Raw genomic sequence first — 527,934 nt, 5'->3', positions numbered from 1 at the left:
CATTTATTGATTACTGGCGGCACATTACTTACCCAACTGCACTAGGCGCGCAGTGGCACACACTTGGAGCATATGTCTTGGGTTTATTCCGCAGATCAAAAAGACACAAGGCAACATCCAGATTTATTGACCTGGGGTTGTTAATGGCTAAGCGCTTGATCACTAAGAGATGGAAACTATCAGAACCCTCCCCTGTGATAGCCTGAACCCACTCACTGCTGACCTGGGCACAAGCTGAAAGCACCGCACTGTGTAGGGAAGATATATTAGGCCTGCGCTAAATCCGCTTGCTGGCAGTTGGGATTCCATCCTCCAAGACATCTTAAAGGGCCAGCACTCTGTCGCAGAACACTCGCTACTGAGGATGAGGTAGACACGATGGTAGCTACGACATTACATTGCCTGGTACTGGCATTCATGGAAGGGTGGGAGGCTGAGCTAGCCTCCCCCTCATGAGCACACTGGGAGCACGAAATCAACTGAGAGGCGCTATGTATGTCAACAGACAATGGACATGCGTGATGGGAAAGCTGGGAGCATGCAGGACAACACAACAACACTAATCTATGAGTACATCGCAAGGCTGCTTTTTATTAGAAAAGATGAGCATCCTGATTGATAAGTAGAGGAGGTACTTCCACTGATACCGAGGGTCCGTGCATGCTGAGAGATCACCACTCAACAGTCTGGCATCTCGTGAGAGGTGTCCAGTTCGTGACCACGATGGGGGTCCTTCACTCTTTTCCATCATGTAATGCGGTTGGATCTTCAATTAGGGGTATTCTTGGCTCTACACCTACATACACTCTAGGTACACTTAGGGTAGAGTTTTCATAGTAGAAGTACGCCCGATTACTGCCTTGTTTACCAGCCTGGATGTATACATTGTTTTAGCACCATGGTAGAACTCTACCTACTATTTATGCTTTTGGTGCTTTTAATCCCGTTTATCTGCTTCTGTCTATTAATCATTGCCGCACATGTATTTTATGCAAGAATGACATCGGTTCAATAAATGTTATGGAAAACGTCCCAATGTGTATTCTCTGTATATTTCTCCGAAAATAAGTAAGCACGAGTGACTGAGCAAAAGGTTCTGTACTGTTTTCCCGATCTCTGAGGAATCAGGGTTGTCATGTTCAGTGGTTACCCGAAATCCTTTGCTCCCTGGTAGATAGGGCTGCTTACGGTGGCACTGCGAGCTAGCTGGTTTATAGGCCCATATATCCTGCGGGGGTGTCCAGAATCATTCTAGACACCAAGCCCTTAGTATATGTTGCCCAAACAATGTGAAGGTCCAATGGATTGGTAGGAACTACATGGCACAACAGAAGAAATGTGAAATTGGAGTATAAAAATTAAGATGGTATACTCAGATTGATTTGTGGGAGCAGAGCAAGTGCATCAAACAGAATGTAATATGGACGATGAGTGGCCTCAATTTAATTTAGGAAAACACCAAAAGAGTAGTAAAAGAGTTTATTCACAGGTTGCTTCCTATGTGAATTGTGGTTTGCATTAACTTGATCATAGTCAAAACATTTCCAATGCTTTTCATCCATTTATCTTCAAGAATATAGTGGAATTGGGGCTCATACCTCTATTATTAAGCATTATAAAAAATATTGAACCCTGTACTGTTTCTTTTATTTTATCAATTCACCTTGCTGAGTCATGCTAGACTCATTTACATGGTATCCAAGCGACCACTGTCAGATTTTCTGGCAATAGTCGTCTTTCTGGACACTGCAAATCAGCTGTTTATAAATGTGATTCATCGATGTGAGTTTCATTGTTTAGACATTGATCCCAGATTGTACACCCCGAATTGGGGTTAGAAAGTTTTCACGGAGAGGCATACTTCTGTAATTGCCGCCATCTTTTAGGTTCTCACTATCTCATATGTATATCTACCAATTATGCAACCTCGCAAAGCATCTGTTGCTGAACACATTTTTTGATGTTTTAAGACTTTAGTCACATTTCTCCTTAAGTACAGAAAACATCCTAAAAATAAATTATATCACTAAAGGACACTTTAAAACCCATAAAAAGCTAAAAACATAAAGAGCTTAATTACAACACGCATGGTGGCTGGGCAGTCGGACCGCCCTTTTACAAAATGGGCAGTTGATGGCCATTACACCGCCGCAGCCACAAGGGAACCTGCCTTTACCTGGCGGTGGCGTGGCAGTCAGGGCCTCAGTGATAGGCTATTGGTGCCCCTGAGGCACCTCCATGCATATTAAAAGTTTCAGGACCGCCAGCAGGGTAAATGAGGTCTGTCCTTCATGAAACGGCAGGCGGTAGCCCATGTGCATGAATGCAGGGGGGCAGAACATGTACCCCCCCGTGTGCATGCACCCCAGTTCCTGCATGGCATGGACTTTACAGTCCATGCCATGCAGGACCCTTTTTTGGCAACCCCATTGCGGTGCTCATTTTCAGAGGCACCGCCGTGGGACTGCCAAAAAAAGCCTGCCAAACACTAGGAAACTCATAACTTGGTGGGCACAGGGGTTTGGCGGTACAGGAGCAGGCCTCAAGCTACGGCGACGCCAAACTCGTAATCAGGCCCTGAGTGTTTGACTTTCAGCCCAAAACCAGCACCTTTGAGTATGTCTTTCGGTTTTTACTTTCGTATTGGACATTTTTGAAAATCGGAAAGGGCTCTATGTACGTGGCCTTTGTGGACCTAAAGTCAGCTTTAAACCTAGTTCCAGGGTAAAAACTATGGGTTATCCTAATGGCTATGAGCATGCCATTGGTTCTCTTGAATCTAGTGATGGCCCTTACTGAAGCAAAATGAGGCTAAAGGAGTTGCATGTAAAATGACTCTGAGATCTTTAGCTGATGATGACGGAATATTCTTTAGGATTTGCAAAGCTATAGACGATAATCTTTACTGCAGAAGTAGTTACTGTTCAGTACCATCTTCCTATTGAATATACACCCACCCGCAGGAGCTAATAACAAAATCACTTAAAAACATAGCGTGGGATAGACCTGCCTGCTGACATCTTTCCTCGAAGAGCTATCAGTTAAAAGGTTGATTTTTACAATCAACATCCCTTATAAAATGATCTCTCCTGAGGCTTTTCAATGTGGTGCATTTGTCATGCTATTTAATTACTTCAGAGGTCTTGTTGTACGCTACGGTGGTCACAGTGGCGAATTTAAAATCTTTTTTGTGGCATTTTATTTACTTTCTACCACCAATACCTTTGTTCCTATATTCTGTTTGTGTATGTATATAAGTATAATTACAGCTCATGCACATCACACAGTATAAAGAAGGACATCAAAGAGCTGAGCAATGCTGGAATAGCCACTGTGATTCCTCCTATTTGTTGAAAGAAGTTCAGTCAACCTGACGGATCTGCTGCATAAAGATGAGGGTTATGGTGAACAGTCTTTTTAACAAGCTGTCAATGCTGGGAAGGGGTAGTGCTACACCCCACCTCACTGTGTTCACGCATGGCGCATTTTCTAAACCCTAAAATGACATTTTATGACTTTCTTTGAAAAAAGGAAAACTGGCAAGTGTCTCCTACCCATCTCCTAGTTATGCTGAAGTAGGTAAAAGTGCTAGGAGTCAGACAAAACCTGTTGGAGGATCTCTCATCTGTAGGTGGTATGTAGAACCCTGCATTGTGCCCCAAACTCAGTACACAATGGTTAGTGTTTTACACTGTGAGTTTGTTATACACTATTTGAGGTTTCTCTCATAGCATATTTCAACTGCCATAGTCGTGTTTATAAAAAGTGCATCAGGAAAATATTCCTTTTCCAGCTTGTTAATATGAGTCCCAAAAAGCAAGCATTGCAGTCGAGCACACATTTGAATTAGCTGCACCGTTTAAACTAGTGGCCTGCTTTCTCGGCCTGCGCCTGTATTCTGATGCATTTAGTCCACAAGCAACAACCAAGTTAGTATACAACAGGACTTGTAATATAGGTAACATTAGAAAAATACATATGCAAGTCTTGCAACACAGTGCAAAGGAGAACCTTTCATACAAAGAGCTCAAATCAACTCTGTCTCTCCTTTGTGATACAAGGGGGGATATTTACTAGAAAGTGGCGAATCGTGTTGTTAAGCCAAGAAGGCTAACAACACACTTTGGTGCCGATCACGATCCTGTAAAAACCGGGTACGAACCGTCGGATGGAGCATATTCTCCGTCCGACGCGTACCCGGTCGTAAAAATATACAAACACGGAAGTACGATTCATACGGAAATACCATTTCCGTACGAATCGTACAAAACCCCGACCGACGAAAATAAACGTACAAATGTGATCCGGGAAAGCGCCGACGTGACGTCGGGACGCACGCAGCCTGCCATTCACGAACCAGGCATCACGATTCGCACCGACGTCATCCCGCACGGACAATATTTTCCGGCAGCCAAAAACTGCCGGGAAATCAGGACGACGCGAACAAGGAGTACCTGCACGCGACGGACAGACATGGACCCGAACCTACGTGTCATCCCGGCCCTCATAGCAGTCGACCTCCTCTACAGGTTACGACGCAGACGCCGCAGAAGGTCAGAACAACAAAGGGAGGGGGGAAAGGGGGGGGCAGGAGCAGGGGCAGGCCACAAAACCCCCACCAAAGTCACACAGCACACATGCCCTGGGCATACCTGACCCCCAGGCCCTGGTCACTACGAGGGGGTGGGGGCGTGTCCAGCAAAGCCAGCGACCGCCACAACGGAAGTGCTTGACGACGCGAACCGGCAACACAACAATACAGGTACGTCCCGTACCCACGCCTTAAGAGTGTGGGTACGAGTCGTACCCCGCCCACACCTACGTCACCCCAACAATGGCGGGACGGCTGTACCCACGTGGCAAAGGCTTGGGTACGGCCCGCACAAGCATTCCATAGCATGGGTACGGATATGTACGGACCGTACCCCCACCCCCGTATGCATGGAGCGTACCCCCACCCCAACAGTGTAAGTACGACCCATACCCTCACCCGCGTACGTATGGAGCGTACCCCCCACCCCAACAGTGTAAGTACGACCCGTACACTCACCCGCGTACGTATGGAGCGTACCCCCCACCCCAACAGTGTAAGTACGACCCGTACCCTCACCCGCGTATCCATGGAGCGTACCCCCACCGTGTATGTATGACCCGTACCCTCACCCGCGTACGTATGGAGCGTACCCCCCACCCCAACAGTGTAAGTACGACCCGTACCCTCACCCGCGTACGTATGGAGCGTACCCCCCACCCCAACAGTGTAAGTACGACCCGTACCCTCACCCGCGTACGTATGGAGCGTACCCCCCACCCCAACAGTGTAAGTACGACCCGTACCCTCACCTGCGTATGCATGGAGCGTACCCCCACCCCAACCGTGTATGTACGACCCGTACCCTCACCCACGTACGTATGGAGCGTACCCCCCACCCCAACAGTGTAAGTACGACCCGTACCCTCACCCGCGTATGTATGGAGCGTACCCCCCACCCCAACAGTGTAAGTACGACCCGTACCCTCACCCGCGTACGTATGGAGCGTACACCCACCCCAACAGTGTAAGTATGACCCGTACCCTCACCCGCGTATGCATGGAGCGTACCCCCACCCCAACCGTGTATGTACGACCCGTACCCTCACCCGCATACGTATGGAGCGTACCCCCCACCCCAACAGTGTAAGTATGACCCGTACCCTCACCTGCGTACGCATGGAGCGTACCCCCCACCCCAACAGTGTAAGTACGACCCGTACCCTCACCTGCGTACGTATCGAGCGTACCCCCCACCCCAACAGTGTAAGTACGACCCGTACCCTCACCCGTGTACGTATGGAGCGTACCCCCCACCCCAACAGTGTATGTATGACCCGTACCCTCACCCGCGTATGCATGGAGCGTACCCCCCATGCCAACAGTGTACGTACGGACCGTACCCCCACCTCGTATGCATGGAGCAAACCCACACCCCTGTATGTTCTTAGCGTACATATCGTGAAATAGGAGCGTTGGGTGCAGAATCCTCCCAGCAGTGCCCAGTCACAGGAGGGGTGTGTGCAGAGTCCTCCCAGCAGTGCCCAGACACAGGAGGGGTGGGTGCCTAACACTCCAAGCAGTGCCTAGTCATAAGAGGGGTGTGTGCAGAGTCCTCCCAGCAGTGCCCAGTCACAGGAGGGGTGGGTGCAGAGTCCCCCCAGCAGTGCCCAGTCACAAGAGGGGTGTGTGCAGAGTCCTCCCAGCAATGCCCAGTCACAAGAGGGGTGTGTGCAGAGTCCTCCCAGCAGTGCCCAGACACAGGAGGGGTGTGTGCAGAGTCCTCCCAGCAGTGCCCAGACACAGGAGGGGTGTGTGCAGAGTCCTCCCAGCAGTGCCCAGTCACAGGAGGGGTGTGTGCAGAGTCCTCCCAGCAGTGCCCAGACACAGGAGGGGTGGGTGCCTAACACTCCCAGCAGTGCCCAGTCATAAGAGGGGTGTGTGCAGAGTCCTCCCAGCAGTGCCCAGTCACAGGAGGGGTGTGTGCAGAGTCCTCCCAGCAGTGCCCAGACACAGGAGGGGTGGGTGCCTAACACTCCCAGCAGTGCCCCTGCAAAGAAAAGGGTGGAGTACCCACAGATCCAATGCCCACAAATGTCAGTCAGGTGCACAAAGATCCTGCAGTACATGTACCACATGTGTGCGAGGCTGGGAGTATACACATGCATAGCGCCAAAAATAAAACATGTACACATGAAGTCATGACAACAGTCTACATACACAAGTACAGTGACCACCAAGGACGCCACGAATGATGCAGGTGGAGACATCGCTCAGCATGCATGGCCCAAGTCTAACGAGTCCGTCACACACCCAGCCAATGTAGACACAGCTCTGCACCACATATTGGAAAGACCCTGCAGGGAAGATGTCAGGTTACACAGAGGAAGGAACACACCTTGGGACAATGTCACCATGCAGTAACTGCTTACATGAACAAAGTTATGTAGCCAACAGCTTGTGATGGCACACAGATACCAGGATCCACCCTATGACCAGCACAAGACTACAATTCCCACACACCCAACACATTATCACCACCCAAAATAATGGGGCAGGTCGACCAACAGCAGTACCAGACAGACAGTAGTGTACTAAGGAAAAATAAATTGCTTTATTCAGCATCCAAAAATAAGTTTGTCCCTTGAAAGTTCAAAATGTACAATGCCCATAGGGCAATCCAAAGTTCAAATCCAGGTGGGGGACACAGTGGGATGCGTGTCCCCTAGCTTGCCTGCATGGTCAGACTCCTTCGTCTTCCAGAGTGGGGAGGGCATCATGTGGGGGGGAAGGACCAGGCACCGCAGGGACATGATGGCAAAGGGTAGGCGTCGTGGGTGCAGGGATGGAGGACTCCACCACAGGGGGTGGGGCAGGGCCAAAGGCGGAGGCCAGGATGGCGCTGCACACCTTAGCAAGGTCCTCCAGCGACTCCCCTGCACCCGAAGGAACCACAGGCCCCAAGGAGGGGGGGGGGGCGGAGGGATGGGTCGCAGCGCCACTGGGGAAGGGTGTGGACAGGGGGGGGACTCAACCACCCTGACCGGGGACTCCCTTGACCGCTTGCGGGGTGGTGTCACAGTGGGGCTCAGGGACAGAGTGGCCATGAAGGAGTCTTTGCCGGATATGTGGCCAGGAGAGCTGAGGGGAGGGGATTTGGAGGGAGTGGATTTGGTGGAATGCGGACTCCCACTCTGGCTGCGTGGCTTACGTTTGCCCCCCGACCCAGTGGGTGTGCCTACTTCACCCTGTGTGTGCGTGCCAGGAGGTGTGCGTATGACCTTCCCTGCTGGTGTGGTGCCTGTGTCTGTTGTGGTGGGTGCATGCTGACGTCTGGGTGTACGTGGGACAGGCATGGGAGTGGGAAGTGTGGATGGGTCAGGGGTAGGGGGTTGGACGTAGCGCTGCAGGAGACCCACTGCTGCAGTCAGTGTAGAGTCAATGGACCTCAGCAAGTTGCGTTGGTCAGCCTGCGATGAGAAAATGCCCTCCAAGTATGCCTCCATGTTGTTCAGCACTTGGCTGTGGCCATGGAGGACATTAAGCATCGCAGCCTGACCAACCTGCAACTGCCGTTGGATGTCCACAGACTCGGCATTGGCGGCAGCAGTGGAGACAGGGGCAGGGGGTGCGGTGCCTGGCGGGAAGGAGACATGTGGTGACCAGGCACGCTGGGAAGGGACACGAGAAAGTGGGAGGCGGCTGATGGCAATGGAGGGGGCGGGGTGAGATGTTGTGCCGCTGTCAGCTGCTGGTGCAGCCTCCGCCCACTCGGAGAGATCATCCTCGGACCCGTCAGCTTCATATTCAGTCGTGCCAGTGGACAGGTCCTCGGCCTCACTCTCCTCCGCCTCAGTTCCACTCAATGTGCCAGCCACGATGTCAACGCTGGCACTGGTGCTCGGTCCCTCCGCTCCGTCTGTGCTCATGTCTCCTTCCGTGTCCCCCGACGATGCTGTGGGCAACGTGAAGAGACAGCAATTAATCATACACCTGTATACATATGTCACATGAGTCCAATCTACATAGGTTACAGTGCATAGCCTGAAAAGAAAGATCAGTAACATCTACAAAACAAGGTACAGATGTAGGGCATGCAACACACAGTTGGTTGACCCACCATGCCACTGAAAAACCATGGAGAGCATGACACAATAGCCAAATGACATGAAATGGAGTTTGACAGAGGAGCCAGGCCCTGGGGACAATCCAGCACTGCATCTGCACCACACAGCGTTGCCGAAAATAGGGATGAGCAGGGACCATATCCATGAACTTGAGGCACATGCTGCATAGGTAATACTGAAAACATGCCCACCAAGACTGGCTCACTGCACCTTGAGTGTATGTCCAGACAAACATCACACACTGGCCAGACCTAGCAAGGAGACATCAGGTTTTGACATGTAGGCTTTGCCCGCACCAACCACCCCCTACATGAGACAATTTGTTGAGACACAGGAAGCACTTACATCTCTTAGTCTGGGTGAAATACACAGGGGCTGCATAAATGCAAGATTGGACACCAAATACCCAAGGTGCGCCTGTCCAAATAATCATGTACAAATGGTCATCATCAGATGATTGTAACAAGACACACAGGCACTGGCCACCGTGAGTATGAACAAGGAAAATCAGGTCAGGCTGTACAGTGGACACTTGTACTACATATTACGTCAATATACATGGTGCCAGGGGACAATGGCACAGAGCACAACCTATGCTGTAGACACTGAGAGTCTCCACATTTTGTGATGACACCTGGGAAAATATGCCCCAGGGGACAGTAGTGGCCACACAACTCCATGGTCCTGATGGGGAATGACTGCAACACACGCCACCATCCCTGCACTATGCGTATCACACACTCATGCACATCATGTCACAGGCCACAACATAGGACATGCGTGCTGTAAGGCATGACACTTGAGAGACTAACTCCCATGTCTGGACTCAGCATCAGTGCCAACTGACATGGAACCCACAAGTACTGAACTGGACAGGGCACAGGCAAGGTCCCAAAACCTGTTACACACCACCCCCACACATGATGCTACAGGCATAGTTCACGTGGAGAAAGTTCCAGCCTACATAACCTTGTGAAGGAGTGACTACACACAGACCAGGGAACACATTGCAAGGAGGGGAAGGGAGGCAGGAGAGCACCGCTATACTGTGGGTAACAGGATCTGCACAGCACCTTTAAACCCTGGCAGTGTATCCATGCAACTGTGCACTTACAAATGCTGGTGACACACAACAAACACACATGTACCTACCCCCTTCCTGCTGCTGCTTCTCCTGTAAGCGCCTGTCCAAGTCTGGAAATACCACCGCCAGCACACGCTTGTGGATGTGGGTCAGACGGCGGCGCCCGCGGTTCTTATGGGTCTCAGGTGAATCCCCCAGCAGGACCCGTGCGATCCTCCGCGTCCAGCACCAGATATCCTGCCAGCGTTTCCTCACCTGGGCAAGGCGCCGCTTGCGACCGTCCGTCCTCCTCACGGCACTGACGGCGTTCATCCAGATCTGCTTCTTGGCAGAGGCGCCTACCTGTGAGGATGAACAAGTGACACTACATCAATACACCTGGCACATGTCACAGAGACACATATTAGAACAAATTTGCTGCTACACCAGGATAATGTGCAGAACCTCTAAGCAGTCACATGCCACAGGCCACTGATGCTACCTCAGCAGAGTACACAGACACACACAGGCACAGGACATTCACCTGCCATTGCCAAATGCAGCGACAAACCTCACTCTGCACATGTGCCACTAGACGGGGGGGGGGGGGCTCACAGGTGTGGGGCTGGCTCTGCACGTCAGACACACAGCACTGCTCCCTGCTCACATCACATGGGCAGGGTATATCCATCCCTCATGCAGCCCGGGTGCCACACTCCACATTTGCACCCACCCACATGACAGGGGACTTACACACACACCGATGTCCAGGGTACGAACACATCATGTGGACACTCTCAGCACAGGTACACAGAACTAACACACATCTGTGGGTACAGTCACCTGTCACACTGGGCTGACCACATAATCACATGAGGACTGTAGAGGCTACATTCCCAGGAGGACAAGACAGGCAGAATGTGGCATGCACCATGCAGTGATTGTCACAGTAAACACAATGCAAGTGAGGACGGCAGACATGCACCACAGCATGCTCTGGCTGGGAGACATCAGGCATTCCCCCCCCCCCCCCCCCGGGACCTCCCCTACAGTACATAGCATGTGTGTCACACCTGGACACAATGCCAGAAGTCACAGTCACAAACAAGGGACACAGTCTGTGCTAGTAGACTCTGCACTCACCTGATACCCTGGTCGCCCATACAGCAGGGGGTACTGTGGGAGGATCACATCCAGCAATGCCAGGTTCTCCTCCAGGGTGAAAGGCTGTGACCTCTCCACAGACCTTGACATGGTTCCAGGGAATCAGTAGCAGCAGCTGGGTCATAGAATCCAAAGATGTGCAGGCAAGTGCTCCCTCATGGGACCTGGCTGCCTTATATCTGCCTTGCTGGCCTGTTTCATGCACAGGAGTACAGAGTGATTGGTCACTCACATTTGCATCCTATGTTTCCTCCAATCCCTTCAAAACTAGCACAGTCAGTGTGTTCTGATTGTGTTTTTTTCTTGAGCATGATGTCAACTCCAGAACCACATTGCAACAAAGTAGATTTATTCAAACTGACTTCTGCTGTGCACCTGCTGAAAAAAATTCAAACTTTAAACTTGGTCTCCATGACAACCAGCATGCATGTAGGCCTTTATACTTGTCCCTCATCTGTCCCCTATGTAATTTGGAGTTTCACACACATATACGGTGCATACCGGGGCCCTAGGGCACCCCAAAAGCATAGCAACGGCCCGTACAGGCGTGTGTACGGTCCGTATCACTATGGGTGTGCTCGCGTATGCGTACCCATAGTGATAGTGAGCGTACAGTCGTGTGTACGGTCCGTATCACTCTGGGTGTGCTTGCGTATGCGTACCCATAGTGATAGTGAGCGTACAGGCGTGTGTACGGTCCGTATCACTATGGGTGTGCTCGTGTATGCGTACCCATAGTGATAGTGAGCGTACAGGCGTGTGTACGGTCCGTACCACTATGGGTGTGCTCGCGTATGCGTACCTATAGTGATAGTGAGCGTACAGGCGTGTGTATGGTCCGTATCACTATGGGTGTGCTCGCGTATGCGTACCCATAGTGATAGTGAGAGTACAGGCGTGTGTACAGTCCGTACCACTATGGGTGTGCTCGCGTATGCGTACCCATAGTGATAGTGAGCGTACAGGCGTGTGTACGGTCCATACCACTATGGGTACGCATACTCGAGAACACCCATAGTGATAGTGAGCGTACAGGCGTGTGTACAGTCCGTACCACTATGGGTGTGCTCGCGTATGCGTACCCATAGTGATAGTGAGCGTACAGGCGTGTGTACGGTCCGTACCACTATGGGTACGCATACGCGAGAACACCCATAGTGATAGTGAGCGTACAGGCGTGTGTACGGTCCGTACCACTATGGGTACGCATACGGCAGCACTCCCATAGTGATAGGGAACGTACACAGGCCCTCTGAGCGACTGTACAGTGCCTTTCACACATCACAGTGGTGACAGGCAGCACACAGGAAGGAATAGGACTGACATTCTTGTCCATGGATGGACATCAAGGCATTGTCTGGGCAGTACTACATGTGTGGGGCACAGGTGTGAAAGGCTGTGATGTGGCACATTACTCCTGAGTCGAGAAGGCACCAGATGTATGATGAGATGTGTACAGATGTCATGTGTGACGGTGCAATGTGTGCCAGGCATGCCCTTAACTCCTTTGACATGTGTGCATGTCGTACTGCACACTTGGGATGAGCGTCACTGGCATGGCACAGTCAACAACACACGCAGGTGTCCCCTGATGCCCGCTACAGGGGTTACCACACCAGACATGTGACTACCCACGGTGCACGATGTGTCTATGTCATGTATGTGTGGGGTGTTCCCATTAGCTTGATGTTGGTGCTCCCTCAAAAGCATCAGCTGTTGCAGCAACCAACATGTGTCTGTGTTTAGATGGACATGGCACACTGTTACACACACCAGGCCACATGTGGTATCGGATGTGAGGTGCGTATGTATGCATGGGACACGGAGTAGCGTCACAAGGACATGTCTGCATCCTCTCAATGAATGTGTGGTGAGTCATTACATGTACACCTTATTGGCAAGGTGTGTGGGCTGTCCTAGTGTCATGTCATGTGACCTGTGGCTCTAGTGTTCCTCTACCAGTCTCTGAAATCGACATCCTACTTCTGCTGATGTGTTGATGTATGTCACTCCTGTGTTGCGTCTTGCTGTTCACTTACACTGGGACACAGCTAATCCCATGCCATGGCATGTGGAGGTTCACAATCTCCGTGTGTAGCTGGGTCTTGGTAGGAGTGTCACCTGGCAGCCATACGTGTCCAGGGCATGTGGCACATACTTGACTCCGTATGTCGCATATGTGTATTGACAGATTAACATATGCTCAGTACAAATAAATTGTTGTTGTAGTGCACTCACTCTTCCTTGTCACTTCCAAATTACTGCAGAGCGCCGCCTCTTCCCCGACCAATTCCGGACTTGGCTGACATGCGGGAGAATGACTGTATCCGGTGCTACCGCTTCCCCCAACCGTTGATTGAGGAGTTGACGGCGAGGCTGGCACCACACCTGCAACCGCTGCACAGGTATCCTACGGCACTGACACCCAAGCTGAAGGTAATGGCAGCCCTACATTTTCTTGCCACGGGTACCTTTCAATATACCATAGCTCATGTTGGTGGCATGTCCCAGAGCATGTTCAGCCGTGTGCTGCATGATTTCTTAGAGGCCATGTTGCTTCACCTGGATGAGTTCATCCATTTCCCAACTCCTGAACTGTTGACTGGGGTCAAGCGTGGATTCTATGCCCTGGGAGGAGGGATGCCCCATGTCATTGGGTCCATAGATTGGACACATGTGGCTTTGGTACCACCACAGGCGGTAGCGTACAGGAATCGCAAGCACTACCACTCCATCAATGCCCTTGTGGTGTGTCTGTCCAACATGGTGATTTCACATGTCTGTGCTTGTTTTCCAGGATCAGCACACGATGCCTACATCATGAGGCGTAGCAGGGTGCCTGAAATGATGACGCAGCTGCGCAACGAACGAGCATGTGTTGTTGGTGGGTACACTCTGTCTGTCCTGTATTTTGCGTAGACTTCCAGCACGACCGCTTCTCCTGTCCTACTTATGTCCATGTGGTTTCCATGTAGGGGACGCTGGCTATCCCAACATGCCATGGCTGATCACACCTCTCTGCAACCCCATCACGCCGGCCCAGCTCCGCTACAACACCGCCCATGGCCGGACAAGGCGAGTGATAGAGAGGACATTTGGCCTCCTGAAGAGCCGATTCAGATGCCTCCACAAGACCGGCGGCGCCCTCCCATATGCCCCGGCGAAGGTCTGCATGGTCTGCTGCATGCTGCACAACATGGCAGTTGAGAAAGCTGTGCCACTCATCCTGGATCAAGATGATCAGGACCATCCACCCGTGGAGGACGAAGGGCTTGGCAATGGGGCTAGTGATGTGGAGGATGTGGTTCCGCAAGAGGACATCCGGAGTCGGCTCATACGCGACTTCTTTGCTTAGTGGTGAGTACCAGTGTCTGTGTGTGCACGCATTGGTCCCCGTGTGGCATGTGTTGCGATGTGTGTGTCCATCTGCATGTATGGCACGTGAGTCAGAGGTGTGTGTGGCTGTGTCACTGGAGTGATGGTGCCAGTGATGAGTGTATTTCCCCAGTCATAATTGTGACCTAGCATGTTGTCATCCTTACATATGTCGAGTACATGCACATGCAAGTGGCTGTGCTTTTTGTGGCTGACTTCTTGTGTGTCTCTCATCCCCAGGTACTTGCGCATGCCGTCTGCTGGTTGCATTGTTGTGGCACTGCTAATCCTCATGGACACGTCATCGTGTGCTGACTCAGCGTTACACGCACGGACAAGTTTGGAAGTCTCCTTAGGGTAAGGGATGCATCAGGGGTGTATTGGGTGTGGCAGTTGTTTACGATGTGTGCACACTGCCCCTGTCGATGTTTGATTCCTCTGCAGACATGTCGCATCACCATGGGACACATGACATGCAGCTGGGTACACCTGAATAGATGGTCAGACTTGTTGACAGTCATCTGTGATGGGATTGTGGATTGTGATGATGGCATCAATGTGTGTTACACTGCCCTCGGACACATACGGTTTGCATTGGCTTGACATGGTGTGGGACTTCCACATCAGAGGATCAATGGTGTATGGCAGCCTCTCCGTGAGCAGCAGGGGGTGTTTAGCTGTTAGCCGACACTTGTGTGCCAGTTCCATGGCTATCACGAATTTGTGCTGCAGAAGGGGGGTTCCAGTGTTGGACCCACATGTCACTCCACATGACCTGTTCATGTGTACTCCGAGTTGCCTCTGCATTCCCGAACACATGAATAATAAAGGTGTCCCTATGCCTCCAAGGTGCCTCTTCTCAGTCAATGCTGGTGTGTTGCCATGGTGCATCCGGCATGTCTGGCATGGTTTTCCGTGATAGTGGCTATGTGTCTATGTGTAGAGTAGCAAGATGCTAGCTGTTTGTGTGGGATTAGACTGTGTATTGTGCATGATGTCCATGACTGTGTGGGTATTGTGACATGTGCCATCCCCATGCATCCAACGTTGGCCAGGCCACCATTCTCTGCATCCACCTGACTCAAGCTTGCAGGACATGGTTCTGCAACCTGTCCACACATACCTGGGTGCCCCACAGGACACTCCACATGATCCCTGACCTCTGCGCATGGCTGTCACTGTACTCAATATGTCTGTCGGCACGGTTGTGCGGCCACCCCCTCAGCTGGTTGGGCCCATCACGGGTGTGTATGGTGCTCCATGTCTGTCTTGCCTAATACAATGTGACCCATGTGTGTCCTGTGCCAGACTCAGGCCCCAGGGTGTGGATGGTTGAAGTCAAATGAGAACTCAGGCATGGTTAGACTTTACAAGACACATGTAAGGTAATAATGCAAAATGTAGGCATCTTCTCTTTATGGTGTAACTTTTTATTTTGGTTGGGGTATGTGGTGGGGGGGGGGGTATGACATGAGGGGCTTTCCGGGTGTGTGGAATCCAAAGTTCACTAGGGAAGTTGGTGTCCTTGCCATTGGAAATCCTCAGAGTCCATGCCACAGTCTTTGTCAACATTGGTCAGACAGTGACCAGCAAGTCCATGTGGCAGAGAATGTCTTTTGCTGCTGTGCTGCTATTGGTCCAGTGGGCCAGGTGCCAGGCCAGGTGTCCTGGGAGATGGTGCTGTTGCGCTGACCCTCACGGTCTTTTCCGTGGACGACCCGCCCTCCTGCGGGGACCCTCAGAAGCAGGCCTTGACGATGTTTGGGATGCTCCGTCGGATGTCTCCTCCTCCTCCTCATCCCTCCCTGTGGGTGGTGATGTTCTACGCCTGGTGGCACAGGGAGGGTTGCCCATGTTGTCGGCTATCCGACGGAGTGTACTGTGAATTCCCGTGAACACCGTCACGAGCTCAGCCTGTCTGTCCTCCATCCGCCCTTGATGTCGCAGTAGACAGGCATGTTGCTCCGCATGTTGCTGGGCCTGCTGGGTCTTGATCTCCTCGAGGATGGACACAACCTGGGCCATGCCCGTGGTGTCCTGCCGGTATGTGTCCAGGATGTTTCTGACATGGGAATATACCGGTTCCGCAGCCAACCGGTCAGGCTCGCGCCTCCGCCGTCCTCCACTCCCACCACCCCTGCCCACTTGCACCTGGCCTGCCCTTGTGGGCACATCGGGTCTCCGGGACCCCTGAGGGGTGGCATTGGCGTTGTCGCCTGCCTCCTCCTGGGTGCCCGGTACACCGTGTCCCTCCTGGCCAGCCTGGCTGCATTGTGGTGGTGGGGCAGGGATCCTGGGTGTCTCCTGGGATGTGGCAGGAGTGGGGGTGGTGGTTGGCCCAGTTGTACCTGACGCAGGTGCTGCAGGTGGTTGGACACCAGAGGGGCCAGGTTGGTCGGGGTCGGGTTCGTCCACAGAGTGGTGAGAGTCGTCGCTGCCGGTGGGTCCGTAATCCCGCCGAGCCGGGTCCTGTGAGTCTTCCCCCCCAGTGTTGGGGGTGATCCACGACGTTGACCTGTGTGTGAGAGAGACAATGTTAATTTTGTTCCATGCAACATCCATGTTTCATTCGTTTCTAAGTTGGCACATTTCCTCTGGGAATTTAGGTCGTACATCCACGGTTGGGGTGGGGGTACGGTCCGTACATACGTGGGTGAGGGTACGGTCCGTACATACACGGTTGGGGTGGGGGTACGCTCCATACATACGCGGGTGAGGGTACGGGTCGTACATCCACGGTTGGGGTGGGGGTACGGTCCGTACATACACGGTTGGGGTAGGGGTACGCTCCATACATACGCGGGTGAGGGTACGGGTCGTACATACACGGTTGGGGTGGGGGTACGCTCCATACATACGCGGGTGAGGGTACGGGTCGTACATACAAGGTTGGGGTGGGGGTACGCTCCATGCATGCGCGGGTGAGGGTACGGTCCATACATATACTGTTGGGGTGGGGGTACGCTCCATACATACACAGGTGGGGGGTATGGGCCGTACGTACACGGGTGTCTATACACGGGTGGGTGTACGGTTCATACGTACGGGGGTGTACATGCACGGCTGGGGGTTCGGCGCGTACATACGGGGGCTGGGGGGGTGGTTCGGCGCATACATACGGGGGCTGGGGGGGGTGTTCGGCGCGTATGTGGGCACATGTCTCCATGGTTGCTATGGGAGTTCGGTGCGGACGGTGTTTTTCCATCCAGTTGTAACATCGGACGCACGGGATGGATCGTACTAGCGCGGTCGGACTTCACTTTTCACATTTGTACGGTAAATCGTCCGAGGATGTGTCGGACACATTTTACGACCCGAGGACGTGTGGGGAATAATTCCCAATGCGATTCGTGTGGACTTTTTCCCATGCGAATCGTACTTGGCAGTTTGTACGGCACTTGTACGATTCGTACGGTAAAAAGACCGGATGCGAGTCGTACGGGGAATTTTTTTACAGGATCGTAATTGGCACCCGAGTCATTTTGAAAACACAGGTCTGCACCGTATTTACAAGAATACGATGCAGCCCTGTGTTTCCCCCTGCGCTGGTACTTAATTAAGCTGCCTAGCTCCACGCATGCTGCCTTGCACCATAGTGCAATGGTGCCTGTGTTGAGGGGAAGATTGTTTATGTGCAGAAAGGTCCCCTTCCTGCACATAAACAATCTTTAAATGCCGTTTTGTAACTTCTATGTGTGCTTCATCACACATAGAAGTTGCAAAACTGCATTTTTTTAAATGATTGTTTATGTGCAGGAAGGGGATATTCCTGCTTGTAAACAATCATTGGCATTTTGCTGTTTTCACGTGCGCTGCACAACGCAGCACACATGGAAACAGCAAAAATGAGGAGAAATAAATCATTTTTCCTCATTTTGCCTGTTTAAGACCAGATTGTTCCTGGTCTTAATTTTGGTGCTGTCTTCTAAATAGGGGGCAGCGTCAAAATCAATGGGTGTTGTGGTGGACCCCTCGAAAAGTACCTTTCATTTTGAAGATTGAGACCATAGTTGCATAAATGCATAAAACACAAACGTAGTTTATAATGGCTGAAAACTTGTAGCCCAAAGCAGTTCACATATTTCTCGATCATGCATTGATATAAATATAGATGATGACCAGCAGTTGTAGCTAGATCATTTGTCAGTGCTTTAGTTGTGAGATACACAAGTAGTATTAACATGAAGGGTTGTCTTGAGAATATGTATGGTCACTATGGGCACACATAACATTTTGTCCTCTTGTCTGGCACCTAGTTATTCCTTCGTATCTGAAGAATCTAATTCTGCCGTTTGTGAACCATCATCAGCTGTATGACCGCCAAGTGCGGGTGTTGCAGTGGCTGTCATCAGCAAGCTTTCATGATGATTTTCTGGACTCTGAAAGGTAGGCGAATGGTTCTGCTGTAGCAGTCTATTCTATAATCTATAAAGTGACTAAAGTTGTAGGAATTCACTGCCTAATAGGATATTGTCTCAAAGCATTTGTCACCATACCCCTTCTGTGGGAATCCATGTTTGCTTCCGTGTTACCTACCCATTACAAACAAAATACTTCTCCATGAACTATAACTTTCCAAAATGCATTCACTCTGATTCAGGTTTTCATGTTTTTGATTTTATGAGTTCCTTATTATTTCTGCTTGTTGCATGTTTCCGGTTATTTAAAGGGCAATAACAATGTCGGTCGGAAAACCTCTGACCTCTAGTCCAAAGCTTCCCAACTGTGGTCAGAGACTTTCCGGGACACTCGGTCGGTTTGTGGCCCAACGCCTGATTACGAAGTTTGTGGTCGGAATGTAAACCAGACAGTCATTCCAACTCAGTTCCGGCCGGTGCTCAGAGGGTTCCTGTCAATTGGAACCACACCGTAACCCCCTATGGATGGCATTTGCGCCGCCGGTATTACGATGTTTCCAACATGGAAAGGCTGTCGGAAAGCGACTTTGAGGGGCCCTGCCCCCATGGTCTAAGGCCGGTGGTCGAGGGGGTACCCAGGGTACCCCCCTGTGAAACCCTGCACTGTACGGCTGGTACCATTCTGCAGGGTTTTACACATGCACCCATTTCTCTATAGGATCCTGTATTATGGTCAGTTTATGGCTGTAACACAAGCTCCTATAGAGAACAGTGGGAATTCAACCAAACAGTGTTCGGAACCGCCGACCTCAGGTCGGTCGGTCCTGAGTCCAAGATGGTGTCGGTTGGGTGGCAACTCCAACATCGTGATAAGCCCCTTAGTATTCAATTTGTAATGTTGAAGGTGAGCTGGTTATTGGGGCAGAAATAACAGTTTTGTACAAGTGCACATTCCTCAGAACGTTAGTATGCATTGCCTATATTTTTAATGTTGGATTTTTTTTGGCACGGTTCACTGACAAAATGTAATCCCCAAAAATATACCCATACAAAAATATTGTGACATAAATATCAATGTCAAAAATATAGTTATGCTATACTTATCATGTAAATTACAAACATTTCAAGAAAGAAAAAAATTCTCATATCATTGTATTAACTATTGTTTCTTTAAAAATATATAAATGTAAATAGTAAACATTAAATATATTATTAATAACACTAATGCAATAAAAAATAAATATATGTAATGGTTTAATAAAAAGAAAACGATTTTAATTATTTCCAAAAAGTAAAACACACATATATATTAATATCTATACATTTATTTACATAGATCTAATTAAAAAATATTATTCAACTAATAATTTTAATTTATAGTATATATACCATAAAATATATTTAAAACATCATTTTTATTACAAATAAAACATTTAACTAATACAAAATTGCAATTTACAAAAAATGTATTAAATATTAAAAACATTATTATCATTTTCAATAAACGAAAACATACTAATATACATTTAAACAATATAAACTAGACTGTAAAATGCATATACTATTCTCACTACAATTTAGACAAATGTAGGGAAAGTGTTGGATTCCGGAGGGGTAACATTTACAATTCCCACCCCAGTCTGTGAAACAGTAGGGAACGTGTTAGATAGTGGAGGTGTAAAAGTTACTACCCCCACTCCAGTCAGGTCATCAGTAGGGAAAGTGTGTTCTAGAAGTGGAGGGTTTAAAATTTGCTCCCTCTCCAGCCAGTGCAAGCATAGTGAAAGAGATGAATTGCGAAGGGGTAAAATGTACTGTTCCCACTCCAGTCAAAGCAACAGGAGGGAAACTATATGATTGCAGAGAAATTAAAATGTAATATTCCCACTTCGGCTAGTGCAAGATTATGAAAAGGGGTGGACTGTAAAGGGAGTAAGGAAAGTTGGAATGCCAAGGGGTAAATGTACTATTCTTACTCCAGTCAGAGGAACAGTAGGGAAAGTGTTGGATTGCGGAGGTGTAAAATGTACTATTCCCACTCCAGTCAGTGCCACAATAAGGAACATGTTGGATAGCGGAGGGGTGATATTTACCATTCCTACTCCAGTCAGTGCAATAGTAGGGAAAGTGTTGGACTTTTTTTTGAACAATTAACTATTTCCACTCCAGTCAGTGCAGCATTAGAAACAGACTAACTTGAACAGATCAATATTTATTACAACGTTTAATAAATATATTAAATAACTATAAATATTATTATAATGAATATACAAAGCTACGGGCCTGATTACGAGTTTTGCGGTGCTGCACCAGCTTTGCACCGGCACAGCACCGCCAAAGCCATGAATGGTCCGCCCACCAGAGTACGAGTTCAACTCATGTCTTGCAGGCTTTTCTTTTAGTGTTCCCAAGAGGGTGCCCTGAAAACTGGCACCACAATTGGAACGCAAAAGCAGTTCCAGCACGGCTTGGACTGTGAAGTCCAATCCATGCTGGAACTTGGTGTGAATGCAAACAGGGAGGCATATCTTGTGGCCCCTTGAATGCATTACCATGCCTCCGGGGACATTGGGGCCTTGTAAGGCCCCCTTTGTTTTCCCACGCCAGTCTTTTCATGGCGGGCTCACTGCAATGAAAAGGCAGGCAGTGGGGTAATTCATAATATGTTCGGTGGGCCGTGGCAGTCCTGCCTTGCAGATTGGATATCCCTGTCCGCTGTGCCACTGCCAGGGAATGGCAGATCCCTGGCGCAGCCAGCTCAGAGGTGGCAGTCCAAATGGCCACATATGAATAGGATGGCCACAGGACTGCCACCGCGAGTGTGGCGGTCAAAGACCGCTAGACTCGTAATTTGGCGCTAAAGTCCCAAATTAATATTAACCAATAAAGACAATGTTATTTACATTTAAAAAGCACAACACAATTAGCACATACAATAATAAATAACATATTTATAGAACACATATCTAAAATAAGTACACGACACATATATAAAATGAAACCTTTAAATGGTATTATTTACTTGTTGCATAATTAAATATTTATCAAATTATTAATAATACTTAACCCTTACTAAAATAATTTTTATTTAATTAACCATGCCGAATATATAAAATAAAAAAAACATAATTTTTCATAATGAATTGTCAATTAAATTATTAATATTAGTTACCTATAACACAATTATACTTAAGTAACTTCACTTCATTTAATCCTACAAATGCCACAACTTACACCAAATATAGAACATAAGGAATATCTGAATTATATATTTTACATAATTATCATTTGAATAATTATCATAAATTAACATTATTACTTAATTATTATAATTTCCTGCACACTCTTTAACCATACAAAATACATACCCCAAAAAATGCTAGCGTTACCCAATTCACATAATTAATTGTCAATTAAATTAATAATATTATTTAACATGGTATTATTAATTACAATTTACTTCCACCCTATACCCCTACAAAGCACACATACACACCTGAAATATAATTAAAACATTATTTATACAATTAACATAGTTAATTATCAATTAGATAATTAATATTAATTAAGAACTATTTAGTAATTAATTGTAATTAATTTACTTTGCACCACATACATCTACAAAACACACAACCTGCACCTCAAAGTTAATTAACAAAATAAAATTAATTTTACAATTAACAAATAATTAATCATCAAATAAATAACAAATATAAATTAAAAATCAATTATTAATTAATTATAATTAATTTACTTCTCACCCTATATCCAATATAAACCCCACCACCCATTATGTTACTATATACAATTTAATTTCAAATCTATTAACAATTTCAAAACAATATTAAAATACCTTAACAACAATTAAACATTTTATAAAATATTCAATTTAAATAAATATTACATTACATAAAAATATTTTAAAACTATATTCTTTAAAGCAATATTTTTATAAACTATATTAATGACTTTGATACAGATAAAATATTTCTGTGTGATGATATTACAGACTCAATATTTCTGTCTGTCGATATTTTGTATGAACACCATTTGGCCCATTGTATGTTTGTATTTACATGTGCTTTCAGTTTGTGTTGCAGCATGATGAAAGTGCTAAACTGTTTAGTAATATATTGCTGCATTTGTTTGTTTTGTATGTTATTGTTTACTCACTGATATCTGTATTCCCTTAAAGTTTCTTTATGTACAGTATTCTTTGAGATTCTGCTGGCACAAAAGTTGCATGGCTTCATTCCTTCATCAATGTTGAAGAGATTGCAATGAAAATTAATTGCCGATATAGGCTTCTAAAAGCAGACTCCTCATCTTTTAAAATACTACCCAGGCTTCAGACCGGGAAAATCTTTTTTGTCAGACATGTTTTTATTGACTTTCCAATACATAACATGGCAATACATTCGAAAAAAGGATTCCTTTATGGCTTTCCATAATCTATATCATAACACAGCATTTGTTGGACAGTCAGGGTATCCCCCCTCTCTGAGCATTAAAGACGTTGCCTGAACTAATAAAACATATTGTCCCCATAATCTCCCCAAATTATGCCCCTCATACCCCACTCCCTTTCAACTTGAACCAGAAAAGAAAGGAAATAAAAACAGAAAAATGCAGGAATTTTCAACCTAAAATTATGGAAGAAAAGAAGGCCTAGCAGTACGTTCGGGTGACATGGGATTAAGCATGTACCTTACAGTTAGTACGCTAGTGGTGGGGGTCTCACTGTTTAGAAATGGAAGAGATGAATCGCTTTCACCTGCAAAGGGCAGGCTACTAGTGGGAGACCTTCGGAGAGGTAGCTGACCAAGGGGCCCCAGGTGAATTCAAAGTTTTTGAAGTTGTCTCTAAAGATATCACTAATGCTTTCCATTGTAACTGCTTGCTAGAGTAATGCATGCCAGTGTGTTAGGGCTGGTGCTTCCCTCTTTTTCCAGGCTGCGGCAATTGCCATTTTCACTGCCCCCAGGCAGATCCACATTATAGCCTGGTCTGATTTTGTTTGATTTTTATGGAGATAAATTGTAGGCCCAGAAGTGCGAAATCAGGGGTATCTGAGACGGGGTCTCCTAGCATATCTTTGTGTTGGGCTCAGATTTCAGTTCAAAAGGGCTGGACCATCAGGCAGTCCCACCATAAATGTCAAAAATCAGCTAGTAAACTACAGTGGTTTCAGTTTCCAGAGGACATCCCAAATTACTCTTCCCCACTATTGCCCTGTCCATGTGGAGCCAGTTTTTGTCCGACTCTCGCTGGGACCGCTCAGTAATGACTCAAAGTTAAGTCGCTTTATAACACAAAGCTAAGTCAGGGAGTGCTAGGCTTCCTTTGTCTTCCAGTTTCTGGAGGAGGCTAAAGGGTAGGCATGCTCTTTTATTTTGCCAGATACATTTTGTGAAAAGGGTGTGAAAGCAAGGTAGATAATTGCGTTCTAATTCCACATGTAAGCTCTGGAAGAGATGAAGACATTTTGGTAGGACCACCATTTTAATGGCATGTATTCTCCCCAGCCAAGACATGTATATGGGAGCCCACCTTTTAATATCGATCTTAAATTTGCGAAGAAGTGGCGGGTAGTTAGCTATAAATTACCCTGAGATCTTAGGAGCTATCTTCATATCAAGGTATGTGAGCTCATTCTTTGCCCATTGGAAGGGGTTACAGCTACCAATGCTCTCATCTCCTTGTCAGACAGAGTCAAGTTAAGAAGGAAGGATTTGGGTAGGTTATCTGGGGATACTCTGATCTTCAGGCCCTCCAAGTTGTCGAAACCATGTTCTTACAATTCATTTTGGCAGTCCCGGGAAGTACCTCCTCATACGTCTGTCACTCTGAATTGGGCATTCCATCTGTCACAGATATCATAAAAGTGGAACCAATCATGTTACGGCACAGAATATGGACATCTGTAGAAACCAACCGCAACAAGGATATTTTAAATTATATTTTTAAACTCGATGGTGTTTTAAGAATTGCGTGGCTAAAGTATGTGCCGGATTTTATGCATGATCTAGGCCACCCAGAGATCTTAACTACGCATAGCATTCAACCATATCTCACATTAGTCTGCGGCACGTATGACAGACTCCTTTGTACAAGATTTAGACTAGGGATACTGCATAGACTAATGAGTTTCCCGAAGATGAATGATTGGTCGAGAGTTATGCAACTGTGCACTTGTGATGATCGCTCACAGCAAACAGTTCAGCGAAATATAGGAAATTGATTTTAATGCGACTGACTGATTTTCCAAAATCTAATTATGTAAAGAGGATCCAAATATTTGACCTTTAAACGTCTGAGCACTACATGATTCAATGTACGATGTCTAATTATTTCCATTTGTTTTGCTGTGCTATCTTGTGTAATACTTGTATGATTTTATGTGCTTTTATGATTCTCTTAACAAAAATTGAATAAAGCTACGTTTGATTTGATTTGGGTAGGTTTATGTGTGAACTCGCTAACTCTTCACATCATCTCAAAACCTCCTGCAGCATTGCTAGGGATTGTTGTTGGTCTGTAAGTGTTAGTAAGATGTCATCAGCAAACAGGGAAATCTTATGGTTCTCGGATCCAAAACCGATACCGCATATTTTCGGGGTCTCTCTTATGTTTGCTGCTGGGGGCTCAATACTAAGTGCGAAGACTAGAGGGGAGAGTAGGCACCTCTGTTTTGTCCCCCTGCCAAATAGAAATGGATCCAAACTCACCCCATTAATCCATATCCTGGCACATGGGGCAGAAATGTTTGCCTGTACCATTGATATAAAGGATTAGTGTTGTGAGTCCTTACCCTGTTTGGGAGTAACCGTGATAAGGGCCTCGCTCATTGTAGGGGTCACACTTATGGTGCCAGCTATGTAATTAAAAAGACTGGTCAGGTGGAGTATTTGTTCAGTGCTGAAGGTTTTGTAGAATTGTGCCGTTAGGAGATTTGTGTAGTTTCCGGGTCACTATTGCTAGTCGTACCTCTTCTTTACTTATAAGTTCTCCCAATTGTTTATTCTGGGCTACTGTAACCTGTGGAAGTGTTACTGAGCTTAGCTAGTCCAGTTGTGGGTGTTGTTGTATTTGAGCAGCTGTGTATAGCAAGCTATAGAACTAGTCTCTCTTCTAATTCTTAGTTGTCACCCAGAGGCGGAGTAATGTTAATTATGCTCTATTAGCATAAATTGCGTTTCGTTTTCTCGTCATGGCTGTGACTTTTTGTTGTAGGGTTAATGTGGAAGTATTTTTATGGCCCTATTAGAGGGTGCTCAATTCTCCTTCCAATGCCAGGCATTCTTTGGTTGTCTCTTTATCAAGGGCCAACATCAATGCCAGGCTTTGTCCTCTCACTATAATCTTGAATGAATCCCAGTTATTGGCGGGTGTGGCATCTCAGGGTTTATTCAGTTGGAAAAATTCCCTAATCGATTTCCAGAGATCATCTCGGAGAGTTCTGTCCCAGACCAACACGCCAGGGAATAACCGACGGCTATATTTAGGCATGGGACTGTGCCACTCCAGAGAGACGAGCACCGGAGCATGACCAGAGATAAGAATGAAGTTTATTGTCGCTTCTCTAACTTCCCTGATAATGCCTTGACTAAGGAACACGTAGTCGAGCCTGGATTAGGTACGATGAATGTGGGAGAAAAAGGTATAATCTGTATCCTCTGGGCGACTCCCTCTCCAGGTATCAGTAAATTCCATTTCTCGTATCGCCTGTTTCAGGCTCTTCGGAAAGCTACCCGTGGGTGATCTGTGGGGGTATGTAATGTCAGTTCCAAAGTGCCATGTGAGATTGAAGTCCCCCATCAAAATTATGTCTCCCTCTGCAAATCCTCCCAAAAGTGCCTACATGGTCGTTATGAACGCTGCCTGGCTAGTTATGGGTGCCTACGTTACAGCAACTGTACAAGTTTCCCCCTGATTTGGCCCTTCACCAGCACAATCCTACCCTCCCTGTCTGTTTTATAGCCTTTTGGTTGGAATTTTGAGGGGGAATGAAAGAGGAGGGCTACTCCATTATGTTTTGTAGAGGAAGAGGACTTGTATATCAGAGGGTGTGACTTGTGTTTCAGTCTATGATCTTCTGATCGCTTAAGATAGGTCTCCTGTAGTGCTACAATATCATAGTGCTGATTTAGCAGATATTTCCAAATCTTATGGAGCTTTGTTGTGGCATTACGGCCCCGAATATTCCATGTGTGAGTGTTAATCACCATGATACCGGTAATGTTTCTCTATCTTGCCTATTAATACTCTTCTCACATAGGCTTTCTTTCGCCAAAGTGTACATTGTTAGTTCTGAGCGATCTATGTTGTTCCCCCACATATCTCTTTATCACCAAGGTTCCTGCAAAAGAAAGAAACCTAAACTTTAAGCAAATAAAGTTGGGACAATGGGTCTCCTGTAAAGATTACTAGTGTGGTTTGCGTAGAACATTGGAGGTGATTTTGACCTCTGTTGCTACCATGGCTCTGATGCAGCAACTGTTCGTAAGGTATGTTTTCAATGCTGGTCTCATATGTTACAGCATTTATCTTCAGCCTGGGGCCTCCGGAACGGGTACATAGGCAAAGCCCGAGTGACAACCAGGGAGTCCTGTGGTTCATATTATAGTCTAAATGGGCTTTGCCATCAGGCTGACAACGTTATCGTTCTTCGGTTTGTAGTGCTCTGATCTATGGGCGTTCCTGCTTTGTGGGTAGTAACTAATAGGCTGCATGTGATGGCCATATTTCGCTGGGTCAGCATTTTCTCTGTGGTTTGGGAGGACATCTGGTCTGCCACGGGCCTCCTCCCCCGGTTCCAGCTGTGGCTATTCCTTGGCAATCAGTCTCATCAGGGCAGTCGTCCTTTTCGGGTGTCAGAAATCTGAACAGTGTGAGGGCCTCTTTTACATCTGTAATGTGATATACCTTATTCCATAATTCAAAACCTAGGCCAAATGGGTATGTCCAGTAAAACATTATGTTCTCCTGGTGCAGTTTATCTGTGACTGGCCTTAACTGTTGTAGGCGCCCCAGGGTCGCTGGTGCTATGTCCTGGTATAGCTCACATGTAAATTCCTGAAACTGTTCCACATCTAGCTTACTTGCAGCTTGTTAGATCATCTCTTTAGTCTTAAAGTAATGTCGTTTGGCCAGGATATTTCTTGTGCGCAGCTTGTCTTTTTTTATGGGTTTCTCAACCCTATGTACTTTTTCTATTTTGAGTTCATGTTCGTTGTGCCAAAGGTTTCAGAAAAAAGGCTTACCACGAAGGCCTCCAGGTCGGGTCCTTCGCCCCTTCCTTCAGATTTCGGACTCTAATGTTGTCTCGCCTGGACCTGTTCTCTAGATCTTTCTTTTTCATGAGAACTGCATGCAATTGACTTTGGAGATCTTGTGCAGTTGCTGCCATCTGGTCTGTACATTGTTCAAGCTCCGATGTCTTGGCCTCTATGTCCACCACCCAGGCCCCCACCGAGTCCACATCTTGTTGTAATGAGATCAGTCTGCCACTGAGGTCGGCCTTCAATGTCTCGAGGGAGTTCGACAAGTTGGCCCTGAATTCCTCTCTTAATTATTGCTTGAATTCGCGAAGTGAGGTGAGGAGATCTTCCTGGGTAAGCGCCATCCTGTACTCCTTCCCTGTAGCCGTTTGGTTTCTTTTGGCTGGTGTGGGGGTGAAATAGCTGGAGACTCTATTATTCTGTTGTTTTTTGGGCTGCATAAAGATACACCCTGAATGCACCCAGGTGTGCAGAGATGGTGCTCAAGAATTAGCTTCCAGATTAGATCTCCGTATGCCAGGTTCGTTCAGGTATAGGGCGCACTCCAATTATCATGGCAACACTACTGCCTCCATGAGTCGTCGTCCCTGTTTTCCATCATATATTCCAAGAAATCCCACTGGTGCGTTGGTCTTCCCCTTTCCACATTGCTCTTGAAAATGTTTGGGCCCTTCTTGTGCCCTCGTGTGCCCCTATTTCTAGACCTTTAGCCGGCCACGTAGTAAGTCCTTGCCTCTGAGTTGGTCAGAGCTAGGATCAGGTTCCGGTGAGCTCCTCTGCCAAGGTCAGGCATCATCAAGATAAGCTCTCAGGTTATAGCCACTCTCCCATGGGGGATAGAGTTCCCCCCTCCTTTGGGCCAGACAAACTCCTCTGATTACTCTGTGCAGCCACACCGTTGAGAGGTTCTAGCCCCTGTTAGGCTGTGCTTGTCAACCGTCTGTACCGGGGGGCACCATCTTGAAGTCAGGCAAGCCGCAAGTCTCCGGTCGCATCACCCCCGTGTCGGTACCGACTTCTGTGTCCTCCCTCATACCACTGTGGGCTCTGTTCATGGTAGCTGCTCCCCCAGGATCAGGAGCCTTTTGGTGGACGTTTGATTTCTTTCCGTTATCACTCGGTGGTAGCAGAGCCATCGTGGATCATGTCCACATGGCCATCTTTGCTGGCCACGCCTCCCAGATCCAGAAAATCTTAAGCAGTACTTCTGCACACCGACAGTTAGTGCCACGTGGCTCTACACCAGCATCTGTCCATCCCGGATGTGATGTTTGGGCCCTATATAGACACTACCCAGTTACTTTTGTTCTGTGCCAACAGATGGGGATTCAGAGCTACCCCTCGCCTCACTTGAAACTGAATTTTTTATTAAAATGCTACAGTGTGCAAGGGAAAATGTCACCTCCTAAATCTACAGGGTTCCATCCATGCGGGAAATGTAGCAAACTGAAGTCTGTGACTCACCCACTCGTGGGTTGCCTGCTGTACATGGGGTCAGACCACGATTCTTTAAGGCCTGCATTTACTGTGCTTTGAAGCACCCCAAGGCCATCCAGCACTAGGAAGTAAAGCTCTTTGTGGCTATACACCGCAATGCTCCACGTCCTGAGCACTTTTGCGCCTAGTGTGGCAGGGCTGTATGTCAGTGACTTTGAGACGAACCATATTTTTGACACTTCGAACCCTTTTCGAAACAAAATAGTTTTTTGGAAACGCTACATCGACGATGTGCTCCTTATATGGGAAGGGGATAGAGATTCCCTGACTGAATTTCACCATTGGCTGAACGAAAGAGATGTGTGGTTAAAATTCACATATACAGCGAGTTCAAACAGTCTGGACTTCCTTGATGTCACTATATTCATCAAGAACAATACAATACAATACACACAAAAACGTTCTTTAAGTCAACCGCCAAGAATAGTCTCTTGTCCTACAAAAGTTTTCACCCACGCCCATTAAGAGACAATCTTCCTTATGGGCAATTCCTTAGGTTAAGACGTAATTGTAGTGAGATGAGAGACTACAAACGTCAAGCCAGGGACCTCAGTGAAAAACTCCATTCAAGAGACTACCCAGTCAAGACCATTGAAAAATGCCAAAAGAGGGCCAAGAATCAACAGAGAGAAGCGCTACTCGAAACCATCACAAAAGAACCAACACCAGATCTCATCACCTGTGTGAGTACCTACAGTACGGTGTCCAATAACATCAAGAAAATCGTAAATAAAAACTGGAAGATCCTCACCTCTGGATCTCTGAAATGGCCTAAACCAAGGTTCTCGAACAGAAGGACTAGGAACCTAAAAGACCTACTCGTCCACACAAGACCTCCAGAGAAAACTATCAATGAAATCCCACGAGGTCCATGGAACAACTCACCCATAACAGGACACTTCCCATGTGGCACCTGCTCAGTATGTCACCTAACTAAAGCAACCAAAACATTGCAACTACTACCTGATTTAAAATGGACAATCAGAACACATACAAACTGCAATACCACCCATGTAATCTACATGATTACATGTCCTTGCAGTTTAAGATACATTGGCATGACCACACGAAAAGCCAAAACGAGACTATGTGAACATAGAAGCAATGTGAAATGCAAAAAAATGACCACAAAGATGAGTTGCCACTTCATAGAGCAAGGACACACAGTGGATGATCTGCAATGGGTCATTTTAGAGACTCTAGCCTATAAAAACTCCAATGCCGAAAAGATACTGTTCGAAAAGGAACAAAGATGGGTATATCGTCTCCAGACACACAGACGAGGACTGAACGACAATATCCCATGGCTCAGCCTTAAGAACACATGATTGATAGATTAACGTCCGTCAATACGGAGTATTCTGGGAAATCTAGCATCATTTCGAAACCGACATTCCTACGGTCAAGAAACAAGATAAACATTGTCAATATGGGCACTGACTAATGCGGCCCGATCCGTCCACTTGTCACAGAACAGAGTTGTGCAAATAAAAATTCTTTTCCCACTAGATGCTTTGCAGCTCAGAGAACTCTGACCAATGCAGCCACTTCGTTCCTTTACCACAGTAAAGAGATCGCAAATGACTTGTCTACCGACTAGATGCTTTGCCGCACAGAGACGTCATACCTACAAACTTGGGCCTGAAGAAATGAGACTGACATTGCAAATATGGGCACTGACCAATGCGGCCCTATCTGTCCACTGGCAACAGTACATAATTGTGCAAATGACCCATTTAGCCACTAGATGCTTTGAAGCTCAGAGAATTCTGACCAATGCAGCCACTCCGCCCATTCACCACTGTCAAGAGATCGCAAATGACTTCTGTACCGACTAGATGCTTTACGGCTCCAAGGGCCTAATAGGTACCGTATATACCATAACACTGAATATCCATGGCAAAACTAACTTTTTTAATAATTTGTAAATACCATCCTCGAATTATGAACGTAAGAATTAGGCGACTTTCAAATCGAGTTCTGCATTACATATTAGTGAGTAAACGAGCGAGTCTCCTTTCCAAGTCTCTTCTCCATGTCTATGACCACTCTGCCTTCATAAGAACTAGCCGACCCGGAACCTATGTCTTCACCGGGTCATAGGAGGCAGAGTCAGCACTGGTCACAGACCGACGCCAAAGAGGTAATGGAAGGAGATCGAGAGCGCCGAGAGCACAAACCGAGAGCACAAAACGTAACGTATTGCCAAGATTACTTTCTTTTGAAGCACTGCTTTTTCTTCAAACATCATTAGAGCGTGTAGCGACCCCCCTAGAGTACCCGTTGTGGCCTGTAACGAAGGAGACCAGGTAACCACGACATTTTTCACCTTGTCTTGTGTTTTACTCACTTTCGCGACTAGAAGCCATTGACATGAACAGAATAATGCATTGTATTAGTTCATATTCAAGGTTCTGATTCATACTAGAGGGCTATTATCTTTTAGAGCCCGCATTATCGTACCGCTTAGCGTAGTCTTTTATTGACCGAATACTTTATTGACAAACTTTCGAATGAGCCCAGACTAATTTTTGATTTACAATGTGGTCCCAAGTGATGACCTAGATCCCAGTCACCCTCAGTAAACGTCCAGAGGTGTTATTCTCTCGACCCCTTAGCCTGAATTGCTTATAGGGGAGTACAGAGCATACACATCGTATGTTGATAATGAGGTGTTGCTTGGAGATTCGGTTTATCACTCATTTGGGAATATGACAAAATGGATTGTGAACAGGGTCTGTTTCTTGCAAGTAAAGGAGGGACGAACTTTGCCATACCAGGAGTTTCCCCACCTGGGGGTCTCACACAAACAAAGTTTTGCCATTTTATGATTGCATATAGTGAATGGATTCACAATGATTTTTGTGTTTTTTCTTTCTTTCTTCTTTTCCCTCCCCCCCCACAAACATTTCATCCCATTGGTTTTAGATTGAATGTGCATCCAAGAAGGAAATAAGTTTCCCGCACATCCACAAGGGTGCCCGTAGTTTGGGCTACTCTGTTTTGCACCAGGTCCTGAAGAAAGCCCGCTTGACCCCTAGGGGCTGACGAGGGCTGAAACATGTCGACCTTTTTTGGACACAGTTTTTAAAAAGTGCACTTGACCATAATAAGTCGGATACGTGCACAACTAGAATACTCTTTTTAAACTTATCCCGAATCCAGTACCAATAAAGAAATCTACTGGCTTTACGAGATTTTTAAACAACTTTTTTCTTCACCACAATCACTTCACTCTTTTTGATTCACGATCACTACTGTGATTACCAGTGGTAAAAGCCTCCGGGTGGAGGAAGCATTGAATTAACCCAATGATTATGCGATCACGTTAAATACCACATCTAGCGGAGAATCAAGATATACCGCTAATCTCGATCCCTAACTAAACGTGAATGAGGGTTTCTTAAATAGTACAAAGTACTAACAATGCAATACCCTGGTTTCCCAGGACCAGTGATCCACTCTACGACTGATTTTTTGCCACGTCCTGACCAGTCAATGACCTAAGGCAGGTCTCAGTCACTCCTTTGAGGCTGTTCCCACAACAGATTATCCTTACGGTCGAAATCCTCAGGTAAGATTCTGTCTGTAGACAATCCTCTTGCATTACATCTCAACGCTTTCTGTCCCAGTACTGAAATAACGTTTTTTTTTTCTTTCCTCTTAAGACTTTCCATGCTCACTTGCTACAGGCAGAAATCCACTATTTAAAGCAAGTTCAGTATTTAATTTAGTTAGACCGTCAGTGATTGAAAATGCAACAGTTTGTACATAATCACAGAACTAAACTACATATGATTAAAAAAACAAAAAGCATCATGGGAGCTCGCTTCAAATCACAGCACTTTAGCTCTTTGTAGTTTCTCTCCTGGAAGGTTGCCTTTCTGGTAGCCATAACATCCTTAGATATATTAGTGAGCTACAGGCCCTCACAATACAGGAACCTTTCTTCCTGGTCCATATTCTAGGCTAGTTCTTAGGACCAACCCCAAGTTCCTTCCTATGGTGGTCTCCCCATTCCCCCGTAACCAAACAATTGTGCTCCTGGTCTTCTTTCCACGTCCTGACTAGGAGCCCAGAAAGCACTTCACACTCCTGACTTAAAACATGTTCTCATGTATTAATAGACAGAACCAAACCTTTCCGTAAAACACAACAGTTTTTTATTTCCTTTGCACTGCCTCATGAAGTTCACCTGGCAGTATTGCCGGGTGGATCATTAAATGGTTCCAGCACTGTTACCTTAAAGCCAAAAGGGCTCTACCTACCACCCCATGGAGCTCTACATCCGCAAGATGGGTGATACGATGACCTTTCTTGGGAACATGCCCATAGCTGACATCTGTAAAGCTGCTGCATGGTCCATTCCAAACACCTTGATAAAGGATTGTTTGGATATTCTTGCAAGGCAGCAAGATAGAGTTCTTCAAATTCAAAGGAGCGATATAGATGGTCCTAAAAGCCCAAAGAAATCAGGGATTTTATTTGATATTATTTCTGATAAGGAATAAAACAGACCAATGGAAACCTATTATGGAACTCAGGGTGCTGGATATTTATCAAGTGTCTAGCACCAGTGGCTGCTTATCTCAGGGGTCAGGGTCCCCCGATATGCCTGTTCTTGTCTTATCCAGGCTCCAATAAAGGGAAGAGGCAAAGTCTTTTATGATCGCTTGCATCACTGTGTTACAAATACTAAGAGTAAGACTGAACATGAACAAGTCTTCCACAGAAACTTGTACAAAATGTAATCTCTTGGGAGAAATACTGGGCACACAACTGGGAAAAGCTCTTACCTCCACGGAAAGGCTATTAAAACTCCAATCAATGGCAAAGACATTCTCTGTCAAACAGTGGGTCACAGTCAAGCAGTACAAATCTGCTGGGCCTGATGTTCTCATGTATAGGTCTTATACCCTATTGCAGGCTCCGGATGAGACCTGTCCAATAAGAACTGAACCCCCAATAAAAGCAAGTTCGTTGGACCATGGGATGACATCGTCTAAGGCACGAGATGTCTGCAGTAAGCACTGGTATGGTGGAGGATCCCTATGAATCGCAGGACTTCCATTCATCTCTTTATAGGAAAACGAGGTACTTTTTTAAATCTCTTTATTAGTTTTTCATACATAAGTACAGTATCCCATACACAATTTGTCATACAGTACAGTTATCCAGCAGGCATGTGTTACCCTTAGAATGTCTTCAGCCAATCTGACCTCTGATGGGTGAACATGCATTGCCCAAGCACACTGTACATGAAGTGGTAAATCTGCAGTGTAGTAGTGTGACCCTACTATGCACCGTGCGTTGCTTACCATATTACGACAATGCCTCAAGGGCACGAGTTTGGGGACTATGCTGTGCCTGCATGCGTGGGTATGATCCCTCTCTCATCACTGAAATTCAGCTATGTGGGTGTGAACCGCAAGAGGTGACAGCCTCTCTTTGTGAATCATCATTTGGGTATGCTTGTAAGTAGGACAGTAGAGGATCCCAGATATCTTTAGGGTGAGAAGTCGTACGTAATAGCTCTGCATATGTTGTGAGTTTGTCTTTACAGTATATGAGATCATTCAACCAATCTTTAAACTTAGGAGCTTGCCCTCTAACCCATCTGCAGGCCACTCTTTGTTTTGCCAGGAGTAGCCCCAGCGATAGGAATTTTCTATGCATGTTTTGTAGTTCCTCAGTATTGCCCAGAAGTGTTACAATCGGAGACAGGGGGACAATGGTGCTCACCATTTTGGAAAGGGAGGCTGTCACCTGTGTCTAGTAGGTATAGATAAAAGCACATTGCCACGCCAAGTGCAACAAGCCCTCCCCCTCTTGCCCGCACCTGTCGCATCTGTCAATTGATCTCAACTTATATCTGTATAGCCTCTCTGGTGTATAATAGATCCGGTGTATGAACTTAAAATGTATGATGCTTAGCCAACTGCTGGCTGTTATCTTTCCCATTTGCCGATGGGAATGTACCCACTGCTTATCAGTAAGTGAAGTGTTGAGTTCCTGGTCCCATCCCACCCTGGAGTCGTCTCGCATGTCGGGGCATTCAGTTTGAGCAGTGTGATATAAACTAGCTATTGCATGTGCCGGTGTGGTTGCCTGTAACAAGGTATGTAGGATATCTAGTGTAGGGGGTTGCAGGGGAAAATCGGGGGTGCTGGCCTTGACATTATGCTTCAGTCTGATGTATATAAAAGTTTCCAATAGAGTGACGTTCCCCCCTTGAAGTAAGTTTTCCTGATCCTTAAAAAACCCTTCATGATATAAATACCCCCCATGTTCTTAATTCCTCTTTTGCTGAGCATGTTATAGCAAAGAGTTTCGTGTGTGACTGGGATGAGATGATGGTACTGAAGGGGCAATAATGGTGAGTACAGAAGGGGCTTATTAATTTTCCTGGCGAGTTTGCACCATGCAAGATTAGAGCAGGCCACTGTGGAGTAAGTATAGCCCTATTCAGGAACACAGGTTCCAGGGGAAGGAAGTAGTGGGAATGGGGCCATAGGCACCTACTCAATGGCCAGGTGCGGCATAAATGGTGGAGGTTGAAACCAGTAGTGCACGTAGTGGGCCTGCGCACATAGGAAGTAGAGCTCCATATTTAGGGCTTCAAAGCCTCCTCGTGAAAAGGGTTAAGCGAGTGTATTCCAGCTCACCCTGTTTTTTTTTCTTCTCCACACCAATCTGACTAGTTGAATTTGAAGTGTGTGAAAAAAAGTCTGTCCAGGGCTGTATGGTCTATTGAGAAAGAGGTAGAGCAATTTGGGCAATATTACCATTTTTGCTAGGGATATCCGCCCAGCCAGCGATAGGGGCAATGAGATCCATCTGGGTACTGAGTTAGTGATAGATGCAATGGCAGTACCATAGTTTGCCCGCAGCGTCTCTTCTCTATCCCTGGAGACCACCACACCTAAGTATTTTATTTCTGAGTCACACCAGGTCAGTGGGTAGTCCATCAAGAATGTAAGGGTATTGGGAGAAAGGGGAACCATCTGGGACTTTTCCCAATTTATATTTATGCCAGCTACCTCTCTGAACCGGATGAACTCTCGGAGTACAGGGTTCAAGCTAGTGTGTGGGTTGCGAATATAAAGGGTGATATCATCGGTGTACAATGACACTAGTATATGTCGGGATGGATAGTGTAGAGCACAGTGCCTGTGATGTTGTTTAAGTTTGACCGCTAATGGCTCCATGACAAGAGTAAATAAAAGGGGTGATAAGGGACACCCCCGTCTAGTGATACGCTTAATCGTAAATGATGTGGAGTGGTCACTGTTGACCTGAACAGTGGGGGTCCCATTCTACCTAAGACCATCAACATATAATCCCACTCTACGAAGTCGAAGTCCTTGGTTGCGTCTAAAAAGACCGCATCCAGTTCGGGATATATATCCTGCAGTAATGGAATGAGGGTGTGTAGGTTATGGGAGGTGGCTCTCCCGGGTATCAAACCTGCCTTGTCAAGTAGAACCAATTCCCCATCAACAAATTCAGTCTGTTTGCCAGGACTTTGGCCAATATTTTTGCTTCACAATTAATTAGAGAAAGAGGCCTATAAGGGCCACAGGTGGTGGGAGTTTTTCCCAGTTAAGCAATGTTATGATTGTTGCTTCACGCATCGTTAGTGGGAGGGTCCCAGATTGCTTTGCCTCTTCATAAACTTTTTTAGGAATGGGGACTAATGTATCAGCATAACACTTATAGCAGTCAGCCGGTAGCCCATTAGGACCTGGGGCCTTCCGCTCCGCAGCTGCATTATGGCCACATCGATCTCGTCCTTCTCTATATCTGCAGCCAGCCCATGGTGATATCCTCAAAGTAGGGTGAGAAGTCACTAGGGCATTTCTTATGTGTGGAGTATAGAGTGGAGTAATACTCTGAGAAGATGCGGAGAATGCCCCCCGATTCTGTGTGTAGGGTGCCCTCCACATCTGCGATACCGGAACTGTAATTTGAAATCTGGGAGTGCGTATGACATCGGCTAGTGCTTTTCCAGGCCATTCCCCCTACCCGAATCCCCTGGCCCGATGGTAGCGGGATCGGGAAAGCAGTTTGCATTCCGCCTCAGATTGGTACTCCTTTACCAACTTGCGTAGCCACGCCCATCCATGCCTATCTTGGGTCTCTACAACGTGAGCGTCTGCTAGTTTGATGGCTTCATCAAGATTCAAAGCGATTCACTACAATCCTGTAGGGTGCCTCCCCCCTGGGCAATGCACATAACACGTATGGTGACTTTAAAAGCTTATCAGACACAGGCTAATGTTGAGACAGTTTCTAAGTTCCTGGGGTAGAAGTCCTGCGTCTTCTGACTTATCGCTTCATGGAAGCAATCATCCAGCAAGGCTGGGGGCTGAAGACACCACGATCTATATGGGGAGTCTCTGGCCGGAAGGTGCAGCTGCATCAACACAGGTGAATGATCTGAGATGTGTTGCTCTGACCAACCAGATGCATAACCCTTTTCAGAGCAGCCAGAGGTTGATGCGGAAGAAGATGGAATGTACCGAGGAGTGGTATGTACCCTCTTTTTGTGTAGGATGTAGGGTTCTCCATGCATCAAATAAGTGGTAATCAGCCATAATGCTTGCCAAGTGTTTTCCTGCCATATTGTGGGGTCCGGGGGAGCTGTGAGATTGGTCCATGCCCGTGTTTAATATAACATTAAAATCGCCTTTCCAAATTACATGAGTGGACCCTATGTCTATCACTAGTCCCCAGAATTTATCAAAGAAAGGGGCATCATCGGAATTGCGCCCGTAACAGTTCACTAAGGTGACAGAGTATGTAACTGTGTGCCCCCACATTACACAGCAGTGGCCTTCCTAGTGTTGGAGGGAGCCGGAGAGCCAATATTGGACAGTGAATATGAGTAAAATGACCACACCCCTGTCATATGTGGAGTCTGATGCAAAGCATCGGTGGGCAGCCCATTTCCCTACAAAAGTGGGTGAGGTCTCAGGATCCAGATGGGTTTCCTGCAACATGGCTATATGGGCACTATGCCGGTCTAGGTAAACCAGTGTATGTCTGCACTCTTGTAGGCCACGTATGTTCCATTTCAGCAGATTATATGTTGAACTTGCAGTGGTATGTGGATCATGTGCCTTGCTAATCAGGAGTGACGGTGAAGTGTGCGCACATGTCTGAGGGTACATTGACCGCTGGTATTACATGAGCGTGTTGTTGCATCCCTGTAAGACATAGTGTAGTGAATACTTCATTACGAAACAGAAAACGTCCTCCCACCCACACCTACAGCCCAAACCCACAGGTGAATTCCTACCACCCATAGTTCCCAAAATAAACAATAGCAAGATGAGAGGTTGTCCATAAACAATATACTGTATAGCCCATAGCCATGTGGGCTCCAATAGTACAAGTAAAACAGAAAAAATGGGCATAAAGAAAGGAGGGATATTGTAATAGAAAAGGACAAGTAGGGAAGGAGAAAGGGTGCAAGAGGGAATAGGTATCGCGGGTGTTAGGAAAGGAAACAAACATAAAGAAGAGGAGTGAAAAGGACAACAGCATTATCTAGGGAATTCCCACAGGGGGTATCCGTCAGAGAGCTAAGTGTAACCCATCAGGTGGTCGAGGGTGCCCGGGAGCCAGTTGAAATTCGGTGTCGCCAAAAGCAGCAGTAAGGTTCAGTAAGTGGAAAGAATAGGGTGAAATGAGGAAAGATCTGTCATGTCGTTTGAGTTGACAGTTGCTCCTCTCCCTCTGATAGCAGGGAGATGGCAACGGGAGAGAGCCCCGAGGCGGGGCAAGCAACAGTAATTTTTACTAAGTCATTTTCCGAGAGTGGGGAGGTCGATCTGGATCTTCCATCATGTTCTCCTGATTAGGGAGTGTGGGAGGACAGTTTTTTAGGAAGTCTTGGGCCTGCTGAGGGGTAGTGAAGGAGTGCTGCTTTTCCTGGTGAGTGATGCAAAGCCTGGCATAGCATCGCATATGGAACGTTGGCTTGCTGCAGCTTCCATTTCATAGGGACACATTTCTTGCATGCTTCCTGGACCTCTAGAGTGAAATCGAAGAAAATCAAGACAGAGTTTCTTTCTTGGATTAGATCATGTTTTTCCCGTGCCAGGTTCAGGGCGGCATCCTGATCTTTATAATTCATGAGGTGAGCAATAATGGGCACCCGGAGGGGGTCTGGCAGCCAGCGATCGATGGGCTCCTCCCACCACCGGTAGTTTGGAAAAAGAGGAGGCCCCACACAGATTCAACAGCATTCGCTCCACATAGTCTTCCATGTGCTCAGTGCCAGTGGACTCGGGTATTCCTGTGATTCGGATGTTATTGTGGCTCGAACGCGCCCCTCTATATATTCATTTTTAGCAGTAGTAACTTTCAGGAAGCGTTCCATATTTATCATTTGCTCTCCCCAGCCAATGATGCGTCTTACAGATGCAATATTTTTTGCTCTGTCTCACTGATACGCCCATCATGTTTCTCCAGTCATTGAGAAATGAAATCCATACTCATACTCATAGAGTCCGTTTTGGCCTCAATAGATGTAAGGCTTTACTGCATGGTAAGCAGTAGGGAGTGCAAGTCTGCATCCTTGTGATGTGTCGCCGGTTGGGAGCCCCCGCCATGTTGGGATCTGTGTCTCCGCTATGGCCCATCGCTGATTTTCCTGGTTCAAAGGCCAGTTTAGCCTACTGGACCTTCCCCTTAAATAATATCCAGCAGTTGGGGAGGCGTTCCAATATAATGAGCACTGCAATAAATTTAGACGGTGACAGTGCTAGGGATTTACAAGGCTACACCAGAAACTCACCCTGCGCAGCTGAAGCGGAGATTCTCCCAGTAGGAATGCACCCCCCTTCAGTAATAGCTTCTGCGATGCCCCCCAGCCCTCAATTGGAAGATGGCAGAGGTCAGATACAGTGCCAACATTTCTTATGTATATTAATTTCTTTGTAGATGCTGGCGCAGTTAGTAGGGGCCTCCAAGGCGCCGGGTCAAAACAACCAAGGGCCTCCCTTTGCGTGGTGTAAAAAATTGTTTCCCCCAGAGGGAGCTCACCTCTGTCTCAGCGGTAGTCTCTGTGTTATTATTAGGTTTCAATTGTGAGCTGGCAGCGCAAAGGTGTTTCCTATGTAAGTATCAACATCTATCTGAACAGATGTTCGTGCCAGCTGTGGAGGCCCCCAATGTGCCAGCCTCAGGATGGGTGCTATCGCAGCAATCCTCTCAAGGATAAACCGTAGCATCTGCGCTGCAGGACGCGGCCAGAAAGAAATGCCGTCGACACTGATGGCCTACACCACAGTTCATGAGTTCAAACCGCTCTACAGTGGTTTTTACGGGCTGCGCCACGCACACCGTGAATACATCCGGTTAGATGTAAGGTTGCTGCCCCTCCGAATGTTCCATGCTCACCGGCAGGCATGCATGTGTAACTTGACGGAAGCGAGTACCACCTGTAGCAGATCCATTTGGACTGCGTTTTTCATGTCCATTTGTAGGGACACTTATCAAGCCATCAAATAAGTCTTTACTCATGTGTTTGTGACCTGGAAGTCCACAACATTTCTGTGATTCGCCTGGCTTTATACATTTGTGTGACCTGACATAAGGGTCAATTATTACTCTTCTTTCATCGTCCTGAAGATGGTCTAATGGACATATTTGTCACCAAGACCGAAACGTCGACAAGCTCATCTATTTCCTTCAGAGATTTATCACCTAAAGAGTTGTTTTCTGTTTGTTTCAGACTCATTTTCTATGTTGTTATTATTCTGGAATAGATGTTAATATTAATGACCTGAAGGTTTAATCTTTCTAAAACGATCCATCAACCTTGGTCATTGTGTTCTATCAGTATATAATGTGTACCCTTCATTTGTCCATTCATATTAAATGAGTTTATCATTTGAGAAGTTTACACCCGTGTTTGAAATTGTTTATTATTGATTTATCAATATGTAAGTAAGCTAACTGACGTACAGATTGTTTTATAAATGGTTTAAGTTAGCTATCTGAATAATTATATTTCCCAAGCCTCCAAGGGTATAGTGTGTTTCCCCACTTTCTTTTTACTGTTTTATGTATATTGGTCCCAAGAAGGCTGCCAACACTTCTTGGATGAAGTGCTGACAGCCAATCAGATCTCACGATGAGATGTGTGGATAGGCTCCGCCCAGATCTATACATTTATTTTTCCTTTAATATTTAAAAAACTACTGAACAGATTTAAACCATTTAAAGCAAGGGGTGCACTCTGGACCAAGAGCTACCTTTCTGCCAAATTGGTGTCATTCCGTTCAGCAGTTCGGACTGTAGCCATGACAAACTTTTCCTATGGAAATTAACATAGAGAAAACATGTTATGGGACCTCCTTTTTTCTCGGCCCCCCCTTGACGAATCAGCTCGAAACATTCAAGACAGAAGCTGACCGGAGTGCCCCATTAGTTTTGAGAATTTCGCGAAGATTCGTCAAACGGCGCCAAAGATATTGGCAAAAGAAAAAACGCTTTTTGAATCGAAACAAGGTCCTAACTATAATGACTGCCAGTAGGTGATATATATATATATATATATATATATATATATATATATATATATTTTCACTTCAGTTCGCGTTGATCTCTGCCTCTTCGCAGGTGGCGGGCTACCGGCAGGGTCGCGACCCCTCCAAATCCAAGAAACGATCAATCTTTCATAGTGCAAAGACTGCGCCGAGCCCCAATTCTTTTTCAAAAAGCGTGCTTTATTTCAAGCAAAGACAAACACTGTCCCGACGCGTTTCGGAACCGTAGTGCCTTGGTCATGGGTCCGGTGCTGACCGGGGTCCAGGCGCGGAGGGTGGTGGTGGGGGTCGTCGGTTCTGTGGTTGGGTGCGTGGTCTGTGCGCCAAAGCTGTTGTGTATATCGGCAATCTTGCGGTGAAAGAACGAGGCGAGGGAGTCGCAGAGGTCTTGTGAGGGAGTGATGTCGTTGTTTCCGGCGCTGGGGTTGGAGAGCTCTTTGACGATGCTGAAGAGTTCCTTGCTGTTGTGTGCTTTGTTGTCTAGTCGTTCCTTGAATGCTGTCCTCTTGGTGGTGTGGATCAGCTGGTGGTGTTTGTGGGAGGCGTGCTTGAGGGCGGTCATGTTGTCTGTAGTCGGGTTTTTTCGCCAGGCTTTCTCGAGGGTACGGCAGTTCTTTTTGGAGTTTTTGAGGTCGTCGTTGAACCAGGAGGCTTCCTTGCTGCCGGGCCTGCTGGGGTGGTTTTTCAGAGGTGCGAGGTCGTCAGCGCAGTTGGTGATCCACTGTGTGAGGTTGTTGGCTGCTTGGTTGGGGTCCGTTGAGCTAGCGTGAGGGTTCTGGCTCAGTGATGTGGTGAGCTGGTCGGTGGTGATCTTGTTCCAGTTCCTGCGGGGAGCCTGTTGCGGGTGGTGGTGAGTCGTGGTTCTTCTGAAGCTGAAGTGGATGCAGCTGTGGTCTATCCAGTGGAGTCCGGTGGTGTGGCTGAAGGAGATGTACTTGCTGGAAGAGAAGACTGGATCAAGCGTGTGTCCGGCGTAGTGGGTGGGGGAGTTCACCAGTTGCTTGAGTCCGAGGTTGGCGAGGTTGTCCAGCAGGGTGGTGGTGTTGTTGTAGTTGTTATTCTCCAGGTGGAAGTTGAGGTCCCCTAGGAGGATGTAGTCAGCGGAGGGGAGGGCGTGTGGGCTGATGAAGTCTGCGATGTCTTCGCTGAATTGAGTGCGGGGTCCTGGGGGTCTGTAGATGAGGGTGCCTCTGAGTGTGGTCTTGGGGTTGGTGTGTATCTGGAAGTGAAGGTGTTCGGCAGCTGTGAGGGTGTCGTCGGAGTTGGTCGTGATGCGGATGGTGTTCTTGTGGACGATGGCGAGGCCTCCTCCTGTCTGGTTGACGCGGTCCCTCCGGGTGATCTTGTATCCGTCCGGGATGGCGATGGCGATGTCGGGTGCTGAGGAGGCGTTCATCCATGTTTCCGTGAGGAAGGCGACGTCTGGAGATGTGGGGTCGAGCAGGTTCCAGAGTTCCACGGCGTGTCTGTGGACGGAGCGGGTGTTGAGCAGGATGCACTTCAGGTGGTTGCTGCTGGTGCTCGGCTTGGCGGGCGCGGTACAGGGCCGGATGCAGGGGAACTTGCAGGAATGGCAGCTGAATGGTCCGTGGGTGCGTCTTGGGGTGGCTCTGCAGCAGCCAGGGATCCGGCCGGAGTTGAGTGTGATGAGAGTGGCGGCGTTGTAGGACTTGCGGGTGGGCTGGCATCTGCGGGGGCCAGGGGGTCTGGCGCTGGGCGCGGGCCAGGCGCGGACGGGCGCAGATGGGCTAGCCTTAGGCGCGCCTTAGGGGCGCCCGCTGCACGCGGCCGCTGCGCGGCCTCCATATGAGTGGGAGAGGGAGGGAGGAGCAGCTGGGAGGTGGGAGCGGGGAGGCCAATGGGTGACAAGGGGGCGGGGCCGCCGGGACGCAGCGGCGGGAAACGGGCGGCGAGGAAGGGGCACACAACCAAGGGTACAGAAAGCAAAAAAGTGGTACAGATAATCAGGGCACAAAAGGCAAAAGGACACAAACACTCAGGACACAGAAGGCAAAAGGCTAAGATAAACCTACAGACTCCATGCATTACCACTTCAGTTTGAAGAAGCTGGAGATGTAGTAAGGCTGGCCTACATCATCTAATATTAAGAGTTCTAAGAAAGGAGACAAAGATTATTTACCTTGGAGCATTATGTAAGTCACACAAAAAGGAAAAATCTGATTGCTGTTTTTTTATCATAGTGGGAATAGGATGGATAAGCAACCAATAGGTGCACCATATTCAGACAAAATCTTACTAGGTAGTACCTTTGTGTGAGGGAATAATAAGCAGGTAAGGTTCTATGCTGATAGTTGTCCACTGTTTTTCCCCTTTCTCACACCCAGATGTTTTCGACATATGCCTCAAATTTATTTCATCCCTTAGATTGTCATGTGTTGTTATGACCAGAAAATAAATGATCAAAGTCTTCATATTGTTGTTTCCTCTATTTTGCCTGGTTTAGTTGTCTAAGTTTGGAAGATGCCTCTCCTGAGCCCGGGCCCTCAAATCACCATTACCACCAGGCTTCTTCTTCCAATAAAACAACAGGTAAGATTTTTTTTTTTAATTCTTATTATTTCCCCTCCCTTCGGTATACATTCAAGTGTAAGTAAGATATTTCTTTGCTACTTCTCTATAGCAAAAGCTATTTCTAGATATTATTTTATTAAATGCTATCCTCTTCTCATGGCCTCCATATTGTACTGCAGTGACACGCCTTTTGCTAAAATGTTGGCGGTGATAGAATTTCTAAATCTAAAGCAGAGGGTGTTCTTAGATCAAGGCTTAGCATTATGGACCTCCCTATAAGGGCACTAGTGGCACTTGTCCAGTTTTCTTGCTTTTAGGAAATCACTTGAGACACACTTACAGTAGACAACAGGGAATAACTAGGACCATCGCCAAGAGTCCCTGGAGCCGTGTGTGGTATATAAATGTGATGATTATGATGTGGTCTTGTCAAGTTGGAGCGACCGACCTGGTGCATGTCCACACAAGATATCATATTAAGTCAATGGGTCTTCTCATGTTGTGGTGTGCATCTGAAACATTGAACAGAGTAGCTGTAAGCATGAAGAATTGTTCTCACCGGCAGTGTTGTTATTTCTGATGTATACCCTGACCAGTGAAAGAGCTTTTACTTATATTGATCATTTAACATCAATACTTGTGACTCATTCGAATAGCTCAGACATATGAAAATTAGGTTAATAAATAAAAAAATAAGTATCTATCTGCAAAAGTGTTGCTTTTATAAAAAAGAAATGTATTTGTTACTGTGCATGTGATGTATTCAATAAAACAAACTGTTAGGAAAGGAAGTGATCTGTACATCCTATGACTATTTAGTGTCAGCATAAGCTATTCCTGGAGGATGCCAGCTATGCACTTGTGCCTTTCATGTGCTCTAAATTTCTATCAGAATGCAAAATGACTGCTCAGAAAAATAGTTTTTTTGATTTTGCTCCAAGCAGTTAGTTGATACCAAGTCACATGTAGCATTAGAAAAGTAAGCAGTTAAGGTCTTTCGGATCTCTCTCTTAAATGTGCCAATGCCTCTGATGTTCCAAATTGGTTAAAGTATTCCTTTTCTTTAGGTCAGGTATTGTGTTTACTATTGGCTTAAAGTAGGTTTTTCATCATTTGGCATTACATGTCCAGTCCATAATCTCGAAAGGGATACGTTTTTTTCCAAACGTTGAGATGAGATTGTAGTGAATGTGGAACCTTATTTCCTGAAAACTGTGGTTTATCACAGACAACAATTGTACTAGGGGATTGTCACCTAATGAACGACGAGAGGGTGTAGAGCGTCTCTCTAATTTTTCAATGTGCTTGTAGTTCAATGATTAGACTAAACGTGTGTGATATATGGAACTGTCTGGTTTAAATGTAATATTTCTTTTGTTACAAAACCAAGGGTAAGCCCATTGTCTGAAGGCTAAGTTTATGGAATCCACCTCAAGAGTAATGAATTACTTTGTTGTCTGTTGCTTGTTGGGTAACAGCGTTATCTTCCAACATACAAGCTTGTGTTGTTTCTGGAACTACAATGGCCATCTCAGGAGCTTGTTTGCATTGGATACACTGCAGAAAACCAATGATGTTATCCATGTCTATTACTAATCTAATATGAGCCAAGATTGGGCTTTTGTAAGGTTTCAATATATGTCTTAAGTCCAACTAGACAAGTCTACCAATAGTCAAATGTATTTAGAGGATATATCTTTATGTATTCATCTTGTGTGATCAATCTGTAGATACACATTGTTTTTAGTTTTGACAGTTTTTTAGCAAAATGCTGTCAATTTGGGCCCTATTGGTATTTTGAATCATAGTAACAGGAATACTGCTGCTGTGCTGATCCTTCATGACAACTACAGTTAAGCGCTGTGCGATGCTTCCTTAGAAGAATAAAATCCAGACATTTGTGTTTGCTTGGCTAATGTTTAGCTCCAGTAGCAACACCCTCTCCAAAGCCAATTTTGGAGTGTATTGCACTTAAAGATTCCCTGCGCCCAAGGCATAACAGATGATAATCTTCTCTTTCAGGTGTTCAGCAAAGGACTTCTAGTCCAGTCATTTTCACTATGTTCATTGTGATGTAGTCAGCGAATTACATAGTTTCAATCACTGTAGCCATTGACCCTTGCAGAGCCTGACTGTTACCTATCCTTGAAGATTATTTGAAGCAAATGTATTTATTCATTTTCTTTGTAGAACACTTGCCACATGCTGTTGGCATGGTTATACCTTTGCATTAATATATAATTTATTTGCGGCCTACAAAATGACTAACTGTTGCATGCATAGGGATTTATTTAGAGGATTCGATCCTTTCTTGAAAGATAGGTGGCTCAGGTGGGGTCCCAGTTAGAGACTGTTCAAACTTTTAAATGCTCACACTGAAAGCCATCTGTTTACTGGTTCATCTATATCATGTCATTTTGTGCGATATGTAGTAGCTTGGTTACCTTTTGCACCTATGCGACTATTGTACCACAGGCTTGGCAATTTCACTAGAAAAGTACATGGACATTATAAAATGTTTTTTAAACTACTTGCGTTCTCTGTGAGGGAACCTATGGAATCCCTCAGTACATGGGTCATGGGAATGTCTTTGGTTTAAGTTTCCAGATTGTGGTTTTCGGAGTTGTTCCAGAAGGTATTAAGGTACTTTACAATGGAGGCATCAGGACTAATCAATCTTGGCATTGATTACTGTAACTGCAATAAAAATCTTGACACTGGTCTAAGAAAGATTTGTCTTGGCATACCGTAGCTAAGAAAATGCCCCTTTGAAGCCGGATTTAATTTGGGTGGGCATGCTGATGTTTGAGTATGCCCAATGTTTTGAACAGTAGGCAGCTGATCACGTGGCATTTATCGAAAAAGCGCAGGTCACCTATCGCTGAGCGAATAGAAAACTGTGGTGAACACTGTAGGTGGCTATAAATGATGGGGCAATCAAGTTCAGACTGTTGCTCTAATGAATGAAGTTGCTGCCTGGCATGAGAAAAAGAATCTCAAAGCAGGTGAAGGGCTCATTAGTAGTAAAGAAATGGATCGAAAAGAATAATACTGGAGGGAGGATAGGATGGAATGGGTGCAAACTTCCTGCTATAAATAAAAAAACAAATGACCAAAGCAATACGTAAGATGGTTGGAAACAGAGTGATGATTCTGATGAGGAGGATGATTCTAGGCCTCCTGCATATAAAGCTAGAACAGGGACAGATAGTTCTGGGGCTTGTTCCTGCTCGGGGCCTAACATGGGAGCCAGAGGAGATTGCACTACTGTGCAAGCTCCTATAGTCGTGGTACAAAGAGCACCAAGAGAGGCAGTAATGAAAGCGATACCTAGTACTAGTAGGGATGCCCAACAGTCGATTCATCCCAAAATATAGTAGTGGTTGAACAGTCTCCTAAAGTTATTAACCTTGGCATTTTGAAAATCTAATTTGCTGAAATGTCACAGAGAAACATTGATTTGAACAGACTATTGACATACAATGATGATGAAATGAGATATTTAATTTAAAAAGCATCCACATGAACAAACTAAGCATATGAGGAGTTAAAGGAGCTAGCTGATGAATGCAAAGTGGGCATTAGCAAAATGGAAAATGCGAAACGAAATTATAAAATAGATTTGACTTGTGATGAAATTTAAAAAAATGGGCTTGATTACTTTGAGAAAACAAGGGGCTTGAGTGACTTAAAAAATCCAAAGAGAGAAGGAAGAAAGGAACAGCAAGTACAATGGAAGCAAAGGGAACAGAAGGCAAAGCAAGCGAAACAACAAGTGGTTCAGAACTGAAATGGTTTTGGTGTTTTCTTTGGAGTCTCCAACTAAGTACATAGGGGGAATTTGGTGCATGTTCCATGTTTTCACCACAAATTTCCATAAATTGCTGTAGGAAAAAGAGGTGCATTGGTTGACAAACATCACAGGTGTGGACTGATTTTAATTCATTGTTTGAAATTGTGGTTCCTAGTGACCTGTGGGCAGAGTGGGAGGCAGTGGTTACTTGATCACCTGGAGAACTTGCTACGGTTGCTCCTAATAATGCTCTTCTGAGGAGGTAGCTAGTACATCCAGACTGGTGATTAAGTACTTGAAAAAGAGAGTACCTGAAAAGGATATACATTTGGAAAAGATTTTGAGAACCTCACAGGAGCTGAAGGATTCAGTGTATGCCTTTTATGAGAGGCTCATGCAAATTTTAAAGAAGCTGAGTGGAGTTGGTGATCCAGAGAAAGATCGTGTCAGTGGTTTTGTCTCTGTTTTTTCATGGGTTAGCGACCAGAGCTCAGTAATCATATGCATCAGAGTGAACTATGTTGGCAGGGAAAGTGTATTGATGAGATTTCGAAGCTGGCTAAGTATAGTAGTGATTACTTTGATGCAAAGCAGAAAAAGATCATGGAGAAGCTCCCAATTGCTGACAAAGCAATTTGAAAAAGGATCTCAGAACCAGATGTGTTCGAATGTGAATTTTGGCCAGTCTGGAATAAATGGGATGAATCAGATGCAGGGTACAGCAATGGGAAATGGAATGCTACAAATGAAAGATGGTGGGGGAGAAATGGTGAAGAAAAATGGGATGAATGTGAATGTTGAACTGATGAAAAGAAACACTGCTTGCTACTTCTTTGGGAGTATTGGGCCATGGAAACTGGAGTGTCACCAGAATCTAAATAGAATTCAGGGTGATGGTGTTCCCCAGATGCAGAGAAATATGATTGCTCCGGCTGTTACAAATTCTGAGCAGTGTATGCAGAATCAGAAATTATTAAAAATGCCCTTGCCTGCAGCTACAATGTGGCAGCAAAATATCAGAAAAAAATGCTATATAGTGCAGAATCGTTACAACAAACAAATGATGGACGGAATGCTGACAATGCAGACATTCTCCCCCAGTCAAGAGATCTGGGTTAAATCCATCGTTCTTTTGCCCACTACGCCACCCCAGTTCAGACATGGCCATATGCAAATCAGTCTTGACCCTGTGCCTCATGGGAACAGTCCAGCCCGAACTGACAAGCCATGTCTTCCCTGGACCGGAATCAAGCATCCTAGGACCGGTTTCTGGCTATCAGCCGTCATCAGCCAGGATAGCTTGACTTCAGTGGCATAGTGAGCACGGGTCCCACGTCTGGGAATACCCATCCCACTTAGGGCGAAAAGCGTTACAACAAAAAAATGATGGACGGAATGCTGACAATGCAGACATTCTCCCCCAGTCAAGAGATCTGGGTTAAATCCATCGTTCTTTTGCCCACTACGCCACCCCAGTTCAGACATGGCCATATGCAAATCAGTCTTGACCCTGTGCCTCATGGGAACAGTCCAGCCCGAACTGCCAAGACATGTCTTCCCTGGACCGGAATCAGTATGAATGTATGACATTGTTCTGCATTCTGTCCATCAATTGTTTTTGCATTTGTTACCCCGAGTGGAAAGGGTATGCCCAGACGTGGGTCCCTTGCTCTCCATGCCACTGGAAATCAAGCAAGCCTGGCTGAAGACGGCTGAAATGCCAGAAACCGGTCCTAGGATGCTTGTTTCCAGTCCAGGGAGAACCTGACTTGGCAGTTTGGGCTGGACTGTTCCCACGAGGCACAGGGTCAAGACTGATTTGCATATGGCTGGGTTCAAACTGGAACGGCATGGTGAGCAAAAAAACGATGGATTTAGGCCCAGATCTCTGTACTGGGGTGAATGTATGACATTGTTCTGCATTCTGTCCATCAATTGTTGTTTTTGCATTTGTCACCCCGAGTGGAAAGGGTATGCCCAGACGTGGGTCCCTTGCTCTCCATGCCACTGGAAATCAAGCAAGCCTGGCTGAAGACGGCTGAAATGCCAGAAACCGGTCCTAGGATGCTTGTTTCCAGTCCAGGGAGAACCTGGCTTGGCAGTTCGGGCTGGACTGTTCCCATGAGGCACAGGGTCAAGACTGATTTGCATATGGCTGGGTTCAAACTGGAACGGCATGGTGAGCAAAAAAACGATGGATTTAGGCCCAGATCTCTGTACTGGGGTGAATGTATGACATTGTTCTGCATTCTGTCCATCAATTGTTGTTTTTGCATTTGTCACCCCGAGTGGAAAGGGTATGCCCAGACGTGGGTCCCTTGCTCTCCATGCCACTGGAAATCAAGCAAGCCTGGCTGAAGACGGCTGAAATGCCAGAAACCGGTCCTAGGATGCTTGTTTCCAGTCCAGGGAGAACCTGGCTTGGCAGTTCGGGCTGGACTGTTCCCATGAGGCACAGGCTCAAGACTGATTTGCATATGGCTGGGTTCAAACTGGAACGGCATGGTGAGCAAAAAAACGATGGATTTAGGCCCAGATCTCTGTACTGGGGTGAATGTATGACATTGTTCTGCATTCTGTCCATCAATTGTTGTTTTTGCATTTGTCACCCCGAGTGGAAAGGGTATGCCCAGACGTGGGTCCCTTGCTCTCCATGCCACTGGAAATCAAGCAAGCCTGGCTGAAGACGGCTGAAATGCCAGAAACCGGTCCTAGGATGCTTTTTTCCAGTCCAGGGAGAACCTGGCTTGGCAGTTCGGGCTGGACTGTTCCCATGAGGCACAGGGTCAAGACTGATTTGCATATGGCTGGGTTCAAACTGGAACGGCATGGTGAGCAAAAAAACGATGGATTTAGGCCCAGATCTCTGTACTGGGGTCAATGTATGACATTGTTCTGCATTCAGTCCATCAATTGTTGTTTTCGTATAGTGCAGAATGGCAACAGAATTGATTCATTCTGAATAGTGACTTAGCAGGGAATCATTATTAATGATGGTGCTTGAGGCAAGACTAGGATTGCTTACTTGGAGCAGTCCTGGAGGTAGACGAAAGTGGCCCATATGTTGATGGAGAAATCAAAGCCCGCCCGTTTTTACTTTTGATTGATATGGAGGTACCTTTTCTACAGTTTGTTCTGTGGAAGTCCAAATTTTAGGGATTAGAAATCACAGCAGATGTCCCAGCTAAAAGTGGTCAATTGGACAATATATTTTGTGATTCAAGTGCTGGGAAGAGACTTATTGTGCAAAATGAATTGTGTGACTTATTGTACAATGAATGGTGTTGCAATTGAGCCACAAGATGAAGACTATGGCCATCATTAGGATGGCGGGCGGACATCCCGACGTAAAAAGGGACCATAAGTGCGGCGGTCCCGTGGCTGAGATCAGGATGCGCCCACCACACTGGCGGGCGCATCCTGCATTTTTAACATTGCGGCGGGCGGTGCTTCCAGCACCACCTGCCGCAATGCCAAAAATGCATGTTGTGCATTTGCATGCATAACGTGGCAGGACCCGCGCGGTGCCTACCATGTCGTGCATGCAAATGCAGGGCGGGTACCATAGGTACCCCCCATGTGCACCTCCACCCCCCAAAATTCCTGGGGGCCCGCTACGGGCCCCCAATGGCAAGGACCGCATGCCTTTCCGCCCAGCATGTATCGTAATATGGATGGCGGTGTCTAACAGACACCACCACCATATTAAAACCTTTTCGCCCGGTCGACTCATCAACCGGGCGGAAAAATCCGGCGGACGGTCTTTCCGTCCGCCTGGGTACCCCCTGCCATAGTAATATGTCGGGGGGACATGGCATGCGGGCGGAAGAGAATGTCGGACGGATCGCCACCGCAATGCGGGCGGTGGAAATCCGCCCGACATTCTAATTGACCCTTATGTGTTTAAAAAAATCACACAAGGCTAGAGTTTAGTTATTACCTGCTGTGACAAAAGATGGCCTACCTTTCGATTTAAGACATACTGTCAAAGATGAGGTATAAGATTACATCTGGACAGAGATTGGGCTAGCAAAAAGTGCCTAGCCAGTTAAAATAAAAGTGAGACCAGATGCAATTTTACCTACAACCAAATAGAATAGTCTTTCAAAAGATCCCGAAGAGGAAATTAAACCAGTGATATAAAAAATGATTGTCTAGGGGATTCTCTGTAAGGTACTTGGTAGTTCTTGTAACTCTGTAGTGATGGGAAGTAGTAAATGGAGAATTGCTCAGGATCTGCGAAAGATAAACAAAATTGTCATACCATGTTGTCCTGCTACCGACTCCAACAGTGGTTTTGTTCCAAATCCCATCAAATGCAGAATGGCATACATTAGTGACTTATGTTAAGCATTCTTTTCAATTCCTTTGCACAAACAGAGCCATATCAAAGTTCTCGTATGGCGTAGGATTTCGCAAGGGTATACTGAAAGTCCTTCAATTTTTTGTCAAATATGATCTAGAGAATTTAAGGTTACCTTGTAATTCAGTCTTAGTCCAATATATTGGTGATTTGTGTTTGGCATCCATGACAAAGTGGGACTGTAAACTTGGTACGTTTGCTTTGTTAAATCATTTAGCTGACAGTGGCCATAAGGTCTCTCCAAAAAAAGCATTAGTGTAAAAGAGAAGTGATTTATCTTGGATACCAAATCGAAATAGGTGCAAATAAAGTCTTAATATAAGGTTTGTTTGCAATTCTGAGAATGAGCCCACCGACCACCTAAAGGGAGGGTTGGATGTTTTGGGGAATTGTTGGCTACTGACATCAGTGGATTCCAAACGTTTCCCTGATTGCAAAGCTGTCAAGATCTGGTACCAATTGACATTGAATACACTGAAGCATTTAAATAATTGAAAGAGAGTATGACCCAAAGACATGGTGGGGTGATGCACCTCATTGCATATCTTTCAGCCGTATTGGATCCGGTAGCTATAAGTAGGCCAGAGCGGTGAACTCTGCTCTGTTCGCTGAGTTTGCTGAGTTTTCTGCACTCCTCACTCCACGGAGCAAGTGACATTCTGAAAAACTTTACTCCGCATAGCGAAGCTTTTTCCTCGCTTGTGCTCCCCAACGGAAAGTTGGTGAGCGTGGAAAATCCAACACTAGACCACCTCCCAGCAAGATTTCTCACTGCAGGCAGTCGCGGATAGTCGCTAAAATTGCCAAAACGCAGTCATTTTCTCCATGCCAAAAATGAATGCATTGGATTAGCGCACGGCTTGAAGTGGGATGAACAAACTGTGGGGGGCGGGATGGCTCTCAAAATGGCGTGGCTGATGTAATTGGGACACGGCTTAAAACACGCAAGCTAAAAATCTGTGCTTAGCATAGTGTGCAGCCCCACTGTTAATTTGCTGCTTTTGTCATTGCATCCAGATATATAATACACCAAGTAACATTACACCTACAACAAGCCATGACTTTTGGCTTTGCAGAGGAGTGTTAGTTCCATATGCTAAAAAAGAATCAACTATGGCTTTGTTGTATATAATATAGAAAATGCTTCAGTTCTGAAATGGTGAGAGTGTGAAAGAACTATAACAAGTCACTTTAAAGGTACCTCAAAGGCAGTGAAGGGTGGCACTGCTGCAGAGTTATGATTTTTTTTCTAATCTGGAGGGTGAGGGAAAAAACAGAGAGCCCGATAGTAACGTGTCTCAGCACCTGCTTTTAAAACTGCTGGATCACTTAAACCCTGATTCTATGTAATCACAAATTATCTTAACTGTCTTTAATCCTGTGTAAATTTGATGACACACACATGCTCTCAGCACAGCAGCATGCTGAGACGGTCAAGACCTGCCGGCTGCCGCCCACTACACGCGGAAATCAATACAAACAAGGTTTGCCCCTAGAGAGCACATTGGTCCAGTCACTCTGGGGGCAGGCCAGAAGCATTTAGCAGGGCCGTCATAGGTAGCGCTTTCGCACTATGAAAGATTGATGGCCCTGCTCTGCGGAATCCGGGAGCTCTGCAGGATTTTGATTGGCTGCGCAGCCGCCCTCAGAGATTTTGCGCACACAGGGCCAAGTAAAGCCCAAGTATTTGCCTCCCCCCCCGGCCTTGAGAGTTATTTCCCGCACAAATGGGAAAGATGTCGCCCATTTGTGTGGGAAATAGCCCAATCTGGCAACACTGGTTCTACTGCAGCTTCCCAGAGTGTTCTAGAGAACAACTAGAGCTCTAACCGTCTTACTTATGACAAACGCATGGCACACCTGAAGCCATCTTGATTGGAATAAACTGGTAACATTTAAAACGTTTAATTTAAAAAGTAACAAAATTAGGTGGTTCATTTTGCCATAGAAATTATGATTAGTGCCGCAGACAGAAAAATTAGGGCACATTTTGAGTGACTTCTCAAATCCCCTTCTATTTCATTAAACAATTCTGACTTACAGACTGAAACATCACTTTCAATACCAGCAGCAGTCTTACAGTTAACTCCCTAGTGAGCAGTAGCTTTACTACAGTGATCTAATGAGCAACTAGAGTGCTAACATTCAAAATGTATGGCAAATGTGTGACACTTCTGAATGTCTTCTTGATGGAATCAGAGTAAAAAACTGAAAGCATTTCCTACTGAGGAGACTGCAGTATATGAGGAAATTAGGAAACTTCATAACAAATAAGTCTCCCAAGATGGCCACCAGAGAAAAAGAGCACAAATATCACCCAGATGTAGCCCACGGATAGCCCAATGACAGAAATGTGCAAAACACTTTATATTTTTTGTTTTTTTGCAGTTTTATATAGTGCAGACTGGTCAGGTATTGGAGTGCTTTACTTGACCATTGGTTATATCACACAAGGACTAATTCATTTTGGTTGTAGGCATGGGGAGATTAAGTGGATTGACCAGAATCACAGAATGTCGAGCTGAAGCAGAAACTCCAACCTGGTTCCCCAGTTGCAAAGTCTGGAGCTCTGGAAGTAACACCACATCCTCTCCCCTAAGTGCAACATTTAATCAAATGGTCAACTGGAGAAGAAAAATAAAGTGCTTTGTTGCTATTTGGGAACTCAGAAAATATGTCCTCATTTGAGCTTTTTAGAGCACTAACCATAATTTCAATGCAAATAAGATCCTCTAATGTCTAAAATTTCTAAAGGAAATGCTTTAGGTTTTACAGTTATGATTACATCAAGATGGTGTCAGGAATGTCACACTTTTGTGATAAATATAGAATGTTAGCAATCTAGTTGTTTATTAGGATACTGTTGCGAGGCAGAGGTCATGGGCACGGACTCGGAAAATTGAAGGCAGGTTGGAGGGTGCAGAGGCAACAATTTGACCACACTGGGCAGGCAGGAAGGGAAGTGGCAGCACAACAGACGATGGACTGCAATGGAAAAAGGGCAGAGGCAACAAACCAACAATGCAGGACAGGCAAGAGAGGCTGTGGCAATATAATAGACCATTGTGGGCAGAAGCAAGAGGCAGTGGTAGTACAACCGTACTTGCAAACAGACCTGATTCAGCCAGGAAACGCCCAATGTTTTTAAGCCCAAATGAAATTTATTTTATCTGTTTCCTGTCTACAATCTCCTCTTTTTCAATGTAAGTCAATGGAGAAAATCAATTCTCAATTTTTGTTTTCAAAATCTCCCTCTTACCAAGTTCACAATGTGAGCAAGTATGGTACATTGGATCATGGAAGGCAGGAGGAATTGGGGTAGGGACATGGACTCGGATAACAGAGTACAGGAACGACATGGAAAGGTTCCACCAAACTGACCTTTCAGGGCAGGCATTAAGGTTTGCAGCAGCACAATACACCACACAGGGCATGCGGGACGGCAGTGCAGCACAACAGTCCATCGAAAGCAATAGGGAGGGGACAGGACATGCACATGGACAACAGAGAACAGAGGGGAAAGAGGCAATCGCAGCAAGCTGACCATAATAGATAGACAGGAGAGAAAGCTGCGGCATAACGGACCATAAAGGGCAGGAGGGAGGAATCAGGTGCATTACAATGGAACAGACAAGCCAGGACATAGGAAATAGGGGTCTGCACTTGTAAAACAGAGGGCAGGGGACAAGGGGGCAGGAGCAGCAAGCTGACCTTGGAGGTCAGGGAGGATGGGCACTAGAAGCACAACACACCATAGAGGGCAAAAGTGAGACTATAATGGCATGCACACAGACCATCAAGGGATGGTGGGAGGTGGTCAGGAGCAGCTAGCTGACCGAACAGGGATGTTGGGAGGGGCTGTGACAGCACAGAAGACCATGCATGGCAAGCGGGAGGGTTAGTGGCAGCACAATGGCCATGATGGGCAAGAAGAAGGGGGCAGAGGCATGCACAAAGACCATGGAGGATAGAAGAGAGGGTGTGAGAAAGTATCCTCTTTATGCATGGTTGCCCCCACTTTTTGCTGAATTTCTGATGTACTTTGACTGAGTGTGTCCTGGGCTCTTGCTAATCAGGTACCCAGGGCCTATGTTCTTTCCCTAAAACTGCATTGAAGCCGAAAGCCAATTGGCATCTCTGGCCACAGGTCAGCCCCTGGTAAATGGTACTACAGGTAGCCAGGGCACTGCGACCAGAAAAGGCCTCTAAGGGCTGCCGCACTTATTGTGCCACCCTTAGAGGTCCTGTACCTTTACACACACACACACACACACTGCCTTTGCAGGCTGCGTGTTTTAGTACAGAACAAAGTGAAGAGTCGACATGACATACATCTCTGTGTGCCATTCCTACAACCCACTGTCCTGGCACAGATCTGTCACCCCTGTAGCTGGGTGCACTATACCAGTGGTGAGGGTACAGGTGCATAAGCCCTGTACCCCTACAGTGTCTAAGTCCATTCTTAGACATTGTAAGTGCAGTGCTGCCATTAAGAGTATATGGTGCTGGGAGTTTGTGATTCCGAACTCCACAGCATCATAATGGCTACAGAAAACTGAGAAGCTTGGTATCAAACTTCTCAGCACATTAAACCCACAATGATGGCAGTGTGGGATTTCATGAAAAATGCACACAGAGGGCATCTTGGAGATGCCCCCTGAAAACTAACCCACCACTAGTGTCCAGACTGAGTGGCTGCTTTCAGCAGCCACCGCCAGACATGTTTCTGGACCCCTGGGTTGCGAGCCTGCTGCTCTCTGGGGCCTGAAACAATGCGCATCCTGGGACAAGGTGCCAAGCCTCCTCCCCCCGGATGGGCAGGGTTCACGAAGGGGAAGCTTCAAAGGCTTGCTGCCTTTGTGAGCTTCCCCAGGCCACTTGCTGCTCTCAGCAACTGGTCCCCACTGGTTCTGACCCCCACTTTGGGTGGGAGAACTGGTGGGAAAAACAAGTGAGAAAGAGAAGTGTGCCCACCTCTGCCAACTCCACCCCTCAGGTGGGGGAGGCAACGTGAAGCACAACTCTCAGTCCACTCCATCTTGAAGATGGGGGCACCCAGCCAACCAGGGACAGGCTCATATTCCCCTCCCACTGGAGGGTGGCATAATAGGGGGTGTACCCACCCCAGGGAAGGGACCCATTGGTCCCTGCCTTTTACCTACCTGTAACGCTCCTAAATCTAGTATTTAGGGGCACAACTGAACCTTGCTTCCTCAGACAAGAAGAAACTACAAGAAGAATAAGAAGGACTGAACAGCCGTGCAGCAGCTAACAAGAGGAAGACGCCCACTGACTTGGCACCAGCCCTACCGGCCTGTCTTCCCCCTTGAACTCTTGTGAAATCCCGGTGTGTCCTGCAGCCAGAAACCTCAAAAACCCCAGAGGACCTGCCTGCTTTCAAGCTCAAAGACTTTGTCTCCCGTGAACACTGGATTTGTTCATCTGCAACCTCTGGCTCCGGCCAGACACAGCGAATCCGCCCAACTCTGCAGCCGCCATCCACGGCCTGAGCTCGAATGGGCAAACACCACGAGGAGGTCACCCTGGCGATTCTGACCCGAGATCCGGTGACCCCTGACCTGCCTCAAGCTCCAGCCGACACCTGTAGCCTAAATCCGGAAGGTCCCCCCAACCGTGGCCATGAGCTGGTAAGACGATACGACCCCAAAAGGCCCCCCTGCACCCGACGCCACATGGCTTTGTGTGCCCAAAGCGTCGGTGCCTAACTAACCCCTAACTTCCCAACTTACCTCTCGAAGTGGTGGTTGCACCCAGAAGACCTTTGTCCCCAAGCCTGCAGTGCCATCGCAAACCGGAGGTTCCCCATTGAACACAAAAAGGGCGCCCAACATCGAAACAGCAGCCTGTTCCCGGCCGACCTAGTGCTGCTGAGGGTTCACCTTTGGTGCTACTTTGTTTCCCCATTTGCCCTGAGCGAAAGTCCAGGAGCTTTACTCCCACAACCAAGTGGCCTGCTTGCCAGCAGCTACCAACCGGAGGCTCCCTATCCCCCATTGGATAACATTGGACCTCAGCACTCTGCACCCGGCCACCATAGTGCCACTGAGGGTTTAACTAGAGGGCATCCTTGACCCTGGGGGACCCCTGAGTCTACCCCAGAACCTCAACTCCCACTACCAAATACTTACCTCAAAACTGATAACACTGTTTTCCTCCAAAGGATAACATTGACTGTTTTTCTGTGAAAAGTTTGTAAGTGTAGAGTTTGAGAAACTAAAGCAATTCTTTAAAATTGCTTAATCTAACAAAAACAATTGTACTTACCTGTTTTCAGGAAATGTTCCAGAGTAGCATCTAGGTATACTACTCTGTGTAAGCCTAGTAATCTCAAAAGTTACTCACCTTCTATTTTAGTAAAAAAGCCTATTCAAGTATATGTACTGCATTTCCTAAGTTTTGCTTTTATCTGCATCCATACTGTAGATCAAACCAAAGTGCATATACAATTATCATTCAAACTGTATTTCAATCGCATTACTACTGTAAAGTATTTATTGCTTATCTGTGCCAGGCTTGCTTGGTTCTAGAAAATTAAAAACTAAAAAAATATTTTGATCCGAAAACAATTGGTCTGAAGTTCAGTCTGTGAGTGTGTGAATTGATTTGCTGAGTGAGGGTTGAAAATAAATACTTAACACTGTCCACTGATACTGCCTTACTGCTCGACCACACTACCATAAACAGAGAGTGAGGTGCTATCTAACTTTACCTCTGCCTACCTTTGGGGTTCCACTGGACTCTGTGCACACTATACCTCACTTTGGTATGGTATATACAGAGCCAGCTTCCTACATTGGTGGATCAGCGTTGGGATATTCAACTTTGCATTTCTTGGACTACTTGGTAACCACCTGCTCACATGACAGAACTCTTAAATTGTCTTTACAATTCTGATTTCTCAAATTGGCATTTTTACAAAATTACTAAAAGTCTTGTTAGGGCTTTGGTTAACTCCCTTTAGAATTTTAGAAAACTAAAAGACACTTAAGCTAGGGTTAGAGGGGTTAGAAGTTTTTTTTAACAATGTCTCAAATCAAGAACCCAGCGGTTAGTAAAAATAACCACAATGAGATAGAGGACTTGGTTGAGGAGCTCGACCTCACCCCTTACCGTCACTTGTTTTTCAAGGAGGTAAGGTTCCTATGTAAACTTAAAAACATAGCCATGGGTCCCCATCCCACCAAACAAAAGCTCAAGGATCTGTTGGCTGGGTATGCAAAGGGCCACCCATCTGTAAATGGTGAAGACCAGTCAGAAGAGGAAGAAGAGGGAGAGGATGACCAGTTAGATCAACCTCTCCACTTCCTAGGGAGAAAAGGGTCCAAGTACCCTTGACTCCAAGAATCAACCTCTCAGTACCTAGATCCCACACAGGTGGCTCAGGTACCACTGAGGACATTGAGGACAGCCTCAATGAGGAGGACAGCCTTTTAGTAAGGCTGACCAAAAGATTAGATCTATAGACCAGGTTGCTGGCTCTAGAAAGAGAGACAGCAGAAATGGACCTAGCACCCGTCAATGGTGGCAGCAATTTGCTTAATAAGGATACAGAGCAATCTTATGATCCTAAAATCCCCAAAGGGATTGCCCCTAAATATGAAGAGAGTAATGATATCACGAAATAGTTCACAGCCTTTGAGAGGGCTTGTGAAATGAGAAAAGTGTAGAAGTCACACTGGGGGGGGAAACTCCTTTTGGAACTGTTCTCTTGTACCTGTAGAGACAGACTCCTGACCCTTATAGGGGCAGATGCTGGGTCTTATGACTAAATCTGATTGAGGGATTTGGACTCACAACTGAGGAATACAGAATTTGATTCAGGGGGGCTCACAAAACCCCAAACCAATCATGAATTGACTTTTTTAGACTACTCAGTTAAAACACTAGATTGTTGGTTAACCGGACACAATGCTCATGATTTCAATGGACTTTACAATCTGTTTATGAAGGAACATATTTTAAGTAATTGCACTAATGAAAAGTTACATCAGCATTTGGTAGACCTAGGTCTAATTTCTCCCCAAGAATTGGGAAAGAAGGCAGACCGCTGGGTCAAGGCAAGGGTGACAAAAACAACCACTGGGGGTGACCAAAAGAAAGGGGTTACAAAACCTCACCAGGGGAAAGGTGGTGAGAATCCCCAAGATAAGAAGGCCCGAGTGTTCTAAAGGGCCCCAAAAACTTGCACAGGAGGGTGGGTCTCAAACCTCTTCCCAGTCCATTAATATGTACAGGGTAAATGACTTTGATCCTATAAAGGCCTGGTGTAACAACTGTAAGAAGTTGGGACACTTAACTGGAGATGCTGCTTGCCCAAACACGAAGGCCCCTAGTCCTACTACAGCTCGTCCTGGAATAACAAGTCCCCAGATGGGATCAACAGTGTGCCAAGAGCAAATCGGGTTGCACACTGAAGCAGTTCTAGTTTCAAAAGAGGAAGTTGAGTTTGCCACTGTAGCTGTGTGGCCACCCAACTTAAAAAATACTTACAATACCCTTGGATTAATGGAACTAGGATAGAAGCTCTGAGGGATACAGGTGCCAGTGTCACTATGGTGAGAGGCACACTGGTTTCCACTGAGCAATACTTGATTGGGAGAACTTACCCAGTTACCAATGCTGACAGTGTTACCACTAACCATGCAATGGCTATGGTGACTTAAACTGGGGGGGGGGGGGGTGTTACTGGCCTGAAACAGGTAATGGTCTCACCAAAGCTTCCAGCTGCATGTCTGCTTGACAATGACCTGGAAACCTTAACATGGGCTGAGGTTGAACTGAAAACCCATGTAGCAATGCTAGATATCCCTGAATTGGTGTGTGTAAAACCAAGATCACAGAGCAAGAGACAGGGTGAAAAAGAAGTGTTGGAGCCTGAAAGTATGTCCCAACCTTCCAAGAGAAAAGGTAAGAAAACTGGGGAACCAGCTTCTGTACAGCAAAAGGATTAGGACCCCTCTCCTCAGGTAGAGGACTTGGACATCCCAGAAGGAACTGAGCACATGGAGCTTGACCCTAACCAGGTTGATCTCTTAGGCCCAGGGGGACCCTCCAGGGAAGAGATGTGCCTTGGACAGCAGGACTGCCCAACTTTTGAAAGCCTGAGGCAGGAAGCTTCTGCACAGTAAAAGGGAGATGTCAGTGGTACCCACAGAGTTTATTGGGAAGAGGGACTACTGTACACTGAGGCACGAGACCCCAAACCTGTAGCTACAAGGAGAGTGGTAGTGCCTCAGATGTACAGGGAGTTTATTCTAACTTTAGCTCATGACATCACCCTTGCTGGACATCTGGGCCAAACCAAGACTTGGGAAAGACTAGTTAGCCATTTTTACTGGCCCCATATGCACCAAAAAGGAAAGGAGGTTGTCAGCACCTGTGTCACCTATCAGGCTAGTGGCAAGACAGGTGGCCCCTCAAAGGCCCCCCTGATACCACTACCTGTGGAGGGGGTTCCCTTTGAAAGTGTATGTGTGGGCATAGTGGGTCCACCTGAACCTCCCACAGCATCAGGGAACACATTCATTCTAGTGGTAGTGGATCATGCCACTAGGTACCCTGAACCAATTCCCCTTAGGACTACTACAGCTCCTGCAGTAGCCGAGGCCCTCATTGGTGTCGTCACCAGGTTAGGGTTTCCAAAGGAGGTGGTTTCAGACAGAGGTTCCAACTTCATGTCGGCTTACCTAAAACACATGTGGAAAGAGTGTGGAGTGCAGTACAAGTTTACTATACCCTATCACCCACCAACCAATGGCCTTGTTGAGAGATTCAACAAGACATTGAAAGGCATGATTGCGGGGCTCCCTGAAAAACTCAAAAGGAGATGGGATGTCCTCTTACCCTGCCTGCTTTTCGCTTACAGAGAAGTGACACAGAAGGGAGTAGGGTTTTCCCCCTTTGAACATCTGTTTGGCCATCTTGTGAGGGGACCACTCTGTCTTGTAAAAGAGGGTTGGGAGAAGACTCTCCAAGAACCCAAACAAGATATTGTGGGCTATGTGCTTGGCCTAAGGTCCAGAATGGTTGAGTACATGGAAAAGGCATTCAAAAATCTTTAGGCCTGACAGGAGCTTCAGAAGCACTGGTATGACCAAAAAGCTGCACTGGTTGAATTTCAACCTAGGCAAAAGGTGTGGGTTTTGGAGCCAGTGCCACCAAGGGCTCTCCAGGACAGATGGAGTGGCCCTTACCCTATCCTAGAAAAAAAGAGTGAGGTCACCTACTTTGGTGACCTGGGCACAAGCGGGACACCCAAAAGGTTATCCATGTGAACTGCCTGAAACTCTACCATTACAGGGCTGACATCACCATGCTGATGGTGACTGATGAGGATAAGGAGACAGAGAGTGAACCTCTCCGTGACCTCCCCTCATACAGCCCAAAAGATGGGTCAGTAGATGGAGTTGTCTTTTCAGACACCCTCTCTGCCCAACAGCAGACTGATTGCAAGCAAGTCTTGCAGCAGTATGCTAAGCTCTTTTCCTTCACCCCTGGCCAGAAAAACTGGTGTACCCATGATGTAGACACTGGGGACAGTTCACTTGTCAAAAACAAAATCTATCGACAGTCTGATCAAGTCAAGGAAAGCATCAGAGCAGAAGTCAGCAAGATGCTGGAGGTAGGGGTTATTGAACCCTCTGAGAGCTCCTGGACCAGCCCAGTGGTTCTAGTCCCCAAACCTCATCCACAGGGTGGAAAGAGAGAAATGAGGTTCTGTGTGGACTATAGAGGACTCAACTCTGTCACCAAGACAGATGCTCACCCTATCCCAAGAGCAGATGAGTTGATAGACAAATTGGGTACAGCCACATTTCTAAGTACCTTTGACTTAACTGCAGGGTACTGGCAAATTGGCATGGTCCAGGAGCAAAAGAAAAGACAGAATTCTCCACACCTGACGGGCATTATCAGTTTACTGGTATGCCCTTTGGTTTAAAGAATGCCCCTGCCACCTTCCAGAGGTTGGTGAACCAAGCCCTTGCTGGATTGGCATCCTTTAGTGCAGCTTATCTAGATGATATTGCTGTTGTTAGCTCCACCTGGCAGGATCATCTGATTCACCTTGGGAAGGTTTTAAATGCCCTGCAAACTGCAGGCTGAACTACCAAGGCACCCAAATGCCAGATAGGGCAGGGAACTGTGGTGTACTTGGGCCACCTTGCTGGTGGAGGCCAGGTACAACCCTTACAGCCCAAGATCCAGGCCATCCTGGACTGGGCAGCTCCAACAACCAAACCCAAGTCAGGGCATTCCTTGGCTTGACTGAGTACTACAGGAGGTTTCTGAAGGTATATGGGTCCATTGTGGTTTCCCTCACAGAACTCACCTCCAAGATCATGCCCAAAAATGTAAACTGGACAGTTAGTTGTCAAAAGGCTTCTGACACCCTGAAAGAGGCTATGATGCCTCTGATCTAGGGATAGGAGTGGTCCTATCCCAGACCAATGATGAAGGCAAAGACCAACCTGTTGCTTTTATAAGCAGAAGGCCTCTCCCCAGGGAGCAGCGTTGGAATGCAATTGAGAGGGAGACCTTTGCTGTGGTTTTGTCCCTGAAGAAGCTGAGACCATACTTGTAAGGTACTCACTTCCTAGTTCAAACTGATCACAGACCTCTGAGATGGCTAATTCAAATGGAAGGTGAAAATCCTAAACTGTTGGGGTGGTCTATCTCACTACAGGGAATGGACTTTGTAGTGGAACACAACCTGGGACTGCCAATGCAGATGGACTTTCCAGGTTCTTCCACTCATACAAAACCAGAGAAATTCAGCAGTTTTAGTTAGCTGACCTAACAATAACTCACGCTCCTGCAATGCACTGCTGATGACTTCACATATTACATCACTCATGACATGGTGAGTGACATGACATCTCAAATGACATCACTGATGACATCCCGGATTACATTATCCCGTGACTGGGAGTGTTTCTAAAAGGTTTAAGAATGTGATATATATATATGATGATTCTGTCAGTGTGTGACTGACTGTATAAGAGAGTGATTATACGTGTCTGGGTGAATGTATGGGTGAGTGACTAATCTGTGGGAATGTCTGTATCAGATCAATGCCTGGTGGTCACACAACACACAGACACTCTGTCACCCATACAGGTACTCAGACAACCAATCAATAGCCCATACAGATACTCATGTACCTATTCACCAACCCATGCAGCCACTTACACACCAACTGACAGACTGATACAGACTTTCACACAGATTAGTCACTCACCCATACGTTCAACCAGATTCCTCCTAACTGTTGAAAGAAGTTTAGTCAACCTGACGGATCTGCTGCATAAAGATGAGGGTTATGGTGAACAGTCTTCAACAAGCTGTCAATGCTGGGAAGGGGTAGTGTTACACCCCACCTCACTGTGTTCACAGATGGTGCATTTGCTAAACCCTAAAAGGACATTTTAGGACTTTTTTTTAAAAAAAAAGGAAAACTGGCAAGTGTCTCCTACCCATCTTCTAGTTATGCTGAAGTAGGTAAAAGTGCTAGGAGTCAGACATCTGCAGTTGGTATGTAGAACCCTGCATTTTACCCCGAACTCAGTACACAATGGTTAGTGTTTTACACTGTGAGATTGTTATACACTATTTGAGATTTCTCTCATAGCATATTTCAGCTGCCATAGTTGTGTTTATAAAAAGTGTATCAGGAAAATATTCCTTTTCCAGGTTGTTAACATGAGTCTGAAAAAACAAGCATTGCAGTCGAGCACACATTTGATTTAGCAGCACCGTTTAAACTAGTGGCCTGCTTTCTCGGCCTGCGCCCGCATTCTGATTCATTTAGTCCACAAGCAATGACCAAGTTAGTATACAACCGGACTTGTAATATAGGTAACATTAGAAAAATACATATGCAAGCCTTGCAACACAGTGCAAAGGAGAACCTTTTATACAAAGAGCGGAAATCAACTCTGTCTCGCCTTTGTGATACAAGAGGGCATATTTACTAGAAAGTGGCGAATCGTGTTGTTAAGCCAAGAAGGCTAACAACACACTTTGTCATTTTAGAAACACAGCGCTGCACTGTATTTATAAGAATACGGTACAGCCCTGCGTTTCCCCCTGCGCTGGTATTAAATTAAGCTGCCTAGTGCCATGCATGCACCCTTTCACCATAGTGCAAGGGTGCCCTTGTTGAGGGGAAGATTGTTTATGTGCAGGAAGGTCCCCCTTCCTGCACATAAACAATCTTTAAATGCCGTTTTGTAACTTCTATGTGTGCTGCTTAATGAAGAACACATAGAAGTTGCAAAACGGCATTTTTTAAAAATTATTGTTATTGTGCAGGAAGGGGGATATTCCTGCTGGTAAACAAACATTGGCATTTTGCAGTTTCCATGTGTGCTGCACAATGCAGCACACATGGAAACAGCAAAAACAAGGAGAAATAAAGCATTTTTCCTAATTTCACCTGTTGAAGACCAGATTTTTCCTGATCTTAATTTTGGCACTGCCTCCTATTTATGCTGCTCTTCTAAATAGGGGGCAGCGTCAAAATCAATGGGTGTTGTGGTGGAACGCCCACCACAACACCCATTGCCCACCCCTTTCACGCTAAGTGCAGCGTGAAAGAGTGCCTTAATTGCAAGGCAGCATTAAGCCACGTTAAGTTGCTTAACGCTGCCTTGTAAATAAAACAAACCTCCCATCACCATTAAAACATCACTAAAAGAGACGTGGTTGCAATAGGGGCTTGTAAATACGCCACTAAGTCTCCTTGGACTGCCTCAAAGAGCACCTTTTATTTTGAAGATTGAGACCATAGTTGAATAAATGCATAAAACACAAACGTAGTTTATAATGGCTGAGAACTGTAGCCCAAAGCAGTTCACATATTTCTCCATCATGCATTGATATAAATATAGATGATGACCAGCTGTTGTAGCTAGATCATTTGTCACTGCTTTAGTTGTGAGATACACAAGTAGTATTAACATGAAGGGTTGTCTTGAGAATATGTATGGTCACTATGGGCACACATAACATTTTTTCCTCTTGTCTGGCACCTAGTTAATCCTTTGACTCGGAGCAATCTATCTCTGCACTTTGCGAACAACCAGCAGTGTGACCGCCAAGTGCGGGTGTTGCAGTGGCTGTCAATAGTAAGCCGTCATGAAGAGCTTCTGGACTCTGAAAGGTAGGCGAATGCTTCTGCTGTAGCAGTCTATTCTATAATCTATAAAGTGACTACAGTTGTAGGAATTCACAGCCTAATAGGATATTGTCTCAAAGCATTTGGCACCATACCCCTTCTGTGGGAATCCATGCTTGCTTCCATGTTACCTACCCATTACAAACAAAATACTTCCCAATGAACTATACATTTCCAAAATGTATTGACTCTGATTCAGGTTTTTATGTTTTTGATTTTATGAGTTCATTATTATCACTGCTTGTTGCATGTTTGCTGTTATTTAGGGGCCAATAATGATGTTGGTTGGAAAACCTCTGACCTCTAGTCAGAAGCTTCCCAACCGTGGTCAGACTTTCCAGAAGACTCGGTCGGTTTGTGGCCCGAAGACTGATTGAGAGTTTGCGGTCGGAATGTAAACCAGACGGTCATTCTGACTCAGTTCCGTCCAGCGCTCGGAGTGTTCCTGTCGATCGGAACCGCACCATAATCCCCTATGGATGGCGTTTGTACCATCTGTATCACGATGTTGGTTTCTGACAACCTTTCTGTGCCGGCCTTTCCGACATGGAAAGGCTGTCGGAAAGTAACTTTGGGGGTACCTAGCAGGGCCCCTTTGCCCCCGTGGTCTAAGGTCCGTGGTGAAAGGGGTACCTAGGGTACCCTCTCCCTGTGAAACCCTGCACTGTATGGTTGGTACCATTGTGCATGGTTTTACACATGCACCCATTTCTCTATAGGAGCCTGTATTATGTCCGTTTTATGGCCGTAACACAAGCTCCCATAGAGAACAGTGGGAATTCGACCGAACAGTGGTCAGTCGCATCATAATCAGGCCTTCGGATCCGCCGACCTCAGGTCAGTCAGACCTGAGTCCAAAATGTTGTCTGTCGGTGGCAACTCCAACATCGTGATGAGCCCCTTAGTATTCAATTTGTAATGTTGAAGGTGAGCTGGTTATCGGGGCAGAAATAACAGTTGTGTATACGTGCACATTCCTCAGAACATTAGTATGCATTGCCTATAGTTTTAATGTTGAATTTTTTTGGCCCGGTTCACTGACAAAATATTAAACCCCAAAATAGCCCCATGCAAAAATATTGTTATATAAATATCAATATCAAAAATATAGTTATGCTATACTAAATTACAAACATTTCGAGAAAAAAAATCATTCTCTTATATCATTGTATAACATATTGTTTCTTTACATATATATAATTATAAATATTAAACATTACATATATTAATAATGACACTAATGTAAATATATATATATATATATGTAATAGTTAAAAAAAACAATTACAATTATTTTCAAAAAGTAAAACACCCATATATTAATATATATATTTATTTACAGATTGCTAATTAAAAAATATTATTAAACTAATAATTTTTATGTATAGTATAATCATTTTTTATATATATAATCTTATTACCTTTACAAAAATGATTATACTATACATACAAATTATTAGTTTAATAATAGTTTTATATTTAATTATATATATATATATATATATATATATATATATATATATATATATATATATATATATAACATAAAATATATAAAAAAAATATTTTCATTACAAATAAAAAATTTAACCAAATACAAAATAGCAATTCAATAAAAATGCATTACATGTTAAAAACATTATTAATATTATAATTTTCAATAAACAAAAACATAATAATATACATTTAAACAATATAAACTAGACTATAAAATGCATATACAATTCTCACTACAGTTTAGACAAATGTAGGCAAAATGTTGTACTCAGGAGGGGTAACATTTTCTATTCCCACTCCAGTCAAATCAACAGTATGGAAATTGTTGGATTGCGGAGGGGTAAAATTTACTATTCAACTTCAGTGACTCTTGTCCATTATTGATGTAAGAGTCATACCAGTGAAGATGTTGATTTCCTAAAACAGATAATGTATGCAGCATGCATATTGCTATACTTTGGATTTCAATACTGTTATGAGGTTTTCTGGTTAAACAGAAGTACTTTTACCAATAAATCATGACTACCCAAAGATTTCCACCACCAGGTCTCTGGTGAACCCCACCCCATCATACACCCTTAAAATGGGATGCAGGTAAGGAAGATCATAGAGGATGTTCTATAAATTAGCTTACATTGGCAATACCTTGTAATGTGTGTAACATCGCCAATTGTCGACCATTAGAAAGTGGCTCAATCATGGAAGTTGTACATTCACAAGGAAGGCTTTGTTGGCTTAGGTTTTTTCTTTTTCACAGCTGCTCTCGGATACTGAAGTATTTTTCTGCTTTTAGAAACATTTATTTCATTTAGAGAAAGAGCTCAGGACATTCCTAATGGGTTCATTGATGCTACAATCAAAACCAAATCAGTAAAGGCCATAATTAGCTGTGAGCACAGATATTGTCCAGGGAGACCATTGTCAGACACAATGTCTGATAGCCATCCGTAAGCTTCAGTTATCAGTTGAGAATGAAAGGAAAAAAACGAAGAACTTTTTCTAGTGGCCGTGCTACAGTATAACACCACTGGTTGGTAATTCAGCCGGCGTCAACGTAAAATAAATGTACACTACGGTAGAGTAATCTTTGTAATGGGTACCATCTCATTACTGGAACTATAAAAGTTCTATAAACAATTGAGATACACAATGGACAAAACATTAAATCATACTAATCTTTAATCTATTTATTAAGCTTAACAATATTTAAATGTAGCCTCATGATTAGATGGGAATTATTTTTTATGTGGCCAACAAATATAGTTTTTATCTCACATATATCTTTTTTTAGATTGGATAACATCAGTACCATTTCAACACCACTTTTAAACTGGCATCAACTATATGAAAACAGTCATATTGAACTTCTCATGTCTTCTTTTTTCACAAAGATTGCAGCCGGCATACATTCAACATGTGTAAGGATTCCCGCTTCCTCAAGGCTCCATGGTTGAATTTATTAAATGTGTCCTCCTGTATCATTTTCCAGTTAAATGTTCCTTATACTTCACTTCAGTGCATTCCATATAATTAAACTTACCGTAATTTCCAAAGTTGCAAGATTGAAAATCAACTTGATGTGTCGTTTAATGGTCCTCAGTTTCTTCTCAGATCTCTATCTTTATGTAACTGTTTCATAACTTCTCATCAATATTTAGAAACAATAAGCCGATAATATGGCTGTTACAATTGCCCATCGATATCCCCTCACTAACAGGCATAACTCATGTGCTAAGTCATAACTACAAAAGCAAAGTCGCAGATTCATCGTAGAGTTTTAGCCTTCAATTCCACGTAACTATTCCAGAGGAGGATGTGCCACTGAATGCCCAATTACAGCAAAAAAAAGTCTAATATAGCCCGGAATGGCCGGGGTGAGATGTAAATATTTTTGCAGCTTTCAGGTGCCCTGGCACCAGCAACACATGCTCGGACACAAAAATCAGTTGCCAATGCATAGCCATATACTTGTGTAGGGTTATGTATATTGAGGTGTACCCATGTAGGCCGAGTTCTGCGCCACAAGCACACACACATTGTCCCTCATGTCCATGCTCAATTGTGTTTTTGAATGTTCTAATCTAGCCATTTCTATCCAGTTCAGTCTTAGCCTCAAAGTTTCTGGTGGAAGATTAGCCTCAGATGCTCAGTGCAGTTCCCCCTGCACAGTATGTCTTCAAATACCCAATGCTGCCTCACGGTACATGTGCAGGTGCATGAAATGGCCTATCATTTCTCCCTATGCAGAGATCGTCTTGTGCAGGTTTAGCCTTGAATGTCCAGTGCCATGTCCCAAGGTGTTGATTTACCATTAAAGGCTCAGAGCAGCAGTGCAGCTTCAGCTTCTATCTGTACGTCCCAGCTGCCCAGTGCTGACTCCCATTGTTGAGTTTTGTTTGATGAAAAAGCCTCCACATGTTTGACGTTTAATTCCAGCTCCTTACTTTTAGCAACCATGACCAGTACAGGAGATCCACATTGGGTAGTATGATAGAGGCACGCATGGCTAAACCATGTGTGCCTCCACAATGCTGCCCTAACCACAAATGCATCTGAACAACTCATTCTTTACCACGTATGCCTTTACCATGCAATTTTGTGGTAAAGGCATGACTGGTAAAGGGACATTTGTGGTAACTTTTACACTTGAGCCCCTGAGCCCTAAAAACTACCATGACCCCCACAAGCTGCAAAAACTACCCACCCAAGCCCTAAGAACTAACCCAACCCTTCATGACCCCATAAAAACTACTCCAACACCACAAGACCTAAAAACTATCCCGCCCCCCTGAGCTCTAATAATTACCCAACCCCCTGAGCCCTACAAACTTCCCCGACACCTGGAGCCCTGAAAACATCCGAATCAGCCTTAAAACTCCATAACCCGGCCCCAGCCCCACTTACCTCATTGTGTCCTCTCCCGATCCTTCCTGTTCCTGGGCCCACCCATTCCAGCATCTAGACCACACGCATACCTCAACTACGCATATGCTTGGTTAAGGCAAGCTTGGTTGCCCTTGCAGGGAAATGGCATGCATGGCTTAGCCCGCGTTCTAATGGCTGTTTCGCTCCACATGGTGCTGGGGCTCTACTTTCCACCTCATATTTCTTGATTGAAGGCAACATACACACTTTGTTGAAGGAACACTGATCCTAACTTACCTTCTTCTTGAGCTACATGAGCTCTCTTATGGCCTGTCTTTAATTTCTTCCCTGATGCTTCAGTTTGCAGGCTCCTTGATGGTAGTATTGGAATTGTTTATCCCTAGTTCCAACTAGAGACCCCAGCAGCTTCCTCTTTGAGCTGAGGGATTAGAAGGTGGGAAAAGGGATAGGAAATCAAGAAGGCAGACCTAGCTCATATTGCCAGATTTACTTTCTTTTGTATGCTGTCCCTGCTGCCTCAGAGACCAGGAGAACAGCAAACTGCTAACTGTCTACTTCGCTTGTTAGCCACTATATGATGCATGTCATAATCATTCTATATGTTATGTACTTTCATGCAAAGTTGTAGTTCTTTTTTTTATTTTTTATTGGAATACTTAATCATTCCCATAATCTAAAAATACAAATTTACATAAAAGCATAAAAAAATCACAAAAAGCAGGATCAAGTTTAAATATATCATTACATTCTTCCCTAATATTATATAGTAATACAAACACATGATTCTTATACACAATCAACCAAATACATTTAAGAAAACCCCATTTAATATACTTCATATTTATGATTTCATATAAAGAAAAACCTCTTAACCCAAAGTTTCCCATGATTTCTAAAATTTCCTATATGATCCAGATCTTAATGCATATCTTTTCTCCAACTCCTTAATCCTATTATGTTTACACTGTAGTTTTTGACAAGTCGGAATTTCATCAGACCGCCACCTTTTCAGGATTAAGGATCTAGCTAGTAGGACCACAATGTATAACAAGTCAACCTTTAAGTCAGGTGACTATCCTAAAACTGCAGACTGAGCATCCAATGTTTGCTGTACTTTCAGTCTATCAGTACAATACCGATTGATGTTATCCCTTCAGGGCTGAGAGGAGATGATGGCAGATAAACCCGTTAGTGCACTTACTCAGTCACGCCCTGGAAGCAAAGGACCGAGGATGCAATCTCGGGAGCACCTGCAGGGCTCTTGCGAATCCCTTGGCGGTGCCACCGCCAGTGTTTTGGTGGCATCGGAGGGGGGGGGGGGTCATTGTTAGGAATGTGGACCGGGAGGTTAAGGAGGATGTTGAAAGCAGTGGATCGAAAACGCCGGCAATAGCCGAGACGGCGTCAAGAGGTGAAGGTAAAGATGCACAAGCGTGGCGAGCCTCCTGTCCTTCTCCTGAAGAAATCCTCCAACATCCAAACTTGTGCCTGCTGCTTTAACTCGAGGCTTAATTGCGGGATGCTCTACAAGGAAGAGACTTAATTGTATACTGAACTCTAAGTAACAAAGTAGTAGGACATCGTGATTCAGTAGAAACTGATTAATAGGGGCTTAAATAACGAAAAAAGAAAAGAGGAGAGAAGGTGACTGTTGCAGCATGTGCGCATTTAAGCGCAAACCCCCAAATGCGAATTCTGTCCCTGTTAATCAATCTACCCCGGTTCAGAGGTCGCGTCAAAAGAGCATCCTAGAGAAAACACTGGGTAGTTCACGTACATTACAAAGCGCACAACAGACGATGGATCTAAAGGTGCAACAGCTTCTGGAGGCAAATAGATTAGAGACCCCTGATGTCCAAGAGGCCCAGGCGGAGATTGAAAAAGGGGTGGAGAAGGAAGATACTTTGGAGACTGCAAGACTACAAATGTCTAGCCTCCTGCAAGACTGGAAAGAACAGAAGATATGTAAAGTAACATCGAAATGGGAGGCCTCCAAAAGTAATCTACTGCTGTGCCCTTTTCAATTCCCCATCTGTTGCAAACAATATCCTCTTTTTTTCGAAATCACATATTGCGGTGACAGCTTCAACCACCTCCAGCTAGTTAATACATTAAACAATATCCCAGGCAGCATTGTCTTCAGCTCAACAGCATGCAGGGACAAAAGTGGCAATAGACAAATCTCGGCTGGTGGCAACAGCAATAGTAGGCAATGAGGAACCTCTGCAGGAGATAGAAAATGAACGGGAATCTAGACAAATGGTTAGAGACATGTTCGAGTTGATTCTTTCTGAGATAAAAGAGCTGCGTATGACACAGTCACAGGAGATATTTTATCATTACATGAAAGGTTGTTGGAAATCCAAGAGACAATGGGTAAAATACCAGAGCGTCTGACGGAAGCTGAGGAACAAGAAACTAGCCTAGAGGACAAGGTAGTGTCCTTTGAGCAGGAAATAACACAAATTAGGCAAAATACAGATGTCGTTGGGGCTAAATTATAGGATGTGGAAAATTACAACAGGTGTACAAACTTACGGTTAGTTGGGGTCCCGGAAGCAATTGAAGGCCCACAATTTCGGGACTGGGTAGAATCCCTGCTGAGAAAAGCAATCACGAATCCAACAGGAGACTTAACAGTTTGAAGAGCCTATAGGGTAACTTTCCAACGCCCCATTAATACAACACTCATAATATTCTAGTGAATTTTGTTGACTTTCGAATAAGAGAAAAAATAATGTCTAAGGCGATTTGAAAAAAAACTTTGACGACACAAGAAGTCCTGTCATTTAAAATCTTTTCGGATATGACTGCATTAGCAGCAAAGAGGCGGAGAGAATTTGTTCGAATGATTGATTCTTTTAAAGCAAAAGGGGCACAAGCAACCATTGTTCAATAATCGAAATTAAAAGGTCTCATAAATGGTAAATTTCACCTAATGGAAGATGTAGCAAAAGCACAAGAACTATTACAGTAGAAGTATATCTCACTATAAAAACCTATTAACTATGAATGCTAAATGTTAGGCAATAATTATGGGTTGATATTTTATAGAGATACTTACGTTAAGGATTTTGCAGCTCAAATATGAGTGTAAATGCTACCAGGAGTGAGAGACCGGAGGACCTGGGTCACTCTGGTAGTGGTAAGCACACAATACTGGGTGCTGGGTCATGGCACTCAGGGTACCAAGTGGGGGTAGAGAGGTGGTGTGGGTTACCCTCTCACTAGGGTCACAGGGGTATGGGAAAGATAATGGTCGGAAGGGATTACGCAGGGTACGGGGTGATTGCAGGGGAGAAAAATGGGATAGTTCATCCATGCATACAAGCAAACTATCTTTGGTAAATGAAGTAATGTTATCATCAATGCTAATATGCACTTTACATGACACTTTACTTTGCACTGTCAGTTAAAAAAATTGTTACGTACTATAGTTAAAAGAATAATGCACATTGCACTTTGAATTATACGTCTTATTCTCTCCTTAAACATCAATGGCTTCAATAATAAAATAAAAGCGAAGCCATTGAAGAATAGGTAAGAGGATATATCCCTGACATTGTATTGATCCAGGAGATGCATAATATGAATAAAAAGAAATCTACATATAGTATGTTTAGGCAGTGGGCATAGTTAGGTATTTTTCATCAGCAAGTGCTGCTCATAGAGGGATAGCAATTTTCGTGAATAGATTCTCTTTTCAGATCACCTACTTTCAGGTTGATAAAGAAGGCAGGTGGGCTTGATCAGTGGTTTGATTATTAATAACAGGTTAACCACAGCCGAATATATGCACCATTTGAAGACGATCCTACCTGTTTATTGGAGCTTTATCACCCATTACGGCATAATCCTGGAACAGTGATATTGGGGGTGATTTTTACTTTTTGCAGGCTCCTGAATTGGATTCATCCTCTGGTACACAGAAACAGAATAAACCACCTATGAAAAAGGTATTAGCGGAATGTATGCAAAGATCTGATAGACATATTGCAGATACAATTTCACAATATGAGAGAATATTCATGTTTCTAAGCTAAATATAAAACAGTGGCAAGATTAGATCATTTTCTTACTTCATGCAATTTAAGTTTAATCAACTACACATATATTCAAAACAGATTTTCTGATCATGCTTTGGTAAAGTTGGAAGTATCAGGGCTTGGGGCACTTAAGACATCATCAACATCCACATCGAGGATGAAGACTTGTGTACGGAAACCCAGAATAAAATAGAAAGCTTCTTTCAACTGAATAGGATGCAGCTAGAGTAAAAAGAATCTGGGAGGCTTTTAAAGCTACTACACATGGATATATTACTACTAAAGATATAGCAGCTGGATGCCTCCGAAATGAAATGAGGAGAGTCCGTTTTCTTATAAATGTTTAGCTTGGCAAATAAGAGAAAGACAGGCACACAATAGGATTACTGCCTTGGTAGATAAAGATACAAATATTCACATCACAAATGAAGTACAGATACAGGAGTAGTCCAAACACTATGAAGCAATCTATTAAGTTAGACAAGAGGTAGATATTTCAAAACTAAAGGATTTTCCTATTAAACTCTTCATTCCTAAACTATAGGCAAGTCAAATTGAGAATATGTTGACCGATGTTACATTAAAAGAAATGGAAGTTGTAGTGCAATCTCTGGCTAATGGAAAAACATATGGAGAAGATGGATTGCCTGCTGAACTAAATAAGAAATGTTATTCAATAATAAATCCTGAATTAGTAATGTTAGCCAATTATATTTTTATGGGAGGCGAGATACCACCCTCTTTCCGTACGGCAGTATTAGTCAGCTTTTTGAAAAAGAATAAAGATAAGGAGGACATTAATTCATACAGGCCTATAAGCCTCTTAAACACCAATTATAAAATTATAGCCAAATTATTGCCAAACTGAATGAAAAAGTGTGTTGGGTCAATTAAACATTTAGATCAGTGTGGATTTGTATCAATTAAACACCTAACTTTTAATACCAGTAGTTTAGTCAAAGGTATTGATTATTTTAGTCATAACAAAATCCTGGCCCAGATTATGTTACCAGATTATGTTACCAGATGCCAGGAAGGCTTTTGATCAGGTTTGCTGGGAGATTCTTTTCTATATTCTAACTGAGATTGGATTCCCTGTTGAATGTATTAATATAATATCCAAGTTTTATAAAAAGGCTTTGGCACGAGTAATTATTACTTCAAACAAGATTGGCGTTTGCAAAGTTAACAGAGGAACAAGACAAGGTTGTCCTCTGTCGCCATTACTTTTAGCTCTTTTTATAAAGCCGTTAGCAATAGCTGTTTGCTCAAATAGCAATCTGACATCCCTGATTCCAGGAATTACACAAATAAAGCTTTGTGCTGATGATATAGCATTATTTCATAGACCCTACATAAAAGTTCAAAAATATATATTTGAATCTTCCAGGAATACCAGCTAATTGGAGGGTATAAAATAAATAAATCAAAGACGGAGATTCTGTTCTGTAATACTGCACCCAACACTTTAATAACAGAACTGGGCTTACTGGTCATTACTAGGCCCAAGAGGTATATTGTGATATACTTCTCTAAAAAAGTAAATGACCTGTATGTTTTAAATTATGTCCCCTTCATTAATAAGATAATAGGACTGTTTCCAAAATGTAATAATTTGCCCCTTTCAATACCGGGTCAGGGTGCACTAATCCGTATGTTAATTTGACCTTTATGCATTTTTTTGTTTTTAGCCATCCCTAATGCAATCCAAATGAAATTCTTTAAAGAAGTGCAAGGCATGTTTTCCATTTTTTATTAGCAAACAAACCACAAAGATTAGCTTCAGATACACTTTATGGACCAGTAAATGAAGGAGGTCTAGGCCTCCCTGATTTGTATTATTTTGAGAATTTTGCACACACCACATATAGATCATCGAAGTATTTAAACATTAAAAGATACGATCATTTCTCCTTAGATTTAATTTATCAAGAATATGATAATATTAGTTTTATGCGTTTAGCGAAAACCTCTAAGAAAGTCAGATACAAGACGCTACAGTGTAACATCAAACATGTGCCATAACAGTTTCGGCACTACACGATTCACACCATTAATGGAGTAACACTGCTATCAGAAGTCTATATAGTAGAGCATCATTTGATAGATAGGAATGTAATGTCTAATTGTATGAGCAATGGCTATCAGAAAAAAATGGACTTTTTGGAGGGGAATTGAAAAAAATTGAATGAAATAGAGACTAGCATTAAACATTGTCAAAAAAAATATTCAATGGTCCAATATTAAAATTAGTTATGTTTTACGATAGCTGAATCTCTTACACATAATTGAAACTATGAAACTCGCTGGGGAGCTGATACAATCTAAAACCCGCAAGAAAATCAGTATCTTCTGACGCACGCATCCAGGTGGCAGATAAACTTCATGGGAAAGCCACCCAAAAAATGGCATTCAAAGGAGGCCTCCAGATATCCATTGCAGCTTGGGATCAGATTAATGAGTTTAATTTCTCTTTATTGAAAGGGGAAAATACATGACATATTAAATTTTACATTAAAAAACTTTTATATAGAACCCCCGATTTTCTCCATAAAATAAATCCGCAGATTTCGGCAAACTAACTTCAGTGCAATATGGAAGGAGGGGAGAATTGGACACATACTATATGTGGCTGCTCAAGGTTGAGCAGGTTTTGGGCCAAAGTTGTAGTTCTGTGTTTTTTTCCGGAGAACAATGCACATAATAGTGGGGGCAATTGGATGATAGACTAGAAAGTACAAACTAATCTGGTTTTTCATCACGGCATCGGTCTTCAATTGTGGACATGCAGTTAGTATAACGTGTTTGTAAATAGTGTAACCTTGATATTAAAAATAATTTCCCATGTATTTATAACTCTTTCAGGAGCATTGAATCCCCTAATTTATGGTTTGCTGGTGCTGATTCCCTTCGTCCTGATCTCAAGCCAGTGCCAGAGTTACAGAACTGGCAGGACACTGTTGGACGCGATGTTGCACCCCATCTACCACCGAGGGAAAGGGCTAGGCAGGACGCCATACATGGTGAGCAGTCCAATTCATTGTCTGATTTCTGATTCAGGCTTTTTTGGTTAATGTTTCAAAGCATTGTTTGAATTTTATTTGTTTTCTAATGAGAAGTTACAGCTGCAAAATAACTATACTATTAAAGATGAGGGAGCAATGTGCAAGAATTGCTTTTCCCAAATTGAGATTCTTACTGAAAGTCTGAAACGCAATTTGGAAAATGCAATCCCTAATCCCTAGTGGGTCACAAATTGACCTTCCTCATTAATATTAATATACGACCCATTAGGAATGATAGCCATCACATGGATGGCGGCCTGCTGGGGTCAGCACACCACCATGTCTGTGATTGCTTTTTAATAAAGCAATATTGTTTTCTCTAAGTGCAGCCCGTTTACTTTCAAGGAAAATAGAAAATGAAACTTTTACGTTTTGTGGGATCACTGCCTACTCACAAAAAATATTTTTGTTTACATTCTCAAAAGGGATGGGGATCTTTTGTGTACCCTTCCCATTTGCAAATGGTTACCACTGCATTTTAGTAGTGGGTAAAAATGCATGTTTTGCAACCTGTAGTTCGGCAGCAAAACATTAACACTACTGCAAATTGATAGTTGAAAGGGACCCCTAAACACACTCCTTCCAACTACCAAATCGCTGAATCAAATTGCAATTCGGTAGTTACTGAATTGCAATTTGGCATTTGTACTATAAAACATGTTGTTGCTGTTGCAAACAAGCTGATTTGTGATTCAACCTGTCTATTACCTCAAAAACATATTTGACATATGGCCCTAAGCCACCATTTGCATTACATTGCCTTAGATGCACGGGAGCCCATTTATTTTGGTCACTGGTATAGTGAGAATTATTCTAAAGCTAATACCCTTTCTCTCAGTACATACTATGCCTTACTGGAGAGATCCGCCTCAGCAATGAGTCTGACTGGTTTCCAACCACAACTGTACTAGTAGGCAATTGTTCTTTAAATGAGAATTATAAAAAGCTTGGTGTAGCAGCAAGGATTCTATTTAAAAATAAATAGCCTAACATCTTGAAAATATTGATTCGTGCTTGCACGGTATCTGGGAAACAAAGCTTCCAAAAATTGTACTGAATTATTTTTCTCGTAATTGAAAAGACATAAACACTCACTCCACTTTTTATACAAAAATAAATCTGGAAGAAAGAAAGGGAAATGTGGAAGCTGAAGTAAATGGCTATCTTGATGAGTTACCTTGCATCATATGTGACACCTTCTGTCAGTTCAAGCTGTTGAGTTAATAGCATGTTCTGAGACTCAATATTTTTAGCAAGGGCTCAAAAAAACTCAGTAGGCACCCTACCATTGGCTAATAAGATAAGACTGTGCTTTTATGTGGGACCGTAGCTTGGTCAGTAAGATTGAAGGAGGGGGTGAGCATCAGATTTTCCCAAAATGAGGCTGGCATATAATGTTTAAATACATCATACGAAAACCAGGGTGCATAAGAGGGTACTAAGGGGCGGTGGAAAGGGAGAGGAATGCGGATCGGTAGGAGCACCAAGGGGGAAAACGCAATATTTTGTAAAATAACCAACATTTTTGAGGACGTTCGAAACAGAGTGAGAGAGTGTGTGCGTTTTTGTCTGCGTGTATGGAAAACTTCCTGTTGAAATCCGACTGACACCTCACAATACCCAACTGAAAGCACCTGTCCCCAACTATTTATCAGAAGATACATTTATTACTGGGGTGTAACACCTCAACCCCCCCCCCCACCCCAAGCTACACCCCTGCTTTTATGCTTTAATGGCTCTAAGTGGTGCTTAAAGTAATTTGTCAGTCACTATGTCCCTTTGAAGTTAATGTATTGCTTATGAGTTGACTCTGACCAGGGTCTGACCTCTTCCGCGTGTTAGTTTTTCATGTGCTGAGAAGAACCAAAATCACTCCATGGATCTGAGCAGAGAAATGCCATGCTCATAGTTGGCCTTTGTATCTTCATCCTTGTTAGTTAGGGATTACTTGTGTGACCTGTTACCTGCAAATAATAATAATTCGTTTTTATTACAAGGGTGATTCTCTCTAAGCTGCCTTTGAATTAGTGCAAAAAAACAGTTGATGGACCGAATGCAGAACAATGTCATACATTCACCCCAGTAGAGAGATCTGGGCCTAAATCCATTGTTTTTTTGCTCACCATGCCGTTCCAGTTTTAACCCAGCCATGTGCAAATCAGTCTTGAGCCTGTGCCTCATGGGAACAGTCCAGCCCGAACTGCCAAGCCAGGTCCTCCCTGGACTGGAAACAAGCATCCTAGGACCGGTTTCGGGGTTTCACCCCTCTTCAGCCAGGATAGCTTGATTCCAGTGGCATGGAGAGCAAGAGACCCACGTCTGGGGATACCCTTCCCACTCGGGGTGACATAGTGGTAATTCCAGGGAGCATTCAGTTACACATGCTTAGTGGCCCATGTCAAGTACTAAACCCATAGAACCTTCTGGCTTAGGAGAAAACTGCATTCATCACGAGGGGATGCTAGAGCCATCACTTTTAAAAGAAAAAGAAACTAAAGCAGTTTGTGGCACTCTTAAAATCAGAGACTGACGGAAAGCGCCGGGCGTAACATGGGTCAACTCTGCGGCACTTCAGTCACCTGAAAGGATCATCTCTAAAAAGTGAACAGGCTCAGAGCAGAGTTTAACTTATAACATTAGGGATGGCAGACTGCCAAATTGGGGAATAGTTGGTCACAGAGTCAGTAGCATGTTAGATTTTCTTCTGGAATTTCTTTTTACATTGCTGCCACATTCTGATAACTCTTTTGACAGCACTTCTTTTGTTGCCAAAACACTCTTTGTTTGTTCCCAGAAGGCATCACAACTTTTTAAGACTCAGTCCTATTAAGACAGGTGCTATTTTTCAGCATTTTTGTTGAACACTGGGATCAGGACCTCTGGCTGACTTCTCTGGGCTCACTGTCCTCAACCAGTAAATACTGTAAAAACATCTGGAAATTATTGATACTAATCTTCCTGTGGAGCTGTGGGTTTCACAGTTGTCTAGCACAGTGTTTCTCAAACTGTGGGACAGAGATTCGCAAGCCAATTCACGAAAGTCTAGCAATCAATTAGAATACCTTTAAATTCCATATGTCTCTTGTCACATTTGCTGTACTGCAATGACAGAGGTCAAATGTCAAGCTCTGCCTCCTGCCAAATTGCTGCTTATATTTTTTAACATTGAGATTGTTTTTTACAAGCCCCTCTCACTTGCAATAAAGAAAAAGTACAGTGAATTATGTGACAATCTTGATGGGGTACTGGGAATGTGAAAGGAAAGCCTGCTGGATGTCATTTGAACTGTAACACAAGAAAATGTAAATACCTGTAAATTAACTTTAAGCAGTCATTTTACTCTAAAGCAAAACTTAGGTAAGAATAAAATTAGCTGTGGAAACGATCTCAAAAACATACTACACTGATGAGGCCTAAACCAGGGCTGTGTCCTTGCCCCAACACTCGTCAATGTATATACCGCAGATTTGGGGACGAAGATGTGTCAAAATGCAAACCTCGCAATCCCCAATATTGGCCCAAATAGAGTTCACTTATTACAGTACCTAGACAATTTGGTAATAAAGGATCACACCAAAACTGGACTACAAAGGGGACTGGATGCTCTTAACATCTAGAACGAAAGCAATGAATTTGCTGTGAACCCAAACAAGACCTTGGTGATGGCTTTTGGACATAAAGCAAAAAAAGCTTTACTCAGCTGGAGACTGGGCGCCTAGATTATTGCCACCAGAAGGACGTACACCTGCCTTGGGGCTTGGCTCAGTGATACTGGGAAGGCAACTTCACACCAACAAAGAATGAAGTCCAAGGCTCAATCAACAATCAATGCTTCATGCAAACTTCCGGGTAAGCTGTGCAGTCCAACAACGCTGCCAATCCGGAGGGTGATACATTTCAAAATACCGGCGATAGCAGGCTATGCACAACAAGTGTTCCCTGATCTAATGGGGAGTTTGCATGAAAACTCCCAGTGTCAGGTGTACAAACATATCTTTAAGTTACCTATATATGCCGCAACAGTCTGATCCGCCTGGAGTTAGGCCTTGTCAAGCAAAACAATGAATGTTTGGGAACACAGGTGAAACATTATTACCAAGTCATTAAAGCACTCACAGGATGCTCAAAAAGTGTGCTTAGACCAATATACGAAGGAACGGCCAATCTGCGGAACAGCTACATGCAAAAAGCTGTGGGGGTACTCGGCTTCGCAATGGAGAACAGTTTTTTGGAAGGGATGAGCTATGCTGCAATTAAGAATGCTATGAACAAACAAACACACTCGTCAATTATTACGGCAAGCAGACAAACTTAACTATCTAGCCAAGGGAGGGCAACAAGGTTTAATTTCACCATAATAGGAAAATAGAACACAGCCATGTCTGAACCAAGCACTGGAAGGAAGTTCATAAAAGACCTCCAATGGGCCAGGCTGGTGCCCTTGCGAACAAGAGAGCTAAATCCCGGTTGGAACTCTTTGGCACATGTAACCAAATGCAGATTTTGTAAGTATAGAGAGGAGTGCCTGCTCCACCTGGTTTGCTGCTGCCCAGGTCTGCTATACTATGTCGTAAAACCCATGCTTCCATCAAAAGGGTCCCAGACATGCACAGAAGCTGTATCAGTATCGTTCTCTAGCACCTCAAACTAGGCACATTTGGGAAATACATGGCAGAGGTGCGTGCCCGGTTGTCCAACCAACAAGGGCATGATGACTTGACTGTGGCCTGTACAAACAAACCGTAAGCAACTAATCAAAACGTTTGAGTGACCTAGGAGGCGAAGATGTCCTCAGGCAGCTATAATGCACACCTTAGCATGCTATTAGAAGCACACTAGCACTTTAATGCCTAGGGCTTTTGGCTGGGACACAACTGGAATATTGAACAAAAGGAACAGCTGCTGTTAGTATGTGTTACTGTTTGTTTTATGACTAGGAGCTGCATACAACTTTTAACTGCTGATGGTCAAGTGGTGTTTTTAGTGGGCATATATATTTTACTGTTTTTCTTAAATATTAGGCAATGAGCCCAATTTTAAATGGGTATATTTACAATTGCACTATCTTTGGAATATTGCAAATGATTTTAAGCAATCACGCAGTAAAAACTTTCATTCATTCATTCATATGTGCTAATCTGGCCAGAATACAGTGAGAACTTGAGTTTCTCTTGCGCACTGAGGTGTATTCGAGAGCACACTCGCCTGCCAACCTAAAGATGTTATTAAAGTCAAATTCATCTTCACTTAAATCTATAGGAAGGAGAGCAAAGAACTTGTCGCCCATCTTCACCAATGCCACTATGAACAGGATGAAAAGGCAGGAAGGTTACTGCGTGAACTCTCATATTCCGCGTCTGGCCAACAGGCTAGCTGCATCTAACCAGTATGCATACGACATTGTCCTGTTAAGTAAAACAGCAATTCAGCATTAAAGATCCTTAACAGCCCTAGCTTGTTATACTGGAAAATATGGCCTGGAAATAAACAATAAGAAAACAAAAGTTGTGATCTCTGTGGAAGCTATAAATCAAAGGGAAATAAAAATATTCATATGAGATGCAACTTAATCCCTCACATGAGTTCTATAAATTCTTTTCTGTCCTTAAGTAAGAAACCGAAGGCTCCCTCCCTACAGCCAATCCTAATTGTCACCAGCAGCAACCTCTCACCAACACTGTGTGATAGGTCTGAATTACTGAGAGGGAGAGACGCAAAGAATCTGAACATTTTACACTCAAAAACATGTAGGCGTCTTTTTTACCTCCGGCCGAGCACATCTCAGGTACAGATTTGCTAGAGTTTGGGCTAGTGAAGTAAGTCCTTGTTTATCAAGGAGTGTTAATCAAAACTAGGCAAAAATGAGTTAATCACGACAAAAATCCTTGGGGCAGAAATTGCCACCAGTAAGAATGGAACTCATGGAGAGAGTACCCAGGAAAATCTGTTCCCACTCTTCATCTTAAATACCTGTGGGACACGGCAATGCCCTGTGCTTCAGTTAAATGATTTGTAAAGAAAGGAGCAAAAGACTCTTTCATGCAAGACAAAGATCAATTATGAAAAAGAGTTATGTCTGGATGACAATAAACTTAACGATCCAATTTTACACCAATATTCAGAAATTATCTTTTCAACATACAACAAATAAAAACGACTTTCGCTCAGACAGGGAGACTTCCACCCAAAGATTTGACATGTTATTGGAATTAAACCTGCAGCACCACAAAGTGTCACCTCTGGATGTAAAGATGAAACAGTTCTACACATTCTGTGCCTTTGTCCCTCATTGGTGCCTGTTAGAAGCAGGGGCTGCTCCTCCATTAGGGCGGAGGAGCGTCGCCCCACTGCTTTCTCGCAGTGCCAGAAGCAGAAACATAAAATGGTTCTGCTTCTCGCACTGCCAGAAAGCAGAAGGGTATGCCTGATTGGGAGCGGGCGGGTGGGCGGGTTTGAAAGGAGTGGCTTGCTCAATGTTGAGGGCCCTGACTGTTTGGTCGACCTCTACGGCCGACCAAACCAGTAATGCACACTCTCCCTTTTCTCCATGTAGGCTGCACGCAGTCTACATGGAGAAAATGGAGAGTGTTCAGCCTACATGGAGAAAAGTGTCTCCTCCTAGGTGCCCGGCTGGGCGCTGTCCCTACTAATCACAACGCTTCCATTGCAGGGTTGGGATTGGCTGAGGGGAGGGGAGGGGAGAGAGAATTCCTGCTTCCTGTGTGGCAGAAGAGCAGGAAAACGGGACCCGGCCAGGTGCCGCGACGTCACGGGACCCGGGAAGGTATGTTTATTTTTTTTAAATATTGTTTAGTCACCCCCCCCTCCCCGCCCGAACCCCTGCACAAACCCTCCATCCACCCCTCCACCCTCGAGTCATGCCAGCCGCGACTGATTGGGAGGAAATGGCTCAGACGTGCATTCAACTACCTGTGCATTGTACAAGCTGTAAGTCAATCTTCAAATGGCACACACAGCTGAACAGTGAAGCTGGCAAATTTATAGATTGGTCTACATAGGCCTCAACTCCCCGAAATAATTAAGTAGCCCCTGCAGATACATCACTGCCGCTTTTCACATATTTACCTAAAGAAGCTTTATTCTCTTTTAGCAAACACCTTCGCTGATCACTCAAAGAATCAGAGTTTACAACTGCAAATTTTCACAAATCTAGCAATTATTTCAACTGTGTTCATTCATATTTATTTATTCTTTGTCAGTGTTTTGTCACTTTATTTTTTTATAGCATGTATTTATTTTTAGAATTGTTTTTGTTAGCTGACCAAGCAAACATGCTTTCTTATACATGCCTTCGTTTTTGAAAAGGAGAGTGGAAGATTTTTTAGAAAGAATAAACTTGGGGGAATGGATTTTTCATATTGATTTAAGTTGAAGCCGAGGCAGTTTCAGGCGGGAGACACCTCAACAAAAGCGATGTTTGTCTTCAAAGAGCGTGAGTCTCCCTCCTGAGTCGGGTCTATTGGCATGGGTGCTTCCTGCAGACAGCAGGCCTTTTCCATCGAGGCTCCCATGAACTGAAACCACGAAAGGCATCTCATACTTCACCCCATGGCAAAGGAATACAATGTTTCTTCTGCTTCGAAAGAATGTGGCAGCTCACTGTTTTGGTTACTGTTGCCTGAGCCTTTGTGACTTCATTTTCTGGACCTGATGTCCTTTGACGACATCTTTGTTGGATACAAACAGGTTCCATTTGTCCGAATCGCTGCACATTATTTCCGGCCTTATTTAAAACTGTCCTTCCTTGCTTACCCCAAACCACGAACAACGATCATGGACGTTTAATGCCCTCGGTGGAGAACAGCTCTTTCATTATATCTACAGCTAGTGCTTTGCTAAGAAGACAGAATGTCATGGTAAGAGGTGTTACAGAATCTTTGCACGAGGTTGCTGCATAATGGCAACATTCACACCTCTTTAGGCTGAAATTGCAACATTGTATCGGCATAGCAGAGCTGGAAGCCGGCATAAGGATGCAGTGTGACTGGGACAATTTAATCTAGAGTCTTCAAAATGTGGTCTGCATAATACTGTGTAGACCCCTCTTGTGCCCTGTGGTCCTCTGAATGCCTATGCGCATACAGACCTCTTGTGCTCTGTGATCCTCTGAATGCCTATGCGCATACAGACCTCTTGTGCTCTGTGATCCTCTGAATGCCTATGCGTATTCAGACCTTTTTTGCTCTGTGATCCTCTGAATGCCTATGCGCATACAGACCTCTGGTGCTCTGTGATCCTCTGAATGCCTATGCGCATACAGACCTCTTGTGCTCTGTGATCCTCTGAATGCCTATGCGTATTCAGACCTCTTTTGCTCTGTGATCCTCTGAATGCCTATGCGCATACAGACGAATGAGCTCTGAAGGTACAGAGATCAATAATGGTCACCTTGCAGTTACATCCTGTTGAGGCGATAAACAGTGACGCCAGTGCTTAATTAGTAAAATAAATAAACAAAGAAGCTCCAGGGCTCTCGTCAAGAGGCCACTGCAGCCTGCACCACACATTGCCCCTGCCAGCGCTGCCAACGGCAGTACCAACACATCTACTAACCATCGCACTCCTACAAGTCTGACAATTCAGACTATTTCAGGCCCCAAAAGCTATAAGAATGGCTTGGGTGGTGCGTAATAGTCATTTTTTATTGTATGTTGAAATAATAATTAACTGTTGTGATAATGTCTAAACTAGCCTCACCGCGCCACCTTGTGGTAGACTGCCAAGCTCCTGTGTTGACAATTAAGTGCTGACTAGAAGGAAGCCTCCCTACTTGGACAAAGAAGCATACCTCTGTCAATTAGATACCCCCATTTATAGCAGTTGGGTCAATGCCAGTTATCTACTTGCCCACTATACACATGTCGCCTGGGATGTGGCAAGTAAAGATTTCAGGGCCCATTTGACTCAAATCATTCTGGGTGGACAGGATGCAGTCAAATATTTAATTCGGCTTTCCAGGATACTACCAACTGTTTTGTGAAAGCAGTCAGCACTAGAGTAATGCTTTGTCGCCACACGCAAATCCGATCTGCATGCTTTTCTGGAGATGTGCAGCAATCCTTCATGGATATGCCGTTTAATTAATCCATTCTTTGTGGCAAAAATCCTTATTCCACCCTGAAGATTTTCAAGTATAGCCAGGTGACAGCAGTCTCTTTAGGCCTTTTGACACCTACATTAATCAGTTTTGGTCATTCTGGGACTATTTTATGGGTTGGCATACAGACTGCGTCAGGTCCCCCACCCCTGCTCCAGTCCCCTTAGCCCTATCGTGGCCACTGACTAGGGGGAGGGGACGTGGTCATTTGCACTGGCTTTCCTAGTTCACCTCCCCTGTGCATCATCAATCTTCAAGCCTCTTTGGTTAGCCCTTAGAGGCACAAAACCACCTTGTGGCACGCAGGATTTGAAATTTTCTCCCAGTCCATTACATCTGACAGATGGGTACACCAGCATACTCCAGTTTCTCCCATTTCTTTGCTGTTTACCACAGCTTCTGCCCGTCTTAGTGCTGCTCTCAGAGGAGCACCTCTACATTTAATTGATAGAGGAGTGAGCTCTGCTGTCCCAAGATGTGATTTAGAGGGTGACAGCCTAAAAAATAAGGATGGTTGTTACTCCCACTTTCTCCTTGTGCCGAAGAAGGATGGAGCCTTCATCCTATTTGTATCATCGCCATCTAAATGCCGTCCTTCGGATGGACACATTCAAAATGCTCCTACTGGACAACGTTCTGTCTGCCCTAGATCTGGGCAGCTGAATAGTAGCCCTGGGCCTACAGGATACCCACTTTCATGTGACTCGTAGTACAAGGTGGCCAGGAGCATTCTCAGCTGGCAGTGCTCCCCTTTGGCCTTACCAGTGCCCCTGGTGCTCACAAAAGTGACTGTAGTGGTCACTGCTTATCTTCAGAGATTGGGGATATCAATTTTCCTCTAACTAGACGACTGGCTGGTGGAAGTGGGCTATCCTCAGTCAGCAGTAAACCACCTCTGACTGCAATACTGTTGACATCGTTTGGATTCTCGATCAATGAGCGGAAGTCACACTGGACTGCTGCACAGAAACTTCCTTTTAAAGAAACTATCCTGGACACAGTGTAGTTCAGGGTCTTCCCTCTGTTGCAACAAGTCTAGGACATTCAAGCTATGATCCCGATGTTTCAGCCTCAATCCTGAATCTCAGTTAGTGCAGCACCTGCTTGTCCACTTTTCCAGGTGCATATGCTGGCTGGACAGTGGAATCTGAAGCCTCGGTCGGTTCAGCACCAAGGGAACCTTGACTGTGGGATCTGAAGTCTCCTGGGTCCAGCTCCAAGGGAACCTGGCAGATATCATCCAGGTTTCTGAGCTGATTGCAAAAGATCTTCAGTGGTGGCTATCAGACCACAGCCTGACCAGTGGCAGACCCCTTTCCCTTTTCCACCAAGAGCTGACTGTGGAGACGGGTGTGTTACTGCTGGCTAGGGGAGGCCATCTGGGAGAGGTGGAGATCAGAGGACTCTGGTCTCTTGTGGAAATAGAGCTCCACATAAGGCGCAGAATGCTTTTCATCAGGGCAAGGCTGGTACAGGTTCTCATGGACAACATCACCGCCATGTGGTACTACAACAAGGAGGACAAAGTGGGGTCCTTGGTCCTGTGCTAAGAGGCTCTGCATGTCCGGAGTTGGCTGGAGCATCAGGGTACTTTCCGGATCATGAACGTCCTAGCAGGTTGACCAGTATATCCGTGGATGCCTGGTGGATCCCAAATGGCAGTTGCGCTCTGTGGTGGAAAAGGAAATCAGACAGTGGGGAGAACTCTGGCTGATCTTTTCGCCACTGTTCAAAATGCAGTGTCAAAAATTCTGCTGCGCATTGGAGTTTCCCGGAATGCTGTCTCTAGGATATGCATGCAGGCTAAAATGGAGCACGGACTCCTGTACACCTTTCTGCCACTGCCGTTCTTGCCTCGAGTTCTGAAGAAGCTCAGAAACAACCTCTTCCAAGTCATCCTAGTGGCGCCGTATTGCACAATACTTCCGGGCATGAGTATCTGTCCTCTGATTGGGATACCCCTTGAGAGGCTCTTCTGTCGTGGCAGCAGGGAATTCAGCATCCGAACCTGCACAATCTACACTTCCTTGTGAAGAGAATGAACAGCAGGTGTTTCCTGCATTCGATCTGCCACCTGAGGTTGTGAATGTCATCCTTGCTGCAAATCTCTCTGCGAAACTGTACTTTTTCAAGCCAAATGGTTGGATGTTTTATTGTCTGTTTTTTCTTTGGCCCAGCAAAATTCTTGCAGGTGACTCATAGATTAGTTGGCCCTTTCATACCTTTTGTGTTTTCCTGACCAATCGCCATTATTTAGGTCACCTCCTGTGATGAGTTTTATTCCCAGACAGTTTGTAAAGCCACACAGGGCTTGGAACCCAATGAGCCCTTGCCAAATGCCCCCGTACGGTGCATAATGAATGCAGCGAGTGAGCCTGAGCACTACAAGAAGGTTTGGGGGGGGGGGGGGGGGAATTCTCCCCTCCAAGGAAATGTGGACAAAAATGGAGCATTCTAAAACACATTTTTCATTATCTTTTCAATTGTATTAGCTTTTAAAGCAGTGTAAATAATGACCTAACTGTGCACCAGGATACAACAATCTTTGTTGGGCCTCTCACTGACTCCCTCCCTATCACCCTCCAACAGTGCCTAACATCTGCCCATAGCCCCTCTCTCACATTTATTTAATTTGTTTAATAGCGCCTCCTAAACCGGTGTATGGTGTCGGAGGACTCTACATCACACACAAATACAGAGACAATGAGCAATATGTGTGTAAATCAGTGTATAGGAAATGTAACAATGCTTGGTGTAGAAAAGCACAAACCCTGGATTCGGAACATAACACAGTGGCTAGGGTTGGCTTTACTAATAAGAATTTATTTCTACTCACACAAACCTTTTTAGAAACATTAGGATAATGAAAGACTCAAAAAATATATATAACTTCCCAACCTGTACCATGCAGTTTCCGTGTAGCTCTTTGATTACACTTCATAGCTCAGATTATGAGAATAATTTATGAAATAAACAGTAACAAAAACGCCCCTGTGTCAAAAGCAGTAACCCACTAAGCTATGCACATACAATACTGTTCAGTTATCTGCATGGCACACGTCCTTTGCTGCAGGCATGTTAACCCTCTGCGCTACCTTAGATGAGTCAAAACTGCCACTAGACAAAACTCCTATCTCTCTCTAGTAGGTACATTAATCACCAGAGTTATCTTGACACTTTTCTTGTTTCCTGAAAACTGCTGGATATACAAGGAACTCTGCAATGGGTGCTTTCAAAACGACTGCACAGCTGCAAAAATGTCCCCCACTAACAAACCTGCCCCCCACCCTTCCAGCCTCCTGAGGAAGCGCCTGATGCCTCGTTCATCCAGTCCAGCCTTGGTACCATAGTGGGATCTCTATTTGTTCCTGATGCTCCTCTTGTGCACCATCTGCAAGCTAATGCATAGCTACTCCATGCCTCTTCTGACTCTCAGAACTGTCTAACTCCCTGCCGTCGCTTCAGCTTATCTCGTGAGTGCGCTCCAAGCTCTCTTGGTGTAGCCAACGTGCCACCTTTTTTCCAGACAAACTAGTGTTGAGAACCAAGTTTGTGACTCCATTTCACTCCCATCTTTAATCCTCTTCACCACTTCAGAGAGGCGGAGAGACTTCATCGACTGGACCATGAAAAAGTCTTAAGCTTTTACATTGATCTTTTAAAACGCTGTTTGTTGGACCTGGCCGGCGCTGCTTGTGTGTAAGGGCTGCTTAAACCCACGACTTGCGGAACCCGCTTCGCGGGTCCCGCTGCGGAATCTCCTCACCTTCACCGCCTGCTTGTGGTCTCCTGCCTGGCTGCTCTGTGGGGGCGTGTGAGGCTTCAGGGCTGCGAGCGCGAACCGGGACTCACCTTCCCAGGAGTCCCGGTCCCGGAGGCTGAGTCACCTGGCCCCGCTCTCCCTGAACGCCCCGCCCCCAACTTCTTACAACACACCCCATTGGTCTTTGGCCCATAAATATCGGAGAGTGACGCTGCGCGGGAGCGCGCGGGAGCGTCCGGGGCTAAGACCGGGCAAAGACCGGGCAAAGACCGGGCAAAGACCGGGCAAAGACCGGGCAAAGACCGGGCAAAGACCGGGCAAAGAGCGGGCCGTTTGAGGCCGTTCGAGGACTGAGAGGACTGGACTGGCCCACCCCTTTTGGCTCGATATTTTTGGAAGCTAAATCAATAACTGAGGGGAAATAGACCTACCTTTGTCACAGTGCTTAACGCTATGGATCCAAGGGTAACCCGTAGCAAGTCTTCTAAACGTGGGTCACAAATCAGGGGCCCCATGGATGACTTTATAACCCGCACCAACATAGCCATAGATGAAGAGAAAAAGTCTTAAGCTTTTACATTGATCTTTTAAAACGCTGTTTGTTGGACCTGGCCGGCGCTGCTTGTGTGTAAGGGCTGCTTAAACCCACGACTTGCGGAACCCGCTTCGCGGGTCCCGCTGCGGAATCTCCTCACCTTCACCGCCTGCTTGTGGTCTCCTGCCTGGTTGCTCTGTGGGGGCGTGTGAGGCTTCAGGGCTGCGAGCGCGAACCGGGACTCACCTTCCCAGGAGTCCCGGTCCCGGAGGCTGAGTCACCTGGCCCCGCTCTCCCTGAACGCCCCGCCCCCACCTTCTTACAACTTAAAAGGCACCTGGACCCTTTCCTCGTGGGACGCTGTTTGTTGGACCTGGCCGGCGCTGCTTGTGTGTAAGGGCTGCTTAAACCCACGACTTGCGGAACCCGCTTCGCGGGTCCCGCTGCGGAATCTCCTCACCTTCACCGCCTGCTTGTGGTCTCCTGCCTGGCTGCTCTGTGGGGGCGTGTAAGGCTTCAGGGCTGCGAGCGCGAACCGGGACTCACCTTCCCAGGAGTCCCGGTCCCGGAGGCTGAGTCACCTGGCCCCGCTCTCCCTGAACGCCCCGCCCCCACCTTCTTACAACTTAAAAGGCACCTGGACCCTTTCCTCGTGGGACGCTGTTTGTTGGACCTGGCCGGCGCTGCTTGTGTGTAAGGGCTGCTTAAACCCACGACTTGCGGAACCCGCTTCGCGGGTCCCGCTGCGGAATCTCCTCACCTTCACCGCCTGCTTGTGGTCTCCTGCCTGGTTGCTCTGTGGGGGCGTGTGAGGCTTCAGGGCTGCGAGCGCGAACCGGGACTCACCTTCCCAGGAGTCCCAGTCCCGGAGGCTGAGTCACCTGGCCCCGCTCTCCCTGAACGCCCCGCCCCCACCTTCTTACAACTTAAAAGGCACCTGGACCCTTTCCTCGTGGGACGCTGTTTGTTGGACCTGGCCGGCGCTGCTTGTGTGTAAGGGCTGCTTAAACCCACGACTTGCGGAACCCGCTTCGCGGGTCCCGCTGCGGAATCTCCTCACCTTCACCGCCTGCTTGTGGTCTCCTGCCTGGCTGCTCTGTGGGGGCGTGTGAGGCTTCAGGGCTGCGAGCGCGAACCGGGACTCACCTTCCCAGGAGTCCCGGTCCCGGAGGCTGAGTCACCTGGCCCCGCTCTCCCTGAACGCCCCGCCCCCAACTTCTTACAACACACCCCATTGGTCTTTGGCCCATAAATATCGGAGAGTGACGCTGCGCGGGAGCGCGCGGGAGCGTCCGGGGCTAAGACCGGGCAAAGACCGGGCAAAGAGCGGGCCGTTTGAGGCCGTTCGAGGACTGAGAGGACTGGACTGGCCCACCCCTTTTGGCTCGATATTTTTGGAAGCTAAATCAATAACTGAGGGGAAATAGACCTACCTTTGTCACAGTGCTTAACGCTATGGATCCAAGGGTAACCCGTAGCAAGTCTTCTAAACGTGGGTCACAAATCAGGGGCCCCATGGATGACTTTATAACCCGCACCAACATAGCCATAGACGAAGAGATATTCAAGCTCCAATCCCGGGTCTCGCTAGAACTAGATGCCGCCAGAAGAGTGTCCCAAGTAATTGCACTTTCCAAGAAATCCTCCCTAGGCCACATAGCCACTTCTGTCACCCCTGAGCGTCCAGCCCGCCCACATTGTATAGTCACTCAGGTAGATGTTCACCATTCACCGACCCCGGCTATTCCCCAACTTGCCTCAGGAAGTAAGGATGAGGAAACCCCATCGACACCTCTTAGTGTGCACATCCCTGTCCCCATTGTATCTTTCCCGAACCTGTCTAATAATATCCCCAGTGGCAAACAACCGAAGAGGAAACGCAATTCTCGCTCAGCTTATTTCCGCAAGAAAGCGAAAATTGCTGTTCCAAAAGATCTGCCAATGACCAACATCACAGCATCCAATGCTGGAGTAGAGAATACCCCTAATACTCAGTCATGTAGTGAGGGGCAGGGAAAAAATCCATCTATTCCCCTCCTTAATTCCCCAGCAGGTGAGGACCCCGAAGTAGACAGGTTAACCAATAATAACAAAGAATTTATAGAGGTGGTTTGGGACACACTTATAAAACTTTTGTCACCTCTAGACCTAAGACTATCAAGGATAGAAAATAACTTGTTAGAAATGGAGAAGAGCATTATTGCTCTGGCCACTCTTGGGTTGAAAAGTCTGGAAAACCAGGGCATTATTGCAGCTGACGCAACGCCACAACCTACCGCACCCCAAACCAATCTAGCTTCCTCTTCAGTACCACCCACAATAAAACCTGTCCCCAAACCAAGGACAGTAACGGTGGAGCAAGCTCGCGTTAAACCAAAGGCTCCCCCACGAGGCCCCACACGTAACCTGCAATATCCCAAACACGAAACACTAAATAGACCGATTCCCAGTGAAACCCAGGTTCCCCCAGTCAAAGATAATTTTAGAGGTGGCTATATTGACCTTCCCCCAGAGGCAAATAACTATGTGGTTGTTTTGACGGGTGTTCCCATGATAGGTAATGGCCAATTTGAAAATCACTGGTCGCTGAAAAATAAAATAATGCACTGGTTAAATGTCAACAGACCAATCCCCAATGGTAGAAGAAGTCGCGTACTGATGGTTCGCAGAACCCCCTGGGTAGGGCCAACGCTGAAATCCAGTCCGGGGGACTGCATAGTAGTGACCTTCGAAGACCTACACACGGCGCACCACATCTGTAGTTGGCCCAGTAATGATGACTCCTTAGTCAAACCCAAACCACTATCCTTTTTTTATCCTCCCCGACCTAACTGTAACCAGGGGGATAATTGGTCATTGGTCCAACACCACCAACGGCCGAATAGGTCCCGGTGCCACCGGGAGACCCTCCTACATTGGAATGGTCTCTCTACTTATAATAGATTTGGTGGCTTAGAGGAGGTGGATTGACTCCCTGTGCAATCACCCAAACAACCCCGAAGGGAATTCTTAACTTCGCAAAGGCATCATTCCATTGATTGTCCTGCCCCTGAGCCTGTAATAAGCCGAGTAGGACGATCCAACGATGCAAGGGTTGATGGGGTGACATTGTCATTGGACATAACAGTAAATTGTAGCAGGGAAGATTGGTCAAACTTGCTCTGCATGACCCCCCCTGCATCTACTTCTCTTGAACAGTCGGATTCTACCTGCCTTGCCCCCTATGCGACCTCCAATCTCCAGCAAATCGAGCCACTTGTGAGGTCTCCAAAACTTGTGGGTGCGACTGTTTCTCCTATGCCTATGCCTATTGACCCCATCAAGGTCTCTCCAAAAGCTGACTCTGTCTTAAAAATTCTATCTTGGAATGTGGCTGGTCTTGGTCGTAACTTTGACATCCCCGAATGGAACGACTTTCTGGAACCCTTTCACATCTGCCTCTTTCAGGAAACCTGGTGTTTGGAGCCAAGACACCGAGTGGGATTCTCCACCTTTTTTATCCCCGCAGTCCAGGAACAAGGATCCAAAGGTCGCCCGTCAGGCGGCCTTATTATATGGATTAGTATTGCTCTGGGCTTCAGGGTAAAAGAAAGAAACACCCAATCATCGGATCTCCAGTGGCTAACGATAACACACAAAGGGGGAAGAAGTATGGAAGTCTTCAACATCTACCTGAGGGGTGCCAAAGGCGGTGTATCCCATCTACCTCCCACAGGCCTAAACCGCAACCTGGCTGCCTGCAATGCGGACTCCCATATAATGCTTGCAGGCGATTTCAACTGCTGTTTTGAGCCCTTGGCCAGCGAAGATATCTTGGACACTTTTGAGGAGGACACCAGGAGAGGTATTCCTATTCTGAATCTTGACCCGATTCCCAAATGGTCGCAAAACGCAATAGAGATCAATGCCCTCTGTATGGAGCATAATTTTGCGACCGACAAATGGCCGATCCAAATCTGACCATATGGGTGCTCACACTTATAACAGACAAGACCATACGTCTAGGATTGATTATATCATGCTTAATTACAACCTCTGGCAACATCACCTAGATATGGAGGTTATAGTGTCGGGTGATAGCGACCACAACCCCTTATCGCTATCTATTTCATCTCCTTGGCAGGCTGGAAGTCAAGGCCCACCCGGTCATAAGTGGAAATCCTCCCACGAATTAGTCCCTGCAAACTGTAGCAGGCGCTTAAAGTGGGCAAAAGTCTTAGCCGATGACACAAGGATGGCCCAAGCCGGGACTATTTTGGAAGAGGTGGAGCCCCGGATGAACACTTTAAGTTTAACCGATAACAAGATCTTACCTCTATTCACTGAGACTGTATTGGCACTGAGTGACTTATTTATTGTTCCCCAAACCACTCGTAGGGGTCCCTCGAAAACCTTGCCTAAACAGTCAGACAAGTGGTATACTGCAAAATGTCTTGAAGCTAAGAAGGAACTTGTTGTGACATTAAAGTCCTAAGACGCAGTTGCTATTAGGGCTGCTAGAAAATTTTACAAAAAAACCATATTTGAAGCTCAACAGGTTTATGATTTCAACTTTTGGGGAGATTTAGTAGAGGCTAGCACTAGAAAGGACGCCAAGAGGTTCTGGGACCTATTAAGATCTAGGGAAAAGCCCATTGACCAGCAGCTAACTTGTAACATTACAGGGGGCGTATGGTTCGACCACTTTTCACAACTGTACTCCGCTCCTCCAGGCCCCCCCCAGCTAGCTTGCCCACCCACGGGTTTATTGCCTAATTCTACAATCAACCTCCCGTGCTATGATGGCCTATTCACCAGCTTAGAAGTAGAGAGAGCAATCCAATGTATTGTTTCGAACAAAGCACCGGGTCCTGACGGAATCCCAGGAGACCTAATCAAGAATTACCCATCCTTTTGGAGTAGATTAATTGCCTCGCTTTTGAATGAAGTTATGTTGGGTGGAGTCTTTCCTGACTCATGGAGGGGTGCTGAGGTCGTACCTATTTTTAAAAAAGGTTCTAGGGACGACCCAGCGAACTACCGTCCAATTAGTTTATTGGACTCTTCTCAAAAGGTAGCAGGGAAGGTGGTATTGGGCAGGATCATCGAGTGGGCAGATGGAAATCACATCCTGTCAGATCTTCAAGCGGGCTTCAGATCAGGAACAGGCACAATCGAGCAGACGTTCCGCCTTCTAATGATCTATTGGAAAGTGGTGGTGCTGGGAGGGGGCAGTCTGTATTTAGTCTTCATTGACTTGCGGACTGACTTCGACCTGGTACCACGCGCGCTTTTATGGAACGTCCTCGATGGGTTAGGCCTCCCTCCCTATTTGCTGTCGCTGCTCGTAAAATTTCACGATAGGAATTTCGCCCAAATTAGATGGGGTGCACAGGGAGAGAAAACATCTCGTATCCCCGTGGACAGAGGCGTTCGCCAGGGGTGTGTGCTTGCCCCCACTCTGTTTTCTCTTTATATTAACGGAGTGGTGGAGCATCTTCTACAACAACCATCAGATGCACCCACCCTGGTTGGAAGGAAAATCCCAACGCTCTTGTTCGCGGACGATACCCTCCTAATTTCAAAATCACCAATGGGCATCCAATTGTTGCTTTCCAGCTTTCAAACCTTCTGTGAAGGAAGGGGTTTGGCTATAAACATAGGCAAAACTAAGTTTTTAGTCCTTAACCCGCCCAAAAAATCTGTCTATCCCCCGGTCCTAGATTCTGTCCCACTTGATCGCGTCAAAGAATTTGACTACCTGGGTATACGCATCAGTGACACCATGAGCTGGAAGGCACACCACCAAAAAATCTTCCTTACTCACAAAAGGGTGGCAGGTGCGTTGCTCAAGGAACAGCGAGCCTCATCATCAAAACCTATTGGGGCTCCCCTAGATATCTATAGGGCTAGGGTTGTAAGCGCGGCACTTTACGGTGCTGAGCTGTGGGGCACTCATAGAGTTGACACTCTGGCCCACCTTGAGAACAACTTCCATAAAGACCTAATGGGTTTGCCCCACAGCATGCCAACAATCCCATTGCTGCTAGATGCAGGTACCCGGGCAATCTGCGACCAAGCGAAACTACGCCCACTTTTGTTATGGTCCAGAATCTGGAATGTGCAGGAATTAAGAAGCTACGCAGAAGCTTTGAATGACATTTTGTCATTACCGGGTTCACATAAGATCATCTGGCTTAGGGAGGTAAAAAAGCTGCTCTACAAATTAGGCCTAGGAGAGGCTTGGGCCAATAAATCTGCACCCCCGAAACAACAGCTAAAGAAGGTTTATTGGGCATGGGTAGACAATGAGAGGGCCCGAAGTACAAATCATTGTAAATCTGTAGTTCTGTTTCTGTCGGTCAAAGAGTCACCGTTAAGGGAACCTTATCTAGACACCATTCAGAGCTCATGGGACAGAGCACTGTACATTAAGTTTAGGGTGGGGGTGCTTCCATTATGTGAGTTCATGTCCACTTGGAAACCGCCCGCTCAAACTGTACCCTATTGCCCCTTTTGTGATCTAAGGGTAGAGTCTGTGTCCCACATGTTGTTCGAATGTAGCGTCTATGTAGCCCCGAGACGTAGGTGGTTGAAGCCCCTTTGCAGGTGTCTGGGAACTCGTTCTCACTTGGAAGCCCTGCGTATTTTACGTACAGATGCTAGACCCTTCTTTTCCACTTGTATGGCAAAATTTTTGGGTTGGGCTTGGCGTCTAAGAACTGCAAGAAAACTGTTAATCCAGTGAACGACCCCCCCTACCCAACATGCTGTTCCGGATATGAAATGTTTTTATGTTGATGATTGTTGTTAAAAATGTTTTTTTTTAAAATGTGAAAAATGCTTTTATGATATGTTTTTATCGAATAAAGCTATTTACTACTACTACATTGATCTTTTATTTATTTATTTATTTATTGATATTTTACCCAGTGGCAGTCGCCACAGGGCAATTATAGTTAGGTCAGTGTTTCCGTAGAAAATGCTTTTTTTGTGTGTTGCTAATAACTTTGGTGCCATTTGACGAATCTCACAAAACGTACTCTTGTTTTTGCCTAGTTTGAGCATGGAAGGTTTGGGGTGATCCATCAAGCAAGGCCAAGAAAAAAGGAGCTCTCAAAACACAAAATCCCCATGTATTTTCCATATACTTCTTTAGCCAGCGCTACCGCAAAAACTGCTGAAGGGAATTAGACCAAATATCACAGGTAGCCAGGTCTTGGTTCGCAGATTGTGCTTTTTGCAATTTAGTGTATATCTATTTAGTCGTTTTTAAGATATTATGGTTTAAAAATATTTGTTTATGTGGACAGTTGGGTTCAAGGGATGCTAGCGAGAGTCCCTCAAACCTATTTCTAAATAATGGAGTGTTCTGACAGGTCCTGGGAGATTTTTTTCGCATGGGCCCATTCGCTTCCACGGGAGTGGACACTCTGATTGGCTGCCAGCTGCATGAGAAAAATGTTGCTGGAAGACTCAGGAACTTAGGGGCTCATTATGATGACGGACGGACATCAGTCCGCCCGCCATTGTTGCGGTGCTGGGACCGCCCTTCAGAAGTGCAGCGGTCCCACCACACATATTAGGATGCTCCCGTCACACTGGGGTCGCATCCTGGGCTTTTAACATTGTGGACGGTGCTGCTGACTGCAGCACCGTACGCAATGTCAAAAGTGCTTGCACTGCATTTCCCTGCACTACGTGGCAGGCACCATGCGGTGCCTGCCACCTGGTGCATGGAAATGCAGGGGGGTACCATGGGTACCCCCCAGTGCACCCCCCACACAGAGGGGGCCTGCAACGGCCCCCGAATACAGCCTCCACCTGTCTGACAGGCAAAAAGGGATTCCGTAATCCCTACGGCGGTGCGGCACTGCCGCAGTGCTGCCCTGTGTTCTTGTACCTCAAGGCGGGCAAAAAAGGACCACCTTGCGGAACCATGGCGGACGGACTTTCCGTCCGCAACGGACACTTTGGGATTCCCACCACCATCCTAATTTAGCATATATATAAATATAAAAGGGGGTAGGCCTCAGTAGGCACTGTGTGGTGGGACCAAAAGGACCCTCCTCACCCCTTACCCTGGGAAGCCCATCCCGAGACACAATAGCTTCCCTGCCTGCACTCCTGTGGGTGGGGAAACTCTTGGCTGTTCCTTCTTGGCAGAACAAACATGTAAGTCTGCTCCCAGCAGGCAGGAGATTTAAAGATGCTCCCTCCAGCATGCGGGCAGGTGTGTGTTCTGTTTCCCTGCTCTCAACCCAGCAGGCAGGGAAAAAGAAATGATATTGCCCCCTCCTGGAGGGAGCAAGCAGAATACAGCTGCTCCCTCTGGGATGGAACAATGCCGGCTCCCTCTGGGAAGAGGGCCACATGCTCCCCTCCCCTTAATTATGTAATTTAGCTCCAGGGGATCGGTTCCCCAGGGCCTAACAAGGCTGGGGGAGGGGTTTCCTAGGGCCCATGAAAGATCAGGTATGGGTGCAGTGCAGCACCCCTCTCCTTTTATTTATATGTGGCATGGGATCCATGGGGCCTAATAATATGCGGAAAGGGGTGCTGCACGTCCCCTTTCCCTTTTTATTAGAATTTGGTGATGAGGTCTCCCAGCGTTCACTGACAGACTATATAGCAATAAATATTGTGCTACCAAAATATTGTGTCAAAAATATTGAAAACAAAAATATTGTTTCCTATACAGATAATGGTACCATTATGTGTATAGAAATCAATATTTCTGGTGCGGTTAGTGTGCCCTGATTTATACATGAGCTCATTCATTCACCATTCCAGCTTGTGTGAATGGGGGAGGCAAGGGAACTGCATGGGGATGCAGCCGGTTCTTGTGACTGGGAATCTGGATTCTTTAAACAATCCACTAGTGCCCCCAGTCTCCGACTGTGTCCAGCGTGCCTATGCCCCTCCTAGCATCTCACAATAGGACCTCTCCTTCATAGCTAGCCCATCTCCCCAGTTCCTTTCTCCAGGAAGTCGCTCAAGGGCCCTAGGGTACTTCCAGTTTCTGGTGATTTCTCTCTTTGCCACTACAAATGCTAGATCGTGGAATCTACTTGTGATCTTAGATTTGGGTGTGTTTGGGAACCAGCCTAACAGACTGTGGCTCGGGGAACAAGGTACCTTTTCCAATACCTCCTCAGTGGTTTTTGTTACCTCAACCCAGTAATGCTGCAGATTCGGCCATTGCCATAGCATGTGCATGAAATCCGCTCCTATATTCCCACATCTTTGGCATGCTGCGTCGTTTATGTTAATGATGCGGTCAGGGGTAAGGTTGGCCCTGTTGAGTACAAAGAAATTAATCAATTTGAATCTAGAGTTCAAGGCTACTTTCGGTATCCTTTCTAGTATTTTAGTCCAGTCACCTTCAGGAATGAGACTGGGAATCCCCAGGTCACCCTCCCATTTGTTCTGCTGTGTGTCGGGTGGTAGGAGTGTATCTTCCCATATTGCTCTATAAAGGGCTGTTACTGCTCTGTAGGTGCCCAAAGATGCCACAATGTATTTGCAGGACCTATGGGGTTGTGGTTCTGTCGGACTCATGTTCCAGTGTTTGCGAAATGCCATCGTTACTGGTTTGTGAAGGAGGAAGTGGCCTTGCTGCAGGTCAAATCCATTTGGTGCAACAGTAGGGTAAGAATTGGACTCAAGAGGGGTACAATTTACTATTCCCACTCCAGTCAGTGTAACAGTAGGGCATTTGTGTATGCTTTAATAATTTACATAATTATAAATACATTACACATTTTAATTAAAATTATTTACCAAATAAAATTTCATATTTACCTAAATAACTTCCCACCCTATACCTACACAAACCCAACAAACCACACCTAAAATATAACCTAAAAAATATAATCATTACACATTTTACATAGTTAATTATCAATTAAATAATGAATTAATTCATAAATTATTACCTAATTAACTTCTTACCCTATAGCCCTACACACCCAACAGCCTGCACCTAAAATATAACTTACAAAATATAATAATTGCACAATTTACATAACTATTTATCAATGAACGAATTAAAAAATAATAAGAATTAATTACTTATTACGGAATTAACTTTCTTCCCTATACCCCTACAAACGGGACAACTCACACCTAAAACATAACTTGAAAAAATTATATTTATTCAATTTACATAATTAATGATCAAGTAAATATTTAAGAATGAATTAATAATTAAACAATTATTATTTAATTAAGTAGCCACCCTATACCCCTACAAACCCAATAGCCTGCACCTAAAACATAACTTTAAAAAAATACTCAATTTATATAACTAATTAGCAATGACATCATTAATATTATTTTTTTAATTATTAATTTATTAAACTTCATTTACTTCTCACCCTGTACCCCTATAAACCTCACAGACTGCTACAACACTATAAATTACTATTAACAATTCAATCAAAATTTTAAATAACGTAAAATTCCAAACTATATTAAAAAATAATTAACAACAATTATATGAAAATATATAACATGGACGAGACAAGATGGCGTCTGATTGAGACAGCTGTGCTGCTTGCCCCTTGTTGCCGAGAATGCTCTAATGGCTACAAGGACCTTCACCACCCTAAAAACATATTAAATTCATGCCCCCCATGACTCACCAGCTGAAGGCGAATGACCCCGACATCCTTCAGCCTTTTGAGACACTTCTGACACTGGTTTTGGAGAGCACTCCGATCGGCAGCTACCGAGGGCTGGTGGAGAGGAGGGGCTGGAGATACAGGAGTGCCCGCAAGGATCGGGTAGCTCACGGCGCAGGGCTGCATCAACAGACTGGAGAAAGTGAGGATGCCTCCTAAGCCCAACTGGGCGACAAGCGTGAAAGCTCCTGAAACGCAGGCAAATACAGAGCCAAATTCCAGCATCTTGGCACATTGCACTAAGGGAGTGAAGACGGTGGCCTGCACAAACTCCAACCCCAGGATACCAGTTAAGGGGGAACAGACCCAGGACGGCCGAAAGAAAGGTGAGATGCAGGAGGTTGCAAAGCAAAATTATCTAAATGACAGTAATACGGGGACCAAGGGGAAAATTGCTTGCCCAATAGATCCCATGGCATATTCTCAACCACTACCACAGTTACAGCTTGCTCTCCAAGGGCAAGTGGGGCAGCATAGCATCACAGACTTTTTCACCACAACCTCCCAAGTTGATGGCAATGGCATGATGGTTAGCCACAAAAACGATTTAACAACTTGATACAGACAATGCTGGGGAGCAGCTGAGCTCTTCAAGCACGGGGGATGCCCCTTGTAGTATACAGCCAGTCGACAAGGCGATAACCTAAATGGATGAGATCCATGGCGAGATTACTACGGAAAGCCCTGAGGATGCCAACAGACACAGACCTCTTGTGTCTTCCGAATCTGGGCAGACAGTCTCAACTTTGGGGGACAATCCTGTTAGCGTAGCCCACTCCTCCCTGGCACAAGCATGGCCTGATGGCATTGCAGCCCAACTGGACACCAGTATGTTAGTCAAGGAGGCAACAGGCTTTAAGGGGTTGGAGGATACTTTGGATCTCGGGGATACATTTTACTCAGTGACCGATGGCTCTGAAGTCAGTTCCTCTGATGTAGAAGATATCAGCAACGTGCAGCTCTCCAGCTCCAGTCTCAGTACCCTTCAGAAGGATACGATGGTCAGGAAAAAGAGGCTCCTGAAGAAACATAGACTCATCCATTGGAAATGGAAGCAGAAGACAACATCGGACTCAATGCAGACCCTAATTTAAAATGGGACTACTCTGCTACCCAGAGTGTTTCTTCAGATCTTTTGGGACAGGAGGAGGATGCTGCACCCTCTTTGAAAATGATTTACGAATCTATAAAGCTACTGCAGGAAGAAACCCAAATGGATGGAAAGAAAAATCGACTGGCAACAAAGAAACTTCAGGGTGCTTTAAGGAAAATGGCTAAAGCTTGCACCAATATAAACTCGAGACTGACAGATGTTGAAGAGCGAACTAGCACACTTGAAGATGGCTTGGTCAGAACTCAGGCACAGGCACAAACGAGAAACGTATGCAACACAGTTCACGGATCTTCAATGGAAGATGGAAGATTTTGAAAATAGGCAAAGGCGTAATAACCTGCGGATACTTGGTATTAAAGAAGGAATAGAAGGGGATGACATACGGGCCTATATATTGAGACTAATGAAGGGAGCCTTTCCAGAACTCCAGCACTGGAATTGGGAAACAGAGATACAGCGGGTTCACCGCTTCCCTTTGACCTTGAAAAAAACATTTCAAGGGCAATACTAATTTATTTTGGGAACTTTTTGCTTCGAGAGGAAGTGTATGCCAAGGTTACCGTGGAACGTCGATGGAAATTAAGAGAACTGATCCAGCCCTGTCAAGCTTTGGGAGCACAAGCTTTTTGATGAACCCAGCACGATTAAAGATTATCCACAAGAACATTACAAGAGTCTTTACCTCAGAGATCAAAGCTAAAGACTACACGGAAAAACTAAAAACTTAATGGCAAGACCCTGTATGTTTCTCTTTTGATTAGCTAGACTGAAGTAGGGTGGGGGGTGCGTCTGCTGGTACTTTATTTTTTCACCTTTTTTTTATCACCGTAACAACACAGTACTTTGGTGGACTACCCTATGGAAGAAACACCAGGATGTACGAATTTCTGATGGGATGACCACTGGGGGGGGGGGGGGGGTGTTAGCACTTCTTAGGAAGAAACAAAAGGGGGGGAAACTTTATTGAAAAAAAAAGAAAGGGCTGTAAAAACCAGAAAAACATCTCATAGTTAGGAAACAAGGAGAGCTGACTCTCAGGCTCCACCACAGAGACCTTAGGTCTGCCTGTCTCTCATTGTAGGAGGGGGGAGCAGAGGTTTATCGGGAGGGGGACTGGGGAGGGGGAAAATGAAAAAACACCATTGTGTGAGGATGTTAATGTGGGAAGGCAAGAAATAGAAAAAGGAAGAGAAGGAATGCGGGGACAGGGTGATAAGACATATACACCATGCGTATAGCAACGATTTATATATGCGGGTTGAACGACGCTGCCAAATGCAGGATAGTGAAGGAACAGCTTAAGATATTACACGCTGACATAGTTTGCATACAGGAGACGCATATTGAGGGGACTCGGAAAATTCTCTTAGAACAGTTGGGATTTTAATTAATAGCACATACCACACAGAGGACTAGAACACGGGGGGTAGCAATATTGGCACAGAAGGGGTGATTGTGTTTAAATCTTGTTTAACTGATAGGTTTGGTTGATGGGTAATTGTTGAATGTCAAGAACAGGGATTTAATTTTACTCTATGTTCAATTTATGGGTTGACGGGGATGACCCCGAAATATTTGATTTTCTTAATTCTGAACTGGCTAAGTGGCCTTTACCGATCATTGTATGTGGTGATCTTAATATAAATGGCATAGAGGGACTGTGGAAGGGGAATCCAAGTAAATATACAGGTCAGAAAAAAAAGTCCACAGGGCCCTTATTCAGATGATGGATGATAATGGGCTCATAGATGCCTGGGCACAACTAAAACCACAGGAGTGGGGTAGCACGTACTACTCCGCACTGCATAGAGCCATAGAGCTGTAGCACGGCTAGATTATTTTTTGGTCTCATCTTCTCTCCTCCCCACTTGTACCATTAAGAAATTCTCTCTGGTTATCTCTGACCACAATTCTTTGGTCCTGGAGGGTCAAAGGATTGAGGGGGGGGGGCGTGCCGGAACACAGCTGGACTTCTGAACACACCCTGCTACAGGCCCCAAAATATGTTCAACATATGAAAAAATGGCTTGAGGAATTCCTAGAGATCAACAGGGGTAGTGCTGGGTATGGGGTGGTATGGGATGCTCTCTAGGCTGGAATCAGAGGGAAGACCCTGAGCTATTCGCTGAACCGGAATAAAAGAAGGAAATGAGATTAAGACCATGCATAGAACAATTTTAGACATAGAAGAACTACTGGTTAGGTCTATTGCCACCTGCTCAAATAAAGATGAGATCCTCCAGAAATTAGTTTTAGCAAAGGCTGCAGCAGGTGAAATCATGGCAGCAAGAGCAGGGGGAACATTCTTGGCTCGGAGACACTCTTGCTATGAATTTAGTGAACAAGTTGGGCACATGTTAGCTGCAAGGACTAGACAGAAGACCACCGGGGGAGACATCTTAGAGATTAAAAATTCAGTGGGGGAAGTAGTCACAATACCCAGTGAAGTACATATGGTATTTCAAAGCTATTATGAGAATTTATACAGGGAAAATGTGCTCTGGGAACCCAAGAACATAAAAGAATATTTAGCGTTGCTCACAGCCAGACATTTTCATAAGAAGACTCAAGGGCTTTGGAGAACAGATTCTTAGATGAAGACATTTAGGGAGCCCGAAAGGAACTGCCATCCGACAAGGCTGTAGGTCCTGACCAAATCCCACTAGAATTGTATAAGGTTTTTTTCAACTTTGGGGGGTGATATAAGTTTTGTAATGTGCCAGGCACAGAAAGGGGAAACACCTCCAGAGTCATGGGCAGAAGCTAGTATGATCATTTATCTAAAGAAAGGAAAGCCCCCTAACAAACCTGGTTCTTATAGATATATTAGTCTAATGAATAGCAACACAATGTTTTTTTCAAAAATCCTAGCGAATCATTTTAGTACCATGATTGGGAAGGTGATCTCGCCCCGCCAGCACGGGTTCATCCCAGGCAGAGGCACGGCTGAACATATTCGCAGAGTCTGTACTTTGTTTGATGGTACCTCTGTCACGCGAGATCCTATGGCGCTTATCCTGCTAGACACAGAGAAGGCATTTGATAGGGTCTTGTGGGGCTATCTTTGGGCTGTACTTGAGAATTGGGGTGTAGGAAACTATATAGGAATCCTAAGATTCAACTCCGGTTGATGGGGGGACAAAGCAACCCAATTGCTATCACACGAGGGACGAGGCAGGGGAGTCAATGCTCTCCCCTCCTATTTGCTTTTTATATTGACCCTTTGATTTGGAAAATTGAGGCAAATAAGAGTATCCTCCCTATTGGACTAAACAGATGTGAAACTAAGATTTTGGGATAATCTGATGAATGGCAATAACAGCTGCAAATACATCTGTGGCTTTAATGGAAATAGAGCATGAGGCTGAATGCTTTGGGGCGATCTCAGGCTATCGGCTTAACCGTGAAAAGACACAAATTTTAGTTTATGACATGCTCTCTATCTCGGATCCAAGAGTAACTGAATCTGCCACCTATCTTGGGTTTATTATAACATCAGAACTAGGTAAAGTTGTCGAAAAAGAACCTTGTCCCCGTGATTCTAAAATCCAAGAAAGACTTTGATAGGCTAAATAATTTGCATCTTTTGATTGTGGGTCAATGCAACATTATCAAAATGATATTCCTGCCCAAAATGTTGTATCTATTCAGGACGATACCTCTGAAATTTGAAAATCGTTGGTTTAAAGAAATGGAGAGGCTGATTAACCGATTTATTTGGGCTCAAGGGAAGACGAGAAGAGCGCTTAGATATATGTCCCTATCTAGGGAAAGAGTGGGCTGGGTGGTCCCTGATTTAAAAATATATTATTGGGCCACGGTGGTCCAATACATCCGAGGGTAATTGGGTGGAAAGGTCATTGACCAGTTGAGGAACGATGCTTCTCCGGATGTATATGAATTACTGTTAGAAAGAGAAGCCCCTAATTGGCTTTTGTGATTCAGTGAAGCCAGTTATTATAAAAAAGTTAAATTCAAGACCCTTGGGGCAGCAGTAGCGGTCTGGACTGGCGTCAGCAAAAAGCTGGGGTTAGGAAGAATGAATTATTATACTACTTTATTTGGGTATCTGCCTCTCCCCGAGATTTTTCACGATGGAATTATATGGCGATGGGATGCTTTAGGGGTGAAGACGATGGGGGATCGTTTTGAACCAGATGCTATACTCTCATTTGAGAAAGGCCAAATCCTTTTTAACCTCGATCACAGGGAGTTTTTAAAATTCGTCCAGATCCGTTCCTCTATATTAAGGAAGCAGGGGAGAGCGAAAGCTTTCTCAAGAGATCCAGTAATGGAAGTGTCCAAAACCCTGATGGGTGTACAATCGCCCAGATTTATAAAGAGCTGAGACAACTATAGGGCGATGATTTAGAAAAACACCCTGAGAAATGGCAGCGGAAGCTGAACACTGAAGGGGATGAATTTAGGGCATTGCTTAAGCTTGGCTACACCCTTTTAAGAGTAGCGAGCCTCCAAGCACAACATTTTAAAACACTGTTTCACTCTATTACACCCCAGCTAAGATAGCTCAATGGGGTGGGACTGATGGTATTTTTTGTCCCCGTTGCCAAGGCGACGAGGCAGATATACTTCATATGTTTGCCTCTTGCCCTGCCTTGCAACCTCTTAAGAGAGCTATAGAGGATTTTATGGGGCAAACCCTGAGGATCCAAATAAAACTGTCTGCCGAGCTGATGGGTTTAGGTGTGGCTCGAGAAGGAACGCTGTTAGCTCACCGGAAATTTGCACTTCTTGCCATGGCTGTGGTTAGAATTTGTGTGTCATCTGCATGGGTGGCCCCTAATCCCCCCACATTTCAACAATGACTTACACGACTTAGCTATGTTTTATTTGGGAAAGGGTCTGTATGAGAAGAAAGGGTGGAAGACTAGGAAATTAGGGAAACTTATTTGGGCCCCTGTAACAGATTGGAAAATCAGGATGAATGCACTCCAGGTACAATCCAGTGATTTAAACATATTGGAGTAACTATCTTTGCTGTTTATGTTTTGATCTTTGTGTAACCCTTTTTTTTGTCAGAGCTGCTATATTCTGTAACTTAATAGTACTGTACTGCGCCTTGTAGGCTCTCAGGATTTGTTTTCTCTTTTCTTTTTTCTTGTTTAAGAATGTTTTATTCTTTACGGATGTTTCAGTATAAATGTACCTGAACCGATGGTGGAATAAAAATATTTAAATAAAAAAAAAATATATATATATATATATATACATATATATATATATATGTATATATATATATATATATATATATATATATATATATCATATACCATTACAGTATTATTGAAAACTCATAAAGATAATTAAAAATAAATATTTTTACACCAATATTATTGTCTACAATATTAACAACAACAATATTCTTGAAAACGATATTATTTACCTTAAAAAACAATATTTGTGTCAACAATATTCCTGCATCACGATACTTCTGTGACAGGATTTTAAAAACTCGAAATTAATGTCACTCGATATTTTGTCCGAATAACATCCTCAGAGTCAGTTAAGGTTTGGGGAAGCTTCACAATCTCTCCCCCCAATATTTGTTTTCGATGGGGTCCCGGGGCCCGAAGGGCAACTCTGTCTGGCACATGCCAAACGCTGTGCCCGGCATGGGGTTGGCCACCTGCTGGGGATTTGACCACAGGGTCTGTCAGCAGGCCAAGCCCTATGGCCACCCCCTAGTGCGCACGGCCAAAGATGTCATCAGTGATGTCATAAATGTCATAGAAAATGTCATCTGTGATGTAATATGTGAGGTCATAAGTAGTGAATGGCTGGACGAAAGTTATAGTTAGCACCACGGGCGCAAGTTATAGTTAGCTCTTCTATAACTGGTGAATTTGTTTGTTTATTTAAAATTCAAAACATAAATGTTATCAGTGACATGTTAACCTACCTATAACATCACTTTAAATATATGTATATATTAACCAGTGGTGGAATCATAGTTAGCATCGTGTTTCTATAGGATATGCCTTTTTTGTGTTGCTAATAACTTTGGCGCCACTTAACAAATCTCCACACATGTGCTAGTATGTGATTAGTTTACACATAGACATTTTCGGGGTGATCCATAGCCACCTTAGACACAGCTACAGCCTAAACTGCAGAACGGATTTAGATCAAAGTTGTGAGTAAGCTAGCTGTTGGACCAGAAGGAATGATTTTTTTGTGTTTTGGTGGCAATCCATTTATCAGTTTTGAAAAAAAGAAGGTATAAAAGAATTGTACATATCACGTTGTGGAGGATCCGCAGAGCTGACCGATCTCAACCTGAAATCTGAGTGGGTGCCACTCCCTCAACCAGGAAGTGGTGGCAGCCATCTGCCAAATCCTAAAGAAATGAGAAAAACATAAGGCGGCAGGAAAGGGATGCCCTGAACCACGATGCCTGGTGGTGGGGTTGTCTGGGGTCAAAATATTTTTTGAAAATAAAATTGCTGTAAATTCACGGGGGAGCTGTGAAACTGCGGCAAAATAAAAACTGAAAAAAGGAAAGCATGGGCTCTCACCATTTCTATTTAAAGACCCTTCTGGTGGGAAGTGGGTGAGGCATATGGCATGTTTCAGGGGGAGGGCGTTGTAGCCCCACTCCCCATGCCTTCACAAGGCCCCAGGCACCCCATCGCCTGGGGCCGATAACTTAATTAAAATGGAGCTCTACCCTAGCCCCATGATCCCCAATCCATGGGACACCGTTTGTGTCCCTCCCCACAAGCGTGGGCAGGGAATCTGCCACGGTTGCCTCACCTGATGGGAGAACAAAGAACGGACCTGCCTGCACTCAAGAACAGGGAAATGCTTTAATTGCTTCCCCTGACCCTCTATGGGAGCACGAGAAAACTGTTCTTGTGGGGTTAAAGCAATGCCGGCTCCTGCTACACCCGGGATGGGTGCATACTGGGGAGTCGGTGGGGCTGCGAGGGCCGTGGGCCTCCCAGTAGACCTCAACGTTAGACCAGCTGTGGGGTGCCCGGGGTGAGGCAAGGCTGTTTGTGACATGCTATGGGTGGGCACCAGGACATGCTATTTAAAAACAAAGAAAAACATGCCAGCTCCTGCAGGTGCAGGGGGCTGTGGGGGCCCTGATCCGGCCCTCATAGTACCCAACATGGCGATATCTGTGGCGTGCCCCAGTTGGCACGGGGCACACCATTATGCATTAAAAAAAATACTTTATGCCGGCTACTGCAAAAAACAGTGGGTGTCCTGGGTAGAACAGGGACATCCATAAAAATATTTCAAAAATTGCAAACAGTGAATAATAAATGAGCAGACACAGCCACTCATTTAGTATTCACTGCTCCTTCATAGAGCACCCAATAATGCCCTGGGAGAGCTATTTACATATATTTAGTTTTTGGTGATGTCCCTAGAAGGGGCAGAGACATCACCAATATTTGTGTATGTTGTGAGGGGGCTGTAGGGACTGCTTCTGCCCCTCAGCAACACTAGAAAAAAGAAACATAATTCTTCTGGATCATTGAAACCATGACCCCAGGAAAACTTACCATATTTTTAAAGGAATTTCCCAGGCTACAGCTTTTGCTCTGCAGCTGGGATCGCATTGTCACCTAGGGGCTGGTCGCTTTGAGGTATTTTATGTGTTGCTGATGTATCACATAAACTACATGGCCTTGATGTGGTTATTTTTACCATTTTAGCTTCTGGGGTGTAAAAAGCTATAAGGGATTACAGAGATATATTTGTTTTATTTATTATTTTCTTAAAGAAAAAATTATATATCTCTGACTATTTATTTTCAAATTTTTCATATCCAAATGTAAAATTAAAAACTGTGTAAAAAGAAAGAGTTACAGACATGTAGCTCCAAAAAAGTTCTTTAAATGTTGTTTGCCACTATTGGAATATATATTTGATTGCAATTATTGATAATTTCTGGAGAAAGATGATAGGAGTGCTTTACATATAGAGTGGGAGTTGTGTGCGAAGGCACGGGAGAGGTTTGTTGCCACCAGAGCTTGCCCTTTGGGGCCCTCTATGCCTGGCCTTTGGCCAACCCCCCCATCCCCTGCCATGCATTGCCAAAGGGGTGGGTTTGGCTGCCTGTGAGGGGTTGGCCACAGGTAGTGGCCACACGCCAGGCCCTACTGCCAGACCCAAGGCCATGCATGGCAGTCATTTGGTTTTACATATGATAATAAAATATTACTTTAGGTAAAAAAAAAACCTTGAAGTTCATTGAAAAAAAACAAAGGTTAAAGTAATGTTATAGTTTTATAAAATGTTCAGTAACAACATTATGTTTTAAACTCTAATAGCCACAGAAATTCACCAGCTGTAGTTATCTCAAGTAGCTATAACTCGTGCCCGAAGGTAACTGTAACTCATGCCCACTCCATGCACTGCCAATTACCCCAAATATTACATCACTCATGACTTCTTCTATGACATCATTGATAACATCACTGCAATATTTGCAATTAACCTCTTCTGTGCCCATGACGAGATAGTCTCGTCATGGAGCACGGTCGCGCTGTGCCCATGACGAGACTATCTCGTCATGAACCCCACCCACTAATGAAACGCCCGGCACAGGAGGGGGAAAGGGCGTGGCACAGAAGGGGTTAAATTATTGATCAGAAAACTGTGCATGGTGGGGATGCGAGTTATAGTTACTTACTATAACTAAAACTAGTGAATTTCTGTGCTTTTGTTTAGTTGAAAACATTATGTTGTTACTGAACATTTCACCTAACTATAACGTTACTTTAAACTTTGTTTTTTTCAGTGAATATAAACACCGACCTTACTGTTTGAGGCTATCAGCCAGCCCTCTTAATGCCTTCTTCTGTAGTTGTATCACTCCCCCTACAGAATAGGGCAGTGCATCGTCCCACTTCGGCTGTGGGCTCTCTTTAGTGTGCGTGACTGCATTCTGCTCTTTCACAAGGAGCACATCGTCGCGTACAGTAGTTCCCTTCAGAGCCAGGCTCTACTATGGCAAGATGTGCTTTTGATACCAAAGTATATTTTTGCTTTTAGCCAATTTCCTTTTTTTTTTTTTTACTATTGGTGAGGCACCAGCAGCTGACCAACAATATATTTTCTCAAAAACATGATAAAACAAGCATTGAAAAAGCCAATAGACTGGCAGACAAACCTTACTTTTGATTTTGCCAGTGCTTTTTCTGTTAATGATTTGTGTAAATTTATAGATGTAGCGTTTGCTTCATTTTTTGCAGTTTTTGGCCCAACCAGAAAAATACATATTTGCAGTTAGATAGATTGATATTCCTTATTCGATCAAATAGAGATCATTCACAAAATGTATAAACAACAATCTTCCTTGCTAAAATACAATATACTATGAATGATTGTCATATCATAAAAATCATAAAAATGTAAAATAATAAAGTGAATAGAAACGTATGGCCAGTTAACAACAAAAGAGAAAAATAAATATTATCAAAAAAGTCATTGTGTTATTAACATACTATGCCAAGGCATGTGTTGTCCTCTTCTTTACTTTGCAGTTAACAACTTAGACCTAACGCGCCAAGTATAAAGCAGGTACCCTGATATGGCGAACACTAGCTGTAGAATTTGATCTATGAACTTGCAGAGCATCTACTGGTCTCCTAAATGATAGGGGTATAAGTCACTTTTTTCTAAACTCTGCATAGCTGGGACAAAAAATATATATATATAATGGTCTAATGATTCAGGACAAAGGGTACATTTGCAGTTATTTTGAATTTAAGTAATTTTTTGGGTAGTGGTTGATTTTTGCCCATTTTAAATGTGTGATCTTGGACAAGCTGCCTATTCAGTTAAAATGCGTGGGTTCAGGTTGTTCTGCTTAGTACATCGCCGTAATAAAAGGTGAATTGCATTCTGATCATTCTGTCATTCCAATATTTATATTCCAATTGTGTCTTACTCGATATGCACAGTCCTAATTTTTTTTCAATCTTGTTGCAGAGCTGTTTAGAACGGAGATGTTTTACTCAAGGATCTTCCGAGCGCTTGAACTCAATTTCTACGAGCGTATGAAGAAAAAGAAACTTCTGTCTAAGAAAGAGTTCTTGCTGCTATTTCCCAATCTCCCTGTGATGATTAAAATACACAGTAAGAGGCTGCTGGGGGATTGATACATATTACTATCATTATTTATTGACAATCGTTAATGTCTATACTTGGCATAATTCAGTTCTTAGTGTACAATGATTGTGGGGCACAGTTGGGTTGCAGGCTTGTTTACAATGCAGTTACAAATGATTGGCAACTGCCTATGTTACAGTTGGAGCAGCTGAACACGCTGTTCACCTTGATCCTGAATATTACACCTCTTGGATTACACAGCAAAGGGTAGTAATTTAAGCAGTGAGTCCAGTGTGCTGTTACTGTATAAGCTGAATGGAGAATACACAATAATAAGTTTTGTAAAAAGAAGCTTGTGTGTAAATTAGGCCTGGCTAAAAATCCGTTCCGCTCACAGAAATTGCGATAATTTGACATTTTCGCGTTCCGCGGAGAGCGCGAAAATGTCAAAATTTCCGCAATCCGCATTTTACCAGAAATTTTTTGCTTGTTCGCACTGTAAAATATTACATTCTTGCGTGCGCGCGATCGCCTTACCTGAATCCCCGCGTTCGCCGACAAGTTTTCCCGATCCGGTCGCGTTCTCCACGAGATGTTGGATTGTTGGTAGCCATTTGCACTGTCTCGCGACAGTTCGCGCCCACAGTAACATCATTCGTCGCGCGATCACGTCTTTCTTCTCACGATCATGCACCGCGAGACAAGTGAAAACAAGATGGCCGCGCCCGCGAGCAACCGCATGGGTAAGTTGGCGAGCCGCGACCACGCAGAACATACCACGAACGTGCGGGAAAAAAACTTCTGCATCTTCGCAATATTTCCTCGTGTTTGCGGAGATTTTTAACATTTTCGCGATAATTTGCGAAAGTGAATTTCGCAAATTCCGCCCACCCCTAGTGTAAATCAGAAGTTGTCTGGGTTGCAAAGAAAAGGTGAAGATAACTTCAGACCAGGCTTGTGGTTTTGTGGATGGTTGATAATTCCAGGCAGAGAATATGGTGATTTCTGAACGATACTTTCAACTGCAGATTCCTCTTTAGAATACTCCTAGGCACTAATCACCAACCAACAGTTTCTCCTGCTCACCCGCAGGAGGCGCACTTCATCGGTTGTACCAACCCCAAAATTCAATGACCCCAGCATGCCATGGAAATTGTCCCTTCTTCAAAGCTTCAAGTTTCAAGCCATGCTCCAACTGCGGAGAGTGGATGTAGATTATGGATTCGCATGAATTTGCTTGTGGTGCTTCAGAGCTGGTCGTGATTCTTCGCAGTCAGTTGGCTCTGTACAAAATCGATGTGCAGCAGTCTTTCGGACACATTTGTGGCTTAGTGCGCCACCTGACAAGAGGATCCGGTGTAAGCCAATTTTATGTTTTGTTGTTTGTTTCGTCTTTGGCCCAGGAAGGACTTGTTTTGGGCACTGTTCAGGCTATGTGTCATCCCTTTCGGCTTTTCTGCGGGTACCAGATCTGCCGCCTTTATGTTTGTCAACTGTTTGTGGATGAGAGTTTTGAAAGGATGCAACATTCGTTTCCATCAACACTGTGATGCCACAGTGGAACGTGAACCTGGTTTTCAACTTTTCGATGTGCCCCCCATTAGAACCGCTGCACAGTTGACATTAAAAACTGTCTTCATCATCACCATATCATCAACTAGGCATGTGAGCGAGCTGCAGGCCCTTTCTGTCAACCCACCTTATACAAAACTCTTCTCAGACTAGTTGCTGTTTAAGATCAAAGGCTCCCTTCCACCTTGACTTTGGTGCAGAGCCGCTCGCACCACCTAACAGAGTACAGAAGTAAAGTACTGCTCTAAAGTTTCCGGATCCAATCTAACACCTGGATACAATATTTGCAAGGAAAGGAATCTGTTGATAGATAGGGTATTCACCATTAAAATCATTACCAAAGGTAACTTACTTTTTCTATGGGCTGGCCTTGATGCAGCGGGCCGCTTGGGACCTGCCATAAGCACCAGTGTAGTGGTCAGCTTCATGATTGTATGCACTACTGTGTTTTTCAGTGACAACCAAGCGTCTCGAATGGACATGCCCTTCAATGGATCCAGGCACTTTGTGGTAAAGAACTAATCAGCCTTAGAGCACATCATAGGCAGCCCCCTCCCATGTATTGCTTTTACTGGTTCACCAGTTTGACAGGCAGTACAAAATGTTCTGAGGCCTATCAATGACTACCCTTCATATCAGTAAACCAGTTGGCCCAGAATATTTGCAACTCCAGAGACCATGGGCAGCATCAAGGGCAGCAATCTTACAGCACCTCCTAACCCGCCTCATCAGCTACTTCAGTTTTTTCTTTCAGAACCAATCTTATCCAGTAGGAGGCAGGGTTTGATTTTTTCCCAACAGGCAGGAATTCCATCTTTTATTTTGGTGGGACTCAAGTTAATGTTAACTGGCACTTCTTCTAGAGCGCATATTCACCGACAGGTCTCTTAGCGCTATGTGAGAGAGCTTAACCTCACCTCACCACATCCACATGTACATGCACCAAAACATGGCCTAGGTTGTGCCCCAGGCTTCAGTAAAAAGAAGCGTTTTTATTTTTTTTCTAAATGGAAGAAGGGTGAGTTCCCTGCGAAGGCTTTCCGGTAGCCTGTTCCAGAGTTGAGGGATCATTGCGGAAAAGTCTCTGCCCCCTTTGGAGGATGTTTTGAAGCGGGGGCAGGCCAAAAGGCCAGCATCAGACGATCGAAGGGTATGCCCTGGCACATAGTTTATGAGGCGTACCTGGCCGTGGATGGCGTTATGGGCTATGCAGAAACCTTTGAACCTTGTTCTGTGTTTGATCGGGAGCCAGTGCAGCTGCTGCAGTAGGGGGGTGGCATGTGCCCGCCTTGGGAGCCTGAAAATCAGTCTAGCAGTGTCGTTCATGACCACTTGGGGTTTTGTTAGCAGCTTCTCAGGAAGGCCAATGTACAGAGAGTTGCCATAATCTAACCTTGACATAATCATTGCCGACATAGCCATCCATAGTGCCTGGAAATGAGAGAAGGGGGGCGAATCTCCGTAGCTGTCTCAGTAGGCCCACACATGTCCCTGCAATGGTAGATACCTGGTATGACATAGAGAGCTTGGCATCTATTTTTATGCCAAGACTTTTTACGACTGGGGCTGGCGTGGGAGAGGTGCCTAGCTCATGTGGCCAAAAGAGTTCCTACTTGAGTGACAGCAGATTATACAGCTGGCCTTCTGCAGGGGTCACGTCTCTTTTTGCCGATGGGGGCTATCAAGAGGGTACCGGATTCAGAAACGGATGAGGAGGGATGATCCCACTAATTCCTGGCGTCCAAGCGGGACAGATGGCTCAGGCTGATTTTGGATCTTCACCCTTCAAATTAAGAATTCTCAATCTAGCTCAGGTTCTCAGTGGCTTGGATCTGGGTGATGCTATCCCTGGATTTGCAGGATGCATACAGCCATGTGCAGTCCTGCAGTCTTACAGATGCTACCTTCTGTTCGAGGTAGGGGCAGAGCAGTTTACTATTCTACCCTTTGACCTTGCCTCTGTCACCTGGTTTTACAAAGGCGATGGTAGTGGTGCAGCCCACCTTCTCAGGTTGTGGGCACATGTATTTCCTTAACTTGAAGATTGGCTGCTTAAAGTGGACCTCCTCCGAACGATGATTGTCTTTCTTTCATAACACAGGTTCTCCATCTGCAAACTAGAGTTCTCCTGATGCAAGGATTTAATTCATAGGGTGATCATGGCTGTTATGTTGTTCAAAGCCTTCGTACCCTGGCAACGAGCCTAGGCCATACATGGTTTGATCCTGATGTTGTGTGATCAGTCATGGGTTTCATTGAGTAGGTTCTGAGGCTTCTTGGACTGCTGGTTACATGCATTGTTCTGGTCCTGTGTATTCAGTGGCACATGTGGGCTCTGTTTCTAGTGAACGTAACCCCATGGCTGTCTGTCGGACAACATCTGTGTTGGAAATTGGGTTGAGGAGGGTGAAACCCTACTCAGGCAGCAATCGCAAACTCTGTCAGGGAGACACACAAGTAAACCCCACATTAACATGTGCTTAGCCTTCTGGTAGCTTGGCAAAAGCAATCAGGCTTCACTGAGAGGCACTATGTGAAGTATTTATGCAGCACTTCAAACAGTATTAAAGTGAAAATACAACACAAGAAAAATGTCACATCAATTTAGACAAAGAGAGTAAAATGTAATACATGTTTTAAGACCAAAATGACAAACATCCAATCAGTAGAACCGGAGATGTGCAATTTCAAATTTTAGAGTAAAAATAGTGCTAGTATGAAGTGACAATTTCAGGTCCACCGCAGTGGAATGCAGGCCGGATACAGAGACCCAGTTAGGCCAGCTGAACAAAGTACCTGAAATCCTGGTTTGGAGAGCGTTGCGAGATCTCATGCTGAGGTTGCGTGGCGCAGCCGTGGTTCCCAAAAGCTGCATGCGGAGCACTGCATCATCACCAAGGATGCCTTTGATGAGGGGCTTGCGATGCAAAGTCTGGCATCAAAGATGCTTTGCGCACCAGCAGCTCAGAAGAAAGCTGTGGTGCTATGGTGTGAAGTTCTGCGTCTTCATCGAAGATTACATCAGTGAGGGGCTTGTGATCTGAAGGTCTGTGCCAGTGATGTATTGTGCAGCAGCAGTTCCGGGGAGACTCACAGTGTGAGGTCCGGCGTTGGGGCTGCTTCGGGTACAGGGTTGCAATGCAGCTGCGGAGAAATGCGTCGCACTTCATTGGTTCTGCTCACAGGGCCACAACTGGGCTGCCAGAGCACCTTAAAGCCCAATACCAAGGGTCCTGGACTAGGGAGGTACCACCTGGTGGGTAGGACTCCCAGCAGACTGAGTCCAGGTGCTGGGCTTGAGATGGTTGGAGCCTTTTTTGTCCCTGAGGCTCTGATCAGAAGGCCGCCAACTAACCCTTGGAATTCATCTGATGGTCCTGGGTTCACGATGCATGTCCAGTCTTTTTACTCGGGCATCAGGGCAGCAGAGTAGCGGTTCTTCTTGCAGAGCAGCACAACAGTCCGTCTGAGTCATCACAGGTCCAGAAGTATACTGAAGAGTTGGGACTGAGGGCTCAATATTTATACCTGGAGCCAATTAGGAAGTAGGAGAAGGTTCTGGAGGTTTTCTCATTCAGAGGTGATTGGAAATTCATGCCTCCGTGTCCTGGCCCCAGATTGTCTGGGGCCACAATCGACTTGTGTCAAAACCTTTTGTGATTGTGCTGGGCAGAACCTTAGTGGTATCAAGCGTGGTAGGTGGCAGCTCCTCCCTCTCAAGTCGGAGATGACCCATTCTGCCAACACCTATGCTGCTTTGTCTCACTGTCTGGGAGCAATATACAAAGACCAATTTCCAGCTACACCTAGTCATATGACCCAGGAAACAGGCTGCAGGCAACCAAATGGTTGTGACAAGAAATTGCCAACTTTCTAAAAGTGGCATTTTCATAATAGTGACTTAAGATCTGACTTTGCCATTAAATAATATTATTCATGACTATTCTTTAGACAACAAACTCGACCTTCCTGCCTACCCTGCTCCTAATTGAAACCTTTAACGTATTATATGTAATAAGTTAACCCAATGTTAGCCTATGGGAGAGGTAGGCCTTGCAGAAGTATAAAACAAATGTAAGAATTTTTCACTACCAGGACATGTAAAACTTAAAAAGTGAATGTCCAACTTTTTAATTACACTGCACCTTGCCCTAAGGGTGATTAGACCATTCTCTAGGGATGGCTTATATTAAAAAGGAAGATTTAGGCCTGGCAAAATATTTATTTTGCCAGGTCAAAATGGCAGTTTAAAACTGCACACAGGCACCAATGACAGGCCTGAAACATGTTTAAAGGGCTACTTAAGTGATGGCAAAATGAGAGCTGGTGGGCCACTCGTAGTGTTTAATTTACAGGTCCCGGTTACATGTAGTACCACTTTACTAGGGACTTGCAAGAGAATTAAATATGCCAATTGGGTGTATGACAATACTATATTTAAAGGAGAGAACACAAGCACTTTAGAACTGGTTATCAGTGGTAAACGTGTGCAGAGTCCTAAAGCTAGCACAAATGAAGGTGTAGGTATAGGTGTAGGTGGCACTGAAGTTCTCCAACTCAGCCAGGACCTGATTGATCAACTTCTGGAAGGTGAAATAGTTGTTCTTCAACCCAAAGAGCATCACCCGAAACTGGTATCCTTCTGGAGTAAAGAACGCAGACCTGTCTTTAGCCCCCTTAGTTACTGTGATCTGCCAGAACCCAGATGTCATATCAAACGTGCTGAGGAACTTAGCAGCCCTTGACTGATCAATGAGCTTGTCAGCTCAGGATGGTATGTGCATCAGACTTAGTGACATCATTGAGCCTTGGGTAATCCACGCAGAACCTGAGTTCAGTGGTGGTACCTGGAGGGGAAGCCTTGGGGACCAGTACCACAGTGCTGGGCCAAGGACTGCTTGAGGACTTTCTTTCACTTACCGACAGTGTTTGGAGACTTTCTTCCTTATACGGGCTATCATCTTATCAGATTGCCTGTAGATCTTATGATGCACTGCCATATGGCCACCCTTGGACCTGGATCAGTCATACTCTATCCAACTGTAGATTATTCACTGCCCTCCCTGCTTCACCATCTTTGGACTGGACTACAGTGCATTTTAAAAGGTTCCAAGTTAGTTTTGGCACATTGTCACCTCTGATTTGTCATGACTGATCGAAATCCAAGGGTAGCCAAGAGTGAAAGACAAAACTGATGAGAGCGTGCTGATGAAGCACCTTTATATAAATGGCCCTGTACCATCACTTTCGGAACTGAGCAAGACCTTTGTGGAGTCTGACGGAGCCACTTACCAGTGTGCTTGAACAATTATTGTTTAAAAATGGAGTGTTCAGTCGGGCGCCTGGGGTTAATATAAAGGTGATCAATCTGTAGTTAGAAAGAGCCTTTCTGAAGAGAAGTAACTTGATCTTCCAGTTTCCAGGAGCTCTATGGATGATTAATGTTTCTAACACGCAGCCTGGTTGCTTCATGTGATTGAATTGAGGCAGATGTAAGCACGTCTTGTAAACTGTGTGAACACCCAATGTTGACAAGCATATTGCAATAATGATAGTGGTTGTATTGTCCAAACATTGAGCGCCAGTAAAAAGTGTGTCTGCAATAAATGATGAAGTGACCATTCCAGGTTATACATAGAAAACCATATTACCCCAGAAGTTGATTTTAGTATTACGGGCTGGCTTGTGGTAACGTGGGTCTTAGTGTTGAATTTAAATGAGCCCCACAACTGCATTTGTTGAACTTAAGCACATGGTAAACATGAGTACATTTGGTCATTTTCTGCCTTGCCTTAATGATCACTTTAGTCTTTGTAGACGTTGAATGTAATGGAAGACCAATATACCAAGCTCTTTTCCAACTATGGTAATTTGATAAACCTGAAAATGAGTTGTTTCAAAGAGTGAGCCGTTGCCAAACTAAATCTCTGACAATTCTCTGTCTCTATCCTACCCCAAATTACTCCTTTCATCACCATCACTTATATTAGATTCTCTGGCAGAGCCCCTGAAGAAGCTAAGAGAACAAGGACCAATCATCGAAGAGATCGGTGACCTCATGCTATCCAGGGTATGATTTAATTTAAGAGTGATTTTATTCCTATTGATTGTAAGAGGTTTAAACCTCTTGGGTCTGACTCTGCTGGTCATAATAAGGGTTGTGACTTTGTGCAAAAGATTGAATTTATTGAACCATCTGCTCATTGGAGCCTTTGGTGACTGTTAATATATTTGACATTTGGTCCAGGTTCTGCTGAAAGATGTAAACCTCAGTTCCTTTGAAGACACACTTTAGTTGAGGTCCTAAGGGGAAACCATAGACTGCCACTCTACAGTAGGGATCAATGCAGAGAAATAGCCACGGGGAAAATAGAGGTGGTAAAATAAAAAACACCGCACCATTGAGCACTAGCATCATTTTAGACTTAGTAATCGGGGGACACTTTATTTAATACTTGGTGGAGGCCTAGTGGGACAGAAGTGTGCAGTATTGTCTGTTTGATCCATATTGCAAAGGAGCTACAGTGTTTGGAGTTTAACATCCCTAAGTAATAGTAGTACACAAGAACACTTTTAACACTCACACATTTTCAGAGATTACTTCTGACAAGCTGTAGAGACACGATGGGGAATATTCATTACTGGTAGTGGGACAGAAGTCTCCAAGATGTTAATATTATCCAGCGTAGTACCTGTCAACAGAAGGGCAGGATATAATTCTCTGTCATCTGGGGAGGGCCAGACTAGCATTGAGATTCTCATAGTTGCTATTCAATACAATACATATCATACATGGTGCACTATCCATGAAATCTAAGATTACATTTTTTTTGTTCAAACAATTTTATTGAAAATTAAATAAGCAGTTATGGAACAGATAGTGAAGACACACTACAGGGTGCTTTGCGTAACTTCATATGACCACATATGTAAACATTTGACGTATAGTCTAAGTAAACATAATTGAGCAATATTGTAAGTCTGGGCGGTGAACTCTACTTCGCTAGCAGAGTTTTCCAAATTCAGCGTTACTCGGAGCTCGCAGAGTTTTTTTCCTCACTTGCGTTCGCCAGCGTTAAGTTGGCGAGCGAGGAAAACCCACCCCCCGGCGAGTTTTTCCTCGTACCCGATCGTTAACGTCAAGTTGGCGAGTGTGAGCGTGGAAAATCAACCTCCCGGCGAGATCAACGCTGGCAGTCAGGTTTCTGCGAGTGGTCGCGTCTGCTCGCGTTGAGAAACCGTCTGTTTGCATTGAGAAAGCTGCTGCTCGAGTAAAAAAATCTACTCGAGCAGCAGAAAGAAAGCTTGCGCTGTGTATGGTGCAACTCGCGATGATTGCACAGAGTGGCATGAGCACCTGGCACTAAAAGTCACAGTGAACCGCATTTATCTAAAGCAGTTTTTTCTGTACTCCGCCCAGGCTTACAATATTGGTTGTTGGTGTACCATTTGTCAAACATGGTGCTAAAATGAGAGGTACATTGAGAGCATATCTGAAGATAGTAGGGAGCTGAGTGTGGGATACCCAAATTAGATGAGAGTTGAGTTCCCCAAGTGTGCTCAATATATGTATGAGCAGAAAAAAATTGCAAAGGAAAGAGGGAGAAAAGCCAGAGAAAAGATGAGGGTGAAGTTAGAGAGAGTGGAGAGAGGGTGCTAAGTCATCAGGGTCTGCAGTGAGCACAGGGCTACTAAGTGTATACTGATGATTTAGTTCTGTCTTGGTGGGTGAGTGGAATTGCAAGAGGGGGAAGAATGCTAAGGCTGTGGGGATCCACTTTTTGTATGTATAAATCAAGTGCATTCCATAGGCAGCACAAGTGTGATGTATTATGTAGTTTCTTGTATATTATGCCGTCCGCGCTCCTGGTGGTGCATAGAGTATTTGCCATTTGTTAAAGGAGATTTCTGTGGAAGATTTCTACTCTGACAGGACTGTTTTGGAGCCCAAGGCAAGCATTAGATCTAATAGCTGTAAGTCATGTGCAGAGAGACCAGTGTCAAGTGGATGTGCCACAAGGCTTAACGTCACAGTTAGGAAGGATGGTGTGAGCTGAATCTTAAAGATGCCATAAATTGTCTGATGAATTTTGGTCCAGAGGGGTTGGACCATTTTACATGTGAAAAACATATTCTAAAGTGAGCCGAGTGATACCTCACAGTGCCAGCAATTATCTGATTGTAGGATACCTAGATTATGCAATCTGGATGGAGTCCAGTATGTTTTGTGTATCACCCAAAATCTAGACTGCACAATTGCAAGTGTAAATTAACCAGAAAGGCGAATGCCAGATTCTATTCCAGGTAGCGCCTGAAAAATGTGATGTCAGGTCTTCTGGGATGTAAGGGGACCATTTTTTCCCCAAATTCTTGAGGAGTGTACTCTGGAGGGGGGGTGGGGTCAAGTAACTCACAGATATGTGATGCGGAGTGGCCGAGCTTTTTAAGATTTCCAAGTAGGCCGGCAAGATCTGGAGTATGTGGCTTCAGTAGTGATCTAAAGGCTCTTTTAAATTTTGGAGAAGAACTTGATTGGGTGCAGTAAGCAAACGGAATGGGATTCAGGGATGTGCATAAGTCTACAATGGAATTGATACCCCTTTTGGACCACTGGTCACACAAGACAGTTCTTCCATCATGTCTGCGATTATGGAGAGCGAGTAGACCAGGGGTATTTTCTAGAGGCCTCTGATGATAAGGGTGGAGCTGAGATGAGAGGGGGATAGAAAGTGGGATTCAATTTTGAGCCACGTCAGGGAGTGGTCAACTGCATCTTTAAACCACCAGTTGCCCTGAGCCGCTAAAAAGCTTTTTGGTGTTTGTGAAAATCAGTTATATTCAGACCTCTGCTGTTCCTGCTCAATTTAAGGTTGGGACTGGCTATCCTAGCTCTTTTCCCTTTCCAAAGGATATCTGAGATATGCTTGTCTATGGCTTTAAAGAAGGTGGTGGAAAGATTTATGGAACGCATGCTCAAAAGGAAGTTGCTTAGTGGTGCCATCATCATTTGTGCTGTGTCCGTCCTACCCTACTAGGTTATGTGATCATGAGGGAAGATTGTAGCTCTTTCTCAAACCAGATACCAAGGTATTTAAGTGAAAAATGTTGCCATTTCAGGTCAGAGTAGCCCAGAATCGAGGGAGAATCGAGGGAGTACAGAGAATGCTCAAGGGAAAGATCTTAGTTTTCTAATGATTACGTTTATAGCCAGAAACTCAAGAGTATTTTTCAATTTCTGATACAATCTGAGGGATTGCTGTATCTGCACCTTAAGTGAAGATTAGAACGTCATAGGCATAGGCCACGACTAGTTGCCTGCCTGATTGGGAACGGTACACCTTTAATGTTATCATTCTGTTTCAGGAAGGAAAGAATGGGTTCGATTGCTAAAAGGAATAGGAGCGGGGAGAGTGGATATCCCTGCCTGCCTGGTGCCCTGCTCCAATTAAAATGAGTTTGATAGGTGACCATTTATTCTGACCTGCTTGGCAGCAGACCCAGATGTTATTCGCATCCCGTCTGCCTTTCGAGAATCCAGTTTGGGATGGAACGATGTTTTGATATCCCCTTCTCTAACCTTCTTGCCAGGACTTTGGCTTATAATTTGCAGTCAATATTGATTAATGATATTGGTCTATAGTTTTTGACATCCTAGGCGTCCCTTCCCTCTTTAGGGATAACATCTATAGTGGCTTCAGAACCCAAGCCAGCGGAGCGTGAAATAAACGAAGGCATGTCTAGTTTTCCCCCCACTAATGTTTAACATCTGTCCAAGATGTGATATCTCCAATCTGCCTATGGATTTCCTTCAAAAGAATAGTACTTTGCTTCTATCCCAGCCTCTATGGACCATAGCTCTTGCTTTATTGCGATCACGCTAGTTTCTATCATACTGCTTAAGGTTGACTCTTTGTAACCTACAGGACATCAATGAACATAGGACTTTTCTGCAATTTTCATAGTCCATTTCTGTACTTTCATCTCTTACTTTTGTATATGTTTCAGTAGACCAAATTCTACGCCAATGTAATATGGGGCGTAGTCCAGCAATGTATACCAGTGTTTCATTCCTCAGTCATTAAGCATAGGAGTCACAGGGGTACTTTGTGGTAAGCTAGTGATCATTCGGAGAAACCTATTCTCTGCTGTGGTGAGCTGGGTCATTTTCTCAAAGCCCCATAATTTCGACCCACATAGGACCAAGCTCACCACTTTTGTATTGTAGATCTGCAACACCGGGCTTACAGGCTTAGTCAGAGATTTTTTAAATTCATTGTTTAAAGCACCAGCTAGTTGGCGATGTTTCAGTGCCATCATTTCAATGTGAGAGCCCCAGCTAATTGTTTTCCTAGATATGTGAATGCATCTACCTGCTCTTGGGGCTCCTCCCTCCAAATGTATCCTACCACTAAATGCTCTGTGGTGATTAAAAGCCATAAATTTAGTTTTCATTGCATTGAATTCTAACCCTCATGTGGTGCATATATTTTTAAAACGTGTTAACCCACACTGTAGCCCACAAGGAGTTTTTGATATGATGTGCGTTTTGTCTGCAAACATTAGGATCGGAATATTTATACCTACTAAGACTGGAGCATCTGTGGGAAAGGTAGCTGAGAATTGGGAGACTCCATTTATAAAGAGGGAAAATAGTGTAGGGGCCATTACACACCCTTGGCGAACTCCCTTTTCAACTTGGAAGGGGTCAGTTACATTACCCTGTGAGCCCCAGAGAATGTTTTGCAAAATTGTTCTCATGTAGTCGAACAATGAGAGATAGCAAGTCCGTGGTCATTCCCAGCTCCTGTAGGACCAACCATAGCTTGTTACCTGAAACTAAATCAAAAGCTGACTTTAGATCTACAAAAGCAGCATACATGCTGCCATTGCCAAACACAACAGTCCGCCAGTATATGAACAGAAAACAAAAGACATGGTCTACTGTACTGATAAGTAAATATTTTATTATGGATAGTTGTTATGGCATCAGGTGCCTGTGTATTATGCAGGTGCACCTCCAGGTCTACTGCTGTGTGCTCAACATCCCTTTTAATATTAGACAATATATCTGGTTTTTCAGCAGGAATGGAAAATTCCTGTTTTAGTGGAAGCATCATGAGCCGAAGACTTGTCAATTGTGCGCACACAACCAAAATCTAAAATGCATGTTAATGCTAAAGCCTGATGTCACGCTTACATGCGTAAGCTAAACAATCATGCACTCAACAATATTTAATGCGTAGATGAGTTTCTTGCTAGTATTAGTCAAAGCTTGTATTCCAAGTCAATATTGTGAAGTATAGAAAAGTGTGCCTGCATCTTACTGCTGTACAGAGTAATTTCTCAGGAAACATTAGGAAAAGCAACATAAATCCATTATCATCCCTGTCCTTCACAACAGTCTCCATCTTAATGTCTGGTTCATGGAGTGTGATTCAACTTTATAAATCTATGCTGGTTTTCCTCTTTCTTAATGTGTGGTTGATGGATCATTAATCAGCATTGTAAATCCATGCCTGATTTCTGACCTAAGAATTGCACTTCCTTTAATGCTTCTTTGCCACCAACAAGGTTGTCTCATAAGTAGGTTTCAAATAAAGCATCTTCAACCTGGACTCCCCTAAATAATCTCTTGTTTTAGGGATGTCCTTCAGTTTAGCATGCGAGACGAGTGCCTTAGATGTTCAATTGGCACCAGTATTTGTAGTCCCCTGATTAAAAGATGTCTATTTGGACCTGTTGAGTCACCCACCTCATCACCTTCATCAGGTGTGTGATGAATTATGGGCAAATAATTTTTCGGAGAAGTGAACATATGCTGGCATACCTGGGATCTCAATAATATGGTAAATGGTAAACACTCTTCCAGCCAGTGGACTACGTGCAATTTTGAATAATCCACAAAGGTCTTGACCTTGACTTTTTTCAAATGTGGCTGATCTTTTGGATCAGTCAGTGATAAATTACTCCAGTGGAAAAAGGGGGAGTTCCATAAGAGCTGGAAATCACCCTTTCCAACTCGAATAAAGGACATATCTGTACCACTGGCACCTTATGGATCCTTATCTGAGCCCTGTCTAAGCCAGAACTCTGGGAATTATTGTGTATGGAAGAAAGGCTGAATTATTAGGCCTTTTGTAAATTCAGGGTAAAAAGTCCTGCATTCTGTGAACAACAATGCTGTGGGACCAGCAGGCTACTACTTTTACTCTTAATGTCAGTTATTCTGGTTCAACGTAGTCTTGATCAAGTTTATCCTGATCTCTTGTTTTGGGAATATATCTTACTCTTTGAATTGATTAGAAATCATGGGTTATACAATGTACAGCAGGTGTAAGGTCTTTCAGTTTCTTCTCATCCTAGGAAATAAATGTTCATGTCATCTAGATATAATATCACTGTGATACGTATACACCAGAGAGTTAAAAATCTTAGTTTCAAGAGTGTTGTGATACTCAAATTCCTATATCCAGAAGCCCTCCAAAACTGTACTCAAGAAGTGCTTAGTGATGGTAAAGAAAGAACAAACTAAAATGGATGATCGTTATTTAATCCAAAGAACAAATTTGTGGAAAAATGTACATTATCTACTTGTTTTTCACTATGTATCTGTGATGTCTAGTTGTAAATTGCTGCTGACATCAATTGTAAATAAATCAAGATAAGTTGTAACCTCATTCATCTGTTCTGATAACTTAAATCATGTAAAGAAGCACATTGTTGAAGTTGCACAATTTCATAGTTCATCAATGTCATAATTGATTACATTTTGAGGTTAAACCCTTTCTTACCAGCCTAAGGAAGGAATACACTTTCACATCTGATGTGTTCTATGTGGAAGTTACAGATATTCCTGTATGAGAAGATACTCCTGGTAAATCATTGAACTCTACAGATATTTTGGAAAAGACAGCTAATGTCAGCATTAGCAATATATTATTTCAAAATAGAGCCACTCACCACCCATGCAGGTATTGTAGGTATCAAATATTTTAATGCATGACGTTTTGCACCCAGTCAAATGTGTGGCCGATCATGCATTCAAACAATAGTCATCTGTAGCTGACCATTGTTAAATCATGAATATTCATCATTTGCCCAGGTAAATACGATGATTCTGTTGGAGATTGGGCTGAGCTGAAAGGAAGTTTACACTGTCCCCCTTTCTACCACTCATGTTGTTGTGATAGCCTCAATCCAGATCCCTATCAGGCCATTGGCGAGATGCCCATTAGCTTCCTCCCTGGCAGACTCTGCCCACTGGAAGCTTGCAGAAAAGTTGGGGAGCGGTTTTGGTTTGGAAACCAAGGGTTGAATAGGGGAATTACAACTCTCCCTGTTAACAGTTTGCAAACATTTATAAACAATAGGCAAAGAACTCAGATTTCAAAATTCCTAAGTGTATATTTCTAATAAATTATTTTGTGGTAAACATTGATTTGCAGATCAATTTTGTCACTTTTATGTTGTCATTCCTCATTTTGGGAACTTGCTTTTATATTCAGATATGTTTACATAGATGCATTCAGCTTCTGTTTGGGAGATCAAACTCAGTTAACCTCCAGTAATGGGCTAGATATCTGGAGCACTCTGAGATGCAAACATGGTTTGTGGGCTGGGGAGGTGATAGTTCTCTCTACCTTGGATGTCGAATGCTTTTTATGCATCTTTGTTTTGTAGACTTTACTCATTTTGAGTTAGAATTTGAATTGGTTTGCACACATTTAAGATCAGTTGCCAGATATATTTGTGATCTTGCATAATGGGCATGTTGGAAATGGGGGTCTCTAGTAGGCAAGTGTGTGCATATTTGTCCAAGTAGGGACCCTTCTTCCTAGTCAGGGTAAGGGGGATACACTTCTAAAATAACCCCTGCTCATCCCCTTGGTAGCTTGGCACAAGCAGACAGGCTTATCTCAGAGGCAGTGTGTAAAACATTTATGCATGCATACGGAAACACAGTGATAACACTACAAATGGACACAACACCAGTTTAGAAAAATAAGCAAAACTTTATCTAAATCAACAAGACCAAAAACGACAAAAACCTAACATACAATACTTGTAAAAATAGTTACTGTGTAAAATAAACCTTAAATGGCAGGAACAACGTGAAAACACAGTTCCGCCGACTCTGTAGCTCCTTTTGGGGCTCCCGCGATACTGAAGACGACAGAGTTCAACAATTCCTGCCAACTGTGTCGGTACGGGTTAGCTAAATCCTTGACAGACTCAGAGAGAGTACCTTTCTTGTTGCGGCCAATGCGCGGATGCAAGTCGGTCAGGGCAACCGTCGTAATTGCTTTGTGAGATGGAAGCGTTGCAGTGTGTGGTGTCCTCACTGCTCGGTACAGGCAGTGGCTCGTTGACAGAGTCGGTGAGAGCAAGGCTTGCGTTGCAGGGTGAGACGGTGCTCGATGGGGTCCTGGCAGGTCACGGTACGATGACGGAGCCGGTTAATGTTTGAGTTGGGCAGCGACGGAGTCGGTGACATCTGTGCATTGTGTAGCGAAGCGGTGCGGAGTGCGGTGCTCACAGGATGTGGTGCAAGCAGCGGCTCAGTGACGGAGTCAGTGAGTCCATGGTTGCGATGGGAAGCGAGGTGGTGATCTCTGCAGTGCCTTCAGGACATGGAGTCTGCGACGGACTCGGTGACGGAGTAGATTGCCCTTTTCTTCTGTGGCGAGATTTGAACCAGCAGAACCAGAGATGGTACCCAGAAGGATGGTGATGTCCTTGCTGTTCCTGAGACCTCTTGAACCAGGGTCAAGCTCCACTTCAAGCCCTTGGAGATACTTTCTCAAGCAGGATGCACACACAGTTCCTCTCCTTGGCAGAAACAGCCACTGTAGGCCAACCCCAGACAGCACACAGCAAAGGGGTAGTACTCCTCCTCCAGTTTCTCCAGCTCTTCTCCTTGGCAATGGTTCATCTTGAAGTCCAAAAGTGATCTAAAGTTCTGGGGTCTGGGCCCCAATATTTATACAGCAAAATCCTTTGTTCTCTAGTGGCAGATAAGCCCTGTGCTCAGTCAAAACCAGGTCTGTCCTCTCTGGTGCAGCTTCCTGGCAGAATTGTGGAAGGCAGACCAGGCCCATTCAGGTAAAATGAAATCTCCTCCACCTACTCTAAATGTAGCCCAGGTCTATTCAGCCCAGCCCTGACTCATCCAGACACTCTGGAGCTACTGCACATCCCCAGCTACTCCAAAGCCAGACAGTCAATACACATTCTAGCAGAGGCACACTGGATGGCTAAGCAAGAAAATACCTACTTTCTAAAAGTGGTATTTTCAAACACAGAATGTAAAATTCACCCTCACTAAAAGATGTATTTTAACATTCTGATTTCAGGCATACTAAACTTTATTATCCTACTTTGTTCCCAGGGGTAATTATGTTTATAAGCTGTTATGAACAAACTCCCCATTCTATCATTTGGGAACAGGTAGTCTTGCAATAGTGAAAAATGAAATTGGTAGTATTTCACTATCAGGACATGCCACACACACCAGGGCATGCCCTACCTTTTACATGCACTGCACCCTGCCCACAGGGATACCTTGGGCCTACCTTAGGGGTGACTAACATGTAAGAAAAGGGAAGGTTAGGGCCTGGCAAGTGGGTGCACTTGCCAAGTCGACATGGCCGTACCAGACTGCCCATAGGCTCTGCAATGGCAGGCCTGAGTTACATTTATAGGCTGCTTATGTGGGTGGAACAATCAGTGCTGCAGGCCCACTAACAGCATTTTATTTACAGGCCCCGGGCACACACAGTGCACTGTACTAGGGACTGACTAGTAAATCAAATATGCCAATCATGGAATCACCAATCCATTACAATAATTGACTAAGCAGGGCACTTGCACTTTGACACTGAACAGCAATTGCAAAGTTCACAAAGCATATAGACCAGCAAAACGAATCCCACCACACAGCAAAAACACAGGTGGCAAAGGCAAAAATACAGGGGAAACCCACGCCAATGATGCCAGGTTGAACAAGGCCCGTATGGAGTTATTTGTATTCCACTTGAGCTTAATTAACATCAAGCATTTACATTACACTTCTATCTAAAATGCACAATGTTGCACTTGCTGTATTTGTATCAATTCTGAATTAGGGTGCTGAATGCGTATGTTTAGTTTTTACATTGCACCTAAAAACACATACACACACCTAATTGTTATATGTAGTTTGATTTTTTTTTTCTGACATGAACCGCTGATCTATATAGTTAAATTGGTTTTTAGAAGAATATACTTTGGTACACTTCCATTGAATGTAATACACTTGAACACTTGAATGGGCAGAAAGCTTTGAGCATATTAAAAGAAGAAGTACAGGAGGGGGAACATGGTGGCTGAGAGCTCCTGCTTCTCCTGTGCATAATACCGTAATGTGGTGAAAGTATTAAATTAATTCCACTAATCTCAGAGCTGCAGAAAATAATGAGATTGCATGGGCAACTTGACAGTCCCTTCTCATAGTATGCATTGAATGCTCTATTGCCTCAGGGAAGAACGCAAGCAAAAAAATATAAGAGCTCCAGCTCTCTACCGAATACACAGAGCTGTATGCCATAGGTGCCGCAGGTTAAAATAGATATACATTTAGAAATGCTCGGCCAGGGCCAGGTTTGTTGCATAGTAAAGGGAGAGGGTTTGATTATCAGCAGCAGAGCAGGGTGATTATTTATCCCCCCCCCCCCCCCCAAAGCCACTTCAACAAAATCTCTCCCTGTGTCTATTCCAGAATAGGTTCTGTTCGAGGCAGGGAAACAGAAAGATAATAGAGTTATTAGAGATACAGCAGGCCCACCAGGAGGGAAAATCAAAATCACACCATCTTTAGGATCTTACTTTAAGAAAGGTATTGAAACTCATGTCTATCTAATTACATTGATCTGCCTTGCAATTATGCAAAATATGGACCCAATCCACTCAGCCTATGCCAGTAGATGGGCCCGGTCTCCCTCTCTTAAATCGATTTCAGGTTCTCTCTCAGGATCCCACAGGGGAATATTTGCATAGAGGAAATTTCAATTGACCCCTCGCGAAGAGAAGATGGGAACACCGAAAAACATAGATTAAGTAGATATGGACTCCTTACTACTGACAGTTTCGAAAGAGATTAAAGCCAAACTTGCAATTTCTAGAGAGCAAACAGGCTAAAATACAGAAAGCCTGTGAAAAGCTTGATACTAAAATGGTAGACATCCCGGAAAGATTATCCACTATGGAAGCCTTGCTTGGAGTATTAAGGAAGGAAGTTAAGAGCAATTATAAGGCGATTCAAGTCTTGAAAGCGAGGGAAAACGAGATCAAAGAGAAACTGGAATCTTTGGAAAATAACTCTAGGAGAAACAATTTAAGGTTTCTCAATGTCCTGGAGGGAGCAGAAGGTGAAAACTTGAAGGGGTTCGTCATAGACCTGATCAAAGAGTGTGTTTGTTTGGTAAACCAGCTCCCTAGACCTTGAGCAGGACATACAAAGGGTGCATCGGGATCAATTTAAAAGAAGTCCAAACAGAGAGAAATACAGGAAAATATTAATAAACTTCCGTACTTATGCAATAAAAAAGCTAATCCCAACAGAAGCCTTGAAAGCAAAAGCTTTAAAAAATGATTGGTCCTTCTCCATAAGACCGGCTATAGCAAAAGTTCCTCAAAATCAGCAATGGGAGTTAGGGAAACACATTCAGGAACTGAAGTCGCTGGGTGCAAATATGTAGTTGAAAATTCCCAATGACATTAAGACTTATGTAGAACAACAAGATGCACAATGTAAAAGAAAATTCGGAGGTTGATGTTCTAATAAACCAGATATAAATGCAGCAAAATAAATAGAAAATAAAGAGGAGAGTAGAAGTTCAAGTGGTATAAAGTACTATCCTTTTTGGATACTGGGAGCGTACCCCAGTGGGGTAGGGGAGGGGCAAGCTGGGGGGGTGACACATAGTTAGGGCAGATACTGGTTTTACTAAACACAGGGTGGTGAGCCTGTGGGGAAAAAACTAAAAAATAATTGTAGTCCTCATTTTTGACAGGGATTCTGAGATGGATTGGGAAACGGTTAGGCTGGAATTATCATGGACATGATAAAGGAAGTAAGGAAGGTTCACAACATAAGGGTATTAACCTGGAACATAAATGTTATGAGGGTACCAACTAGACGAAGGAATATTTTGGGATTTCTGAAGCTTTCTGATAGTGACATTAAAATACCCCCCAGGAAACATACTTACGTCAAAAAGAATGGGGGGAAATTTTAAAGAGACATAAATGCATTAAACAATTTGCTTGCACCACTCAATCTTGTAATGTGAAAGGGGTGGCGCTTCTATTTTATTTGTTCTTTTTGCATTTGTCACCCCAAGTGGGACAGGTATGCCCAGACGTGGGTCCTGTGCTCTCCATGCCACTGGAGTCAAGGTATCCTGGCTGAAAGCCCGAAACCGGTCCTAGGATGCTTGTTTCCAGTCCAGGGAGGGCCTGGCAGTTCGGGCTGGACTTTTCCCATTGGTGCACAGTGTCAAGACTGATTTGCATATGGCTAGGTCCAAGAAATATGGCCATGCCTCCAGAATAGACTTTTATTGTAGATATGAAGTTAGGGAATAAGGTAAGAAAGATCATCCATCAACCAGAGCATCTCTCAGATCATGCTGCGGTTAGACTGGAACTCTTTCTCTCGAGGTCCTCAATTCCGTCTAAATGGACCTTGGATAGAGCTTTATTAGGACAGCAGGAGATTATAAATGCTCTGAAAAGAGCTACTGTAGTTAGATATAAAGGAAAACCCCTTGCATGTTATATGGGATGCTTATAAAGTCTTTATTCGAGGGAAACTGACTAGTAATGCTGCACATAGAAGGAAAGAAAGTAACAATAAGGTTAGAGAGTAAAAGCTGAGAATAGGAGTAATTGATAAACAGCTGGCAAATTGTGAGGACCCCGTGTAAAAGTAAACCCACAAGATAACTTTAAATAGGCTAAGGGTTTATTGGCAGAATATCTGGATTGAGTGGTGTAGAGTAGGTTGAATGCCTGCAAGTAAGCATATTATGAATACGGGAAAGGTTGTGGGAAACTTCTGGCTTGAAAGACAAGGTAAAAAAGCACTAGAAATATGATTGACAAAGTAGAAATTAACGGCACCAGAGAAAGATGTTCCGAGGTCTCTGACATTGGGAGGATGTTTGCGGGTTTTTTCCGAAATTTACATACCAACGATTCAACAGCACTAAAACAAGAAATAGAGAGTTGTTTGAAGGAAGACACTCTTCCTAGGTCAGATCAGAACAAACAGCTCCATCTTAATCAAGAAATTACTACACTAGAAGTAGATAACATTCTTAGAGGGTTCAAAAAGGGAAAGGTGCCAGGCCCTGATGGAAAACCAAATGAGCTATATAAGGCCTTAAAAGAGGAACTCACTCCGGTTTTGACCAGCTTAATAAATTTAATTCCACAATGTTGGGGGGAGAGAGTGTTTTATATATATATAATGTGAAAATAACGATAATATTGAATGAATGAATGAATGAATGACACTTGTAAAGCACAGGGCTACCAAAGGCCTCCTAGCGCTAGAGACAGAGCCTAAATCGAAACAAGCCATCAGATTCAAGGAAACAGCAGAGTCTTCAGATCTTTGCGGAACAGTAGGTGGTTGGGCTCAAGCCGAATGAGGTCTGGTAGTTGATTCCAACATTTCCCCGCAATGGCGGAAAAACGCAGGTCACCGCTCCGCACCCGGTTAACTCTGGCAACAGTTGCAAGATGTTTCTTCACAGAGCGCAGTGATCTTTTTGGAAGATACCGGGGGATGATGGCACGGAGAATCGGCGGAGCGCTATCCGAGAGAGACTTATGGGCAATACACAAAGCCTTGGATTGGATTCTCACGGCCACTGGAGGCCAATACAGAGAGATGATGTGAGGTTTAGCAGATTCACGATTATGAGCCTGCATAAGCAGTTGTGCTGCACAATTTTGGACCGTTTGAAGCTTATTGATGGTAGAACCGGGGGCACCTAGCTAGATCACATTGGCATAATCGAGCCGCAAGATGATCAAGGCTTGTACAAGCAGTTTCCTAGCGCTGAAGGGCAGAACGGGTAGAATCTTTCTAATCATTTTGAGAATGCCATAACAGGTCCCTGCTACCCTGCGCGCCTGCTCCCTAAAGTTCAGGTTGTGGTCCAGCCATACCCCAAGACTTTTAATATGATCTTTAGGGGGTGGCATAGTACCAAGACAATTTGGCCAGAATATGCTGGTCTCCGGGGTTGGTGGACTTGCCCAGAAACATCAGTTCCGTTTTAGCAGCATTCAGTTTTAGAAAGGAGCCATCCATCCACGCTGACACTTTTTCCAGGCAATTTGCCAGGCTGGTCTTATTGTTGTCCGAAGGATTGAGGGAAACAATCAACTGGGTGTCATCAGCGTAGGTGATGATTCTGACCCCAAAGGGCTTGACCACCCCGGCCAGGGGGCGCATGCAGACATTAAAAAGCGTGGGGCTCATATTAAAGCCTATGAAAAAAAACATTTTATGAAGATTTTTTTTAATGTGAATTGTATAGACCAATATCTTTGCTTAATAACGATTAAAAGATACACACACAAATACTAGCTAAGAGATTGGACAAAGTAATAGGAAATATTGTCCATAAATCCAAAAGGGCTTCATGAAACAGAGACAGCTCTACAGGCTCACCCATGATTTGGTGAGCACAATAGATGTGGCCATGGTACCAAACGCTCCACTGACCATCATAACGGTTGATGCCGCTAAGGCTTTTGATAGAGTTAGTTAGCCATTTCTATATGAAGTCACCAAGAATCTTGGGAGTCCCTAACTGCAGCAATATGGCTCTGATTTGGAAATCTCCCCTCCATGCTTACAAGATGTCCTAGCTACCCCGATGCAGATTGCAGGAATAGAAATATGGGGCAAGCTGTTGGAAGAGGGCTCCCTGAGCTCTTGGCACTATTTATCCAAAAGTACCAACAACAGGCTCTCTAGGTTTAAATACCATCAACTAGCCAGCTGATCCGAGGACAACTTAATATATGGATTAGAACAGAATGGAGGAGGAACTACGGAGCGTTCGGATACATAGAAAGGAAGTATCCAATTGGTGCTGGATCCTGGTATGAGGTAAAGATGGCCCTCCTACTTTGCCAGAGGAGAAATGGAAAGCGGACCTGCCGTCATCAGAGATTCTACACCAATGGCTACTATCTATGTCTACATTATGATCAATGGTGAGATCTGCAACCCTAAGGAGAAACCATTTGTTCACCATGTACAGGGTCTATTGGTCTCCAAAACAACTCTCAAAGCTGGGAGGTCAGAAGAAGAGATGCTGCCCAAAATGTGCCTTGTAGAATGCAGATCATATCCATCTTCTATGGCAGAGTCCAGGTATTCAAATCTTCTGGCATTAAGTGGATAAGGCGTTAACAGAAATATTGAGAAAATATATAGAGGTAAGCCTCCCATTTGTTATTTTCGAGATTTTAGAAGATGGAGGGTCTGATCAAAGATAAGGGAAGCTACAATCTCAGTTACTTTTTATGCTAATAATTATAGCATGCAGGTAAATCTGTAATAAATGGATATCTAACACTTCACCTACTTGCACAGATTGGGTTGAATCGGCAAAACACATTGGCAGGATTAAATGTGTAAATTGTCCTAAATAGAGGATAAAAATGTGGGAACACCTTTTTTTTAATCCTCAACAAGTTTTGGTTAATTAAATGATGATAGTCTAAGGATTAAAGACAAACTTCCACATAAGAGGAGTTTGGCAGTGGCTCCCGCAAACCATCAAAAAGTTGTTTGAAGGAGACTAAACGAAGGATGTCAAAACCCTCAGATGTTTTAATTCCACCTGGTGGTTCTAAAACTGTACCTCACGCCTACTGACGTATATGATGACTAAAAACAACAAAAAATGAAAGCTTTGAGCATTTGCTGAATTTCTGGTTGATGGCTTTTTTTCATATATCTAGTTTGATGGGTCTGCTGGAGAGAGGATAAAGCAGGAAGCTGCAAGGTTTTGCTGTTTTCAGTCTGATGCCCTGGAGATGATCAAAACCAAACAACAGAAGGAGCCCCAATTCAACCTATTCATGCAGGTATGTCTTTCTGCTTATAGTCCCTATCCTGCCCAACAGAATATCTGTTTAAATCAATGACGTTTGTTCAGGGTGTGTAAGGTCTTTGTGTAAAATAAGAAGTGATTATATCCTGGAGGCCTTTTGTTTACTTTAGCATTTGAGGTCCAAAATAAATGTAAAGTTTTCTTTTTGATGCATACTTTTTCAGCATTAGATCCACGCAATTGTGATACTTTTAACATACCTGCCTATCTTCATTTTGGGTGCCACAATTCTGCCAATGAACTGAAAATGCTTCAGAACTGTCCCAGGAGACTATTTCCAAAATCTTTTCTGCAAGTTTTATGACAGGAGTTCTTGAAGTGATATTTGCTCTTTTTAGAGCATTTTGTGGCTGCTGCTGCTATTTGTCCAAGTTTCAGCTTCTATAACTTTGTTCAAACTTCTACTAGGTTCATTTTCGATCCATTAAGCAGCACTTTGTTTCTGTAGCTGACGGTAAGTGAGACATTTCAGTGTTCTTGTGTTTACAGTGTACTGCTTGCTACTGTAACTGATGAGCAGGAGAATCAATGAATGATACAATACTGGAACAAAGTTCTGTGCTACAATTGCAGTTCTCCAGCGGTAATATATTTGAGAGCATGTAAGCCCTCATGTAAGCCCTCCTCCTCTCTGGCAGTGTATGTACGACACACATACTTGGAAGTTGGAGGGTGTCTGTGGAACGTGTGGGAGGATAGGTGGAGGTTTAAGCAAATACAGTTAATAGTGCATACATAATTAGATAATAATTGTACCCCTAGGGAATGTTGGAGCACAGTGGTCGAGAGTACACATGTGGGCTAACATTTTTATATAAGAAGTGGGGGAGCCCTCGGTGTTAGAAATGTTGTACCTCCTCACAGATTATGGAAATTTCCCTCAAAGAAATGCGAGGAAAATGTGTCATTTTATCCAAAGTTTTTGTTTGCTGGGAATTCCTGGGAGGAAAGAGTAAGAAGATCCACTCAAGTCACACCACCCTGGTCTTCCCTTGGTGTCTAGATTTCAGAAATGTCTGGGTTTAGTAGGTTTGCCTGGGTAGCCGGATGCATTTCTTGGCAAAAATTGTATATTTCCACATTGGTTTTTGGGGTCTTTCCTGTCACTGGAAATCGGCCCACCCACACGTGTGGTATTGATTTTATCAGAAAATAGTAGAGCTTTAATTATTATCACCTGAATTAATCTCCAATTTTTGGCTGCTAAATGTAAGCTAGCGAGCAAGAAAGAATACATTTTGCGTAATGCCGTCTTAATCACTTGATAGTAAAGGTAACCTCAAATTCAAAGTTGTACAAATTACCACTAATGCTAAACTAAGTAGCTTGTGCATATTTAAAAAAAAATGTCTAGGTTTATTACATACCCATTTTTCATTCATTAGATTTTAGCATGTTAATTAAAGCATAGTTCGTACACAATGAAAACTCTTTAGAAACTGCAGCTGACACATCAGATCGGGGAATTGCTTGTTTTTTAGGACAACCAACAAATACTGTATATTCTTGTGAACTGAAAGCTATATTACTTTTGTAACTCGGCCTTGGGGGTAAAAATTGAAGATGAACGGTCACCCATTTCTGTTACTTCCCTTGATTTTTTTTATTTTTTTTATTTCATCAATAAGTTATTTTAGGAAAAGCTTGAGCAATCTGGGTAAATTACCTCCTGCTGAATTCCAAATTGTGTCTATTTTTCGGAAATGTAGTTTTATGTGTTCACACATGGGTTTCAAACTATTTCCATCAAGCACATCAAGTAGGTAGAAACAACAAAAGGAAAATAGGAAAAATTGACTGCTTCTTAGTAAAATACAAAAACTGTGTTTAAAATGATTTTTTTCAAACCTGAAAGCTGGAAAGATAGCAATCTTAGCAGAGCAAACCTTTTGATGCCATTTTTATAAGAAAACTGATACGCTTTCTTACACAGCACTGTTCTCCCAGTTTTTCCCATTTAAAGAAACAAACAATCTTTCTTTTGGTTATTTTCTTAGTTTAGCTACGGGGGATCCTACATACCCTGGATATCTTTTGAAATGTGGCAAAGAAAATTTGGCTTGGATCCCTTTTGTAGAAAAAATGTATGAAGGCGTAAGCACGAAGTGCCCCAAACATCAAACAAAAAGATTCAGAACTAGAGCTACTGGTTGCCTCAGTAGCTAAAGAATGAAGCTTCTGGATGTGGTTATTGATCTAGGGCAGTGCTCTTAACCTTTTGACTTTTGTGAGCCCCCACTTAACAGTTACTGGACCTGGGGACCCCCACTGAGTCAGTAGTGGAAGCCTTTAACCCTGGCATAAACAATTTTGAAGGTTTGAACGTCAAAACAATACACAAAAATTCAGCAGCATTCATTGAACCAATACACAAATTCTATAATATTTTATTAAATGAATATAAAAAAATAAAATAAATCATTTTAATAGTATAGTTGGACTTTTCTAAATTTAACTGAGATCACCCATCTTCCATACTATGTTCTTTTTGATGCATTTGCACTGCTCCTGTGAATCACACTGTGGACAACTACCTAATTTTTAACCTCTAATTTCAAATTCCTTCACTTTTACTGAACATTTGAAAATGTTCAGTTTCACATTTTGCATCTTTATTTATACACACTGTATTAATGTTAATAATTTTTAATTTTCTAAGCAGTCACGGGCTGCATGATTAGGCTTCACAGATCCCCACTCGTCTCTGGATCTCCGGTTAAGAACCATTAAACTAGGGTATCCGTGCAGTCTCTGTCCATGTTTTCCTGGGAGCTGGTATCACGGTAAAGACTCAAGTGTATTGATTTTTTTCAACCTTACATCCGCACAATCTTCTTAATCATTACATCTAATTCTTAATGTAAATGAACATGCAGACAGTATTACTTTCCTTCAGCTTGGGAACATTAAAATAAACATGTTCACGCAAATTCTCCAAACTTCGGTATGTTTTCTGTTGCACAGTTTCCTTAGATGTCTAAGGGCATTGGTTTTAAATATCAGGACAGGATTAATGAAATAAAGAATTGTGGTTTGAACTACAAAGTGAATTGATATTTTAGGTAAAATACGTAAACGCCATAAAGAGGCAAAACTGGCCTCACCACTCCTTCCGTGAGTGTCTTAAATTAAATAGCAAAATTCCAATACGTTCAACTTGTTCCCACCACCTCAACCGCAAATGTTGATGGCATGAATCCAGAATGGGTTTCGTTTTGTCGTCTCAAGAGCAATGTCAGTCTTGTCAACTGTTTAAAATATATCTATCTATATATTATCATTTTCATCAAAGTAAGCATAACATATAAAATCAACAAATGTCATACTACATGTTGTACCCAACACATTGTCATTTACAAGTCTAATATGGTCCTTCTTTCACACCCCGTTTTGTAGATAGTGAGGTCGCAAGTGCACCATCATGAACTTGCTTAATGCAATTGACAATTTCAAATATGACACAGATCTGTAGTATCGATACATGCTTGTTTCTCGTTTGTTGCCCTACCCACCATTCCCAATGTTGGATTGCAAATAAGCCATCAGTGGCCCCCAATAGTCCTTTGGCCTTGACTTCATTGGCTGCTCCTCAGCATACAGTTCCAGTTGTGTCTTATATTGTGCCTGTCAGGCATCCAAGACACTTTTGAAGGGCTAGATGTAGTCTTCTGAAGCAATGCCACTCTACATTTTGCTAGTAATAAGCTTACTGACAAGATATTCCGATTTAGTGACCGTAAGTCTCTCAGCAGTCCCAGTAGGCAGATCGCTGGCTCGCACTCCACCCTCGCCCCAATCCTATCAGATAGTGTGTCTGTGACGTGAACCCAGTATTGCCTCACTTGTGGATATGACAACGCAGATGTATAAAGTCTGCCTCTTTGGCTCGCAGCGTACACAGTTCAAGTCGCCCTTTATCACATACTTATATTACTGCATCGGGGTACAATACATTTGGTACAAGAACTTCAACTGAATTACCCTCAAATTACAATTTGAAGTAAGTGTGCTTAATTTCCCACAACAAAACCTCCAATACTCTTCCCCCATGGGCTGTGGTAACACCGCATTCCATTTTGCCAATACTTTCCCACCTCCCAGTGTCCCATCCTTCTGTGCTGCAGCATTTAGTTTAGTAATAAGGTGTTAGCGCGTCGCGCTGGTGAGCAGTACCTGTAGTGTCATGAGCGTTAGTGGTTCTCTAGGAAAGTGTGAATTGTGTACGTGTATAGCTGCTCAAAGTCGGTAATATAGGAAGACAAATAATGTGGTGTTTGCCCACAGAACTGTCTCATTGGGTAGTGTTAGGAAGTTACTATTTGTGTACAAATCGCCATAGTGTGTAGTCCTGCCTCCCGTAGCATCTGGAGCGATCCATCCTCCTGTGTCACCGTTATGTCTGTATGGTGTAGTAGGGGCACTGCAGGGGCATCCAACTAATTCTTCCCAGCTCGTCTAGCCAAAGTGTACCAAGCCATCAATGTAGTGTGTAACATGTTTATCTCATTTTGGGACATCCCATTACACTTCTGTGGTAGGATGGCCCTGAGTGGGATCGGAGCAGCATCATGTTGATCGCTACATGAGGTGTGAAATCATGCCGTGTACCAGAAGTGTGCGAAATGTGCCTGCGCGCATTAATGATATAGCTTAAAATCTGGGGCACAGAATCCTCCGTCCACGTTTGGGAGGGTGAGGACCTCCCAGCTGATCCTCGGCTTCTTGCCCGCCCATACCAGTGTGACCAACAGGGAGTGCAACTGCTTAAAGAAGGAGTTGGACAGCACTATTGGAATGTTATTAAATAGGTTTAGAAACTGTGGCAGTACCACCATTTTTATGACTGCTAGTCTAACCGCCAGGGAGAGCGGGTGGGTCATCCAGCGCGCAACAGAATCTTCCAATCTGGACATTTCCTTCCCGCTATTCTCACATTTCACAATGTTAGGGTGTCTGTGCACCCATACCCATAAATATTTGACAGGGCCTTTCTCCCACTCCAGCAGGAACCCAATGTCGCAGCGTTGTGTAATAGGTGTTCGCGGGAGGACTATGGATTTCGTCCAGTTGATACACAAACCAGAGTAGTACTCCCATTTTATATACTCTCTATTTACCAGGGCCAGATATGCCAACAGTTCACTAATATACAGCACCATATCTTCTGTATATAGTGAAATATTCAAGGGTTATAGATGAAATCTAAGGGAAGTAAGGGCATGTTTCTGCTGAATAATGCAGGCAAGCAGCTCCATGGTAAGCACGAATAGTAGCAGTAACAGGGGGCAATACTGTGACGCCCTCCTACCGACACTCAAAGCATGTGATGTGTGACCATCGACACGCACCTGTGCTGCTGGGCACTCATATAAAAGGCATATCCATCTTAAGAACGCCTCTGGTATCCCTATGCTGCCTAATACCACAAACATCTATATCCACGCAATAGAATCAACGGCTTTGGCCGCATCTAATAGAACCGCCGCCTCCAAGGTGAGTTCCACTTGATGTAATAGTGCAAAGATAGTGCGTAGGTTGTGTGTAGTTGACCGAGCCGGTAAAAAGCCAGATTGATCTGATAGCACTAACTGCGATATCAGGGGCTGTAGGCACACTCCAATCACCTTGGCTAAAATGTTGGCATCTATATTAATGAGAGATAGTGGCCTATAAGATTTGTACCGCTCCAGAGCCTTGTCTGGTTTAGCAACGTCACTATCAGTACTTCTCTCAGAGATGGCGGTAGAGTGTGGCTAAGGTAGGCTTCCTCATACACTGCATGTAGCTGCAGAGCTGGCACGTCGGCATGCTCCTTATTAGAACCCCCACGTAATTCCATCTATAGCTGGGGCCTTCCCATTCGGGAGGGCACGTATGGCTTCTCCGACGTCTTCCACAGTCACTGGCTGAGCTGAGTATTCTCTCTGCCCTGGCGAAAGCCATGCCAGTGTCACCCTCTCTAAATAATGGCCAAGCTCAATCAGTGATGCCTAGCTGCGTGGCTCATATAGACTTGCATAAAATCTCTTGAACTCCTCCAGTATATCTGAGCTGGAGTTGAGTGCGACCCCATCATCATTCACCAAGTAGACAATGGAGTCTCTGCCTTTCTGTGCCTTTAGGTTTTGCTCAAGGCTTTGCCTAGGCCTCCCACCTTCAACGTACGTACGTGAGAGGTGATGCTTAGAAATGAATCGCGCCTCTTGTTCTGCAAGGGTCTCAATTTTGGTCATGTGTTCCCTAATAGAAGCCAATCTGGCCTATTTTGGCTGGCATTCATATTCTCTCCCCAGGGAATTAAGCTCATCTTTAGTGTTTTTTAGCTGCTTACGAATTGTTTTCAGTACCCCCACTTGAGTGCCTATACATGTCCTATGTATTGTTACTTTAAAGGCTTCCCACAGAGAGCCCCAGCTTGATATTGAGCCGATATTTAATGCAAAGTACTCTACGATCGCTTTCCACACCTCCTCCACACCTCCTCTATGAATGCCGCAGCTAGGAGTGCTGCTGGGAGAAAAGGCCAAGTGAGCGGTGTGGGAGTTACATGCGCCAGTCGCATAAGGACTGGCAAATGGTCTGATAAAGTGTTAGGTAAGTAGCATGGATCTTCTACCCACTGCAGACCTTAGTAGATATAAGCCAATAGTCCAATCTTGACCATATGCCATGTACAGAGGACACAAATGTGCCCTCCTTCTGTGTAGGGTGTCTTAGTCACCAGGCATTGACCAGCACATATTTTTCCATCCCACTCTGGATCACCATAGCTGCCTGCTTCCCATGCCAGCCGGTGTTTGCCGAGCGATCTTCTGCAGGGTTAGGTATGTGTTGAGGTATGCATTGAGATCCCCTGCCCAGAGGATATGGGTCGGCGTAGTGGAAAATATCAGTCTCCAGGTGTTAACTAGTATCCGTAGATGGTAACTTGTGTGACAGCAGTGACAGTTATCGTCCTATGTGCAATTAATAGCCGGCCCTGGTCATCCGCATAATGAGCGTGAAGGGTACCATGTTCTTGACCAAAAGTAGTACCCCCCCTTTGAGTATGTAGAATAAGAGGAGGCTAGCTGGCATGATGTCCAACGGACACCTATAGTGCTGTCTGATCGCCTATCCAAATGTGTTACCTGCAATATAGCCAAGTGTATATTATGCCTGTCTAGAAACCGGAGCACTAGCCTAACCTTACGGGGATTATTGAGCCAAGTACATTCTATATATTGACATTTATGCTATCTCCTGCTCACCGCCATGTAGTCATTTCCCTGAAATGGGAATGGTACATGGGCTTCTATGCTGTACTCTCTGCGTATCATGGAGAACGATGTATGTTTTGTGTGGGTATACAAGATTCGAACATCCCAACATTCTTCCCCTCCCACTTCAGCTACTCCAACTGGCCAAAGACATCCCCAAAAAAACAATGAACATATATAGTTTCACAGTTTAGCATTACACTCAATAACAAATAAATTGTAGCACCATGTGTTAGACTCATCTGGGGTGCTCCCTCACTGGTATTCACCAGGTTCCCAGTCCCCATTCAGGTGTACGGAGGTAGCCGGGTTCACAGGATCATAGATATGCATCTTAAATCAGCTTGGATGTCGGCAGCTTTAACGTTGTCACGACACCATGCCGGTAATAGCTGCCACTGCGGCTGCAGGCAGTCGCTGAGTGTCTATAAGTAGCTCCTGGTGAGGCCTAATGCTTAGTGTAGCCCATCAAATTTCTTTGTCTTCTGCATTTGTTGTGCCCTGGGCATGTTTACCAGGTGAGAGTGTCTTCAGGTATTCCTTGGCCGCTTTAGGCATCGTGAAGATTTTCTGCTCACCTCAGTGTTCCACATAATGTAGGCATGCCGGGTCCAACATGGAATTGGAAATGTCTGCTTCTTGTAGCTAGTGCTTGATTGGTAGAAACACCCTTTTAGCCAAAGAGAAATCAGGCTAGAAAGTGAATTTGTTTCTTTGGTATTGGACTTGGCCCTTTTCTCGGGCCAGCCAGAGGGCAGCATCCCTATCACATGAATTCAAAAGCTTCACTATGATGGAATGCAGGTGAGTCCCAGGCAAAAGGCTGCGTCATGAATGCACGGTGTGCTCGTTCTATCACCAGCAGTTGAGATCAGTTCTTGGCACCAAATATTGTCACCAGCATACTCTCAATATAAGTTTCTATTTTGACAGCATTTCTAGATCCTGGGACCCCAATTATGTGTAAATTATTGTAGCAAGAGAGAGCTTCCAAGTCCTCGTTTTTTGCTTGAATAACTGCCAAGACGTGCTTCATGTTCAGGCTTTTCGAGCTGAATCTTGTCTTTGACCTTAGATATCCTCTTTTCTGTTTCTGCGATGCGTGACAACTGCCAGGAGTGTTGCTTCTAGGGTGTTCCCTTCTGCCATCCCGGTGGGCTGCCCCCCCTCCAAACCAGTATCCGAGGGTTGTTTCTCAGAGCCTCTTGTCTTGCCTGCTGCTGGTCTGCCTCCCCTACTGTGAGCACTCACGATCGTTAGCTTCCTAACATAGGCAGCTGCCCGTGCAGTGGGACCTAAAAGAAGGTAATCCTATGCGACTGTGGCAGCGTTGCACACACCCCACCCGGCCCGGAGTCGTGATGCCTGTGGTGTCAGCTGGTGATCGCATATGACGCCAATATCGCCCAGGTGGGAATGCGAGATGTGGGAGAACTCACTGCACTGTTCCGGAATTGCACCAGTCCTTAATCACACTATTGATGCATTTCAACTCTCTTGTCCCCATATTTAGACACAGTCAGATAGTTTAGCTGGAAACTGCAGGCCTCTGACGCTCCTGTCTCAAGCACCAATGTTTGCTGTACCACAGCACATTACCATGGGTGTCCTCGTTTACCACATTATTTTCCCCTTTGGAATGGGGTTTAGCCATGTATTATGTAGAATAGGGGTTTTCTGCAGCGTGTGTCGAGGCCTTCTCCAGTCATCACATACCACCCAGCATGGGTTCACCACGCCATACCACTCAGCATGTATTCACCACATCTACAGACGCCGACCACGCTGTGCTATTTTCAACTGTTTGCGGCCTGCCGTGGTTCGAATGCATAGCTCCCCATGTCCACACCGGATGCCTGTCCTTACGGCAGTGTCCAAGGTCACACCACCGCCCGTATGTCAGCGTGGTCAGTTAGTATCCTTTGAGGCGGCCGCTTCTGCTAGGCCGAGCCCTGGCCTCAATTTGCATGTGCGGACTGTGAGGTCGGCTTGTATCCTACCACTGAGGCATGCCAGGGGGGAGGCACCGCCAGTCCAATCCTGCTTACCTCCGCTGTAGTTCTTGGTGTGTGTATATATAGATATATATATATATCTTTATTCTGAGTCATAAAAGAACATCCATAAAAGCAGTTACAAAGATATATAAATAAGAAACATAGTACAATACAAGATAAAATATTATACACATTTCCAGTTCCATTTAAAAAAATAAATAAGTGGTTACTTAAAACTTTCTTTGAATTCATATAGTTAAAAGTTTAGGCACATAATCCATAATTACATAACTGAAAATTTTTAGTTATCCTTTATGTGTTTACTTCTGCCGATATTCATATCCTCCTTAATGCTCACTAGGTTGGAGAAACTATGGTGGTTTTCTTCCTTGCATAAAAAATAGCCCATAGAAATGATGACATCTACAGCAAACCTCTAATGTTTGTAGTGTTTGCAAGAAGAGGTATGCAAGGCGGCATTGTACGTGAGACATATGTCTAATGAGCAGGATAACATATTTTTTCCTATGCGCGGAGTAATACTTACAGAATAACACCACATGCATAGTATCTTGAGGCATTTTATCGTCACAAGGACAATTTATCAGTTTTTGTTACCAGTCATTCATATTAGGATAAGTTATTAGCCTACGATGTAGGCTAATGTAGATGATCGAGGAAGCAGATAGCTCCTGCAAAGAGATCTTTAAGATTGTTAAAGAATTCACCTCTCCCTCCTGCTGCACTTCTGCATCTGCTTTCTCGGAACCTTGGGTCATGGAGCTTGCAGTATTTTTTACTAATAAAATACGTACTATCCAGTCAGCGTTGCAAGGAACCCAGATCATCTTGAGCACAGGTTCAGAGGTCGATGGCCTTTCCAACCCCTGGTTATGCCCACCAGCTATGCATATGGATGCTGTGGGCCCTACCCTGCACTGTTTTCCCTCTTTAGAGCCTCAGGCCTCGCTTGACCTTTTGTCTAGCCTGAAATCTGGCTCTCCTCTGGACCCTTGTCCCGCCAAGTGTCTTGCGACCCTGGCACCTGCCCTTAATCCGATCATCAACCCTCTCATTAATGCATCTTTGAAGTCGGGCAAAGTCCCCTCCTCCTGGAAACAGGCCTTAGTTCTTCCCCTCATTAAAAAACCAAATGCAGATGCTAAACTGCATTCTAATTATAGGCCAATCTCGCTGCTTCCTGCCCTGGCCAAGATCACTGAAAAGTGTGTTCATACCACCCTTACCAACTTTGTAGAGGGCAACTCCCTTTTACATCAGTCACAGTCTGGATTTAGATCTAACCTGAGCACCGAGACCGCTCTTCTTGAGGTTACTGAGATTGTGAAGGAGACCCTCGATAGGGGTGGAAAGGCCCTGCTTATCATGCTTGATTTGTCGGCGGCCTTCGACACCGTCCCCCACGACCTCCTCCTAATTAGACTCTGGGAGATTGGGCTGCGGGGTACGGTGTTCGCATGGTTTCAGTCTTTTTTGGCCGATCGGACACAAACGATCTGGGCTCCCCCTTTCTCCGCCCGGATGCCGCAGCTTAAGGTAGGGGTCCCGCAGGGCTCCATACTGAGTCCTTCCCTCTTTAATATCTTCCTTACACCTCTTGCGGCACGGGTGGAGGAGCTAGGGGCCCAGATCATATCCTATGCGGATGACACACAGCTCCTGTTTACTTGTGACAGGGGCTGTGACTTCGATGGAGCAGCCATTCGGAAGTGTTTGGAGTTTGTGTTTGACTGGTTTGGGAAAAATGGCCTCAAATGCAACTCCGACAAATCCGAGATATTGTTCTTTGGCTGTCCTGCAGACCCACGTTGGAAGCTATGGTGGCCTTCGGCCATGTCTCCCCCTGCCAGCGACTCGGTCACAGCAAAGAACCTGGGTATGATGGTCGATAACACTCTTTCCTTTAAAACCCAGGTTGCTGGCTTGACTGGGAAGTGCTTTGCCATCTTAAGGATGTTGCGCAAGTTTCTGCCCTATTTATCTTTGGAGCATAAGAAAATTACGGTGCAAGCATTAATTGGCTCGCGCCTAGACTACGCCAACATCCTTTACTTACGTCTTCCTGAGTATCTGCTGACTCGTCTGCAGATAGTTCAAAATTCTGCAGCCAGGGCAATCTTCGGTTTAACTAGAAGATCTAGGGCCAGCAATCTCCTTGTCTCTCTGCATTGGTTGCCGATTCGTAAGCGTATCTTCTTCAAGACCCTAACTACAGCTTTTAGGGCGCTTCACAATTTCGGCGCCGAATATCTGCAGAGAAGGGTCAATTTCTATCTTCCATCTAGACCTCTGAGATCTGCTGCCCAGGCCAAGGCTATCGTTCCAACAGTGAAGCGTGCTCGCTGTGGAGGTCGCTCCTTTAGTTACCTTGCACCCCGCCTCTGGAACACATTGCCCTTGACGTTGCGGATGTGCACCAATCTCTCGGTTTTTAGGAAAGGACTTAAAACCTATCTGTTTGCTTTGTAATGCTGTTATTGTTAATTCTGGTTATGTTTTCTGTTGTGGCTGTTTGTTTGCTGCTGGTATTTGGTGGGATGATCTTTAGCGCCGGGACGCTCTTTGGAGCAGCTGAGCGCTCTACAAAACAAACAGTAACATAACATAACATGTATGTCTAATCTAAAACGTGTAAGTTTAAACCTATGTCGAGCATTTAAAACATATTTCAAATACGGTTGAATACTGAAAGTAGTTAAAATCAATTGATTTTTTAAAACACTAGATTTACAGATTTCATTAATCAATTTTAACGAATCCAAATGGCCCATAGCTGCCAATTTCAAAGCCTTCCTACTGATCATGCCCAATAATTCCGTTTTTTCAAAATACTCGGGCTTTCCCATATCTCGTAAAAACCTTTGAACATACGTTAACCATTCTATACTTGAATACCGGGCTGATTTTAAGCAATCACTAATTACTGCCCGATTAAAATCCGTATGGTCTGATGTCCAAATTTTGTGCCACAGTAGGATGGGTTCTACCTTGATCATATCTGTAACATAAGGGCCATCAAGTTGCATATACTGAAGTGCTTTTTGGGGCTGCCAGCAAATATTTTAAGAAATCATTTTCTGCCACCTGAATACCTTGACACTTCTTGTGTCCCCATATACCCGCCCCATACAAGGCTATGCTGAGACACTTTGCTTTGCAGATCTTCAGCATCATCGCGGGTGGGTTAGATCCTAACCGCATCGCAAAAGATCTAAGGGCCCAGCAAGCCTTGACAAACATTTTCTGTCTATTGTCTGCTTCCTGTTTCCAAGAGTTAGCCTTATCAAATAAAACCCCCAGATATAAGAAAGTGTCAGTGAACTCAATCTTCGTAGTAGATATCGTTATTTCCCTACATTTTGTGAATTTGTTCCCACACTTCATTACATATGTTTTTGACTGGTTCACCTGGAGGCTCAGTGCACTCATATAGTCAACTAATCTAGTAAGCAGCTGCTGCAGGGCCAAAGGGGTACGGGCCATGAGGACTGCATCGTCGGTGTAGAGGAGGGCCGGGACAGGGCGCACGCCTATTTGTGGAAGGTCTTTAACATGTGTTGCTAGGTCCTCCCCCACACTATTAATATACAATGAAAAAAGAAGGGGAACCAATACGCATCCCTGTCACACAACTCTTTCCATGCCAAATGTTTCAGTGCATTCTCCTCCAGGACCATATCTCACCCTGGCTCTACATCCCGTACAGAGGTCTCGCAAAAAGGTAATAATTGGGATCTCTACTCGCAGGTCTTTTAACTTTAGCCACAATTTTGTTGTGTATCACACAATCAAATGCTGAGGAGAGTTCGACGAATGCTAAATACAGCATCCCCTTCCTCATCCTCACGTACTTTCCAATTATTATGTTCAAATTGAGGCATTGTTCGATTGTGCCAAGCCCTGGGCGGAACCCATATTGAAAATCAGACAATTTCTGATGGGTTTCCGCCCAGTCCTGTAACCTCTCCAGTATTATCCTTCTCTCTATCTTTGCTAGGGAATCACTGAGCGAGATAGGCCTATAACAGGCGGGGTTTAATCAATCTCCCTTTTTATAAATTGGGACTATAGTTGACTCTCCCCATGATGTTAAAAGACCTGTCATGCATATTGCCTTCAGTACTATAGTCAATAAAGGATCCCACAGAGTGATGTTACTTTTAAATAAATCTACTGGGATGGCATCTGGTCCTGGCGCTTTGCCATTTTTACTCGTTTGGATTGCTCTGGTGACCTCCTCCAATCTGAATGGATCGATCAATGATGTTACATGGGGGTGTAGTTCTTGGTGTCCGCTCCGCTTCACGAGGCTACCAGCAGGCTCCACACCAAGACTCTGGCCTCAGTCTCCTGTTCTGATGAGGTGATCCAGGAGCTGCGGCGTACCAGGCGCTGATCCTGAACTCCCGGCCCAGCCGTGCCGAACTCTCCTCCACCTCTCAGTTTTGTGCCGCACTGCCCCACTAAATTATTTTTCATAGACCTCACCAGGTGATTCAGGGCAGCGAGGGGGCACCGCCAGTCCGGTCCAGATTACCTCCACTGTAGTTCTTGGTGTCCGCTCCACTTCACGAGGCTACCGGCAGGCTCCACACCGTGTCTCTGGCCTCAGTCTCCTGTTACGACGAGGTGATCCAGGAGCCTCCATGGCACAGGCGCTGACCCTGAACTCCCGGCCCAGCTGTGCCTATATCTACTCCGCCTCTCAGTTTCATTGCTTAACGATAACAAGAACTTTCGATCCATTAGTCCTTTTTGCAAGTCTTAGTTTCCTTATCTTGCCCATCACTTGAAGAGAGAAATGTCCTTTGGGGTCTTGAGGGTAATACTTTGTATGATGTGTAGTATAACTGATTTAAGCGTGTATTGTCGTCATTTTATATGTATTGTCTCAATAAGTGTTGTTTCTTTACTACAGGAAGCAGAAAGCAGCCCTGACTGTGAACGACTTCAGCTCAAAGACTTAATTGGCTCAGAGATGAAGCACCTGACAAGCTATCCCCGTCTGCTGGATAACATAATCAAGCACACAGATGGTATGGTTACCAAAGTATTTACTCTGGATATCTAAGTACCAATCACAGAATTCCTTTCGGAATGCGGCCTATTTTAAAAGCTATAGATTGGATGAGTGATACAGAATCACTATTACTGTTGCTATGCAAAAGGTATGTTTATTGCCCTCCCTTTGTACAGGAGAAAAGGAGAGTAAAGCCTTATAGCCCACAGCTGAGGGCTATACCAGTTGTTAAAGGCTCTGATCCCAAGTTATAGCCTGTATCGGTGGGGGAGTGCCTTTACCAACCGGTATAGCTGAAGACAGAAGGGCTTTAAGGCTATTAGAACATTCTACCCACTATGGATAGAATGTTCTAAATTAAAAAGAGAGAAACATAAAGACAAATATTGCGATGTTTGAGCAGAAGGCTTATACCAGCCATAATAAGCCCAGAGCTACTCCATTGTTGTCAATCGAGCTCCCAACGTTTCAGTTTTGAATAAACATTACAGCCTCCACAACACTTTTTTTGTTATTTCATTGACGTATTGTTCATGCATCCCTAACCATTGCTTGAAGGTGTGACTCGCAATAATGATTTTCTTCATGGGGAAGTTATTAATAAAATAATCTAAGAACTCACTTGCGTTTAAGGTTTTATTCAGCCCATTTCCTTTCAATTTGGGTTGCAAATCTATGCCTCCTTTGAATGGCACCCTGTACTCCACTTCTGTCAGATTATTTGTCCGCTAATTGAATAGGAGTGCTAGATCCTAGGTTTTGCCCGGGTCTGTATTTTGGGAGCATCTTGGGGTGTTCTGGTCACCCCAGCTAGTAGTGACATATTGCGGGATCAGGAAGATCACAGAGGCGTACAGTAAATCAAATGGTATTCTTTTTTTTTGGCAAATTGTGACATGGCTTGATATATTGCGTGGATTCTTATAGTAATGATTACAGCAAGTTTATGTTTGTGTCTTATAACCCCACTCATTTCTTTCTGTTTTTTTAAACTAGTATATGATCCACTTACCAAAGACAACTTGCCTATTTCTAAAAAATAGAACTGGTATATTTCCTGAGTCTTAAATCTGTAGTAACTCTCCCTCACATCGTTCAATGTTTCTTCTGTGCTGTGGATCATTTTAATGCCCAACGCATTGGCATCTAATCAGCTTGTTGGGTCAACATGATATTGTAGTTCATGAAGGACTACAGTTGTCAATGTTTTGATTGCTTCTGGAAGATCGGAAACTGGTCTCCGTTTTCTTTTGTATTGAATTGGCAATTGAGGTCCTTTTGACGAGTGCTGTGACCTCCTCTTGCATCAAGCTGATCTAACCTGACTCTCCTATTGGACCAGATTTATTAGAAGAGGAGATGCTCTGGGTGAATTTCTCTTCTAAGATCTTTGAAACTGAGCTAGCTCTGGCTATGATGCGATCTTCTGAGATGCTTGTTAAACTGATAATTGTGTGAGAATATTTCCCTTTGCATTTTGGTTGTTGTAAACTGGTTCAAATACTTCCGCAATTTTGATACTGTCTTCAATCTTTTACAAAACTCAAACTGCTGTTGTAGTGATTAGCAAAGGGTTAAGGCAGAAAGTAGATCAACAGTTGCCCTCAGGTTACAGTGGCTTTCCCTCCAAAATAGATTGAGTAATGCAAGAAACGAGGCTTTCTGTGCATCGGTGGGGCCGCTGTAGACAATAAGGAGGGCTGACCAAGTCAGGCCCTCTATAGTGTATGAAAAGGGGAAGGGTATGACAAGAAACGAGATCTTCTGCACATTGGTAAGATTGCTTTGCCTGCAAATACACATATTTAGTTTATTCAGTCATGAACTTGTGCTCATAAAGGGTAAGGACCCTTCCAATCTTTCCCTAATTCATACAGTGGAGAATTCTGTGGATAAACCTTAGGCAGGCACTACAGTCTTTCTTAATGATAGGTGAGAACATATTCTGGATTCTTCATTCAACCCCTTTTTCTGGAAAGCAGTTAATTGCCTACCTCATTTACAAGTTCGACAAAAGCCCTTGTTTCAGCTGCAGCTAGAATCCTTGACGCTGCTGAGACTTTGACCTGCCTTTGCGATTCGAATTTCTGCTATTTCTGTACCTATTGGTGGGGCTGCTTTCCCAGTATTTTTTCCACCAACAAATCAAACATTGGTTTAATACTTAATCGGTCAACATAACCACAGATGCAGCCATCCTCTCTTCCATGGCCACCTTCCCTTTACCAGGCCTCCAGGATAATGCTGTCATAAGTGCTGCCTACATTGAAGAAGTCCAAAATGGATGTATTGTTTTGTAAACTTCATTACAAATTGTGCATAACAAAAACAAACATGACATAACCACTGCCTGAAACACAGGTGGATTTTTGAGCATTTTCAGTAAGAGATGTATCACCACTGGAATCCAAATTCGGATTACACTTTAAAACATATTGTACAAACGGCAGTGATTAATATTGAAATATCCATCCAAACATAAAACCTCTAAACAAGAAAATGCAATCATTTGTTTAACGCTTTTATATTTACCCAAAGGCAAGTACCTCAGATCATTATTCACGTTAGACGATGACCCTGTAACACGTACCTCAGCACATCTTCATCATTCATCATTGTCACATGATCAGGCCCAGATACTGAATTCAGTACATTTATATGGATCCTAGGCCATGTGCTCATTTTCTTCTACAGGAGCTCAATAGTTGTGGCTACACCTTCTTGTAATTCTTAGAGTATTAATAATATTTAGATCCCATTTAAACTCTTTATATTATTTACTTTTTCAGGGTTCAGTTTCGAAAATAGAGTCTTTTGGTGAACAGAAGTCACAGTGTGCTCTGCTAGATCGCTTTTAAAATCCTTCCTTGTCCATTGCATGCGTAACAAGATTGGACCCTCTGAGTCTAACCTCACTAGCCCTTACTGATTTAAATCTTTAGAATTTGTTAATAATTGCAGTGAACGTTATCAATGTTCGGTCCAATAAGTTACTTATCATTCTCAAATGAAGCAAACACTTGAGCTTCATTAGTTTCAATTCATTTTGTGCTCCTCATTTGACCTCATTTGTAGTTACTATTTCCCTGAAGCTGTTCAATTACTCCCTCATGGAAAAGATCACCATCCCATGGCTCCACTGACATTAAATTGAACTTTGCCTAGTTCTTCTTTGACCAAGACCTACATACCAGGGCATGCAGCTCAGCAACAGTGATCTCCAAGTGTCTCAATGTGTTGTTTTTTAATCGCTGTCTCACTATTGCTCGTATTTCATGTCCACAGAACATTTTCCATGCTCCTTTATATCACCATTGGTTACCTCTGTAACATTGCCCACTCCTTTTCTTCACCATTGGCTGCCTCTGTTACATTCCCTGATCCTATGCATCACCATTGTCTACTTCTATAACCATTTTCTTTTGAAGTTTTCTCTGCCCACTTGCATTCAAATCCTCTCTGGGACACTGTTTTCTCCTCCCAAGTCTAATGAAGCTGCACAATTTCCTGGGGAATCTATTGACTCCGCGCCCACAACTCTAGTTGGAGCCTCACTATCTCATGCATGCCTTTTCATTGGATACGTCTAACCACAGATTCCTCACCTTGTGAATACCCCCCAGGCACCAACTGATTCGGGAAGATTTTACAGCATAGCCCCCGACACTAGCAAGTGGCTCCATTTGGCTCCACGTCAACCTCATTCTGCCCCGGAAGTGACAGTCGAAGCTGTGTCAAAGCATCACTCTTTTGCACCTGATGTCAACTCCTTCACACACGGGCCCTGGAGCTAGCTCCCAACTTTTTTCTCATCAGTTTACAACTTTTCTCTAAAATTGTTCCTTGTGCGAGGGATCATGATGCATGCTAAAACTACAAAGTTTATACCTTGTAGGGACCCCGTGAGTTGTGTATCCGGTGTTTGGGTCACAACTTCAATTCATGTGAGGAATGTGCCCTTATGAATCCAAACTATTTATATTCTTCTCAAACAAGAGTAACATAAATGTCTATGTGAACCTGGATAACCAACGTAAATCGTATCACAGCGGTTCACACGGAACTCACTTACACCAAAATAATGGATAAGAAACAGAAAAAATGACACTGATTAATTTGATTTTCAAAACCTAAAAGTACATACAAACAACAAGCTCCAGCCATGAGAATTGGTTTAGTTAAGACGTAAATGTTATTTTCTAGTAGGCTCTCTAAAGGCATAGGTCAAAGTGACCTCCATGTGAGAAAACCACAATCAAAATCATGAATAGGCAGTGTACAAAAGTTCAAAGTTATGTCGGCATATTGGTTAGTCCATTAAAACAGGCCTTTAGATGCCTGTGTACAAGCGCATCATGAAAGGGCGAGCAGTTTGTAAGATACTGACAACTTTTCGTCTCTTCATAGAGTAAAAGGCTCTCTTCAGGACTTGGGGTTGCCTGGGGGACTACTGCCAAAAGGGAATGAGAAACCATGGGACAAGCTGTGTCTTACAGCATGTAGAGTGTGATAAACACCATGGTGTAAAGCTAAACAGAGCTACACACAGGAATATAAGACAGATACCCATGAGAGTGGAACAGGATCGTCCAAAACCTCAATGGGGCCATGGAGACCAAGGATCAGCTCCCCAACAAAGTCTCTACAATCCGAGAGCACAATAATAGTTCACAGTGTACCGTTAGTCCTTATTGTAGACCTGATCCTTTGTCCCCATGGGCCCATTGAGGCCTATCATGCTCCTCTCTCATTATTTTGGTAAAAATGAGTTCTGTGTGAATCACTGTAATTTGATTTACTGAAGAATCCGAAGGCTGTCTAGGAACATAAAGCCAAGCTGTTAGTAGCGGCCGGTGTGCCTGATGAGTGGTGAGGCGGGTGGGGGATGGTGGGGAGGTCGAAGGAGGTAGGGGGGTGTAATGTTTCATGGGCGAAATGAAGAAAAAACTTATCTGCAGCCATCTCCTTTGCGTTCTTCTGCTTTTCAGCTGTTCTCGTCGCGTTCTTCTGCTCCTCTTCACAGGGAAAGGCAAAGACTCCCAGAATGCCCTGCGGCCAATCCTGAAGCTTCTCTCACGCATGAGAGCAGCTTCAGGATTGGCCGGAGCACACTCGAGTTGCTCTCCAGTACAGACTGTGAGTCTCTACCTGCTCTCTCCAATCCAGCTGCATTGCTGGGTAGGAGAGAACTTTCACCGTGCATGACGGTTCGGCCGGTGCGAGGTAGCCGGCCAAACCTTCATGTGCAGTGATGGGAGTACACTACCACTCCCCTCAGTGCATATCACTCCCAGGTCCCACCCCCAAGACGTGGCAGGAACGGAAAAATAAAACAAGTGTTAATTATTGTTTTATTTTTCCTTTCGTGACGGTTTTGGGGGAGTAATGGAAGAAGTTGTGTAAGTTCCGCTACTGTTTGGAGTCGAGGGCGCAGACCCATTCCTGTTCTCAGGGCTGTTTCTGCAAAATGTCATTGTTGAGCTTCAAGTCTTCAAGTATGTCCAAAAAGGAAGCCCAGGTACTCCAAGTGGGTTTCAATACTCTCTTCCTGAAAAGTCATGAGTACGTCAAAGTGACCGCTATTCCCTCTCCTGGTTCCCTGCAGTTAACAAAGTTGCAACAGTTCAAGGCTTTCAAAGAAGCCATGTTACGAATTGTTTGGGACCTTCCCAACTCCTGCTGGCGTGCCTCTGGGCCCCATAGATCCACAGAGGCCTTCATTTAGGTTACCACTGGAGAATCCTTACTCAGCGCCATCTGTGCCTACTGAGCCCGTTTCACTTTCAGCTCCTGAGCTGACTTCATATATGGCACCAATATCTATGCCGGTACCTGCCATGTTGATGCTGGCCCGACGCTCAACACCATTCCTGTTGCCCTGTCAGGCTATGAACCAAATTAGTCCCAACCAAAGTCATGCCCCAGAACAGTTTTGATAGACCTAGTCCCAGTATAATCAGGCTCTGACAAAATATTGCCATTACCTAGGAGCTGTCCTTCAGTGCTACAACACCTTCTTGGTCACACTCTCAAGAAAGTCAACCAGCTTTTGGAGATAATGGGGATGAATTACTCCCAAGCTATGATGACAATTTTTACTTTAACCTAGAAGAAGCCAGTGGGTTGGGCACTTCCCATGAAACTGCCCCAAAAAAATTAAGCAGGATGTTTGGCCTCCTTGGGTTGGTGCAGGCAAAATGACTCAGTCTAACACCCCCCACATACGTGGCATGGATGAAAGATATTTGTCAATGGGCGATCGCGGAGGAGGTGTGGATGAGAAATGTTTGTAAAGATGATAAACTTGAAGATGTTATACGAACCTAGATGGCTATCTTGGCTGCCCTGAGGGAGCATGGGGGAGTGACTGCCTCTGGGGACGGGTGACACATGACATTGCTTACACCCCAGGAATTTTGAAAGGGAGGAGAGGTAACACTGGATACTAGTTGGATGCTCCACAAACATGTATGGGCTATCCACCTTGATTCCTTATTATGTTATCAGTAGAGGCATCACACAAAAGCAGACAGAGGGTAGTTGGGATGAGTTTCATTTGTTATGTATTGGCTTTAGGGGATAACAGGACACATGAATTGCCCTTCTTTGTAGTATCATTGCCTTGCATGAATGACAGTCTTTGATGTTTCTTCTGCACTACGGATTGTATTACATGGATATTTTTTACATGGCATTGTTCTGTCCTTTCGCCTCCCCCGAATGGGTCTGACTTATGCCAAAGTATATGTATTTATGTTCCAGGTGTTTTTACACATGTTTAAAGAAACTGAATAAGGCAAAAGGACATGATACTTAAAGTAAGATCCTATGTGATGCCTTGTCCATATGCTCTTCCTATAAACCAATCTATTTTTTTAAATCAAAAGGGCATTAATATTTGGTGAATGAGCCATGTATTTCAGAGGATTTTATTGTTTCCCAAGTAGCCCGATTGTCTTCTCAATATTGCTAGTAGGATACCCAATCCCAGCTGAATCTCAAAGCTCATTTAGAGTTTGATGGGCAAAGTCCATCAGTATGGCGGAGCACTTTACTCTGGCCATACCGAGGGTTCACTGCCTGCCAAATTTAGAGTTGTCCTCTAGCCCTGTGCACAGTTCCACACATTACCAGGAACCACTGTCATAGCAGTTCCTGTATTAAAGGTTTGACTGGCAATACCGTCCAAATTATGGTACCATCTGTCAAACTTTTTTAATATTTCTGTTTTTCTTTTCAAAAAGAAAATCCCACGGTAAAGTTTTGCTTTTGACAAAACTAAAACTAATGCCCCAACACTATGGGAGTTTTTTTCCCATTGTACGGGTGCTAATTAAATGTTTGTTACTGTCCCTTGGGGCGAGCAGTCAGAGTAGTATGTCAGCAATGGAGATGAAGAAGCCTCTGTCGTTGACATGCTTAAGGTCCACTCGTTGGTATATCAGGTGGCGGACCTTCAGTTTGGTGGAGAGGGTACTTCGTCGCCTTTGTGACAGAGTAACTTCTCAGCCAAACTCTAAATCAGCCCCTTAGTGTTAAGCTATACTGGTAAGTAACATAAACTTGAGCAGCTGATGCTCAAAGTTCATAAGTCCTTTCCAGTCTTGGTGCAGCTTGTGGAAATCCATATTTGGTTCACTTTAGCTTATTTTTTTAATGTAATCCTGAAATTCCAGTTGAAATAAACCTAAAGATGTCTTGCCGCCAGTTTTAATGTTTTAGTATCCAAAATGGAGTGTCACAACTAACTTCTAGATAAGTGAGAGGGTGATTGCAAGGATCACCATCTGGATCTGTGAGCTGTATGCCCTACACACCTTAAATAAAATCTTAAGTGGCTTAATGTTTTTTTAAGAATCTTAAGGAGGAGTCCATCAGGATCAAAATGTACGCAATTTCGAAGTCTCGTCCACCTTAAGAATACTCACCAAGGAACATGTGCTAGCTTAGTCTTATCCATTCTTGCTGAGAACAGTCTACATACATAGAATATCTACTCAAGCTTACCTTGTAGACCCCCAGGACAATTGTACATGATTTTCACAGGATGGCTTTGTGGATCATTGGTTAGAGTCTTGTACTCAGTTTTCTGAAGGGGAATGGAGTGTGAAATAGCTTCTAGAGTTATGACGGTCATAAAATATTACAGAGAGCAGACACTTTTACATCAGTAAAACTTAGTGAAATGTAAAGAGCAGTCATGGGCTGGCCGAAAGTGTAAATAACTAGGCTGTTATTTTAGATTGTTTGAAGGGTAAAGAGAAGTGATGTAGCTTGGTAAGAACATCTTACTGACTCTTATTTAAATATTGTAGTCTGCTCTTGGTGTGCATTATGTTAATTTTGACATGGTTATGTCTAGGCTTGAGAATTTTCACACAGCCCCCTATCAAGGCACAGAACATAGTTGAACTATACAATTTCCACATTGCACTGTATTCACAAGTTTTTCAGAATGAAGTTAATGTGTATGTTTGTAGCTGCCTGCCTAGAAAACCTGTAATTCAGTTTGTGCACAAAGCATGCATGGTGTAAATGTGTGTTGGATGTAATCTCTGATTCTTTCTTGGTTGTTTCTCTAATGGTCCTGAGAAGTCCTTGATGGAACTTGTTTGTTTCCTGACTTCAGTGCTTCTGCCAAACCTAATGCTTTTAAGTGCTGGAAAACACCCAAGATGTCCTGCTTTGTCCTGCAGGTGGCAGATCAGAGGAGGACAAACTGGTCCAATGTAGGGACCGATGTCATGAGATTTTGATGTTCGTGAAAGATAGAGTCAAGAGAGTCAAGAATCGACGCCACATTAAGATGTATCAGACGCAGCTTGACACCACTGACCTAAAAAAGAACAAAAATGACCCCGTGGCCGCACAGTTTAAGGTAAACATTTTCTGGCTTCTTTGGGCACTTGACTGATTTTGTAGCTTATTTTTCAATATCAGTGCATAAAATTGATTAATGTCCATTTTTTCTACAATAGAACCTCGATTTAACCGCGAGGCGAATGATCCATGAGGGACCCCTAAAATGGAAGATAACAAAGGACAAAACTGTTGGTATGCACACTTCCCAACTAGCAGACCACTGTAATTTACCTTCTGGCTTAGGCCCCGTTTCCAAAGAAAAAGCTATTTTTGTTGTGAATATAGCTTGGGTGCTGTTTGACGAATATTGACAAAACGTTTCAAAAAACATGTTTTTCCACCTCAGCTCCTTTCTGGAAAATTATAGGGTGACCCATCAAGTCAGGCTGAGGAAAGGGCGGGAGCTCCCAACATAAGTTTTCTCCATTCATTTTTCCATAGGAAAATTAGAAACAGCTGCAGTCAAAATGACTAAACGTAATTGCCCGAAATTTGGCAGAAACCTAATTCGTGGCCCAGAAGGTGTGCTTTTTGTGAGTTGGTGTAAATCTGTTCCTTAGTTTGAAAAATTAAGGTTAAAAAACATTGTATATTTCACGCTGCTCAGGATCAGCACACCCAACAGATCTTTAGATAGGATCTGATTGGCTGCCACCACATCTACTAAGATGGGGTGACCGTCAATTTAGAATTCGGGGACTCAGTCCTACATCCTACAAAAAAAGTGAAAAGAAAGTGCGGGGCAAAACAGCATCACTGCAACACCTGAATGACAGGAATAATAACAACACTGTGGATGGCTGGACCTATAGTTGCTTTAGGTCATGAGTTGCTGGAGAATTTCATTGGCTAAGTTTTTTAAAACAGTATGTGCAAACTAGGGCTGGATGGAGTTTGCAGAGTTTCACTCTGCAGAATTCTGCAAAGTTGCAGAGAAACTCAGCTAAATTCCGATGAGTTCTGGGAATGGACAGAGTATTGCTCAGCCAACACTTGTCTGCCACACCACATCAAAATGTACAGAACGGTCCCCCCTGCACATATCACAACTTAAGCAAGCGTGGCCAGGGTACACAAGGGGACCAGGAGAAGGTGTAGGGCCTGTACCTCTCTCACCTGCGCATCACCAATACCATGCTACAGATACTCGGAGCTGCCACTGTCGCCACTGCTCTCCTCCGCCAGTGCTACCATTTCCTTGTGCTTCACTGGCTTCTCTGGAGCTGTGGGAGAAACGAGAGCTGGTTGCACAGTCTGGGCTGCCCTCCCTCACTGGGATGGTATGGACATACCGGTCATACTGTGCACATTGCGGCAGGCTGAGCACCAGGCCATGGCTGCTGCTAGAGGGGCTCAGCATAGCAGTCCGCATCAAGCCGCAGTCGGAGCAGAGGTGGCAGATCCTGCATTTTTTGGGTGGTGCAGGAAAATACAAAAGGTGGGGCTTGCAGCCAACCCAGGGAGAAAGCAAACTTCGCAAAGTGGAAGTTCTGCCCCTCTTATCTTCCAGCATTGGCTTGGCTCAATGGGAACTGAGTGCTGATTGAGCAAGCAACTTGTTGGATCCGGGGTTAGGATGCTGTGACCTTCCTCTGGCACCCGTGGCTGTCTGGCGGAGTCTTGGCCCTACAGCAGTACATTCTATTGTATTTCTTCCTCTACCAATATTGCTGGTTAGCGTTCTAGTGCATCATCAGAGTCAAGTTTGTGACTGATTTTTTCTTTCTCATGGTGAGCGTACTGGTAAACTCCACTCTGCTGGTGGTTTCAGAGCTTTTGCCAAACCCCACGCTCCAAGCAGAGCACAGAGTGGAAAAACTCTGCAAATTCCACCAGCGGAGTATAGTTCACCTCCCACACCTACTTTTAACAGACATCTATTACATTTCTTTAACCTTGTTTTATTTTGTGAATTTCTGATTTTATTTTAATGTAGATTAACCTATTACAATCCCGGACTATAACATCACTTTAACCCTTGTTTTTTCCCAGTGAAAAAAGTAATAATATATAAATATACATTTATTTGTGTGTGTGTGTAAATGTAGTATCAGTAGACTTACATGCTCAGCGTACACCTGCCTTCTAGTGTTGGACTATTGCAACTTTTTTTTCTTCAAAGAAGTTTTTTGAGTCATTTGGTTTCTGCAACATCTCTTCTGGTAGTGAACGCATATGGGCACTTAACCCTTATTAGATTATTTTTTACACCATCATGTTCACTCATTTTATTGACGTTCCCAGGACCCGTGTCGTGCCGTCCCATTGCAGAGACAGCTGCTTCAGAGTAGAGGCCCATCCTCGAGAAGTTTCAAAGGAAGCATGTTGAAAGGCAATGTCGGATCATTATTCACTCCTGCACAGGCAAGATCTCTGCCACTGGGAAAACTTTATACAATGAGTGAAGACTCTGCTTTAAGAATACTCCTAGCCCGGACACTTCTCTCCAAAAGGTGCCTCCTAAGAGGCCTAAGGACACTTCCCTTACCCCTCCTCCACCTCCTTCATCACCTCCACTTCTACCACTGACTTCAGCACCTTCACCTGACCAGCCTCACGTCTTATGACTTCTTCTTAGTGGTCACTTGAGTCCTATTCAGACACAGGTAGCTCTACTGCTGACTCTCCAGCAGAGGACTTTGGTGTGCCACTCTACCTTCACCCTATGGACGATGCTTGGGAGGACTACGGGGTGGACCCACTGGGGGATCCTGACCATGACAGTGTCCCTGTTGCCAATTTGGCAGGCCTCCTGACTTACTATGACAGAGCCCAATGGGAAGAGGTTGTGGCCTTACTCCAACATCTCCTCGACCAGTACTGGAAGAGGGGAGCAGAGACTGTTGAGGATGTGAAGGTCATATCCAGCGCTACCATTTGGTGTGCATTAGCTTCGGCTGATAAAGCTGACAGTGAGCTGAACACCTCAGTGATCCTCCATTGCCACTCTAGGGTGCATGTCTCAGGTTTCAAAAGTAGGAAGTTTAACAACATCTCATTAAGCTGCCCTTCACAGGCGAGCACCTTTTCGGTCCCCAGGTTGGTGAGATGTTGGAAAAGATAAAGAAGGACACTGGCCTTGCTAAGGCCATGGGTACCCTTCAGGTTCCTTCAGCTAAAGCTCCTTTCTGCAACAGATAATGAGTAGGTCCAAGCCAACTTCAACTGATTCCACGCTGTCACATCAACACCAGCAGCAGGCTTACTACAAACAGGGAGTTAGGAATTATGCACGGGCACCTTCAGGAGTAACAACTCAAAAGGTTGAGGCAGAGCTCCTCCCTCCAGGAGAGCCTCTATCTTCAGGCATTGACTTGCGTGAATATCCCCCTTCCCACTCCCAATCCCACTACACCTGTTGGGAGGAAACTTTAGAGATTTCTACCCCTTTGGGGACCACAGACTAGTGAGTTCTATCCATCATTGAGTACTGCTACTGCCCTGAGCTCATGTCAACCCTACCAGACATCTCTCCTTACACACATACGCCATCAATCCAGCACACTTTGCTCTACTCAAACAGACCATAGAGTCAATGCCCCTCAACATCGAGGAAGGGTTTTTTAATCCCTGTACTTTCTCATGCCCCAAAACGACAACTTCCTCAGGCGTCATTGAGCTTAGGCCTCTCAGCAGACACATCCTCTCAGAACATTCCCAAATTATCATTCTATAGGAGGTAATCCCCCTGCTTTAGCCTGAAACAAAAGATGCCACTGAGTTAGTGAAACATGTGACTGAAATTTATATGGCATCAGATAATCCTTTGATCATTTTGTCTGGGGATTTTAATCAACATCTTATTGGCTCGGCTCAGGGATATGAGGTAGTGCTGCAAACAGGCCTTTATAATATCTCTAAACAACACGTTCCACAGCAGAAGAAGAAGAACCTGCTCAATAATTACCTACTAGATGATTTGGAACATTTAAACCTGCGTGCACTAAACAGCAGATTCTCAGATGACATTCCACCTGTAGCCTCATATTACTCCTCAACAACCAGTTCCATCTTGGACTACACCTTTGTAAATCTTGCACTTTTTGAATACATCGGTGGGTTCAGAATGGGGGATAAAGGCGACAGTGACCATCGCCCACAAGAATTCCACATAACCTGCATAGCCTCAAAAACAATCACGCCAGAAGCAACTCAGGAGACCATTCATACCTCTAATTTACGGAGGATTAATTGCACAACAACAAATATAGCCAGTAAAGTTGACGCTGCAATCCAACTCTTTAATAAACTAGCTGAAAGCCCAGGAAATCAAATAGAAACCTGGGAAAAATTCACCGACTCACTCATAAGTCAATCAGCAAAAAACAACAACAACACCCGGGAGCTACAGTTCACACGAAATAAGAACAACATCTCGAATAAAACCCGACTAGAGATAAAGTCTCTTAAAAAAACAATTAATGCAGCCCTGCGCAACTTAAGATATTCACCATGGAATACTTTTCTTCGAACAAAATTAAAAGAGCAAAGGGCAAAATTGAAGAAACTCAAATGGCATATTAAAAGAGACTCTGAGAATGACCACTGGGCAAAATTACTATGCGACATAAAACGCAACAACAGTAGTCGCTTCTGGAAAACAGTCAACGGAATCATCCGACCATATCACACCGGAATTGGGTCAAACATAACAGAATCAACATGGATAAACTACTTGTCAAGCCATTTTAACAACCCCATTGAAACATCTGGCAATAATCAAGCAAGCTTTCTCATGCCGCAAGCACATATTAGCCAGACCTCAACCTATCTGAGCAACCAAGATCTTGGAGACAACGAAAACAGCCAACTAGGTGCCGCCAGCCATCACCCCCTGGAAATAATAAGGAAACAAATTGGAAAAGGAAGGAGAGAAGGAGCACCAGGCCCGAATGGCATTCCTCCGGCACTCTACAAAGCTAAGCCTGATGCCTGGGTGGACATTTTCTGTTCTTTATTCATGGACATCAGGAGTTTGGAAATAATACCAGAACTTTGGAAAGGGTCAATCATAGCACCAATCCATAAAAAAGGGGACAAGGCTGATCCGAACAACTATCGCCTAATAGCTTTGATTGATAATGAGGCAAAATACTTTTCTGGCACAATACTTGAAGAATTAACAAACTGGGCAGAGGCTAGTCTTACTATACCGTGGAATCAGACTGGGTTCCGCAAATCAACAAGTACCACCACCAACATTCTTACAATATCTTTAATAATCGACGCAGCCAAAATCTCAAAGCAACCATTACATCTGTAATATATTGACTTTAGCGCCGCATTCGACAGTGTGGATAGAGGCAGACTGTGGAGGAAATTGGATCAATGGGGTGCACCAGCACCCACGGTAAACATGCTGAAGCTTTTACACACTAATACCTGGGTGCAGGTGAAACTAGGCGATGGTAGTCACGTCTCCAAGAAAATCTACACCTCAAAAGGCTTGAAGCAGGGTTGTGTGCTTGCACCAACCCTGTTTAATCTATATCTGGCTGATCTGCCAAAAGTACTTAATGCCTGTAATTCTCATTCCCCGCGGTTAGGAGGGATTACACTGTCCAACCTAATGTACGCAGACGATGTAGTCTTGCTAAGCCACACACACGTTGGATTACAGAACCTCCTGACGGCAATGCAGAACTACGCAGAAGAGAACAATCTAAGGATAAACCTGCAAAAAACACGAACGATGACAATCCAAAAAAACAAAAAAATATGTCAGAGAAATTGGTTCCTCGGCAACAGAAAAATTGATGCGGCAGATGAGTACAGATACTTAGGAGTAATAATAGACAAAGGAGGCTTGTTTAAATCTCAGATGAAGGAGGAAAGAAGAAAGGGCACGTTAATGGCCATAACTCTGAAAAATCTTGCGCACAAACTCACGGGGCCGCTCCTGACCCCCTTACTAAAGGTAGCCCAGGCAAAACTTCTTCCCACAATTGCATACGGTAGTGAAGCAATGCGGGGCAGAGATGCTAAGCAATTAGACAATCTCCAGGTTAAAGCCTACAAACAAATGTTTTGTCTTCCGAACTACATCTCTCCAGCCCAGGTTAGGTTGGAGTTCGGGCTCCTGCGACAAGATCTTGCTAGACAAGGTGCATATATTTATTTATTTATTTATTTTTAATATTTGTAAAGCGCTGCATATACCCGTAGGCGTCTTGGCGCTAAAATATATATCTATATATAATATAATATATATCTATATATAATATAATATAATATATATATATATAATATATCATTTGTTGGTATAAGATCAAAAGCTCTCGATCCCACATGCTTAACAGTCTGCTGTGGCAAGAACTGCAACTCAGAGATACGTCACAAGCCAGAGCTTACCTTCAGTCAGCCTTAGAATACACTAAACTACAGGAACTCTGGGAAACCCAAATTGGATATTACGCTTTTAAAAAACTAGCCTGGAAGGTCATCAAACAAGCGTCACTGATTGAAGACAAGGCAACCTTTTCTAATAGAGCCCATGCCTGGATGACTCAGTATACATATAAGTCCCTGACCCCACAAACATACTTTAATCAGGGGTACTCTAAAGCAGTAAAAATGAGCTTTATGAGGTTCAGATTGGGAGTTCTGCCTTGTGCCCAACATCTTCCGCCATGGCAACGGCAGATAGGTCAAGACTCCTGTAGCCTGTGCAAAGCTAAGCAAGGTGACATTTTACATTTAATCTGCCTATGCAAAAATATGGCTCAAGACCGGCAGAAACTCCTAAAAAACCTATTCAACATAATAGGTATTCGAACAAGGAGACAAGCGGTACTAGCATGTTTTAACCCAGAAAACACTCAGTTAAACTGCTGCCTAGCAACATTTTTAACGCTTGCTGAACAAAAACGGCTAAAAAACCTGGTAACTGACTAAAAAATCATCAACGTTTCTCCTAACTCCGAATGAGATACGGATTTGTCTCAGTTAGTCCTTAAGGACTTAACTTCAGCTACAAGATAGCCCCTTTGAACGAACAATGAACTTGCCTGCTCACCCCGCTGTTGCTGTACACAATCGCTCCCTTTAATGCAAATTTTTCTGTACATAATTTATATTATCTATAATCAAATTGCAAGTATGTATGTTTTAATATTAAGTTACTAGTACGACGGCACTTCAGAACTAATTCCAGGTAACAGCCTAAATTTACTGACACATTGGCTATTTGCACAAGGAAACGGCTCAAAACTTAATGAAAAAAGCACCTGTTTTATAATACTTTTTAACTGATCTCATAGGTACCACGCACTGTTAACAAATGTTATATTGTTACGGTTTTTATTAACTAAACAATAAATTTATTATTATTATTCCCTGCTTTAGCCAGGGCACTTTATGACCCCACTAGACCTAAAGGGTGCCTACTTTCACCCCCCATCCCTCTGGCCCATCAATGCTACCTCTGCTTCATGGTAAATGGTCAGAGCTACTAGTTCAAAGTGGTGCCCTTTGGAGTCACCACAGCCCCAAGAGTCTTCACCAAATGTCTTGCTGTGGTAGCTGCTCAACTCAGAAGGGAGTGGACTCACTTATTCCTCTTCTTTGATGACTGGTTGATCAAGACTGCAAGCAGACAAGACTGCTGAGTCATCACCCATGGTGCAATCTTCCTGCTATACCAAGTAGGTTTTACAGTCTATGCTACCAAGTCCCACCTACAACCACTTCAGGTCTAATACTTTCTTTGGTCAATCCTCAATGCAGTCTCGGTTAAAGCCCACTGAAGCGAGCAAAGGGTGGCTGCATTCCAGCAGCTACTGCCTCTTGTTCAGCCACTCTGTCCTTTCACAGTGCAAATATTGATGCCTCCTGGAACAACGGCCATAACCAGAGAGTCACTGGGAGGATCTAGTGTTGATAAGGGCCAGCAGCCATTTATCTCTGCAATAGTGTAACAATAACAATCTATTGTGTGGCAGGCCCTTCGCAGACCAGGTACCACAGTTGACCATTACCACAGCCTCATCTCTCGCCAGTTCGTAAGCACATCTGAACAACATGACATTCCATAATCTGTGTCTACCTCATCATGCTCTTCATATAAAACATCTTGAGCTTTTCTCCATACATCTAGCCCTCAAAGCTTTTGTACCGGACATTTAGGGCAAGGTGGGGCTTTTCTGAACTGATAACATGACTGCCTTATTTTCCATGCAAATACAAGGTGAAACATACTTTTCTCAACTATCAGCACTAGCTCAGAGTATTTGGCACTGGGCAATTTCCACCTTGTGTGTCTCCAGGCAGAGTTCCTCTGGGAGTGGATAGCGACTTTGCAGACTTGCTCAGCAGGATGCAGCCACAAGTCCATGAGTGGGAACTCCACCCACCAGCCCTACTCACGTATGTTTGGCGATGGTGGTACCTCAGATATAAACCTCTTTGCCACCTTACACCTAGAAGCTATTGCTGCATAAATGCAGAATAGGGAAGATGTTCTATTCAAGATACCTATTCTAAAAGCCTTTGTGAAGGGCCTTAAATGTATCAGCCCCCCTAGTGTACCACCTGCATTAGTCTGATCACCATAATGATAGGACTGCCCTTCAAACCACTGCATTCTTATATTTTCCAGTTTCTTAGTGTTACAAACACAAATGAAAATTGGTTATATAGAAATATTAATGTAAAGAATACTTCAATACTAAAGTACCCCAAGATGAGTTCTCTTTTTCCCTTCTTCTGAAAGAATACTCGGATGAAGGCTGCTAACATTCAAAATGCCTCCCTTCCATGAAGACTGTAGAGAGAGACTATTCATATGCCTTCAGTTTCTCTCCAGTCTGGCTAAAAAAGGGCCTTGCTCCTCTTCACAGCAATGCTAGTGCTCAAGTCACCTATGTTGCTTATGGATTATACGCTCATTCATCAGACCTCAGCCCCGTGAACTGCTAACAACAATTTCTGACTAGCAGTCTTCACAAAAACATTGATGGCACATATGCTACAATGCTCCCCACTAAATCTATCCATGAGCAACAATTTTGGTTCTTTCACAAACTTTTGATTCACAGACATATTAAGTTTGACAGAGAGGAAACACTATACACCTCTTGGACACAGTTCCCTTCTCTCATACACCAGGTCTCCCATTCAATAAATTTGGTGGTCACTGTTATCAAAGGCTTTGTTGAAAACAGGAATCTAGGAGTCATTTTTTTAACTTTGATCCATTACTGGATTTTGAGATGTTGAAGTGAGCTACTGTTTCTCTTAAGGTTTCCTGATGGTTGTCTTTCATTCATGGACACCAAAAACATTTTATATGGGCAGTTCAATTCATTTGTTAGTTCTGAACTAGGATTTTACAGTGACAAACTGAAGCAAATCATAAACAAAATTATGTGGATGTCAGTGGAAAGTCTAAATGGGCTTGTGCATGTTACACTAATACTGAGGAAGAAGTGGTAAGATGTGATATCTGAAGGAGATCCTACACAACCTCACCCCCTCCTACCAGTTGAAAGAAACTGTACAAGCTAATCAAAGCTAAGAGTAATGTGGAAAAGATCACAAACTGAGACAGACCAAAATGTCTTCAGGTACAAAGATCAAGGTCACTTTTTTAGTTAACCCTGACAATAAATGTTGCAAGTCATCTTCCATTTATACAGTATCTTGGCTATTTTCTTTTACCCAGAACATGTGTGTAAAAGGTCTCTTTGCACACAATCTCAAATATTAATAACTAGGAAGTATAGGAAAGTGCCCCTTTTTGCATGGTTGCCCCCACTTTTTGCCTAAATGTTGATGTATTTTGACTAAGTGTGCCCCGGGCTCCTGCCAACCAGGTACCCAGGGCCTATGTTCTTTCCCTAAACCTGTAATGTTGCAAAACCCAATTGGCACCTCTCTGGCCACATGTAAGTCCCTTGTAAGAGGTACCATAGGTACCAAGGGCACTGTGACCAGGGAAGGCCTCAAAGGGCTGCAGCATTTATTGTGCCACCGTTAGCGATCCTGTACCTTCACAAACACACACTCCCCTTGCAGGCTGCGTGTTTTGGAGCAGAACAAAGTGAAGAGTCGACATGGCACACATCTCTGTGTGCCATGCCTACAACCCACTGCCCTGGCCTAGATAAGTCACCCTTCTAGCTGAGTGCACTATACCAGTGGTGAGAGTACCGGTACATGAGACCAGTACCCCTACAGAGGCTAAGTCAATTCTTGGACATTGTAAGTGCAGTATTGCCATAAAGAGTATATGGTCTGGGAGTTTGTTATTACGAATGCCACAGCAACATAATGGTTTTTACCGAAAACCGGGAAATTTGGTATCAAATGTCTCAGCATATTAAACCCACTCTGATGCCAGTGTGGGCTTTAATGAAAAATGCACTCAGAGAGCATCTTTGAGATGCCTCCTGAAAAACAACCTAACTCTAGTGTCCTGGCTGAGTGGCTGCTCCCCAGCTGCCACCAAACAGACATGTTTCTGGACCCCTGGGTCGAAAGCCTGCTGCTCTCTGGGTCCTGAAACAAAGCACATCCTGGGACAAGGTGCCAAGCCTCCTCCCCCAGGATGGGCAGGGTCCATAATGGGGAAGCTTCAAAGGCCTGCCGCCATTGTGAGCTACCCCAGCCATTTGCTGCTCCGAGCAAGTTGCCCCAACTGGTGCTAACCCAAACCTTGGGCGGGAGAATCAGTGCGAAAACAAAGTTAAGAAGAGAGGTGTCCCCACCTAGGCCAACCCCACCCCTTAGGTGGGGGAGGTGAGGTGAAGCACAACTCTCAGTCCCTGCCATCTTGCAGATGGAAGACCTAGCCAACCAGAGAGAGGCTTATTCCCCCTCCCACTGGAAGGTGGCATAATAGGAGGTGTAGCCACCCCAAAAAAGGGACCAATTAGTCCTAACCTGTACTTACCTGTAACTCCCTAAATTTGGTATTTAGGGGAAACCCTGAACCTTGCCTCCACAGATCAGAGCCGAAAAGAAGGACCGAACAGCTGTGCAGAGAGGAGAAGAGGAGCACACAAACTGACTTGACCCCAGCCATACCGGCCTCTCCCGACCTCAGAATCCTCCAACAGAACCTCTGTGTGTCCTGCAGCCAGCAGTCCTCGAAAACCCTGAGAATCTGCCCTGCCTTTGTGTCTAAAAAGGACTTTGTCTCCCATGAGCATCGACTTGCTCAAAAGTAACCAACTCTGACTCCGGCCAACTCTGTGAGTCTCCACCACTCTGCTCCCGGCGACCCGTGTCCAAGTGAATAAACACCCTAAGGAGCTCCTCCGAGCTATCCTAGCCTGGATCCTAGTAACCCCTGAACCTCAACAATCTCGTAAATCAAACCTGCATCCAACAACTGAAGGTCCCCTCAACCGCGACCAAAGGTGACACCTTGACCGACTCCATAACCGAAGTGGACCAGAAAGAGCAACTATGACCGTCTGACCAACTCCATCTCCAAATGCTTGCAGTTACCGTACGATGACTCCCAAAGCCCCCATTCTCCTCAACAGCAGCTGACCGACTCCGAGGGAACCGCGACTTAGTCTGCAGCCTCAGCCAAGACTGCATCCTAAACCCAGCTACTCCTGTGCTGCTGATGGTGTAGTTCTTGTGTTGGCCATTGGGCATACAGCACTGACCTCGACCCCAGAAGCTTTTGTTCCCAGTCTGGTGGCTTGCTTGCTGCAGTCTAAAAGCCCACAATTGTGCCTAGCCCTTGGCTAACATGTGGTCCCTGCAACCCGCTGCCCCTGTGCCGCTGGCAGTGTGACTCGAGTGCCCATTTGACTGTAACTTACCTACAGACCCGTAAACCCAGTTCTGCCTTCTCAGGACTAAATGTGGCTCATGATTAGTACTGCAAATCTGTAATAACTTTGCAAAATGTATTGTCTCATTTTTCTTTCCCTCAGGAAGTGCACCAGCCTTGCATCTAGAGATACCTGGCTGTGTAAGAAAAGTAATTGCAAAGTAAACCTGACTATCTGTAGATATAAAGTAATTCTACAATAACTAATTCACTGCATTCAAACTGTATTTAAACTGCATATGCTTCCAAAGTATACTATACTTACCTGTACCAGGCCTGGCTTGGTTCTAGAAAATAAATATAACTAAATAATATATTTAAACAAACCAATTTGGTCCGAGTTCAGTCCTTGAGTGTGTGAAATCATCTCTTCTCTGAGTTGTACAATAAATGCTTAGCACTACCCTCTGATAAGGCCTTACTGCTCGCACACGCTACCACAAATTGAGAGTATGGTACTCCCTACTTCAACCTCTGCCTACCTTTGGGGATCCACTGGACTCTGTGCAAACTATACCTTACTTTGGTATAGTGTATACAGAGCCAGCTTCCTGCATGAAGAAACTGGCTTTTCTCTCTCAAAGTGAACACCCATTCTTCATCCTGCCCATCCTGCACCTACCTCTCACATTGATGAGTGATTTGTTTTCCTGTCACTCTTTCTCTGCAAAGTGAACATCTGCAGTTGAATGCACACCTATTCATTTAAAATAAAGATATGATTGATTGCTGTGTGTGCTATGGAAATAGCCAAGCAAGGTAAATGTACATGTCTGTATCTTTCCAGGTTTGCTCTTTTATAATCTCAGATCTGATGGCAAACTATTCTTTTGTCTTTGTGTCTATATTGTCTCTCCATCTTTAGATGTGCATGTGCTGCTCCTGGAAGATCTGTTAGTGCTGCTGCAGAAACAGGATGACAAACTCATGCTCAAGTGTCACAGAAAACCAGCTCCGGATCCATCCAAATCTAAACAGCTTGTTTGCCCTGTTATAAGACTGAACTACGTGCTTGTCCGCCCCGTCGCAACAGGTATGTTGGGCATTCAGAACTCTTGTCTACAGTGTCTGACACACACACACACGCACATGCGTACACGCACGTGCGTACACGCACACACACAGACACACACACACGCCCGTGCGCGCACGCACCCACGCACACACAGACACACACGCGCGCGCACACACAATAGGACACACCCAGCCTCTCATCCCTCTGTTGCAGCTCCAAGTCATTAAGTAACTATCATTGACACAGCCAATAGGCCTTGATTTAGTGTGCTAACACTTTAAAAATGCAAACAATAAACTCAAAAAGAGAAACAAAATGCTTTTTACAGTGAGGGCTCCATGAATTTGATACATTCGTCTTTTTGTTTCTGTGTCAAATAAAGGTTGATTGGCAATGGATTCGTCTTTATAGCCCGTCTTTAGTGTCTGTGGCCAGAAAGCGAGGAAGGACTATAATGAAGGCTGTCTCGCCAGCGTTCATAGTCAAAGAAACCAAAAGAGGTTTGCATTGAAGGCGAGACAGCCTTCAATATAGACAGTCGTTCCTTTCTATGCACCCCCTTAAAAATACCCATCTCAGCTGTACTAATGAGAAGCTCTTGGGATGACAAAACAGGGGTGAAGCCAGCAGCACACAGAGGAAGAAGAGCAGGGTTGAATTGGGATAAAAAATAGGCCTGGGCACCCTAAAAAAAAAAGGGGCCCCCATTCACCCTTCGCATCCTTTCGCAAAACATTTATTGGTCAGGGTACCACGGTTATTTGTTGGAATTAGCTAGGGTAAAAGAATAACCTGCCAATAACCAGTCAGATCAAGTGATGAACGCTCATCTCACTGACCTATCTCTTGGGCCTACTGACAGGTAGTTTGATAGCTGATGAGTGTGCAGCAAAATAGAGGCCAAAGTAGTACTTTTTTTAAACACGTCATTACAATTGAGCTACTGCTTTACATGTGATGAAAAAGATGGATGGGGTCTCTACACGGGTTGTGACCAAATAAAGGTAATTTGAAATCTTTTATAAGAGAGGAGTTAATGTAATGTACTATGGACTATGGACGTGGCCTGAAACGTAAGCTTTCCAGGTGTGCACCCAATCAGTATTTGAATGCCTCTGGTGTTAGTGAGCCCAAAAATATCATAGAAAAAAACACATAAAATATGACAGACCATTTGACTTTGCCAGTGCTTATTAGCACAGATTTGTACTCAATATCATATAAATGAGTATTCTTCCCTTCGCATCTCTTTCCACTGTGCTAGCTGCTTACACTCTTTTCTCCTCACATCATCCTCTGAAGTCTTCATTTGCATCCCTCACTCTTCACCTTCTGCCTTTTCTTTTCATTTTCTCCTTCTGCATTGTTTCTTTTGTTCCCTCCTCTCCCCCATCCCCTCTCTTACACACACATACACAGAGACACTGCATTTCTTTTCCTTTGGTGCAAATATTTTGACATCAGTATTTGTGTACCAATTGTACGCACTTTCACCTAAAATGGTAATTCCGATTGACAAATATACTTTATTGCTCTGTGCTCTCAGCAGAGGCCAAGAATTGGATGAGTCTAACTCCTTTGTGACCCACTACCAGGCACTGTGAAAGACAGGCACTGCCTTCAGACTCCTCTCTAGAGCTGTGAATCGTGCCCCGTCTTGAACACGCAGCAACAACTTGAAACCACTCAGACATGAGGACTCGGTTGGCTGATCCATATGTTCCTGCCAATACCCTTTTTGATGCACCAGCTGAACCTCAATCTGGTTCTCACACTTGATTTGAACCTCATTCGGCAGAGGCACAACTGTCCTCAGAACCTGCTCACATTTAAAACAGTGCTTCTCATTGCACTCATGTCAGGGCGTCGCATGAGTAAGTTGCCAGCACTTTCTGTCCAGCAACCATACATTACCATCTTTCGGGACAAGTTAGTGCGAGACCAGGGAAGCATTCCCCCAAAGGCTGTAATGCCTTTCCACATTGAGCATTCTATCCCTGCTGATATTCTTCGCTCTTCCTCATCTATCCAAGGAAGGAGAGCAAGACTCCATGGCCCAGACCGAAGAGAGCTCTGAGTTTCTATGTTTGTTAAACCAAATATCACTGGGTGGATGATCAGCTCTTTGTGGGTTTCTCAGGGGCAATAAAGGGAAGCTCAGTGCAGAAATAGACTATCTCCAGATAGACTGTTCTTTGTATAAAGATCTTCTATGGTCTGGCTAAGAAACAGCTTCAGGAAGGCCTCTGGGTTATTTTGACCAAAGCTGCTACCATGAATCTTGGACATCTGCAAAACTGTGACATCTATCTATCCCCAGATTCCTCCTCGACCCTCCCTCCAAGTTTTGTGGGATGGACTAATTTGACTGATACTAAAAAATGTAAACTAGAGATCAGCACACTGACACAATCTGATTTCTAGGGCTCCGCGTCCCACAGCTCAGACAGATATCAGAAAGAAACTGATGTCCCATGCAGAGGTTTTGATTATATAGGGGCCCAATATCACTTCTAGGGTGGGACGGACCTGATGTGAAGCTGCTCAATGCCACCTAGTGGCATACTAGGGAATTACTAAAAAAACAATCTTCGGATCCAGTCTGCCACCCGGGCATTCACAAGGTGGGGCTCTGCGGTCGGATCGATTATCCTTGCGAAAGAGTGTTACTGAAGGTGGGTAACTTATTTCTCTGCTACATACTTCAGGAACAGGATTTTAGATAGAAGATGAAAGAGAGAAGAACATATTGACAAAAAAGAGAGGCTTTTGAGTCTGCAAAATATCGACGTGGTATATCAGTGACAAATAGCCCATCACAATAACATAACTGCAGCAAAAGAAAGAACTTAATGAGATTCAGTTCCTCATCTGGTTTCTTTTACAGTATACAAGGGATACTGGAGACTATTAAAAAATTCCATAGTGTGATACAGCAACTTGTGAATTACCAGAATAGTAAAAAACCTAAATCTTAAGAGCCTGATGTCCTGTTCTGAATTGGTTTCTCTTCACAGCACTGGCAAGCATAACACTCCGCATAAAAGACAGCACCTGGCATCAGGCTATTAACTCATCTATATTAATTTCTCCGCTTTTATACATGGCCTACTGATGTGGAGCTACTCTCCACACGTCCTATACTCTCTGTTTCCCTTAATGTAGTGAGAGGGAAAACTAGTACTTCCTGTCTCCACCCAGGAAGTTCCTGGCATCTCACTTCTGTCTGGATCAGCTGGACCGCTGACCTACTTATATAACAATGTCCTTTCCTGGAGGACATGACATCTCCCCCCCCCCCCGCCCCCACTTACAAAGAAATTCAGTCAATCTCTTCAGTGCATCTTTTGGACACTGTAGTTGGTTTCTTTGCTCCGCAAATGTTGAGAGTGGTTCTGCGGATGTTGAGGGTAATGTCTGTTACGGGGAGAGTTCGTTAATGAGGTGAGCATCCTTTCTGCTCCCTGACTGGTTTGTTAGCTCTGCTGACCTACTTATAATACAACGTCCTTTCTTAGAAGACATGACATCTCCCACCCAATTACAAAGAAATTCAGTCAATCTCTTCAGTGCATCATTTGGGCTCTGTAGTTGGTTTCTTTGCTCTGCGAATGTTGAGCGGTTCTGCAGATGTTGCGGGTGATGTCTGTTGCGGGGAGTGTTCGTTGGTGAGGTGTGCATCCTTTGGGCTCCTTGATTGGTTTGTTAGCTCTGTGGATGTTGAGTAGGGTTTCTGTTGAGAAAGGTGTTTGTTGTTTCGATGCTTCACGAGAACAAGGGTCGGCTCTGGGACCCATTTACTTGTTCTATTTGACTCTCCTACTCCCAGTTGCATTTGGGAATGTTGAAGTCTTTGACCATCCGGGCATATGCATGTTCTTTTCTCATCCCCATTTTCTTGAGAATGACATGTCTCTGTCAACATATGTCTGCCTTTCTTACAAGGTGATGAGGCAGCCTTTTCCCAACATTTTTGGGTAATGTCCCATACATTCGTTCTTATTCTGCAAGCTCTTTGAGTCAGCCGAGCTGTCCCCATCAGAGGTGAAGGTATATTATTCATGTCTTGATGTGAATATAACTGACATGACATGTTGCGTTGTGGGGTTAGTGATTGTTCTGAGTCATCGGCATGTGATGTTTTGCTCTGAACGGGGAGAACATTCACTGATTCCAATGTGCATTTGGGTGATTGACGGCATTGGCGTTTTCTTGATCTTGACTCTGTTGACCTGAGTGATTGTGCAAACATGCTTTCTGAATCAGATGAATCTTCTTCTGATTTCTTTTGAGGAAGTCCTTTTGGGTGTGTTCTCACTGGTGAATCTCTTGAGCTGATGGACTGTGATGAACTGCTCCTTGAGTCGGAGCTGTCTTTGGGACGTTCCTTTGGGTACATCTCTCGAAGTGTCTTATGTACTCTTGCAACGAGGGATAATTTGATAGCCGTGTGTTTATTTCTATTTTTTGGCCCCAGTGCATTTTGTCTCTGCTCCTCTCATGTGATGTTAATTGTCTCCTCTCAGTTTTCTCCTTATTGTCATGGGTGTCTTGAGTGCGTTTGCATACCCATTTCCGGTGTCTGAGTGAATTGCCCAGTCTTATGTGGTTTGGTTCTTCTTCTCGCTTGTTGGACGCACTGCCGTCTGTGCCATGTGTGTGATATATCCCACTGCTTGATGCTTCTTCAGAAAAATCTAAGAAGTTCGATAAACAGTGGGTGGCTCCGGTGTGTTTGTATACCGGTTTCCAGAGTTGGTGTGAATTGCCCAATCTTCTGTAGTTTGTTTTTTCTTCACGCTTGTTGGGCATGGTGTCGTCTGTTCCATTTGTGTGATCTGTCCCACTGCTTGATGCTTCTTCAGAATATTCTGGAAAGTTTGATGAATGACTCCTTGAAGTTATTTCAGTTTGGCTGTCACAATCCCGGAATGTCCCATTCTTTGGTTTGCCATCCTCCACTGCCTTTTGTATTGTTGAATCTGAGTATTTCATTTCACTTTGTCTATCATGATATCTTGCCTCTGGTCTGTCTTTGCCCTCACTCTTTCTGGCTCTATTGGTTTCTTGGACTTTACTCACTGACATGAAAAACATCTAATTTTTCTTGTTTTCCTTTCTTGCATTGAGGTGCAATTCTCTTGCTTTGGCCCGCTCTCCAGCTTCGGCCCTCCTAATGATTTCCTTTAGCGAGAGCTGCTTTTGAAGGATCTTGCATTTCGTGTCTGGTATTGAACATCCCTCAATTACCCTGAGTCGAATTGCTTCCTCATTTGTGAATGTATTAAAATTGCAGTATTGTACCAGACTTTGTAACCTTGTAATGAAATTTTTAATGATTCACCTGGTTCCTGCCGTGCTGCGTTGAAGATGAGGCGTTCTTGAACCACCTCTTTCTTTGTGTTGAAATGGGCACATAGTGTCTCTTTGAGTTTTTCATATGTCTCTGTGTCCTTTGTTGAAAACTTTCTGATTAGGCGTCGGCCTTCATGCCCCACCAGCTGAAGTAGTAGTAGCAGACGTTTTTCGTCTCTTCGCTCACTGGTTGTTGCAAAAAATTCATCCAGTGACTCCAGCCACCGTTTCCATTTGGGACCCAAACCTTGGGTGCCCGTCTGTCTCACAGGGGGTGGCACTTCAATGCAGGGGTTAGATTTTTGTGTTTCTTTTCCCACCGACATGATGGTGGAATGTGCTAGTATGATAATGCCACAAGACTGCTCACTATACTTTATGTATTATTTGTTGGCCCTCTTCGGTAGAGGTCTTGCGTATAGTTGTTTTTCTTTGATTTTGGAAAAGCTCACTCAAAGGTGATCACTGTATTCTTTCTGGCAGCATCACATTTTCTTTGTAGAGCTGTTCCAGCTTTGATGCCCCCAGCTATGTGTATTCCTTTCAAAAGCCAACCTGGCTTGGTGTCTGCCCTTAGTATGGCTGTCTCAGTAGGCTTCATTGAATTAGGCTTGGATTGCCTGATTCCAATATGGCTGTCTCATTGATTTTAGTGGATTTGTCTCAGGGTGCCTGACTTCAACATGGCCACCCCATAGACTTCAGTCGACTGTCTCAACTTGGTCTGACTTCAAAATGGCCGCCACTCGGCTGCAGCATGCATGGCTTGTAGTTCAGATAATTCCTACTTTTCTTTAATGCTGCATGCTAGCTGCAAGTAATTTGTGCTTCCTCAGCACTGGTACTTTCTTATATTACTTGCCTGCGTTATCTGCAGGCGTGATATTCGATCCCACCTTCGTCGCCAGTTGTCCTGTTCTGGATTGGTTTCTCTTCACAGCACTGGCAAGCATAACACTCTGCATAAAAGACAGCACCTGGCATCAGGCTATTAACTAATCTATATTAATTTCTCAGCTTTTATACATGGCCTACTGATGTGGAGCTACTCTCCACACGTCCTATTCTCTTTACTTCCCTCAATGTTAGAAATGGGATTTCTGGTTGGATAGGGCTTGCGCCAAAGCCAGACAGAAACCACCACTCTAGTCAGGGCTGGGGAGTTACACGCCAAAGATAACCCCTGCTCACCCCCTTGGTAGCTTGGCACGAGCAGACAGGCTTATCCCTAAGGCGATGTGTAAAGCGTTTGCGCGCGCACCCAGCAACAACACCCAAGGCCCACCACAAAGGAAACTCCACACAAGGTATTCTATAAAAATAGCCTTTGTATTATACACAACACATTAGATAAAACCACACACTTTACAATGTGCCAACAGGCACGGGCAGAATTTACAAGGGATTATATGTACAGGGGACAGGGCCACATGGACCACTGTCCGAAATTAGCACTCTTAGAACTTAGGAATAATACTTTAGAACATAGCACACAATAACATATATAACACACAACCAGTAACTCCTGGTAACCAGAAGTACCACCTACGCAACCCTAACCACCTTAGGAAAATACTGCGCAGGGAATCAGGACCTCACCAGCACCACCTGTACTAGGAGAAAAACAACCACCTAAGTATCACTCTACCTGTAGGGGTCTAAGCACATAAACACAGGATGCATAAAATACATTCAGAGGTGTAAAGCAAAGCACATGACGCATAAACACATTCAGAGGTGCAGGAAAGGGACAATGGCGCAAAAACTCACATTAGCCACTATCTGTGGCAGTCCCTGGGCCAACTGGCCTGGTAGGGGCTAGGACGCCCTCTGTTCAGCAAAGTCAGGGGCAAGCCTGCGCAGGCTGCGCAAGCCAGGCGCACAATGCACAACCTAAACGTTGCAGCTGCCCACTAAGTGCTGGGCAGCTGGAGAAATGAGCGTGGGCACCACTGTGCCTTCTTAGGAAAAATAGGGCAGTTGTTGGAGCCTCCCTGGGCTCTAAACAAATGAATACGGCCCCCAATAACGTTGGAGCGCACCAGCGCTCGAAGAACACAATGCGGAGGGTTGGAGCCCCACGAGCGCTCTAAAAATAATATGCCCCCACGATGGAGCGTCTTCGCGCTCTAGGACCAATATGGCCCCGTCTGTCGGAGTCCCTCTGGACTCTTGAACAATGTGCCTCGTGGGAGCCTTTGGGGCTCTAAAACTAATTTGCACCCAGGAGCGTGGGAGTCCCACTCGGGGGACTCAGCAACATCAAATGCCCTGGGAAGAACTTGCCCCCTCGGTGAAGCAGCGCGCAACTGCGGCGCTGCGTGAAGAAGGGAGAGGGCAGAACGGACAAAATCCTCAACCGCGTGGAGCCCCACTCACCTGGGACTCCCGCGTCGTCTCCTGCTCTCCCGGGCTGTTCTCAGAGGACTTCAGAGCCTCCGGCCTGACGGGCGGTGCGGGGGAATCTCCGGGGCTTCAGCCAGCCGCGCGTCTTCGGTGGGAGGCGGGGTAGGCTCCCGCCCTCCTGCTTCCGGTTCCTGTTGTCCCGGAGGCCCGCCCCCGGCCGCCTGACTTCCTGGGATTCCCTGGCCGCGGCGGTGATTCTCCGGCCGTCAGAGGGGTAGGCTCCCTCGCAAGAAAAACAAATAAGCGGGGTGGGCACCCGCCAACGAAATAAACCAATAAGCGGGGTGGGCACCCGCCAACGACCACGGCAATGCGGGGTGGGCACCCGCTTCAAATCGGCAAAAGCGGGGGAATCCCTACGTCGGGGTTCCCCTGTTAAGGATCGGAGCTCAGCGCTGCTGGGGCCACAAATGGAGCGCTCCTAGCGCTATAAGTAAAAAGCGCTTCCAGGCTCTTGGGCAATAAAGCATGTCCAGCCAAAGTCTTCAAAAGCAGGGGGGGGCAAAGACTGGACCCAAGGGCCAGCTCACAGGGCCCTCCAGCATGGAGGCAGTCCCCAGTGGCGGTCTCTCCTGGCGCCCAGCAGCAGCAGGCCCCCCTCAAGTTGGATCAGCAAGATAACACCAAATGTAAGGGGACACAGCCCCTTTTTATACAGTAAATCCTTTGTCTCAAGGTGCAGGGAAGGGGCGAACCAGTTACAACTGGTCCCTGAGCACTTTGTTTTGCTCAGCCCCTCTCCTTATTCAGTGGACAGGCCAGAGTCATCAGTCGCACCACAGGGGGCGGAGCCAGCATTGTGTGGGGAAAACCCTGCCCTATTCAGGACCCAGGTGTACTCCTCCCACCCATCTAGCTGCTGATCTCCCCATTCACCACTGGGTGACTCATCCTGACTCTGGGGATTTCCCTAGCCCGTCACATGACCTCAACCAGCCAATCGCACGACAAGGCACACATTTTATACTGCACACCGAAGTGCCCACTTCTAGAAGTGGCACTTCCATACTAGGTACATGCACGCCGCACACATCATCGCGCAGCATTCAATCACACGAGTCCGCACATACCAAACTCGGGCCGGCACACCCCATGCATCAGGAACTACTAGGGACACATACATTCCCCATGCATTCCTATGGGAGGACAGGCCTATCTCACCACATGCACTCAGAATGCGCACGCACTTTCCTCTGGGACACAGGGAAAGTGCGCAGAAACTAAAAATCACCACACCAAGTCACCAATAAAAAGCAAAAAAGTTCAGGGGTGAACCTGCCAGAAGGGCCAAGTCCAACACAACCCCCTTCCAGCCAAAACGCAGGGCAGACCAATCACCACCGTGATGGACTTCCCTGCTTGGGGCGATAGAACACGGATGCGGGCCCGCAACTGCAGGGACACCCTCTGGTCTACGCCACGGTGAACCCATGGAATTCTTTCTAACACCACTGTCTGGACCAACTGGGCTACCCCACTGGTACTCCCAAGCTGTCCGCGGCCAAGACCAGGCCCTAGGCCACCCAGGTGCCACCGGTCATTGCCTAATCACAGAGTGGGGGGTAGTAACCCCTGGCACATAGCGGCCATTCTCCACTCTTCCTCTCTGCAAGACAGGACTAGACTGCCACTGGTTCTCCAGCCTAGGGTCTACACCCTCAGGCGGACCAGGAGTCTCAGGGAAGGCTCTCCTCCCCCACCTCTTCTCCTAGGGTTCCTCCTCCTCCGGCGAGGGGTACACCTAGAACGCCATTCCAACCCAGGGTTTAACCCCTCAGGTTGTACCGGGGCCAGAGGTGGGCTCTCCCGCCCTCTGCACCCCCTTCCAGAGCCCTGCTCCCTACCAACTGGGGCGGTACCTCTGGAAGAAGAACCGGTCGGGACGCTGGTTATTGACATCCCACCCTTCAGGTCAGGCTGATCCTGAACCTGGCCTCCCAACCTCCGGCCTAGAACCTTTGGTGGAATAATTGCCTGGCACTCCAGGACTTCTGGGGATTTCCACTCCATCCCCCTGAGGCTATCAAATGACACATATGTCGAGCGACTGTCTGTCTGGCGCTGATCTCCCGTCCCCTGTCCACCTGACAGTGCGCGGAGATCCCCCAGAACAGAAGTGGTGTCACCCTGGTCACTACACGGGATCCTAGCCCAACTGGGTAGTCCCTGACCCACCGGTGTAGGAGAGTAGGGTCTGCAATCCTATGATCACCCCAGATTTTTGCTTTTTGCTTCATTGGTTTACGACTTTTCCTGGCTGTGGGCCTGCTAATCAGACCCACAGCCTAGCTGTTCTCTCTCTAAAGTGACACATGTACCTTAGGTGCATTTACTAATTGGAACTGGGCCACCTTATCAGTCCCTGTATCAGCTTACCTTAGGTATCCAGGGCCTAGGTGTACCCAGGGCCTACCAGGGGCTGCAGCATGTATTATGCCACCCCTGGCTGGCCACCCAAATCTGACACAACTGGCTGCACGACGGCTGGGGCAAGGTGGTGTAATCACCCTTTGCTTTAGGTATAGTATTCCTATATCTAACCCTAAAATGGACACATGTATTCCTATCAGTCACTCCTATGGCAGGCCTTATCAATCCTGAAGGCAGAGTGCTTAGAATCATGGGAGATGGTGCTCTGGCATGAGCTGAGCCCGTCTGCAGCTTGCGGAACCAAGTCCTAATAGCTGTTCCAGGATAACGCGTACCATATACTCTTAAAGTGCATTATAATCCTCGCGGTTATTTGCTAACTTTGGTATCCCATTATCAAAGCATGTCGGGTAAGGTGTCATACGAATTGGGATACTAGGCCCTCGCCAATTCTGGCGACGGGGTTAGCATTCCACCCTTCTGGAGGGACACGACATGCATGTAACTGTGAACCCCGGTTAAAGTTGACTCGAGCCTCAGCATCACAAAATGGATGCTGCCACCACAGACACAAGTCTGACCTCCTGCTGCTGGGAGTCCTTCCAGCGGGGAGAGCTTGGACAAAGGGTTTCCTGTCGGGGGCGGTGCCCGCGCCATCCCAGACAGGATTTTGTGTATTCCAGGTAGGCAAGGCTGAGAGGAAGGTGACTGCAAGTGGCACCCCGGTGCTCACTGTGCATAGGCCGGCTTGAACCAGTTCCAGGGGCACCCCAGCCTCTGAGCCGGGGAGAGACCGGACAAAGGAGAGGGGTGTAACCACCCCCCCCCCCGGTCCCACCCATAGGCAGGACCTAGTCATGGGCCAGCCCCTTTTCTTAGAATAAAGGTAGGAGCGGGTCCCCTTCCCAAATTGGATAATTCTGAATCTTGAACTACTTTCCACGAAAGGAACTCTTGACTTTTTCTGAAGACTCTCCCTTGTGGCTAAGGAGTAGCCACCCTGCACCAGCAGGCACCACCTAAGCGCTTGCGGTTTGCTGCACGTCCATCCTCCGGATCCAGACTGACCAGCTCGACGAGACCCGGATTCCCTGCCATCTCTGACCTCTACCTGCATCATCAGCCCAGCTGAGATTCGTGGGTGTGACGAGACCTGCGGGACCGGCCATCATCAAAACCTGCACGACGCTTGCCTAGCACGACCACCGAGGGACCCTCGAGTGAGTGCTCCTGGGGTTTGAGAAGCCCCAACCCTGAGCAGCTCCAGCACCGAAGACCAGCCTCCCAGCATCCCCGAGATCTGCGTGGGGGCCCTTCCACTCTTTGCCGCTCACCGCGTTGTTCGATCACTTGCCGTTAGCTAGTGGCCCTCCTAACGACGCACCACGACGTTTCTGTCGCTGGTCTGGTTGCTCCAGACTGGCCTTGGCTCCCCTCCAACAGAGGAGCACCCCGGACCCCCCTGGTCCACTCCAGACGCCATCTTGACTCCACCGCGTGGGCTTGCCTTTGCCAAGGGTTGTTGCCCCATCCTGGGTCCAGCATCGCTGACAGCAGACACCTTCGTGGGACAGCTCGCCCCTTCTGCCTGGTCACCGACAACGCCTCCTGCACCGAGGGACAGCAGAGTCCAGCGTCACCCACTCACCTGATCACGGTGACTACCTCCGGTGCCATCCTGGTGCCAACTCAATCACTGGCTAGTGATTAAGAACTGAGTCCCCTCTGCTTTCAGGTTAACTCCATCACCGATCCAGGCTTGGATCCCTCCGAATATCGACACTGGTCGCCTGCCAGCAACTTCTTCTTTCAGGCTCCTGAGACTACAAGGACTCCCGACATCTTGCTGAACCTCACGCAGCCGCAGCCTCTGTGCTAGGTAACTCGAGCATTTCGGTGCTCCATCGCAGGTTCGCCCTACAAGTGTCCAGCTCCTTTTTCATTTAGTCCCACTAATCGGATCTCTCCGGAATCAGTAACTTTAGACTCTCTAACCATTCGCATTCCACTTTTAGTGTAGATGGTTTTTCGTGCCCCTCGGGCATTTGTGTAAATTGTGCAACTTGAAGTATTTTCATAAGAGTTTTGTAGTGTGCTTAGCTCCCTGACTCATAAAGAGCCAGGGTAGTCTTGTTATAAATAAATATCCTTTATTTTCATAACAACTTGTGTGGTGTCCTTTCACGTGGTGTTCAAAGTGTAAATGTGGTGGTAAAACAGCTGGCTTAACACGCCCTCTAGAGTTTAGCCTAAAGACTGCTCTTGTCCATGCTACTAGGATAGCTGGTCTATAAGGTTGACTTACAACCAGTCATCAATAAGGGTCGTTTGGAATGATACACAGTGATCACTAGAATAGTGAGCACTACATATCAGGCCAACTTCTCACAACCGGCTCTTCCACTGGGGAACTCATCCCCCAATCACTCACGCTGGACTCCAGTACCCTCCCTACCGGAGCTGTACTGCCAGACTCCAGAACCACAGGAGCCCTGTTTACAGGCGCTCCAGGTCCTCTACTCACTAAGAGATCTTCCTCAAGTGGACTAACAGGACAGCCTAGGTCCCCAACTTGGTGTTCCCTCATGAAACCATCCAAGTCCTGAGGCAGGGTTTCGGGCGTCTGGGGACCCTCGGTCACCCCCTCACTCCTGCTCCACTGAGCCAGGCAGTGAGCCCCTACACCCTCCTCGCTATCCTGGGACCTAGCTGGGCTACACTGAGCCTCCTCCACCACGCTGGGCTGGAGGATCTCTGACCCACTATTGTTGGAATCACTCACTAATGACTCTAGAGGACCTCTAGCACTTTCCCAGCGCTCTGCTTCCTCTGCAAGTTCACATGGACAAAAAGAGTTATATCTCAACAGGTGTTGGCGCAACCCTGGAGAACAACTACTGAGCATCTGCTCTTTGATAATCATATTTAGTACTCCATCCAAATCCTGCTCCGGGTTAAACACCAGCCAGTCCACCAGGGCATCATGACATTCCTCCACAGCCTCCTCCCAAGACTGGTGAGACAGCTTCTTACTGCCCCTAAACTTCAACCTACATTCCTCCTCTCGGGAACAAGGTACCACACTCGGGTAACTGGGACTGGGACTCTCTATACTGCACTTTATATCGCTGCCACCACTGGACTCCACCCTCACTGGGGAATCCAGAAAACTACCACTGTGCTCAGGGGACAGGGAAAGGGATGAGGCGCTATCTCCTACGCTGGACCCAGCAAGGGACTCCCTACCCACGGGGTCCTCACTCTCTACTGGCGTCCAGGTACTGTCATCTTCTTCTGAATCTTCAGGGCTCCCCACAGACCCACCACCCTCCAGGTGAGAGGCCCGGGCCCTGTCTTCCTCACTGCGCTCACGTTTCCATTCACCTGCTTGCCATCCAATCATGTGGTTCCTCAGTTCGTACACAGTGTCTGACTCTCTCACCCCTATGTTTCTCTCTCTACAGAACCTTTCCAACTCCTGCATACTGTAATAAACTAGATCACTGGGATCAAAAGCAGGCTCCATTCTGGCAGACGTTCTAGAGAAAAGATCACACAGGGAACCTAGGGGTCTGCGTTTAACACAGGAGTACACAATTTACAAAGGATTCAGCAAGCTCTCTATCCCAGAGAACTCGCACTCACTTGCCTAGTGCCACACACCATTCATCCACACACAACCCTCCCCTCGGACTGGTAAGGCAGTTTCTACCACCCCTGATTCCTCAACCTGACCACCACGTGACACAGGTACCAACTCTGGGCGCAGGGCGGGGGACAAATGTACAGGACACTATTACGCTGCCACCACTGGATCCCACCCTCTGGTGAATCCAGAAAACACAATGCACTAAGGGGGATGATCTACCCTCCCGAGCTAGGGACACCTAACTCACAGTGCACAAGAAACACATTTCCAAAGAAATGACATTTAAAAACAAACTTAAAACAATAATCCCTATACCATGTGATTTATCTAAATGCAGAGTTTTGTAGTGCGGCCAGTTGCCGCTGCGGTACAGCGCAAACGCAAGTCCAAATCCCACCGCTGATCACCAATGTTAGAAATGGGATTTCTGGTTGGCTAGGGCTTGCGCCAAAGCCAGACAGAAACCACCACTCTAGTCAGGGCTGGGGAGTTACACGCCAAAGATAATCCCTGCTCACCCCCTTGGTAGCTTGGCACGAGCAGACAGGCTTATCCCTGAGATGATGTGTAAAGCGTTTGCGCGCGTACCCAGCAACAACACCCAAGGCCCACCACAAAAGAAACTCCACACAAGGTATTCTATAAAAATAGCCTTTGTATTATACACAACACATTAGATAAAACCACACACTTTACAATGTGCCAACAGGCACGGGCAGAATTTACAAGGGATTATATGTACAGGGGACAGGGCCACATGGACCACTGTCCGAAATTAGCACTCTTAGAACTTAGGAATAATACTTTGGAACATAGCACACAATAACATATATAACACACAACCAGTAACTCCTGGTAACCAGAAAGTACCACCTACGCAACCCTAACCACCTTAGGAAAATACTGCGCAGGGAATCAGGACCTCACCAGCACCACCTGTACTAGGAGAAAAACAACCACCTAAGTATCACTCTACCTGTAGGGGTCTAAGCACATAAACACAGGATGCATAAAATACATTCAGAGGTGTAAAGCAAAGCACATGACGCATAAACACATTCAGAGGTGCAGGAAAGGGACAATGGCACAAAAACTCACATTAGCCACTATCTGTGGCAGTCCCTGGGCCAACTGGCCTGGTAGGGGCTAGGACGCCCTGTGTTCAGCAAAGTCAGGGGCAAGCCTGCGCAGGCTGCGCAAGCCAGGCGCACAATGCACAACCTAAACGATGCAGCTGCCCACTAAGTGCTGGGCAGCTGGAGAAATGAGCGTGGGCACCACTGTGCCTTCTTAGGAAAAATAGGGCAGTTGTTGGAGCCTCCCTGGGCTCTAAACAAATGAATACGGCCCCCAATAACGTTGGAGCGCACCAGCGCTCGAAGAACACAATGCGGAGGGTTGGAGCCCCACGAGCGCTCTAAAAATAATATGCCCCCACGATGGAGCGTCTTCGCGCTCTAGGACCAATATGGCCCCGTCTGTCGGAGTCCCTCTGGACTCTTGAACAATGTGCCTCGTGGGAGCCTTTGGGGCTCTAAAACTAATTTGCACCCAGGAGCGTGGGAGTCCCGCTCGGGGGACTCAGCAACATCAAATGCCCTGGGAAGAACTTGCCCCCTCGGTGAAGCAGCCCGCAACTGCGGCGCTGCGTGAAGAAGGGAGAGGGCAGAACGGACAAAATCCTCAACCGCGTGGAGCCCCACTCACCTGGGACTCCCGCGTCATCTCCTGCTCTCCCGGGCTGTTCTCAGAGGACTTCAGAGCCTCCGGCCTGACGGGCGGTGCGGGGGAATCTCCGGGGCTTCAGCCAGCCGCGCGTCTTCGGTGGGAGGCGGGGTAGGCTCCCGCCCTCCTGCTTCCGGTTCCTGTTGTCCCGGAGGCCCGCCCCCGGCCGCCTGACTTCCTGGGATTCCCTGGCCGCGGCGGTGATTCTCCGGCCATCAGAGGGGTAGGCTCCCTCGCAAGAAAAACAAATAAGCGGGGTGGGCACCCGCCAACGAAATAAACCAATAAGCGGGGTGGGCACCCGCCAACGACCACGGCAATGCGGGGTGGGCACCCGCTTCAAATCGGCAAAAGCGGGGGAATCCCTACATCGGGGTTCCCCTGTTAAGGATCGCAGCTCAGCGCTGCTGGGGCCACAAATGGAGCGCTCCTAGCGCTATAAGTAAAAAGCGCTTCCAGGCTCTTGGGCAAGAAAGCAAGTCCAGCCAAAGTCTTCAAAAGCAGGGGGGGGCAAAGACTGGGCCCAGGGGCCAGCTCACAGGGCCCTCCAGCAGGGAGGCAGTCCCCAGTGGCGGTCTCTCCTGGCGCCCAGCAGCAGCAGGCCCCCCTCAAGTTGGATCAGCAAGAGAACACCAAATGTAAGGGGACACAGCCCCTTTTTATACAGGAAATCCTTTGTCTCAAGGTGCAGGGAAGGGGCGAACCAGTTACAACTGGTCCCTGAGCACTTTGTTTTGCTCAGCCCCTCTCCCTATTCAGTGGACAGGCCAGAGTCGTCAGTCGCACCACAGGGGGCGGAGCCAGCATTGTGTGGGGAAAACCCTGCCCTATTCAGGACCCAGGTGTACTCCTCCCACCCATCTAGCTGCTGATCTCCCCATTCACCACTGGGTGACTCATCCTGACTCTGGGGATTTCCCTAGCCCGTCACATGACCTCAACCAGCCAATCGCGCGACAAGGCACACATTTTACACTGCACACCGAAGTGCCCACTTACTAGGTACATGCACGCCGCACACATCATCGCGCAGCATTCAATCACACGCGTCCGCACATACCAAACTCGGGACTGCACACCCCACGCATCAGGAACTACTAGGGACACATACATTCCCCATGCATTCCTATGGGAGGACAGGCCTATCTCACCACATGCACTCAGAATGCGCACGCACTTTCCTCTGGGACACAGGGAAAGTGCGCAGAAACCAAAAATCACCATACCAAGTCACCAATAAAAAGCAAAAAAGTTCAGGGGTGAACCTGCCAGAAGGGCCAAGTCCAACAGCCTACTGATGTGGAGCTACTCTCCACACGTCCTATTCTCTCTGCTTCCCTCAATGTTGTGAGTGGAAAAACTAGTACTTCCTGTCTCCACCCAGGAAGTTCCTGGCATCTCACTGCTGTCTGGATCAGCTAGACCACTGACCTACTTATATAACAATGTCCTTTCCTGGAGGACATGACACCTGAGTAGTGTTCAGTGACACAAGCAGTCTTGAGTAAATCATGTTCCTATTTCAGCTTGGATTAAGCAGTATCATACAGTGCACGCGTTTTCTTTTTAAAATGCTGATACATTTTTTAAAAAGGTAACAGGAAATATAGTTTCTCATCTTTTTTGTTGTTCATCGAATACCTAAGCATTAAAAAGCAAATCAAAGTGTTGTACCTCAACTTAAATCCTTTCTTAAAAGAGGAAGCCTGAAAGGGCTAGTCTGCATACTTGCATGCAGTCTCTGGGAATAAAACCTGCTTTCCTGAAAAACAAGGGCTTCCCCCACGGATTTCATTTGAATTCTTACAAGGCACTGCATGATATTTGGTAGGTTGATTGGAGATTTGGGAGGGCAGGCAGTTAAACCTGAATGGCCATACTGAAGACAGGGTGTCTAAATGCTAACAACAGTTCTGTTGCCTCATTTGTAGGCTCTAAATCTGAAAGTGTATATTATTGGCAAGCAGACCCATGAAAAAGCACTGAAGGTTAACCCTGGTCACTTGCAAATAGATGCTGATGAGGCTGACTGGTGAATATATATTTGTACAGGAATGTCCCATCCTGTGTTTTGCAAATAAAGTCTATATATATACTTGAGGCAAAACAGAGACCTGTTTTAGAACAGAAATATATAAGCACAATTTGTAAAAATGGAAACCTACTCACAAAATTACATTTTTAAGTAATTAGTGAACCCATGTCCCTGGTTTTCTTCCAATAGCAATTGCAACAGTTCATCCGTGTTGTTCATGAAAGGTCAGCACGCCTTTTTGTGTGTATACGGTCATATTTTTATCAGTGTTTAGTTCGAAAGACTTTCTTTGTGTTTGTAGGGATGTATAAGGTGCATTTAAAGACAAGTCAGCACTATTCTTCATTATGTGTATTTGTAGATGCTCTGCCATCCATGAGGGTATCTAGGCACTAAGCAGATATGTGCCTATCCCTGCTTATGGGAGGTTGGTTAATTGAAAAGCCTGGATGTCAGCTTCTTGCAGAATTGAAAAAGAGAGAAGGAGTCTCTGATGTGGAATGGGAGCTTGTTCTACACGTTAGGAGCGATGTAAGAGAACGTCAATCTTCCTGATCTGGTTCTGTGTATGTATTGAAAGTGTGCAGGTAGGGGTTGTGCAGAGTGGCGGGGTTTGGGTTGTCGGTGGAAAGAGATGCGACTGTTCCAGTAGGTTGGGGTCTTTGTTGTGTAGTGCCTTGCATGTGTGTGTGAGGAGTTTAAAACTAGGGCATTTTTGTATCAGAACCCAATGGAGCTCTCTGAGGTGTTGTGTGATATGAGCTCTGTGTGGGAGGTTGAAGATGAGTCTGGCTACAGAGGTTTGTAGACTTCTGGTGAGTTGCTTGGTGATTTCGTCATAGAGGGTGTTCTTGAAGTCCAACTTGCTGATTACTTGAGTGTGAGTGACGTTTTTCCTATTGTTGCTTGGGAGCCCTTTGAAGATCTTCCTCAGCATCTTCAAGGTGTGGAAGTAGGATATAGTGACAACATTCACTGCGGTCACATCGAGTTCGCTGTTGATGATGATGTCGAGGTTCCTGGCATGGATGATGAGTTTAAGTTCCGCTGCCCACCAGTTGCAGTCTCATGGTGAAGTGTTCTTGACGAAGATCACTACTTCTGTCTTGTTGGTATTGAGCTGTAGACTGTTGCCTTTCATCCAGTTATCAACTTCAGTCATGCAGGTGGTGAACTTGTTTCTTGTGTTGGGAAACTTGCGACAGAATGCATAAGTTGTGCGTTGTTAGATAGGAGCGGATGTTCAGGTCGTGTTCGCAAATGACATTGGACAGAGGGATCATGCATGTGTTGAAGAGGGTGAGGCTGAGCAAGGAACCTTGAGGCTCTCCACAAATAAGTTTGCAGGCTTCTGAAGAGTAAGGGGCCAGGCTGACACCTTGTCTTCTATCCGTTAACAAGGAGCAGATCCAGCACAGAAACAAAACCAGGGGCCACTCAATCACCTTCTCTAAGCCAGTCCACCCTCGTGAATAAGTGCTTTTGATGAGAAACGCATACAAATTATTGATGAAATGCCTGAACTATTTTTAACTTTTGGGGATTACTGTAGGTAGTGCCCAGTACGCCTTTTTTTCCTAACTTTGCCATTACTCACAGGGTTGAGCCATAGGTTGTTATCCTCATGCTAAGATGATCTGCTTCCACATGTGGACTGCTGAGGCTAAAACGTCATCAAAAGAATTGGTGTAGGCTGATAAGGATCTTTGAGTCATGATAGACTAATTACTCTTGCATCTACCCATTAAAGAGTTCTGCATAATCTGTTTTATGTCTTTAAAAACGAAATTGAAATCCTTTGAGCCACCATAGTTTCTCAAATGTTTGTACAAATGCTATTCTCCAACCCATTTTGTTGACTTTAAACCCACATTGGCACCAAAGAATCCAAATCAGATAATCTTTTACGAAAGATGCTTGTCTGCTGAAATCTACAAATTACAATCTGCAACCATAGGCCTCACTGCACTACTAATAACTACCAATACTGTCAAATCTTCACTTGCTTTGAGGAGTCTCTTAAAACATGACACATACCATCATAAGAAAGACACTTAACCTAAGGTTGTCTCCAGTCTATCCCATAGAGGTAATTCTCACCAGACAACTGTGAATGTGAATTTATAAAGTACACTCATGCCCAGGGGCATCTAGGTGCTGACCCACTGAAGGAAGAACCAAAAAAGCAGTAAAAAGGATTTGAGGTAATGAAAGACCTGTTGATTAAAAAGCCATGTTTTCAGGCCTTTCCTGAAAGGAAGCAGTCCTGTCATTTTGTTAAGATCAGGGGGAAGAGTGTTCCAGAGTTTGGAAGCACAGGTAGCAAAGCTTCTGCCACCCCATTTGGATCTTCTACCTTTAGGGACAGTTACGTTATATGCAGAAGAGGGGCGTAGAGACCTGTGAACAATATTTTCTTGAATGACTTGCATTCTGACGTCTGCCCTCATCACTGTACTGAATCTGCCCACTTTATATTCAGAGAGGGACTGTTCAATACCAGAAATAGTTGTCATGCATGTGCCCTAATGCTGCTGTTCCTGGTGCAAACTATTGATAATCAGTGGTCACATATTAACGGAGTATAATTGATGTGAAAGTGACTTGCCTTATGTAGATGTTGTTTTGAAAAATACTGGATTCATGAAGTCAAACTGCACCACCTTCTCTGATTCCACCAGCTTCTCTTGTGGAGTCCCACAAAAACCTGCACCTTCTCCAAGCCTCATCAATGTTGTGGTTGTTTTTTTATTTTTTATTGAGTTTTATCAGACCAGAATATCAATGATATCCCAAGTGAATATACAAAGGCAGTTACAATGACCTAATATAATGAGTTCTGCAAATCTACTGATGTAAATGAGCCTGCAAACTCTGGTGGCAAAAATCTTTATAACAGCAAATTGGGGCTGTGGCACACCCAGACCCAATGAGATCCAGCGATGTGAGCCTTGTCATTGATGATGTCTCATATGCTTAAAGCTCATAGTGTCTGAAACCACATGTACGCAGAGGTGATGCAGGCCCAAATCAACCTGAAAGAAAAATCTTCTGCAAGCAGCATGCTGATCGCAGCAAATCCAGACCAAAAACATCTTTATATCACTGCCTTCTTGGCCGGACCCCAAGGCAACCCTACCTATACCACTGCTAAGTATCTTAATTAGTAAGTGTTGTCCAATATCTCTCACCAAGTAAATATTGTCATCAAAGATGTGGTTCATCACCTCTTAACATCTGCACAGAATACTAGCTCTTCTACTTTCACCCAAAAGAATTGCCTTATCTAGTTATGGTCTTATCCTGCCTGGATACTGCAACGACCTATACAAATAACAAAATCCAAACTTTTGCTGCATGGCTCATACTCTGGGTAAAACAGAATACCATATTACACCCACCCTTATAGCACTTCTGTGACTCGAAATCAAGGAGAGATAACAATTCAAAACCCAGTGCTTAGTCTACAGATCTCTTCATTGTTACGCTCTATCGTATCTCAAAAGTATTCTTCGTCTGTACTATTCTTCTAGGTCCTTGAGATTGGCCTGTTGTTTTGTCCTTACAAAGTCTCATGTTTTGGTGATATTATCTTCCTCTTCGATGCTCACATTTCTGATAGACACTTCTCACCACAGATTCCTCACCTTTAAAATATCCCCAACTTTCGGACTGGATTCAGAAAATGTTATAGATACTGCTGCTGACCCACACACACAAGGCTCTACACATCCAAGGACCCTCCTAAATTAGCCACCTCCTCATCTTCCACCAACCATTGAGACAACACCATTCCACCTCTCTTTTACTTGCCAATACTCCCTGCATTTACCAAAGCAGAAGTGGAGGATGCTCCTTCTACCACATCAAAGCAAAGACCTGGAACAGCCTCCCCAAACACATCTGGACCATCACATCACTTCCGAAATTCCAAATGGCCCTGAAGACCTGGCTATTCGGATAAGCCTCAGGCTGTAAGCGTCCAGATAGGATGTATGACGTTACAACGCACACTTTTACAACGCATGCACTTACAACGCATTTTTTACAACGCATAATCCATTACAACGCACTACACTTACAACGCATGACACTACAACGCATTTTTAAAAACTACCATTACAACGCATACTATTACAACGCATAATATTTAATTGCATTTAAGGTAAGTATTAGATAGTATAGGGGTAAAAATTACTTTTCTAACTCCAGGGGGTGCAACAGTAGGGTAAGTGTTGGATAGTATAGGGGTAAAAATTACTATTCTAACTCCAGGGGGTGCAACAGTAGGGTAAGTGTTGGATAGTATAGGGGTAAAAATTACTATTCTAACTCCAGGGGTTGCAACAGTAGGGTAAGTGTTGGATAGTATAGGGGTAAAAATTACTATTCTAACTCCAGGGGGTGCAACAGTAGGTTAAGTGTTGGATAGTATAGGGGTAAAAATTACTATTCTAACTCCAGGGGGTGCAACAGTAGGGTAAGTGGTGGATAGTATAGGGGTAAAAATTACTATTCTAACTCCAGGGGGTGCAACAGTAGGGTAAGTGTTGGATAGTATAGGGGTAAAAATTGCTATTCTAACTCCAGGGGGTGCAACAGTAGGGTAAGTGTTGGATAGTGTAGGGGTAAAAATTGCTATTCTAACTCCAGGGGGTGCAACAGTAGGGTAAGTGTTGGATAGTATAGGGGTAAAAATTGTTATTCTAACTCCAGGGGGTGCAACAGTAGGGTAAGTGTTGGATAGTATAGGGGTAAAAATTACTATTCTAACTCCAGGGGGTGCAACAGTAGGGTAAGTGTTGGATAGTATAGGGGTAACAATTACTATTCTAACTCCAGGGGGTGCAACAGTAGGGTAAGTGTTGGATAGTATAGGGGTAAAAATTACTATTCTAACTCCAGGTGGTGCAACAGTAGGGTAAGTGTTGGATAGTATAGGGGTAAAAATTACTATTCTAACTCCAGGGGGTGCAACAGTAGGGTAAGTGTTGGATAGTGTAGTGTAATATTATGCGTTGTAATGGTAGGCGTTGTAATGGTATGCGTTGTAAAGGTATTTTTTTTTAATGCGTTGTAGTGTCATGCGTTGTGAGTGTAGTGCGTTGTAATGGCTTATGCGTTGTAAAAAATGCGTTGTAAGTGTAGTGCGTTGTAACTGTTGCGTTGTAAAGGTTGTTCCCCATCCAGATAACCTATTGGGTGATTAGCTGTGCTTTTTAACTCCTGATTGATTGGGCCCCCGCCTGCTAGCTGGTGGCATTGTGTGACTTTGCATAGGCATCGTACCACCCAGGCCATGATGGAATGGATCACATATCAAAGAAAAATGTGGAGTCACAAGAAAAAATTATGCGTCACTCAGCTTCCAATGTTTTAGGTACCAATATCATTGGAGAGAGCTCTTGTGACTGAACCTCTCTAGTCCCTCTTTTACATTAGAATGGGGTGGAGGATACCTGGTTGGTTTTATAAATCAACCCTCACCCACCAGTACTACTGGTGGCATGCTTCGTACTTCGGTCCTCACACAATATCACTAATGTGTTTGGATGGGCTCAACGCTATTGACTTGTGATCTCTGATTTGAAGGTACAATGTGATCTCAGGTTAAAATTGTCTGCAAGTTTTTCCTATTCTTCTGGTGCTTTGCTATTTTTCAAGCTACCTTTGGTATGGTTAAAAATGTAAAAAGAGTATAAAATGTACTCCACCATCTAAGATCAACATGTTTCAGCCAATAACAGTCGTCTAACACGGTTGTATTACTTTCTTTAAGACTGAGGTAGAAGATCGCTTTTCTTTTCCTGACACGGTTTGTGTAGGCTAATCATCTGTGACAATTTTACATGCTATACTTAATGCATCCAAATCAAAGGAGAGCGAGCCCTGTAGATTCCATGTGGTCTGAAATTATTCAGAACTATCCCAAACCCTCAACCTATCTTAGCCACTGGTGGTGTGAAGTTATCACCACTATGGTGTGTTGTTGGGTGGTGTCGTCATTGGGTTTCACACCTAGGCACTCAGTTCCCTAGGTGAGTACTTCCATCCTAGGGAAAATATTTGTGGGATCCGTGTGGTGTTGTTACTAAAATTATCTCCTGTGTTTTAGAACAATTTTTTAACTAAGGTGAAGTATACAGCGGTAAGATTAAAAGGAGGTGTTATAACGTTCAAAGGACGTGTAAATTGTCCTTCACATCACAAATTGTTTGTCAACAAGTTTTAGCCTGTGTTGCCGTAAGGGTCTGGGCTTTTGTCAGGACCAAAATCAATATTCAATGGGTCCCTAACTGTTGTTTTTTTGTGTGTTTGTAGACACATAAGTCGATTATCATGTGTCTTCATTCCAATTCACTTTGTTGGAAAGCTAAATGGGCTTTCGTTGAGCCTCTGCCTTACTTAAGTTTCCTGTTCTGCCTCATGCGAAAGATGAGGCTGGATACCATGGCAACTTGCCAACAGCCAATCCCTGGTGACCTGACCTGGGTCTTCCTCATCCTTCCTGGAGTGGCAGAACAGGAAACATAGGTAGAACTTTTTAAGTTAGAGATCAGCGTACTGTCACCAATAATTGTTCTATCTGAGGGTGCGGAAAAGAGTGAAGCAACTGGCGCCAACATGCAAGAGTGGCACCTATATGCAGCCCGGACACTCCTGGGGTAGCACAAAGACTGCAGAGCCATACAATGCTACCTGCTAAGAGGCCATAACAATGTAATTAGGTCTCAATTAGTATGATTCTGAAAGTGTGCATTATATGCCTGGAAGAATTTACACAGTACATATTGCACATCAGCTTTCAGGAAGAAAAACTGCTGAAGCCACAATGTCGACATACTCTGTGGCATAGCTGTTAGAAATATTTGAATTAAGAGAATTGTTTATGCAGTATTTTAGTGCACTCTGGCCTGCTCCTTTCGATGTATATGGTTGTTTGCATTGTGTGATCGGGAGCGGTTGAGGATGCATGGCTGGTGTATAAGCATGATGTCCATCAAGTGAGACCTGACATATACGTTGCCTGCTGTGCTTGCATCTATGGCTTTGCATTTGTAGGATATTCTCTTTTTTCAGACGGGTGGATCGGATTTCCGTATTTATGTCTCAGTGTTCTTCATTTTCTATGTACTTGCATACAATAAAATTATGTAAAGAAAAGGCTGGTTACAGGAGTCATTGCATTAAATGAACGAGTTGGTAAATGACCCTCAGTTGGATAAAATCTGATCACTCTCATTGGGGAAAAAAAACACATTTTTATTTCACTGCCTCGGTCCCCGCCGCCTTTTGGCTGTTGTTTCAGAACCTTTCGGTATTTGCTCTATAAAATGTGATACTTCACCCTGGAGGGCATCAGTGCTTTTATGAACAGTGAAACATTGTAAAAATATAAATTTAACTGTAATTAGGAATTTGCTAACTTTTCCATCTGCTGAGAAAAGGATTTAGCAAGTATGCAATATTATTTCTTCATTTTGTTTTTCAAATTAGTGGTACCTTTAAAAGTTACTTTCCATAGATTTCATAACTGGTACTTATGTAAACTATTGTCTTTATTTGTGGCAAGTTGGTATATAAATAATTAGGAATTCCGTCATTGTTGTGTCTATTAACTTTCGGTTTCTGCCATGGTGGTTTCCTGTATAGTCTTCATTTATTTTTCAGACGAGAACGCCTTTTTCATCATTTCCACATGCGAGTATGTACCTCAGATTTATGAGCTTGTGGCACGCACTTCACTGGAGAGAAACAGGTAAGAATTTCAGCTGACACCTTAATACGCGAACAGTGAAGCAACAGGACTCTTCCTAAGGGCCATATTTTGTAGAGGCTCCAAATAAAGTACCCTGATGAATATAGTCAGTGTATCCTCATACAGGCTGGAACAGCTTGCATATTCACAGTCTAACTGTTTTCTACAGGGATAGCCTGAAGGAGAAGTCTAAAAAAAGTTCTGATCTCTGAGACTGTTGCGCTTCTCCAGACAACTTGTGTAGAGTCCTCAATGCCACTCTTCTAAGGATAATGTGAAATGACTGGTCCAGTTCTAATGTTACCAGCAGTCATTTCCGCAGTATTTAGATCTTGTCTGAACAGTTTGAGGATTAACCATCAGAGGTTCTGCTGTGGTTCCCTTATATCACTTAATACATTTGTAATGCTTTCGAGAGAAAAGAAATAGTTCTTAGCATGTATCCTTCACAAAGCTTTGCCAACATTTTTAACGTAACCCAGTTGGTCTGTTCTAGGAGCTCTGGTCATCAATCACTTTAAAAAGAAAATTCTACTTGTCTTATTTTTGTGGCCTTTTTGTGACTGTTCTTTTCCTTTAATTTTATTTGTATATCCTTCTTGCATCCTATGGTGACATATTTTACTTTTGAAGCTGGTTTTTGCCATATGTATTAACATTAGTACCTGGGTTTTCTGGAGACCAAAATTCTTTGAAGGCCTTAAAGTGCCTAAAATACCTCAGCACACAACACTGATTATACAGTTAGTGATTCACGCTAACTGTAATGGCGAATTGTACATTGATGCATAGTAATTTGATATATCATAACAATGATGAGGGTTACAGCAGATTAGCATCAGCCATAGCCTGCACTTTGGTCACACAGACTAACCATTTATTCGAAACATTAATTAGGATAGAAGAGGGGAGCCAAGCAGACACAGAACCCCTAGCGTGTTTCAGAACCCACAGCGGAAGAGCAGGTTGGAGTTTTATGATGAGGATGAGTAATATGACCAACTCATCTTAGTGGCATCCCAAGGGGATGAGGATATATGGAAGGACTTAGACACCAACTCTCCTGAGTACAGGTCTGTCTCCATCCATTCTCTGCCAGCCCAACTGGATGACTTTTTTCTGTACGATGTTGTCATTAAAAGGAGAGTAGACACTTAAAAGTACAGCTAGAAAAAGACAGGCCCTAGAGTGTTTCCTCCCAGAAATACTGCTATCACTGAAGAAAGATCTGAAGAAAGAGTTTTTGCCCCTGCTACCTTGAATCATGAACCAGAGGAAAGAAGCATTTAACAAGTCAGCTTTCTCTGAAGTAGTAAGAACAAGGCTAGAGAAGAAATATAAACCCTCTAGAAAGACTTACTAGACAACAAGCAATGAGCTTGCAGACTCCACTGCGAGGAAAAGGGCTAATGCTCCAGCATCCAAAGGACCAGTCCCAGAGAAGGAAAATAAGCTGTTTGAGATGGAAGGAAGAAAGTTGAGGCATTCAGCAGCCACACAGTGACGCACCACACATTCTAGTGTTATTAACGGTAGAAGGAAAAGAAAGAACTGATGCAACATGTCCCAGAACAATACAAATGCAATACAAGCAGGAAAGACCATCTTAAATTCCAGCCTCAAGTCAGCCCTTGAAGCTGCTAAAGCAACCAGCAGACCGATGTGCATGGACACTACACTAAGAATACGTGCCTTACTAATAGTATCCAGCTTTAAACAAGAAGTCCACATTTCTTTGATAATTATGTCTTTTACAGGGGAAAGCCGCACGGAGCTGCAGTTGATGACTCTCTCCAGCAGATACAAAAATACAATCATATGGAAAAGGCAGTGGGCCCCTACAATTCAGGTGGTCTTACAGTAGGAGTACTCCTCCTTCCAGGAGAGCAATTGAAAGAGAGAATTTGCAGACCATTCTACAACCAACACAGTGCTCCCAAGGGGTGAGTGTGTAGAGACCTAGTACTGCATGGCCATACCCATTGGCGTGGAGTCACTTCTTTTGAGTCACGGCCTTTGGTGATGGCAGACCATAAGTGGATCAGCCACAGACAGCAAGTGACTCGCAAAGAGAAGCCCTCAGCATCAAACACATTTAGGGAGTAGACTGGGAGGTTTGCTCCTGGAATTGAGGAACATCACCCATCACAAATGGGTGCGAACGTCTTAAAACACAGTTACTGCCTAGAGTTAGGAATGATAACATCAGATGTCAAGCCAAACAGGAGATCTTGCAAAGGAGAGGAAATGACACTGTTAAAAACAGGAAATACACAACCTCATACAGAAGGACCAGTAGGGCAGGTGCCAACAGACTAACAAAACTAATGACTGTACTCTCTCTGCTTCCTCATCCCCAAACAAAATTTAATATTGAGAACCATCATAGACCTGAGATTACAGAAGACATTCACCAGACACAAAATTTCAAGACAACTTCACTGTAGAAAGCCATCCCATTGCTAAAAGAAGAGGATTACATAGCAACTGTAGACCTCAATGGACACATATTTGCACACCCTGATGAACTTCAAGCACAATAAATCCCTTAAGTTTGTGGTACACAATTCACATTACTAATTCTAAGTTTTACCCTTGGAATAAAGTAAGCACCAAGTGTGTTTACAAAATGTCTTACAGAAGTAGCAGCTCACTTGAGAAAGCAGGAGATACAAGCGTACCCCAACCGATTGGATTGGATGGTGAAAGGCAAACTCGCAAGACCTTCAGAACAGTATACAAATAATGATGGAAGTAGTAGACATACGGAGTTTTTAAGCGAACAATGAGAAGTCTTCACCACTCCCTATGACTAAAATGGATAGCTGGGGCAGATTCAGTTGCGATAAAGGCATGCCTGGTTCAAAAGAGAGTGCAGGCATTGACATAGCAGGTTTGCCGCTGCAGGAAGAGACCATCTGAGAGTGAAAACCTGAAATTGCTGAGAATGATGGCTTCAAGCATTACATGAATCCCCCCTGCCAGACTCCATAGGACACTCCTCCAAGAAAGGCTGCTGAGCCAATCGTTACAATCTGTGGGGGACTGGGAGGATCTTGTGCAAAAGTAAATATGGTAATGGATAGCAGAAAACATCACAAGAGGCAGGCCACTCAAAATACCCACTTCTCTAGGTCACCATCACAACAGCCTCAACCTACACTGGGTGGGTGCATGCAGGAGAATCAACAGATCAGGGGCTAAAGGAACCCACAGAAAGCTGAAAAACTCATAAAAATATTACAACTCACAACAGACTTCTTTGACTTGAAGGCCTTTCACAAACATATCAGAGAGATAGTAAAGATCCAGACAGACAACCCAACACCAATATTCTTCGTGAACAAACAAGGGAGGGTGGGTGGTTGGGGGGGGGGTGTCAGGAGGGCCTGCCATGATGTGTGCTATGCAAACTAGCACAGGAGATCTGAATATGGACACTCCAAAAAAAAGATATCACTGACAGCGATACACATGCTGGGGTAGAAAATCATAGACGCGGAGCAGATTAGCCAGACAGAAGGAATCTCGCAGGAGTGGGAGCTAGATCAGGGAGAGGTACAAAGAATCTTACAAAAATAGGGGGGCGCTACACATAGACCAGTTACCTACAAACAAAAATAGAAAATGCCAAGACTTTGCATTGTGTCCAAGTACCCTCATGAAATCTAGCTTATGCTTCGATTAAGGTATGCCTAAGTGCGATAGAAGCATATGCACTGGCGAATTGCACGCTTACATGTAACGTCATAAAGGGATGGTACTTACCACCATCAAAGATGGGACAAAAAATAAGGACAATTATGTAGCCAGTAATTCTGTGGCGGAATAATGCACAGCATTTGTATCTACAAAAGTATTCTAGTTTCAAAACTATTGTTACAGCTAAGTACATATTTATTTTCATAATCTCATGTTATCCACCCTTGATCAGTAAAGCTGTCCAATTGCTCTCCAAATAGAGGTACCTGAAATGTATTGTTTTTTGTTGCTACTTCTTTTCTGGATGAGGTCATTTCTTCTCTAATTTGTTTTGCTTTTGTCACTCCTCTTGAATTTCGTTGGATTTTGCAACATAGGGAGTAATGTGAAAGGGCCATTTTATGTTGCACTCTCTTACTTAACTGTAAATACAAATATGAATTTAATGGAACAAATAAAAAGTACCATTTGCATATAGGATAGAATTAGTGGTTCTATTAATCTGGATTTAAGAGTTTTTAATTCATGTTTCAGACTTTTCAAGCATTTTTGGACAGACTTTGTGTATTGTTGGCCGCCTTCTGGTATGCACACAATAAATGTTTACTGATAATTATTTGTTTTATTGCCGCTATTTTTCACAGCGTCAGCCTTTAGCGGAGGAGCAGTCATGCATGTTTATAACACATGAAGGATTCAGAAGCAAACTTTGGTTGGTTACATAAATTGTCTTGGAAATTTCGATAGTAGGACAGACAGATACAAACATTTGTACAAACTCTGACCTGGTGGAAGTGGGTTCTGTAAAACAAAGTGATGTTTTTGGGAGGAAAATATGGTTCTTATTCCATCCAAATAAGGAGTGAGGGCTCAATCTCTGATAAAGATAAATGTTGTGAATGAGTGTTCCTGCATTGAAGGAGAAGGCCTCACTTTTTGTCGTTCTTTGCCGCGGGGATCTTGCACCCCATCATATTGTTCCTGATGGTGTGGCCAGAGAAGGTAGTTTCCGTCCTTTAGTCCAATTTACTGGTGGGAATAACTTTACAAATGGCGGGCGCACAGTGACCTCAACTTGATGTGAGTTTGAAGGATTGACACTGGAGGATGCTGAATATATACAGGTGGCTGTTTTTACTGGTATCGCTGAGTGGTGTTTCCATGGAAGACGACCTTCTCAATGGTCTTTTGATGTATGCTGTCTTAAAATGTTATACCTATATCTTTATGCATCTTTATATCATGATACGCCTTGCTATTATCTTTTGTGTATGTAAAGCGCTTTGATACCCACGGGTCTGGGAGTGCTATATAAAACGTATAAATTAATAAAATGGTAAAAGTCGATTCCAGGACAAACGTGGAGACTGGAAATGTATGTATGAAATATATTAATGATATGCCATGCATGTAGCATAATAATGGAGAAGCACCCTAAGCATGACACGGCCTTGTCTGACTATCTAGTGGACCCACATCACTGAACCTGTAGTCAGTAGGCTCCTGCATGAGAATTTTAGTGTGTACCCACGCAAGTTGAGGATATTTTAGAGTATTAGACAGCACTTTACTGAAGATCAAAATAAAATAAAATAATTCAAATTTCCACATTGAGTTAAAAAAGAAAGAACGTGTTGATCACGTGTGTCTAATCCTTTAATTAGTCACTCACTAAACCAGGCGTCACTTCTAACGAGACAGCAGCTCTGAATGGCCTTCATGTTGAACATGTACCTGTTAAAAAGTTTATCTTGGTGCAAGCTGAGTTTATTTCCTCTTCAAACCTTACTTTGCTGCATAACAGAACTGCCAGTCTTGTTGATCCTTTTTAACAAAATAATAACTTTCTGCAAGAGAACCCTACTCCCTCATTTTCTGGTTGTCAATCAGACATTGATGTTTTAATTTGATAATTTCATTGACTGATGCTCATTTTATTCAACTTATTTCTTCGTTTAAAGGTGGAAAGCTCAAATTGAAAAAGTAGTGGAAGTTGCAACGAGGAACTTCAGTAGCTGTGGGCAGGAGCCGGTCAATCACACGCCTCCTCCTGTCAGGTGAAGTGAACAGTCTTATTTCCTGGATTTGCCAATCACTTGGCAGAAATTGAATTCTGTGCAGTGTTGGCTATTGCCAGTATGTTGAAATGACTAACAAAATGTCCAACACAAGCTCACTTATAGCCATGAGTGGCAAATGGTTATTTGGAGTTTTGATTCTATTATGCATTCACGTTGTAGTTAGAATTTTAAGGAGCCCTGATTCATTCTGCAGCACAATATTAACTTATTTATACGATAAGGGAATGACAAGACTTCACAAATGGGCAAATTCGTAGACCGGAGAACACAGAATAATGTTCAGTTAGCCGGTTAAATAAGTTCTAGATTGAACAATGCTTTATGGATCATGTGCACTTACTCACATTGTTTAGTTACTTCAACCAGTGCCCTAGAAAAATAAGCAAAAATGTAATTGCACAATGATGCTATTTTAGAGGTATCGGTGTTTCTCTTACACTGGGTAGTGCTTTCTGCCTGCACTTCTTAGCTGGAAAAAAAAATCCCTACATGATCACATTGCTGGTCTTTCTATCATTTAGGGCCTTATTATGGGTTTGGCGGCCCCCTGCAGTGCCACCCACAGGAGGACTGCCAAAGCTGTGGTGTGCTTGCCCGCCGGATTACGATTATATTCAATGGTGGGCAGCCAGTGCTGGGGTGGTCTCCCGGCGGTGAGCTGTTATGATGATCATGCGAGAGCCTAACATGCTGCCCGCTGCCTTGACAGCGCCTGCAGTATGTTCCTGCATGGTGTGGCATGCATGCCACACTCTGCAGGGACAGGGATGCAATTCCAGGTGGGCAACATGTGCCCACCTGCATTCACTCCCAGAGGCAGCAAGAGGGCTCTGTTAGGGCCCCCTTTGTTGCCTCTCTGCCCCCCTTTCCATGACAGGCTCCCCACCTTGAAAAAGGTACTTGACAATCAACTCAGAATATGCTTGGTGGTGCTGCAGCGGCACTCCCAGGATATTCCTGCTCCTGACAGCTGCACAACAGCGCGGGATCCTGGATTCCCCGGCGGACACATTGCTCCTGTAGCGCTCCGACCACACACTGCGGGCCCGCAGTGTGCAGGGGGTGGGACCACCACAGTGAGTACGGCGGTCCTATGGACCACCATACTCGCAATAAGGCTGTTAGTGTTATTGACATCAATGTACGCCTAGCCACCACTATAGTGATTGTGATTTGTAATTTCATGGAAGTCTATTCTGTGTGTGTCTTGCTTTTGCTTCATTGCTAAAGCTTTCACATGCCTGGGTGGCCCACCTTTGAAAGAGGAGCCCACGGGGTTTCCAAACCCACGCAACTGTCTATGACTTTCACTGAAATCACAGTTTATGAACCAGAGGCCACTGCTTCGTAATGGACATATTGGAGAGTCTAAAAGGTAGAAGGCGAGAAGACAGTAGATTATCAGGCAACTTTGAAACTCTCCTATCTCTCCTAAGATGCGTTAATTGCTAGCCTTGGGCATCTATTTTAGCCACTATATTTATTTATTTGGGAATTTTATTAAGTGTTAAATGTCTTCTGTCAGTTGCTTTAAAGTGTTAAAAGTCTTCAAGACAACGTCATCTTTTAGGGTAGTTTTTGTCAGATAAGTGAGCTATAACTGTGCCAATTTTCTTTAGCTGTGACCGGTTTACTACAAAAGCTGGTATGAAAGGTTTTCAGATGTTTTCGAAACCCCATGTGGTTTGATTCAGTTCTCAGATTTTGGGGTATTCTAAAACTTAGGAACTTGAATCTGCCTCTCTGTTTGAGTAATTTGAGGTGATGAGGTGCGCATTGCTCCTTACTCAAATTCATTTTGACATTCTCTAGATTCTGATAGATGATTGTAACTGCAGATGCCTTGCCTTTTGAATTCCTGCAATTATCAGACTAAATCCAGAAACGTTATTAGCAATTGCTCCTACGCATTGATAGGCGGTGCCATCAGACTTTGCATTAACTTTGTTGCTCCTTTGCAAATGTTAGCAGGAAGCCATATATGTGTGCAAGTGTTGCACATTAGCGTCAGATCCTTATTTTCCTCATTCTTCGATGGTGATCTGGAACTCCACTTCTGAACTTCGTCAGCGTCTTACCTACTTTAAAAACTCTTTTTTTTGAAGATGTTTTGCTAGGGATCTCAGGCTAGAGGTTTCAGTCGGTGCCACACCTACAGAAAGCAAATATATGGCACAGACCCACATTACATCTGTTTGTGGTATCGTGGATGTAGGCATGATTCAGAGTCATTGAACAAATGCTCTCTTATGCGTCCAAAGGCCTTAAGGGATCAGATGACAAAATTGTATGTCACAGAGCACAAAAAACTGTACTGCTAGAAGTCCAGGTCCCCATCCTCTGGTAAGTGTAAGAGAAAGGATGTTCCAAATCTCATTGTAAACACAGAAGTGCAGATGGTAGGCCTCCCCTCAGGGCAGATTCCAACCATGGTTCACATGCTCCAATGCGCTCAGAATTTCTCTGTGAATCCTAATCTCCGCAGCAGGTGGAGGCCTTTTAGGAGGCACTGCTGCAGCTTCTATGATCAATTCTGGATTCTCCTGGAGTACCTTTGGTCCCTGCTTCTACAGGAAACCAAGTCGGACTTCCGCTTGTAGCTCCTGCTCCAGCACCAACTGTGAACCCATTAGACCTCTGTATGTACCCTCACCAATGCTGAGCCACACCTTAACTTCATTGATGGAGGCCATACTGGTTCCAGCAATGCCGGTGCCTGCCCCTTCCCCACCTCCAGCTTCAGTGGCACAAATTCTGTCTCCAACTGTGACCCTGATGTCTGGTCTCCACCCGAGCTCAGCTAGATCATAGCCAATGTCTCTTTATGAGATTACAAGGGCATAGCCAGTTATGTTAGAAGACCATCTCCGGAAGTGTATTAGTCTCATCATCAGTATTTTCTGAGACTTGAGACATTATGTGGCCAAACGCAGATGGCATAGAGAACCCTCAAGATGTTCCACATGCTAGAGACGATGAGGCAGACTGTTGTTTTCCTTCTCACTAGACTGATGATGGGCTATACATAGATTTCCAAGATGCTTCTTGGCTCCTTTGCTGTGGTGGGAGGTATTGTTGAAAGGAAGATCCACACCTTGGAGAAGTGAATTACTTTATTTTGTGAGCAGCCTGAAGTATAGATTGCAGTAGCCAACATCACCAACATTCCTTCCCACCGTTTCCCAACCGTCGCCTCTCCAGTGTTCTGTGCATAATCACAAAACCCTCACTACATTGTAGGTTCCACACATGGATGACCTTACCAACAAGCCCACAACACATCCCCCTCTTTATTACAAAAAACAAAAATATTGACAAAAAACCCATCAAAACTGATTAACTTAAAGTTGGAAACAAAAACACAGACATCAAAGATAATAACCCTATGGCCTAAATACAAAATGAGAAAAACTCAAATAAACCACAAAATGCATTCTACATTACCATACTCATAATCCTCTAAACATTTTGACAATTTCCTAATTCTTTTGTCAATGTCTTGTCCAGCATGATGTACATGAATTTTCCCATTAGCAGTCCTAGAAGTGACTCCAGACTACTCACCACTCCCATATTAGCTTCTTCCAACGCCACTTCCCTGTCTTCAATCATCACAGCCTCACTGCTCTCCTCCAGAATATCTGAATGTACAGGTACCTTGTGTTCCCTTCCATTGCTGACCATCTTTCCATCATCTCAAAATCCTCCAAAAAGTCAGCTTCAAACTTATGTGACTCCCCATGAACTTGCTTCCATATCTCATTTGGATCCACAGCCACTCAATTAAGATTCCATACTTTACCGTTAATCAACCTCACTGAATTACACAAAACTTCAAAAAGTTCCTCCAGTTCATAAAATCGACAATTCCCTTGAGCTACTAAACCCAGTTTCTTAATCCGAACCCAGTCACCCACTTTGACCTTCACCCATTTTGAACCTCTCTTAGTATCATAATACAACTTACTTTTATAATGACTCTCTCTTACTTTTCCCCACACTCCTTTAACTGACTACTATTCCACACAGATATGAAATAACCAGGTGTAAACTTGGTCCTAGGATTCCTACCCCTCATCATAAATAGAGATACTCCAGTCGATCGATTATTAGTAACTCTTGTAAGCCCAAACCATTTTACCCAGTTGAGTAACCCAGTCCTCATTACTTGCCCTATATAACTGTATGATACATTTGATCACACGGTTAAATCTGCCAACCATACCTTTTGCCACTGGGATTGTTTAGTGCAGTGGTCTCATGGTTCACACCACTGCTTTCAAGATAAAGCTTAGTTTTATTGGAGACACATTTCATTCCATTGCCGCTCAAAATGGTGGCAGGAATGCCTTCCAATGTATAAATCTGTTCAAGGAATTCACAAACTGTATCCATAGTTGCCTTTTCCACCACCTTCACGGTACGCCATTGCCAAAAGAAGTCAATAAAAACCAACACATACTTCTGAGGTTTCCCAAAGGGTCCTACAATGTCAACTGGAATCAAACATTTACTCATAGTTGGTGTTAAAGTCTGTAAAGATTTATCAGCCAAAACACAATTGGGGCCCTCTCTTACATATCTTTCCACCTCAAGATCCATACCTGACCACCAAAACATCTTCATCGCAATAGACTTGGTTCCAGTAATTCTAGAATGCTCCTCTTGCTCCGAACTGATAACCATTCTTCGCAAATCTTGTAGTGGAGTTACTTTTTGTTCTCTCAGAATTGTGCCACTTCCAACAGTCAAGTCAGTCCTTACCTCCTGGAATGATTTCATAGATTGATCTATACCCTCTTTCCTTGGCCAACCGTCAATCAAGTAAGTCATAACTGCTTGTAAAACGTTATCCTTCTTTTATGTTTTACTCCATTCTTCTCTGACAGCAGGCATGCCACTATCGTGCACTTTGAAAATTCTACTGTTAAACCCTTGGATTCCAAAATATTTAACACCTTCATCAACCCCTTATCGTTTTCGTCCCCATTTGGACCAAAAATGAAAATATTGTCTTGGAATACCTTTACATCTTTTCTTTCCCAAAAAGTTAAAACTTAAACCACTGAAAGACTGCAGCCGCCGACTCTAGGTGAAATGGTGTGAGCTTAAATTGGAAACACCCATCAGGGGTGACAAAAGATGTATGTTTCTGGGTATCCTGAGCTAAAGAAATTTGGTGGTGTGATGACAATAGGTCAATGGTGAATAACCACTTGCCAACTCTGACAAAAGTTACCAGCACATTAATTCTTGGCAACAGAAATTGGCCAACAATTATGATGTTGTTCAAATGGCATAAGTCAACACACAGCACATGTTGCCATTGCTTCGTCTAGCCAACACTAATGGGGGAAACCCAATCAGAGTCTTCTATTGGTTCAATAACCCCAAAGAAACCTTCTTCTCCAGCTCTTCAGAGACTTCATCCCTAACCATGAAAGGAATGTTCCTTACCTTGTGGACATTAGGTCTAGCATCATCCTTCAAAATAATTCTGTACTCAAATCCTTTCAAATTCCCCAACCTACCACTAAAAACCTTTGGAAATCTTTTGAGCATATCATTGCCCATATGCACTCCTTTATCAACCACCATTACTTGCTCTTTGCTACTGGGATCAAGCACAATGTGCAAATTTCCATGGTCAAACTAACCAAACACAAGGGGGCCCTTTCATAGCAACATGCAATCCGCCCGAGTCAGCCTATTCTTGAATCTCAAATTAAACCACCTAAACCCAACCATGTCAATACGTTATCCACTTTAACCCTGAGGACCCCTCCAACTTTGTTTGACAATTCTTTCTCTCCGCAGCTCCTCGTTGATGATAGTTTATGGGGACCCAGAATCTGCATAAATCTTTAAGGATACATCAACAACAGTCATCCAGCACTCAAATTTAGGTCTGTGAGATTTACCATCAACATTCAAAACAAGGCTTCTACACAAACTAGCTACATTGTGACAGTGCTCGTTGTCACCTTCTGAAGTTTTCTTATCTTCCTTACTTACTGGCTCACTCACACACGTGATAGTCTTTCCTTCTCCTGCACACTTTTACAAAATGCCCTACAATGCCACAATTGCTACACTTTTGCATGGCAGCAGGCCAATTTTTGGTAAATACCAAATGTTCTTTACTGTCACAATGTTAACATCTGGTTTGATCTTTGGATTTGGAATCTTTTACACTGTACTTAGATGCTCAATTTCGAACAGTGTCATCATCTTTTGCATTCTGTTTTAACACCCTAGCACACCTACTCGACATCTCAGTTTTTTAAACAATTGCCAACACATCATTTAACGCCAAATCACCACTGACCCGTAAATGCTCCTGAATGGCTAGATTCTTGGCGTGCATCACCAACAGGTCCCTAATGAAATTGTCTTGTAATACACCAAATTTGCAGTCTAAAGGTAATTTCTTTACCTCTGCAATGTACTCTTCCGCTTAGTTATTTTTCCTTGTTTCTGTTGAAGGAACTTGTACCTGGTAATTCCAATGCAAAATCTTTGGTGTATAGTACCCATCCATATCCAAAATTACAGCCTGGAAAACATTCACATCGTCCATTACCACCAATTTTGTCATTTGGAAGTGGAAAATATTTTTTGGCAACTGCATTCCCAAGCAAATAGATCTGCTTAAACCTGCAGTTCAATATATTCTCTGCTAACTCCGTCATCTACAGCAATCGACCCTTGCATTTACTTGCATACGTCTTCACTTGGATGCCATTGAAAGTTATATGAAGAATATGAAACACTTGTTGTTATTCAGAATCTCTGTCATCAAGGTTTCATGGAAGGACTCAAACAGTTATTCCACCCAGGGTACCTCCTGACCGTGTGCGGAACATTAACAGAATCATGAGCTTTTCTTTTGAACCTCTACATTTGTGCCCATTACAATTCCTTTACTGAAAAGTAGCTTTCCTTGCTGATATCACATTTTTAAGGCATGTTAGCCAATTTAAGACACTGGAAGAGCCTTTCTTTCTGGTTCAGAAAGACAGGATTGGCTTAGAACCAACCCTAAATTCCCTTTGAAAGTGGTTCCTCCATTCCAACTCATTCAAACCATTGAGCTCCCATGCTTCTCCCCACAGTCATACTCTGTGGCAGAGAGGGCCCTTCACACCCCTGCTGTCAAGTGTGCTCTCATGTATTACATTGATAGAACTGAGCTCTTTTGCAAAACTCAACAACTTTATGTTGCTTTTACCCTGCCACATAAAGGCCAGGCTCTTTCAAAAGCTGGCATAGCTAGATGGATGGTCAAATGTTTTCAAAACTGCTGCATTACAGCTTGGAGGAATTTCCCTGCTCTGCCCAGACAATATTCTACTTGCAAAAAGGAGCCAAGTTCTAAACTAGACTGCAGGATAATGCTAAGCATGTTAATCTACAGCACTACATGGTACGAACAGATACTTATGATAAAAAAGTAAGTAGAATATTCCTTATTGCAAGTTGGTTGGATTATTTATTGTGTAATTGTGGAAAAAAGGAAAAAGTAGCAATTGTAATTTTGAGTAGCGTCGGTGTGCCCTATGACAGATTATGACCTCCTTGTCAAGAGATCCCTTCTATTGATTTGTATTTGTGGACCCTAGGCTTCAGTTCACAACTTGTACCAAACTCTTTAATATATTAAATTTTACCTGTGCCTATTTTTGTTTAAGGGCTTCACTAGACAAGGAAGCGTGTTTTAATCTCATTAACATTGATTATATTTCTCTCATCGTAGTGTGGCGATAAAGAATTCTGACGTCCCACTCATTCTCTCTGAAACAGTGCAGTTTTCAGCAGAGATGGAAGAAGTCCCTCTAGGTGAGTTCTGTTGCATGGAGAATCTTTAAAGCACATTAATTCTGATGGATACTTCTAACCGCATATTCCTCGCCATTAGACTATTCGGCAGGCACCAGGCCATAGCAATGCTCCGGTGTGCTGGTAAATGAAGCTGTTTTGATCTTGTCCCATGCAGTAAGTGATGGAGTGGAGCCACATATAGATGCCACCCCATGTGACAATGTCTGTTCTTTCTTTCAATGCCTTGAATTGTGGATCTAGAGCTCTGCTCTCTTTTCTTTGGTTCACAAATTCTTTCAAAACTCCTTTCATGTATCTAAGGGAATGGTGTCCCCCAGCAAGGACTAAAGGGTTCAAACTGTGCCATGACTGTCAGAAACAGGTGTTGATGGTGGACCCGCACAAGGTGTGCCTCTGGTGTTTGGGCTTAGTGTAAGACTCCAAGTCATGCGAACATTTTTATTTCATTCACCCGAAGGCAATTCAGGATCGTGAAATGAAAACTGTTTGCTACCAAACACCGAAATAAGTGATAGACTACATGTAAGTTCCGCTCCTGCTCCAAGTCGAGGGCACAGACTCATTCCTGCTTTCAAGGCCACTCCTGTGACCGATCCAATTTGTGTGCGAGGTCATCTGGTAAATCCAAATCTAATTCTAAGAAGAAGCATAAGAAGTTAAAGTGGGACTCAACAACAGCCAGCCACTCTCTGTCCCAAGGGAAGTCAGGTGGTGTTAAGGTGCCAATCAATCTTGCTCCAGATGCCGATCGTGGAGTAGATTCCTCAACTGGTTCAGTTGTGCCTCCCTATTTTCTCGAGCCATCTGCAACACCGCAGAAGGTTGAGGCCTTTAAGGAGGCCATGCTGCATATTTTCGGCACTCTGCTGGCTCCCTCTGGCACACCTTTGGGCTCCAAGGGCCCACAGGGCATCCAGTTAAGTTACCACTGGCAGATCCATTATCTGTGCCATCTGTGACCCTCAAACCCATCCTGGGTTCTGCACCACCTCTGGCGCAGACTTCCATTCCAGCTCCAAAATCTATGCTGGTTCCTTCTCCACTGACATTGGCCCAACATCACCAGTGGTGGCAGTGCATCAACTGCTGATTCAAGTGTCCGACTTCGAGCTGAATCCACTTCGAACTGACCAAGGTCACCCCTGACTTTACTTCAGAACACCTGGTCCTAGTATGCTCTGATTCAGTCAAAGCACTTCCTCTTCCACAAGGTCTTCCTCAGAGGCCTTTTCACATTTTTAACTCTTTTTTTCCTTTAATTTTATTAACATTTCAATCATAAGAACATACATGTACATATTAGGATCCATCAGCATCCCCTCAACCTTCCCTTGTGTCCCAAAAGCAGACCTTCGCCAAATATAGCACACAGTAACATTTACATCCATGCTCGCCTTCCATTTTGTTTGTCAATCATTAACTGTTAACTCCCTAACAGTCACACCCTCCTCCCATTTCCATATTGTGGTTGTTAATTATAAATTGTAACTTATGCCTAGCCTCTCTTCATAATCAAGGAGGATCCCAGTAGGTCTTTCCTGATTTTATTTTCCCTGATCTATTTTTGGCAGGGACTCAACCCTCTGGTCCCAGTACTAAGGTCCTGTTTCTCTTGAATCTGGGGGGCTTTGTAAATCCTTCGACATTGTTGCCCATGCTCAAAGGTCATCCTCCATTTTTCGTCCTTCCGGATTAGTTTCATGTGGACTGCTTCTGCAGCTGCCTCTTCGCTCATGTCCCTTAGCCATGCCTCTATAGTCGGAGGCGAGATGCATCGTCAAGCTATCGCAATTCATCTTTACGCCAGGACAAGACCTGGAATTTCCTACAGGGCTTCCTTTTTGTGTGTGCTGGAACCAGCCCCAGCAACACTGTCGTTATTTCTAGGGATACTACCCACCTTGTGGCCGCCCTCCATCGGGTCAGGACAGTCACCCAATATGTTGTCAGCTGCCGGCATGCCCATACCATATGAATAAATTCTGCGTCTATATCTCCACGTCTAGGACATTCGTTCGAATATTCCCAGTAGATCCAGCTCTGAGTCCGTGGGGTGAGATATGTTTGGTGTATGAAATTATATTGGATAAGTTTAAAACGTGCATTAGTATTTACGGCTTTAACTCCTTCATGTATTTTCTTCCAGGTAGGGGCAGTTAGAGGCTCCCCAATTATGGTCTCCCATTTGTCCTGGATGGGAAGAGGTTCCCCCGGGTCATCCTCCCAGTCCGAGCGATATAGATGTGAGACTAACCGACGGCCCTCTGCCATAGTAAGCATAGTTTACAAGACGATGGTCCAAGGGGGCTCCACCGGGAATGATGGCCAGAGTTTGCGCGCCACTCTCGATATTTTCCCATATTGTAAGAATTGGCCCATTCCTAAACCAAAAGCTGCTTCCACTTCCATCCTTGTAATAATTCTCCCACTAACATAAAGGTCTCCCATCTGGTGGCACCCCCACCCCTCTGGCCATCTCCGCACCGACATGGAATCAGCTACCTCTCAAAATGGTTTCACCACCCATAATGGCATATTTGGGGACTGAGGCGCACATTTTACTACTTTAAAAACCACCCTTTCCCATATCCTGGTAACATGTTGGACAATCTGTGGGACATCTGCCAGAGCCCCAGCCCCAAGCATCAAGAGCCCAGGGAGGGAGGATTGTTCCCCACATGTACCCGTGCAGTAATTGTTTTTCCTAATTCTCTTCATCGTCCAACCAGTGGACTACATGCTGTAAGTGGGATACCATATAATATAGTTCCACTCGAGGCATCTCCAGGCTTTCTGCGCCCCACGCCCGCTGCCGTGTCCGCAGTCGCACCCGTTTCCGTTTCAGTCCCAACAGAAAGTCCACCATCAGCCCCTCCAGTATTCGAAAGCAATAACTAGGGATCTTGTATAGGGAGTTTTGCATTGTATAAAGACATCTGGGGAGGATGATCATCTTTGTGATTGCAATCTTTCCCATTAGGGATAGGTGTAGGTACCTCCAGAAATGTATAGAGCTTTGTAGCCCCTCCAAGAATCTTCCTATATTGAGTTTCATGTATGATGAGGCTGTGTGTGCTAGTTTGATTCCTAAATACCTAGTCCCTTCAGTAGCCCAGGATAGACCCACCTCGGGCAACTCCTTCTTTGGCCTCATTGCCATTTTCCCCATGTGGATCAGTTTAGATTTCCTCAGGTTCATATGGAGCCCTGAAAAGGTCTCAAAATCCTGAAGAATTTTAATAATGACAGGTACCAACTGCTCTGGTTTCTTGGGCGAACACAGCAGTGTTGTCCGCATATAAAGATACTACATGGTTTGTCACCCCGAGATTCACCCCCCACTACGCCAACCGTCTCCGCAGTGTGGCAGCCAAAGGCTCCATGGTGGGTGCGAAGACAAGTGGGGACAAGGGGCACCCCTGTTGCATGCCCCGTTGCAACCGAAATGCCTCAGAGATCAATCTCCCAACCTTACCCGGGCGACCGGGGCAGTGTACAACAGCTGCACCCATCTATGAAAATCCAGGCCCACTCCGAATCTCAGTAGGACCAACCACATATATGACCAATTGATTGAATCGAGCGCCTGTTATATATCAAGGATCGCCATTGCATAGTCATCCTTCAGTAAGCATGGGGCATGCCAAACATATGCCAGGTGTCGTAAGCTGTGGGTGGTGCTTTGTTTCTGAATAAACCCAGCCTGGTCAGTATGGGTCATGTGAGGCATGTGGGGATACAGACTTGCTGCTATGATTCCACTAAGTATTTTCATATCAAGATTTAGAAGTGAGATCGGTCTGTATGAATCAGGTAATTCGGGGTCTCCGTCTGGTTTCGGGATCATAACTGCCAAAGCCTCCCTCAGGTAGCCGGAAGGGTCTATGTCCTCCAGGACTCAGCGTAATCCTACAGCAGAGGGTCCACTAGCTGCAAGGCAAACATCTTGTAAAGCTCAGAGGGAAGACCATCGGCCCCAGGGCTGTTTGCTGGTTTCAGACACTTGATAGCTCCCAAGACTTGTTCTCTGTTTATAGGCACTCCAAGAGCCTCCTCCCCCTCTGGGTCGAGACTCAGCAAATCAAGAGTTTCCAAGAAGTCCCAGACCATTTTCGATGGTGAGGGTGCCTGTTTCTCATATGTTCTAGCTAACGTTTTGGCTAGGACCTCAAGGATAGCCTGCTGCATGTAAGCCAAATGTCTATTGTCTCCCCTAAGTTTCAATATGGGCACTATGGTGGATTCCTTTCTGAAAAGCCTTTGGCAGTAGGCCTTGTATATGGCTGCTCCCCATTCCCCTAAAATCTGGGGACTCGTGTGGAGATGAGCCTCCAACCTGCACAACCCCTGCTCTTGCTTTTGTATACCGCATTATAGTTGTTTTCGCCCGCCATAGGTTGTCTTGATAGAGACTCCCCAGAGGACAACCTTCATGGTTTCCAATTCCACTGCCCTACTTGAGGTCGATCCCTAGTTCTCCTCAAAGTAACGAGTCAGCGTTTCAGTGATCACTGCAACAAAGGGGGGATCCATCAACGCCTCTGCAAACAATCGCCAGGAGGGTATTTCCAGACATTCCGGTTTCCCCCACAGACTTCGCAAGACTGGGGAATGATCTCAGATATATCTAGGCAAGTACGTTATACCATCCACCTCTGAGGTGAGGTCTAAAAACAGGAAGAAGTAGTCAAGCTTGCTGGAAGTCCCTGTTGCCGGGGTACACACGAAAACGTTATTTTACTCGGGGTTGCAGTCCCTCCACACATCCCTCAACTGCAATCCCTCCCTGAGATCTTCCAAAGTCTCCGTCATCCGAAGCTTTGTGTTTGCGCGTGGGGGTTTCCTGTCCAGGGTTCCAGCCACCGCAGAATTTTTTCGCCCGCCACGGTTATAGCCACGCCCAAATGGGGCGTGCCCAATGTCATTAACTCAGGGAAGAAGGAGGAACAATCATTATTGAGGGCATTTATACTGAGAATACTCAATTCCCTCCCATATAGTGTACCATGCAGAACCACATACCTCTCCTCCGGATCTGTTATGTGATGTAAATGTCTGAGGGGAATCCCTGGAGCTACCCATATTAGTGTCCCTCTTGCAAAGCCTGAAACAGTTTTGACTCATATTGTAATCAACCTGATAATAACGATGGTGATGATGAGGATGATTTACCCCCACACAATGATGTTGAGGAGGGTGAATTATTGGTTGTATGGATTAGACGCTTAGCTGAGGTCCTGTACCTAAAGCTGGCTTCAATTGAAGTCAAGACAAATGCACTTACTGAGGTGCTGCACCCTTGGCCAGTCCCTACTGAGACCTTACTTCCATTTAATAAATGCCTGATTGATACCCTTATGTGTACTTGGACGGAGCCTTGCTCTTGACCACCTGTCAACAGGCAGGTGACCAGTCACTACAGACTAGCGCAAGGCAACCCCGATTTTCTTATGCGGCACCCAACTCCAGAGAGTTTAATGGTTCAAGCTTCTACCAGCAAAGCAAACCCTAATGCATGCCCCACAACCTCTCCAGATAGGGAGTCAAAAAGGATAGAGAAGTTCTGTAATCAGATGCTCTCTTCCTCCAGCTTGGCATTGTGTTTAGTCAATGCATTTTACCTGCTAAGCCATTATACACACACTCTTTTGGAACAGGGCCAGTGTGATCTTGACTGCAGTCCCAGGGTAATTTTGAGACTCTTTGGCTCAAACCATTCAAGACGGCCAGGATGCGGTAAAATATATCATTAGAGCTGGCCAGGATACTACTGACTAATCGAGGTGCACCGTAGGCCCTATTTTGGTGCCTCATTGCCACATGTGGATGTAATCCACTGGCTTTTCTTGAGACAAGCAGGTGTATCCAATAGAGATGCCTTTTTATGGGACCTGTCTCTTTTGAAAAAAGTCTGTTTCTGCCCTCCAGTGGTTTCAAAAAAGCAGTACCACAGTGCATTCCATGGCTTTTAGACCCTGTCCGACAGTTTCATCAATAGCATAACCCTTCAAAGGCTATTCCAGAGGGCTGCTGTATAGACACCTCAGCAGTCACCCCATACCTTTCATGGCTGGGGATCAAGCAAACAACATGCAAGTCACTATGGTTCGACTCAGGCCTCCGCTCCTGTAGAATTAGCCTCCAAGCCATTGTAGATTGCATTTAGTGGTACTCAGCCACACTGGTGCACTCAGGCATTTTCTTACTGGATGGCAGGCAGTGGCGGCTCCTCTGCTAAGGTGGAGGATTAGCGCCCTACTGCTTTTTTGCAGTGAAAGACAGAGAAAATAAAGTGATATTAACTCGTGGTATTATCATTTTATTTTCTCTTACTTTCACCCACAGATTTGCCTGAGGGGGCATGGGCAGGGGAGGAGTGTTTGTACCCTTCTAAAGTGCGCAATGACTGCTTGACGGCCCTATTGGGCCGCCAAAAACAGTCATGCGCACTTCGCATGTTCTCCGTGCAGGCTGCATCACAGCCTACGCGGAGAACATGCTCAGGCCTCCAGTTAGAATATGAGCACTGAAAAACGGTGCTCAGACCACTCACAACGCGGCAAGGCAGCATTGTGATTGGCTGACTGGGAGTTTGGGTGTGCTTCCAGTGGCCAACTCCGAGCAAGGGAGGACTACGGAGGTGAGACAGGCGGGGAAGAGGCAAAAGGGTACGTTTTTAAAAAAATTATTTTTATTAGTTTCAGAAACACATATTGCGTATAGCATTAACGTCATACATTTTGAAGAACTAGTTCAAACAAACAATCTGTGGCTATTTAGTCTTAGTGCCCAATTGCCCTCCAACACAATTAAATTTGTCGATACAGAAATTCAATTAATACATGCAGATTGACAGTGCTATAGATCATCACATTCTGATAACGTTTCTTGTTCCTTAGATCTCAAATATTGCAACAGTGGCTCCCAAATGTCTTTGGGTCGAGAAGGGGCTGGGAGTTCTTCTGCATACAATTCTAGGTTCTCCCTACAGTACACAAGATCCCTTATCCAATTGTCCGGCAGCGGAGGAGCTGAACTGTCCCATCTCATCGCCACTCTCCTCTTGGCCAACAGTAACTCAATTCTAATAAACTTGCCAATTGCACTTTTCAGAGCCGGCGTGTAGCACAGCAGACACACCTGTGGAGTACAATGTAGGGTAATAGTTGTCATGGTTTGTAGTCTGTGCAGCACCTCCACCCAGAACGCAGCCACCTGATTGCATTCCCAGGCAATGTGCCAGAAGTTAGCCCCCTGTGCCCCACATCGTTTGCACGTATCATTGTCCCGAAGGTCATATTTATGTAGCTTCAGTGGTGTGTTGTATGCTTAGTGCAAGAATTTAAAATAAATGATGCGTAAGTTACAATTGGACGTGAATGCGCTAGTTACCTGACAGCGATATTCCCACTTCTTTTGTGTGAGCTGAGGGAGGAGTCTATGAGTCCAGCAATAAAGGCTTCTGTCCGTGCTAATAATTTTCTCGTCTCTTGCAGCCCTTTATAGCTTAGTAATCAGTTTATGCCATGTGGGGCTTACTAGGAGTGTCTGTAAGGTTTGCAATGTTGGTGGTTCATCAGGAAAGGTATGGTAGTATGCCTGTATCGCTTTCTTAAGTCGTTGGAATTGGAATAAAAATAACGGCGACATGTTGTGAATATATTGTAACCGGTCTATCGTGATGAAACTACCATTTGGGTAGAGGTCTTGCATTTTGTCTATGCCTACTGATTTCAGGGCATGCATGGCTCCTGCCTCCTGTGTGACTGATAGTGCTGCATGTTGATCTAATGGGAGCATGGGGGCATATAGTGGGAGCTTCGCCGCTATCCGGCCGAGTGCCTGCCAGGCTGCAACCGTGGTATCTATTGTATTGATTTCCTGTTTGGGGGTACCTCTGTGCAAGTATGACAGAATGCATCTTAATGGAATCTGGTGTGCCTCCCCATCTTCAACCGCTACATGAGAAATTAATTCATGGTGCTGGTACCAGAAGTATGAAAACTGCGCTTGAGTGCATAGATAGTACAGATACATGTCTGTGACTCTAAAGCCACCTTTACCATAGTCCAGTATAAGTGTATCCCAGCTCACACGGGGAAGCTTGCCTCCCCATACCAACCTCATCAATAGCGAACATATGGTTTATTAAAATTGGTGAGTCAATTGTATGGGTATGTTGCTAAATAGATATAGAAATCAGGGCAGGACCGTCATCTTGATACGGCTATGCGGTCAGCCAATGATAGCGGCATCCTTGATCATCTGTCTACCTGTTGTTTCAATACTGCGCAGGCAGCGCCATAGTTTTCCCTAATGACCATTTCCGGGTCGTGATGAACCCATATCCCCAGGTATTTTACAGGGTCGGATGCCCACTCAAGAGGAAACTCCAGAGCATGAGGGACAGTAATCATGGTCAGAGGTACTTTCACTCATTTGTTCCAATTGATGCTGATCCCCGAGAGGTGCTCAAACCTAATACACTCGCGCAGGATTGGAGCTAAGAACATTTGTGGTTCCCTGATAAAGAGCAACATGTTGTCAGCATAAAGTGATATGCTCACCAGACGATGGGCAAATCTAAGGGCCGCATCCCTATGCCGTTGCCTGATGAAGCAGGCCAGTGGTCCCAGCACAGGGGAAAAGAGCAGCGGCGATAGCGGGCACCCCTGCCTGGTGCCACTACAGATCCTGATTGGTTCTGATGTTAGTCCGTCTACCCGGACGTGCGCTGTGGGACCAGTATACAGCAACCGTATCCATCTACTGTGGAATTCAGGGACCCCCATGCGCTGTGGTATTTGAAACATATACCCCCATTTGATGGAATCAAAAGCCTTGGCTGTGTCCAGCATCACTGCCTCAGCCTGAAGCTTAGGGTCAAGAATATGGAACGTTGCGAAAATTGTTTGCAAATTGTGTGATATGGACCTGTCTGGAATAAATCCAGATTGATCTGGGAGAACCAACATCGGCATTAACGGTTGGAGCCTAATGGCCAGGACTTTTGCCAACACTTTTGCATCAGTATTAATAAGTGACAATGGGCGATATGATTCGCAGATGTGTGGTGGTTTGTCTTTTTTTTTAAACAGGGTGATTATTAGGGCTTCTCTTAGCGATGGCGGTAGTATTCCTGACTCATAGGCTTCTTCGTACATATCCAACATTTAGGGTGTCAGTTCATCCGCAAATTCCTTATAGAATTCACAGGTGAGGTCATCGGGCCCTGGTGCTTTCTTGTTAGGCAATGATCGAATTGCCTCGCAGAGATCAGTGGCCTCAATCGCTTGGCAGAGATATTTGTGCTGTCCTACGGATAGCCAGGCGGTCACAACATCTGCAAGGTAGTCTTCTAGCTCCTTGGAGTCAGTTCCCCTTTTGGAGGTGTACAATTCTGTATAGCATGTGCGGAATGTGCCGCAATTGCTGATGTGGAATAGTGATCCCCTGTGTGGTCTGTGATTTTTGTTATGATTTGACGGTCTGTTCTTTGTTTGATCTTGGAAGAAAGATTTCGTCCGTCTCTGCCTCCCTCGCCATATGCACGGGCCACGTGTCTCTTAGATAGGTAACGTACTTCACCAGCTGCCAATTCGTTATACTCTAGTATGAGATCTTTAATACGGGTGAGTGTTTGCGTGCACGGGAAAGTCTTGTTCAAGCTGCTCTAGTGTGTTTTCCACTCTGGACCGTTGGGCTTGGAGATCCTTAAGTATGCCTGCCATTGTGCCAATGCGTTTGCCCCTGATACTGACCTTGAAGGCCTCCCAAAGTGTTGCAGCACTGCTCACTGACCCCTTATTTAAATCAAAATATTGGACTATAGCCTCCCTGATCTAGGGTATATAGAGGATCAAGAAGCTCCTCTGATCGAAACCGCCATGTAAACTGATGGGGGAAGCTTAATAGGATACATACTGTGATTCTAATGGGGTTGTGATCGGACAGTGTTCTGGGTAGCGTGTCTTTTGTGGACACCCATGCATTAGCACTTTTACTCACCAGCCAGTAGTCCAGCCTTGACCAACTGCCATGAGCGATCGAGGTGTGCATACCCACTAGCCTATTAATGTTACGCATTCTCCATGCGTCTACAAGACTTAGTTCAGCCATCCCATTGTTTATAACCTGAGCAGCTCTGGGTGAATGGCCACCACACTCGCTGAATTTGTCTTTGCTAGGGTCCAAATGTGTATTAAAGTCCCGGCCCCAGATAATTTCAGCGCCAGGCCTGTCCCGTAATACATTAAATATGCCCTCAAAAAAGCCAGGCTCGTTAGTGTTGGGTCTGTATACATTGACTATGGTTATAGGTGATCCAGCCTATTTGCCGTGTATTATAGCATATCGTCCCACATCATCCGTGCAGGATTTCATCAAAGTGAACGAAAGATTTTTCTTTACAAGTGTGAGCACCCCTCTGGCATATGTTGAGTAGGAGGACGCCAGCCTGTACCCCGCCCACTGCGCACCCACTTTGTTTCAGAATGCTTTGTCAGGTGCGTCTCCTGCAGGAGTACTATCCTGATATTATGTCTGTCCAAATAGGCCATTACTTGTCTTATTTTTTGGGGGGAATTCTGCCCTCGAACATTCCACGTCATGCATGATATCCGCTCATTATCTAGCACTGTCATGTTATCCCGTCGTGAAATCTGCTTTTTGCATCTTTACAGTGGAGTGAAATATAGTTCAACATTGGTATCAAAGGATCACATTGAGCCATGTAAAACAGTCCCCCGTTACTCCACCTCCTATGTCCAGCCCCACCCACTTCAGCACCCCCAACTTACCAAAGCCATCACTTAAACACAACAACAACCCCCAAATACAAGGTACAGTAGTCATTAGATGTGGGCTACACCCATGGGGGAGCGCAGGAGCACCTTTAGCCTCCCAGGTAACAAGGGAGGTGGCTGAACAACGTAAAGAAGTTACCCGCTTCTTGTATATATCTAAACTGAGGAAAGGACATAAATGTGCTCCTGCTTGCGGCATCAACTACAGTGCGTGTGTTACAATTGAATTAACTTACAGCCATTAGGATATCGGGAGGCATCTGAGCGTGACCCTCTTATTTTGCATACAGAGAGCAAGAAGGAACCAAGTACCAATGGGTTTGTGGTATCATCATGCAAAGTATGAGCACTCAGCAAGAGCAACCGTAGTCTTTGTGCATCATGGATTAGTCCTCTTCTTCTGGTGTGCCAGATGTTTCTTGACTGCGACGCCTTAGGGCTTTAGCATAATCCATGGCTGCTTTAGGGCTAGTGAAGATCCTAAACTTCCCCTCCGCACCAATGCGCAGACGGGCCGGGTAGAGCATAGCTTATGGAACACTCTCTGCCAGTAGTAGCTTCTTCACAGATTGGTACTCCTTCTTTGATGCTTGGACCGCGGCAGTGAAGTCCGGATAGAAGGCCAGTTTATTTCCTTGATAGTTTATGGTGCCCTGTTCCCTGGACCTGCGCAAAACTGAGTCTCGATCCCTGTAGTTCAACAGACAGGCGATAATCAGTCTTGGTGAGGCACCCGCGGGGGGGGGGTGGGGTCGGGGGGGCGAGCCGCCAAGGTGCTCCGCCCCAAAGATCTCACGTAGCATCGTCTCAACATAGGATTCCAGTCTCCCCGTGTTGGTCGATTCTGGCAGGCCAGTAATTCATAAGTTTCTACGACAGGAGCGGTCCTCAAGGTCCTTAGCTTGAATGATGGCGACCACCTTTTTCATGTCGAGAGTCTTGGTGGTCACTTGTAAGTTATCCTCAGCGTCTGAGATGTGTTTTTCAGCTTCGCCTAACCTGGTGGCGTGTTTATCTAGTTTCGCCGACATATGGTCCATCCTGTTTTAAGCGCATAAATGTTTCCATCCATAGACTAGAGACTGCTTTGCATGGTTAGAAGCGTTGTTTCGAGTGACGTTGAGTGTTCAGTAATGGCATCCAGCTCTGAATCTGAGGTAGCTTTCTGCTGCGATCTGCCTCGCGCACGCGATTCAAAGTTGAGCCGGGATTGTCCTCTGTCTGTTTTCCCCATGCCTGCCCTCTTAAGTGTTACAGCAGTGTGTAGACTATTGGTGATCACCAATTCTCACTGGGCACTGGAGTGCACAACGGTAAGCTGTGGGCACATTGTTACAAGGGGAGCAGCAACCAGCATGCATGTACAGTATAGATAGCCTGTCCGGAATTCGGTTTAAACCGATTGTGCTCGAGAATACCCTACCGGACGAAAATCAGCTGACCTGGTTTAAACCGAGTGTCACTGATTTTCATTGTTGTTGCGCGTTTTGGCCACTTGATGGAGCCAAAGCATTAGAAACTAGGCCTGCCTGTGGCGGCCTGGCGCTGAGGTGTCAGGGGAAAACCCTGCTTCTGCACATGAGGAGCCGAGGTGTGAATGGCCCAAGGGCCAGAGCAACACCAGGCCCCCTGCCTGGCTCACGTGGGGGGTGGGGGTGGGGGAAAGAGGAGCTGTTGTGGTCTGCCGTCTGTTTTACTGCGGGCCGCAATCAAGTACTTCACAGGTCTTTAAAAAGACCATTTACTTAACGAGTAGATAGATTGTTTTCTTTCTAAAGCTAAGAAAACATGCAGGGAATGATGACGTGCCCGCCAAACCACAGCCGGGGCATGGTGAAGGACTTTTCATTTGCACAACTAAAAGAAAGACACTACTATCCAGCCCGTCAGCCGAAGTACCGTCATACCCGGAATTATGTACATTCATAAAATGTGTTGCTCTTCAAGCGACCTCAGAACCCCACGAGGTGGAAGACGGGCTTTATTTTTTCCGGCAATATATCGGTGCAGGACTCTCTGAGGAGGCACGCAGCAATCTGTAACACACATCGTAAAGTGGATGAATGTTGATTCCTTGAAATTAAATGGGGATACAACAGAATTCCTCTGCTGTTCTGCGAGTAAGGTTCCGATGCCACTACCCCTATCCTCTGGCCATTACCCACAGAGATAGAGTTGCGCCCCCCTGAGGCTGTTCGTAATTTGGGCGTCAATTTTGCCGAGCCTCGCACGTTAATAGAGAGGCTGAGGTCTGTCTTCACTGCTCCGTGGCCTCAGAGAGCTGTTCTCGGTGCTACCCGTGCAGGTCACATCTCCGACTGCACGGAACGTTACACGGAGTCGGCTTGAGTATTGTAAGGCTCTTCTCCGTGGATCCCCTGAGTGTGGGGTTCGGAGACCGCAAAGAGTGCAGACAGCTGCTGCTAAGCTAACATCAAATAGACCCGGACGACCTTCTGCATGGACAGCCCTTAGAGAGCGTCACTGGCTTCAAGACTGTAGGACCCGTGTTCAGGGCCCCTCGGAACAAGGGCCCTGTGCTGTATATGTTCCTAGGGGGCCACTGAAAATCTCATTCGGGTACAAAGATTCTGAAAGGCACGACAAGGTGGACGAGCATTTTCAATCAAAGATGCTCAGTTGTGGAACAAGCTTCCGGCCAAATTAAAAACACACACGGACCTGCTGAGATACAGGAGCGCCTTGAAGACTTGGTTATTCCCAAAGCAGGAGAGGCCCGTAGCAGAATGTTATTCTCTGCCCCCCCCCCCACAAACAACTTTAGGCTTCAGTGCCAGGATACCAATCCGGTCACAGTGTGATTTACAAATGCTAAAAATAAATAAATAATAAAATAAATAGGGCTCTCATACACAAGGGGGGCGATCAGATTTTACAGCCTTTGTTAGACACCACAGCTACAAAACTGGCCATGACATTGCATAGATAGTAATGCCATGTAAATGAACATTTAGTTTAATAGCGCCACCCTAATCACTAGCATTCCCATGCCCAGGGGGAGGCTCAGTGAGAAGACATGTATCTTCCGACCCATCCCCGTGCACCCTTCCTGTGCCCCACGCCCCTCCAGTTCTGCTTCGCAGGCACAGAGGTCCCTGGGTTGCCTGTCACAGGCCTAGAATTGCCAGCAGCTGCCCTGGAAGCCTCCCCGCCGTTTTCCTTCTGCTAAAAAATATAATAACTGGGGAAGCAGAGACGCAGGGTTAAGTCTGAGGGTGTGTGTCTGCCGAGGCGTGCCAACTGATGCCTCCACGATGCTCTCCTGCCATCCTGTTACTGCCTCCTGCAACCCCCACAGGGCTTTGAAAGTTTTATTTTTATTTTAATGCATGCAGCATGATTGTCATAAGAATCGGCAATCTGTGGTCTGGTCGACCTTGGATTCCTCTCCTAGAAGCTGGGAAAGAGCTCAGTGCGAGGGCAATTTCCACCAACTCGAAGGAGAAGAGTCTGAAACTCAGAATGCCTACTGTCTCTCTAAATGTAGAGCAGAAAGCAAACATATAAAGAATTGCTTGTCACACATGAACCATTACTGCTCACCACTCCCTGGCAACCTCAATCTACAGAAGCATTTAGTTTATCCTAGCATGCGTGTACTAGTTTAGCATGCACAGTGGAACCTGTGGGGCACATAAAGACGGGGACCTTCAGCAAAGATGGAACACGACGTGTTGACTTACATTTGGGGGCTCACTGACACTATTTATCACTGTACTCAGAAGGTGTAGGGAGCTTGCCAGCTTCCAGGGAACAGTACAGTAATTCACAGCAGAGCACATCAGTGTTCCATTCCATAACGGAGGTCTTATCTGTAAATCAACAGAGCTGGCCAGCGCACGTCTGGCTATATTTACCTGCTGCAATAGCCATGTCAAATGCCTCACATTTGCATTTCCATTTCTGCTTTCCGCCACCTCTCTCTCCTCCAATATCATCTACACCCCTTCTTTTTTATCTCTTTCCCTCTCTCCCTCTCTCCTCCTTCTGTTTACCACCGCCCCTCTCACCCCTCTTCCTACTCCCATTGTCTCCCTCCTTCTCTCTCTCCTCTCCCTCCCTCAGTTTTTTCTCTTCTTCCTTCTCTTTTTCCTTCTCATCCCTTTACCTCCACCTTTTAGAAATGTTTACATACAAAGTCTGCAGTGAATGTATGCAGTATGCAATATGGTATGCACTTCCACTGTCACTTTAGTGCTAAAAGAATGATAATAGCTGTGACCAAGTGTGTGTTTCTGTGCCTTCCTTTAAGTTTGCGGTTTATTTCTCAAAACTGCTGGGGATAATACGCTATCATCTATGTTGTATGGGAGATTATTGAACAACGCAGAAAATGCAATATATGCGCAGTCAGCCATTCCTTTGAAAGACACAAAATGAAGTGCCAAACAGTGCTTCGTACACACAACACGTGTGAGGGCACTATATCGATGATACAAGGCAATGCAACACACTCTGAGCAGGAGAGGGGCAGCGACTCTGGAACACAGACTGTAACTTCCAACTTGCTGAGTGACCAATTCACGCTTTCATTTAAAACAAGCATTTGTAATGCAATAGGTCTCACATTTACGCGAGTTTGAGCTATTGACATTGCAAATAACAATGCCTTGTATTTTTGTATTCGTTTTTAAAACATAAATAAAAGGCATTGTCATTTACAATGCGAATAGCTTAAACTCGCATAAATGCGAGACCTATTGCATTGCAAATGCTTGTTAAATCTGAGCTGCAGAATCAAAGGACAATGGAAAGTATTTCATGAATGTATTAAGCTTCTGAAATGTAGAGCAGTATACATTTTCTGAAGAAAAATGGCAAAAGCAGTAATAAAAGCAAAGCGTTCCATAAAAACCGGTAAAACACTGTTTCAGTTGTTGTTTATGGCGCGAAAAGGAGTAACCACTGAAAAGCACTGTTTTTTTGAGGTATTGAAATCACTGGAAAACACTGAAAAAACACCACCAGAATTTCCCAAAAATAGAAACTGAAAACAGGAAAGCCTAAGTATAGAATACAAGGAGTGAATTTATTAACCTGCGCAAGTTTAGAGCCAGGAGATGAGCAGTACAGTCACATCAGTGTGTAACCTAATGGTGAGCACCAGTCCTCACTGGGCGCTGGACCGCACAACTGTATGTAGCGGGCAACGTTGTTACAAGGGGGAGCATCAGCCAGCATGCATGTAGAGCATAAAACTCCAAGGAATGTCTCTATTCACCTGTGTAGTTTCAGAATCCGGCGATGAACACTGCAGTCAGGATCTCACATCCAACCCGGCAATCACATTTTACACAAGCTGCGCTGTTTTTTAAATCAGAGCTGTGGCAGCGGGATATTGTGCTAAGTTCTAATGTCTGGGCAGCTGAGGCAACTCTCCACTGCACTTGCGCCTCAGCTGCACGTCAGTTGCTAAAATCAGCACCCAGTTCCTCCAGGATCACGGGCGGAACAGTGGGGCAGCAGAGGTCTAACTGAAGAGAGGCCTCCGGCGGGTCCAGTCACAACACCGTACTCAGAGGCATCAGAGGGAGGATATTCAGCAAGCGCTTGCAATGGCGGCCCTCCGCACCGCCTCCGCTGCTCAACATGGGCCCGCCCGATGACCAGCGCTCGGGCACGGACACTGCCGGCCGTCCCGGAGCACTCGTCAAGCATTCAAAGGTATTGTGTCCCCCTGGGAGGCCCTTCAGTGTTCACTTAGTCGTCCGCCGAGGCAAGGGCACGTGGAGGGGAAACAACCTTTACAACGCAGTCATTACAGAGCACTACCTTGACAATGCAGTTGTTACATCACAACATCCTTTACATGGCATGCCATTACAACGCGGCCATTACATCGCATGTCACTACAACGCATGTCATTACAACGCATGTCACTACAAGGCATACCATTACAACGCATACCACCGCCACGGGACGCTGACCCACGGGAGACTGGGGTAGAGTCATGAGGGCAGAGCAGGGCCTCACATGTGTCATAGGTGCCTTCCATGGAGTGTCACGGGAGAGAATGGGAGGTCTACCCCCAGGGCATGATGCCGAGGGCACATGCCAGCTGTGTACGGCAACATGGCGGATATGAATGCCACAGACCCAGGCCCGACACCAAGTCTGTACCTGTCCGTTGCTGACGACAGCCCCCAGGCCACCGGCTCAGACACCAACGATGTTCCGCAGGAGGATGACGGTCACTCATGGTGCACAGGGTTAGTGGCACCACGTGTCGCAGGCCTGCGATATGGAATTATGCCTCACTGATTGAAGGGAGGCTTGTTCTGTGGCCGCTGCCACGGACTTGGGGTCACTGCCATTCAGGACACTGTTCCACATGTAGGACCTACTGGGCCAAAGAGGAGGCCGGTGGAGCATATAAATTAGTAAGGAGTGATGTGGACCAGCGTCGGGGGGGGGCAGCGATGGTCTGCGGAGGCTGCAGAGGTCGCGGGACTAGGGCTTGGTGCTTGCACCGGGACGTGTTGGACCCTCTGTGACACACGACGGTGTCGGAAGGTAAGCAGTGCGGCACTGGTGCGCTGGGGCGGGCAGACCTGGTCTGTGCATCAGCGTCCTGGGTTGCAGGAGGCGCACAGGGTCGCAGGCCCCGCTGCTCACAGCGTCGGCCTCGTGGCAGGCTGCGTGGCACCGCAGTGTCAGTGATGTTGGCCTTCCCGGGAGTGGACCACGCCCTGCGCAACGGGGTTTGTCACCACACCCCTGCGCAGCCCTGGCGTACTCGGGGCCAACCCACTATGCTCACGCACACAGGAGGGGACGCAGTGTGCAACACTCCCGCTATCTGTCCCATGGCCTGGGGTGACATGGTTGTGTCCACTGCTCACTACTCTCCAGTCACCAGCAGTTGTGGTCTGCATGGACATATCAGTTGTTTGCATTCCCATGACTGTCCTGCACATCCACGCCTCACTTCTTGTTGTGTACATTCCCACTCATGGGTCACTTGCATCCTCGCACATGGCTTCATTCCGCATCTCCACACGTTCAGCTGTTGTGTGACTGTGGTGCCATGAAATGTCTGTATTGGGTGCAGGGGTAGCCCAGGATCGACATGGAGTGGTGTAGTGATGTCTGGTAGGTGGTCGTGTAGTTTGACATGTTGCATGTGGTTTGGTCATGTGTACATTCCCACAGTTGTGCGTTGTGTGTTGGTGGCTTTGGAATGTGTGATGTGTTGGTTTGGTACTTACCAATGAGTAGTCCCATTCCATATGTGCCATCTTGGAAGCGCTGGTTGATGATGGACTGTCGGAAGATGAAGGAATCATGCACACTGCCTGGGTAGTTGGCGACGACATTGGTGAAGAGTCCCCAGTGGTCCACTATTGCCTGCACATTGATGGAATGCTGATGCTTTCTGTAGCGATAGTGGTGTGCAGTATCCGCAGGGGGCACAAGTGGGACATGTGTGCAGTTGATTGACCCCAACACGGCCGGGAATCCGGCTATGGTGTAGAAGCCTTGCTTTGTCTCCAGCTGTTCCTGCGCAGTGTTGGGGAAGTGAAGGTACTGGGGTATGAAGCTGAGGATGGCATCCAGAACAGGTGTGATGAACTTTGATAGGGTTGGCTGTGAGACCCCTCCGACTCTGGCAGTTGTTGGTTGGAAGGTACCAGAGGCCAAAAGATGCAGCACGGCCCGAAGCTTTGTCTGCGGAGGGATGTGGGTTCTCTGCTGTGTTGGAACCGTCAGCCTGTGGGCGATGTGGGTCATGATGCGGAGGATGGTTGCCCTTTTGAGCCTGTAGTGAGCAATGACTTCCTCAGGTGTTAGGTCTGTGAGAGTGATGCGTTTTCGGTAGGTCCGCTGTCTTACTCTGCGCTGCCTCTGTGGTGGTCCGGGGGAGGAGGCGGGTCAGGGTCCTGGTGGTGGTGGTGGTCCTGGGGATGGTGGTGGTGGGTGTTGTGGCCCTGTTGGGGCTCCGAGCTGCATGAGGAGTAGCTCCATGGCGTTGTTTGTTCTTCGGGTGTGGCTGTGTGTGGGGCTCCATCGCCTACTGCATGTAGTCGTCCGTCTTTACATCTGCTTGAGGAAGGTGTTAAATACCTGCGGCTACCGCGGCTTAACATCTGTTTTTGGTTCTCTTCGCAGATTTGGCAGTTTGTTGTGAAAGGGGTGGTGTGTTTTTTTCATGTGTTTTTGCACGGGAACACCTACTCTGCATCTCATTAGGGTTAGTTGGTGGTGTCCGCCGTGGTGATACATTTTGGGGCAGTTATCGCAGGAATACTGGCCATGTCTGCAGTTTGCACCAGCTTGTGAATGGGGTGTTGGGTCTATCTCCACTTTTGATGCGTTAAGGTGGAGATAAAACCTTGTGAATATGCCCCTGATTCTCTAGGTTGAAAAAATCTTGTCTGACACCCTATCTATAATCTAGAAAACAGATTCCAAATACTTTTTACCAAGGATAGTTTGTCTTTGGACTCAGACGTTTTGTGCAGGCTGGTGCTGAATAATTGAAGTTTGTTCCTTGGTACGGTATCTGTTATGGGCTTGGAACACATTTGCAACACCTCATGAAAATTTGAGTTCTATTGCGCTCTACCAATTTCATGTGCTGTTTTCACTGATGTGATAACTGTAGCAGGCATAACTTTGTTGCTGCCGAGATTGAACAGATCACCACTCTCCTCCAATTTGTTGCAACAAGATCATCATGCTGGACAGCTTGACCTCTGGTTGTGGGTGTTGCAATTAGGTATTGTCTTAGCTTGGAACTCATTTTCAGGCACTACAGAAGACACATTGAAGATGAAAAAAGAAAGGAACATATTAACACATATGAATAAATGTTGATACATGTCAATAAGTATGAATATTTACATCAAATTTATTCAATTCAATTCAAATAGACTTTATTCGGATTTCACAAACCATCCATAAAAGCACATAAACAAACATTATAAAATACACATCAAAAACTACAATTTTGGGCCGTCAGACATTACATATAAGAATATAATTTATAAAAAGACAGCAATGAAAACACAAAAACCTACTCACTGGGCTGTGCATAATAAAACTGAATAATGTGTTAAATTCCGTCAAGACATGTTTTAAAGTGCAAAGTGAATGTTTAACAAAGCTAATCAATTTTCAACGACCTGCGTGAGCATACGATGGCTTTAAGAAAGCTACTAACTCTAAAAATTAATTCATCAGATCCTAGCATTAAAAAGTGTCTATAGGCAAGGTTGTGGGTAAGCAAATCATATTTCTTACAGTATGGTATTAGATAATGTCTTGTGAATTTCATATAAAATCCACAACCGAAGATAAAATGGAGCATAGTCTGGGTTCCACCGTGGGCACAAGGACAATATAGTTTTTCCAAATTTTTAATATAGCCCAGTGGAAAGCAGATAAGATTTATAATGCTCCTGTCCCTGAATCTAAATAATAAACATCTGGTCCATCTGCCCAGTTTTTTACATAAATAAAGCTGGGGGGACATCGGGGATTCAATATAAGATTCCTGGATTGATAAATAGTCGACTGTGGATTGTTTCACAGAAACTGCTCTTTCCCTTTCATTCTGGAAATGCTGATAGAGTGCTCTTCTCACCAAATTTTTATGAGAGGCGTCAATCCTATCCGGATATGTGAACAGGTGACCGTAATTGACGCTCTTAAGGCTGCTCTCTACCGCATTAATCCATGGGATTAGGGCTACATTATCACTTTTCAGACAGTCTAAAATAATCTCACGAGTCAATGAGGCTGCCGAGTTTTGCCATATCCTTAGCCAAAATAATGCAGGTCTCGCTCTAATAAAATCCTCAACATATTTTAATTTTAATTCATTGTGACAAACAAAGGTCGGTGCGCTAATAACTCCCCCCAGGATTTTTCGACAAAATCTGTTCTCTTCGCTCTGTATTGGTTTACAGTTTGAAAACCCCCAAACTTCTGCACCATATGTGCCAGTTGGGAGACATTGGGTTCGATAAATTTGTAATAGGCTAAGAACCACATCAGCCTGACGCGGTTGGCGTAGGGAGGTGATAGAATTAATCGATTTTGAGAGTTTATTTCTCCCCATCGCCACGTGTGGTTGCCACGAACCACTATTAGAGAATAAGAGACCCAGATAGGGGAAAGTGCATGTGCTTTTTAGGATGTTTGGACCTATCACAATCTTTGGGATTTTATAATTTTTAGGGCCGCAAGTCATGATAAACGATTTGTTAAAATTAGTGCACAGCCCAAGATCGGACATATAATTAACGAATCCCGTTATTAAAATACGTAGAGCATTCGGAGTGCGGCCCATAAGGACCGCATCATCAGCGTAGAGTAACGCCGGGATAGGTTTCTTATTGATAATTGGAACGTCCTTTGTCAAATTACACAGAGAATGAGTTAATTCATTGATGTATAGGATAAAAAGCAAGGGGGCCAAGACACAGCCCTGTCTTACCCCCTTGCTAATTAAAATCTCATTTGAAACCTCACCATCATTATTTAAACGAACTCGGGCTTTCAAGTTACGATGAAGATTGGCCAGAAAGTGCACTAGGGGTTCGTCTAAACCATAATTTAAAAGGATGGACCACAAACGAGAGCGATTAACAAAATCAAACGCTGAGCTTAGGTCCATGAAGCCAAAGTACAGCGGAGAGCGTTTAGCTCTCGTGTATTTGGCCATTATGAGGTTAAGGTTTAGACATTGTTCCACCGTCCCAAGCTTGCTCCGAAAGCCGAGCTGGCAACGGTGGATGATGGAGTTATCGTCTGCCCAAGTGCTTATTTTGTCAAACAAGACCCTGCCAAGGACCTTCAGGGTGTTGTCGATCAAAGATATTGGACGATAACACCCCGGGTCCATCCTATTTCCCTTTTTAAAAATAGGCACAATGGTACTACAAGACCATGTGGGAGGGATAGATTCCTTACCTAAATTATTAAAGAGATTGCAAAGTAGGGGGGCCCAAAACCATGTATTTGATTTTATCTGGTCGATGGACAGACCATCCGGGCCAGGGGCCTTGTTGCCAGCACTATTTGCGATGGCTTCCTCCACCTCCTCTAGTGTAATGACTACAGTATCATCTGGGAAAGTGTCCTCAGAAGAATTCCCGGCTGTAGCATAGAGCTTAGAAAAATGGCTGACCCATGAATCGCCTGTGATATTACAATTTATCGGGGTGATGTTACAGCCCAGGGCTCTCAAACTTTTTACTTCTTTCCAGAAGCCGGTGGTATCTTTTAGAGCGGTTGTTTTGGTGAGATTATCCCAGTGGCTTATTAGGAGCTCTTCAGTTCTGGTTTTTAAAACCTGTTTATATTTAAAACGTAATGAACTGACAAGGGAAATATCTCGGGGTTTAGCTTCAAGAGCTTTCCTAAGTTCTCTATTAGCCCTGGAACAATTGCTATCAAACCATCTTTGAGTGTTCGTATTATGTTCTATTACCGGTCTGGATATAGCCCTTTTTATTACTGCACATAGATCACAAAAGGATCTGGTAATATCAGGTCCACCAAATGTTAAACAGTTAGAAATCAACAGGGGATTGTTCTTAATTACATTGGTCAAGATCTCTCGGTTATTAATCCCTCTCCAGATGATTCTTAGTCTATCAGAGGATACATTAATATTTTGAGCTCCGACCTCACATAGACCTACAGGCTTTTTAATAGATTTAAGATGAATTACTAATGGTAGATGGTCACTGTATGGGCTACTGACAACCTTAGATTTAATTAACACTTCACTAAGGGGGGAAGAGGTAAACATATAATCAATCGTGGTTGAAGAACCACGACCAATATACGTGGGGACCGGTACCTTTCCCTCATCAATTCCAAAATGGCCCATGACATCATCTAGGTCTCTACTTTGTAAAAGATCCAATAATTCCGAGCCTCGTCTACAGGGCGGAGATGTAGTATGAATATGGGCATTAAAGTCTCCGCCAACACAAATACCATCGAATAAACCGTATTTTTCACCATCCACAACATCATCGATAAACTTAAACAGTTCTAAAAAGGTGGGGTTAGGATAGTTGACAAAATCATTATTATAAAAATTTATAAAACAAATCTTTACCCTTGCAGTATATTTAACGGCTACCAGATTTTTACTAGCCACATTTAGAGGTTCAATTTTCGTATCCTTAGAAATTTTTGCCCAGATAGATAGACCGCCGCTTGGACGTCCCAAGGCGAGGGTTGGTACAATAAGATTGTGGCAAAAGAAACCCTCCAACGATTGGGTAGATGTACACCATGTTTCCTGTAACATTACCACATCAAAGTTACTTATCCAGGTAACCCATTCTTTGATTTTCATCTTACCTGGGAGCCCTGCAATATTCCAGCTAATGACGCTTAGGGTGTCAGTTGATGGGCTAATGGTAGAGGAGGTAGGAATAATGGGACAGTCTGAACAAGCTACATGTGGCAGGACTAATCTATCTGGACAAGATTTATTGGTGCGTATAGAGTTGACCGTATCCATAGGCACTGTACTAGCAACCTTATCCACCGTGGTGGGAAATGTTAATGGTTGTCAGTCTAAACTTTCTAAGTCCGATAAGGCGGAGAATCTATTAGCTATAGGGACGGTGTAAGAAGCTGTCTGAATTGGTCTGTGGGGGGGCCTATAAAAATAGCCCAAAGGGTGGAGGCTTATTGTAGTGGATGTACTGGCATAGATGTTGCATGTGTCCATAAAATATTTCACAAAGTTCGGATGTCTAAAGTTAATCACTATGCAATCCCCGCTAATATTTTTCTGTTGTGGCCCCACCCAACTTACCCTACGAGTTAGTATGATTTCATTTGATATGTTCCATCTTGCCCCTCTATGTTTTGTCAGCCAATTAATGCATTTATTATGTAGTTGTACCCATGACTCACTTTGACCTTCTTTCAAAGCAGGTACGCCAGCTAACACTAAAACATATGGGCAAGATTCTGGGGGTAAGTTGAGGAACTGCCCTAAATTATTAGCAGATCTGTTTCTTACTAATGGGCCTCCTCCAGTACTTGTGACGTCCGGAGTAATGCCTATCCTATCTGTTCTGGGGACTAGCGGGGTCTTGGCATCCGGGATAAAGGTACCAGTTACTGTTCCTTCTGGACCAGGGGGGTCATGATCAGGACCCGTGGACAATGTAGGTAAAATGTTAGCAGAGGTACTTTTAGATGACACAATTTTATCAACAGTAGGACCTTGCATATTTACACGGCTGAAATCAGTGGCGACATTCAGATTCCCCTCCCTCAGATCCTTACATAAAGTTTCTAATTTACTCATAATTTTATCACCTCTAACAACGTCTAAGTTAATAGATCCTTTCCTTTTTATTTCCTCTTTTTTAACAAGGTTTTCCATTTTGTCCAGTCTCTTAAAGACAATATTAAATTGTTTGACTATTTGAATTTCGACTTGTTTAAAAATAGTATCAACAATTGTTTCTATCAAGTTGCCATTGAATTTAAGTAAAGAGTTTTGATCGGTGACCTCAGTCTGGGTACTGACTGTATTGACGCTACTCTCCTTGGATGACATAGAGGCTCTACAAATACTTTTGTCCGCGGTTGGAGACTCTAATCTTTGTGTGAGAGTAGTAGGTCTCTCGGGTCCTTCATCCAGTGGAAATAACGAGAGTAGTGAGTCCTCATTGGCACTTGATGTTACTATTTCACAGTCTTTGGCTTTATCTTTATTCCACAAACTCTGTGGCGTTGGTTGGTTTCTACATCGACCTAATTGTTTCCTTTTATTTACTATACTTTTCACTGGGCCTCTCTTACGTTTCTCTCTTACAGGTTTGTTGGAGCGTGGCATTTTATCTGGTGCTGGCTCCGCTTGGCAGACTGTTACAGCAATAGACCGCAAACTTGGTTTTCCAGTGGTCATACTTAGAGTGTCCACGTTACTATTTGTTTTAACGACTGTTACTATGGGGGAGAGGGGGAGGTCCGGATTAGATAAAGCCTTAGGTGATTGTGAACATGGCACAGTAGTAGTAGTGGTGGGGAATCCAAAAGACATTCTACGTTCAGTGTCAGCGATCTCATTTGTAACCATAGTGAGAGCATTAGCCAACAGTGCATCTATTGATGTGGGCGAATCAACAGGGGCGGCAGTAACAGTGCATGTAGTTTTCGTAGTACGTTTGCCCATGCTTAAAGCAGTTACCTGTTTCGTGTGTAGAATCAAGGGGGGTGGCCCAGCCCGGCCTCTTCCGTCCCCTGAGGGCCACAGAGGGCCCGCCCTTTGCCCGGGCTTCTCCCGCGGGTGCGACTCGCGGGTGCGAGGGGCGTTCCGTGCCTTAAGGCGCCTCCTGGCGCTCGTGCGGCGTCACTTCCGCCGCCGGGGCACCTGGGTACTGTAGTTCCCCCGAGCGTCGGTGCGCGAGCGCTGGCCGTTTCCCTCACGGCTGGGGAGCTGGAGAGCTGGAGGGCTGGAGCACCACTGCTGGGCACGCTGAACACGCTGGCCGTTCCCCTCACGGCTTGAAAGTAAGTCCCCGAGGAGCTCAGGGCGCTCCGTGCCTTAAGGCGCCTCCTGGCGCTCGTGCGGCTTCACTTCCGCCGCCGGGGCACCTGGGTACTGTAGTTCCCCCGAGCGTCGGTGCGCGAGCGCTGGCCGTTTCCCTCACGGCTGGGGAGCTGGAGAGCTGGAGGGCTGGAGCACCACTGCTGGGCACGCTGAACACGCTGGCCGTTCCCCTCACGGCTTGAAAGTAAGTCCCCGAGGAGCTCAGGGCGCTCCGTGCCTTAAGGCGCCTCCTGGCGCTCGTGCGGCGTCACTTCCGCCGCCGGGGCACCTGGGTACTGTAGTTCCCCCGAGCGTCGGTGCGCGAGCGCTGGCCGTTTCCCTCACGGCTGGGGAGCTGGAGAGCTGGAGGGCTGGAGCACCACTGCTGGGCACGCTGAACACGCTGGCCGTTCCCCTCACGGCTTGAAAGTAAGTCCCCCGTTTTTATAACCGATTTGAATTTAAAAGTTTTCTACGTGATTTTATTGGGCATTTTATGACGTCATAGGCAAGATCCACTTAGAGTCTCGCTATTATATGATTACTTGTCAAGTCTCCACTCACCTGAAATCCAGGATGTTCAATTTGAGAGATGAGACGATTGTTCTCTATGCCCTCGAAACTCTATACCTGTTCGGCTGTACTCAAAACACAGCTTGACAAGAATAGACTTCCAGGGGAACGGGGAAAATGGGACAAAATAATAAAAAAGAAAACAAACACACGTCTTCCTTTGGACCAGGGAACGTCTTTGGCGCTGACTGCAATCTATTCAGTTACTCTGTGGACCGTATTGACTTTCTGATTTCTGGCATCTAAATACAATAAACAACATTAGCTAACACCTACTTACACATTGAATTCAGTTGTTTAAACATTAAATACAGTGCATAAAACTATACTTTTCTTTTTGTATATTGCGTAATTCACAAAAAGAGTTATGGTCACTCTCTATCATCTGGAGAAAAATGTCTGCAACAATGTATATAGCTTTCTGTAGTAAAACAAATAACATGAATTACCTGAAATGCAAATAGTCACACGTTCACTAATACAAATCTTTTAATGCCTTATGTCACACTTACTCAAAAAAATATGTGTCTGAATTAACCCTGGGCGTAGTTCGCGTAGTAGCGCTATGCATAGCTACGTGAAGTGCACTTCGCACTACACGAGAACTGCGTAGTGCGCTGTTTGCGATGATTGCACAGTGCCGGATGCTTGTCTGCACTGTGCAATCATTGAAAACGGCATCTTGCACAGTGCGAGTTGTCGTTTTCTGCCACTCGAGTAGATTTTTACTCGAGCGGCAGCTTTCTCAACGCGGACTGGTAGTTTCTCATCGCGAGTGGTCGCGAGCATACGCGACCACTCGCAATGAGAAACCTGACCTCCCCGCGTTGAGAATCTCTCCGGGAGGTTTATTTTTCGCGATCGCCAAACTTGATGTTGCTGATCGCGAACGAGGAAAAAGTCTCACCGGGATGTCATTTTGCTCGCTCGCGGTCGCCAACTTGATGTTGAGGACCACGAGCGAGCAAAAAATACCAACTACTCTATGCTACGCAATTTTGCACTATGCTACGTGCAAATCGCGTAGCGTGAAGTAGCACAAACTATGCAAACTTCCCGAGCGTAGCGTAGTTGTCCGCCCAGGGTTAGTCTAAATTCTAAATATAAACTCTTAATAAGATTGCAGGAATATAAGTCCAAAGTCTCAAGATTAAACAAATATTGAGAACAGCTTGGAGATGAGTCTCTCCCTCTTGAAGTCTTTCAATGCCCAAGAAATGTGGAATGAGAACAAAAGTACCTTCATGAGTTGTGCGCTCTGTTCACTGTCTTTTAAAATGTTAAATAAATAGAAATACCTGTATCTGAATTCCACGCTCTGTCTCTGCAAACGGGAGTATGCTGTAATACCTTACTACTTTTCCTTTCGTTGCTTCTGGGAGGGTAGATTCCCCTGACAAATCGGATTCAGAGGAGGAAGATGTCCTGCTGGCTTGGCAACCAAAGCTCACTCGGACAGTAGGATCGAGTCTGGAAACCAATTGGATGAAATCTGCAACGCGGCAGCGCCAAGACGAGAAATCAGGCAAGTGAAGATTAGGACGACGAGAGCCAGCGTGTCACATGGCGCTGGAGATCTACTTATAGGCCTCAGCGGGGGGGGGGGGGGTGCATAGACGCCTTTCACCGGCTCACAAGTAAATGAGCTCAGCTCTTTGCAGGACACGTGCACCTTCAACTGCAGACAGCAGATTTCAACAAAATCTTTTTATGGCTTATATCGATTTAAAAAGCCAAACAAAGTTTGTTGACAGCAGTATGTGATTTCAGAATAAATGAGAAAGATTAAACTGAGCAGTTAAAGACTATCACCAACAAAAAACACACGAACGACAATAATTATACACAATTAGACTGGGAATGTTGGACTGAGAACCACTGTATAATTCTATTGGTGTCTTTTTAATAAATTATGCGGAACCACTTACTATGCAGAAACACTTAATGCACAATGTTGGTTCTAGCCATGTTCAAGACACGACCCCTAACATTACTATTAAAAAGACGAACGTCTGTACCAACTTTCAGCTTTCTATCCCAAAGTGAATGATTTTTGTTCGAAAACAGGCTGAACAGCCGTACTGTTACTTATGAACACTTGCCAGGAATCTGCCCGCATCTGTAAACGTTCCTTAAGCAGAGGTCCCGCAGGCCCCTATGTCAGTCACTACAAAACTATGAATGCTGCATACCTTATTGTTCAGCAGTGAAGTTTATCAGATTGTTTCAACAAACTGCAGTTCTTATAACAGCCACTAGATGTGAGTATGAGCACACGTCTCAAGACTTGGAAGCAGCAGAAACATCAGGATACAAGAGAAAACGACATTCTTCGGTGAGTTTTCGTCCAGCCTCTCTGAACAGCTGGATATCCTTGCAGCAGCAAATCACAGTTTTGTGAACCATGTTTGAGCGAACAGGAGCTAAAATAATGTTCTGCCTCAGTGACTGAGGCAGACAAACTGCTGGAGGCTGCATTAAAGATACGTAAAGCTAAGTAACTAATCAAAGCTTGTTCATCTCCTGTCATTGCACAACGGATGCAGGTCACACAAGAACATGGTTGAAATCGCTGCTGTTGTGAACAAAGTAAGGCTCTGCAATTTCCTGTAATCTGTCAGTGTAGCGTTCCTGACGCTATGGATTGCATGATTGCGCAGCAGCGCTAAATAAGACACAGGAGCCGATACTTTGTAGTTAACACACGCGGCTCCGACTGCCGCGCCGAGGCCACGCCTCTTTATTTATATTAGCTAGCGTCTGACGTCACACGTCAGCGCTAGCGCACCCCGGCAGCGCGGAAGGCTAGAACGTCTCGCGCGCGCCGGCCATTACATTCAGTTTCCCATTCTGAAATAGACATTTAAGGGTGTGGCGCTCAGTATCTCAACATGAGCAGTCATCAGCCAATACTGCACGAAGGTGTACAATCACAAAGCCTCTAAATGGGATGGAGGCAAGTGTGAGAGTTGTTTGAAGTGAGTGTGTGCAGCTGTTGAGATTCTGCTGCTCCAATGTAAGGAGGAGGGCGTTTGTGCGAGCAAGTGGGAACTGTTTGAGCTCTTGACATCTGCCTGCACCAGAATTGAGTGCCAGCTCTTAGGTAAGAAGAGACATGAAAGAAACAACTACATTTGGAAAAAAGGAACTGCATCGTAGTGGAAATTCCCAAGAAAACATCAAATAGTTTTTTACGTAAAAGGACACCATACAGTCGACACTAAAGGGGGCTACTTATTATTCGGTAGTGCACACAGTGCAAGAGCAAAATGCTGTTACTCACAGTCAAAGTCAATGGTTGAAGTGGGCCTACTCTGTGCCCCATGCCATATGTTGTGGTGGGCAGAAGCCAAATGTGAATGAGACCACAGTAGGCTAATAATGGATAAACAGGGATGACAGAAAGACCCTGAAAGTATGCATATTACATATATTTGTTTACTATGAAAAACAGAGGTTTTCGTTAATGCCTCACCTAAAACGTTCCTGTAGTGACAATTTAAACAATGCAGTTTCTCGTTATCCAGGACAGGTATCCAGTGCACTGTCAGATCCAGATTTAAAGACACCTCTTGATTGAGAATATGCTCTCTAAGCAGAGACCCATCTAGCCATGTAACATTCCCCTACTCTACGCCAACCAAACTTAATGTAATGGGGAGCTGCTGCCAACAGCCAACTGGTCAAGGGAGCCACGGGTCAGAATAGTTTGGGAACTGCAGCTCTATGTGGTGTTGTGCAGCTCCAAACTACACGGAAGTGTAGGAGCGGAGCCACATACAAGTATCAGCCTGGCGCACTGACGTCAATTTCTTTCTATCTTTCTGTACCTTTCAAAGCAGTTCCAGGGCTAGGCTCCTCATTTTTTCGGTTCTGCTACGACAACTAAAACAAATTCCTGTTTGCTAGGGAACCATGTTCCCATCCACAAGAACAGGTTTCAAACCATGCTGCATCTGCAAATAACAATGTTGGTCGCATACCTCAGTGAGGTTTGTCTTTGGTGATTGGGTTCAGGACCCAAGGTGATTTGAAACTGGGAGATGGAGCTGTATCTTTGCAAGCACAAGATGCAATAATAATATGAGCTACGAGAGCACTCCCACTCGACCTATGTCTAATTTACTGGTGGCTATAAAAGCTCGCCGGGCTCCCCATTGACACAATAAATTCAACATTTTTTTAATTTAAAAAACATTCAACTGTTTATTTTTATGTTCATTTTATCAGAAGTTAAAACAATTTATACAAATACTTTTCCTTTTTTTCCTCTTGTTTCTTGTATTGCTATATTATGGTATACAATTTATAATTTTATCAATTTGGCATAGTACACAATGTTATTCTATGTAATTCATCATTTTATCACTTCAACATGATGTGAGTTGTATAATATATTATATTCACATAGACACCCCGTGCTGTGATCCACTTGACACCACAAATACCTCATATCTCTTCACCAACTACCCAAACATACTACTACATGCATACTTCACACCCATTCTGTATCCAGCTTTAATGGCATACACTTTTCTGCGTGTGAATCACTTGTTGAAGAATCCCTCTTTAGTTATCCATGATTATGTTACCAGCTGGATTTCCTTAATGTCCACGCACGTTTCGGTGGGTTACTAACTTTTTAACCACCTTCTTCAGGACCACTCCTATATAAATTAGTAGTAAACGGAGGGTACCGGCGAATCCATAATCCGATGGTTATCACTTCCAGGGTGGAACGGAGCCAACAATGAACCACATGGCCACATCTCTGCATGTGTGTATCAGGTTTTGGCTTCATTCTTGTGCTGCCTTTCTATTGCCAGACCAGACCTGAAAAGTGGAAGTTTCCAGCATTTCGATACATTCTATTCAATAAATATTATTTGAGGTTTGATCATTCTACAGTTCGATCCTTAATTTTGAAATAGGCGAAAATCAAATGTTTTATTTAAAGTGGAAAGCCGTTTTTATTTCTAAAAGTTGAAGCAATACGCTAATCTTCAACTTAAGACTTTTTTTTGCTCCTAATGCATGCTCTCTTTTTGTCAGTGTACACCAGTGTTTCAGTTGAGCCACCAATCGTCCATAGTAGATGCACTTTGCTGCAGTTGACCTGCTCCCACAATTCAATCTATGGATTCCAACTTAATTTGTTAACCATCGATTTTTAAATTCCTTGACATTTACAGAACATTTTAACATTTTCAGTTTTACATTTCCCTTTTTATGTATATAGATGTTATCCATATGCTAATATTATTTCATTTTCTAAACATTCAGTGACCCCCTGGGTGGACTCCAGGTTAATAACCGATGCCCTTTTGTACTCTGTATTCTTTCTGCCTCTTTCAGAGCAACTAAAGCCTATACCCCTGTCAGAAATTCAACTCTTTGTACTGCTAAGAAAGAAAAATGCTTTAGTTGGAAATAGTGGTATGAATTACCAGTGATCTTCATACTAGAAGGCCAAATCATAAGAGTGCTTCTCAACACAAAAATCATTTTCTGGTTGCTTATCTGGTAATATCCCACCTAAATGGTTTTTCTGATTGTTCATCTAATCGTCTTTTAGTAAATAGTAGAGTCTTTCATTTAAAGATGGCAGTCCTTACAGCATCATAATGTAGCTGCTTGGTTGAAACTAACTAGTTCTTATCATTACTGCAGTTTGTCTTGATTGCAATTTCCCAGGTTATTGCTAGTTTGCACCCTTAGACATCATTCAAGTTATAAGAACATATTGTGTTCGAATGTTATTTTTCCAAGAAAAGACTCTATAGAAATATTGCTGCAGCTGTTGAATTGTAAAGCATATTTTCTACCAATTATGCTGTTCACATGTCTAGATGATCCCAATTCAGGAGAACTGCTGAGGCAAGTAAAGCATCCAGTTTTAATGAAAGACCTGGAAATAGAGTCCATCGAAGACAAAGAGGCTCCTCTGACGCCAACTCAACTGACTGCGCCATTGGAAGAGCATCAAATAGAGCAGTATCTTCTAGAGCTCCCTCAGTGCGATTCATTGAGTTCTACCCACGCCCCCGAAATCACAGGAGTGTTAGCAGAGGATGTTGAGTCCAGACCACTCGCATGTTGTTACCTGCTCTTTGTCCATGAATGTGCTGTTCTGATAGAGACTTCTAACCACAGATTCCTCACCTTTTGAATACTCCCCAGGCATTCGACTGGATCCAGAAAATCTTTATCAGTACACGTGCGCTGGCAGGTGGCGCTAGGGGCTCTGCTTCAATGCCGTTTTGGATATGATGTGTGTGGTTCTATATTTAGGCACTACTCAAGCGCACTGATATCAGTTCCTTTTTTCCCCGTTAACTGACGGAGATCCGGAGCAACAATCATTGTTGCAGGGATTCTGCACATACCCAGAGCTATACGCAGAAAAACAGGACCTCGGTGTGTAGGGGCTGAGCCTTCCTACCGCCTCAGTACCCAAAATCCCAGAACCGACTAGCTATAGTGTCTCATTTGTTCTCCTACACAATCACAAAGCTACAAATGATTAGACAACCCAGAACACAACACTCCCGAATCTCTCAGGAATTGCGGTAGCAAGACCTACCCTTTCGCTCACTCACTCGTACTTGTCCACAATAAGAATTGGCAGAGTTACTGTTATAGTTCAAAATGTTTATTTTAACTATAGTGCTCTATATTGCAGTATACGAGCCACTACGAGCAGCAAAACGCATAAACCTAAAACAGTTAGCATTGTTGCAATTCCATAGATTATAAAGGGGGATCTCATCATATACAGACAGCGGATAAAGGACTATGAGGCCTAACCACCCTCCCCTTGGCTAGAAGTTTTATTATATAAAAGAAGATCTCTGGGCTTTGTCAGCAGACCCGATACCTTAGTGCCTAGATGGTATTTCTACATCATATGAACAGCATAGCTCTTCTCCCTGGAAAGGTCCATCTCCAAGTGTCTGTTAGAACAACATGCATCCCCATAATATCAAAGCACGAGTTCCCAGCAATAGCAGCTGTGTAAGCATGCTTTGTCTAGGTGCTAGGGACAGACCAGAACAGAATAACAAGGGGCATTGTTTATCGGCCTTGCACACTGTGTGCAGACTAATCTCCAGGAACAAGCAGAGAACGCAGAAAGCAGACGGTTCTCATGTGAAAGGCACACACAGAGTCTTGCAAAATAAAGTTATGTAGTAACGTGCGCAAAAGCAGCATCATGGCAGCAGAGCTCATGCTAACTTAGCAATGTCGACAATGAGCCTAATGGCCATATGACATCATCTCATTGAGACACTTCCTCAAAGATTTTTCCTTTAAAACCAGTATGGTAGCGTATGAGTTACCTGCCAAATCTACAGGCTTCAAACCCTGTGGGAATGTTCCAAACAAGTGTCTGTGACTGACCCATATGTGGTTTGCCTGTGGTGCCTGGGGTCAGACCACAATTCCAAGACCTTCAGTGACTGCCTTGATGCATTCCAAGATCATTCAAGACTGAGAAGTGAAACATTTCGTGACAAAGCACCTCAAGACCATGTGCTGGGATAAGTTGATGTCACAGGCAGCGACTGGTCCCGCTCCCAAGGTCACTCCTGTGACAGGTCAACTTCATGATTGAGATCCTTGGGCAAAACCAAGAAGAAGCGCAAGAAATCCAAGCAGAACTTGGTCGGCTCCAGCCCCACTTCATTTCTAGAGAAAGCATGAGGGCGTCATTGTGCCTCCTTGTTGCTGTCCCGAATTCACTCTATTTCAGAGTAGTTTCTGATCCTTGCTCTTAGGTAACTGGAATTTCTTGTGACATTGGCAACGCTCCAGCAATCCAAAGACTTCAGAAAGCCATGGTGCTTTTTTTGGCACAATAATGGGTCACTGTGATTAACCTGTGGGCCCTAAGGAGCCAAGAGGGTTCCCAACCAGGATTCCGCAGACGGATTATCCCACTCTCTCAGTTATGCTCTTTGTATCTGCTCAGGGCTCTGGCTTGCCTTTAGTACCAGTTCCCTCCATGACACCACAGCCTATGCAGGAAGACAACCCCAGACTACGACGGCCAACCCATAGTGCTGACTAACCCCGAGACGGCACTGTTCCTACCTCGGCCGAGGCCTCAACCGCTTTACCTATCTTCTTATTCCAACACAGTGCCTCTACCTGCTGGAAGGCCTCCTGTCCTTCATGAGTCATTTGGCATTGACTCCGATAAATTGGGGCTATGATGCTGGGGATGAGAGTACAATGCTTTACCCAGAGTATAACTTGTATGAGGATATCCCAGATGGCAGTGGTCTGGATACTTCCTCCGGCACTGCACTAGTTCTCCCCCGTCCCCGGGTCTGCCAAGTAAGAAAGTGCCTCCTTTGCTATGGTTCTGCGTAGGGAAGCAGATGGTTCTTGATCTTCAACTTCACTTTCAGGAAGTTAAAAGCTAATGTTTTGTGGGATGTGCTGCTAACTGGACAGTCAAGTTCGGAGCCCATTAAATGAGGCTATCACTGATCCCTTACTAGGTACTTGAGCCAAACTCTGTTCAGGTCCACCTGTGCATCTCCATATCGACATACACCATCACCCAGCTCAAGGCCATCCACCTTTCCTCACACAATACCTTACTCGTGAGAGCACTGTGGTGCAGTCTTCAGCCACTAGAGTTAACCTAGACTCATTTACCCTTACTCCCCATGACACGGAATTGAAAAGGATAGCGGCCTATGGTAAGCATATTTTTCCTCTATAAGTTTGGCCCTTTGCTCAGTGAAAGCCAGCTGCATGTTAGGCTGCTGCTCTTACACTCTCTGGGATTCCATGGACCATATGACGTCCATGGTCCAGCAAGCAGCCTGGGACTTTGATTCACAGACAATGCAAGATGGTTGTGATGCAGCCATGTGCACTATCCGCTGGAAACTGGATACTACTGATTCCTTTGGTAGGGCTATTAGCACCGGTGTGGCCAATCGCAGGCAAGCCTGGATGCGGTTGACCGCCTTTTCAGGGGACATTCAGGCCAGTCTCATGGGCATGACGGCGATATTGCAGCAGGAAGTGCAGGGGCTTTTGGTCAAAGGAGCCTTAAAGAGGGTACTGGTGACACCAGTCAGTTGTGGTTGTTATTACCACTACTTCCTTCAAGGTCTTCCTCTACCTCAACGACTGGTTCTTGAAAGGGGGTTTGCCCCAGGCAGACATCAACCTCCTCCAGACTACGGCGTATCTCCTGACAACTTAGGTGTGCCTGAGTCACACCTTACTCCTTCGATGAAGCTCTTATGCCCAGCTTCGTTGAGGAGACTCCAGGACATTTGGGCTATAATCTCAATGTTTAACCTCGGTCCTGTATCACAGCGAGGATGACTCTGAGCCTGCTGGGACTGATAACCTCCTTCATCTTGCTGGTCAAGCACACCAAATGGGATATGAGAGATCCGAAGTCCCTGTAGGCCCAGAACCAGGGGGACCTATCTGACTTTGTCTAGATTTTGGAGGAGAAAGCAAAAGATTGTGAGTGATGGCAGTGGGACCTTAATTGTGTTGGCAAGAGACCTCTCTACTTTCCCTACCCAGATCTCACAGTGTTGACTGGTGCATCGCTTCTGTGTTGGGGAGACCAACTCGAAGAGGTGGAGATTAGAGGCATCTGCTCTCCAGCGGAGGACCAGTTCCATATCAACTTTCTGGAGCTGAAAGCCACGCTCTTGCTGTTGAAAGCCTTCCTGCCCTCCATCAAAAGGAAGCCATTGCCTATGCTTACAGACCAAACCACTGCCATGTGGTACTACAACAAGCAGGGCTATGTGGGGTCAAGGGACCTGTGAAAGAAGGCTTTGCATTGCTAGACATGGCTAGTTCACCAAGGGATTTTTCTGGTGACACACCACTTGGCAGTTTCCTTGAAAATCAGAGCAAATTAAATGAGACATCAAGCCTTGCGGATCATGATTGGCCGTTACATCCGGAGCTGCCCCGTTATTCTTTTCTGCAAGTGGGGAGAGATCAGGCTCGATGTTTTCATCACTGTAGATAATGCATGTCAGCACTTTTGCATGTTGGAGTTTCTTGCCGAGAGACAAACTCCATGTAGGGTGGAGCTCGGGCCACTGCCGATACCTCTCCTGCCCTGAGTTCTGAAGAAGGTCAGGATAGACTGGACCTGAGTCATCCTAGGGTCTCCTGATTAGGAATAAAAAGAATGGTACCCCAAGTTCCTGGGCTTGATCATTTGCCCCTCTATCAGGCGGCCTCTTCAAGAGGATCTCCTGTTGTAGCCGCAGAGCAGGGTTCTCTCCCCGAAATTTTGCAATCTACACCTCCATGTTTTGAAATTGAGCAGTGGCAGTTGAGTTCTTTGAACCTTCATGCTGAAGTCGTGAAAGTCATCTTGGTACCCAGGCATCCCTCATCTAAAGCTGTATGCCCCTGGCGTTGGGATATGTTTGTGGTCTTGTGCGCTACTAAACAGATAGACCAAATCCATGACAAACCGTCCAAAGCTCTGTTGTTTGTGCTGTCCATTTCCAAAGTCAAGGCCTTGCTTTGCGCACTGATAAAGGGGACCTGTTGGCTCTTTCAGCCTTCTTACAGGTGCCGGACCAGCCATCATTATTTAAATATCTCATTGTAATGAATTTCCTTAAATGGTCACAACGTGTTTCCCCCCTTTTGTGTTTTTTGTGCCCAATGGAATTTAAGTTGGGTCCTCACATTCCTCATATGTGCTCCTTTTGAGCTCTAATGCAGTTGTCCAATTAGTCTCCATAACATCAAGACAGCCTTTCATGTCGCTATATCATCGGGGCTACGGATCCACGAGTTGCAGGCTCTTTCTGCTAACCTGTCCTTCAACACATTCATTGCAAAGAAGCTGGCTTTGCGGAGTTGAGCCTCCTTCCTTCTGAAGGTAGTTGACTCCCTTTCATGTTGCTAAGAATATTACTCTTCTGGGTTTCTTTGCTTCACCTCACCCCTATAATGAGGAGGAGAGCCATCACTGGTTAGATCCAAAAAGTGTACTACGCTTCTACGGTGATCACACCAAAAAACTGTGTGTGAATTATCAGCAGTTTACCAGGTTCACTGGAGCGAAGAAAGGCAAGGCTCTGCAGAAACTGACCATCTCATGCTAGATCGAACTCGGCATGTTGTCACAAGGTGCCAGTATTCAATATTTGTCAGGTTGCTATTTGAGTGTCACAGAATATGTTCACAAAACATATTGCCTATGCAATCAGGCCTGCCAGTAAGGGCACTTTGACCGCTCGGTCCTTACTTTTCTTTTTTAGCTTGGTCAGTTGTCGAACTCAACACTTAAGAAGAATTGCTTAGGTATTTATTCAAAAGTTGAGGTATCTCTAGTTAAAAGTCTCTATTCGCATAAGAAGTACCTTACCTCTGGTAATGCTTTTTCTGGTAGAGACGCGATCTAATTTCAGATTCCTCAATGACCCTCCCACCTTACCTGTTCCATGAACTGGGCTCTTTATGTAAAAAGATCCAAATTTAGGAATCTGCCCACTGGTCAAAACCAATCTGATTGACTCCATGTCTGTGGGCACTGATGCATCAAAAAAATAACTGATGCCGGCACGCTTTGGTGGCATGTATGTATGCATGCACATGTCACATCTGGTTTGGAAGGACGACACCGTGGAGATGCTTGCGGCACCTGCCAGCACACATGTTTATTGCTGATGATTTTCCAGATCCAATCTGGCACATGAGGGAGTATTCAAAAGCTGAGGAATTTGCGGTTACAGAGTGTCTACCAGAAAGAGCGTTACTAGAGGTAAGTAACTTGTTTATATGGCATCATTTCAGAAAACATGTTTACTATATCACTTATATAAAGTATTGTTCAGATTTCACTATGATAAAAAATGGTAACTTCCATATAGTGCAGAGTTAAGAAATATCATAGACTTCGTTGACTTGCAAGGGAAAATGGGTCTTTGGGATTTGAGAAAAAAATGTGTCTTCACTTAAGAAGGTCATAGAAGACCCAAACCTCTGTTGAATATACAATTGGGAGGTCTTTTTTCCTAGTCCAAAGCTTATGTCTTCAGAGCATTATATCATGTTTACTATGGTTACAATCTTGTAAAACATGTTTTTTTTTAAATCAGGAGACTATTATACAATTTTGTGATGGGCTTAGTGTTATATCTATATAGTGCAGAATACACATCTAGGAGTGTCAGCATGTTGATAGGAAACACATGAAACAGAATCTTATAAGAACACATTACATTTATGGGCAAACCAAAATAATGTGGTAATTTCACATCAGGTGTGAGTCTTAAAAGGGTCAGTGGGGCATACATATGAAAAAGAGAGAGATTACAATTGACTCATGTAAAAATGGAAATAATAAAATACCTTGAATCGATTAGTTTGCCTATCATTATAGACAGTGTGGGGAGCATCAGCATTTTGATTTTTTTAAATACATTTTCCTTGCTTGTGATCTGGTGGAGCCCATGGAGAATGTTGCCTCAGGGCTTCTTCATTTTGTCATTTTCTGTCTTTCTCAAGGAGCTCCTTGAATATTTCCGACCATGCGATTGTCTTGGGCAGTTGACCTCTGCAATGTGCAAGTGCTTCTAAATCTTTACTTACAGAGCTCGATGTGAAGCACCGTGCAATGAAAACAGGAAGACTATTCTGCGTTTGTTAAAAATATTGTGTAGTGCTCCATTCCATTTCACTCAATCAGACATCCCAATCCCTTTAATATAAAACAAAATAAAATAGCTAAATTATGAAAATATGTAACACTGCATAGAGACAGAAGAGTGTTTTAATGATAGTACAGCTAGTATTTTGCCTTCAATGGTGTCCTCATGGAAGTACTTGCCAGACATAACTAAATTAGTAATTTCAACTTACTTTTTTCTTCTTTTTTTTTAACTACGGTGCATTAACGTAGATTCTATCAGCCTATTGGACTGTGTGGAGTCCTTCTCCCATCCTAAATAACCTACCTTTGTTTCTCAGTGCCTGTGAAAGCTAGAAGCTGTCACTTTGTGCATTAGTTCTCACCCACTTTGACTGAATTTACACATGTTCCACATATTCTATAATTAATATAAAACACTTTGGAGCAGCAGTACCCTATGAACTAATAGCTTAGAAGAAAGTCTTTCTTTATTAAAGTAGTTCCCGATGTAAAAACGTCAATCAGTTTGACAATTTTTAAACAAAATTTTATAAAGCAAAATCATATTGGTGGGATGAGTGTATCAGTTACCCACACCACTTGTGTCTTAAAAGTATAGTGAAAAAACTATAAAACTGAATAAACATTCAGTTCTTCAAAGCACCTCAAGGGTAAGTCAGTCTTGAGTTGCTCGAGCCTTGTTCATGGCAAACACCACTAACCCTGAGACTCCCAGTCTTTCTTTCTCTAATTGTGCAAGCCTCGCTGATGGATTACATGATATAGATATTTAAATAAACTTCCCAAAAGAGGTTCCAAAAAATTGTTTATTCTTTGCAATCTCCAGTGAGAGTGTTATGCTATCAGAAACTGTGTATCTATCCTGTGTCATTGGTGTTTTTACTACTTCATGTTCACTTGATCCTGTCTGACAATTATATGACCTAAACCTCATTTTTCTCAAGTATTTATAAGTAGCATTGGTGTAAAATGGACTAACATCTATAACCTGTGTTTGAAAGTTATAGAAAAACTTACATGGTCCATTTTTCTTACAGTTATGCTCCCACAGCATTTGATGCTGCGGAACCTTCCACCACACAGTGATAGTGACTTTGAGAGGGATTTGAAACTCGCACCTGAGGATGACCTGACCCCCACACCCTCTCTGGTTGGAGGGAAGGGGCACCCATGTGACACTGTGACAGTCCATCAGGCTACACGGTTGGAGATTGGAGATGGGTGTTATCCGGCTGGAGCTTTCACCCAGGGACATTCAGAGAGCAGCTCTGGGAGCTACATGGCTCCAATAGATACTACAGATTGCCTTAGCTTCAGATACATGAACATGACCAGTTTGGGAAGGCAGCAGTGCCAGCAACAAGGGAGTATCAACCAGCATCTGGAGTCTCAACCACTGGAAGCACAGGGCCTCTTGGAGGAGCAGTGTTCACATGGACGAGGCAGCATAAAAGTTGTGAGCGAAGGTAACATAAAATTAGGCTTGGTGTTCTTGATACCGGATTTCTAATTTTTTAAGCAACAATGATCCACAGTCCGTGGCCCCTATATTAATGCCTTCTTGAATAAAATCCCGGAGGGCGTTAGCATCCCCCCTTCATGGTTAGCTGCAGAAATAATCTCCATCTATAAGAAGGGAGACAGAACCTCCCTGAGTAACTACAGATCCATCAGTCTGACTGATAACCTGGAAAAGGTTTTCTGCTATCAAATCCGATCTACGCTGCAAGACTGGTTGGATGAGAGTATGATTCTTTCTCCCTTCCAAGCAGGGTTTCGCCCAAAGGTGAGCCCCATTGACCAGGCCTTTCGCTTGAATCTAATAGGATGGAAATATCTGGACCTTTCTAAAGACCATCTTTACATCACTTTTGTCGATCTAAGGGCTGCGTTTGACCTGGTCCCGAGATGTAGTTTGTGTCTCGCCCTATCCAGATTGGGCATTGATCCTTGCTTACTGAATATCCTTAAGAGACTACATGAGGGGACCTATGCACAGGTGAGATGGGGGACCAATGGGGAGCTCACTGAATGCATGCCCACCGCACATGGAGTGCATACGGAGTGTGTTCTCACCCCAACACTATTCTCCCTTTATATTAATGACCTGGTGGACCACTTGTCAATATTCATCTGTCCCTACCCCTGGATAGGGGGTTGGCCAACACCCACAGTTTTTATCTGTGGATGATACTGTCCTGCTCTTTTGAATGCCCGTGGGGCTGCAGAACTGAATAGTTTATCAGAGTACTGAGAATCGAGAGGCATGGAAGTTAATGCTTCCAAATCCAAGATCCTGTCTCTAAACCCGCACAAATCCCATAGTAGGCTTTTTTCTTTATATGTGCGGAGCTAAGCTCCAGCAGGTTAATCAATTTGACTATCTAGGGGTGAGGTTTCACAAATCTACTACTTGGAAACCCAATTATTGAAATCTGAGCTTTCATTGACTCATGGATCAACCTGTATTACCAAATGTTACAAAGCCACTGCACCAAAACCAGTGTCCTAAGTCGTAGACATTTACAGGGCCAAGGCACAGTCAGTAGCTCTATATCGAGCTGAACTGTGGGGGATAAAGGACATTAAGGGGCTGACCACCAAAGAACACGGTCTTATAAAACCCTTATTTGCTTTACCCAGCAGTACACCCACACTTCCCCTATGTTTTGAGATACGACTTAAACAAATCGGGGACATAGCAAAAATAACACCAGTATTTTTCTGAGTGTGATTGTGGTCCTCCTCTGAACTGACTACCTATAGGTCTGCACTTGAGGAGATTGTTAGCATGAGGAATTGCATTACTTCCTCCCGGTTCAGCAATGTGAAGTTGCTTGGGCATGTACTGGTCGGACCCTTTACCATGTAAACCTAACTCCAAGTCAATTGTTAAGGAGAAATATTGGACCTATGTGACTGAGTCATATCACCGTAATGTGAAGTCAATTGGGCTGACTGATTGGTTCCTGGAATTTAAACATGTCCCCTCTTTAGATTCTTATATGGACGCCTTTGTTTCACAGCTAGCCCATACCTTGTTAATGAAATCAAGACATGGCACCTTACAGGTGAATGCATTTACGCATAAATGGGACTTAGGTGACTCTAAATCGCAGAACTGCATGAGCTGCACTGATTGCATTGAGGATGTTGAACATGTATTGTTTTTTCTATTCACTTTATGTAAAATCTAGAAGGTCCTGGATTAGGTCAATATTTACTACTTTGGACACAATAGATTTTAGTGTTGCCTATCGCATTCTAAGAACTGACATCAGTATCCCTAGGGCACTAAGCCTGGGAAGTTATCTTTTAGCAATTAGACACATAAGAAAATCGCTGGGCCTCCAGCTTTAATTATTTAGCATGCTTCATGGAGATGATACACATTGGGCTACTAGGGCATTAAGCCTGAGTAGCTACCCATTATATAATCCAGCTCGGACTTGAACCCCTGTGCTATTGATGCATGTCTACATTCGAAACTGCTCTTCTCATGAACCATGCTTACTAGTATGACAGGACGCTCTTCCTCCTTTTAAATCTTTGGCCAACTGGATGCTCTGTTATTATGAACTGGAAGACATAATTTGCCTCTATGTATCGGTTTGCTCATTGGTTTTAAATATAACTTACATCTGCATGTTCTACTCTGATGTTTTTACATTATTATAAGTGTGCTAAATGAATTCCAATTAATCAATTGATGCTATACTTATTTGCATTTTAATTATAAATGCTGATTTTAATGTGTTTTATTGCAATATTGTTAATTGTCTGTTTTATGGGCTTATTCCCAGTGATGACTCCTTTGCTTCTGGATCAAAGATAGTAATGGTCGATACGTTTTCCTTCCAAACTGGTTTTTGCTCTTAAATGTTGCAGATTCATGTGCTTGGTAGTTGATTTTGGGAGATAGAACATTCTATTTAAGGCGCCCTTATACTGGTATCGTATAATCACACAATCAAAGCTGTTTCTTTGATCAACTGCAGGCTGAGATGACTGCGGCACACTGAAGATGGGGCTGGGAGGTTTTCACAAGCTAACTCATCTGATCAGATAGTGAGCTAGAATAATAACAGTCACATTTTGATTAATTTTGTGCCTAGAGTTTGCTGCTTGATGTTTATTCAAAAAGGCTTACTTTGGCTGGCAACCGTTGTGAAGGGCTTACTCTGCAGAGGATGGAGTCATCATGTTAACTCCTAGGGTTATCGATTCCTTTTATTATAGCCTTAGAGCCCACCGTAGTAGGCTCTACCAGCCATTAAAGGCCTGCTTCAGCGTCGGGTTTTAACAAGGGAGCGGCCCTTTAATGACCGGTAGACCCCGCTACGGCTATTAGAAAATTCTGCCCCTACAGCACATGTTCCAGTTTGTAAAACAAAGGCCTCACTGACGCCCAAGGGGGTTGAAATCCCCTTGGACTCTGAAAGGCCTTTGTTCACAGCTGTGGCTGTGAACAAACATTGGAATGTTGATGCTCTGAGCTTCTACCTGTCATTAGAAGTAGGCCTGGGCAAAATTTCCGTTCCGTTCGCGGAATTTGCGATAAATTGGCATTTCCGCGTTCCGCGGAGAGCGCGGAAATGTCAAAATTTCCGCATTCCGCAGCTTTGCGATAATTTGGTTCTTGCTCGTGCTGTAAAATAATACATTCTCGCGCGCGCGCGATCGCCTTACCTGAATCCCCGCGTTCGCCGACAAGTTTTCCCGATCCGGTCGCGTTCTCCATGAGATGTTGTATTGTTTTAGCCATTTGCGCTGTCTCGCGACAGTTCGCGTCCGCAGTGACGTCATGCGTCGCGCGATCACGTCTTTTTTCTCGCGATCATGCACCGCGAGACAACTGAAAACAAGATGGCCGCGCCCGCAAGCAACCACATGGGTAAGTTGGCGACCCGCAACCATGCAGAAAATCTCGCGAACATGCCGGAAAAAAACTTCCGCATCTTCGCGATATTTCCGCTTGTTTGCGGAGATTTTTAACATTTTCGCGATAATTTGCGAAAGTCGCTTTCGCAAATTCCGCCCATCCCTAATTAGAAGCCCAGAGCATGCCATTGTTTTCTATGGAGCGCTCAACATTCCAATGTTCTAAAATGGATTAGAGTTGTAATTATTGATTGATCCCCTCTCATCCAGAGACCTGTCTGGAGCAGCTGCACACTGTACAGAGATATAAGCATGTTTAAAAATAGTTCTTGTTTTGTGATTTAGACTCTACTTTACTGGAAAAAGGAAAGTTCTCCAAATGTTTTACTGACCCAATAGTTTACCTTCTAGGTAAGATTGCAAACTTGTTCATGCTGTTACAGCATGATATATTAAATATATTTCTTGAACACAGTAATTCCTCCAGGATTCATGGCTGTCACCAAATAAACCTGCGGTGGGACAGTTGACTGGATGCTTATGCTGTAGACACCCAGGTCTTCTGATGGACTGGTGCAGATGATTCATCAGTTTGCCTGCGTGCGCATTTGTCTTTGTAACGTTGATGAGGGACTTGGAGGAGGTTTTTCAGTAATGAGAGTGACAAGTACAACATTTATAATCCTTGGACAGATATGCAGGAACAACTTAGTGAAGAACTGTGTGTGTAATATAGACAGAGTGAAAATCTGTATGCTTCAATTCACTGGAATCGGTGATGACAGGGCAGAAAAGTAAAGTAGTTTCAGGTCAGGGAGCACATCTGGACAGTGTGATTATGGACACTTTGCTGATATAATTTGTCTTCTGTATTAAGGATAGATCCGTTCTTAGTTGTGGCCCTTTTGATGGTACTGGCGAAGCGACTGTAGGCACTGACACAAACAAGCCTGTCCATGGGCCATTTAGGATGTGTCTCTAGGAGGGCCCCTGTATTGTTGTTTCTGACCATTTTGGCCACTTTGTGAATGAGTTCTTCAGGGTACGATCTCTGGGACAAATTAGTGCTCAGCGTCTCCCCATGTTCCTTAAACTTTGCTACGTCAGTGCAGTTGCTCCTGATCCTTAAGATTTGTCCCACTTGAAAATTGTTCCTAATGGCACTTGGATGGAAGCTGTCACAGCACAAGAGGGAATTGCATGTCCTCTGTTTTCTGTAGTGTTCTGAGCAAATTCCTCACTCCTTCGGGTACTGACGAAGGTCGAGGAAGGGAAGTGATGTTTTACTGGGTTTAAACATGCTCGATACAGCACAGGCAGGAGCAGCTTAAGTTACACACACACATAGACTCACATAACAGGTACAGCACAGGCAGCAGTAGTGTACTCCAACAACAGGTAGCAGCAGTGCCCTTATCCTTTAATGCACCAGATGGTTGCAGCAAATTACATTAGCCAAACTTTCCTCACCAATACAGATTGTAGAGCACAGATGCAGCGGTAAACACTCCCCTCTATACAGTGAATGGGATCATTACTTGCACTGGCAGCCCATGTCTCCTCATACACATAGGATGGGTAAAGGTCAGGCGGCAGCAGTGCAGGAATACACAGCACAGCCATTGCTCCATGTATCCATCCACCCAAGCACAGCACGACAGGAGTGAAGTACATGACCACCGCTCATGAAAAATAAAATATTCAAATGTAAATGCCTTACTGACTTTCTGAGACACACATGACCCACCAGCTGATGCCCACAGCAAGACCTGCACAGTCGGGAGTAAGGAATATGAAAGGCAAATTCCTTGGTGTGATGTTGAAGATGGCAGACAAGCATTGTAAGTTATTCAGACAAATGACCTAGTGTCTCATTGGTTGTTGATGGAAGTGGCGCCCCTTTCATTATTTGGCCGCATGAAATACCATCACAAATATCTTCCTATTGTTGAAGCTTTTAAGTTATAATTTAACCATCTTCTGTATTGTGTGCACCTCTTTTTTTATTAGAGGAAAAAGTTCGAATTATATTGAATTCCATGGTGCTGTGATGTAATAGGGCTTCAGGCAATCCTATTTAACTTCACAAATATGGTATTTTGGGCTTTGGGTGTTTTTTTTTTAATTCTGTAAACACTTTCAATCTTGGCAAATCATTGGAAATTGGCTACTAACCAACTTTTAGGTGACTACAATTTCATTGATGTTTTGGTCTGATCCCTTTCTTAATCTTTTTTTCTGTTTGTCTTTTTTCCTCTCACTTTTTTCATATTGTCCGTCCGTCTCTGCACACCCACAAACCCCCTTCCCTTTTCCTTTGTGGTGTTTTCTGCACAGCTGAGATGGTGGGCAATAATACCATCATACCATTGCCAGACAGCCACCAATCAGAAACCAAACTGAAGAATGTGGGAGGCGGAGCTAACTTAGCTGGTAATCACATTCTCATTTTCTGGTCATGAGAGTTGGAAATGATGCAAGGTAGTCTGTTCGAACAAAACGAAGGTCAGAGCTAGAACTACCTTATCCTGTTTTTGGTTTAGTTTAGTGAATGAAACTGAATGTAAACACAGTGGAAGAAGCCTATTATGATTACTGTATCCATATGAACATTAGCAGTGTGACTCACCTAATACACATAGACTCAATGTCACTTCACATTATGCAACTAGCTGATTTCCATCAGTGGATCCCACAGCATTAAATAATGACTTGTTCTTGCTTGGAGGTATTGAAACAAACATTGTGTGTATCCTTCAGGAAGAATTTCTTTTTCTTCGCTTAATATTTGTGTGTTACTTCTACAGTAAAAACACGTACCATAGGGCTTCAGGATGAAGGAGAGTGATGGTGTATAAAAGATCTTCTGGAATATTTCTTTTGAGTTTACACTTTTGGGATATTTATTTCCTCACTATCTTACTTGGCAAGCACCGTCACTATTGTCTTCGGTATCACTAAAAGATTTCCTACTATGGTGCCGATTCCGATCCGGGTCGGAAAGCACTCCGACCGGAGTCCTGCAGTCCGACCGAGCGAGTACGATGCGGCCATATGCTGCCGGACTGGGTTCAGTCGGACTCCCATAGAAGTCAATGGGGGCCGGGCGTACGACGCGTACATGGGCTCCCATTGACTGAATGGGTACGTTGCGGACAAGTGCGCCCCCTACAGTGGGTACGCATCGGTGCCATCCGCACCGTACATGTCTGTGTTGGGGAGACCCATGGGTCTCCCCCTGTGTCCGAGTCGTAGGGCTGCAGGTGACAGGGGGTCCGACACAGACCCCCAAAGGCAACCACCAGATGATTTGCGAGCCGGACACTCCGGCTCGCACAGCCTGTCCGACGCGTGCATTGTACTGGCTCCGTTGTGAATCGCATCCATTGCACGCCACGGTTAGCTTACGACCGAGATGTACGGAGCGGTTCGGACCCGGAAACGACTCGGTTGGTGAATTTCATGTAGCTCGCATCGTACTTGCTCGCTCGTACAGCTGTACGAGTCGGCCGGAAAACACGCGTATGGCTCGTAGTTTTTCCGGCCGGATCGCGTTCGGTGCCCTTCCGACCCGGATCAGAATCTGCCCCTATGTAGATCATTTGAATACTCATTAAGTGCATGCAGCGCTGGGGCTCGATTATGTCTCGACCTGATCTCCTTAAGCCTGCTTCTGTGTTGAATTATGATCTGGAGCAGGGTGGAGCTGAAGCTAAGCCGGTTGATCCTCAAGGACTGTCTGTCCCTGGACCGGGCAACTAGTATACCTTGGATTGCCTATGTTAAGCCATCCTTTTTTTCTCTAGGCAGGCCCGATACCTTTATGAATCGGATTTCTCTCTCTGCCCACGATTTGGGGAATGTTAAAAGATTATTTCTGGAATGCTCCCGATCAGAGAGAAAAGGCTTAGAACTTCAGAAGCCATTGGTTAGGGGCCACATTCTTTTTTAAAAACTGCACAAGGGATGGAGCATACTCGGGCTTGGTTCGCTCACAGCATGTTAGGTTTTTATTGGGGAGGTTTATGTTTAATCAACTATAGCATTTTTTGGCGTCTCCATGTGGGTGGGTATGGCCTGAGGTAAGGGCTCCCTTTGGTTATGACAATGTGTCTTCGCTGGACATGCTCCATTTTATAATGTTGTGCTCCTATTTCAGCTGGCCTAGGAAGCGTTTATTAATCCCTTTAATGAAATCACTGCAGTTTAAACATGTCAGGCCTGCCTTGTACCTTCAGAAGCTCCCTACGGAGCATGTGACCTTTACTGTTTTCTCTTTTTTACAAGCTGTCTGGGTGTCCAGGAAAACGAGACCGGATTAACTGTTTTATATGTTTTGTGTTCTTGTGAGTAATCTTTTTGTCTGTTATTTATTTTACCAATGAATTTGATTTTATCATCTCTGGTCTGTATTCTTTTATGGTGATTTTATTTACCGAATAAAAATGTATTTATTGAATACTCATTAAGATGTCAAATAACAGGCTATTCTACTATCTTGAAAAAGTGGATAGGAAACCCCGTCAAAAATCAATAGTGCCCTTTAGCTACAAATAACAGTGTATTCATGTGCAGACTACACTTCAGCCCTTAACTTCTCACCTACTTTGGACCAGTCCTCTCCAATCATGCACTCAAATATACCTTGCTGTTAAGATAATGTTTGCTGCAATTTGATGACATGTTGCATTCGTATTCTGGCCTTGAATATTGTGGCTGTGCTCCAGGCTTTTGAAAAGTGCTTGTATTGTTTCAATGAGATACATTTAATGGTTTGGTCATTGAATTCATTTATAGCTGGTGTTATTTTTGTTGTAATAGATTCGCTTGCAAAGATTGCTTTGGTACAACTTTTTTTAAAGTGAGAGGTTACAGTGGTTCATAAAGCATGACTGCACATATTGTACAATAGTGAGGAGCTTTCTTAGTCCCTTTGTGGCCTGCCGCCCTTTGATTTCTTGCTGTGACCAGGTCAGGATTCATGGGATTTGCCAACTACCCATTGGTATAGGAACTTGATGTGACTGGAAGCTTTCTTAAATCAGTCCTGCACAGGGTGCTTTGGCCAATTCTCATAAAATTGTGGTGCATCTCATGGAAATGGTTAAGGACTTCTTGCTGTGCGGTGGTTACTTTATGCCACACCTTTTCTCATTGTTTTCCAGTCCAACCTGGTGACCTCACTAAAATGATTCTATGATGCAGTTCATTTCCTGGGTTATCATTGCTTTTTTTACAAGCCAGTTTCTCTCTCATCTGATTGAAGAAATGTCATTTTAACTCACTCTAGCCATTAGGTACTCCACTCTTCTCTATCGTTTTTCATAGCAGCCACTGAGGGTCAGACAGGGCTTCTATCTAGCATGGTGTCCAGGTAGTGTCATCAGGAAATATCAGTGCTTGGAAAATGTTCTGCAGTATGCAATAGAGAGGGAGTTTATGCTGTTATGGATGTTGCTAGAATTCTCTGGTTGCTAATATAAGATGTTTTATCATGAAGGTATTCTTAAAAATGATGTTTAAGAGGTAGGTATAGTCTGGAGAAATATTTGCTCTGTAAGGCAAGATATTGTTACAGATCATATTACATAGTAAGTACTACTATATCTGGTGGTGTGAGTGCAGAATAGTAAAATTCTGATTTTAATAGACAGTATTTGAGAATACCACGTAACTGATGCACAGATATTTTATTTTTCTCTGCATAATGCAGGAAATTATTTTTGTATAGCACTTCCGGCTAACCCCTTGATTCCTCTACAGATGGTGACCGCATAGCACCTGTAGGGAAAACTTGTCAGACCGACAGGACTGAAAGTAAGGCTGGTCCTAGCACCTTGAGTGCACAGACTATCAGTCGCATCAACTCCAGTGAAGCCAGACATCAATTCCGAAGCACCGAGGTTGCGCCTTCTGCAGAATCACCAGCCTCGAGCTTTGTAATTCATGACAAGGACATGATCTTCAAGACGATGGAGCCGCTTACACTGAAGCTTAACGTGCTGAAGGTGAGAGTGACTGATCTGCAAGATAGGATTGTAAAATGACTGATTGCCTGTGATCTATGACACCATTAACCAAATTGCCATAAAGCCCACGAAAACATACTTACTTTCATGATTTTAAAATTGGTATGCCATTTTGCAGCAGTATGTTTAGAATTCTAGAGGTAGATGTTTATGAACACTCTGATTTGTTCTTATGCTAGATTTTTGAGAACACTCAGATTTGTTCTTATGCTGAGCATGAGAAGGTTTCAATTAAGTTTGTGGTTTATGAAAACATACAGTAAGAAAAAACTATATTGTATTTGGACAGCCTTGGAAAAGACTTCAATCATGTCAGTCCTTTAAAATAGCATCATTACAATCCATTATGAAATCACAATCCCATAGACTGACAAAACAAAGCCCTTCTCTTTTTGCATATACTTCTTTTTCTGAGTCGCTTTACAAACACCCCTCCGTCCAGCCGCCTTATCCGTGGCCTCCAACTGATCATCTATTTTCTTCCCTAATTGTGTTGCCAAGGTTGAAACTACTTGATACATTTCTGGACCTTATCCTCAGTGCTCCTCTCTGAGGCACCATTACCTTCCATTCTGACAGAATATATCTCACCAGTCTAAAATGTGTTGAGGAATCCAAAATATTTCCTTCTACTTAAAGTTTAGCACTCTACCAAAATATCTCTGGACTTCAACTACCAGAGTTCTTCTGCTTCTCTCAACACAAAGCTGAATCTGACAAAAAAAAGCCCCTAAACTAGCCCTAAATATAACTGCCTGGCCTCTCCTTATGAAATGCCAGACTGCTGTGATCCAAAATGGCAACCCGCGTCCTCTGACGCTCCTACGGCAGCTGCCTATAACTAAATTCGGTCCAGCCTGCAAGCGCACTCTACTCCATCAGGCACCCTGCAGGTAAGCGCTGCTCCATTTCTTATATTTTCCCTCTCATAAATTTTGGGTTAATCAAAGCGCAACTACAAAGCTGTTCAAACACTCAAATCCTTCGCGTCCAACTGGCATTCATCCAAGCACGCTTGCACTTGGCAGTGCCATTGACTGTGCCCCTCGCGATCCAGGTTGCGTTTGTCCCTATGGAAGGCACCGCCATGCGCCTTGATCAAGCAAAGTTTGGCCCATTCAAAAGACACAATGCCTAACCACTTCTTTTGCCCTGACAGTAGTAAACTTTCTCCTGAACACCTCTAGTCAAAAAACTTTGGCAGTAATTTTAGACACTCCCAAAACCGTTGTATGTTCCCGTTTAACCTTACTCAATCACTTTTTTTTAAAACACACCGTCTATGCCTCAATAAAAATCCCTGTTCATGTCTCCTAAAGTGAACCCATCGCACACTGAACACACACTTCTTCAACTGTTTTGTTCAGACTCTAATTACATCCTACTCATACATACTCATGACAATTACTGTCGAGATGAAATCGCGTGTACTTATCATAGTGGTGAGCAGCAACAAAGAAGGAAGATGGCTGCCTGACTTGGGATTATATATGAAGCAGAATATTAAAAGATTTGTATTCTAAGTTCTATGTGTTTGTTCAAGTTGTTGCTGTGAGTTGTCAATAAAGAATATATACGTAATATCGGCCTCCATGCCTTGCCATAAAATTGCATAGGTGAGAATCACAGTTACCGCTCTTGAGTGGCGGGTTAAGCCTCTGGCATAGAACCTGATGCATCCGAAATTGGTTTGATGATAAGCTTAATAAGAACACATTTGGTATTATTATCCTTTAGTATTTTTTTTTTAATGTTTATTTATTACGTCTTGCACAAACACTCTGCATGAACATACCAATTCTCGACATTAATTTGCATAGTAGCCAATTTAAAAAACAACATTTGAAATCAACTATATGAGCTTCACGATGTGCTTGGGTGACCGGTACAATTATCCATATCCATATAGTTCAGAGATCAAAACTACTTTATTACTTTGTTTGGAGGGGTGTATGGAGGGAATCTCATGGTTTGTAGTATGTGCTACCGTAGATCACATGCTCTGCACACTTGCTATTTAATGTTGGGCACAGACGTTAATCAAGCCACAAATAGGTTAAGGTATTTTTGGGAAGATGTGCTGCATAGTTTGTGACCCACAGAATCTGACCACTTACTACCCTTATCTGCTAGAACATTAGAGACAGGAGCAGTAGTGTGACTCTTCTTTGTAGCTAATGCAATGCTAGGAAAAGGGAGGGTCCTGCACTTGAGATTTATAATTTGTCTCCGAACATGCTCGTGCACATTTCACACAACCTCATGTAAGTAAAAAAATGGCTAGGAAATTCAGGATGACCTGATACCAAAGGCATCATTTGATGAGAAGAATTCCGATGATGGAGTGCTTTGAAAATAAATGCAGTGTTAGCTGGTGGTATTGATAGTGCAATGTTCATGTTTGCAAACCTATGATAAGCATCTCGTGAGAGGTGTTAGTGTTCCCAAAAGGAGAGATCCTCACAAAAGGCCTAAGTGTAGGCTATCTTTTGGTAAAAGGACAAAGTCTTGATTTAGCGAAACCCTGAAAGATTTCAAAAAGGTTGAGGTGTGAGAGCTCTTAAGGAGTGTGGTCTCTTTGGCTTGTGTGACCCCTTTAAAGAGTATGGTGGCTCAGTGAAGTGCTCACTGGAGTGGGAATAGTTAATTTTACCACTCCGCTATTCAACACTTTCCCTACTGTTGCACTCACTGGAGTTGGAATAGTAATTTATACCCCTCCACTATCCAAAACTTTCCCTACTGTTGCAGTCATTGGAGTGGGAATAGTAATTTTAACTCCTTTGCTATCCAACACTCTTTACTGTTACACTCATTGACGTGGGAATAAAATAAATTACCCCTCTGCTATCCAACACTTATCCTACTGTTGCATTCAGTGGAATGGTAATATTAATTTTTACCCCTCCACTATCCAAAACTTTCCCTACTGTTGCGGTCATTGGAGTGGGTTGCTATACAACACTTTCTTTACTGTTACACTCATTGACGTGGGAATAAAAAAAATTACCCCTCTGCTATCCGACACTTATCCTACTGTTGCATTCAGTGGAATGGTAATATTAATTTTTACCCCTCCACTATCCAACACTTTTCCTACTGTTGCTCTCACCAAAGTGTGAATAGTAAATGTTACCCCTCTGCTATCCAACACTTTCCCTACTGTTGAACTCTATAGAGTGGGAATAGTAATATTTACTCTTTCGCTAGCCAACACTTATCCTACTGTTGCACTCAGTGGAGTAGGAATTGTAATTTCTACCCCTCCACTATCCAACACTTTCCCTACTGTTGCATTTTTTGGAGTGAGAATAGTAATTTTTGCCCCTCCGCTATCTAACACTTTCCCTACTGTTGCACTCACTAAAGTTGGAATAGTAAATTTTATTCCTCTGCTATCCAACACTTACCCTACTGTTGCACTCACTGGAGTGGGATAGTAAAGGGGTAAAATTAACTATTCCCACTCCAGTGAGTGCAACAGTAGGGTAAGTGTTGGATAGAGGAGGAATAAAATTTACTATTCCAACTTTAGTGAGTGCAGCCGTAGGGAAAGTGTTAGATAGCGGAGGGGCAAAAATGACTATTCTCACTCCAAAAAGCGCAACAGTAGGGAAAGTGTTGGATAGTAAAGGGGTAAAATTAACTATTCCAACACTTTCGGTACTGTTGCACTGATAGTATTGTGAAATTTAGGTTTAAGTATTTTGTAATAGTTCAATGATTAAATTTATTATAGATTTTAGTTTTTTATATTTTAAATCATTTATATATATTTATTTTGAATAATATTTTAAACTTTTAACATAAATATAATCGTTTATCAATTGTTTTAAAGTAAATATATATATGCATAAATTAATGCTTGTGTGTTTATTTTTTATTACGTTTGTGATATTTTATTAAAATGTATATTACATTTATTTGATTTTGTAAAAATTATATTTATTATTTCATATATGTAATATATCATATTTTATATTTATATAAAAGTCAATATTTTATACATCTATAGTTTTTTACATCAATATTTTTCAGTCAATATTTTTGTACTTACCTGTTTAAGTATAGGAGTCGCTATTTTTGTTGTCTATATTTTTACTCAATATTTTTAACATTGATGTAGTTTCAGTGAACAGCAGTGACTGCTGACTGAGATTGAGGTTATGTGAAGGTGTTGCAGCATTAGGTGGTGTACATTGTGTAGTTGGTGTAAGACAAGGTAATGATGGCGAGTCTTATAGCATATAACAGTGAAAAGATTTGGAGAATAAGCTCTTGAATACTCTTGAGTCTGTCATTGTGGACAGACATTTTTTGATATTGAGTAGCTCGATGGCAGGCAGATGGCCTCCATACCTGTCCTCCACATTATATACCTCAAAGGATGGGGGCGCCGTTCATAAAGCCACCTCTAGAACTTTCTTAGGGCTGACCAAGGCATTTCTGTTTACTGTGTACCCTGATCTTAAATCTGGCCTTTAATGCTTAAAGGGACATATTGACTCAGAATCCATGCTCGTCAGGAAGGAGGTCATTCATCACAAGGCACTTTCTCTATGTTTTTCAGCCACAGCATTGACTTTTGACGAAAGGATGGCATCTTTTCATAAAAGAAAAATGCTGTCAGTAAGAAAGTGACACAAAAACACTTAGGGCCTCATTATGATGTACAATGTAAAGCCATTTGACAGTTTGTCTGAGTTTTTCTGCCTGACATCAGAGGTTTCTGTCTGACCACGGTATTACAATACTGGCGGTCGGAGGCAAACACGTGACACCTATGCGGCCTACAGAATAGGAAAACTTAATCAGAGAGCCAGTGAAAAACATCCAACAGATTTGAGACGCCGGTAAGCGAGTACTCGGTGAGCGACACACACACTTGTCGAGATTGCCCGTCTACAGGTGACGGAGACAAAGAAAGTCCTTTTCCAACAGTGTCCTTGGTGCAGGGCCAAGTATGGACACTCCGACACTCACAAAGCGTGTAATATGTGCTTATCCTCAGAGCACAGAGAACACAAGTGCGAAGCCTGCACATTGTTTAAAAACGAAAAGACACTTTAGGCCAAAAGGGATCGTCTTCTGGCACATATGGCAGAGGAGCTGGCAGCCGAGGCAGAGTTCTTGCATAAATTTGAGGAAAACATTCAGGCCGGTGTAATAAAGGAGGTGGGGTCATCATACCCAGCCCCCATTATATCACCTCTGCTTCGTACTCCTGTGATGGACAAACTCCAATATAGGTCAAGGGACCCACATCCCTGTCACTAATTCCTGTGCTGGGACCAAGCACCAAGACAACGTCAAGTACCGTGAGTGCTGTTGACCCACTATGTGCTAAGAAGATCTTGCACACACGTCCACCACCATGCAACGGTGTACCACAGCCCACAGGCACGGGCTGACACCGCAAGCATCCCTCGGAGCCGAAAAAGGACAAGAACATTCTTTATCGGGCGACAAGGCTACATCATGGGAACGACTTCAGCACCACATCAGCACTGAAACACAAGTCAGCACTGACAGGCACATCAGCACCGAAAGCTGCCAACAAATTTTTACCCCACGTAAAACATCAGATTTGAAGAAATGCTTAGGATCGAGCATCTTGGAATCCAAGCAGCCCTCCGCTCCAAGGAAAGAAAAACACCATGTCCACACTTCGACACAGAAGAAAAGCCATACATCTGGGGTTACAAAAACACACACAGTTTCTGAGGACACTCCACTGGCTCCAATGAAACAAAAGATGCCATCTTGTATGCTGACTGAGGAACTGAGCATAGTTTTTGAAGGGCTGCAACACTTCATGCAGCAAAAGCTTAAAGAGACTTGCAAAAGACAGGCACAAGAGGAGGGCCTGCCACTGCCTCCACCACAAAAAGCACTAGTACACATGGCTACAAGCTCAATGACCTTTAGCTCACCTGGCTCTCCACAAACACAATAGCCCTCTCCATAAGAAGAAGAGGAGGTGATCCAAGACAGATTTTCAGGGGACAAAAGACACCTACCACACCTCAGACCCATGGGATGACTGTGACGTGGCTCTCTAGTACCAACAAAGCCATCACCACCAGATGACACCTCCTAATATCACACTGTCATTCAGAGAGCAGCAGAGTACCACAAGCTCCCAATGTATACCACTGAGGAGCAAATGTATTTCTTGGTTGAGACACTTTTGCGCACTGAGAGCACGGTGAAATACCTGCCCCTGATAGGATGTAATGATGTATCCAAAGACATCTTCAACGACCCTGTCAAAACTAGGGTCTTAACACCTCGCATTGAGAGGAAATACAGAACATCACCAACTGATCCTGTATTCATCAGGGGCCACACCCCAGCAGACTCCCGAGTTGTCACAACCACCAGCAAAAGAGCTGCAGCACAGGGCACTGGAGATGCAAAGAAAGCAAAAGGATAGATGCTTCTGGCAAAAGGGTATCAACAGAACATGAGGCCCCTTGAAATACCTTCATTAAAAATTGTTATCCGGAAATGTTAATTTTTTTATTTGTGTTTTGTATCATTAGGGAACTAATTTAGCTTGGGTAGACATTGCTTATCAAGTCTGAATTTTTCTGGACAACTTTTTTAAAAATGGCATATGTGTTTCAGGAACTATGAGACCTATATACTTCATTTTGATGTCAAAACATAAGCTTAGGGGGTCAAGTAGGCTTATAGAGATGGAAAATAACTCCTCAGAGCAAACATTCCACCATTTTCCAAAATGCTGGCTCTATAATGATGTGTTTTAGCCACCATATTGGTAATTATTTTAATATTGTTTCTGTTTCAGTTTTTCTGTTGATTCAAATCCGTAAACATGAGCGAAGCAGGTAGTAGCAGAGGATCTTTACCTCCTAACATTGTTGCTAATTACAAAATCTTAGGACTCCTTCAACACGAAAAATGTGTCATATGCCAAACTAATCCGAAAGAAAATCTAACATCCACTACAGCTGGACTGAAGCGAGTTCGAGATGCTTCAGAAATACTGCAAAGCAAAAGTTTGAAACTGATGGGTGAAGAGGATCACATATTTTATCATTATAACAACAGGTGCTGCAAGTCGTATACAATGAAAAAAAGCCTGGAAAATAAATTGTCAAAAAATAGCAGAAACCAGTGCATCACAACAAAAATTTGAGTTTTTCGAGAAAGCGACGACAAACAAACCCAATGCACATCCACTTAGAAGATTGATGGCTACCACTCGTCCACCTCCAATAACTGATCACAAAAGCAGAGGACCTTCAATGTGTTGTCTGTGGTTAGTCGGAACATGGACCAAAGGGATTAGTGAAAGAACAAAGTACAGAGTATGTGAGTCTCAAATTGAAAATATGTTTTTATCTGCAGCTGGTTTCTTCCAAGATTAAGTTTTTAGCTGAACAACTGATCTAAACAGCGAAGTGAATGTATTTGCAGTGGATTTGTATGCCCACCGGAACTGCATGCATGCATACATTTGAAAATATGAATGTACAATGAGCTCCCAGCAGCAACGTAATAGCCAGCTTTCAGTTAAGTTTGCACTCTTTGAAAAAGCAAATTAAGTTTTAAAGCCACTCTTGAGTGCTGGCTACGGGTTCACACTCAGTGAGATCGGAGAAATAATGGTCAACATTGGTAAAACTGTATTAATCCATAAGAATGAAATTAAGATTTCTCAGGTCAGAATGTACAATGTCAGAAATAGTTTGTGTCAGTCTAACAATAAAATGAGCTCCTTACGTGGTAGACTGGGATGTGATGATGGCTTGCACTGATTTTGCCATCAGTGCAAGCCATCATCACATTCCAGTCTACCACAAAGTTTCAAAGTGGCTGAGGACATGTATCTTCTTCTACCTGATGCTGCGGTCCACAAATCTGATTCAACTAAATTTACCATATTAATTATTCAGTGCAGATTAAAGGATGAAGAAAAGCCAATTCCTCCGTAGGCTGGAATTCATGCTCTGATCTCCCAGAATACCGTCCCACTGAAGAAGGCTGGGTTTTTACCAGTAATACCATCCCCAGTCACAAATTACGCAACAGTATACACAGCTCTAAATAATTTCAAAATGTGCCTGTTCAGCTTGAAGACCAGCCTATACTGCCAATTTTCTGTGATGAATGTGTTTTCCGTATTGTAGCTGACATTTTTGTGAGCAATCAAGTAGGATTTGATTATCTTTATCCAATGACGGGTGTTTTCCACATGACAAAAGTTGCAATGCGGTGTGCAGTAAGTTATCTCAGTGGATGTGGCATAGACAATGCACTTATGGAGGCTCAAATCTTTGGCAGCAAAACTGTCCAGTAAGTATTGAGCAGAACTCATTATGTTCGTTCGTTACAAGGTATGCTCATCGTATCTGAGGTTATAGAAACATTGCATTGGAATGCTTTCTGGAAAAAGAATGGCAAATTAGGTTTTGCATATCTTATCTAAGAAGTGAACAAGGCACAGGGTACACTTCATTCAAGAGACATAAATCAGAACTTTGCAAGTACTGGGGAAATGTTTTACACATGATAGCTCTAGTTAAAAACTTGGCACATGCTGATCAGGAAGGTGATTGGAAGCTGCATAGTGTGTTTCACAAATCTGATTGCATACACTACAATTAGATATGGCTCCTGGTATTTGCAAAGACTGATGAAGCTAGAGGTGGAAAAACTACACCTCTACAGAAAATTCATTTAAATACATTTTGTGGTGAATCACAGAGAGGCAAGGTTCAATGCTGTAACTCCAAATATGAACCTGGAACAGACGATCCAGAGATCACAGTAAACCTCCAACAGAAATGTTGGTCAGACATGTAAAAGTGACTATTCTACTCAATGGCAGCTAGTTTACCATGAAATCCTTTCTATTTGCAGTGTTTCCAGAAAGATGACAAATGCAAAATGAATGGACCATTGTGTACTGTTCCTCACCACAAACTCGTGGGAAAGAGAGGGGAACGTTTTAACATGTTTCATGCAGCAGCAAGGAAATTACTTTTAAATGACTGAGCCTGTGCAACTACACAACTCTGTGACCAAACAATAACGATATGAAGTCACGTCTACTAGATGTCCTGGAACATGGATCGAAACTATAATTGAATTGAGCATAATTCAAGGATTGTCAGAGTTATGGATATGGTATGGAACAGGCGAGAAAAGATAATTAATCCCACTTAATATTCTGTACAAACAATTTGACACAGAGAATGCCAGTGATCTTATCAAGCAAAAGACACACACTTGATGGACGGAATGCAGAACAAATCAAAACATTCACCCCCAGTCAAGAGATCTGGGTTAAATCCATCATTCTTTTGCTCACCATGCCACCCCAGTTTAGACCTGGCCATATACAAATCAGTCTTGACCCTGTGCCTAATGGGAACAGTCCAGCCCGAACTGCCAAGCCAGGTCCTCCCTGGACCGGAAACATGCATCCTAGGACCGGTTTCGGGGTTTCGCCCCTCTTCAGCCAGGATAGCTTGATTCCAGTGGCACAGTGAGCCCAGGACCCACGTCTGGGCATATCTGGCGCACTTAGGGCGAGAAAGCAAAAGACACACAATTGATGGATGGAATGCAGAACATGTGATCTTATCAAGGCACATATTTTTACGGGTGATTATACTATGAGCAAAATTGGAACAAAGCTTGGAGTTTAACTGCTGAATCTGCGACGTTTCTAAAAGGATTTTCTGAGACAGAAGAAGAATGTGACTTTAAAGATTTAGAAAAAATCTTGTATGTGTGTGGAAAGTGAGTTCTGACTGTCACACATTGGATGATCTTTGGTATAGTAAGTTCAAGAGATCAGTTCCGCTAATTGACTTTGCACCAATGTCCTATTCTGTGCGTAGACACATTAAAAAAGCGTTCTACTTGATCAGAAGATGTGTAAATATTTTGGATCATGCATATGTAGAGAAAGATCTGTGTGAATTTGGTTGGGAAGATATTGATAGGGTTCTAAAGCCTACAAACTTCTAAAGCCTCTTCCCACAGTTCTTACATAAACATGTTCTTACAATACCTGTGCTATAAAAAGACGTCCCTGTTGATATGCTCTTCCTAAATGTTCAACATTCTGCTAATGTACCATAAGCGATCGCTTAAACAAATAAATAAAGTGAATAATGAAACTATGTCTATAAGGGGAGTGATAAACAAAATTTTATTTCATATACAGATCATAAACATTGTTTGGTGTCTACATAAAAGGATTAAAAAACATTATTATTTGTTCCATACTTATATATGTCTCTTCTTCCTCTAATATAGCCACCATTTTGGAAAATGGTACAAGAGCGGCTCTGAGGAGTTTTCTTCTGTCTCTATAATACTACTTGACCCCCAAAACCGATGTTTTGACACCAAAATGAAGTATATAGGCTTCATGGTTCCTGAAATATTGCATCATCACTATAACATCTCCGCCATTTTTAAAAATGTCCTCCAGAAAAATTCAGCCTGGATCAGCAATTTCTGCCAAAGCTAAATTACTTCTCCAGTGATCCAAAAACAGAAATCCAAAATGAAAATCTCTGGACAAAAGTTTTTTAACAGAGTATATCAGGGGATTATGCAAGAACAGAAAACAAAGTTACGCAGCATATGTAACACAGCAGCTCCTCCTTTGTAAACTCGCATCCAAAAGTTGCATCCTCACTGAGACTTCCATTCACCCCCCTTTTAAGAGGACAGTAACTTCCATTGCCCCTTATAATTTGAGAAATAGAGAGAACCTGTTCTAGTTTAACAGTCCTTTGAAAGTATGGTGTGGAGGGAATTAGGCTCTTTTAAACTTGTTTAATCTACTATCCTTCCCAACATTTCCCATTTCAAATTCATTTGTTTTCTTCTAACAGTGCAGTTGTACTAAATATCCTGTAAATGTTGAACATTGTCTTCAGTCGAATCATGTTGAATTCTTTGCCATGACCTTTTCTATTTGACCATTGTAGGAAAAGGCAGGACCACACAGGGAGTTACTGAAGTCTTTTAGAGAAGCCGCTTCAGAGGACAGTCTATTTGTCAATGACACAGTGAAGGAGCTGAATACACAGAGGGCAAACCTTCACAGCCCCAACAAGGAATGTGATCCTTCCTCCACGAGAGACTTGCAGTCAGAGTCAGTATCTGAGGACGGTAAGAAGACTTCTGTGTTGACTCTACATTGAAACCAAATGGAATTATATCTAAAGCACAGCAAAAATAACAAGCATACATCTTATATTTTTTAGGATATTTAAAGCTTGACCATAGACACTTTGATCTTTACTAGAACCTTATATTTTTAACAAAGGCCCAAATATAAAAGCCACTTCCATTGTAGCACACCTGCAAACTAAAACGTGTCCTGAGAATGTCTTCTTGGAAAAGTTCATAAAATAGTACTATATGGGGTTCCAGATTATTTCTGTGCTTCCCAACAAATCATTTTAGGAAGTGGTAAATGACATTGGCTTAGTAAGACAGCCTCTTTCTCACCTTTAGGAAAGAAACTGTTACTTCACTGCTTTTCAAAGCCTTCAGATCATGGGATGTCAATTGATAGGCTACAGAATGCTACATTATTCGATTGAATTCTTTGAGAAATTAATTCTTTTGGGAAAGTGTGGGTGGTGCTAAGAGATCCAGCACTCAAACACGTCAGTAAAATCAGGTCTTCATAAGCAGGACTAAGAACATTACCCTAATTGGAAAGCTTAATGTGTTGACAAATAATTTTGGAATCTAGTGGATGCTTACTATAGATTCCTGAACTTGTGTCTATTCTAATGCCCCAGACTGTATCCAGAAAACTCAAAAGCAGTTCCCCTGCTCACCCGTATGTGGTATGAGCAACTTCAGTACATAAGCACCACACATGTGTGCTGAGGCCAGTTGCTTTTCGTCTGCTCCTTCAGATGCAGATCTGGAGCTCTGCTCTTCTATGTCACTCCGTGAAAATACTTTTTTTCTTACAATTTTCAAAAAATTCTTCCAGTGTACCAGTGGTCACCCACTAAGACTACAGGATGAAGCCTTGTAGGGACAGTCCCTAACAGATGTCTGTGATACATACACTCCAAGGAATGCCTCTGATGCTTAGGTTCAGTGCATAATTCCAAGGCCTACAGTGACTGTGCCCAGATGAATCCAAAAGCCATGCAAGAATGCAAACCTCTACAAAGCAAAGCACCACATGACTCGAGCAGCTCCCACTCCAGGTTGAAGACAAGTGTGAACAAGCTCCTGAAGTCGTTCCCACTGCAGATCTTCATGGTTGAAGTCTTTGGGAAAGTTCAAAAAGAAACGCAGGGGGTCATTACGATGCCGCCATCGATATGGGGACTGGGACCGCCCACCTGTATGACAGAGGTCCCGTACCCTCGATTATGATGCGACTGCCACCGTGGCGGTTGCATCACCCATATTTTGCATTGTGGTGGGGATGCGTTCAGCAGCCCCCGCCACAATTCAGAAATGAAGGCACTTGCATATCCCTGCACTACGTGGCAAGCATCATGCGGTGCCTGCCACATGGTGCAGAGATATGTAGGGGGAAATGATAGGTGCCTGCAAGGCACCGCCACAATGTTGGTCAAAATTTCGTTCTGCAAGGTGGTCAGAAAAGGACCACTTTACGGAACCGTGGCAAGCGGTCTTCACGACCGGCAGGCTCCCCCCATGATTCCCCCGCCATTGTACTATGGCAGGAGGAAACAGCAGAATGACGGTGGAGGGCCCGCCACTGCACAGCTGGCGGGCCCTCCACCATCGTAATAACCCCCACATTTCCAAGCAGGACTCGGCCTCTTCACACCATTTTCCTTCTCTGGGGAAGGTGGAAAGGTGCCACCGTGCCTCCAGTTCTCGCTTCCATTCCAACGAGCTGCTGATTCCAACTTTTGTCCCAATGCACACCTAGTTCACGAGCCAATCAGTGACATCACTGCAGGTTGGAGCCTTTTGAGAGGCTACTCCATTGGACCCTAAAATTCCTCCGGTCAAGATACCATTGGCGGATCAAACCTCAGTGCCATCTATGGCTCGTGATCACGTTTTGGGTTCCGCATCAGCTTTGGGGCCAACTTTTGGCTGGTGCCAAAATCTGGGTCTGGACATTAATGCTGGCACTGGCCCCAATTTTTTTGTGGTATTTGACTTGAGCCAATTTTGTCTCGACCGACGGTACACCCATATACTGATGTGGTGCTGCCAATACTCAATCCTTCAGACACGATTCCACTACTGCACAATCGCACACAGCCACTACACCAACTTTTTGGCTCTGACTCTGAGCAGACCAAGCAATACAGCAATTAAAATGGAGGAGATGGGGGAATAGGTTGCCTCACTAACTTTACGGTGATGATAATTGGTATGTGGATCTGCAAGATGGTAGTGGGCTAATTAACTCACCCAGTGCTGTGTTGATTCCGTTCCTGGACCAGCAATGGAAGTAAGTGCATCCTTTAACTGTGGAATTTAAAACCAACATACTTGCAGAGGTCCTACTGCTTGGCCAGGCACTGGCCAAACCTCTTCTACCTTTCAATGAGGCCCATACTGATAAACTCATTGGCACATGGATAAAACACGTTCTGGCCCTCTGGTCAATTGGCAGGTCGGATGTTACCATAGATAGCACCAGGCGAACCTGCATTCTTATCCCATCACCCAGCTTCTGAGAGTTTGGCGGTGAAATTGTCCATCAGCAGAGTCAACCCTAATGCCTTCCGGACAACTGCTCCTGAAAAATTCCAAACACATGGAAATGTTTGGCAAAATAATCTCGTCCTCAGCCAGCCTTTAACTGAGGTGAGTCAACTCCAGCTGGCTCCTTGGTCGTTCACTCACTCATTCTGAAACATGGTTGGTGGGATCTTACCAGAAGTTCTACAAGACTTACCATTTTAATTGCCATAAACCATTAGTACAATGAGAAACCCCAGCACTCATACAATGTCATAACAGTGTCAGACCCAAAAAGTTGGGATATTGTATTGAATGAAGAAACAATTTATTAACACATTATACAGTCTTGTGTTCTTCTGTACAATCCGCTTGCATACAGATTCTTGCTTTGAAAAACAGCCAACACGTGTTTCGTCACTGTGTGCCTTTATCAGAGCTGTGAAATTCATAACAATGAAAATGAAATTAAGAACAATCATCAGATATAAGGGATAAGATATTATAGATGTGAGAAGTAATAGAAGTTGGTGAGCTGTAACGAAAAGAGATAAAACGCAGAGACAAGCAAGAACTTAGAAAGTAAGTGTGAATCAAAAATGGAAATAATCTGTGAAGAACAGAAGGTAAATTTAAGGAAAGCACCCGTGATACGAAATAAAGTGTGAGAAGGTCCATGTCCATAAAGATTGTAATGTGAGTTCCAAACTCATCTGTCCCAGAAGGAGATAAAGTATCGAAGAAAAGGTATGGTGATTAATCTGACCAACCTTAACAAGGCACGAAAGCAGTCCAACAGCATGTATAACCCGGCCCTAAAGTGTCTCTAATTTTCTGTAGTGTGTAAATTAAGGGTAAAACCTCCCCATCTAATTCTGGTATATCTAACAGAACTGTTGCAAAAAGAAGAATTACCAGGTTATAAATAAGAGCATAAAAAGTGTCTCAAATCTTAGATCTGCAGGCACGGTGGCACCTTTTCAAATCTTAATGCGGATTCCTATGTTACTTTACATCATAATGAATCGGACCAACCTTTGGAGTGGTATATTATATTTAATAATACAATTCCTCTCCATCTCCCTTAAGTACTGCCTATACATTAAATAAGTTACTTCCGACACCAGACCCCAGACTCGATGAGCTATTACTATCCTTACAACAAGTCAAAGAGAACATCCAAACTCTACATGACCTGATTCTACAACAACCAAAGTTCACGCGCTTCAAGCTAGAATCCACGACATACCTCCATATCAACCACTCGAAACTTACCCAGCAGCTGCATGTAAGCTCCCAGAAACGTGAGCCCCCAAGTTGGAGAACAGAGCCCTACCCCAATGCCTCATCCCGCCTGGTCCGGAAGAAAAACTCTCTCTCAGTTAAAGACTTAACCTCACTACTCCATTCCTATAAACTACTGATTCTCCCCCCATCATACTGCGCACTCTGTTAACTTGAACAAACCCTCCCTAATCACATCCATTCCCCCCAATACTCATAGAGTCACAAGATACATTTCTAGAGGTATAATGGAAAACAACTTCACGCGAGTCCCCATCATACACGAACCCACCACAACACCCATCAAAACTCAGCTAAAATGTATTCTTCTAAATTGTAGGTCGGCCTCAAGACATGCAGCCGATATAGCTGACCTCATTCTCACTAATGAACCGGACCTACTAATTTTGACCGAAACATGGCTAAATGAAACATCCACGCCCATCCTAGACATACCAGTCCCCCCGAATCCCGACATCACCAGACTTGATAGATCTGATAGGCCAGGTGGTGGTATTGCCTGCATACATCGTAGCAATATCTCAGTGAACAGCTCCCACTTCCCAGTATTATCCTCCTGTGAATACCTTTGTTTAGACATCACTAGTAATAATAAACCAACATGTTCAATACACGCATTCCACCACCCGCCAGGGGACAATCTCACCTTTATTGAACATCTCATGGACATTCTAGCTACAAATGACGGTCAACAAAATACTCAATTATTCCTTGGCGACTTCAATCTCCACTGGAATGACCTTGACGACCCAGGAGTCAATAGCCTAAAAGCTTTCCTCTCTGACCTTAACCTTACCCAAATCTGTGACAGCCCCACACATGATAAAGGCTCAACCCTTGATATAATAATTTCCAAAGTGGACTCTACTCAGCTTGAATCGATCCTCCCCTGTGACTGGTCTGACCACCACATCATCACATTTTACATCAATGAAACAATTAAATTACTTTCTACCCAACCCACGAGAACAAAAATTTGGAAGAGGAACCTAAAATATTTCGGTTCTGACTTACTCACAACCTCCATTCCTAACAGCCTGCTTCCCCCGGAAGACTTATAGGATGTACAAGGTCTCACTAATGACTACTTACACTCCATGAACACGGTACTAGACAATCTAGCTCCCTTACAACTAAAAAGAATCACCTCAAAAGACTCAAAACCCTGGTTTGATGGTAGGCTAAATGAAGACAGACGATCTCTAAAATTAATCAAACGAAGATGGAGATCGGCACCATCCTCTGACCACCTCAAGCTACTAAGAAGCGCGAGAAACTCCTACCACAGAAAGATCACACGATCAAAAGCAGACTTCTTCAGTAAGCAATTAGACCAAGCCAAGAACCGCCCCAAAAAGCTATTCAAACTAATCCAATCTCAATCTAAGGATGCACCCCACTGCCTCCAAGCTAACCCTGACTCACTACCCAATTGCGAGGATTTTGCTGCCTTCTTTACTATGAAGACAGAAAACATAAAGATGGACCTGCTCAACGACTTAATATCTGACTCTAACATGGACACTTCACAGCCCCCGCTAGTAGCCCCATTCACATAGTCCGTAAAGTTCGAACTCAAAAACAACGCTTCCTGGTCCTCCTTCCACACCCACAGTGAAGAATCTATATTAAAAACGCTCACAGCCCTGAACCCCTCCAGCCATTTCACAGACCCTCTGCCCGCAAACTACATAAAAGACTTAATACCCCTGTTATTGCCTCTATGGACCAAGATTATAAACACCTCTCTCCTTCAAAGAACCATCCCAGAAATCCTAAAAGCAGGGCAGGTATCCCCTATCTTAAAGAAGCCATTGGGAGACCCCTCAGACTTAAATAACTATTGCCCAATGTCCAACATCCCCACTCTGGCCAAACTTTTAGAAAAATGTGTTCAGGCACAGCTTGGCAAACACATTGATCAATTCAACCTGCTCCCAAACCGGCCTCCGTGCAGGTCACAGTACAGAATCAGCCATGACCCACATAATCGATGACGCATTCCAAATCCTTGACAAAAACGAAGCCTGTCTACTAATCTTGCTTGACCTATCCTCGGCCTTTGACACCGTAAACCACGACAAAATGATTGATCTCTTGAAATACAGAATGGGATTATCTGGATCTGTTCTAAATTGGTTCACCTCCTTCCTACAGAATAGATCCCAAAGATTCAAGGTTAATCAATCCTTATCCATGTCCGTCCCAGTCACTTTAGGTGTACCGCAGAGATCATCCCTTTCACTCACACTTTTCAACCTGTACATGGAACCACTCACCGATCTTCTCAGCTCCTTGAAGGTCCATTATCACATGTACGCAGACGACACACAACTCTCTATAAAGATCCACTCATTTGAAGACATTAAATCCCTCAATTCAATGCTTCAAAAAATGCAGAGCTGGCTATCCGAAAACCATCTGAAACTAAACAACCTCAAAACGGAATTCCTCTTAATCGCACCCCCCAAACAATTACCCCAATACTCGATTGGATGAACCACCTAACAGCACTCAAAGGTCAACCCCTCATCATTGATTCTGCGAAATCGTTGGGAGTGACTCTGGACATAAATCTAAACATGCAGAAACACATTAGCACCTCCACAAAAGGAGCACATTTTCAAATGAAAACTCTGATAAAACTGAAACCCTTCCTGCCCGCAAATGACTTCAAACAGGAAGTTCAAGCTCTAGTTATCCCTAGAGTGGAATATGGGAGTGTCACTCTATGCGGCCTTCCCAGATCGAAGACGGCCCCTATTAGAGCCTCAATCAATGCAGCTGCTAGACTCCTCACAGGCTCTAAAAGAAACAGTCGCATCTCCCCTGACCTGTGAGCCCTCAACTGGCTACCCTTCGAGGCAAGAATTCATCTGAAAATCAACTGTATGACGAACAAGGCATTAAATCACAAAACTCAGAGTTATCTAGCTCAGAAACTGGTGCTCTCGTGTGGTGACAGGTCCAAAAGGAGCTCCAATAATGTCCTACTGAATCCACAATGATTTGTCAAGAAGATAACATACAACCGCACCTTCTAAGTAATGGCCCCCAGGATTTGGAATGCTTTGCCCCCAGAAACAAGACAGAATCCTTCTACCCCATTCTTCAAAAAAGAAGTGAAAGCTATTCTCATGGCTAAATTTACCTTAACATTTTTTTTTTTTTATCTTTGTTTATTGGCATTTTCAGTACAACAACACAACAATTACAGTGTGTGACAGGCAGTTCATTGGCATTGCTTGGATACATCAGTACAGTACCAAGGGTGAGCTTGAGTATAAAAGGCAGAGTATACATAAGCAGGCGAAAAGATGACAGATTGGTAGAATTTCGCACCAGTCCTACTACTGATCAGTCCTCCACTATTGGATTCACCATTCTCAGCTAGACAGTTAGTGTGCGGTGGTGCAGCGTCATCGTCCATGCTTTTTGCGGCCTCCCTAAGCAAGTAGCTAGTGAGAGATTTCCAGATATTACAAGGTCGCGAGCGAAGGGGCAACATCTCAGCATATATATTTTTTTGTTCCTGACAGTAAATGAGGTCGGCCAGCCAGTTCTTGAATTTGGGCGCTCTGCCCCTCCCCCATCGGCAAGCAATTTTACATTTGGCTATGAGTAGTCCCATTGCCAGGAATCGCTTAACGCTTCCTTTGTGCCCTGGGAGGTATCCCAGGAGCCCAATTTCTGGTGTGAGGTCGAGTTGTCCCCCTATCATAACACTCAGGGCCCTCCCCACCTCAGTCCAGTAATGGGCTATAGACCTACATTCCCACGCCAAGTGTAAAAAACCCGCCCCCTCTTGTTTGCAACGGTCACATCTATCTCTTTTCCGCAATTAGGTTTTGTGCAGTCTTACCGGAGTATAGTACATTCTGTGGAGGAATTTAAAATGGATGATTATGAACCTGCTGCTAGCGGTGATGCGCTCAGTTTGTTGACAGCTATACATCCAGGCCTCCTCTGTGATAGGGTGACCCAATTCTGCTTCCCACCCCTGTTTTGCGTTCAGAGTGTTATGGGTCCCCGCCCCTATGGAGGCTTTATATATGCGGGAAACCGCATGCGGTGTTCCTGTCTGTATCATTTGGTGCAACGGGAGCAGTGTTAAAGGTTCCGCTGGGAACGCAGGGGTAGTAGCCCTAACAGCTTGTAGCAGGCGAATGTATAAGAAGCGGTCCATAGTGGTGGGTGTAGTGTCGCCCAAGAATTCGTCCATACTTTTGAATCGTCCCAGGTGGTACATGTCCCCCCAAGTATGTATACCTAGTTTGAGAAGTATACGTTTACAGATGCCATCTTGCGTGACTGGAAGGTGATGTAGGTCGGACAGGGGAAGTAGTGGGGAATATAGCATGGGAGCTTGGGACCTCTTGGCAACGGCGTGCCATGCGTTATTTGTACAAGCCACGGTGGATCCCTTTCCCCCAGCCGCTTTGTGATCCATACCCAGGAACCCCTTAAGAGGCAGGGGAGTCATGAGCCCTTGCTCCACCGCCAGATGCGTCATGAAGTGCGGAGGCACGGGTCAGTATGCGGCGAAGTGTGCCTTGGTACTGAGATAGTAGGGTTCAGGATCAGGCACTTCAAAGCCACCTTGGGCGAACGGCAAGGTGAGAGTGCTCCATTTGATCCGGGGTTGTTTCCCGCCCCAAGCAAGGCGGATGAGCTGGCTCCTTAGTTTGGTGAAGAAGGGGCGGCCGGGGGGAAGAGGGTTTTTGTAAACAAATATAAGAATTACGGCATGATAACCATCTTCATTAAGGCTATCCGGCCTGAGAGGGAGAGCGGGAGAGCAATCCACCGGGTGATCTGGTCTTCCATTGTAGTTACCTCGCAGTAGTTCTTCTTTATCTTTGGTTATAGCAACTCGCAGGTATCAGACTTCATCAATGCACCACTGCAATGGGTAATCCATTGAGAATGGAGTGGTGCAGCTCGTGAGCGGCATGATCTGGGATTTGCCCCAATTAATGGTGATTCCAGAGAAGGCCCCGAATTTAAATATTTCGCGGATCATGGCTTTTAATCCTTCAGCAGGATCTCGCACATACAGCGTAATATCATCCACGTATAACGATATTAAGATGGGCCTTGTGGGGTAGTCTAGTGCATATTGCTGGTGATGTTGTCGCAACATGGATGCCAGTAGTTCCATGGCTATCGCAAATAGCAGGGGTGAGAGGGGGCATCCCTCTCGCGTACCTCTGGTGATGCCAAAGTCAGTAGAACGTTCTCCATTCAGCTACAGTGAGGCGCAGGGTCGGTTATATAGCAGTTTAATCCACATGAGAAATCCCGGGGGGAATTCCATGTGCGTCAGGACAGCAAACAGATACCCCCTCTCCAGGGAATCGAATGCTTTAGTGGCGTCTAGGAAGACTGCCACCGCCTGTTCCTCCTGATCGATATCATGCATGATGGAGAAAAGGGTCCTCAGGTTGTGCGAGGTCGATCGGCCGGGTATGAAACCAGCCTGGTCGGATGAAATGAAATGAAAGTGACTTTTATATAGCGCATGGCTACCCGGGAGCATCCCAGCGCTGCGGAGAGTGAATAGAGGATGGAAGATGTTACGGGAATAGCCAGGTTTTCAAGTGCCTGCGAAAGGTGAGATGATTGGGCTCCTTACGGATAGATAGGGGGAGGGCGTTCCAGAGCTTTGAGGCGTTGTATGAGAAGAGGCGTCCGCCTGTCCGTGCCTTCTTGATTCTGGGTGTGTCAGTCAGGAAGAGATTATCTGAGCGAAGGTTTCTGGTGGCTTTATAGGGTTTGATCAAGTTCTTGATGATCGGGGGACCCTTGCCCTGCATGATTTTATGTGTGATACATAGTGCTTTAAAGTGTACTCTCTCCTGTATTGGAAGCCAGTGGAGAGTTTTTAGGGCGGGCTTGGCAGAGAGGCGTTTGCTTGTATTAGTGAGGAGTCTTGCAGCCGAGTTCTGGACCATTTGAAGCCTGGCAATCACTGATATGGGGGCACCCAAGTACAAGGCATTGCCATAGTCCAGCCGGGAGAGCACAAGCGACTGTATCAGAAGTTTTTTTGAGTGGTCGGGAAGGAGGGGCAGTATTTTGCGTGTGGTGCGAAGGAGACCGTAGCAAGTGGCGGCGGTTTTTCCGGCCTGGGTTTTGAAGGTAAGTTCGTTATCGAGCCAGATGCCTAGGCTTTTTATTTCTTTTCTTGCCGTGGGTGCTGGACCCATGCAGGAAGGCCATAGTGTGTTGGGGTTGAAGGATGGTTGGTTCCCTAACAACATGAGCTCCGTCTTTTCGCCGTTGAGTTTAAGATGTGATGAGCTCATCCAGCTATTTACTTCTTTGAGGCAGGTACACAGCTTCGTCGAGGAGTGCTCCGACTGATTGAGTGCCACAATAAGTTGTGTGTCATCTGCGTAAGTAACTATTTTGACTCCGAAGGGGGATACTATCTCAGCCAGGGGGGACATATATACATTAAAGAGTGTGGGGCTTAGGGACGAGCCCTGGGGGACCCCACATTGGAGCGGTACTGATTGGGATCGCGTGTTACCTTCGAATACTTGGAAGGTTCTTTCCTCCAGAAAAGACTTCAGCCAGGCCAGGGCCGTGCCAGTTACTCCTGTTTTTTCGAGACGGTGAACCAATGTAGAGTGGTTCACCGTGTCGAAGGCTGCACTTAGGTCCAACAGGATGATGGCTGTGGATCCTCCAGAGTCTAAGATCTTTCTGGCTTCTTCCACTACAGCTATAAGCGCGGTTTCTGTGCCCTGGCCGGGGCGGAAGCCAGTTTGGGAGGGGTGAAGCTTTCCTGTGGATTCGAGGTGAGCGGAGAGCAGATGATTGACATATTTCTCTGCCACCTTGCTAACTCCTGGGAGTAGGGAGATGGGGCGGTAGTTAGCCAACTCTGTGGGATCAAGATGGTTTTTTTTTAATAATGCTTTCACCATGGCTTTTTTCCAGTCTTGTGGGACCAGGCCCTGTGATAAGGAGGCGTTGATTAGTTTTGTGATGGGAAGGGTGATAGTTGGTGTTATTAACTTCAAGATGTTAAGTGGGGCGGCGTCGAGCGGGGAGCCACTCTTTATGGAGTCTAGGATGGGGGGAAGTAGATCTTCTGTGAGTGGTTTGAAGAATTCCAGGTTATGGGGAGCCACCTGCGAGGTTGGTGTGTGAGGTGTATATTGTGGTTCGTTGATGTTGAGTGGGAGATGTTTGAGAATTTTTTGAATTTTGGTGTTGAAAAATTCTGCTAATTCATCACAGCGCTGGCCGGATGGATCCGGGGGAGGGGGGGGCTCAGGTACTTTCAGCAGTTTTTGTATGATTTGGAAGGTTTCTCTAGAAGAGTTAGATGAGGAGAGGATTTTTTCCTCGTAATATGCGGCCTGGGATGATTTTATTGCTGTTTTATAAGAGGAAATGGAGGATCTGTATATGTTTTTTTTTTCGACGGTATAGTCTTTCCTTCACGTTCTTTCAAGTTTTTTGCAGTGTTGTTTTAGCTTCCGAAGTTCTGGGGTGTACCAGGGGAGTTTATTTGGTCCAGATTTCTTTTGAATGGTTTTTTTTGGTAAAACTAGATCAAGCGTACTTTCGATCCATGAGGAGAATTTTTTATTTGCGACTAAGGGGTCGGGGTCATGGCAGGGTTCGGATGCCTTAAGTGCACGCGTCCATTCTTCTATATTTAGTTTTGGCCAGTGACGAGCTTGGGTACGAGGTAGTGGTTGAGGTGTACTTGTGATGGTTGGGTGCCAAGAGAACGGAATTAGAAAATGGTCTGACCAAGGGAAAGGGGTGGGAGTCCTGCATTCTAGTTGAGTTACGTTGGAGAAAATTGGGTCAAGAAGGTGGCCTTTGATGTGTGTTGCCTGATGGGTTTTGAGATGGAGCTGGAATGCTGCTAGCTCTTGTATGAGATCGTCGGCTGTGATGGCTGACGGGTTCTCGAAATGGAGATTGAAATCTCCAAGAAGGTTGAAATTGGGTGAGATACTAGCAAGGGAGAAGACAGATTCTAGTAGGGATGTGCGGAAAAGGCCTTGGGCTCCGGGGGGGGCGGTAAATGAGGATGCCGGAAAAGGAGAGCAGGGGGGTAAATTCAATGATGAAGTGGGCATTTTCGCAGTCGAGGAGGGGGCTGTCCAGAAGACGGCAGAGAAAGTGATCTTTATAGATAATTGCAATCCCGCCGCCTTTGCTACTGGTTCTATCTAGATGCTGAATCAGATATCCCGGTGGGAGGGCCTGCACAATGTCGGGGTCTGAGCTTGGGGTGAGCCATGTTTCGGTGAGGAACAGAGCATCGAGCTCTAAATCCTGTAGGAGTAAATTTATTTCTGTGGAGTGTTTTGGTAGGGAGCGGCAGTTTAGCAGTGCCATTTTGAATGAATTCCTCATTAAGTGGGGAGTCATGCTTGCTGGGAGTTCAAACGGGCAGTGCGCGCATTTGTGGTGTAGTTTTTCAAGTGAGATGGAGTGAGAGCATGATGGCTTAGGGGTTTTTGATAAGTGAAGAAGATCTTCCCTGGAGTATCGGAGGAGGGGAGGGGGCGCGGAGGCATTATGGCAGGCCCCTGGGCCCGGTCTGGCGCAGACGGGCTTGCCTTTGGCGCGCCTTCGGTGCGCCAGCGGCGCGCCCGCTGCGCGCGTCCGCTGCGCGTCGAGGCATGCATGGGAGTTTTATGCGCTTGAGTTAGCAACTAGAACGCTACCTTCACAGTTCCAATTTGCAGCACTTCCGGTCTGCGTTATCCTTCCCTCCACTCAACCGGAACAATCCGTGGTGGACCGGGGAAGACGCCGACCTGTGCTCTTGTGCAAGTGAGGGTGGGGACAAGGTGAGTGCTATTTAAAATAGATTTTACAGAGAAACGGCGACAATTTAAAACATATGATTTTGTTTATGCCAGTGCCAACAATTCAGAGTGTGAGCATCGTTATATTCCCACAAGCAATGACGTTTAAGGCAATGATATAGTAACAGACTTGGGAGCCCTTTGCCAGGCGCTCCGTTCCCTTCGGTTACCTTCTAATGTCCTCTAGTGCGTCCGCTGCGCGTCGAGGCATGCATGGGAGTTTTATGCGCTTGAGTTAGCAACTAGAGTGCTACCTTCACAGTTCCAATTTGCAGCACTTCCGGTCTGCGTTATCCTTCCCTCCACTCAACCGGAACAATCCGTGGTGGACCGGGGAAGACGCCGACCTGTGCTCTTGTGCAAGTGAGGGTGGGGACAAGGTGAGTGCTATTTAAAATAGATTTTACAGAGAAACGGCGACAATTTAAAACATATGATTTTGTTTATGCCAGTGCCAACAATTCAGAGTGTGAGCATCGTTATATTCCCACAAGCAATGACGTGAGCCTATTTGCTAGGACTTTGGCTAATACCTTGACATCGCAATTAATCAGGGACAGAGGTCTATACGAGTCTGCAGATTCGGGGTTCTTACTGGGTTTCAGTAGTGAGACCAGTATCGCTTCCCGCATATTGGGTGGGATTACTCCCGTTTGGTCTGCCTCCTCATAGACTGCCTTCAGGAAGGGGGCCAATGTGTCTATGTAGTTCTTGTAAAACTCTATTGCCAAGGCCATCGGGTCCCGGTGCCTTACCATTCCCTATTTGCATTATAGCTTCTCGGATTTCGTCCACCCCCAAGTCAGCCGCTAAGAATTCTCTCTGACGATTGCTAAGCCAAGCTAGTTCTACCTGTTGCAGATATTGCGAAGTCTCACCCTGTCGTGCCGCGTACGTTGAATACAATGTTTGGTAATGCGCAGAGCTGACGTGTCGGGGTGTGCCTCCCCCCCTCATCGCGGATGAGCAGTACATGATTCGCCCCACTAGGTGGTCGAATGGTCTCGGAAAGCGCCTTGCCGGGACGCTCTCCCTCTCCATACCTGCGCGCCGTGTGGTACTTGCCTCAGAAGAGGCATTCCCTTTTTGCTTCGGTCTGATATTCCGCAAGGGATTCACGTATTTTGGCAAGGGTGGGACCCTCACCCGATGCGCCAGCGACTGCTTCAAGCTGTTTAATCTGGCATTCCAGGTGTGTTAGTGTTGTACAAATGTCTTTGAGGATGCCCCCCGTTTTTGCCATGCAATGGCCCCGAACAGTAACCTTCAGCGCCTCCCACACAGTAGCCAGGGATAGCACTGAGTCTATATTATGTCTCAAGTATTCTTCTAGCATTTCCCCCGGGTCGGACTTGAACACAGCGTCAAGGAGCGCCGTGGGTTGTAGTCGCCATTGTCTAGCTTGGGGTGACATGCCAGGGGGGACATAAGCACAGGAGAGTGGTCCGAGTAGGTGTGCGCTAAGTTGTGAGAGGAGGACGTATGCAGTGCAATGTCTTGTGATGCGATCCACATGTCCAGCCGAGACCAATTATTGTGAACCGCTGAGTGATATGTGCCCTAACGACATGTCGGGTGATGATGGCGCCAAACGTCCACCAGGAAATTATCTGCAATTAGTTGCTGAAGTAGGCGCTGTGCCTTGGAGTAGTGATATGGAAGCGGGTAGGAGCGGTCGTGTTTGGGGTAAAGCGTTAAATTAAAGTCTCCACCCCATATGAGGTGGATCGAGCCTATGCTTGCTATACATGCTCATAAAGTGGTGTAGTAGTCCTCATTGTCCACGTTGGGTCCGTAGCTACTCACTAACGTGATGGAGGCAGTTGCCAGGCTTCCCCATGTTATACAGTACCTACCCGGCGGGTCGAGAGCAGAACCCTCCTCAACATAGGGCACCGTTTTCTTAATTAAAATTGCCGCACCCCTGGAATACGCAGAGTACGAGGAGAAGTATCTATGCGAAGCCCATCTTGAGGCGAACTGGGGCTGTTGTGTGTGGAGGGTATGTGTTTTCTGTAGCACTGCGATGCTAACTTGGTGTCTGCCTAAATAGGCCACAATGTGCTGTTTCTTCCTGGGATCACCCAGCCCTCTAATGTTCCAGGTGAGGAGCTGTATGCTTGCGGTGGTAATGGTCTTCTGCCCCTCACCCATCATGGCCTGATTTTGTACATGTCCCTAAGTACTGTGTTTCTAATCTGATGTCTGGGGTAGGTGGTACCCCCCCAATCTGATTGTTATAGCTGGCTTAGATATGCCTGTCCTGTAACCCCCAACGTTCCCCTCCACAGCGGCAACCCAAACTTGCCGTGTACAGTGCCCACCCTCCCCGCCCCCATTACATCATAAAACATTTGTGTCGTGTGGGCCGCTTTGTCCCTAAAATGGCTTTGCTTTGTCCTTGCGTTAGGCTCACATAGGGACCGTGATCTAGGGAAATCAGCGTTCAGGAGTAAGCGAGTATCATCGATACCGCATCCGTTTTGCATACTTAATACAGAATTAATGGTGGTCCATAACTGTTGTGTTCCCACAACGAAATAACTCGGGCAACAACTAAACATTACAAGCTCCATCATAGGAGAAAGGGGGAATTCCCTAGGAGTCGTGTCCCAGAGGGCGTGGCATCCCCTCCTGCACTCACATACTATGCAGAAGGTGTCCCTGGAATGCAGAGTTAATGTCCCATTGGATGTTTGCTATCCACTTATATATTGGTCAGAGCCCCAAGGGCAGAACATTAACGACTATTGATGTTACCTGTGCATAGGCATGCATGTCCATGCCAGTCTTGTCCGCACTACGACCTGTCAGCACCGGTGTGCAGTTCTGTATCTACGTTACCTAAACCTCTTCTTTTTGTGCTGAATCTTCCCTTCTTCCCGACGGGGAGCGCTCCCCTCTCTTGGCAGCCTGTACAGTCTTTTTGAGGAAGTCCGCCGTCTGCTGCGGGGTGTTGTAGATGTGGTGCGAGCCATTGTTCATGAGCCGCAGACATGCGGGGTATAGAATGACATACTCCACTCCCTCTTGCTGGAGCTTCTTTTTGATGGGAGCGTACTTCTTCCGTGCTTCTTAGAGAATGAGGGTGAAATCGGGGTATAATGAGATGGCATTATTCTCAAAGATGACATTTCTCAGCTCCCGGGCCCTACGCAATGCAGCATTGCGATCTCGGTTGTTAAGTAGTCTCGCGACTATGGGCGGGGTGGTGCTCCAGGCGGCGGTCCCGGTGCCAGAGTGCGATGTGCCCATTCCATGATAAGTATTCTGGAGAAGGCCTCATGCCCAAAGCATGTGGTGAGCAGCCGCTCTACATAGTCTTCAAGCCGTCCAGTGTTGGTTGTGCCGGGCACCCCAGTAATGCAGATGTTGTTCCGTCTAGAGCGGGCTTCAATGTCCTCATTCTTGGCTGCAATCACCTTAAGCAACTTATCTATGTCTGAGAGTTGCCCTGCCACCTGTGCCTGATCGTCTTCCAATGTTGAGATACGTGTCTCGACCTCTTTTAGCCTGCCATCTTGTATTTCAATCCTCTGGGTAATTTGGTCCATTCTGGCACACATGGAGTCCATTTTCCCCTCAATGGAAGCAAAACTAGTTTTCATGGTGTGGAGCAACGTCTTCATGTCCACCTCGTCGGTGTCCTGGTTTGGTTGGTTCATACCATCTTGTTCTTACTCAGGTGGCTGCCCACTGGGCGTCCTGCGAGTGTCGAAGGTGAGTTTAGGCTGTTTGCCGTTGGGTTTCCCCATTGTCTGATGCAGCCAGGCCAGCGACAGTTGCCCCTGAAGTCTCTAGGCCAGTCCGTAGGCTATCACATCTCGAGGGGGGACCAGGCGGGTACCGCCGAACCAGTCGCGTGCAGCCAAGGTCGTCCAGAGGCGAAATGTCCTGGATGCGCTTTGCACGCGGCAGGGCAACTTGTTGCAGGGCTAACGCCGCACCTCTTCCGGCGTGGGGCTCTCGGATGATGGCATGTACTCACCCCCGATGTGTAGAGAGTTTCCGTGTGGGGGGTAGGATCGTGAACTGGTGGGTAGTACACTAGTGTCCTTGTTCAGGGGTATGCCTCCCTGTGCTCCCTCACCAGAGCTGTTTCACAGCGACCAGGCCACCACTCCCCAGTGGTGGCAATCCCTGGCGAGGCAGCCAGCTACAGAGTCAGTTTTCACAGGGGCACTTGAGTACAGGCCTTTCCGCCCAGGGGGGTCTATGCAGCTGTTCTATGCTGGAGCCTGAGTACACTTAGCAGCGGCCCTGGATGTATACTCTGTCCCCGCAGGTGAGGTTGGGGCAGTGTCTCAGCAGGCTCCATATGGTGTCCGAAAGCTCTGAGCCCAGCCGGGGGAACCCCCCCAGATAGGTACGTTAGTTCCTGCTCCCAGTGCTGGACTCCGGAGGATTGCCCACCCCCTAGCAGCACGCCGACAGGTGGGTTATTTATGGGCCAGTCTCTTATCAGGATGTTATCAGTTATGGTCCCAACCCCCTGCCAATTCCAGGCCAGGGCGTCCCAGTCACACAGTCCGGGATCGAGCCAGGCCTTAGGCTGGGCAATGTTGCAGGGTGCAAGCGCAGCTTCTCAAGGCAGCTTCCCACCGGTCTCACAGCGTGTAGGGATCAAGACATGTCGTTTGGGAACGGGATTTCGCACCTGTAGCTGTTTCCCGTCTATGCGTGTTGACACGTACCATCTAGGCCTCAGGCCACAGCCGCTTGCGGCAGTTTCTGCACACCGGTGGCACCGGGGCAGCTGACCGGCACGCACCCGACGGCAATGCCAGGGTATGCCACAACCACCAGGTCCCCATGCCTCCTCCCTCGGCGGCCGTTGTCCCGACTCACTCTTTGTGGAGGATCTTGCTTCACCTTCGTGGTGCTTCGTGGAGCTCCGGCTCCCAGCTCCACGCGTCTGTCTCGCGATCAGGGGCAAACCCCAGGCGGCGGGTGGCCCAAGAGTCCGGGGATGTTCGCTGTTGTCGGTCCCGTCACCCCAGCCGCAGCCAGCTCTCATGGCGACCACCACAGTGGCTCCAGCGGTGCCGCGGCAGGCAGCAGCCAGACCGCTCCGGCGGCCTCCCTCAGTAGTCGCTAGGATCTCTCCTCCTTCGCTCGCCTCAGGCAGCCTGTTCACGCGTCGCAGGCCGCAATCTCTTCCCACGTTTATCAGGCTGCCGCAGTCTCTGGCTCAATGCTAGTGGTTTGCGCTGCTCCCTGTAAGCCGTGAGGTCATTTTAGGCCACTTGAGCCCAGGGATTCAGGATGGATTATGGATATTTGTTCCAGGGCTGACGGAGCCTCACTAAGGTCTTGTCTGCATGCCCCCTAGCTTCTTCAATTTACCTCAACTTTACATATACACCTGTAATATATTATTTATATAGTATTAATGACTATTCTGTATTTGACTCACCTATACCTCTCTATGCTTATAATCTATTACGTACTTTTGCACTGTAAAGCGCTCTGATACCCGTAAGGATCTTGTTCGCTCTATACAAAACCTTCAAAATAAATACATAAATGTGTCAAGAGAGCTCTATTAAAGACCTACTGTGGCTAAAAAGCCCCCAGGTAGTGTTTCATCAAACGTTCACGAGCTAGTAAAATAAAATAGGCCTGATTAATAAAATTCAACATATTGTATACATAAATAAGGCTACATAACCCGAAAAGTGTGTAGGCCGACCAAATACGTCACTCGCATATTCAAAAATGTAATATTGAGTGAAACTTCAGCATCATATTGTAGTCAGCTGTAATAAGAGATCACTGGTTACACGTCTCGCTTGTGTTTTAGCAAGAGAAATAGATTTATGGTGGAATGAGACGAAGAGTATAATTTAAACATCTATTCCATTTGAGCAGAGAGTCATTCATTGAAAAAAAGGGTCATAAGTCACTGGTGACTCCATGATGAAACAAAATACAGCTCTCAGCTGTCCATTCGCAGTGTCAATGCACCGATCCTAAAGACCTTTTTACATGTATCAGTCAATCAATTGTGTTACTCCAGAAATAGAAGCAATTGAAGCAGCACAACTAAAAGGTTACACATACCAGTGGCAAAGTCTTACCTAAGTCTGAGTCTTAAATGAAACATCCAAACGTGCAACGTGAACAAAAGGAGTCCATAGTAACCTCCTATCTGAAAAGTAAAAACACACCATAATGTCACCTGCATCAAAATGTTTGTAAGCTTTGTCCATAGAGGAAGCCGAACCAATAGATCTTCAATAAACTCCTAAAATGGTTTGTGACAGTTACAATACCAGTACTAAATGGAAAATGTGTACAGATGCCAAACACCTCGTACGTGCTTCCAATTGTATGTTGAAAAGTTTGCGGTAGTTGACAATACATAAAACCCCAAAGTATACCCGTGCAACGGCTAATAAGGAAAGCACGTACAATACTTTCCCATGCCCTAGTCCTACCAATGTAAAGATAAGAAATGCGACAAAATAGAGATACTGCTTCTTACCTGGCCGGATCCTCTGCGTGCTTCCGGAAGAGAGGAACCCGCCATGAACCCATCCTATGTGTATGTAGGACATAAACAAATAGAAAATGGGGCACCCTTGGTTGTAGTCCTCTGAAAAGTATAAACCAAGGCGGCCATAACAGATGGGTGTAAGAGTTGGTTTCCAAATTTCAAAAGGCAACTACGCAGGGCTTTAAATGGGCCGGGTCTCCCCCAGTGCTGAGCACCGGCAGTTTTTTAAAGGGCGGCTCGAAAAGGTCCCTATCGGGCTCTGTGTTGTGCCCTGGCATAGGCGGTCTGTTTTTTTCCGGATTGCAGTGACAGGAGGCACATTTCTACCATTGCATTTCCGACATGTCTGACCAAACGCCGGGCACGGACCTCGATGTGGAAATTCAAGTCCGCACCTGTAGCACCTTCCTTCTGGTCATCTCTTCACTGTCTGGTCGTTTCTGTCTTTTTTCCATCCACTTGTGCTGTTATTGTTTGTCATTCGGTGCACTTAGTCCACTGATCGTTCCTTTCCTCGTTCCATTTCCTTTGCTTGTGCTGTCGCTCTTGCTTCTGCTCTTGCTAGTGATAGGATGTTTTCTAGCGACGTTGGTTCCTTTAGAATTCTTGCGCGAAATTCCGTGTCATGGCAGCCCTCAATGATGCGCAGTCTGATGGCTTGTTCGTTATCGAATTTGTCAAACTCGCAGTGTGTTACGAGCTTTCGCAGTCTCGTTGCGAAATCATCCAGCGTTTCATCTTGTTGTTGGAAAGCAATCGTGAAGGTGTATCGCTCAAAATCGACATTTCTTTGCGGGTCAAATTTATTTGTCAGGCACGCCTTTAGTTTGTCGTAGGTGGTAGTCTCTTCTTTTGGCAGTGTCACTAGTAGGTCTTCAACCTCATCCCCTACTAAGTTTAGGAATAGGCCTAGTTGCTTCTCTGCTGTCACATCCGTCGCTTCCATGTATCTTTCAAAGCGCCTGATCCATTTCTCCCACCGTATTCCTGCTTGTGGCTCTGATAAGTTAAATGGTAATGGTCTACGATATTGCGCACTTTGTCTTTCTGCCATCCTTTTCTTTTATTGCTGCCTCTTTATTTGCCTTTGCCAAAGCTTGTTTTGTCACTTCTGGCCCTCTTTATTTATTTATTTATTTATTTAGTTCTTTTTCTTGTCTTTGCCAATGCTTGTTTTTTTCACTTCTGACCCTTTGTTTGCCCTTGCCAGTGCTTGTTTTCCCCTTTTCGGTGTTCTATTTGGCAGTTTTTCCTTTGCCTGACCTCAAAATGGCCGTTGCGCTGTTCTTTCTTCTTATTGGTCTGTTTTGCCTGACCTCAAAATGGCCGCCGGTGGTCCCGTGGTACTTTTTCTCCGATCGGGGCACTGCCTGACTTAAAAATGGCCGTTCGCTGTTCTTTCTTCCTATTGGCCCGTTTTGCCTGACTTTAAGATGGCCACCGTAGTCTCGCGAGAGTTTATTTGAATCCCTCGCACTTCTCCATTCAGTTTTAGTTCTATTCCGGCATGCTTTGGCGCTTCGCGCTCTTCGCTTTACAGGCGGTGCGCTTAATTTATTTCTTTTATCTTGCTGCTTGCGCTCTTACCGCTCTGCACTTTTTTCGCGGCCGGGGTGGGCTCCCACGTCGCTTCAGCTTTTACTCCCTCAGACCAGGTTGGGCTCCTGGCTTTTCAGTTCGGGGGAATCGGCGCGATGATCGCGGATCTTCGCTGTTCCTCTCCAGTCGTCTAGCGGACCAGGGTGGGCTCCTGGTTCGTCGCAGCTGCTTTCAATCTTCGGCGTCTTCCTGTCCTTCATGCATCCCACCTTCGATCGCCAGTTGTCGTGTTCTACGTATCACAGGAGTCAGGTATGGTGTGTGATGCTTCTTTATTGTTCGCCTGTACAGCGCTCTTATTCCCACGTCCTCCTCAGTCCCCTCGTGTCCTCGACTGCCCCTTGTCCCCTTTGTCCCCTCCCCTCACCGGACCTGGTGTCCAGTGTCCTCTGGCCTCTGCCCTTTGCCCCAGGGTCCTAGTGTCCCCGGTCTGGTCATGACATCATGTGCGCGTGCTCACACAGCTCACTTCTCACAAGTGGAGAAGTTACGGCATGACGTCATGCCAGGGGAGCGTTGTAGGGGAAGGGAAATCCTTTAAAGAGAGTCATTTTCTCCGGGGATTTCCCTTCTCTTTTTGAAACTCAGGCGAATCAACATTGTCGTGGTGTCACCAGGGCTTTAAGTGGAAGCTATTTCAATATTATATGCAAGCCATAGTTGCTGCTTATTTATCTTATGTAACTAACAACCATTGACAAAGCCAATAGTCCTGATTTTTTGTAGGTAAAATGTTACTTATTGTTTGACATATCTGGATGCAGTGACAGAAACAGCAAAATGCAAGTCAGGCGTCACACTAAGCTAAATACAGATTTTTAGCCTGGGTGTTTTTAATCCACGCCCTTAATTACATTGGCCACGCCTCTTTGAGAGACCCCCAGTTTTTTTTATTCCACTTAAAGCCCTGCAACTATGCCTATCATAGAAGAACAGATCGCGTCTACAGTAAAATTGCACCATGTTTTGTAATAAAATACACAAGATCACAGATTATCGTCAATGTCACCAGTGATCGATCATGCCCATCACACATGTCAGAGAGATTCTAGTGACTGGGCATACAAATAAGCGAAATGTAGTTGGAAAGATGTTAGTAGAGAAATACACATATTATTTGCATTCAAAAATATTGCATAATCATATTGAACAGGTGAGGTAAATCACTGTGTAGACATATATTATAATCTAGTTTATGTATTATAGTTCTACATGGAAACACCTGGTCAGTTTGCATGGAAAGTCATACTTTGGTAAGTAAATGCATATTACTTGACCTAAACCATTGAGGATGGCAGGGATACAGCCAAGTTTGTCACACGGCCAGGCACTGGTTGTCTAGAAAGGGCTATTGGACCAAGTGTGGTACTTTAGTGCCAAAATGGATGAGACATACAGGCTTCTCTGGGGACGTCCAGGCACCCCTTATGAACATGCCCTTCAAAGGTTCCTGCTTGTTTGCGGAAAAGGCAGATTCTACCCTAGATAGTTTTATAGAGAGCCGAGCCATGGCATGCTCTTGGCCTTTCGGCACCAGTATGGCATCGCCCAACAGTTTCACGCTTTTCAGGATATCCTAGGGACTTGGTGTATCAACAGCATCAGGACCCGCCACCCGCATAACAGGCCTCTCAGCCCTTTCAAGATCGAAGCGCGGACCCAACAGACTGATTCACATGTGCCCACCTTCCCCCGGAAAGAGATTGAACAGCATTTACTACCCTGTCTTTGACAACACACTCCAGTTACACTACACACCCGCTGAGCAAAAAACAACTTAAAGTTGAGTCTTTGATCTGCTGCATGTTGGACTAAAGGTGGAGGCACAACAGTTTTTGTTAGACGAAAACAACTTCGAACAAAAATAATTTGCGAACATCAGTGCTCAACTCTTGTTGGCAGGACTTTGCAGAGAGTGTGCATCTATAGCACTGCATTGGACAATTAGTTGGTTACAGGGTAAAGTAACATTTTCCTTTCCTTTGATTTACCATAGGAGGGCCCACCAGAAGTTGGCTCGAAAAGACCCACATAAAGTGTACAATTTATGTTTACCAGAGGACTATAAGACTGAAGGGTGTCAAACCTCTGTCAGTTTTCAACCAAAAACTCTAAAGGCTAGAAAAATGGAACATTGGACACATAACACCATCTCAAATGTCAAGGGTGTTGGAAGGTTAGCGTTGCTGGCCAATTTGTTTTATTTTACTTTTTAACTTCATTGTGCTGCTAGACTGTTTTAAATTTATTGTTTACATTCTTGTGACTCTTCTTAAATTGGGGATTTTATTTTGCATCTGATATACTGCCATTTGTCTTTCTTTACATATCTTGACCTCTTACCTGGCTTTTCGTCCGCGTTCCTCTCCCCGGTCCACTGCTGGTCTTAGGGGCAGTTTGAGTGGAGGGAGGGAAGGTGGACGTAACGTTCCTTGGCTCGCACTCCACTTCCGCATTCTTGGGAGGTTGGTATTCTAGTTGCGGTGCTCTGCTGGGCTCGGCTGGGCACTTCCGCCTCCTCCCCGATAAAGACGCAGCATGGCGCCGTCGCGCAGCGTGTTGGAAGGTTAGCGTTACTGGCCAATTTGTTTTATTTGACTTTTTAACTTCATTGTGCTTCTAGACTGTTTTAAATTTATTGTTTACGTTCTTAGGGCTCTTCTTAAATTGGGGATTTTATTTTGCATCTGATATACTGCCATTTGTCTTTCTTTACATATCTTGATCTCTTACCTGGCTTTTTGTCCGCGTTCCTCTCCCCGGTCCACCGCTGGTCTTAGGGGCAGTTTGAGTGGAGGGAGGGAAGGTGGACGTAACGTTCCTTGGCTCGCACTCCACTTCCGCATTCTTGGGAGGTTGGCATTCTAGTTGCGGTGCTCTGCTGGGCTCGGTCGAGCACTTCAGCCTCCTCCCCGATAAAGAAGCAGCATGGCGCCGTCGCACAGTGGATGCGCGCCACCAGCGCGCCAAAGGCAAGCCCGTCTGCGCCTGGACCATGCCGAGTGCCAGAAACCCTGGTCCTCGCCTGTCAGGTGCACAGAGATGCTGAATATACTATACCAGTAAGCAATTAAGAGCTGTCAATAATGGTGGCTATCGGTGTGCCCAACTAGACCCAGCAATCCTCCCCAACAGGGTCATAAATCTGTGTCCTACCTATGGTTTGAGATTGGAGGCCAATGACAGGATACAGACTAACCAGACTGTAACTGTACTCAGAAACACTCAGCCTCAAAAAATAATAAGTATAATGGAAAGGACAAAGTCTCTTCTGCCTTGATCAATGCACGCTCCTTCCCAAAGCATAGACACTAAATAGCAGAACTCTTAGAAAATCATCATTTTGAACTTCTATTTATCATGGAAACATGGGCTGACTCCTCTACAGGCCCAGATATCTGTATTGCCACTCCGGATGGCTTTGTTGAATACAGATGCAAAAGAGTAAAGAAAAGAGGGGATGGTCTGCCTCTCATATACCAAAATGACTTTTCAGTCAAGATAGAGACGATTCCCTCCATGTTGTGAGAGGCATTTAACTTTAACATAATGCTCATTAATCATCAATCTTTTAAGGGGATCCTCCTATATCATCTACCGGGCCCCAGGGGAGATTTTCTATCAGCAATAGGAAACCTTCTGGAACCCGTTGCAGGTGAATCTAATTGTACCATTCTGGGGGATTTGAATTTTCATTTAGAAGCTCCCAAAGATAAGGATTCCATAACCCTTACCTCGGAGTTAGGTCTTTCTCAAAAGGTCACGAATCCTACGCACTCAGCTGGGCATACACTGGATGGTCTTTTCACGAACAATGAGCAGATCTCTATAAAAGAGATCCTCCCTCTGACGTGGTCAGATCATTTTGCAGTTTTATTTGATATCGAGATACTGGATTCTTCCTCTCCACTCCCCAGCTCAATCCCCCCCAAACATGAGGCATGGAGTGGGATAGATCAGGCCCTTCTTAAACAGCATCCAATTAGCACCCAACCAGAAGCGTCTCCTGACCCAGAACTGGCCTCCACCAATTACACGGAATGGCTTCAAAATGCTTTTACTAGTCTAGTACCGTTTAAAACGGTCTCCAAAAACAGGAGGGCTCCATCAGCGACTTCGTTCTCTGAGGCACTGAGGCTGGAGAAACAACGCTGTAGGAAACAAGAAAGGCGTTGACGCCTAGAGTATGACAACCAGGAGAAATCTCTCTACAAGCTGGCACTGGCAAATTACAATTGTCTTGTACTTATAGAAAAAGACAATTATTACACAATGAAAATAAACTGCACAATAGTCCGTTAAACAGCTGTTTCAGGTAGTTTTTAAGTTGGCAGGGCCAGCGGATAACTCCGCTAAGTTAGCATCCCAAGTACTCTGCGACTCGCTAGCCAGTGACTTTCAGAATAAGGTAGGGCAAGTTTATTCGAACTTCATTGCCGCCACGGTGGGCTGGAATCAGCTGGTCGGAGATAACAAGAGTAGGGACAGCTTCAACTTTATGGAATTCAGGGCAGTTTCAGTAGATCAGATCACTGATCTGGTTAACACCAGCAAATCAGGCTCCCCATTTGACCCTTGTCCCCCGTCAGTCCTGAAGCTGTTTCCAGACCTAATAGGCACCAACCTGGCCCATATTTGTAACGCTATGTTCAGTTCAGGCACCTATCCTTCCATATGGAAAAAGGCCTCTATTCTGCCACGGCTAAAAAAACTAACCTTGATCCAGGAGAGATCAAAAACTGTCGACCCATTGCGCGTCTCCCTCTACCAGCTAACCTCTTTGAAAAGATCATGAACACTCAGCTGGCACTATTTATTGAGGAGAATAAGCTGCTGGATCATGCACAGTTTGGCTTCAGGAAAGGACATAGCACAGAAACAGTGCTCATTAAAGCGTCGGATGAAATTAGGTTTGTGATGGACAAAGGGTGTGCCGCAGCACTGGTGCTATTAGATCTATCAGCAGCTTTCGACACGGTTGATCATGCTACGCTGATCAATCGTGTCTCAGCCTTAGGCATTGGGCACAAGGCCAAAGTCCTTCTGTCCTCATTTCTATCCAATCGCAACCAGTCAGTTAGTTTGGGCGACTTTACCTAACCAGTTTTCTCACTCCCATGTGGAGTTCCGCAAGGATCGTCGCTAAGTCGGACATTGTTTAACATCTACGTTACGTACTTAGTACGAGTAATCACATTATTTGGAATGGGTCTCACGTCCTACGTTGATGACACTCATTTGGTGCTTGCTGTGCATAAAAATGGAGATGCAGTTTCGGCCAGCTTTCATGATGGCATGATGGCCATTAGTGCCTGGATGTCAAATCACTGTCTCATATTTAACTCAACCAAGACATAAGTACTGGTCTATGGAAACTTTCCCCAGGATGGTCTCCATCCTGGTGGCCAGATAATTTGGGATTACCCCCAATCCCTGTCAAAAAGTCCAGGAACTTGGGTGTCATTTTTGATGACAGATTATCTTTTATACATCACGCTAACGCTGTGGTCTCCTCATCCTTTTATCTGTTAAGAATGATAAAGAAATAGTTACCTTTTGTGCCGGCCAATGCCGGAAGAAAGTTAATTGGTGCTCTGGTCATGTCCAAGGTTGACTACTGCAACAGCCTGTTAATTAATGCCCAGGAAAGGGTTCTGGGCAGGCTGTAATTGGTACAGAACGCAGCAGCCAGGATGCTGTCTGGTACACCCAAATTCAAGTCCATCTCTAATGTGGTGCGACAGCTCCATTGGCTGCCCATAAGAAGTAGAACGGAATTTAAAGCTCTTTGTATTACCTACAAGGTATTTTACAATACAGGTCCGGAATACTTGAAGAAAGCCTTTCTGGCTTACACGCGCATCAGATCTCTTCGCTTAGCAGCTTCTAAACTTCTGGTCGTCCCTAAAACCAAAAAAGCCAATTGGGGCGACAGAAGCTTCATAGTCACCACGTCCAAATTATGGAATTCTCTTCCCATGCAGATTAAGGCTAGTCCTACTCTGCTATAATTTAGAAAACAAATAAAAACTTGGCTTTTCAAGCAATAGGCTTTTTCTCACCAGTCATTACCTACCGTTCCAGCATATAGCGTCGAGATACCTACGGGTATTTGTGCGCTTTACAAGTTGTTAAATAAATAAGGGTATTTATGGTTGCCACAGGACAAGGGTTCTGACGTAATGGGAGACAGAAGAGGTTCAGGGAGAAAAGTACTGTTCTGATGTTGAAGAATCGATGTCGACAAACAAAGAATTTAACAAGTTGGCCCTGACAAAAATCCTCTGGGCACCAATAAAGAGGAATGAATGACTATTGCATTTGTAAAGCATATCTGTCGCTCCCAGAAAAGCATCCTGGCACTGATCAGACAAAGGCAGAGTCCACCACAACAGGAATAAGAGAAGAACATAAATATCACCAAATAAGTGTGTGACAATTGATCAGAGGCCGTGAAGATCCAGGTTCACAGAAGTTTCTTAAAAAGAGGTTCAGAGTCAATAAATCTCAGAATTCTATGGAGTTGATTCCAGGCCTTGGTCCCCAGGACAGCAATAGATTTGCTACCCTTGGTCTTACACCTAAAGGTAGGATGGGTGAGAAAATTGGGAGATGAGGATCTCAAGGTCCCAGAGGTAGTGTAATGGATGAATCTGGAAACTAGATATTTTGGCCCAAATACTCTAGAAGCTCTAAAAGTGAAGAAGATAATTTTGAACAAAATCCTCCTATGTACTGGCAACCAATGAAGGGCTTTAAGAGCAGCTTCTGAAAAATCTGTTTTGTGGCACCTGCATATAGACTATTGCAATAGTCCAGTCTGGATGAGATTAATGCAAAGGCCACTCGGTCAGATGTACAACCCTTCTTCAAGAGGGTGTTTAAGCAATCACAAGTGGGAAGGGGTCCCCAGGGGACCCCTTCCCCTTTGCGAATGCACGGGAAAATATTCTTTAGGGGCAGGCAGTGGTCCCAGGGACCACTACCTGCCATTAAAAAATTAAACAAAAACGTTTAATATTTGCTTTTTTTTAAATGCATCCCGTTTTACTTTAAGGAAAACGGTCGACATAAAAAAAAAAATGCTTTTATTTATAAGCGGTCGCCGACATGGAGGTCTGCTGAGCCCAGCAGGCCACCATACCTGGGAGGGCAAGCCATTGCTAATGGGGGGTCGCAAATTGCGAGTGCCTCATTAATATGCATGAGGCATGCAATTTGCGACCCCATTACGAATCGCTAAGTGTCTCAGACACTGTTGTACATGGCATTTAGCGACTCGCAAATTGTGACACGCAATTGAGCGCAATTTGTGAGTCGCTAAATGATGTAGTCGTACATCTGGCCCACTGTCTTTCTTGCTGCATGGGGAAATGTAGTCAAATAATTGTTTTCAATGATTTTATTAAGTTAAAACACATTCCTGCCACTGCAAGAGCTTTTTTTGGACAGACATGCGATTCCTCAAAAGGAAAATCTTTCAAAGATTATAGGGCTAAAAACCTCACTAGATGCATTGGGTTGAAATAAAAAGATACCAGTGCCCTCAAACCTTCAAAAGTGGACTCAAAATCAAAAGCTGATCGAGATCAGGAAGTGCTATAGAGAAGGACATTCCACCTCTCCTTAGAAAGAAAATTGTACTGATGGGTGACATTGAATCCAAGGAAACGGCTATCAATGTCAAAAAGTGAAAACAATGCCTCAATTCGAAGGGACTGAGTGCATATATAAGAAAAATGTTTGACAGATGCAGAGCTCAAACAAGAATAAACTTCCAAGACAGGGCATAAAAACTTAGAGAGCAGTTTGATGAGGAAGTGGAAGCTGTATCCTGCTAGCTACTCCTGCGACACAGGAAGAACAATAGGAGGAAGCACAGAATCATTATTACGAAGACACACAACTACTCTTTCAAAAGGATATTTAGCAGGAAATTGAAGCAGACTTACCCTCTAAAGCATCCCCACATGATGACTTAGGATTGTCCCATGCCCTATCAGGTGATTATCTCACACCTTGCAAGGTGTGGCTAAAACATGAAGAATCCTGTTTTCTTCTGGTAATATTACTTCTACAGAGGGAAAACCTGTACTTGTCACTCTGATATAGAGTGATTTATCAGGGTAGGGAGATATTTACGGGGCAACGATGGGGGTTGCCAAAAATATAAACCATCTCCATTGAGACCCAGCATACATCACGCATAATTTACTACCTGACTCTTCTTCTCACCACTGCTTTAAAAGGGAGAACACTACAGCATCCATAGCCCCCCCTTGACCCTTCCAACCCCATCAAGGACAGCAAGCATCTGGATGCTGCGGGTGGAAGATGGAAAGAGCAGCAGCTCAGTGGAGGAACAGTTGATTCAACACCTGTCAGAGAATTTAAAAATATACCACAATTTTGGTGCAGGAAGAGAAAGCCATAGCTAGTAGGGTAGTATACACCAAAATAAAATTATACAAAAGAACACCAAGGTTCTTCAAGAAGAAATGGATGAAATGTTGATTAAATGAGCTTTAGAAAAGGTACAAAAAAGGAACAAGAAAGGGAATGTATTAGGTTTATTTCCTCATAACCAAACAAGATCTCATCTTAAGACCAATATTGGATCAAAGAATCTTAAACAGATTGTCAGAAGTGGAATGATCAAATTGGCAACTTAAGAGAGGCAATGCTGATGTTCAAAGAAGACTCGATGGCAACAGTAGACCTCAATTAGGCTAACTTCAACATCCTACTAAAAAGGACAATAGCAATTATCTCCGGTTTGTGATGGGAACATCCATTATTGTTCAGACTACTTTTGTGGAATAGTCAGCATGAACTAACTAATTTGGTGGCAGCACACTTAGGATAGCAAATGATATATGTGTACCTTTACTTGGACGTCTGGCTGATAAAAGGAAACTCATTCCAACACAGCTAGAATGCCACAAACCAGGCCATCTGCATCTGTTTTTCACTTGATTTCGCTGTTCATATGAAAAAATCCTAGAACCCCAATCATTTGCAGAACAAGATATTTCTTGTCCGAAGGTAGATATACCCAGAGCAACAGCTTTTCCCATTCAGAAGAAATTTTGGGCATTACAGGAACAGATTCACCTCTACTGTGGTTCACAGTCTCTTTATTGAGATGAGTCGTGCTCAAAGCATCTCATAGCAATCGCGTCATATGCATAGTTAGTAAGTGAACTACGGATACTAACCACTCAAAAACTATACCTTCAAGTTGACAAGATCAAGGTGGTAAAGCAAACAAGCCAAACTTCACCCTAAGATTGTTTACTCTTTTTTTGTAATTCAATTTTTTTTTCTACCCAAGCTCTTTCAGCAACCAAAGACACAGGCAAGAGGGGCACCCCTCATACTAGCTCAGCAGTTCTTGACTTTTGACTTCCGTGGGTTCTCAATGAACCACAATTGGAATCTGAAGGACCCCCACCTAAACACCTGAAACTCAAAAGAATGCCCAAAGATACAAAAATAAGTATACAGCAAAAAAAATACAAAAATTATGAAATAGTTTCGCTAATGCACAAACAAAAATCGAGATTTTAATGCGAAGGTTGGAAATTTTCAAAATGTGATTTTATTTTTCATATACAAATTGGTATGCTAGGCTCTCTTATATTGCTTTATCTTCTGTGCTACTGATGGAGTTTTGCTTTTGTCTGAGCATACTAGTGCTTCAGTGAAGCCAACAGTTGTCCCCATTACTGTTTGCTGTGCTTAGGCGGCTCTAACGAATCAAATTGAGCATACACACCCAATGTTTAGCCTCCAGTTTCTAATACAGGCTTCCAACCACAAATTCCCCACCTTATAAAACTCTCCAGGAATCATACTGGACCCCGGAAAATCACCGGTGTTAATGTCGAGCATCATCGTCTCGGAGTCAGAGAGGAGAAGAGGTTCCTCTGGAAGTGGCGCCAAAGACGACGTAGATTGTACTGGGACCAGGAATGGTGAAGGCACTGGTGAAGGGGGTCAGTCTGGATCTGGGGATGGATCCAGAGGGCCCGGCTGGTGTTGAGGGCAGACCCACCCATGGTAATCCAGCAGGAGCACCTCTCGACTCAGTTGGGCCAGAGAGAGAGCCATTGGAACAAAGATGGAGGGCATGGCATCTTAGAATTCATTGAGTTGGGCAGGAGTCACTCCAGCCCTGGGAAACTCTGGGAAGCGTGACGTGGACCTAGTTGTGGGCTCTGTGGGTTTGTTGGGAGACTTGTACCTAGCACACTGGGAGCAAAGCTCTAATAAGAATCAACAAAAAAATAGAAAAAAGTGATAAAAAAGACAAATTGCTCTGCCATAGAGTCCACCCTTAGTCCTGTCTGTGCCTCCTGAACCTGCTTCAGCTTCAACTCTAACTTCATGTTTCAGCGGTATTTCTCCAGCCTCATGCGAGGTACAGTGCTTTCTTCAGGACTTGGATTCCTGCTGCCCATAGTTTAGCCCGATTTGGCCCTATATATGGAACCTATGGTGTTGTGAGGGATCCTTTCACATTCATTCACATGCACACACATTTATACACAAGATCTTTATACTGAACATTCGGAATCCAGTCCTCTCTGTTTGGGAACCTGTGGAAATACAAGTCATAAGAAATGAAACACACACCTGTATAACTGATTATTGCGATTGGTTGGTCATAAATACTTTGCGCACATGTTTTTGTGCAAATATATGTGCTGCATAGACACACCCATCATTGCAAACATGTGTTACATGAATAAATGCATAGACCTCACTGTGCACAGTGCTGCTCGAGTGTGGCTTGTTTATATATCATGCTCATTAATTCATCTTACCCCTAATAGGTACTGTAATGGGCCCCATGGAAGGAAGTACAAAAGGAGCCCTGTACTCACACATTGCAATGTTAAGAAATATGAGGTTTGTTGTAGTAGTCTCACTAAAGTAGAATGAGTTGTTTAAAGTAATGAAGTTTTAGAGAACCAACAGGTAAAAATAAACTTGAGTCCTCAAGAAGGCATGCCATCCATGTTCCTACTTGTGTTGTGCTTCTGGATGATATCTGACTGATATGCAGATCTTTTCTATTAGTGCAAATCCTGTGTGCATGACGTGCCCTGCCCGGATCCCACACGTCACCAGTGCATGGTGTCAGACATACAGCATTATGATGTAACCCACTCATAACATGATGGTAACCTAAGCAGTAGGACACTATTGTAAGCTCCTAAAGTTGAATGAATGTAATACCTTTGTATACCGACATAGGCTCAAGTGGTTGAAGTAGTGAACACTCCTGGCCAGAGTCCCTGCTCTCTGCCCCTGCAGTTACGCTGTTGTGCCACTGCCGCCTACTCCTCGCCGGTAGGTGTTCGAGGCACGCTGTTGGCTGTCGCGTTTTGTGCCCATTGACCTCCTTCTGTCTGTCTCTCATTTGTTGTGCCTGGTGTTGGTCTATTTTTTGTGATTCTGTCTATTTTCTGTGACTCTGTTTTGTTCGTTTTGTTTTTGCCCCTTTTTCTCGTTGTTGTGCCTGTGCCCTTTGTTTCTTTTCCTCCGTGCCTGTTTTCACTGCCCTTTTTCTGCCGCTGCTGCCTCGTGGCCCCTCCCTCCCTGCCGTTCCTGCTCCCGCCTCATAGCTCCGCTTCCCTTTCCCCTACCCTATTTAATAGTGGCAAGCCCGTCTGTGCCCTTCTGCGGCTGAAGGTGACCAGCACCAGTAACCCTGGTTCTCTGACCTCCCACAGCTACGACTCAGCTGCCATCCTCGCACTCCACCCCAGAAGGAACAACAACTACCAGCTGTCTATGCCGAGTACCACCCACGGCCAGTTCTCCTGCCGACACTGCTGACAATCCTTCACCGCCTTCCCCACCCCTACGAACGCCGAACAGACACCAGACATCAGCCCCACTGAAGCCCTGAAGTGCATCCCCCTCAACATGCGCTCGCTGCACAGACATGCTGTAGAAATCTGGGACCTCCTTGACACCCTTCCGCCAGACGTTACCTTCTTCACGGAAACCTGGACCAACGCCTCCTCCGCCCCGCCATCCCCACCACCCTCCCTAACGGATACAAGATCTAGCGGAAGGACAGCCCCAACTGCCCAGGAGGAAGACTCGCCATCGCACAGAAGAGCTCCCTCCAACTCTCCACCTCCAGCACAAGTGACTCCCCCTCCATCACCGAACACCTTCACTTCAAGATCCTGACCAGCCCCAGAACAACGTTTTGTGGCACCCTCACCTACAGACCCCCCCGGGCCCCGTGCTTCATTCACCACTACCATCACCGACCGCATTGCACCTCAGCCCATCACCTTCTTGGACTACATACTAATCGGAGACCTGAACTTCCACCTCAATAACCTCAGCAACCCCGACTCCACCGCCCTACTAGACAACCTCACCAACATCGGACTGAAGAAGCTTGTCAGCACCCCTACCCTCAAGACAGGACACACCCTTAACCTCATCTTCGCAAGAGGGGACAACGTCCACTTCAGCCACACCATGCAGCCCCTCTGGAAAGACCACCACTGCTTAGATTTCTTGTTCAACACTTCCACCGCTCACAAACCCACTCCTCACCCTCTGCGAAGGAACTGGAGCAAGGTCACAGAGGAGCACCTCAATTCCACACTCATCCATGACCGTCCTCCACCTCGACCAACACAAACTTTGCAGCCACTGAACTACACCGGTGGATCACCAACTGCGCAGACAAACTCGCACCCCTCCGCAAACCCGACAGACAACGCCCGCTGAAGGCCACCTGGTTCACCACCAACCTTCAAGAATCCACACGCACCTGCAGACGCCTCAAAAAACGATGGAGGAACAGCAAAACCACTGAAGACCAGACCACCTACAAGAACGCCATGACCGAATACCACCAACTCATAAGATCCACCAAATTGACCTTCATCCGGAACAAAACCCTAACTAACTCTAGCAACTCGAAGGAACTCTTCAGCATCATACAGCAACTCACCAAACCCCCAGCGAGGCCATGGATGTCGCACCCTGCCAGGACCTCTGCAACATGCTCGGCTAATACTTCCAACTGAAAATCAAGACCCTTTATGACAACTTAAGCGAACAAACTCCAGAAACTACCTTTCCCTCTAGCAATGTCAGCCAACCCACCATCACTGCCTGGACCCCGGTCACCAACGAAGACACCTCCACAACCATGAAGAGCACTCACTCAGGAGCCCCCATGGACCCATGCCCGCCGCACATCTTCCACATAGCCACTGCCGCCATGGCACCTGAGTTACAACGCACCATCAATGCCACCTTCTAAACTGGCACTTTTCCCGAAGACTGGAAACATGCAGAATTCAAGCCCCACCTCAAAAAACCCTCTGCGGACCCAACGGACCTGTAAAACGTCCGCCCCATCTCTCTCCTTCCCTTTGCAGCAAAAGTCACCGAGAAGATCGTCAACGCCCAGCTGACAAACTTAATCGAAAAGAACACCATCCTCAACTCTTCCCAATCTGGATTCTGCAGCAACCACAGCACTGAAACTGCCCTCCTCTCTGCCACAGACTTCCTCCGCACACTCCTTGACCAAGCCCACACTGTGGCTCTCATCCTACTAGACCTCTCTGAAGCCTTCGACACCGTCTCTCACCGCTCTCTCGCAGCCAGACTCCACGACGCCAGCATACAGGGAACTGCCTTCCACTGGCTCCGCTTATTTCTCGCCAGCAGAACCCGAAGCATCAGACTCATGCCTTTTTTCTCTGAACCCACAGAGATCAACTGCGGAGTACACCAAAAATCATCGTTCAGTCCTACGCTTTTAAACATCTACATGGCCCCGCCCGCCGCCGTCAGACAGCATGAACTCAGCATAGTAGCCTATGCCAACGACACCCAGCTCATCTGCTCCCTCACAAATACACCAGACTCAGCTTCAAGGAAGGAATGAATGACGTCGCAGCCTGGATGAGCAGCAGCTGTCTGAAGCTCAACTCGGAGAAGACAGAAGTCCTCGTCCCCACCCCCTCAGCCTGGGACAACATCTGGTGGCCCACCGCATTCGGCAACCCCCCCACCCCCATGGATCACACCCAGAAACTCCGCATCATACTCGACTCCTCCCTCACTATGACCCACCAGATCAACGCCGCCACCTCCTCCTGCTTCAACACCCTCCGCAAGACCTTCAAGTGGATCCCCCCGAATCCAGAAAGACCATCACCCATGCACTCATTACTAGCAGACTGGACTAAGGAAATGCCCTCTAAGCTGGAATTAACAAATCCCTGCTAGGCAAAGTCCAGACCATCCAGAACACAGCAGCCAGACTTGTTCTTGGCGTCCAATGACATGACGCATCACCCAACACCTGCGAGACCTACACTGGCTCCCCATCGTGAAGAGAGTAACCTTCAAGCTACACTCCCACGCCTACAAGTCTCTCCACAACACCGGACCCAAATACCTCAACGAAAGAGCCTCCTTCCAAATACCCAAAAGAAACCTCCGCCGACCTCACCCTAGGCGGAACCCTGAGTATCCACAGAACCAGAGCGGGTGGAAGAGCCTTCTTCTACATCACAGCAAAGGCCTGGAACGAGCTCCCAGTCAACATCAGATGCTCCCCTTCTCTGCACACCGTCAGGAAGAGCCTCAAGACCTGGCTATTCAGCTGACCCGGAGCTGCCCCCACACTCAGCGCCTTGAAACCCTCACAGGTGAGTAGCGCGCTTCACAATTCCCTGATTGATTGAACACTATGAGCCATAAGAACACAGCGTCTTTTACGTTGCTTAATTCCACACAGCATAGTAGGAGTATTATAACTGGAAGTTGGAAAAATAATCTCTTGATTGGAATAGTGAATATTGTATGTATGTAGTAATAGTTCCTGTGTTCTTGTATCTCAAACTCCATGGTTTGGTATGAATAAATTGTAAATACATGTACGGAAATCTTAGTGATAACATGGCCTTAGGAAGCATGTCAAGTAGTCAAGGTTTCTGAAAAACCTCAAACCCATTCTTGGCCTCTTTGACTCTAGCATTCGACAAACTATCATCCAGGCAGTAATTCTGTCAGGGCTAGACTATTGTAACGTCTTGTGCCTAGGCACCAACAAAGACTCCAGCTTGTCCAAAATCGGGCAATCAGGCTGCTCTTTTCTCTTCCAAAGTTTTGCCCTGTTCCTGGTCTTCTATACAAACTGCATTGGCTCCCAGTGGAAAAGCACATCCACTTCAAATCCCTGTTTGTTGCTCATAAGATTCTGTACTTCCAAAGGTTCCCCGTTTGATCTAATCGTGTACTGTTGTACCAATCCTCTGACCTCATTCATTCAGCCAATCTTAATCTTGCCACTGTCCCAAGTTCCGGGAGAGCCAGAGCTGGAGGCCACTCCTTTCCTGCCAAGGCCCCATTGCTCTTCTTCAAATGACAGTCCTTGTTTGTTAGGCTGCTAGTTACAGCATTTCTATCTTTGAGGTCTAGAGCTGGAAAGCCTGTTTTTTGGGGCAGCTATACGCTTTATAAATCCCCTAATATAACATGTATAAGAGGGATGTCTAACAATGTGGATATAGTCATGTTTGTGTGGCGGGTCTGCGTGTTGTTAAATTCAGCTAACGTATGGGAATCGTTGCTAGTGTCAAGAGCTCCAGATTACTATCCTGTCCTGATGTTGCACACGGTCTTGCTTATGAGGCACCCACTTGTATCCATGGCATTTCATCATTCAGACCTTAAATGTTTGTTTAAATGTAGTACATACACCTTTGCTCCTTAATAAGTAATAACTTTTGGGTAGGGGTATAGTTATTGTTGGAGATCATCATCTCTGGAGTGACCCACCTAAGATCATGGTCACTATGTTGACGTTCGAGGAAATGTGCTCTCATCCTGGTATTATGTTGGTGTCTGAAACTACTTCTATGCTCTCCAAGGTGAATGCGGATCTCTCTAGATATCATACCTGTGTAGCAAAGACTGCAGGGGCATATGATTACATAGATCATATTGTCCGTGTTACATTTGGTATGTGATCTGATTTGAAATGTCTTGTCTAATCCTAGATCAATAGTTTTGGTAACAGAAATGAAAGGGGAGATGCTACATCTGCCACAGGGATAGCATCCGATTACATTTGGAACTCCCCATAATGTTGTTGTAGCTTTAGTCTGGTTCTGTGCCGGCTCCGGTGGGCACTGGTAAATTCCTGAAGCTTTTCACTCATTTGAATGAAAACAGGAGAAACTGCCAATTCTTGCCACTGTATTGAGAATCTTCCAATGTTTTTGTTTATTGTCACCTGATTGGAGGTAGCAGAGAAAGTCATGACATGTTATTTTCTGATTTTGTGGAGTAGGATGAATTTTAGAGATCCTGGCGATTGCTATAATGTTCTCGTTTTTGCGTTTCTTTACAATATTTCATGGTTATTTACATGTAGTCAGCTTTTTAGACAACTCTGATGCTTGTTTATCTTATCTAGAGATGGTAGAACAGATTCATCTGATTCTTAAGAATTGCCGAAAATAAGTTTCTTCTTTAGTACTTGTGGATGGTGGCTGTCAAATTTAAGTAAACATCAGAGCAGCTCTCGAAAGGCCATTTGTTAATTTTGCTACAGCAAGTTCAGTCTTTTTGGAAAAAGGAGCCATAAAGAGTGCCCCTGCTTAGAGATCAGAACTGGGTGTTACTACCATTATTTCCTAATGCCAAAAATGGTGCACGTTTTTGTCATATGTTTGATCTCAAACTCTCAATTTATTCCTGTGGAAAGACAAATCCAAGATGCTTTCGCTGGCCCAGGTTCTATGCACCCTGGATGCAGGAGACTGAATGGTAGTGTTAGACCTGCAGGGTGCCTATTTCCATGTCTTGGCCCTGCAGGCCCACAGGTGCTATCTGCAGTTCAGAGTGGGCCACAAGCATTTTCAGTTTGCCATGATCCTATTCGGCTTCTACATTGCCCCTTTGGTATTCATGAAGGTGATGGCGTGGTCCTGCATCCTGTTAATCGACCATGCAAGATGGCACATGTGTGCTCTGCAGTTGGATCTGATGTCTGAATGGGCCCAGCACCAAGGGTGCCCTGTCAGTTTCCATTTCAGTTTCAGGGGAGACTGCAGAGGATCAGTGGTGGCTGCCTTGCCACATTTGAACCAGCAGCAAACCCTGTCCCTACCCCACTTAGCGGTGTTGTTGGTGACATACGAGCCACTGCTGGGCTGGGTAGCTCATCTGGGAGAGGTGGAGCTTAGATGATTCTGGTCTCCGGCAGAGCCCTATCTCCACATCAACGTGCTGGAGTTGCTGGCCATTCGCCTGGCGTTGAATGCCTGCCTGACGTCCATCAAGGTAGGCTGGTTCAAGTCCTCACGGTATTGCAAGAAGCAGGGCCGGTGGGGTACTGGGCTCCTTGACAGAAGGCCCTTTACCTCTGGAACTGGTTAAATTATCAGGACATTTTCCTGATTGTGCACCACTTGATGGGATCTATCAACGCCAGGGCAGATGCAGTCAGTCAGCAACGCCTAGTGGAACACTAAATGGCAGTTACACACACAGGTGGCTCAGGGCATCATCCAGCAATGGGGAGAATCTTAGATTGATCAATTTGCCTTTGCAGAGAATGTCCAATGTCAGCATTTTTGCCTACTGGAGTTCCCAAAAAAGACTCTGTATGAAACACAGTCTGCCTAGAGTGGAGCACAGGACTCCTATTTGCCTTCCCGCTGCTACCTCTTATATCCTGAGTCCTGAACAAGATCAGGAAAACTAGCCCAAGTCATTCTAGTGACTCTGGATTAGACCAGGAGAGTGTGGTCCCTAGAATCTTTGGGCATGAACATCCATCCTCCAATCAGTCAGCTGCTTGTGAGAATCTTCTGTCGCAGCACAGGGCAGCGTTTTGCACCCAGGCAATGTACACCTCCATGCGTGGAGATTGAACTCCACCAGTTGACAAGATTCTGTCTCCCTCAAGATGTAGTGGGAGTGAACCCTGCAGCCATTTTGTCCTACAAAGTCTTAGTATGCTGGACGCTGCAACACATTTGTTGCCTGGTGTGGTGCCTGTAGTGTGACCAATTGCTGGCCAAACTGTCAGATGTATTGCTCTTCATTTTATCTTTGGCCCAGCAAGGATGGGCCCAGTTAAAGGCTATCTGTCTTTCCTTTCAGCCTTTTTGTATTTACTGGATCTACCATCATTGTTCTGATCATCTGTTGTGATGCGATTTCTCAAAGATTTTATCCACCTGTTTTCCCCTAATTCCTCTGTGTTGGCACATTGGACCTTAATTTGATCCTTACTTTCTTAACTGTCTTACTTTTTTTTGCACAGCTGTCCTCTATGTCTCCTGACCCTGAAGACGGTCTTTCTTACCATGATAATCCCAGCTTGCACCATGAGTGAGCTTTAAGCTTGATCAGTCATGCAGCCTTACACCACCTTCCTGCCTGGACAAACTGGCGTCTAGAACTTTCTACTAAAACTTGTGACTTCCTTTCATGTTGGAGAGTTCATCATTCTTCTGACGTTCTTTGCCCCACCTCAATCCACACAAGAAGAGAGACTCCATTGTCTGGACTCCAACAGAGTACCCTGCTTTTACATCGATCGTACCAAAGACCATTGGTGGATGATCAGCTCTTTCTGGGGTTATCGGGGGCAAAGTAGTCCAGAAAAGGACTTTGTCCCAGTGGATAGGCCTCTGTATTAAGGTCTGCTACATGGTGGCCAAGAAGCAGCCTCCAGAAGGGTTGAGGGCCCCTTCAATCAGAGCTAAGGGTGCTACCACTGCATTGGCACATCGGGTGCCTATCCTGGATAACTGTCTTGCTGCAACGTGGGCATCCGTGCAAATGTTAATGATACACTACTGCCTTGCCAGCCACGTCAACCGGGAAGGGCATTTTGGCTGTTTGGTCCTGCAGGTCTTTGTGATCTGAGTCATTTCACAGTCCCACCACGTTGAAGGTATTGCTTTGGTATCTATTCTATAGGTGCGGAATCTGCGGTTATAAGTATAAAGAAGAAAAAGTTATTTCCTTTGGTAACGCTCTTTCTGTTGTATGGTGTATCTAACTGCAGATTCCTTACCGCCCTCCCGCAAACACTTTATGTGAACTGGGCACTTTATAATCAAAACATGTCCAAAATTACAGATGTTCACACTTTCTCAAACTGTTGTTTTTTTTAGCTCCGCATCCAAGGGTTCAGACGTTGTCCAAAAAGAAACTGGCTTATCTGTGCTTGGGTGTTGTCTGAATATCTCAGTTACCAACTCCTCTAAAAGGTTTAAGGCAATGAGCTGAGCTGGCCCTGCACAGGCTGCCACAACAAAATATATAAAAGGAAAGAGGAACCCTTGGTAACCCAAAAGACTGGGGTTCAAACAAGAAATTTTTGTACAAAGACGTCCTCTGGGAATATTTACTATCCACACCTTAGCTCTCACTCGTAGTCAAAGTCACATTTATTCAGGTCCAATATTACCGACCACCTCCAACCTTGCATCTGTTACGTATTGGCACAAAAACCTATAGTTAGTGGAATGAAGGTTGAAATTTATTAAAACAATTAGCTTCTCAAAACATTACACAATAAAAAAACTATCAAAAAAATCACAATGGAGCAATTACAATACATTCAATATTAAAACTAATTCATCATAGTACGATCCAAGAATATTGCACGAGAGTTTAAAAACAGACAGTAACCTTTGTCATCAATTGCCACAATCGAAAATCGAATGTAACAACATAAACCCTAGTGCCTTGCAATTCATATACATCTAAGGCAATGTTCATACAGACAAATTTGTGGCTACAGTAAAAGAGTTGACGTGTTTAGAAGGAATATTCATGTAGCACCTTCTTTCTCAAGACAGTGGTATTGTTACTCCCGTTCTTTTAAAATCTCTAAATATATTTAAAATACAACAATCAATCAAAAGCACTTCATGGATAAATCGGGACCTCTTTACATGAAGTGCTTTGGATGTTTCTGGGGCAGATTTATTTACCATCGCCTCAAGTAAGTTACAATATATCATTCTATATATCTCTTGAATGGAGTGGTGTAGATATTTATGTACTATAGAATACATGTGAGAAAAGAGGTATATGCTACCCCATGACTCTTCGAGTAGAGTATGGCAGAAAAAGTGTGATTGATTGTTCACGATGGTTAAGACAAATAGTGGGCATGTGTGGGTTTGCGGTATTGGCATAAAAAATCCTTTTCTTCTTTCATTCATATAAAAGTACAGGTAGTTTTTAGATAACTGATTTAATTATAAAGATTGCTGCAATTGAAACAATGTTGTATTTTAAATATATTTATGTTTATAGATTTTAAAAGAACGGGAGTAACAGCACAGTTTTCCTCTACGCTTTATCATCCTAAATACAGTTTTTCTCTTCACCATTACATGGGTGCAGCAGGAGAGAGAGATACAGGCCCTCTCCATCAACCTGCTGTATACTAAGTTTTTCCAAGGCAAACTGGTTCTGAGAACCTGGGCCTCCTTTCTACTGAAAGCAGTAACTCCTTTTCCAGTCAAGCCAAAGTTCACCCTCTTGGATTTTTTCATTCCACTTCACCCTTCTAAGAAGGAGGAAAATCTCCATGGCTAGAATCTAAATGTTTTTACAACAATCATACCAGAGAACATTGTGTAGATGGTCAGGTCTTGTTGGATTTGCTGAAGCAAAGAAGGGCAAGGCAGTGGAGAAGGTAACCATTTCATGCTGGATTGTTCTCTCTATCAAAATCTGCCATGCACTGGCCAAGAAGGGACCTTCACAAGGCTGGCAGGCTCGCATCACCAGAGCCAAGGCTGCTACAACTGCGTTGACTTGTGGAGTGTCTGTTCTGGACATTTGCCAACCTACAACATACACATCACTCTATACATTCACAAAGCACTATTGTCTGAACACCCAAGTCCATCAAGATGGGCACTTTACCTGCTCTGCCTAGCATGATTTTTTGGTTTGAGACAATTTACTAATCCATGTCTTGGAAGTATTACTGTGGTATCTATTCATAAGATGAGAAAGCTGCAGTTAGAAGTATCTAGCAGAAGAAAAAGTTAATGACCTTCTGAAATGCTCTTTATGGTAGATTATCTATCTAACCGCAGGTTCCTCGCCAGCCCTTCCATCCTTCTGGTCCTGTGAACTGGACTCCTTGACTAAGTGGTGGTTGAAACCTAGTTATAATATTGTATTGGACTTCTTCCAAATGTTATATTCCCTTTAAAAATATGTTTAGTGATAGCTTAGTAACATTTGCAGTGTGGAGTGATCCAGGAAATAATATCTATAAACATTTGCAGTTGACCAAGCATTTACAAGACTACATTTAGTTCTGTAAGTCACAGTGATACAATTAACATCAGTAGGCCCACTTCTTACATTTGAATCAGCAAAAATGACATGGCAGAGAAGGACTATTTTTGCAAGGGGTTGCCAGTATCCCGATACCCCTTCTCCTAAGATATACAAGGTTTAGGACTTCCAACCAAGTTTTCTGAAGCCAGATTGGGAAGAACTGCACCAACACTGCAAGAGGCATCAATGGCATTGGGCTGTGGTAGAGTCCCAAGGGTATTTGGCAGCTGATGGGGCAAAAGAGTACGATAGCCTCTTGTTTTGCATCTGGAACCCAGTTTAACCCCTTGTTGTTAAGAGATGTGTATTTTGACATTAGGGCTACTCCTTGCATTGGTGAAACAGTTTACACTGGATTGTGAGGTGTAAATGAGGAATATACAAGCTTTTGGGCTGGACCATCTCATAATCAATGGCAGTCATTGTAAGAACATGACCTGACACCAAGTGTAATATGGACAATTTGCTTCTGATGCTATCCTTCCTGTGGATTTGTTTTGATACTGTAGATACTGTAGATTAAAACCTACCTACAAAGGACTCACTTGGGCTGGCTCACCATAAAGATGGAGAGCTTGTGGCTAACCTTTCAGATTCTGCCTAAAGATGGTGTTGGGTAAAGCAAAATGTGAGTTACTGCATCCAAGACCAAGTATTTAACAATGTTTATTTTTTCTCCTCCAGGTCTTACCGAGGTTGTAGAAGATTCTTCTGCATTGTTGAATTCCACAGTGGGATTTGAAAGAAGAGCATACAGAGGGAGGCTTGGCCATAGTCTTTCCCCACCACATCATACTCCTTTCGTGCCCTCAACCACCTTCAGCTCCACCAAATATAATGTGGATCAGGACCAGCAGCTGAGGGGAGGCGTCTCTATTAAAGAAACCGAAGTTTAGGGCCCAAAATGAGACTGAAACTGGAACATTTCTTTGGAGAAAGGAGAGGAGAGTCTCAAAAACTGGAATTTTTGTTTTCTGAAAAACGCATGTTAGCTTAATAAATCTAAATATATACATATATATTAATATACCTATTTTTAAAAAAAGAAAAGAACATGGCACACTACAGCAATTCTATTTGCTTCATGAAAAGTGTTTCCTGCCTGCCCAAGCATGCTGTTTGCTGTTGGAGATAAGAGATCACTTCTCCACTTCTTCTCATCAGGTGAACAAAATTGACATGGAATGTATTTCCTAAGGACATGTTCCCACTTCTACTCATCACGGCAACCAAGGGGGCTGGAGAAAAGAGGCAGATGCTTCTGGAAGACCTGCTTCTCCTCCCATTCACCCTCATCAGAGAGATTGCAGTATAACCTGTACAAAATGCACTATTTTATTTTCCAGGCAAGGATAAATATGTACTTGTGTGCATTTTTTTATGAATTTGTTTCCCCAGCTTGTAAAAATAACAATAAAAAAGGTCATAACCACTAGCGCCCACAATAGCACTCAAAGTCCTTTATGTGAGCTGGAGGTGTGCACAGTGTAAGTCTGCAGAAGTGGCTGGAAACCAAAGTGGGAGCTTTACAAAGAATGTGGCAACTGGCATTAAACATACCACAAGAAAAAAAACACTTTTTATATCCACACCAGTTTGATTCAACTCTCAATTCACAATCGAGATGAGTGATACTTCATTTTCATTGAATAGTCAATAAGCTTTGTGTAAAATAGCAATTTATTGTTTAAAAATAGCTAAAGAGTACTAATAGAACGTAGTTCAACAAATGACAAGTGCTGTAATCTACAATACTTAGATATGTAACAGTCTACATTCTCCCATCTGAACAAGCACAGATGGCCAATGCTCCCTGCGCATAATCACACTTTCACACTCCCCTGTCTTCACTTTCACTCACTCACATTCACACTCACACTCTTTCACACTCCAGCGGGCTCACTTTCACACATTCACCCGCTCTCACTCACATACAAAACAAGCAAGATATATTTTTTTCCTTTTTATAAACCATTTAAAGTGGTTCTGAAAAGAATCGTTCTTTGTGTACATACTTGTTTAGTTATTTTTGTTTTACATGTAATGGAAAAACATAACAAAACAAAAATAGAGCCATGATAAAAGTGGAAAAACTGAATTAAACATTGGGATGTCGACCCTGCAACCAAGATCCTCTCATTACATTTGTGGACCGAGAAATCTTTGCAGCAAGGCCCCTGTCACATTCACAGCATCCTTAAAGCATCTTCAGCATCCTTCATCCCTTGCATCAGGACCAGTGGGACCTGAACTTACTCCTCACATTTCTTATGTGTTCATCATTTGAGCCTCTTCACAGCTGCCCCTTATGGTTGCTCACTTTCAGGAGGATTTTCTTAGTGCCAGTCAATTCAGCCAGAAGAGTTGGTGAACTCCAAACCTCAAGTGTGAAACCTCCATTCACCTCCTATTTCCCTGACACGTTGGTGATGAGAATCACAGCTGCTTTCCTACAAAATATGGTTACTCCATTCCACATAGGTCAGTCTATCACTCTCTCCATGTTTTATCCTCCTTCCCACTCTACTAAATAGGGGGAAAGACTTAATCGCCTCAACCCCAAGAGAGCTGTAAGCTTCTACATAGACAGAGCTCGAGAGTTCAGACTGGACCATCAACTCTTCATAGATTACATTGTAAACATAAAAGGCAAGCAAACCACAAACCAACTATCTCCAGATGAATTATTCTTTACATCAAGATCTGCTATGCCATGGTGCACAAGAAACCTCCAGAAGGTATTCATGCTTGTTCTACTAGAGCGAAGTCATCTATTTCCGCTCTTTCTAGAAGCGTACCAGTAATTTTTTTTCTTTCCAGAGTTTTATATAGCGCGAACTTGACCAGAATCAGGTATTGGAGCACTTTACATAGCACCAGTTGCATTTCATGAGGACACATTTATTTTTGTTAGGCAGGTCACATGTAAAGAGTGACCTGGTCTTTCCTTCACACTTTTGCTAAACGTTATTGCTTAGATTCTGAAGTGAGAAGGGATGGACACTTCACATGTCTGCAGGATTTGTTTTTTGTATGAACAGACATGCAACCAGGAGGATGGCTTCGGGAATCTATCCAAAAGGTGAGGAATCTACAAGTAGGTGTATTTATCAGAAAAACAAGTGACTTACCTTTGGTAATGCCTTTTATGGTGGATATAGTATCTATCTGCAGATATATATATATATACACACACACACACACGTTTTTAGCAGATTCCCACAACTGCTGAACTGCTGATCAACAGACGGGACACGGACACCAGTTATGTGCATTCATTATTCATTATTTCTTTATTTTGCTAGTGCTCAGCATGGCAGATGATGCGTTTCACCCATCCAGTGGGCTTGATCACACATATATATATATTCACTTAAAAAACCATAGGTTTCACACATGTTATAGTTAGCTGGACATTTCACTCGTAAAAAACCATTGAAATTCCCCCGTTATAGTTAGTGCAGGCAACTATAACTCACGCGACCGCAATCCTCTGCTGATGACGTCAGATATTACATCACTGTATTTAGACACTTATTTACCCATAAATTACACATCAGTTGAGGCACATTATAGGTATTGGTCCTACAAGAATTTCATACATCAAAAAAGTCAAAGAGAATTTTAAAGTCCACAAACAAATCAAAGAATTTCATTAATTGTCATTTGTTTATTATTCTTTTCTTGAATTGTCCAAATTTCATTACAACACATAACGGCCGACACGTGTTTCGTCCATCCGGACTTTTTCAAGGCTGTAACAAATGGATACAAATATACAATATTACAAATCACATAAAAACAATAACTATACAAAGTTTAATGTTTAAAAACACAATTTTAGTTTAAAAAAGTCCTCTTCCAAAAAGACAAATTTACATATATTTGTGTTGTATCGATTCCTTATATATTGACACTCAATACAAATGAGGGGCTAGTGTCAATAAATAAAAAAAGAAAGAAAAGACCATATATATGCAGCTGGTGAAGAAAATGTTAGCAATAGAGTAAAGAGAGCCACCACCAGAAGAACCATCCAGATCCTATTGGAGTATAAGATACATTGCAGTATGGTAGCAGATTAGTGTGTGCTCATAACGTCATAGCGAGGAACTAACCTCATTGGAAAACAGAGTCTCTCTCCATATATATTGAATCAAAAATATAGGACCACTCCTTGTTCGCATTGGTCAGTCCTAGCGTTAAAAGGTCAGTGTTCCATGTGTTAATTTTCTTTCTTATGACTCGAACACTCCCCACGCTCGTAATCAATTTGTCACGGCCAGGCAAACGTCGTAGCGCTAAGGTACTGATACACCTGTGTACCAAAGAACACATGTTCCATTTAAAGAAGTCTCGTACTCAATGTATTAAATATACGGCCATAGATGTGGCCCATATGCTACTGATTAAAAAGATGATCATAGTTGTGGAGGTGCCTATAAAGCAACCATTTTTGGGAGCGGGAGAACCCATTTACTTGTAGGTATCAAGTTATTAATCTGTCCGCTCTATCCAATGAATAATTCAGACTGATTGGTATTCAGACAAAAACAAAACAAAATATCCTGATTACTTAGTACAATCGTAACCAAACATTCTTACCAAAACGTATGGGTCCCTTTCCTATGTCTCATAGAGGACTCGTATTCTTATAGTCGTCCCATCATTAGTCTTGTTCAACGTTTCCCCCACAAAGGGTTACCTTCCAAACAAAAGTTTATCGGGCAGGTCGTGATAAACCTAGAATGAATTAAGAAAACCGTGTGTAGTGACCTATAAGTCTAAGGTATTGTGGACACCACATAAACAAAAACTTTACCGGACATCATTTGTCATTAGAGGGTCTCGTAGGACACACCTTGTGAATAGTTATGAGGTATAGCTCATACTTAAACCTAGTCCTTGTTATGGATAATAGATATGATAGGCACGCAGAGTAGTTAGCCCATACTAGCAACGGTTTAATAAAGAATCCTGAGTAAGTACTAACGTTACCCAACCAGAAATGTCTCGTTTTCCCTCATAGTTAGAGCATAATTACTTTAATATCTGTTAATAAATGGCAAAGTTATTGTTACATTAACATCTTGTAGTATTAGGAACCAAACCCCGTATTGGTCTGATTACCATTGAATCGGTACCTCCCGTCCTAGTTGTCCGTAGAACTATATCAAAACTCGCTGTACTCAAGGTTAGAAACTCTGCTTTCTAAGTTCAAACAATCCAACATACCTGTCGACAGCACCCGTAACCACGTCTCGACTTCCGTAGGAGAACCAACCACTAATCTGACCTTAGTCCTTTTTCCCTTTATCTAAGAAAGTGCCCGGCGTGTCAACGTAAACAAAATGAGCATAGAAAGCGGACTGAGTATAAGCTTTTCAACAAGTTATAGATCGCGCCATTTTGGAGCAGTCTCAGTGTATTTCTCGTGATGAAACAATGGCATTCAATTATTGTTTTATGTTATCGTTTAAAAGACACAGCGGAGCGAATTTGAAAAAGTATACTTTCCAAGCCAAGATGACAAAGACTGTATATAAAAGAATTATTTTCCAATGTGCAGATCTAGACAGTTTTTGTAGCCCTGTGAGCAGAGTATAAAAAAAAAAAGGTGTAAAAAAAAGTGTACATAAGTATTAGTGGGGTTACAATCAACCATAGTCCTCTAATAGCACTAACACAGGTTGGTGATACCGATCAACACATTTATTTATACAATGAATGGTACTGGAACAATATTATTCATGGTTTTGGGACGCATAGTCAGATAATGTGAACCTGCTATAGTGTGTTCACAAACATTAGTTATTAATCCTTGTGCATGTAGGCCTATTTGACAAAACAATTGAGCAGTGTATTCCCTCATTTTTGCTCTGTATGTAATCCTTATATTGCTGCTCAGATGTAATTCACATATTTAATCGACAGATGTCCTATTCTGTTATCAGTTTATTTTACTTATTTACAAGAAAGTATACAGTTCCCTGTCAATGTTCAACCCCAGATCAATGGCTCTTAATCTAATTAGCCATTTGCTCTCCAACTGTCTTAGCATTAGGGTAAGATTACCACCTCGCTTAGATGTTTTTAAACTTTCGATACCATGAAACTGAATATTAATTTTCCCTTCACTCATGTGTGATTGATTGTAGTGTGCTGCCAGAGGATAGTCCAAATTCCCATTTCTGATGGCTTGGACATGTTCTTGTATACGTTCCTTTAAAGGACGTATGGTGCTACCTATATATATTTTACCACAACAGCATTCTATACAGTACACAACATATTTGGAATTACAGGTGATGAAGTCCTGAATTTTATATGTTTTTAACGTATTGTATTTAAACAGAACCAGTTTGTTTTTGGCTAAGTGGCAAATGCTGCACTGTCCACATCTGTGGAAACCGCTGGGCGGTGCTGTTAACCAAATAGTAGTGGTTACTGGTTTGAGGTAACTGTGACAAAGAGTCTGTTTTAACGTCCTCCCCCTGCTATGAATAACAGTGGCCCTTTGGGAAATGTTCTCTTTTATGGTACTGTCCATCTTAAGGATGTGCCAGTGTTTGTTAAGTATACGGAAAAGGTCTGGCGTAGCCGCACTATATGGTACTACTAATGCTGGTCTTCTACCCCGTTCCTCCTTTTTCTTTTTTTGTTTATGTTGTGTGTTACATAAGAGGTTTGATCTTTGAATTTTAGCTACCTTTTCTTTAGCTGAAGCCAACACTTGTCCTGAGTACCCCCGATCTTTAAATCTCATTTCTAGTTTATCAAGTTCCTCCAAAAAAACATTGTCCATGCTACAATTCCTTCTTGTTCTAATCATTTCCCCGTAAGGGATTGATTTGATCTGTGTTGGTGGATGCGCACTTGTTGCGTGTAACACCGCATTGCAGGCTGTCTCCTTTCGGAACATCTTAGATCTAATTTTATGTCCTGTTATATATAGTGTAGTGTCCAAATAGTTGATACTTTTAGTATCATATTGATACGTAAGTTGTATGTTAAACGTATTCTCATTCAAATAACCGATGAAGTCCAGAAGACATTTCTCAGTTCCAGACCAAAATAGTAGAACATCGTCTATATATCTAGTCCACAGAATGATGTTCTCACCATAGATGTTTGGACATTCCCTCCAGATGTGTATTAGTTCATATAGACCCATGTATAGATTTGCAAAAAAGGGTGAAAATTTAGCACCCATTGCCACACCCAATGCGTTTGTCAGGCCCTTTATGTCCCCGAAACCCCAAAGTTCCATCCCGTAGAGTACTGAGTTTTCAGCTTTGACCCTGTAAATCTCAAAAGCTGGAAGCCAATTTTTCGATTTCATTTTTCTTGCCATTTTAAGGATCACTCCTGCCTCTTGGGTTAGCCTAAGTGCATTGTTGCCCACTTCATGCCTCTAACTTAAATTATGTAACAAATTTACCCTGAAGTAGGTAAAGTCGTACACTTGGTCAAGGGACACGTTGGCCGCAGAAATGTTCGCCTGACTCGACTTATATGGATTTAGGGCCATAAATTTAGTTTTTCTCATATTTAGTTCCAGGCTGCGGTCTGAGCAAAAAGTCAAGAAGCGATTTAAAATGTCTTGGAGGCCTTCAGGGGTTTTGGATATAAGTAAGGTGTCATCAGCGACCACTCCTTTTCAAATTGGTGGTACCCTACTCCAGCATCTATCCATCTTTACCTATCTGGGGGTCCCTTTCGACAACACAAGCTCATGTAAACACCTGTCGAGTGTGAGGACAACAACATTTGAATCAGGACACAAGCCTTAAAAAAAGAAGTGGGGGACTGACCAAGTCAGGCAGTATGCAAGTGACATCATGATGCGTGCTATCAAAGCACATGGTGTCACGACGCGTGACATTCCACGTGGCATCACATGAAGTGACCTCACTTGAAGTGATGCTCTGATATGTGTATGTTCTAACATATGCCAACTGAAAATGCAATAAAATAGGTTTTCAAAAAATTGTCTCCTGCAAAGCATATCATGTAACATGCAGATCACAGATTTTTATTTTATGTAGATAGGTAAGTGGATTGCTGCTATGAACACAGAGATCCTTTTGTTACTTGCAGTTAATAAATTGTAATCCTTCTAGTAGACCACAGTGAGCTATGAAGGGTATTTGACTCCTACACCTTGTAACCCTGACTGTCTCATGTAACACATCTTGTACATTAATTTACACACTTACATGATTTATTTGGAATGGATAATGTGTATGTTATGTAAAGTGCTCTAACACTCTGCATTGGTATGAGTAGCGCTATACAAGAAATAAAATAGTGCTATTTAAATTGTTATTTGTGTAAATACTGAGACAGTCCAACCCATCTGACAATCTTACAGTGCATGCACCTATATACAACAAAGTAAAAAGCATGCATCTCTTAAGTACCTGTGAAGAGATAACAAGCTGTGTGCTTTTGTTTTCTCGCCGGTGCATTTGCATTTGTGAGGTTCCAGGCCGCCTCCAGTCCCATACTCGATCAAAAGGAGGCCTGATGGCCCCTTAACTTCTGTACTGATCGTTGCCCAGCTGGAGGTGAAAAAAAAAGCCCCCTCGCTGCCTGCACGTTGCTGCTGGCGATCGAAAGCAGACAACGTACAGGCACTGATGAACGTGTCCTGGTGTTTCAAAATTACACCGGGACAAGTTCAACATATTTCTGTGGGGCCCAACTTCTTAGCAGGGGGGACGTCGTCCTTCATCATTGAAATGTTCAACTAAAGGTGCCCCTTGTACTTTACAGCGGATGCGAGAGCAATGCTGTAGGATACGTGTCTTTATCTTTTGCTTAGTCTGTTCTACATACACTTTCTGGCACGGACATTTGATTAAATAAATCACGTCCTGTGTATTACAGTTTGTGTGATGATTTAAACTGTATTTCTTGTCATTATGTGTGAATTCCCTTTGTTCAACAGTGAGAGCGCACGCTTTGCACCGTCCGCATTTATAGTGTCCTTGGAGCGGTGGTAGCATTAAAAGTGACCGCGTGTCAGGTGCTGGTTCATCTTTAAGGTATGAACTAACTACATAATCCTTAATGTTCTTGCCCCTTTTAAAGGCAAACAAAGGGCACTCTGTGCTACCTATTTCATCCGAAACTAGGTACCAATTTTGATTTATAATTTATAAGGTGAGCAGGGACTCACTGTCTCTCCCCCTTTTTTTGAATGGTTTATTGTTTAAATATTAAGTGTATATGATCACCCAGATTCATTTGTTAAGTAATAGGAGCAAACACTGACTGGGTTGACATTCTCTTAAAAGAACTACACACTGTGTCTATTGTGTTTTTCTAAATATGGGTATATGTCATGTATATAATGTGGTGTGATATGTAAATATATATGTATTTTTTATGTGTTCACTTCATGTCACTAGGTTAACTGTTATTATTATTATATATGGTCTATCTGTGTGTGTGTATATGTACATATATATGTGTCCAAATTGATTACACATTTACCGATTACCTTACTATAAAATCATACTGTGAAAATACAATATATGAATCTTTTTCTTTGGTTTAGAAATAAGTTAACATTAAATGTTGATCTCATCTTAAAAAGAGAGATAGAATAGATTGGAATAATCCAAGCTTTGTTTAAACAAACAGGTGGCAGAACCACTGTTTCCTTAAAGTACTTATCCCCAGGTTCTGCACTAAACTGGGCTACCCCTTGTTAAAATGCGAGTCTTCACAACGTGTGCCATAACAACGCGGTTGTTACAACGACCGCGTTGTTACCACACAAACCCATTACTACGCAAGTCATTACATCGACTTGCAGTAGATGGCGGCGTGCTGACATCAGAAATTTATAATTTACTATTCCAACTCCAGCCTACATAACAGTAGGGAAGGTGTTGGTATAGTAAACTATACTATTTCTAATGTTAGCGCGCCATCTACTGCAAGTCGATGTAATGACTTGCATAGTAATGGCAGTGCGTGGTAACAACGTGGTCGTTGTAATGACCGCGTTGTAAGGGCATCGCGATGTGATGCCCGCGTTGTAGTGGCTGTTTCCCATCCTCCCAATCGCATCTGTTTTTCTTTTGTAATCTATACTAAGATCTGAGAACACACGATTTAAGACTTTTACTTAGGATCCTAAATATCAAAGAATGCAAGGCAGCGTTGGAGCAACTTAATAAACAACAACAATATCCATGGATCTAGTAGCGTTGGAGCATCGCCAGTTGTTACAAACTGATGTCGTTTGTCACACAATCTATAGATTTATAGCTGCAGTAGTTAAGCAGCGTAGACTAGTTGGGAAATTAAAAATGCATAGCCCTGTGTCTACCAAACAATTAATTAGATAGTCGATTGGGTTGTTTTAAAAAATCAAATTTTATTACCTGCAAGGGAATTGTTTTTTTATCTTTTCACATTATCTGTGGATTGTTTTTAGTATTCCTATGCACTCAGTCACGCGATGCACACAATTCTCAGCAAATGATTTCTAGAGAAATTTTTAATTCATCTGTACTGTTCTTTAAAAAAAAAAAAATTATCTTTCTGTTATGAAAACCGTGACTATGAAGGTGCATGGTATGATTTTAATTAAGATGATTTCATCTTTTAGGAATGTGTTTGCTAAGAATGAGATGTATTTTATGTTTGCTCTTTCATAGTTTTGCTAGAATCGAATAAAGATTGCAAATTGAACCGGAAATGTTGCACCATTCTGCAAGGTCATCAGGGATTTGAGCTTGGACTGTTGCTTTGCAGGACAGAACTGATCTGTTTGCAGGTATCAAACTCTGGCCATGCTTCGTTATAGACCACGACTAGTAAGTTAATCTGTTGGCTCAAACATTGACCATGGCAAATCTAAAGTGGCAACACTAGTGTCTAGAAGGACCTTGCGGAAATTACCTCCACCAGCCTTGTTTCCTGCAGTTGGAAAACTCTTTCTGATTTTCCTTAGTCGCATTTCTCTTTTATATTTTGAAAATCTTACTATGTCAATGTCACAGCTGTAGGTTTTGAAATTTATCAGAAATTTGAAAGACCTTCGGGGCTGAATTTGGAGTTGGGTGGTGCCGCAGGCTCCTCTGATTTCTGAAGGAGCTGTTATCCCATAAGAAGATGCAGCAGAGACGTTTCCCCTGTAATTTCTCTTTTATTTGTAGTGTAGCAGGCTAACTCATCTTGTGTTGTATGATGTAAACATGTTCTGGAATTGTTTAGCACCCAAATCTCCAAGATTCTGGTCATGATAGTTTTCTTCTGGTTGCTGTGCTTCCCTGAATGAAGATTTACATTTGTTAGTTTGGGGCATATCAGCAACAACCGGCGATAATTATCGCTAAGCGCACTTAGCGCTAAGATAATTATCGCCGGCTAGCGTGGATTTTTATCGCTGAGATAGCGTGCTATTAGCAATGCTTACCTCAAAAGCGAAAAAAATCCTAACGCTAACTGCCTAACGTGCGATTCTCGCTGGAAACCCAGCGATAATCTCACGCAATGTGGCGTTAGCTTGATGATAGGGACTCACAAACTTAGCCATGATATCCACCTTCCATAGGATATCATGGCTAAGTCAGTCCTGAAGCAGGCGTATGGAAAGTAGCGATAACAGGGGTTATCGCTACTTTTCCTGCCGCTATGCTTCATAGCGTGGGGCTTGATGATAGGAGAAATGTCGCTTAGCAACATTTCTCTTGTCATGTCAAGGTCAGGAACGCCCACTTTGCATCTCATTAGAGATGCAAAGCTGGGCGTTAGGAATTCCTACGCTAACGCAAGTTTTCACACGTTAGCGTGAGTTTGCTAATTAGGCGATAAAATTATCGCCGCTTTTTGGCCGAAAACGGCCGCAAAAGCGGCGATAATTCTATCGCCTCACCTTGCTGATATGCCCCTTTGACCTTCAGTGTAGTTACTTTAAACTTCAACAGTTTTACTATAAGCTAATTTCACATGGAAGCAGGCTGGCAATCCTCTGGTGCGTTGTCCTGCTCCTGACTGGCAGATCACCCTCTTTGGTTTATCGGCATTGATAGAAATCACAGATCCACGCATAGCATCCTGCATGAGTGAGACATTCTTGGAACCTGGGGCACCACAGCTTCAGGCATCACCAAGAAAACCCTGAACCAGGTGTGAGTTCTGCACGGTGCACCCATGCATAGCCTGGAATGCAGTAGCACCCCACCGCTTCCACGGCCATTGAGCCAGCAGGGTCTGCGACACCCATTGCATTATAACACATGGGAGGCATGTTTAATGTCCAACAGAATTTGCTCAGCGGCCTTTTTGGAGCAGCACCCCACAAAGGATATTGCCTTTAACATTCAAGGTGCTATTTTGCATAGGGAATGGCTCAATTGAGCAAAGGGGATTTCTCAGTAGCTGTGACTTTTCTGAACCAGACATGTCAATTGGACAGAATGCACTATTGATAGCTGGGGGTTGTTTTCGCAGCAGACCTACACACTGGTGATGCACACTTCGCTTTGCAGGTGCAACATGAACTCAGTTGGTCAATGAGGAGTATGATCAGGTGCATGTTCAACACTGATATGCCCACTGAATGAGTGATGACCCGCTCACATCCTGAATTCTGTGAATCTGCTGGCATCAGGGCCAGACAGGCCTGTTATTGCACCAGACATTTACCAAGTGGGTTGAAATCCTTTGAGGTCGGTTTTGAAAGCCCTAGGGCTCTCCTGGTGCCTCTGTGACTTTCCCCAGCTCCTAGAGGTTAATTGCAGCAGGCACAGGGAGGCTTCAAGGGAGAGAGAAAGAGAAGCAGGCTGGTGAAAGGAAGAGAGAAAGCAAATGAGAGAGGGAGAAGAGAGAGGGGAGAAAGCGAGGCAAGATGGATGGATGGATGGATGGATGGATGGGTGGGTGGGTGAGTGGATGGATGGATGGATGGATGGGTGAGTGGATGAATGGGTGGGTGAGTGGATGGATGGATGGATAGATTAATGGATGGGTGGATGGATGGATGGATGGATGGATGGATGGAAAGAGATTTTTTATTTTTCCGGGGCTGTTTTTGGTTCCCCCAATCTGGTTGTGGACAGCAGTGGTGACAGGTACACCTTACGGATAGTGAAACAGTGAGAATAGCTTTTATTAACATTTTTGCTTCACTGGCCAACACTGCTGTTCAGAAGGGCTTCCCTTTGCTACTATCAGTATCTATGACTGGTTGGCTTCCTGAGTACAGTAATACATTATGCTGAGTGTAAAACCATCACTTCATTTTCTTCAGTTACCATGGGATCTCCTAACACAACCGAAACCTTGCTCTAGGGAGTTTTACACAGACCTTGCCACGTTAGGGGAACTAGCTGCAGAGCAGAGAGGAACACATTTCTGTGGTACATAACTAGGGTTTTGAAGATAAAGCAATATTTGAACATTTGCTCCAAGAAGATGCAGTAGAAAGTTTGCCGCATGAATGGATGCCAGAAGGCAAGAAGATTCATTCTCATGTGCATCCCAGTCGGGTGGTGATGCGACACAAAGAGCTTCTGGGAGACAACATGAGGGGGAATCTATAGATGCACACGTAGCAGCACTCTGCATTTTAGTCATGGAATTCCTATTTAAGAACTTTACGTCTCAATCAATTTGTGATCTGATGTGATCATTGACCCGAACAGGACTGGCCTAGGCGTACTGTACCACAGAACTACGGTTCCTGGCCCTTATCAAGGAGGCCTCATCTGTTGCATTAATTTGCACCTGCAAGACAGACGCCATCTGGAACAACCACTACGAGCATACTTGAGCAAGCTCGCATCCCATGTATTACAACACATGGGGACCTAAGGATCATGTCTCCCCACCGATCACATACTCACCAATGCCCTGAAGAAGTTCATTACTTAATGAACGAAACGCGTTGGCTGGAACTTTTTATTGTAGGATGACATTGAAAATAAAGGATTTATTTGATACAACGAAACAATTCAACATGATTTATTGAGAATATCACTTGGGCAGTGCACCAATCCATCTTTGGTTTAGTTCTCTCTCTGCCTGGCAGCTGGCACCCAACAATGGCAGGTGCAGGAGTTGTATGTGCACACCGACTCAAACTACCTTTTGATAACCTACAAGGGGAATACAGCAGGAAAGTCCGGCTACTGTGGTCCGCCATTGCTCGCCTTCTTTCATTCAATTTGTGATCTGATAGTAGCACAGTGCTGGGACAAAAAAGTTGGACAGAGACTTTTCTCCACAAAGAACGTGTCAGTGGGCGAAACCACATCTTCAGCAAACAGCATTAAAACCAAAATGTATGCATATTCTTTCAATTTATTTCTCTTGCTTGATCAATTGATCAATTATTTGTACAGCATCTCGTGGACTATTGTAGAACCACCCCAAGACAGCATCACAATATTTTTTATATTATAACCCGCCATAGTGGGCTATATCGACCATTAAAGGCCTTCTCATAATTATAAGCTTGAGAAAAAGCAGAGCAATTATACTTCCTATACATATTATGTATGTTAGACAACTTCAGTCTTGTGTGCCATAAAATGCCAGTACAGGTGCTAGAACTCGAACGTGGGGAGACTCAGATGCTATGAGTTACTATTAAAGACGACAATTACAAAAAGTGTATCAATATGTAATGACTTTATGTAATAGCTAGTTTGCGCTTCCTTATGAGAGGTAAGTTTCTAGCCGACCCGCTCCTCAGTTCGGAATTTGTTCTAGTCCCTGCAGGGATGTAGTGTTGAAGATCTTTTTGCTACATCCCATTCATAATTTGCATTAGCTGACTTATTGACCAACCATACCCGTCTCTGGTCAGGCACTAGCACCTAGACATAATAAAGGAATGCAGCTGCTTTTTTTAAATACACACTCTCCAGAAGTGGGGTACAGTGCAAACGTTTTTTTTTAAAGCTTTGGATGGATAGTCTTCTTCTTGGCAGTCAATATCCTGGGGGATAGTCAAGGTCCGCACCCTATAAGCTGTGCACTGGTTAAAAGCCAATTGATGGAAATGGGAAACTGGTATAGACTGCTTAGGAACCTGTCCCCGAAAGATGAAATTGCTGGATTCCTGTCCAGGGTCCTTGAAAAAACGCAATGCAATTTATAAGAAAGGGACTGGTATTCTATTTTTGAGACTGGGTATCAATCTTCACGAGCGGCAAATTATAAAAGTCTAGAATAATCCCAGAAGCAAGCTTAGTGTTGTCCGGAGTCCCCAAGGAGAGCCAGAGGTTTAACAAGGGAGGATAGTTTTTTTCTATCTATTGCACTGACGATTGCACGCTCCTTTATTCTGCACAACTGGAGAACCCGCCTGATTCCATCAGTTCAGGTATGGAAGGCAAAGATGGCACTCACTATGAAATTTGAAGAATCGTACACAAAGTGGGTGGGGTTGTGTGAAAAGGTTGAATGCCGTATAGCATTATTGGGAGCGCATTGCAGGGTAATTGGAGCCCCCAATCTTGTTATTGAAAGCTTGCTTATCTTTCTGAAAGCAGTGAATTACAGATGGAGTGGTATAGGAGCTGGAGCAAATGCGAATGAAAAGTATTTCGAACAAGTTTGCACTTTTGCACATCGCAGTTTATGTCCACAAAATGCACTTTCCACAGAATGCACTTTAAATTGTTGTGATATGTGAATTGACATCCCCATTCTGGTTGGGTGGACTAGTTAATGCTGCACCTTGATGTTTTCTTCCATGCACAAAACCGTATAATGTCTTATTATATTGATCCCTGCTCTCTTTTTAAAATCAATAATGAATCTATTTATTTCGACCCTCTAAAAATATATATATATTTTTAGAAACAGGGCGAAGGTCCTGAGATGAGAGTGCTGCATCAGCTGAGATGTAGAACATCCACCTATGTATGCTAAGGTACGGGGTATGACACTAAACCCAGAGATCTATAATATATAACCACTTAGCTTCAGTAGTACGGGAGAGGTTAGACAGATCTGTCAGATAACATGACAGGGCTTTTTATGATATATGACCTGTGAACCATGCTGAAGATATTACTGACATGTATTTGTTTTCTAATTGTGGCACGATTATTGCATCTTAGGGCACAATAGTTTAAACATTGTAAACTTCCTTTGTGTCTCTTTTTGATCCTATTGTGGACAAGTACGAGTGAGAGAGCAAAAGGGTGTGTCCTGTTACCACGATCCCTGAGTGTTGTGTTCTGGGGTGCCAAATCACTTGTCTCTCTGGAAAGGTTAGGAGGGCAAGTGAGGCACTATAGCTAGTCGGACTCATGCTCATAGATACTGAGGTTCTATAGTGACTCAGTCCCTACATACTAAAGTTCTATGGTCCCAAGCATGGTTCTGGTCCTGAGCAGAATCCCTGAAATAAGTGAATGTCGGCTTCACTTCTTCTTCCTATGTTTGTCCCGCCCCTGGAGTATAGCCAAAGTACTTTGTCCACTGTTGAGTCCTTCCACTGCACGTCAGACAACGGAGGTCTTTTTTCTTTTAGTTGCAGCTATGCATATGTTTGCACGCTGCCCCCCCAGCCCTGCCTCATGTTATTGCTTGCCCCATCCCTTGTAGCTTGCCGTCGCTATTAGCTTGCCCCGTTGCTTGTAACTTACCTCATAATCCTACATGTTGTTGCATGCCCTGGCACCCTCGTCCCTATCCCGCTTTGTTGATTTCCTCCTCCAGCCCACTCCTAACTGAAAAAAATAATTGACAAAGCCAATAGCTCTCACGTCAGGCAAGACCTATTGGAATTGCCTATGCTTGACACACTGGCAGCGATTGCAAGTTAAGTGGAAATTGTTCTCCCTTGGTATTCACAGTGTCATTTACGGGTAGCCATGTACTAGTGCGAAAACAGGTGCAAAACTGGCAGAATAACTAATGCTAATGCACAAATGGTTTGCTCTTGCTATTCCTTAAAAATGAAAATTCTGCTGGTAAACCTGGGCACAATCTAAAGCAGCAGCACAGGTTTATGCACCCAGAAGGGGAAGAACCTCTTTAGGAGCTGTGTGTACATTCTGTTCCCACTGCTACCACCATGACACCTGAAGCCAGGAGAGCAAGGACAATGCCAGGGGTGAAAACGGAAAATCAAGGATAATAATCACAAGGTAGCGGCTAAATTCCCATTCCGGTTCAACTAGGTGTTTGCGCTTTAATTATCACACTTCCACCATTTTTTCCTGAAACTCAGAAAATATATTGGGTAAAAAGTCTGGAAAACAGGTAAAACGTGCAGATTTTAGTGTCATAAATGCCACATCCGCATGATACGCCTCGTTCTCAGCCAGAAACCTGGGGTTCAGTGAATATCTCGCCCCTGGATGATCGCATTTAGTTATTTGCAGGGCTTTAAGAAGGCCGGGTCCTGCCGGTGTTCAGCACCGGCAGCTGTAAAAAGCAGGTGCTGAGACGGGTCCCTATCGGGCTCTCCATTTTTGCCCTCAATATCTTACTTGTGCAGCAGTACCAGCCTTCACTGCCTTTGATGTAACTTCAAAGAGACTCGTTCTAGTTCTTTCACAGCCTCATCATTTCAGAACTGAAGCATTTTCAATATTCTATAAAACAAAGCCATAGCTCATTTATCTTATGCAACTAACAACTATTGACAAAGCCAATAGTCCAGGCCTGTTGTAGGTATATTATTGCTTGTTGTATTATATATCTGGAAGCAATGACAGAAGTAGCAAAATACCAGTCAGGAGGCACACTATGCTAAGCACAGATCCTTAGCTTATGCGTTTTTAAGCCACACCCTTAATTACATTGGTCACGCCCCTTCAAGAGACCCCCCCAGTTTTCTCAACCCACTTAAAGCCCAGGTTATTTGGTTAATTCAAATCACCACCACCCCTCTCCCTGCTTCACTCTACTTGGAATCAGAGCCATAGTGAATTGTGGGTTTGAACAGTGAGGCTAGCGGTCTACACTAGGTTGCTTACTTGGCTTTTTGAATTGTCTTGTGCTTGTTGCCAGACGGATGTGTGAGGTAGTTCTGTGGATAATTTGTAAAAAAATAAGTTTCGGGGCCCTTGTCAGGAGGCAGCTTGCACCAGCTCATTTCTCCTGTTAGCGCCGCCTAAAACAGAACCAACTACTAACCATGAAAGTGAGGAGAGGATGTGGCATAATGTCCAGAGCTGTCAACTTCGGAGCTGGGGAACCAGCAGGGATTCTCAGGCATCAACTCAACATCCTGTGATTCTGGGAAAATCACTTAATCGCCCCGTAAATAAATATATGTCCTTAACTGGTGCTCATAAAAAGCGCTGGTGTTGATGATTAAGTGCCGGGGCTGAGCACCCGAAACCACCAGCTCACATTAAGCACTGAGGTAGCTACTGAAGCGTATGTTGTTGGATGCCCTAAGGTGTCAATTGTGGAAAGAGGACCCCAATTCCAATCTCAGCTGCCCAACTTCTGATCCTGGTAAATTGCTTTGTTTTTCAATGCCGCAGTTTCGTTATCTGACAAATTTGTAAGAAATAATAATCCAGAAACGAGCATTAAGCACTTTGTAAAAATAAATGGACACTTACCCTACGCTGGATATTGCTCTTTAATAATTGAGCCACACATGAGTTTCATCTCCCAGAGGGCCCGGTTGCCTAGTACCAAGCCTGCAATTGTGGAATACACGATTAGTTTGTGACAGCGAGAGAACTTGTAAACCCGATGAAGAGCGCGGCAGAACGCTAATCTAACAGTGAAAGAGAATGCAAAATAATAATAGGGCATACAGTTCTGGACATTGTTAACCACCCCCAATTGTAGGCCTCCCACCCCCCACCCCCCCACCCCCCGTCCCTTCGTTTTATTTTTATCTGTCAAAGCTGTGCATCCTGGTACTTGAATTTGTATTTTTAAGATTATAAATACAAGACTGAATATATACTGTACACACACTTCGGCCCTGATCACAACTAGTGGGCAGAATACTGGTCCATGTGCAAATGGGAGTTTGCCCATGGATCGCAAATCCGAATAATGCAGTGATGACAACACCCTTGTAATTTTCTCCTGACAGATTTCCTCAGCGAAAACTTGGTGAAATGTATTAAAGGAAAACAGCCAGACAAAACACACTATATATAGAATGTGGTGCAGTAAATACTAATTTAATATGTTTTGCCTTCTTCCCGCCTAGAAAAGTAAAAATGGAACTGATAGAAGACACATGTTAAAAAAAATCCAGCCCTGTGTAATAGTATTTACCAGGTGCAGTAACTAACAGGGCTTATACCGCCTTACTGGTAATTCCATCCGTGAAAGGCTAATACATTATCCTAACTCCATTCCTAGAACATTTTCCAAGAGTTTAAAATTCCCCAAACATTATAATTTTGCATTAAAATGTTGTAAGTAGGGTATTTCAGACTTTCGTCTGTGTTTATCTACAGTTATTTGTATCATCTTATCGGTATTGATCCATGTTTATTTCTGTGGTTGGTGGGAAAAAAAATTGCCACTCTTCTGTTACCAGTAGCGGCAGCTTCATATGGGCGTTGGGGCTCTGGCCTCCCAATTATCTACAGACACAAATGAGGAGGGAGTACTACATTCAGGCAGAAACAAAAGCTTTAGTGCATCATACGTGCAGCTTACCGTAATGAAATGAAGTTTGCATTTTTGTATATATATATTTTTTTATTTATATAAGTTTTATATAGCGCTTGCTAGACCCGAAGGTGTCAGAGCGCTTCACATGATAGTGATAGAATACAGTAAAACAGTCACTCAATGAACATATGAGGTGGGAGTTCTGTAGAGAATGGTACACATCCAAGGTGATAGTAGAGTAACCAACAACTAGAGACACAATTCGAGAGGATGTAATAGGCAACATAAGCAAATAAACAGCCGCTAAAGACAGTAGGTCTAGATCTGATCAGGCGACAATTAACCGAGTTCCGTAAACTATAAGTTAAATTATTTGTTGAGGAGGAGGAGTTTTAGAATATTTTTTTGAAGTAAGGGAAGGAAGGGTTGGAACAAAGGTCACATGGTAGTGAGTTCCATATGCTTGGAGCATTTCCGGAAAAAGAGCGCGACTTCGTTGCTCTATGGTTGTATATAAGACTATCACAGCACACGTACAGGGTGGACACTTATGTGGTGCGCCACCTGTCCTTCACTTGACAAGACCACCCATACCCCATCTGACATTAGTAGCTCTCATTGTCGCAGATTTAATCCTGCCACTAGCATAGTGCTTCAGAGCCCCGGCAGAGGGTGTTAGCGTTCATTTCGAAGATGTCCCCTCCACTCCTCCTCTGATCTCACACTTGTCATCACACCACAAGGTGGAGGTTTAAGCCAAACTCAGTAACCTCCAGTCCACCCTTGTGATGTACAAATCCAAGGAAATGCAAGCAGAAAGTAAGTAAAATGTCCACAATAGTAATCCTTGGTTTTCATGAAGTTTATTCTTCTTGTTCAAAGGAAGTCACTGGAGCACGTCTGTTGCGGCAGAAATCCAACCGAAGAATAACATTCTTCAGTTTGGAATTCTCTATCCACAACAGAGGCAAGACACGAGCACTCCTTGAAAGTACACCTTCTTTCAAGAAGCGCACGCCACAGAACACGGAATGTACATCAAGGAAATGACATCAAGGTAAAACAATGCAACATATCTACTTACGTACTCTACATCATCTCCCTTTCTTTAATAAAGGAAAAACAAACTATTAGAATAAGAAAAATTAAGACAAATAAAAATCCTTAAATTTTGCAGGAAATGAACAGTTCCTTGTAGGTCTGATTGATACAGATGTTGTGGGTGTGGGAGAAGCCTAATTGATCTGTAAATCTGAGTCTTGAGAAGTAGATTGAGTAGGGCTGTAAGGAGCAGTTTGAGAAGATTGTGTGTGAGGATTGTCAGAAGGTGTGCCAATGGGGAAATGTGAACAAGAAGCTAAACCAGAAGAGTGTTTAGTCATCCTAATTCTATCCGCTTGTTCAGGGGAAAGTTTAACTATAGCTCTTTTATTCCACCACCCCTTTTTATCCAAAAAAACTGAGCCCTTTGCAACTTTTATAATTTGAGTGGGTAAAGAAAATTTCGAAATACCTTTAGTGACTCTACATGGATTTTTGATCATAACCCAATCACCAACCTGGAATGTATGTACAACATGTTTAACAGCACAATCAAAATTTCTCCTTTGTACTTCCTGTTGCATCAAGACATTTCTTCTAAGAATATGCTTATCCTTACAAGCTAAGCAATTACTGTCTTTACTTGAAAGTCCTTTTATCCAAGATGGGCAAATGTTCCCATTTGGATTTCTCCTTTTCAGTAATCTAAAGGGAGAAATGCCCGTAGTAGAATGAGGGGTAACAATGTATGACCAAATCTTTTTCCTTAGAAATTCTTCAACATCAACATTGGTGGAAATTGCAGACTGAATTCCCTCTTTAAAAAATCTATTCATTCTTTCAATAAGACCATTCGAGGAAGGAGAGTACAATGCAACTCTTAGATGCTTGATGTCATGTGCATTAAAATACTCCTGCATTAAAGAAGAACAAAAATGTGACCCATTATCCGTTACCACTTCTCTTGGTGAACCCTCAGCTAGAAAAACTCTATTCAGATATTTAATGACAGCATGAGAATTTGGAGTTTCACAAAAATCAAAATCAACCCATTTTGAATGATAATCAATAAGAGAAATAATAAACTGTTTATGTTGAGGTAAAACAACAAAAGGACCCGCAAAATCAATTGCAAGTTTAGACCAAGGCTCCTCAGGTAAAGGAACACAGTGTAAAGGAAGCTGAGAAGTCTTCCAATGTTTATCTGAAACCAAACATGTATTACAACTGTTAATCCAATTTGATATATCTCCATCTAGACCTGGCCACCAAAAGTGTTCTTTAAGCTTTCTAGAAGTGGCACCTATCCCTAAATGTCCTTCATGAGCTGCATGAAAAAGTTTGTTTCTAAAAATGGATGGAGGGACACACTGGTCTCCACGAAAAATCACATCATTAACAATAGATAAATCATTCGACGCTTGTGCAAATGATTTTAAAGGACCAGGAAGGGAACGTTCTTTGGGCCATCCTGATATAATCATGTTCTTAACAGCGGAAAGTGTGGCATCATCACAATTAGCTTTTACCCAATCCGATTGTGATATACTGAAAGGAGACAGAACTAAATCCTCAATTGAAGCAACAACACATTCTACATCATCAAAACTTGAATCAGATGAATTTTCTTTCAAAGATAATCTAGAAAGGCAATCTGCTCTCAAATTATGTCCTCTTGAAATGTGTTGTATGGTAAAGTTGAATTCATGTAACCTAGACAAAATTCTGACTAACCTGGCTGATGCCTTACCAGTGCCATTACCATTGAGGAGGTGCAACAAAGGTTTGTGATCACTTAGAAGAATGAAGTGCGAACCCCAGATATACGTTTTACATTTTTCTACTGCCCAAGGGCAGGCTAAAGCTTCTCTCTCAATAGTGCTATAATTTCTTTCAGCACTACTCAGAGATCTTGAGGCAAACCCTACAGTATGCTCTTTTGAACGTATCCATTGACAAAGTACTGCGCCCAATCCATGTTGACTTGCATCAACAGAGATTGTGCATTTTGATCCTGGAGTAAAAGATGACAAAACAGGAGCCTCAATTATGACTTTCTTAACTAGATTGAATGCATATTCAACCTCACTTGACCAAATAAATTTCTCATTTTTCTTGAGAAGGGCACGCAAAGGCTGAACAATTTGGGAGTAACCCTGGGTAAACCGAGAATAATACTCCGTCAATCCTAAAAAAAATTCAGGGAATCTTTATCAGAGGGAATTGGTACATTTGATATCGCCTGAGTAAGTGAAAATTTTGGTTTTATGCCATTTTCTGAAAGTGAGTGTCCCAAATAATCAACTTCCTTTGCAAAAAATTTGCATTTATCTTTCCCTAAAGTCACACCAACCTCCTTGAAGCGGGACAAGACTGCCCTCAAAGTGTGAATATGATCACACTTGTTTTTTGAAAAAATAAGGACATCATCCTGGTACGCTTGTACAGATGGTATATCTCTAAGAAGGTCATCCATAAATTTCTGGAAAACACTGGCTGCAGAAGCCAAGCCAAAAGGAAGTCTTAAATATTTATATGCTCCGAAAGGAGTGATAAATGTAGTAAGCTCAGATGACAATGGTGACAAAGGAATTTGATGATAAGCACTCCGTAAATCAAGCAAAGTAAAGAATTTTGAACCAGATATACCAGTGAGGCTTTTTATCTCGAATTATTATAATTAGCGTGTATATCGCTGAGGAATACACACTCTTCGCAAGCTTGTTTAAAGTAATCTCCTTCATGATCAATTTCTTTCACTCGTAAGCTCCATTGCCATGGAAACACACCTGTTGATTCCTTAAAATGGCCGCCGGTCCGGTCTGTTTGTGACGGAGCGCAACGTTGTGTTGTTTTGAACCGTTGCTATGATACGACGTTGGGGCGTGAGGCGTCAGAAGAGTGCGTCTTGAAAAATTGCAAAGCACTCAAAATTCCGCCGATTGCTCCCCCGTGTCGATAATTGATCGCCGGAAAGCACAACAAATACCACGCATCGATGCCAACATTAATTTGCGCTTTTCTTTAAATGAGGAGTGCGTGCAAGTTTTGTGAAATCTTCCTTTTTACGAAATCGTCGCCAAAATGTGATGTACAAATCCAAGGAAATGCAAGCAGAAAGTAAGTAAAATGTCCACAATAGTAATCCTTGGTTTTCATGAAGTTTAGTCTTCTTGTTCAAAGGAAGTCACTGGAGCGCGTCTGTTGCGGCAGAAATCCAACCGAAGAATAACATTCTTCAGTTTGGAATTCTCTATCCACAACAGAGGCAAGACACGAGTACTCCTTGAAAGTAAACCTTCTATCAAGAAGCGCATGCCACAGAACATGGAATGTACATCAAGGAAATGACATCAAGGTAAAACAATGCAACATATCTACTTACGTACTCTACAACCCTCTCGCAAACGGGGAAAGAGCAGAAATGCAACGGATACAGTATTTTTCATCCTAGAAAACGTGAAGCCACTTTCAGGACTGGCGCGTGCACATGTTGGAAGAAGAGATCGAACATGCCCTGTTATTTGTAGGTTTAACTTCACTTGTGAGAGTCTTGAAAGCCCCAACACTGTGTGGGTCCTGTCCTCTGTTTCTAGTCTTCAGGACGAAATTAGCTGCTGCTTACCCCCAGTGCTCTTCACATGTCGGCCACAACTGCAGCAATGAAAAGAAGGTCCCTGAAAGGACTTTTGGAACTCCACAGTGTAGTGTGGTGCCCTGGGGTATGAAGCATCAGCCCATACACATATTTGTTGAAGGTAATTGCAGGTTTATTCACCTATAACATACAATGATGCAGGGAGAGCGCTGGGGAACGCCTAACGCGTTCGCGGGCTCAGCGCGTATTGTCGGCATACAAAATGGCCGCCGCGCTCTACGTCATCACGTAACCGTGAAGACTAGAGCGCGACACTACACACAGCTAGAGTCAGGGGATGCTAGAATAGTGTATTTGGTAAAAATAAATAATCCCTTAGAGTATTCTGCTATTTTCGCAGCTTGTTTGTCCACATTCACTATTGTCACTGATGAAGCTATTCTGTATGTGTTTGAGAGTCTCAGCTGTTGCCTGTGAGTGAAGCTTGCATATGGGCTGCCTACATGGTACCTCTCTGTGTGAGGGACAAGTCATGCTACCTCTAGTTTTGGCCCTCTTTAACCTGTTTTTTTTGTGTGAATGTCACCTGCTATGCTTGTGCCTTTACTGAATCAAGATTTTTTTTTGAGGAAGCTTGCAATAGAGGGCATGTGCTGAACATATGCTGTGTGTGACTCAGGATGGCACTTCTGTCTTTGCTGAACCAAGTCCATTTGAAAGGAACATTGAGTTTGGTTAATTTGTAAACACACAAGTGCCAGGGACCAAAGTATTGGACTGCAGTCGGCACCACCCACAGCTCCCGCCACTGCCGCTGAATGGCAGTACCAGCATTACCTACTAACCATCTCAATTAAACAAGTGTGACATCGTGGCCCACTGCAGGACACCTCAAGATGTAGGGATGGGCTGGAATTTTGAGTTTCATCATTTTTTGAGACGTCGAATTGCTAAGCGCTCGTGCTGAGGTCAACGCATAGACTAACAAACAAGGAGACCGTGTGTAAGAGGAAAGGAATTCCTCTTGTCGGAACTAGGGTCCCCACACACCAAGCAAGCTAGGTGTCATGCTTCATCATATGGACCTGCTCCTCGTCGGGTCGGCGCTGCAATACCCGACGGGCACCCATAAAGGGGCTCTTCCGCGGAGATCTTTTGTTCCTGGCTGTATGGTGCAGTGCGTGTGAGGGGTCTAGTGGTGTAGATGTGGGTGAATGTGGGTGATTTAAAACAAGTTGGATAGTCCAAAATATGACTTTATTAAGGCTGGCTATCCACCTGGTTAAAAAAAAACAAAAAAAAAACAGGTGGATGCCAGTCGGGTATTGCAGCGCCGACCCGACGAGGAGCAGGTCCATATGGTGAAGCATGACACCTAGCTTGCTTGGTGTGTGAGGACCCTAGTTCCGGAAAGAGGAATTCCTTTCCTCTTACACACGGTCTCCTTGTCACATACACTCTCTCCCTTTACCCTGAGGAACTGCATACCCTTTCTTTTGGTTCCCACTGGTCCTCATTTTTGGAGACCTGTCCTTTTTTTCCTAACCAGACTTTGATCCAGATCAAAAGACAAAAACACACATGGGGAAAGAAGGAGGAAGAGAAGGAGGGCCAAAATGTGATCAAGGGACAACGTAAGCTTGAAAAAGTACCTTGAAGAGGGAGATGAAGCGACAGCAAGAGTTTGGTGGTGAATTAAAGAGGCGCGAGGTGTGGCCAATACTATGCTCCCCTGATATTTAGCCCCCCCAAACTTTGATAGCACAGGCCACATGCTTATGAGGAAAACATTGGGCCCCGGACCTTAGTCTTTTACAAATTAAATACCGTAAATATGATAGATGCTTTTAGAAACATTGAACTACACTGCGGTGTATAAACATTAGTGTTGAACTGGAATAAGGGGGTGCCATAAGATGTGTCAGTAGACTCAGGAGTATTATGAGAAAAAATTTCTTTTCAGAAGGAATGACAAATGTATCGAATCTCCTAGCTAGAGAAGGGACAAAATCAGAATTAATTATAAACGGTTTAGAAAAAAAAAATTAGGAATCATTATAATCAGGAAACTTAAATAGGGCAAGAAGGGCCAGAGTATGTGGCAGGGTTATATGAAATATGTGACAAAGGCACATTTTGCAGGAAAAAGAAATTATGCTGCATATGATGTTATAAGTGTCCAGTAAACAAGGTACGGGATCTTACGGGTCAAATACCCCATGTTTTGTTTTAAAGAAAGCACATAAACTTTCCATGTGACAGCTAGGCACTTGGAAACCAGTGGAACAACTTCTATTTGAACAATATTATATTCATATTTTCTAGGTTAAGGAAAAACAATAAAACCAAGGAGTGACACGAGAACACTAAGTCTTCAGAATTTAGGGGGAGCATGATAAATAGAGAGTGCAGAACCTGTAGGATGACCCAGTAAGTGAGAGAAGACATCAAAAGTTTAAGCACCCAAATGAGGACTTGCGTCTATGAATAGAAGGTTCTGATGAAGACGTTTATGTATTAGATCATCCAGAACATGGGAGGACTGATCCAATGGCAGAAGTGAGTTATGGGTTTAAAGTTTACCTAGTGGTAGGTTAGGCATCTCTGGTGGGTGCAGTTCATGTGGTTTTGTAACTTCTCCCTCCTCGGTGTCTACTGGTTGCGTAGGCAATAGCAGTTGAATATAGGCAAGGTAACTCTACTAGAGAGACGACTAAAAATGCGTTTGGACAAACCAATTCCGGAGTATTCATGCCTATGTGGACACAGATGGAGATTCTCTGTTGAGAGCATGATAATGCATTTAGGGGTTTTCCATGGAGTCGTAACTCTTTACGGGAGAGAAAAGTGTCGAAAAGCTGTAGCTGACATTAGTATAGGCGAGTATCAGGAGATAGAAAGAGGGTGATCAGCCCCAATACATAGGAAGCTAGATACCTATGGATCTGCTTATTGAACATGCATGTGCCCCTGGACTAAGAATTTTCTTCCCCAACCCTAGTGACCATAAACCTAACTTACAGGGGTAGAAGCGACTCTAATTCACAATGGGGGATGCTTTGTTTGTCCCCAGTCTTCAGAGCCAGAATAGTAGCACACAGGATCTTGGACCTTCAGCGCTGGGATACTTTGTTCCAAAGTAGCTATGTGCTTTACAAGCTCCACTATTATTATTATCTGTGGATAAACACGGAAGTGAAAAGAAACAGAATTTCCAGTGGAGTTGCATTGATTGTTGAGATCATTAGAGGAATCACAACTTCCTAACCAGAAGAAAATGTGAGGGCGGGACCATACAGCTTTTCGAAGCAGCACAAACGAAGTCCGTCCAAATGATTAAAACTAGCATTGGAAAACCAATAGGTCTGGCCTTAGCAAGCTAGTGCATTGGGTATTTTTATTGGAAGCCTATGCCACTAAAAAAAATAAAAATATACAACCACCTAAAAATGGCTGACATATCCCCGCAGGAAAACATTTACTCATTTTTTTAAAGCACTTGTGTGGCTAGTTACTAGTTAGGTCTATAACTAAAAAACCTTTCAGTTGTACCATGCATTGTAAATATCATTGTTTATGTAGGAGACAAGATGATATCATGACGTAACTGAGCACTCATATTGCTGGCAGCCATCATGTTGCAATGTAATTACAATTTTAATAACAGTAACTACAAAAATGTGATAGAAAATAAACCATCAAGTACCTGAGCACCTAAAGATAAGGTAAAATAATTAATCAGTTTTGAAAGTTAATATAAAATAATAATAAAATGACACATTTTGAGCCGCTCCGTCACTGAATAGAAAGGAATTATTTTTCAACCAGTGTGAACAATGTGCACAGGATTTGTGCAGTCACTCAAAGTCAAAGGAGCCCATTGGTAAAGTGGGCTGACCTTTGCTCCAAGTTGTATGCTGTGGTGGGCAGAGGCAAAATGTGAGTGACAATTTAGCAGACTAGTGATCGAAGGCTGCTGACTGAAAGCTCCTCTATGTATACGTTTTTGGAACAACAATAGTCATATGTCTCAAAGGCCAGATCTAAAAGAAATCATGTAAAGGCACCTATAGGCAGTTCTAATAATCATAATAGAAGCAGTGCATGTCACAATGAGCAATGTATGCCTACTGATTCAGTGCCACCGGGCAGGGCATATCTTCAAAGCAGCTATCGTTCCTACAGAGCTCCCTCGTCATGTGTTGTCATATGTCCCGTGCAGGCCCATTTTTGTTTTCCCTACATTAGCATGAGCATATTGCAGGCTGCTCTCTGCTTTGCCCATGTTACTTTACAAACATATTTTGCTTCGTGCCACACTCTACTTTCACACAGAACCTGCTGTTGTTTTCGCATTCTGTTCTTTCCTGGGATTTAGTCTGAAAACCATAGACAATGTCAAACAATAATGCCCCTTGTTATTTTGGTCTGGTCAGGCCACAGCACCTAGGCAAAACACACAAATGCAGCTGTTGTTTGGGAACACATCAGTGCTGAATTTGAGCTGGAACTTTCCGGTGCTGAGCACCGGCACTTTATTGGATTCCGGTGCTCGGCACCGGCACCTAATTGTCAACACCACACTAAGAGCAGGCTGCCACAAGGTGGCGCTGCTCATGTAATTTAGAGATGAGCAGTATAACAGTTGTTTAGAAAAACAATATACATTAAAAAAAAACTAATACCTGCCTCCCCAGCCATTCTGTTAGCTTTGGGGACTTGGAATAATCTGAACTGTCGCATTTACATGTGAGAGAGATGGTTAGTAGTTGTTTTGGCAGCGATGACAGGGGCGATGGGTGGTGCAAGTTGCAGTGGCCTCCTGGTCATAGCCCTGGCACTTAATATTTAACAAATTAAGCACTGGCGGGGGCGTGGCCAAGCCGCCGACCAACATGGCCGCGCAGCATTGAAGCTCTGCCAGCCGCTTTCAGTCCAGCCTCGATATTCCCCGCACAGCGTCGCATCCGCATCGCAGTTGGGCATCGGAAGATTGCTGGTACCGAGACAATCCTGCCGATGTACCTGGTTCATGCCCAGGCTGCGGATAAACTGTCCTCCCAGCGCTGGAAGACGTGAGGGGGAGGAGTGTGCCCCAGCCAGCGCCGCTGCTTTGGACAGCAAGACACGACAGCGGCGCGACCACGAGTGAGAGCTGAATCCTGCCTCAAAGGGATGACAAAAGCTGCCGTAAGTCCACTGGGCGTGGGCTAAGTTGCGTGTTCTCCCCCCCCCCCCGGGTCCGCCCTCGATCGCTCGTGGACATGTTTGGGAGGGAGCCCTTCACTTCAGGCTCCAGGCTTTGTGGTGGAGCGTGCGCACCGAACACTGGGCCCCCGACCCAACCCAGGTCCCCCCCGAGGCCAATTATCGCCCGCATCATGAACTTTCGCGACAGGGACACAGCGCTCCGCCTTGCCAGAGAAAGAGGGAACACTGCATGGCAAGGTTCCAAAATAGCGCTCTACTCTGATTTCACACTTCTGGTGCAAGAAACCCGCCGTAAATATAACGGGGTCAAAGCCACACTCAGAAACTTGGGGCTCAAATATGGCATGCTTTACCCCGCTAGGCTGCGTGTCGACGTCAATGGATGGACCCGTATCTCCGACTCCCCGACCACCGCCCAGGAATTTTGTCACGCAAACAAACAGTCCAACAACAGGGCGGTTGCAGACAAGGCCAGGTCATCTCCCCAGGGCAGCGGCTCCAACGCGAGCATGGAACTGTTCTCGAATACGAGCACTGGCTGACTGTCCCTTCCCACGCGGCGGCATGTCGAGGACATAATCAGTTTGGGATATCAACATTCAATGCTTCACATTTTTTCTAATGACTGACCGACGGGCGTGGCGTCGCCACCCCTCATGGTGTATACCTTTGGTTTGTTTCTAGTGATTTGGATGTACCGAGTTAGGGCTATTTCATTCCAGTTTGAGGTTAATTGGTATATCAGGTTTTACTGTTCACTTGCGCTATGCCTCCCTTCCTTCAATGTGAGGGTGGGTGAGGGGAAGAGGGGGGGAGCTGTTCATCTGCAAGAATTTGAACTTAGCTACTGTCAGACTCACTGTCCTCTTAAATGTTATCAACGACTGTTATTGTTAGCCGTACCCGTCAGGACTCCTAGATGGCACAGTTAGGTAATGCTCATGGTCCATCGGACTTGTCCCTATTATCTTGGAATGTCCGGGGCCTGAATGACAACCGCAAGAAACAGCAGATTGTTCATTATTTGTTACGTCACTATGTCGATATTGCTTTTTTTACAGGAAACGCACATGCCCAAAACTGTCCCCACACGGTTCACATCTAGCTGGGGCGCTCATAGATATTTCTCCAATTTCAGTAGCTATTCCCGTGGTACAGCTATTATTATCCACAAAAGGGTGCCTTTCAGCCCACATTCTGTTATTGGCGACGACGAAGGTAGATACACGATAGTAACAGGCCTTTTAATGGGCCACAGCGTCACACTGGTATGTGTATATGCCCCAAACACTGACTCCCCGGAATTCTTCCATTCCCTGCAGGCCCAGCTCGCCACGTTAGGCTCTACCCTGCTGCTGTTAGGGGAAGACCTTAACTTACTCCTCGACCCCACTCTAGACAGGACCACCAGCTCCCCTAACACTAAGCCACGTGTCAGCAGGGCCATATCAGACCTCTGCGAGCAATTTTCATTATGCGACATATGGTGCGCGCGCAACCCCTCCAACACCGAATACATGCACCACTCCAGTTACCACAACACCGGAACCAGGATAGATTATTGACTAATTTCCCCAGGCATCACTTGCTGGTACCACTCCATTGTCACACTTAGGAGAACATACTCAGATCACTCTCCGGTTAAACTTCTTCTCAAGGTGCCCAGACCAGATGGATACGAACGACATTGGTGCTATCCCATTAGGGCCCTTAATGATGACCTCTTTCACTTGGAGGTGCACGAGGCAATTTAAGAATATTTCACCATCAATATGGGCTCAGTAGACTCTTGGGCAGTTCTCTGGGAAGGTTTTAAGGTGTACATCAGGGGTGTCTGTATTGCTAAACACGCCGGAGTCCTAAAGGTGCTCCGTTCCTCACTCTCCTGCCTTGAGCGTGACTTAAAGGCCATAGATAGCAACATCACTAGCTACCCCACCACAGAGATGACTGCTCGCCGACTCACTCTCTTCACTGAATACAAAGAGACGGCCGACCGGGAAATACTGTTTCTAGGCAAATATTCCACTGCACGACGTTATGGCTAAGATGAGCGACCAGGCAGAGTCCTGGCGCAGTTACTCCACCCCCCCTACAACGAAGCCTACATCACCGAGCTGCCCTCCTCCACCGGTCAGACGCTTACATCCACCTCTCAGATTCGTTGCGAATTCCTCGACTATTACTCCTCATTAAACACCTCCAGATGAGGGCAGGATCCCACTGCACAGGAAGACTACCTTTCAGAAATTGCTCTGGTATATTTATAGAAGCATATGCAAGACTTCCTCGCTGAACCTATTTCAATTGAGGACGTCACTAATGCCATAGAGGCCATTCGCGGCTCCTTGGCCCCTGGCCTGGATGGCTTCACTGGGGATTTTTACAAGGCATACAAGGACCTCCTAGCCCCACAGCTGATCGAGGTATACGCAAAAGCACTTGAGAGACAAATTCTACCCCCCACCTTCCGCGAGGCTGTCATTATCATCCTCCCTAAACCGGGCAGGGACCCAACCTTATGTGGGTCGTATCGTCCCCTGTCCTCACTGAACTTAGACTATAAAATCCTAGCTAAAATCCTCATCATGCGCCTATCTTTGCTGATGGAATACATTATTTCTCCGGCCCAATCCGGATTCGTCCCCCACCGTTCGACCTCCCGGAATCTCAGGACCCTGTTTTCGGTGCTTCACAGGATCAAACCTGAGGTGCCAGCAGCCGCCATTTTATTAGACACGGAGAAGGTGTTTGATTCTCTTGAATGGCCCTTTTTTGTGTCAATTATGCGCCGTATGGGGATGCCAGTGGGATTCATTGCCATCACGGAACTACTGTACAGATGCCCCACTGCGCAACTCCGCCTAAACGGCACCATCTCACAACCCTTCTCTTTATCTCGCGGCACTCGTCAAGGCTGGCCCCTGTCCCCACTATTGTTTATATTGGTGATGGACCCCCTAATTCGGCACTTCCAGGAGAAACACTTGCAATGGGGCCTCCAGTTTAACACTGGTCCCTTGTTAGTCTCCCTCTATGCAGACAACACTATTCTGTATGTTCGAGAGCCCGGCCTTAACCTGGAACCCCTTCTCAGGGAAATTACCCGATTTGGACAGAATTCTAGCTTAGGCATTAACTGGCATAAGTCAGTTATTTTCCCTTTAACCCCTAGTACATCACGATGGGACTGTGAATTCCCCTTAGAATGGTGCACAGATTCGGTTAAATATCTCTGCCATCATATACACCTGGACACCGACCAAATTATCCGCCTAAACTATGGTCAAGCCATTAACGCCCTGGAGGTGCAGGTGGAGCGTTGGGTATGTTTACCGCTTTCGATTGCTGGCAGAATAGCTCTCATCAAAATGATCATGCTCCCTAAATTCTTATACATCCCTATTCCCTTCCCCAACAGGTTCTTCGCTACACTACGCTCGTATCTCATAAAACTGGTTTGGGGCGGCAAACAGCCCTGTGTTTGATGGCAGATCCTGACCCTTCCATATGAGAGAGGGGGATTTGGGGTGCCTGACCTTCAAATGTATTATTTAGTAGCTCAATGCAGTTACGCCTACACTTGGTTTCACCCCAACGCTAGGATCCCATATCTCCGCCCTGAGGCGGATTTAGTACTCCCGGACACGCTCTCAATGGTATTGGCTAGTGGCATACCCAGAGACCCCAATGACATACAAATGGTCTCCACTACCAGCTGAGCTTGGGAAAAGCGAAAGCGAATTACCAGCACATCTATTCTTTATTCCACAGCGCTCCCGCTTCCCAATGCCCGCTGGCTACCAATTACGGGAGAGAGACTAGTGCAACGCACTTTGTCCAAGTTTTCCATCTCCAAACTTGGGGACTTGAACCCTGATAGACACGCCTTTTCTGTTACAGACGAAGACCATTTCCATGAGGCCACCTTAATGGCTCGCTTTGTTCTGGGGCGAATCCGCTCGGCACTCCGGGCATCTCTACCTGGTTTTCCCATTGAGCCAGACTAATTTTCCCATTTATCCACGATCATCGAGAGCACTGGTGGGATACATCTTATTTCTAAACTGTACAAGGCCTGTCCCGAAGTCATTCCTGTGCACGATTACAAAATTCGCAAGGACTAGAAGGCAGATTTAGGTCACCAAATCACGGATGACCAATGGGCCAAATGTTGAACGGTAACAAGGGAAGTCTCCTTGAACAGTCGGCACAAGCTATTGCATTTTAAATTCCTGCGTAGAATGTACATCACCCCGGACAGATCCCACAATATTGACCCTTCCAGACCACACAATTGTCGTAAATGCAATGCCCCTTATGCGGACTTTGTCCATCTTTCGTGGACATGTCCCAAACTACTACCATTTTGGGAGGAGGTGCATAAAACACTGGGAGGCATGATCAAGCTGACCCTTACCCCTACTCCAGAGATTGCATTGCTGGGCTACATGGTGAACTTTCCCAAAACCACACGTAGATTTGCAGCTCTTAGTTTGCTGCTCGCTAAAAGGGAAATTGCACTACACTAGGGCCGAAGAACAGTTCCCACACTACAGGGAAGGCTTAATAGCCTGGCCTTCTGCAACAGTCATAGTGAGCTCTACTCCACTACATTGCCTCGATCCTCCCAGCCCAAAGACATCTGGGGACCCTTCAGGGCTTACACTTTGGCTAGCCGACCGGCAGATGATTGCCAGGTTCAGCAGGGCATTGTTCCTACAGGTGTGGGTTAATCACTCTTTGCGCCACATTCACACATTTCATTACTGCATACTGAGATACCCTCGAGAGATGCTTTGTTGCATGTTTGCAGGAACTTAGATAGGAGCGATGGACGGGCGGGATGCACGTTGGACACTTGGAGACACATGATGTATGCAATGTACATACGGCCTGGGCTGCTGCCAACACCCAGAGATATTCTGATATATTATCATTTTGCTTCTGTAGAAGGAGAGGGTGTTAGGCTACCCTGTCTTATATAATGACAGCTCCTTTTATGATGTAAGTATTTTTGTACTTATTGTAGCACGTATACTACATACTAGAGCACGATAGTTAAAATAAACATTTAAAACTTTTCTTGTGTCTCTGTCAGATCTTATTGTGGACTAGTACGAGTATGAGAGAAAAAGGGTGTGTCCTGTAACCGCGATTCCTGAGAGGGTTGGGAGTGTCATGTTCTGGGGTGTCTAATCACTTGTTTCAAGTGAGTGAGTAGAAGGACAAGTGAGACACTATAGCTAGTCGGTCCCAGGCACATAGGTAGTAAGGTGGTAGGATGAATCATCAGTCTCTGCCTACTAAGGTTCTATGGTCCGAAGCAAAGTTCTGTGCCTACGCAGAGTCTCTGCAACAGCCTGACAGCAGTAATCTCCCCTACGGTTCTAAGTGGGGGGGAAAGGTGGGGGTCTTGTAAAGGGGTGTGGCTACAAAAGCATAGCTAAGAATACTTTCCAAGAGGGTGGCTATTCAAATAAGGGGGGGGGATGGCATAAAACATGGAAACTAATCTCCTGTGCTTCAAAGAGCCTGCCACCTGACCAGTATTTGTAAGCTTCTAAGTGTGCTTTTTTTTATTGCATCGGACACACAAAATACAATTACAAACATGCTCATAAAACAGGCCAGACCTGTTGGCTTTGCCAATGCTTGTTTGTAATATCAGACAAATGAGTACTAAGCATATTGTTGTGAAAAATTTGAAATACAAATATTTCAATTCTGAAAATATGAGACTGCGAATTAAACAATACTGTGGTCCGTGGAAGAGTAGTGGCCTGTAGTGTCACAATCGTACATGTTCTGCCTGTCACGCCACTTTACTTTGCAGCTTCTCTGTGAAACACTTACACCCTATTGCTCTGCATATTTCTGAATTCTTCCATCTGCCTCTTTCACACCTCATCTCTTTCCTCTTTAGCACCTGCTTTAGACACTCTCCTACTGTGCCTACTTCCTTGCAACCAATACACACATACACCTCTAAGCACATTTCATTTTCTTATAGTTTTGCCCTGGCAGTACTTCGGCAGCTTTATACCTCCTTCGCACACTTTCACATATACTCACAATTACAAGTGGCACGTGCCACATTGCTCTGTGGGCTCTGCAGAGGGGAAATGGATTGCATGACCATGTATTATGAATAAGGCTCCCTGTTTTGCGTTTTTACAGATTTTTACAGATAAATACAGATAAAATGGCCAAAAAATAAATATGGATAAATACAGAAGGAAATGTTAAAAAAATAACCATAAAACCGGGAGCCCTAATTATGAACAACTTGATGACACACTGCAAGGCATTCTGAAATCTCCAGAGCTCTCGATCATGGTCTGTTATGAACGACCAATCACAACCTGAGCTTGCACAGGCACCTGTAGGTAATTCAATTCACGGTACCTACAAGTAGAAGTGGGCGAGCACGGGCTCTGGCTAATCTCGAGGTCCTGTTGGAATCTCGAGCCCATAAAGAGGCGAGCTTTCATGTGGCTTCTGTTTGCCTCCCTTCCCATATGGCATCAGAGCTGTCAACTTTGAACCTGGGGAACTAGGTTTGAATCTTGGCGTTGGCTCAACAGCCTGTGATTCTGAGCAAAATCACGTAATCTCCCCGTGCAAACAATGCATGTGACCTTGTGTGCAATGTCATTGGTGCTCACGCAAAAAGCGCTTGGCCTTCGGGTCGAGTTTGAGCTACATTTAAAATCTACAGAAAAATGCACTGAGCTAAAAACAAAGCCTCAACATAAGGAAAGACAAATAGATCTCCATTTTACTGGTTGATTTGTAAAAGTGAAACCAGAAAACCTGGATAAATCCAGTGCTTAATTTGAGCCGGTGGTTTCTGGTGCTCAGCGCTTGTGACAGCTGCCACAGGGTGGTGCTGTCTGGCTACACAACAACAGGTAATTATTCATTCAATAAACATTGAAACTCACTATTAATTGATGCACAAACCCTTCTTATAGCTATGGGGGCCTGAAATAATCAGAATTGTCACACTTGCAGGAGTGTGATGGGTAGTACTTGTGTTGTTTCTATTGTTGGCAGCATGGCAGGGGCAATGTGTGGTGTAAGTTGCAGTGGCCTCCTGATGAGAGCCCTGGCACTTATTATTTTACAAATTAAGCACTGGACGAATCACTTGTTCCCCGCATACGTTATGTGTTGTTAGGCAAATACTTTATTTCACCAAAAGTTTTTTTCTACTTATCGTGTATGGAAACACTTTCAAATATTTGAGTTCAGAATATCAGTGTTACAAAACTATCACTTGTAATAAGTGCTTCGCAGTGCATGTTAAAGAAATACACTTCTTTGGATTTTGAAGAGTCTTTATCAGATTTTATGTGATGCTTGTATGATTTACATGGCAAATATTTTCAGGGCTCGGCTCGTGCACATGCTTTATGATCCGAGCCACACCCTTGGCTCGGCTCTGGCTCACCTTTTCCTGTTAATACCTCTACCTACAAGATGAGTAAGATGTTTCAAAAACTACAGTAAAAGAGAATCTTGCAATAAGAAAATAATCTTCGGAAAGAAAATGAAGTAAAACTATTAAGGCATTTTACATTGCACTGAAGTAGTCTCTGGAATGGCCACATTCATGGCTTTATAGACTTTTTTCAAATATCGATTTTGAGAAATCAGTGTTTCCAGCAATGCATTTCAAAGTCCGTTTTTTAGGTCTCGACCTTGCTATCGTGTAAGCGATCGCAAAGCGAGACTATAGAAAGCGGGTTTGAAAAGTGCTCCCAAAAAGCGGATTGCATGGCTAGCACTCGCACAATCACACGCATCGTGCCGCCATGCAATCCGCCTTTTGGGAGCACTTCAAAGGGTCCGCTCCCCCGCCCCCAAGCGCGCGCCACGGTCCACCGGGCTTGTTTATTTAACCATCTTGAGCGGATCAAAGACTTTCCACCGTCGTTTGTCCCACGAAAGATAGCACTGCGTTGTTCCAGCAGATTGTTTCGTTTTCCTGCCACGGTGGGTCATTGTGAAACTCACCAGCTCAGCTCTGAAGAAACTCATCGGCAGTATCGGATGCAGATGTTCCGTCAAGGACACGTTTGCCCGGGTTGGCTCTGAAGGGGATTCGTTCCAAACCTGGACGGCTGCGTTGCCATTTAATAAAAGGTATTATCAGAACCTGCTTCAGATCACGAAAGCTGGGTCACAGCCACGAGCTTGCACCAGAATTTTGTCAACAATGTCGCCTAATTTGATCCCCCGTTACCACAGAATACGAGGGGCCCTGGTTCCAATATGTAGTAGCCTGCAGATGGAGTCCTTCTTTCTGTAGTGAACTCCAGAGGTGCAATAAATAAACGAACTTCCATAAATGCCTCGGTATCAGATCAAGGAATTAAAAAATGTCAGAAGTGAACTGAAACGTGTGTTCTCCCTTTCAGTGTTTAAACAACCTTTGTAACTCTACTCTGTGAGCGGCCTTTCACCTTGTCTGCCGGCACTGGGGGCAGTCCGTGTGCCAGCACAAATGAACTGTAATAAATTATTACCGTCGAGTAGTGTTTCCTATTACAGGCGAGTTGTGGTGCCACATGGAGGCCTTGCCCAGGAGAACAGTTCTAGCAGGCGCACACGTACCATTAATAATAAGAGCTTGGCTTTATACAGCTCTTCATAGTTTTTGTTGCCAACAGTAAGAGCTGTGAGCAGCAGTGTGTTACAATTAGCCAGTGTAATGGCACTGAAGTCCCCGACCTGGGTAGGAATGGAGGCCAAACAGGCTCGGAGGGGATTCAACCTGATAGAATGCAAGTAACCGCAGACGCCAGTGGCGAGCGCTTAACTCACCTAGCCTCCTGCCCCCTCGTGCCCCATAAGAATAAGCTATTAAGGCGCATTTCCTCCCTCTGTAAGGGTGAAGGAGGGGCGGGCCGAAAGTAGCAAGCACTGTATGCGAAAACTGCTGAGTGTTGGCACTAGAAGTAATTGGGTTTGACACTTCCTAGAGAGGCCTACAATAACAAGCATTTGCAATGCAATAGGTCTCGCAGTTACGCGAGTTTGAGCTATTGACATTGTAAATAACAATGCCTTTTATTTATGTTTTTAAAAAGAAAACAAAAATAAAAGGCATTGTTATGTGCAATGTCAATAGCTCAAACTCGCGTTAATGCGAGACCTATTGCATTGCAAATGCTTGTTGCTTTAGTCATTTCCCGCTGCCTACCAATAGCACCTTTGTGAATTTCAGAGTTCTTGTTTCAGGGAGCATGACTCCCGCGACTGACCACCTTTTCATCCGTATACAGTATTTAGCACTCTAGTTCATTCACACAATTCTGTGACGCATCTAGTTTTTGACTAACTTCAACATGGCCGACTTTGAGGGACTTACAGGTGCCCATGCGCAGTTCTGTATTTTTTTATCTGTACATTTATTGGTCCGACCTATTCGTTAGAATATTTGGCGCCCTGGTCCTACGATCGTCGAGACGAGAGGACTCCGTCAGAGACCAAAGGTGATGACGTGCTCATTTGTTTCCTTACATCCCGTTAGGCACAACGAGCGAACTAACTTCCTTACACTTTAATTTTCTTCGCGTGACTTGTCTTCAGACTTAGCGCATGAAACGGACTGTAACATTGGGTGGTAAATGGGGCTGGAAGATATGTTTACACACTCTGGAGATTTTTTTCTTCTCTAAGTCATACATGCCAACACTCCCGATTCAGGCGTGAGACTACCGATTTGAAGGCTAGTCTCCCGATTCCTGCAGGCAAAAACCCGATTCCTCGGGGTTTCAGCTGACAGGGCTTGGTAATGTGTAACATGCTAATTCTTCCAGCAATAGTCAGAATGGCGATACAGGGGCTCTAGAAGGGGTGAAAACCAACAAAGCCCCATTAATAACCGAATGGTCATTTAAACACCTGTGAAGTACTGGTGGCGGGGGTGGGGTGGGGGGCGGCTGTGTGTGTGCCCGGAAGCTGTTTCAGCCGGGGCTGACGGGGGAGGGAGGGGGGTGTATGCACTGACCGCAACCTGCCAGGCCAGTGCACGACTCTTGCATCCCCCTCTTTCTCTGCCTCCATGCTTCTGAAAGGTGATAAAAAAAACAAGCATTTACAATGCAATGGTCTCGGCATTGGTAAAGTTAGAGCTATTGGCATTGCTCATGACAATGCCGTTTCTTTAAATGTTTTAAAAACAGAAACATAAACAAAAATAATGTCATGAGCAATGCCAATAGCTCTAACTTTACCAATGCCGAGACCATTGCATTGTAAATGCTTGTTTAATCTTACTACCTCCTACAGAATACCGGTCTATCGGTCTGCCTCCCGGATTCTTACCCCATTTCTCCTCATGTGCATGTGATCCCTATTGGACAGTCCAGGTAGAGTGCAGTGCCTCTCTGCTCTGGGACCAGCTTCTTTGATGGTATCATGGTGACAGGGTCTAATATTCACTCCATATTGCACTTTCTTTCTGGCACCACTATGTGAAAGGTGAGGAGCCTTAAGGATGTGAATGCACTGTATCTACACTCTAGTTGTTTTCCTTTTTGCACCCTCTTGTGATCTTCCTCTTACTCCATGTTGGTGGCACGTCTCCCAATGTTACCCTTTTTTGATTTTTTTGTATCATGAACGTACCTTCCACCTGTATCACTTTCTCCTCAATGTTTTCTAGTTCATCGCTTCATCCCCATATAGTCTATACATGAATTGTTGTTCTTATGTTCCCCTGTTTGCCTCTCTTGATACTGCGCCCTGAAGAAGGTTAGACTCAATATTGGGGTCACACACCGAAACGCGCATCGGCACTGGAGTTCTTGTGTTTCTTTGCATCCCTGCAAGATTGTTTACATATAACATTTTACGTCTGTCAATAAATCATATATCAAAATGTCGATGTAACTGATGAAAATAAATTGTGTTGACGCCACTACCTAGTGAATCGGGATCCTGCGGCTTTCCAATATTGTTCACTTTGTTGTTGGAGATCGGATTATTCACTAGATGTTATTATCTTAGTTTGCTCGCTGGATCTGTGTGTCTTTTAGGATATGTGGGAAAGAATGAATATGCGTTGGTTCGAGTGAATGGTTGTGTGATATTTTAGTGGTTGCGCCTGGTTTATTCATTTTCGGTATTTATTTCCTATTATTATGTTTCATTATATTTATTACAATAAACTTGATGCAATTGATTTTCAATATATTTGTTGACTCAGTTTCACCATTCAAACATTTTTCTCTAATGAGTGTTTTCGTGTGGGGGGGTAAGGCTTCCTTTGTCTGTTCATACATATCAGTGAGGATTAGCACTGCTACAATAAGCTGCTAGGCAGTGGGGTTACTGTTTGCGAGCATTACTGTGCTTTCCCCTGCTTCCCCTCCCTACTTATCGGACTAGGGCCCCCTTCTGTGCGACTGATCTCGTTGGTCTCTAAAAGAACTGTCTGGTAGACACAGTGGACGGACGGACGGACACAGACACACACACACAGACACACACACACACAGACACACACACACACAGACACACACACACACACACAGACACACACACACACACACACAGACACAGACACAGACACACAGACACACACACAGACACACACACACAGACACAGACACACACTTGCCCAGACACCGCACTACACAAAAAGACACACAAAAAGGAGAATGATTTAAACCAGCTGGAATGTGCCACACGTGATCTGTTTTTAAGGGTTTGAAACTCGGATCGCGCTAAGAGGATAATTCACATTTTCCAGCCGTAGTGAAGAAGGGCCGTTTCACCCGTCTCCATAATTCTAAAACGCTGTAAGTCATCGGTAATTGTATCTCGTGTTTTGTGCACGTGCGCTGTAGTTTTGTAAAAGAGTTGCTGGCAGTGGCATGATCTGTGCGAGGGCACACACATTACCTGCCCACCTACCTGTGCAGCGAGAAACGCAAACACAAACCGAGCGAGTCCTTAATGTGAAGGGCTGAGCGGGAGGCAGCGCAGGAGAGAGCACTCACGGGGGGTGAGAGATGTAAATACATGGGGGGGGGGGGCGCACGGCCGCTGAGGCTTGTGAAAAATTAAACTCGGCGCATTCAAACTGGCCTATTTCCACTTCAAAAGGGACGAGCGCTGCGCGCCCCACGCGGCTTCAAACACCGGCGCCCGCCAAGGCTTCCAGGAAGGAGCGAGAGCCGCGGCTCCCGGGCCCCGAGCACGGGCCGCGCCGGCAGCCGCCGCTAATTACACCCGAGGAGGACTACTAACTAGGCGCTAGATCACTGATGGAGGGGCCGGGGAGGGAGGCTCGCGGCCTCGCGGAGGAGGGCACGGGGAGAGGCACCGTCAGGGCGGACTGGCAGGGCCCGAGTGCTCACTGGCAAGGATCTCAGGCAGAGCGGAGAGGGGAATCACAGAGCAGAAATGCCTCGCAGAAAGGCAGCGTCCTTTTCGGATTCGGGGGCGTGTTTTGCTGTTGTCTCCTCCCTGAGACTTCTCGCAAAAAACACGCCCCCCGATCCGAAAAGGACGGGGCCTAATCTGAATGACTGACCTCTTCTCCAATGGCTGGCCAGCATTTACGAGGCCAGCCAATGGAGAACAGGGGAGAAGAGGGGCGGGTTCAAGCCCCTCTTCTCCAAGTCATTAAATCTCCGACTTCCGGTTCTGTCTTTCGGCAGACCGGTAGTCCTCGACCTAAAAAGGGAGGGGAAAAGGATGCCAATTTGCGCTGGGTATCAGTTGTGGAAAAGATAAACGTCTAAGTGCAAAGTGCCCAACACATCAAAAAGGACTCAGCACTACTAGGGTGGGAAAAGTCTCAGTACCTCACGGGTGAAAATACATATACACACACGATAGACTACTACTCCGCCCAGAGGTGTACTTCATTATCACATCTTACTACTGACTGTGTGAAGCGTCATTCCAAATACTTAGGCGTTTGTGTACTCAAATGGATGGAGTACTATTTCACACCTCGAAAATACACTGCATCGTCACACATTCAGTTCTTTATCTCATTGATGCATCATGTGCAGAGTGCAATTTCGGTTCAGTTTTTTTCACTGCTGCAAACTTTTTTCATATTTTAGAGCAGACTTAAAAATGTAAGACTAACTAGTGGCTTTGCCAACTGCTGTGTGGGCCCTGCTCAGCTGCATGAACACAGGTTGCAAACGTCTCCCTGCGTGGAAGCCTTCAGACCAGTGCCAGCCTCAGTGTGCATACCCTGCCTCCCTCCCTGTGCCTTCTGTGGGATCAGCCCTTCACCTGTCAGCGCCTTTGTGAAGCGAACGAAGGAGCGTGTTCTTCTGCTAGCGAGTCATCATGAGCAGTAGAATAAAGTGTTCCAGCTTTAACTACCTTTGGCTAAAAATAGCCCATCCACATACAGCCCCCAACTCCCCCCCAACTCCCCCCCCCTCCCCCTCCCCACCCCTGTGTGCTGCACCCGGGCGCTCCAGTATCCACCGTTTAGCTTTCAACTACTTCCACGCAGTCTACTGCTTAACACCACGTCACTACCCTGTTTCCGGCTCTTGCACCCCAGCCAATTGACCCCACCCTACCGCCCTGATCATGTCCGCTGCTCCCCATCTATTCTAGCTTCCCTCAAGTCAACCTCGAGTCTACAGCTGTACTCCTGCAGCAATGTATCACTCCCTACTGTCCCCAGCCATTCTGTAACTGCCTAATGTACGATCACAGATTAACGTTCCCACCTTCTCCTGGCCCTATCTACAACTCCCAACTGTACCCACCAAGTCTGAAAATGCCTACTCCGTCTACAGCTCCTTAAAGCTTTCCTACAGTCTTTAGCTCCCAACTGATGCCCAATGTTTTCCTCAGAAGCCCACGACCGGCCCTACGAATTTCAGTTGTGCCAAATACCAAGGTTACATAGTCTTGATTGCATCTCCATTCTCTTCGATCTACTCCCAGACCCAGACTCGTCCTGCCTCTATCTCACTCTTGCTTGTTCCCTTTCTTCCCGTCTTTATCTTCCTCCTCCTTTCCCCCTTTGTGTTTTTTCTCTGGCTCTGAGTGAAAGTCTCATGAAGAAAAATAAGTGCCAGTCCCAAAAAATGAGTTCCTGTCAGCCCCACCTTCAACCCCCAGCTGAAATTAAGCACTGGTTCCCAGACAGTTGATGGCCCAGGCCCAGTCTGCAGCTCCACAAAATTACAATCCTAATGCCGTAAACCAGACTACATTTCTCCTGTCTCCCGACCACATCTATAACTACTCATTTCCCTGACCAGGTCTGCAGCTCCCTATGCGGACTCTCACTACAGCGTCCGCTCCTCCCTACCAGTTTGCAGCTCCTTACTGGTCTCCTACTCTGTCTACAGCTCCATTTCCCTTCTCCACCAGTCAACCTACGCCTTGACCTAGACTACTACCTGACCCAGTCAGCCGGCAACAACTGCTATTACCCATTCAGCTGCCGACTACCCACCACCTGGTCCCCGACTAGAGCTTTTTGCAGCCCTCATCCATTTTAATGTTCTTATTTTAACCTCCCCTTTCTGCTCACCTCCAGTAACTTTAATTGTTGCCGTCTCGTGACCAGAACCCGCCGTGGATGAGAGAAGATCTGCCTCACATCCGACGCACGCAACAATCCCGGGACTCGTGAGAACGACGGCTCACTATAGGTAAATCCTCTAGGATAGCCGTCAAGGGATACTGGTATGGAGTTAGTTAAGGACTCATTAAAATGAGGGGAAGCGCAATTTTCAGTACAGTCTAGCGTATAGAAACACGCACACAAGGCATTTATCGTGTGTTTTTTCTCCGTGTAAAGCGCCTCCGAGTCTAATGTTCAGCGGGCTACGCAAGAGAACACTTTCTTTCGTTCCTACCGCTAAAGAATCAACACACGGGATTATTCGTCGCGGCCTCGGCGGTACCAGTAAAATGAATATCCCATTAGGATCCGAGAAAACAGGCCGGCGCGCCTTCCCTCAGCAGGCGGGCCAGCGCGGGGGGAACCACTAATGATTAATTGGAGAAACACCCACTGGAGTCAGCCGCGCAGGGACCCCGTGCATGTCGACAGCTTAATTCTTAATTAAGGGTATAAGTGCTCTGCACCCATGCCTAAAGGAGTGATTGGAAACGGCTTGTGCAATAAGGTTAACCTTACAGGCAGACAGAACGAGCATCGCGTGTCGAAGGCTGTTTACGCTCACCTATTTTCGGCATGCTCATGACGCAGTTTGCTTTTCATTTCTCACATGGGGACATTTCCCCGTACCTCCTGAGCTTGTCTGGGTTTAATTTCAATGTTTCTTCCCAGACGACGCGCGCAAGGCTCGTTAAAACGATCTCTACTGTTTAAAGTCACACTGCGCGTCAGAGGACAGCCGGGAAGAGGTGCGTGCGTTCCACTGTGAACATCGGTGACAGCGGTGACCCCGGTGACAGCGGTGACCCCGTGCCCTCGCGGAGGAGGGCACGGGGAGAGGCACCGTCAGGGCGGACTGGCAGGGCCCGAGTGCTCACTGGCAAAGATCTCAGGCAGAGCGGAGAGGGGAATCACAGAGCAGAAAGGCAGCGTCCTTTTCGGATTCGGGGGCGTGTTTTGCTGTTGTCTCCTCCCTGAGACTTCTCGCAAAAAACACGCCCCCCGATCCGAAAAGGACGGGGCCTAATCTGAATGACTGACCTCTTCTCCAATGGCTGGCCAGCATTTACGAGGCCAGCCAATGGAGAACAGGGGAGAAGAGGGGCGGGTTCAAGCCCCTCTTCTCCAAGTCATTAAATCTCCGACTTCCGGTTCTGCCTTTCGGCAGACCGGTAGTCCTCGACCTAAAAACACGTGAATTTGCTTTTAAATGTCCGATTTCTGCAGCAGCACACTTCCAAAGTCCATACATGACAGAAACTCGCTTGAAGGCCCCATTCTCCCGATTTTTTTTTTATTTAAATCCCCACTTTGCTCTTCTGAAATGTTGGCATGTATGTTAAGAGATATAGGGGCAGATTTATGTTGCCTGGCGCATCCCTGCAAATCAGCAAGGATGCGCCAGGAATGATGCGTCACGCAAGTTTACCCTTGCGCCACACATGATGCGCCGCATTTACAATGCGGCGCATCATGGCGCAGGAATAAACAGATGCGTGACGCATCCGATGGCGTAAGGTTGGCGCAGTGCTTCAGTTGCGTCGCAAGCGCGACGCAACTCCAGCACTGTTCCAACCTACCCTATCCCTAACATGGTGCGTCAAGCCTTACGCCTGCTTCAAGCAGGCGCAGGGTTTTGGCGCATCAGCGTTGGGAAAGTGACTCAGTCAAATCTTATAGATTTGACTGAGTCACTTTTCAGGGGCGTTCCTGCGACGGAACGCCCCCCCCTCTGTCGACACGCCCACGTGAAACCTGACGCAGGTTTTACGTGGCGCAGGGCTTTACACCGTGACGCATCTCCATAGATGCGTCACGATGTAAATTGGGCGCAACGCGGCGCAGGGTTTACGCCGCCGCTGCGTCACAAAAGTGACGCAACGGCGGCGTAAAAGTGGCGCATCTGCAACATAGATCTGCCCCATCGTATTAGCAATTCTGGCATGTGAGAGAGGATGGTGCGTGTTAACAGTTTGCCTGTATGTTAGATTTCTATGTTTTGGATGTGTTTAAACTCTTGAGTGCCCATGACGAGATGGTCTCGTCATGGGCCGCGCTTGCGCTGTGCCCATGACGAGACTATCTCGTCATGAGCTCCGCCCGCTAATGAAACGCCCGGCACAGGGCGTGGAAAGGGCAGGGCACTCAAGGGGTTAAGTGTAATTTTTTTAATGAATTGAGTGAATTTATCGCAAGTTGAGCAAAGTAGTTATTTCCTTACAAGAAGGAAAATATAACTAATTGCATCTTCCGTACAATTTAGTGGCCTACTTCAGGTCAGCATATAAGTAGAGGAGGTCTTGACTGAACATCCAGGAAGGGCGTAAAGTGCAAGTCATCCAAGACAGTCATCTCTTGATGAGTTTGCGCCTTGTCTCCCTCTTTCTTATGTTATTTTCGAAGAAGGAAATGATGAACCTCAGACAGTGTAGTCTTTACTGTAAATTATTATATTTTTTCTACTATGCTTAATTTAGCTCCTGGAAATATTTATCATGGACGAAACCATGCATCAGATAAACCTGTGTAAAGAGATAGATGGGTGTTACTATTGTGAGAAGTTGGCCTGGTATATGCTGTTCACTAGTTAAACTGGACACCTTGCACCAGTACAATTCGACACTTTTGGTAGTAGGTTTAAGACCACCTTTAAACAAAGCTATCCTAGTGATAGCTGTGGAGAGCAGCCTTCAGGCTAAGTCTTTAGAGGAATGTAAAGCAGCTTGTTTTGCCTTCTAATCTCTTGAATTACTAAATGAAAGGACACCACACAGGTTTGTATATATATCAAATATATATGTATTTATTACTTGACAACTCTCTACTAATCTCTTTATGAGATTAGAAGTCAGGAACATATGCACAAATCAACGTTTCACAATAAATTAAGCACAAATATGGCTGGGGCCCTAGGGGCGTACCAGACCATATACTAAAAAAGAGACTTAGAGATAACGACTTGCAAAGGGACAAGTTCTAGGGCCTTCAGAAGCGTTGGGGCCTCACGAAACCACCCAAGGCAGGTAAGTAAAGGACCCACAGGGGACGCATGCAGTCTGTTAACCCAGCCGCGAATCCCAATAGACTTCAATGGTGCAAGTCGCGGTTGGAAATTAAGAGTTTAAGGATACTTCGGCAGAGTCTACAAGCAAGTCACTTATAGGGTAAGTAGTTCTAGAGCCAATAACCCACAGGAGCACCGTGGTGCTGGCGTTACCTCGCCCAGGGAAGCTGGGTGCATAGGTGTCTTTTGGTGTCGGGTCGCGGCGTCGTTTTCATTGGGAGCCACTGAAGACTTGCTGCTCGTGAAGACAGAAGAAGTGCCCGGATTCAAAAGAAGGAAGACCTGAAAGCAGAGGTGACAATGTTCAAAGTCACTTGGCAGTGACCCGGGGCCAGGAAGCTGGATGCCCAGTCGTCGGGTAATTTCAGGTAGTTCACGGGTGTCTTGACTCTTCAGCTACGAGGTCCAGGAGGCGTCGATGACAACCAGGAGCTGGATTCGGCGTGTCCCACGAAGTCTGCAGCTTACTGCGGTGTCGGTGACCAGATTGGAGCCAACAAGCCTTGGTAACAGCAAGTCTCGTGGAAAGGACAAAAAGTCAGCGGTGCAGACCAGCAAGGTCTGAGGGACTCACCCAGCGAGGGTAAGTCAGGGCAGGCCTGGAGCAACCAGGGAAGCCCTTTGAAATTGTAGGAAAGTCTTCAGGGGACCCACAAGCCAAACGGCAAGGGATCATGAAGACGCCTCAGGAGGATCCACTCAACAGGGGCCCACGGTCACTCTGGACGGGGTAGTCCTCTGATCTTTGGAGGGATTCCTGCTAGAGGCTAACACTACCTCACCCAGGCTGCAGTAGCAGGCCTGTGGTGTCAGATTTAGTCTGCTTCCCAGGGGTGGGATAATACATGCTTCAGCCCCTGGTAGGCCTGTGAAGTACCTATGCCCTTGGTACCTAAGGTACCATATACTAGGGGCTCATAAGGTACCACAGTATCCAATCACTAGTGCATCTAATATGCACTCCAAGTTGTTTAGAGAGAACGGAGAGGCTGGGACCCTGATTAGCAGGGACCCAGCCAGACTTTAGCCAAAATCCAGTGTAGACATCAGAAAAAAAGTGGAGCCAACATAAGTGCAGATCCTACTCTCCTACACTGACCATGTCGAAACATTATTGTAGACTTCTAAAATGTACACCCCACTCAGTCACTGCTGGGCTATTGTGCTGTACACATAACCACTGGGTCCCATGTTGCCACCATAGCAGAGCCTGCTGCACATATCACTTTCTTAAACCCCACATCTAGCATAGAATTGCTGCAACAGTGCACTTGCAGGAGGTGGTTATGCCCTTACTTGCTACCGACTTTTGCCCCAAAGCTGACAAAGGCCCAGTAGATATTAATTTAACTAATATGTTTGACTCGACTGTCTGAGGCCGTTCCTTGGGTAAATTAATGAAATGTCTAAATTCCTTGCATGTAACAGAAATAAGTGACAGATAGGATTCCACTATCGTATGTAAAATTTACATTGCTATATCACAGGATCATGCAAAGGACGTCGAGGCTGAAGAGAGAGCTGATGCTACTGACAACAGAGCCACCTCCTGGCATCACATGCTGGCAGAACAGCAGCCAGCTGGACGACCTGCGAGCACGTACGTACCAGTGACCCGGCGGTTCAGGAGTGAAGTGTTCAGCACTTATTGAAGCAAAGTTTTTCTTGATTTCTCCTTATACTTCCGTCTGTAGTGATATCCTAGCAATAGAAGAGTTGAAACTGCAGGTGGTCCATCAATAACCAGGATACTGTTCAGTGCAAAAGGAAAGTTAGCCTCCCAATACTCCCTGACTCTGGGTACTTGACTGAGCAAAAGAAAAAAGCCTAGCTTAAAGGAGATGGTATGAAGGTGAGCAGAATAAAATGGTTATCACAGTTACGATTAAGCGGGATTGTTTATCCACAGATATTAAGGATCAAAGGAACACTTTAATACCTAAAAGAGTTAAAATAGTACAAACACAATACACAAATTAAATGAAGTGAAATGAGGAAGTTCTGTTGCAAATCTGAGAAACCTAGCTATGGGCAATATATACTTTTCGCCATCACCAACTGATTGCAATCGATTTGCTGTCCATAATAAAAAAATAAACGAATACAGACGGGCACCAAGTTCCTGCCATAAGTGTAAACTCATTAAAACCTTGTATGTATTTGCTACCTGATCATGAACACTAGATATTTGACAAAAACACAACTGTTACAATGCAATGGCTAAAGTTTTCAAGTAACTTAAAATGCACTGAAGTTCTAGTAAAGCCAGGTCAACAGCTTCATGTTAAAAGGGCCAAACTGCTGTGGGACCCGTCAGATTGTGAGCCCAAAGTCACAATGGCGCACACTAAAACCACGCCAGTCCTCTTCGAGTGATCTAGATCGGACTAGTGTTCAGTCCAGCCTGTAGCAGAACCTCAGCAGACCCTTGTGTGTGCCTTGGGCGACTTCTGGCAATTTGGCCACTTAGGCTGGTGCTGGACCAGTGCTCAAACCATGCAGAAACGGACAAGTGAGTACTGGAAAAAGGCAGGTGGGGAGAGGCGTATCCCACAGGGAGAAGCAAATGTTCGTTCGTAGACCTCGTGTGCTCGCAAGGTAGTCACAGCTCAACTCATTTGTGCTAGTATGTTGTTTGCTGTTGTTTATTCCTGTTCTATCGACTAACTGGTAGAGAAGGATTCTTTGCGTTCTCTTGGTATGCCTGAACCGCGTGGGTTGGTGTGGGACTTCAAAGCAGGCAAGGTACAGTAAACATCGTCAGAGCTTCAGACGTCATTCTAGCCTTAAAGAAATGACCAGAATACAGCTCCACCATTAGGAGGTGCCAGATCAGAGTCCACACATGTCTACGTTGGTGTTGGTCCTCCATAAGCTGTAGTGGTTCTCCAACTTACCAGCCATGGCAGTTTGGCAGCATCCCATTACCAATTGGTGCCTGCATTCACAGAATTCGAGATTCTAATCAGCTATTTTGGGGAAGAGTTGTCCTGCCCAGAAGGCTTTCTGTAAATGACAGACTTGACCCTGCTCCCAGAATGCACTGTGGAAACTGGTTCCTAAGTGACACAAGCATATACAATCTCTATTAGGCTCGTGTGGTAAGAAGATTTATGTATTATCTTTCGAAAGACCTGAACACAAAGCAGCTGAGAGTGGAACAGGTAGTGGGAGTGGGCGGGTCCTTGTTGCTTATGTTAGTTCAGCAGCCTTCTCCATCTTACACTCCCCATTTATACTAAAATGATCTTTGTCATCATCTAAGGTGACCTGACCGGCAGGTTAATCACGGTCTTTCGTCTGTCCAAAATAATTCTGATGTTCATAATAGTAATTGAAAAACCAATGTACATTATATTTGGGACTCTTTACAATCCTAAACCAGCATTGCAATGCAATAGGTCTCGCATTTGAGAGTTTGAGCTATTGGCATTGTAAATGACAATGCTTTTTATTTAGGAGTTGTTTTTAAAACAGATAAATTAAAGGCATTGTCATTAACAATGCCAATAGCTTAAACTCACGCAAATGTGAGACCTATTGCATGGCGCCCATGCTATAACATTTTTTTTTTTTTTAAAGCGTTGGGGGAGAGCTTGTCTGCTATTTGAGAAAATAGTGCTCGGAGGCTGTAATTAAAGCCTACCTTGTAACAACACATGTAACGGAGTGTCACCATGGGAGGTTACAAAATGAGACAATGCGGTACTAAGGAGGGACTACTAAGCCTATTAAACAATGAATACCCCAGTTTACAGTGGACAATTACAAGCCAACAAAAATATGCGCGGAGAGTGGGCGGAGCTTCAAGCATGCCTCAGAGAGCAGCGTATGTGCTGGCTCCGGCTCGACCTAAAAAGGAACACTAAGGTTACATTAGCTCAATGAATGAGGATCTTTGCAAATACAAACTAAAATTGTGCTTAAAGAAAACGAAAATAACAAGCAATAGCATGGTAACTATTGTACTATTCCCCATGGATGGTGCCTTCGTCTTCAGATATTTGTTTTATCCAATGTTACAGTCTGTTAAAATATCATGCCACCCAGCCAATCCAGATGTCAAAAAAAATTATCACTCAAATACCATAAACTGGGGGAGAGGGTACAAATAACAAATACTAAAATGCAAAGACAACTTAGCTATTCCTTCTGGACCATAGTTCTTGGGTGCAATTATATGTCATATTGTCATGTCATAGGTGTAAAGATGCTATCTCTGGTAGAATTCAAGTCAGACCCACCCCATAAACAGGTTACACCTTTCTACCCCCTCGCCGTGACCAGCAGTCCATTTTATTTAGATAGGTCTAAAGATATAGATTTTATGTATTTAGTTTGTAGACACAGCACGGCATGCCAAGACACTGTGTACAGGATGGCAGAGCGATTCACAAAGCTTGGTATGGAAATAACAGTGGACAAATAAAATACTAAGTGTAGGAAGGTGGAATCTGACTGCATGGTTGCCTCCACTTTTTTTTCCTGGTGTTTTGATGGTTTTTGACTAGTCAGGCTGGAATCCTTCTATCCAGGACCCCAGCCTATCTGCTTACTCCCTTAAACAACTTGGAGTGCATATTAGGTGCACTAGTGATTGGATACTGTGGTACCTTATGAGCCTCTAGTATATGGCACCTTAGGTACCAAGGGCATAGGTACTTCACAGGCCTACCAGGGGCTGAAGCATGTATTATGCCACCCCTGGGAAGCGGACTAAATCTGACACCACAGGCCTGCTACTGAAGCCTGGGTGAGGTAGTGTTTGCACTCCTCACTGAGATATAGGTTCACTATATCTCTCCCTGCACACACATTCAAACCTATCGGTCATCCCTAAGGCAGGCCCTATCAATCCTGAGTGCAGGGTGCATGGTTTCCATGTGAGGGGGTGCCTCTGCCTGAGCAGGACCCCTCTGCAGCTCAAAGGAGTCCATTCTCTGGGGCTGTTTGTGAATGCGGTCAAACCATATACTCTTAAGTGCATTATAACCTCGCGGTAAATGCTAACTCTGGGATGGCTGCATCAAAACATGTTGTGTTTGGTGTCAAACGCTTTGGAATCATACCCCCACACAAGTAACTGGTGTGGGGTTATGATTCCACCCTTCTAGAGGGATAGACATGTACCTACTGTGGAAACACGGTAGAATCCTGAAGAGCCCTGGCATCGCAAAATGGATGCCACCAGTCACAGACACTGGGCTGCCCTCCTGCTGATGACCGAAACTCGCAGTGGAGGAGGCACAACAATAGGCATCCTGTCACAGGGAGGTGTGGCCACCTCCCAGACAGGGTTTAGTGTATTGGGGCTGGGTGGGTGCACTCCCAGAGTGCTTTGAAGTCCTGCACTGGGGGAGCAGTAGGCTCCTCTGTGCATACACCAGTTCAAACCGGCTCAGGAGCTACCTGCCCCTGCTCTGGCACGAAACTGGACAAAGGGAAGTCGGTGTAGACACCCACTCCCCTCCCATAGGTGGGGTCATAGAGCTAGTCCCTCCCTTCCTTCTAGTATAAGTTAGGGAACCCTTCCCATTGCAAACTAGTTATCCCTGGGCGACGCTCTGAAGAAGAATCCTGGACCTTCGACGTTCCACTACCTCTGGAAGACTGAAGAATCTCCCTTGGAGTCAAGGAGTGACTCCGCTGCTTGGCATTGCAGGAAACAGTGGTCCCTGAAACCAAACGATAGAGCAAAAAATGAATATAGTCAAAATTGGAACTATATTATAGCCAATGTCCGGCCGGGCATGGCAACTTTAATAAGTAGAAATTCTTGACAGTAAACAAGGAAATGTAAGTAGAAATTCGGTGGGACACAAGCCTGTATCCTCTGACTTACATACCAAGTAGACAGAAAATGACAAAACACAATCAGGCAATTACAGTGATGTTTCTTTGAGAAATAATGAATAGCGAAACATCTGATATTCAGATTGCCACCTTCACACTATATTACATACAGCAATATTTAAGGTGTAGGGTGGGCAACAGAGTCGACGGCGTTTCGATCCTTATGAGAAAGATACAGGATCATCATCAGGACTAATTTAGTTAAATTGCCCTTATTTTGAATGCCTGAGTAAACATTGGACATAAGGCAAACGTACAACCAACATAAATATGGAAAAAACAATGAAAATAATAAAGGGGAGGGAAGGGAAAAATGGAAAATAATAATCAATCAATTTGTAATTACGTAAAAACATTACATTTCGCATCAACAAGGTACTGTGTCAGATCAAGTACTCGTTCAAGTGTGCATTGTTATGCAGTAGTGACATCGCAAGTAGTTGTTATATGGCAACTAATGTCTAAACAGAAATACGGAAATAGACGATTTTAAAGGTTACGTTAAAAAAGACATTATGACAACCGTGGTATACTAGTCACTACATGCGCGGTACGATGTGGACCCGTGAGGCGCACGAGGACGTTAAGTGAAGAAGCGTGTGGAATCCGAAGGGTCAGAGGAGGGGTGGCGGGGAACGAGGGTGAAGAGGGGGTAAGTGGATGGGGGATTACCTCATGTTGCCATGGAGGCAACGGAAAAGATGCCGATTCACGAAAAGGTAACGTTGAGTTAAGGTTTACGGTAGGACAATGCCTGTGAAATAAATGAAAACCATAAGAAGGGCGAAGTATAGTAGTGAGAGCGTTGGGCGTGCCGTGAATGAAGGGCTTACCTACGCACAATTCTTCCGGGAGGAAGGACACGGATAGGTCTAAATGAAAGAAAGTGAAAGAAATAAATAAGGGTCCAAGTGTGAGGAGCGGGACATCTGGATCGTGAGTGCGAGGTGGAAGGGCTTACCTCAATCAACTTGCAGAAATGGGTTCCGTGGCCATGCAGTGTGTACGGACGATGCCGGATCAACTGTGGGGGCAGATAGGTGAAGCTACCTAATGTAGCTGTCTCAGGTCATGTGGGTGATCACATGGTGTAGCAGGTCATGTGGGCGGTCACATGGTGTATCATGTGACCAGGGAGCAGCGCCGTGCGAATGTAAAGGCAAATGACGGCGGAACCAAGGCGCCATGTTGGAAGGGTAATTAAATAAGGAGGAAAGTGGCCAGTGGATAACGGGACGAGTGGAAAGGAAGAGGAAATCAGTGAGAAAGTGAATAGTAAACGCAAATCGTATATTATAAAGAATTTACAGTATGTACATACATATAAATGAAACAAGTGATCGATGTGGTACAATAACCATCAGACATCCAGTGATGGGTAACGATTGCCGTTAGTCACGGAGTCTGGTGTAGAACCCACGGGGTTGTGACCTGGAGTAGGTATTAGTCATTGTTCAGAAATTTTGTGAAAATGAATCCAAAAAAGTTCATAGTAAAGAGGTCCAGTCCTCAAGGCGATTCAGCCCACTGTGTATGCTTCCTGTTTTGAGAATCCATTTCAATTCCTCTTTGTTTAGCAGTTGGGCGAGATCGGCGCCCCTGGGTGGGATCTTCACTACAGAGATTACTGTCCAGCGTATTTCATTCTCAGAGTGGCCCTTGGCCTCAAAATGTTCAACCAATGGAGCGTTCGGAGTTTTGCATCTTAATCTGCTTCTGTGTTGGCAGATTCGTACCCGAATTTTTTGTGTGGTCTGACCTATGTAGATCATATCGCAGGGACATAAGATAGCATAAATCACATTACAGGTGTTACAATTACTGAATTGTGTGAGTGGTTTACGTATATTACCATATACAAATTCCTTGCAGTCATTGGTAAAACCACATACTGAGCAATTGCCACATTTATTATGACCAGTCAAAGAGGGTAACGACCAATGGTCATGAAGGGTACCAGTGTTTGTGGTGCTGGGGAGAGCTGCTCTGACCAAGTGGTCCTTGATGTTTTTGTTTTTCTTAAAGGCAAAGAGAGGTTTCTCTAGGTTCAGTATTCCAGCATTGACTACACTCCAATGTTTTAGAATGCTTTTCCGTAGTTTGTGTGAGGAGAGGGAAAAAGTTGTAACGCATACTATGCGATTCTCTGATTTCTTGTTTTTGGGTTCCAAGAGAGTGTCCCTGGGACAGTACCAGGCTCTTTTGAGGGAGTTTCGGATCAGTCTTTTGGGATAGCCTCTGGAGGTCAGTTTGTTGCTTAGTACTTTGGCTTCCCTGAAATAATCTTCCTTAAGAGTGCAATTGCGTCTGATGCGGAGATACTGAGAATAGGGAAGAGAGTCTCTAAGGGCTCTGGGATGATTGCTGCTGTATTTCAACAGAGTATTGCGCTCAGTTGGTTTTCTGAACAGGCTAGTCACCAGAATCCCGTCTCTGTGAATTATATTAAGGTCAAGAAAAGGAATGGAAACTTTGTTATGTGTGAGTGTAAATTTCAAACCACCACAGTTGTTGTTCAACCAATGGAGGAAATTTTCAAGCATAGCCTGGGTGTCATGCCAAATAAGGAAAATATCGTCTATGTATCGTTTCCAGTGTGACAGGGCAGAGAAAAAAGGATTAAGTGGGACCAGTATACAGTTCGTCTCCAGAGCATTCATGTAAAGGATCGCCAGATTCGGGGCAAAAACTGCCCCCATCGATGTACCTTTAGTCTGCTGATAGTAATGCCCGTCAAACAAAAAGAAATTCCTGGTCAGGCAGATCTCAAGAAGTTGTAAAATAAAAATCGTTGGAACTGCGTGTGGTCTGATGCGTGTCTCTAAAGTTTCTTCAATAACGAGCAAAGCCTCTCGTTGGGGGATGTTAGTGTAAAGAGACTCCACATCAAGAGTGCAGAGTGTATCTGTAGAGGGATCAAAACTCTGGTTTTCTACCAATGTAATCATCTGCATGCTGTCTCTGACATAATGTGGTGTAGATGGGACGAACTCCTTTATGAAAAAATCTACATACAAGCCTAATGGCTCTAGAATGGAGCCGCAACCGGAGACGATAGGGCGTCCAGGGGGGTGTTCAGTGTCCTTGTGGATTTTAGGTAAGGTGTAAATAACTGGTATCCGAGGGGCCTTAGCATTCAAAAACTGGTATTCGAGTTTAGAAAGGAACCCTTCGTCTAGGCCAGATTTGGTGGTTTGCTGGATCATTTGTTTGAGTTCATTAGTGGGGTTAGTGGGTAGTCTACAGTAGTGATCTGTATTCCCTAGCTGTCTTAATATTTCGTTTTTATAGGTAATGGTGTCCTGGAGTACTATCCCTCCCCCTTTATCAGCAGGTTTGATGACTATCGTGTTGTTATTCTTAAGAGTCTGAAGTGCTGATTTTTCTGCCAATGAGATATTGTAAGGTATGTAGTGGTGTTCTTTGGCCAGTTGTGTCAGGTCATTTAACACCAATTTTTCAAAGGTGGAAATCTCCGGTGGGACCATATTGGCCGACGGGGAGAAAGTGGAAGGAGGCCTCAAAGGAGTATTGGGTGCCTTTGGTAAAAAAGGATTTAGCAGGAAATAGCTGTGTAATCTCAGTTTACGAAAAAATCTCAAGACTTCTGTTTGTAGGTCGAGAAAATTAGTTTTTGTGATGGGTACGAATGACAAACCCTTGCTAAGTATCGATAATTCTGAGTCATCCAAGTGGTGTTCAGTGAGATTGAATATAGGGAGTGAGAGATTGGTGAGGGAGGAGGTGGTGTCCGTGTGCTCAGATTGGTCTACCAGCGGTAGTAATTGCGTCGGGTTTGCCGTTCGCCTGGTTGGTTTTGCCAATGGGCACGTTTCAGACCCCCTCTCCTTGGTGGCTCGTGCTGGCCACGTCCTAAAAAAGAGGTTGAAGGTTGTGGATTAACTGGTGTTCTATTTGCACTACTAGTCCCTTCGCCTGGGTCTGAGCTATCAGAGGATTCTACAGAAGTGTCAGAGAATCCAACTAAAGTTTGTCCTCTGTTGAAACGTCCCCAGGGGCGGTTGTTGCGTTGGTTATTATAGGATCGATTAACGTAGAAATCTTTGGTGAGATAGGGATAAGTACGTTCAGTAGAATAGCTCTTAATATCTTTCTTTACTTTGGTAGATTTCTTATTCTGTTCTATTCTATAGAATTCTTCCACTGTTTTTCGAACTTGTTCCAACAGCTGCTTACTGTCAGGAATCGTGTCGTTGCTTGTTATTTGTCGTTCAATATCTGTTATCTCTTCAAGTAGTTTTTTAAGTTCCTCTGTGGCTATGTCGATACCTAGGACCATCCAGTGCCTAGAGCACGTTGTGCTAATGTAGCTAAAATTTGTGATATATTTGGGAATGTCGGTGAAAATTCCAGGTATGTTCCTGACTTGGAGGCCTGCGGGGATAATATCAGCTTTTAAATACTCAGTGAGCATTCGTATCATAAGTTGTAGCCTGACTGTTTTCTTTTTCGTTTTCTCTAATTGTTCTGGTAATGTGGAGCCTGTTTCTTGAGGAGCATTGGCGGAGTCAGAAAAGAGGGAAGGACCTTCTAAAATCTTTTTAATGTATTCATCGGTGTATAAAGGTGCGTGATCTGACATGACACGAAGTGATGCGAGGGAAAAAGGGGAGACAGTTAAGGATATGGTAGTCAGTAGGGAAGGAAAGTGACCCACTATCTAAACAAGAAGGGGAATAGGACCATAAGCCCTTGCAATCCAGCGATTGCGCTTACTATATCAAAGGAGGAACAAGGGCACCCAAAGGAATTAGACAGGGACCTTGGGTAGATACGTATTGCAGGAAACAGTGGTCCCTGAAACCAAACGATAGAGCAAAAAATGAATATAGTCAAAATTGGAACTATATTATAGCCAATGTCCGGCCGGGCATGGCAACTTTAATAAGTAGAAATTCTTGACAGTAAACAAGGAAATGTAAGTAGAAATTCGGTGGGACACAAGCCTGTATCCTCTGACTTACATACCAAGTAGACAGAAAATGACAAAACACAATCAGGCAATTACAGTGATGTTTCTTTGAGAAATAATGAATAGCGAAACATCTGATATTCAGATTGCCACCTTCACACTATATTACATACAGCAATATTTAAGGTGTAGGGTGGGCAACAGAGTCGACGGCGTTTCGATCCTTATGAGAAAGATACAGGATCATCATCAGGACTAATTTAGTTAAATTGCCCTTATTTTGAATGCCTGAGTAAACATTGGACATAAGGCAAACGTACAACCAACATAAATATGGAAAAAACAATGAAAATAATAAAGGGGAGGGAAGGGAAAAATGGAAAATAATAATCAATCAATTTGTAATTACGTAAAAACATTACATTTCGCATCAACAAGGTACTGTGTCAGATCAAGTACTCGTTCAAGTGTGCATTGTTATGCAGTAGTGACATCGCAAGTAGTTGTTATATGGCAACTAATGTCTAAACAGAAATACGGAAATAGACGATTTTAAAGGTTACGTTAAAAAAGACATTATGACAACCGTGGTATACTAGTCACTACATGCGCGGTACGATGTGGACCCGTGAGGCGCACGAGGACGTTAAGTGAAGAAGCGTGTGGAATCCGAAGGGTCAGAGGAGGGGTGGCGGGGAACGAGGGTGAAGAGGGGGTAAGTGGATGGGGGATTACCTCATGTTGCCATGGAGGCAACGGAAAAGATGCCGATTCACGAAAAGGTAACGTTGAGTTAAGGTTTACGGTAGGACAATGCCTGTGAAATAAATGAAAACCATAAGAAGGGCGAAGTATAGTAGTGAGAGCGTTGGGCGTGCCGTGAATGAAGGGCTTACCTACGCACAATTCTTCCGGGAGGAAGGACACGGATAGGTCTAAATGAAAGAAAGTGAAAGAAATAAATAAGGGTCCAAGTGTGAGGAGCGGGACATCTGGATCGTGAGTGCGAGGTGGAAGGGCTTACCTCAATCAACTTGCAGAAATGGGTTCCGTGGCCATGCAGTGTGTACGGACGATGCCGGATCAACTGTGGGGGCAGATAGGTGAAGCTACCTAATGTAGCTGTCTCAGGTCATGTGGGTGATCACATGGTGTAGCAGGTCATGTGGGCGGTCACATGGTGTATCATGTGACCAGGGAGCAGCGCCGTGCGAATGTAAAGGCAAATGACGGCGGAACCAAGGCGCCATGTTGGAAGGGTAATTAAATAAGGAGGAAAGTGGCCAGTGGATAACGGGACGAGTGGAAAGGAAGAGGAAATCAGTGAGAAAGTGAATAGTAAACGCAAATCGTATATTATAAAGAATTTACAGTATGTACATACATATAAATGAAACAAGTGATCGATGTGGTACAATAACCATCAGACATCCAGTGATGGGTAACGATTGCCGTTAGTCACGGAGTCTGGTGTAGAACCCACGGGGTTGTGACCTGGAGTAGGTATTAGTCATTGTTCAGAAATTTTGTGAAAATGAATCCAAAAAAGTTCATAGTAAAGAGGTCCAGTCCTCAAGGCGATTCAGCCCACTGTGTATGCTTCCTGTTTTGAGAATCCATTTCAATTCCTCTTTGTTTAGCAGTTGGGCGAGATCGGCGCCCCTGGGTGGGATCTTCACTACAGAGATTACTGTCCAGCGTATTTCATTCTCAGAGTGGCCCTTGGCCTCAAAATGTTCAACCAATGGAGCGTTCGGAGTTTTGCATCTTAATCTGCTTCTGTGTTGGCAGATTCGTACCCGAATTTTTTGTGTGGTCTGACCTATGTAGATCATATCGCAGGGACATAAGATAGCATAAATCACATTACAGGTGTTACAATTACTGAATTGTGTGAGTGGTTTACGTATATTACCATATACAAATTCCTTGCAGTCATTGGTAAAACCACATACTGAGCAATTGCCACATTTATTATGACCAGTCAAAGAGGGTAACGACCAATGGTCATGAAGGGTACCAGTGTTTGTGGTGCTGGGGAGAGCTGCTCTGACCAAGTGGTCCTTGATGTTTTTGTTTTTCTTAAAGGCAAAGAGAGGTTTCTCTAGGTTCAGTATTCCAGCATTGACTACACTCCAATGTTCCAACGTGCTCTAGGCACTGGATGGTCCTAGGTATCGACATAGCCACAGAGGAACTTAAAAAACTACTTGAAGAGATAACAGATATTGAACGACAAATAACAAGCAACGACACGATTCCTGACAGTAAGCAGCTGTTGGAACAAGTTCGAAAAACAGTGGAAGAATTCTATAGAATAGAACAGAATAAGAAATCTACCAAAGTAAAGAAAGATATTAAGAGCTATTCTACTGAACGTACTTATCCCTATCTCACCAAAGATTTCTACGTTAATCGATCCTATAATAACCAACGCAACAACCGCCCCTGGGGACGTTTCAACAGAGGACAAACTTTAGTTGGATTCTCTGACACTTCTGTAGAATCCTCTGATAGCTCAGACCCAGGCGAAGGGACTAGTAGTGCAAATAGAACACCAGTTAATCCACAACCTTCAACCTCTTTTTTAGGACGTGGCCAGCACGAGCCACCAAGGAGAGGGGGTCTGAAACGTGCCCATTGGCAAAACCAACCAGGCGAACGGCAAACCCGACGCAATTACTACCGCTGGTAGACCAATCTGAGCACACGGACACCACCTCCTCCCTCACCAATCTCTCACTCCCTATATTCAATCTCACTGAACACCACTTGGATGACTCAGAATTATCGATACTTAGCAAGGGTTTGTCATTCGTACCCATCACAAAAACTAATTTTCTCGACCTACAAACAGAAGTCTTGAGATTTTTTCGTAAACTGAGATTACACAGCTATTTCCTGCTAAATCCTTTTTTACCAAAGGCACCCAATACTCCTTTGAGGCCTCCTTCCACTTTCTCCCCGTCGGCCAATATGGTCCCACCGGAGATTTCCACCTTTGAAAAATTGGTGTTAAATGACCTGACACAACTGGCCAAAGAACACCACTACATACCTTACAATATCTCATTGGCAGAAAAATCAGCACTTCAGACTCTTAAGAATAACAACACGATAGTCATCAAACCTGCTGATAAAGGGGGAGGGATAGTACTCCAGGACACCATTACCTATAAAAACGAAATATTAAGACAGCTAGGGAATACAGATCACTACTGTAGACTACCCACTAACCCCACTAATGAACTCAAACAAATGATCCAGCAAACCACCAAATCTGGCCTAGACGAAGGGTTCCTTTCTAAACTCGAATACCAGTTTTTGAATGCTAAGGCCCCTCGGATACCAGTTATTTACACCTTACCTAAAATCCACAAGGACACTGAACACCCCCCTGGACGCCCTATCGTCTCCGGTTGCGGCTCCATTCTAGAGCCATTAGGCTTGTATGTAGATTTTTTCATAAAGGAGTTCGTCCCATCTACACCACATTATGTCAGAGACAGCATGCAGATGATTACATTGGTAGAAAACCAGAGTTTTGATCCCTCTACAGATACACTCTGCACTCTTGATGTGGAGTCTCTTTACACTAACATCCCCCAACGAGAGGCTTTGCTCGTTATTGAAGAAACTTTAGAGACACGCATCAGACCACACGCAGTTCCAACGATTTTTATTTTACAACTTCTTGAGATCTGCCTGACCAGGAATTTCTTTTTGTTTGACGGGCATTACTATCAGCAGACTAAAGGTACATCGATGGGGGCAGTTTTTGCCCCGAATCTGGCGATCCTTTACATGAATGCTCTGGAGACGAACTGTATACTGGTCCCACTTAATCCTTTTTTCTCTGCCCTGTCACACTGGAAACGATACATAGACGATATTTTCCTTATTTGGCATGACACCCAGGCTATGCTTGAAAATTTCCTCCATTGGTTGAACAACAACTGTGGTGGTTTGAAATTTACACTCACACATAACAAAGTTTCCATTCCTTTTCTTGACCTTAATATAATTCACAGAGACGGGATTCTGGTGACTAGCCTGTTCAGAAAACCAACTGAGCGCAATACTCTGTTGAAATACAGCAGCAATCATCCCAGAGCCCTTAGAGACTCTCTTCCCTATTCTCAGTATCTCCGCATCAGACGCAATTGCACTCTTAAGGAAGATTATTTCAGGGAAGCCAAAGTACTAAGCAACAAACTGACCTCCAGAGGCTATCCCAAAAGACTGATCCGAAACTCCCTCAAAAGAGCCTGGTACTGTCCCAGGGACACTCTCTTGGAACCCAAAAACAAGAAATCAGAGAATCGCATAGTATGCGTTACAACTTTTTCCCTCTCCTCACACAAACTACGGAAAAGCATTCTAAAACATTGGAGTGTAGTCAATGCTGGAATACTGAACCTAGAGAAACCTCTCTTTGCCTTTAAGAAAAACAAAAACATCAAGGACCACTTGGTCAGAGCAGCTCTCCCCAGCACCACAAACACTGGTACCCTTCATGACCATTGGTCGTTACCCTCTTTGACTGGTCATAATAAATGTGGCAATTGCTCAGTATGTGGTTTTACCAATGACTGCAAGGAATTTGTATATGGTAATATACGTAAACCACTCACACAATTCAGTAATTGTAACACCTGTAATGTGATTTATGCTATCTTATGTCCCTGCGATATGATCTACATAGGTCAGACCACACAAAAAATTCGGGTACGAATCTGCCAACACAGAAGCAGATTAAGATGCAAAACTCCGAACGCTCCATTGGTTGAACATTTTGAGGCCAAGGGCCACTCTGAGAATGAAATACGCTGGACAGTAATCTCTGTAGTGAAGATCCCACCCAGGGGCGCCGATCTCGCCCAACTGCTAAACAAAGAGGAATTGAAATGGATTCTCAAAACAGGAAGCATACACAGTGGGCTGAATCGCCTTGAGGACTGGACCTCTTTACTATGAACTTTTTTGGATTCATTTTCACAAAATTTCTGAACAATGACTAATACCTACTCCAGGTCACAACCCCGTGGGTTCTACACCAGACTCCGTGACTAACGGCAATCGTTACCCATCACTGGATGTCTGATGGTTATTGTACCACATCGATCACTTGTTTCATTTATATGTATGTACATACTGTAAATTCTTTATAATATACGATTTGCGTTTACTATTCACTTTCTCACTGATTTCCTCTTCCTTTCCACTCGTCCCGTTATCCACTGGCCACTTTCCTCCTTATTTAATTACCCTTCCAACATGGCGCCTTGGTTCCGCCGTCATTTGCCTTTACATTCGCACGGCGCTGCTCCCTGGTCACATGATACACCATGTGACCGCCCACATGACCTGCTACACCATGTGATCACCCACATGACCTGAGACAGCTACATTAGGTAGCTTCACCTATCTGCCCCCACAGTTGATCCGGCATCGTCCGTACACACTGCATGGCCACGGAACCCATTTCTGCAAGTTGATTGAGGTAAGCCCTTCCACCTCGCACTCACGATCCAGATGTCCCGCTCCTCACACTTGGACCCTTATTTATTTCTTTCACTTTCTTTCATTTAGACCTATCCGTGTCCTTCCTCCCGGAAGAATTGTGCGTAGGTAAGCCCTTCATTCACGGCACGCCCAACGCTCTCACTACTATACTTCGCCCTTCTTATGGTTTTCATTTATTTCACAGGCATTGTCCTACCGTAAACCTTAACTCAACGTTACCTTTTCGTGAATCGGCATCTTTTCCGTTGCCTCCATGGCAACATGAGGTAATCCCCCATCCACTTACCCCCTCTTCACCCTCGTTCCCCGCCACCCCTCCTCTGACCCTTCGGATTCCACACGCTTCTTCACTTAACGTCCTCGTGCGCCTCACGGGTCCACATCGTACCGCGCATGTAGTGACTAGTATACCACGGTTGTCATAATGTCTTTTTTAACGTAACCTTTAAAATCGTCTATTTCCGTATTTCTGTTTAGACATTAGTTGCCATATAACAACTACTTGCGATGTCACTACTGCATAACAATGCACACTTGAACGAGTACTTGATCTGACACAGTACCTTGTTGATGCGAAATGTAATGTTTTTACGTAATTACAAATTGATTGATTATTATTTTCCATTTTTCCCTTCCCTCCCCTTTATTATTTTCATTGTTTTTTCCATATTTATGTTGGTTGTACGTTTGCCTTATGTCCAATGTTTACTCAGGCATTCAAAATAAGGGCAATTTAACTAAATTAGTCCTGATGATGATCCTGTATCTTTCTCATAAGGATCGAAACGCCGTCGACTCTGTTGCCCACCCTACACCTTAAATATTGCTGTATGTAATATAGTGTGAAGGTGGCAATCTGAATATCAGATGTTTCGCTATTCATTATTTCTCAAAGAAACATCACTGTAATTGCCTGATTGTGTTTTGTCATTTTCTGTCTACTTGGTATGTAAGTCAGAGGATACAGGCTTGTGTCCCACCGAATTTCTACTTACATTTCCTTGTTTACTGTCAAGAATTTCTACTTATTAAAGTTGCCATGCCCGGCCGGACATTGGCTATAATATAGTTCCAATTTTGACTATATTCATTTTTTGCTCTATCGTTTGGTTTCAGGGACCACTGTTTCCTGCAATACGTATCTACCCAAGGTCCCTGTCTAATTCCTTTGGGTGCCCTTGTTCCTCCTTTGATATAGTGTCCGCTGCTTGGCAGGCACAAAACTTTGCAATCAACGGTCGCAAACCTTCCTGTTCCCGCCGGAGCCCGAAGTCCCTGCAGCCCAGGAAGAGGATTTCCTGGCTTCTCCAAGGCATTGTGAGTCCCCAGCGACGCTGAGGCAAGTGGACCCCACGAGTGACGAGGAACCGCAATCCCTGGGTACCGTGCACTATTTTCGAGTGCAACCCCTTCACGACGTTCTACGAACTTGTGCTTTGGGCCAAGTGTGGTCCAAGCCTCCAGCAGGATTTCCACCGAAGATCAGAGGCCTACCCCGTCCCGAGTGACCGTGGGCCCCTGTTGAGTGAATCCTCCCGAGGCGTCTTTGCGATCCCTTGCCGGTTGGCTTGTGGGACCCCTGAAGACCTTTCTACAGTTTCAAAGGGCTCCCCTGGTTTCTCCAGGCCTGCCCTGACTTGCCCTCGCTGGGTGAGTCCCTCAGACCTTGCTGGTCTGCACCGCTGACTTTTTACACTTTCCACAAGACTTGCTGTTACCAAGGCTTGTTGGCTCCAATCTGGTCACCGACACAGCAGTAAGCTGCAGACTTCGTGGGACATGCCGAATCCAGCTCCTGGTCGTCGACGACGCCTCCTGGACCTCGTGGCTGAAGAGTCAAGACACCCGTGATCACCTGAAATCACCCGACGACTGTGGGCAACCATCTTCCTTGCCCCGGGTCACTGCTAAGTGACTTTGAACACTGTCCCCTCTGCTTTCAGGTTTTCCTTCTTCTGAATCCAGCCTTGTATTCCACCGGACACTTCTCACGTCTTCACAAGCATTGAAAACGACGCCGCGACCCAACACCAAAAGACACCTATGCACCCGGCTTACCTGGGTGAGGTAACTCCTGCACTACGGTGCTCCTGTGGGTGTTGGCTCTAGAACTACTTACCCTGTAAGTGACTTGCTGGTAGACTGTCCCGAAGTATCCTAAAACTCTAAATTTCCTATCGCGACTTGCTCCATTGAAGTCAATTGGGACCCGCGGCTGTGTTCTCACACTGCATGTGTCTCCCTTGGGTCCTTTACTTACCTGCCTAGGGTGGATTAGTGAGGCCCCAGCACTTCTGAAGGCCCTAGGCCTTGTCCCCTTGCAAGTCGTTATCTCTAAGTCTCTTTTTTAGTATATGGTCTGGTACGCCCCTAGGGCCCCAGCCATATTTGTGCTTAACTTGTTGTGAAATGTTGATTTGTGCATATGTCCTTGACTTCTAATCTCATAAAGAGATTAGTAGAGTGTGTCTAGTAATAAATACATATATATTTTATATATATACCTGTGTGGTGTCCTTTCATTTAGTAATTCAAGAGATTATAAGGTAAAACAAGCTGCTTTACATTCCTCTAAAGACTTCGCCTTCAAGGCTGCTCTCCACAGCTACCACTAGGAAAGCTTTCTTTAAAAGGTTGTCTTAAACCTACTACCATAAGAGTCGAATTGTACAGGTGGAAGGTGTCCACTTTAACTAGTGAACAGCATATTCCAGGCCAACTTCTCACACTAGGATATAAAAATTGGAGATGGAGGCTTCAGGAACACATTGTGATCTGTGTAGTGCGTGTTTCGGGAGACCACAGCAGGCAAGTACAGATTACGAGAGATGTTTCTTTCAGAAGTGCTGTTGAAAGTTCCTTCTAAAAGCAAAGGTTGATGTGGCCTGTGGAATATGATTGCTGGGGCCCTTCCAGAGTATGCCTGTTTCAGGGTGTAAGACTTTCTGAATCTGTCCAGCTTGAGCGGAGGTTGACCTTTTAAAGTTTTATTTCTACCAGATTCTGATGTTTTTAAAGCTAGGTAATCTGGTTTGTTCATGGGAATCGCCTTATAGGTGAAGTTGTTTCCCATTTGGCGAAGATCTTATTGAATGGCTCTCTGACCCACAGCATCGACATCCAGAGAGGGACAAGACAGGGATGCCCCCTATCTCCTCTCTTATTCAATATATATATTGAACACCTAGCGCAGACAATAAAACTGGATAGCACCATTATCCCATTTAGATCGCAGAATTATCAGTGCAAAATAGCACTTTACGCCGATGATGTTATTGTGTATACTAGTGACCCTGATTCTATCATTCTGCGGCTTGAAAACACATTGAACGAGTTTGGTCTGATCTCAGGATATCTTCCCAACTCTGCAAAAACCGAAGTTATGTGCTGGAATATGGCTTATGGAGGCGGCCCTTCCAGCAAAGAATTTAAGTATCTAGGGGTTAAAATAGTTAAAGATCTGAACAAAATACCCCTGATAAATCTGGCAAAAATCGAAAAGGCAATTGACTACCTCTTTGCCAGATCGAAATACCTCCCCCTGACGATCTACGGGAGAGTAAATCTGGTAAAGATGTCCGTCCTCCCTAAGCTGACATACCTTTTTAATGCTGTCCCCCTAACTTTCCCTCAGAAATATATAAGTAAAATCCAGGGCAAAATAGGGAGCTTTATATGGGGACAAAAAAGCTTAAGTATGTCGTGGAAAAAATTAAGAAGGAAACTTTTAAAAGGGGGGTTGGCTTTTCCAGATATTACCTGGTACTTAATGGCTTTCCAATTTAAGGGCATCAGGATGCTGTTGACTACCCCAGGGGAAACCGCATGGTGTAGGTTACTTGGAGAAATGGCTCTAACAGAGGGAGGCAGTGGAGGGGCTGGGTTCCTATATAAATTCGGGGCACCCAGATTTTTTTAAGCGTGTATGTCTTAAGGTCCTGAAGGCTGCTCTGTCGACCTGGTACAAACTAAGACGTATCTGGGGTATAGGTTATTTTTCTTATTTTGCCCCTATTTGGGATTCCCCGGGGACCCCCAACCCCCCCCCCCCCCCCCCCCCCCCCCCCCCCCCCTGCATGCAAGACAGCCTGGTGGCTCCGATAAAAAGAGCTGGTTTGCTGAAGTGGTCGGACCTGGTGGATTCAGACGGGGTCCTCCCCTGGGAGGTTCTGCTAACTAAGATAGGCCCCACCTTTTCAAGGTTCAAATTTCTTCAGTTGAAATCATGGTGCGAGGTTGAGGCGGGAGACATAAAAGGGAGATGGGAACTTGAACAGCTACTACAAGATCCGCAGCCTAAAAAGAAGGAAATCTTTGTGGTATTCAAGGCTTCTTGAAGCAGAGGATAGTGAGGTTCCTTCTCACACTTCAATATGAAACTCAACTCTACTCGTCCAAGGCATTGAATAAACGCATGAAGCTTCCTTCAAGTTACTTTACAGATACATCAAGCCCTCCCACCTTAAGAAGAACCACTTCTTCGTGTTAAACAGGCTATATTATACCCCGGCCAAAATTGCCAAATTTGCCCCGGTACCCACCCCAACCTGTCCAAGATGTAAACAAGATAAAGCTGATGATATTCATATTTTTTTTGATTGCCCAGAGTTAAGCTCTTTTTGGGAAAATGTGGCGGACTCACTATCAGCTATCTTTGAAATTGATATCGAGGTCAACCTCTACCTTGTGTTCTTTGGAAAAAACTAGCAAGTTAATGGGTCTTTTATACAGTCTCACAAGGGCTTATTGCAATACCTTATAATCCTGGCTAGGAGGGAGATTTGTATTAAGTGGAAAGATCCGTCCCCTCCGGTCAGAGATAGCTGGTTAAAAGCTGCCCTGAGGATGGCCTTGCTTGATCAAGATAGTGGGGTGACTAGGCCCACAACATCTGGTCCCCATTAAAAACTTGGGGACATGGTCTTCAAATGATCCCCGTATAGATGCCAATGGTGGTCCAATGATTACACCAGACCCCAAAAAACGTGGGGAAGGCAATGATGGCCTAGACAAAAGCAGTTAGCCGAGGGGCGCCCATTCGTTCAAAGTAGTCTGCTTGTTAAATCTGCCAACGTCTTTGGTGAGATGAGGACAAAAAAAAAACTCGGCCTTGCGCAGGGCTTTAAGTGGGATGAAAAAACTGGGGGGGTTGTCTCTCAAGGGGGGCGTGGCCAATGTAATTAAGGGCGCGGCTTAAAAATACGTAAGCTAAAAATTTGTGCTTAGCATAGTGTGCCGCCCGACTGGTATTTTTCTGTTTCTGTCATTGCATCCAGATATATGATACAAGTAACATCATACCTACAACAAGTCAGGACTATTGGCTTTGTCAATGGTTGTTAGTTGCATAAGATAAATAAGCAGCAACTATGGCTTGTATATAATATTGAAAAAGATTCCACTTAAAGCCCTGGTGACACCACGACAATGTTGCTGCTTCTGAGTTTCAAAAAGAGAAGGGTAATCCAGAGAGAAAACGACTCTTTAAAGGATTTTCCTTCCCCCATAACGCTTGAATAAAAACGGACCGCCTGTGCTAGGGCACAAAACAGAGCCCGATAGAGACCCGTTTCGATGCCTCCTTAAAACAAGTATTTACAATGCAATAGTCTCGGCATTGTTAAAGTTAGAGCTATTGGCATTGCTCATGACATTGTTTTTGTTTTTAAAACATTTAAAGAAACGGCATTGTTATTTACAATGTCAATAGCTTAATCACTCTCAAATGCGAGACATATTGCATTTGCACCCACACACAGAGCCACTCACATAGCCACCTACACACACACACACACACAGTTACCCACACAGAGAAAGCCACCACGCATAGAGCCACCTACAAAAAAAGCCACCCACACAGAGCCTCCCACACGCACACAGAGCCTCCCACAAGCACACAGAGCCACCCACACGCACACAGATTAGGGATTATGACTTTGCTGTTTCCACTCAAACTATACAGGTAGAACTGGTCCTGCCACAGACAAAGAGAATTTGCTTTGAATCTTTTATATTAATCCCAATTAATGCCCACTGGCCCTGAGCAAAGCAGCCAACAGCTGAAGACATACAGGCGTTTAAAGGTGCTTTACCCTTTTGCACGGTGTACATCAGCATGCATTACATAACATAAGGGCGAGTTGCTTAGGTGATGAAGGTGCAATTAACCTATCAGAGCTCAATGGACAGGCCTGCTGTGTGCAGGTTAAAGAGTAAGAGCGAGAGGTAAGAACGCAACCCGATTACGTCCTTTGTGTAAGTTTGCATAACGATATTTGTTAAATAAGCTATATATACGGCAGAGTGATCTTTTGGGCCTCTACTCTAATGTAGTTTCAATGTCAACAGGCTTTCAAACATGATATAGTTCCGATTTTGTACAGATGAGCCATCTAACCATTTTCCACATGAAAAATACAAGTTATGTACTTTAAATTAAGACACATTACAGGCAACACAGCTATAAGCTTCCTGGAATTATTTTCAAAATCAGTCTGTCGCCAAATAAGTACATCTGCACTTCACTTTCTCCGTAAGACTTCTGAAGTGCGCGCTGTGCAGATGTAGTTAGAAGGCCACATCCACTCACACCACTCCTCGGACACAGGTGGCAGCCCATCCAGATATTTAGAAGCCATTATACACACGCAAACCCATGCCCATGGTTAAGAACTCTAAATATCGTGCCTAGGTAGACCCACCCATGTGATTCTTCACTCCTCCCCCAGATTATCTGTCAGTCCTGGCTCCCCTACCTGCCATCACTGACACCCCCCCCCCCCCCCCCCCCACCCCACCCCACCCCCGCACACATCGCCTCTTCAAATTCATTAATCATTAATCCGGCGTCCTTTGTTCACAATAATTATGCTATAAATCTTGCTTTCATCTGTACTCCGCTGGAATTATTTTTTTTAAACAAAACCCTTCCCCTGCAGTCCTTTAAGCTGCGCAGCTAGAGAGCCCCTGGTCCTGGGGCAGCGCATGGAAGCCCGCCCTAGCTGCCTCGGCTGCACTAATCCCTTGACGAGGTCTGATGGTATTACTGCGTAATCTCCATTGTCACCCACTGTTCCTCATTGTTCACTGGGGCTCAGTGACCCAGGTGAGGGCAGGCACCCCTGAGGCAGCGGCAGGCGTATTCTGGGCTCGGAAAATAATATTCTTGTACAACTGTCTCATTTCTCAATTTGTGCCTCTCAGAACTGTAACATAGATTAGACAAGAAACGCCGGACTAGTGCAGATATATCGCATGGTATGGTCAGAGGCTGTTGATGAGATTTCACCAACGTAAGAGGCACTCACTTAAACAAAGCCATGGATGGGAACTAGTGAGAAATGTTGGAGGCTTAAAAAAATGGTATTATTAAGTCAGAGATTGGAAACATGCCTAGTTCCCGAACCTTCTTTGTGGGGTGGGAGGCGGGACGCAATACAGAGGGAGGGATGGAGCGAGGTGGGCCAGAGGAAATACATATGTAGGAATAGGGTAGGTAACATGGAAAGATGGAATAGGAGTCGGAAGCAACACAGACAACTGTGGATGCGAGGGAGATGCCGGGAGCAAGCAGATGGACAATGGAAGCTGGGGGCAAGCAGATGAGAAACAACGGGAGGAAGGGGGCTGTCGCAAGTAGACAGACAGCGGAGGCAGCAGTTACACGAGGAAGATAGCTGAAAAGGACACACTTTTGTAAAGTTCTGAAACAAACAAAAAAGTAGCACCTATAAAAAATATACGGTGAAGGGACCCAAGTAATGCATCCATGCTCCGGGACAAACACACAACAAATACTGGCAAAACTGTTGCCTTACCTGGCGAGAGCCATGAACACCGCCGCCTTCCTCCGAGGCGAAGCAGAAATGCCTCGGAGAAAGGCAGCGGCGGATTCGGGGGCGTGTTTTTCTTTTCTCTCCTCTTGCCATTGGCTGGAGGAGATAATTAGAAAAGTAGCAAAAAACACGCCCCCGAATCCGAAAAGGACGGGGCCTGTTCGGAGAGACAAACCTCTTCTCCAATGGCTGGCCAGCATTCAAGAGGCCAGCCAATGGAGAAGAGGGGCGGGTTCAAGCCCCTCTTCTCCAAGTCATTAAATCTCGGAGCAAGACTGCGCAAGCGCAGCCTTCGAGCCGAGACCTAAAAACTGCCGGAGCTCAGACCCGGTTAGACGCGGCCCACTGAAAGCCCTAGCCTGGCGTATTGTAATTTGGTGCTTATTTAAAGTCTGCAGTGTCGAGTTGGCGCTATATAAAACTGCCAATCAAATATACAGCCTAAATCTGCAGTAACTCCTGCAAGCTCTGCGCCCTCCCGCTTTTCCTCGGGGTGGTAGCGATGCCATCTGGACTGTGCTAGCGCCAACACACACACTGGTCTCAGTGCTGACAAGATCAATCGGAAACTGAGGCATAAGGAGGTCACGGAAAGAAACAAGACATAGAAATGTCTCTTGAGTCGGGGTGTGCGCGTAGCATCTGTGGGACGCTGTGTGTGACCAGGACAATGTTCAATGTTTGCACAGTAGAGACTGGTAACAAACATATAAAGAACTTATGAAATAATGACATCATGCAGGGTAAAGGGTGGGAGGGGAGGCACTGAAGTATCCTCGCTTTCTCTTTCTCTGCTGCCTCAAGCTCCTCGTCTTTAAAGTACTATTTTTTAATTAATAACTGGGCCGTTGTGAGAAGTTGGCCTGGCATATGCTGGTCACTAGTTATAGTGGCCACCTTGCACCAGTCCAATTCGACTCTTGGTAGATAGGTTTAAAGACAACCTTTTAAAGAAAGCTATCCTAGTGGTAGCTGTGGAGAGCAGCCTTCAGGCTAAGTCTCTGAGGAATGTAAAGCAGCTTGTTTTACCTTATAATCTCTTGAATTACCAAATGAAAAGACACCACGCAGGTATATATATCAAATATATATGTATTTATTTCTAAATATACTCTACTAATCTCTTTATGAGATTAGAGCCAGGTAAACATTCAAAAGATCAACAGTTCTCAATAAATTAAGCACAAATATGGCTGTAGCCCTAGGGGCGTACCAGACCATATACTAAAATAGTGGTTTAACAAACTCGACTTGCAATATGAAGAGGCCTAGAGCCTTGGGAATCGCTGGGGCTTCACTTCTGCAGTGTTAGCAGGTAAGTAATCAACCCACAGGAGGCGCGTGCAGTGTCTAAACACACACGCGGGATTCAATGCGTTTCAATGGCAAATGTCGCGGTTTGTATTTTACAGTTCTAGGGCACTTCGGAGTGGACAACAAGCAAACAACTTACAGGGTAAGTACTTCGATAGCCAATGTACACTTGGGCACCGTAATGCCAGAGTTACCTCACCCAGGGAAGCCGGGTGCATAGGTATCTTTTGGTGTCGGGTCGCGATGCTGCTTTCAATGGAGATCGGGGAAGTCTTGCTGCTTGTGTCGTCGAGAGAAGTGTCCGCTTGAATCCGACGATGGATTGGAGTTGCAGGAGCCCTAGAAATTGAGGGGACAGAGTTCAAAGTCACTTGCCAGTGACTGGTGGCCAGCAGGATAGATGACCACAGCTGTCGCGTCTCTTCAGGTCGCTGATGTCGTTTTGTCTCTTCACTCACGTGGATCAGGAGGGGTCGATGAAGACCAGCAGCTGGATTCCGGAGCTCCCACGACGTCTGCAGCTGTTGGCGGTGTCGGCACTCGAATTGGAGTCAACAAACCTTGGCAACTGCAAGTCTCGTGTGGATGCAAGATTGTCGATGGATCAGACCAGCAAGGTCCGATGGACTTACCCAGCGAGGGTAAGTGAGGGCAGGCCCAGAGCAACCAGGCGAGCCCTTGAAGTCGATGTGGAAGTCTTCTGGAGGGCTGCTAGCCAACGGGCAAGCAACCGCGAAGACTCCTTTGCAGGAAAAGTTTAACAACAGCCCACGGTCACACGGGACGGGGTAGGCCGCTGAAATTCGGTACCAGACCTGCTCAGGACTTGGACAACAAATGGTCCAAAGCACAACTTCGTTGGACGTAGTTTAGGGCTTGCACTTGAAATCAGTGCACGGTTCCCTGGTATTGCTGTTCCTCGTCACTCGTGGGGTCCAGATGCCACAGCTTCGCTGGGGACTCAAAATGGCCGACGAGAGGTCAGGAAATCCGCTTCAGGGGACGCAGGGACTTCGGGCTCCGGCGGGAGCGGTAAAGTTTGCAACCGTAGTTTTGGTGCCTGCCAAGCAGGGGAGTCCCTCCTTGACTCCAAGGGAGATCCTTCGGTCTTCTAAAGATAGTAGAAAGTTGAAGGGCCAGGGTTCTTCTTCGTAGAGCGTCGTCCAGGTGTAATCTAAGTTGCATTGGCAAACTTTGGTATCTTATAGTGAAAAGATGGGAGGGACTAGCTCTATGGCCACTCCTCTAGGAGGGCCAGGGTAGTGGGTGGCTACACCCACTTCCCTTTGTCCAGTTTCGCGCCAGGACAGGGGCAAGCAGCCCCTGAACCGGTTTGAGCTGGCATATGCACAGAGGAGCCTACTGCTCCCCCAGTGCAGGACTTCAAAGCACTCTAGGAGTGCACCCACCCAGCTCCAATACACTAAATCCTGTCTGGGAGGTGGTGACACCCCCCTGTGACAGGAAACCCTTTGTTGGGCTCCCTCCACTGCGAGTTTCGGTCAGCAGCAGGAGGGCAGCCCGGTGTCTGTGCTGGTGGCATCCATTTTGTGATGCCAGGGCTCTAGATGATTTCTACCGTGTAGTACAGTGTGTACATGTCGTCCCCTCTAGAAGGGTGGGATCCTACTCCCACACCAGTTACTGGTGTGGGGGTAGGATTCCAAGTTGTTTGACACCAAACACGACATGTTTTGATGCAGTCATTCCAAAGTTCGCGTTTAACCGCATCCACAAACAGCAGCAGAGAATAGACTCTGCCAACTGCAGAGGGGTCCTGCTCAGGCAGAAGCACCCCCTCACATAGGAAACCACACACCCTGCCCTTGGGATTGATAGGGCCTACCATAGGGGTGACTGATAGGTTTATATGTGTGTGTATGGTGAGGTATAGGAACCTATACCTCTGTGAGGAGTGCTAACACTACCTCACACAGGCTGCAGTAGCAGGCCTGTGGTGTCAGATTGTGAGTGCTTCCCAGGGGTGGCATAATACATGCTGCAGCCCCTGGTAGGCCTATGAAGTACCAATGCCCTAGGTACCTAACGTACCATATACTAGGGGCTCATAAGGTACCACAGTATCCAATCACTAGTGCATCTAATATGCACACCAAGTTGTTTAGAGAGATCAGTTAGACTGGGGCCCTGATTAGCAGGGACCCAGCCAGACTATAGCCAGAAACCAGTGTATACATCAGAAAAAAAGTGGGGGCAACACAAGTGCAGATCCTACTCTCCTACAGCCGTCTGCTCGAGGGTTTTTATAGTGGATGGTAAATTTCAGTAACATTTTGCGTTGCTATGCACCACATGAGCACCTGTGCAAAGCTTTAATAAATGTACCCCCTTACCTCTGCTTCACAGGTTGAAACACCTTCCTGACAGCACAAACATGGAATGTGCTTTGCAATTTGTGCACTAACTCTAAAATGTTTCCGGCGAACTCGTTTGGGCTATACGCACTACACTGGACCTCAGTTGCTTAAAATCGAACACAAATGTGATAAGTTAAAGTCTATATATTTAAAAACAAACTGAAGTTCGGCAACTGCTTTTTGTTTTTTTAACACCAAAGCACTAGTGCTGTCCTTGATGAATAGCTCTGTAAGACCAACATTTGTCACGTCACTCTTTTCCTAGTAAATTAAAACACTCATTACGTGGCAGTGGATGGCATTGGACAGCTGTAAATTTTTCTGCCCGTAGTACGTTACAGCTTGAAGATTTACGTTTTAGAAGAGTGTATTTTCATATGTGTACTGTAGGCATCAGAAACATTCATACCAAGCTTGCACGTTACTACATCCAGAATGTAAAGACCCCTCAACAGCATCCAAAGGCCCAGCCCTGCAGATATCTCTGGCAATACATAGAACTTGGAGATAAAGGCTTTACTGGGGGAACACCAGTCATCTGAACTGGTCGTGTTTGCTACCAGCCCTTTTGAACTGCAGTATTGCAACTTAAAAACGAAAGTGAAACAGGAAACCGTGCTTAAGGTTTGCCTTTTCACTTGTGAATTCAAACTTGTTCAATTGAAATTCTCTACTAATGGGAGATGGGTTGGGGGTGGGGGCTTGGGAGAATTTCAAGCCACAAATCCAACAACTTTCCTAGGGTGTTGCAGAAGTAAGAGGAAACCGTGACTTGTGTTGCTAAAGAACAACTTGGTGTACCATCTTCTGCAAGCATGTGTGACACTGAGAACTGAAGACAAGGTTTCTGTTAAATACCGCAGCATGAATACAAAGTGCCCTCCTATGGACTAGTGTTGATGTGTGCAAATACACTACGGCTCCTGCTTGTTCTACACACACAGGACGTGCTTCCAACAGGGTAAAAAATTGACAAATAAAGAAAAAACTAACTTTATAAACAAAGCAGTGCGCCACATTTAACAAAGACTATCAGATAGATCAGCGCTGCAGCCAGGCAAGGCAGACATCTGTGTATAATCCTCAGGTCACAGTCTCACATCCTGGACTGGCCAACTGAGCTTTCAGTCCTCTGGAATCGATTACACGAGGACCAAGGAGTTTGGTGTTTGTAAAAACTCTTGCCCGCGTGCAGAGAAGCCATTTAGAGCGTGATGTGCACTGCATAGGCACTTTACATGCTCTTACAGCTTTCTGAATAGGGACATCACCGTCACTAAATGTCAGCACAGCCCGAGGTGGAAGGGAAAGAAGGATGTCTTCCCCCTGAAGAAAAAGAGACGGTGTGTGATGTTGAAGGAGGGGAGAGGTGTGCCTTATGTTGTATACCTTCTTCATTATGATAAGTGGTGGGTTCGTGTTTGTCTGGGAATGTTTTTGGGAAGAAACTGTAAAGTTTTACTTCCCCCAAAAAAGAGGTTGAGAGGTGCCGCTCACGTTAGATGTGACCATGCGTGTCCTAGGGAGGAAGCGGTACTTCCTCAAAAATGAAAAAGAAAGAGCGTGGTGTCCGTGAAACGGGCGCCTCGCTCAGTATTAAAGTTAGGAAATAAAATAAAAAACGATCGTGGTGTCCCTGAACATTAAACTTTTACTAAAAATAAAATTTAAACTGAGCGTGGCACTGCGCTCAGCATGTATGTAAATAAAACAAAGTCAATAAACAAAATAGTGCTTGCCACTACATAAAGCATACCGTGGAGTGAGCCAAGTAAAAATCCAGTCCTTATGCAAGGCAAGCACTTGATAATCTGAATTTTCGATTGTTTGAATAGATAGCCCTGAGAAGTCTAGAAAAGATGCCTCATTTGAAAAGATGCACTTCTCTTGGTGGAAATTACTCTAGGTAGAGTGCATTGACACTTATTTGGTTTATGAAGTGAATGATGAATACGCAGAATGATTTTTTTTGCATTGATAATGTACTGTTCTTTTCTTTTCCATGACAATCAACTCGTAGTTAATTTCAATTTTAGCATTGATTATATAGCATTAATATTGCCCAAGGTAGTGGAGCGCTGTACAAGGTCAAAGGCAAAGTCGCAGTGAATGTGTGATTGGAGGGGTAGCTGATTCCTAAGTGCATAATTGGACAGTTACTGAATTATGATGTAGTGTTCTTTAAAGCGACGTGCCTTGAGACATTTCTCAAATGGAGCAGAATTGAGGTGTGGTCCTGATGGATACAGATGTTGTTCCAGATCCTTGATGTTTAGGTGGAAAATGCCTTCTAATTTCTTTGTTGCACTTGTTTATCTCCTGCGTTATGGTGTCCTGGCTGCAGGTGTACAGAGTGCCACGACAGATATTGAACTTGTTAGTAAATAGGAAGGCATGCCAGTTGGGATGGCATTGTAGATGGTGGAGCTGGTTTTGAAGTGTGGTCTGAAAAGAACCGCTAGATGGGTTATATCAAGGTAAAGGTGATTTAGTCCCATTTCTTCAGGCCCTTTGTGAGACATGCTGCTCCATGAAGGATGCCCCTAAATGGGACCAGCGTCGAGTCTGAGAGTCCATGGAGAAAGGTATTGAGAGTGCAAGCGCTTGAATAGCAGTTCTGAGGTTGCTTTCCGGGACAAATTATTTAATTTTCTTTGGTAGAGAGAAATGTATCTAAGCAATCTTGGTTTTCTTGGTGATGTGTTGCTGTAGTGTGTTGTTAGTGTCCAGGGTGAGTCTCAGGGGCTTGGTATTAGGTGAGCGTTGACAAGTCTGTCAGGGTTCATTCCATGGACCCAGGTTTGGACCAGTTGTTGCTTGTTGTTCTTGGCAAACCATCAGGAATTTTCATTTGGTTAAGCTTTTGGTAGGTGTTGGACATCCAGGTCAGGATCAGGTGCAAGCAGGGTTATCGGCTTTGGCTATATTGAGCAGATAAAATATTTGACTACAGTTGTTTGTTGTCAACATATTGGTAAATGTTGATGCTATTTGTGAGTATAGACCCAGGGTCCCCATTTAGAGGTTAAAGAATAATGGGGAGTGTGAGGGAGCATTAAATTGAACCACTGAGAACCCAGCAGGTGCTAGGTATCTTCTGAGACCTCGAGGTGTCCATGTGAAGAAACCAGTGTCTTTTTGATAGGTCGAGGAGAAGAAGTGAAAGCTGTTTCCTGTAAATTTCATTTGAGGCTTTGGGGTGTGGATGAGGGTGGTGTGATTGACTGTTTCAACAGCAGTTGAGAGGTACGGTAATATTAGGAGATGGGTCAGAAGACCATCTATGGTTTGTACATTTGCTGTCTTCATGCAGTGGGATTTGAAGCCAGATTTTTAGATGTGAAGGAGATGGTTGGTGTTGATATGATCTTGAAGTTGTGCATATACAGATTTTTCAATAATCTATGGGATGAAGGGTAGATGAGTAATACGCCAATAGTTTGCAAGGTCTTCAGTGCCTAATGTAGCTTTCTTCTGGAGTGGGATGATCTGGTCCAGAGGTCTCCAACGAGTAGCTCGGGAGCTACTGGTAGCCCTCCAGTACCTTCAAAGTAGCTCTCTGAGGTGAAGTCAAGCCCAGTATCAATTTCAGAGAGTAGGTGCCTATTAAAGAAGGCAGCACTGATCATCTCAAGACCCTAAGAGTGACAGCCATGCCAAACTTATCACAGTAACTAATACTAACACTCAAACACACACTGTGCTGGCTTATAGGACCTGCTACATACCAGTCTGTCTCCAATCGCAATATAATTAAGCCATAAGGAGATTGACCATGTTGTAGTCCCTCCTTTATCAGTCACAACATGTGTGTGAACAGTGCACCATCAAAAAAGTATGGCAGCAGTAGCCTGAGCTGTAATCAGTGCTGACCCACCAAAGTGCGGGACTGCAGGAGTCCGAGTGAAAATGTGTCAGTTAGATGCATGATCAGCTCAAGACCTGAGGAGAACAGGGTATGATCCAGACCAGAGAAAATTAAGAGGTTCATCAACATTTATGTGTGTGCCCATAATAAACACTATTGCTTCCTGAAACTGTGCCTGGTGCCAAGAACCGCCAAATATATATGCTAGCCCCATCATAAGAGAGTTCTATTTGGCATAATTGTGTCCATTCCTGACATAGTGCCAATGGCATAATGATGGTCATCTTTGACTATTTTAGTATTTTTGGACTAGTTGTGGTATGCTGGCAGTCATCATAGACCTACTCTGAGCATGACTGGCCTTTATGTACCTATTCCTGGCATATTAAGGTCATGACTGATATGTGGTCTTATCCTTGATCCTTCTGGTTTCCAGCCTTGGCACAAATGTGGCCCTAGTATAATGGTGGGCATTACTGGCATAATCCAGGCATCCATGGTGCTATGGTGAGAATCCATTATGATTTAGTGGGGTAACCCACAATTGCCCACGGACCTGGGTAATGATTGGTATAGGAAACAATGGTCCTAGACCAGGGGTCTCCAACCTTTTCTGTAGTGAGAACTACTTCTGCTCAAGGAAAGTCTTCCCGAGCTACTAGCAAATTTTATACCTGTAAAATAATGACCACACTATGACCACCCAAAGCAAAGATTTTCAGTAGTTACCATCCAAGTATACCAAGTGCGGTTACCAGCAGAAATGCTGGGAAAAAGTTCTTCAATATTAAATGCCTCCCCTTGACTTATGAAGTAACATTCAAATCTTGACATGCCCAGTGGCACAAAGGACATAAGCACAGCAGTACGTCTGCCCAGCTCAGCTTGAATTTTCATTCACCAGTTTCAGCAAAGGCACATTTTTCTAGTACTACTTTCCACTGTGGGCAAACAAACTCAATTTTCCAGAAAAAAAACATTTTTGAAAACTAAAACTGCCTTTAAAATATCAGTTTTAGAGAAATGCACACTCAAAACATCAGCTTGTTATTATCATCATGTACTCCCAAGTACAAATGCCTCATATGGACAGACTACTTTGAATTCCCAGGTATTATTCATATGCCATGGATGCTCACCATTGGTATAGGAAACAATGGTCCTAGACTTCTTTAAAGCTACAATTCAGTTATGAAAAACATTCATTAGTCAAAGGGCATCCGGTACATATAGAATTAGCATGTATCATTAATGTACCACCATTTTCTTTACAATGCAAACAAGTATATCCTCAAAAGACACTAAGGCACAAAATATTGCTCCAAAAGTGACTGTGTATTATTTAGGTTCGAGGCATGTGGGCTGCTGAATTCATATCTGTGCATAGATCGCCGCCTAGTGTTGGGTCCGGATGTTTGCACGTTGTTGTCCTGGAAGAGCCTTCGAAGTATCCTTGGATAGGTGACTCCTCCCCTGGACTACAGTGCGCATGGGCATCCTCTCCATCCTCAGATTGTTTTTTTCCGCCATTGGGTTCGGATGTGCTATCTTAACTCCAGTTAGGAAAAAGTTAGTCGAGTCCAAAAGGCCTTTAGTTCGCGTCGGTACTGTTCACTCGATCGGTTTCGACCCTACCTGTTAGCTTACTAACTTCGGAAACAACTTTTCGCTTTTTACCTGACCATCGACGACACCGACGATGGAGTCGAGGACACCATTCAAGAGGTGCCCGGTATGCAATGCGAAATATCCCCATATCGACGTCCACCCGGTGTGCAACAAATGCTTGTCGCCGGACCACGACGAATCAACATGCATGGCCTGTGCCCGGTTCCGTTCCAAGAAGACTCTACGGAATCGTCGAGCGGCGAGACTCGAAGCGCAGCACGCGGCACCGGCCCCGGCAGACATCTTCAACGCCGAAGATGTCGAGGAGTTGGAAGTCCTACCCTCCAATCCGGGTTCCGAACATGACTCCGGTTCGGACGACGTCGACGAATCACTCTTTCGCAGAGATGAAGACAACGCCGAGGTAGGAGACGACGATGAGGCCTTAGGGGCCGAAGAGAGTAGCTCCAATGACGAGCAAGGCCTACCCGTTCAGACTGACGAGGGCCCAGTGCCACAGTCTATGGCTCCGGTCGAGGGATCGCCTTCGGGCCTTACCCGAGACCTATCCCGCGGTTCTTCGGCCCCGCCCTCGGGCCCGGCCTCGGACGTTCAGCGGCAGCCATTATTACCTACACCGGCTGGTTTCCCTTCTACCAAACCGAAACCGAAAGCTGCACCGGTACAAATGAAACCGAAACCGAAAGTGGCGCTAGTCGGATCGAGGCCTTCCACACCTTCGACGCCAGCGACACTCATCGGCACCGAGCGCACCAAGCGAGACTTCGGTGCCGAACTTGAAGCGGCCGACGCCGGAGTCGGCATTCGGAAAAAGGCCCTCGGTGCCATCAAACCTGCTCGGCTCTCGGCGCCCACGCCATCGACTCCTAAACCAAAGGTCATACCACCTGCTGCGTCTCACGTCGCTTCCACGGCAACACCGAAGCCTCCTGCATCGAAGGCGTCGACGGCCATTTCCGCCCCTCGACCCGATGACCCACCGGCGCCGAAAAAGTCCACGGCCGCCTCTACAAACCTGGTGGGCGCTAAGGCCTCGAAAGCGCTTCACGCGCGAACCGTTGCAGCACAAAGCAGCAAAACCCAAGCGGTCCTCCAGGACACATCGGGCTCCGGCCCACTAAAAGCTCAAACAGCCTCTTCGGCGCCAGCCAACATAACTTTTGGCCTGCCGCCATCCACGATCCCGAAAATGTTCCAACTCAGGACACGGGTCACCCACACCACGGTTACACCTGCTGAGACGTCTCCATCACGTTACATCGACGCTAACACCGGCAGGATGGTTATCCATGACCGGAGGATAACTTCAGAGCCACCCTTGGACCCTTTCAGGATCCCACTGAAGAGAAAGCTGCCTGTGGACTCAGAACCTGTGCTTTGCGAGTCTTTCGACTCGCCCTACCAAGACCCACTATCATTCTCTCCCACACACTCCGACACGGATGCGTTGGCAGACTATATGGATGACCAAGTCCCTTACCACGGAGACATGGACCCTGATGACCAACAGGACCCTGATCAAACTTGGGGCGACCCTGCAGACCCCAGTGCACCTCTAGATGCACAGGACCCTCAACTCTATGGAGCGAAAACATCTCCGACAGAGGACACTGCAGCGTTCAACGCTCTTATTGAACGTGCTGCAAATAATCATGACGTGCAGCTTCACTCTGGCACTGTGGAAGACGACTTCCTTATGGACACTTTCGCTTCCTCGGAAAGGCATGTAAAGACTCTACCCATGCTGAAAGGAGTCCTCAAACCAGCCAAGGACAACTTCAAGGAACCCACCAGGGCACGGGTGATAAACCCCAGGATCGACAAAAAGTACAGATCAGCACCTGGGGACCCTACTTACATCAGAGGCCAATTACCTCTCGACTCCATTGTCGTTGCGAATGCTCGCAAGAGGGCACACTCGCAATCAACAGGTGACGCTCCTCCCCCGGACAAAGAGTCCAAGGTTTTAGAGACCTCTGGCAAGCGAGTTGCCGCACAGGCTGCCAACATATGGCGCATAGCCAACACTCAAGCGCTCCTCGCTCGCTACGATAGAGCGCACTATGATACAATGGAGCAACTACTCCAACATCTCCCTGACCAGTTCAAAGAAGGTGCAGAAATTCTTATCAGAGAGGGACAGCTACTCACAAATGCTTCCATCAAGTGTGCACTAGATGCCGCAGACATGGCGGCCAGGGCCATAAACACAAGCGTCATGCTGCGACGACATGCCTGGTTGCGAATCTCCGGGTTCAAACCTGAGGTGCAAAATTATATACTGAACCAACCTGTCAACCCCGACTATCTATTCGGGCCGGAGGTTGACACGGCCCTTGAGAAAATAAAGAAGGACACAGACACTGCAAAGTCCATGGGGGCTCTCCAGACTCAGTCCTTTCGGAGCAGCTCCTTTCGTCGCCCCGGAAATAGGGGAGCAGGTAGAGGGCAGGGGTCACAGCAGACATACAGCAAAGGCAATACCCAAACAACCTACAATAAAAACACCCGGGGTGGATATCGTGGCTCCAGTACAAAGGGCAGAGGACGCGGCTACGGCAACACCAGGTCCTCCCCCAAGAACAAGCAGTGACGCCCTCTCCCTTCCTCCCGACCACATAACACCTGTCGGGGGAAGGCTACAAAGGTTCCTGTCCACGTGGAACTCCATCACCACGGACAGGTGGGTCAAAGATATTGTCAAATACGGTTACTGTCTAGAACTAACCTCCACTCCACCCACAATACCTCCAAAAAACCGTCCTATGTCCTCAGAGCACTTAACGCTCTTACAGCAGGAGGTGCACAGTATGCTTCTAAAAGGCGCAATGGAGGTCGTACCCGTCCAAGAGCAAGGTACGGGGGTGTACTCCCTGTACTTTTTAATACCGAAAAAGGACGGGTCACTCAGACCTATATTAGACCTGAGACCCCTAAACAGATACATTCTTTCCGAGCATTTTCACATGCTCACTCTACAGCAAGTCCTCCCGCTGCTCAAGCAGGGAGACTTTCTGGCCACACTGGACCTCAAGGATGCGCATTTCCACATACCCATCACACAAAAAATACCTCAGGTTCACTGTTCAAGGGCAGCACTACCAGTTCAGAGTCCTTCCCTTCGGAGTGACAACGGCACCAAGGGTGTTTACAAAGTGCCTAGCTACTGTGGCGGCACATCTACGGAGGCAGCACATACACGTCTACCCTTACCTGGACGACTGGCTCGTTCAAGCAAAGTCAGCCCAGCAATGTGCCAGCCACATGTCCCGCACCATTCACCTCCTTCACAGTCTGGGGTTCTCACTAAATTACCCAAAATCCCATCTACAGCCCGCACACGTACAACAGTACCTAGGTGCGACTATAGACACTCTGGCGGCCACAGCTCAGCCAAATTTGGTGAGAATCAACAGCATGCAAATGCTGATTTCAAAGTTCAAACCTCAACACTCCCTTCCGGCGCGAGTGTTCATGCAGTTGATAGGCATGATGGCCTCCTGCATCTTCATAGTCCCACACGCGAGACTACATATGCGCCCGCTTCAGGAGTGCTTGGCACGTCAGTGGAATCAGGCTCAAGGACAATTGAAAGACCTAGTGTTGGTGAGCGGTCGGGCATACAACTCTCTGCATTGGTGGAATCCACAAAATCTTTGCAAGGGTCGACCGTTCCAGGAGCCTGTTCCACAAATAGTACTGACAGCAGACACGTCTCTCCAGGGATGGGGAGCTCATGTACTCCACTACACAGTGCAGGGACTATGGACCACACAACAGAAGAAAATGCACATCAACCTTCTGGAACTGATGGCAATCTTCCTAGCCATGAAGGCATTCAAAGTACATCTGTGCAACAAGGTCGTGTTGATCCGGACGGACAACATGACCGCAATGTACTACATACAGAAGCAGGGAGGGACGCACTCTCCACAGTTGTCTCATCTGGCTCAGAGCATGTGGAAGTGGGCCATTCAGAGGAACATGTTCCTCATGGCGGAACACCTCCCAGGCAAGGACAACCAAATGGCGGATCTGCTCAGCAGACACAGCCACCAGATGCACAAGTGGGAGTTACACCCATCAGTACTCCAGCCGTACTTCCAGCAGTGGGGTCATCCAGAGATAGACCTGTTCGCCACAAGCGAAAACGCAAAATGCCAAAGCTTTGCCGCCAGGTTCCCACATCCGCAGTCGCAGGGCAATGCGATATGGATGAACTGGTCCGGCAGATTTGCGTACGCTTTTCCCCCAGCACCGTTGATACCGCTGGTGGCTCGCAAACTCAGACAACACTCCCTGACACTCGTCCTAGTTGCTCCTACGTGGGCACGCCAGCCATGGTACACCACCTTCCTCGAACTTTCCGTGGTGCCGCATCAAAGGCTGCGGATCAAACCCGCGCATTTGACGCAGAACCATGGAGAGATTCAGCACCCAGATCCGCAACAGCTGAACCTGGCGATCTGGCTCCTGAAGTCCTAGAGTTTGGCTACCTCAACCTGCCACCTGACTGTATGGACATCATCAAGGAGGCCAGAAGACCCACTACAAGAGCTTGCTATCCAGCCAAATGGAAAAGGTTTGTTATTTACTGCGGTAATAATGACATTAACCCGCTTTACGCATCCATCCAAAACATCATTTGTTACCTCCTACACCTATACCGATGCAATCTAGCGTACACCTCTATACGTGTCCATTTGACCGCAATATCAGCCTATCTACAAACCAGGCAGCACCTCTCTCTATTCAGAGTGCCTGCCATCAAAGCATTCTTGGAAGGACTCAAACGAGTTATTCCACCAAGCCACCCACCAGCTCCAATGTGGAACCTCAACCTGGTCCTCACACGCCTGATGGGTCCACCCTTTGAACCTCTCCACTCATGCGAGATTCAATTCCTCACCTGGAAAGTAGCCTTCCTGGTAGCGATCACTTCTTTAAGAAGAGTTAGTGAACTCCAGGCACTAACCGTTCAAGAGCCATTTATACAGGTTCATGCCAACAGGGTCGTACTACGTACCAACCCCAAATTCATGCCCAAGGTAATATCGCAGTTCCACATGAATCAAACTATTGAACTGCCCGTTTTCTTCCAAAACCCACAAACTGTCGCGGAAAGGGCACTCCACACACTAGATGTAAAAAGGGCCCTCATGTATTACATCGACAGGACCAAACCCTTTAGGAAGACAAAACAACTGTCCGTTGCCTTTGCCCCACACCACAAAGGTAACGCCATCTCCAAAGCAGGGATAGCCAGATGGATAGTTAAGTGTATCCAAATTTGTTATCAAAAGGCAAAACGCACATTAACTATTCCCCCACGAGCCCACTCAACACGTAAGTTAGGGGCCTCCATGGCTTTTCTAGAAAATATTCCCCTGCATGATATATGTAGAGCAGCCACCTGGTCCACTACACACACGTTTACCAAACACTATTGTGTAGATGTGCAATCAAAACAGCAGGCAGCTGTAGGACAGGCTGTTCTCAAAACCCTTTTTCAGACCGCTGCAGCTGGCACTGGTAGCCGCCGCTAATAGAGGGCACTGCTATTCTATGCACAGATATGAATTCAGCAGCCCACATGCCTCGAACTGAATATGCTACTTACCAGTATGCATCTGTTCTTGGCATGTAGGGCTGCTGACATTCATATCGCCCTCCCTCCTCCCCGGCGCCTGTAGCAGCTGCAGCTCTCAGAATTACTGTAAGCATGGTCATCACTTTCTGTATCTACTCCATCACTGCCACAATGGCGAAAAACAATCTGAGGATGGAGAGGATGCCCATGCGCACTGTAGTCCAGGGGAGGAGTCGCCTATCCAAGGATACTTCGAAGACTCTTCCAGGACAACAACGTGCAAACATCCGGACCCAACACTAGGCGGCGATCTATGCACAGATATGAATGTCAGCAGCCCTACATGCCAAGAACAGATGCATACTGGTAAGTAGCATATTCATTACTTTTATAACAGATCACCATATTCAATGCTCCAAATAGAGAAAGAGGTTGCTCCAAGGTGAGTGTGAAAAAGGAAAGTGCTCGTGAGGTAGGACAGATATAAAGGAGGGGAATCCAAAAGGCCAATTCAATAACCAATCAATTACACATGCTGGTATCCTTAGTAAAACTGGTCGTGGTTCATAGTGGCACCAGTTTTACAGATAGGCCTATCCCTTATGGATTTACAAATATTCATTTCATGATTTTCTGGTGACGCACAGAGAACATTCATCTGTGAAAAGGCAGGGCTCGGATGATATCCGGTACAGGCCCACTGGGGGAGAGTGTCGACATTTCGACCCTGGTGCAATGAGGGTAATTTATATCCTCTGCAGGCAAGTCTTCCTCAGGACGGGGGAAGGGGAGGCAACCTAGGGTGGGGTACAGTCAGGATACAGCCCCTGAGGAAGACCCGCCTGCAGAGGATATAAATTACCCTCATTGCACCAGGGTCGAAACTTTGACACTCTCCTCCAGTGGGCCTGTACCTGATATCATCCCAGCCTGCCTTTTCACAGATGAATGTTCTCTGTGCATCATCAGTTATTGAATTTGCCTTTTGGATTCCCCTCCTTTATATCTGTCCTACCTCACGAGCACTTTCCTTTTTCACACTCCCCATGGAGCAACCTCTCTCTCTATTTGAAGCATTAAATATGGTGATCTGTTATAAAAGTAACTAAATAATAAACAGTCACTATTGGAGCGAGATTTTGTGCCTTTGTCTCTTTTGAGGATATCTTGTTTGCATTGTAAAGAAAATGGTGGTACGTTAATGATACAATGCTAATTCTATATGTACCGGATGCCCTTTGACTAATGAGTGTTTTTCATACCTGAATTGTAGCTTTAAAGAAGTCTAGGAAAATCGTTTCCTATACCAATCATTACCCAGGTCCGTGGACAATTGTGGGTTACCCCATTAAATCCTAATGGATGCTCACCATAGCACAACGGATGCCTGGATTATGCTAGTAATGCCCACCATTATACTAGGGCCACAGTTGTGCCAAGGCTGGAAACCAGAAGGATCAGGGATTAGACCACATATCAGCCATAACCATTAATATGCCAGGAATAGGTACATATAGGCCAGTCATGCTCAGAGTAGGTCTATGATGACTGCCAGCATACCACAACTAGACCAAAAATACTAAAATAGTCAAATATGACCATCGTTATGCCATTGGCACTATTATGTCAGGAATGGACACAATTATGCCAAATATAACACTCTTATGATGGGGCTAGTATATATATTTGGTGGTTCTTGGCACCAGGCACAGTTTCAGGAAGCAATTGTGTTTATTATGGGCAAACACATAAATGTTGATGAACCTCTTAATTTTCTCTGGTCTGGATCATACCCTGTTCTCCTCAGGTCTTGAGCTGATCATGCATCTAACTAACACATTTTCACTCTGACTCCTGCAGTCCCGCACTTTGGTGGGTCAGCACTGATTACAGCTCAGGCTACTGCTGCCATACATTTTTGATGGTGCACTGTTTACACACATGTTGTGACTGATAAAGGAGGGACTACAACATTGTCAATCTCCTTGTGGCTTAATTAGATTGAGATTGGATACAGACTGGTATGTAGCAGGTCCTATAAGCCAGCACAGTGTGTGTTTGAGTGTTAGTATCAGTTACTGTGATAAGTTTGGCATGGCTGTCACTCTTAGGGTCTTGAAATGATCAGTTCTGCCTTCTTTAATAGGCACCAACTCTCTGAAATTGATACTGGGCTTGACTTCACCTCAGAGAGCTACTTTGAAGGTACTGGAGAGCTTCCAGTAGCTCCCGAGCTACACGTTGGAGACCATTAGATCAAAGAAGCAAAGATGCACCACACTTTAGTGAAAAGCAATCGGATGAAACAATATGGTTCAGATCCAATTGAAGAGACAGATAAGTATTCCTTAATTTGGTCTTTTTATTCCAAGTTCATTAGGCAGCAGACATTACAGTGCGACACAGCCGACGCGTTTCGTCCTGTAACAGGACTTCTTCAGGGCTGTTAAAAATACATAGACATACAATTATAAATACAAATATATACAACCATAAAAAGTGTCAAATATTAAATGACAATCTAACAAACACAGCCTACACTGAGACAAACAATTTTCATAAATTTATACTTTCAAAAGAGTAAGTATAACCGGACATGTGCGAAATCGAGGTTGTACTGATTTTCCTCAGGTCCAAATTAGTGGACCATCCAATGCAACCGGGCTTTTCAACATAACATTTTGTGTTTAACATGTTCTCCCAATACAATTCTTATATAGGAAACAAACAAATGAAGGTTCCAAGGAGGAAGAAAAGGAGGGAAAGGAAAAAGGAGGGAAAATGAAGGGCAAGGAGTGCAGTATCTTATGCTCCATATGCCAATCTACATATTGTATATTAAGATGATAATGTGTTAGCTGAATATTCAAAACAGATTCCACCTAACAATATAGGGAATACCATAAGAGAGGTAGGTTCATAGTGTACCTACCAAGTTATGTAAAAGATTTCTTGTTTACGTTGTGATCGTTGTTAATACGATGAGGAAAGGATCTTTGATGTAGGTTCTTTCCTTCCATACAAGGTTATCTGAAATGTGAGACCATATCTATTATTGATAGATGGTATATATATTCATATTAGATTATGTTAGGTAGGCGGACATTAATAGGAATACTCTTCCATCTCCTTATAGTATTACACATAATGAAAGCAAAAGCCTAGAACTTAATTAAAGTCTAAATATAAATCAAAGCTGAGTCTAGCTTAAATAGACCCCACTCAGACTGTGGTCGTATAATGAATGACCCAGATGTCCACTAATACTGTGGGACAGAAATGTGTATATAAATCTGTCTTTAACCCCTTCGCTGCGGCGGAAATTCCGCCGCAGCGCTGGGGGGTGCGGGGGGGCAGCGCGGTGCTCATGACGGAGCCACTCCGTCATGAGCCACGGTTGGGCTGTGCTCATGACGGAGTGGTTCCGTCATGACTCCGCCCACGGCGCTAATCGCCCGCACAGGCGGGGAATTAGCGCCGCGTGGGCGGCACGGCCGCAGCATGACGGAACCACTCCGTCATGAGCACACGGCAACCGTGGCTCATGACGGCGTGGTTCCGTCATGAGCACGGAACGAGTTAAACATTGATGAAGATAAAAGACCATGTGATAAATTCCAATATGACATACCTTCTCAGTGTCAAGTATGTTCTGGACCGTTGAGTTTCTCATCGATTTGGATAGCTGATTTTTTTATTAAATCATGTCTTTCAGAGAAGTGTTTATAAGATCTGAAGTAAAAAATGACACAACTATTAAAAGACCGAGTTATGCCCAGTCCAATTTATTTTGTTTTATTTTATATTACGACATGCTAGACTTATAACTATGTCGATGAGTCCATACTCTAACGTATCTAATGTTAAGACGGCCTGGCGGAGGTACACGTGTTCTGCTGTGCTCCTATTAAAATGCGATCTCAAGGGTATTGAACAGGCGTGACTTCTTGAGCGGTAACGTCTAAAGCGAACTTGACCCGTCAGTCCATATTTAGGTTTACCTCCCTGCTCTACAATTAGCGAGTCGTAACTAATACAAGGGATTAAATAGTCCCACCAGACTCTAACAGGCATGCATGCCCCCTATCCTGACTACTGTAACGATCCGAGGATGGAGGCCATTCTGGGGCTAGGTGTGGTTGCTTGGATTAGCAGTGTGATGTGCTGGGTGAGGCACAGGATGCTCTCTTATCTTGCAGGTTGCAGTGGAGAAAGTGTAAAGCACAAAGTTTGTAAGTACGGTAACCTAATTTAAAGTACTGAAATGAGTAACACGTATGAATAACAAGTTTCTAATTTCAAGTGTTATTTTTATTAAAGAAATAGTTGGTGGTGCTGATACGCCATATGGAAAAGGAATTTTCAGCCTGGAATTGCTCATCCCGGAGAGGTAAATGTTGCACATGAATGTGGCAGCAGGAAGTTTGAGGAGGAATTAGTTGACCTAATTCTGATATCTACTTCCCACAATGCTTCTGATTTCTAAGTATAATTTGCAGGATATTGCAAGTCGATTAGCGCATTTTGTGGCATACAACTGCACTTTTTCAGAAATTTATTTTATTCGCATTGATTCGTTTTTAACAATAAAAAAAAAATGCCAACTCTTCCAACAGGATGTATTTTGATGTTAAATAGGCATGTTTAGACTAAAACATTAGTGGATCTTGCTACACAACCATTTATGGCAATATTCCTAGGCCAAGCCCACACTGGAATGAGCATTGGGGGTACACGATGCTGGTCTGCAATCTGTTAGTCTCGAACCATTACTACAATACTGATCTCTTACAATATCATCTTGAGTGGACACGAATTATAGCAATTCTTTTTCCTCCAGGGGTCATTGTAACAACTCACGTTCTCAATAATTTTTTTGTTTTGCAGATATCCGTTTGAACCCCCGAAAATCCGTTTTTTGACTCCCATCTATCATCCCAACATTGATACTGCAGGAAGGATTTGTCTGGACATTCTCAAACTGCCGCCAAAGGTATGAATGACGAAGAGCTTTAGTGGGGGCTTTTAGTAAAAGGTTTTAAGAGACCACAGTTTCACTGCAAGTGACAGTCTTCGACAAACACATTCATCATGACTTGAATCTAGGACAAGTAGCGGCCATTTAGTTCTGTTTTTAATTATTTTGTACACAGAGTTCAGAATGAAACTTGTCTTTTTTTTTTTTTCTAGTGATGCTTCTTTTATATTGTCAGGGTGGAATCCCAAGTTACTTCACACCCAGCTGTTCTTGCAATTTAGTGTGTATTATGTTCCAGCATGTTTGAATGCAACTCATAAAGAAAACTTATTTGTTTTCTTCTGTAAATGAAAAGTCGGGGGATGGGGGAAGCAGGCGGGAGGGATCCTTATTGCTCTTTTTCACGTTGCATCTTTGAAATACCACCTTGTGAAGCAATTTGTGGTTCACACACCTGTACATTGTCTCCTTGGCTCCCAAGAGAGAGATGGTCTTTCTGATAGAAATGTTTTATTTGTAACTGCTTTCAATAATGCTGCTGCTCTGTAATTATTTTCTCCTTTCCAAAGGGGGCCTGGAGACCTTCTTTGAACATTTCCACCTTGCTCACGTCTATACAGCTGCTGATGGCAGAGCCCAACCCTGATGATCCCCTCATGGCTGATATTGTAAGCTTTAGTTCTTCAATGTTACATTTTTGTTACATGAAACGTGCAGCTCAGTCACTCCAACAATGATACATATGGACTGATCGTTTAAATGAATATTTGCATGGTCTTTCCACGCTGTTCATATAAAGCTGTTCACAAAACGAATGGAATGAATAGGAATGGAGGTCAGTTCATGTGATGAGAACGAACAGGGTGGATTGTTGAGACTATTTTGTGTTGCTTGAGTGTGTAGGGCAATGGAGATGATCTTGATTATAAGTAACTGTGCCACCTACTTTTCAGGACATCTATGTTCCTTTCCACGCACTAGCACCACAGCCTCTCACTGACGTTCGGTCAGAGGTCCGCTATTCATTTTTATTGTTAAGGAAAAAATGTTAGTCAAGTATCCATGAAGAAGATGGAGAAATTACAAGAGGGACAGATGGCTCAGTCTTGTTTCCTACTTCGCTACTGTAAAGTCATGGTTTTAGAAATGCATTTGATATTTTTGCGTTGTCTTCTCTAGACTGAGCCATCTCGTTCTTTGTGATGGTTGTTCTAGATTCTGAAGACCATATCCCTCCTAATGGGACTTCCTTGTTGCCAGAGCCTTGTATTTATAATTTCCAGAGTTGTAAAAGGTTGTCTCTTGCATGCTAGAGACCCTTGTGGTCAATTTTTAAGGTGTGAAGTTTGAATTGTAACTGTATGTAGGACAGTAGGATATGCCTCTTATGTTGCCCCCACTTTTTTTCTGATGTTTATACTGGTTTCTGGCTATAGTCTGGCTGGGACCCTGCTAATCAGGGCCCCAGCCTCTCTGTTCTCTCTAAACAACATGGAGTGCATATTAGGTGCACTAGTGATTGGATACTGTGGTGCTTTATGAGTCCCTAGTATATGGTACCTTAGGTACCAAGGGCATAGGTACTTCACAGGCCTACCAGGGGCTGAAGCATGTATTATGCCACCCCTGGGAAGCAGACTAAATCTGACACCACGGGCCTGCTACTGCAGCCTGGGTGAGGTGGTGCTAGCACCCCTCACCGAGATATAGGTTCACTATATCTCTCCTGCACACACATTTAAACCTATCAGTCACCCCTAAGGCAGGCCCTATCAATCCTGAGGGCAGGGTGCTTGGTTTCCATGTGAGGGGGGGCCTCTGCCTGAGCAGGGCCCCTCTGCAGCTCTCAGAGTCCATTCTCTGGGGTTGTTTGTGAATGCGGTCAAATCATATACTCTTAAGTGCATTATAACCTAGCTGTAAATGCTAAATTTGGGATGGCTGCATCAAAACATGTCGTGCTTGGTGTCAAACGCTTTGGAATCATACCCCCACACCAGTAACTGGTGTGGGAGTATGATCCCACCCTTCTAGAGGGATAGACATGTACCTACTGTGGAAACACGGTCGAATCCTGAAGAGCCCTGGCATCACAAAATGGATGCCACCAGTCACAGACACTGGGCTGCCCTCCTGCTGATGACCGAAACTCGCAGTGGAGGAAGCCCAACAATAGGTATCCTGTCACAGGGAGGTGTGACCACCTCCCAGACAGGGTTTAGTGTATTGGGGCTGGGTGGGTGCACTCCTAGAGTGCTTTGAAGTCCTGCACTGGGGGAGCAGTAGGCTCCTCTGTGCATACACCAGTTCAAACCGGCTCCGGGGCTACCTGCCCCTGCTCTGGCGCGAAACTGGACAAAGGGAAGTGGGTGTAGCCACCCACTCCCCTGACCCTCCCATAGGTGGGGTAATAGAGCTAGTCCCTCCCTTCCTTCCAGTATAAGTTAGGGAACCCTTGCGATTGCAAACTAGATACCCCTGGACGACGCTCTGAAGACGAATCCCGGACCTTAGACGTTCCACTACCTCTGGAAGACAGAAGAATCTCCCTTGGAGTCAAGGAGTGACACCCCTGCTTGGCAGGCACCCAAAACTGCAATCAACGGTCGCAAACTCCATCGCTCCTGCCGGGGCCCGAAGTCCCTGCAGCCCAGGAAGAGGATTTCCTGACTTCTCCAAGGCCATCGTGAGTCCCCAGCGACTCTGAGGCAAGTGGACCCCACGAGTGACGAGGAACCGCAATCCCTGGGTACCGTGCACTATTTTCGAGTGTAACCCCTTCACGACGTTCTACGAACCTGTGCTTTGGGCCACGTGTGGTCCAAGCCTCTAGCAGGAATCCCTCCGAAGATCAGAGGCCTACCCCGTCCCGAGTGACCGTGGGCCCCTGTTGAGTGGATCCTCCTGAGGCGTCTTCGCGATCCCTTGCCGGTTGGCTTGAGGGTCCCCTGAAGACTTTCCTACAGTTCCCAAGGGCTCCCCTGGTAGCTCCAGGCCTGCCCTGACTTACCCTCACTGGGTGAGTCCCTCAGACCTTGCTGGTCTGCACAGCTGACTTTTTGTCCTTTCCCCGAGACTTGCTGTTACCAAGGCTTGTTGGCTCCAATCTGGTCACCGACACCGCAGTAAGCTGCAGACTTCATGGGACGACTGTGGGCATCCATCTTCCTTGCCCTGGGTCACTGCCAAGTGACTTTGAACACTGTGTCCCCTCTGCTTTCAGGTCTCCCTTCTTCTGAATCCAGCCTTGGATTCCACCGGACACTTCTCCTGTCTTCACAAGCAGCAAGTCTTCATTGGCTCCCATTGAAAACGACGCCGCGACCCGACACCAAAAGACACCTATGCACCCGGCTTCCCTGGTGAGGTAACTCCAGCACTACGGTGCTCCTGTGGGTTTAGGCTCTAGAACTACTTACCCTGTAAGTGACTTGCTTGTAGACTCTCCCGAAGTATCCTTAAACTCTTAATTTCTAATCGCGACTTGCTTCATTGAAGCCAATAGGGATTCGCGGCTGTGTTCTCACACTGCATGCGTCTCCCGTGGGTCCTTTACTTACCTGCCTTGGGTGGTTTCGTGAGGCCCCAGCGCTTCTGAAGGCCCTAGGCCTTGTCCCTTTGCAAGTCGTTGTTCTTAAGTCTCTTTTTTAGTATATGGTCTGGTACGCCCCTAGGGCCCCAGCCATATTTGTGCTTAACTTATTGTGAAACATTGATTGTGCATATGTTCCTGCCTTCTAATCTCATAAAGAGATTAGTAGAGAGTTGTTTAGTAAAACATACATATATATTTGATATATATACCTGTGTGGTATCCTTTCATTTGGTAATTCACGAGATTATAAGGTAAAACTGCTTTACATTCCTCTAAAGACTTAGCCTGAAGGCTGTTCTCCACAGCTACCACTAGGATAGCTTTCTTGAAAGGTTGTCTTAAACCTACTACCATAAGAGTCGAATTGTACTGACATCAATGTCTGGATGCAAACCAATCATCTGCAACTCAATGCCAGTAAGATGGAGATCATTTTTTTCAGGAAAGCCCAAGCTCTATGGTCCAGTAATTGGTGGCCTCCCAATCTCAGCCCGTGTCTATCTTCCAAACTGGTGGTTCGTAACCTTGGGGTGATGATCAATAATAACTTGTCCAGGAAAGACCATGTCAATCATGTGACGGGTATCTGTTATGGACTAATGCAAAGTCTTTGCAAGATCTTCCAATGGATCCCAGTTGTATCCAGGATGCCGCTGGTCCAAGGACTAATCATCAGTCTGTTTGATTACGGAAATGCCCTGATGGCATCACCAAACTCCAGGTGCTACAAAATACAGCTGCTAGACTTGTATTAAACCTACCCTCACGGTCCCCGTCGGCACCTAGTCTGAGAGCTCTTCGCTGGCTTCCCATCAGGAAACGCATCCATTTTAAGATCAATTGCCTGGTCCACAAAACCATCCATGGGAACGGGCCATGCTGTCTTGCTAAGAAACTAACTCACCTGGTATCAACCTACCAAAACCCTTAGGTCCTCAACCAAATATCTTCTCACCCCTTGTAAGATTCGCACCGCCAGAAATGGTGGCAGATGCTTCGCACACCTCGCTCCTACTCTGAGGAATTCGCTCCCTCTGCAGCTACGTATCAAAACTGACCACATACAGTTATGGAGAAATATAAAAACCTGGCTATTCTTATCTCTCTTCTTCCTCCTAGTTTTCTTCTCTTTTTTTCTCTCCTCTTCTTTCTTTCCCACCCCGAGGTTTTTGCCAGTGCTTTGAGACCCACGGGTGATATGCGCGCTCAATACTATCCTATGACCATGACTAAAGCAACGCTTCCGATTCCTTTGCTTTCAGGCCTGAGCTAGCTATGAATTAATATGGTTGGCTACTTCCATCTCCCTATCAGCTACTCAGCATCTCATTTAAAGTTCTTGTCTACTGGAGTGAAATGATAAACTCCACGGAATTCAGAAAATGTGGCAAAAGGAACAGAATAGTTTCTTAATGTATCCTCTACTTCTGCTCCTATAGATAGAGAGCAGCAGGATGCATGCCACAGCAAAAGAAACATTTAAAGCTTTAACTACAGCCCTCAAAAGCAGTAAGCTCACTAGAGCTTTGCGGGTTTGGGCTCCCTCGGTGGAGCGGGGAGCCAACGCTTAGAAGCAGGCAAGCGTGGTTTCAGCGCAGCACCTACCTGGCTCTTGGGGCATTCACAACCATCTCCAGCATCGTGTGGATGCCCGGTTCCCCTGCCGCTGCCGCCTCGCGCCACCTGAGGCTGCCGCAGGGTTGAACCACAAGCCCCAGCATTCCCCTTTGCCCCGCCTACTTACGCAGGACTACGCGCCCGGAGGCGCTACTTGTTCAGAGGCTCCCTCGGTGGAGCGGGGGGACAACGCTTAGAAGCAGGCAAGCGTGGTTTCAGCGCAGCACCTACCTGGCTCTTGGGGCATTCACAACCATCTCCAGCATCGTGTGGACGCCAGGTTCCCCTGCTGCTGCCGCCTCGCGCCACCTGAGGCTGCCGCAGGGTTGAACCACAAGCCCCAGCATTCCCCTTTGCCCCGCCCACTTACGCAGGACTACGCGCCCGGAGGCGCTACTTGTTCAGAGGCTCCCTCGGTGGAGCGGGGGGACAACGCTTAGAAGCAGGCAAGCGTGGTTTCAGCGCAGCACCTACCTGTCTCTTGGGGCATTCACAACCATCTCCAGCATCGTGTGGACGCCCGGTTCCCCTGCCGCTGCCGCCTCGCGCCACCTGAGGCTGCCGCAGGGTTGAACCACAAGCCCCAGCATTCCCCTTTGCCCCGCCCACTTACGCAGGACTACGCGCCCGGAGGCGCTACTTGTTCAGAGGCTCCCTCGGTGGAGCGGGGGGACAACGCTTAGAAGCAGGCAAGCGTGGTTTCAGCGCAGCACCTACCTGGCTCTTGGGGCATTCACAACCGTCTCCAGCATTGTGTGGACGCCCGGTTCCCCTGCCGGTGCCGCCTCGCGCCACCTGAGGCTGCCGCAGGGTTGAACCACAAGCCCCAGCATTCCCCTTTGCCCCGCCCACTTACGCAGGACTACGCGCCCGGAGGCGCTACTTGTTCAGAGGCTCCCTCGGTGGAGCGGGGGGACAACGCTTAGAAGCAGGCAAGCGTGGTTTCAGCGCAGCACCTACCTGGCTCTTGGGGCATTCACAACCATCTCCAGCATCGTGTGGACGCCCGGTTCCCCTGCCGGTGCCGCCTCGTGCCACCTGAGGCTGCCGCAGGGTTGAACCACAAGCCCCAGCATTCCCCTTTGCCCCGCCCACTTACGCAGGACTACGCGCCCGGAGGCGCTACTTGTTCAGAGGCTCCCTCCGCGTCGCGCGCGGGTCGGCGCCGGGAGAAGCCCGGGACAAGGGCGGGACCGTCTGTGGCCGTCCGGGGCCTGACGAGGCCGGGCTGGGCCACCCCTCCAATAGCCACTACCACAGAAGGTAATTAGTGTGATTGTGTATAACTGGTAATTAAAATGGTGAAAGGAAAAAGCACCAGATCAAAAACTCCTGCTGGTGCTACACTAGATTCATTTTTGGTTAGGGCAACGACTCTGCTTGCACACGAAATAGAGTTGACTGAAAGGAGATTGTCCTTGGAACCTGGATGTCCCTCACTGAGATGCCAGGGTTCGCCCGCTCATTTAAACTCCCAAATTAGTAATCAGGCCTCCCCAGGTATTCCACGAGATCTAGTTGGCATTGAAGACCCTAATCCACATCTGACCCCAAGTGGTGGAGACTGTAATTCAACAACCGACATTCATCCAAGTCCACCGATCTCTATTGAGTCTTTAACATCACCGCCTAAGCTAAGAGAGACCAGAACCAGGAATACGTTGACCGTCCATAACCCTAGGGTCCTTAAAGCGACCTGTGCTACGAAAAAGAATGTTTTGCAAAAAAAACCTACCAAAAAGCTTCATCAGCCTAAAGCAACCCTTTCAACATCCAACCTACCTGTCCCTCATGTCATTGACCAAACGTCAATTCGGGATGATTTACTAAAGAAATTAGACTCTATCATTGATCCGATAATCGACAAATTGGCAAGCATCGAAGTAAGGATCTCCAAGTTGGAGTCACGATTTGATAATTTTCCAGCAATAGCTCAGAACAATGTTATCCTAGATGGTCCCTTACATGGGCCTCAGCCAACTTCAACAGAAAATACTCCCATGCCAGGGACACAAGCCGCCCAACCTTCGATCATAACAGCTTTATCCGTAGCGCAACCAGAAATCACTAGGAGCTCACAATATCTTAATGCTCCCCAAAATAGAGCTGAAGGGCCCTGTGCATTAGCCCAGCCGGAAACATCTAAAGCTATACTCACTACGATAAATACAACACAAGTACAACCAACGTTCCATTTATCTCCTCTAGCGGCTCCTTTGGCGTTGGTTCTGGCACAGGTACCCCCGTTATCACCTAATCAAAGAGAGACTACTATCCATCTAATGGACAAATGTGCATACTGGATATCGTCAAATCTCAGTGCCCCTGAATGGGTATGCCAATCACTCGTAAGAAAGATCATTATGGCGAGAAGAGTTGACTGGGTGGGCTCTCAGGAGAAGAAGCTAAAAGGGGACTGTGGCATTGTGCACTTTTCAAGCACTAATGTTTTGCCTGTGCTTCTTAGAAACTTTTTTCCCCCTCAAAGGAGATCGTTTGAAATAGTGCCTCTAACATATGATTACTTCTATAATAAACGTCAATTCAAAATCCCAAGCTTGACCAGGGTAAAAAACTCTATGGTACAGTCTAGTGCCCCCACCATAGTCAGTTCACCCTGTGTTAATACAGTATCACTGTCCAATAGATTCGAAGCACTTTCCAATCTGGAAGAATGTGATTGACTCGGGATCAATTCTTTACCTTTTACACAAATCCCAAACAAACACATGAAAGTACATGCTAATGCTATTGGACCTTGTTTTAATCTATATACTCCAACCCATTTGTCAACTTATTGTGTATTGCCTAGTTTTAATCAACCAGACGTAAGCGAAGAAGTCAGTAACCCAGCTAATGTGGAGACTCCTTGTACCGAACGCCAACCAACCATAGCCTCCCCCCTCAGATCTTAAAATCAGGATTCTATCATGGAATATCGCTGGTATAAATTCAAAGATAGATAACCCAGAGTGGTCTAAGTTTATTTCAGAATATGATGTCGTATTATTCCAGGAGACCTGGTCGCTTGTGCCTACACTGTTCTCCGGGTTTTCGGCACATACTGTAGTAGCGACTAAGGGGAAGAGGGGTAGACCTTAAGGGGGCCTCTCCATATGGGTCGCAACTCATCTAGACTGCACTATCTCTGAACTAGATCTGTTTTCAGTAGATCTTCAAGGTCTGGCTCTTTTATTCAAACCCAATTTTAAACTAATTGTTATTAACGTTTACTCACGTCCATCTAGCCTATCTCAAGATTCTCCGATTTTCGACTTATCTACTAGTTTACCAGACCTACCTAAACATGATAGATTAATAATTGCGGGTGACTTTAACTGTCAATACGAACCGCTAGTTGATCTCCCATATATATTAGAAAACGAGGAAGATAATTGTAATCTAATACCAGATCCCCAAATCCAGAAGGTAAAGGCTTGGACCCCATTAGTTATGCAAATTAATGCATTTGTCCTTACGCATTCATTGAGGGCCTGCAATGGTCGTCTAAAATCAGACCAGCCAGGGAAACCTACCTTTAAAAGGGACAATTATTCCTCCCTAATAGACTATATTCTGGTGGAGGTATCTTCTTGGAATAGCATTGTAGACTTTACTGTCATTTCTAGATTTGACAGTGACCACGATGCGTTGTTGCTTGAGCTATTAATTCCTGTCTCTCAAGCATCTTCTACTACTGGCCCTATGGCCGACCGGAACCTTTTTCTGGACAATAATAAAAGAAGAATTAGATGGGATGCAGTTAAACGCACCCCGGACAAAATCTTAGAACTCTATGGGCTGATCCTCCCAGCGCTTCTCGAAACTGAAAGGTTATTTACCCCACTTCCAAGCGATTGGGACTTACAAGCGGTAGAATCAACTTACCTGCATCTTACCTTGGCTCTTAAAACATTTTTTAATCCCCCATCAACTAAGTCCAGGCATAATCACTTTTTTAATTCCTGGTATACTAAAGAATGTAGGCAGGCAAAATCCGCTCTTATTAATGCAATAAAAACAAAAAATAAGGCTGTATTGAAGCCCTCCAGGAAGCTTTATTACGAGACTATTAAAAATGCAAAAAAGTCATGGGAATTTGAGAAATGGGAGGCCCTCAAAATTGCCCTTTCTAATAAGGACATGAGGGGATTTTGGAAAATTATCGCCAACTCGGGCAATAAGGACGAACGATCCCCGACTCTACCGAATATTGCAGCATCTGCCTGGGAAGCTCATTTTAAGTCATTGTACTCAACTGGAGATGATCTGATTCCTACGGAGGGTCCTCTTCAGCTAGCACAATTTGACTCTTTAAATGAAATTACGGCGCAAGAAGTCGAGGGTGCTATTAAAACCCTCTCTACATCTAAAGCACCTGGCCTAGATAAAATCCCCGGGGACCTATATAAAGAAGAACCCTTGATCTGGGTTCCTTATTTATGGACCTTATTTAACGCCATCATGAAAGGTATGAATATCCCAGATAAATGGCTAGGAGCTGAAATATTCCCCATTTTTAAAAAAGGATCACCGTTGCTTCCTGCAAATTATAGGCCAATTAGCCTAATAGATGTAGCACAAAAGCTGTTTGCTAGAATTTTACTTAATCGTCTGCATTCTTGGATGGAAGAGATGAATATCTTGAGTGATTTACAGGCAGGATTTAGGAAAAGGGTGTCAACTGTTGACCAGCTCCTAAGGCTGCAATTATTATTCTGGAAGACAGTATCAGTGGAGGGTGGCAGCCTCTATCTGATATTTGTCGACCTGAAAGCAGCTTTTGATATGGTCCCAAGGGCTAAGCTCTGGGCGGTATTGCACAAGCTGGGAGTCCCCTTGGACCTACTAGCTATGATCATAAGACTGCACACTGGCAACTATGCGCAGGTCCGATATGGTAAGGCAGGCCAATTAACCGCGCGCTTTCCAGTCAACAGAGGAGTCAGGCAGGGATGCGTGCTAGCCCCTACCCTGTTCTGTCTTTATGTTAACGCTTTGGTTAATCATATTAATAAAACGGACCGTAGTGACTCCCCTAGACTTAATGGTAGAAAGGTTCCAGTCATGCTATTTGCAGACGACACCCTTCTGCTATCCAAATCCCCGATGGGCGTTCAACGTGTTTTAGATAGTTTTTTAGCATTTTGCATTGACCATGGGCTCGAAATAAATATTTCGAAAACTAAATACATGGTTTTTAACCCAGCTAATACAACTCGGCCTAATCCCACACTCAATGGAACAACTCTAGGAAGGGTCTCACTATTCGATTACCTAGGGATCACACTTTCTGAGTCTTTTTCCTGGGCTCCCCAACTAGACAAAGCAGCTATGCGGCTTGCCCAACTATCTGGTGCGATATTAAGAATGGCTAAATATACCACACACAGGGCCCCTGGCCCCGCTGCAGAAATCTACAAAGTGCAAGTAAGAAATGCAGCTCTATATGGGGCAGAGTTGTGGGGCCATTCTCAGTTGAAAGGTCTTTCTCTATTAGAGAACAAGTTTATTAGACTTTTATTGGGCTTACCGCAAAGCACCCCTTTAGTACCACTACGTCTTGATCTGGCAATACGACCAATAGATGAAGAAGCTGGCCTACGTCCTTTAACATACTGGCGAAGACTTTGGCTCACAGATGAGCTAGGGTCCTATTGTCGTGATCTTAGTTCAATAATTTCAGTTAGCACTTCTAAGAAGTTTCCCTGGCTTGTCTATATTAAGGAGATGTGCTACAGGATTGGTTTGCCTGAACTCTGGACTAGTCCTGGGGTATTTTGTTTGACGCTCTCTCGTGTCAAACTGGTCCAGGCATATAGGCAGCATAAGCTAAGTGTATTACAACAAAACACAACTCTTGGCAGTCTTTCGAGACAGTTTTTGTTAAATAAAGACCAGTATATTTTTGAATCATTCCTGAATGAAGTGCACCCATCTCTGGCAAGGAAACTATATATCCAATTTAGGCAGGGCACCTTACCTCTTAGGGACTTTACTAAGAACTGGTCCAAACAAAGAGAAAAAATTTGCCCAGCCTGTGGAAGGTCGTCTGAGACAATAATCCATGTATTGTTTCTTTGCGTTGCATATAGAGCCCCCAGGAAGTATTGGCTCATTCCTCTATGTAGGAGCTTAGGATTTACAAGATGTACTGAAGCCTATCGCATTTTAGCCACCGACACAAGTACTGTTGTAGTGTTTGCTGTTTCACGTTTTTTACATGCAATGTGGATTAAGCGTCTTAAGTACTAAAGAATCGTATGCTGCTATGTATATTTTCCATGGTCTATTTTAAAATCAATTTCTTAATGTTTTTTATTATGCTCAAGTTTGCTTTTTATATGTATTTTATGCAACTTTTATGATCCTTTGATCGAAATAAAGTTTACAAATGGAATGGAATGGTAACCTACCTAGTGATGACCGGCAAGACTTTAGTTAGTCATCGAAGATAAAATGTTATCCAGTCATATGTGTCTGTCGATGTGGCACATATGTTTGCTTAAAATTAGTGTCATGATCAATGCATGTTGAGATTTTTAAAAGGTTGAAGGAAACTCGATTCTTCGTAAAATGTATTTATTTCTTGGGTTCATCTGTTTGTGGTTACCATGCAAATCATCAAGGGTATAAAATGAAGAATGAAGCGGATACTTTGCAAGTGGTGAGTCCAGAAGGGAAATAGTACTCCTAATCATAGTGGAAGCATTCAGAGAATAGGGTTTAACCATATTTTCAGTTTGCACCATGCCACCAGCAGCAAGGAAAACAATTACAGCAAAGATCTTGATTTCACCAGCACAGGAGGAAGGGGACAGAAATCTTCAACAATGGCTAGGAATGCACCTCAAGCCTCCAGACAATTAATACCCTCACTGTTATTCTCTCTGGCAGTGAAGAGCATTGCGCAAAATCCAAGCGTGATTTTGGTGCTGTCTTTTTCAGAACCTTGTTTAAGATTTTGTGGTACAGAGGCAAAATGCATATTGGCATACAGGTTATATATAATACGGGTATAATTGAAAATCACAATTCAATATGGCACATAAACATGGGAGAGTTTAATGCAGAAACTATGTGGGTGACTGTGGAGGCAAAAAACCCTTACAGTCAAAGTGAGAGGCAATAAAGTGCCACCCACCCTAGTATAACAGGAACAAACATTGCTGATAAGCCGGAGGGAGAGCTGGGACTACATAAACCCCAACTGTGCAGTTCTGCAAACATATAACCTGAGCCTCCATGATAAGCATGTGCATTTCTACATATTTACGGAATGGATTCTGTACTTTTTTCAGATGTACTCATCTTATCTCTTATTAGTGTCAGTTTTTCATTGAATAAGTTGACCAACACCGTTTGGGGGGCTGAGGGAGGTGGACAATTTGCAGGAACGAGCAATGGTGAGCCTTGTGGCAAGAATCATGTGAGTAGGAAGTCTGTCTGTTAGGCTGACAAAAGGTACTGAAAAGATCAGGACACTGGAGATGCGCAGGTACGTTTTTATTAGGCCAGCAGGACCGATGCGGCCACTTCTTCCTTTAACAACTGTAACTTCCCAACAGTCCCCATTCTAGAATCCAACCCAACAACATTCTACTCATGCCTTCGCGCGCAACCACGTGAGTGGCCAGAGCAGAAGCAATGCAACCCAGCACATCTTTCCCCAATACAATAAACAAAAGAAAATTAAAAACCATAAACATTCAAATTAGAAATATTTCTATAACATGTCTAAAAATACCTTAAGCTTGTAAGCATTAAGCTCTTTAACATAGCAAAAATAAATGTTGACGGCCAGGCAATTACCATTAAATTAATGCATAACATACTCTCGGAACTTTGTTGGCAACCTAGTTATCCAGTATTGGGGTATCATTCATAGATTCACATGCCTGAATCATTCCCCGTCGCCGAGGCGGGAGTCCCGGTAGATAAAAAAGTAGTGCCAAAAATAATTAGTAGTAGTAGTAGTAGGCCCAAAGAAAAAAGGCCCTATCTACCTCGTTATGTAAAAGAACCCAAGAATTGGTAACAACCAATCAGACATCAGCACCCTTCTAGAACCCTCTCAGCAGAGCCAGCTCTCCTCAGATTTTCACCGCACGTCGTGTGGAAGGGAGTCTCCCTGAGTGCCTACTCAGTTTCTTCTTTTTCTTCAGTAATGTCTGACAAGAAAGCTTTGTTTAAACCCTGCAGGACCTGTGATAAGAAGAGGGTCCATGTAGACGACCAGCATGAGGAGTGTATTTACTGTCTGCATCCTAAGCATGTTGCTAAGGATTGTAGAATTTGCCGGACTTTCCCTCCCAAGACCTTAAGGGACAGAGGCAAGAGTATTATTATGGTTGAAATCTTCCTCGGCTGAGGAGGATGACAGGGCCTCGACATCTAGCAAAAGGGCTAGATCTATTGATAGTTCTTCCAGTGAAGGGAGAAAACATCATAAGGCCTCTCATGTAACTTCTGACCATTCGCAGAAGTCACAAGACTCTGAGAGATCCAAGAAGTCTTCAGCTTCTAAAACCGTGAGTAAATCTCAGGTTAAGACTTTGTCAGTGGGATCGTCATATACTATCTCTGTGACTTCTGCTGCTCCTCTGTCGACGGCTACAGTCTCCACTACTTCGATATCTTCACCTATCATGTCTCCTAAAACATCTAAGACTCCGTCGACAACTGCGTCGACGTCGAGCATGAAGGAAGTTCTGTCAATGACGACATCGTCGATGAGGACATCGTCGACGAAGACCCCGTCGACGACGACGAAGACCCCGTCGACGACGGCGAAAACCCCGTCGACGACGGCGAAGACCCCGTCGACGACGGCGAAAACCCCGTCGACGACGGCGAAAACCCCGTCGACGACGGCGAAGACCCCGTCGACGACGAAGGCGACGACTACAATCCCGACGACGACGATCCCGACGACGGCGAAGACCTCGTCGACTATGACGATCCCGTTGACGCCTCAGAAGGCAGCAATTCCGTCGACGACGGGAAGCCCGTCGACGAGAGGTTTCCTTAAAGCGATTCCACCAACTACTCATGTTACGCCTATTGCGTACACGCATATTCAGTTAAACTTTTCACAAACAGAATTACAGTAATATTTCTCCTTTGCTGCCTTCGCATATCTTAGACTCTTATGCAGAAGAGGATGATTTTGAAGAGGAGGATGATGAGGGTCCTTTCGGAATAGCTCGGCACCCCTCGGATTTACATATAAAGTGTCAAGAGGTGGATGAGGAAGAAGACTATCATGAGCATGCTTACCAGGAAGGCCTTGCTACACCAGTTTACAGGCATCCTTCAAGGGATTGGGATCGTAGAGAAACGAGTCATCTCCCGCCTACACTGATTCAAGATCTTCAGGCCATGCTGGCGGATTACCGCCAACGCTTTCCTCCACAACAACCTCTTCCTAATTTACAACCGACTGAAGAGTCACAAACGGACATTACAAATTCGCCGCTTCACCCTGCTGGTTCGGGGACGCAATCACACCATGATACCATTTCCTCTGATGAGGAAGATATCGAAGAAGGTGAAGTGCCGGATAAGGACACCACTCTGGATCCTTGGGATGACTACATTATTCCCATGCCTTCTCCACCCATTCCTCAGCCATCGGATTCTCCTCCAGAGGATATAGGTGGCTTTCACAATTTAATGCAACGTGCCGCAGTCAGGTTTCAACTACCAGTCACTGTGGAGCATACGGATTGTTTCCTCCATGATTTTAAAGAGGAGCAAAGGAAAATTACCAGAGCAATTCCCATCATTGATTTTCTATGGAATGAGGGGTTAAAAATTATGAAGACACCTGCTTCCGTACCTGCGGTCCTCCCTCGTATTGACAAGAAATATCGTGCTCCTCCAGAAACGCCTTCTTGTCTAATCTGTCATCCCCGACCAGATTCCGTTATATCGCAGGCTGCTCAACAAAAGTCCAGAAATCCAGCTATGCCGATATCAACGCCGCCGGATAGGGAAGGACGAAGATTGGATCTTATCGGTAAGAAGTTCTCTACTATGGCGGCAACTTCTATCAAAGCTGCAAACTCTTTGGCCATACTTGGTCGCTATGACCGCCAGATGTGGTCAGAATTCTCGGAATTTATAGACCTCATTCCTGAAGATCGTCAACAAGAGGCAAGGAAGATACTTCTAGAGGGAGAACGAGCCGCATCAGAGATCATAGACTGTGCTCTGGATATTGCTAATACCAACTTTAGACAACTTGCAGGGGCTGCAGTTCTTAGGCGTCAAGGATGGCTTAAGGCAACATCTTTTAGGCCAGAGGTTCAAGCCAAAATCATTGATATGGCCTATGACGTAGAATCCTTATTTGGGAAACATATAGACGAGGCCCTCCTAGCGATCAAGACCGATACGGATACAGCTAAGTCACTAGCTGCTCTCCAATACAAACGGGGATCTTTCCGTGGTGCAAGAGGACGAGGTTTTGTATCAAGGGGAAATCATCAAAGTCAGCAGAACAGACAATATCAATCTCAATATAGACAGCCTTATGGACGATCATCATACAGGCAATCTTCCTCGAATAGTTTCTCTCGTCAGGGAGGAAGAAGGCGATCGAACAATCAAGGTCGCGACGGCAACAAGAAGCAATGATTTACACTGGACGCCAGTCATCCCTCCTTCCCTTCCAGTGGGAGCAAAGATATCAACTTTTGCACACAATTGGGAAGAGATCACCTCGGATCGTTGGGTCATCGACCTAGTCAGAAACGGTCACACCCTGGAGTTCTTAAAACAACCTCCTACTGCCCCGCCCAGGGGTCCCCTCCCCCTCGTCTTCACTTATTGTTCAAAGAAGCTTTAATAATGCTCCGCAAGAACGCAATAGAGAAGGTTCCTTCGTCCCAGAAGGGAACCGGGTTCTATTCTCGATTTTTCCTCATAAAGAAAAAGTCAGGGGAGTGGCGCCCGATTCTGGACCTCCGCAAGCTCAACAAATTTCTAAAGAAGCAGAGTTTTCGGATGGTTACGCTGGCCGAAGTTTTGAGCTGCCTGAACAAAGGGGATTTTATGGCTTCTCTGGACCTGGAGGACGTGTACTTCCACATTCCTATCCTTCCCAAGCATCGCAAGTACCTGCGATTTTGTAGTGGCTGGCGTCCACTATCAGTTCAAAGTCCTCCCGTTTGGGCTGAAATCTGCTCCAAGAATTTTTACAAAGTGTCTCGCACCAGTAGCAGCGACTCTAAGATCTCAGGGAATACAAGTATTTCCGTACTTGGACGACTGGCTGCTCAAAGGCCCTTCGAAGCAGACTACCGTAGAGGCAGTTTCAGCATGCCTAGGTCTATTCTCAAACTTAGGCCTCACTCTCAACAAAAGCAAATCTCAACTGCTTCCTCTTCAAAGGATTCAGTTTCTGGGAGCGATGCTGGACACCAGACAATGCAAGGCATTCTTGTCAGAGGAACGTCAGCTTCGTTTACAAAAGCTAGCACTATCAATCGCAAGAAGAAAGTCAGTTTCTGTCCGGATGTTTGCGTCTCTTCTGGGGATGTGTTAATCAACAATAAATCTTGTACCTTTAGCACGGCTCCGAATGAGACCTCTGCAGGAGCAGTTACATCTGCAATGGAAACAGGCCGTTGGGTCGTTCAACGACTCCATCATGATAACACCTCACATGATGGTCTCTCTGCATTGGTGTTCTCAGATGAAAAACCTGGCTCCGGGCCTTTCTTTTCTAACATCTCCTCCAGAATTCGTGGTAACAGACGCCTCCGTGGAGGGGTGGGGAGGACATCTCCAAGATTTACAGATTCAGGGACGATGGTCCCAAGAATACCGCCAACAGCATATCAACAGATTGGAGCTTCGCGCCATTTTTCTCACTCTGCAAGCTTTCCTCCCAAGAATTGCAGGGGCCTCAGTTCTGGTCCGGACGGACAACACGACCAGCATGTATTAAATCAACAAGCAGGGAGGAACGAGGTCACTGTCCCTTTCGCAGGAAGCTCAGGAACTATGGGAGTGGCTTACAACACACAAGATAACCTTACGAGCGGAGCAAGTCAGGGGCCTTCACAACACGTTGGCCGACAACCTAAGCAGATCTCTGGCAGGCTGTCACGAATGGGAGATAGAGCAGAAGCAACTAGACGAAATTTTTCAATTATGGGGCAAGCCAGCCCTGGATTTGTTTGCTACAAAAGAAAACAAGAAATGCCGCTATTACGTAAGCAGATTCCCTCAACAGGGATCAAGAGGAAATGCCCTGTCCATGAGATGGTCAGGGCTTTGTGCGTACGCTTTTCCCCCGATATCACTAATTGCGAAAGTGATCCGCAAAGTGAAGATGGAAGGTTGCCGTCTCATCCTGATTGCACCCCGTTGGCCAAGGCAATATTGGTTCCAGGAGCTACTTCTTCTAGCTCACAGCTCCATCCGTCTAGTACCAACAATCACGATGTTGACAAGGGAAAGGGGTCAAATACTCCATCCAGATCCACAGTCGCTGCACTTGCACGCATGGCTCCTGATTTCTTAGAATACAAAGATCTAACCATTTCACAGGAATGCCGTGAGATTCTATCTAAATCACGCGCGCAAAGTACATTAAAAACTTATCGTTTAAAGTGGAAACGATTTTGTCATTGGTGCGAGGGGAAGGATGTCCATCCTTTACAAGCTCCAGTAGAACAAATCCTTCCTTATTTGTTATCCCTGGCCAAATCTGGGCTTGCATTCTCATCAATAAAAGTTCATCTTGCGGCTCTATCAAGATTCAGGAAGAGTACTTCTAAACCTTCGCTCTGTTCCTCTTCATTAATAAAACAATTTATGAAGGGGCTATTCCGTGTTTTTCCACCAATTCGTGCACCTCCTCCAGAGTGGGAGTTGAACACAGTACTAGCTCAATTAATGAAAAGACCGTTTGAACCTATCCACAAGGCTGAGCTAAAATTTTTAACATGGAAGGTGGCTATTCTTTTGGCTCTTCTATCGGCTCGAAGAGTCAGTGAGATTCAAGCGTTCACCATCTCAGAGCCCTTTTTGCAGTTCTCTAAAGATTATGTTACTCTCAGGACAAATCCACGATTCATCCCTAAAGTTCCGACTCAGTTCAACTTAAATGAGCCAGTGAAACTGAAAGTTTTCTTTCCAAATCCAGCCACTCCATCTGAGCGAGCGTTACATTCGCTTGATGTAAAACGTTGTCTGAAATTTTACTTGCAAAGGACATCAGGCGGTCCAATCAATTGCTAATAGCTTATGGTCAAGCTACACTTGGGTCTGCTGTGACTAAAGCGACTATAGCCAGATGGTTGGCTTCTACAATTCATTTTTGTCATGATAAAGCCAATAAACCTTTACAAAGGAAGGTCAGGGCGCATTCTACTAGAACTATGGCAGCATCTACTGCATTGTTCGCAGGAGTATCCTTGGAAAATATTTGTCGTGCTGCAACGTGGAGGAATGTTCACACATTCACGAAGCACTACTGTCTGCAATCTACTCTGCAGGAAGATACAGCTGTAGGACAAGCCGTACTTCAACATCTTTTAAACTAAGGTCAGATATATGTTTTACTTATTATGAGCGATTTCATGAGTTGTGTATATTTATGCATTTTCAATTTGCTGTTTATAATTGCTATTTCTTAAGCTACATATTTCATTTCTTTGTGTAAGATACATGTTTGGATTTTAAGAGAGGACATCTTATACCTTCTAGTTATCAAATTGCGGGCGTAATTGGGAGTGTATCAGCAATAGTCTCCCACCATCCGCAAACGACTGTATGCTTGGCATACTGCTTGCTACTCTGATTCAGGCATGTGAATCTATGAAAGATACCCCAATACTGGATAAGAAAACAAGTTAATTACCTGTAACTACAGTTATCCAGTATTGGTATCTTTCATAGATTCACATGCACCCACCCTCCTCCCCGCAGAGTCAGTTCTCTATGTTTGGGATATGTGCTTTCCACTCGTGCTAGGAAAATCTGAGGAGAGCTGGCTCTGCTGAGAGGGTTCTAGAAGGGTGCTGATGTCTGATTGGTTGTTACCAATTCTTGGGTTATTTTACATAACGAGGTAGATAGGCTTCTAAGATATAGGCCTTAGGGCCTTTTTTCTTTGGGCCTACTACTACTAATTATTTTTGGCACTACTTTTTTATCTACCGGGACTCCCGCCTCGGCGACGGGGAATGATTCAGGCATGTGAATCTATGAAAGATACCAATACTGGATAACTGTAGTTACAGGTAAGTAACTTGTTTTCTTATCCTGGAAGAAGGTACAGGGGCCCTCGCCTCAAAGTGCTCCTCTCCATGATCGGCTTCAGACCCATGCTTCCCGAACACACCATCTTGATGTAACTTAGTCACTGTGATTTTACTTTTGTTCCACCCTCTGCCATCTTTCAATTTCACTGCACTCCTGTTGACTCTCACAACAGTCTTAAGGTCAGAGAACCTATATTCTCCCTTAGTTAGAATCCTAGAACATTTTGCCCTAACCTGATCACTAACATTCACTCTCAATTCTCTGGTCCTTCTGCTGAACATATTTGTTTTGAGCTTCTACTCTCTCTTATTGCCTACTTCCCTTATTTTTCCTTTGGGTAACTCAAACTCACCTATCCATCTCCTCAACATTTTGGAAGAGGGAACTCGTCCTCTCAACAAAATGAACGGAGAAATCTCCGTGTCAGCGTTGGCTATTGTGCGCACTGCCCGTAACATTTTCTTCAGTTCTTGCTTACAATTCAACCCACTGGCTTTTGACAGTTGTACATTCTCCTTGATCAGCCTGTTAAATCTCTCTACGAGACCATTGTAAAGAGAAGTTCTAGTATGTTTTATGCCCATGAATTTCATAAAGTCCCCAAATTGCGTCGCAGTGAAGTGACATCCATTATCGGAAAGTGCCTCATCAGAAACCCCTTCCATTTAAAAAAATAAAATAAAATGCCTTATTTAAAAAATGGGTATAATTTGTTGTTAGTGAACTAAATTGATTTTCAAAAGAGAAAGTTTACCAAAATCTGACACGTAGACTGTTTACTAGAATCCGACACAGTCAGTTTTCATGAATTCAGCAAAGATTATCATGATGCCGAAGCAGGATTAATTACAAATAAATACATTTTTCTTCCTTGTAAAAACAACATGCAGAGTTCTCATTCTAACAGTCGCACTGAACCAATCTTCAGCGAAAACAAGCCTGCTTATATTTAATATGCAGGTAGAATCTACCCACGTTACTTGACAGAGCACAGTATGTTGTGTATACATTCAATTGAGTTTTAAAATAAAGGATACTTATTGCAATGAATTCTAAACTAAATGTGTCATAACGGCAAACTTTAGCTGTGTTCCGCTTATGTGTTTTTTTTTATAGTGCTCTTTTACACAGGCAAGGGTGTGGTCCGCAATTCACTAAAACTTCCACATACATAGCACATTTCTGCAACTTCATTTGAATGACCTGTACTATGCACCACAACTATCCTATTACCCAACCAGTTAATTTGAATCCATTTATGTTTTTTAGTCATCTGAGTATAAATACAACAAGCAGATGTTCTTAAAAAATGCTGCCATCTGGACAGAGAAGCATGCTGTTCAGGGGAAGGAGGTAAGATTAAAACTTCCTTTGATGTTAGCTGGGTAAATATGAAAAAATAGAACTTGGCCTATGGGGGGACTGAATGAATTTCCTTTGGTAGATAATTCGTTTTGTCCAAGCATCTCTTTGATTGTTTATGATCAGGGCTGCTTGTTTTATGGTATTTCTTTTTTTTTAATCTCTTAATCAGAAATGAGGGTCTGGGGTTCTGGTCGCCTTAAAAAACCCTCATTCACGAAATAAGCGCGGTTGCTGTATATCTTGTTTCTCTGCAGGAATGGTTACGTGAAAAGCATCATCATAGGGTCTTGGTTATGCTTTCCTCCACCTGGAGGAAGACCAACTGGTATTTACAGTAGTGATTAGATAACATGAAGGTAAGGGTGCAGTGTCATTAAAATTATCTCCATCTGTCGATCTTGGATTGATTATGTCGAAGATGGGGTAGAGGTAAAAACAAGGTGGTGGTGCGGTGATTGAAGGGAAACTGTTCTATCGCGCCTGTTTGAAAACGTGGCTGGTCGACATGTTTTAGCCCAGGTGTGCCCAGTAGGGTCTGGGGGCTTTCTTCAGGACCAATGGAGAGCACATTGTCCAGTCGTAACGTGGAAAGATAAGTAGTGCACTTACCCTTCTTCTTAAGTGCGCCTGTTCGCACACTTTCGAGTTGTATATGTAATTGTGTCTACAACTTAAATCTCGTTCTATGGACAGAGTTGGACCCGATGTCACTGCTGTAAAAATCCGGATTTTTGTGTTGGGGAATATGGAGTGTATAGAATTCTTGCCATTGTCAGATTTTGTATTTCATTGATGGATCCAGGGTAGTTACTGGAGTCAGAGTCCGTGGAGTAACATAGGCCCCGCAACCCCTGTGATGTGGGGGCCCTCATCACAGTACCCTGACCTGAGGGCTCCTGATTAAGTCCGGAGAGGGGCCCCTCTATGTAGGGGTGGGGCTCAAGTTTCGTTACACTACTGGTCAGTCTCTCATGACTCTGCCTTCATCTGTTTTTTCATAGCCTTTGGTAAGCGTCTCTACTGAGCCATAATGATTTTCCCCGTCCACCATCTCCAAAGAGGGCAGAATGCCATCACTTATCTTCTCATTAGACTACACAAAGTTCCCCATATCTTCCCCAACTTTTCCTTCATCACGTACTCCCCATTACTCTAACAAAAGAAATCCAGTTCAAACACTTTGTCTTATGTCAACAAATCCAACTAAAAGGGTATCCTTTCCTCATTTTAGAAAGTCTCCCACAACATGCCTGTCAGATACTTTTACCCACGCACACCAAGTGCGGGCAGAGCTTCAGAAGTCATCCCACTTGCGACCTGGCACAAAATGAAGAAAAGGAGACTTGTCACTAGACCCATGGAAGAACACAGATTAACCACTAAAGGGGGGGGGGGGTAATAAAGATAGTACTATAGAAGGAGAAAATAGGAGGGAGGAAACAGAAGAGGGAGATCTTTGATAAATAATTGGTGAATTGTGGGAAGAAGTGATCATTAGATCAGGCAACAAGGGATCTGCACACATTCGCTTATCAAGCACTACCTGGATTAAAAAAGATGGGATCCAAGTCTTTTTAAGGGAGTAGTGATCAAAGAAGGACTCTTCCCCATCTCTTATTTTTTTTCTTATTCTAATGTGGTCAGTGAATTTTGGCTTTGTGGAATACCCAATGAAACAAGGAAGCGCATAACCTGACAAAGTCGTAAGAAACCTCTTTCCTGCTGCAAAACCCTCTGACTATTAAAATGGAGATCTTATCAGTGACCACAACAGAAAAGTGGAACAGGTATACACTAAACAATAAATAATGGTATACATGAATGTAATACTCCTGTGCACGTTTACCCAAGCAATTACAATTGCATAAATGTTCTAGAGATAGACATTTCCTGAGCCAGGGCAAGAGCGCGATCGACATTTCCTGAGCCAGGGCAAGAGCGCGTGTTACAGCAAACTTTACAGTTGGAACATATGTCTAAATCAAAACTGTCCAGGCAGCTGTGGTTTGCTAATGCTGTGGGACAATTTTTGCGACTTGGTAGGCCTGGTGATCATAGATGGAGAAACCAAAGAATGGTGACTGTTAAACACTGGTGAAATGACTGAACTCAATAGATACATCCATTATGGACATCTGTCAGGAAGGGACTATACAAGCATCAACATATCAACCAAATCCAGAGAGACTCACTTATGCCTCGCAGTGGGAACGTAAGAAGCTATAGAAAGTCACTTGTCGTTGGGCCATCAACAAAAAGTACAGGCCTGATGGATATCAAGGCCACGAGACAAATCAAGATCACCCCTCAAGGAATGACAAGAAACCTGCCAAGAGCGTCCAACCCATTTCTCTGTGATGTTATTGACACACCTATGTAAGACAGTGTAAATACAGTGAAAACATAAAGGTCCCTGAAAATTATGAATGTGAGCTACAGGAGGATTGTTAAAATAAAGTATAATAACCATCAACCGAATGGAGGTTTTAGACCAAAAGTTAGGTGTATTATGTTTTATACTAACTCTATATTAACTTGCTCAGAGCTGAGAAAATCCAAGACCATAGTTCCTGCATGACACCAGGCCCTCACCGATATTGAAAGGGATATACTTGAACCGGCAGTTTAGCGCACAACTAGGGGACTGGATTACTTTGTGGTGCGTTATGAGCTATTGGCAGATAGGCCCTCTGGTTTGACGGCCCACTAACTCACATCGTAGTTACTTTTTAAATTTTCCTTGCTTCTCTTGATTTGCGGACTGCTTCCCGTCCCGGTTTTCTATTCACAACTGTCCATTCTTACACCCTCCATAATCATATGTCCTGTGCATCAACCCCTTAACCCACTCCTATGTAATGATTCGGGGACTACAGACTTCCTGGGTACACAGGCCATTCTCAAGTGCTAAAAAACAGTTTATACAGGAACACAAGAGGACATTACCCATAGCCCACAGTTAATAGATATCTGTATCGACGGATCAAGCCCAAACATAAACGCCTATGATCATTTCAACTGACTTGATTAGGTACATAGACAATGTACACAAGTGTATACTGTCTCAAAATAACACCTGGGGCTGTAGGGACCACTTGAAAGTACCCACTTAATAATTTGCTATATTAACAGGGACCAACCTTAATACCCCTTTAGCTTAGTTACGGGTACAGGCTGCCACATAAGTCTAACAATTGTGAATGGGCTGACACATTTTTTTAAAGAGAGAGAAATCCATTGACTCAAATGCCCTGCCATAATGTTACTTCAAAAAAGAGAGTGAAAGAGAATGCAAAACTAAAACAGGATTTGGTGAAGAAAGTGATATGTTCAAGTTAGACATACAGCACAAGCTTAGGCACAGGCTCTCATAAACTTTACAGGAAAAGAGGAGTAACTATTTTAATGAGGAAACCTCTGCTAGCAAGAGTTTTGCAAACATGGTCTAAACCAGCCGGACACTATATTTTGCTAAAAGGGAAATTGAAAACATTAAGGTTGTGTTAGGCTCAGTTAATGCTCCTGTTGGGGACAAAGACTTTCTTGCATCCATATATAGAACATTACTGTCTATTGCATGGACAGATGTAGTATGGAGGAGGAGACTGGAACCTGATGAATTAAGGTCCGACTCCATTTTTGAGTAGGCCCCAACTCCCATTTTAGGTACTGCAAGTCTCCATCTTTCCCGATTTATGCAGAATCCTTGTCATGTCTGCCATTAATGCAGATGTTGTCTGATCTTATCTTTCTAAGCACAGTGGAAGTGTAAAGTTAATCATTCTTTATTCAGTTCAAAACAAGTTAACCATAAAAGAATTATAATACTGTACAGTATAAAATTGAAATACAATCAAAACCGACTATCAAGTGCATGTTTGGCTGCATTGATGACCAAGGAAAAGCAATAATTCAAATAGTCATAGTCTAGAAAACATCACACAAATCTTTATCAGTCTAATGTCATAGTGTCCCTCATCCTGACAGCACAATTTAAAATACAGGCATCATGAAAGCAAGTTTGGAAATCAGTTAACTTCTGTAAGTATTGCAGACCAGGCCTGGCTTGCCTAAAATTCATTCTAGTAAAAAGTATCTTTTTTTGAAAAATCATCTGCGCATATGTGAATAAGAAGAACAAACAAAAACAAAATGCAGTGTATCTTGAACAGAGCAACCATCACAAAGGCAGGGAGTATCAATGTTTTCTGCAGTCCAGGCATTTGCACACTCAACAGATGAATTAAGTTGAACCTGGAACGTTTCAACAAAAGCAATAAGTGCTTGACAAATCATAATTTAGATATGGTTCCAAGAACAAAGTAGTTTGAACCAAAATGTAGGATCCCACAGAAGGCAAGGACAGGCCTCCAATTTCCCTTTCATCGAACTTAGATGTAAAAAAAGCACTCTTAACCCCATGCAGTGTCCTCCATAACGACAGTTTCAGATTGAAGAAACAAATAGGTTTGTGTCTGTTACCACAGTGCCCCTGATCCCATTGCAGGGATTGTTAGTAACCCAAAAGCAATCACTCTGCTTCAGTAGTGTATTGGGTAGGGTTCCGTGGGCTACAATAACCTTTCTTTCACTTTCAGCATTGGTGCATTGAACTGAGTTCACCTGTGTCACCCGTGAGTGGGAAAGCAAATCTTGTAGAACTACGCCAAAGTCGTAGTTTACACAACAGTAGTAATTTCCTACGCACTTGATTAATCGGGTAATCGTAGACCACACTTTAGTAGACCCCAGGCAATTAACAAACCCATTAGAATGGGATTATATATTGACCTCTTTCACACATGGGACTTCATGTCGACTTTTGCTTGAAAGGGTAAATCTTATGAAGAGTAGTTGATGTTTTGATCATAACAAATAGTGCATCTAATCATGACCTCATTATTCTGTTCTTAAAAATCGACCTTATAAGCCCTTTTAAAGGCCTCTCGTGATGGTATATAAATACAGTCTTCCAGAAGATGAAAAACGACTGGTATTCCCTCACATTATAGTTGACTTGAAATTAGGGCTTGGCAACCTCTGCACATAACAAATGGACCATAGGGAAATTATATGAGAGAGACGAAATGATGAGCGACTCTGTTTTAGCTAAGTGGAAACCCAGGCACTGTAAAGAGAGGTAACCTATCTTACATCAGTTTGCACTGTGCCACCAAATGTCTTTAGTTAAACTAAAATGTAATGTCAACTAAAAACGCTAAAGAATCTACACATCCATTTCCCACTATCCAAAATAGACTGGGTCAACTACTGACCAATCCAGTGGGATTTACTAATACCTTTGCCTCTTTCTACCAAACATTGTACCTTTCCGATCATACTGATACCAATGTCTTAGAGGACACATTTTTAGCTAAAGTGACACTATGGATTCACTAAACAAAGCAAAAACAAATATTGGAGAAATCTCTGTGCAAGCGATTGCATAACTTATATATGATATGGGCATGGGAAAAGCACCGGGAGATGATGGACTTCCAATAGAACATTAAATGATTTTTTAAAAATTAAAAAGCTTGTACCACTTTTACACCAAGTGTACCGAAAGACTGATGAAAAAGGAGGCTGGACACCAGAATTTATTAGCACTTAAATATTACTTGTACTTAATGCTCATATCACTATTAAATATAGACATGAAAATATAAGCTAGAATATTGTCAAGTAGGCTGAAAATCGTGATACATTACCTCATTCACCCCTTGCAAGTGTGATTTTTCGCAAATCGTTCGTTGACTGTGCATCTAAGGACATTATCTCATATTTTATGGCAAGTAAGGAATAATGAAGATGACAAACTTGCTATATCCATTGTGTGGAATGGGGTGTTTATTTAATGTACAGGCAAAATTGGGTCTATGAGGGGGATTTCATCTTAAAAGTGTAATGGCTATATAAGGAATCGACAGTAGTGAGGAGTTCTGGGGCCTCCGTTTCACAATTCCCTGGGGTGCGAAGAGGTACCAGATCAGTCCGCTCGCTCTCCCCATTCTTTAACATTAGAACCACCAGCAATTGACCTTCATATGTTCAAAGACATAATGGAAGTGACCACAGCAGTAGTAGAAGTCAAGATACTATTTTATGCTCATGACATCTAGATAACCCAACCAATTCCATCCCAGCACAAACTTTTCGGGGCATTGGATCAATTGGGAGAAGTTTGAGGCTTTACCATTGACAAGAACCAACATCAAGTGATACCCCCTTTAAATGAAAGGAATGCCGACTGAAATATTTTTTAATGCTGGTTAATTGGGGTCTCAAAATTAGGAATCTTATTGGACTGCTCATCAGGGAGCCCAAAGGAAATGCATGCTTCTCTCGTGCAGGAAGATCCCAACATTAGTGTACCTAAAGAAGGCCATTAATTGCTTGGCGTGGGGGGGAAACCAATTGTACGTGATAGGATCTAAAGTGGAGGGACACAACCACCATTATATATTGGCTATGCATGTGAGAGTCCATGTCATTACAAGGCTGCATAGCAGATTGCATACATCTGCAGGCACCTACATGGTATAATGAAGTGATCATTATAGATGAGAGTTCCATTTCATGGAAAACTTGGAAAGGCAAAGATTCACCTACCTGCCCACTTATTAAGTGGAGGAGGATAGCTTTTAAGTCAAGTGCTAAGTTACAGAAACATTTCAACCTCCCACAGTGTCCATACTGGAGATATTTGCAACTGATGCATAGTTTATAGAAATGCCTGAGATATAACCTGGAGAGCTTGAGCAATTGGCAGTAAATACATGTATGGATATGTGGTATCTGCAGGGGCATGATAAAGATTAAAAGGAACGCTTGTTGAACAGAAAACACACCAATCCGCATGTGTCTGAAAACATATGGGGAAAACGGATTATCAAATAATCTGAGGAGAAATGTGGGGGCAGCTCCACAATGACAAGGGAACAAGAGGTCTGGCTGAAACAGAGTTGATTTAAATTATTACATAAATGGCTCCACCCAAAGCTGCAAACCCCTGCAGTGAGTCCAACATCTGCATGTTGAAGATGCACAGAACAAAATTGTTGCATTGTACACATTTTGTATGAATATAGTAAACCAGCTCGCTATTAGAACGACCAATGGGATGATATTAAACGGGGATTAGGGATTGTGAGAAGTTGGCCTGGAATATGCTGGTCACTAGTTAAAGTGGCCACCTTGCACCAGTACAATTCGACTCTTATGGTAGATAGGTTTAAGACAACCTTTTAAAGAAAGCAATCCTAGTGGTAGCTGTGGAGAGCAGCCTTCAGGCTAAGTCTTTAGAGGAATTTAAAGCAGCTTGTTTTACCTTATAATCTCTTGCATTACTAAATGAAAGGACCACAGAGATATATATACATATATATATATATATTAATTATCTACTGGCGCTCGCCAGTAGATAGTTATAGTTAGGACCGTGTTTCCATAGGAAATCCGCAACATTCTATTTGGAATAACTTTGGCGCCGGTTGACGAATCCTCGTGAAATTTTCAAAATAGGTGGGGCGCTCTGCTCCGCTCCGCTCCTACCCTGAAAGTCTCGGGGGGGATTCGTCAAGCGGGGGCTGAGAAAAAAGGGGGGTCCCAAAACACGTTTTCCCCATGCAATTTTCCATAGGGACCTTTAGTCCAATGTACAGCCCGAACGGCTGAACAGAATTACTTGAAATTTGGCAGAGAGGTAGTCCTCAGCTCAGGGAAGTGCCTTTTGCAGGTCTGGTGTCAATCTGTTCAGTAGTTCCTGAGAAAATCAAAAGTAAAATCATATATATATATGTGGGCGGAGCCTAACCACACATCTCATCCTGAGATCTGATTGGCTGTCAGCACTTCATCCAAGAAGTGTTGGCAGCCATCTTGGGACCAATATACATGATAGCACCTCATTAAAAAGCATTGCAGTTAATAGAAGGTTTTAAGACTTTAGTTACATTATAAATCATTTGTTGATGGTACCATACTCATTTTAGGAATTGTGGTATGTTCTAAGGTGATTTCACCATGTGAAAAAGCCTTCTGCTGGGATATCATGATTGAGAGAAAAATATTTTCTCATGCTTTTCCCACAGAGGTTTGGAAGGTGATCTATAAGCTAAACTGAGAGCTTATTTTCTGTAAATTCACATTATCTTTCTCAGTCATGTGAGAATGAAGTCTGACATTCTCAGTAAAACATGTACATCCAACAAGGGCAGAGACTGTCAGTTGATTCCTTTGTGTTCTACTGCAGCTTCCCGGAGTGTTCCAAAGAACAACTAGAGCGCTAACAGTCCTACTTATGATAAACGTATGGCACACCTGAAGCCATCTTGCTTGGATTAAAGTGGTAACTCTTAAAACATTTAATTTAAAAAGGAACAAAATGAGGGGGTTCATTTTTCCATAACAAGTATGATTAGTGCTGCAGAAAGAAAAACTAGGGCACATTTTGACTTCTGAAATCCTCTTTTATTTCATTAAAAATTCTGACATGCAGACTGAAACATGCACTTTCAATACCAGCAGCAGTTTTCCCTGGTGAGCAGTAGCTTTACTACAGTGATCTAATGAGCAAAAAGAGTGCTAACATTCTGTATTTATGGCAAATGTGTGACACATCTGAATGCCTTCTTGATGGAATCAAAGTAAAAAGCTGAAAGTCTTTCCTACTGAGGAGACTGCAGTAAATGAGTAAATTAGGAAACTTCATAACAAATAAGTCTCCCAAGATGGCCACCAGAGACAAAAGAGCCCAAATATCACCCAGATGTAGCCCAAGTATAGCCCAATGACAGAATGTCCCAGAGTGTTCTTAAAAACAACTAGAGCGCTTACTGTCTTCATTATGACAAAAGTATGGCACACCTGAAGCCAACTTGATTGGAATAAACTGGTAACACTTAAACCATTTAATTTAAAAAGGAACACAATGGGGGGGTTCATTTTGCCATAGAAATTATGATTAATGCTGAAGAAAGAAAATGAGGGCACATTTTGAGTGACTTCTCAGATCCTCTTCTATTTCAGTAAAAAATTCTGACATGCAGACTGAAACATGCACTTTTAATACCAGGAGCAGACTTCCATGGTAAACAGTAGTTTTACTACAGTGATCTAATGAGCAACTAGAGTGCTAACTTTCAGAATTGATGGCAAATGTGTGACATATCTGAATACCTTCATGATGGAATCAAAGTAAAAAAACTGAAAGCATTTCCTACTGAGGAGACTGCAGTACATGAGGAAATTAGGAAACTTCATAACAAATAAATCTCCCAAGATGGCCACCGGAGACAAAAGAGCCCAAATGTAGCCCAAAATCACCCAGATGTAGCCCAAATATAGCCCAATGACAGAAGTGTGCAAAACACTTAATATTTTGTGTTTTTGCAGTGTTATATAGTGCAGACTTGTCAGGTATTGGAGTGCTTTACATGAGCATTGGTTACATCACACAAGAACAAATTCATTTTGGTTGTAGACATGGGGAGACTAAGTGATTTGACCAGAATCACAGAATGTCGAGCTGAAGCAGAAACTCCAACCTGGTTCCCCAGTTGCAAAGTCTGCAGTTCTGGAAGTAACACCACATCCTCTCCCCTAAGTGCAACATTTAATCAAGTGGTCAACTGGATAAAAAAACATAAAGATAACAAATAATTTAAAAGTGCTTTGTCGCTATTTGAAAACTCAGAAAATATGTCCTTATTTTAGTCTTTTAGAGCACTAACCATAATTTTGATGCCAATAAGACCCTCTCATATATGTAATTTCTAAAGGAAATGCTCTAGGTATTACAGTTTTGATTACATCAAGATGACGTCAGGTGTTCCACACTTTTGTAATAAATATAGAATGTTAGCAATCTAGTTGTTCATTAGGATACTGTTGAGAGGCAGAGGCCAGGGACACGGACTCTGAAAATTGAAGGCAGGTAGGAGGGTGCAAAGGCAACAATTTAACCACACTGAGCAGGCAGGAAGGGCCGTGGCAGCACAACAGACTATGGAGGGCAGTGGAAAGGGGGGCAGGGGCAACAAACCAACAATACAGGACTTGCAAGAGAGGCTGTGGCAATGTAATAGACCATTGTGGGCAGAAGGAAGAGGCAATGGTAGTACAACCATACATGCCAACAGACCCGATTCAGCCAGGAAACGTCCAATGTTTTTAAGCTCAAATGGGCTTTATTTGATCTGTCTCCTGTCTACAATCTCCTCTTTTTCAATGTAACTCAAAGGGGAAAATCAATACCCCAGTTTTTTTTCAAAATCTCCCTCTTACCAAGTTCAAAATGTTTGCAAGTATGGTACATTGGATCATGGAAGGAAATGGGGTAGGGACATGGACTTGGATAACAGAGGACAGGAGGGACATGGAGAGGTGCACCAAACTGACCCTGCAGGGCAGGCATCAGGGTTTGCAGCAGCACAATACACCACACAGGGCATGCGGGACGGGAGTGCAGCACAACAATCCATAGAAAGCAAGAGGGAGGGGACAGGACCATGCACATGGACAACAGAGAACAGAGGGGCAAGAGGCAATGGTAGCTAGCTGACCATGATGGACAGACCGGAGAGAAAGCTGCAGCATAACAGACCATAAAGGGCAGGAGGGACGGATCAGGGGCATTACAATGGAACAGACAAGCCAGGAGGGAGAGAGTAGGGGTCTGCACATGTAAACAGAGGGCTGGGGGCAAGGGGGCAGGGCAGGAGCAGCAAGATAGCCATGGAGGTCAGGCAGGATGGGCACTAGAAGCAAGACACACCATGAAGAGCAACAGTGAGACTGTGATGGCATACACACAGGCCATGGAGGGAAGGTGGGAGGGGGTCAGGGGCAGCTAACTGACCACACAGGGAAGGTGGAAGGGGCCATGGCAGCACAGAAGACCATGCATGGCAAGTGGGAGGGTTAGTGGCAGCACAATGGCTGTGATGGGCAAGAAGGAGGGTGCAGGGGCATGCACAAAGGACGATGGAGGATAGAAGGGAGGGTCAGGACCTGTGCACAGACAAAGTTCAGGGGAAGGGGCCTCACAACAGACCGCACGGGGCAGGCAGGAGGAGCAGTTGCAGCACAACAGACCAGGGAGGGCAGAAGGGTGTGGCAGTACAATGGACCATGTAGGACAGGAGGAAGAGGATAGGGGCATGGCATGTGGACAGGCAGGGTGGAGGTGGCAGGGACAGGTTACAGTCATCTGACAATGCTAGGCAGGTGGGAGGGGAGTGGCAGCTCAACAGAACACTCAGAGTAGATAGGAGTGGCAGGTCCATGGAACATGGTGGGCAAAAAGGATGGAGCAGGGGCATGCACAAAGACATCGGAGGGCAGGGGGAAGGAGAATAGGGGCAGCAAGCTAAGCACAGAGTTTAAGCAGGAGGTCAATGATGGGGCATAGAATTGGGCAATGGAGGGCAGGAGGAGGGGACTGGTACATCATACTAAATTGAGGGCAGTGGCAACACATCAGACCATGCATGGCAGGAGGGAGGAGGCTAGTCCATGGATTCACACAAGAGAGGATAGGGAGGAGGGGGATGGGGCAGCAAGCTAACTGTTCAGAGAAGGCGGGTATTAGGAACTTTATTGTTTTTAAAACGTGTGTCTGTGCGAACTACTTAAAATATGAACAAGTATGCAGCATAATCTCACTTTTATTCAGGAAGAAGAGGACGTTTGTGCCTGTGACTCCGGGCTCACTTGGCAGAAACACCCCCTGACCCTCCACCCCCTATCGCAAAATGTAATGCCCGTGAAAAGGGTAGGTGAACACAGTGTTATATAGAACATAGTCCTGAGAGCACGATTGAAAATGAAAACTAGATATAGTGTATGGTATAAACTATGCACCAAAAAGTGTGATATAAGATGAACCGGGCGTGAAATATAATATGCAATACATTGTGCGCAATGACCGATTCATTGGAGAGCGCGAGATAGCACAGGCACTAGCGCGTGCTATGCGATGTGCGCCTTGGAGTGTAATATGCACAGGGCAGTGTTGTGTAACCTAACTAGTCTCTAAAGTTGTAATATAAAATATGTGCTGGGGAGTGTAACGTTGCATATGCACTGTGACAAAGATATGGATCCAATATGTATGGCATAGCACTGTGCGTTATAACATAGGCATCGAGGAAGGCACGTTAGATGGGGCAATATAACCCGTGCGAAGACAAGTGTGGCATGACATATTCACGGGGTGGTGTTACAGTGCACATGGGCTAGAGAGTGTCATAGCATATGCACTAGCTGGTGGAATACAACACAGAGGTGTGTGGCACTCGGCAGGCAATGGCGGGTGTAACACAGCATTGGGCTCTCCCAGGAGCGCGCTGTGACTCTCGTGGTGTTCGTCCCCTTTCCAGACAGTAAAATAAAAAGTATTACACATCCGGCAGTGGATGTGTGTTTTATTAACCATGAGGGGGGTTTCTTACATAGTTTTGGTCGAATTTTTGTCGAATCCCCTTTGAATGGCTTGGTGTGCATGTGTATTAAATGTGCCCGTCAATAGCTACCCATGTTTGTATAAATAAACGACAAGGGTGTCTACCGGGATTAGGCACGGTAGGGCATCAGACATGTCAGAGCTTCACTAGTGGTGTAAATACATTCCACGTGGATTCATTGTATGCATAGTCGCCTTTTAATGAATATCACTCAAATCGTCATGGTGATAGGTACGTACGGTTTGTCCAGCATGTCCTGGGTGTGTCTATAAATATATATTTTTTTAAAATAATAAAAAACAGTGGCCGGCCCTGGGGATTGGGGTAAAAAAATATAATTAGGAGACAGGCCCTGGGGGATGAGGTCATCAGGGCCAATAAATTAGAATAAGAAGGGGAACCACACAGCCCCCCTTCTTAAAAAATTTAAATAAATAAAAGACTGGCATCGTGCCGGAGGCCCCTCCCCCTCCTTGCAGCACTCTGCAAACGCGCCCCCTGGCGAGTTGTAAGTTGGGGAATTAATTCCTCTTCAATACTGAGGGTCCTGAGGGCCAACTAGCCCAACAGGCATCTCCAGTATGCGCCAGGGAGCTGCGCTGCAGACAGGTGTTCAGAGGCCAAGCCCCTTTTTACACCTCTCTGCAACGCAGCTCTGTGGCGCTTACTGGAGGTACCTAGTGGTCTAGTTTGACCCTAGGGACCCTTAGGATTCAAGGAGACTTAATCTCTCAACTTAGAACAGCCACAGGGCGCGTTTACACAGTGGTGAAGGGAGGGGACGGGGCCTGAGGTGACGTGTGCAAACACGCACTATGGCACGTTTTAAATTGGGGATATAATTTCCCTTCAATACTGAGGGCCCCTGGGGGCTAACTAGCCCACCAAGTGCTTCCAGTAAGCGCCACTGAGCTGCATTGCAGAGAGGTGGTCCAGGCTGTGCCACTTTTTACACCTCTCTGCAACGCAGCTCTGTGGCACTTACTGGAGGTACCTAGTGGTCTAGTTGGACCCTAGGGACCCTCAGGATTCAAATGAACTTAATCTCCCAACTAAAAATGGACACAGGGTGTGTTTACACAGTGGTGAAGGGAGGGGACGTGGCCTGAGTTAACGTGTGCAAAAACGCCCTGTGGCCTGTTTTAAGAGGTAGTTTTAATCCCCCTGCCCTATTATATACTAGGGGCTTACAGAGAAGGTCATGCTAATCACAGGGGGACCCCAACGCATAATGTTCCCTAGTGTATGTAGGTGTTTTCACTGTATTCTAAGTGTCTTTTAACATAGCACTGGCTCTAGGACTGGTTAGTCAGACTCAGTTACCACCAGTAGCCGTCTGAAAAAGTTGAGGGTACAGGATGATTTTGCAACAAGGATTCTTTCTGCTCTTCTTTTTGTTCTTTCTGCACGTTATCCTTCTTCCTGCACTTTTCTTCGTCTTTGAGGACTTCTGTTGCTTCTTTCTGCACTTCTTTTTTTTCTTTCTGTGCATTTTTTCTTCTTTCTTCACATGTCCTATCTCTGTAGGCATAGTTAGAAATTAGCATTTAAAAAACCTTTGAAATTCAAAACATCTCAAATGACATCACTGATGACATCACTGATTACATCATCCAGTGAATGTCTGTCTTTCTGAAAATTAAATATGTTTTATATATGTATATCTCAAGGTCGATGGAAGAATAAATGGGTATATAAGTGTCTAAATGGATGATTTGTTTTTGAAAAATTGATTGTGTAACTGACTGATTAAGTGTATCATAGTGAATACATGGCTTAGTGAGTAATGTTTAAATATGTAAATATCTGTATCAGTCTCTCACTTTGTGTATAAGTGGCTGCATGGGTTGGTGAGTAGCTACATGGGTGTCTATATAGGTTATTAGTTGGTTTTTTGAGTATCAGTCTGAGTGTCTGCATGGTTCGGTGGGGGGTATTACGTAGTGCATAGGTGCATGAATGAGTGACTCACTGTTTGTATGTGTTGAAGACAGCATGTGTGCAGGACTGTATGGGTGGATGAGTGTGTGTATGGGTGTGTTAGTGAGTGAATGACTGTCTCAATAGTGTCTTTATGAGTAACTACATATGTTTTAAACTAGTATATGTGACTATTGGTGTATATAAGTGAGTATATGTGAGAGTGAGAGATTGAAAGAGTTCCTGTATGAATAAGTATGTGTTTCTATAAGTGATTGTTTAAAAGAGTAAGTATGTGTAAGTTTCCGTAGAAGTAAGTGTGGTGGTGTGTGTATAACTGTATATGCAAGTAAATGTATGTTTGATTCTTTATTAGCATGAGTGACTGTGTGTGAGTAACTCTATGGATGAGTGGCATTGTGTAACAGGATGTATAGGTGTATGAGTTCATATGATGAGTGAGTACATGTATGAGTGACTGTATAGGACTGTTGGTGAATGAGTGGATGTGTATGTGGATCTTAGAATTACTGAAGAGGTTGTTGTAACTGGTATTGGTATGTCCATTGTTTTGAAAATTTTAGTCTCTATTTTTGAATGTGTGTATCAAAGGTTATATTAGGGTGAGAGGAGGTCTGCCACTCTATCACAAGGATGATGTCATGAGTGATGTCATCAGTGATGTCATTTGAGATGTCATGAGTGATGTCATTGACCATGTCATGAGTGATGTAATATGTGACGTCATCAGCAGTGCATTGCGGGTGCGCGAGTTATAGTTAGCTGAACTAACTATAACGGGGGAATTTCAATGGTTTTGTACAAGTGAAAAGTCCAGCTAACTATAACACCCCTGAAACCTATGGTTTTTTCAGTGAATTTCTGAGGTTTTTTAAATGCTAATTCCTAACTATAACGTGCCTGAAACCTATGGTTTTTTCTGTGAATATATATATATATATATATATATATATATATATATATATATATATTATATATGTATTTATTACTAGACACACACTACCACACTACTAATCTCTTTATGAGCTTAGAAGTCAAGGACATATGCACAAATCCACATTTCACAACAAGTTAAGCACAAATATGGCTGGGGCCCTAGGGGCGTACCAGACTATATACTAAAAAAGAGACTTAAGAATATCGACTTGCGAGGGGACAAGGCCTAGGGCCTTTAGAAACGCTGGGGCCTCACTAATCCAGCCAAGGCAGGTAAGTAAAGGACCCACGGGAGACGCATGCAGTGTGAGAACACAGCAGCGGATCCCAATTGACTTCAATGGAGCAAGTCGCGGTTGGAATTTTAAAGTTTTAGGTTACTTCGGGAGAGTCTACCAGCAAGTCACTTACAGGATAAGTAGTTCTAGAGCCAACACACACAGGAGCATCGTAGTGCTGGTGTTACCTCACCCAGGGAAGCCGGGTGCATAGGTGTCTTTTGATGTCGGGTCGTGGCGTCGTTTTCAGTGGGAGCCAAAGAAGACTTGCTGCTTGTGAAGACAGAAGAAGTGTCTGGTGGAATCCAAGGCTGAATTCAGAAGAAGGAAGACCTGAAAGCAGAGGGGACAGTGTTCGAAGTCACTTGGCAATGACCCGGGGCAAGGAAGATGGATGCCCACAGTCGTCTGGTGATTTCAGGTGATCACCGGTGTCTTGACTCTTCAGCCACGAGGTCCAGGAGGCGTCGACGACGACCAGGAGCTGGATTCGGCGTGTTCCACGAAGTCTGCAGCTTACTGCGGTGTCAGTGACCAGATTGGAGCCAACAAGCCTTGGCAACAGCAAGTCTCGTGGAACGTGTAAAAAGTCAGCGGTGCAGACCAGCAAGGTCTGAGGGACTCACCCAGCGAGCGTAAGTCAGGGCAGGTCTGGGGCAACCAGGGGAGCCCTTTGGTTCTGTAGAAAAGTCTTCTGGGGACCCACAAGCCAGCCAGCAAGGGATCGCGAAGACGCCTCGGGAGGATTCACTCACCAGGAGCCCACGGTCACTCGGGACGAGGTAGGCCTCTGATCTTCGGAGGAAAACGGAGGAAATCCTGCTGGAGGCTTGGACCACGCGTAGTCCAATGCACAAGTTCGTAGAACGTCGTGAAGGGGTTGCACTCGAAAATAGTGCCCGGTACCCAGGTATTGCGGTTCCTCGTCACTCGTGGGGTCCACTTGCCTCAGCGTTGCTGGGGACTCGCCATGCCCTTAGAGAAGTCAGGAAATCCACTTCCGGGGCTGCAGGGACTTCGGACTCCGGCGGGAGCGGGAAAGTTTGCGACCGTTGATTTAAAGTTTTGGTGCCTGCCAAGCAGGGGAGTCACTCCTTGACTCCAAGGGAGATTCTTCAGTCTTCCAGAGATAGTGGAACGTCGAAGGTCCAGGATTCTTCTTCAGAGCGTCGTCCAGGGATATCTAGTTTGCAATGGCAAGGGTTCCCTAACTTATACTAGAAGGAAGGGAGGGACTAGCTCTATGACCCCACCTATAGGAGGGTCAAACGAGTGGGTGGCTACACCCACTTCCCTTTGTCCAGTTTCACGCCAGAGCAGGGGCAGGTAGCCCCTGAACCGGTTTGAGCTGGCATATGCACAGAGAAGCCTACTGCTCCCCCAGTGCAGGACTTCAAAGCACTCTAGGAGTGCACCCACCCAGCCCCAATACACTAAATCCTGTCTGGGAGATTGTTACACCTCCCTGTGACAGGATGCCTATTGTTGGGCCTCTTTCACTGCGAGTTTCTGTCAGCAGCAGGAGGGCAGCCCAGTGTCTGTGACTGGTGGCATCCATTTTGTGATGCCAGGACTCTTCAGGATTCTACCGAGTTTCCACAGTGGGTACATGCCTATCCCTCTAGAAGGGTGGGATCATACTCTCACACCAGTTACTGGTGTGGAGGTATGATTCCAAAGCGTTTGACACCAAACACGACCTGTTTTGATGCAGCCATCCCAGAGTTAGCATTTACCGCAAGGTTATAATGCACTTAAGAGTATATGGTTTAACCGCATCCACAAACAGCCACAGAGAATGGACTCTGAGGCACCCCCTCACATGGAAACCAAGCACCCTGCCCTCGGGATTGATAGGGCCTGCCTTAGGGGTGACTGTTAGGTTTAAATGTGTGTGCAGGAGAGATATAGTGAACCTATATCTCGGTGAGGGGTGCTAGCACCACCTCACCCAGGCTGCAGTAGCAGGCCTGTGGTGTCAGATTTAGTGTGCTTCCCAGGGGTGGCATAATAAATGCTTCAGCCCCTGGTAGGCCTGTGAAGTACCTATGCCCTTGGTACCTAAGGTACCATATACTAGGGACTCATAAGGCACCACAGTATCCAATCACTAGTACACCTAATATGCACTCCATGTTTAAGGGAGTAATCAGATAGACTGGGGTCCTGAATAGCAGGATCCCAGCCAGACTAGTCAAAAACCATCAAAACACCAGGAAAAAAGTGGGGGCAACCATGTGGTCAGATTCCACCTTCTTACAGGGATCGAAATATCCTTGTATTGTGTATCCTTGCTCCATGATGCATCATCCATTCCTGAGATCACCCAGAAAAGATCGAGATGGTTCTCCACATCCATGGTGGTGGCAAAAAATGGGATTCTGAGGCAATGAATCACACTGAAAATATCCACGTTACTAGTGGTTGACAGACGAAAAACAAATTAGCAGATTAAACGACCAAATAACTAAATATGAAGAGAAATGACGCTCTTTTCACTGGCAGTAACACAATATATATTTGGCAATACCATGTTGGATTATTTTTACAGTTACGTAACAGGCTATTTAGTCGATTGCTGATGTAAAACTTTTTCTGATGGATACATCTGCCAGTGGATTCCTCACCTTGTGAATATCCCCTGCGCCAGCAACATTCGGAAACTTTTGTAGCAGTCCACGCCGATGAGGTCGCTCGCGACTCCGCTGACGTCACCGGCTCCATAAGAAGACCTCGTCAGCGTGTTGACGTCAGTTCCCTTTTTTGTGCGCCGTCGACGCCAACGGATTTCGGGAATTGCTGTTGGTAGCTTCACTGTTACTTTGTGTTTTTTTCTGGTTTTCTCTGTTTCTCTTTCGAGAAATATGTCGACAAGGAAGTCGAGCCCTGTTGGGAATGTGGCAAGCACATGTCAATTACAGACCCACATGAAGACTGTGTTTGGTGTCTCTCGTCCGACCATGATGTGGATGGTTGTTCTTGTTGCCGGAAGATGAGTTCTAAGGCTCTTAAAGAAAGGGAGGCGAAGCTTTTCATCGCCAGGATGAAGAAAGAAAAGAGGAAGGAGAAAGTCCAAGTCGAGGTCGGCGTCCAAATCGACTTCGGGACATGCTTCGAGAGGCAAGAAGCATAAGAAGAAGAGGAGACATTCTTCACGGCATCACTCCGATAGTAGGCAATATAGTTTAATAGTGATTGGTCTGGAGAAACAAAAACTAAGAATTTAAAATGTGTTCGGGGTTCTCTTTAATAATCAGAATTGATTTCCATCTGAATGAACACCTTTTGCAACATTAGGATAATAAAAGACTGGGGGGGGAAACACCATAACGCTCTAATTTATATCTTGCAGTTTGTATGCAGCTGTAATATGACGGTTAATAGCTCACTGTTCTATGTTAGGGTTTTAACTTGTAAACTGCAAGTAACAAAAGGATCTCTCTGACAAAAGCAGTAACCCACGGTCCTATTTAGATTATATGCACTTTGTGATCTGCATGGTACATGTTATTTGCAGCAGGCACATTAACCCTCTGTGCTACCTTTCCATGAGTCAAAACTTCCACTAGACAAAACTCTTGATCTTTTTCTCTCTCTATGAAGAACCTTAATCACCAGAGCTATCATAACATTGTTATTGTTACCCAAAATCGCTGGAGGCCAGGAAGAGGCAGCAAAGTGCTTTTAAAACCATAATATACTTGCAACCATGACACCTCCACCCAAAATCGGTGCCCAGTGTTGTCGCACCGCCCTAGAGACAGCCCCTCTCAAGAGTCCTTTGACCTCCGTGACAGTCACTATTGCTCTAGGGTGTGCTGCTTCATTGGCCTGCCCGCTAGACTGAGGTGTGCTTTACTATGGATTGTGGTGGACATGCATAAAGGTTAACCTACACTTGCCACCGCTAGGGTCCACCTGTTGGTGCTAAGACACCAGGGCTTCTAAGGTCTTGCGGGGCCTTCTAAGGTCTAGCATGGGAATATGCTTCCTCAGGAGAGTGGTCTGGGGGACTGGTCGTGAAGGCTGAAACTGGTTACCCAGTTCCAAATTCTGCAGCTCTGACCATAGTGCAACATCCTCCCCCCACTGAACACCATAGTGCCCCACTGAGAGAAACTCGCACTGCCTTCCACTATGACCCAATTGTGCTGCAATATAAACACCTGGATGCGACTCAATTCAAATTACGCACTAGACAAGAGCAATATGCTGCCTAAAAATAAAGTACCAACATCCTGGAAAAAGCAAACACTCCTAGGGAATGCAAGATTAAGTAAAGCATGTGAAATATAAGTAGGAACAACATGGTTACCATAACGCTTTTACACTCACTATTCAGAAATCAGTGAGTGCTTTTGCTGGAAAGGTAAGGACATGACTACAGGGCCCGGGAGGGACCCATTTTAATGTACATTGCTTATATCCTTACAAAACGTAAGCAGTATGGTTTAAAAAGACCACATCCATGAACACAGAGCCACAGTACACATTTTGTTTTCCAAACCACCCATCAACCAGGTATTGCAGTACCTCCAGGATTGGTGCACTTACCCACCCGGTGAAAACAATGCAGTGCAAAGAAAGACTAGAAAACAAAAGTAGCGCTTCACTGGCAAACTCTGTAAAGTGACGCTAATGTGTTTGGGTGTGAATTAAATAAATCTGCCCACTTTGCCACCACTCTGTCTTGCTTTAGTTTGTTTTTTATTTATTTTTCATATTTTGAACCTTTTATTCCTGCAGGCTGCACTGTAGAGAAGAAATTATGACACGTGTTTTTCTTTTTTGGATCCATTTCACAAGGGAACAAATAAAGGAAAGGAGGAAAGAGTGGTGAGAACCGTTGCTTGAAGTCACGGTTTTCAGTAAATGAGGAGGAGCTAGGAATAAGAGGAAGACAGATAGGGGGGTGCCAGCGGCAGAGCAGGAGTGGACACTGTCCTTGTCTTCTCTGGGCAAGAAGGAAAATAGCCCTTTTCCTTTCCTGCCCACCCGAACGTCCACGAATGCCGAGCCTTCTCTGCCGCCCTTGGCAATTTCTGCCGTCCTGGGACGAATGTTTATAATAAAGTAGGGGAATGGAATCTATTGAATAAAAGAAGTAGGGGCACGCCGTGCCCTGCCGATCCAACCCACTTCGACCACTGACCGCATTGGAAATGAACATGTTTAAACAGAGTCCTGCAAATAAAACACAGAGTATGTTGGATTTCAGGAAGTGGAGTAAATATGTTTAGGAGTATCAGACAGTCTACTGCATAGGGTTGAGTGGTGCCTATCCTTTAAAACTGGGATGTATCCAGTCCCGATCTGCGGGGTCCATGTTCACTCCATTCCCGGTCAGTCACTTTTGCTTGGTGAGGGAATCCTCCGCCATGGCGAGCAGCAGATGTGGTGTATCCAACCAGCAGACAGTGTATGAGGCCGAGGCGCGGGCATGAACCCAGGATGGGCCCTTCTTGGTTCGGCTAGCACAGAAAAATGCAGTCCAGGACCTGGGCAAACAAACAAAATAAGGTCAGATTCATTAAATACAGAAAAAAGGAGCGCTGGCCAGGCAGAGCAGCCACTGGACTCGCATGTGCTTGTAGAAGTGCATTCTTAAGGGAGCTCTCTTTTGATTTATAGTGTCATAGAGAGATCGATGGCTTCCAGGTACTCTTGTGGCCTCATCTGGAGCCCCTGACTATGTCCATGTCTAAAGCGGGGTTTATTGTGCTGGAGGAGAGCACCAGCTTATATTATCGAGCCCTGTGAGATGTAAAACAGCCCGCTGCCCATCGGAGTCTGTGGAGTTTCCCTCTTCAGATGGGGAATAGAGGGGGTTTCTGCAGATGATCCACATTGCAGGGAAGCAGGCAATGACAGCTGTCTCCATACGCTGGGCATTTACTCAGGCCAGCCTTTCCTAAGACAATGCCCCAGTCAAAACTACATTTGGCGCCTCTCCTGATCCTTCTCCTACACTTCTTCCTCATCTGGCCCCGCTTTTGGTGTTTCTAGTAGGGGTCCTTTTGTGCTCACAGGTCACCTCCTGGTAGAAGACAGATCGAGGATTCAGGTACATCTGCTCCAACTCTAGGCGCCCTGAGGCCTGGACTCCCTTACCCAGATCGCCCATGCCAAAAGCTGGCCCTGCATGTACTACCTAAAGGGCCTGCTGTCCTGGGAAACCATGTCTGCTCCCCTCCTAAGAGGATCACCAGATGAAAACTAGAAGAGGAACAAGTGGGAAGTGGGCTATTCTTGTCCTCTGATACTGGAGGGTCAATTATGCCTTCAAACTTGCACATAAAGATATTTGTGATCATCTAAGGGTAACTCTAACAAGTGCATTTCTAGTGATTGCGAATTGCCTACCATGTGCATGTGTAGACTTTTACAGTCTTAAGTGCGAAACCTATTCACCTAATGTTTGCTGACATTTCCAGTTGCACAAAAAATTAACACCAATTCTCCTAACCTTGCTCATTGCATTTATTGTACACTTGGAGGCATTACCTATGGGTGCAGCTACTGTGCCCCATAAACAATAAATGCTGTACCATCCAGGACATGTGCAGAAGGAGTCCAGGGGAACTACTTGCTTGCGGATACAGATTTTCTTGAAAAATGGAAGGTCTTCGCTTAGCAGGGCCCTACAACTGCATCCGTTAGGGGCGTCTGGTTGCAGCTTCTGAGTCCCTCAGCAACAGGGGGTTCACAAACTGAGCCTGCAAGTTGACCTCTCTTGTTGCATCAAAGAGAATACTTGGGGTTATCGTACAGGTGATTGTCGAATTTTTGCCCTTACATTACCAAAGTCCTGAAGTTTTAATTAAATTATTTGATCCCACTCCTAATCATAGGATTGTATAGAATATCTGACAATAGCTATTATACTTAGGGCACCCCTTGTAGGTGATAATAGAATGTCTCATTACTTAGCCATTTCCTTATTTTATATTTTGATTATCAGATACATCCCTTTTATCTCAATGTAATTTTATTTTCAAACCAAATGCCTACATGGAATCTATAATTAAGGCTTTGGGCCCAGTTTATATGTTGGTGGAGAACTCTGTCAGAACTTCAATTGAGTTTTCTCCCTGCCAACAATATAGTCTGCTTGCTCGATTTAGAGTTGAACCGACCCTGGTTTGACAATGGCAGAGACTACTCTGTCTCTACAGTGGGCAGACGTCTCCAATAAATGTTTTCCCAGTTCCAAAGTCAGCAGCTCTGGCAGTAATTCTGCATACTCAACCTGTCTTTGCCATGTGAAACACAATCCCACCTGTTTATTTCACACTGCATCTTGCCGGCCTCTTAAAACGTTCCAAACTTAAATCAAAGCAACAGCCTCTTTTGTCAGGGATGCATTTGCTGGGCCTCCTGGTGCGCCTTCCACGAAGAGAGAATAGGGGAGTTTTCACACATCTCTATCAAATCAGGGAAGGACGGGCGCGCTCCCTGCGAGAGTCTCTGCGCTCTAAGTAGAAATGTTGCGCACAAGCACACAGCCTACAGGGAACATAGGTGGCATCGCAGCCTAGAGAGATCCAAGAGGTATAATCATAGGGCAAGATTATCAAAATTGAGAGATCCTTAATTTTTCACCTGCCTCTATGTCCTGCCATCTCAATAGAACGTTCCAAAGGGCCTTCTTCCTCATGGATGAGTTCCCTTTCAGATCTAACTTAGATGTTGAAATTACAGATTCTAGCCAATCAGTGTGATTGGAGGGGGGGTGAACATTCCTCCCATCTGCGGCAAATTTCCCTTCTTGCTAAAAGTATGGCATAAAAAAGAAATGTTCACGCAGGGCCTGTGATTTCATCGGAGATTCCGAACATAATTTAAGAGAGGCTTACCTTAACTTGGAACTCAGGGATGTTCGAGATGGTGTTACCAACCTTCGCCCAGAATTCTAGAATAGCTGGACATTCCTGGAACATGTGGACGTTTGATGCTCTCTCCAGGCTGCACTTCATGCATCTTACATGAGGCCCTTTTGTAATCTTTGAGAGCCTTTACAGGGTTAAGTAGGCCCTGTGAATTGAAAAAAGATGATTTCTCCTTAACCAGGCCGGCTTGACAATAAAGAACAAGGTGCTCAACAATACTTGCCAGAGTTGTTCCCAGTGCACTCCCGGCAGGCAATCGCCCCACAGATCTTCTGCCAGTCTGAAATCCCCATCTATTACTTCTTCAATTTCCCAATATCAGGTAGATTCCTCTTTCTTCCCCAGAGGTTTCACCACCAAGTGTTCTTCTAAGAGGTTACCTATGCCAATTGGAGACTTCAGGTGTTGAGCCCAGCTTCTCAGTTGGATATACTTAAATTTAGAAATGTCCCCCTCCAGGGTGGTGCGTCACATTAACCAAGGTTGAATCATACCTTCCTGAGCAAGGTCTACCCATACGCTGAGCCCTGCGTTTCTTAATGGCTGTGCTAGTTTATCTTTTGAACAATCCAGTGTTCCGGGGGAGATCCAGAGAGGGACGTGGCTCGAGAAGTAACTAAGGCCCATCAGCCGTCTGATGCTTGCCCATATTCTGGCCATGGCCTGTAGCACCTTGAGACTTATCTTTTTGAAGAACTTAGGGTCTCCGTACTTAAACATGAAACAATCCTTGCCTAGATTGACTCCCTTCAACATGGCTGAAAACATGGACCCCACCCCGGAGGAGTCTGGGGCTTTCAACAGCATTCTGGAGTGAGTCAGTTGGAAGACTCACACAAATACTGCAAGTCTGGGAGGGATAATCCTACCTTCTCCCTTCTGCGTCACAACTTCCAAGCAATTCTAGTTCCTTTATATGCCCATATAAAGGAATTTATAGCCTGCTGAAGTTTATCAATGGAAGCCATACCAAAATGTAGAGGTATAGAGTTAAAAAAGGTGATCTTAGGCAGTATTATCATTTTAACCAGGTTCACCCACCCAAACATTGACAGGGGGTGGGGGGGAGGGTGAACCCAGCGCTTCATAAGCTGCGAGCATTCCCTTGTGGCATTCAACGTGTTGGCTACTGTAATTTTATCTGTCTCCTGTACTATCTTTACTCCCAAGATATCTCATCTCTTTTTTGGTACAGTATTGACTCCTCTAGATTCCATGTAATAATCTCTGTTTTTCCTGAATTTACCTCATACCGAGACACCTTTCCAAACTCCTGCATGTTTTAAGGCGGCTGGCAGGGCAGCAGAGAGGTCTGAGGAATAAACCAGTATGTCATCGGCATAAAGGGCTAATTTTCTGTCCCACCCTTCATACCTAAAGGATAGAATATTCACCTTGTCTCTAAGCTTTTGGGCAAACTGCTCAAGATGGAGGTTAAAAAGAAGAGGGGATAAGGGGCAGCCCTGTGTTATTTTAAAAGGTTTAGTTGAATTTCCATTAAGAAACATTTTCGCTGCTGGATCTTGATAGATCAACTGGATAGCTCTGCAGAAGTTCTTACGAATGTTATGCTTTTCTAGCACGACCGCCAAGTATACCCTGTTGACTCTGTCAAAAACCCTAGTGGCATCTAAAGTCATAACTGCTAGGGGAAGCGAGTACGTTGAGGCAAGATCAATCGTACCAATAAGATCATATTTAAGTTCATACAGATTTCTGCCCATAACAAACCACTTCTGGTCGAGATGCAACATATCACCTGCTACTGTGCCCAGCCGATCTGCTAGGATTTTAGCAAAGATCTTATAATCCGCGTTAATCAATAATATGGGTCTGTATGACTCACAGTTGGGATTTTTCCCTGGCTTTAGTATTAAAGTGATCGTTGGCTCGCCCCAAGAACCAAGTAGTTGTACACCATTGCTTAAAATTTTATTAAACAGCAGGGTCATAACCGGAATTAAAACCTCCTCTACATTTTTTATATAGCTCTGTTGGTAACCCATCCGGAACTGACGCTTTTCCTTTGTTGCTTGAAAGTACAACTCTCTTTACCTCCTCCTGAGTAATCTGCTCCGAGAAATTCTGTTGTGATGTATCTAGAGGTTTAAGTATTTTCCAGCTCAACCATTCCTCAACATTGTTTGTTAACAACACGTTCTTCCGTGTATAATTTCTGAAAGAAGACATAAAAAGCTCCCTCTATTTCTGAGTCGGTAGTTAATTTAACCTATCACACAGTATCCTCTATTTCCCTTATTGAGTTAAGTATTCTGTCTGTTTTTGATTTACAGGCCAACAATCTCCCTGCTCCTTCCCCGTATTCAAAATGAGCCAACTTGCTCACCTCTCAGCGCTTTGTAACCCTCGCCTGTAGGATAGTATCTAGCTGTTCCTTAAATTTCTTCAGTTTATCTTCATCTCCCTGCCTCATCTCCTCTTCCCTAGTACGCCACATGTCAGCCTCTAAGATCTTCATTTCTGTTTCTATTTGGGCAACCTCCTCTCTGTGCTGCCTATTTCTGAAGCATAATCTGCTGGTAATTTTCACCCTTAAATAGGGTGTCCCAAACTATTGAAGTAGAGGCCGTTCCGATATTAAGGCTTAAGAATTCCTTTGTATCAAGACGCAGATAATTATTTCTTCTGTGTCCTGGAGCAGAGTCCGGTCCAGCCTCTCCCGACCTTCCTATTTTTGAGATCTAGATCCAAATACACCCATGAGTGGTCAGACTAATGGGTCGTCAAGAACCAGATGTCCTGGATTTCCTCTCTCAGGCTTCGACTGACTAAAAAGTGGTCTATTCTAGATCTATTGACATATTTCCTATTGTAATAGGAGGCACCCAGCGGGAGGCCAGATCTATCCCTCCAGACATCACTTAGCCCCGTCTGCCTAATCATCGAATGTAAATATACACGTGAATTAGGAACCACCACCGCTCTTCTGTTTGGCGAGTTATCTAGCTTGAGGTCTAAAACAATATTAAAATCACCCGCCATATTTACAGGATCTGGGAAGCTTACAAATTTGCGAAGATTGTCTTTAAGGGCTCCGGATCATCACATTTCGGGCCATAATACCCTACCAAAGTAATTAAATTACCCATCAGTATCATCTTAAGACTGACCTATTTGCTGCCAGTGTCAATTAGCGAGTCAATTATGTGTGCCTTAACTTGCTTCTTAATTATTATCGCCACTCCTTATGTTGGCGCTGTGATTGGTACAGATCATATGTCCAACCCATTTTAAGTTCTTAAAAATTGCTGTACATTAGTTTTCAATCAGATGGGTCTCTTGCAAGATAATTATTTGTGTTTAACATGTAACCCATTAACTTTCCAAGATAAAAACTGGAACATTCTCTAAATATTTCATATTTGAGGCAAACAAACCAGACCACTGCATTTTTTTCTGAGATAAACAGCGTGACTGAGTCAAAATAGGATTTTTTTGTTTGTTTTTTCCATATATGCTCCCCACCCAATGCACCCAACCCATACCCCCACCCCTGCACCCCACCCTGAAGAACCCATCCCACTATCTCCTTGGACTTGATGTTAGTCCTAGATTGCTACGCCAGAAGGAAACCCACCATCATATCCCTTTATCGTATAATATCTATAGCCGCATACATTTCAATAAATAGCTACTCTATTTGTTTGCCCCACCCCCACCTATGCCCCCTGTGTTAACTAAGAGGTATTGTATATATTTTTTCATGGTAGAAAGGGGACTAAAAAAGAACTAGAAAAGGGAAAAGACCTCAAAGAAATTCAAGCAAACCTCTGATATATTAGCGGTCACCTTGTTTTATGCTCCAAAAGCTCATCAGCCTCTTGCTTAGTCCTTACTTTTTTATTCTATTTTTATGCATGACTTTTAAGGAGGCGGGAAATTTAAGTTGGGCCACAGCCCCTAACTTTTTGAACTCATTGAGTTTTTTCCCCAACCCCCATTGTCTAGCTAACGTGGCTCGGGCGAAGTCCGATCTAATTTCGAAGGAAAAATCTTTCCCCCTCAACGACTTTGCCTTCAGAGCCATGGTCAGAACTTTTTCTTTTTAAGAATGTGTGGAAGTTCAGTAAGATCTTTCGGGGCTTGGTTTTGTTGGGGTTCCTTCTAAATGGATCCCTATGCACCCTTTGGATGTCTTTACTTAATTCTTCCTCGGTCTCTTCGATCTGTACCGCTTCTTTAATGAATGCAGTGATGAAAGTCCTATAGTCATCTCCTTTCTTTCCTTTTGGAATGTTTAGAATACGAAGGTTATTCCTCCTAGAGTTATTCTCCAGTTGCTCCAATTTATCACTGACCTCCTGCTCTTCTTTTTCGAGAACCAATATGTCAGCTTTTGTGGTGCTCAATTCATCTTTTAGCTCCCCTACAGAGTTATCACAAGTCTCAGTCCTCGTATTTAAGAGATCTGCTTTCTTTTCCAGGGACTCGCAAAAGCACCTTATCTCTCCCTGGTTTGATTCAGAAACTGCGAACCCCCTCTTGATTTCTTCCAAGAGGGTATAGAGCATGGCTTCCATGGGCACTGGTAATGTCCCTAAGGAAGTATCCATAACTGCACCACCTGTACTAGGCTCGATCTCACCGCCCTGGGAAATTGTTTTTAAACCCACCTGTGCAGCTTTTTCACCATATGTATAAGTGGAAGCCTGCTCCTGACTGCTTACAAGGTTTAATGAAGGAGAGCCCTCCTTGGCAGCCATTTGCTCTATAATAGGCTGCTCTACTAACCCTTCTCTGAGTGCCCTTGCCTGCTGTGTAATTTCCACCACCATGGGCTGTACCTTAAAGTAGGACCTTAGGGAGGGGGTAATTTTTTTCTCCCCCTTCCTATTTTAATGCTACGGCCCTTTACCTCACACTGCATAAAGGTATGCGAGACAAATCCTTCCTCTGAATCCTGTGTGGATCCTTGGGTGGGAGGAGGGAAGATATTTCCCCCCACCACTACTGGCTGCCTTCCCGCTTGCAAAACCTTGTTTTTTCCCTCGGGCTGAGGATTTGATTGTTTTCTCCGTGCTTGGAAGGTCCTGAGAATCCTGCTGAAGTGTACTCTGAAGCTGCCTCTGAAGCTCCTGTAGCTCCACTGTCTTTCCGCACCGGCTGCTCCGTCCCCTTGCTTCCAGGGCTAGACAAACGGTACGTATGCTGCCGCTGCCCAAGTTGCCCCGGAGGAGACCGCGTGCTGCTGCCCTGCGGCTCCTCCTCAGCTCCAGGGCCACCGCCTGCCAGCAGGTATTCGCAGCAAAAGCAGATGACACGGCACATATGCAGCAAAAAAGAAAAAGGTAAGTTGTAATTATAGGGGGGGGTTAATTGACTTTGCGGAGCGCGGTTCACAATTTAGCTAAAAAAAACTGCTACTTCATGGCAATAGACGCGGTGCCGCCAGTGTGCAAGCGACCTGCTCAGACAGCAGCTACCATGTTCTCCCCAATAATAGATGATCTTACTGTACTAATCAGTGTCTATCAATATTAATGAAAATGATGTGACAGAACTTTTGTTACAGTTAAGGGACTTAACCTTCTGTATGATGAGTATCTTCATTAAATTAATGCATACAGCAATTTAAAATTTTCTAATTTTGAAAGACTTCTTATATAGTTGCATTAAAAGATGTAAATAAAAGGCACGTTTTGCATTCACATCGGCTTTGTGTTTTTCTATATCCCGAGTGATTTACTTCTCTCATTTTTTAAAAGTGTCTCAGGATTTTGTGCATGGGTTGAGGTATGCATTATGCTTTTAACAATAGCCTTCATATAACAACTATTAGAACATTGGAATGTTGAGCGCTCCATTGAAAACAATGGAGTGCTTTCGGGCTACAATGGCAGGTAGAAGCCCAGAGCATTATTATTCCAATGTTTGTTCACAGCAGCAGCTGTGAACAAAGGCCTCACGGGGCCGAGGGGATTTCAATCTTTGTTTCACAAATGAGAACATTCTGCACTCTAGGGGTGGAGTGTTCTAATAGCCTTAAATGCCATCTGTAGCGAGTTCTACGGCTTTTAAAGGCCCACTCCCTTTTTAAACGCCAACGCTGCAGCGGCCCTTTAATGGCCGGTAGAGCCTGCTAGAGCTGGCTCTAAGGCTATAAGAAAACTTTCATTCCCCTCTACTTCGCATACTGACAATTTTAAGGATGCACTTTTTGATAAAGCTTCCCAATGTCTGCTTTCTATATTTGAGTCTGAATGCCTAATTTCCTTTTTCCATCATAATGCTAAAGGATTTTGAAAAACTTTCCTCTAGAATAGCGGTTTTAACCATGGAAATTAGTGCCTACGCAAATGCTTATAGTTTTATTGTTTGCATTTTTCCAAAAATACGTCTTAGTGGAGACTGTCAGTTACAATGCCTCGCTACTGATGTGTAGCATTATAAGTCTTTTCCTGCTGGCTATCGTTCACCCCTTTCATCCTAAAAGTCTTCCTAATATTTGTTAATCACTTTGTGGCCATTCACAGCGGTCATCCTCCAACTCATGCAGACTCTGAACTCCATTCAGTTTTCCTTATCTTTTATTTTTCCCCTGTTTTGCCCACTCTAATAGAATTGCATTTTGCTTTATTTAGTATATAAGAGTTTTAATCTCTGAGACAAATTTTCCAAATTTGGGGATCAGAAAAGAAATAAGTGGACACTCTTTATTTTTCTCTGCTCAAACCAGGGGTGTGTCCAATTTCTGATGTGTCTTCCTATCATCTGCAACTGTGTGTAAATGCTTAGCTGCTCGGCAGTGTAACTTACAAATGCACAAAAGTGTGACCACCCAAGGGCTTTCTGTTGGGACTCTTCAATACCTTTTCTAGAGTATGAATTCGTTTCAGCAACAAGCACTAGCTGGTCACTCTGGTGGTTTGATAGCCCGGTGTACCTCTCCCAACATCTCCAACACCTACAAATGTCCACACGGGCACCGTACCTCCAACATGTGATCACACTAAAATGTTTGCATAGGTCAGTTGTCCTGTTATTCTCCCCACCCTACTCCATGAAGACCCCTCCACAAAGAAATACCACAATTTCGGACAACACTGATACATTTACCCACAGGAGGTGGAAGGTCATAAAATCCCAACTCATATCCTTACTCTGTGGAGTTCCTCCATTGGCAAACAAGCCACAACCTGTACATAGCATTCTGCACACACTCTCATGAGGCCAAGGAATTACAGTAACTTTGAGGCAGAACTACAAAAAGTGAATGCCGCTTGAAGCACCTACCCCTAGCTAAATGTAAGGGCCTACACTTCCTACATGTTCTTTTTGCCACTTCACCACTGCACCAGAGGCTCTCCCCTCCCTTGCCCTGTCAAGTTCCCCTCCCTAATGTATCCCTTGCGTGCATGCACATTTAAATAAACTAGAAGACGTCCAGTTTGCAATGTTACTCATTATTGCACCGGTAGGCAAGGCTGTGGCAGGTCTTTTCTCATATACTTAACTTACTCTGTTTATTTTGTCAACCTACATAGGCACTCACAATATGCTTCTCATCTGAAGGCGTGCTCACTATGTATGCTGTGCTACCTTTAACGTCTTAAAATTATCCCTACAACACGTCAGCGCAGGTAGCCAAAAACAAAGCCGTAATGCATAGTTGGACATGTCAAAAGAGCTAACATGCCAAACTATTAGCAAATATTAGTAAAAAGCATCCTGTTTGTTGGAACTTTGTGCCAGAATTACCTCTGGCTTTCCGCACTTCCTACATTAATTATCTGACAGGACATCCTAAATCCTAAAAGCGCACTTTTAAATGATTTGAATGCCAATGATTTATTAAATTCTGTCTCATTGTTTTGTTTAGAATCTGGAAACGTCTGCCAAAGTGGAGATCCCTGTAGGTGCGTGTACCTCCTCTGAATCCCAAAAAAGACCAGGAGCCCTTGTGGATGGGAAAGCTAAAAAAGCCTGTCTGGGACCATGATGGTGTGAATGAGGCTTTATTCAGCGTGAATGGCCTTCATGATTTTTGGCACCCGAGGCAAAGCCTGCTGTTGCAAAATTAATAGAAGATTTCTTCTGACATGACTAAAGCATAGCCAAAAGAGTACAAGTTAAAAATTGTACTATCTCTAGTTCTAACTGGAATATAATGCTGCTCCATGAAGCCACGCTTCTATTCTCGTTTCCCTTGAGAGTGCCTGTTCCTAGAAGAGGATAAGACGCCATCTTTTTTGTAACCTGAACAGCGCCAAAAGATCTGTATTCACAGAATTTGAAGAGCGCAATGAATGTTACTAGAATGAAGCTCCCTTTGTGAAAATGCATAGGAAGCCTGCAAAATGTGTAGTCACTACAGTGTAACATGGTTTTGTTATTGTAGGTTTGTCATATTTTTGTGTTTGTAACGTTTATTTAATAAAGTGTTATTGAAGCACGCCTGAAAAGCATTGCTTGATGTTTTGTACACGTTCTTCATTGAACTTCTAAATCCTTAAATGAGCAAGACTATACTTCGATGATGATTATTTTTAGGTTCTGGAGAGGATTATCTGCAGCTATTATTATTTTTTTTGCTATTTTTGTGGTGTGTTGTCTGTTTTGGAATAGCCTTTCGATTTTTATTTTTTTAGTATGGCTTGAAATGATAATTGCTGGAGCATACTGATCAATGGGTTTTAACATTATACAGAACACTAAGATGTTAGGCACTGAACTTGGTGAGTTACTGACAATCATAGAATGTGGATCATAGCCCACTGGGGCAATATGACATGTACTATAGTATGGTGGGGCACTACGGATAATATAGAATTTGCTGGGTAGCAGAAATGAACGGAATACTACTATTAAAGCCTACCTTGCGATCATAAGCAATAACACATCAGGACGAATTATGCTATTTTCTGTTGCATTTATTTTGGTGAGTATTAAATTATGGTTAATGTTACTTTCACACTTGGGACGGCTGAAAAACGTTTGACGATTACATCAGTGGAGTCATGCTCATGAGTTAAGTATTTATCTGCATGATCGATCAAGAAGATGAATTTATGCACAGCATTTGATGACAACATTTTCAGAGCATTAGTAAAGAATGGAAGGTAGGTATTATGAGTTGAACAATGTGTTGCATTTTTTGATATTCTGTGTCAATCATGATATTAATAATCAGTATGTTGATAGTAATGATAAAACAGTGCTGACTGAGACTTGGAATGCTCACAATATGGGACAATATACATTCAGATGAACCTCTACTCGAACTTTGCAAGATGGCTGCTATTTATGAGATAGTATTTCTAATGGACATTATGAGAATACCATTTTGTTGCATTCATGCAAATTCTATGTGAATTAGTCATGCTATTAATAATCAGGATGTTTATATCAATGATACAATAGTGTCGATTGAGACTTGTAATGCTAGCAATTTGGGACATTATACCTTCACATGAACATGTATTAAACATTTAAAGATGGCGACTATTGATGAGATAATATTGCTGGACGGTTTTTGAACCATTATTTATATTTACCATTTGAGCACTATAACTGTATTTATGGCAAGGTTCCCTGACCATGATCAAGATTTTTTCTCCTAAACTCGTTGAGACTGCTAGCCAACTTTTATTTAAAAAGCATTCACCATGATTCCAAGTGTTAATTCATTTTCTAGACGCTTGGGTTTAGATAAAGTGTTGGTGTACAAGCGGGGATTCCACACCTATGCACGTACCATGACCACAAGTGACGGAGGCATTGGACTGGACTCTCCCTACCAACTGCTGCATTAAGAGTTTTTCACCAAACAAGTTTAAAAACATAATTTGTTCAAGGGACTGTCCTCTGCATTCAGTCTGCCAGGATTTAATAGCATGACGCTCTCAAGAATATTGATTCTTCATTATGGATAAAGACGTTGATTTACTATATAAGCAGTAACTGGTACTAGGGGAGGAGTGTTGCGAGAAAATCTGAACCAATATCATGCATATGTGTATAGATATATGTGATGCCAGCAGTTCAGATACAATTTACATCAGAACTTCAATGTTGGAGGGAAAGTGGGCTACTTAGTCATGAAGAATACATGTTTCTCAAAACAGAGCACCCAATAACACTTCTGATGTATCTTATTACCAAAGTCCACAAAGACTATGAGAACCCCCGAGGTCTCCCCATTATTTCTGCTGTAGAAAGTACATTTGAGAACACATCTAAATAAGTTGATCAATTTCTAGGTGAATTCGTTCGAAAGCTCCAATTTTACTTGCAAGATACAGGAGATTTTTTGCACAGGATGTATTATCTTCTATGGGAAGAAGAGTATGTTTTGATTAACTTTGATGTTGCCTCATTATATACCAGCATTAAACACAAAGATGCCCTAAGAGTAGTCAGTTACTTTTTGGGAGCTAGGCCATTAAATATGTGGGAACACACTTAAATGCTACTAACCATTAATTGATTGATGCTTAAACAGAAACTACTTCACTTTCAATGGTGAATATTACCATCAGATAGTGGTACAGCTGTGGGCACCTGCTTCGCCTCCTGTTATGTGAATTTGAATATGGGCTGGTGGGAGGAGCAGTGGTCCAAACGCGTTACCACGATATATGGGAGAGGAACATTGTACATTGGTGTTGTTTTGACAAGCTCTTTATAGTCTGGAAAGGTTCTGAGGAGAGCGCAAGAATGTTCCTTAACCAAATTGAAAAGAATGATCTCAACTTACATTTCACCAGGGTAATCAGTAAAACAGAGGTTATTTTTTTGGATTTGACTATTTACATTAAGGAAAGAAAGTTGCGAACCAAATTGTATAGAAAACCGACAGCTGGAAACACGGTATTACATGAAACCAGTTACCATTCACGCAATCTAGAACATAGTATCCCGTATAGGAAGACTTTAAGGGCAAGATGCAATTGCAGTGAGCCTAAAAAAGAGAACATTGCTATTGATCAAATCTAGATTGCTTAAGCGGGGTACCCATAAACATGCATTGACAAAGCTATTGAGAAGACCAAACCGAGATCAAGGGAACACATATTGTTCCAAAAGAATAAACCCAACTTTCAGGCTAGAGAACACCAGAATTTCAGACTCCTCATTATATTTGGTGAGCAAAAGGGGTCATTTTGCTCCATTCTTCATAAATATTGGCATTTAGTTAAAAATGATCCGGTAATAGGGAACTGTGTATCACCTAAACCAGGAATTTTTTTCTGAAGAGCTAAAGCCATGAGACAAGACTTGGTGAAAAACAGCATTGAACGTCAAAAACCAATTAAAACCACGTGGCTAACTAAAATGAATAAAACAGGATTCAGCAAATGTAGTAGATGTAAGGCTTGCCAACATGGCAAAAATACGAGGGAATATGAGCTACCGCTAACTTCCCACATGAAAAGCATCTGGGTAACTACACGTATAATACGTAATTTGCAGTGTATATATTACAATGTCCCTGTGGCGTGTCCTATATAAGAAGCACCACTCAAGCAAATTGTGCTGCATTTGCGGAAAATTAGGAACGATTATAGAAGTTATCCGGTAGCCCGTCATTTTGAACTAGTACATAACAGTGAAACAACAGGTTTAATATTCTTTGCCCTGAATGCGGTCCCTCCCAACAAAAGAGGAGGCAATAGAGAAAAACAGCTTAGGTAGATAGTCTAGATACATATATTGATGAGCACGTAACATACATGTGGTCTCAATAGTGAAGAAGACTTGCATACACATTTATAAAGAAGCAGTGAATCATTTCTCCTCTCAACTTGGTATTTTACATTTATCTTATCATGGACACGATTCGCACATTGCACTGAGCACCTTATTACGTATTTTGCACATTCCTCGCTGGATTGAAATAATCGTCAAACACATGAGTTATTATAGGGGACACTACCCGCTTGGGCTTTATTATTATCATTACGATCACCATTGTCGATTTCTGCTTGACTAAAGTACACAAGGAGGAAACAGTGCTTTCTTAATAAATCTAGACCTGGCGCAAATTTGAGTTAAATTATGCATGGCATACAGTAATTTCATGCAGCAATTTTATCTATACAATGGTGGGATTTTCAGCTGCAGGAAAGAGTGTGGCTCGCGGGATTGAACAATGCCACACTGAGTAAAATTAAAATTTTATACATAATTTTGTATATTCCAAATAGTGTTTATTCAAATCACATGCACTTTATTCCATGGAGAGTTTCAATGAACTTGATATGTATAGTAATTAATTCTCAACAGTGGCAGCATGTAACCGGCCCTGTTAATTAGAATGATCATTTTTATAAATAATTATTTTTGTACAAGCGTTATGTATTTCAACACGTTGATAAATTATAATGAATGTATAAAATAAGCTTAGTGCTATATGTTACCACACGAAATTGTTTGCTATTAGGCGGTAAACAATTGCTAGAAGTTAGTCTGTTTTCTCCTTTCACACATAAGTCACATGATCGAAATTTATTTTTTACTAAGTTTTATATAGCGCGAACTTGACCCGAAGGTTTCGGGTATCGGAGCGCTTTACACAAGCACCACTTGTGTTACATGAGGACACATTCATTTTTGTTAGGCACTGGGAGATTAAGTGATTTGCCCAGAATCACAGGATGATGAGCGTCCTTGCCGAGACTCGAACCCGGTGCCCCAGATTTGAGGTCGACCACCCTAGCGGTTAGGCCAACTCTTCTCCCGTCAATGTTTAAAATGCGGAAACGTTAGTTCGTTATCAGTGAACAAGGCAGGTTACAGCCGAAACGCGTTAGATGTAGAACGACAAATAAAGAATATACATGCTGCCACACAGGGTCGTCATCCCCTTTTTTTGAAGTGGATATTGTTAGATATATAGATATATTTTTACTGAACAAAACAAAGGTTAAAGTAACATCATAGTTAAGTGAATGTCAGTGACCACATTAATGTTTTGAACAACAAAAACACAAATTAACCAGTTATAGTTAAGAGCTAACTATAACTTACACCCCTGCCATGCATTGTTTATGACGTCGCATATTACATCACTCACGTCATGTTCTATGACATCACTCATGACATTTTTATTTTTTTTAAAGGAAAGGTGCCCTCATGCCCCCCGCTGAGCCTTATTATGCCCTGGGTAATGCATCCCTCTGGGCTGTTTTTTTTTATTATTAAAGGGGAGGGGGCTACAAGGCCCCCTCCCTGAGCCTTATTAGGCCCTGGAGACCCCATACCCCAGGGCTTTTTTTATGAACAGTGAGGGGAGCTCATGGTCCGCCTCCCTGAACATCAGTAGGTTCTGGGGACCCATCCCCCAAGGCTATTTATTTTATTTAAAGGGGATGGGGCCTGAGCACCCTCCCTCCCCTGAGCTTTATTAGGCCATGGGGACCCCAACGCCCTAACAAGTTGCTACTGGTTGTATGTTGTAGTGGTTTGTGTAAGTCTGACATTTGCACTAAAACCTCTTTCCAGGTTCATGAATTGTGGTGGTGTGGCTTGCAATAGACTAGCCTATACAGATAGACTTTTTTCTTTGGTCATTAGTGTTTTCAGTAGTGGTTTAGAAAACAGGACTATCTGCTGAACACTATCTCTTATGTGATAAGTGAGTGTAGTAGTTGATAAGGTTACAGTGAGCTCTGTGTAGTTTTATTACTTATAAAAAATCTAAATATCATTTTATGAAGTGTATTGAAGTTTACTTTGCCCGATGATGTCATCAGTGATGTCACAAACCATGTCATGAGTGATGTAATATGTGAAGTCATAAGCAGTGCATTGCTGGGGCCTAAGTTATAGTGAGCTTGGGTAAGTATAGCTGCTGAATTTCTATGGTTTTGTGTGTGTAAAATTTGAACCTTACAATAACATTCCTATAGCCTTTGGGGTTTTTTCAGAGAATTTAAAAGGTTTTTTGAAATTCTATTTCCTAACTGTAACATCCCTGTAACCTTTGTATTTTTCAGTGAATTTCTATGGCGTTTAATGCTATTTCCTAACTGTAATGCCCCTGTAACTGTTTTAAAAAAAAATGAATTTCACAGTTTTTAAATATAAATTGAACTACTATTTTACCTATAGGTTCAATTTAGTTATCTAAATTTTTACAAATTTAAAAAACGTTTTATTAAGATATTTGTTATTATACAATTTAAAATAAACAATTAACATAATATATTAAACTTTTTACGAATGCAAAACACAAAGTGCCCGACATGGTAGGTTTAAAGTCTGATTGCCGTATTAGGATGATGGCAGTCGAAGTTTAACCCTGCGATGGAATCTGACGGGCTTGAGGAGCCTGTCCGAAAGGCAACATAATCCCTTAAGAACTGTGTTTCCGCTGTCCGGATTATGATGTTGGTTTCTGTCAGCCACTCCATGTCGGCCTTTCCAACATGTAAAAGGCTGTCGGAAAGCAACATTGAGGTCCCTAGCAGGGCCCCCTTCCCTCTGGCCCTCCACATAGTGCTCTGGGGGCACCTAAGGTGCCCCTCTCAACACCCCTGCATTGTGTGACAGACACCGTGATGTGCCTGCTACACGGTGCAGGGATGTTTGCAAACGTCCATTTTTTAGTGAGCGCTTGTGCTGCGGGCGTTTTAAGCCCACCGAACAAGCTCCCATTGAAAAGTTGAAGTTTCCAGCCTCACTAAGTGCGTTTGTATCCTTATTGGAATTCTGGAACCGCCGATTCTTGGTCGGGCAGTTCCTTTCCCGCAGCGGTGTCCGCCTGACATTGTAATTGGGACCAAAGTCTTTCCTTGTTTTCCGTTTTTATGGATCCGCACATCTGCTGTGATGCCACCACAAATCTGGCCATCCATCTACATTGAAAACCATACCCTAAGTTATTTCAATTTCACATCTTTGGAAACAGTCTCTGTAGCAAAGCTCCATCGTATATTTCCCTTTCCTTCAAAAGAAGTGTTGCAGGGATTCTGCACATACCCGGAACTATGCGCAGGAGAAGGGGACCTCGGTGTATAGGGGCAAAGCCTTCCTACCACCTCAGTACCCAAAATTCCAGGAATGACTAGCTATAGTGTCTCACTCGCTCTCCTACATAATCACGAAGATGCAAGTGATTAGACACCCCAGAACACAACGCTCCCGACTCTCGGGAATCGCAGGAGCAAGACGTACCCTTTTGCTCACTCACTTGTACCTGTCCACAATAAGAATAGACCGAGTCACTGTTATAGTTCAAAATGTTCATTTTAACTATAGTGCTCTATAATGCAGTATACAAGCCACTACCAGCAGCAAAACGCGTTATCCTGAAACAGTTAGCATTCTAGCAAGTCCATAGATTATGAAGGGAGAAGTCATCGTATACATACTGTGGATAAAGGACTATACGGCCTAACCACCCTCCCCTTGGCAAGAAGAAGTTTTATTATATAAAAGAAGATCTCTGGGCTTTGTCAGCGGACCTCATACCTTAGTGACTAGATGGTATTTTTAGGTCTCGCCTGAGACAGCGCTTTAGCGAGACTTATAGTAAGCGAGTTTTGGAAGTGCAAACAGTGGCTTTTCAGGCCTCCAAATACAGTGCATGTGCGTCGGCCGGGCGCGCGCACCATTTGGAAGCCTGAAAGCACTTGTTTGCTTTCACTTTCGCGGGCCGCACGGCCGCTTTGATGGGACCCCTTCCTCTCAGCTACAAAACACCACCCCTCCACCCCCCCCCCCCCCACACACACACACCCCCCCGTCAGCAGCCAACAGACGCTCATTGGCCTGTTTATTATGCATGCAGAGAAAACTCACTTTTCTTCCCCCTTAAATCCGCCATTACAATTAACAAAACACAGAGCCCTGCTACCACATGTGGCGCCCTTGACTGTCTCATCAGGCCGCCCACACCCAATGCCTCAGAACTTCACGCCAGTTTTGTGTCCAGAACTCTCAAACAGGAACTTTGTCTACACTAAGAATCGAAAGCTCCTTGTTAAATTAAAGTTCTTAAATTGCGCTATCCTCAAAAGCGCTCCGCGCTTAAGGACGAGGAGTTCTCAATGCTCACCTGAGAGACGACCCAGAGAACATTCTGCTGCTGTCTGTACTTCTATCGGCGACGTTAGCATGAGATGGAGGAGGTAAAAAAATGCTGCCTGTAACGCAGCACTCTCAGGCACAGGGCATGCCTAATGAAGCATGAACAATGTGTGCCCGCTTTCAGCTACTTTTTGTGTCACGCGTCAGATTATCCCATTGTTAATGTGACGCTCAGGGCGCACTGTTGTATCACATTAGTGAACATGCCACAGGACACCACACAGCGCCACAACGTTTTTATTAACAACACACGTTAAATTGGAGGCTGAGTTATGCATCTGCATGAACACGTTGTGCGTATGGACCCAGCACGTTTGAAACATCCCAAACTAGAAAGCTTTATTACCCAGATCGGCAACGGAGAATTGAAACCGAAACTTAAAGTAAAATTATTGCGCAAGGTATAAAAAGAAAGCATTTGCAATGCAATAGGTCTCGCATTTATACGAGTTTGAGCTATTGGCATTGTAAATGACAATGCTTTTTATTTAAGTTTGGTTTTTTTAAAACATAAATAAAAGGCACTGTCATTTACAATGCCAATAGCTCAAACTCGTATAAATGCGAGACCTATTGCATTGCAAATGCTTGTTGTTTATTGGCTGGTGTGACACCCGACCCACTTCAGGCCCGGGCTCCCCGTCAAGCAGCCCTCAAACTTACAGAATGTCTTTGAGTAAAAAAAAGCGAGGCAAGCGGAACACGTGAAAAGTGGTCGCCCCGCAGCTCTCGCCCCTGTAGCAAAGGTGCGTTGTTTTCCTTCATAGCTGCCATGAAAGCCCTTTCGCCCAGACGTGGGTGGCACCGAGGTGTGGCAGGTGGCTTTTTTCCATCGGAGGACAGAAACCCGCCCCTTCCCTCCGCCCCCAGCGGCCAGCGGCCGCCTCTCGCCTCCGAGTCTGCGGAGGCCGTGGTTCCATGGCGGCGGACCGGACCCCTAGCCGCGCGCGGCAGTGCCTCTTCCGCAGGGCCTTCGAGCGCTTCCCCTTCGGCCGGTGCGAGCGGAGGGCGCGGAGCCGCAGCTACGGTAAGGCTCCGGCGCGCGCTGCCGAGAGGGAGGCCGGGGCAGGGAGCGGGGTGGAGACTCCATGACTTAAGTAAACTTTCGCAAGAACTATATATGTTTTATGAGTGCGTTTATTACACGAACCACATCGGAGTCGAGATATGGATCGCTTTTCAGCCTTATGGTGACGACGTACTGCAAGCGCTAGACTTTTTTTTTAATCTTGGTGCCTTCTGGGAGTTGTAGTTTCTGTTTACATCTATTGTACAGAAGTGCAGGATCACATGGGTGTGTGACAGAAATCCCCTGGAACTATATGGTATGTCCCAGGTGACATTAGGTGCATTTATTGTACCTCTAAAACGAAAGTATCTTTGCAGGAAGCAAATTCCCCTGTAACCATGGCTACCATCTGGTGTAGATGCATTCATGTGGTGAGTCCATACGGAGTGTCAAAAGGTGCAGTAACACGAGTTTTCGCGATGAGGGCCGCTTTAGTTAAATCGTTTAAAAAAACTTTTTTACTTTGGGGACGGGACTTGTTGTAACCAACTGTCCATAGGTTTATAGAGAAGAATCAACATTACAGACAGTGCTATAAATGGACCAGTACTGCCCGGTACAGGGAATACCGGCATTTTTGTATTTGTGGAGTGTGTGGGGGTGGGGGGAGGGAGGAGTCCAGGCACGTATCAAGAGAAATGTATTACTTTTTAATTTGAGAATACCTGCACTTCTCAGAAACAAGCAGGTACTCTCGTTACCTGCACTTCTATTTTTCATTTCAAGCACTGATTAAAAGTACTAGAATGGGCTCAAACCATGAGATTATCACAGACAATTTGAGATCCCTACCTGACCACGTACATCCTATTACTTCTCTGTGCTTGGCAGGCTCAAAGACGGACACTAGACACATTAAAGCAGACAGCTGTGACAATCCAACCACACTTTCCAAATTGAACTATTGATATTAGACATGGCCTGCCCTCTTCCACAAGCCCACTGCCTACAACTCTTATGTATGTCAATAGTCTGTTATCAATAGAACGGGCATTGTAAAAATAGAATCTTTTCATTCATAGTGATATATGTTTCAATATTTTAAAGAGTCCACAGTTCATAACTTCTCTGATGTTTGTTTCTGTTTGAGGATTCTTTATTTCATTTCTCCCATTTTTATAAAGTCCTTTTATTATCTCTTAAAATGTAACAGCCAACGTGTTTCGATTCCATATCGTGGAACTTCTTCAGGGCCAATTGTGTATCTTTCAATCAGTATGGAATGGTTCTAACGGTGGTAACAGAACCGCACCAATGGTGCAATGGATAATGTCGATTACATATCGTATTATAATCCCATTGGACTTCCTCGTCTGTTCCTTACATCGTGAGGTGAGGGTACACCCTGGAGACAGGCACCCTAATGCCTACCTACATGTATTAAACAACGGAATCACCTTCCCTTCAGGGTGTGCTCATGAAATGCAACCTCTATCAAGAAATTTCACGAAACGACTGTCAAAGCTGTCTCACAGGTCACGATCAAAGCTAAGCACCCACCAGGGAAGGGTTGTATGGACTGGAACGAAGAGGTACATTTAAGAATAATGGGATTATAGTGAAGTAATGGAAGCATTACCTCCTCGGCACTTCCTCAACTCAGTCTTTGTTAGGAGGATCTAACCAAGCCGATAGGATTCAACTGTAATCCCAGCCTCAAGCCCATCAGGTAGGTAGGGACGGGTAGGCCAAGCATCAGAATTGGCACTACACAGCCCCCACCAAGCCCAAGGTAGAAGCAGCAGGGCTCAGAAGGGTACATAAGACAAAAACACTGGGTGTACATCTCAAAACCCCTCAAGCTCTGTGCGGAGTACTGCAGAAAGCACTAGGTTACCCACATCCCAGCAAGTAAAGAGGTGGGGTATTGTTGGTTACTACTGATGGGCAGTGTGGACTTGCTGCTAATGGGACTTATAAGTGACTGGATTGAATCAGCAAATCCTTTACCTGAAAGTATCCTTTCAATGAAGGAGACTTTGCTGCAGATGTCATATCATTTGGCGACGAGGTAAAAAAAAAAAACCAACTTTATTTGCAAATAAAAGAATCATGCTGACCTCCAGCTGCAAGCCCCACCCGTGTCTTACTGGCCAGGTGGTTACAGCTCCTTACTACACAACCAGTTTCAGTCTATTCTGCCGGAGAGCTAGCGGGGTGCGCCTGTCAACAAGTATGTCTTACAGCCATTACCGCGCTACCCCTCCTACCCCGCCCCCATCTTATGGGCAGGAGCCAAACGAAAAGGGCAAAGCAAAAATGACATGCCCTACCCCTTTCATTGCCTGCAAAGTTTACTCGGGGTTCACTTCTAGCCTGGGTGAGAAAAGATCCTTTAATTTTTTTAATGAACCTGCTAGTGATACCCGAGTATTGGGTTGTTGCTGAGGGGAGACTTTTTTGTTTAAAATTTTTTATTTTGAGCAGTCACAATAAAAAAATATTTACGAAACGAGTAACAAAGCAAAGTTAATCACAAATCATATAGAATGTCACAACTGAGACGAATATATCGAAAGTATATTATATATTCTTACGTTTTATATTTTTTGTAATTACATCTGCAAATGAAATCAAAACACTTCTACAATAGCTTTTAAAACTTTCCAACACGATTCACCGCGATGAGGTCCCTAACTGAGCTGAAAATATTTACCCGATGCCTGGGGTCTTCTAACTATGTCATATTGGCTCTCGAAAAAGAGGTATAATATTGAATCGGAGAGGCCACCCTCCCTATTTTACAAACCATAAAAAACATGATGTATCCAATAATGCATGAGATTAGAGCCAGTGCTTATATTGTAAAATAATATTAATAATAAGTGCCAGGGCTCTCGCCAGGAGGCCACTGCAGTTTGCAGCACACATTGCCCCGGCCAGCGCTGCCAGTGCCAACACCAACACAACCACTAACCTTTACATTCTTCTAGCTTTGGGTGCCTTGAATAGTCTAAACTCTCACTACAAGTGTGACTGACAGTTCAGACTATTGCAGGCACCCAAAGCTATAGGACTGGCTTGAGCAGCAGGTCTAATTCATTTCTAGTGCATATTGAATTAATAAACAACTGTTGTTTGGCTCATCTCTAAATTAGGCAAACAGCGTCACCATGTGGAAGACTGTCATAAATCCCGGTGCTGACGAATAAGTGCCGGTGCCAAGCACCGGAAACCCCTGACTCAAATTAAGCACTGGATTAGACACCCATATTTACCGATATTAGACACCCATACAGGTTGACAAATCTGAAGTCGAGAAATAACCAATCCCATCCTGGCTATTATAAATAAAAAATAAAAAAGTACCAGCAGTTCCGCACTGATGAGATCCTTTTCAGACATCGACCAGTCCATATCTAGTTTGAAGTATGAGTGTGAAAACATAGTTTCATCTCATAAAACATGAAGTGGGAAGCATTGCCAGCTCCAGCATAACCTGTTTGAGTGGTTTCGGCTCATTGGCTATTAGACAGTTATTTTAATTATACATTTTATTTATATAGTGCTTACGAGCCCTAACGAGGTGTGAAACGCTCTGATGCGAGTAGCATGCTATTCTGGAACCCAGGATCAAAGGTTAATAGTTTGCAGAAAAGTACAAAAAAAAATGTTTGTGTGCATTAGTTGTGTTAGGTTTGTGTTCTTGATTTCTTGTGTTCTTATTAGAGTTTGAAGTAGGGATAGAATGATGGGAATGGATTTGAAAGAGGAAGTAGTAAGTTGTTTTTGTAAGTAGTAGTCGTTTGTGCCTGTTAGTTGGTCGACATAGCCAAAAAAAAGGAACATTAGAATAAAGTACTTCTGTACCCATGGCCAAGTCTTGATACATTTGGGAACCCAAGACATAAACTGAGATTCTTACATCACGATGACATCAACTTTAGTTTGCCACAAAGGGCACAAAGACCTCCTTAGTGCCGAACCATTTCATATCAATTGATAATAATTTTCTTAGTCACCATTTAATTTTTTAATTAGTTATGTAATCCATACTTTCAGTATTACCTTGCCACCTTCTTTTTGGTTCCTTAATTGGTCACCTCCCACCAAAACATCTAATTTCATAATCTCCCATCCATCTTTGAACTGTTTGACTCTCAGATTAGCTGATAAGTGCGACCATCAACCCCACTGCACCTCATAAAGTGTTCTTAGGGGTTATCTAATGGAAGATGTGGGCCTAGTGGTTGGGCTGTGCCAGTGCTTAATTTGCCGTGGCCCTTGTCAGAAGGCCACCGCAGTTTGCACCACACATTGTCAATGTACTTACACACCTACTAACCATCACACTGCTACAAGTGTGACAATTCAGACTGTTCAAGGCAGCCAAAGCTTTAAGAATAGCTTGGGTGGCAGGTATTAGTTGTGTTTTTTAATCTATATTGTATCAACAAACAGCTGTTTTTCTGCTCATCTTTAAATTACACAAACAGTGCCACCATGTGGCAGCTGTCGTAAGTGCACGTTCCGGCAATTAACTGCCGGTACCGAGCACTGGAAGCCACTGGCTCAAATTAAGCACTGGGCTATGCACCACACCTGCCGGCTCTGCTATAACAAATTCACATATCAAAAACAATAGTAAATTATAGGGGCGGCACAATATATCTCCTCATCATGTTCTTATTCTACCCTTTCTTGGTCTCTGTTTCAGGGAGAGGCTACACCTTTCACACTTGCCTATCTTTCTTCTTTTTATTGATAAAGATAATACTTGGGTGGGAATGCCTAACACCTTAGCCTGGTTCTCAGCCACCGTCAAGACAAAGATCAGTCTGTGCATCTTCTTTCCTTTAGTCACTGTTTCCTGTGGTACATCAGGAAAAACTTAATGAATACCTAGATGCTGATTTAATTGATTTCTTTGCTCAAGCCTTCTCCAGAATGTGTTCCTTTATTCAGTAGTTCTGAAAAAAGAAATACATTTTGAGGGGTATCATTCTGACTTTGGTTTTTGGAACTAGATTCAGTCCAACCTAGTAACTGTCAATTTCCTCTATCCTGCAAGGCCTTCAGGAGAGAATTCTTTCACAGGATTCCTCACAAACTCTTTAATTCCACTGCTATTCTCTCCCCCCTCAGGAACCTCCACAAAGTGCAAAATTGAGGTTTCTGAAGCAGTTTTCTAGTTCTTCTTTCTGATTCTGCAGCTTTTTTAGACTAATATGGCTGTTAAGTGCTGACAATGTTGTTCCATAATCTCCATCTGCTCTTCTACAGCAGGGATCACACTGGAAAGTCTCACATTTTTTTCCTCAATCCAAGCCACTGTGTTTTGATCTCCGAGACTTTTTTTTGTCATTTGCTGCGTATGATTAATCCAGTGGAGATCTAGAAGGATGTGACGGATAAGGTTCTCCATTGTGTCTGTGACAACCGCTCTTCTTCGGCCCAAGCAATAGTTTACTTCTGATGTGGTTGCTCCTCACACTCTTCTTTACCATCTGATGTCCGAGTTCAATGCCTTGATTTCTGAATCTTATGTCATAGTGATAACTTGCTACTGATTCAGACTCTGATCCAGAGTTAGACTACATATGAGGACGGCTCCTACTGAGAGTTGTTAATTTCAGGCTTTGTTCCTTTCTACTGGTTGCATCGTTGTTCCGGGTATGCAGGGAGTACGAATTTGCTTAAAGACAATGCTGGTTACCTCGGGGTAGCTCATGCCTCGGCAATGATTATCTAACACCAATTTTGCCTTGTAGATTGCAGAAACACTCTTTGGTTCAACGACACCATTGGGTACCAATCTCCATCGATCTATGTTGCTAAAGTTGAAGTGTTGTTCTGATCAAGTTGAGAAAGTGGAAAAGTTCAGAGATGCATCTTCTTGACCTTTCAGTCCGTAGAGATCAGCGCCTCAACACCTCTTTTGCTGCATCTTTTCCTGTATTTTCTCAATTGGTTCCGTACTTCACACGCCTTCAAAAGACCAGTTGGAGTCTAACCCAAAGTTTTATCGATTATAGTTGGTCTTGTACTATCTTTCTGGTGCCCATCATTTTTCTGTGTTAATTCAAGCCCGTTCTCCCGTGTTCGAGATGGGGACAGCATGGGAAGCATTATTTCCCCTGCAACTTTAGAAAAATGTGGGAGTACTTATTACATCCCTTTAGCAATCATTTACTTGCTCCTAACTACTGATAAAATACTGAGTACAAGTAAGATTGGTAGAGGAGGAGTAAAGCCTGTCCCAAACTCTTTGGACTACTGAATAAACAGTAGGAAACTGAGCAGGGAGTAGCTGGCATGATTAGAAGAGTCAGTGTAGAGGGACTTAAGATGTGGACTTATTTTACTCTCCAGAGATGGTTTTGACTATTTTTAGAATTACTCTGCTGGTACATTGAGGTGAAGTTTCTTCTCTACCCTTCTTCTGGTTCTTTTTCTCAAGGACGCAAGCGTTGCTCCACTTGCGGCCTGGAGTCTTATCCACCTTTTCCCCAGCTGATCATGCTAACTCCCTTCTTGCGCTCTTATTGTCTTTCATTATTGTCCCTTTTTGCAAATTGTTTTTAGAAACGACCACACAACATTGTCATTAGACTCTATTTCCTTTTTTTGGTCTGTCGATATTTGGGGTTAAGCATTCCTCTTTTTATGCAGAGTCCCCTAGTCCTTTTCTCTCAAAGGTGTAATATAAGTTTCCTAATTGTCTAATGGTGGGCCCGTTCTGACCTAGGTCTCAAAAACCTAGGGTTTCAACCGACAGACCGTCATCTTCACCAGTGGTAGACGGGCAACTACAGCTCAAAGTCCTCTCCGCACCACATCAAACACACTTGGCTCCTGGATGAGCAAGAGATTTTGCACGCGCCTGCCTCTGCCTTTTCTATGGGAGACATCAGCTTCCCTTGATCCTGTCTCTTTAATTTGACTTGACTGATCTGTCCTTGGCCCCTTTGATACTTTCTCCAACAATGTGCCCATCTACAGAACCTGGAGCTCGAGTGTTGATTGAAGATCAGAGAGGGTTGGAGGCATCGACAAGGGTAAGATGGTTGATCAATCAAAAATTCCTACAACTTTTCTTCATTGTCCACAAATTCTCCCTTGCCTCTTCCTGTTCAGAGAAGCAGTTATATCTTCTTCATGGAGAGTGCTGAGTTATCATCATAAGCCACTTCAAGCTCAGGCTTTTCTGTGGAGTATTGATTCTAGACTGTAGTGGCAGCAATCAAAAACATAGACTGGAGCATTGCCCAGGCTAACTACCCTGCACATGATACCCTGGGATGTGGCTCACATTTTCCAGTTTCTTAGAAATGACAACTGTGTGCCGCTCAGGGCATGCTGGTTCCGATCTACATGATCACAACTGTGCTTGTACCTTTTCTCAGTCACTTAGAGATGGGAATAGTGTGTGCTTAGCAGCGTGTTGGTTCAGTTGTACAGAGGGGGTTTGAGAACTGTGACTCCTATAGCATGTCATTCATGATGATTCCCTTTTATTTATTTGTTTTGTATGCTGAAAGTTTGTACCTTTTTAAGGTGTTTAAAAAAAAAAATACTTAATGACATTTGCCTTCTTGGTTTTATTCTATTCTTGTTATTCTGAATTCTATCTCGTTGTATGGGCACTTGGAAGTAAGGCATGTGTTGTCTAGTGGGAGAATGGAGGAGTGTTACACCCTGTGTAGTGTTACTTTTGTGTGTGTTGAAACTGGAACTTTCTAGTCACTTTCCTATGCCCGCATTCTCTGGCCTTGTCTCTTTTTGAGTATAATGTATGAAGTGTTCCATATGTATCACGTAGTACATTCTTGGGCCTCAGCTCAGCCCCGCCTTAGCACCATGTAGGATCTAACAGCGCTATGAAGGATCAACGTTGGAGCTAAACCCACCATATGGCCATGAAGGGTCTACCATTATACATCCTCGACTTTTATTATGCCCGTCTTTCTATCTTTGGAATAAACTCAGTGACTTACCAGCAAGCCTCCAGTTGTCCTTCCAGTGTGCAGCACCCAATCATTTCAGTATGGTGATCCACCATTTATTTATACAAAAAATCCTTTACAACAGAAATATAATTTCTCCACCCTTTTATAATATTAAATTGGCGGTGTCTCTAAACAGAACCCAACGATGTTATTCTTACCTTAACTGTGACCCTGAGCATAACCATTACTGTAACCCTGAACCGTATTTACCCTACACCATCCCCCTTAATTATCTGTTATACTAATTCTTACCCAATCCTTTTTTACCATCTTTAAATCCTGTATGTGAATGTTTCTGCTTTTAACTCCTCATCGTACAACAATTTTGACCCTCAAACATTCCCCTTCACTCTCACCTCCAGCTTTCCCCCCCGAAAAATCACAAACACTCCATGACTACCTGGGAAGCAATCACAGTGGAAGAAACAAGCCAACATCATGAGGACCATCAATTCAGGGGCACCGACGGACTCCTGCCCCCACCACATTTACAACATGGGTCTCTCCCCAAACAGCGAAATACTCACCCACATCTTGAACATCTCCATCATAACCATGACATTCCCAGATGCTTGAAAGCACATGATGATCAACGCAGTTCACCAATCTCCCTTCTGCCATACCCAGCCAAGCTCATGGAGAAAGCCATTAACAAGCAACTTGCCCACTATTTCCACGCACAACAACTACTAGACACCACGTAATCTGGTTTCAGCCCAGTCACAGCACCAAGACTGCCCTCATCACAACAACAGACAACATCAGGATGATCCTCCACTGAGGAGAAATAGCCGCCATCATACTTCTTGACTTCTCAGCGGACCTCAATACAGTCTACCACTTTATCTTGTTCAAAACACTACACAAAACAGGCCTCCAAGGATCAAAACACTACACAAAACAGGCCTCCAAGGACTGCGTTCAATGGAATCTGCTCCTTCCTCACAGGAAGAGCACAGAAAGTCATCATGCCACCCTATACGTCAGAAGCCAATAACCTCATCTGTCCCCCTGTGATCATCTCTCCGTCCGACCTTATTCAACATCTACTTGACCCCACTGGCAGACCTCATCAGATCACACATCAACTTACCGTCCTTTGCAGACGTCACCCAACTGATACTCTTCCTGTTGGACATGTTCCCTGTGACAAAAAACAACTTTGCGACCTGCATGACCACGGTAGCTACCTGGAAAAGATCCAACTGCCTCAAGCTCATCTCAGACAAAACTGAAGTGGAGATCTTCAGAAGAGAAACCTCTGCTTTGTACTCAACCTGGTGGCCGGCAGACCTCAAGTCCACACCTATCCCCACCACTCATGTCAGATACATAGGAATCATCTTAGTCTACAATTTCTTCATGACAGCCCAAGGTAACGTGGTGACTTCTTCCTGCATTCACATCCTGAGGATGCTGCAAAAAACTTTCAAGTGGCTACCAATGCACTCTAGGAAAACAGTTGCACAGGCCCTGATAACCAGCAGATGTGATTACAGCAACTCACACTATGCCAGTATCACCAAGATGCTTCTCAGCATTCTGCAAACAATCCAAAACACTGTGACAAGATTCAGTGTAAACCCACCTCTACTCATTCACATCACCCCACACCTCAGGGAACTTCCCTGGCTCCCCTTACACAAGCGCATGCAGTTCAAACTCATAACATGACACAATCCCCGCCTACCTTAACAGCCACGTCTACTTCGACAAACCTCTCAGGCACCTCCACTCAGCCAAACTCTCACTTGTACATGTTCCTCACATACACAAAAAACAGAGCTGGAGGCCATGCCTTCTTGAACATCTCCCCAAAAGCCTGGAACGACCTCCCATAACCCATCATCAGAGCCTCCTCTTCACTTCTCGAGTTCCGAAAAAAGCTGAAGACCTGGCTCTTCGAAGAAGCTCACCAGGGAGACAGCTGCCTATCCATCTGTGAGTCTCCTGGGTACCCCCACGGGTAATAAGTGTGAAACAAATAGACGTAACATCATATAACAGCCTAAAAATGAATAGGTTTTTAAATGTTTTTTTTTCTTTGTTCTAACCAAGAATTGTTTTCTGGGTAACATTTTTTTTTCTTTAGGGATTTCTCTGTAATGCCATGATTTCTCTGAGATATAATTATTTTACAAGGTGAATACGTTGTAGTTCCACTGAATCAAAAAACTTCCAAGATATCATAACCTTAAGAAAGCTCCAGTAGATTAGCCTTTGCCAGCCAGATATCTCATAAGTCAAAATTGTATGTGTGTTTTCCCCTATTTGGAGTTCATCGGTGTGACGCAGTGACCTTACTACATTTATTTAGTGAGCGAATAACTATTTAAAACTGAAGAATGAGGAAACCATAGAGGAATTAGAGAGAGGTGATGGAAATGAAAACTGGTTTGTGGTATGGATTTTTATGATCACAACACTTAACATAGTCTTGGGCCTGCAGCGTCTGATACAAGGGTAGCTTCAAAGATTGAACCTGCTGTTCACAGCTTGGTTGTCTATCTTTGTGCAGATGTCAACATTGGACATTCGATGTTTCGAGGTCTCTTAGTTTCGTGTATGTGCTTAGTGTTGTCATTCGATAAGAAACCAATTGCAATGCCAAATCAAACCCTCACAAGAAGGTAACTTAGCAGTATCAACGAGGAAAGGCTCTCTTGCATGATGCCTGGTGAACTGAGGTCAAGGCATTTTCCATCTTAGAATCTCTGACGGTTCTGGGTCGTTCAAACCTCATGAAATGTGGACGTATGCCACCAAAAGGTCCATTAACTCGCAGTAGAGGATGTCATCACTTTATTGCAGTGAAAGACCTTCAGAAGAGGGTGGCTTAGGAACTAGAGAAGGCTCCATTGAATGGGGTCTAGTCAACTCTGGACTATTGACTTATCTGTGTATAATTCATCTGGGATGTTTCAGGGTTCTGAGCTTCTCGGGCCAGTTGGAGTGCGTCGAAGAACTTCATGGAATGTTAGTAAGATTAGGTGAGATATCAGTAAAGTAGCATCTAATGACCTAGTTAGATGGGAGGGCTAATATTATATTGTAATTGCATTTATATAGCACTTACTACCCCTGACCAGGCACCAAAGTGCTTTTTCGGCGAGTAGTAGCACGCTACTTCGGAACCCATAAAAGATTAGTGGTGAATTAGTATAGTGAAATAATAAATTAATTTAAGCAATGGATATGTTAGTCTGTTTTTTGGGGGGATTGAGAACAATAGTGGAGGGAAAAAGTTAGCATTTATATAGTGCTTGCTACCCCTGATGAGGTGTTGAAGTGCTTTTAGACAAGTAGCACGCTACTCCGGAACCGAAAAAGAATTAGTGGTGAATTGGTCTGGGGAAATATTAAATACATTTTAGTGGTGGAAATGTTAGTCTGTTATTTGGGTTGGAAACGTTAGTGGATTGATAGAAGAGGAAAGGGTCTAGAAAGTTAAAAAACAAATTGTTTCTTAAATCTAACCACACCTTTACCAGTTTAACAAAATATGCTGATAATAAACGCTGCATTAAAATCTAGGCTTGGCCCCAACAGTGTCATACCCCTGGGGACAGCCTTCTTTACATTTTGCTATCAGAACCGCCCCCAGATCAGTAATCTAGCGGTCATTTTGGAAACTGTGGAACCGGGGGGAATGGTTTTTAATCCTGGTCTCCGAATGGGACTAAGTTGTGTAATCTTAGACATAAAGTGAAAGAGGTTCATTTGTTGTACCCTGAGGTATTCTCAGGCTTGCTTTTGAGATATATCCGTTCTTGGCTGTTGTATATACCTAATGTATAATATTCCCTTCCTTGCTTTATTGTATTTGTATATCACTCAGAACGTGTAACACTTTGTTTATTGTATCAATACCGGTCCCCTGATAACTATGTTATGGTTAAGCGATCTAATGTCTTGGGGCCACGTTTGTGCTTTATGATTCAGCATAGATATCCTCTTACTTGGTGTGAAGCCTATCACTCACGGAGATTCTGGAAAGTCAGTTAGAATTAACATGTCTAGGTTGTAGTCAATCACTGTGTTCTTTCTCGCAGATGTCGGGACAGACTCTTCCCAAGATCTGTCGGGAAGATGGGCTTCTGTTGATCCACCTGGAATTAAAGCAGTGTCGCAGCAGCCTCCACAGGAAAAAATGGACTCTACTGCAGACTTGCACACCGATCCAAGGTCAAAATCGTCCGGATTGAAGCCAGGGAATATCTCCTCAGAGATTTACACGAACTGTGTTACCTTGCCTTCCAGAACAGTTTTCACCAATGGACATGTGTCTGACCCATTCCAATACTTGGAAAATCGGCCTGATGGACTGTCGGAGGACTATCGGTTTCTGAACAGATTGGGGTCACAGGCCTCGGACTCTGCATCAGAACCTGGCACCAGTGCAACTCCAAGACAGCGGGCACTATCTTCATCTCAAAGTGTGTCCAGCATGGGTAAGATCTCGGCCTTTACCTGGACCACATACGTACAATTTCCATGATTATTTCTGTTGGTCATCTACCTATAACAGCAGCTAATGGAAGTTGATAATGTTTATTAGCTAAAGAATGCTAGGCATGTGTGCAAATCCTCTGTCTCTAGGTGTCTTTCCTTTTCCTTTCCAATTCTCATTTAAAGTGCAGGGCTGCAAATGTAATGATTTAACATTCATATTGAATCCAGGTGGAAGCTTTAGTTGTGATGGGGCCGGATTCCACATTCTAGATTTTTTCAGGAACCTCTGGCCGATGGTCTTTATTGCCTGCTAAGAAAGTGTGGTGGGGAGACGACAAATCTTACGGATTATACATTCCCCTTCCCCATGCATCTAAAGGATCACAGACTCTCAATTCAAGTTTGCTAATTTATTATAAGGCCAAAAAGAGTAGGACATAGACACACCTCAATACAAGAGTATAGAGATACATGAATGCCAACACAGAGCCAAGTCTGCGAATATAATTAATTCAGCACAATAGGCACAGAATAATGAATTCCAAAATCAGAACCCAACTAAGTATAGATGCTGTGTCCAAGTCCCTTTTCATTTGTATTTCAGGAATTAAGAGAATAATCTGTCCCTACTCTACTTCTAGAGTGACATCCCCACTTAACTTCCCAGTTAGTTTCCCTTCAAAAAGGTGTCAGCTCGTGAAGACTTCCTAAGAAGCACACTCACGTTAAATGGGTCAAGTAGCGTAAAGCTACGGAGCTCGTTCTAAGATGCTCCCTTTCCTCAGTCCAAAGCAGAAGCCCTCCGAATCTGTACCTGTTCCTAATACAAAAAGACAAAGTTACACCCCTAACAGGTCACATTCCGTGAACATCTCTTTTGGGTAACTTTCCACAAATCTCGAATTAATTTAGGCTTCATCCAACGACCTTGGTTCCCAGGTTTCACCAAGCACGAAAGGCGTCCTCCCTTCTATCTGTTGAGGCTCTTCAAAGGCAATCCTCACTTCCCCATGTATTTTCTTAAATCTTAAATAACGAGGTTGAATTCCTGCACCTGCAGTAGGGCGAGAAAGAAACCCTCTATACATACATAAAATTCTAATTAACTTATAACTTGAGAGCAGACAAGGAGAAACGAAACTTAGAGAAACGAAAGTCAGGCCTACAAGATTGGCTAACCTAAGAACATCCATTCATACACACATTTCACAAGTCGTTATATGAACTGCTTATTCAGAAGTGAATACATTCTATATTGCATAATATTCATAATACACATGCATGACTACATTGTTTCCCTAAACAAGTGCAAAATTCTAATCATTCTCATATACGGCATCACAGATTTCATTCTAATGTCCTTATATAGCGATACAAGCTTCATTCTAATCACATGGATTACAGCAAAACAACAGGATATATGAAAGTACAGATTATTCTCGAGTATAATTGCACCCATACAAATTTTAAGGGCACCGAGCGCTCTATCAGCCATATAGGTGACTAATTATGTGCTCCAGTCATGCATTGATGAGTGCCATCTTGTCATTACTGTGCAAGATTTAGGGACCAATTCACAAAAGCATTCAGGAGTTCAAGAAGTAGAACTACAGGAGTACTTTTTTATGTATAGAGGACGTGATCCTTTCTATTTTTAATAATTGTATATGAATGTTAAGACATCCCGTTTTGATGTTTGACATAAAGGAGTACAACTCCACTTACTCCAAATTGCCTTTGTGAATAGGCCTTTTAAAGACCGCCCCAAAACTATAGTGCGCAAATGTTGCTAGGGTATGCGATGCCACTCCGCTTCTTAGTTCTGGTTAGCAGTCAGAGCAGGAAAGCCACTACCATTTTTTTACAAGCTTGAAAAACAGCAGATCCGATGCTACATATCTGGAATTCAGTTGCTGCAGAAAGTTTTAGATTTGTTGTCCTTATAGACTAATAAAAATGTGTCAAGCCTAAGCAGAGATGTCAGTCTTTTCCTCATATTAAGACACATTTGTGGTGTTTGAACCCTGCTGCAAAGTACAGTATGCAGTCTGCTGGCCAGGTTATGATGATTGAAAGGTTGGCTTCCGAAGAACAAGTTTTTGCACAGTCAATAGTTCTGTAGTCAGTCATTTACAAATGCTGTTTGCATGTGCTGCTTGCACAAATGCTGTTTAGCACATTAAAGCCAGTTCTACTCCTACTGGCTTGGCCAATACTGGGGAGAAAAGGCAAAAAACAGAGAAATGTCATGTTTAGAGTGTAAATGTTGAAGACTTGGATGGGACAAACAGTGTGATGATTGCTTAGCTCTTTGTACATGTAAAATACTACCTCACGCATTCAAATGGAAGCATTTCCCAGAAGGTGGAATGATAGACCAAACAGCCAATGGTAGGAAGGGATAGAAATATATACTCTTCTGGGTGGAGCAAAAATAAGCTGATTCGAGGAATACATCTTGCAGACAGTTGCACTGTCACGCCATACCTAATAAACGGAGTACAGGTGGCTGTCGTATTTATAATTTGGACACCAATACTCCTGTCCTATTCATCCACCTAGGGCGGGTGTTGGGTAAGACCATTCAAGGCAGTTGCTTTGCCGCATCTCCACAAATGTCTACCACAGTCTGCCAAATTGCAATAAATGGCATAGAAAGATCTTTCTAGAGAAGTGAAGAGATTGCCCAAACAGCAAAATATGTTTGAATTGGACTCCACAAATCCTTGCATAGGAGCCACCCTCCATGCGGACCCAAAACTCCCTCCTAAAGTAGTGAATATGTACCTAGCATAAACCCACTCGAGGTAGCTGGTTTTACTGAACCAGAGTCAGAAAGCATAAAGTGGCTAGCGGACTCTTAGCAAAGACACAGGGAAATCTGCAAAACTATAATTGTATGCTTAAAAACCTATAATAACTAAAATACCAATAAATACATAAAATAGCTACTGGTTGAAAAATAGGACACACAGGAATATCAAGCTTAGCAGAAAATGTAACCAGTAGGCCACTCTATGATCTAAAGCGGGCTCGGCTCATTCGAGCCTCACAGGCATTTTTCCAGTGTTGCATGTGAGTAAACGGGGAAGCTTTGTAAGGTTCCTTCTTAGAGAATATGTGAGAGAGTATGCTTACCGTCTTCAAAGGCTACATATACTACTGGGAAACTCTCCCAGCCTCCTCATTACCCCACCTCAGCAAGAGCAGGTTCCAGGGCATACTGCCCTTCAAGAAGCTGAGGTTTGTATACAAAATGGTAGCCAGGTCCAAGAACGGTTAGAAATGGAAGACAGCCTTAACCTGGACAAACGGATGCTTGGCAAACGATGCCTTACCTCAGAAAAGCATACATGGAACCAGCAGGAGTGATCATCATTGGCTGTGTGCACTTGTAATGACTTGTGCAACAGTTTGGCACACCGTTACCACCCTATTCCCAGGCACTAAGCGGCATGCAGTTTTCTATGCAGCAATGCAAGATGATTGCTTAGCCAGTGACATTTGAATTAAGGCAATAGTGCTTATCATTCAGGGCCTTTTTACAAGATTCCTGGCCCACTAATTAGAGATGGAGATAATGTGGCCCAAGTTAAAGGTTCTGGTCGGTACCTCCACCCCTCAATTATCTGTTTTGAGTAGGTGGTAAGCCAGTGGCTGCTATGGGCAGCATCTCATGCGCTCGTATTCTATTGCATGGGGTTTGGTAAAGGATGGACTTAGTCTGTGTTCACTGATTCTACCCTTGGCCCCCGATGGCTTCACTGGGTGCATTTCCACACCTGGTTAATCTGTGTCTCGTGTTCCTACACATAATGTAGCTCTTTCATATGAAAGAGAGACCATGCTTGCAAACATCAATAGTAAAAATAGAATCTCTAGTGCAAAATTAGGCACATCAAAAAAGCTGTTAGATATTTGTTTCAAAAATATGTTAGAATCAGTTTAATACTAGCCATTTTGTAGCTTGTAATCTGTAGAAACTTGCAGAAACATTCTAACTTTTCTGTAATAACCTAAGGAGTACAAAAAACCTGCAGCCATAAATATCTCCCTTCTGCTAGTCACTAGAAAGAAGAAAGAAAAGCCATGTTTCGTTTTCGTTCTTTAAACAGCTGCTTTAATTCTACTCGGTGACCTGACCTGCCTTTTCCCTGGCTGCTGGCTCTGGCAGCAGGCACTGGGACACCAGAACTCAACTGCAATAAGTTGTTACAGTTGTGCGGCTGCGTCATTTTGTAATGAAGGCGGCTGGGTGAGTCACAAGTTGCCTATTGTTAAGAAATTAGAGAAGGGTTATTATACAGGTATTGCAGAATCCCTTGTATTACAAAAAAAATAAAGAATGAAAATAAGTGAATATGTGGAAATCTGAGTAAAAGGCAGAAGAAGGCAGTCTTAGAGCATGGCTGGTTATTGTAGTCAGACAATCTAGAAATCAGTGCTTAATTTGAGACGGTGGTTGTTGGTGGATGCCACCAGCACTCATTTTTCCTCACCTGAGATATACTGCGAGCAAAAGAAGGAAGAACACACAAACAGGAAGGAAGGCTAAAGACAGAAAAATGGTCACACAGGGAGAAAGTAGGAACCAGCAAGAGTAAGATGAAGGAGCATAAGTGTCTGGCAGTGGATTAAAGAGCCCTGAGGTAAATTCAAGACTATGCAGCCTTGGTACTCGCGTGCCGATTTTTAATAGAACAGCTGGAATAGGGCTTTTGGCACCGGCACTCTACTTTTTACAAATAAAGCACTGGTGGAATTCATTTCCAGTTCTTGTTAGCTTAGCTCTTAGTGCCAAGCCAAGCAGCTGCCTTGGATTTTCCCTTGAATTCCTCACCTGTAAGGCGCAAAAAGCCAACTGAAGTGTCATGAGGGGCTGGCCGTGTCGTCCCACCCAGTCTGTCTTTGACAGCCTTGTCACAGGGCCCCTGGAATTATGTAACAGGGGAGAACCAAATTATACGGCAGGGTTGCCTAAATTATTCTGTAAGAAAAGGCAAGTTGTGCTACAAAATGCGGCACACTGCGGGAAGACATTTCCCCACATAGTTCTCGGTTGAACATCCAAGTACAGCAATAAGCAACTGAAAAGTGACCAGTCAACCTTTGTAAAGTGCCTTCTTCTGTGCGGCAATTGTAATTGCATTTATATAACACTTACTACCCCTGATGAGGCGTGGAAACTCTTTTTCGGCGAGTAGCACGCTACTCCGGAACCCATAAAGGATTAGTGTTGAATTAGTGTTGTGAAATATCAAAGTAATTTGGAGTAGTGGATATGTTACTCAGGTATTTGGATTGAGAATGTAGCGCAGGGATAGAAGAGGGAAAAAGGTGTGTGTGTCTGTGTGTCTGTCTGTCTGTCTGTCTGTGTATATATATATATATATATATATATATATATATATATATATATATATAGCGCTTGTTACCCATGATGGGGTGTTGAAGCGCTTGTTTTGGCGATTAGCACGCTACTCCGGAACCCATAAAGGATTAGTGTTGTGAAATATCAAAGTAATTTGGAGTAGTGGATATGTTACTCAGGTATTTGGATTGAGAATGTAGCGCAGGGATAGAAGAGGGAAAAAGGTGTGTGTGTCTATATATATATATATAGCGCTTGTTACCCATGATGGGGTGTTGAAGCGCTTGTTTTGGCGATTAGCACGTTACTCTGGAACCCATAAAGGAATTTAAGTAACATTTGAACTGTTTGAGCTTGAAGCTTTTTTTTTACTCTGCATATTCTGCAGCAGATGATGGATTATGTGGCAAAAGCGGCAAAGCCATAATCATGCGGAAAATGTTGTAGCCGCAGAATCACATAATTCCAATAAACCCCCTGCCTTGTAATATGTTTACCTGTGGCAGTGATGTATTGGACAGCTCAGTGAATAGTGAATTGTGCTCTGTGGCCACGGCTAAATTGATAGCTCCATTCCTGACGTCATTCACAAGGTGAGCAGCACAATGCAGAGAGTTACCTGTATGTATACTCCTCAAAAGCACACCGTTTGTCTTGGGCCAGGTGTAGGTGAACTCCTTACCTCTCTGGGCCTGGCCCACTGTGGGCCTCCTAGACCCACTAGCTGAGCCACACCATTCTCCACCTTAGTTCAAAGTTTACCAATACATTGCCGGATTAAACCATGTGGAGACCTTTATGCAATCGAAACTTCGGGCCCCCTCGCAAATTATCTCCTATTACCCAATGCACCAGATTTTGTTGCAAACTGTGAGTTCCCAGAAGAAGAGGTTTTAAGAGACAAACTGTTATGTAAATCTGATGTCTCTGGTTTATGTACGTTAAGTTGCTAATGGGTACATTACATTAGTACAGTATCTTCTCTATAGAGTCTTTAATGTAAAGTTTTCGATTCTTTGTGTTGATTTATTTTCATCTATCTTTTGGAAACCATATTTAAGAAAGCTTGATTTGTAATTTTCTTTCACGATCAAATCAATATTATTTTTATCCATTGTTGCGGGGATGCTAAAAGGAGTGGGGCCCATAGGCCGGTGCCTACTTTGACTATTTGGTAATCCTAAACTCTACCAATAGGTACATTAAGTCTCTCCAGCAGTCAGCCATCTCCCCCATGGAGGTCTGCCATGTCAGTAGTCACAAATATTATTCACAGGATAAGAAGCAGCAAGATTGGCAGCCAGCACCCTGCAACGCTAATTATTCCTAATTTGTCTGTTAAGTTTCACAACAGGAATCTCTTTTATTACTTGACATGCAACATCTCAAAAAAGTCTGCTTTGTGTGGGGTGCATTTTCTGCTAACCAATCTGTATTTGTTTCCGTGGAAACCTTGGATGGGGCCGAGACTCTCTGTTTTAATTGGACCAGCTGGTAGCTGCTATTCCCTTTAGAAGCGTGTCCCGCCTATGTGCATTTTTCTCGCTAATTTGCGGTGGGTTTCAGGGCCTGTTCCACAAAGTCCATTTGTACTCGCTGTTAAAACGTCTACACTTGGGAGCCATGTGTTGGATGGCATGCTTTAATGTGCCTCATTTGCCAGTAACTTGTTAAAGTTTTTTTAAGAAAAAATGTCCCTTTTCTTTTTTAGAAGATCCTCTTTAAATTATAGTTTAATATTTTAATCTGAATTTTGCAATATTGATGTCTATTGCCCAAGTGCCAAAGTGCACTATTTTACTGGCCAACAAAATTGTGAGTCATGTTGGTAGAATGTCCAGACAATGAATTGCATGACACAATAGCATATTGGATAATTCCTAATACGCATTCCTTAAACAAAAAAGACAGCATAATTTTTAGGTCTTGCGCCTTGTGTTGCAGTGCACAGCACTGCTTGCCCAGTGCAAGACATTTAGTAGGTGAAAAACGGAGTTTCAGCAGTGACCTAGGAATCGCACACGCTCGTGTGTGTGCTTTTCCTTTTGTGCGACACGATTGGACTTTGCGTGCGTCTTTTTATAAAAGACTGCACGCAATTAGCCAAAGGCGGGCGCATTGCTCCGCCCATGGCCTATTGGGGTCTATTACGCGCACCAATGACCATGTGGTTTCAATTGTCGTGCCCAGACACGGGCGTGATAATTGGAAGCACATGCCTCGCTGTGGCGCACGCACCACTCGCGGGATTGTTTGTGTGACCGCCCCCTGCAAATGCCGTTTAGAGTGCAGACATCTTACTCACAGTGATAGCTGCCTCCATGGAGAGGAAAGTGGGGAGCTAGGGTCAATTTTAGGGGTGATGCGGATATCTCTTCCCATGGACGCTGTGGTTTATTCAAGGCCATCCGTCGCTTCCACCCCCCTGAATCTAGAGATGGCATGCCCTCCCTCCTCCACCAGCACAGAGGTTTCGTCTGCAGGCAGCTCATGGTATGCTGGGGTCTCTCCCAGGACATGAGATATCCTTAGCCTGCCCTGCCATTCATGGGTCACAGCGCATTTCTTTTAGCTTCTCTGCATCCCTGCTTAATGCCTAAGTGACATTGATATTCAGTAGTATGTCCGTAGTCGTTTTTTCTTTCTTCTACGGCTAAATCTCTACACTTTTTGTCAGCATTGGCACTTTCGTTAGTTCCTCTTCTAAGTGACATCTAAGCAGGGAAAGGGAGGGCAGGACTTCACAGAGTCATGCGAGTGACGAGGAGCGAACTGACGCTTCACACAGCAAGCAGCCTGGCATGTGACCAGGTACACCCGGGATAGGATACAGCCAACCATGTGATGGTGGGAGGTGTAGTTTCGTACAGGCAGGCAAGAGATGGGGGAGGCTGGGCTGTGTGTACCTCGATGCAAGATCCGACTAGTTTACCTTATTTCTACTATGGATAATTTGGAGACCCTCTGAGGACAGGATGAGAACCTGGAGCCGTCAGTCCCGGGTGACGCTGCCCGTGCGACACTGGGAGGATTACAAATGAAGGCCCCTGGAGGCCGGAGAACATGTAGAGCCCGAAGTGCCCACGTACACCAGGTGAGGCTTTCAACACCCCCCTCCCCCCTGCCCAATTTCTCGCGACCTCGGTGGGTGCAACAGATCGCACAGCCGGTGCCTTGTGCACTCTGCACGGGGGCATGCATATCGTGTTAACGAGGCAATGTTTGGCTCATGCACGTGAAGTGGTGTTGGTTTCACGCACAATGTGTTCGTGCTGCGGGGTGGTATGCAGTGAATAGACACTGGCTTCATGGGACGATGATGAATTGATGATGCGATGTTTGGTCCTTGTAAATTGGGTTAAAGAGGCGATGTTTTTTATATGTTAAGTGAATAAGATACTGCTTTGTTCATCGGTATCGTGTTATCGATGCAATATTTTTCAGGCATAATGTGTTAATGAAACGGTATGTTGTTGGTGCACATTGTATTAAAGATGAGCTGTTTTTTGTGATGCATGTGTTCTGCTCTCGAAAATGCCCATTCTTGTTGACAAAATTGCGCGTGGTTCTGTGACGAGGATCCTGTCTATGCTTTGGAGATGGTGCAAACATGTCTATGCAATAACTGTGCCGGCATCTCGTGCACATTCGTTGTTGTGGAGGAGAGGAAGTCTGCATCAGCCAGACTCTCGCACCTCCCCTCCCTGCACGCGCACCGGGGTAGGAGAGCATGGGTGGGCAGAGAGCAGGCAGAGCCGGGCAGTGGTGCTGAAGATTGCACGGGTGCAGTGACGCATCCAAGGGCAGGGAAGCACGGAGGGGCAGAGAGCAGGATAGTGGTGCTGAATCTTGCATGGGCTCGTGCTGCTGTGGCGCAAATGCGGACAGGAGAGCATGGGTGGGTACAGAGCAGGTAGAGGGGCTGAAGCTTGCACGAGCCCGTGCTGCTGTGACGCATCCCCGGGCAGGAGGTGGTCTCTTGTGGTGGGCAGAGAGCAAGCAGAGCCGGGCAGTGGTGCTGCTGTGACACATTCGCGGGCAGGAGAGCACGGTGAGCACAGAGCAGGCAGAGCTGGGCAGTGTTGCTGAAGCTTGAACACGCTCGTGCTGCATGACGCACCCATGAGCAGGAGAGCATGGATGGGCAGACAGCAGGCAGATCCAGGAGTGGTGCTGAAGCTTGCACGCGATTGTGCTGCTGTGACACATACAAAGGCAGGAGAGCACGCGTGGGCATAGAGCAGGCAGATCAGGGCAGTGTTGCTGAAGCTTGCACAGACTTGTGCTGCTGTGACGCATCCATAGACAGGGCAGGAGAGCAGGGCAGGCAGAGCCAGGCAGTGGTACTGAAGCTTGCACGGGCTGGTGATGCTGTGACGCATTTATGGGCAGGAGAGAATGGGTGGGCAGAGATCTGGTCAGTGGTGCTGAAGGTTGCACGGGCTCATGCTGCTCTGCCCGCCTGGTGGAAGCCCCTTGTCGCTGTGTATGACTGACGCCTCCTGCAGTTTGTGCGAGCCCCCGCGCCCCCCTCCTGTTTTAATGATGCATCTTTGACCGGCGTGCATCAACAGACCCCCCCCACCTGCTGCACTGGAGGCCGGGGAAGGGAGGTGACACTGTATCTTCGGCACGCGCTGCCCTTGTGTGCATCGATCTGTGCCCAAGTACATGGCTGCACTACAACAGCGGGTGTTCGTTCGCATTGATGGAGAAGAGGGTCTCACATGCCATCCATGAAGCCTCTGTTTTAGGTTGTGTGCCTGCGCATCTGTGTGCAGCTGCCCCAGTGCATCTTTGATGGCTGGTGACTGTCCTGCATACTCAGTGGGGATCTGGCCGAGGGCCTTCATTGGCACCGATGCCGGCTGCAGACGCTGTGCAGCGTGGCACAGAGACGTGTGTGCATAGGGGTGCAGTGACGTCACGAGGGTGCTTGGCAGGACACTGACAGCCTGTGTGTTTATTATCTGCTGCATTAGCAGACGCTGTGTGTGATGTGCACTGTGGTCGGAGGCCTGGCACGGGTGCTGTGGTGGGCGGTAGACATAACACCTTTAATGTGCGCCTGTGTACCCTTCTTGGCGCTGAACTGAGGGCACAAGACACCGTGCAGTGTGCAGTAGAGTCAGGTGACACCCCACTGTGCTGCTGGCCAGAGTGGGGCCTGCAGGAGGGAGAGGGCAATCGCCAACCTGACATCTTTGATTTGTGAGTGTGGGAGCGCTCATGTGTGGCGCATCCCATGTGCTCCTGTCCAGACAATGCATGATGTGAAGTAGGGTCAGGCATTGCGCGTCAAGGACGTTAGCGGGACGCCTGTGCGTGTGTTTGTATCCGGTCGCCTCCCCCGTGGCTTCATAGAGCGCCCAGACACCTCACAGTGTGTGACAGGCACTCCTGACCTGTTCACATAATAGTGGCGGGATGAGGGGTTGCTGCTGCAGAGCACGTCGGACTGTCCTTATGTTTGTTTGTTTGTGTGTGCGCGCACGCGTACACACTGCTCCGCACTGCCCGGGGGTAACAGACCAGTCCAGGAGGGGTCATCTCCCCAGGAGGGGTCACCTCAGGAGGACCAGGAACTCGCATGCCTTAGTCACAAACACCTCTTTACTGTCAGATGAACCTCACATAAACAGTCATTTGCAATGCAATAGGTCTTGCATTATTAAAGTTTGAGCTATTGGCATTGCTAAATAATGCAACACCAATAGCTCAAACTTTAATAATGCGAGACCTATTGCAGTGCAAATGCTTGTTTACATTGAAGTTGACGAGAACATTTTTTTGAGGGGAAAAGTGTGGGTTTGGGTTAGGGTAAATGTAGGCAGTAGGGTTTAGTGTCAGGATTACAGTTTTTGTGCAGGTTAGGCTTAGTTTAAGGGGTACTATGAGGGCCACGCAAACAACTCCGTTTAGCTACTAGGAAAAGAGCGACAATGGGGATCATTTGTGGGGGAAAAACAGGGTAAAGTTTGGAGAGGAACCCAAGTTCAACCTCTGCAAACGGAACGTTGCTATTTCCACAACGTCAGAATCTACTAATGAACACGCGCATTCGAAGGTAGCCCAGTGCACAGATGTACTGTAAACCTGAGCATGGTGCCCTTTGAGGCGTGGAAGCTTGTGCATAACCTTTGACTGAAGACCAGTACTCCATTGTAGAACAGATTAGGCACCAGGCCCAGGCAGACATGGAGGCAGCAGGAATCATGCAGCAGTCTGGCAACCCTTAAATTTCGCTGATTGTAGAAATAGTGCCAAACAGTACAAAGTTGCAATGATAGAAAATGGTTGCAGTAAAACTAGGCCGTGCACAATTTAATGCTGACTGTGAAGGAGCACGTATCGGATACACTAACCAGGTTTGTCTTGATCAAATATTTAACCTTCTGACTGTAGTCCCTTAAGTCCCAAACCCACCACTGGTGTATACTTCTAAAGCCCCCCCCAGGACCTCGGGAGAGGCACTTAGAGACAGGTGGTCAGCCTTATGACCCATTAAGTCAACTGCTTTGTCCTGGGTACAAGTGGGAGAGCAGGTTTAGCCTTCAGGGCTCTTCTGAAGTCACAGACAGCAGGTCTAGTTCTCTTCTGTTCGTCCACAGGTTCAGAAAGTGTTCTGAAGTGAGTGCCTAGAGATTATACATATATGCTTGGCATGAGCTATTGAGTGACAATGACTCCTGGGGATGCCCCAACCAATGTGATAAAGGTTACCCGAGCTAATCGTTCCCACTTTGGCCATTTTCAAGATAGCTGAAGCCTTCTGCCACTCAAAACTGGGGCTCTGAGGGCTGGATGTGCATGGGAAGTGTACTGTAGTAATCCTTGCGTCCTCCCACATGTAACACTAAAATTCAATATGTGACACTCCCTGTACCCACAAGCAAATAACAAAAAACTCTAGCTCCACGCTTAACGTCTATTGCTTCCATATAAAAAAAATCCCTCTATGATAAATACCACATTGCACTCAAAGTATAAAAAAAGCTATTTTTGTTTATTAATTTTATAATTCTTATACAAAATAGTTATCTTTTAAAAAAAATATATAATTATATATATATATATATATATATATATATATATATATATATATATATATATATATATATATGCAGGTTTTGTCCAAAGGATCGAGGACGCGCACAACAACAGGTAGCTGGGACAAGAGCTCTTTATTGACGCGTGCAGCTTGCCGGTAAATCCAGATTAGTTGCGATGCCTGACGCGTTTCGGGCCAACCTCGGCCCTTGTTCACAGGCTGTGACAGGAAACAAAGAAAGCTTCAGAATCTCCAACACCCCAGCATAAATTTCACTTTGGCGCCCTCGTTGAGCTCTCACAGGTGAGTCCGTTTTATACACTGCATGCTGGGATGTGTAGTCAAAAAGCGTCCTTGATTTCGTGTAGTTACAAAGAATTCATTTCAGGGGAAATTCTTCGTGCAAAACCCACCAGTGGGCTTCCAGATAGAGCGAGCAAGCTGCTTCCCTGTTGTTGCTGCAGCGGGGCAATGAACAGTTCGGTGCCCCTGCAGCTCCATTTCAAAATTTCATGTGGCGGCAGCGTACCTCACGGCGGGACAGCCGTAATAATGTAAGCAGGTTTTGTCCAAAGGATCGAGGACGCGCACAACAACAGGTAGCTGGGACAAGAGCTCTTTATTGACGCGTGCAGCTTGCCGGTTAATCCAGATTAGTTGCGATGCCTGACGCGTTTCGGGCGCGCCCACTTTACACAGTTAGTGCCGTGGATGGGCCATGTACGCACGATGCGCTTCGCGCACCGTGCGCACATGGAGGACATATTCAGCGCTTCGTTGTGAAAGGTAAGCTTTTAAATTTCTATATAATTATATCCCATGCACAAATGGTGCACGACGGGCACCATTTGCACACGGGGTGGGGAAGAGTGTGGATAATTATTTTTTTTTCATTTATTTTTACCGTACGCGTACGGTAAGCGTAATCGGCGATTTTTCGGCAAAAAAATAAAAATGATTTTTTGGCCTTGTGGGTACTTTGGGGACACATACATCAAAGGTAGGTGGTTAGGAGCTGTCTAACCAGTCCCTTTACATGTTTTTGGCCTTTGTTTATCCTCTCCCCGTCAGAGTGCGAGAGAGAAAATGGCGGACGCCGCTTCCTGGTTTCGAACGATTCGAATGTTTACTAAGATCTAACAGCCAATCAGAATCGCGCTCGCGCACGGCATTGTACGCGTACGGTAAGCTTACCGTAAGCGCACGGTAAGCGCACCGTAAGCTGGCTCAGATATATATATTGATTTAAATGCTATTTTCTCAGAAACTACTGAACAGATTTACACCGGACCTACAAAAGGCACTTCCTTGACCGGAGGACTACCTCTCTGCCAAATTTCAAGTAACTCTGTTCAGCCGTTCGGGCTGTAGCTGTGTCTAAAGGTCCTATGGAAAAATGCATGGGAAAAACGCGTTTTGGGACCCCCCTTTTATCTCAGCCCCCGCTTGACGAATCCCCCCGAGACTTTCAGGGTAGGAGCGGAGCGTAGCGCCCCACCTAATTTCGCGAGGATTCGTCGACCGGCGCCAAAGTTATTCCAAATAGAATGTTGCGGATTTCCTATGGAAACAGGGTCCTAACTATAACTATCTACTGGCGACCGCCAGTAGATAATATATATATATATATATATATATATACTGCGAGGTGGTGGCGGAAACACGTAGGATGTTTTTAGAAGAATAAAATTGCCAGAAAACTAACCTGATGAGTGCTGATTTTGCTTTCACGTGGAGGGAGAAAGCGTGTTTGTTACTAGTTTAACACTCACTTCAGCTGCTGTCTTAAAAGTTTTTGGGTAATCTGGCAAGTGGGGGGCTGAGAAAAAGATGCGTCTAAAAATGCGTTTTCCCCATGTTAATTTCCGTAGAAACTTTAGACGGGGCTACAGCCCGAACTGCTGAACGGAGTTACACCAAATTTGGCAGAAACGTAGCTGTTGGTCCAGAAAGCACCCTTTTAGGTCGAGCCTAGCGCAGCGCGCATGCGCTGCACTATGGGAGGCTTCTTGTGAGCACTCCAAACTTCCCCTAAACTTGTCCGTGTGATTTTGGTAACTCCCACAGATTTCATTGGCCATTGCGTGTGTCTTTCAAAAATGAAAGCACGCAATTGGTCAAAGGCGTGTGTTTGTCCCACCTTTTGTCTAAATGTTCACTCCCATAGCGTTTTGGTGTTGGGAGCGAGCAGCGGCACGCATTTTGGCATCTGTATTCTTCCCTTGAATCGTGTTACAATTACATCAAAAGAAAGAAATAGAAATCAAAGTGCTCGTCTATTTCTATACGTTTGATACAATTGTGGCGCCGGTGCCGAGATTGTAACATAGGTAATAAAAACAAAAGGAAGTGGTGGGCAGCCGCTTTCAGCTTGTAAATAAATAGGAAACAAGTAGCCACCACCTCAACTCGGTTTGGAAACCGGTGTATTTTACAGCGCATCACCAAAGAGAAAATTACTGGTACTCTTTGTCTAAACGTGCAGTGCTCCTGCCCCTTCGTAGCGCACATTTTAAATGCTTGCTCATTATTCAACAAATAGCATTTAGTTTATTGGGGTTACAGCAACCGACCGGTGAAATGTAGCATTTCGAAAATCATTGTCCCTCGTAAATCTTTTTTTCCCATAAAAAAGCGACAGGAAAATCTCCCTGACAACATTCGTGGCCCTGCTTGTGTGCAGAGTCTGAGGGAAATATCCCACTTCCACGCGGAAACCTAACCCATAACAAGATGATGATAATTATAAAGAATTGTGGAGGCAGATGGGAAAAAATTAAACACAAATTGCGTTTTAGATGGCGAGCCCTCGCTCCACATGCTCGGATGGTGCCCAGACAGTGGATGTCAGGAATTTATGGCTGTTGAGCCTGCCTCCGGGTGACAGACAGTATCTTTTGCCGGAGATGCAATTAGCTCTGACCAGTCAGTAATCGGGGTTACTCAGCTGATCGATTGGTCCCCGCACTTCCTGAGCTCTGGCTCCTTTCTGACTCTCTAAACTGGCCTCAGGCCCGAGGTTGGGAACTTTTAATTATCAGCAGCAGCTTACTCTGCTGATTGAACGGTCAACAGCTTCACAACCGAGGCTGCGCTGCCTGCATAATAATAGGAAACACTGCGCCCCCACAAGAGAGCAAACATGGGGCCTGCCAGGAACATGGATATGGAGAGTGCCCGATAAGGGGGCACTTAATTACTTGGCAGGGGCAACCTTTAAGGGTCCGTGTTGAGAAGAATGACATGTTGTTAACCCCCCGTGTTTATGTGTCGGTGTGTGAAGTGGCGCCCCCTAAATTGTATTCCGTAATTCCCTGTGACGCGAGAGCTCTGGCCCTCGATTAACTGGCATGGCTGGCAGAATACAGAGCATTCAGCTGTATGTATTGTACATAAGTGCTACTGCACCATGTTTTCTCACAGCATTATAGCAGAGAAGGAAAAACCGGTGGTGGTGAAGAGGACTCTGCACTCGATATACCTAAGTACGATGCAGTGAGACTTCCAGTTGCGGCTACTGCCATGATGAAGTGGCAGGGCAGCAGGAGCATCGGACGGGGAGCAAAGGGATTGAATTAAAGTAAAAACTAAACGTACCTGTTCCTGCGGCCGCTGCGCGCTTCGGTGCTCCTCCTTTCTGCTGCTCCCGAAAGTCCCTGGGACAACAGACTCCCCTTCCAATCCAGACGCGGGTCTAATACTACGAGAGCAGCGTGGGGATTGGCCTGAGTGGGCTACTTTTATACTCCGCACAGGGAGTCTGTGCCTTTCTCTAACCCAGCTGTAAAATTCATCCGGTTTAGAGAAACCTAAGTGTGCATGTGTGTTTGGCCAGCCAAACAGACATGCATGCTTAAAAGTGCGCAACACTCCTCCTCCCATTCACATGGCCCGGCCTGGCCCGGCCCCGCCTCTGCCTACACGCGCTAGCTCAGAGCCAGCAGCTGAAAATTAAAATAATAGTAAAATATAGTTTTATTTTTCAGCTGCTGTCTCTGAGCCAGTGGGGCAGTGCTCGCCGCCGCTGGACACTTTGTCTTGGGCAGAGGTTGTTTTATCAGAACACTATGTCATGTTTGACGGTAAGCATGTGAGGATATTAGTTTTAACTTAATAGTAAGTTTTACTTTTGGAATGGTCATCCTGCCCACCAGATGCAAGTAAAAGACCTTGGTTATATTATAAATATAGCTAGTTCTTTTGCAAGCCTCCACATTGGCTGTGCCACATATACCAAAAAGTTCTGATTGTATTGTGGACAGCAGCCGTCTCTTTTCCTTTTAATGAAAACACCTATTTATCTCATATTACGAAGGAATAATCGCCTCTCATTCCAAGGTAGAAACTACCTGGTGATCTAGTGAAACAGAAGTCAGGCACATATCTACAGAGTAAATCGAAACCACACTTCTTCTGCTGTGGCATAGGTTGGCAGTAAGCTAATTACATAGTAAAGGAACCCCTAAAAGCTGTTTGAAGATTTTGGAAAAACACCAACATCTGTTTTCTAGACCGCTGCTGAGGAATGATATCCAGGGGAAAAATCTTCAAGACTTGATGGGTGTAGTTTTTAGGTCTCGCTGAGCCCCAGCGCTTGCGCTGGCTCGAAGAGACATTTTGTATGTGGGATTTTCAAAGTGCTGCTGGCTGGCCTAACGCTTATGTGCACGCGCGCAGCCGGCCGCCAGCAGCACTTTGAAAACTCGTGTGCGTCATCGCGATCACTTTCGCTTTCAGAGCGATCGCGATGACGCACGCGCACACACAACCCCCGCTTCTCCCCCTCCCCCACCACATTTTGCGTCTCTGGCCGCTCGCGCGCAGTCAACGCTTGTTTATTTTATTGTTGCCGCGCACACAGAATATAGGTCTCATTCATAGAGAACTGCACTGCCAACAAATTTTGCATTGGCGAGTTCAATTCTGCATTAAATTTAGTAGAATGCACTCATAAAAAAGAGGCATTCCTGTGTAAGCACGCTATCTTTACAGCGCAGTGAAGCAAAAATGGCCGAACACACCTACAGCATTAGAATCTTTCACAGTTATGCCAAAGCAAACATCCATGACTCCCAATTCCCTCTATGACACCTATGTAAATTCTGCTCTTTACTCACATGTTCTAGAAACGAATACAATGTACATTGATTACCATGCGTTGTATAGCACCTGTTACATACCTGCGTTAACGTATGTTCCAGCACTCAACATGAGCCTATGCATAATATGAAGAAAGAACAAACAAATCTCCGATAAAAAAAACACTTATAAGTACAAGGTGTGCCTTCCGAAAATTAAGTCAACTGCCTACGCTGCTGTGCACAGAGGCGCAATGAAACAAGCCTAACTATACAACGAGAAATGACATCCTACACCAACTCAAGTGTCCATCCAGAATGTAAACGCATTGGAACTTTAGAAAATCTGGGGACTTGTTTCTTTGAATCAGCTAAAACAAAGCGCTTTCTAAACTCGTGTGGGTAGCAACACACTATGTAAGTACACTGCAATACTTGTTTAAATGTTATAAGCAGCACTAAGACATAGGCGGCGTTCTGACACTTCATAAAGCAATACAACAAAACGTCATCCAAACCACGGGACAAGCAAGAGCTCTATCTATGCATGCCACCACTACTGATTTGACATAGCATTATTTACACTTTTTTTCGGTTTACAGTTTTATTCGTTTTGTTGAAAGTTAAATAAGCAATTTAGCAAACAACTATGTCATCGGTTCCCCAATATTTCCATGTTTGCTGGTGCTCCATAAGCAGCAGTAGGTGTCTGCACCTACACTCTACCTCCTAGCACACCCTCTCCGAAACAGGCAAGCCTACAAAAGCTGACAAACGTGTACCCCAATTTTCAATCTACTCTACAGGCCCATTTCAAGAGTTAGACTTTTGCACTCCATCAGCATACTTGATCAGAGCCTTTAACAACTTCTGTAGTGGTCTTTCGTTAGAAGAGACCTGACTTTTTCCTGCATAATTAAAACGCCAACACGCATGCGATCCCCACCTGCACAGATGAAAACACTTCTTTTGAGTTCTGTCTGCTACAGGGTGCTCGTCTTCCCTCTATGTCTATACTAAGTGCCTGGTACTGAAGAGGAGAGCTTGGTCTCCTACAGTGGATGCGCCATCTACTGCCAGCTAGTATGCAACGCAGACAGGAACATATATTCGATAATAAATCCAAACAATCTTGCTCTGTATGTTCGTGAATATTTATATAGTTTTGAACCATGTTTTTTGCCAAAATCATTTTTATTGAGAAGTGGGTCGGCTAATTACCAAGGTCATACTTGTTACCGTAATGGCCATCTTGGACTGTAGTATGTTCGGTTTCGGACAACACAAGAGTGGCAGGAGCCAAAGTATTTATATTTAATAATGTCTTTTTTCAGAAAGTAACTGGCTGTTTGCTGGATTATTCACAGCTGCAATTGTTTGCTAAAATGTTAGCAAAGTTGAAACTGTACACTGGTCATTAAATGGAGCACTTCATGAATGACAGACGAAAGGATAAAATTTTACATCTTTAACCAATGTTATCTTAAAAAGGCCTTCTAAACTCGTTTTTGAAAAGAAGAGTGTAGTAAACGAAAATAAGCTTGCCGTTTTGGCTGTACTTTCAGTTTTATAGTTCTTGCCTGTTCCCTCCCGACCATTGTCCTTGTTCTAAAGTCACAGTAGCTCCTGGGGCGGGACAGTTCAGTATGGGGAAATGACGCCATAGTTCAAAGGTGATTGGTGGCAGAGCAAGCACATGTGTGTATCCGAGACGGCAACATGTCGGACCCCGAAAAAGAGGAGTTTAACAGTGATGATGAGTCTCCCGAGCAGGTCACTTTCCAACAGGGTCGGCAGGAGGCGGCGGAGAATATGAAGAAAGCGACACAAGCTTTGCAGAGATGATTGGCTGTTCTATTGTCTGGGGAATAGGTCCTTATCTTGGTCTCTTTAGTTTTCCTCGCTGAGAGCATGGCAAGTCCTTGTGGTTAGTGTGAAGCGTAGGTACTTTGCGAATTACTAGAAGCACTTTAGTCCGTGCCTCTATTATTCCATAGTTATTGTAATTGTTCACTGGGTGGTAGTAGCTTATAACACAAAGCATGGTTTTGTATGATTTCATATACATGCTCCCCTATATAGGAACGCCTGCCTCCCAATTTGCTGCAATTCGTCGCTTAGTTTTTTCAGTCTATACAACACATTAACAAGCATTGGCATAGCCAATAGGTCTCGCCTTTGGGACCGTATAAGTGTTTAGTTATCCAGCACAATATCCTTGGTGCAACAACATCAACTGTTGCGTGGCTAAACACTTATAAGGTCCCAAAAGCGAGACCTATTGGCTATGCCAATGCTTGTTTTTTTCCCCCTGTCATGGCTATCTATGTATCCATGAGCAGGAGGATTGAATTGCATGTGTCGCCACAGAGTAGACCGAAACCACACTTCTTCTGCTGTGGCATAGGTTGGCAGCGAGCTAATGACACAGAAAAGGAACCTCTAAAAGCTGTTTGAAGATTTTGGAAAAACCCCAACATCTGTTTTCTAGACCCCTGCTGAGGAATGATATCCAGGGGAAAAGTCTGAAATTCAAAGGAACTTGACCTAACGCATCAGAAACTCTGTCCTGTTGAGAAGCATCACATTTTTCATGTAGGCCAGTGTTCGGCAGTCTGGTGCTGTCCTTATAAGCCGTTGCAACGTAAAACAGCCAAAACAAATGAAATAGCAACACAAAAGATTGGAACATAGATTTTCACGATTCTTTGCCCTTTCCTCAGTGTTCACGGTCTATGACTTATTGACACAGCAACATGCTATAGACAACTATTTGTGACAATCTGGCTGCCGGATCCTCAGTTCAGTGTGATAGACCGCTATTTCAGTTTGAAAACTGACCAATGAGGCAAGGTTCTTCAGCAGAATAATTGACGCGAGGAGGAGATGTGTATACATAGAGCTCATCAGCATTAATTAATAAAGAGATCTGCGGGTCACAGATTTAATTCACTGTAAGGTGACGCGGTCTTTCGTCCTTCAAAAGTTGATTACAATTTGTGCAATTGAGTTGGGTGATCATGTGAGTTGGCACTGCACTTTAAACAGTCAATAGGATTAAGATTAGAGATTACGTTTTATTAATTGTGGACAAGAAATATTCCGTCTGACACATTTAGGTGGTGCAAAGAGTGGATGAACCTAAGTGGTCAAAGCACAGCTTAAGTAGGAGACCAATGGTCTCCAGGCGTTTGAACACATAGGGAAACTTCAAGACTTGATGGGTGTAGTTGTTTGGGTTTTTTCTTCTGTGATGGCTATCTATGTATCCATGAGCAGAAGGATTGACTTGCATGTGGGTGGTGAGAACTGAAAAAAATGTATACACTTTCCCCTAGTCTGGCTGGTAAACTGAAGTGATCTTCTTGTAACTTTCAGAGACCGATGTGGATGTGGATCCGGAGACCGGTGAGCGTTCCTTGGGATAAGCTGGGCGCTTGAAGGCCGTACTGATGATTGGATGCTGAAACGTGTTTCGCTCATGTTGTCCTCTGCACTTGCTTTGGACCATGCACTCTGCGAATGGAGCAGGAACAGTATTTTCCATGCAGAGGCCCAGCAAGGAGAGGCTTGGGGATTCAGTGGGCAGGGTTTCGTGAAAGTCCATTAACACTCTGGTTCTGCATTTCATTTGCATATTGCGTTAAAAGTCCACTAAGCGCAGGTCCCCCTATTCTCCGACTGCACTATCCCTCTGTGTGACCCACCATCATTCCTAATGTTGCTTCTCTGACTCTTTGATTTCTGACCCTTCAAAGAAAAGATCACCTTTCTATTCTGGCTGTTTTTTGTTTTTTCTAAAATCTTCACATGAACTTTTGCATCATTTGTTTTTAAATCTGAGGTTGGTCAACCTAGAAGAGGTTTCATATGAGGAAGGACAAAAGCAGGGAGATTGTGAAGACAGGACATCTGAAGCTCTCACACTAACCAAATAATGTAACCAGGCTGCAGAGCTAGCAGCACGTGTTGTGTTATTCTGTGAAATGGGCGCTAACACCAGGATACACATCACCGAAAGAGAGCTAATCTGATGGATTCTGTATCTTGGTGGGATTCAACTGCAGTAGTGTCCATTCCCGGCGTACTCTCCTTTAATGAAGTGAAGTGTCCAGCTTATGCCCCTCCTCTGTAATATTGCATCCATGTGTGGAGTACTCATGATGTTTACATATTTGGAGGTTCATCTAGTTTGTTGTGTCAAGTTCTGGGGACTCATCTGGAGTATTGTGTCGAACTGTGCAAGATTCTTCAGTATTTTGGCTGATTGTGGATGCCACACCTTCAGAAGGACAAACGGACGGCAACTGAATTGATACACCTAAAATAGAGTTTTGACGAGAGGCTCAGGAATATGAACACTGACTGTATGCACTGAAAAACAGAATTAAAAAAAAAGTGAGAAGATTATGACAAAACATTAGTAAAGGGTCTGGAAAGACAGGGGATCACCTGTGTTAGTGTTGATTAGTCTGGGTAAGACTGGAGCTTGTGGTGTAATAAATGTAAGCAATGGGAATCCTTGAGAGGAAAGATTGGATAGACAGCCCTGTACCTCACTAATACCGGAAAAGAGTGAGGACTCCACAGGGCAGGTTTAATCTGATGCAATACTTTCTTTTTATGTTGGACCAAAAAAAAAAAAATACACAGTGGGAGTTATTTTCAGAAAAAGCTGTAAATCTGTAAACTAACTAACTTAGCTATAGATTTAGGACTGTTCTGATTCTCAGTAGCTTTCCAGTTACATTTGGAAATCTGTGCAAGTTGTATGAAGAAAATAAAGAGTAAGTGCAAATGTCCTTTCTAACTATTTTTTCTCACAAAGGTTAATTTTTTTCTCTGTGTAGAGACCATCTACTCGTCTCCCCCAACAGTTTTCGGGGAGTTCCACTTCCATATCCTGATGCACTGTTTGCTTGGTCGGACGGGTTTGAAGAGGAGTTTCTGAATACATACAAATTCCAACCCTGGCAAGCCCACTCTCCTCTGACTTAAAGAGATTTTATCACAGGAACCTTCGTGCGAGTAAATCGACTCTACTATTTTTTACTAGTGTGAAAAAAAAATGTTTTGATTTACTTTTTGCGAATTTGAAATGGTACGAAATACTAAGCTATTGAAGAATTCCAAAGTCACTGGAACACACTTTCAGAGTTCTACAGTTTGATTGACATAAGTAAGAATGTAAGATTAAGACCACTGTATTGTACAGAATAAATCTTATTTTGTAGATTTGTATATTTCAATTTGATGCCTTTTATAATAACCAATTTTTTTGTAGGAAGAAGCAGACCTAATAGTAAGCTGCTTACATAATTAGGATACATTGCAAATCTACTGTAAATTGGGTAGGTTGAAGAAATTAATCTAAAAATGTATTACGGGGAAATTACATTTTTGTGTTGTGCTAATATGTTTTACAAAAATAAAATGTTCTTTACTATAAACATTTTACCTGCTGACAAATTCACCAGTCAGCAACGTATTACATTTTTTTCTGGTTATTTACTTTCTGAATTTTTTCTTTCAGAGACAGCTCTGTTTTGTGATTTAAGTTCCGATTAGAGACAGGGAAGAAACAGTAGAAAGGCAGCCTGCATACCTCTACCTCTATTCTGGGATGAGTGAGGGATTTTTGAACAGTGACCGCACGGAATTCTCCTGGGTTGTTCATTATCCTGTGCCAAGTAGAGTTCAAATTTCATTACTCCAGCACAGTTTACTAGGAGTGACAAGGCAGTATCGCTCCTTGACACTGTAACTGTGTCAGGATTGCTTTCGTACAGGGCTTCACATCTGGCTTCCATGGATGTATTGATCCTGTACCTGTGATTCATTCTGAAGGGTAATAATTTGGCACAGACACTTTATCCCAAACCGCTTTTTGTACAGTGCCAGAGCTTGTTTCAAAGCCAACTTGCGTGCAGACGTGTTACTGAGATCCCCAGATACTATGGAGGAAAATGCTTTAAGTATTACTTTGTCTCTACGTGGTGTGTTCCCTAAAGGAAGGCGGTCAGTGGCATAACAATAGTATGCACAGTGCAGGGGGGGGGCCCAGCTCCAGCCCCCCGCCTCCGACACTGCGCACAGGCAGCGGGGCACTGGCCTGAGAGCCCCTGACTGGGTCCAGAGTATGTGGGAGGGGCCCTCAAGTTTCATTACATCATTGATGGAGGTCAGCCATCCTCACTAGGATGGCATCCGATAAATGTGACCCGAACCGCTTTCATAGTACACAATTGAAAGGGAACCAAGAAAATAGTGGTTAAGAGCACTGGGCACTATTAATAGTTAATTAGTTTAAGGCTTGGCTTATTACATTGGTGAGGTGCCGGTCTAGTGGTTAGGGATGGACAGTCTAGCACTTTGGATTCAGCACCGATTCAGAATTGTGTGGCAGAGAACATGGCACCCGATGAATAGGAGTTGGAAACTATGGCTCTTAAATTCATTTAGATTTTATTAGTCATACGACGCTAAAGCATAGCATCAGCGGTTGCTCATGTGTAGTTATAGTTGGGTCACAGTTTCCAAACGAAGGGCGTTTCTTAAAAATTGTAGGCACAGTTTCACATAGGATATTTTCTATAAATTCACATGATCTTCCTCATTTATAGGAGAATAGAGTCTGATATTCTGATTAAACTATTAAATTCGAGCACGACTTTTAGCCAGCATGGACTATTTAGTAGCCAATAGAGACATTGCCAAGTACTGGGGACCTCCTCCCACACACACCCACACCTCCTCCCATGTCGGTTTGGTCCCGGGGCATAGACATCTGCTGCCAGACGGTAAAAGATTAATACAAATGGAGAGGCTGCACGAGCAAACCTCACAAGATTTGGGGCCCATGTCCTCGTTACCCGAAGACACCCGAGTAGTCTTAATTATGCAGAATCATTCCCATCTGGGTGGGATATTTCAACGCTTTCCAATGCTATGATTTATACTTAAGTGCTGTGTCCTTGACTTGCTGTATTGTTACATTTTGTCTTGGAATAATGAAGCCAATAAAGAGAAATATATATTAAAAACATATATATATATATATTAAATTGCAACAGACTGTAAGCTGATTCCCCAGTGTTCTCCTGCAGCTTCTCACAGTCTTCTAATGAACAACTAGAATGCTAATATTCAGCATGTATGACATAATCGTGACAAACCTGAACACCATCTTGATGGAATCTACGCTGTAAAACCTAAAGCATTTCCTTTAGAAATGAATGAAATTAGAGAGTTAAATATGTCACAAAAATGGTTAGTGCTCTAGAAAGCTAAAGTGTGGGCACATTCTCTGTGAATTGACAAATATATTCCTCATCGATGTCAGTAAAAAAAAATCTGAAATGCAGAGACAGCATGTTCTTTATGACCAGCAGCAGTCTGTCAGTTAACTCCCTAGTGATCAACTACAGATTCACCAAATAGTTCTAATGAACAACTAGTGCACTAATATTGTGAATTTATGTGAAAAGGTAGGGACTCCGGAACACCATTTTGTTGGAATAGAAGCTGTTGAAGTTATAGCCTTTCCTGAGGAGCAGGCTGAAGTAAAAGAGCATTGAGGTGTCAATGCAAGCATAAAAGCAGTGGATTCAAAATGTGACAGAGGTATGAGGTTTTAGTAATTTTATGCATAATGTATTGTTAATGAGGATACAGAGAGTTAAAAAGAGAGACTTCAGTTTAAGAACAGTATCTCCTTTCCGCATCACTTTACTCAGCCTACCCACCTTCTCAGTCGCTTAACAGCTTCCAGCTTTCATAATAGTAACATTTTGGTAGCTAAACATGTTTTATACATATAAAATTTCACCGAAAAAACTCAAAGGTTAAAGTGACGTTATAGTTTGATTAGGTGCTAAGACCTTAGATTATGTTGAAAACACACAGACATTCACAGAAAAGAAACAATTAAATACCCGTTATAGTTAGGTGTTGGAATTGGACATGAGCAAACATTAAAAAAACACTGAAACAGTGAAATACACCAGTTATAGTTTAGTGAACTAACTTGTGCCCCCATCATGCACTGCTTATGACCTCACATCACTCATGACATGTTAACGGATATCCTTGATGACATCACAATGACATCTCAGTCATAGCCCCCACCCAAACACTGCATCCTATCGCATCAGGACATGCACTCATTGTCTAGGCTTCAGCAAGGCAATCCACCAATTCTTACGCTAGCCATATGAAGGACATGTATGCATAGGGCTTAGCCTGTTGCCTGGGTTTGCGCTCACCCCATCACAAATAGCCAGTCCCCACTATGCACAGACGTTCTACGGATGTATGTCCTTACATCTCATGCCATTACCACTGGTGTTAAGTATACGTAAGGTAAGTATATATATATATATATAATATTTTTTTAAATAGCATTATGTTATAAATGTTTATACACACTTTTTTTTTTAGGGATTGACCCCCAACCCCCTCTTGTTTTGAATTTACTCTAAACCTCCCTTTCTTACATCCCACCCCTGAACCCTAAATATACCTCTACCTTCCTTTACCATTAGCCACCCCTGTACACTAAAATTCCCCTTACCTCAATTTACACTATCCTTTCCTGAACCCTATAATACCCTTCCCTCCTTTTACCACTACCCTCCACTGAACCCCAAATCGAGCCTCATCTCCCTTAACATCTACCCACCTCTGAACCCTAAAATCATCCCAACATTCACTTTTATCTCTACCCACCCTAAATCCACCCTCCCCTCACCTCTACCCATCCCTTAACACTAAAATTGCTCTTACCTTCTTTTATCACTATACAGAACCCTACCACCCCTACACCCTAAAATTACCCTTATCTCTACCTACCCCATAACCCAAAAATAACCTTTCCCTCCCTTTACCTAAACCCTCCAATAGACCCTAAAATGACCCTTAACTTCCTTTGCCACTACCTTCCCCTAAACACAAAAATGATGCTTACCTCCATTTACCCACCCCTAATCCCTAAACTACCTTTACCTCCCTTCACCTTTGCCCACCCCAAAACGCCCAAATTACCCATGCCTCTAATTACTTTTGCCCACCTCTGAAATGTAAAATTACCTCCGTTTACAAATTATATTTAAAAAAAAAAATATATATATATATATATATATATATATATATACACACACACACACTTTCCTTACCTATACTTACCATACATGGTAAAGGCAGGTGTGGTAACGGCATTTGCATTGTAAGGATGCATGGAAGAGCCTGCATAGTAAATGATGTTTCCCACTTTCGCTTTACAGAGTGGAGTTTATCTGCAAGGCCTAGTGCCACGCATTAAACATACAGTAGGGGATGGACAGCAGGCTTTCCCTATGGTCAGACCCTGTGCCTAACCCCCCGCATGTGCCTAACTCCTCAGTGTGCTTTACCTCTGACATATGCAAGGGGAATTTGGCAGCAGAACCTCACCTATTGACAGCCCCCCCCACTCCACTCCCATGATCACCTAACACCCTACTTTCTCAGCAGCAAACTCTCAAGTGACCTTCCACCACCGCACCCATCCTTTGTATAAATACAATTATAAAAACAATGACATCCATTAAACATGCATCACTTCTGAAATATCCAATTTCTTTTGCTTCTTTCAAAAGCTTACAGACAAGCTTACGAGCCCAACCATCGATTTACGTTTATGTTGTTGTATTATTCCTCATTCCCTAATTCCGATAGCAATGAAGGTTTATTACAAATTAGCAGTCAGATTAGGGTACACAAATCTTAGCACCATGCTAGAAAGGTACATATTAACAACTGGGAAACCCAACCTCCTCAAGAAGTTTAGGCATACCTGTACGAGGCAAACAAGTAGTTCAGTCACAGCGATACAAAAGATCAATAACAAGATTTGGTGCTCAGAGAGAAGTTTCTGGTTCTCTTTTCTATACATGAGTAAAATCTAAAATCGTCTAAGTTAAAGTCCAAATTAAGAGGATGATTCAATAGTTTAAAGAGTTCTCAAGAATCAGGGAAATGCAGAAAAAGGGGAATGTGCGGGAAGTATGGGAAGGTGTCAGCATCTCAAAAGCTCAGTCAAGAGTATTACTGTTAGTCTAAGCCACACTCAGCAAAGTATCAAAGGGAAAGCATAGCGGTCTAAACATCTCAAAACCCAAAGGAAAGAGTTATGAACTCAGACAGTGTAAACACTAGAGTTTAACACACAAATCTCCTCACCAGCACCCCTCTTTTCACATCATCAGGGGTTCCATTGTCCTTTTCCATTCTTGCTTTGTAAGCTGCAACATTTACAAAATGACCCACCCTGGACAGGGGAACAACATCATCCTTGGCACCTAAGACCGCATTGCAACAATGCTGAATAGGATCCTTCAGTTAACGCCCTGGCTCTCCTTGTTCCTCGTCAAGGTCTTCGTCTCAGGCCTTCTCTCTATTGCTAGTACAGTGTTGTATCTATTCTAAAACTAACAAACCATGTGATCAAAGACGTGCAAGCAGAAAATGGAAAACGGTATTCTATGCAGAAGAAATACAGGCCTAGTCAGGACAACTTTAAAGTATATCAATGGTGCACCTTTAATGTGTGTGTACAATTTCAAACCACAAATGAAGATAAAATGTTAGTATATTAGACTCGTATTACATATGGCATACAGTAAATCTTGAATACATTTATATAAGTATAACTAACTGTTAGAAATAGGATTTTTGGTAGGCTAGGGCATGTGCCAAAGCCAGGCACAAACCGCCACTCTAGCCAGAATAAGGGAGTTACACTGCTAAAATAACCCCTGCTCACCCCCTTGGTAGCTTGGCATGAGCAGTCAGGCTTATCTTAGATGCAGTGTGTAAAGCATTTGCACATAACCAACAGTAATACAGTGTAAGCACTATAAAAGGACACCACACCAGTTTAGAAAAATATCCAATATTTTTATATACTTAAGACCAAAAACGATAAAAAAATCCCCAATACAGTACTTAAAAATCTTCAGTTATAAAAATATGCTTGAAAAACAGTTCCTGGATATCGATAGCTCCATCCAGGGCTATCATGGCGTCGCGGGCCAGCTACGGTGTCGGGAAAACCCGCAAACAGTATCTTTTAGAAATGTATGGTGTCTGCGACCTCTCGTTGAGATTCCGAAAGCATGGCGTCTGCAGGCTTCGGTCCCGGAGGTTGGTGCAGGAGTCGTTGGGGCCCTTGAAGTCACACGCGTTGCAGATCGAACTCTTCTCTGTTGAAGTCATGAGGGCTGTCATCGGCAGGCATCAGGTGCTGTGGTGCGAAGTACAGTGGTGCGGCGTGCGTGCCCTCAGGTCGCGGTGCGAGCAGCAGCTTGGCGGCTGCGTCAGATGTCGTCGGTGAGATCAGGGTCGCGATGCAAAGTGAATGCAGTGCACCTCGCGGTGCTGGCAGGTCACGGTGCAAGCAGCGGGGTCGGTGACGAACTGGAGTAGATGGCGTCGATAGGCCAAGGCTGCGGTGCGGGATGAGGGCGGTGCGTCGTGTAACTTTACGAGTGGTGCCCTCGAACCACAGTGCAAGCAGCATCTTTAGATTTCGTCATGGAGCGGTGGCGTCGGGGATACCAAGGCATCATCGTGAAGCGAGGCGGTGCAGAGTGCGGTGCCCACATGTTGCGGTGGCAGCAGCGGCTCGGTGGCGGCATCGGTGAGACCAGGGTCGCGGCGGTGCCGTCAGGACACGGAGTCGGCAGCGGCATCGTCAGGTTGCTTTTTCTTCTGTTGCAGCACAAAACGCACGGTTCCCAGTGCTGAGGGCAGAAGAGCTTGAAGTCTTTGCTGTTCTTGAGACTCCTTGAACGAGGGCAAGCTCTACCTCAAGCCCTTGGAGAAACTCACAAAAGTAGATTGCAGAAAGTTCAACCCAGACCTTTCACTGCCCAAGACAGAAGCAGCCACTGCAGGCCCACACAGCAAAGTGGTAGTTCCTTCTCACAGCCTCTCAAGCTCTTCTTCTTGGCAGTCTTCTTGGTCCAAAAGAGTTCTAAAGTTGAGGGGTCTGGGCCCCAATATTTATATCCCAAAATCCTTTGATCTCTTAGGCAGAGTGTGTCTGCCTAGCCAGAATCAGTTCTGCCTTCTCTGGTGTGACTTCCTGGCAGGAGGTGGAGACGGCATGGTCGGAGGTAGACCAGGCCCTTTTAGGTGCAAGGAAATCTTCTCCCCCTTCCCCAATTGCAGCCCAGGTCTATTCAGCCCTTTCCTTTACCCGCCTGGAGCCACTCCTGCTCCCCAGCCTTCTGTCATCCATAACCAAGACAGGCAATCCACATTCCAGCAGGGGCACACAGGATGACTGAGCAAGAAAATACCTACTTTCTAAAAGTGGTATTTTCAAAAACAGAATGTAAAAATCACCTTCACTAAAAGTTGCATCTTTAGATTCTGAGTTCAGGCATATTAAACTTTATTTTCCTACCAAATTCCCCGGGCCCATTATATTTATAAGATGTTACAAACAAACTCCCCATTCTGTCCTATGGGGAACAGGTAGCCTTGCAATAGCGAAAAACAAAATTGGCCGCAATTCGCTATCGGGACATGCCACACACACCAGGGCATGTCCTACCTTTCACATACATTGCACCCGGCCCACAAGGGAACCTAGGGCCTACCTTAGGGGTGGCTGACATGTAAGAAAAGGAAAGGTGATTGACTGGCAAGTGTGTGCACTGGCCAAGTCGCCATGGCAGTTACAAACTGCCCGCAGACTCCGTAATGGCGGGCCTGAGTTACCTTTTCAGGGCTACTCCCGTGGGTGGCACAATCAGTGCTGCAGGCCCACAGTAGCATTTGATTCACAGGCCCTGGCACACTCAGTGTACTTTACTAGGGACTAACAAGTAAATCAAATATCCAATCATGGAAACACCAATCCATAACACAATTTACCATAGGAGCACTTGCACTTTACCACTGATCAGTAGTGAGAAAAGTGCGCCGAAACACTACGCCAGAAAAAACAAAGTCAAACCTGGAGGTCAGAAAGCAAAAACACAGGGGAAACACACCAAAAGATGCCAAGTCTAACACTAACAACTACATTTAAATGAAATATATGAAACATTAGTGCACACATTGCATAAATCAATTTAGTTTCTAAAGTAAACACATTCTGAATAGGTTAAGATGGTTTGTCCTTCAAGTCTCCAGAGAGTATATAATTTAATATGGATAAGGCACACAGTGTATGTGATTTCTCTAATTCTACAGTGAATGCACTTTAATAATGATGAGAAGTGCAACACTATACAATTATAGTTTCCGTAGCGGGCTATACAGGCCATTGAAGGCCCACTCCAGCCTTTAATAAGGGAGCGGGCCTTTAATGGCGGGTATAGCCCAGCTATGGTGGGATATAAGGCTATTAGAACATTCCACCACTAGAGGGCAGAATGTTCTAACAAATAAAACTAAGGCGTGAGGGTGTCTGAGGGGATTTAAATCCCCTTGGGCTCCCTGAGGCCTTTGTTCACAGCAACAGCTGTGAACAAAAAACATTGAAATGTTGGCGCTCTGGGCTTTTACCAGCCATTAGAAGCCCGGAGCACTCCATTGTCTTCAATGGAGCACTCAACATTCCAAAGTTCTAATTAACATTAACATGCACTTAGCATGTTTACTGTGTGCCCTAAATCACTCTGCTCCAGAATCATTGGTTGATCACATTAGTAATTTCAACAATACTGTCACTTAAATATAATCTTTGATGTCATCAATGAAGTAATTTAATAAGTCATGAGTGAGGTAATACGCGTGAGGTGATACGGAGTGCATGATTGTAGTCCAATTTATAGGTCACTCACTAAACTATTACTGGCATATTTCAGTGTTTTTTAAAGTTAACTTGTGTTTCACTTCAACAACTAACTATAAAGTCACTTTAACCTTGAATCCAGGAGGAGCTAACCTCTCTCAATAGCCTTTAGGGTAAGAGGTATGGCAAGAAATGGACAATACTTCATGGGTATTAAAACTAAAAGACACAAGACATCTATCGAGTGAAGAATTAGTCTTTCTTCACTAGGAAGGAAGGGGGTTGGACATAGAAGAAATAAGAATAGTAGAAATAAGAAAACTTGGATGGCATTAAACATACAAGAGAGGCTCCTTCAAAATGTCTCTTCCCCATTTCCCTTTCTACTATTTATTTCAACTACTAAGGTACTAGGGAAGAGGTGTAAGGGAATTAGAAGCAATCGTCTGAGGCCAACATCTGATAGCTGCTTCTGTGTATCTACATGTACCTGACAATAGAGCGCCCTCTATTAGTATTTCTACATTATAGACCCTGTCAGGTGATTTACATGTCCATACAATATTTCTGTCTGAATGTATTCATCGGTAGTGGTCATGGAAAGATGCTACTTGAGAGTCTGGTGAACTATGGCTATGTCGGCTGCGCCGTCTGGAAGCGCTAGTGCCCATGTTCCATTCTGCAAAGGTACTCCAATCTTGAGGTATGCTTCATCCTCTTTGACAAACCAGTCACTTCCTCCTTCTTATGAAGTTTTGGATCTAAACCTTGCACTTCCTCTATACTATGCTCAGTGTCACATGATTGCCCTTTCTCAGCCTTCTGACTTGTGTACTTGCCTTTCCTAAAATACACTGTTCGGCTGCTTCTCTATTCATTCTCCGAATGTCTGCTCTCCCAAGAATCCTGCGAAGAACAGCTATTAGAATACGGATTCCGATCCAGCTTTACAATATTTTTCCACAGTCCCTCAAATTATAATCACCATCTCTGGACTGCTGCTGCGAAGGAGATCCAATCTGTGTGTCGTTTTTGCTTAGCTTTCTGCTTTTTCTTGGATTCAGGTTTCTCCTTTACTGCCCCCTCTGTCTAAGTCTTACAATTGGGTTGCAGTTTTACTGATGACCTATTGATGTATAGTTACCAAATAATTTTGGGTAGGTTAGGTTCATTTAAATGTATTGGCATAAAAAATAGTCTTCCAACAAGTGTAGGACAGAATCCAGGAAAGCCTTGTTCCCTGGATGCTGGAGATGTAAAGCAACTTCTGGCCCCTGGACAAAGCAGCCTTGATGGTCTAGTGATTCATGAGAAACATTGGGGTCGTACCCAAAAGGATCCTCATTCCTGGTGTGCTTAGGCAGAGGCACTCCAACCCAGGCCTGGAGTACAGATGCCATGGTCTGACCTATAAGCTGCAGTAGGGAAATGCTCATGTGTATCCCAGCCCATAGAGCAGAAGCAGAAGGCCCCCAATCAGCGGCCAATGTGGAGTTAGGCGAATCAAGTTCCACGCAGTGATGCTGCTTATGCGTTTACAAGGATGAGTGGCATCCATCACAGACCCACTTAACCCCTCTGGAATATAGCCAACAAAAGAACACAGAGTATGGAGCAATAATCACTGCACCTATCGAAAATCAGGTATAGGTAATCCTAATCTCAGGGTGCCACGGACCTGAGGCTCAATACCCCTGTGCCTCCAAGGGAAATTCCCACAATTTTAAATACAACACAATGGTCCAGCACTCCACTCAAAGTAAACAATAGTCATGCTCTTAACCCCTCTGGAATGCACGGAAGTACCAGGTCACCACAGTGGAGCATGCCGGCAAACCACAAATACCAGGAGGAGTGCACTAGTAAACTTCATGTGTCCCTGCTTTCTAGGGCACAGCAGGACAATGCGGACTGAGGAACCCTGCGACACAGACACTAATTTGGGGTCAGGCAAAACCAAGGATTTACTAATGGTTGCACAGGCGCTCTAGTGGCACTATCAATTTTTGATACTGATGCAGGCTTTTTCAAATGGATGTAAATTGGAGCAATGCTTTGTACCACTTGAGGGCATGCACAAAACTTTAGAAGATTTCACCCAAGATGGATTCCTGCTCTGTTCTTTCTTATTCCTGGTCTTATACTTTCTTTGTACAAACAGGAAGCTATGTCTAGAGATCAGGTGTTTCATTTGTTCACGTCTTGGCTATATGACATGGTAGACCAATATTTATTAAGACTGAGATGAGGGAATTGTAGAGGATGTAATACAGCAAGTGGCCACTGCTCTACTGTCTGCAGCTCTTCTACTCCCCAGAAGCTCATTTGTCAGAATGCATGGCAGGTTGCAGCTCGGTTTTTGTCCAGATATATAAATGTAAATAGTTTAAGTCACTACTGTGCTTCAGTTCCTTACCAAGTTGTGTTAATAACTTGGGCTTTTGCAAACTGTGGATTTACTATTACACCAGTGCACAATTGCTTTTAGTACTTTAAAATTCAGCAATATGTTTGCAGCATTTTTTATTTCCCCATGCATGTAGGGTTTGGAATGTAATTCTTGGCTAGTCTTAAACATAGTTGTCATATTATTTTTACTTTGATTCTTGTATATGCATGTCAGTTGTTTAATGACATTTGCTCCCTTTTCTTGTCCGAGTGAGGGCTTCCCGTTCACCACCACCTTTATAAATTCCATTTGATCATGCTTCTTTTCAAGCTTTTTAGTACAACATCTAATGCCAGTCCAGGCTCCATTAGATTTTGTGTAAGGAATGGCCCTGGAGTTATGTGGCAGGGTAGTCTAAATTAGAGAAATTATGTGGCACATTTTATATTAGTATAACTTAATAAATTTGTCATGGTTAGGCCTATTGGCTAAAATACCTATTGTAAGCTGTGTGCTCAGAGCCAGCCTGTTGGTTACCCAGCGGTGTCTCCTCTGTAATGGCGGAAAAGTGTCGGCCCACAGCTCAAAGCCAGCAGCTGTAAAAAAAAAAAAAATGGTATTAAAAAAATTGTATTATCATTTTATGTTTTTAAGTGACTGGCGGAGCCTGTAAGCCATGCGTGTCTAGGGAGGGACGGGGCCTGACCATGGCAGGGAGGAGGAGTAGTAGTCACTGCATTATAATATGGGAGTATGTTTGTATTTAAAAACTATCTTTTCAATGACATGTAAATAACGACAACCATTGAAGTCCAGTGTGCGTTCAAGTAGGACTACTGTACATACGCTCAGCGCTTGATTCTCACTAAACCTACATACTGAGGCAATTACAATTAAAAGCCACTTTCCAAGACAGGTTATTATAGAACAGCTAGGAACTGGTTGAAAGGCTGGCAATATAACTTTAGAAAATATACTCATGTTCGATGTATGAGGCGGCTGAAGGATGGTGGGATAATTCACTTAACCCACTCCAGAAAGGCATCTTTCAGAGAAATTGTAGGACTTCTCTTAGTCCTCAGGGAATCAGTCAATGCTGCCAAGTGAACCCTGGTAGATGTCTAACTCAGGTAGGCAGCTAACAAATAAAACAAGCATTCGCAAAGCCAATAGGTCTCGCCTTTAGGGCCTACTGGCTTTACCAATGGTTTTTGTCCATGCTGTAGTGCATTGCTACAGGAAATACATTTATAAAAGCCACTATGATGCAGCAGTAGCAACATTTTGTAGACACACACACCAAGTATGTGGGCACCTACAAATTACTGTGACCGGAGGTGAGCGTCTGAAAAGCTTTAGTGCTCCGTTCATCTCCTTGTGTTTGCTGTACAAATTACCGCAAGCAATTTTTTTCAATTAAAGCGCTAGTGGGGGCTGAGCAACATGGCGGGCCGGGATTGGTGGGGTGGGCAGCATGATAGGAGGGAAGTGGATGGGAGGTAACGCGGGGGACAGAGGAACACAGAGGGTGGGTAACAGGATGAGAAACAACAAGCGAGAAAAGAAGATCACTGATGGGGCATCAACACAGGGGTGAGGAGAAGCAATGAGGGGGTGCAGGTGGGGTGGAAGTAACATGGAGGGGGAGAATGGCAGCGAGAGAAGCATTGGGCAAGAGAGCAACTTGGAGCAGATGTGGGAGAAACACATAGACAAGCAGGATGTGGGGGATATGGGGGTTCGGAGGAGAAGCATGGGCAGGAGAGGAGGGCATAGTGGGGGCAGAGCCAGCCTATGCTTAGATAGCACCCTTTGAGTGGGCAGAGAGAAACTTGGCACCCTTACTGACGGTAGTGAATTAAATGAGGCAGCAGGAGGTCCCTTTGTGGTCACTGGTCAGTACCTGTCTGAGAAGGGATTGGCCCATGAACACAAACATCCATGGACCTCCCCCAGCTCACCTAAATCACCTCTAGCTTAGCTGCCTCACGCACATGATGGTTCTGGTGATGTGTGCCAGCAAGAGTCAGAGGGTGGAGGGAGGGAAAGGAAGGGGGCTAAAGGGGTGTTGAAAACATCACCCGTCTTATGATAATGAAGAACTAAAACCACTTTAAATTGGCAAATCATACAGAAATGAACAGGCAGGGACAATAACAAGGCTGGAGCAAGATGAGAAGGGCACTGCTGCTGGCAAACCTTAATGCACACAGCTCCATGCACCACTCAGAAAATTGGCACCCTGGGCAGGTGAGGAGAAGCAGCGGGTGACACAGCAACAGGGAGCAGGCAGGGAAGTAGTACACAGAAGAGAGAGAGCAACAGAGTGCAGGGAACAGGAGCACAGTAGGGAGAAAGCTGGCAAACACATTTACTCTCATGGAGTGCTTAAGACAAGAACAAAGTGGGTCCCTAAAAGAGAGCGGAGGACAGACGGAAGCAAAGATGCAATGATCCGGGGACGGGATAGACACAAAATAAACAAGGCAAGTCATCAAACACGAAGCAAGTAAATGGAAAGTAAAGGATGGTCTCCAAGCCCCTGTACGCTCTTGGTAAGTCCACAATACAACAGCAGAAGGCTTTACATCAACAGTACTGTCAAATATTGCCTTGAAAGACCACAGGGATCAAAATGGTTCCAAATTGCTGAATAGCAAGTTTGTGTAGTCGTCCGTCTAAACTCCTGTAGAACGTCCAGGCATCTTTGTGGGAGACTGAAGAACCTACCCAGTGAGCTATACAGCCAACATCAACGACTTGGGTCTGGGTGCATGATATGGCTTGGACACATCACCATTAACTGCTGATCTTCTGCTAATTTCTGTGTGTCTGGGACAAGGTCACCATGTGTGGAAATCATTGTTGTTTCACGTTGGTGAGGAGAGAGGGCGATCAAGGGATCAGGGAATTTTTATTTGTTCTCTTAGCAAATGTTTTTGATGAAAAATCGTCAAAAACAAGGGAGTTACCCCAATGTGACACTCACAGAGGGACGGGGTACTAGAATACAGCAAAACACAAATGTCCCTATTAAAAGAGAAGGCCTAAGGGATTGTCCTAAGCCAAGTGTCTGTTATTCATCGATAATTCTCTCAAACAATAATAAAATACCCTTTGATCTGTATACAGTAACTTGTATATGCACTAATAAAGGTCTATTAACAAAACTTATTCATAAAAGTCAGATTTCTTTATTATTAATAAACATCAAACAATGAATCATATTAAAATATCCTTCCCTCCCGTATTGGGTTACAATCTTTAATGAATTTCATTAATAACAATTTAAAATTTGATCAATATAAGTAAAAGTCGACGCAGCGTTTCGGTGATTTCACCTTCTTCAGGACTAAAAACGATTTCATCAAATCTAAAAAGAGGGAAAAGGTTTTTTCTTAAAACCAAAATTCACTGAAAAGTGCAATATACAGTCCTACAGATCATTGTATCAACATCCATTGTAAATTATCTCAATTATGTTTCATTTCTAAACAACCTTGAGTTTCCACAGTATTGAGAAGACACTTGACGTTATAAAGAGATAATCATTATTAACTCGTTTCATTGTGCAAGAAACAAAGACTACATTTATCATATTTTTCTGATTCACTAAAAATTCTTCGACATCACTAAATAAACATACCTCATATGTTTGAGAAATTAATGATGGATATTTTCATAGGCTATCCAGATAGAATAACCCTTCTAAATGGAGGTATATTCCTGCTGACAAATGAATCTATAATGAAAGGAGGTATAAACATTTAACATTTCTTCTACTCTTGTTCTTATTCGTTAAACATTATTTGAACTAAATTGCCATACCTTCTTAGTAGTAAAACTCAGTTAATTTTGTCCACAAGAGCCACCGTAAATGTATCCATATGTCGAGAAAAGTGCCTTTAAAACTTTGGCGACTGGTTTCTCTAAAGAGACAAGGGATGGAAAAAATGCTCATTACAACACTAAGGTTTTTTCTCTCTCTCTATTAGACTCTTGAGTTTAGTTAATTCTAGCGTTAGATAGCTTCTGCTCACCGTATTAATCAGGTGCATGTAAATCCTTTCTTCAATTATTTCCATATGATGAGGAAATTACATCAGACAGATCTGAGGTAGTGATTATTCTCAATTTTTCACTTTTTCACTTTCCTGTAGTCAGTCTTCTATATGAAAAGATCGGAATTCATTATTACTATATTTATTCCTCTATATTAAGCATCTATTAAAGTAGCAGGACAGAATTTCAGTAATTGGGCGTCATTTTATTAAGAAGCCTATTACTATTAAGTATTCATGCTTCAATTTCCTAGACCGCAATATACTAGACTACTTCGTTTACGCACATTATTAATAATACATCTTTTTCTTTTTCTTTTTCTATTAAGTTTGTGCCGCATTTGCATGCCTATTTTGTTCTGTATTACTTAGAATAACTACATCGGCGGTTTCCGCTAATAATGGAGACTGGGTGTAAAGGTACTGCTAACGGCATAGTCAATATCTTTTAGCAAACCGGAACTATCGTTAGTTAAAAAGCGCTTTAAGCTAAAAAGTAAATAGAGTTTCCATTCCCGCTTACCTTATCAGATCAGATCGGCCTCCCTGCTCTTGTGGACCCTTCGATATCGGCGTATCAAGGGTTTGTCTTTTTCGTCTCATTATATATCTTACACGGCCGGAAATTGCCAATTACGTAATTATGTCATATCCTGTTTAGGCTCGTATGTGAGTCGAGACTTCCACTTGTGTGACCGCGGTGGCCATCTTGGAATGGTGTAAAGATTAAAGTTTTTCGTGATGTATTCTCACCGTATCTACATATCCTTATAAATAAAACCTGGTTTTAAGTCTTACTTTTTAAAAATTTTATTTTTTTAGAAGATGTTCAAGACTATAAATGTTTTTGTACAAGAGAATAATGTATATGTTCATCGGGAATTCCACCTATGAAACCATGGCGGCCATCTTAGAACGATGGAAAAAGTAAGAATTACATGACTCTTGTGGTATAGGCCCTTTTAAAACCACTTGATTTAGAAGTTATTCAGGGCAATAAGTGCTCTGCCTCAGAGTATGTAATGATTATGTATTTCAAAATGGCAGCAGTATAATACATAATTGTTACATAGTTGCCGCGTGCATTGGCCAAAAGGGCATATTTGATTAAATGTAGATCAGGCTAATACATATTGCCAAAAAAAAGGTCGAGTATCTTTCTATCATATTATTAATTACAGTTTAGTAGACCTAAGGTTGGCTATTATTATCCAATCTATAAGAGCTACATAATGTGTCTAATACTATGTCTAAATGTTACCTACAGACATCTTAAGACAGTGGAGTGTTTCAAACATCTCAAAACGGTATCATATTTATTGAAGAAAGGTCTGTTAATCATAACAGTGGTGTATTCTTAAACCAAAAGTACTACAGTAGTTTCTCCCAATCTTCTTTGTTGTTCAAACCGTTTTTATAGGTATTGAAGCGTGACATAAAAAATTGTTCGCGCTTTTTTCTTTTAATCGTGATATCACCACCACGTGTGTTGTATTGGATAATTTCTATGCCGCACCATCTCAGATCATCTATTGAATGGTTTGCTTCTAACCAGTGATCTACTAAGGGGGCTGTTTTTTTCTTGGTTCTGATCGCAGATTTGTGTTCTGTGATTCTCGTGCGTACTTCGCGTGAGGTCTCGCCAATATATGCTTTGTTGCACGGACACATTATCACGTAGATTAAATTGCTTGTCCTACAATTTATCAAATTTTTAATGTTGTGCTTGTTGCCATTATGTGTCACTGTACTGCCTTTAATAATGTTACTACAGTTTTTACAGGAATTGCACGGATAAGTGCCAACAGGAAAAGGAGCATTGTCAATGGTGTTCTGTTTAGGTGGCCTTGCTTCTCTATAGGTTTGTACTAATTTATTGCGAATCGTACTATTCCTCCTAAATGAAAACATAGGTTTAGGTGGTATGGTCTCATTCTTATCTTTAAGTAGTGACCAATTTCTATTCACTATGTTTTTCACTTTATTGCTAATGTTACTGAAGTTTGTTACAAAAATCAAGGGTAGGGTCTGTGTTTTTTCACTCTTATTCCTATCAGTGAATAATGAGTCTCTGTCAAAGTACTTTGCTCTTTTATAAGCTTTGCGAGTGAGTTTTTTTGGGTATCCTCTCTCTAGTAGTTTTTGTGTTAGGGCATCCGCGTGTTTATTAAAATCATTGATATCCGTACAGTTGCGACGTATTCTTAGATATTGCCCGAAAGGGATGTTGTCCTTCTGGCATACCGGATGATTGCTTTGGTAGTGTAACATGGTGTTACGGTCAGTAGGTTTCGTAAAAAGCTCTACTTTTAATTTGTCATCAATATGTTTTATTCTGATGTCCAAGAAATCACAGTGTGTTTTGTTGATGTTAGACGTAAATTTCAGATTACTGTCTCCCAAATTTATCCAAATTAGGAATTCATTAAGACATTCGATTGTGCCACTCCAAATAAAGAAAACATCATCGATGTATCGGGACCAACAAGAGATGTTCTCGTAAAAAGGTGCCGCTGTATTGAAAATGTGTTTCTCTTCGAAATCAGCAACATACAAGCAGGCCAGACTGGGAGCACAGGTGGCTCCCATGCTGGTACCTTTGACCTGCTTGTATAGCTCTGTTCCAAAAAGAAAAAAGTTTTTGAGAATAACTTCCACACATTCCACTATAAATACTGAATGAGTTGATAAATCATTATGTTCATCCTTCAAAAGGCCCTTAAGCATTTCAATAGTGTCATTTTGTGGTATGTTTGTATACAGGGCCTCTATATCAAGAGACACTAGCCACTGACTGTCTGTATGATATGACAGGCCTTCAATTTTCTTAATCATCGAAGTAGTGTCTTTTATATAGGCTTTCTGACTGGTCACTAATGGTTGTAGAAATTTATCTACATATTTGCTGAGAGGTTCGGTAAGCGAGTCAATGCTCGAAACTATAGGTCTCATAGGTGGATTGGTCAAGTTTTTATGTACTTTTGGTAATCCATATAGAGCTGGTAATTTGGGATTGGGATTTTTGAGGAAGTTATATTCATCTAGACATATGATCTCATCTTCTTTTGCATAGTCTAAAAGCCTACTAACTTTCTCTATTAATATTTTCCATTCATCCTTGTTCGATTTCTCATAATGTAGAGGGTTATTCAAAAGATTAAACATCCTATTGTTGTAGTCTGCAGTGTCCATTACTACTATACTGCCACCTTTGTCTCCAGGTTTGATGGTTAAATCGAGACATTGTTCTAAATTTTTTAGAGCAGTACGTTCAGCGGTGTTCAAATTATTTCGCCATCCAATGTTTTTGGAAAATAAATCATCAATATTACTTTCTACAGCTCTTTCAAATAAATCGACATTTTTATTGACTAAGTTTAGAGAAGGAGTCCACTGAGATTTTGGTTTCAGACCCGATTTGTTTTGAGCCATAGTTCGATTATCCTCTTTGTTTTTGAAGAAGTCATTTAATCTAATCTTCCTAAAGAAGTTTTGTAGATCTCTTTCTAGATTAAATTTGTCCACTGGTGTACAAATTGCATAACCTAAACCTTTCTCTAAGAGGGAAGTCTCGTGATTGCTAAGAGTTCTGCTAGAAAGATTTATAATAGGAGCTTTTTTATTTGTATCTATTCCCAAAGGGCTTGACTCCTGGTTCTCATATAAGGACGTCTCTGCTGTGGGTTCTGGGGATAGAAATTTCCCCGACCCCGCCCTCTCCCCCGATTGGAACTGGGGTTGTGTTGGCGTTGGTCCAAAAAAGACAATGTGTCTCTGCTGGTGCCAGGTAAAGAGTCCCCTGCTTTGTTGGGATTGTCTGAGATCTCATTCTCCGATTCGGAACTAGTGTATGAGGTATCGAAAAATGTTACTTTTTTCTTTGGGAAATTTCTTCTTGGTTGTTGCCAATTGTTTCTATTGTATGTATCCTCCCTAGGTCGATCGTAAAAATCCTTTTGTAGGTAGGGGTACACATATTCTAAATTATACTTCATTACATCTTTCCTAAGTTTATTTGCTTTTTTATTCAGAAGATAATCACCCAGAAGATTGTAACCCAATACGGGAGGGAAGGATATTTTAATATGATTCATTGTTTGATGTTTATTAATAATAAAGAAATCTGACTTTTATGAATAAGTTTTGTTAATAGACCTTTATTAGTGCATATACAAGTTACTGTATACAGATCAAAGGGTATTTTATTATTGTTTGAGAGAATTATCGATGAATAACAGACACTTGGCTTAGGACAATCCCTTAGGCCTTCTCTTTTAATAGGGACATTTGTGTTTTGCTGTATTTGATGAAAAATCTACAGGGATAACAGTGTTACTGAATGCGGTCTGAACCACATATCACTACAATGAAAGCTTAACGCATGTCTCTTTACCACGCATGCCTTTATCACGCAGATTTTTACTATGACCTGCCTTAACAATGCATGCCATCACCACGAAAAATGTAAGTATAAAGGTAAGTGTATTCTGGATATATATATTATCTACTGGCGGTGGCCAGTAGATAGTTATAGTTAGGACCTATTTTCCATAGGAAATCTGCAACATTCTATTCCCAATAAGTCTGGCGCCGATTGACGAATCTTAGCGTAATTTTCCAAACTTTTGGCCAGCTCCGCTCCGCTCCTACCCTGAAAGTTTCGCGGTGATTTGTCAAGCGGGGGCCGAGAAAAAAGGGGGTGCCAAAATGCGTTTTACCCATGCAATTTCCCATAAGACCTGTTGTCGCAGCTATAGCCCGAACTGTTGAACGGAATTACACCAAATTTGGTAGTCCTCAGTTCAGACTCGTGCCTTTTGCTTAAATGGTGTAAATCCGTTCAGTAGTTCCTGAGAAAATTAGGGTAAAAAAGTTAGTGATATCTATGGCCGAGGAGGATCCGCGCACCCTCCCCGCACCCAGCGCGCACCCTGCCGTGCACGAGCTGAATGCTAATTGGCTGTCAACACTCCAGATCAGGAAGCGTTGGCAGCCATCTTGTGCAAGAAGCCCCAAAAAAACATCGCAAAACGTGAAAAGGGGGCAGGGTAGAAACACCCTGACCCCCTAGGCTTGCTCAGTGGGTCCCACAAGGACCCCCAAGGCCCCAAAAGAAAAAAAAATTGCGGGATGCGCATTCTGCTGACGAAAAAAAAAACGAAGCGTGGGCTCCCGCGCTTCGTTTACAATTAGCCCCCGGGGGTGCCAAGTCCCTGGGGCAATTTTTCATAGTCATGGGGGGCCCATTAAAATTAATGTATGCGGGGGGCACATGGCCCCCCCTGCAGCCCCGGGGACCGCCACCCCACGGGGCTTGTTTTAAAAAAAAAAATAACCCTGTGTGGGGGGGCTCAAGCCCCCCCACACGCCCCGGGGACCACCACCTCCCCAGGGCACTACATATTTAAAGTAGGGGGTCCGTTACGGACCCCCAAGCCCCGGGGGCCACCACCCCCGGGACTTTAACTTAAGTGGGAGGGGGGCCACGCGGTCCCCCTCCTAGAGCCTTGTCGTGTCCCTGGGGACCGCCACCCCCCAGGGCCGGCTCCTGCAGTGTCAAGGGGTGCCCACCCCCGGGACACTGCTGTTTGAAATGGCAGGGTGGGAGCCTCGCGGCTCCCACCCTGCCATTGCAAACTGCTTTCTTCCAAATAGCAAAGCAGATTGCTTTTCCACATGGGGAGCAGCATGTTAGCTGCTCCCCATGTGGAAAAGCAATGCCGGCTCCCGCAGGAGGCGGGGGGCCAGCGGGGGGCCGGCGGGGCGATTGGGGACACCCCCCACGGTCCCCAACGGAGGCCAGGCCCTGGGAGATGGGGTCCCTGGGGCCAAAAGAGGCCACAGGAGGGGGGCAAGGCAGCTCCCCTCCAAAAAAAACCAAAAGAAAACAAAGGGCCATGCCCGAGGCATTTGAGATGTCCCTGACCATGTCATGAGTGATGTAATATGTGACGTCATCAGCAGTGCATTGCGGGGGCGCGAGTTATAGTTAGCTGAACTAACTATAACGGGGGAATTTCTAGGGATTTGTACGAGGGAAATTTCCCGCTAACTGTAACGCCCCTGAAACCTATGGTTTTTTCAGTGCATATATATATATATATATACATATGCATGTATGAAAGTTAGAGTAAGGGCGCCTTTAGGGTGGGTGTTGTTTTTTTGTTAAGATGGGATTTATTAGGGTGGGTATGGCTTTTTGAGTGGGAAAGTATTCTCTAGGGTTTAGGGGGGTATGGGATTTTAAGTGGGAAAGTATTTTTTAGGGTGGGTATGGGTTTTTTGGTGGCAAGGGAATTTTTAGGGTGGCAAGGTTTTTTAAAATTTATTTTTAATTTTTTAATTTTTTAGAGTTTTCGGTTAGTAAGGGTTCTGAGTGGTAAGGAATGTTTAAGGGTTTTTGGGTGGTAAGGTATTTATTTTTAGGGTTTTGGGTGGGTATGGGATTAAGGGTGAAGGACAAAAAAGAGATATCATTTTTCATTTGATTATATATAAATATATGTATATATAACAATGTGTGTGTTTTGCACACACATCACCTATATATGTGTTGTTATGCAGTTCCTAGGAGTCCCCCAGGACCTGCGCATTTTGGATGACCTAAACTGAGGGCTTGGTGTCCCAAGCGCTTCTGGACACCCACAAAAAGATATGTCAGCCGTTAGACAAGCTAGCTCTACAGTGCCACTACCACCCCCTGCCCCCCTGTATTTGCAGTGGGGTAGGTAGTTTCTGGCAACCACTGAACATGACACCCTGATTCCTCAGGGATCGTGGAAAACGGTACAGAACTTTTCGTTCAGAGACTCGTGCTTGCTCTCGCTCAGAAAATACACAGGATGGCGATTAGGATGTTTAGATAAGTATTTATTGGTCCAGCAACAGCCTGGTGTAAAACATATGTGCTGCAATATGTGCTGGGACAATCAGGAGACAGAAGCATACAAAAGAGATTGCTAGTACCAATATAGTGAATAGTAGATACATTTCTACCATAGTGCTAATAAGATGAACATAAGCAGTTCAGATAAAAACAGTAGCACTTGTATATTCCTAATATGCTATAATGTACATAGCCTAACCTGGATGTGTAGATACATATATATATATATATAGATATATATATATATATATATATATGTATCTGTAGCCAAGAAAGCCCTAGGGATGAACCAGCCCCCTCACCTGATGGTTTAGAACGAAGGACTCCAACTCTGTAACGAGGATGACAACCGGCAAGGGACGTCAGACCGATGTGTGTCGAAAATTCGTCATGCAGGACCCCTGTCTCAGCTTGGAAGAAATCTCTCCTCTAATTTGTAGGGTCTTTTATACTAAAGTGGTCACTTCAGGGTTCTTTCTACAATCAATATGTTTTTAAAATAACCATGGATGTTTTAAAACCAATAAACAATGCTTTCCTAAACAAGTGCGATCATGCACAGCTGGCTGTTGGCCAAGGAAGAAAAAAAGAGGGGACCCTTATACAGAATAAATCTGCCGTGCCTGGGGACATGTTTATGTACGTCAGGTACAGTGATTCTGATAGAAGACGAAGAGCCTGGTGTCGAAGAGGCAGGAGCAAGCTATTGGGTAAAAGGTCACCTATTTAGAAAAGTTATAGTCGTATGGATGGGATGTTGTATGTAAAATGGAGTATACATGACAGGGCTATCCTAAAGGACATGACACCCACTACTCATCAAAAGGTCAACAAGGTCAGCTAGGTAATGATAAAGCGAACACTATAAAAAGGCATAAAATCATTTACAATAAAACATACTAAAAAGCATTTTAAAAGCCTGAAAAAATGTCCATAATAGAAAAGTCATGTTTTTCTTACGAAAGCTTTCAACAGGTCCTCTATACTTATAGGTTTTGTTATTATTGCACTGAGCACCATGAAAGCCATGAAGCTGAGCTTGTCCCTTTCTATCAAGGCGTGGATAGCACTGTGCTAATCCCATGCTTGAAAACTTTGATAGAAAAGCAGACATTTGAGGTGAGCAAATCTAGAGTGCAGCTGGTGTTGAGGGTGCTCTACACAGAAGCTGCCTTCCACCTAAACTTGCGAACTACCCAGAGTTCTCTTCTTTTTTGCATAATTTATGAGTCACTATGCCTGCAAGGGTATTCTTTTGACTTGTACTGGGTGCTCCCTTGTGTCTGGACAGAGCTAAACCACTCTGAAGAGCTGTAATGACAGCAAAACACGTATGGGGTTGCTTTTATTCATTTCAGGTTGGCTTGGATGGTATTTTACCAATCCAAAGCTGCAATACTGTGCCTGGAATAGTAAATGGCTTTTGTCATTAAACAGCTTGGCATGGATACCACTGGGCTAATCCCATGCTTAAAGACTGCTGTAGAAATGGCAAAAGACTTTGTTCCTTTCTTTCTCCGGGTGGATAGCACTGTGTTAATCCAATGCTTAAAAACTTTGATAGAAAAGCAGACATTTGAGGTGAGCAAATCTAGAGTGTCGCTGGAGTTGAGGGTGCTTTATACAGAAACTGCCTTCCACCTAAACTTGAGAACTACCCAGAGTTCTCTTCTTTTTTGCTTAATTTATGCATCACTCTATGCCTGCAAGGGTATTCTTTTGACATATATATAGGCTTTATACTTACCTGCTAAATAGTTACTTCTTTGTTGTAAAGACATACGTGAAAAAGGCATATGTTGAAAAGGCATGCGTGGAAAAGACACGGTCGTTGTAATGACTGTGTTGTTAAGACATGCATTTTAATTGCATGTGGGGTTCCATCATACAACCTTGTTGAATATCTGCATCTACCTCCCATTCCTTCTGGTCTCCTGTCTCTGCTTAGTGTCAACAATGTTGCCGTGGGATTCTGGGCTGTGTTGGACAATTAAACAGACCCTACTGTTCAATGGCCAATACCAAATTGCCTGACTGGAGAGCGGTAACAATGTAGGCCCTCTTTGCTTGTTCAGATACAATTTAGTTGTGGTATTGACAATATTACCTTTATTGTAGGGTTGAAAGCCTTTCTAAGGCCAACTCAACCATCCACAGTTTGCTTAGGTTGATGGGCTGGAGTATAGTGGGTAATGGCCTATATCCCCTAACCATCAGCTTTCTGCAAGTGAGCCCACCATGTGAAAACTCAAAATGCTGCAGCCCTTGTAGCCTGTTCTGTACTGTCACAGGCAGAATTACAAGACAATTCCAGTCCCAAATCTTGTGACCACTTACTGTTGAGCTACTCCTGAAGTTGGCGGCTTGTAAATGCATGCATGAAGTACCATGTGGTCATTTAATTGCTCAAAATTAGGAAATCAATGTCTAAATAGAAGGAATCCTATTCCGAAATGCCAGAAATCTCTTTGAAATCAAGTTGCCACCACTTTCAGTGTCTACATTTGCCCTCAACAATTTCTTTTTAAAAAGTAGGATATACAAATTAGTTTTCTACACCTTTACTATGAAGCTTAACGGGCTAATAGAATCTGGTTCTGATTGTGCTGCCCCCATATTGATGAAGTGAATCTGCCTTCACCAACAGTTTGCTTGGCAGAGCTATGCACGGCTTGCTTTGCTCCTTGGAAATGTTGCCACTATTAATAAGCATTTGGTGAGACTTCATAGAACTAATATTACTTCAAGATAATAATTCAAAACTGATCTCAGACAACAGTTTTTTCATTGAATCTGGAAATACCAACCCACTCGCCTTGACTTCTCTCTTGCACGGTATCTACTCAATGGCACCTTAATCTTAATTTCAATGAGTTCCAATGATTACTATTTAATATATACACTGTGATAAGTTATAGGGCAAAAACAAATCATTTACCTTCCTCATAATCCGACTCAATTTGTTAGGTGTAGGCAGACTAGTTCTGCTATTTCGACATTGAAGTTTTCCACTTTTGATCCAGAGGCTGACTACTCAGCACCGCCAACTGAAATTCAGCACCAGCACAGATAATTACACACTGAAATGCCCATGTTTTTCTTACAGGATTTTTAAGGCAGTCTGAAGAAAACGCGTACAAGCTTGACTGGCAGCCTGAAGATTCATCATGTGTGGCTTCTCTGGGTTTGTGGTCAGGCTGACTCCACCAAGTCCTCAAGTCAACAAGATGATTTCCTAGCCTAACTATGAGATAACAGGGTGGCACATAGCATGTGAATCTAGAATAGATTCACAA

At 44.5% G+C, this 527,934-nt stretch overlaps 3 protein-coding genes across 3 annotated transcripts; all 3 read left to right on the top strand.

Annotated features, from left to right (window-relative positions):
* Positions 1-68,597: 68,597 nt before the first annotated feature.
* Positions 68,598-316,119, top strand: LOC146772886 (rho guanine nucleotide exchange factor 11-like). The gene is given in 21 exon segments (XM_085637041.1): positions 68,598-68,615; positions 68,871-68,932; positions 78,136-78,293; positions 113,499-113,645; positions 121,181-121,260; positions 137,220-137,345; positions 151,567-151,684; positions 160,365-160,546; positions 160,647-160,722; positions 173,184-173,351; positions 198,545-198,632; positions 204,296-204,391; positions 212,172-212,254; positions 244,024-244,247; positions 247,031-247,043; positions 251,882-252,310; positions 258,063-258,158; positions 261,439-261,465; positions 261,468-261,733; positions 272,737-272,920; positions 315,779-316,119. Coding segments are annotated over 21 exon segments (2,853 nt in total). The 3' UTR covers positions 315,991-316,119.
* A 37,771-nt stretch (positions 316,120-353,890) lies between these two features.
* LOC146772885 (ubiquitin-conjugating enzyme E2 T-like) lies at positions 353,891-458,908 on the top strand. The gene is made up of 7 exons (XM_085639729.1): positions 353,891-354,028; positions 363,709-363,821; positions 405,468-405,537; positions 406,035-406,140; positions 406,695-406,793; positions 426,887-426,970; positions 458,334-458,908. The coding sequence occupies exons 1-7, from the start codon at positions 353,913-353,915 to the stop codon at positions 458,451-458,453; spliced, it is 708 nt and encodes a 235-aa protein (XP_085495855.1). The 5' UTR covers positions 353,891-353,912; the 3' UTR covers positions 458,454-458,908.
* Positions 458,909-467,390: 8,482 nt separating this feature from the next.
* On the top strand, positions 467,391-502,966 carry LOC146772884 (uncharacterized). Its single transcript, XM_085639730.1, has 4 exons — positions 467,391-467,573; positions 479,617-480,015; positions 500,895-500,924; positions 502,367-502,966. The coding sequence occupies exons 1-4, from the start codon at positions 467,465-467,467 to the stop codon at positions 502,465-502,467; spliced, it is 639 nt and encodes a 212-aa protein (XP_085495856.1). The 5' UTR covers positions 467,391-467,464; the 3' UTR covers positions 502,468-502,966.
* Positions 502,967-527,934: the final 24,968 nt, after the last annotated feature.

The sequence above is a fragment of the Triturus cristatus genome, chromosome 12 (genome assembly GCF_964204655.1).
Source record: "Triturus cristatus chromosome 12, aTriCri1.1, whole genome shotgun sequence".
Taxonomy (NCBI): Eukaryota; Metazoa; Chordata; class Amphibia; order Caudata; family Salamandridae; genus Triturus; species Triturus cristatus.
Note: the sequence above shows the minus strand (reverse complement) of the source record. Positions and strands in the feature narration are given on the sequence as shown.

Coding starts and splice junctions, on each gene's coding strand:
- LOC146772885 (XM_085639729.1), top strand. CDS start 353,913: ATGCGCAGTTCTGTATTTTTTTATCTGTACATTTATTGGTCCGACCTA. Junction 354,029..363,708: donor GACTCCGTCAGAGACCAAAG/GTGATGACGTGC, acceptor GCTATATCACAG/GATCATGCAAAGGACGTCGA. Junction 406,141..406,694: donor TTCTCAAACTGCCGCCAAAG/GTATGAATGACG, acceptor TCCTTTCCAAAG/GGGGCCTGGAGACCTTCTTT.
- LOC146772884 (XM_085639730.1), top strand. CDS start 467,465: ATGGCGGCGGACCGGACCCCTAGCCGCGCGCGGCAGTGCCTCTTCCGC. Junction 467,574..479,616: donor GGCGCGGAGCCGCAGCTACG/GTAAGGCTCCGG, acceptor TCTTTCTCGCAG/ATGTCGGGACAGACTCTTCC. Junction 480,016..500,894: donor TCAAAGTGTGTCCAGCATGG/GTAAGATCTCGG, acceptor TGTAACTTTCAG/AGACCGATGTGGATGTGGAT.